Source organism: Hesperophylax consimilis, chromosome 19, assembly GCF_061612785.1.
Source record: "Hesperophylax consimilis isolate HC1 chromosome 19, BYU_Hcon_1.0, whole genome shotgun sequence".
Lineage (NCBI taxonomy): Eukaryota > Metazoa > Arthropoda > Insecta > Trichoptera > Limnephilidae > Hesperophylax > Hesperophylax consimilis.
In genome coordinates this window covers 14,905,644-15,482,359 of record NC_142854.1, presented here as the reverse complement: position 1 = coordinate 15,482,359, position 576,716 = coordinate 14,905,644, and the positions used below count along the sequence as shown (strand labels likewise).

At 34.8% G+C, this 576,716-nt stretch overlaps 8 protein-coding genes across 17 annotated transcripts; 4 read left to right on the top strand and 4 right to left on the bottom strand.

Annotated features, from left to right (window-relative positions):
• Window positions 1-92,567: 92,567 nt before the first annotated feature.
• MKP-4 (dual specificity protein phosphatase MPK-4) lies at window positions 92,568-102,600 on the bottom strand. The gene is made up of 9 exons (XM_089643406.1): window positions 102,572-102,600; window positions 102,304-102,448; window positions 102,095-102,226; window positions 101,138-101,234; window positions 98,151-98,386; window positions 97,292-97,527; window positions 94,754-94,886; window positions 92,973-93,185; window positions 92,568-92,699 (listed from the first exon to the last, which is right to left on the bottom strand). Exons 1-9 carry the CDS (start codon window positions 102,572-102,574, stop codon window positions 92,596-92,598), a joined length of 1,299 nt encoding a protein of 432 aa, XP_089499532.1. The 5' UTR covers window positions 102,575-102,600; the 3' UTR covers window positions 92,568-92,595.
• Window positions 102,601-104,036: 1,436 nt separating this feature from the next.
• Window positions 104,037-106,557, top strand: LOC149414881 (ADP-ribosylation factor-like protein 16). The gene is made up of 2 exons (XM_089643404.1): window positions 104,037-104,396; window positions 106,357-106,557. Exons 1-2 carry the CDS (start codon window positions 104,037-104,039, stop codon window positions 106,555-106,557), a joined length of 561 nt encoding a protein of 186 aa, XP_089499530.1.
• A 4,077-nt stretch (window positions 106,558-110,634) lies between these two features.
• On the bottom strand, window positions 110,635-120,205 carry LOC149414880 (uncharacterized). The gene is made up of 6 exons (XM_089643254.1): window positions 120,015-120,205; window positions 118,822-119,389; window positions 117,149-117,317; window positions 114,261-114,355; window positions 113,015-113,193; window positions 110,635-111,258 (listed from the first exon to the last, which is right to left on the bottom strand). Exons 1-6 carry the CDS (start codon window positions 120,141-120,143, stop codon window positions 111,028-111,030), a joined length of 1,371 nt encoding a protein of 456 aa, XP_089499380.1. The 5' UTR covers window positions 120,144-120,205; the 3' UTR covers window positions 110,635-111,027.
• A 1,004-nt stretch (window positions 120,206-121,209) lies between these two features.
• LOC149414879 (UDP-glucose 6-dehydrogenase-like) lies at window positions 121,210-153,936 on the top strand. The gene is made up of 9 exons (XM_089643539.1): window positions 121,210-121,529; window positions 134,136-134,273; window positions 136,301-136,451; window positions 138,225-138,584; window positions 140,060-140,199; window positions 141,823-141,981; window positions 145,367-145,498; window positions 146,851-147,041; window positions 147,531-153,936. The coding sequence occupies exons 1-8, from the start codon at window positions 121,371-121,373 to the stop codon at window positions 147,025-147,027; spliced, it is 1,416 nt and encodes a 471-aa protein (XP_089499665.1). The 5' UTR covers window positions 121,210-121,370; the 3' UTR covers window positions 147,028-147,041; window positions 147,531-153,936.
• Window positions 153,937-154,542: 606 nt separating this feature from the next.
• On the bottom strand, window positions 154,543-166,797 carry LOC149414878 (UDP-glucose 6-dehydrogenase-like). Its single transcript, XM_089643403.1, has 8 exons — window positions 166,639-166,797; window positions 163,541-163,678; window positions 161,739-161,889; window positions 160,595-160,954; window positions 159,425-159,564; window positions 158,785-158,943; window positions 156,230-156,361; window positions 154,543-154,677 (listed from the first exon to the last, which is right to left on the bottom strand). The coding sequence occupies exons 1-8, from the start codon at window positions 166,795-166,797 to the stop codon at window positions 154,543-154,545; spliced, it is 1,374 nt and encodes a 457-aa protein (XP_089499529.1).
• Window positions 166,798-174,262: 7,465 nt separating this feature from the next.
• LOC149414877 (guanine nucleotide-releasing factor 2-like) lies at window positions 174,263-434,313 on the top strand. 3 transcript variants are annotated; one of them, XM_089643441.1, is made up of 24 exons: window positions 174,263-174,412; window positions 386,118-386,298; window positions 388,454-388,659; window positions 389,730-389,923; window positions 390,875-391,016; window positions 391,207-391,357; window positions 392,552-392,629; window positions 398,098-398,222; window positions 399,034-399,202; window positions 400,265-400,948; window positions 401,994-402,112; window positions 413,409-413,432; window positions 417,090-417,495; window positions 418,523-418,730; window positions 419,149-419,316; window positions 420,345-420,482; window positions 420,843-420,990; window positions 425,715-425,880; window positions 427,125-427,260; window positions 427,869-428,095; window positions 429,030-429,308; window positions 430,200-430,331; window positions 430,603-430,766; window positions 431,242-434,313. In XM_089643441.1, the coding sequence occupies exons 1-23, from the start codon at window positions 174,376-174,378 to the stop codon at window positions 430,736-430,738; spliced, it is 4,254 nt and encodes a 1,417-aa protein (XP_089499567.1). In that variant the 5' UTR covers window positions 174,263-174,375; the 3' UTR covers window positions 430,739-430,766; window positions 431,242-434,313. The 3 variants fall into 3 exon arrangements, with proteins under 3 accessions (XP_089499567.1, XP_089499565.1, XP_089499566.1); XM_089643439.1 differs by lacking the exon at window positions 174,263-174,412 and adding an exon at window positions 317,688-318,534; XM_089643440.1 differs by lacking the exons at window positions 174,263-174,412; window positions 413,409-413,432 and adding an exon at window positions 317,688-318,534.
• An 18,543-nt stretch (window positions 434,314-452,856) lies between these two features.
• LOC149414876 (leucine-rich repeat-containing protein 57-like) lies at window positions 452,857-456,798 on the bottom strand. The gene has a single exon (XM_089642896.1). The coding sequence runs from the start codon at window positions 456,698-456,700 to the stop codon at window positions 455,984-455,986; it is 717 nt and encodes a 238-aa protein (XP_089499022.1). The 5' UTR covers window positions 456,701-456,798; the 3' UTR covers window positions 452,857-455,983.
• Window positions 456,799-457,908: 1,110 nt separating this feature from the next.
• sws (patatin like phospholipase domain containing sws) lies at window positions 457,909-576,176 on the top strand. Of its 8 annotated transcripts, none has more exons than XM_089643328.1 (30): window positions 487,167-487,489; window positions 502,797-503,086; window positions 506,605-506,686; window positions 506,833-507,053; window positions 507,348-507,534; window positions 509,900-510,045; window positions 515,719-515,847; window positions 518,291-518,371; window positions 519,388-519,531; window positions 519,854-519,955; window positions 520,308-520,538; window positions 522,976-523,014; window positions 524,410-524,506; window positions 526,429-526,537; window positions 527,990-528,089; window positions 528,428-528,583; window positions 529,760-529,916; window positions 531,404-531,565; window positions 532,091-532,209; window positions 532,505-532,618; window positions 533,736-533,918; window positions 534,497-534,652; window positions 536,101-536,220; window positions 536,816-537,002; window positions 556,834-556,950; window positions 558,851-559,062; window positions 561,304-561,515; window positions 562,338-562,482; window positions 570,420-570,524; window positions 572,891-576,176. In XM_089643328.1, the coding sequence occupies exons 2-29, from the start codon at window positions 502,952-502,954 to the stop codon at window positions 570,483-570,485; spliced, it is 3,909 nt and encodes a 1,302-aa protein (XP_089499454.1). In that variant the 5' UTR covers window positions 487,167-487,489; window positions 502,797-502,951; the 3' UTR covers window positions 570,486-570,524; window positions 572,891-576,176. The 8 variants fall into 8 exon arrangements, with proteins under 8 accessions (XP_089499455.1, XP_089499454.1, XP_089499449.1 ...); XM_089643323.1 differs by lacking the exon at window positions 556,834-556,950 and adding an exon at window positions 554,342-554,458 and having other exon boundaries at window positions 487,168-487,489; XM_089643327.1 differs by lacking the exon at window positions 556,834-556,950 and adding an exon at window positions 554,342-554,458 and having other exon boundaries at window positions 487,168-487,489; window positions 570,420-570,529.
• The last annotated feature ends 540 nt before the right edge of the window (window positions 576,177-576,716 follow it).

Sequence of the window (576,716 nt, the reverse complement as noted above, 5' to 3'; positions counted from 1 at the left end):
GGAAGGCCAAGGCCTAGAAGTTTTTTTTTCAGGATTGGGATGGAAACATTGTCAAAGGCGCCTTCTATATCTATAAAGACGGCAAGACAAACTTCCTGTTTAGAAATTGATAAATTAATATCAGTGCTGATGATGGCAAGGTTATCCTGAGTGGATTTTTTTTCCTAAATCCAAATTGAGATGGAGAGAGAAGCTGTTTACTCTCGACAAAAAATTCTAATCGGTTTTTAATTAATTTTTCATAAAGTTTACTGAGGGTGGATGAAAGAGCGATTGGCCTGTAGTTGGATCCAAAATTTGGAGATTTGTTTGTTTTTAAAATAGGGATGATTATTTGAGAACTCCAGTCATCAGGCATTATACCAGTCTGGAAGATTTTATTTAAGATGCTTAAGAAGTGGTTTAGAACATTATCATTACTATTTTTGATTATGCTGTAAGGTATACCATCTCTGCCTGGAGATGAGTCCTTGACTGTTGATAAACAATTTTTTAGCTCAATTAAGGTGAATGGAGAGTCTAGCCAATGATTAGACATGGGAGTATTATAGATGGGCGTTATTTCATCTAAGTTAGGAACAGAAGGGGGGGCAATTTTGTCCAAGAATTCATCTATCCATTTAGAATGGGACGCTCGAGGAGATGGTGAACTGAAGGAGGATCGAAATCTTCGGATCATAGACCAAACTTCCGAAATTGGAGTGTTCGGAGATACTGAACTGCAAAAGTTGTACCACCCGGATCTTTTTTTTGACCTCAATACCCTTTTGGCATTGGATTCAGCGTTTTTGTATATAAGATAGTTCTCCATAGTCATATTGTAACGATAGGAAAGAGATTTAGCTTTCCGAATTCTTACTACTTTGGAACATTCCTCATCCCACCAGGGAGTTGGAGGGAGTTTTTTGAGAGATTTAGTTTTAGGGGGAGGATTTGATTTATTTATTGCAGTTATGAGCATTGATTTGAAGTTATTATAATCATCTTTGACGGAAAATATATCGGTGGCGGGTGAATTTAGTAGGAACTTGTCCATATGAGAGTTAAATTCATCCCATTTGGTGTGTTTCGTTTTAATCTTTGTCGAAATATGAGACTTGTCCGATTGGAAAGAAGTTTGATAAGTAATGATGATCGGGAAATGATCACTGGAGCAAGGGTCGGGGGACACCACCCACGAGGAGAGAGAAGCCAGACTAGTAGAACATATCGAGAGATCCACTGCACTGGGGTTTGTGCTGGGGCGTGAGATCCTAGTAGGAGATCCGTCATTCAAAAGGAAAAGGTTGGATTGATCTAGGAAATCCATCACACTTCGACCATCTCGGTCGGAGAAAGCAGAACCCCAGACGGGGGAATGGGCATTAAAATCGCCTAATATAAAGAAAGGAGGGCTTAGTTGACTTACAATTTGCAACCAAGTTTGTTTATTGAAGTGGGCTGTTGGGGGAAGATAGACTGAAATAAAGGATGTGTCCTTTATTTTAGCTGCAACCATTTGGAAGTCAGCATTGGGGGGTTTGATATTATTTATTGGGGAAAATGATATGGATTTTTTAATAAAAAGGGCAGCACCGCCGCCCGAACCTTCCGGGCGATCGTCGCGGAGACAGGAATACCCTCCCACATTAAAGTGGGTGGATGGAGTAAACCAAGTCTCCGAGATAGCAGCCAAAGAAATAAAGTTGGAATTTAATAGGTTAAGGAGATCAGATTTGTTAGAAATAGCACTTCGGCTATTCCACTGAAGTATTCTGACATCCTGAAGAGCCATTTTGAATAAATGATTTTAATGTGGAAATAATAGTAGCAGCGTTGGACGGTAGATTACTTTGAGAAGAAATAAGGTCAATTAGAAGCATAATAAGAGTTTGGATAAATGAAGAATTGTCTTGGGAGAGTTTTTCAGAAAGTTTAAGAGAGTTCATTGAGGACGGATTATAATTATTTGCACACCCATTTGTGGCATTTGAAAGAGGTGAACCATTGGGATTTAAGAGCAGTGAGTTGTGTTGTTGCTGATCGTATCCAGGAGCCGGTTTAGAGATAGCGTTTTTGTATGTGAATTTAGTTGAACGAGAAGAAGTTGTTGTAGTGGAGGGAAGAGGGTTGGATGAGGAGTTGCTGGATAAAGCCTCAGCAAATGATTTTTTGACAGGCGGGAATAATTTAGAAGCCTGCAGAAAAGACAAGTTCTGAGAGGCCATTGAAATTTTAATATTTTTTTGGCGAGATTGTTCTGGGCAAGATGTGTTGATAGCTGTATGTGAGCCTGAGCAGTTAAAACATTTAGGTGAGGAGGAAGAAGGACATTGGTCAGCTGCGTGGTTTTCTCCACATTTAAAACATCTGGGTTGAGATCTGCATGCAGCTTTGGTATGACCAAAACGGCAGCAATTGAAACATTGAGTGGTGGGATATGTATACATTTCAACTGGTAATGAGTTGAAGAATAAATATATATGGGAGGGAAGAGATTGACCTTCAAAGGTGATAACAACAGATTAGGAGGGCTTCCAGGTAATTATACCCTCAGAGGAGTCCTTGTAATTTAGCCTCCTGGCTTTTATGGGATTGCCAATGTGTTGGGGGGTTGAAAGTGAAGACAGAATTTCTTCGATGGACAGATCGGTCGAGATACCTCTGACCAGGCCCATGCGAGTGACATTGAAAGTAGGGATATATGCCTTGAACTTTGAATTAGATGAAATGAATATATTTTTGATGAAACTGTTGGCAGCTGGCCCTGAGAGGAATTCGACGGAGATTCGGAAGCGACCCTCGGCTTTTACACCTCCAGGTTTGATTGAAAGATTCTTGCTATTTGATAGGAATTTGCCAAATTCAAGAGGGTGGATGGTTTTTCCTTGCTCAGTTTTTTGGGCGTATGCTATGAATGGGCCACGGGAATGAGGAGAATAAAAGTTTGTTGGAGGAAGTTGAGAAAGTGCTGGTGGGGACAGTGAAGTCGAAGGCGAGTCAAGTTTTATTGGGGAAGAAGGAGTAAATTTCCTTTTTTTGGTAGAAGTCAAGATGACAGAATCACTGTCAGAAATTTCTACATTTTCCCCGTCTGGGGGGTCTGGAGAGGGATCTGGGGGCTTTGTAGGGGGTCCAGGAGGGAAATCTTCCTCCATTATTCACAACAGTAAACAACTACAATAATAGTATGAAAAATGACAGAAGTAAAAAAGTTTATAAATATCTGGAAATCAGCAGCGAAAAGTGACTCCTGGAAGATCAGGAGGGAGAAGAAACCTCAAGGCACAACACACTACACTTTTTTTTGCCAGAAAACAAAAAAGAATGGTAAAAAATTAATTTTAGATAGAGCAAAACAAAACAACTGATGACAGCCAAATGTTATTGTTGCAATCCCACATAGATCATTGTAAGTGCCGATTTCCATTCCCTTCTAATGTTTTTATTTTGGTGTGAGAATTGGATTTTGATTTCTAATCTTTATTTTTGGTGTAAATTTATTTTTATTTTAATGTTGTTTTTTGTTTAAATGTATAAATTCGTATATTTTAAAATGGTGGCCTCAGCACGGGTGAACAACCCAGTGAGGCCAACGTTGCTGAATTGAAATCTGAAGTACTGTAGAGTAATGTATCAATAAATAAATAAATAAATAAATTATCGTTAGATCATCGTAATGAAGGGTTTTAATTATTCATTGGTACAGAAATCGGAGTTGAGTCAAACGCAGCAACTACTGTATCCTATTCTAGACTGACAACTAGCATCGTAGCCTTATTATGGGATGCCATAGCCCCATTGGCTCTTCCGGAGTTGAGGCTCTCGTGTGGTATAAAAAAATCAATGAAATTAATTACTAAGACACAGAAATATTTTTTTATGTAACCAATCGAGCGATAGGTGTTATACAGGGTTTTCCAATAAGAGGTGTTATTATGAATAGCCCGCTATTCCGGTAGATGTTACTTTGAAGCTGTCATTTTTTGACATTTGACAAGTAGAAACTACGCTATTAATAAAAATGGAACAATACACGCTTCAACAACGCATTGAAATTATTGAAATTCACTATTATTAATTATTAGAATTCCATCGAAAAATCATCTCGAGTGATGAGGCCCATTTCCACCTCGGTGGCTTCGTCAACAAGCGAAATTGTCGCATCTGGGGCTCGGAAAACTCAAGAGTTATTGTTGAAAAGCCTCTCGACTGTTTGGTGCGGTTTATGGTCCGGCGGAGTCATTGGACCGTACTTTTTCGAAAATGAGGCTGGAGCAACAGTTACGGTGAATGGATTGCGCTATCGAGAGATGATTAATGAATCGAAATTGGATGGTATTGATCTGGACAACGTTTACTATCAACAAGACGGCGCTACGTGCCACACAAGCAACGAAACCATTGATCTTTTACGGGAAAAGTTACTTTGAATATCAAAATAACACCTCTGATTGGAAAACCCTACATATTATTACTAGTTGTGTAAAAAAGGTTGGTGTTGCAAGTTCTTTTAGATGGGATGGATATAAGTTTTGGGCAGTCTATTTCGTTGTGTATTATTTTATGGAGAAATGTACAGTTCGCCTAGATTTCAGGGTTTGAATGATAAATTATAAGTAATGTTGATGTTTCACTTGGTGTTATTCAGTTACGAAAAAAATCTGTACCTTTTGTTTTTATCCAGATCGTAACATTACGTTTGATTTGGTGTATTCTGCGTGGATTGTTTCAATGATGTGATGGCATGTGATTACAGAGTTTAAGAGGAAGCTACAAGCCAAAAATGTATATATTCTCGGTATACCTTATATTGTAGTTAATAGGCATTAAAATAGATTGACAAACGGAGTCTAGAAACGTTCGATTTCAAGTAAAAAAAAAACTCTTTTTTATATTTTGTAAATAATTTTATAAGAAAGCAAAAAAGTTAATCAAGTAAAAATGTCACAGATATTCTAAGCAATAACCCTGTATTTTTTTAAAGTTGTTTCGTTTACGCGTTCATACATTTATATAGAAAAAAAATTTTTTTTTAGTAGTTTGCATTTATATTTTTTAATGAGTCATTTATTTTTTTATTTGTATTCTACTCAAGTAAAGCGATAGGAAAATCTTCAATTTATCTAAAGCATATTTTTTGGTATTCACAATGTACACCTATTATTAGCTATAATACTGTATTTTTTAAAGTTTTTTCCTTTATGCGTTCATACATTTCTATTGAAATTTTTTTTTTTTAGTTGTTTGCATTTGTATTTTTTATTGAGTCATTTATTTTTTTATTTGTATTCTAGACAAGCGAAGCCGTAGGAAAACCATCAATTTATGTAAAGCATATTTTTTGATATTTTGGTAGGTATTCATAATGTACACCAATTCGTTATAAAGATTAATCAAAATAGTGATTTAGCACTAAGCTCCGCCTTAACACTATCGCACTTTCTTTTTGATTAATTTCTTTTCACAGATGCACCCATAAAACGCGTTACTAAAAAAATGATGACATTATAAATTCCATTGTTCTTATATAATGTGTTCATTTCTTTCTACAGTTTACGATCTAGGAATGTATACGAGAAGACCTCGAAAACGCACGTTATAAGATGAGATTGTTTATAATACAGGATCATCTGAAAAGATGTTAGTGATTTTAAAATGATTTAACTGCGTATAATTAATAGTTTCAACTTAATTTACTACAAGGAATAACTATGTATGTCTGGGAGACGTTTTCTCAATCAATTTTTGAGGTTAGGAAATACGCGTAAATTATTAAAGTAACTCAAACTAACACCCTAAAAACCTTTTTTGTGCATGTTTACTTAAGGCGAAGCTTAATGCCAAATCACTATTTTGATTAATCTTTAAAATGAATTGATGTACATTATGAATAACAAAAAATATACTTTGGTTAATTGAAAGTTTTCCTATCGCTTCGCTTGAGTAGAATACAAATAAAATTAAAAAAAATTACTCAATAAAAAATATAAATGTAAACTACAATTTTTTTTTAATAGCAATGTATGAACGCGTAAAAGAAACAACTTTTTAAAAATATAGTATTATAGCTAAGATTATCTGTGACAGTTTCAGTAGATTAACTTTTTTGCTTTCTTATAAAATTATTTACAAAATAAATAAAAACCACTTTTGTGCTTGAAATCGAACGTTTACAGACTCCATTTGTGAAGCAATTTTAATGCCTATTACCTACAATATAAGGAATACCAAGATACACATTTTTTGGCTTGTAGCTTCCTCTTAAGGGGAACGATTGCGCGGCCTTTTTCATAGAAAACTTAAATTTGGATTTGAAGCCAAAATACTGTGTAGCAAAAATCTAGTACGGATATGTGCTTTATTTATTTATTTGTGTTTGAAATTTCAAAATATGGGCAATTAAAGAAATAAATTTTTCACAATGTTAGAGGCAAATTTGGCAATTATTTGTGATTCAATGGTAATAACTAAAAAATAATCTTGCCTTTTTTAGTATGCAAATATAAATATATGAAAATAAAAAAAATTGAATTATCAAAACCAATTACTTTGATGGGTTTAAATTGCATTTCCAAACAACCGATTTTTCATTGGAACACAAATTTGTCGTAGGTATATAAATTTTAAATTCTGACACAAAAACGTCATTTTTACAATAAATATATATTTATTATTATTACTTAGCGAGCGCATTTTACCGACTGATTGCCGAGATATTTCACAGTAGACAATGAACCGATATGCGTGGCCCATACCTCGAACGCCAAAACTGTAATATATATACCTCAATGAAAAAAATAAGGTTTTCTGAGTGTTTTGATGTATAAATAAAAAGTTTACCTTTAATACACACTAAGTTATTTCATTTTAAAATAACGGATATCTTTTTTGATGATCCTGTAGAGATAAGCGGGTCATAGACCGCAGTCACCGCAGCATCTCCGTTGCGTCAGTTCACGTAATTATTTCAGTAGAAAGTTTCTATCTAATAATACTTAATACTGGGTGACCCAAGTTGAGTCGTGAAATTCAGAGTTACTTCAATGCAAAATGTTTTTATAGTGAAATTTATCACATATTTCTCTTTTATACTTGTTTTTAAGTTAAAAAATATATGTTACTTTTCAAGATAATATCAATACATTTATAAAGCTGAAACGGTAATTATATCAAATGACCTCGATAAAAAATCGAGTGATTTTTGATTACAATATTGATAACAATGCTTTTGAGACATTAACACAAATCAAAGACTTAGGCATCACTTTTCAATCAAATCTTTAATTTGTTAACCACATAACAGAAATCTCTAATAAGGGCTTAAAATATTGGTATTTATAACTAGGTTAACCAGAAATTTTAAAAATATAAAGTGTATTAAATTGTTATATTTCGCCTATGTAAGAAGTCAACTTGAGTACAATTCTCCTGTCTGGAACCCACATTATAATATACATGTACAATAAGGTGGAGTGAAATTTTTTTTTTGAGAATTTCGAAATCGACATAGTTGGGAAAGATGCTCCATATATTAACAATTACAACAAAAATAAAAATATATTCACAATACCTGGACATCGCCAAAGCTTTATATTCTATCATTTTCACGATTTTACCTAAGTATTTATAGCTCATGTACGCGAAATAAAACACACATAAAATTTGTATTTTATTATTTATTTTACAGATAATACATTCTTTGATTGTTAGAATGAAACAAATAGTGGAACTAAAAAATGTACATATATTATTTACCGCATTGAAATACTTGAAAATTACAAAAGTTACTATGAACGGTACTGCATTTTGGTGTTAAAAAATAGGCATAAGGTGTCGTGACTCTAACCTTGTTTTTATTAATCCATCTCGCCTCAAGGGTCCACAAACAACGGCTGAGGCTTCTGTTACAATTTTCACACATCTCTCTGTAGCTTGAGTGTGGCAAGGAAAATTCTTTATCATTGGTAGTATGACATCCTCAATTATCGTGTGATCGGTAATGGCTTGTAAAATTGTCTCGTCACTTACAAATTTGGTTAGTGGTGTCTCGGTTATATTTTCCCACTTTATAACATCAATATAATCATCTGCTGAAAAATCAAAAACAGGCACTTTGAAGGTACGAATAAAGTCTGATTGCATTTTCATTTGCCGAGCTTTCAATATTCTTCTCAACGCCAACTCTCTTACGTATTTTCGGTTGTCGTTTAACATGGCTAAAAATATATTGTCGTGATGCCCAAAAAAGCCATTACGCTGGATTACTGGATCAATAATATCTTTTAAATCACTGGGCAAATACCGTGAAAGCACTATTGTTTCGTGTAAATGCCTTGCACCGAAAAGACATAATGGTTTGGTCTTAATGTTGAACCACATAGGTGCGTAAACTGTTAATACAAATGTCGTTAAAGTTACCATATTTTTTTATGGTTTTAGGGTAAAAATGTCAAGTCGAAGAATCCGATTCGCTGTAGTTTAGCCACCTGGATTGTACAATTTTACCGGGATTTGTTTTTGATAAATTTTCATTGCAGAATCCGGAGTCAATAGTTTTACACATTTTCAATAGATACAGCTGATCTGTACTTAAATCCTGTGTATTTGTCATACTTGGTAATGAACATTGAATGATTTTAAATTTCACGACAGGAAGTTGTTCACACTTATTTAAAGATTTACCAATAATTCCAGTGAAACTTTGCGGTCCAGTCGTGGTTCCGTCGATGTTCTCAAAGAGATGTCGCAAAATGAGTTCGTTTGCTTGTAATTGACAGACAGTCCACTGTAAAGGCCGTTTGAGATGTGATTCAAGGCGCCGAATAACACCTCTTTTGTACCCCGTATTAACTGCAGTTCCGTCGCATCCAATTGCAACATTTTTTTCCAAAGCAATATCTTTCGAAGACAGTAATGAAATAATTCCATTACTTTTTGATTCAGATTTTCCGGTTTTTAATGAAATTTGTCCCATGCACCCACTACCTGGTTCTTTTACTAAACTAACGTGTTCTTCAGTTATTATTTTTCGCCGGTTGTCCTCCATGCTTAAAGTTTTGTCCTTCCGTCCATCGAAGTATAAACCAAATTGATTGGAATCGATTACTAACGGCTTACTAGTAAGGGCAGTTCTTTTCTTCATTCGAGCTCGACGAATTTTACTCCTATTCACAACGCGAGATGTATCGTTCTGTGAAATTAAACCAACATCTTGTAATACAGCGAAAACAATTGCAGCTCCTGCTCGATCTGAAATACAATATCTGTCTAGTGTTCTGGCCACTACAGGGAAATCTTTCACCTCATGGTGAGAATAATTTGGTTGTGCTTCACTTTGAATTATTTCTTGAGGGATTGAAGACGAAGCACATTTTTTTGAGAGTCTAAAGTTTAAACTACAAGAAGGAATAGCGTCAGTACCCCGATCTACTAGATAATGTCTAGCGGATCGGAAACTTTGCCAAGATGATACGCGATACGCTTCACTCTGTTTGATACGCGTTTGGGATAGAAGGATTCGTTGCTGTGTGGGAATAGTTTAACTGTTCCTACAGTCCTACTTTATAATTATATTATAAAATAATAATGTAATTATATCATAGGTAATAAATAAACACTTAATTTTTTTTACATAATTATAAGCATTTCTAAGAATCGGGAGAATATTATTGGTGTTTTCAGTGTTTTTATCAAAAATTCAAAGTGGTGGCGATGTCGTAATTATAAATAAATATTTTTTATATTTTTTATTTAAGATAAGTACATAACGGAGCATCAATCCCGCGTATGTCAAATTCTATATTACGAAAAAAAAATTCTCCATACTAGACTGCTCCACCTTAACGTACAAGCTGTTGAAAGAATACAAAACTAATTCTTACGTTTTATAAATTGTATAATGGGTATTCCAGCAATTATGTTGAACTAAAACACTCTGTTAAATTATATGAATATGCTCAAATTGTCAGACAGAAGAATTTTCACTGACTTGGTATTTCTATATAAAATTTTAAATGATTTAGTTGATAGTCCGGTACTGCTAGAATTGATAAGCTCCCGGATTCCACAACCGTAATACTAGAAGTCAGGATTTATTTCAGTGCAGAAATTCTGGGACTAACTACCATATGTATTCCTCTTTGCCTAGAATACGAATGGAGGGAAACAATTATACCAAGTCAGTGGACATCTTCAATTTATCTTTAAACAAATATAAAATGTTGTTAATGAAGCAATTCAGTTATGTACAATAAATAATGCATATTTCTTAATATTCATATGTAAAAACCCCCAAAAATTCAATTATTTGGCGTTTGGCTGTAGGTATAATCTTGGGCCGTCCTGTATTATGAGGCCTTACAGTTCTCAGAGGTAGGTCCGGGGCTATAAGGCTCCATAGGACTGTGTCAAGGTCGTTTAAGATGGAATGTATATTATTGTATATTCCAATAAATATACCTCTCTGATAAGGTTCCATTATTTATTATTCAATATATGATTACCATGTTTTTATGACCATAAAAAATGTTGTAGTGCTCACATTTATTGGGCATTGTACGAGAACTGCCCAAAAATATTAAAAACAATACAAGATATGGCCAAGATACTATGCAAGTGGCTATGCAATTAAGGCGATGCACTACGTCGTGTAATATTTTAAATTGAGCCGCTATCAATAACACCCCTTACGTAGATGGCGATAAGGTTTAAATTCCCGCTTAACACCATCGGCCCGTTTTGATTTTAGCAAGAAAAAAACATGGCCAAAAAGTGCCTTTTATTTTATTTTGTGGATGTTCAGGCATAAATATTTAATTTTTTTCCAATCATTTTATAAATAACTTAATTTTCCACATTATACAATAAAATCATAACCGAAAATGGGTTCGTAAGTAGGAGATTTTGAACTTTAAAGCAGTTTTCATAGGCCTTATACATAATTTTTTTCTGGGCTTATAATAAAAAGACTTATCTAAAAAATACTCGATTATTTCAAAGGCCAAGATGTATTCTACACGCAGTATTTAATTAAAGCATCTGAAACATTTCTAGGCGACCAAATTTTCAAACCAAAAACATATGATTTTGCATTACTACGTATGGCATCGCCTTAAAGTTTTGCATTTGGTGTGTAGGTGAAACACAAAGTCGGTGCTCCGCTATGAATCGATATCGTTAGCAGAAATATAAACTCTATACCAGTGATTCCAACCTTAGCAATATCACCCACCTAAAGTGCTTTGGGGGCGATTTTAATATAATTTCGGGCGAATACTTAATTTATAATAAATACTAGATAAATCAGCGCTATTTGTTGAGATCTACGTATGAACTACTTTGAAGCAAAATGATTTTAAAAGAATTCTAAAAGATTTCGATAAAAAAAATTCTTTGGAATATGACTTAACGAACGATAAGAATCAACAGCATTATTTATTTGACCTTGGGCGAAGAGAAGTTTTCGCCGGCAGCGCTTTCTTTGTACGCGCAATGATTAATATTTAGTTCCTCTTCATAGATACGAAGTTGTGTTTCTTTATTCATAAAAAAATAGATGATTACAGGTTTTTGTTTCTTCAGCCACCATATTAGGCACATGCCCGTATTATGGTAGCCATATTTCTTTGAAATAGTTCCTTCCCTTTACTAATAGCCAATTCTGAATATTTTTTCAGGGTTTTCCAATAAGAGGTGTTATTTAGAATAGCCCGCTATTTCGGTAGATGTTACTTTTGAAGCTGTCATTTTTTGACATTTGACAAGTAAAAACTACGCCATTAATAAAAATGGAACAACGCATTGAAATTATTAAAATTCACTTGAGTGAATCAAATGCAAATCATCTTGAGTGATGAGGCCCATTTCCACCTCGGTGGCTTCGTCAACAAGCAAAATTGTCGCATCTGGGGCTTGGAAAACCCAAGACTTATTGTTTTTTTTTTGTTTTCCTTTATTCATGAAATATTAATGTGTACAGTTTTTACATGCTTTTCGACTACCACACTAGACACACGCCCGTATTATGGTAGTCGAAATTTATATACATAGGTTTATATAATTATATAAATGTAATATTTGATAACTTGTTAATCTAAGTATTTTTTTTCTTACATGCAATGTATGTGTATAATAGGTGACACTTTTACTGGTTCCCAGTTCAGTAGATTGCTCAAGTGTACATCAACCGTATTTTAAACTGTTGATATCAATGAGATAAAATGAACACAATCAGCAAATAAATAGGTTACTTTACTTGTTAAAATAATGAAAATAAAGTAGAAATTATGAAAATGAACTTGTTGAAATAATGAAAATAAAGATTAATTAATTAATTAATTATTAAACTTTTTTCTTTACAGAATTGAATGAAAAACAAAAATGACTAATAAAGAAAATGAGCTTAATTTAATGATGGCAGGCATTCCTTGAAAAAGTTCCTTCCCTTTATAAATAACCAATTTTGAACACTTATGACATACAAATTGTGAGTTTTTGATTTTCTGATATCAATACTCAGCGAGTTGAATATTTTGGGAGCAATATAAGAAAACTGCCGCTGGGCGAAAGCTGTTTTCGTTTGGGGAATTTTACATTTTAGGTGTGACGAGTAACGGGTGTTAATTTTTTGTTGTGTTTTATTCACCAAGTCATTTTTCCGTATGTATATGAGAATGGTCTTAACATATAATTGTCGAATATCTAATATTCTGAGTTTTCTAAAAAATATTCCCGTTTTTACATGAAGGGCATGCTTTTGGAGATATAAGAGCGGGAAGTTTCACCCTCCAGAAATTTCTAGAACATTCGAGAGTATTCGAGAGCTTTTTACAACATTCCAGAACATACTGGAATACTCTGGAATGTTGTGGAATGTACGGGAATATTCCAGAATTATAATGAACTAAAAACCGGATTACATGCCGTTTTCTGATAAACTTTTAGTAAATTCGTAATCGTGACAATACATTGGCATTTCTAAATAGTATAAAACAAAGTCACTGTCCGCGTCTGTCTGTTTGTGCAATTAGTTCTTATAAACTACGCAACGGAGTTTAATAGGGTATTCACTACCATTTAGAGAATTTCTTCCGGAAGGTTTATATATAACGGGTTTTCCAATAAGAGGTGTTATTTTGATAATCAATCGTAAACGATCAATGGTTTCGTTGTTTGTGTGGCACCTAGCGCCCTCTTGTTGAAAGTAAACGTTGTCCAGATCAATACCATCCAATTCCAGCTATAAAAAATCATTAATCGTCTCTCGATAGCGCAATCCATTCACCGTAACTGTTGCTCCAGCCTCATTTTCGAAAAAGTAAGGTCCAATGACTCCGCCGACCATAAACCGCACCAAACAGTAACACCTTGAGGAAAGAGAGGCTTTTCAACAATAACTCTTGGGTTTTCCGAGCCCCAGATGTGACAATTTTGCTTGTTGACGAAGCCACCGAGGTGGAAATGGGCCTCATCACTCAAGATGATTTGCATTTGATTCACTCAAGTGAATTTTAATAATTTCAATGCATTGTTGAAGCGTGTATCGTTACATTTTTATTAATGGCGTAGTTTCTACTTGTCAAATGTCAAAAAATGACAGCTTCAAAAGTAATATCTACCGACATAGCGGGCTACTCAAAATAACACCTCTTATTGGAAAACCCTGTATAATAAATTGATATTAAATTTATTGAAAGTAAAGAAAAGTCGAGCCACGCCGGGTAAACGTCAGTTAGTAGATTATATAGCGGAACGTTCCTGAGGTTATAGAGATGAAAGAAAGGTGACTACTCACTATCGTCTGGCATTCCCGCAGCAGCCGCAACATGTCCACAGAGATCAGCGGAACCGGTCCAGTAGGCATTTCCCCAGTAGTATCCGGATGTATAGCGACCACTGGCATCATCCACTAAAACAATATAAAAACACACACATCATTAGTAAAATCCTATACAGTCCCTATCAACAATAATTTATAACCAGTCTTCAACAAATTACTCCCAATAAAATATATACAGGGTGTATCGGCACGTACCCGACAAATTTTAACCAGAGATTCCTGAGCATGTATGGAGTAAAAAATGTTACAGCCACTTTGCTGTTTGGTAACGTGTTTTTTTAATAAAAAAAATATTATTCATATTTTCACAATATGTCACCACTGTTTTATCCTTTGTCAAAGTTTGAAAACCCATCTAGCAATATTTTATTCGAGTTTCGTTGAATAGTGTACGTATATACCTACATTGGCGCGCTTTTACAATCACAACGAAATGGCACGGCACCATAGACATATGTATATTAGTAGACCTGCCCTAAGTGATTAAAAGCGTATTATCCCCACTCCCCATACCGGTTCCATTGGAGCCGGCTGTGCTCGCGTATGGCCTCAAGTGAAATTTGAAAACGTGACGTCATCATTCTTATGCGAACTATGGTCGAGGCATCATCGGTTCATTTTACGAAATAACATGGCAAAATGTTGACTTGTACTATGAAAACTTGTAAAAATAGATGTGAAAAAGAGAATAAACCCAATTGTCGTATTACATTCCATATATAAGCATTATTTTACTTTATTTTAAGCATATTCACATCGTATAATATAGATCAGTTTTAGAAACATATACTATCACATTGAGAAACGTCTGGACGCGAAACACAAAGCTGGTTGGTTGCTGGGAAGTAAATTATGAACATTTATAAAAGTGTCTTAACTAAATACTTAAACGAAATATTCGACTCTGAAAATGGAACCGAATTTTTTTGCCGAATTTGGACTTCGCAAATTTGTTCATAACGTGGCGAGTAATTTGCGCTCCCATGTAAAAATGTCTATTCATTCAAAAGTAGATTTTACTTTTAAGAAGTAAATGGTGATATTATAATGCGAGATGCCTATTTACTGTCAGATTGATTTATTGACGAATCACAGTCAGCCTTACTCCCTTCGTTCTTCAACAGTTGATTTTACCCCTCGCCATTATCTTCTCGTCTATTAATTCCTATGTCTGTGCACGGCACCATTCGTCTCATTTCTAACTATTATTATTTAGTGTGTACGAAAGAGTGAAGACGCATTTTGACATACTTGCTAATAACAGCTGTTGAACACGAGAAGCAAAGCCAATGACAGTGATGTAGTGTGGAAATTTTTTAGTTTTATGTTTTTAATTGAAAAAAAATGTTACCGGACAGCAAAGGGCCCATAACATTTTTTACTCCAAATGTGCTAAGGAATAGCTGGTTAAAGTTTGTCGGGTACGTGCCGATACACCCTGTATATGCATTTATCGAATGCCTATATTATTGGAACGATCCACACAGAATACATCAACACGTATAATCAATCATAATATATGGGGCTGGATAAAAACAAAAGGTACAGATTTTTTTCACACCTTAATGAAACCAAAGCTAATTGTACAAAACAGAAAAACACACAACATTAGTACAATGAAAATTTGATAAAATAAAATCCGCAAACCTTCATCTCTTCAAATCCAATCTCCATTGTCCCTTACAGTCACAATCAACAAATATTATAACTAACAAACAACAAACTACGCACATAATGTTTATATCTGGATAAAAACAAAAGGTACCGAATTTTTTTATAACTTAATAAAACCGAATCAAATGAAACGCAATAAAATTTGCTAGACAACTAATTCAGTTGTGAATAATATAATGCACAGAGTTGAAGAAACGTTGCTTTCAATGGCTTTAGCCGTGTTTGGACAACAGATCAGAACAGCCAGGTTTTCCACCTTCCTCTGCCTCATCTCCTTAACAGATTTTTGAATATTACAAGAATTTGGAATAGCGACATTATAATAACATAGTGATTATTATTATTATTAATTACAATTTGGACTTGAACCTGTATTCTCTTCAGGTATAGATATATTGTGGTCAGCCAAATAGTCAAAGTGAATAGGCACTTAAGTATGTTAAAGTTACCCTCTCTTGAATACTAAAAAACTGTGTACATAATTTCTGCTAGTCAGTTGTAACGATAATCTCCAACATTACAGTGCTACGACATTGAAAGAATTGAACATTATTATTTTATATTACGATATGAAAATGATAAGAGGCAATACGTGTAAATGTAATAAATGACATAAGTGGAACAGGTCGCATAACCTGCATGTGACGTTGTGGAAAGTTAAGGTTACGATTGCATAGGAAGTAGGTTGTATAAAACGAGGAAATGGATAATGATCGGACTCTAGAGGATTCGGATGGTTATAATATTCAACTCCATATTTTGACGGCCTCTGCGTCAGAGTGGTTATGATTCTTGTAACCACAAGTGCTACGAATCCGGCGGTCACGAGTTCAAATCCCTGAGTGCGCAAGTAGATTCTTGGCTACGAATCCGACGGTAACGAGTTCAAATCCAGGAGTGCGCAAATAGATTCTTGGCTACGAATCCGGCGGTCACGTTTTCAAATCCCGGGGTGCGCAACTAGATTCTTCACTTCGAATACGGCGGTCACGGTTTCAAATCCTGGAGTGCGCAACTAGATTCTTGGCTACGAATCCGGCAGTCACGGGTTCAAATCCCGGAGTGCGCAAGTAAATTTTATTTCGTTAATTTATGTTATAGGTGGCGTTTGTTTTAGACGATGAATTAGTAAATTCGCGAGGGATCCCTCTAGAAACATTAGAGATTTTAGTTTTTTTTTTTTTTTTATAGTCACAAGAGTCCCAACTGCTCCCGTCTGGAGCCAGTGAGACTATGGCATCCCCAATTGGGGGATGTTGTGTGGCTGAAGGTAAGTGGGGAAGGGAAAGAGGAAGGTGGGGAAGTACCTGGCTATTCAGATCTAGTCACTAAACACGGCTAAAGCCATTTGGAGCAACGTTTCAATTCTGAATGGTGGTCTTACACCAGGGCGATACTGGTAGTATCTTCCACTCTGGAACGTGCCGCAAATATACTATATATTATTTTAATTAATTAATTGTGAAATAACACAAATTAATCGAATAAAATTTATTTGCGCACGCCGGGTTCGAAACCGCGACCTTTGGAATGGCAGTCCAATGCGTTACCACTGGACTATGCCGGCCGTTATACGTTCATCAGAAATAATTAAAATAAACTCCACGGAAAGATCGATTTCTAGACCTGCTCGGGCAAAGTCGACCGTAGGTCCATCCATTACGCCGGGAGGCGCGCCGAATATTCTTTTTACATGACTTCTTCACTTAGGATGTTAAGATCCCCACTTTATTTTAGAGAATTGATGGGGAAAATTCAATCGAAGTTCTGTCCAGTACAACAGGGCCGCGAGTCGCATATCTTTGTGCACGGCCGCTTCACTTACGTCGTTAAGATTCTGGCTGTATTTAAGATTAAGGCGAAGCTTAATGCTAAATCACTATTTTGATTAATCTTTATAACGAATTGGTGTACATTATGAATACCAAAAAATACTTTAGATAAATTGAAGGTTTTCCTATCGTTTCGCTTGAGTAGAATACAAATAAAAAATAAATCACTGATTAAAAAAAATATAAATATAAACTACTAAAAAATTTTTTTTTGTATGAACTCGTAAAGGAAACAACTTTAAAAAAATACAGTATTATAGCTAAGATTATCTGTGACAGTTTCACTTGATTAACTTTTTTGCTTCCTTATAAAATTATTTAGAAAATAAATAAAAACCAGTTTTTTGCTTGAAATCGAACGTTTCTAGACTATGTTTGTTAGGTGATTTTAATGCCTATTACCTACAATATAAGGAATACCAAGAATATACACATTATTGGCTTGTAGCTTCCTCTTAAAGAAGAATGCATGCGTTTCATTCCAAACTCATTTTAGAATCGTGCAGAGAGAAACGTAGAGCGCATAAAATATTGAAAATGATATTATTAGGCAATTTACATATTGGGTGAAGGTCTTTCTAGCGCACTTCTGCTTTCAACATGGAAGTGAGGTGTGCAATATCTAATCGCATTATTAAATTAAATATATAAGTATCGTTGTTTAATATTTCCGCACATTTTGTAATGGTGAAATATAAAATTAAACACTGAGTTACGAGTACATTACCTTATTTTAAACTAGCTGACATGTACCCAGCGTTGCTAGGAGTTATCTTTAGGAGATATACATATGCCATCGTGGACTTTTCTGTAGGCCATTTTAAGATATACAATTCCGTAGTACATTATTTTAATGTATCTCATGATGTTTAGCCAGCGTTAGCAATGTAAGCGCCCCAAAAAATATATTTTACGACTTGATTACAAAACATCACTTTTTCTACTTTCCATAAATGTAATATGCATGTATTATATATATAAATCTTCTGGAAGAAATTTTCTAAATAATAGTGAAAACCCTATCAAAATCGGTTGCGTAGTTTAGAAGAACTAAGCGCACAAACAGACAGACGCGGATATCGACATTATTTTATACTATTTAGAGACGCGCTTATTGAAAATTATCGTCAAATCGGCTACTCGTCAAAAAATAATCTTTTATCATATATATCGCTATCCGCGTCTGTCTGTTTGTGCGCTTAGTTCTTCTCAACTACACAACGGATTTTGATAGAGTTTTCACGATCACGATTTCTTGCGTAAGGTTGAAATATATATATTACGGTGACCGGATAAATCATCACAATGATAATTCATCAAATCTTTAAAAAGGTATATAAAGTTATGGAAAGTGAGGAAACAAAAACTTTATTAACTGGGTTAAGTAGGTTAGGTTAGGTTAGGTTGGGTTAAAAAAAAAATTTCATCGTTTCTAATGACTTTATATCACTTTTTAAAAGTGTGTTGAATTGTCACTGTGTTGAGTTATCATGGAACCATTAAAACCACTATCTAAACACTCCGGGAACTAAAAAGAAATTTTAAAATTTTCAACGATATCGGTGGACTACTTTTCGAGTTTTGCTAGCGCAAACAAACGCGGGCTAAGTTTTTATTTATTAAGATTCAAAATAAATTTATAATATTAAAGTTTGGGTCAAATTTTTCGATTAGTTCTAAATAATAAAAATAACATATTTAAATCATTTGACTATTATTTCGCAGCTAATCGTAGGTAGATTGCCTGTAATAAGTAACCAAATATGTGATGTAAATATGGAAATATGGTGCCACGTTCTGTTTGGTTTGGAAACAAAGCTTTTACAATAATGATGACATGCGCAATAATTTCGCTTGGTAATTTGTGTTTTAACAATCCCAAGTTGCGGCAATATTGCCTTTCTGCGCACGCTGCCGAATACTTCAACTTGGCACATTAAGCATTATTGCTTCTGGATTTCATTGTGTGATTAATCTATTAGATAGGAAATACATATATATGTAGACAGCACTGAAGCAATAAACGACAGAAGTATGTTTTGTTGCCTTTTCTCTACAAACGAAGTAAGATCATGTTTAGCTTAATTGGAAATTAATCAACAAGGATCCAAACTGCTTCACTATTCCGTGAGCAGGAGAAGAAGATAGAAAGAGCAAAGTTGGGAAATACCTACCTGGTTATTATTAAATTAAGTTTATGTTATTGGTAAAGCAATTTATATCAAAGTTTCGAATATGGTGGTCTTCATCAATATGATATTGAGAGTATCTTTCATAAATATTTCCGAAACTTTCCATATTCATTTTCAAAGAACAAACTTAACATCCCAACCTATTTCCGAAACTTTCCATATTCATTTTCAAATAACAAACTTAACATCCCAACCTTCTGTACGAATGTGTCGATTTAACAACATCCATTGTAGTGGCAAGATTCCTGATAAATTTAGCGATAGACCCCAGGACTTGAATGAATTAATCGAATCTCTTGTACCCAAATATTATCAGTATATTCTACAATAGAACGAATGGAGTTAACCTTTTACCAACCTCTTGTGCGAATATGTCGATTATATGTATAACATACACTTTAGTGGCAAGATTCTGGATAAATTTAGCAATATCCCCTAGAACTTAACTAAATTAATCGAATCTCTTGTACCCAAACATTATTGTCTCTTGGGAGTATATTCCACAATATAACGTATCGCAAATATTCCAGAAACTTTCCATTTTTATTTTCAAAGAATCGAGTTAACCTTTTACCAACCTCTTATGCGAATGTGTCGATTATATAACATCCACTGTAGTGGTAAGATTCCGGAAAAAATAGCGATAGCCCCAGAACTTAACCATTCAGTACTTTCATCACTTTTGTTCAGTTTGCAATGTTTTTTTGTGTATTTCAAATGCACTATATACCTACATCTTATTTTTTAACTTTCGCAAAAAAAATACTGTTTTAGAAATAAATTATCATATGCATTTAAAATAAACATTACTATTTCTAAATAATGAAATTTTAATATTAAACGTGAAAAATGTTATCAAAAACGAAAACCACATTATTACTTATTTTTTTACTCCAATCGTAGACAAACTGAGAGTACTCGATATTTCAAAAACACATTCGTTTTTTTGGGAAATTCATAAGAAAACTATAACTTCACTTTTATCTCGTTCATATAATAAAAAAAATAATAATAATTTTTAAAGTCAAACACAAAATAAATCCAGTAAAATAATTTGAGGCAAACTGGAATGAATTATTATTTTTGTTTCTAACGTCAAAAAAATTACGTAAGAAAGATTAAAATACTTTAGTAAAATATGGACTCCCGGTCATATATATATACCCTCAAACGCTGGAGGGATTAAATACATTTATCGAAACTCTTGTTTTCACTTGTACCCAAACATTATTCTCAGGAATATTTTCCACCATGAACGTGCCGCAAATATTCCAGAAACTATCCATATTTATTTTTAAAGAATTGAGTTAACCTTTTACCAACCTCTTGAGCGAATGTGTCCATTATATAACATCCACTGAAGTGACAACATTCCAAGTTTAACGATTACCCAAAAAACATAACAAAATTTCTCGTATCTCTTGTTTTCACGTCTTGACTCAAACATTATTTTCTCACCCTTTTTATTGTTTTATTCTTACATATTTTTGCACACCATTTTAACATGATTTGTATTTTGTTGTATTTTTTTTATTAACCCTCTGTCTGTGTATCCATTAATTTAGCGCATCCCGGAATTCAATCCTCCGAACTCCGTAAATGGATAAAATGAAACATGAAAGATTAAACAGTGTCCTTTCAAAGTGCTAACAGAAGTATGTCAAACGATCAACAGATGACACCAATTTGCAGGCCACCTAGCACTAACAGTTTTGAAAAGGTATAGATTTCTCTTCAATATTTACTGAAGGAGATTTTGCACTAATTTCTTCCGGTAAATCTATATCGAGGACAAATACAGGGCCGGCACATTATTATCTTGCTAGAGCAATCCCGATAAGTTACAAAACTCATTGTAGGACGAGAAGAAGTTACAATACATAGGTTGGAGTTAATAGGTACAATTTTACATTGGTATTTTCATATCAAAATTATAAATTTCACATACAAAACAGTACAAAAATAGAAAAGGGGAGATTGAGTGGAACAAACAAGAAAAAACAAAAGAGGAAACAGACAGGGATACACATAAGCACAAAGCCAAGGTAGGAATTTACAAAAAGGTACTTACCAACTAATACATAGTTTATGCTAGATTAAAAATACAATACAGGGGATAGGAAAAGAGAGAGAAAGATACAAGACAAAATACAACACGACAAGAATTAGGTATTTTCGTTTTATAATATTTAAAAAATATTCTTAGCTTTACTTAGAATTTTTTTGTATATGTTGGCTATTTTTAAATATATTTGGAAGAGAGTTATAGAGTGTGTAGGCAATATAGTTAAGAGATTTTATCCCATATTTTGTAGTGTGTGTTAGAGTTACTAGAGTTACACTGTAGTCCGTGTGTAATAATTCACGTCAAAAAATCGGTTTACGACGAAATTTAAGTGTGTTTTTATAGTAGTGTAATAATATTGGTAAATAAATTCACGCCTTTTGTGTAATTTCGTCATGTAACCTATTATGGGTCCAAAGGCTCCTTGGCGCCTTGGCAAGTCGCCGCCCGGAGCGGACTGCTCCAATGTGGTATATTCACAGAGTATGAATACCGTTAAAATGCATGGATGATTTAAAGTTGATCTTTCTGAGTCTGATCATTGTACTACAGATGTGGAATTTTAATATCTTCATTCATAAATATTGATTTAAAAACCGCACATTCCAAAACGGTTCCAACTGGCTACAACATCATTATGACATAGAAAACGCCACTGGCTGGTAAGACGGCTGTCAATAACGTTGTCCGGCGCGACGCCAACGCCGCCGAATTCACGAATGAAAACGTAGACGTCGTTTTGACACATTTTGAATCGTTTTAGAAAACTAGGTGTACCCCGCCATGCATTGCTGTGGCTCCTTCCAGAACTTTCAAGTGCATTCTCGAACTTTCCGGAACCTTCTAGAATAACCGACACCTCCGCCACTCAGTTTGAAACCTTCTTGAACTTTCTCCTTCCAGAACCTTCAAGAGTATTCGAGAACCTTCATGAACTTTCAGAAACCTTCCAGACTCACAGACACAGTCGGCGGTCTATTCTGAAACAATCAGAAACATTCGCGGCCTTGCCATAAAAAATCACGTTTTCCTCACCCACTCCCACCCATGCTCAACCACCCCCATCAAACTCTCTTACTTTCGATGTGCCACCAAGGGCTACCTACCACCATAACCACCGGCGGGTGGCAGTGGCTGGTTGTAAAGAAAATTGGGCGGGTGGGGAAACACGGGTATCTTTTTATAATTTATATTAGGTTATGAGATTTATTTGTTAACATAAAAATACATTCATTATCAAACTATTTTCTTCATTTTTTTTTAAATTGTGAAAATTATTGCGCCTGCACAGGTCGGGCCTTGGGTCTGACCCTGTACAAACTTAACATGTAAAGCTCTCTAGGAAGCATGTAAGTATAAGACGCAATTATGAGTTATATGCAGATATACACAAGATGCGGAAAAAGCAACACTTATTACGTGGATAAAAGGAAAAAGAGTGTTTACACTTTATTCGTGTTCGTAATATACTGTTTTTACAGCTCAATAATCACTAGATATCAGTACTTACGTAATCTCTGAATAACACTGTCAGTAATGAGTTGGCGGAAGATTTGAGTTCCTTATTATCGACCTAGATATAAACTAAGTAACCATCGTCGATTGATATTATTACAATATCTTTCACCGTGATTGACCGGCAATCTGTCTGAGATGTAATGACATTATGCAATGGTAACGCAGCATACTAAATGACAAAGTAATCGCGCTACTGTTCAAGCTATGATGAATTCACGATGAATTCATATACATCCAATAAGGCTGGCCGCATACATACGTTTTTCGTATTTGATTTCCGAATTCGTTTTCCGCATTCGGACATCCGAATGCACGGAATCAGTAGAAAATACATTAACTGCCGCACACGTTCGTTTTAGTTCCGAACGGAACAAATTCCTTACGCACGTTCCGAATGCCAGCCGGCGCGTTCGGAGAAAACGAATGGAAAAAACCTAATTACGTCATGTGGAACGCAGCTATTGCATACAGTTTGTTTGTGCCGACGCAAACGTACGGAAATTTCCATTCGTAATTCAGTGTTGCCAACGGATCTTGACCTAATATCGCCGTTTCTCATACATAAGGTAGCGTAAAGTAGCCGAATTTGCTGTTAGGTGGGACATGTTTAAAATTGATGTTTTTACGTGAAAATAAAAAAATTTCGTGGGGGGGGTGGCTAGAGAATTTCAAAAAAATAAAATTTGTCCCCAGAAAATAAAAAAAATTGATGGGGAGGGTGGCTAGAGAATTTCAAGAAAATATAAAATTTGTCCCCAGAAAAATAAATTTCATGGGGGGGGGGTGGCTAGTAGCTTAATTGGCGACCAGTCGCCTTTTAGATTTTTTCGGCGCCGATTCTCGCTCTGAGTAGCCTAAATGGCGATATATCGCCCTTGTTGGCAACACTGGTTCTGACGTTTATACATTCCGAATGAAGAAAAACGAACGTTTGCGCTAGTCTCACGGAATTCCGAATACGGAAAACGAATTCGTAAATCGAATACGGAAAACGTATGTATGCGGCCAGCCTAATACATCAATCGGAATTAGACACGTCAAAAAAACCTAACTTAACATAACCCCATTTTTTTTCAATGTGAAATTTTTTTTAGCACACACTTGAACCATCTCAATGTTAAGATTCTGTAGTAAAAGTCCAAAAAGAAGAATAAGATGGTTTAAAAGGGAGATATTTATGTAAATACGAATGTTAAAGGGAACGCGTTAAGGCGATGCCATACGTAGTAATGCAAAATCATGTGTTTTTGGTTTGAAAATTTGGTCGCCTAGAAATGTTTCAGATGCTTCAATTAAATACTGCGTGTAGAATACATCTTGGCCTTTGAAATAATCGAGTATTTTTTAGATAAGTCTTTTTATAAGCCCAGAAAAAATTAATGTATAAGGCCTATGAAAACTGCTTTAATGTTCAAAATCTCCTACTTACAAACCCATTTTCGGTTATGGTTTTATTGTATAATGTGGCGAATTAAGTTATTTATAAAATGATCGAAAAAAAAAATTATATTTGTGCCTGAACATCCACAAAATAAAATAAAAGGCACTTTTTGGCCATGTTTTTTCTTGCATAAATCAAAACAGATGGATGGTGTTAAGCGGGAATTTAAGCCTTATCGCCATCTACGTAAGGTGTGTTATTGATAGCGGCGCGATTCAAAATATTATACGACGTAGTGCATCGCCTATAAAAATAAAAACTATTATATATGTTCGTTTGTTAAAAAGTCTTAAATCTCCTAAAGATCTTCACCGATTGCTTTGAAATTTTGACACAACTTTGCATTCAAATACATGTGTCTTTTAGTATGTTATATCTTATATAGATGCCACCTGTGACAGGTAAAAACACGCATTTTTAAAAACAGAGACATCTGATGGACAATCTTCCTTTTTTTTAAACAGCGCCATCTGTTGGATGAAAAAGCAACTCGCGCTATTGTTTATTTATCTGCAGAGACAGACTGCGCAACAGGAATGCGTGGCGGGGTTAGAATTTAATAAATCGTTACTTATTTTAAATAAATTTTAAACCAGAAGTGTTTTTTATAATTTTCTTAGTATTCCTTGCGACTTTTTTTCTATCGAGGGAATTTAACAAAATTACTTTTTTAACTAGGCAAATGTATAGGGATTATCTTAAATAATTACATAACTTTTATTAAGAGCATAACTGAAAGTGTTATACTTCGGTAGAAATTAAACTCATTGAAAAAACAGTGTATTTTTTTTAGTGTGTAATTAAAGCATGTGTATTTTAAGTTCCTCGATGTAATTCTCTACGTTATTCCGTCCGTATGTAATTCTGGCAGTCTAATATTGGCATTTACGCCGGTGTAATTTTATTTTTGGTGGCATTAACATGTATACATTTTAATAGGTAAGTTGTTCAGAAGCACCATAAAAAGTGTATAATCAAGCAATTTTGGCAAGTTTCCAAAGCAGTTTTGAGCTATCGGTTGTCATAATGCGTCAAATTTATATAACCTAAAAATATGGTATAGACATAGACCAAATGTCGGCGAAATCTAGCTGGAATCGTTGGCTTTAAACTGCAGTAAACATACAGTATATATATGTTTTTAAATTGGCTTCATTCCATGCGTTACGTATATAATGGAAAATATTAATTTAGGGACAGATACTTTGAGCATGTCCCCAAACTCTCCAAATGTCCCCGAAGTATAGGCGCGTTCGAAAAACTGTCCTAGTTCCATGCTTCCCATATATATTGATTGGTTTGACAACTAATCGCTCGAGTGGAAGTAAGTAACAATAAACTCAGTTTGCACGAGATAAGCAGTACCTAATGCCTGTGTTCTTGTGTTTTATATTATACACGAATAAGCTGCGATAATGGAAGCTTTGAAATAATATTTAAATTGATATTTATATACCATAGGTAGACAATAGAAGCGAGGGATTTAGGCCATGCGCACTTATTAGTATAAACCGTGTGCACAACGCGTGTTCCCAATATCGTTCAACGAACGCATATCTTCAGCGACAGTCTGCACGCTTCTATGCAATATCTCCATTGTTTATACCATCTGTATTAATTACAATTTCTCTGTAAGCTCGTTAAAAGTTATTTACTTGAAATCAGTCTATAATCAAGTAATCTTTCTGAAATCACCAAAGATTGGACAACTGAATACTGGATGGATTCCTTGCAGCAAATATTAATGCTTAAAGTCAATGAATGAAGATACGGTAAATGATAGTAAGAAGAAATATTGCAACAAGGAGAAAGTTGACGATGTGCGAAATGGGACAAACATGACGAACAATGCAACAGATGACGAGATGTTGAGAGGAAATATACGGTGAACAAGGACATAAAAATCTGTATAATAAAATGTCCACGAATTACAGTGTTATAACATTTTATGCATCGTAATTTTTGTTTCATCTCAGACAAAGCACCAGGACAGGCTTTGGTCTACTTTAAGGGTTGGGAAAGGAAAATAAGGGTGGTTTGTCAACAACTTATGTAGACAGTGATCTTCCTCTCGTTTTGAAGGTCAAGTGTGCAAATTTCGGAAGAGCCTTACCTACACCTCGGCCACGGAGAATCAATATATAATATAAAAGTAAGTGTACAATTTGTGTGCCGCTAAAACTCAGAAACGAGTCCCGGTACGATCAAGGGAGTTATATGGTGTGGTAGCCCTCTATTCCCCATCCACGAAGAAGGTTTCCATTTTTACCTGAAGGGCGTACTTTTGAAGATATAAGGGTTAAAAGTTTCGCCCTCTAGAAATTTCTAGAACATTCGAGAGTATTCGAGAGAATCCCACAACAATCCATAACATCCCGGAACATTCTTGAAGGTTGTGAAATGTTCGAGAATAGTTTGGAACGTTCGGGAATATCGATCATAATGAATTAAAAATGGGATTGCAGGCCGTTTAACTTTTTGTAAATTTGTAATCGTGACAATACATTGGTTTCTCTAAATAGTAAAAAACAAAATCACTATCCGCGTCTGTGTGTTTGTGCGATTAATTCTTCTAAACTATGGAACGGAGTTTGATAGGGTTTTCACTATAATAGGATATAATGTAATAGTAGTGTATGTGATTGATGAATTTTGCACACCTACATTCAAAGCAAAAGGAAGGTAACTGTCATAAATAAACCACTCAGTCAGTGTCTACATTTGTTTACGAAAAACTTTATGTAAGGCCCGCGCAACACCGGGGACTTCTGCTAGTATTATATAAAATAGAAAGGTATAATTTATCGCTTTTCCGAATTATTCACATATCAGTTCCTGTTTTGAAAATCACACTTAAATTTGACTTTTTTAAATATTTATTCACATAAAAATAACGTCAAATAATTTTCAGAAAATATAGTAATTATTTAATCTAATTTTTTGTTGTGTGATTTATTTCGTTATTTCTCAAGTAATATGCCAAAGTTAATATTTTCAGTGTGTTTTTAACTTGAAGTTTAAAATGTTTTTTGTTATTTATATTTAGGATACTTTCTGTTAGTGAATAAAAAAAATTTACTCAAAGATATTTAAGGTTGAATTGCCCAATTGTTTTTTACATTTCGTAGTTGGGACTATTGACGTTTGTTTGAGTACTATATTATTTTTGTAAATTTGTAATGTTACATAAAAGAAGTATAATGTGTTTAATTTTCTAACTTTAAATTCTTTAAACAGAAGTTTTGATGGTTTAAATAGAATTATTTTTAATATGTCATGACCAGCAGATACAACCCCCTGCCACGGTTTGAATATTTCAGCAGTTCTTTATTTAAATAACAGAGGGCACCACTTGCATTTACAACAATCCAAAACTGCACAGTCACTAAGATAATAATACAATAATAACAATATAAAGATGATCAGAATAATTTGGCAAAAAAATGTGTGCTAGAGCAGCTAAAACTACCATCATTCAGTGAGCTCTGGCTTCCTAAAATTTGCGCCTAAAGTTCTTCTGTCTCAACCCAACATGATCACTGAGTAAAACCTACCTTTGACATTTACTCTTCCCTCTTTAAACACAAGCTGACATAATGCGTCCTGTAGAACGTTATATAACTTAACGTAGTAACGTAACATTTTCACGACGGAGAAGTTCAATATTTTTATGTAATATTTACTGTCCACTTTGTGGTAATGATTGATTTCCTGCATTCTATCCTGACACGCCACTTTTACTTAGGGTAGGTTGTTTCACCGAATTTAAAAAGTTCATCAATTTTCAAAGTTAACATTCAAGTGCTGTGAAAGTCCTTTATTATTTTAATCATGGGCCAGCTATTTCACGGTACTTTGTAAGTAACAAAACTAGGATAATGAATTTTTAAAATTATGTGCAACAATCCATCCTTGAAAGCCAACAATATTAGAGATGGTTGATACCTGAAATGGGTTGGCGCTGCGGTTCCGATTACCGGATACCGATGTGGCACCTGTTATGTATCCAGTTAATGTTGCAAAGAAAAAAGGGATGTGGTGGAGAGATGAGACTAGATAAATCTGAGAAAAGAACCAGTTCCTCATTAATTGACATTATTTTTAAATATTCTATCAAGAACCGGTTCCAAAAATAACCGGTTCTCCGTGTTTTATGGACAATATTATTTTCAATTAACGCAGACCTGGGAAAAATCACGGGATATTATATTAGTAAATCTAGTTAGTTATTAAATAACGCTTTTTTGAAAATGGAAATGAACAGAAAAATCAAGAAATCTGAAAATAACTTAAACGGAAGAAATACGCATTTCAAACCTAAAATTAAAATAATTTTGTGGTAAAAGAAATTATATTATAGCTAATTAAACTAATTTTCTGTTAAAATATTATATTACAGGTAGGTACTTTATCGCTTGTATGAATTCTTGTTACAATCAGTTCCAAATTTGAAAAAAAGATTCTTATGTTCAAAAAAATCTGAAGTCTTTGCACCGGAATTGCAATTTGACGGCCGGCATAGTCCAGTGGTAACGCATTGGACTGCCATTCCGAAGGTCGCGGGTTCGAACCCGGCGTGCGCAAATAAATTTTATTTGATTAATTTGTGTTATTTCACAATTAATTAATTAAAATAATATATAGTATATTTGCGGCACGTTCCAGAGTGGAAGATACTACCAGTATCGCCCTGGTGTAAAACCACCATTCAGAATTGAAACGTTGCTCCAAATGGCTTTAGCCGTGTTTAGTGACTAGATCTGAATAGCCAGGTACTTCCCCACCTTCCTCTTTCCCTTCCCCACTTACCTTCAGCCTCACAACATCCCCCGATTGGGGATGCCATAGTCTCACTGGCTCCAGACGGGAGCAGTTGGGACTCTTGTGAGGTATTCACTATAAAAAAAAAACTCACAGACTCACAGACCGAAATTTGTATGTTTGATTATTGGCTAATGCTCTTCAAAATGACAACGAAAATAACCGGATAACAAAATGACACCTTTAAAAAGTCATGAAAAGTGATGAAAAACAAGTAGAGTGATCTTTTTTGAGCAAAAATGTGTTTCAGAAGTGAGTATTTTTCAAGGACACGAATAAGAAAAAATTAAATGCAAAACCATAGTTTTCTCAAAATCTAGCAATCAAAAATATTCATTTTTTTATTATTTATTCGATCATAATAATCAAGGACGTTATAGTAGGGCCATACTCCTTGGGGAGTATTTTATTCTGACCGTAATTGTACGGCCATACTCTTTGAGGAGTATTTTGTTTTGATCCTAATAGTACGGCCTCCATGGAGAGTAATTTATTCTGACCGTAATAGTACGGCCATATTCCTTGGGGAGTATTTTTTTCTGACCGTAATAGTAAGGCCATACTCGCCGAGAAGTTAGAAGTGTATTGAATTGTCATTACGTTGAGTTATTACTGGCGATATTACATGTGAAGAACGTGTAATTGATTAATAATTACAGTATGGGAACTGTCTTAGCTTGGGTGAACGGATAGCATGATCCGATCAATTCAAGTTATGCAACAGATACCGGCTACCAATTTACCCAAATACCGAAGTGAAAGTAATCTCTCTACAGACGGAACGTAAAATTTTACACTCAATATTCAATACTCAATACGTCATTTCTCTACAGCTGTTTCGGCTGCCGACAACACTATATTATATGGTGTAACAATCGAAAGTCATAATAACATAATACGTATTCCGCGGAATTCTAAGTGGGTCACCTCTTGAAATATTACGACGAAGCATTAAGAATTTTTACCGATTTATAACACATATTTAACACTCAAAAAAATATATGTTACTTTTGAAGATACTATCTATATATTTGTTAAGTCGAAATGTTAATTATATGAAATTACCTCAATAGAAAAAAATTGCAAAGTAAGCTCCAAAAATTATAAAAAACACGTTTTGTTCTGTTATTTAATATGTTATAGGCATGAAAAAATTCACAGTGTATCTTTAAATGCAATTAAAGGATGTGTCCAGAGATTTTCGCTCTATTTCAAACGAGTCGTGTTTTATTAAATATTTTCACAATTTTAGCTTAATTATTATTTTTTTTAATATTAGCCCGCTCCCTCTAACATTCGTATTTATATTTACTCCCTTTCAAAGCATATTTGAACGCCTACTACGGGGCCTTAAGTCAATTAAGTGAATTCCTACCCATGTAAGCGCGTCTATAAATTAGGTACGGTGAAAACGCGTGTACCAAACATAAAAAACCTAACAGATTAATCGTAAAGTTTGATTTCCCCATATTGCAGCCATGCTCCCTTGCAAATAATTTTTAAAAACAAACCTAAAATACATATCTTTCATTATCATTTTTGGCCAGGTTTCTCACTAGGGTGAGAAGGACTAAGAAATTCACTGTAATATTTTGTATGTACAATGTTAAAAAAGCTAGTAGGATATGTAATTCTTAATTCCCGGAAACCGTGTGAATCCCAATTAGAAGTGCCCCATTATTTCGATTATATTGTCATATAATACTCGAAATCAAATTGACTTCCTCATACTCGAAATACGATTGGCAAGTGAACAATTAAAAGTTTATATGAAGCAGTAAAAGTGAAAACTGAGGCGATTAATTGGGAACATTTGAGATTTGTTTTCACCGTTGCTTGGCGGCTAAACGCTACACTGAACATTATATAATCACTAGAAATGTGATCTATGTTCTGCAACTATAGGATTTTCCAATAAGAGGTGTTATTTTGATATTTTTCCCGTAAAAGATCAATGGTTTCGTTGCTTGTGTGGCACGTAGCGCCGTCTTGTTGAAAGTAAACGTTGTCCAGATCAATACCTTCCAATTCCGGCCATAAAAAATCATCAATCATCTCTCGATAGCGCAATCCATTCACCGTAACTGTTGCTCCAGCCTCATTTTCGAAAAAGTAAGGTCCAATGACTCCGCCGGACCATAAACTGCACCAAACAGTCACACGTTGAGGATAGAGAGGCTTTTCAACAATAACTCTTGGGTTTTCCGAGCCCCAAATGCGACAATTTTGCTTGTTGACGAAGCCACCGTGGCGGAAATGGGCCTCATCACTCAAGATGATTTGCATTTGATTCACTCAAGTGAATTTTAATAATATCAATGCGTTGTTGAAGCGTGTATCGTTCCATTTTTATTAATGGCGTAGTTTCTACTTATCAAATTTCAAAAAATGACAGCTTCAAAAGTAACATCTACCCTCTATTTAGTTAGAGATATTTAGAGATTGTGAAATATTTTGAAGATTTATTAGCCGTTTCAAGTGATATATGTTTATGTTCAAGGAATTGACATTTTTTAATGATTTAGTACTGTCCAAAAATATTTTTTCTTCTCGAATATATACTATCTGTATGAAATCGTAAGAATGAAAATAGTGATCATGTAAGGCAAATATTTGTTCATATTGGATCCCGAAATAGTTTCCATGCGAGGATCGGTATGATAAGAAGCATCGTGTAAAACGCCCATTACACACATTAGTTGGTTAGGTTAGATGGCATCCGGAAGCGTGCGCCGAGATAGCGCTTGCTTGTGTAAGCTTAGGATCTGGAACAGAGACACGCCCACAGTACATTTCTATCGGATGTTCTCTTCAGTGGTGGCTACTGACTCGGATCTTCGGTGTTCACGCGCCGTTGTAGCAACACTTCTCTATCATGCACTAATTCCCCGGATTCGTAATCAAATAATCATTTATATAATAATGTTGGATTATGATTTTTAATAGCCTCTATACAACAGTGGAAAATACAATAGACAATAGCACGTGAAAGAAAGTTATGAAGCTGTCTTAATCTATAAAACCCATAATTATATTAATATATTATTTATTTATTTGAGGATTGAACCTTCTTCCCAGGGACTGGCTCGTAACTATTGTGATCTTTTAGTATTTTAAAAGGTAAAAAATATGGTTTGTCTTAGAATTGAAACTTATTCTTAAGAGACTGGAGTCAACTGTGCCAAATTCCAATCGGGAAGGACCGAAATTTATTTCGTACATCAACTGCTGTTATGTTATGCAATTTTAGATAAATGCGTATATGTCCTCGTGCATGAGCTTGATTTTCACCAAAAGTTGATAGAATGCACTGTCATCAATAACGAGTATATCTGCCGAGTTTCAGCTCGATCGGATGTCGGGAAGTGAGTTTATTTCAGCATCCAAGATTTATTTATTGGACAATTTGTATAGCGCCGCTTTTGTGAGATATCACCTCAGGGGCGCTTTACAGTTGATGCAGGTATTACAAAAATAATAAATATCAAAAATAAATTGAAATTAAGTTAAATAAAATGAAGTACAGGAACAGGTGATGAAGTACAGAAACAGGTGACACGAAGATGGAGACTCTGCAGGAAGAATCCTAGGTGGTGACGAAACTGGACCAACTGCTGCAGCGAGAGAATGCCCAGCGTCCACCAACGGTGCCAGCACGAGGTTCGTCATCCGTCCAGGCTGCTAATAAAGCGCTGACACAATATTCTCTCATAGATACCAGACCTTGGCATCACCGCTGTGACATTCGACGAAGATAGAGGATGGAGACTTTGCAGCAAGAATCCTAGGTGGTGAAGAAACTGGACCAGCTGCTGCAGCGAAAGAGTGCACCGCGTCCACCAATATTGCCAGCTCGAGGTTCGTCATCCGTCCAGGTATGTGTCTCCTGCTAATTAAGCGCTGGCACAGTATCCTCACATAGATAACAGCCCTTGGCAGCACCGCTGTGATGTTCGGCAAGTCCATCATTCATCTCCATGTAATCTTGTTCCTGGTGATTGTGTTAGTGGTGCATTGTGCCCGCAATAAAAGGCGACGGTCGGGATAATAAATTACCCAGGGCACTTGTTAGGGCCTTCAGAGTTTCCGAGAATTCCGTTGAAAACATCTGGCGTACCTACAGTTACCGATTCTCGTCCCAAGTTCAACTTCAGCGAATTTCAAAAATGTTTTAGCACAATTTTTCATTCATAAAAATTACATAGGTTTTTTTCTAATTTTCAAACGATTGCCTCCCACGTATGCATTTGCCTGTCTTTCATTTAAATCAAAATGAATGGATGCATAAATAAAATAACCATGACATGACGTGTCCCACGCACCGTGGCATACATAATTTTAAAATTGCGTATAGTTTACAAAAAATAACAGTGAACGTTAAGGAAATTATGATCACTGCTATGTTTGTTACCATCGCTCTTTTTGCCTGTACACCAGCGGCTCTCAACCGTGGATGAGAGTGATCACTGATGTGCTATGCTTGTTACCATCGCCCTTTTTGCCTGTACACCAGCGGCTCTCAACCGTGGATGAGAGTGATCACTGATGTGCTATGCTTGTTACCATCGCCCTTTTTGCCTGTACACCAGCGGCTCTCAACCGTGGCTCATCTCAGGGATCAAATTTGGTGAGCACAAGATTTTTTCTTCAATCAAATCAAATCTAAGCATTTTGGCCAGTATTATATCTACCATTTATGCCACTTTCTACCAAAATTAACGTCATTTGACTGGTATAGGTTTTTGAAAATATAGGAAATTTTTTGCGATTTTCTATCAAAATCAACATTATTTTACAATATTTGACCAAATTTTACTATATTTGACAATTTTATACCATTCTTGGACCATTTTGGATATTTGTCCAAAATTGACCGTACAATATAGACCAATTTTGCAATTTCCTAAGGAAAATATCAGAAAATTCTTGCGATTTTCTACGAAAATCAACGTTTTTTACAATATTTGACCAAATTTTACTATACGTGACAATTTTATACCATTCTTGAGCCATTTTTACAATTTTGAAACGATTTATATTCTTTTTTGTTGTTTGTTTTTGGGGTGTTATGCCGTGTTGCGCTAACTCCTTCTTTAGCCGACGTTTCGGACAGCGTTGCAGTGTCCATCATCAGGGCAGATCCGGTAGATCCGAATAATTAACGTTTTGGCATTACAAATGTATAGATATTCTCGTCAAAATAAACATATATTTTTTTTGGAACTTAGAAACTTAAAAAGTTAACTTGACAGAAGAACTTGGTTTAAATCGGGGGAAATTGGGTATGCGGGGACGTAATCAACTGATTATGGTCATTGGACAAACGGTGATAAATGTTTCATAGCCATTTACATAGAAATTGACGTAATATTGACATAATGTCAAGGAAATAGAATCTCTGTTTAATTTGCAATAAGTTTATAATAACTTACTGCTTTTCAAATGGCAAGATCGTTAGTTGGGAAGAAAGTGAAATCGGAAAACTTTCATCAATAATGTATCCAATTTTATTATTACGCCTAGACCCGTGAAAGATCACGCGACGTTAATTAATCTATATAGTTTTAACATTTTATTTAAGTGATAATCTATGTAAATTATCTACATTTAAAGCCAAATGTAACTAATATGAGTAATAAGGATAAAATATGAGTAAATAACTGAAACTATTTCGGTCAAAGAAGCTTGTTGACTCTTTTTAAAAATACAGGATTATAGCTAAGATTATCTGTGACAGTTTCACTTGATTAAATTTTTTGCTTTCTTATAAAATTATTTACAAATTAAATAAAAAAATTCTCGTGCTTGAAATCGAACGTGTCTCCGTTTGTCAAGCGATTTTAATGCCTATTACCTACAATATAAGTCATACCAAGAATATACATTTTTTTGGCTTGTAGCTTCCTCTTAACTCTTTTAGTTTTCAATTTCTAAAAAATATATATTAATTTCGAAGATATTATCTATACATTTGTTATGCTGAACGGTATTTATAAGAAATTCCCTCGATAGAAAAAAATCGAAAAGTAAGTTCAGAAAATTATTAAAAACACGTTTTGTTCTGTTATTTAATATGTTGTAGGTATGAGAAAATTCACAGCGTAGGTATCTTTAAATGCAACTAAAGCATTTGTCAAGAGATTTGTGCTCAATTTCAAACGAGTCCTGTTTTATTTAATATTTTCACAGTTTTCGCTTAGTTATTATCGTTTTTGAATATTAACACATATCTACTACAGGGCCTTAAATTTGATATCGCACACCTAGATAAAGGGTAGCACAACTCGAAATAATTCAAAATTGAGTTATTGCGATTTTCGGAATCTGCATCGAAAACTACACAAACTACAAAGACACCTGTTTTAAAATTTCCATCAATAATAATGTGATGGCGATGTAAGTTAGTCTTTCTGAGTTGCTCCACGTACACCCACCACCAACAACAGTAACACATCACCAATTACGACATACCAGCTGTAGGGGAAGGTGCTGTCAATACGCACAAAGACTGGATTATTTCGACTTAGTTTTGTATTCGTGATTAACTGCAGTCATAAAGCGTGAATTATTTTAGTTGATTTGGTATTCGTGATTGAACCTGTCTTCTGTTCTACATATCAACTCCACATACTCCGGTTTTGTTTACAAAAGTAAGTAATTTTAATTTTACTAATTCATAATAATTGATTAATTTGAGTTGATAAAATTATTAAACAATGATTTAGTCACGAATACTAAAATAACACGAAATTAATTAATAAACAAGTGATACGTGTATTTGATGATAAGTAATTGAGCAAATAAATATCCTAGTAAAATAACATACAACATTATATAACAATATTTTTAATCGGTCACATAAAAATCGAGTAAAATGTTTTTTGCTGTTCCTGAAAAAAGAGGTATTTTGAGTTGTACTACTCTTCATCTAGGTGTGCGATATATTCACATTCTTACGACGCATATTTACGTCCCATAACCGTAACATGTCTATATCAGCTCGGAATGGTTTTGCCATTTACCATTTCGCCAACGCATGATACTTGACCTTTGTATATTCACTTTCGATTTCATTAACTCGCGGAACAATCGGGAACTTTCTTTTGCGTGATGCGCTCATAGCACAATAGGAGTCTCCTGTTCCTGTCCTCTGTCTACCAAAGGCGATCAGGCGTGACTGTGAATGTCCGCATGTGACTATAGTTTCTCAACCTTTTTGGACCTGTGATACCTTTCGAAATTGCAAAATTAGTCTAATTTTGTACGGTCAATTTTTGACAAATATTGTCAAACTTGGTCGAATATAAATCGTTTAAAAATTGCAAAAATGGTCCAAGAATGGTATAAAATTGTCACGTATAGTAAAATTTGGTCAAATATTGTAAAAAACGTTGTTTTATAGAAAAAAGAGAAAAGATAGAAGATCGCAAGATTTTTCTGATATTTTCCTTACGAAATTGCAAAATTGGTCTAATATTGTACGGTCAATTTTTGACAAATATTGTCAAATTTGGTCGAATATAAATCGGGTAAGTTTTTAGATTTTCACGGCCAAAAGCATTTTTGTTGTTTGTTTTTGGGGTGTTATGCCGTGTTGCGCTAACTCCTTCTTTAGCCGACGTTTTGGACAGCGTTGCAGTGTCCATCATCAGAGCAGATCCGGTAGATCCGAAGATCGCTCGATAGAAAAAATCGCAAAGTAAGATCCGAAAATTATTAAAAACACGTTTTGTTCTGTTATTTAAAATGTTATAGGTATGAAAAAAATGCACAGTGTATCTTTAAATGCAACTAAAGCATTTATTGAGAAATTTTTGCTCTATTTCAAACGAGTCATATTTTACTAAATATTTTCACCATTTTCGCTTAATTATTATCGTTTCCTAATATCAGCGCGCTCCCTCTAACATTCCTATTTATATATCTCCCTTTCAAACCATCTTTGAATGCTTACTACGGGGCCTTAAGAGGAAGGTACACGCCAAAATGTGTATATTCTTGGTATACCTTATATTATAGGTAATAGGTATTAAAATCGCTCGATAAACGGAGTCTAGTAAAATTTAATCAAGTGAAACTGTCACATATAATCTTAGCTATAATACTGTATTTTTAAAGTTGTTTCCTTTACGCCTTCATACATTTCTATTGAAAAAAAAAATTTTAGTAGTTTACATTTATATTTTTTATTGAGTTAATTATTTTTTTACTTGTATTCTACTCAAGCTAAACGATAGGAACACCTTCAATTTATCTAAAGCATATTTTTGGTATTCATAATGTACACCAATTCGTTATAAAGATTAATCAAAATAGTGATTTGGCATTAAGCTTCGCCTTAACGTGGATTAACAACAGTCAGTCGGTCCGTGAAGATGGCCTTAGATGACCGTGTCTCTCGGACGGCCTGTCAAATTTGTTTACAATTATAAATATCGTTGCGAAATTCTCCCAACTACACCCAATATAAAACTAGATACGCTGGTGGCAGATTGCCCCGTAGCCTTCGAACATTATGGTAAAATTGCGTTCCGTTGAACTCCGCAAATAACATTCCCAACAAATATTGATAGACATACACGTAAGTTGAGTACTTGGTTTAAAAAGAAAGGCCTTCTTCATGCAAACCTGAGGCCAAAATAATTGACCAAACTAAATAAAATAAAAATTAATCAAAAGGTATAGCAAATATTTATTACAAATATATGCTACTTTATTTATTTTTGTTTTAAATTAGAAAATATAGGCAAATAAATAATTCCATTTTAAACGATTTTAGATACAAATTTTTGTGTGTTAAATATATGTATTAAAAAAATTATCTTTCACAACATACTACGTAAATATAATTAACTATAGATTGAAAAATAAAATATCGTAAAAAAAGCGTTTTTGAGTAAGAAATTAAAATTTATATGCTTCAAATTTGTGTTCAAACGTAAAACGGTCATTTTTAAATAAAATTTCATCCCATCAAAGAGTTTTTTTAAATATTTTTTATTCTATATTTGAATAGTAAAAGAGGCAAGATTTTTTTTATTACTACCATTAGGCACAAATATTTTCCAAACTTGCTTCTAAAATTGTGTAATTATATTGTAATTAATTATTATTTTGAAAATCGATTTCTTTAATTGCGCAAATTTTATAATTTTAAACACAAATAAATAAAGTAGCAGATGGATGTACTAGACTTTTGCTATGCCTTTGATTAAAAAAAATATTAATTTTGGTTGCGTATATTGGCTTAAAATGAAAATTAAAGTTTTTTTTACGAAAAAGGATTATTCCTTCGAATCGTCAAGATACCTTCGGTATTGTAAGGTTATAAAGTAGCACAAGTAATTATTTAATTCATGTCTTCCTTGGACCTCCCTGACTTTTTATACCATTTACTTCGCGTAGTATAATGATATCCACATTATTACTGTTAAAAAACTACATCGGGCATCCCCGAGGAAGATCATCCTGGCACTAATAAGAACAAACTTAGAAATTTTCTCTATTATAATATTTAGACGATAAAATTAGAGACATTGTTTTTTGGATATGAGGTCTAATTATAAAAGATTGGTATTTCTTACAATGACATGGTGAAGCATTCTACAATCGAGGACAGCAAACAGACATTGTCTTGAACTGATGGAACCAATGCTCAGACAATCAGAAACTATTTAACATTTTTTGAAAAATATATTCCTATAACCGTGTTTCCGTTGTTCACAATCAATAATTTAATTTGTCGGCCTCAAGTAAATTTAATTTGATTATTTTTATGTTTTGCATTAATCACCTACCAAACAACTACTGCTAGGGGCGGCACCACGATCTGCTATGCATACCACACGGCAGAACAGACGCGGTATGACGCTGTTAAACAACATATCTTTTATGCTAAAACTAGCGCAGACCCGTGAAAAATCACGGGATAGTCACAGTGGAGGTATTGGTTTCGAAACGTGTTCCACTGTCATAATGCGTGTAGCAGTGCGCGGGGACCGGGTTCGTAAGTTTGCGATCGTTCAGCGTTAGATCGTTGCGTTGGGAGCGTTTTCGGTCACTCATTGGACGTAAAAAAATGTGTAACCATTTTTTTCGCTTCGTGTCTCATCTAAATATAATGCATCATTGGGGATAGTCTGAATTCTAGGCAAATCAGTTCCGATTTTGAAAATAATAAGAAAATTAATTTTATGTTAAAAATATTATATTTTAGGTAGGCACTTTACCGCTTGTCTGAATTCTCCAAAAAATACTTGCACAAAGTATTAGAGTTCATTGAACCAAGGTTAAGCTAAGCGCTTATCCATGAAGTAATGATTACCTTACAAATTTCATATAAATAAGTGGGCAGTAAACATATTGTTTGTTTTGTTAAGTGATTTCAAACTACTGCTTTTATTTGAAGTGGAATAGAATGTCTTTGATAAAACTTTGATAAATCTTTAATAAGAATGTCTTTGATGAAAACTTGAATACTGCACCTCCATATGGAATCCACTTTACGATATCTATAAAGAAAATATTGAAAATATACAAAAGAAATTTCTGCGATGCCTCAATTACAGAATGAGCGCACCCAAACGTGGGTACATAAATATGCTCTCGAGTTATAACGTCTCCACTCTATCTAACCGGCGAACATACATTGATCTCATGACTCTGTATAAAATCTGTAACAACGTTATTGACTGTCCCGACTTACTGAAATTGATAAACTTCAAAGTACCACCCAGAGTAACAAGGCCATTCCAAGGCTTATTCCACATTAGCAGGACGCGTACAAATGCTGGTGTCAGGGATCCAATCAGAAGAATGTGCGAATTACCCTCAAGGACTCTGACTTATTTTTTGATACACGCACTACTTTTAGTAGAAAAATGAAGACTGTTTTCCTACAAAGTTCAAAGTAAACAACTTAGACATACTTCGTTTAAATATATTGATATATTTTTTACTTTCTGTTTAACATTGTTTATCTATTTATATATATATATTTTTTTGTTTTACCCTCTAAATTTTTTCAAAAATAATTTGTAAATTCTTAAAAGGATATTGCGCATTTCTTTCATATCTCTATTTGTAAAATAATATTCTTATGTATATATTTTTCCCCTATTTATAAGTGAAAATATTTGTAAATGTTTTCTGCTGTTTAAGTTAATTCGTGAGAAATAGTTTGGATGCAGGTGAATTCTCTAGTTGATATTTCGTATATATTTTTGTCAATTGATATCTGTATCTGTTTTTTCTCCTTAATAAAAAAAAAAAAAAAAAAAAAAAAAAACGTTAATAATTTGAACGTCGTGTAACATTTTAAATCGGACCGCTAACAATAACACTCACTATGTAGATGGTGATACGGTTTAAATGCGCTGACTAGGAATACAAGACAAAATATAACATTCTTCTGTAATACTCTGTAATCTCACTGACCAATAGGATGCATGATCTGGCCACCAAGTATGGGGGTACTATTGATCTATTTATTGACTCCATTTATAGAATTAAGCATAATCTATACCAGCACTTTGTTGAATCCTGCAAATTAGAGTGTAATGTAGTTTTAGTGTTTTGTCTTTTTTTTTTTTTTTCTATTTTATTTACTTTTACGTTTTACTAATATTGTTTCATATTTTTTTAATTCTCTTTATTGTATTATATTCTCATTATACTTGTAATAACAATTTTACATTTGTGTATTCATATATCTATTTTTTACCTACTTTATAATGGATTACATCTATATACTGTTAGTATTTACTATATAATACAGATATTCTCCTATGTACACTGCATCATCTATCACTTTTATGTAAAAGCCTTTTTAGACGAATAAATAAATAAATTCGCGCTTAAGAGGAAGCTACAAGCCAAAAAATGTATAGCTTGGTATTCCTTATATTATAGGTAATAGGCATTAAAATCGCTTGACAAACGGAGTCTAGAAACGTTCGATTTCAAGCACAAAACTGGTTTTTATTTATTTTGTAAATAATTTTATAAGAAAGCAAAAAAGTTAATCAAGTGAAACTGTCACAGATAATCTTAGCTATAATGCTGTATTTTTTTAAAGTTGTTTACTTTACGCGTTCATACATATCAATTGAAAAATTATTTTTTTTACTAGTTTACATTTATATTTTTTACTAAGTAATTTATTATTTTATTGGTATTCTACTAAAGCCAAACTATAGTAAAACCTTCAATTTATCTAAAGCATATTTTTTGGTATTCATAATGTACACCAATTTGTTATAATATAAGGATTAATCAAATTGGCATTAAGCTACGCCCTAACACCAGCGCCTGCTTATATCGTGTAACATTTAATAACACTCCTTATGTAGATGACGATAAGGTTTAAATTCCCGCTTAATAATTTCAATCCCGATTATAATTTTTTACGGATTTTATTCGTATTCCTCTTATCCATCTATATGTAATTGTAATTTAGCAAACTATAGCGCCGTGTCAATGAAATATCACTTCAAGCATCACTTATAAGTGTTTATAATTGCAGCAATTCTAATAAATCGCTTAATTATTACGTCAGAATATAATTGGACTCATCTAATTGCTTTCTTTAGTTAATTGCTAATCTCATATCCCTTTCTTTCTGTTCCGATGTTTAGAGAGATTTTAAAGTGTAACTTCCGGTGACTGCAGCGCTTAGATCCGCTACGCCACAATCACGAACTGTTTTCTTCCGATTTCACATCCGGAAAAAAATATCCGGTAAAACCGCAGAGAATGATTTTTAAAGAAACATTGTTTTCATAAAAATAAAAATCAGTTTATTCCTAGATTTAAGTCCTGACACTCCGAAAGCACGTTCACTGAGATGTATAAGAATGTAAATCAGGTATATTCACAACTTGTTAGGTGAATAAATTTCGTTTCTCCAAGCCTGAACCAATGTAGCGTCATTGGCCCGAAAGGATTCAACTCGCCTTGTATACGACTTCTTTCAATTCGAAGAGCTTCGTTAGTTCATCTACGTTCTTTAATAAGCCAGTAATTTCGCATACCGAGACATTATTTAAAAGTGTCTTTATTAACAGTTAACCGAAGCTTATCTGATACTATGGAGGCCACGCTAAAATTGATTTAGATTTATTTGAGATATTACAGCGAAAAAATAGGTTCCGATTTTTTACCTCCAACTGACCTCCAAACTCTCCCAACGCTCTAACTAAAACTACTGAATCTGGTATACGCGCACCGCTTATCGCGTTCTAATAGTGGAACAAGTTTCGACGAGATGTTACGAGGCGTATCCAGAAAGTAAGTGTACTGAATTTTTGTAGGTTACAAAATTATTTACTGAAACAAAAAAATTACATGTTTACCGTAGTACATATGTAAGCTATTTTTCGACATAGTCGCCATTCCTCTCAATGCAGGTGGTGAAGCGGGGTATCAACTTTTTGATGCCTTCCTCGAAGTAGTTTCCCGCCAACCCCTTCGTCCACTTCTCCACCTCCCCCTTTATCTCCTCGTCGGTTGAAAACCTTTTTCCACCGATGTACAGCTTCAAGGAGGTAAAGAGATAATAATCTGAAGGTGCTAGGTCAGGGGTATGCGCGGGAATCGCAAACCGACCAGAGATGTACAAAATGGGTACCCAAAACCATTTTAAATGCAAAATGGAAATGGGTCAGAACTTTTCCATTTGAAAATGCAAAATGCAAAATGGTTTTTAGAAAAGCATTTCAAATGCAAAATGCAAAATACCTATTTTCAAAATGCATTGAAAATGCAAAATGGTTTCTCAGGTCAAACAATTAAAATAATTATAGAATTTTTAAACAATTTTGTCATTTAATAATGGACATCAATGTAGAACAAACATATTACATGATGGTAAATCCAAAAACACCACGACTACAGATTATGAAACCACAATAAATTTGCGCGGGACTAATGTTGCCAACGTAAAAACATAGAAACTGCTATCTAACATTTAATATTACAGCGTCATGGCCCCAGTATTTGAATCAGTATTTTTTGTAATGGTATCACTCAATTGCCAGGGCTTCTACCAGGGAGCAACTTGACAAATTTAAATTATCTCTCAAAGCGAGGTTGGGGACCGGCTGATATTTGGGGCTTATGAAAAAAAGATGAGTGGGATAGTAGGAAGAATGTTGCAAAAAAGCATTTAAAATGGAAAATGCATTGAAAAAAGCATTTAAAATGCAAAATGCAAAATGGTTTTTAGAAAAACATTTAAAATGCAAAATGGAAAATACCCATTTTGCATTTTGCATTTCCATTTGAAATGGATTTATTTGAAATAAAGCACATCTCTGAAACTGACCATAGATGACAATTTTAGTCACTATCGTATTGGCATAGGGTTTCATCGACCGTGCGTGCTAGACCTCCTGGCTTCAGTTGTCTTATTATAAGTATTAAATATTCTGTGTATTGTCACGTTTTAATTTATTCTCACGTATCTATGAGTGTAAATATCTATATCAACACAAATCACGCAAGTTATTTGTATTTAGGTTTCAACGTGAGTTTAATAGTTAGGTTAGGTTAGGAGCATTGTCATGTAGGAAACCTACTTATTAACTAAACAATTATGTTTATGATTACAAGTCTGAGTTTTGCAAGTCAAAATGTTTCTATTATTTTGCACTGTGCGGTTTAGACGATGGTGAATGTGCTTGCTTATTATTTAATACCAGTGGACCCTGAAATGCATCGCTATTGCCAATTAATGTCTTTGTCGGGCGTATCCGACTTCTTCCACCATTCACTACTGTATACCACAATGTTACTGTTAAAAAACTACATTACATTGACTTTAATTCGACTCTGTATCTCATTCCATTGCAGAGATATTGCGTTAAGTATTTCCAAAACTCTAAAAACCACTTTCTAAACACTCCTGGCACTAATAAGAACAAACATTAAAATTTTAAACGATATCGGTCGACACCTTTTTGAGTTTTGCAAGCGCAAACAAACGCAGGCTTAATTTTTACATATTTTAAGGCGAAGCTTAATGGTAAATCACTATTTTGATTAATCTTTATAACGAATTGGTGTAAATTATGAATACTAAAAAATATGCTTTAGATAAATTGAAGCTTTTCCTATCGTTTCGTTTGTGTAGAATAAAAATAAAATAATAAATTACTCATTAAAAAATATAAATGTAAACTACAATTTTTTTTTCAATAGAAATGTATGAACGCGTAAAGGAAACAATTTTTAAAAAATACAGTATTATAGCTAAGATTATTTGTGACTGTTTCACTTGATTAACTTTTTTGCTTTCTTATAAAATTATTTACAAAATAAATAACAATCAGTTTTGTGCTTGAAATCGAACGTTTCTAAACTCCGTTTGTCAAGCGATTTGAATGCCTATTACCTACAATATAAGGTATACCAAGAATATACACATTGTTGGCTTGTAGCTTCCTCTTAAGTGGGCTGAATGTTAAGAAGATATCATTACATCAGACGTGATATCTTGGATTCCATCAATTGCGTGTTGACGGTGATGTAATGGTACCCTACATATTTAGTTCCGGTGAAAAGATATTTCGGCTATCATAATGCAGTGACCTTGAAGGCAGAACATTGAGCAAAAGTAAAAGTTCCTCGTCATCGTGGGCAAGCCTCGCTGCCCGGCAACCGCAACTATTTCATATTTCAGACACAGCAATGACGGAAATTCTGTCTGACAAAATACGAAGTTAGACTTTTTTCAAAACTTTACCTGAAAAACATTTTTAAATCAATAAGGTATTATCATTGTTTTTTTTAATACGATAACGAAGATATTTTTATGTTAACGAATTAAAATTTCTATAACGATTTACAATGTGCTATTTTCGATTTACCCAGCCCCAACTGAACCCAACCATCTGGAGCCAGTAAGACTAGGCATCTCTATTTGGGATCTGTAGGTACTGGGGAAGGGAAGAAGATGTCGAAAAGATAAATTGTTTTACACCAGGGCTATACTAAGAGTATCTTCCATTTTGGAACAAATATTCTTTATATTATTTTATTTATTTATTCATTTTCGGGAAATCGACAGTTTACATTTTATCAGTTTGTACATAATCATTATATGGTCCAAAATAAAACCAATTATGGATTTCCTCCTTGTGACTTTACCTCTACTGAGACAGCATAATATGGAATGAGTTATTAAATTTGTGAGAAAGGAATATGAATTTAAAAAAATTACAAAACAAAGATAATATAAAACGAAAAATTTACAAAACAATACATTTATAGCCATGGATAGAGGTTTTAGATATAAATCAAATCATAATAGAGATATAAACAATAGAGACATAAACATTATTCACAAACCATCAGAGAAATATTCTTTTATGGACCTCTTGTATTTGGTAAGTTTTGCAACTGAAAATATCAACCTTGGATAATACGCTATTGTAATTATAAATAATAAGTAAGTTAATTCTGAAATAACACAATTAATCAAATAAAATTTACATTCGTATGTCGATATTTGAACCCGCGACCTCTGGCTTGCTAGTTGAGAGCCTTAACCCTCGACCACGGATGTTCATATTTAACCGTCTTACCAGCCAGACGCGTTTTCTATGTGATAATGACGTTGTTGCCAATTGGAATCGTTTGGAAATGTTTGGTTTTAGATTGTTTTTAAAATCAATAGAATTAATAGATATTTTTAGAATTGTTAAAATTCTCTGAAACAACCCATCCTAAATCTTGCAATCATTTTATCACATTAAATTTATTATCGAACATAAACTATTGCAGAAAAAAATCGTTATTACAGAATAATACAATTTTCAACAATTTTTCAGAGGCACATCTGTGCTGAATCAAGACACTTCCGATGCCATAGAATGACTGAATAATCTTGGCATCCCACTTTGACATCCAACAGCTTTGACCTCCAACAACTATCCTCCATCATACACAGAAGAAGATAACTTGAAAACTCTTTATAACCACCTTCAAAACCAAGCGTGGTTTGGTTGCAAAATCTTTTTGCCCCGGAAGCTTTGAGTGTACTTAAGAAAGTAATTACCTACCTACACATTGTGAGTACACTTTTGAAGAACCTACCTAAATCTTAACGGAAATTAGTAGAATTTTAAAAGTTTCCGCATTTGTTGTTGCGGAAATTTTGATATAGGAAATAAGACGACTTTTATTATTAAAGTGAAATTATTTCAACATAATTACATTCTAATTAGCATGTTGAAATTGATTAAGTTTTGGTAATTGTAGTAACTTCATTGATATGCAGAGATGTAGTACTCTAATAATGGTTTGTTTTACAAAATTTGAACAATTCATCAAATTTCAAAGTTGATTTTCAAGTTCTGTAAAGGTATTAATCAAGTTCTTTCATCATTTCATTTTTTTAAACAACTTGTCAATAATGATATAAAAACAAAACTTGAATAGAACCTTCACAGAATCAACCTTTAAATGTGATGAATTGTTAGTATTAATAGTCCACAACTCAGAATCTTTAAAAATCTTTGAAATTTAAACAATTCATCAAATTTAAAAGTTGATTTTCAAGTTCTGTAAAGGTTTTAATCAAGTTCTTTCATCATTTCATTTTTTTAAACAACTTGTCAATATTGATATAAAAACAAAACTTGAATAGAACCTTCAGAATCAACTTTGAAATTTATTTTATTAGTATTAAAAGATCACCACTCAGAATCGAACCGTTGATTGCAATTAAGCGGTCAGTGGCCGAGTTGACATCGTGTTTGGGTCCCACCCAGGTGTAATGTGTTCAATTCCTCGGCTGGCTAAGTCCTCCATCACAACACAAGCAACGTTTTCCCCCCACTTTGGTGGCAGTAGTAGGTTTTCAAATATTGTCAGGTTATTCGTAACCCGAAATGTTTGTCTTTCTTTAAAAAATACGAAAAAATTGTAGAATATTTCTGCTTCATGATTTACACTACCAAATAGATAACTTAAACTTAATTGCTAGAAGACACAACTATTTAGGTTGCCAGTAAAATAAATTACAGAATAGGTTATAAGTTTCTTAGTTTAGGCTATTTAGCCTTCAAAATTAATCTATTAACCTTAGAAAAACGTCAGGTCATATTAACCCTTCAAGCCTCGGGAGGACATAACTAGCCACAAACATCATATTCCATTATAGCCTCTGAGGGGGGATCTGACCGGGGCGTCAACACATTAGAAAAGTATTTTTATATTATTTTCTATAATGCGTAGATATGTGATTTGTTCGTCATTGGAAAGATAAATAATTATTCTTCACAGTTTGTATAAAATATTTATAAATTATTTCATGAATAATAGGTAAGTTTTATTACTTACTACCTACACAAAAGGAATATGTTTTATAAATATCGAATTCTTTCAAAATACCTAACCAAGAGTTATAATGTCATTTGGCGACAAAACATCAACGACTGGACAGACGCGAAACAGCAAAAATAACATTTTACACACAAAAAAAGTTAATTCAAAAGTCATTACACACATGTCTGAGTTCCTTCTTAATAATAATAATAATATTTGGCTAATTTATATAGCGCCGTTTTTGTGAGAAATCACCTCAAGGGCGCTGTACAAATATATTTCTTAAATAGTTATATTAATACTAATAGAACTACTGACTGAATAAGTTCTATTATATTAGGGTGTTTTTATTGTTAGCTGGATATATATGTTAAATGAATGAAATTAATCAATAAAATCAATCGTCGATCTTAAACGCATTTAGATGATTCATCTGCCAAAAATTAAACCGATTGACTTGTTATGTTCCCGCTGATATTGTCCATTGTCCATTGGTAGGCAAGTCAATAGCAACATTGAATGAACGGAATCGCTAGATAATGTAACAATTACGGTATAAAAAAATATATATATATTTGGATAGAATGACGGATTTACGGAAATGAGTGTCTTAAGGCACAGCAATACGTAAAATACCTTGAAGTTCAAAATAATAACGCACTTGATCGCTGCGATAAGGTAGCATGTAGCATTTATATAGCGCAGTTTAGTGTAATTTCACTTCAAGTGGGTTTTAATATTATCAAAGTCCAAAAAACGTATTATTTAAGAATAAAGCTAGACCATAGACATATGAATATTAGTAGACCTGCCCTAAGTGATTAAAAGCGTATTATCCCCACTCCCCATACCGGTTCCATTGGAGCCGGCTGGGCTCGCGTATGGCCTCAAGTGAAATTTGAAAACGTGACGTCATCATTCTTGTGCGAACTGTGGTCGAGGCATCATCGGTTCATTTTACGAAATAACACGGCAAAATGTTGACTTGTACTATGAAAACTTGTAAAAATAGATGTGAAAAAGAGAATAATCCCAATTGTCGTATTACATTCCATATATAAGCATTATTTTACTTTATTTTAAGCATATTCACATCGTATAATATGAATCAGTTGTTACTATCACATCGAGAAACGTCTGGACGCGAAACACAAAGCTGGTTGGTTGCTGGGAAGTAAATTATGAACATTTATAAAAGTGTCTTAACTAAATACTTAAACGAAATATTCGACTCTGAAAATATTACCGAATTTTTTTGCCGAATTTGGACTTCGCAAATTAGTTCATAACGTGGCGAGTAATTTGCGCTCCCATGTAAAAATGTCTATTCATTCAAAAGCAGATTTTACTTTTAAGAACTAAATGGTGATATTATAATGCGAGATGCCTAATTACTGTCAGATTGATTTATTGACGAATCACAGTCAGCTTAACCCCCTTCGTTCTTCAACAGTTGATTTTACCCCTCGCCATTATCTTCTCGTCTATTAATTCCTATGTCTGTGGTTTATAAGAACTAATTGCACAAACAGACAGACGCGGACAGTGACTTTGTTTTATACTATTTAGAGATACCAACGTATTGTCACGATTATGAATTTACTAAAAGTTTATCAGGAAACGGCCTGTAATCCCGTTTTTAGTTTATTATGATCTGGGATATTCCGGGATGTTCCCGAACATTCCACAAAATTCCAGAGTGTTCCGGATGTTGTGGAATGCTCTCGAATACTCTCGAATGTTCTGGACTGTTCTAGAAATTTGTAGAGGGTGAAACTTCCAGCCCTTATATATTCAAAGGCACGCCCTTCAGGTAAAAACAGGAACCTTCTTCATGAATGGGGGATAGAGGGCTACCACACCATAAAACTCCCTTATCGTACCGGGACTCGTTTCTGAGTTTTAGCGGCACACACATCGTACACTTACTTTCATAATATATAAATATTGATTAGGTTAGGGAACCGTTTTTTTTTATATTGGGTTCGAACCCACGCATACACAGTATCCAGAAACTAGTGGTATAAGCAGTAAAATTTTGAATCTATATCAGATAGAGATAGAAAACAAAAAAACTTATTCATCAACTTTTAGAATACAATAATAACCCCGCAGCGAACTTTTTTTTTAAATTGTACCTAAAAATATCCAACTTTCAACTCTAATTACTCGAAAACGAAAGCTCGAATCAAAAAATGTAATACTACAAATTCGACTCCAAATATGATGTAGATTCACCAGTTTCTGGCTTGAAGCACTAGTTTCCGGACACCGTGTATTATTCAGTATTCTAGTGTGTGTACACACGGCACCAGAACTTAGCCGAAATGTTTATTCAAATAAAATAATTAACCGCTCATTACATCACATCCATCTCGGAGGCCGAATTACATCTCCGAAAGCGAACGTTACTGGCTTCAGAGCCGGATTTACCTTCAATAGGCAATTTATCTATATATCTTATATTTTTATCTGAATATCATAGTTCCAAGAAACTACTTCCGATAGCTCAGAATCATTGGAATTATAGCATCCGCAACTGGAGAATATTGTGACTTTGCAACTGGGGTATCGGGACTTTGAACTATAGATATGGAAACAAGGGAAATGGGACATGAAATATTATTAGTATGTTTATGTTTCTATCTATACACCAATTCTATTTGAGCTTCTACAAAACCAATAATTAATTTGGAATTTTCATACTTAGGGAAATTATTTTCCTCGGAACCTCCTGCTTGGAGATAATTTTAAAAAAAAATTTCAGTTTCTATTATCTGCAATGATTACAATCAAAGATATTAGAAGAACGAGATATGCTATGTTGGCCGCCGGACCGTAGGCGGAGTACTACCTAATTAGGGTACTTTGAATATTATCGGGACGTGTACGCACAGAAATCTGTTCTATCTATTAGTGCGGATACCTTAGCGTAAGCGAAGATGTGCAGTAGTATTGGTGAACAAAACCGGCGACACTGGGCAAAACAATTCCGCACAGTATGAACTGCTCATAGCACATCTCGTTCTTCTAATATCTTTGATTACAATGTTACAGTTTCTATTATCTGCAGTGATTGCAATGTTTCAGTTTATGTTATCTGCAATGATTACCATGTTTCAGTTTCTATTATCTGCAGTGATTACAATGTTTTAGTTTCTTTTATCTGCAGTGATTACAATGTTTCAGTTTATGTTATTTGCAGTGATTACAATGTTTCAGTTTTTTTATTATCTGCAGTGATTACAATGTTTTAGTTTCTATTATCTGCAGTGATTACAATGTTTCAGTTATTATTATCGGCAGTGATTACAATATTTCCGTTTCTATCATCTTCACCGATTACAATGTTTCCGTTTCTATCATCTTCACCGATTAAAATGTTTCCGTTTGTATTATCTGCAGTGATTACAATGTTTCAATTTCTAATATCTGCAGTGATTACAATGCATCTCTGTGGATCCGGCCCTGGTAATACTGAGCAATACTCGTATTATCAAAAGTAAGCGTCGGGTCTAGATAATGGGGCCATGGGTTCGATGCCCGTCGAGTGCAAAAATTACAAAATAAGAAATCAACTAAAAAACGTGTTGTTTTATTAGACGAGTGGGAGAGGATTGTTTGCTGTGTATTTGAATGCGTACATTCTTAGAGTCCACGTATTCTTGCATAATATGATATGTGATTATTCAAATATTTGAATAATATTGGGACAGCCCGTGTCAAGTAGTAATTCAGGTATCTTATGGAAGCGAGTATAACTGCATTGCTACCTATAATAAGACTTGATTTCACTCAATTGACTCCTTCAAAAAATAAATCTAATCTAATCTAATATAAATTACAAAAGAGACCTGTTTTTCCCTACCCGCCTAATTTTCTTCACAATCAGCCGTTATGGTGGTAGATAGCCCTTGGTGTCACATCGAAAGTAAGAGAGTTTGGTGGGTGTGGCTTAGCGTAGGTAACGAAAATATGCTTTGTTATGCGAAGGCCGCGAATGCTTCAGATTGATTCAGACCGCCGACTGTGTCGGTGAGTCTGGGAGGCTCCAGAAAGTTCATGAAAGTTCTCGAATGTTCTAAAAGGTTCTGGAAGGAGTAAGTTCAATAAGGTTCTTTAAGGTTCCAAACTGAGTGGCGGAGTGTGTCGGTGAGTCTAGAAGGTTCCGGAAAGTTCGATAATGCTCTTAAAAGTTCTGGAAGAAGCCACAGCAACGCCGACGTTCATGAAGGTTATCGAATGCTCTAGAAGGTTCTGGAAGGAGAAAGTTCAAGAATGTTCCAAACTGAGTGGCGGAGTGTGTCGGTGAGTCTAGAAGGTTCCGTAAAGTTCGAGAATGCTCTGGAAAGTTCTGGAAGGAGTCACAGCAACACGTAAAATATTTATAACTTGTGTATATTACTGATTGTGAACTTGTCCATATTGCTGTGCGGTATTGTGAATTTCGCATGTATTTTGATGATTGATTTGTTGATGGTAACAGATGTTTTCATGCGATCTATGGTTATGTTCAATTCTTAATACAACAGGCGAATGCGGAGGAATTCCTAAGAATAGGCCATAACCGACTCCTTCCTACTCCCAACACAAAACAAACAGAAGTGCATGTAATATATGGCTGCGGTTGGCTGCGGTTGGCTGCTAGTGCTCTTTCTTGGGCTGCTGATGATGCAAAAACATGCAATTTTAGTAACATTTTTTAGGTAACAATTTGTTCCCTATAAAGTCCTCTAAGATAGCCAGGTACCATTTTAAACACCCATATGAGGTAAAAATTATGAGGCGCATACGACGCCGTTCTATTTGTATAAAGAAAATTAACTTTAAATTCAGAATATTTAAATGATTCACCACTTCATGGAAAATAAGGACGGGTTGTTTCAGAAAATTTGAACAATTCTTCAAATTTCAAAGTAAATTTTCAAGTTTTGTGAAAGATTTTTTGAAGTTCTGTTATTATTTCAATTCTTTCGAGCAATTAGATTATAATCTAGTACCTATATAAATAAAAATATTTGTTTGTTCAAAATCTAAAATCTTCGAAAGTTCTTCAAAGGATTGCTTTGAAATTTTTACACAACGTTACATTCGAATACGCATGTGTTTTTATATACCTTATATAGATGTCACCTGCGACAGGTAAACACATGCCTTTTTAAGAAAACAGCGCCATCTGTTAACTTAAAAGCAACACACGCTGTTGTTTCTCTATCTGCACAGATATACTGAGTCTGGAGCGGGGAACAGAAAATTTAGAAAAAAAATGGCGAGTTCTAAATGTTCAAAGAGTTGCCGTTTGTTGACGATTTGGTACCGTCCCAAAATTTCTTCTTTAATAGACTTGAATAATGAATTAATAAGTATGAATATAATGATCATGTAGATCTATTATTGCCTTTTAATGGCCAGATCGGAATAGCCAGGAACTTCCCAAATTTTCCCTTTAAATTTAAATTTCCATGTCCTGCATTATTACTTCATCCTCACAACAAACACCAGTTATAAACTTCAACGCATGGATAAACACGAAAACCGGAAAAAAATGTTTTTAGCTACGCTTTACATGAGAATGAACTTATTTTCTGTTTTAGGATAAAGCAATTCGTTAATTAAAACTAAATCAAGTACGAAATCTTTGCTATGAGATTGAAATTGCAACTTCACGCTAGGCTCTTTCGATGTATGTGAAAAAAACATCAAAAAAGGTTGTTAAAATTTTATTAAACTCACGCACAAATATTCAAATATTTTCCGGTTACAAACTACAGATCCCTGAGGCGTATCTGTAGTAAAACTATGTATGATTGTGTGTGAAATTTGGATATCGTAAGCGTAATGAGTAAGATTAAGAAATAGCGTAATGAGTAGGTTAGGGAATATATATAACTAAATAAAGTTGCTATCAGCGTCTGTCTGTTTGTGCGCTTAGTTCTTCTAAACTACGCAACAGATTTTCATAAAACTTTTACTATCATTTAGAAAATTTCTTCCATAAGGTTTACATATATGATACATGTATATTATATTTATAGAAATTAGAGAAAAGTCTATGTTTTATAATCAAGATGTAAAAAAATATTTTTGGAGCTTACATTACCAACGCTGGCTAAACTTTATGAGATACATCAAAATAATGTAATACGGAATTGTATATTTTAAAAAGGCCTACAGAAATTTCCTTAATGAAATATGTCTATCTCCTAATGATAACCCCTAGCAACGCCGGGTATGTCAGGATGTCAGCTAGTTGAAATATAAATGCTGGAAAAAAGATATACAGATGCAAAGCAAGGGTAATGTTTATATCTATTATTTTGTGTACACTGAAAACAAAGCACAAACAGATATCTAAGAAAGAAAAATAGTAAATCTTTGTCGGAGATTTCTTTAGAATCAACAAGTACCCAAAGCTAAATAAATGTTTCATATTGTGTCTAATTTAATACGCTTTCTTCGGCTGTAGTTAAAATAACGGTATAATGATTATTAGCTGGGACGTATTATTGTAACTCATTGTTTTATTAAATTTGTGAATTTGTAGTTTTGCAATGATACCTATACCAACTGAGTGTGATACTTGAGTGAGTTGACTCGAAGCTCTCAGAAATGAAAGTTTTCATTGTTTGTCTTTTCTCTGTCGGTAATTATTACGTTTGTTTACTCTGCTGGCGTCTTGCAACGGAATGGCCTACACATAACAATCTTCAACACATAACCATACAGAACCACGCAGAACCACACAGAAACACACAGGGGCCACACAGAATCACACCGTCTGTCAAACTATTTGTATCTTTTGTGATGAAATGCATTTCGTAATATTTTTTGCAACTCTTGAATGAGTCGGTGAATATCATTTCGCGAAGGCCAAACTCTAGTGATTCGTTCACTTGAACTTTAGGGGGTTAAAATCGTAGGGTTTTTTTAAGTGATGAGTAGGTATGTAGGTAACATGGTTTTTAGTTACTATAACAAACTAGAAACATGCCCGTATCATGATAATTATAAAGAAATGGATTTGTAAGTACAATATTTTAATAATAAATTAAATAAAAAAATGCATGACTAAGGACGGGTTGTTTCGGAGAATTTGAACAATTCATCAAATTTCAACGTTCATTTTCGAGTTCTGTGAAAGTCCTATTCAAGTTCTGTTATTATATCATTATAGGCTACTAGCTTGACAGAACTGAAATAATAACAGAGCTTGAAAAAATCTTTCACAGAACTTGAAAATTAATTTTGAAATTAGAACAATTCATCAAATATCAACGTTCATTTTCGGGTTCTGTGAAAGTCCTATTCAAGTTCTGTTATTATATCATTATAGGATAGTTGCTTGACAGAACTGAAATAATAGCAGAACTTGAAAAAATCTTACACAGAACTTTAAAATTAACTTTGAAATTTTAACAATTATTCTAATTTCAACGTTCATTTTCGGGTTTTGTGATAGTCCTATTCAAGTTCTGTTATTATATCATTATAGAACAGTTACTTGAAAGAACTGAAATTATAACAGAACTCGAAAAAATCTTACACGGAACTTTACAATTAACTTTGAAATTTGAACAATTTTTTGGGTTCTTTGAAAGTCCTATTCAAATGTTGTTATTATATCATTATGGAACAGTTACTTGAAAGAACTGAAATAATAACAGAACTTGAAAAAATCTTACACGGAACTTTAAAATTCTTTTTTAATTTGAAGGATTGTTCAAATTCTCCGAAACAACCCGTCCTAAGTCATCTTTCGTAGATAATATCTATGTTAATTATACAGGAGTTAGCCTGTCAACTATTAATATTCATATTAATCATTGAATACGAATATAATATTAATAAATCTAAACAAAACGTGAAACGGAAAATAAAAAAGTAACGATCGCAACTGGGAGTCGAACCCAGGATCGCTGTCTTACTAGGTCAACGCCTCTATCCACTCGGACATTGTGACCTATTTATTTATCTTCAATTTTTTTTTATTTTTTTTTTATTTATTTATCTATATAAAGTTTTTTATAAGTGGTTTTTCGATGCCTGTCTCACTAGGGTAAACCTGTGTCGAGACAGACATAGAGTACATCGATATATATACATATAGTTAAGTGAATATCAATAAGGGTAAATACAAAATATAAAAATAATACAAAATAATTTCAATACAATCAAAAGAACGATTGGGTTAATCCTGTTAAGATTGTGTTCATTATTAGTATGTGGGAAAATATAAATAGATCATTTTAATTAAGTTTGAATTTGGTCGTGTGTAAATAGTACTTGTTGTCTATGTGCAATTTGGTTTACATATGCTTGCAATAGTGGGACGCCCTGTGATTGCAATCCATTTCTTTATTTCGTGTTTAAATTTTGTCATTGTTTCTAATTGTCTGATCGTAGTTGGTAGTGTATTGTATAGTTTGCAAGCTATGTTTTTAAAATGTCTTTGTCCGAATGAGGTTTTAGCAAAAGGAGTTTGAAGAAGTTCTTTGTTTTTGGCTCGGGTATTGTGAGTAGTTTGTGTTGGTTTGTATAGTGATTTATTGTTCTGGTGTAAGTTGACCAAGATGGATCTTGCATACAGCTGTTTTATGTCCATAACATTGATAGTATTGAAGATCGTATCAGTGCTGGTAGAAAGAGGAACCTTAAGGATGATTTTAATGATTAATTTTTGTGCTTTTATAATGGGGTCAAGGGCACTAGAAGAAGCATTACCCCAAGCTAGAATTCCGTATTCTATGTGTGATTGGCATAGTGAGTAATAGACTGATTTTAAAAGTTTAAGGTCAATAAAATTGCGTGTTTGTTTGAAAAAGTATATAGATTTGCGGATTTTATTCGTGGTGTTATGAATATGTTGTTTCCAATTAAGATTTGTGTCAAAAGTTATACCTAAATATTTAATATTGTTTACTTGTTCTAAGCATGGGCAGTCACAATTCCGGTTAAGAGATGAATTGAGAGATGAATTGTATTCATATCATTTTTAAAATTCAGAATATAATTTTACAATTTCAAATGAGAATGAATTCAGTTATTCCAACAAAATTATTTATCATTGAAGAAGAATATAATACTGATAAATGTGAAAGAAACATGAAACAGAACAAGACAAAGAAAAATAATTAAGGTAACGGTCTCAACTGGGAATCGAACCCGGGATATCCGTCTTACCGGGACAACGTCTCTAACCACTCGGTCACTAATAAATTCTTTACAACATGTAATCATTCGAAAAGATAGCAGCCAAAAATATTGTAAAAATTAGTTGAAAGATAATATTTTTAATTCTGAATTTGAAATATGAGATAGACATGAATGAAATAAAATAATTAGGTCCCGTCGTCCAAGTGGTTAAAGACGTTTTCCCGCTAAAACAGAGATCATGAGTTAGATTTTTAATTTTATTTTTTTAATCATCCCCATACAGGAGGCCCTGAGAAAAAAAAAATCCTAAAGGAATGTCATCTTTTGGGATGCTGTGTGGAGGATATATCCCTTCCACTGCGGCGTAAGACGATGGATCGAGAGACGAGTTGGAGAGGTCAAAGGGTCTCCCTAAACATGCCTCTCTTGATCTGGCACGCTAGTTCTTCTGTGTCTAGTTCTGTTTCATGTTTGTTTTAAATTCATTAGTATTATGTTCTTAACACATAATAATTCTAGATAAATACTCGAATAGATTATTTACGAATTATCATACGTGACAGAATGTAAATATCAATGTCATCCATAATGTTTAATAGTGGAGATACATATAAAAATAGGATGTGCAAACTTACACGAGTAGAATTACCAAACTCGGTAATACGACTTTGAGAAATTAATTAGATTTAATAAAAAGCTTCGTAAATATTTATTTGTCTAAGTGATTTTTCCTTACCAAAAATTAATGTAAAGATTCATAGAAGACTTCCTGTTCTAGGCATCCTTCTAAAAGCCATATAAATTAATAAGTTAAATCAATAATTCAAAATAAAATTTTGTTCGCAGTTGATAAATAACAGTGTGTAAGTTGAAATTGATATTGTTTAGAGATCAATCGCAATAATATGTAGAAGGTTTTCCAATAAGAGGTGTTATTTTGAATAGCCCACTATTTCGGTAGATGTTACTTTTGAAGTTGTCATTTGACAAGTAGAAACTACGCCATTAATAAAAATGGAACGATACACACTTCAACAACGCATTGAAATTATTAAAATTCACTTGAGTGAATCAAATGCAAATCATCTTGTGTGATGAGGCCCATTTCCACCTCGGTGGCTTCGTCAACTGGGTCAATTGTCACATTTGGGGCTCGGAAAACCCAAGAGTTATTGTTTAAAAGCCTCTCTATCCTCAACGTGTGACTGTTTGGTGCGATTTATGGTCCGGCGGAGTCATTGGACCTTACTTTTTCGAAAATGAGGCTGGAGCAACAGTTACGGTGAATGGATTGCGCTATCGAGAGATGATTAATTGAGATACCGGAATTGGATGGTATTGATTTGGACAACGTTTACTTTCAACAAGACGGCGCTACGCGCCACAACGAAACCATTGATCTTTTACGATTGAATATCAAAATAACACCTCTTATTGGAAAACCCTATACATAGAAGAAGTAATTTTTTAAATCCACATACGGGAGGCTGTGAAGAAAATAATTACCCTCAGTGCCTATTTCATATGTAAGGACGCTGTGTGAAGAGTTTTTTTTAAGAGAAAGATATAGGAACAAAGTATGAGAGTTGGGTTTGAATCTGTGGGTCAGTGTGTCCAGAAATGACGGAAGTTTGAATTCATACCTCCCACTGCCGTGCAAGAGAGTGTTCTGCTGGAGAGGTAAAAAGATCTTCCTCGACCATTCTCTCCAAATCCGGCCCGCTACAACTGTGTGACAAGACAAGGAAAGAAAGGAGAGGATGTTCTGGTAACGTAAAAGGTATGAGAGGTGGTAAGAATCTAGAGATCAGTATGTCCAGGAGTGACGGATCGAAGAGACCAGTAGAAGAGCACAATCTCAACAATCCTCACCCCATGTACCCGGGCACCTCTTTCTGAGCCACCAAACGTAGCGGTACCCATCAAAGTCAAAGTCACCAAATAAGGCAAACCAATTGGAATAACCTATAGCAGAGGTGACGTTTATGAATGAATGAATGCAAAAAAATCCCAACCATCTGGAACCAGTGAGACCATGGCATCCTCAATGGGGGTACTTTGTGAGGCTGAAAGTAGTGGAGAGGGGAAGGAGATAGGGAAGAGGTTGGAGTGGAAGTACCTGGATATTTAGATCTGATCACCAAACACATCTCACGTTTCAGTTACAAATGGTGGTTAAGACCAAGCAACAGGGCGATATTTAGAATATCTTCCACTCTGGAACGTACCGCAAATATACAATCCCATGAAATAACACAAATCATATCCATCATTCGAAAGAAGTTAGTATAAATATTTTTTAATGTTTCTCAGCTTGCTTTCCTCAATTTCAATTTCCTTTATTTAACAAGGCTTACACGATTTTCTTAAAGCAAATATACCTGCCTAATTCGGTTTCATTATTCATAAAGTGGGTCAATTTCGAATAGGTAAGTGCAGAGATTTCTGACATCAAACGTTTAGCAAAAATACATTCAAATATTATAAATTCTAATGTACTTACCTTTAATTACCTCAATTGCCTTTGTAATATTGTTTATTGCTAGTATTTGGACAAAGTTTCTTATGCTATGGTACTAAACTCTCAAACAAAAACCCACTCTCATTAAAATCCCACTCTCATTCAAAAATCACAACGACATTTAAACCTAAATAAAAAAAGCTGGATGTAAAACATATATCAGATCAGAAAGAAAAAAAACATACTGACAACAAACAGAGACTAAAACAAAACCACTCAAAAGCACTAAAAAACATTACATAATCATTGTATATTATCAATTAAAACGCAAGTGCATGAACATGTGTTCCGATATATTATGAATGATCTAAAAGTTTATTAGGAAACAGTCTGCATTTCCGTGTTGAAAATTATTTTTTCTCCGTGCACCGGGGCATTGTCGGAAAACACGCCAAACGCGTGCCCAATGTAGGTATACGGCTGTCGTACGAGAACGGGTCGTTTCTGCGACTCTTTCTTGAGTTAACAGGTATTTCGAAGGATGTTGTGAATAACTAGGGTCATTAATTCCTTTGGCAACTGTGCATTTGTAAACGGTTGACATTTGTAACACGAGAACATGTCATTTCTACGACTTGTTCTTGAGTTGCAAGCGGCTGTGGAACGATATGCTGGCCTCTGTGTGTGTTTCCTCCCTCCTAAAACATGGGTCTCTTCAAGGCTCATATTCACTTCTTCCGCTTCTCAAAAAACCGTTCACACAGCGTCCTCAAAGATGACATAATTACACTGTGTTGATATAAAGAAACTACAGAAATATAAGTAAATAATGATGTCTCAAAATTACGTTGTATATTGAAGATTAATGTCAAACGCCTCTAGCAATTCTTCTATTTGATTTTAACAACTTTTGTGTTGAAAATATTTAGTGTGTCGCAAGTGGAAACTAAGTATGACAAAATTTTGAGTTCAACGTGGACTGTACTAAACAAAGGCGGTACGATTCCAGCTAAAGAAATAACGAAAACATCGTGAATAATTAATTACAAAGGTTTCGCTTACAAAATTTATCGTGAAAAATAGCTGGTTTGTTATTTCAAGATTTGTATAAAATTATATTGCGCTATTGAAAATTTTGTGCGAATCTACATTATACCGGTACTAAATTATTTCAAAACTGATCAGTTGAAAGTGGAATATTTTAAAATAAATTTTTATTTCATCTGTTTAGTAATGAATGAAAGCAAATCTTGAAAGCGGAATTTAACCCGCTTTTCGACATCAGATCAAGCTGAAACTCGGCAGATATACTCGTTGTCAATGAAAATGTATTTTATAAACTTTTGGTGGCAATCACATACACACACGTGGATATATCCGCATTTCTCTGAAATCTGACGAAATCAAAAGTCTAAGACCACCATTTATATAGCAAGGTACTCCTCCACCTCCCTCTTTCCATCTCTTATCCTCTTCCTATTTTAATCTTCCTCTGCCCTTCCTTAAACACCAAATTAATTTTAAGATATTAAACCCTCATTTCCAATGAACTTTAGCATAACAAACTTCTGTGGCTTGACTTCAGTTAACTTGTATATTTATATCTATTATTGTATATTATGTAAAAGCTGTTTGTTTCTTACAAAATAAATAAATCTCCGTCCCCTCCCCATTACCTTCAGCCTCACACCATTCCCCAATTGGGGATGCCATAATCTCATTGGCTCCGGACGGTTGGGAACATTTGGGAATCTTGTGTTGGATGAGGATCTTTTCGAGGAGAGGAAGGAATGAATATAAGTCTTGAAAAGGAAATATCGATCCATAGCCAAGCTGTTAAACTCAAGAACAAGTCGTAAAAACGGCCCGTTCATGTGACAATTTAAAGTCAACCTTGTGTGTTCGTTGGGGACGCGTTCAGCGTGTTTCCATAAAATGCATCTATGGCGAATGAATCAATGACGCTAGTCTCCGAGAACATCTTCCAATGCAAGGACAGCATTCCCATCGTGCTCCGAAGATTGTAATCCGTCATGTTAAAAGGAAGCTACAAGCCAAAAATGTGTATATTATTGGTATACCTTATATTGTAGGTAATATAGGCATTAAAATCGCTTGACAAACGGACTCTAGAAACGTTCGATTTCAAGCACAAAACTGGTTTTTATTTATTTTGTAAATAATTTGTAAAAAAAGTTAATCAAGTGAAACTGTCACAGATAATCTTAGCTACAATACTGTATTTTTTAAAGTTGTTTCCTTTACGCGTACATTTATATTTTTAATTGAGTAATTTACTATTTTATTTGTATTCTACTAAAGCGAAATAATAGGAAAACCCTAAATTTATCTAAAGCATATTTTTTGGTATTCATAATGTACACCAATTCGTTATAAAGATTAATCAAAATAGTGATTTGGCATTAAGCTTCACCTTAAGACGAGACAATACCCTAAAATAAAGCCAGACTCTTAACGACGTAAGTGAAGCAGCCGTGCATAAACATATGCGACGCGCGGCCCTGGTGTATTGCACAGACCTGCGGTTGAATTTTCCCTATCAAATCTGTAAAATACAGTGAGAATCTTAACGACATAAGGCATGTAGTCGTATAAAACAATATTCGGCTCGCGGCACGATGTAACGGACGGACCTACGGTCGACTTTGCCCTAGCAGATCAAGAAAATCGATCTTTCGTTAGGTGTATTTTGATTATTTCTGATGAACGTATTACTAAAATCTCACATTTATCAATAACCTGATTAATTGAATTCGTACGCATAAGTTAGCTGTCAATTACTTTGATATATGAATAAGGTGATGAATACTGGAAGCAGGTGAATGAGTTCGTGAATTTGAGGTGAAGTCTGATAGAGATGTATTGAAAGAAGGGTAAATGCAGGTAACTCTGTCAATGGAGGACTGAACGCAGTTGGCGCTAGCAAAAAAATGCCCAAAGTAGCAAGCTAGCAGTCTACGATGGAGTGATGATACCTACCCTAATGTTTTGCAGTGAGGCATGGAATTGGCAGAGCAAGGAAGTAAATTGAATGAATGCCGTGGAAATGAAATCCCTAAGCAGTATGTGTGGTAAAAACTTCGTGAGATTCGCAAAGAATTCAAGGCTGATGTAAGCTATAAGATGTAAGATTCACTATAAAAATTTTTTTTTAAAAAAGCGTTATGATCAAGGTTAAGAAAGGAACACTTAAATGCCATGTAGCGAATAAACGAAGAAAGGAGTGTAAGGATAATATGTGACGCGAATGTGAGTGGTAAGAGAAATCGGGGACGCCCGAGAAAGACATGGCACAATCAAGTGAACCAACTACTTGAGTCGATGAGGCAGAATAACATAAGAGTATGTATGAATTTGAATGAGACAAGGAGTATGTGCTAAGACCAAGTTTTTTTGGCGGTCTATCCACTCTGCCTACCCATGCGGGGTTAACGGCGAGATGGTTAGTTAGTAAATTAATTAATTACAGTATTGTTTCTTGTAACCTATCGAACGCAACGGTACGGTACTATTGGGAGGACCCATGCGGAATTGCAAATTGCAATAAATGCAAATTGAGGAAGTTGTAATTTTTCTAAAGCAGTTGAACATGACTACTGGAACCCACACATGTGCAGGAGAAAGTATTAACTGATAACTACTAACGTTACAGGTACACACTTCCTAAATGTCGGGGAAAACATTTCAATTTTATTGGAATATCAATGGTATTAAAATCGCTATCCGCGTCTGTCTGTTTGTGTGCTCAGTTCATCTTAACTACGCAACAGATTTTGATAAGGTTTCATTATCATGTAGAGAATTTCTTCCGGAAGGTTTATATATTTATAATACATGCATATTTTAATTATATAAAGTAGAGAAAAGTCGATGTTTTGTAATCAAGTCGTAAAAAAATAGTTTCTGGCACTTACATTGTTAACGCTGGCTAAACCTTATGAGATACATCAAAATAATGTACTACGGAATTGTATATCGTAAAAAGGCCTCATAACCTCAAAACTTTACCCATTTATAATTCTCCGAGCAACCCCGGGTACACGTCAGCTAGTTATTAATAAATCTATACGAAAGATGAGACAGAATTGTTATGAAAATATATCTAAAATGTGTTCACATCCCAACTAAACCAATCTAAATAGATAGCTTTTTGTTTGACAAGCCCGGAAAGGGCACACAAACTCCAACGGCTCGGAGGGCTTTGAAGCAGAGAATGGACGGTTATCTCGAGAGTATTTCCTCCTGGGGTAAAAACATTCTCGTCGAATTTAATGTTTCAAAGACCCAATCCTGTCTGATAACGTCTCAAAGGGATCCAAATGATAATCTAGTCTCCTTCAACGGAAGCAATCTTCCGAACAGGCCTTCCATTGATATGCTTGGTGTAACTATAAGTGACCAGCTCAGGTACGGGGGCTCCATCGAAGCCAGAGTAAAGTTGGCCTCTCAGAAGCTGGGCGTACTGTACAGAGCCCGCAGATACTTTAATAGTACACAACTGCTGACCCTGTACAAATCGCAAGTGCGCCCTACTGTCGAATTTGGCAGCCATCTCTGGTCCGGAGCCCCTAAATACCTGAAAAAACCCTTGACTCTGTGCAAAAACGGGCGGTCCGTTTGATAGATTCCCCAATCTAAACAAACGGACTGCAATCTTTAGAGCACAGGCGTCAGGTAGGTATGCTGTCCTTGTTCTATCGGTATTACAGTGGAAGATGCTCTGAGGAACTAGCGTCATTGATCCCTTCGTCACCGGTGCGTAGTCGGGATACACGCCAAACGCGCGCCCAACATTTGTACACGGTTGACATTTGTCACATGAGAACGGGTCGCTTCTACGATTCGTTCTTAAGTTCAACAGCTCGGCTGTGGAACGAACTGCCGGCTTCTGTTTTTCCTCCCTCCTACAAATGGGACTCTTCAAGACTCATGTTCACTCCTTCCTCTCCACAAAAAGACCCTCCACACAGCATCCCCAAAGATGACCTAGGCCCTGAGGGACATTATTTTCTTCAGGGCCTCCTGTGTGGAGTTAATATAAAAAAAAATAAAAATAAATAAAATGTAACGATATATTTATGTAGTATCTCTTGTTGTAATTATGTATATACATAATATCTGTACCGTCTTACTAATTAGATTCTTACACTTCTGTTCAACGATGGCGTAGTAAAGCCGGTCTGGTGCCTGGTTTTAACCAAACAAACGCAATGGCAATAAGACAAGCTTTCCATTGTTCTCACCTTCCGCGCCGCCTAGTATTTACACCTCATTTTTAGTAAGACTAATAATGAGGAAATCCATGATTGGTTTCTCAGTTAAGGCGAAGCTTAATGCCAAATCACTATTTTGATTAATCTTTATAACGAATTGGTGTATATTATGAATACCAAAAAATACGCTTTAGATAAATTGAAGGTTTTCCTATCGTTTCGCTTGAGTAGAATACAAATAAAAAAATAAATTACTTAATAAAAAATATAAATGGAAGCCACTAAAATTTTGTATTTTTCAATAGAAATGTATGAACGCATTAAGGAAACAACTTTTAAAAAAATACAATATTATAGCTAAGATTATCTGTGACAGTTTCACTTGATCAACTTTTTTGCTTTCTTATAAAATTATTTACAAAATAAATAAAAACCAGTTTTGTGCTTGAAATCGAACGTTTCTAGACTCAGAGAATTTAATGCCTATTACCTACAATATAAGGTATACCAAGAATATACACATTTTTGGCTTGTAGCTTCATCTCAAGGCCCCGTAGTAAGCGTTAAAAGATGGTTTGAAAGGGAGATAATATGTAAATACGAATGTTACAGGAATTATTAGCGCTTAAAATCGATAATAATTAAGCGAAAATGGTGAAAATATTATACACAACACGACTCGTTTGAAATAGAGCAAAAATCTCTCGTCAAATGCTTTAGTGGCATTTAAAGATACGCTTTGATTTTTTTCATGCCTATAACATATTAAATAACAGAACAAAACGTGTTTTTAATAATTTTCGGAGCTTGCTTTGCGATTTTTTCTATCGATGGAATTTCATATAGTTAACGTTTCGGCATAACTGAAGTATAGATATTATCTTGGAACTTAAAAAACTTAAGAGTTAACCAGAAACTTGTTATAAGTCGGTTAAAATTGAGTAAATTGAACATGAATAAACCAATAATATTGCAAACTGTTGATTTCCCTAAAATAAAATAAACCCATCTTATTTGCAATCACAGTTAATTAATTCGAATTATTTATAAACTTTCTCTCAAAACGTTTTCTCGTGAAACCTTGGAAACTAAATTGGACTTCAATTCCGCATAATTAAAGATTGATTCTTATTTAATCACACATTTCGTTTTCGAAAGAAACTGCGATTATAAAATTCGTGTGTCACCGTCGTTATGTTATGATTTAACTATGTCATCATATGTTCTAATCGAAAGTAAAGTGTGTCGAGAGGTTCTCGGGTAGAGCAGAAAATGAGGTTATGTGTTCACAGAAACATAAAAACCCACCAACACATTCACTCATAAATCTGTACGTTGAATGCATTAAGCAGTCATTCCAATATTACGTTATTAAATTAATGATAACATCGTGAATGTTCGCTGTTTATTACTTAATATTTGCAATTTCTAATTGATTTTTAGCACACGCAAATATTATGTAGCTTTTTGTTGGTTTTACTTATCTCTTCAGGCCTCTGAATTTTTGACCGTTCAATTTCATAAAGAAGCTTTCGGAAAGCTGGAGGATTTGTGTGTATTTCCGCTATCCGCAAAAACTAAAAACTGTTTTTAAAAGTTGATTAAATAAGCTGTCAAATTTTATGATTAGAAACTAGCTGTGGCTCAGTCGGTCTGTGCCGATAGAGAAACAATAGCACTTGTTGCTTTTACGTCCAACAGATGGCGTTGTTTTTCAAAAACAGCGTGTCTGTCCAACAAATTACGCTGTTTAAAAAAAACATGTTTTTACCTGTCACAGGTGACATCCATGTAATACTGGGATATATTAAAATATTTTTAAAATGTTTTAAAAATGTCTCACCTTACATATTTTTGTCTTAACATTGAACTAAAATTACGGATAACAAAAAAACACAACATTTATTAAACAAATGTATTATAAACATTACCGTTGGGTCACTTTTTGTCGTTTCATATGAAAATAATAAATAAAATATTCACGAAGTTTCATAATTTTGTTTCAAATTGTGGTCGGAACCTTTGGTTTCGTAGAGATGTACATTTCAATCCGTTTGTGGTATTTCTGGATTTGAATATAAAGCGTGGTGTTTTCTCTTTCTTACACCATTTAAACCGTATTTGTCACCATGACAGCAAAGAAGATACAACGATTTTTAGTAGACCATATGAGCTTTTCCCAAAAGCGAAGAAATTTATTTAACGGATAGGTACTAGTTGTTTGTTCCTAAAACCGAACAAATTAGCCTGGGGGATTAAGTTCAAATCCCAGAGCTATCAGTATACCTACTGTATATTAATTTAACATCTACTCTTTCATAACAATATTGTATTAACAGGTTAGTAGCTTAATTGGACAAATGCGTCTGGTTTCAACTCAGACCCAGGCGTTTGGGTCCTCCTTCATTGAAAAAGCAACATTTTCAGCTTTTAATGATAGTAGTAGAAGATCTTTAAAGATTGTCAGTTTATTCATAAGCGGGAAACATTTGCCTTTCTTTAAAATATATAACAGTAAGTTCCACAACTACGAATCCGTAGGTCGCTGTCTTAAATCTTATTTCACATTTAATTTATTTAAAATAATATGTAGTATACTTGCGGCAAATACCAAATGAAGATACTCTCAAATACCACCATTTAAAATATGATAAATTATTAAAATTCGGTGGAACAACCTCACCTTACTTTTAATATAATTCATAACTCTATTGATATCAGAATCCTCTTGTAATGCTTGGCTTATACGTGCCTGAATCTAGTCATCGCCATGACTTCTCCGAGACACCACACAGCAGAACAGGTGTTCTAGCACAACATAACATGACAAGAGGAATGGTGCTATTGAATGAAATTCCCGAAATATTTTATATACCTACTTATTTAATTATTTTTGGTAACCTCAAAACTATTTTGGAAAAAATTTTCATATATCAAAATAAGAAATCTTGTACTGTAATTGGATGTATTAAAGTGATTTGTTTTTGGGGTATTATGCCGTGTTGCACTACCTCCTTCTTTAGCCAACGTTTCGAACAGCGTTGCAGTGTAAAGAAGGAGGTAGCGCAACACGGCATAATACCCCAAAAACAAATCACTATAATACTTTTGGCCGTGAAAATAATACAATAATAGACAAAATTATTAAAAAAACTTTAAATTAGGTTAGGTTAGGTTGATTTGTTCCATTTTGTCTATGGATTTTTTTATGGAACCATTTTTTGATTCCTACGAGAGTTTTATGCTATGCGTATTTTTTTTACTCACTTTTTAGCGCCCACAGTTCGTGTTTGGTCAGTCCCACCAGGTATAGTCCGAGCTGGTGCCTGCAGACAGGTCCCACCGCCCCCTTGATTTCCCCCCAATTCTCCACCAGCCTCTGGGCACTGTATACCTCCAAAAACTTCTCAACCCCTGTTAAATTCTTCAAATTATCTACACTCAAGAACTGGTCGATGTTCGCGTCAGTAGCAGAGAGTTCTTCGTTGCTCATTTTGGTAATATCGTTTAAAGACTTGGCTCGCCGACTCAGTATTGTCACACGCTTCGGAATTCTGTTTATATTTGATTTCTTTGTCGTCTGCTCGACTATTGTCTTTATTAAAACATCCTTCATTAGTTTTGTACCTGTTTTGTTAGGATTGAGTTCTTCTGAATCGTCCGTTAAAAACGAATCAAAACTTAACAGCTCTTCGTATTTTTCAACTTTGTCACCTTCATCGTCATTAATTTTGTAATTTGTTTCTTTGTTTGATTTAAGAACGCTTCCATTAGAGTCATTGTTTGATTTAAGAACGCTTTCATTAGGGTCATTATTTAATTTAAGAATGCTTTCATTAGGGTCATTGTTTGATTTAAGAATGCTTTCATTGGGGTCATTGTTTGATTTAAGAACGCTTTCATTAGGGTCAATTCTTGATTCATTGTTTTCATCGGAATGTTCAACTGCTGATCTTGATTCTGGGATCCTTCTCTTGGTTCTCTGTGGTCTTCCAAAAAGACCGGAAAGCAATGAAGTCAAGCTGAAATTTTCATTTTCCCGCTTAAATGACTTGACAGCCTTAACAATAGAGTCCGCTAACTTTCCCTCTGATTGTTTTTTTCTTTCCGCTGCTGTTTTATCGAATACAGAAAAGTCGAAATCATCGTCGTCTTCTTCTAATTCGGTTGTGTTTTTAACGGCTGCATTGTTAACGTCTGTTTTTTTAACTATGTCTTTGCAACTAACGGCTAATACCGTGGTTAGAACTAAAACACCGAACATCCATGTCCTAGAGCTGTTTTTCACAATCGCCATTTTCACAATTGTTTGTTAATTTCACTGGCACAGATTATTTATATTTTTTGAAAAACCTCGCATGTTCTAAATCAATTCTGAAAACACGAAAGTTGAAGAGGAATTTATTTAGTATGTTTAATATTATTTAAAATAGAAAAAAAAAACAAAACCCAGAACTACACACCCATATTAAAAATTAAATTAATTACCTATCCAATAATAACTAAGAATTCGCGATATTTTTTTAAAATTTTATATTTTTAATTCTGTTGTCTAGTAGTACTAAGTAGTTAGTTATAAATATTTAAAAATACTATTTTCAATTGTGTGTTTGTCCTGCGTAACTCTGAATTTGAATTTAAGTGTCATTTTCAAAATTGGAACTCATTGTATGAAGAATTAAGACAAGCGATAAATTACCTACCTACAATCTAATAGTATAAAATAAAGTCGCTTTCCGCGTCTGTCTGTTTGTGGGCTTAGTTCTTCTAAACTACCCAACGGATTTTGATAGGATTTTCACTATCATTTAGAGAATTTCTTCCTAAAGGTTTATATATATGAAACATTCATATTGTATTTATAGAAAGTAGAGAAAAGTCGATTTTGTCGTAATTAAGTCGTAAAAAATATACTCTCGGGCACTTACATTGCTAACGCTGGCTAAACCTTATGAGATACATCAAAATAATGTACAACGGAATTGTATATCTTAAATAGGCCTACAGAAAAGTGCATGATGGTACATGTATATCTCCTAAGGATAACCCCCAGTAACGCCGGGTACACGTCAGTTAATTTAATATATTTAACAAAAAAATAAATTTTGTATTTTTCAATATTGGAACTGATTAATTTGTGAAGAATTCAGATTGTTCCGTGATTTTTCACAGGTCCGTGCCATTTTCTTTTCTAAAACCAGAACAATTTTATTACACAATAATAATTTTTTCTAAAAAAATATTGTCATAATATTTCCTTCGACAATAATTAAAAAAAAATTGCAATTAAATATCTTATTTCTTATCACTGCTTATATTTTTAACTTAAAAAAAAAATCACCTACTAAACACGTGAATTTCAAACCGCCCGAATTCAAATATCAAATTATTTTTAATCGTTCCCACCTTCCGCTCGCGTTACTAAATTCGAACTAAGAAATTTCTTCCAAACGGAAACAGAATCTGACGGCCCCCTCCTTAACCCCCCTCCCTTTAGGATACTTTCCAAAGAGACGATTACCGAAAATTCACTTATGCAATGCTAAACCTACAAATATTTCAGCGAATTCAATAGACAGTCTGCTAAAATATACAACAAAATCAAAAAGAGAAAACATTCATATGAAAAACTTTATGATGTAATACGTGTTAAGAAAACTTTTTGATGAATGTATTTTACTAAAATTATGCAATAATGAAACTACAAACATCTCAGTAAAATAAACGTACAGTCTGCTAAAACTACACCACAAAGTAAAAAGAGGAAAATATTTATATGAAATCATACATTTACATAAGATGCCTCAAGAAAATCTTTTGATGAATGTATTTTACTAAACTTATGCAATCTGATTCAAAATATTCAACGATAATTCCTTTTTCAAGCTAGTAAAATTAAGGCACCACATCAATAAGTGATTTCATTATGTACCTTAATTGTATATTTCTATTCTATTTTTGATAATATCCTTTACTGAACGAAAAGCGTGATTTTTAAATACAAGACGGTCTGTCCACCATTTTTAAAGTGGGTCAATCAAAATAAACGCTTGTTATAAACGGCGACAGGCATTACTTTAAGAAATCAGACGTTATTTAGGAATGATTTGTACTTTTTGTTGAAGTTTAGGTAGTAATTGTTGAAAGATTAGTATTTTTTATACAATAGGAGTTCGAAAAGACGCTATATTAAATTAACTAAATAACCATCACCCAGATAGTCTTGGGTCTTGGTAAACAATCCTTGCTTGATCTACACTCATACATTGTCCAATATATACTATTCTATTATCCTGACTCTTGACTTGGCCCGATTCAAGAATTTGATCAACTTGATCGTGCCAAATTCTCCTCGGGTGTAGGTATATTCTCCTTATTACGCTATTTTCTTCGTTCATTCGTTATTCATGTCCAAACCAACTCTAGTGTCCCTTTCTCAAACTTACTCATACCGCTTGCATTATTTGCGAATCTGCACATTTCTCACATGAACACACATAATTTTACCACACATACGTCTAAAGGGATCTCATTTCTACAGCATTCGGTCTTTTTACAGGAGTTTTAACAATAAAATTTACTTGCGCACGCCGGGATTTGAACCCGCGATCTCTAGCTAATTAAAAAATGCATGAATTATTATGAAAATTGTATCATATCGGCATTCTTTATTATGATTATTAAGCGGCCGCTACACTACTCGCTTCGACGCTTCGACGAAGTCCTCGACGAAGTTAGCCGAAGTTCGAAGTGCGTGCCCACACACTCGTGCAACTTCGCGAGTAACTCAGTCCAACCAGTCAGTGATTGGTTTATTTATGCCGTGACGCTTCGAGTCCTTTGACTCGGGCGCATTTACCGACAACAATCGGAAGTCGGGCGAAGCGAAGCGAAGTTGCCCGAAGCGAAGCGAAGTTCGTGCCCACACTATCGTATTCGGTCAACTTCGATCAACTTCGCGAGTAGTGTAGCTGGGCTATTATATAAGACAAGTATCGGCAGTCTGCTGTTAAAACGGTGATGGCCAACTAACAGAGTGCACGCGATTCTAGTTCTTATTGAAAAGGTTGCAAGCACGGTATTAGTTTGGTATATTTGTGGTGTGATGACTAAATAAAAGAGCACATGCGATTCTAGTTCTTATGGAAAGGACGGAATGACTGGTTTCGTTTGGCACATTTTGCGAAGGCCGGATAAAAGAAAGTTAAATTGGTTTCCCGCTCTTGTTGGGGGTCAGCTGACACGTGGTCAGCGGAATGTTAACTTTAAAACGGGTTAACAAGCATAAATCAACTTTAACAAGTTGCGCAACAACGGAACAATTTAAGTGACAGTTTTTTACAAGCTGTCCAAATTATGTGCGATATATTCAAAGACAGGGATGACATTTTTATAAGGAACAAACTGGAACGTCGATCCGGTTCGTGAAACGATGGATTAATAGAACAAGTGACAAAGAAGCGAAGCTCGCAGTCTACAGTGGAATGCTGGTACCTACCCTGATGTATGGCAGTGAGAATGATAATTCATCACATTTATAAAAAGTTATATAAAGTCATGGAAAGTGATGAAACAAAAACTTTATTAACTGGGTTATGTAGGGTTAGGTTAGGTTAGGTTCGGTTAAAATTTTTTTTTTTTCATATTTTCTAATGACTTTATATCACTTTTTAAAAGTGTGTTGAATTGTCACTGTGTTGAGTTATCATGGAACCGGCAGTGAGGCATGGAACTGACAGGGGAAGGACGAATGCAGAACGACCTCATGTCCCTGAGGCGTATGTGTGGTAAAACCATGTGAGAAATGTGAAGATGTAAGCGTAATGAGCAAGATTAAGAAAGGGGCGCATAAATGGTTTGGGCAAATAGAGCGAATGAACGAAGAGAGGAGTGTAAGGTAAATACAGGGTTTTCCAATAAGAGGTGTTATTTTGATATTCAATCGTAAAAGATCAATGGTTTCGTTGCTTGTGTTGCACGTAGCGCCGTCTTGATGAAAGTAAACGTTGTCCAGATCAATACAATCCAATTCCGGCCATAAAAAATCATTAATCATCTCTCGATAGCGCAATCCATTCACCGTAACTGTTGCTCCAGCCTCATTTTCGAAAAAGTAAGGTCCAATGACTCCGCCGGACCATAAACCGCACCAAACAGTCACACGTTGAGGATAGAGAGGCTTTTCAACAATAACTCTTGGGTTTTCCAAGCCCCAGATGCGACAATTTTGCTTGTTGACGAAGCCACCGAGGTGGAAATGGGCCTCATAACTCAAGATGATTTGCATTTGATTCACTCAAGTGAATTTTAATAATTTCAATGCGTTTTTGAATCGTGTATCGTTCCATTTTTATTAATGGCGTAGTTTCTACTTGTCAAATGTCAAAAAATGACAGCTTCGAAAGTAACATCTACCGAAATAGCGGGCTATTCAAAATAACACCTCTTATTGGAAAACCCTGTATATGACGCGAATATAATTATTTATAATATATAATAAACTGACGAAAATAATTTCACTCAAGGCCTATGTCATCTTTGGGAATGCTGTGTGAGGGGTCTTTTTAAAGGAAGGAGAAGGAAAAGGGTATGAGGAGTGGGTAGGAGCTACGGATCAGTGTGTCCAGGACTGACGGACGAATAATATATCCCTCCCATTGCGATGTAGGCGATGTTTCAAGAGAGACCAGTTAGAGAGGTCAAAGGGTCTTCCAAACCAGCCTCTCCCGATCCGACACGCCACACAGCTGGTGAGCATGAGTATCCTGAACACACATAATGCCCGATGAGCTCGAACACCCCTAGCGAACCACTTGGGGTGACCTATTGCTGAGGCGTTGGTTATCTAATAAATGGTTTCCGGGGTGGCCGTACCCACACCCGCCTCCCAAATCAGGATTGTATTAGGACATAGGTCACTATGTAACTAATTAAACCACCACAAATAAAATAAACCAATACTCTATTATAATAATGCCGAAATTTAAAAACCCTCCTGGTACGAGTGTAATATTATCTGTGTACGAAATGGTGACGGGATAACTCATCAAAATGACAATTCAACACACCTATAAAAAGTGTTATAAAGTTATGAAAAGTGATGAAACAAAAACTAGGTTAAATAGTTTCATATGTAACCACCTATCATGGAACTGTACGAAATATATCATTAACTGGTGGACCCAACGATGCTTCGCTGTTGCTAATTTCTTTCTCCAGCCTCTCCGACTAATTCCATCATTCACTGCTGTATACCACAAAGTTACTGTTAAAAAACTGCATTTATTTATTGCATCTCACTATACATAAAACACTTTTTTTCACATAAAAATCAAACTCACTAGGACTAAGCCTGTAACGGGGTTAACAATTTACATTTGAGTGAAGCAAACATAAGAGTAATCACAAACATAATGTAATTCTACATACAAACAAAAAATAGTTCAAAATGAAAGAAAAAATAAGTAGTAGATGTGTTACCAGATGGGTAATTTGCAGAGATGTAATTTATTTCAAATAAATCCATTTCAAATGGAAATGCAAAATGCAAAATGTGTATTTTCCATTTTGCATTTTAAATGCTTTTCTAAAAACCATTTTGCATTTTGCATTTTAAATGCTTTTTCAATGCATTTTCCATTTTAAATGCTTTTTTGCAACATTCTTCCTACTATCTCCACTCATTTTTTTTCATAAGCCCCAAATATCAGTCGGTCCTCAACCTCACTATGAGAGATAATTTACATTTGTCAAGTTGCTCCCTGGTAGAAGCCCTGGCAAATCGAGTGATACCATTACAAAAAATACTGATTCAAATACTGAACATGCGGCCATGACGCTGTAATATTAAATGTTAGATAGCAGTTTCTATGTTTTTACGTTGGCAACATTAGTCCCGCGCAAATTTTTTGTGGTTCATAATCCGTAGTCGTGGCATTTTTGGATTTACCATCATGTAATATGTTTGTTCTACATTGATGTCCATTAAAATGACAAAACTTTTTAAAAATTCTATAATTATTTTAATTGTTTGACCTGAAAAACCATTTTGCATTTTGAAAATAGGTATTTTGCATTTTGCATTTTCAAAAGGAAAAGTTTTGACCCATTTCCGTTTTGCATTTCAAATGGTTTTCGGTACCCATTTTGCACATCTCTGGTAATTTGACAGTATATTGTAACAATATTTGAACCATAACTAATCATTAATCATTACTCAAAAGAAGAAGCAAAGTAGATAATAAAGACAAATAGGGTGACATTCAGTTTTTAGCAAATGGGACTTATATAAAATCTTATTATTTACGAAAGGACAAGGATGAAAAAATATTAAGACAATCGTCTGTCAATACAAAAACCTTAATTAACTTTTTAATTTTAACATTACATCGACTTTAATTCAAATCCGTATCTCATTCCGATGAAGAGACATTGCGTTAAGTTTTCCTTGGGCGTCCTGACAACTTCACCATTAAAACCACTCTTAAACACTCCTGGGACTAATAAGAACAAACTTTGAAAATTTAAGCGATATCGGTCGACTACTTTTCGAGTTTTGCGAACACAAACATACGCCGACTGAATTTGCATATATATAATACTATGTGACGTGTATTTATTATGTAGTAATATATTATCACTAAACAATAAATAAATGGTGAAAACCCTATCAAAATCTGTTGCTTACTTTCGAAGAACTAAGCGCACAAAAAGAGAGAAGACAGGCGGATAGTGACTTTTAGACTTTTGAGTGTTTTTTTACTAATTAAAGATTAAGAGGAAGCTACAAGCCAAAAATGTGTTTATTCTTGGTATACCTTATATTGTAGGTAATAGGCATTAAAATCGCTTGACAAACAGAGTCTAGAAACGTTCAATTTCAAGCACAAAACTGGTTTTTATTTATTTTGTAAATAATTTTAAAAGAAAAAAATTAATCAAGTGAAATTGTCACAGATAATCTTAGCTACAGGGTTTTCCAATAAGAGGTGTTATTTTGAATAGCCCGCTATTTCGGTAGATGTTACTTTTGAAGCTGTCATTTTTTGACATTTGACAAGTAAAAACTACGCGATCAATAAAAATGGAACGATACACGCTTCAACAACGTATTGAAATTATTAAAATTCACTTGAGTGAATCAAATGCAAATCATCTTGAGTTATGAGGCCCATTTCCACCTCGGTGGCTTCGTCAACAAGCAAAATTGTCGCATCTGGGGCTCGGAAAACCCAAGAGTTATTGTTGAAAAGCCTCTCTATCCTAAACGTGTGACTGTTTGGTGCGGTTTATGGTCCGGCGGAGTCATTGGACCTTACTTTTTGGAAAATGAGGCTGGAGCAACAGTTACGGTGAATGGATTGCGCTATCGAGAGATGATAAATGATGTTTTATGGCCGGAATTGGATGGTATTGATCTGGACAACGTTTACTTGCAACAAGACGGCGCTACGTGCCACACAAGTAACGAAACCATTGATCTTTTAGGATTGAATATCAAAATAACACCTCTTATTGGAAAACCCTGTATAATACTGTATTTTTTTAAGTTGTTTCCTTTACGCGTTCACACATTTCTATTGAAAAAATATTTTTTTTTAGTAGTTTACATTTATATTTTTTATTGAGTAATTTATTTTTTTCATTTGTATTCTACTCAAGCAAAACGATAGAAAAACCTTCAATTTATCTAAAGCATATTTTTTGGTATTCATAATGTACACCAATTCGTTATTAATCAATCAATTCAATCAAAATAGTGATTTGGCATTAAGCTTCGCCTTAGGTGACCAGGATAACTCATCAAAATGACTCATCATATGTTATGAATTGTCATTATGAGTTATCTCGGAATCAATGTCATTAGTGTTGTTTGAATACCGGCGTCCGCAAGTAAATTTTATATCATAATTAAGATATGTTATTTCACAATAATACAAAAATATATTTTTGGGTGATGACCACCATTCAGAATTGAAATATTATTAGAAATAGCTGATGGCTTATTAAATGTTTGGTTATCAAATTTGAATATACACTGAACATATTCGTACACACTCCTGACAGTTGAGATCAGTCTTATCACATACTGCTTGCCTCATTCACATTCATACATCGTCTCATTTATAACCTTATGTTATTCTGACTCTCTACATGACATGACTCAAGTGTTTGGTTTACTCGATCATGCAATCTTCCTCGGTCGTCCCTGACTCCTTCTAATATTCACATTCGCTTCTGCTACCATTCGCTCTAGATCCCCAAATCATCTAAGCGTCCTTTTCTTTCAATATTTACTTTCGCACATCGGTATTTAAACCTGCGACCTCCGAATTCCTAGCCAAGGATCGTAAGCACTCGACTGCGGAAGCCGTCCACCAAATACCACCGCTAAGAATTGAAACTGCTTGAAATCTTCTTTCGTATGGTGGGGGGGTCAGAGGGGAACATCTAGGTCTGCAAGCCAGTCTAAGGCCTCAGGCGTCGCCATGTGGACCTCATCAATCCCGCCGGGGAATGAATGGAGCGGGCATTCGTTGACCACATGTTCGGTGGTCTGCACCGCGCCATATTCACACATCGCCGACTCTTTAAGGCCCCATCTGTGCATCATGTGGGCAGTGGCGTAGCTAGGTAACCAAGGGCCCTGGGGCAAATTAAAAAATGTGGCCCCACTGCTATGTAAACTGATTAGGTTTTATCAAATAAAAATATGAAATATACAAACACTTTAAAAATGCTAAGCTACTTAAGCTCTTTTTTGTGCACTGCAGACTGCAGTGCAGGTAATAAAAATATTAAACATTAACAACATAAATTACAATTAATACTTTGTGTAGGTTTGGCTAATAAAACGAAATAGAGAAGATTCAAGGGTTTATTAAATAAAGGTCGGGCCTACCAACTGACTAAATAACAATTATATTTACAATTTTTTCCTAGCTTTAGTTTTCGCAAAAGTATCAATGACTTCGTTTAAATCCAGGCTTTATGCGATTTTGTTTTCAATTGCTATTAGCGATAAATGTCGGAGTCGAGTTTGGCCCATCTTATTTCTTAAATTATTTTTTATTGTTTTTAATTTGCTAAATGACCTTTTAGCTGCTGCAGAAGTGACAGGAACTGTAAAGAATAATAAAATTGCTGTAAATACTTCCGTTAGGTCGCATTCTAGCACTCCATATTTGCTCATTATTTCCTTACATAATTGGTGAACAGTCCATGCTTGAGTTAGTTGAGGTAAAACTAGATGGTAAATATTAATATATTGAAGTGAAAAACTAGGGCCTATTATATCTGAATATTTTCTTTGGAATTCGTCACACTTTTGTAATAAAGCTGCTTCATCAACATGTAATAAAAATGTTGGTGTTAGAAAATCGAATATATGACAGACTGCACTCATACCAATAAAGCGTGTATCTAATTAGACGTGTATCTAATTTAAGATATTACTGTGTCTAGTACATTATTGAAAATCTCAATTTTCAATATTTTTTCTCGGTTTGGAAATCGGTGATCAGCAGCTAATTCATCAAAATTTTCAAGTTCCTTGTCGATAATATTAGTATCGTTTTTTTTCCAAAATTCATACACAGCACATGCTTCCGAATGGCCACTCGAACAACTGTGTTGTTTAATTTTTTCTGATAAATGCTTCCAATCTCGAATTCCCGTACACCAAACATTATTCCTTTGTGAAGCAAATAACCAGCAGGGTTGACAATAGGCAGCGTCTAGTATTTTGGAATAACACAACCAAAAACGATTAACTGGCCCATATTTAGAACACGAAAAGTAGTACGATTTTGAAAAACACCTATTGTTCTGGTTGATGTCTGTTGGAAAAGGTCCTGAAGGCTGTAAAGGCCCCATATCAAGAATTTGACGTTTTTCGTTATCACTCAATATTTTGTTCGTGAAGTTTCCCAAGTCATAAGAAGATTTGTCGTACACATTTTCGAAAAATGTAGAGGTCTGTGGTTCCTCCAAACCCTCCATCACGACTCGACTCAAACATCATCCACGTTCACATGATCGGCGGCGGAGGTATCTCCAACTGCAATAATTGTCGAATCTTCTTCAGTAGGCTTCTCAACCAACACTGCAGTTACCACATTATTTGAGTCACTATCAATAGAAATATTTTGGCCAGATGTACTTGAAGAAGGCTGACTAAAAAACTTGTCAATTTTGGGCAATTTTTGTTTACTATCTTCTCTTTCTTGGCGTTGTTTGCGTTTAAATGCACCACTGGGTTTCTTCTTTTTATCCATATTTTAATACGCTACAAGTGTCGTTGGGGAATGATGCACATATCACTATCCGTCAAATTGACAACACTGCCAACCTACAGAAAGAATTTAGGGGAATTCCCTAGGCATAACTTTTGAATTTCTCTCAACTAAGTTGTCATGATTAAAGTGGGGTTGCAAGTTGCAACCTGTCATATTTATTTTGAAAATGGGAGAAATTTCCAAAAGTTCAGTTCGATCGAGATTTCTGGTAAGGATTCGAGGCCCCCCGAGCTTAAGGGCCCGGGGCACTGCCCCGCGTAGCCCCTATGTAGCTACGCCGCTGCATGTGGGCACAGCGGCGAGTCAATGAGAACCCAGGCTGTCTCTCGGTATTCCTGTATAAGATGGGCATTTCCCACGTTGGCCGTTTGCCACTCAAGTTTCCACCTATCTTCTAGAGTCAGAGGTAATCGGAGGAGCCTCTCTCCTTCTGCCCAGAAGGGCTTTCGGGACTTCAAGCGGATTGCCGGGTGAAAGACGACATCTACTGCTTGAAATGGCTTTAGCCGTGTTTTGTGACCAGACCCCCTATTGTTTCAGCCTCAAAAAAATCCTTCAATTGGGGACTGTTACGTTGCTAATGCGAAAAAGTGAATTCTTTTACCACGAGTTGATTGACAGTCAAAAATTGATATCTTCGTAATAAAAAACGTTTTGTGTAATGTTGTTACAAATTTTACGTGATTTAAATTAGATAACTACTTGAACAATGTGGTATTTTTATAAACTTTGTTACTCTTTGAAGCCAATATATCCACCGATACTTCATCGTTTATCCCATATTTAAACGAAAAACTAAATTGACAAATCCGTCTACCTAAATTTAGTCAGCAATTGCTGATTTTGTTCATATGATCTCACAAAAATCGTTGTATCTCCCTTTTCTGTCATGGTGAGAAATATGATATAAACGGCGTTAGAAAGAAAAAAACACCACGCTTTATATTCAAATCCAGAAAATAACCACAGATGAATTAAAATGTGCACCTTTATGAAACCAAAGATTTCGACCGCAATTCGAAAAAAAACTTATGCAAGTACAAAAAAGTGAGGTTACCATAAAAATTCGTATGTTTTGATATTTTTTTTGTTATTAGTTATTTTAGTTAAAAAAATAAGTGAATCAGATACTTGAGTCGGGCCATGTCAAGAGTCAGAACAATAGAAGAGTATGTATGAGACGATGTATGAATGTGAATGAGGCAAGGAGTGTGTGCCAAGACCGAGTTGTTTGGCGGTCTGTCCTTTCTGCCTACCCCTGCGGGGAAACGGCGTGATGGTTAGTTAGTTAGTTAGTTAGTTTTTAGTTAAAAAAAAACGTAAACTGAGCCATTTTTATTTATTTTTTATGTTTTATCTCAAAATTTAATATTAAAAAAATAGATGTTTATTTTTAATAATAAAATTTGACAGCATATTTCATCATCTTTCAAAAATAGTTTTTAGTTTTGAGATACGTTCAGAAATCTTCAATTTTTTTGAAATGCGGAAATATTCCGACCTTCTGAAAGAATATAATCTGAGGCCTGGGGATCTAGGGCGATGAGACCTAAATATGGGTAGCCGTCGTTCGGCTGGTTAAGGCGATGCACTACGTCGTGTAATATTTTAAATCGAGCCGCTATCAATAACACACCTTGCGTAGATGGTGATAAGGTTTAAATTCCCGCTTAACACCATCTGCCTGTTTTGATTTATGCAAGAAAAAAACATGGGCAAAAAGTGCCTTTTATTTTATTTTGTGGATGTTCAGGGATAAATATTTAATTTTTTTTCGATCATTTTATAAATAACTAGATTTTCCACATTATACAATACAATCATAGCCGAAAATGGGTACGTAAGTACGATATTTTGAACTTTAAAGCAGTTTTCATAGGCCTTATACATTATTTTTTTCTGGGCTTATAAAAAGACTTATCTAAAAAATACTCAATAATTTCAAAGGCCCAGATGTATTCTACTCGCAGTATTTAATTAAAGCATCTGAAACATTTCTAGGCGATTGAATTTTCAAACCAAAAACACATGATTTTGCATTACTACGTAGTGCATCGCCTTATGGTGGAGATTAATTGTATATTAATTTGAAATAATAATAGAAAGATTTTTTAAATATTTATGTTGAGGGATCAGTAGGATTTATAGGTCCAATTAGAAGTTCTACCGAGCCGAACCCTCTGATATGAGAATATCTGGAGTCGGTGAATTATTTTCCCATTTGATCTCTGGTGAGTTGACGTGTTGTTCTTGTATTGTTTTGTATTTATTTTGCTTATAATGCACTTGTACAATGTTGATTGACTAGATGATCATTTATGGAAAAGTGTGTGGAAGGGTTTAGTTTTTCCTATGTGGAAGATTTAACCCGGACATGTTTTTTCTGAAACACGTAAAGAAATTTTTTTAAATAAAGTAAAATAGTGTTGTAGTTTAATTTTTTCGTAAACACTAACTTTCGTGTTTTTTGTACATCCCATTTTCATTGCACAACATTCGAACACGTAACAAGAAAGTGAGGCTTAGAGAGGCTCGCTTGTATGTTTCTGAATGTACGAATGGTCTGATGTAGGTACTGAAATACCGGCGAGCGAACTGAAATTTCGAATGTTTCCTATTTTAGTGTTTTTTAGTGTGTAAGATGATTCCATAAATGTAATATTATCCGTTGTCATATATAAAAAGACGCGTTATATTCATACTAATAAGAATGGCTACAACGAATTTATGTGAATAACATTATACATAGCTAAATGAACGGAACGCATTAGAGATTTTTTTTTTTATATTAACTCCAAACAGGAGGCCCTGAAGAAAATAATTTCCCTCAGGGCCTATGTCATCTTTGGGGATGCTGTGTGGAGGGTCTTTTTGTGGAGAGGAAGGAGTGTACTGTACATGGGTCTTGAAGAGTCCCATGATGTAGGAGGGAGGAAACACAGAGGCCGGCAGTTCGTTCCACAGCCGAGCTGTTGAACTTAAGAACGAATCGTAGAAGCGACCCGTTCTCATGTGACAAATGTCAACCGTGTACAAATGTTGGGCGCGCGTTTGGCGTGTATCCCGACTACGCACCGGTGCCGAAGGGATCAATGACGCTAGTTCCTCAGAGCATCTTCCATTGTAATACCGATAGAACAAGGACAGCATACCTACCTGACGCCTGTGCTCTAAAGATTGCCGTTCAAATAAAATGGGTACGAGCGAAACGACTATATGAGTGACTTATGAGCGTCCCTCGTTTCTTTACCTCCTCGCGATACCAGTTACGAGCGGCCCACTGACGAACGAGCGTGTTCGTGGCAAGCATTACCTCACAGGCGAGCGACGAGCATTTTTGTATGGGCGTATTGCTCAGACTGCTCGCCGCGAACATGCTCGCCCTTTAGTGAGCCGCTTTTACCCTCATTCTTGGCTAACAAACGAGAATACGACGTACTGTCACTGGGTTGTCCTTCGTACTTTTATGTGTTTCTGCGTTCTAGATATTATTAAAGCCCAGCTACACTACTCGCGAAGTTGATCGAAGTTGACCGAATACGATAGTGTGGGCACGAACTTCACTTCGCTTCGGGCAACTTCGCTTCGCTTCGCCCGACTTCCGATTGTTGTCGGTAAATGCGCCCGAGTCAAAGGACTCGAAGCGTTACTCGCGAAGTTGCACGAGTGTGTGGGCACGCACTTCGGACTTCGTCGAAGCGTCGAAGCGAGTAGTGTAGCTGACACTTTACGTTTTCTGTATTGTAATATTATGCAAACAATCTAATGCTATCACTACCTTCAGTGTCGCAATCGACTTATACATCTACGTGACAATTGGCAAACGCAACTTCTATGAAAAATAAAATAATTATGCATAAGAATTCTCGACCTAAAACATCACACGAATCTTCTTTAAGTAAAATACCGTTATGTAATACATAGGTACTGATTTTTCTAGTAAAACCTTGAAGAGAGATGTATGTATACATCGTGATTTATTGTAATACTTTTCTTGCATAATTATTACGTAATTTTAGCAGATTATTTGAATGACAAAAAGGCGCAAGGTTAAAGTTAATGTTAAAAACGAAAGTTAAGTAAATATTATTCAGTTAGACTTTGAACTGTCAGATTTCGTTGCAATTTTCGTAAATGTGTTTTCACCAACCGGCTTTCCAATTCATACTAATATCTATTGACATTTAACTGTGGTGGATTGATTCCAGTTTGTAGTACCTTTACCTTAGTGTCGTACTTTTCTAGAGACTTTGTGGACGATCTTCTATGCTACGTATACATCCGCGAGCCGAACTGAACCTCAAATTAAGGTGAAGCTTAAAGCTAAATCACTGTTTTGATTAATCTTTATAACGAATTGGTGTATATTATGAATACCAAAAAATATGCTTTCCATAAATTAAAGGTTTTCCTATCGTTTCGCTTGAGTAGAATACAAATAAAAAAAGTGGGTGTGTCAAGCCTACGCAAGACAGAAGTGAAACTTCTAGTATTCCTCTCTCTCTATTTTCATTTCATCATCTCTATTTTCTCTCTTAGGTTAGTTTGAAAATTAGAGGTTAAATAATTCAACGACGAAGCATGGATTTGCTTTTTCTAATATTTTCTTATAGATGAATGACGTTCGATTAATGTATAGTTCCAAAAATTTTCAATTTATTCACAAGTATACAATATTACATAAATAACAATATTACAATTAAAAATTACAAAGAAATTACAATGACAATGATGTGTTCATCACCTCTATCTCGTCACTACTCATTTTTAACACTGAAATTCTGTACCAAACCGTATGAACCACAATCAATTACGTATTTCACTCGTATTACACTCACGACGCAGTATACTAACCAAGCAGCTGATGCTTGGCGTGGCGCAGTTCGCTGGTGTCTGAGAGAGAGGAAAGAAGAGAAGAGAGAGAACGTTCGTGAGCGGCTCCCCCACCTCAACAAGCGCATATGGTGAGAGAGGGACAGTGAACGGTGAGCGGTGGTGGGGGTACCCGCATTTTCGTGTCGATCCTGACTCGGTTTTACTCCGTCCCCGAAAATCCATTACGCGCCTAAAGAAGTTTCACTTCAAAAATAAATTACTCAATAAAAAATATAAATTCAAACTATTAAAAAATTTTTTTCAATAGAAATGTGTAAACGCGTAAAGGAAACAACTTTTAAAAAATACAGAATTATAGCTAAGATTATCTGTGACAGTTTCACTTGATTGACTTTTTGGTTTTCTTATAAAATTATTTAGAAAATAAATAAAAAGCAGTTTTGTGCTTGAAATCGAACGTTTCTAGACTCCGTTTGTCAAGCGATTTTAGTGCCCATTACCTACAATATAAGGTATACCAAGAATATACACATTTTTGGCTTGTAGCTTCCTCTTATGACCGCAAATGGCGCGAAGAGCCGCTTGCAGTTGATTCGTTCCTTTCTCGTAATTCTTGTTACGGTTCACGTTTCAGTTCGCAAATGTATACGTACCCTTAGATGATGATGGGTAGTATTTATAATAAAATATTGGGTTCTATAAAAATCGATACAATGACAATTCAACAAACCTTTAAAATTGATATAAAGTCAAAAGCGATAAAAAAATGCTTTTCCTCGAAAAAATGTTACTATAGGATGCTAGAAAATAAGAATTAAAGTCTTACTCTTAGGACGGGTTGTTTCGGAGAATTTGAACAATTCATCAAATTTCAACGTTCATTTTCAAGTTCTGTGAAAGATTTTTTAAAGTTCTGTTTTAATTTCAGTTTTTTCAAGCAACTAGCCTATAATGATATAATAACAGAACTTGAATAGGACTTTCACAGAACCCGGAAATGAACGTTGAAATTTGATGAATTGTTCAAATTCTCCGAAACAACCCGTCCTAAGTATTATCAATAATAATGACAAATTTGAATCACATTAAATATATTTAAAATAACATTTCACTTTATAATACATTGCTTAGATAAAATCGAGAAATTTACAATGATATTCACATAATATATTCACATTAGAACAGTTTACAATTTTTGCTAATCAACTCATAAATTAACTAATAAAAAAACAACCCGTAAAAACCAAAGTTTTTAACTATTTTATACATATTTTTATAATAGACGTACATATTCTGTTGGGAAGTAAGAACTTCACAGATGCACGCACAGAGCTTAGAGCTTGCGTTGAAGTCGGCAAGATGGAGCCAGTGGTCAGTAGTCGCCAGGGCCAGTGGGAATGCTCCCAGATAAACTTACTGTTTCAGATTCCAATTAGCCAGCTACTAGTTAGGTCGACTATCGAGTCACCTTTATAATACGCGGAGTATTAATAAATCCCTGATTAATCTAAAAGAACCATCATTTATAAACTCCTTCCAAGACGAGTTGGAGACCTGTTTGTACGAACAATAATAATTGGTTTAAACTTTTAAATGTCTTTAAATCTAAAAAAAAATAAAAATAAATTGATTTGACTAAGGATTGAACCTTCCTCCCCGGGAACTGGATTCAACCGCGCTAACAACTGAGCTAGAGCGCACTTGGGTAGGACAGACATTTATTTCGTATTTTAACTGCTATAATGTCATCCAATATCAGAGAAATGCGTATTTGTCTGTGTATGTGTGATTGACACCAAAAGTTGATAGAATGCACTATCATCGATAACAAGTCCATCTGCAGAGTTTCAGCTCGATCGAATGTCGGCAAGTGGGTTAATTTCCATTTCCATGATTAAAGACAAACAAATTAAAGATAAACAAAAGTTCGGTAAGGAATATATTAACCAACGAAAATAGGAAGCGTAATGAATTTGAATCTATGAGCCAGGAATCGTTTCTCGTGATTTGAAATTGTAGATGTCACTAACATAAGATGCCGGTTGTTGCGAGATTTTGACTACAAGATAATACATAATCGTAAAAACATTGATTGTTAATTTATGACATTTAAGTGAATTTAACTCTAGACAGGCCAAGATGCTAAGCAAAACGTCTGTAACCAAGTGGGTCTTCGACGACCCAATGCATTTTTCTGACTTATGGGCTTTTAAACTAAAGAAATCCCAATTATTCAGTCAATTATTAATGGTAACTTATGTTTTTGCGCAGCAATATAATACGCAAATATAATTATAATTAAAATACTAAAATGATATGTCAAGTATTTAAGCTAATACAGGGTTTTCCAATAAGAGGTGTTATTTTGAATAGCCCGCTATTTCGGTATATCGTCACATTAATTCGTAGAATGCGTAACTCCCAAATGTAAAATTTTACAGGAGGCACAAAAAACCTCGTAGTGAAAAAAAATGAAAGACGGCTTATTCTTTTTATTTATGTTTCGAACATATAATATATTTGGAAATTTATTTACAATCATTAAACTTTTGTAAGTTAAGGCTTTCTATTTCAAATCGGAGTTAGGAAGTTTACGTAAAAACCGAGAATGAAGATACGCATTTTACAAAAGATACATACTTTTCTGCGAACAGTTTTATGAACAACCTAGCGGAAAATTTGGGAGATAGGAATTTTACATTTACAAAATAAAACACAACAATGTATGTGTATGTCGAGGCAGTCTATTTAGATGCGGAAGGTTATCGTTAAAGGAGTGGTAATCCTTTTCTAATGTCTGCTTGTCTTGTAAATGCTGGTACTTTTCCTTCCTTAAGGGATTAAATCTGACTCTCAAGTGAAATCTTCAAACTCTGGAGATCATTACAGATTCGGCTACGGTTTTGTGCTGGGTGAGATCTACACTGACCGGGAGTAGTCGTGTCAGAGATGATCGTTAAGTGACGCTTGGAGTTGATGAAGGAGATTGTAGAAGAATTTGATCTGACATTGTCGATCACCCTTGTTGTCCTGTAGAAATAAAACTGATGTACTTACTAGGGTTTGCAAGACCCGGGCAAAGAGTAGCCATGACAGGAAACGTTGTGAAAGAGACTCCTCAGAGTGTGAAGATAGGTGGGAGAGACTTGAAAGTGGAACTGGTGAGCAAACATGTGCTTTAAGCGTAGAAACTCTTCATGCTCAGCATCACTTTGGAGTAAAGTGAACGCTTCATCTTGCCCGGCTGGTCGATCCCGAGGCGAGAAGAAAGGACGTCGATAGATGCGTGCGTTCCTGCGTACAATGCAGGACAATTGACCATCCACCATCATCCCATGAAGCGGGTAATCTTAATGTTGTGACAACCTGGAGTCGCTTGGTAGTTGATGTTACTCATTTCGGTAGGAAATGTTTACTCACATTTATCGATTGCGGTCCAAGTAGATTTGCCGTGTGGCGGGAAATCGAGTCAGATAATGCAGCTTCGATTATCAGACATTTGGAAGAAGTGTTTCGGGAAAGAGGCCCGCCCAAAGTAGTTCTCATGGACAATGGTACTGCATTTTGTTCCTACAGTGTTACAGATAAGTGTAAGAGATGGAATGTTCGTCAAAGATTTTGCGCAGCATACCGACCAGCTGGAAACGGTATAGTTGAACGACATCATCAAACAATAAAGAGAACTGCAGCCAGAAGTGGAAGCGATCCCCTGCAGGCAGTGTTTCGGTACAATCTTTGGCTGCAAAAAGTCAGGATGATCGAGGTATTGCGCTGTCTAGTATAGTTCACACTTCACACTCGTGGAGACACCCTTCTGCGCAAGTGAATATAGAAGAGGAAGTATTGACTGAGCTCTAAGTGGGCGATCTTCTTGCGGTTAAACCAGTAGATGGGAGATGCACATCGTGCATGGAAGGGTGACAGGACTTACTTCAGTCAACAACATCGAAGTAGATGGCATACCAAGACATGTGCTTGACCCGCGGAAGATGCCTGACAGAGAACGGACTGTGTCTGAGGAGAGACGAGATGGAATTGCCGCAGGTTCCACCGTAAATATTTAGGGTTTGTTTGAAGAGGACAGTGAAGAACCGGATCCGGATATGCATCAGGAGGAGATCCACTTGCAAAGAGATGGTGACCTTGAAGAAGAGATAATCACAGAACAAGGACCTATTAGGTATTTACGAAACCGCAGAGGCACATAAAACAAGAGAGCTACGGCAGAGCGTCACACGGTGCAGAAGACGTCAGTTTAGACTACAGATACAAAACACTATTCGTGACATCACAATTAAAATTAAGGTTATAAAATGTTCAAAATTGATTAATCAACTTATCTCAGTTAATTTCACGGTAAAACTATTACACCGTAAATAAATTTCCTCAGTCAAAAACACAACAAGCGTGCACGGCTCACCGGCCAATACTGAATTAAGGAGTTACGAAGTATTCGCGAGTAAAAATGGCACCATAATTTTACGCAGTTTCCTAATTTGTGTTTATTTAAAAGGTTAATTTTTTTTTAAATTTTCGAGTTTTACTAGTCGATGCGGGTCTAATTTTAACACCAGATGGCACTAAAAACGTATTTTCGAAAAATTTGGAGTTACGCAGTCTACGAATTAATGCGACGATATGTTACTTTTGAAGCTGTCATTTTTTGATATTTGACAAGTAGAAACTACGTCATTAATAAAAATGGAACGATACACGCTTCAACAACGCATTGAAATTATTAAAATTCACTTGAGTGAATCAAATGCAAATCATCTTGAGTGATGAGGCCCATTTCCACCTCGGTGGCTTCGTCAACAAGCAAAATTCAGAGCTCGGAAAACCCAAGAGTTATTGAGTGAATTTTAATAATTTCAATGCGTTGTTGAAGCGTGTATCATTCCATTTTTATTAATGGCGTAGTTTCTACTTGCCAAATGTCAAAAAATGACAGCTTCAAAAGTAACATATACCGAAATAGCGGGCTATTCAAAATAACACCTCTTATTGGAAAACCCTGTATAAGGAGGATAGTAATTTTGGGTACTACCTACTCCCCCACTTGGCTGCAAACTGAAAGGTACAAATATTGTCTTAGGAATTATGTTTACAGAAGTATAAATTTGCATATTCGTTTAGTGGACAGATAAGGTATTCCAATCAAAAAAAAAATTATGAAAGTTCATCTTCTAACTGAAATATTTTTTTAAGTATTTTTTTTACAAATGTCGATTTCATGGTTAAAATAATTTTCAAAGTTCTTATTTTTCAAAGCCCGCCAAAACGTACCTCGGTTTTGTTGGTCAACAGTAATGTCAATCAAATTTGAAGAAAATCACTTTTCATGACTTTATATCACTTATCAAGAGAGTGTTGAATTGCCACTATCCTGAGTTGCCCAGCCACCCCACTTCTATGTCTATGTAAGTAAAAATTTAAATGTTCGTTTGTTCAAAATGTTAAATCTCCAAAAGTTCTTCACCCATTGCTTTGAAATTTTGACACAATGTTGCATTCGAATACACATATTATATAGATGCCACTTGTGACAGGTCAAATCATGCTTTTTTATCACCTGTGACAGGTTTGTGAACAGGTTTTGTTTTTTTAAACAGCGCCATCTTTTGGACGTAAAAGCAACACACACATTTTTTCTCTATCTGCACCGACAGACTGATCCACAACAACGTATGGCGGGGTCCAGCTAGTCTTTATAATAAAAATTATTTATCAGAGACAAACCGACCCACCATTTGGGATAAACCATTTATCCAGTACATAATTGTACAAAAAAATCATTTTAAGAATTATTACTGGTAAATACTATAATATCTATATCTTGACATTTTTATTATATTTTATACAGCAATACTTAGTCACTTAAATATTATCATTTTAATGCCCAAAGATTAGTATGACTGTGCACGGCTGGCCGTGATTTTTTACCAAAAAAATTAGATCACTCTATAGATCACTGTAAAGATCAATGTAAAGTCGGTAATATTCCCGATCATCAAATTAGATGTCTCTATGTGTTCGATATTTTAAATTATTCTAAATACACAATATAACCAAGGAACAAAGACCTAAAGAAGGGCGAGTAAACGCGCTAATCTTGTATGACCGCTCTACCATACACGGCATCGAAAGGTGCATGAACGTGCTTATGGCACAGAACAGGTTAAATACATACTGTTTTTTTTATAATTAATATTAAAACTATGTATTAATCGCTGTTCATAAATTCACATCAGCAAACAAGAAAAATATATATATATATACACTTGTCGTAATAATAAAATTATGTATATATACAAGAAAATTTTCATTAACCTTCAGCATGCCAAAAATAATTTATTAACGAACGGCAAAAAGGCTTTTACAAGTACATTTACATTATACAATATACAGTGCAGTAGATTAGTAGGTATGCCTGATATATATGCATTCAACCAACACATTGAATACATTGTAAGTAAATCAAATAAATTACTTGGTTTTATTGTAAGATCAACTAAACTGTTCAAGAATTATAATAGCCTAATAATTCTATTCAATTCGTTAATCCGCAGTGTTCTTGAGTATGGGTGTACAGTCTGGAATCCACATTATATGACACAGTATCTAGACTTGAATCTGTCCAAAGAAAATTTTCACAGATTTTGTCTAATCGATCAGGTGTCTACCATCTAATAGACGGTTACGAACAAAGACTTACATATTTCAAATTAGAGAGTCTAGTTAAAAGACGAAACAAAAATGACCTCTTAATGCTTTACAAAATTGTGAATAATCAAGTAGATAGTAACATAGTTCATCAAATCAAATTAAACGCCAGGCCCAAATTCACTAGAAACCTTAACATATTTTGGACCGAAATTTTTACCAATAACACTGTTTATTTTAATCCTATGTCTAGAATGTCTAGATCATACAACGATATTGCTAAAACACATGTTCACGATATTTTCGTAAATAATATAACTTGTTTCAAGAGATATCTCCACGATTTCTGTACCTAAAAAAATAAAATAAAATAAAATAAACAAATATTGTTTGTTGATTTTTGATGGTTTGATATTTTCTATTATATACCTAATTTAAACACATGTTTAAAATTATTATGTCTCGTAATTTTTGTAATTTTAAGCTTTTTATAAATAAATACTGATATTGTTGTGTTTCCTTCAGTGAATGTGCAAATGTGATTGCTGCAGACACATAAGTCTAGGGACATTTATATTTGTATGTAAATTTATTTTATACTAAACACAAGCATGTATTTTAAATGTCATGTTTGTGCCTGAAATAAAATAAAATAAACATATTTAAAATCTTGAACAGTAAAAGAAAAAATTTGATGGGTACATTATTAAGTAATATGAAAGTATCGATACAATTTGACATTTTCTGACATAGAACCAACGCTGTTTGCACATCCAAAGTTAAACAGTTTCACCAAATAAATCAGCTCTACCAGATGAAAAAACATATTAACATAACTTAAAATATTAATGTCGGCTTATATAGCAATATTGATCAACTAAATATATCGAGTATTTGTTTTATAAATCGGAAAACAAAACTTGAGTTGCCATGAGGGGTTACTCTGTTACCTCACACGTATCATTTTAATCAACCTGTAAAAACAATACATTTGTTGTATTTGTCTCAAAGAGAGATCGTACATATGTCATTGACGGAAAATCTTCCTTCTCATATGTCTTGTATGAAAACGAAAAAGATGAGATTCTGACTTTATTTCCGGGTATTGTCTCGTCTTAAACACACTGCTTTTGAGACAATCGCTATTGAAAGTTCATCATCATCGTCCTACACGGCAATGAAAAATTTTTATAAAAAAAGCCTTACGAAGAAAATAAATACATATATTTACAAATTCACATGAAGGAAAGGAATGTAAAGAGTTTTCTTTTCTTTTTTTATGTGACACCTCACAAGAGCACCCGTGTCACAGTGTAAAGATAGGATAACTATATCGCCACCCAGTTGGGCAGTTTTCTGAGGCGGGTCAAGGTAGGGGCTGTAGGAAGGGATTTATTAGTGCAGGTCTTGAAGAAGGAAAAACAGAAGCCGGTAGTTGGTTCCACATACGAACCGACTACACAAAAATGACCCGTTCTCATGAAGCCAATATCAACTGTGAACAAGTGTTCTGCTTATGTCCGTCAAGTTTTACGCACGTGCACTGGTGCACCGGGGATCAAAGCTGGTAGAATCTTAGAGAAGACTTAATACCCATATTGCGTTTGTGCATTAGCATTACTGGAGCATTTTTGGCCACATTTTGACTAACTTACAATAACCCTTGAGAGCTGGCCAAAAAGTGGCCAATTCAAAGAGATATTTTAAAACATTTATTGGAATTATTTCAAAAGTTCCCGCCCGTTGGAATCATCGATTAACCAGAAATCTAACTTTATATTTTCACACATCAACCAGAGATGTCTTGCTTCTCTTCTGAATGATTTGTTATTGAATTCCACGAACCGAAATAATTGAAACGCTTCTAAGCCTTTCGACTTCTAGCCCCAAAACAGCTAATAAAATTGATTATCGGTTTAAGAAAGAAATTCTAAATTTGCAAACCATTAATCAATTTCACCAGAAGTAAGGAAAGATTGAGCTTACTCAGGACACACAGACATGTCACAATCCACTCCTATCGGTTTATGTCTTCAGTGTCTGCGAAGAAACCACAGATATACATATGTCGCCGAGCTACGATCAAACTGCACAGACTATGCAATAAAATTTGCATTTGGTGTGTAGGTAGAAACAAAGGTGGAGCGCCGTGGTGAAGGACGCTAGCGACACTCATTGTGCGCACACATCATTCATACTAATAATGGTTCTTGACCCGTTGAAGAAAATAGTTAGCCAGGTATTTGAACGTAGGAGAGTCGTTCAGACGGTAACTTGTATATTCTGGACGACAGTGGACCATTCCACTTTGGAGGGCACCAGATAAAAGGCGGGGGCAACCTTGACTCCGCACGGACACTGACAACCTGGAACAAGACAAATAAAACATTAATTACTTGCAGGAAAATTGCAGCTATCTCAGTAAGGTTTCTTTTGTCAAATTGTATAATTCCTTGTTTAAAATGTTACATAAATATTTTGAGTATAACATGTCAGAAGTTAGGTATTTAAATAACTACTTACAAATCTGATGATTGCAGAGGAAATTTTAGTTTTGATTTTTAGAAACATACTTTTTGGATGCTCAGTCTACTGTTCACAGAACAACTAGTTAGTTAGGATTCTGGTTAAATTCTCACCCATAATCCAACTGAAGCTGCCGAGTTTATTGGCGCACTTTGGACAGTGCAGCTTCCCCTGCACGTTCTTCTGGACGTCCTTCATCCAGACCAGCGGCTCCACGAAGTACGTCTGGACGCAGACCTCGGGGCTGTCGTGGCTGTCCGCAATGTCACGGGTCCCCATGGCGTCCGCCTCGGGCTGGCCGACTATATGCTCGATCTCCTCAGAACCTAGTACGATAAGATACTGAATAAATCAGCCTTTCACGGTATGCTGAAGTGAGAGAGTAAGATACCACCGAGAGAGAAATATAGTTATAAAATACAGAAATATAGAGAGAATTACGAATGCAGATTGAAACACAACTTCTTTACAACAAATCACATGTCTTTTATCTAGACTACAACTCTTATAATCAGGAACAAGTGTGTAGCAACGTCCTCTATATAATGCTCCAAAATCTCTCGGTTCTAGAAACCTCACTGATCGCTGTTCCTTGGTACTCTCCATGGAGGGGCGATCCTGTATACTCCCTACAACTGTCTGATACTCTATAACCTCTATGCTCTATCTACACTAAAGCCATCTATGCTTCGTAGTTTGCACTATAACAGATTCAGTGGACAAGACATGTAAGCAAACACGGCCTCCGTGGTTGAGGGGTAAAGCTCTCAACTAGCTAGTAGCAAGTCCAAATCTGAATAAATATTTAATATGAATACACTTGACAATAATAATCAATATTCAGATAAAAGTAAGTGTACAGTGTGTGTGCCGCTAAAACTCTTCATAAGTTTTAGCCAGCGTTAGCAGTGTTAGTGCCCAAAAATATTTTTTTTACCACTTGATAATAATATCAAAAAATATCGACTTTTATTTACTTTCTATAAATATAATATGCATGTTTTATATATATAAACTTTCCAGAAGAAATTCTCTAAATGATAGTGAGAACCCTGTCAAAATCCGTTGCGTCGTTTAGAAGAACTAAGCGCACAAACAGGCAGACACGGATAGCAACTTTATTTTACACTATGTATTTAGTGATAAAGTAATTACATATACGTATTTACATTGGGTTTGTACATATTAAGAGATTTGAATACTAATCTTCCATAGAAGTGTTAACTTTTGTTTGGTAGAGGAGTGCAGTTATTTATAAGTAATTAATAATATTATAGGTATTACGTGTTGTAGTAAATACATTGCAGTGAGAAAGTAAAAAACAGTTACATTATATGTTTGGTAGATGTGATATTAGTGTAAGTAGTTGAAGTAGATAAGTAATATATTTTATATAGAAAATGGGTGGTATGGGTTATTTTTAAGAGTAATTCATGTGGAAAGCGTTTTTTTTGTTGATAAGTTTGTCTTTGAAATATTTTTACAGTATTTAATGTTTGGATTTTGTCATTAATGCTTCTTTCTTCAGTTAATTTTGATAATATGTAGTATATTTACACTCCAAAGTGGAAGATACTCTCAGTATCGCCCTGGTGTAAGACCACCATTCAGAATTGAAACATTGCTTGAAATGGCTTTAGCCGTGTCTGGTGACCAGATCAATCTCCAATTCCCCTCCCCACAACCTTCAGCCTCACAAAATACCCCAATTGGAGATGCCGTAGTCTCACAGGCTCCAGACGGTTGAGAGCAGTTGGGACTCTTGAGCGGTATTCACGTAAAATAAATTTTCAGGTCAATTTTTATAAAACGATTTAAAATGGTTTATTCACTCTTGATTCTATATATAACTCGGAAAAGCCTGCAAGGGAGTATATATTAATAAATGACGAACCTGTTAAACTCTGATTAGCGAGATCATCTTCGTTGGGCCCGGCATCGACTGACAAAGCCTCCCCGGGAACGATGATCGAGCTTTCTCCGCCGCACGCGAGGCTCTTCAACTTCTCGATCAGGATCTGGCCATTCTGTAATTATAGTAAGAATAATAATATTTAACTTATACAGCACAGTTTTGTGAAAGTTCACCTCACGTGCGCTTTATATTAAATAACTTGGCGCTACGTTTTCTCCGGGCAAAAATAAAGGTCTCGGGTGAATTTCTTTAATTTGTTTTAAATCGCTATATATGAGAAAATATTATTTTTTTAACTCTACATAGTAACTCAGCATAACCTAGCTATAAAATTACTAAACTAAAATCGAATATTATTTGAAATGCAACTCAATTAACCTCGTAATATGTTTATTACGGTCCGACTTTCGGAATTTTCCCATACCTGCTTTCTTTAAATACGCCCGACATCTCTCGCTCGCTTGTACATATGAGTTGAGGGGCAGAACAGAGATAAAGATTCGAATCGGGTTTCACGGTCATAAAAACCCCCATTCCATGAATTGAATTATTACAATATAACAAATAATGTACTATCCTTTTCTTAAGGCGATGCACTACGTCGTGTAATATTTTAAATTGAGCCGCTATCAATAACAACCCTTACGTAGATGGCGATAAGGTTTAAATTCCCGCTTAACACCATCCGCCTGTTTTGATTTATGATTGATTTATGATTTATGCAAGAAAAAAACATGGCCAAAAAGTGCCTTTTATTTTATTTTGTGGATGTTCAGGCATAAATATTAAAAAAAATTTCGATCATTTTATAGATAACTTAATTTTCCATACTATACAATAAAATCATAACCGAAAATGGGTTCGTAAGTAGGAGATTTTGAACTTTAAAGCAGTTTTCATAGGCCTTATACATTATTTTTTTCTGGGCTTATAAAAAGACTCATCTAAAAAATACTCGATTATTTCAAAGGCCAAGATGTATTCTACTCGCAGTATTTAATTAAAGCATCTGAAACATTTCTAGGCGACCAAATTTTCAAACCAAAAACACATGATTTTGCATTACTACGTATGACATCGACTTAAAATACCGATGTAAACAAAAGGCATGAAGATAAATATAAAAAGAAGACTTGCATTACGATTCGATAATTATTTACATATAGTCGGGACCTTTACAAAGAGATTGGTATATAATATTAATATAAAAACGTTGAATAATTCCGTCTTCTCTGCCATTGAAATGAGGCTGGCGCAAAAGGTAGAATTACCTTTTCCGGCCGAAGTGTGTTAATACGTTCTCGCAGGATTACTCATCTTGATAAGATTTGAAATCACCGTACACGTGCCACACTCGCACAACAAAACCGTGGGACCTTAGTTATAACATTTCAGCGCTATGACGCACTTCCCATCAGAGATGTGCTTTATTTCAAATAAATCCATTTCAAATGGAAATGCAAAATGTGTATTTTCCATTTTGCATTTTAAATACTTTTCTAAAAACCATTTTGCATTTTGCATTTTAAATGCTTTTTTCAATGCATTTTCCATTTTAAATGCTTTTTTGTAACATTCTTCCTACTATCTCTACTTATCTTTTTTTCATAAGCCCCAAATATCAGTCGGTCCTCAACCTCGCTATGAGAGATAATTTACATTTGTCAAGTTGCTCCCTGGTAGGAGCCCTGGCAATTGAGTGATACCATTACAAAAAATACTGATTCAAATACTGAACATGGGGCCATGACGCTGTAATATTAAATGTTAGCTAGCAGTTCCTATGTTTTTACATTGGCAACATTAGTCCCGCGCAAATTTTTTGTGGTATTATAATCTGTAGTCGTGGTGTTTTTGGATTTGCCATCATGTAATATGTTTGTTCTACATTGATGTCCATTATTAAATGTCAAAATTGTTTAAAAATTCTATAATTATTTTAATTGTTTGACCTGAGAAACCATTTTGTATTTTCAATGCATTTTGAAAATAGGTATTTTGCATTTAGCATTTGGAATGCTTTTCTAAAAACCATTTTGCATTTTCAAATGGAAAAGTTTTGACCCATTTCCATTTTGCATTTCAAATGGTTTTGGGTACCCATTTTGCACATCTCTATTTCCCATGCATTCCTGTTTAGAGATAAGAATAATTTCTTCACATTAGCAAGTGTAGAACTGTACATGTTTAGCTTAATAAATAGGGAAGCCAACCAGTCAGTTATCCAACGACATTCGTGAAGTCTTTCAAATCATGCAAATCCTTACTCAAGGTACCCTCGAGAGAAAACCTGCCATTTTTACAGTCGACATCACTGGCGTGGGTGTCCAGTACATCGGTGTTTGTTTGTTTTTACTAAATATGTAGGTACCTGTTTTAACTTTTAACTTATTTTGCATGTACGCACTATAATCTGCCACTTTCACTAATTGGACACTCATACAATTTTTGGGGTGGCGAATTAGTGAGATGGTACTGTACTTTTATTTCTATTTGTGAATCATTCTAAAATATTACCTGTACGCAAGTTATGTCGCACTTCTTGGCGCTCTCTTCCTTGTTCTCTTTCTTGATGGTGACTCGGCGGTTCAGCGTCATGCGCACGCTCTTCGGGATGTGCGGTATGATGTTTTTCTGCGATGCAACAATGCGGCGGCATTTTTTGCAGCGGTAAACGTGCGGATCGGGGCGCTCCTGGGCCAGACCAGGGTCCGGCTTTACTAGGTCGGCGCAAGTCTGCGGTAGGATTTTCACTGAAAAAAAAAATTAAAACAATATTACTCAAAAATACACTTTGATATCAGCTAATGCAACAAATACAAATATGAATGATTTATTAATATGTAAATTCTCTGCGGGTAATTAGGAAAATGTTTTAAGTTATATGTAAAACTAACGCAGACCTGTGCAAAATCACGGGATATTATAATCAGGGTCAGCCTAGGCTAGCATGTTGATAGCATGATAAATGAATTCAAAAACAGTTATTTAGTTTCTATTATTATATTCTATTCTAGTTATTTAAGTTGAAAATTGATCAAAGTCAAGCCATTTTACGATGACTAGATAAAACAGAACAGTGACAGAACAGAACATTATAAAATAATGGTTTGGGTTAGGTTATGTTATATTATATACCACATTGTTACTATAAAAAACATTATAACGTTTAAACTACACTCTAAACAGTCCTGGCACTAATAAGAACAAACTTTGAAATTTTAAGCAAAATCACATGAATGGTATATGAATGCGTACAGGACAAACAAAGAAACATATATTTGTAAATTTTTTTCCACTTTTCTTCAATTTTGTTTCGTACGAAACGTACAAAAAAATATAACATCCTTCAGAATAAAAAACATTTAAAATTAACCTTTTCGTACACATTCGGCTGCCATCTTGAGCCGAAACATCTTGTACTTGGGGTGCTCCTTGTCCAGCACACAGTCCATCCGCCCGTACAGCTTCAGCTGCGCCACGAACCCAGCATTGGGCGAGGTGAGCGAGCGCCTGGCCTTTACGAAGTAGAAAGCTTCCTCAAAGGTCAGCCGATGCTTGGCCATCATGAACGCAATGACAACAGCCGCCGAGCGGGACATTCCGTAGTAACTGAGAGAAAAATATTATTATTAGTAATTATTGAAGACAAATTAGCGATTTTTAAACGAAAATCTGAAACAGAAAAATCAGAAAAGGATACGGTCACATGTAGGACTCGAACCCAGGACCCTTGTCTTTCCGGGACACTGCTCTACCTACTGAGCTAATGGGACCCTATCCCCCTCGGTCACTTTTAACTGTATCATACTTCGAATAATAACTACCAACATTGTCTTCATTTGCATTTAGTTCGGGTTGATCATACATAAAGATAGTTGCCCATAAAAAATGTGCGGGTAAAAAAATGAAGACAATGTTGGTAGTTCTTATTCGAAGTATGATACAGTTAAAAGTGACCGAGAGGGATAGGGTCCCATTAGCTCAGTTGGTAGAGCGATGTCCCGGCAAGACAAGGGTCCTGGGTTCGAGTCTTAGATGTGACCGTATCCTTTTCTGATTTTTCTGTTTCAGATTTTCGTTTAAAAATCGCTAATATTGTCTTCAATAATTAAAAATATTACAATTTGAGGTTTTACTCAATAAAGTTATTCCGAAAAATAAATTATTATTAGTGTTAAGATTAGCACTGCCTTCTGTTGATTGTCTTATAATTTATTGCCTGAAAAAAATCCAACTAGTTTCGCAGGAACTCTCGTGTGACAAAGTCATTAAATGGTCATTCAGCGCCAATTTGTTGTTTTGCCAGTTGAAAGGTTCCCGTTAAACGCCAATTCTAAGCCAGTTTCAGCATTTAAACAAATTGCCATCAGCAGAAGAGCCGCCCCGGGAACCATTTATTGGATAACCAGCACCTCTGCTATAGGTCACCTGAAGGGGTTGGCTACATTTGATGATTTAGTAGGTGTGCCCGGGTTCATCGGCTGAGGTGTGTTCAGAATGCACCTGCCCACAGGTTGTGTGGTGTACCAGATCGGGAGACACTAGTTTGGGAAGACCTTTTAACCTGTCTAACCGGTCTCTCGACCCATCGCCTTGCGTCGCAGCAGGAGGGATATATTCAGACATCCGTCACTCCTGGACATACTGATCCCTAGATTCGTACCCAACCCTCATACCTTTTATCTTCCCAGAAGTTCCACACCTTTCTTTCCTTAAAAAAGACACTCCACATAGCATCCCAAAACGTGACATAGGCTCTGAGGGAAGTTATTTTCCTCAGGGCTCCTGTGTGGGGTTAATGTAAAAAAAAAATTACAAAAAAACAAAATGGCGCTCAATGGCTATCTGATGACAATGTTACATTTGAATTTCTGCGAAATAACTGGGACTTAGTCTTAAAAGCTGAAGATGGCACTAGTCTAAGAAATTCTGCTTAGAGGGTTAAAACATTTCCTGTTTTACCTGATATTCAAAATATCATGTTATTCATATAAAACTAAAATTATTGCCTAAGTCCTACTTCTATTATAACGACTTAGCAAGCAGGATCCTTCATGCTAGAAAGATGAAATCAGGCTTTCTGTTCCAAATTATAATCAATATGTGATTGTTCCTTTAACCGTTTAACCTTGATCGTTATATTTCATAAAGACGCTGTCAGATAGTCAGAAAATTTGTTTGTATTTCCGCTTTGCAATAAAATCAAAATAAAAGGAATATTTCTGAACGTATCCTAAAACTAAAAACTGTTTTCGAAAGGTAATGAAATACGCTTTCCAATTTTATTATTAGAAATAAATATATAATTTTTGATATATTAAAAATTCAAATGCAAACAAAAAAGTTTTAAAAATTGCTCGCCAATATGTATTTTCGTTTAAAGGCGGCAAGGTGCCTTCGGTACGGAGCCGTCCCGAGGGGACGGACTTCTCAGATCCAATCTTCCCGCTCCTTGAGCTAGTCGTAGTTACTCAGTGATTGTATCTACAATCGTAATAAAGTTCCACTGTTCAGTAAGATCCTTAACGTGTGTTATTGGAGAATACCAAGTTTCCAGGAGCATCTTAGACTGGAGATAAGGGCCCGGTCTAAGAGATATAAATATTGAGAGTATCTCTCGAGAGATACCGTTTGAGTACTCACTGCGGTACATCAAAATTAATTTTTCTCAAATTAGGGTCGGAACCTGTGGTTTCATAAAGGTGTACATTTCAATTATTTTGTGGTTAACTTCTGGTTCTTGATATGAATACATATAAAGCTTGATGTTTTCTCTTTCTAACACCGTTTAAATCATATTACTCACTATGACAGTAAGGGAGATTGTTGGGAAGTAACAGCTTCACAGATGTACTCATAGAGGGCAGTGCATAGAGCTTGCTTGGAAGTCCACAAGATGGCAGCTAGTAGCCAGGACCAGTTAGAATGCTCCCAGACCAACTTGGTGTTTTCAGATCTCATTTAGCCAGCTTCTAGTAAGGTCGACTATCGAGTCACCGTTGTAATACGCGATCAATAAATCCCTGATTTAACACAAAGAACCTATTATTTAAAATCTCCTTCCACGACAAGTTGGAGAACTGTTTGTGGGAACACAACAGAGATGCAATGATTTTTATTAGACCACATGAACACCCAAGGGAACAAAATGACTCAATGAAAACTGAACAAATTAACACTCAGTTAATTGAATGAAGTATTTTTTTTAAATGAAGATTTGAAAACTTGACCATTAGTTTACAGTAGAGTTTAGGCCTGACAACTCAAGCTCTCTGGACTTCCAGTAACTGGAGTAGAGTTTCGTTCTATGTCAAGTTTGTGTAACGTTTAAATTTAAATTATTACGTATATCTTTCTTACCAGTGAACTAATATGGTGCCAGAGGCCTGTGCTTCCTGAATAAATTCATTGGTTTTGTTGAAATGACATATCAAATCTTCTTTCGGCACATCAGTTACTGAAAAAATCAAATAAAGTTACAATAAATGGCCCGACAGGAGATGGGAGATGTTCGAATATCCTCCATAAACGGCTGCATATTTTTCACTTCTATTCCGCATTGCCTATCTGTGTATTCTTATTATTTGTCTGTTATTTTTAAATATGGAATGTATTGCTTTGCACCACCCTTGCATACATTCTGGAATAAACTCAACGTCAAATTATCCATTTTTTTAACGAAATACCTACATACTAAAATGCATTATTTTCCATTTCCGGCAACTGAAATACTGAAATGTACGCATTGAGGCCCCGTAGTAAGAGTTTAAAGATGGTTTGAAAGGGAGATATGTAAATATGAATGTTAGAGGAAGATCGCTAATATTAAAAAAAACTATAAAATTAAGCGAAAATGGTGAAAATATTTAATAAAACAAGACTTGTTTAAAATAGAGCAAAAATCTCCAGACAAATGCTTTAGTTGTATTTAAGGATACACTGTGAATTTTTTCATGCCTATAACACATTATAAATACAAGAACAAAATGTGTTTTAAATAATTTTCGGAGGTTACTTTGCAATTTTTTTCTATCGAGGGAAATTCATTTAATTAACTTTTCGACATAAAAAAATGTATAGATATTAACATTTTATTTTTATCGAACATAAAACTATAAGAGTTAGTAAACAAGAAACTTGTTATAAATCGGTAGAAATTGAGTATGCGGGGGTTTAAGCAAGTCCCTATTTTATGCATATTTATCCCCTTTGGTTCTAGCCTGGGTAGGAGGAGAGTTTGTTCTAGAGTTGTGATTAGTAATAATAAAGCTGACAATATTTTATACAATAATATGATGAAAAATATAATAAACCAACCTTGGACATATTTGTTTTTTATGTTAGATATTTCTGTGATCATTCGTGGCAAAGGAACTGAGTCTACTGTGAGTATATGCGTGATCTTGAGCTTATGGAGAGTGTTCAAATCACAAGCAGCTTTCAAATTACCTGGAAACAAATACAACTTTAACTGTGTAAAAGGTTTTTTGATAAACTTCTATGACAAGTGCGTATTTTAAAGTTACCAAGCCATAGGTTATCTTCGATGAGGTCCACACTAACTGGTCCAGAATCAAAATCCTCTCTGAACAACAAACTGGCGCCCTTATGTTTTTCCATCAAAGCCAAGCTTTTTTCGTTGTGCAAATTATCCACAACTTCGGACGCCATCTAAAAATACGCAAAATATACTTAATATAAAGAAAATACTTATTCTTCAAACGTTAATATCGTAAGCTGTGCCAAAATCGAACAGAATTTCATTTATAAATATGAAAACAAAATAATAATGACCATTCTAGAATTTTGACAGAAACTCGATTCAAATGTCAAATTTTGACAATCTTGGCTAACAAAATACTTCTATGGTAATCTGTGAATATCTTTTATCTATGGTGTATATTAGCGATGGCACAATCGATGAATAATCAATGATTTACTCGGTCTTTTGATTATCGAAATATTTCGATTCATTATCATGGATTAATCGATTTTGTCAAAAATCATCCTATAGTCCGAAACAATCGTATTGAAACGTCATCGAACAAGGAATCTATTCTGTCAAAAATCATCACACAGTCCGAGACAAGCGTTTTGAAACATCGATTCCCAACTCCGTGAATTGTCAAAAATATCTCGGATTACTTGACAAACGAGATATTATTCACGTGGTACGTTGTGTTACCTAATATTACGCACTACCTAATATGATTTTATATCCACTGGGAACTGGGATTACCCTATTATTCTTTGCTAATTGTCAAATGTTTAGCTGGGATATTATATACCAACCGAAGAAGCTACGAGTATGTGAACGATTCATTCATATTTTAGGGTGGGATTTACGACGCTCGTGCATTTATGATGTGTGAAAAATGGCATTCTGACTTATAATAAGTTGGGAAGGTTTTGATAAACATAAATTGAACTTTTTTTATGGTGCTGTTTTTGTTCAAAATCACCTCGAGGGCGCTCCATAAAGAATCTTAAGGTATATGTTGTAAATTTAACATCATATGAAACACATCCAAATTCGTAGTCATTCTCATCATTACAATAATATTACGATTATGTTTTCTGCAAATAAACAATAAACATCATTGCGAGTATGAAAACATTGGTTTAGCCCATTTTTTGCAAATGCAGTACTTGCCTACCAAAACTTTACCACACGAATGAACCATACTTTATTTATGTGCCCCCGACAAAAATCTGTACGCAGCTACTTCTCTCGCTGAACTGTGAGCAATTAAATCGATTAGTCATTCGATTCTTTTGATTTTTCGATTAAAAAATTTCGATCCTGTCCATCACTAGTGTATATTGATAAAGTAATCAACTACGAATTTGGCGGATTTATTTAAAATTAATGTTTTGTAAACAGCGAATGTACAAAGAGCAAAATAAAAGTATTTTTTTAATTTGTATGGCCCCTGTTACAATATTATTATTATTTGAACAATGGCATTGAATTATTGTAGGAACTCTTTGTAATTGAATTATTGATCAAACATTTGTGAAGGAGTATTGATAAAATAATACAATTCATTATAATTTAGTACAGCGCTTTTGTTGTAAACATAATGATATTATATCTTTGTTTATGCGTACAGTTGTATAATGGTGAAATATTATCATAAATTATTGATTTGTTGAAGTGTTAACTACTCTAATGCTGAATCCCTACAAACTATACCGATTAATAATATTTAACTGGTTGATATAATAATACGAGATAACTATGGGACAACAAATGAAAATGGACGAAAGGGGTGAGGTTATATTGCAGCCAATTACTGTTTTATGCCTTGGACCTCCAAACACAGGAAAAACAATGTTATTGAAAAAATTACAAAAAATTGATATAATTGATAACACATTCAATTCGGTACCTACCATTGGAACAAATATATTTCATATTAATATGCCAGAAAAGGGCAAGAAGAGCTTTCTAGACATAAGAGAGGTTGGCGGAGAGATGTCTTCTTTATGGAGCCATTATTTGGACCACATAAAGAAGATCATATTTGTGGTGGATACGTCAAACCTTTGTCAGATTTCAGCTGCAGGTGTTTACCTCTTTACACTTTTGGCAGAACCCAAACTCAAAACCTGTAAGGTGACTAATACATTTTTATTCATGTACCACTTACCATTGTCTTATTTAAATCGGGGATCAATATATGTTACTTTGGTAAAATTGTACTATTATGCCTCGCAATAATAAATAATAGTATACAGGTGACTCGCTTTGTAATATCACTATTTAGTATAGTTCAGATCTTCTCATTGCGTACGCTCACCGAGAAGTTTCTGGCAAAAAACCAATAACTTTTCTGTGCCTTTGTAGATCTACAAAAAGCATACAACCGAGTCGACAGGAAAAAGCTATGGAAGGTGTTGTCCAAGTATGGAGTGAATACGAATCTGACTCAGGCGATTACGTCTCTGTATGAGGGAAACGTTGCGTGTGTTAGGGTGAACGGTGGTTTTACGGGGTGGTTTGATATCACAAAAGGTGTTAATCAAGGCTGCGTAATGTCACCGCGGTTATTCAATCTATACATGGATAATTGTATGCAAGAATTGAAAGAGGTGGGATTGGGCACGAATTTGAGTAATCTGAAAGTATGTTGCCTGTTGTATGCTGATTACTAATAATATGGATGATCTGCAGTGTCTCGTGTCTAGGATGAACGAAGTATGCATGAAGAATGATTTAATGATGAATGTAAGTAAGTCTAAAGTAATGGTGTTTGAAAGAGAGAGTACGAAAACAGTGTGCAATATAGCTGTGAATGGGGAATACTTGCAGCAGGTGGATAAGTTTGTGTATTTAGGAAGTATGTTCTAGAGAGATGGGAAGGCTGACAGAGATATTGAAAGAAGAGTAAATGCAGGTAACTCCATTAATGGAGGACTGAACACAGTTGGCGCTAACAAAAAATTGTCCAAAGAAGCGAAGTTGGCAGTCCACAATGGAGTGCTGGTACCTACCCTGATGTATGGAAGTGAGGCATGGAACTGGCAAAGAAAGGATGAAAGTAGATTTAATGCTGTTGAAATGAGATCCCTGAGGCGTATGTGTGGTAAAACCATGTATGATCGTGTGAGGAATGTGGAGATCGGCAAAGAGTGCAAGGCTGATGTAAGCGTAATGAGTAAGACCAAGAAAGGGACGCTTAGATGGTTTGGGTATGTAGAGCAAATGAGCGAAGAAAGGAGTGTAAGGAGAATATACGATGCAAATGTGAATGGTAGCAGAAGTCGGGGACGCCTGAGGAAAACATGGCACGACCAAGTGAATCAGATACTTGAGTCGGGCCATGTCAAGAATCAGAACAATAGAAGAGTATGTATGAATGTGAATGAGGCAAAGAGTGTGTGCCAAGACCGAGTTGTTTGGCGGTCCGTCCTCTCTGCGGGGAAACGGCGTGATGGTTAGTTAGTTAGTTAGTATAGTTATTTACTTTTCAATTATCAAGGTGCAATTGGATAACTACTGGTGTCGACTTGCCAAGGCAATGATAATCCTTGAGGTTTTTACTAGCTCCAGGCACCGTTTGGCTCAGGGCCAGCCCTGGATGCATCTCTGGTACAGAGCCACGATTAACCGTAGAATATTTCTAGTAGTTTATCTCTCCAGTGTTCCATAGACTCCAAGCATTAGGAACTCTTGTCATTTTTGATGTGAATATCACACAAGAGTCCCAACTGCTCCCAACCGCCTGGAGCCAGTGAGACTACGGCATCCCCAATTCATGTACGTTGTGAAGCTGAAAGTAATGGGGACGGGAAGGAGATGGGTAAAAGAAAGATTGTAAGAATCTGGCTGTTAAGATCTTGTCACCAAACAAACCTAAAGCCATTTGAAACAGCGTTTCAGTGGTCTTACACCATGGCGATACCGATACAAGGTGATATCTTATATTATTTTAATGATTAAATTGCGAAATAACAAAAATCAACGCAACCCGCGACCTCCAGATTGCTAGTCGAGAGCCTTACCCGTCGACTACAGATGCCGTCAATCTATAACCTAATCAGTATTGCATTAAAGGTATCGGTGATGTTTGCAGTTCCTCCTGGTGCTGGCGAAGATGGACGTGGCGTACCGGCAGATGAGGAACGAAGCGCTACTGATGCTGCAACTGAAGCGGCTGCAGAAGGAGGTCAGGCAGAACATCCGGGTTCTGGAGACCTCGGCCATCAACGGGGAGGGGGTGGAGGAACTGTACGAGTGGGTCACAGGGATCAAGAAGGTGGAGGAACCATATTGATGAAAAAACAAAGAACATAATAAAATTGTTAACTCATTTTATTTAATTAAATAAAATTGTTTTCTTTCCTTCTCTTTATAAAATAGAGACAAACATTCCCAGGTTACTTATGCAATGATGGAGGGCTCGGCTGGCAAAGGATTTAACCCAAAAAATAATTTTTAACCCTTTCAGACCGTGTGTACATTTGAAAATGAACATGGATTTAAGAATTTTTTCCTTACTATGTATATATGTATAGCGAATAAAAATTGACAGTAGTTTTCGTTTTCAATTGCCGGTATATACTATATATTTTAGCTACTAGTTTGATTACCGACCAAATTTTTTTATTGGTCTTCTGTAAATGTTATGTTTTTATCAATGTTTAATTTTTAAGATTTTTTTTTTGATTGAATAAAATGTTATATTTTTTGTACCTAATTTTCTTTCAAATTAAATTAGTAATAACTTTTAAACTTCCTAAAAAAAAAACACCAAAAATATTCAAATAACTCAACTAATTCTTGTTAGGCATCAAATATGTTCAGGTGTGAAAGGGTTAATAACTAATTTTAAACTTGCTGCATGAAAGCAATGCATCTGTGTGAGTACATACTGTGTTCAACTCAACTCTGGTTCAATTCAATTTATTAATTTTAAAAACATTACAAAATTGTTCATTTAATGCGTTTTTAAAATACATTTGTTCATAAAAATTCTTGCATTAATATAAACAGTGGGTATATCAACTATACTAGTAATAATAGAGCTTTCCTTTTAAAGTCAGCTTCATTAATGCTAAAAATGTCGATATCCGAATTGATTCTGTTCAACAGCAAGATTGCTCTCCCCACAGGCCAGACCATTGGCAAGTTAGTTCTGCAGGCCGGGAGATACAATAGTCTATGTTGTCGGTGACGTAGATAACCATCGGGAACATAGAAATGAATGCTCTCCATGATGACTGAGCTTTCAAACCATCCACGAATCAGTCTGAAGAAATGTGTAGCAATGCTCACATCCCTCCTGACCCATAGATAATTCGTTCAGTCAGTAGGATAGAGTCATACTCCCTCATGTGGAGAAATCTCAAGAATTTCTTCTGAACTCTCCCTAATATGAGAGAATACTTTACCTGGTGTGGACTCCAATGACCCACTTTCAAGTCTACTCCTTACTAAGGAATTAAATAAAACTATGAGAACCCGGGTGTCTCTAAAATTCCTTGCAGTGTGTAGAACAAAGTCCAGCATTCTCAGTGAAGTGCTACAAGCCGTCTCAATATGAGTATGAAATGTCAGCCTACTATCAAACATGATTCCAAGATCCTTCATGGTCGAGACACGTTTTTAACTTCGGGGGTCCATTGTATACCGGTAATATCAGGTATGACTCGCCCTAGTGAATGACAAAATTAAACATTTAGAAACATTAAACTCAATCTGATTTATTTTACTCCAGTCAACAATTCTGTCAAAGTCTGACTGGAGTTGATTGCAGTCTTCTAAATTTAGAATTTCTGAGAAAAGTTTTAGGTCATCAGCAAAGAGAAGAAACCTAAAATGCAGAATTACTTCTGAAATGTCTTTAATAAATATGGAAAAGAGGAGTGGACCTAAATTACTGCCTCGGGGTACCCCCGATCACACAAAAAAAAATATTGATTAGTAACAGTCCGTGAGACACAAACTGCTTCCTATCTGCGAGATAGCTAGCAAAAAAGGTGAGCAGTCTTATGGAGAATCATATTATAGCCAGTTTATTGAGTAAGACGTTGTGATTAACAGTATCGAAGGCCTTTAAAAGGTCATTGTATGAACAATCTACGTGATGGCCCTTGTCTAATGATTTTGATACGCAATCCTTAAACACCAATAGGTTGGTTTCTGTCGATCGACCGTTTCTAAATCCATGCTGTTCAGAAATTAAAAACGGTTCTACTTGTAGTAATGTGAATTTATGAAGAATCGATTCGAATAATTTAGCCAGTGCAGATAATATTGCCACCAGTCTAAAATTTTCCACAGAAGTCGAGATATCTAAAATACGAACGGTAACCGGATTAAAAATAACAGTGACAAAACAGAATGTGATAAAAGAATAGGTTAGTAACCTAAGTAGTTAACCACTCGAGCGATAGCTAAAAAACCTTGAGCGACAGACATTTCCGGGCATTCGGTTTAGGATTCGGCTGAACTCATTCGAATATTAATACGGCAACATATAAACTGCTTATTGTGGTATAAATCCACCTCCATTTCACCATCTATCCCATATTTTTGGGTTTTATAAAAAAAAAAAAATTGTAAAATTTATCAACACTTGAATTCTGTGTCTTAGTTACATACTTGAAATTGCACGACCTTGTACCTATTTGTAATATTGAATATTACTATTTCTGTATGTTGTCTATGGTACACTGGAAATGTTTACAGTCATAGACATTAAAAAAATACAATTTAACTTTTTAAAAATTTGGGAGGCGGGTTTGGGCACTGCTGCCCTGGGAACCATTTATTGGATAACCAACTCCTTTGCCATAGGTCCACCCAAGTGGTTCGCTACGTTTGGTGACTTAGCAGGGGTGCCCAGGTTCATCAGGTGAGGTGTGCTAAGGCTGCCAACCAGCTGCGTGGCGTGCCAGATAGTGAGAGGCCGGTTGGGGAAACCCTTTGACCTCTTCTGGTCTCTCTTGACCAGTGGCGGTTTTCTCTAAAGTGCGTTTGTGCGGCGAACCCCCATTAAAAATATGAGAAAATAAAACATCCTTGTTTTATAATAATATAAGCACATTATAGATAGCACGCTATTAAAATTTCGCCTTCAAAACCCGCGCCACCGAAAAATACGATGCCTATTCCAAATTTGTGCGAGTTAAAATCCGCGCCAAACTCTCCATACAAAATAATCTTAGCCGGTACAGACCCTATGACGGTGATATATACAAAATTTGGTCTTTCTTTGCAAAAATAAGACAAATTGTGTGCGCCGAACACGCGTTGTGATATCACGTGACCTCCGAACATTGACGAATGTAACCGAAGAAACCCGAGAACTTCGCGGCCGACGTTTAACCTTTGAACCATAGGGATGCAAGTTAAGTGTTATTTTTTTATGTTATATTATGGTATTTAACTTTGTAGTCATTTTTGTACATATTTTTGTTTTCTTGTTTCTGCATTTCTCCAACCGTTTGCTTATGGCATTTGTAAATCTACTACCTATTTTTAAATTTATTTCGTGCCACCTTTATTTGTTTTTTGATGTTTTAAAATATCTATTATATATTCTACGAAATTATTCTTCTCTAAAAAACAATAATAATTAGCAACGTACCTACATTGAGTGCTATAAAAACATTAAACAATTTAATTCCTATAAAACTTTTCTCATTATCTAATAATTGTGTCTAGGTAAAGTGATTTAAAAACAATAATATGTAGGTACCCCTCCCACTAACTTTATTTAAGTTGTGTGACTGCTGCCGTATTCGACTATTTGACGTAGGACAACAGTAAGTAAATTTTAATTAGATATGTTTATCTTCTCTTGAATTTCTGAACCCCCTGTTAAAAAAACCACGAACCGCCACTGCTCTTGACCCATAGTCTTGTGCCGCGGGAGGAATAGATTCATATGTCTGTCACTCCTGAACACACTCATCCCTAGATTCCTACCCACCCCACATACCTTTTTCCTTACCAGAACTTCCTCTCATCCATTTCCTCAAAAAAAATCTTCCACACAGCATCCCCAAAGATGACAGGCCCTGATGGAAATTATTTTCATCAGGGCCTCCTGTGTGGGGATGTAAAAAAAAAACGGTTGTTCGATTATTTATATTATTATCGGTACAATATGTTATCTGAAATATTTCGATATATAACAGGAACTTCAGTGACATCTTTTAGTATTCGATAGAAGCTTACTCAAGAAAGCGACTAAAAATATTGGCTGTTCGTATAAAGTTCAAAATAAATTCATTTTAATACATAAAAATCATGTTCCTACAGCTACCCAAATTTGGGTAGCTATCGCTCAAGTGGATAAGGTCCATCAAACTTAACAATTAACATCACAAAAAACACACCACAATAGATAACGCCATTGTAGCCACTCGGTCACAAACAAAAATTAATAATTAGTAAACAATATCGCTCAAGGCCGTTGACGGTGCTGCCCAAATTTGGGTAGCTATCGCTCAAGGTAATTGGCGGTGCTACCCAAATTTGTGTAGCTATCGCTCAAGGTTATTCATTGGCTGAGCTACTCAAATTTGGGTAGCTATTGCTCGAGTGCTTGGGTTAGGTTTGTTTTTTTTTTAAATAATTTTTCTGTTCTATTTTGTCATGGAACAAACAAATGAATACCGATAGTTGCAACTGATTTAAAATAAAAAAACAAATGAACAACACAAGTCACCGGGAATGTATATTGTTAAAATGATAGATTAATTTTAATTGCATTCTAAAAAATAAGTTGATGAAACTAGATGATTCTAGTTTCTTGCTTGACGATGTTATTGTGCGATTGGAGGTCATCTAGCTCCTTCTTGATGTACGTCCTCTTTCTGCCCGGAATCATCTTAGGGATGGTGTCCAGGGAGATGTTGTGTGCCTTGACGAGGTGATTCTTACGCTTCCAATTGTCTATGAACGCCTTGGGGCAGTAGTCACATTTGTATGGTAGCTCTCCTGTGTGAATTCTCATATGACGAGACTAGAAAAAAAATATACAAAACATTCATTGAAGCAATTGAAGGTCACTGTCCACGTGAGATTTCTAAAAAAAAACAACACCCCTTTTCCCCCCCTAAATTTAACGAAATTTTGCACACTGATTTGATTGATCTGATTTGCTAAACTCTGCGTAAAGTCAGGGCAACGCCGAGGACTTCAGTTAATAATTTTTATTTTATTTATTTATTATGTGCTTCTATATAAAAAGGTTTACATATATTTTTTTGGCTTTGCCTGTCTCGCTAGGAAATCCTGTGCCGAGACAGACTAGTTTACAAATATTTTATAATATTAAAATAAAGTACATTTTTCAATAGAGTAAAAATATTTGACAAAATTTTCAGGTTGGTTTCAGGTGGTAACAATAATGAGATAGAGTATTATATTTGGGTGAGGTGACTAATTATTGCATGACCTTTTTCGATGATCCATTGTTTGATCAGGATTTTGTATTTGTTAATATTATTCGATTTTCTTGTTTTTTCAGGTAGGTTATTGTATATTTTAGACGCAATGTATTTGAAATTTCTTTTACCAAATGTTGTGTTTGTTTTAGGTGTTTGTATGAGTTCTTTGGTTTTGTGCCTCGTGTTTACAATATTTTGGGTAAATGTACGTGTTTTATTTTTAAAAAGATGAGTTAAGATAGTTTTTGTGTAAATTTGTCGAATATCTAATACATGGAATTTGTAGAATATATCTGCAGTACTTGTTTCTAAGGGAATTTTAAGAATAACTTTCATAATTAATTTTTGTGCCTTCGATAATGAATCTATAGCTGATAGTGTTCCTCCCCATGTGATTATTCCATACTCAATGATAGATTGACAAAGAGAGTAATAAACAATTTTCATAGATTTGGAGTCTAGTATGTTTCTAATGTTTTTGAAGAAATAAATATGTTTTCTAAGTTTATTCGTGATAAGTAGGCAATTTGTATTCCACTTAAGATATTGATCAAATGTAAGACCAAGGTATTTGATATGGTCCGTTCGATATAGGCAAGGACATTGAAAGAATGTATTGTGAGTACAAAAACATTCATGTACTTTTATTTCAACATCTTGATTAGGTTAGCCAACAATATTCATACTAAAAGTAATGTATTTTGTTTTGGATGTATTTAGTGCAAGAGAGTTAGTATCTAGCCATTTTTTAACAGAGTTAATTGATTTCTCAGCCATTTTGTATGCGTTTAACCAAGTGTCTGATTGAATGAGTAGCACAGTATCGTCAGCAAAACTTACAAGTTTTCCATCTATCATTAGATGGAAAGATCGTTAATGTAGATGAGAAACAAAGTAGGGCCTAAGACGCTTCCCTGGGGAACTCCGTAGGTTATAGGGAGGGGTTGGCTGAATTTGTTTACGATTTTGACACTTTGGGTTCGATTAGTTAAGTAACTTTGAAGAAATTCTAGGTCTTTCCCTCTTATACCAATGGAATATAGTTTATTAATAAGAATGTCAAGGGAGATAGTATCAAAACTTTTGAGAGGTCTAGGAAGATAGAAATGCATTTTTTTCCCTTATCTAAATTTGAAACAAGAAAGTCTGTAACAAAAATAATAGCATTGGCAGTGCTCTTACTCTCCGAAAACCAAATTGATTTTCGGAGAGTAGCTGCTTGCTTTCAAAATAGTAATATTTACAGACTGCATGGAGCAGTGGGAGGAGCACAAGGCGCACAAGTACGGCTTCTCGCCCAATTAATATGGTATGGTGTTTTTTACTCACCAGGCTACTGCTGTTGTTGAAGCCCTTCTGGCAGACGGAGCAGACATGCCCGCGTTCGTTGGCGTGCGTCTTCTCATGGCGCCGCATGCCCGACTGCACGGAGCAGCGGAAGGGGCACACGGCGCACGAGTACGGCTTCTCGCCCGTGTGGACGCGCATGTGAACCACTAGGTTGCCAACTGTAACAACCGAGACAAATATTATTACACAAAATCCTTCATAAGATTAACGATTATTATGTTTCTAATTTTTTCTCAGTCAGTTGCCAATAGATAACTCATTTTTCAAGAAATTTGTGATTTTACAAGGAAAACATTAAATTTATACAGGAGGTTAAAAATTTCCCATGTATTTATGACTAAAGGCTTCAAGCAAGCAAGAAAACAAAAAATATAATGGCGGCTTCATCGGCACTTGATTCTGCAGACATTTTATAACGCAATTTGATAGAGACAGATGACAGCTGAAGTGTCCTTTTTCGTTCTATGGCTAAACAAGCTTAGATAATTTGTGAAATCAGAATTAGTTTAAATATTAGTTGCCCTGTGAGTGGATGGACTTTTAAACCATATATTTTATGTAACATTTTTTTATTTCAAATAAGGAATTACACAATTTGTCCAAAGAAACGACACTATCTTAATGACATTCTTTTTTCAAACATTCTTCAGGCAGGTAGGAACTAAATGTGCAAATAATAAAGTCCATATGAACACAAATATTTCACATTTGAAAAAAGAATCTTTACTGAACTATTAAAACAGTCAGCATCTTGAAACAAAATTACATGTTCATTAACATTTGCATTTTTATTTATATAGATAGAAGATGGGTAGGTAATAATTTAATCTTCTTCTTCTTTCGTATGGTGGGGGGATGGCGGACCAGGACGCCATCAATAATTTAGTAAAATAATATATCGCACATTTTTCTTTAGGCAGGGAAATGTATTTTGTAATGGTTTACAAATAAATATTACAGGGTAACTCTGTATTCCTAATTCATAGTAGGTAATTAATTAGTACTCATACGAAGTCGCGAAATACTAAGTGACGCGTATATTAATGAAAATTATAAATAATGTTTAGCAATATCTAAAGTACATATTATAATTTGAGTTGAATTGATGAGGTACCTGCAAATTCATTGGAATATAAAATTAAGGATTAGTGATAAATATATATTTATGAATGTGCGACTGAAGTCTTGCAAAGTGAATGACACAGACATCTTGTTATTAGATTACCTTGAGCGAAACTGGCCCCGCAAAGATGACACAGGTTAGGCTCATCTCCGTGGTGCAGTCGGCTGTGATTCACCAGGGCACATTTCATGTTGAAACTAAAATAGAAAAATACATCCATCAGTTCAAAATCACATTCCCGAGAGATAAATAGGCCGATAGGGATACTGAAACAAGGGTAAATGCAGGAAACTACATTAATGGAAGACGGAACGCGGTTGGCACTGGTGAAAAAACAGTCCAAAGAAGCAAAGCTCAGTTGGTAGAGTGTGCGTCTTGGCGTACAGTAGAGGTGGGTACAAAAAAATACCAATTACAAAATCCTCAAAAGTATTATATACCGACCGGAGATATGTAATTAGTAAACTGTACTCAGATAATTTCTGCCCACAACGATTCCCCACAGATTTTTTTTTAATCCGTGGGGGGGGGGGTTGTTAGATAATTTCTGAAGAAAGTAATTCGCCACAAAAAAATTTCAAATCCAAGATAATTCCCCATGAAAAAATTTCGATGTATTTTTGCCCACAAAATATTTTCAAATTCATGGGGGGGTTGATAGAGTATTTATGTGAAAGGTTATTCCCAACAAAAAATTTCAGTATGTGAGTCCCCACAGTAATTTTACAAATCCATGGGGGGGGGGTGTGGCTACGAAATTCCACACATTTTTTCTATTAAAAATACCTGCTTTCAAAGTACCTATTAGTTAAAAAATACCTCTCAAAGTACTTATCAAAAGTACTTATCGAAAGAACCTATTAAAAATACCTGTTAAAACCACCCATCAAAAATACCTGTTAAAAGTACCTATTGAAAATACCTATCAGTAATAAACACTTGGTCCCAGTATAAAATACTTGTGAGTATTTTGGAACCAGGTATTTTGAAGGTTTGTCACAAGTACAAAGTACCGCATGAAAATACCCGGTACTTTTACTGGGTACGATAAATACGCCTCTCCTCTAGCGTACAGGTCACAGGCGAAAGGGAGCTCATCGATGTGGATATGGTTATATCTGAATTTGTAAAAAACATGGGTAGGAGAAGGAGATGTTGTTTTATGTGAATACCGCACAAGAGTCCCAAATGCTCCCAACCGTCTGGAGCCAGTGACATCCCCAATTGTGATCTGTTGTAGGTAGTGGGGGGGGAAGGAAATGGGAAGAGGAAGGTAGGGCAGTATCTGGATATTCAGATCTGATCACCAAACATGGCTAAAGGCATTTCAAGCAACGTTTCGATTCTTAATGGTGGTTCTGAGGAAAGCTCAGGGCGAAACTGAAAGTATCTACCACTCTGGAACATGCCGCAAATATACTATATATATATATATTTATTTTTTTTTATTAAAAAATTGTAAAATAACACAAATAAAATTTACGTGAGAATTGAAAATTTTGAAACTGTTTACACTAATTAGATGATGTGATGAAATAATGACACCCGAGGTTAGGTTAGATTAGTTTGGGTTAGGTTATTCAATAATCAAAAACAAAAAACAAAAAAATTATTACACACACTCGTTTTTAATAAATGTAGATATTTGAATAATTGCAAAATCACTTTGACGCATTTTAATATAAAATGAAAATAATTAACATTGCTTTACAAAGCTTATTATTTACACCAGATTAGTACGATTATCAAAATTTATAAAAAATCAGTCGCAATACGCAAGCGAACATGAGAAGAGGAATCTTCTTTCCTGTTTTAGCGTTCGATTCAACCGCCAGTACTACCACTCTTTCTGCCACCGTCACCGCGTTCTGTATAAATTATAATATTCGTCCTCACAAATAAACTAAATCAATTGTGCAGACACTCGTTTCAATCTCCCATCTCCTGAACACAATTTATGGTTTGGGAAGGCGCCGTAAATTACAGCTAATTACAGCCTTATACAAAGCCCCCTGCCACACTGAGGCAGAAAGAGTGGTAGTACTGGCGGTTGAATCGAACACTAAAACAGGAATGAAGATTCCTCTTCTCATGCTCGCTTGCGTATAGCAGCAGATTAATTCGCGTTAGTATTGCCACATGTGGGGAGAAATAAAGTAGTCCCACAACTTAAAGCAATATCTGTGCACCGTAATGAGATACTGAGTGGAATTAAAGTCGACGTAATGTAGTTTTTTAACAGTAACATTGTAGTATACAGTAGTGAATGGTTGAATAAGTTGGAGACACCCGTGAAAGACATTAGCAATAGAGAAGCACTGCGGAATATTATATTTACTTATTTCATCATGTTCTCCATAAAACGGTTACACACCATTGATATGTATACATACTACAGAAAAGTTACAAATTTGAGATATACATGTAAGTATAAAAAGTTCATGGGGGCAATTATAGTATTTGGTGACATGCGTCAAAAGATAATTGCAAAACTGTCTGTAAGTGACATTGAAATTGTCAGTGGTCGATGCAGAATCTTTACGCAGTTGAGTCGCTTTGTTGATTAGCGCATTCTGACAGGCAGAAATCTTCTTTTACGGAGTGCAAAAAAGTGCATGGGATCTCCCACGAGTATACTTGTTAGGAACATGTAAATTAACAATTTTTTAACATTGATGGATTAAGTACAGTTCTCGAGATTAACTATAAAAAAATGTTTACTTAAAAATATTTTTCGGTGAGCTTCTGACGCGAGGATTGAAATCAAGCCTTTCTGTTAAGAACAAGGATGGATACAGGAATGGACAGTAAGCATATTCCCTCATATACAAGTAATGCATAAACCTCTTTTGTACTTTTTCTATTTCTAGGATATGGTTTTGTTCAGAAGGTTTATATGTATGTCACCTCATGACTATCCTTAGAGCACAAGCAGCAGGCGATGAGACGATTGTTGGAATGATTATGGTTATATATATTATATAAATCACCTCATGCCGCACTTGTCGCAACTGTAGGGGCGCTCTTTGGTATGCAGGCGGCGGTGCGTGATGAGCTGTCCGCGCTGCTTGTACGTCTTGGCGCACAGATCGCAGGCGAAGGGGCGCTCGTTGGTGTGGATGATGAGGTGCTGCGTCAGGTAGTGGGAGCGGGCGAAACCTGAGCATATTCATGTAATATAATATACAGAATGTTAAAGGAGATTATCATTAAGCAATAGGAAAACCTGTCTAGGGATAGAAAAGTAGAACATCTGAGGACGATGGCATCACCATCTGGGGAAAGTTATGAGGCTAAAAGAAGTGTGGGAGGGAAGAAGAGGAAAGTTGGGTAGTATCTGGACTCTTTTTTATGGCATCCCCAATCAGGTATGTTGTGATGCTTAAGGTAGTAAGGGGGGGGTTGCGATAGGGAAGAGTAAGGTAGGGAAGTACCTGGTTTTTCAGATTTGGTCACCGCCACGTGTTGTGGCTCAGTCTGCCTGTGCAGATGGAGAAACAATAGCGCCTGTTGCTTCTACGTCTAACAGATGGTGCTATTTAAAAAAAGCACGTTTGTCCAACAGATGGCGATGTTTTACCTGTTACAGGTGACCTCTATATGATATAGAGTTCGATGATATTTCATCAAAATGAAAATTCAACACACCTTTAAAAAGTGATATGGAGTTATTAAAAGTGATGAAACAAAAACTTGGTTTAATAGTTACCTATTTAACCGGTTTTTTGTTTCATCATGTGGCAGCTTCGCGGGACTACCTATCTATTGTCTAAATATATGTATTATGCCTAATGTGTTTAGTTACAAATAAATAAATAAAAAATTTAAATAAATCACTTTTCATGACTTTAAACCACTTTTTGTGGGTGTGTTGAATTGTCATTTTGATTATACAGGGTGTATCGGCACGTACCCGACAAACTTTAACCAGCTATTCCTTAGCACATTTGGAGTAAAAAATGTTATGGGCACTTTGCTGTCCGGTAACATTTTTTTTTTTAAATTTACTATTCATATTTTCACCACTATTTTATCCTTTGTCAAAGTTTGAAAACCCACCTGGCAATATTTTATTTGAGTTTCGTTGAATAATATACGTACGTACCTACATTAGCGCGCTTTTACGATCACAACGAAATGGCACGGCACCATTCGTCTCATTTTTAGCTATTATTATTTAGTGTGTATGAAAGAGCGAACACGCTTTTTGACACACTTGATAATAACAGCTGTTGAACACGAGAAACAATGCCAATGACAGTGACAGAATGTGGATTTTTTTTATCATTTTTTGTTTTTAATTGAATAAAAATGTTACCGGACAGCAAAATGTCCATAACATTTTTACTCCAAATGTGCTAAGGAAAAGCTGGTTAAAGTTTGTCGGGTACGTGCCGATACACTCTGTATACCCATTAACCATGATATAGGTATATAAAAACACACGAATTTCGAATCCAAAGTTGTGTCAAAATTTCAAAGCAATGGATGAAGATCTTTCGGAGATTTAAGATTTTGAACAAACGAACATTAACATTTTTATTTATATACATAAAGAAATTTCAAAAAGAATTTAATCACCTTTAAAAATAGTTTTTAGTTTTCAGATACGTTCATAAATATTCCATTATTTGGATTTTATTGTAAAGCGGAAATACTCTACCTTTTTTACAATGGGCACACACGTACTTCCTGTAGTCCTCATGTTGTTCCGCTAAATGCAAGTTCAGTTCTCTCTTCCCAATGATGACCCCCTGACACACCGGGCAAATGTACTCCTTTTTGAGTTGCTTTTCTGATATCTCTTTAATGTTGAACGATTTCCTTGACAACTCTTTAAGGAACCGCTTATGCTTAGATTTCTTTTTTAGTCTAATTCTGTCTTTAGATTTAAGCTTAATTAATGTTTTTACTTTCTTTTTTTTCTTGGGAGCGATGAATATATCGGAATCGCAAGAATCTCTTTTAGATAAATCGATATCAAAATTAAAATCATCATCCATATCGATATCATCGAAATTTTTTTCTTCCTTAATTAGTATTAAGTCCATTTCTTCTTTGATTCCTTTCGTATTCTGTTCGGTGTCATTTTCTAAGAGTTTGTTCTCTGCTAGACAATAGCGAAGTTTCGAGTCTGTGGATTTGCAAATTTTTATGAAATTATAACAGTTGTTGATGTTTTCGATACACTGGTGACAAACGCTTGAAGGCAGGTCGTCATCTTCTGCTACCTGAAATTTTAAAGGTCGAAATTATATTTGAATTAAAATGTTATGAGAAAACGTTGTATTGATCTTATTGAATACTGCTGCACGCTTAATACGCAAAAAAATTATAAGCAGCACTTGGTTTCAACTTAATTAGTACAATAAATAACTATTTATATTGTGTATCTCAATCAAACTTAGGTTTGAAGGTTAGGAAATACGCACAAATTATCACCTCAGACAAGCTGGTGAAACGATACAATGTGTTTTACGACGACTAACCTGCTTATGTACAGGCGCAAATAAATAATTCGTCTTTTAAATGGCTTTAGCTGAGTTTGGTGACCAGATCGGCTTAAGTAATAGCGGTGTTCTCTCAAAAGTCAGCCAGTGAGACTATGGCAGCCCAAATTGGGATATATAACCCAAACTAAACCCTAAAAACCTAATTTGTGCATGTTTACTTAAACCCCTTACATAAATAGTTGTCTCCGTTCGATATAGTTGAAATAAGGTGTTGTTTTTTTAAAGAGCCTTATGTATGCATGCAACGGAATTCGACAAGTTTACCAACTTTGTAATTGATTGGTTAGTTCATATTGATATGTATTTATTCTGAATTACAGCGAATTGTTCGATGATATTATACCTCGATTGATGTACAAAATGTAAACATTTCCACTATTTTGTCAGTCATTTTCATGAACTCGGATATGTTCATGGAATCATTTGCATTGACCATACAGGCACGACAAACTTTATACAATTTTACTTCCATTATTTTAATAAGCCTTTATGTAACGATAATAATTGGGATATTTTACACTTTCCAAAACTGACAGCTCTCATAGTTTAGGAAACTGGAATTTAGCCACAGATAAATTAGTATTTTTAATTATAACCATAGAAAAAATGACGTCCGTGGCAGAGAGGTAGGTCCGCTAAAGCCGGTATTATTTGGCCGGTATTCACGTTGATAATATAATATGTGTAAATTGATACTGTTCTTACGCTGTGAAACGAAAAAAAGTAGGAACAAAATGAATTGTGTTAATGCAATGATCGTTTATTCTAAAACACGAACCAGTAGAGGAAGTCATTCCAATGTTAGAGTAAGCCCGTCGTCCCACGGGTCGGTAAGTAATCTATATAGTCAAATCGAATGCTGCAAGCCCTGGCGAGAAGATTTCGTTCGCTATAGTAAGGTAATGGTCAGCAGCGCACTTCAGTGTGGAACTTTTCTGCGCACGGTCTTACAGAATTTGGTTTACGTCGATTGCTTAGCGATCATTGGGCCGCGCCGATGAGCTAAGTCTTATGCTTGGTACATAATTGTTCTTGAGCTTACGGATTCAAGATGCTTCATAAAAAAATCCCTACACCGTTTTGTCAACATAAGCCGATTGCTGTGAAACCCTGCGCAGAAAATTCGTTATAACTTTTTCGCAGGGAGCATTTACTTGTAATTCGATTGCTTACCGACCCGTGGGACGACGGGCTACGAAAACAAATTTACTTCCTTATTTATGTGTAAATACCACGCGGAGCGTAACTTCAGAACAGTGAAGAACTAGAATCATTCCCATGGCGTTTGTTTTATTAAAAAGGTCTTAAGCCAGGCTCAAGGCCGGCTTTATCACACCAATGTTGAACGGACGTGTAAGAATCTAATTAGTAAGACCGTTAATGTTGGTAGTAGGTCTGTGAATTCTCGCCATTGTAAATACCCAGGGGTATATTAGCGTAATAAAAAAGAATACATTTCATAAACAAAGTTTATTTATAAAGCATAGACACGTTTTGTATACATAGAAACTGTCACGTATGTAAATTGACATGTGTCACTTTGGCTGAGAGATTTACCACGGCCAACGCGGGATATAAATGAGCCAATAATCGAAGGATTTGCATTTCATGACTTGAATCGCAAAGCGAAGTCAACCTTCTACATTGGTTTACGCGGTAACTTTAGTTCGTGCGTGTAATTCGCTGTAATAGTACAGAAATGGTGGTCACGAAGATCTGTTGCTTGGGTGCCGGTTATGTCGGTGGCCCCACTTGCAGTGTTATCGCCCTTAAATGTCCAGATATCCAGGTGACCGTCGTGGACAAGAACCAGGCTAGAATAGACCAGTGGAATTCCAACAAACTTCCCATTTACGAGGTTAGTTTCATTCATAATCCAACTTTTAAAAGCATTCATTTTTATTTGTGTTTCGAAGGACGATCGTTATGAAGGATTTCGCAAGAGGTGTTGATTTTATAAAGCAGTAGAAAGGGGAGTTTTTTAAGTGCTAATTTGCTAACCAAGGTCGAAAAAGCGTAAAGATGAAAAGATGCTTCAATCATTACTGAATAGGTATTCAAACTTTTGTGTCAAGGCTGATATGTAGTTGTAAAGAACACAAAAAAACTCTCTTTGCACAATCAATTCCAAACAAAATCAACAATTTCACAATAAAAAGATAAATAAATTGATAAATCATCATGGATTAGTTTACGAGACTAACAGTTTTTAATTTATTCTTTTTCAAGTTCGAGGGCGTAAACCAAATAGTTTTTAAATGGAAAATTCAGTTTCTGGCTGAATTTTTAATTTTTTTTTTTAAATTATTTATTGAGTTAGTTTATACAACATTTGAATATAAACAAGATAATATTTCATTTTGTAACTTTAAATATTTTACAATAAACATAACATTTCTTTTTAAATACATTCATTCTTCAGACTTTCAGGCATTCCATCATACATCTTTAGTCCTTTGTACATTAGGCAGTTCTCTGATTTTGATTTCTTCATATGTGGCAATCTAATTCTATTTACATTTCTGGTTTCGTAATTATGAATATCTCTATTAAAAACAATTTCATCCTTAAAATATTTTGGCATTTGGTTGTTCATGACATTATGCACAAAAATTAACACAATCTCTTTTTTATTGGAATCCAATTTAGCTGCTCTCTCATTTGATTAATGCTTGCGTATTTGACTTTTCCCAGTATACATCTCATAGCTCTATTCTGTATAACATCTAGTTTGTTCAAATTTCCTTCATTGGCCAAATATAACATAGTAGAGCGATAATCTAAATGTGGAGCAACTATAGTTTTATAAATGAGCTATGTAGTGTTTCCATTTAGTTAATAATCTTAATCTTCTAAGAAAATTGACTTTTTTTGATACCTTCTTTAGCACATATTCAAAATTTGATGTGAAAGTGAGTTTTGAATTGAGTATTACTTAATTTCATTTACTTTTTCAATTTTTTTTCATTATTTATTGTCAATCTTAATTCTGTGTTATGCGTTTTGTTGCCTATTTCCATATATTTTGTTTTGTTTACATTTATTCTTAATTTGCTTAATTTCAGCCATTTCGCTATATTTTGTAGGTCTTCATTTAATTTGTTGATTGCATCTATGTACTCTTCACATGAAATGTAGATTAATGTACCGTCTGCAAATAATCACAATTGCACAACCTAATTAATTATTGATAGCCTAATTCTTTCACACTTTATAAAATAGTTTTCAAAATGTAATTATTTCAATCATATGAAAATAACTAAGAGGTTTTATTAAAATAATATATTTTCCTCTTTGCTTCAACCTTTACGTACCTGAATGTAAAAATCACGTTCCAACCCAAGGGGGGTCACTAGGGTCCCCCATATTTCACGGAGTAATCATTTATCTTAATATTCGTGTTGCCCTTTCCAGCAACACTCAGATATTAGTTACTACCTACCGTTTTAACCGGACTAGTTAACCGGTTAGTTTTAATCGCCCATCTTTTCCCAGCAGTTAATCATTAAGGGAGGGGGGGGGGGGTTGCAAAATAATATAGTTGTATTTTCCAGTAATTTAATCTGCTATTCTCTCTTTTTCCTACGCAATGCTGAGACTGATGGGGGGGGAGGTTGAACACCCCCTGTTATATAAGCCCTTATTCAAATAAATATTATTGTAATGACGATCCGGGGGGAGGAGAGAGTAATTTTGTCAGAATTTGACAGATATTATTTAATATCTTAAAAAATAGTAACGGGATTATTTGTTTAATGCAGATCGATTCCCTAAAAAATTTTCTATGATTACCAAAAGTATTTATTTATTTATTCAAACGCCATATAATGGCTTTTACAATACAGTGATAATCGAATTATAAGCGTACAGTGATAAACAGCATAATAATGTGTAAACAAAAACACTATTGCAAGTGATGCAGTTATTAATATAAGTGCAGTAAGACAATGCATAATTCAAAAGAAATATATACCAGTGTAACAATAGTTGAACTACTTTATACTAGGTTTGTTGTACCTGTTATAAGTCAAAATATGAGGTGAGGTGAGTTATTGTTACCCACAAAATTAATTGTACTTGGAATAGCTGAGTAGGCATCGCAACTTGGCATTAACAATTCAGAGCTGTCAGCGATTCATTGGTACTTGTAAATAAGAAATAATAATTTTTAATAAAATTAGTTAACACTATAAGATATCAAGGAGCCATGCAGAAGAATATTATCATTCCTGACATTGATTATTGTGGTTGAGGTATGTTATTATAGCCTTCTTATAACTATATTCCGTGCAGTTGAACACATCTACTACTTCTGACAAAACATTGCCAACTGCATGCAATCTGGGTATAAACGAGTACATATTTAAATGACTCAGTCCTGATATTTTTGTTGCAATAAAGAAGAGTTTTGGAAGAAATTATAGAGTTTTTGGGTCAATCCGCACCAAATCATCCAGGCCATGTCACCCACCATCTCAGATTTTGATGAAACTTTAAATTTTTAATCCTTCCATATAGATAAGAAAATATACCAAATTTTACCTTCCTACCTCAACTCGTTTTTTTTTTATGGGCAGTTGAAGTTTGGGCAAAATAAGCGTTTTTACATATTCCGAGCACTCCGGAAGAGCTTGTACCTTCAATGAAAAAAAATTGTATCTTTGTCATTTATAGTGCAAATGCAATGAAAATTTTCAATATTATCAAGAAAACTATGCTGATTGCAGAAAAAAATAAATAAACCCTTTACATTTATCTACTTGACTTTAAAAAATTACCAAAAGTAATTTTTTAAGTAATTTTTGGGACGGAAAAGGTACTTTACAAAAAAGCAATATCTCGGGAAGGTACAGTGTTAATGAAGTAATTTTTTTTTATTCATATCTACAAATAGCATAGAATCACATACAAAAATAAAATTCATGGCATTTTACTTGCTTCAATAAATAAAATCCATTTTAAACTTTTTTCAAACTTTTTGTAATTTTTTTTTATTCTTATCTACAATAACCATAGTACAACCTAAAAAAATAAAACTCCTGGTATTTTGTGTGCTTCACAGTGTAGAAACGTTTTTAAAATAAGAAATCTTTATCATACAGAATTGTTCTAGGTTTTTTTAAATCCATTTTAAACTTTTTTCAAACTTTTTGTGATTTTTTTTATATCTATTTTTAGTTTGTAATTGGGCAAGTTATAGTTTAGGTATATAGCTAGTAATATAGGTTGAATGAATGGACTAATATCAAAGAAACAGTCCTAGAGACAAGTCACTACATGGAAATGATGTATCTGCAACAAGAACAAGACAGAACATGAAAATTACTATGTATCTGCCTCATCACTAAGTTTGCAGGATACTACATGCTTTGTTTCCTCTGACATGCTTAGTTCTGAGTCAGCTTCAAAGCAGTGATCATCTATATAAATACAAAATCACTCAATCAAAATATCTCAAAGAGTCCCTAAAAGCACAGCTTCAGATAAATGAAGCTGTTGTGTTATTAGACTTCAGTGAAATCTTCTCCTATGTTATCCAGAATGAAGTCCAGGGTTACCACTGGACGCAAGACAGTTGTTCACTCCACCCAGTGGTAATTTACACTTGTGAAGAGCCTGGCAAAGATCTCACAGTGTCAAGCTTGTGTGTAATTTCAGATGACTTGGAACATGATGTAAGTTTCGTTTACGAAACTCAAAAAATTGTTGCTCAATTTTTAAATCAAAAATTTCCCCAAATTCAAAGTGTTCATTATTTTACTGATGGTTGCGCAGCGCAATATAAAAACTGCAAAAACTTTTTAAATCTGTGTCACCATCAAAAAGACTTCAACTTGAAAGCATGTTGGTCGTTTTTTGCTACGAGTCATGGGAAATCTCCCTGTGATGGAATAGGTGGAACAGTAAAACGTCTTCTAACTAGAGAAAGTTTGCAACTTGGCCCTGGCAACACTATCACAACTGTAGACAAAACTTTTAAGTTTTGTCAGTCGAGAGTAGAAAATATATATTTTTACTTGCTGAGAAAAGAAAGCTTATTCACTTGCAGGCAACAATTACAGCAGCGTTTTTCACAAGCTAAAACAATACCAGGCACTCGAGGTTTCCACTGCTTTGTTCCTCTGTCTGAAAATGAAGTTGGCACAAAAAGGATAAGTTCAGATTCAGATTATGCTTTGATTTTTAACTTCAGTGGGGAACGAAATCGCTCTGAGCAACTAAGTATGGTACAAATTTGTACAAACTCTTATGTAGCTTGCGTATATGACAACCATTGGTTTTTTGGACTTGTGGTTTCCAAAGATGAAGACGAGTGTGATGTATCAATCAAGTTTATGCATCCTTTTGGCCCAGCTCCATCCTTTTACTGGCCACATCAAAAAGAAGATATTTGTTTTGTTCCACTACAAAATATTTTTAATATCGTTGACCCTCCCACAACAAAAGGTTCAGGAAGAGCTTACTACTTTCTTGAAAAAGACGTTCATCATGCTGATCAAAAGTTCAACCATCTTATGGGTCAGATCAAGAATAAAAGTAAAAAATGAACTTGAACATTTATTTGTAAACAATATTATTGTAATGTACTTTCATTTAACCTAATCCTACATTGCCTGTTTTATTTTTATTGTATTTGTTTTTTAAAGAGTTAACTTTGTATTGAAAAGAGTTAAAAAGTTGATCTTGTTATAAAATATTGCTATGGTGTATGCATTCAGGGTAAGGAACAAGGTACATTATTTTGTTGGTGCCTTAAGCTTACATTGCAAGCTTACCAGCATGTTGTAAAGGACCGAATAAGTTTGACTTTTTTTATTTGCAAATACAGTATCTAGATTTTAAAAAACTTGGAACAATTCTGTATGATTAAGATTTCTCATTTTAAAAACGTTTCTACACTGTGAAGCACACAAAATACCAGGAGTTTTATTTTTTTAGGTTGTACTATGTTTATTGTAGATAAGAATAAAAAAAAAATTACAAAAAGTTTGAAAAAAGTTTAAAATGGATTTTATTTATTGAAGCAAGTAAAATGCCATGAATTTTATTATTGTATGTGATTCTATGCTATTTGTAGATATGAATAAAAAAAAAATTACTTCATTAACACTGTACCTTCCCGAGATATTGCTTTTTTGTAAAGTACCTTTTCCGTCCCAAAAATTACTTAAAAAATTACTTTTGGTAATTTTTTAAAGTCAAGTAGATAAATGTAAAGGGTTTATTTATTTTTTTCTGCAATCAGCATAGTTTTCTTGATAACATTGAAAATTTTCATTGCATTTGCACTATAAATGACAAAGATACAATTTTTTTTCATTGAAGGTACAAGCTCTTCCGGAGTGCTCGGAATATGTAAAAACGCTTATTTTGCCCAAACTTCAACTGCCCATAAAAAAAAAACGAGTTGAGGTAGGAAGGTAAAATTTGGTATATTTTCTTATCTATATGGAAGGATTAAAAATTTAAAGTTTCATCAAAATCTGAGATGGTGGGTGACAAATCCAAAATTTTCTGGATGATTTGGTGCGGATTGACCCGTACAAGTGATGTAAAAAACAACTTAGATTTCGCACAAAACTCTCATTTCGGAAAGTGTATACCCCACTCCAAAGCGGGAGGGTTAAATAAAACATTATATGTATTTTGTATTGAGTTAATTGTATTTCTGTTTATGTATTTATGAATCGTGATCATTGTATCCTTTCACACCTTTTTACTGCCCACTCAACAGGCAAACATTTCCCATTAAACTCATTATTCATTTGGTTGTAAACTAGGAGTGTTTAAGCTCTTTGTAGATAACCACTATTTTGTCTAAACTTCAAAGATTAGATTGGTTTTATCGTCAACATTCAGAATTCTACCGGAACTAAAATTCTGATAATTGTAATACGATATAAGCTGATATGATATTAATTCTTATGGAATGAGAACTGAATTAATCATTTGACGATTTGTATCAACTAAGTATGTCGGATTATATTTTATTATATAGATTAATTACATTGTTTCAAGTGTCTATTTAAAATGTCAGTGAATCAGTCAAAACAAAAAACTTTATTATTTAATTTAATGACCACTCCAATGAATCTTATGCATCGTCGATACCGAAAGTTTTCAAAAAGTTAATTCTTGTATGTTCTTGTGTTATATTTAATATTACAACATGGTTTTGTCTCTGGCCGATTTACTTTAACTAACCTCACACTGTATGAAAACTTTATCTCAGGTTCCCTTGCTAATAGACAATAAGTTGACTCGATTTTTACAGATTTTAGTTAAAGCGTTTGATAAGTTTAGCCATAAAATTCTTAAAAATAAATTTTCCACACAAGGAATAAGTGGTAAATTAGTTTGCTGGATTAAGAATTATTTATCAAAACGTGTACAACTGTCTCTATCAAAGAACACTTGTCTTATGAATTTGAAGCTACTAGCGGCGCGCCTCAGGGTTCACACCTTGGTCCAATATTACTTATACATATTACTATTTGCTCATGACGTGAAAATATATTAAATCATAAAAAATATCTATGACCGTTTGTCCCTACAATCGAATTTTATCAAATTCGCAGAGTGGTGAACCATTAACAAACTTAATATTAAAAAATGTCAAATCGTATGTTTTACCTATAAAATAAACACTGTATAACCATAGCTTATTGTCTGTACCTGAAATAAGGGACCTCAAAATAACCTTTGATTACTAAATACGTTTACTAATAACATTGATACCATCTCTAATCTCTAAATAGTATATAAAATAAAGTCGCTATCTGCGTCTGTCGATAGGGTTTTGGATTTTGATAGGGTTTTCACCATCATTTAGAAAATTTCTACCGGAAGGTTTATGTATATAATACATGCTTATAATATTTATAGAAAGTAGAGAAAAGTCAATGTTTTGTAATCAAGTCGTAAATAAAATATTTTCTGGCGTTTAAATTGCTAACGCTGGCTAAACCTTATAAGATACATCAAAATAATGTACTACGGAAATGTATATCTTAAAAAGGCCTACAGAAAAGTTTATGGTGGGATATGTCTATCTCCTAACAATAAATCCCAGCAACGCCGGGTAAACGTCAGCTAGTTACTAATAAAGCAATAAAAATGTTGAGCTTCATTATAAGAATATTAGTATTCAAAAATAATACATTTCAAAAATGTCCATACATCAAAAATACTTTATACTACTCTCGCCAGAAGCCACTTGGAATACAACTCTTCTATATGTTACCTTCTTACAACAGTTATACAATATGACCCAAAATAATTTATACAACTCTCGCCGGAAGCTACTTGGAATACAATTCCTCTATATGGAACCTTCTTACAACAGTTATACAATATGACCCAAAATAATTTATACAACTCTCGCCAGAAGCTACTTGGAATACAATTCCTCTATATGGAACCTTCTTACAACAGTTATACAATATGACCCAAATGTGTAGACTGTACAATAAGATTGATTGTGCTGAAGTAGATATTTTTGTCGATAATTTGTATGGATTCAGAAAAAAAATTCTGCTATTGTTAAATAATATGTTGCACTAATTATATTATGTGTTACTCGCGTCTCTTACTTTTCTGTAATATTTGTATTTCATATTTATTTTTTATTTAATCATATGACGTTAATTATAATTTAAAATAAAACAATAACTTTGTAAACACCACATTTATTTTTTATACTTAATGTTGACCGGGTTTCGCTACAACCGTTGCTTCTTCAGGGCAGTGAAATGCTGTACTAAAATCTTCAAGTAACATATGTTATCAATATCCTTTCCAATCCTCTACCTAATCCGACTACCTTCTCCACAGGAGCATGATGCAATTTTTTACAACCTTATGTGAAAGGTTAGGTTCCATGATAACTCAACCCAGTGACAATTCAACACACTTTTAAAAAGTGATATAAAGTCATTAGAAACGATGAATAATTTTTTTTTTAAAACCTAACTTAACTTAACCTAACCTACATGACCCAGTTAATAAAGTTTTTGTTTCATCATTTTCCATGACTTTATATAACTTTTTAAAGATGAGATGAATTATCATTGTGATGATTTATACGGTTACCGAAAGGTTAATATATTGATTAACACATATTACTTGTAGATTTTAGTAGAGAATTGTACTGCCCAGAAGAAGCTACGGTTGTAGCGAAACCCGGTCGGCAATGAGTGTAAATAATATAAGAGGTATTTACTAAGTTATTAAACTATTGGATCCTGCAAGTGCTTCGCTATTGCTAATGTCTTTCTCGGCCGTCCCCGACTTCTATCTCTACAATTCAAATAACTCTCTAAACACTCCTGGCACTAATAAGAACTGTCTTTGAAATTTTCAGCGATGTCGGTCAACTACTTTTCGAGTTTTGCGAGCGCAAACATACGCTGGCTGAATTTTTATATATTAAGATCATAATTTCACGTCACAAAGTATCGGCTTTATATAAACAGACATTATTTATGATTCTCTATTACAATCAATGCGACTCTTATCGTTATCGTTAAAAGATAGAATACTTAATGATTTCTTTTTTTGATCTTAAAATAAACAATAACTGGTTTGACTCCACTGAATAAGTTTCGTTAATAAATTATCATGTATCTAGTAGACCATCTCGACCCATATCACCTTATTATTGCAACAATACTGGCATTAACACGGAAAGAAATCAATAACATATCGCTTACACAGTAATAAATATTCTGATATCGATCACACAAGTTTTTTGGCTGCAAGTATCGATAGATAAGAAATTAATCATACTTCATTCAAAGGTATTTTTTATGAGCGTTGATTAAATTACCTTAATTAACCTGCATTTATTTTTCTATTTTAGGGAAATCAACCAATGACTAAAGAAAATAATCTTTATTCAATGGAAATCAACAGTTTACAATATATTTGGTTTATACATGTGCAATTTATATAATTGAGAAACCAATTATATCCTTACTATATTAATACATTATCGACTTTACTAATAAAGGTGGTGTAAATTTTATACAATTGATAAATAACCACCGTGTATGTGAAAACCTTAGTAATAAACCAAAATAGTCTAATCTGATATTTAACAGCCATAAAAAGTTATAGCGGAAGAGGGTAGTTTATTAGTCGTATAAACTTAAAATTTCTCACAGAATATCAGGATATTTCCAAGGTACATTAAATGTGCTATATAATTCTTAATGTTGAAATGTCGTAAAAACAAATACTATTTTTAGAAACTAGATAAAATCAAAGATATTAGAAGAACGAGATGTGCTATGAGCAGTTCATACTGTGTGGAATTGTTTTGCCCAGTGTCGCCGGTTTTGTTCACCAATACTACTGCACACCTTCGCTTACGCTAAGGTATCCGCACTAATACATAGAACAGATTTCTGTGCGTACACGTCCCGATAGTATTCAAAGTACCCTAATTAGGTAGTACTCCGCCTACGGTCCGGCGGCCAACATAGCATATCTCGTTCTTCTAATATCTTTGGATAAAATTATTATTTAGATTTTTGTATTTGAAATATTGTTTAATATTTATAAATTAGAATATTTTGATTTCAAACACGAAAAAAGTTGAAAAAATATTTGTAGAGAGCTTGACTCCTCAGATTGTACATTCTGTGGTCTAGAAGTGGGAACTTTAGATCACATACTTTTTGGCTGTCCCTCTATAAACAAATATCCTCTATTCTATCGAGCCTTATCTAAAATTGCTTCCCCTCCATTCAACATGTCATCTATTCACAATCTGAATTCGACTCCAATCTTCCATATAATTTTGAAATTTGCCAATTTAAACAAAATTAATATATAAATTCACATTCCCTCTCTCCACAATTTTAAATGATTGCCCATGAAGGGTGAAAGCCAGAAAAATTAAAATATACAATAATAATAATATTTGGCTAATTTATATAGTGCCGTTTTCGTGAGAAATCACCTCAAGGGCGCTGTACAAATATATTTCTTAAATAGTTAATACTAGAACTACTGACTTATCTCTAAGACTTATATCTAGTGACTTACGACTAAGGCCTATAACTACTATCTTAACGACATATATACGAGTATTTACATATTTAGCAACTTACAACTAAAATTAACATTAACAATCTAATCTTACTAACGCCAGAAGAAGAAGGAAGTTCTATTATATTAGGGTGTTTTTATTGTTAGCTGGATATATATGTTAAATTAATGAAAAAAATCAATCGTAGATCTTAAACGCATTTAGATGATTCATCTGCCAACAATTAAACCGATTGACTTGTTATGTTCCCGCTGATATTGTCCATTGTTCATTGGTAGGCAAGTCAATAGAAAAATTGAATGAACGGAATCGCTAGAGAATGTAACAATTACGGTATAAAAAAAAAGAAGAAATATTTGGATAGAATGACGGATTTATGGAAATGAGTGTCTGAAAAAGTGAGTTTTTAGTTTGGATCTAAATTCTGTTGGGCTGGTTATACATCTCAATTCCATAGGAAGTTTATTCCAAGCCTTAGGGCCGGATACTCCGAATGCACGATCACCAAACTTAGTGTTCGGATTTCGCTTAGGCTCTTTCAACCTTCCAATTGCAGATGATGTCGCTGATCTAAGAGTTGACTGCCTTAGACCAATTGTGTATATTTTAAAAACACATTCCTTTTATTTAGGGAATCTGCAAGAAAACTGTGACCTCACTTTTTTATTATTTACACAATAAAAAAAATATTATAATAATTCCCAGAGAATAACCAAAAAAAATTGACATTTTTGATTCATTGTTAGCGCAATATATTCGATGATTTCTTGGATTTGTATTTACCTACACATGCTTAAGGCATTTATGTTATGAAAAACATCACTTTCATGGAACAGTTAATTAAAAAATAACCTATCTTTTTCAAGACGGGAACCTCAGCGTCACTTAGCCAACATTGCCAGCACTTTCACAGCCAGTTAATTTTTTTATTCGTAATAATTCGAAATAGAAATTGTACAGTCTTTATTCAATGTTTAACTAAAACACTGTTTAACAGTTCGAAATTGTTTTTTTATCAGTAAAGCTGAATGTATATATATTTTTTATTTACTTTGTTAGTTGAGGTATTAATTTATAAATACAGTTTTAATAGAGATTTTTTTATCCATTTACATGAAGATATCTCAGAAGAATATATCAGAGAAAATGTTATTATTTTATATAGAACACCATCTTATAAGTCAAGCATTTTCATTCGAATTTATTTTTCATTGTTTTTCATTCAAAATAATGCATGAATGTGTGCGCCGAGTAGGTACTTTCAATTCTATTCTTTTTCACAATTGAGGACAGTCAGTAATGTTGTATATGATTTTATATAATAACATCGCATCTTCAAATTGTTTGCAGTCTTGCAATTGCTATCTCGATAGTGTCTTGGATAAATATATCCATTTTTATTTTTTCAATGTGCGACATCTATTGACTTTGTTACAAGTCTAGAATGAATATCCAATATGTTTGAGAGATGTTAGAATTATCTAGAATGATAAAATTTTCCATTTTGGGGTTTTACCACAGACATATGAATATTAATAGACGAGAAGTTAAGGACGAGGGGTTAAAACAAGAGTTGCGGGACGCAGAGAGGAAAGCTGACTGTGATTCGTCAATAAATCAATCTGACAGTAAATAGGCATCTCACATTATAATATCACCATTTAGTTCTTAAAAGTAAAATCTGCCTTTGAATGAATAGACATTTTTACATGGGAGCGCAAATTACTCGCCACGTTATGAACAAATTTGCTAAGTCCAAATTCGGCAAAATAAATTTCTTCTATTTTCATAGTCGAATATTTCGTTTATGTATTTTGACACTTTTATAAATGTTCATAATTTACTTCCCAGCAACCAACCAGCTTTGTGTTTCGCGTCCAGACGTATCTCGATGTGATAGTATATGTTTCTACAACTGATCCATATTATACGATGTGAATATGCTTAAAATAAAGTAAAATAATGCTTTTATATGGAATGTAATACCACAATTGGGTTTATTCTCTTTTTCACATCTATTTTTACAAGTTTTCATAGCACAAGTCACCATTTTGCCGTGTTATTTCGTAAAATGAACCGATGATGCCTCGACCATAGTTCGCACAAGAATGATGACGTCACGTTTTCTAAATTCACTTGAGGCCATACGCGAGCCCAGCCGGCTCCAATGGAACCGGTATGGGGAGTGGGGAATAATACGCTTTTAATCACTTAGGGCAGGTCTACTAATATTCATATGTCTATGGGTTTTACTCAATAAGTTATTCCACTACAAAAATACAGAATATATATTGCTCGAAAGTGAATGATAAAAGAAGTCAGGGGGTTGCCCGAGGAAGTCACAGCACTATCAAATACTTAAGCAATAGTTAAGGATTTTGGAATCACTAATCTTCTTGTTATTTCCAGCCCGGACTAGATGAAGTAGTGAAGACGTGTCGCGGTCGCAACCTTTTCTTCTCCACGGACATTGAGAAGAGTATCAAAGAGTCGGAGATCATTTTCATCTCTGTCAATACACCAACCAAGAGATTCGGCAATGGAAAGGTATGTCCTTTTAATATCTTTTGTCTGCATTATTAGTATTAAGTAGTTTATTAAATAACCTTGACCTATTAGACGACTTCTGTGGTCGAAGTGTAAGGCTCTCAACTAGCAAGCTGGTGGTCACGGGTTCAAATCATAAATAAATTGTTATTTCACAAATTACTCATACAGTATATTTGCGGCACGTTCGTGAATGGAAGATACTCTCAGTATCGCCCTGTTGTAAGACCATCATTCAGAATTGAAACATTGCTTGAATTGGCTTTGGCCGTGTTTGGTGACGAGATCTGAATAGCCAGGTACTTCCCCACCTTTCTCTTCCCCATCTCCTTCCCCCCCCCACTACCCTCAGCCTCACAACATACCCCAGTTGGGGATGCCATAGTCTCACTGGCTCCAGACGGTAGGGAACAGTTGGGACTCTTGTTCGGTTTCACATTAAAAAGAAAACGTAAAAATGTAAATTTAAAAAGAAATATGGCCCTTACAAGTCTAGAGTCGGGAATGCCATTGTTTTTGATAGACGCTTCAGGATGGTTTTCCATGTTTTTTGTCTGTGACCAAGTGGGTACAATGGCGTTATTTATTATGGGGTTTGTTGTAATGTTAATTGTTAGGTATGATGGATCTTTTCCACTCAAGCGATAGCTGCCCAAATTTGGGTAGTTACAGTGATTAGCTAAGCTTATATCGAATACCAAAAGATGTCACTAATTTTGAACATTTGTTTACATGTTAAAAATTGCTTTTTTTAGTGTGTTATAGACATTATTTCTAATAATTAGGACAATAAAATTCTGATAACTAAGAAATAGAATTCGTGTGTTTATAAAATTAACAATTATTTTTTTTAAAGTCATTAAACCAAAAAATATAGGTGGGTTCATTGGCTTTAAACTAACAGTAAGCAGTTTATATGTTGTCATATTAACATACTTCCGGCGGGACAGGTAGAGTTCTACCTTTTACACCGGTCCAACTTGAATGGCGGGGAAGGCAGTGCTGTTCGATAATTCTATCTAATCTTTTTGTGCAGATCCCAACTATAAATATGTAAATATATTAACACCGTGGTACAATTCTCCCATTTTATTATCGTCTTGTCTCTTGTTTCTTGTCTCTTGTCTCTTGTCTCTTGTCTCTTGTCTCTTGTCTCTTGTCTCCTGTCTCCTGTCTCCTGTCTCTTGTCTCTTGTCTATTGTCTATTGTCTCTTGTCTATTGTCTATTGTCTCTTGTCTACTCTCTCTTGTCAATTGTCTCTTGTCTCTTGTGTGGAAGAAAATTTAATCAAAAGAAAACCTTACTAAACCTAATCCGAAGTAAATCGTCAAACTTATGGTACACCAAATTCGGAAAACCATTTTTTTAATAATGTAATAAAATATCACTAAATGCCCCTAAACTTGCTTTATCTTCAGTTTATTTATTTGTATAGCGAAGTAGACTTTAATTTCAGACAGTACTTTTAACTTGTATAGTTGGGGTGTGGTAATATTAAAATATATGTAGACCGGTCGGTGGCCGAGTTGACATCGCGCTTGGGTCCCACTCAGGCGTAGCGTGTTCACTTCCTCGGCTGGCTAAGTCCTCCATCACAACACAAGCAACATTTTCAGCTTACTGTGGTGGTATTAGGAGATTTTCAAATATTGTCAGGTTATTCGTAACCCGGGAATGTTTGTCTTTCTTTTTTTAAAAAAAAAAAAAAAAAAAATTTCAAAGATGTAGCGGTTTAAAGCAAAATTCATTTTCTCGATCAGGAACCTATTTTCGACTGCTTGAAGTGTGTTAATATTCGGAGGTAAGATTTTTAGAATGAGCACGGCCGAATCCCAAACTAAACGTTCAGAAAATTCTGTGGCTCAATGCATTTTTTTTAAATACACTATCGCTCGAGTGATTATATCGTCTGTTATATGTACAGGCTAATCTGTAGCCAGTAACTGCTACAGTGGCATTATTTATTATGGGTTGTGACGTTGATTTTTAACTCTGAAGTACCTTTTATTGTGTGCCATGTGTCCAGGGAAGGGCGGCTGACCTGACCTACGTGGAGAAAGCGGCCCGAATGATTGCCGACATCGCCACGGGGAACAAGATTGTCGTAGAGAAAAGTACCGTACCTGTTATGGCCGCCGACAGTATTATGAAAATCCTCAACGCCAATGTGAGAGAAGGTTAGTTGTATTTGCTGTTTTAAACACACTTTATGCAGGAAAGAATGAAACAACTTTTACGCCAGTTCTACTAAAACAGCAGGAAATGTATACGATATTGCTCTAAGATATTTTTATATGAATATGGTATACCAATCCCTTTTTTTACATCAACTTGACACAGGAGGCCTCGAAGAAAATAATTTGCCCTCAGGGCGCTTTTGGGGATGCTATGTGGAGGGTCTTTTAACCTCTTGAGTGCCGCCGTATCCAATTGACACAATTAAAATTTTTATTTCTTTAATTTTTAATCTTTCTTGAAGACTATGCAATTCTTTCACCGGACCATTCATATTTAAGGTGGAAACGCTCAAAACATGAAAGTTAATAGATAACCTCACTCAGGCACTGCTGTGTTTCAATATCTAACGACAACTAATGTCAGAAGCGATACAAAAACTTTAAACATTAAAGCCTAAGGCACATCATGCTATACGCATCAGCGCTTATTTGGGTGTGGCCTATACAGATTATATGTTTAGGTGTCACACTACGCTATAATCTTCCTCAGTAGAGTGGAGTCAGATCAATTAGGGAACTGCCGCAGAATATCATTTCTTTGTACGGGATCTGTCACCTTGACAGATGACAGTCTCATGACCCTCTCCCGCTGTAGACAAGAGAGGGGGTCGCATCATTTTCAAATATCCCACGGCTTGCAGATCATGGCATATCATCATCGCCATGCCCACACTAATAACACTTCATCTGTCAGGTGTGACAAATCTGTATGGGATTGTATGACAAACGATATGTTGAAATAAAACACACTTATTGCGTAATGTGCCGCCACCCTTATGTGGTAAATGATGCATAGATGAACGATCGATGCGATCTATTTTTGCGTCTGGAAAAAATAAATGACAATGGAAGGAATGTTCGTTCGAGATTTCACTGTATTAATTATAATTTCAAGCTTCAGGAAAACTAAACTTCACAGAAGGAGAATCTTGAGATTATTTTAATTTTATAAATACTAACCGGTGTCCTCGTGCTGAATAGTTGTGTAAATATTTTTCATGTCCATAGTTCTTGAATATCATTTACTTTAGAATAATTAATATTTTTACTACTGTAGTTATTTGATTTCTGTTATTTGAAACATAATAACTACTACAATGCAATCTTTCCCATCACGTAGCACGTTTTATGTGTTAACCCCTCAGGCCTCTGGCATATTTTGTCATAAGATCATAAGAGGAGTATTTCCGCTTTCCAGTAAAATTCCAGTAAAAAAACGAAAAACTGTTTTTGAAAGGTGATGAAATGCTCTTTCAAATGTTATCATTAGAAATAAACATACAGGGTGTTAAGGGTAGAGTGACTTACTTTTAACCAGTAATTCCTGACATTATCTGAAGTAAAAGGTACGTTCCTTAACACCCTGTATAATTTTTTATACATGCATTTTTTAATGCAAACATAAAAAGTTTTAAAAATCGCTCACATTACGTTTTTTCGTCTAACCACTGAACTAAAAATACTGATAATAAAAAAACAATTTTTTTATTAATATAGAAAGTAATTGCACTGCCCCACCATAAATTCTGTAATAAACTGTTATTATTAATCAAAATTCTTATTCATTAAACAAACAATGGGCAACGCTTAAAAACTAATATTATCAATTGATTTCAGAGAACAATGATTATGCGTAATATAAATTGTTCTGATTACAAATACAATTATAGCCAGTATTATCTTTATTCTGATGTTTAATTCTGTCTTTGCCAGGAGTCAGCTATCAAATCCTCTCGAACCCAGAGTTCCTGGCCGAAGGCACGGCGATCCAGGACCTGCTGGGGGCTGACCGGGTGCTGATCGGGGGCGAGGACAGTCCGGAGGGTCAGGCCGCAATCCGCGAGCTAAGCTGGGTGTACGAGCACTGGATCCCTCCGGAGAACATCTTGACCACCAACACCTGGAGCTCGGAGCTGTCCAAGCTGGCGGCTAACGCCTTCCTAGCGCAGCGCATCTCCAGCGTCAACTCGCTCTCCGCCGTCTGCGAAGCCACGGGCGCCGATATCTCAGAAGTCGCAAGGGCTATCGGAAAGGATTCTCGAATTGGACCCAAGTTTCTTCAAGCATCTATCGGTATGTCTGTTTATTTGTATAATCTGTATCGACTTCGAATATCTAATCGAAAAAATAAATCTATTTCAGAGTATTTTAATGTTAATGTTTTGGTGCAACATGGTCTCTTCAAAGGTTGTCTGTAGTGAATTGTACGATTTAGGGGCAATAAAATAAATATGTCTTTGGCTAAAACGATTTGAATTTTTTGTGAAATTTTTTGGACTTGTGTAAATATATTTCAACATTGAATGCTGAAGGTTTGTCTTAACCCCTCCGACTTTTCGCGAACTTGAAGCTAAGATGTCTTTACCGAAATGTCAATTTCACGAAAACGTTGTGTTATTACCGCCTCACAATCAAAGCTCTATAAATGAAACATTACTGAACGGAGCCGAATAGTAAAAACTGTTTTAGAAAGGTTACAAAATAGGCTTTCAAATTGTTATATCATAAATAAATATTAACATTTGTAAATATTTAAATTTAGAATGGAAACATGAAAAAATTGTAAAAATGACTCACCTGTAATGTTTTATGTAAAAACGATACTAAAATCACGGATAATGTAAAAAAAAACACTTATTTCACCGTACAAATGTACAATAAACAATTCTGTCACTTCACTTTTTGACCATTTCATACAAAATATATTTTTAAAAAAATGATTAAACTTGCGAGGCGGGTCGGCACGTCAAACGGCTTTCTTGGCGTCGTTTTACGATTTGGCGGGTAAAATTTGCTTCCACTGAGTAGGTCTTTTTACGGGTTTCTATGGATAACTTTGAATAGAGATGTGAAGCTTCATTCAATACGAATATTCTACTTTTTGTTTTAGGGATGTCACTAGAAGAATAACGGAGTTATGACGATTTTTGTGGAAACACACGCGTTGACGTGTAAACACGCTTATTGTACTTGACTGCTATCGTTATTTTATCGTGTATATCTGCTTACGTTGCTGACCGGTTAAGTTCAAAATATCACTTTCTTGGAACAAGTTTTTAGATTGCCTCGTAAAAGTTATTTAGTGATTTTTTTAGAAAAAAGACACGGTTTACAAATAAGCTGATAATATTTGAAAATCTCCTACTACCACCACATTAAGCGGAAAATGTTACTTGTGTTGTGATGGAGGACTTAGCCAGCCGAGGAATCGAACACACTACGCCTGGGTGGGACCCAAACTCAATGTCAACTCAGCCACTGACCGGTGATAGATTATTTATCAGTGTTCAGAGATAGATTGTCATTGTAAAAAAGATTAGTAATTCGTGATTGTATTTTTGCAGAATAAATAGTGATTATTACGTATCACAATGCCTGTATACTGTCAAATTCATTTATTGACAAATCACAGAAAGTAAGACGGTCACGTATCCTCCCACATACCTCGCACTTGGTTTATTCCCCTTTCCCTGATTGGCTGGTCTATTAATGTCTACAGAGAGTATTGCATTTCTTTGTACATTTGACAACAATAATGTTGTTTCCAGGATTTGGCGGCAGCTGCTTCCAGAAGGACATTCTGAGCCTGGTGTACATCTGTGAGTGTCTCAATCTGCCGGAAGTGGCGGCCTACTGGCAGCAGGTCATCGACCTCAACGAATATCAGAAATCTAGATTCACTAAAAAAGTTAGTTTATCCCTTCTTTTTTTTTTTTTTTTAAAAAGAAAGACAAACATTCCCGGGTTACGAATAATCCAACAATGTTTGAAAATCTCCTACTACCACCACAGAAAGCCGAAAATGTTGCTTGTGTTGTGATGGAGGACTTAGCCAGCCGAGGAATCGAACACGCGACGCTCGGGTGAGACCCAAGCGCTATGCCCACTCAACCACTGACCGGTCAAAATTATTTTTAATCTTCTTCCTTCCCCATACCAGATTGGTGGTGGTCATCTCTAAACAGTATGAAACAAAGTCACTATCCGCGTCTGTCAGTTTGTGAGCTTAGTTGTTCTAAACTACGCAACGGATTTTGATAGGGTTTTCCCTATCATTTAGAGAATTTCTTCCGGGAGGTTTATATATATAATAGATGGATATTAAATTTATTGAAAGTAGAGAAAAGTCAAACAACACCGGGAACACGCCAGCTGGTTATCACGGTAATAATGAATTGGTTAACAAAATTAGCAGTTTTTGGACCTAACTTAAAATGGGGTGACTTTGATCAATTTTCAACATTTAAAATACATAAATATTTTTTTTATAAAATCATTTGTGTTGTTGTCGAAGTATGTTGTGCAAAAAAACAAAGTTTTTTTACTACATTACATCTATTTTCAAATGTATTTTAAAACTATTTAGTGTAATAATTCTTTTAAGGCGATGCCATACGTAGTAATGCAAAATCATGTGTTTATGGTTTGAAAATTTGGTCGCCTAGAAATGTTTCAGATGCTTTAATTAAATACTGCAAGTAGAATACATCTTGGCCTTTGAAATAATTGAGTCTTTTTAGATAAGTCTTTATATAAGCCCAGAAAAAAATAATGTATAAGGCCTATGAAAACTGCTTTAAAGTCCAAAATCTCCTACTTACGAACGCATTTTCGGTTATGATTTTATTGTATAATGTGGCAAATTAAGTTATTTATAAAATGATCGGAAAAAAATTAAATATTTATGCCTGAACATCCACAAAATAAAATAAAAGGCACTTTTTGGCCATGTTTTTTTCTTGCATAAATCAAAACAGGCGGATGGTGTTAAGCGAGAATTTAAACCTTATCGCCATCTACGTAAGGGTTGTTATTGATAGCGGCTAAATTAAAAATATTACACTACATGGTGCATCGCCTTAAACAGTGATATTACAATGCCTGTATACTGTCAGATTCATTTATTGACAAATCATAGAAAGTAAGACGGTCACGTATCCTCCCGCATTCCTCACTTGGTTTATTACTTTTTTTGGACTAAGGTTTGAACCTTAGCCAAATACCGATATTTATTGCGTATATTATCTGCTGTAATGTCATTGAATTTCAGCAAAATTCGTGTATGTGGATAGAATGCATTGTCTAATGCATTGAATGCAATGACTAACAAAAAAAGTCAGATGATGAAATAGAGATATAAGACGCTTCACACTCTCTAATAGTTCTTTCTTCTCATTCTTAAATGCTATCTCTTTCATACTAGACGTCAGTTGCAAGTTCATTTTCAATGATGTGTTAGAAAGTTTTGAGTAAAACATTCACTAACCAATAATGCAACATAGAAATTATAAGAAAAATCTTTTGTTTTTAGGTTATAGAATCCCTGTTCAATACGGTATCGGACAAGACTGTGGCCATCTTTGGCTTTGCCTTCAAGAAGGATACAGGCGACACCAGGGAGTCTCCGGCCATCAGTGTGGCCACCACCCTGCTGGATGAGGGAGCCAAACTGCAGATATACGATCCTAAGGTATTAACATTTATTGACTGAGTGTAGGGAAGTCCTGGTTTAACTCAACCGTTTTGCATTTTGTCTCTTTGTAAATTTTGTTTATACATTCCGTTTCCGTGGCCATTTTAATGGTTAAGTAAAAATTCTCTTTTCAAATGTCAAATCTTCGTCAATAATTATACATATTTGGATAATTTGTATTGTGCCGTTTTTAAAAAATTACCTCAAGGGCGTTGTGCTTATTATTAACTAAAGATAACTTAACTCAAGCTTATTATTAAGTCTGTCCGAAGAAACATTCCTACAGAAGCAACAAAACTACTTATCAACTCTTACGTAGTCTCACGTATTGATTACTGCAACGGCATTTATGCTAACCTTCCAAAATATCAAATTGACAAACTTCAATCAGTGTTTAATGCAGCAGCACGGCTCATAACCGGGGTTTCAAAATATTCGCACATTTCAGAACACCTTCGTAATCTTCACTGGCTCAAGTGCCCTGAAAGAATCCAGTACAAACTGTGCTGGATGGTGTTTAAATCCATCAATGAAATGGCCTCACCCTACATCTCTGAACTATGCGTCCCGGAAAACACTGGTCTGAGGCAGTCAACTCTTAGATCAGCAACATCATCAGCTATAGGCAGACTGATAGAACTTAAGCGCAAGCCAAATACTAAGTTTGGTGATCGCACTTTCGGAGTATCTGGGCCGAAGGCTTGGAATAAACTCCCTCCGGAACTAAGATCCATAACAAGTCCAACAAAATTCAGGTCTAAACTAAAAACTTACCTTTTTAAGCTATCATACCCTTAAATTAAATATACCATTCCTGAGAGAAAGTCCAGTTATATTCAATTTTCCAATTATGTCCTAAATCCTGTATCTAAATTTCGCTAATAAACAATTAGATAATTGTTAATCTCAAGTGACCTACCAGGTAAGTATTGTACTGTATATTATCTCCATAAATAGTTAAGTAATCACATAGATCACTGTAGAAATGTATTATGGGTTTGTACAGCGCCCTTGAGGTGATTTTACACAAAAACTGTGCTATACAAGTCATCCAATTATTATTATTATAAGGGCGCTGTGCTTATTTAGGTACGTATTTGTTTGAATAAAGTTTGAAAAAAGAATAGTCTATGATATAGTGGAGTTTCTTTGGAATAATTGAGTAATCCTTATTCGAAATAAAATACATGGTTTATAATTAAGTGGGTAGGTATTTCAGTACTTACTTAAAAATCTTATGACTTCAGAAGAAATTTTGGTTTTGATTCATTAAATAATAGAAATTATAAATTACATTGAATAGTTGTAAAAAAATACTGGAAGTTTAGAATATATTAACTTGTATGTATAATAAAATATATTAAAAGTGAAAACATATTTTTTTTATCTCGTATATATTATAATGATGTAACGTGTAGTTTATCTACTGTCTAAAGATATTAATTTTATGTTTTGTACATGAATATAACAGAAAGTTTTCAACGTGTCGTGACGCAGGAATCCATTAAACACAATTGGTGTCACGCCCAAACGATAAACATAAAATTAATGCCACGCCTAATTGCTTTTCCAAATGAAATAGATTATTATGTCACTAATCTATTCTTTTCAAATGAGTAATAATTATTTATGTGCATGTTTCAAATTGTAGTGTTTTGTTATATTGTTTTTTAATTGTTTCGCAATTGCAATTTTTCAATCTATGTTTGTATAATAATAATAATAATAATTGGATGACTTGTATAGCGCCGTTTTTGTGCAAAATCACCTCAAGGGCGCTGTACAAACTTATAATACATTTCTACAGTGATCTATGTTATTAATTAACTATTTATGGAGGTAATATACAGTACAATACTTACCTGGTAGGTCACTTGAGATTAACACTTAATTAAAATTATCTAATTGTTTACTGGCTAAATTTAGATACAGGATTTAGGACATAATTGGAAAATTGAATATAACTGGACTTTCTCTTAGGAATGTTATATTTAATTTAAGGGTACAACAGTTTAAAAACGTAAGTTTTTAGTTTAGACCTGAATTCTGTTGGACTTGTTATGGATCTTAGTTCCTGAGGGAGTTTATTCCAAGCCTTCGGCCCAGATACTCCGAAAGCGCGATCACCAAACTTAGTATTTGGCTTGCGCATCGGTTCTATCAGTCTGCCTACAGCTGCAGATGTTACTGATCTAAGAGTTGACTGCCTCAGACCAGTGTTTTCCGGGAAGCATAGTTCAGAGATGTAGGGTGGGGCCATTTCATTGATGGATTTAAACACCATCCAGCACAGTTTGTACTGGATTCTTTCAGGGCACTTGAGCCAGTGAAGGTTACGAAGGTGTTCTGAAATGTGCGAATATTTTGAAACCCCGGTTATGAGCCGTGCTGCTGCATTAAACACTGATTGAAGTTTGTCAATTTGATATTTTGGAAGGTAAGATTAATCTTACTTGGCTTAATGTTATCATACTCATGGGTAAGGCTTTGAGAAGTAGTTGAAAAGTGCCATAAAGGTATAATTTTATAATTTTTTTTTTTACATTAATTCCACACGGGAAGATATTGGGGATATTTGCGTATACCGCGTGAAAGTCTGGCTGGAGAGGTCAAATGGTCTCCCTCAATTAGCCTCTCCCGATCTCGCCTGCTACGTCGCTGGTGGGTAACCGCCGTCAACGCCTAGACAAACCTCACCCCATGAAACTGTTGGTGGACGCCGTGGACTCTCTCGCTGCAGCAGCTGGTCCAGTTTCTTCACCACCAAAGATTCTTGTCAGAGTCTCCATCTTCTATCTTCGTTGAACGTCACAGCGGTGCTGCCAAGGTCTGGTATCTATGTGAGGATACTGTGTCAGCGCTTTATTAGCAGCTGACACATACCTGGACGGATGACGAACCTCGTGCTGGCACTGTTGGTGGACGCGGTGGACTCTTTCGCTGTAGCAGCTGGACCAGTTTCCTCACCACGTAGGATTCTTGCTGCAGAGTCTCCATCTTCTATCTTCGTGTCACCTGTTCCTGTACTTCATTTTACTTAACTTAACTTCACTTTATTTTTGTAATATTTATATTTTTTGTAATACCTGCATCAACTGTAAAGCGCCCTTGAGGTGATATCTCACAAAAGCGGCACTATACAAATTGTCCAATAATAAATAAATAAATAAAATGAAACTGGTCACCCCTGCTATCACCAAACATACCTTGCCACTTGGGGCGACCTATGGCAGAGTCCTTTGTTGTACAACAAATGGTTCCCGGGGTTGCGGTATCCATACCGCCTCCCAAATTACGAAAATTATAGTTGATAGAATAAATTGGAGATATGTGACTGATTGAATGTTTACAGTAATTAATGAATTAACTTTTTAATTTCCAGGTTGAGCCGGACCAGATCCAGTATGAACTGAACGAGTCCGGCCACAAGAATTACTCGGTGCACACGAGCGCCTTGTCCGCCGCCACTAACGCACACGCCATCATCGTTTGCACTGAATGGGATGAATTCAAGGTATACCAAGTCTTCTCATTCTTTAAAATCACCTCTGCATTCCAGATTTCAGGTCTTTGTCTCTACTGAATGCATTGTGAAGCTAACTAACTAACCATCACGCGGTTTCTCCGTAAAGGTAGACAGGGATAGATAGACCGCCACAGGACTACATTCATACATCGTCTCATAAGTATACTCTTCTGTTGACATTCCCCGACTTCTTCGGGTGTCCAACACTTCTTCTACAATTCCGTCCGTTGTACATGCCCAAATCAGCATACTTTTTTTCTTAATCTTATCCATTACGCTTACACCATCCTTGCATTCTTTATGGATCTCGACATTTTTAACATATTGACGGACACTTGCCGAAAATAGAGGTTTTAGATACGACACATTGTTTTGTGAAATCAGTAATAAAAAATGATTGTCTTTTCAGTCCGTTATGTCGTATCACATCCCTGATAAAAGATGTACATTGCGTCATAGCACTCCTCTAAATGTTTTGTGAAATCAGTAATAAAAAATTATTGTCTTTGTAGTTCGTTATGTCGTATCCAGAGATGTGCTTTATTTCAAATAAATCCATTTCAAATGGAAATGCAAAATGCAAAATGGGTATTTTCCATAATCGCTTGCGCTAATGTCACTGTAGATTCTACCGTTTATTTCATGAATGTAGCCTCTACGACAGCTTACGAAATAATTTGTCTATGAATGTCACAATTCATTTACGTAAAACTGCGTCACAAAAATGAAAATATTTGAGTTTTAAAATTTGTATAGAGGTCATTATTTCTTTGAAAATACCTGTTGATTATTATTTTTCGTGTAGAGTTTGTATTCAGGTTTATGTAGAAATAATAAAAACTGTTTATATATTCATATAAATATATATATATATATATATATATATATTTTTTTTTTTTTTAAATAACCTTAGTATTCTTACGATATAAACATGAAATATATATGAATAAATAGATACATTATCTAAAAAATAGAAAATAATTGCAAAAAACGTAAATCATACTTTTTATTCAGATATTTGATCAAAATTCAGTTCTGCAAATTCTCACCCCACAGTATTTTTGAATTTTTTCTACTCCGATGCTCAACGGATTAAGATAAGTATACTTTTACGGAATATCAGAGGGTTTTCAAATACTTTGAACACTGAAGGAGAACTGTTGACGGGAGCAAACCCGCAAATAGTGAACAGGGCAACGGACACACTGGTTCAGTGTTGACAGCGCTCGGGAATATTAACATTTTGATTTGGGATTAGGAACAGTCACAATCTTTCAATTTCCTTTCAATTCTGTATAAATCACGCTTGCAGGAATTTTCTGACTATTGTTTAATTTCAGACCCTGGACTACCAGCAATTTTACGATGTGATGACCAAGCCGGCGCACATATTCGACGGCAGGAAGATTCTAGACCACGCCAAACTGACCAAGATTGGCTTCCAGGTCCAAACCATCGGCAGGAAGTTCTGTCAGACTGGACCCATCGTTTCCTGGAGGACCAAAACCTTGGCTTGACAGCATTCTTATAAGTAACTCATCACTTATCAAGACATAAATATCACTCAAGTCTCAAAGTAACTTATAACTTATTAATTCATCAATATCACTTATTAACCTCTTGTTCGCCAGCAAGTCTTTAAGGATACTACATATTAAAAAATCATTATCTGATTGTAACTAGCTATTCTATAGTATTTTTATAAATATATAAATACATTAAAAAACATCATTTTGCAAAAAAAATAAGGTATTATGAAAATAGAATCAGCTAGCGCACAGCTAAATTTTGCGTTGGCGCAAGAAATGAAGTCTTGAATATCACTTATTAAGTCATAAATATGTATCACTTATTAAGTCATCACTATCACTTATGAAGTCATCAATACCACTTATTAAGTCATCAATATCACTTATGAAGTCATCTTGAATATGTATATATATTTATTATCATATCAACTAGAAAATACAGCATGCCACATAACTTCAGCTATTGTTGAAACCTTTTTCTTTTGTTCCAGAACCAAGTATCTAGAAAATGTGTGCAATACTCCATCAGGCGGACTTAAATTATATAGTTTACTGATGACTTATTTTTACTCTTTATGTGAAGTAGTATTCAAATGTATTCTTACCTGTAATTATTATATACAGCCTTTTCTCATTTATTTCCCAAACACGTAAAATAATACATCATATTATTGTGTATTGTGAAAAGAGGCGGCGCGTGACTTAAATTGCCAGCAGTCTATTTGACTTTTAAAATGTACCGAATTAATTATACTACAATTAATTCACTCCACGAAATTACAAATTTTGTAACATAATTTAATAAATAATACTGCTCCGTCAAGGTTCGCAAAATCATCTCGAGAGTAAAGGACGTGCAATAATTCATAGCCGAAAATTTCGCGAAACCGTTTAAATTTACCGCGCAAGGATGCCAATGTGTGAATGTTGTAGCTCTAACATTGTAAATCAGTATTCCTAATTGAATTCATTCCAGACGCATTGGATTACGCATGATGCAAAATACATTTGACTTCAAGGCACTGGGCAGATAATGCACTGGATCAGTTATATATCTGCACCGCTCTAAAACGTGATTTGCCGTTAAGGGTGTAATCTGTCTCGCTCATGTCACGGTTTCGGCTGGCCGAGCTGTCTCGATCCATTGTATGGTAAAACAAAGTTTGGTGCATATTGGAATATGCAAGACGCGTTTACGCTTATTGTAGTAGAAGATAGTTCAAATAATGATCTAGAGAATTACGACTGGAGCGTACTTTCATATATCGATGACTGGAGCACAGATGTCGCAATGCACAAATGTGCTTACCAAGGAACCGCCTCTGATTGCAACTATTTATGGTTTACATAATAATATGTAATATTTTTTTATGTACGTATCGAAGGCTTAAGGTCGAGACATTGTATATTCACAAAACATTGTTTCGAGAAAAACATCAAGTTAAATATTTTCGTCTATTTAAGAATTTGATTTTAATGATTAAGAAAAGTGAAGATACAAAGTATTTATTGACTTTAAGCAATCAATATTTAAATAAAGCATAAGAAATTTGTTAGATTTTATATCTCTCTTTATGAAATCAAATTTAAGATTGACAAGGGTAAACTATCAATTTGTGACTTGCTTCTAAAAGGGCCAATGACAGTTTTTCCATGCATATTTTTTTTTTGATTTCGCTTTGTAACAGGGTTATCTTCTTATAGAAATTTGCTATGTCCGTCGTCATCCTTACAATGTCTAACATCTGCTCTGATACTGAAACAATGATAAATTTTGTATTATTATAAGCCATACTTGATGAGGCCATACTTTTAAATAAATTGAATGCTACTTGAATTTCACTTACATTTCAATGGCTTGTATGTTCGAAAGTTTTGTTTATTCAATGTAGCAATGGGTCATGACTCATTTAATTAAGATCGGTAGTCACGGTACTAGCTCAATATTTTGTTTATTCAATGTAGCAATGGGTCATGGTCAGAGATGTGCAAAATGGGTACCCAAAACCATTTGAAATGCAAAATGGAAATGGGTCAAAACTTTTCCATTTGAAAATGCAAAATGGTTTTTAGAAAAGCATTTCAAATGCAAAATGCAAAATACCTATTTTCAAAATGCACTGAAAATGCAAAATGTTTTCTCAGGTCAAACAACTAAAATAATTATAGAATTTTTAACCAATTTTGTCATTTAATAATGGACTTCAATGTAGAACAAACATGATGGTAAATCCAAAAACACCACGACTACAGATTATGAAACCACAAAAAATTTGCGCGGGACTAATGTTGCCAACATGAAACATAGAAACTTCTATCTAACATTTAATATTACAGCGTCATGGCCCCATGTTCAGTATTTGAATCAGTATTTTTTGTAATGGTATCACTCAATTGCCAGGGCTCCTACCAGGGAGCAACTTGACAAATGTAAATTATCTCTCATAGCGAGGTTGAGGACCGACTGATATTTGGGGCTTATGAAAAAAGGATGAGTAGAGACAGTACGAAGAATGTTGCAAAAAAGCATTTAAAATGGAAAATGCATTTAGAAAAGCATTTAAAATGCAAATGCAAAATGGTTTTTAGAAAAGCATTTAAGATGCAAAATGGAAAATACCCATTTTGCATTTCCATTTGAAATGGATTTATTTGAAATAAAGCACATCTCTGGTCATGATTCATTTAATTAAGAGCAGGAGTCACGGTACCAGCTCAATATTTTCGTAAGACTTAATTGCACGATACGACTCGCCCGATACGGCTTCCAACTCCCCAGTGTATGCGTATGAATGTTCGTACGACTCCTGGTACTGGTACGCCTAACGTACTGAAGTTGGACTGTCAGACTCCAATCACGTCTCTGAGTATGTATGTAATAGCAACTAAAACTTGAATAATTTTAATGGCGCTATTTTTCGAAAATATCTCCTGAAGAAAAGGAGTTACCGGTCAATCGAACCGTGGTACGGTTTACCCGGAGTCGTACGAAAAGAGCTACTTCAATTGAGCGGCTCGGTCATGAATGACTCATCCCTAATTCAATGCGCGTAAGTGTTCCTAATTTTTAATGTACGAATATAAAAATTCCTTAAGAATATCAACAATAATTATAAGGCATTTGTTTTTATACAATACTATGCTTTTAAGTTGTATGAATATTATAATAATATTGTAAACTTTGCAAAATTGCTCAAATGGTGAGATTTGGCATCATGAAATTTGCATCTGCAATTTATAAGTCATTGCAACTATTTTCAGCTCGCATTGTCATATCCAAGATGATCTACAAAGCTTTACAATATGCATTTAACACCTTTTTTCAATTATGTAATCCTCCTAAAAAGGAATTTTTTAACACTTTAACAGCCATGCATTTTCATTACTGTAACACTTTTTCAAGCATTCACGAACCTCACTCGTGACTTTTTTTCCTATGAGATGCTAATCACGGGTACCACTCGTGTTCGAGTTTCGTACTGTTTACATTGAAATCGCGAGATCTTTTCGTAATCCACGTTAATCGGAAAGTGTAGATGAATGTTTGTGCTACATACACATGCATGTCGTAACGTGAGGTATGCAGGTGCGAAAGGACGAAGCATCGCCCGTGCCGCCTCGTCAGTGCGCCACGGGCTATCTAAGTACGCACAACATTTTTTTATTATTTTAATATAACTTTTTTACTGGGTAATTTTTAAATAAAAAAACAAACACAATATAATATATTTGCCTACTACTATAATAGTTATTTTTCTATAATTTAAATTATTTTTATACGAAACGACGACAAAAATTGAGGTGGCTATAAAGTTTATAATACATGTATTTGTCTAGTAAAATATGTGTGTATTTTTTTTTTCGATTACAATAATTTTAGTTAAGTTCAGTCTATTTAAAAATGTAAGTTGAGCCATTTTTAAAACTTTTTATAATTGCGTTAAAAAAATTAGTATTTAAAAAAATATGTTTATTTCTAAAAATAAAATTTAAAACCGTATTTCATCACTTTTCAAAAACAGTTTTTAGTTTTCTTATACATTCAGAAATATTTAATTTATTTGATTTTTTTGCAAAGCGGAAAATATCTGACAGAAGATGTCAGAGGCCTGAGGGTTTAAAATGCGCCCGTGTTAAGGGGAAAAAACATCACGATAGAAAGTTGTAAACGGCAGTTAAAGTGTTAATTCTAAATATTTTGGTCTTACGTGTCTAAATTTTACCACAACTGATATACAAACATTATTGTAAAGTAAATGATTGTTTATCTGTTGTGTAAGACTTAAAACATGTTTATTAGTAATTAATGTTTTTTAAGAAAGCAATTTCTTTTTGGTTTGATATATTAAACAAAAACTTTGTTTTAAATCACTAATTTTAATAAATTAAAACAGAGTGTTTGTTATATAATACACAAATATATTTTTAGATATTTTTTACGTTGGTAGGTACCTAGTACCTACGGTGTATTCTTAGTTACTTCTGTGGTTTGACCATAGATAATGGAAACAAACGGAGATATGGCGTAGAAGCTGTCGCCAAGCTACTTATCATGGTCGCTGAGCAATGAAATTTATTCATTTAGCGTGTAGGTGATCTGTACACAGATCCGAATTGCAGTAGTTTTGGTTAACAATATTGGGGACCCTTCTGTGTGTGAAGTTTCGTGCTAATATGGTTCATGGCCCATCTCCCTTGTTTCCATTATCTATGAGTTCTACTTTAAATGATGTTCATGTATTAGCTAATAGATTTCTTTCTGAATTTGTCAACAGTATTAATCATATAATTATAGAGCTTGGATATTTTTTTAATCCTGCCCATTACTTCAAATTATATGAAAACACAATACAATAATATTTGGATGATTTGTATGGCGCCATATCTATAAATAATATAACTTTTATTTTCTATGCATTTTTTATTATTTTATCAAATATTTTTCATTCTTTAAAAAAGTATTCAATATTATATTTTTACTCTCTCAAAAAATGTCTACTTATATTTTTATTAATCAATAAGAAATTAAATAAATATATTTACAGGGTTTTCCAATAAGAGGTGTTATTTTGATATTCAATCGTAAAAGATCAATGGTTTCGTTACTTGTGTGGCACGTAGCACTGTCTTGATGAAAGTAAACGTTGTCCAGATCAATACCATCCAATTCCGGCCATAAAAAATCATTAATAATCTCTCGATAGCGCAATCCATTCACCGTAACTGTTGCTCCAGCCTCATTTTCGAAAAGTAAGGTCCAATGACTCCGCCGGACCATAAACCGCACCAAACAGTCACACGTTACAGTCACAGTCACACGAGGATAGAGAGGCTTTTCAACAATAACTGTTGGGTTTTCCGAGCCCCAGATGCGACAATTTTGCTTGTTGACGAAGCCACCGAGGTGGAAATGGGCCTCATCACTCAAGATGATTTGCATTTGATTCACTCAAGTGAATTTTAATAATTTCAATGCGTTGTTGAAGCGTGTATCGTTCCATTTTTATTGATAGCGTAGTTTCTACTTGTCAAATGTCAAAAAATGACAGCTTCAAAAGTAACATCTACCGAAATAGCGGGTTATTCAAAATAACACCTCTTATTGGAAAAGCCTGTAGAATCTTAACTATACGAGTTATAAATTAAATGTAATAATATCTCAGAAACATCTCTAATCGGGGTGTTACTGTACCATAATAGCTAAGAAACATCACTAATCGAGGTATTACTGTACCACAATACATAATATGTACAGGGTGTTTGGATAAAGTGCACAAACTTCAGGAGGTGATGCGAAATTTCAAAATTTTACGGTAGTTTTCAGGTACAACAAAAGTTGCATTGTTTGTATGGAAAAAATATTTTTGTATGGGTTGGATTAAGTTTGTGCACTTTACTTCCCGGACACCTTGTATACGAGTAGTTTGCTTATCGTGCCTTTATTTACGGTTAATCATAATACATACAGTGAAACTCTCTTAAGAAGTTCCCAATTAAGAAGTTTTCATACTTAAGGAGTTTGGTTTTTACGGTCCCTTGAAGATTGAATTTGAAAAATGGCCCAATTTTTCCTAAACTAGCTGACGTGTACCAGGCGTTACTGGGGGTTATCCTCAGGAGATAGACATATACGATCGCACTTTTCTGTAGGCCTTTTTAAGATATACAATTCCGTAGTACATTATTTTAATGTATCTCATAAGGTTTAGCCAGCGTTAGCAATGTAGTGCCTGAAAATATATTTCAACAACTTGATTTTAAAACATTGACTTTTCTCTACTTTCTATAAATATAATATGCATGTATCATATATGTAAACCTTCCGGAAGAAATTGTCTAAGTGTTAGTAAAAACCCTATCAAAATCCGTTGCTTAGTTTAGAAGCAACTAAGCGCACAAACAGATAGGCGCAGATAGCGACTTTATTTTGTACTATTTAGAGATTAAGGTTTTCCCGTCTGAGAATTTTTTTTACTGTCCCTCGGAAAACTTCTTAAGAGGGTTTCACTGTAGTACTTTAAATTAAGTATTTAGTTTATTTTTTGATAATTGCCAAGCCCGTGAAGTAAGTGTAAATGTATGTAGCACCATCTATGGGCAAGATTAATTATCATCTAGTTTATAATTAAAAACAATGTAAGTGTCATATATATCTACTTTATTTTTAGTTTACAAGAATAAATCATTTTACAGTACATTCCGTTTTTTAAATATTATGTACGAATACCATAAATGGTACAATGATACGATAAGTGGTAGATACTCTCAGTATCGCCTTGGTGAAAGACCACCGTTCAGAATCGACACATTACTTGAAATGGCTTTAGCCGTGTTTGGTGACCAGATTTGAATAGACGGGTACTTTCCAACCTTCCTCTTTCACATCTCCTTCTCTTCCCCACTTCCTTCACTCTCAAAATATATTGTTTACCAGAAGTGGTTGGGACTCTTGTGCACATAAAAACATAATAATTAAAAAGCAACACTTTCCAAGCAATCGCATAAAGCTAAAATAAACATTTGTAAAAATTGTTGAAAATGTAAACTTGATAAATTCACCAAAATCACTTATAAAAAAATATTAGTTAATTTTTTACCATTGTCAATGGGAGCATACTAACCATAGATAATTGAAACAAGAGAGATGGGCCACTAACCGCGTGTCGCCAATATCTTTCACTCATGCTACTGCTAATCGAATCTTCACACTTGCAAGACACACATTCCCGGGTTACGAATAACCTGACAATATTTGAAAATCTCCTACTGCACCACAGTAAACGGAAAATGTTGCTTGTGTCGTGATGGAGGAATTGAACGCACGACGCCAACTCAGCCACCGACTGGTCTATGCACAGCGGTGCCCCGCCTTTATTTCTACCTTTCAAAAGACATAACTTTCATCGCAAAGCTGCTTTGATAGTCTGTGCAATTTGGTCATAGCTCGGCGACAGTCAGCAAGCTTCCATGCCATATCTCTCTTTGTTTCTACTGTCTACGATTTTAGCAGAACCTTTTGCCAATGGTTTGGACTAGAAAGCCCATTGTGGCCAGCTTCTCGTGGTCCAGGATCTTCCTGCCATCAAATATGTGGGCCGGTTTTCTCATCACACCGTAGAATTTCTGGAAATCCAGGCTCTGAAATTGTAATTTAGTAGCAATAAGTGCTTGAGTAGCAACTTCAGCACTTAAAATACTAAGTACTAACAAGACTTAGGCTGGCCGCATACATACGTTTTCCGTATTCGATTTCCGAATTTGTTTTCCGTATTCGGAATTCCGTGAGACTAGCGCAAACGTTCGTTTTTCTTCATTCGGAATGTATAAACGTCAGTACCAGTGTTGCCAACAAGGGCGATATATCGCCATTTAGGCTACTCAGAGCGAGAATCGGCGCCGAAAAAATCTAAAAGGCGACTGGTCGCCAATTAAGCTACTTCAAAAACATCAATTTTAAACATGTCCCGAAATTCTCTAGCCACCCCCTCCCCATGAAATTTATTTTGCTGGGGACAAATTTTATATTTTCTTGAAATTTGTTTATTTTCTGGGGACAAATTTTATTTTTTTGAAATTCTCTAGCCACCCCCCCTCCACGAAATTTTTATTTTCACGTAAAAACATCAATTTTAAACATGTCCCACCTAACAGCAAATTCGGCTACTTTACGCTACCTTATGTATGAGAAACGGCGATATTAGGTCAAGATCCGTTGGCAACACTGAATTACTGAACAGAAATTTCCGAACGTTTGCGTCGGCACAAACAAACTGTATGCAATAGCTGCGTTCCGCATGACGTCATTAGGTTTTTTCCATTCGGTTTCTCCCTACGCGCTGGCTCGCATTCGGAACGTGCGTAAGGAATTTGTTCCGTTCGGAACTAAAACGAACGTGTGCGGCAGTTAATGTATTTTCTACTGATTCCGTGCATTCGGATGTCCGAATACGGAAAACGAATTCGGAAATCGAATACGGAAAACATATGTATGCGGCCAGCCAGCACTTATCCACTCAATGGGTGTTCAGTTTTCGATTTGGCCATTTGTTTTAATTAATATCATTCCTCAAACTATTAATATAGAAATGGTTTAAATCCAATGAATCCACTAGGTTTCACAGTTTATTCCATATTTTTTAGGTTCTATATTATGATGTATGGTAATAAGTTGAGTATTTAAGCGATAGATGGCGCTAGTCATAAAGCTTACTCCAGAGTCCATCAGATGTCGCTAGAGTGTAACAGATGCTTGTGAGGTTATAGTGACAAGGAACAAGCTTCTTGAACCAGAGAATTACCAACCCTCGGGTAATGAACAGTGTAGCTAAATCCAGACCTATTTATTGTAACGTAAATAAACACAATTACAAGTAGAACCTTTTACTTTTTAACAAAGAGTTCCCAACCCTTAAATCTGTTAAGTAAGACAGATATAACATATATAAAATTGGCACATTATGGCAAGCTTTTGTCAAAAATCGTTTGAGTTGGTTATAATAATAAGTAGTAACTTGAGCACTTATATTAATTTAAGTACTTATTATTTCTTTAGAATCTAACAGGAAATCTTTAGCACAATATATACAGCAACACTGGTCTGATGAGGGTTTGTAGAGATTGATTTTGGTTGTCCTCAAGTGGATTCTCATTGGTTAGTAGTTGATGTACCGTATTGCTAAGTTATAGTCACCTTGAACTCATCCCACTCAGTGCAAAGGATGATGGCGTGTGCATTAGTAGCAGCGGACAAGGCGCTCGTGTGAATTGAGTAGTTCTTGTGTCCAAGCTCACAAAGCTCGTATTTAATCTGCTCTGGTTCAACCTGCAAATAATCACAAACTCTCAATAACTGATATCTCAAAATTACATGTGTTCTATAAAATACTAAATAACGAACCATCACACGTTACTGTTGGCAAAATCATAGTGTGAAAGTGGCCTGCGAGCGACTCAAAGGGCGCTCGGCGCGTCTATGGACGTCTTTCGGGAGTGTCGTGGCTGTGTATTTTCCGTCTTCAATTTTGTGTGCAAAACCAATGTATGTCATCTCAAGAGCCAAAATGATTGAAGAATATTTACCAGACAATATGTATATGAATGTGAATGAAACGGAGTTTTTTTAAAAATTTTATTTATTTATTTGTTTACACTGATTTGTTGATTTCCTAAAATAAGAAGAAAATCATTTCTTTTCCCATACATTCTATAATTCCACCTCTGTCGTCACTGTTATGCTATGTAAGCGAGAGACGCCTCGTTCAACATTCCGAAGCTCGAGTAGAACACAGTGGTGTGGATATCCCGTACACACTTGGGCCTATTTACTGTGTCTGCAACGGTTACATTAACAGCTCGCTAATGACTACCCATCTTTACATATCGCAAGAGTGTTTTCGCTTGTGGCTGGTCTCGCTTTGTACTTGGCCATGCGTTTTCTTATTGGGCTCTATTCTGATGCTCATTATAAGGAGAGAATGGAGAGAAGGAAGAAATACAAGTCATATAATGACTCATTCTCGTGTTTGCAGTTTCGTATAAATTAACATTGTATAGAATTTCTTTGTTGTATGGTTTTAGTGTCACGACAAAGGTCGTAATAACATTTAAAGAATTTAATATGTGCAAGCCATGATTCCATTCATGATGGTTTAATAGCTACATCGTAAACTCTAACATGCTTTTTATTTATTATTTTCGTGACAATACGTAACAGTGGTCATGCTGGTCGTAAATAGTAACGGCATTTTTAATATGTAATTATTTATTTGTAGTCTTTTTAAAACCAGATAAAAAAAGTTTAATTTATGTTTGTGCATGGCAACCAAAAGGCTTCACTACTGTACATATCTGAATATGACTTTCCACAATAATTCTATCGATGTGTTTGTTTTGTTAATCTTTGAATCTATTCAATTACATACATACTTCCTGTGACATTCCCAATTTCTACAACAATTTTAAATTTCTAATTAAGGGTAAACGTAATGTACGTTATAATCTATGCGTTCATAGATGGACAGACACAAACTGAAATTAGTATTTTTAAATCACAGAAGGTCTGAATTCTCTGCAAATCAGTTCCAATTTCAGTAATTGAAAAATTAAAATAATAAATTCTAACTAACTAACCATCACGCCGTTTCGCCGCAGGGGTAGTCACAGAGGATGTACCACCAAACAACTCGGTCTCGGCACACTCTCCTTGCCTCATTCACATTCATACATCGTCTCATACATACTCTTCTATTATTCTGACTCTTGACATGGCCTGACTCAAGTATCTGATTCACTTGGTCGTGCCATGTCTTCCTCAGGCGTCCCCGACTTTTGCTACCATTCACATTTGCATCGCATACTCTCCTTACACTCCTTTCTTCGCTCATTCGCTCTACATGCCCAAACCATCTAAGCGTCCCTTTCTTGATCTCACTCATTACACTCAGCCTTGCACTCTTTGCGGATATCCACATTTCTCACACAATCGTACATGGTTTTTTTACCACACGCCTCGGGGATCTCATTTCAACAGCATTCAGTCTATTTCATCCTTTCTCTGCCAGGTCCATGCCTCACTTCCGTACATGAGGGTAGGTACCAGCACTCCATTGTGGACTGCTAGCTTCGCTCATAATAAATTCTGCAAACAAATAATTTGTCTAAATATTTTAAAGCATAACTTGCAAAAAGTTTATTTTAATAAAATAATGAAATTAACGCCATCTATGAACACGTACGTTACGTTTAGCCTTAACTTGCACATCACAAATAATCTTCGATGGAAGAACGAGTAACTACTTATCAAAAATACTAATTTCAGTTGTGTGTCTGTCCTGCGTAACTCTGGTTCAATGAATCCTAGAACTTGGATTTGCTTAGAATTTAAGTGACATTTTCAAAATTTGTAGCGTTTACTTAAAGAATTCAGACAAGCAATATAAAACCTACCTGCAATATAATATTTTTAAGAGAAAATTATTTTAATTGCCATTTCCAAACTGATTTGTCGAGAATTCAGACCATCTGTGATTTTTCACAGGTCTAAGCTAGTTACTAAATAACTGTTGCAGGATACTCGATCTGTCAAGAATTAAAAAAAATTGATTAAACGATTAACGATTGTTTAAAAGACAACGCCGAGATGATTCAAAGAAAAATAATGTCACTTTAAAAAGACACCATGGTCCAAGTGAATATTTTTATCCTTGGAAGAAGGGCTTTGGTGTTAAGTATGAAACTTTTATCTACCTTAGGATCGTATATCTGCAGTTTGGCTCCTTCGTCCAGCAGGTTGATGGCCACGCTGATAGCTGGAGACTCCCTGGTATCGCCTGTGTCCTTCTTGAAGGCAAAGCCGAAGATGGCCACGGTCTTGTCCGATACCGTATTGTACAATGCGTCGATTACCTACGAGGAAGAGAGTTTTAACCAAAATAAGAATTAGATCAGTATAATTTTATATTGCTCGGGAAAATTCGTTAAATTCTTTTCCATATTTTTAACCTTCAAATATTTATGTAACTAACGTCTATTGAAGTTGTTTTAGAGGAGATATGATACGATACAACTTACATACACTTTTAATCAGGGATTAAAACAACGGACAAAAAAGTCAAGTTTTGTGTTGTTGTAAATGTGTTTACCAATCCATTTTTACTGTGAAAATGACCTTCAGCCAATAATATAAGCCACTAGTTATAAGTTACTAGCTAATAAACATAGTTATAAGTTATTAGTCTAAGAGATAGGAATAGATTAAATGCATAAATTAAGTTGAAGCGCCCTTGAGGTGATGTTCTCACGAAAACGGCGCTATACAAATAATCATTATTATTATTAGTATTAAGTAGGAATAAGAAAAAACGGTGAAAAAAATGCATGAACTAACTTTTTTAGTGAATCTAGATTTCTGATATTCGTTGATGTCGATGACCTGCTGCCAGTAGGCCGCCACTTCCGGCAGATTGAGACACTCGCAGATGTACACCAGGTTGAGGATGTCTTTCTGGAAGCAACTGCCTCCAAATCCTGGGGCATACCAAATAATCATAGAAATTATCAAAACGTTTCTCTACGAAATTCTTAATAAATCATATACAGTCAATTCTATTTCTAATCGATTTTGAAGTAAACATTGTCAAAAAAACAAACGTCAACAAACGGTCAACAAATAAATGAATGGTGAAGTAATAGGGTAGAAACAGAATAAAGAATAACACAATGCCTTCCATACAAATTTGAGTAGATACAAATGTTCCATTTAGCCCAATAGCCAAGCGTATCACTTAAACTCGCCTGACACTGTAGATCTCCATCAAATTTGAATTGTTTGAACACAGTTTTGTATTTGATAATACAAAACAATACAAGACAGATGTTTGGATTTCTAAATACGTCCACAAAGCACTTCTTGTGTTATTCTTTATCATGGGTAGGAATAAACAATCACGTGATTTATATTTTGACATCTGTTAGTGATTCTGTACAGTGGAACTATATATTTTAAAAACAAGGGAGATGGATCATGAACCATTTCTTATTTGTTTGAAAACGCGCACACAATGCGGGTCACCAACATCATTCACCCATACTAACTGTAAATGTCATCTGTGCTTATAATGGTTATCCTTTGTGCTTTGCATAAAACCTTCTCTTGTAAAACATATGTTTACCTTTAATAAATATTAATAATATTTGACTAAAATCAAAATATTTCACAATTAAATGAATATATAATATATCTCGATACCACCTAGTGAGAAATTAAGTATTTAACAATACCTTTCCTACAAACTTAAAGTTAGTTGTTATCAGGTGAAAAAAATCAAAAAAGCAATAATTGTCGAATGAAGTAATTGAATTATTTAGCGGTTAAAAATAAGCCGATATAGCATAGAGGTTCCGTGCACCTGACCGGCAATCAGAAGGTGCGGGTTCAATTCCCGTCGGCGGCATTTATTTTTTCCCGGAAGAATTTTTCAATTTATATTTGTTTTTCAGTCTAATAATTATTGCTTATAATAATTTAACATTGTGATATATTTATGATAATATTCACCGACGGAGGCAGCCAAAAATTTAGGTCCGATATTGGAGTCTTTCCCAACAGCTCTTGCGACTTCCGAGATATCAGCGCCCGTGGCCTCGCAGACGGCAGAGAGCGAGTTGATGCTGGAGATGCGCTGCGCCAGGAACGCGTTGGCCGCTAGCTTGGACAGCTCCGAGCTCCAGGTGTTGGTGGTCAGGATGTTCTCCGGGGGTATCCAGTGCTCGTACACCCAGCTGAGCTCACGGATGGCGGCCTGGCCCTCCGCGCTGTCTTCGCCCCCGATCAGCACCCGGTCTGCCCCCAGCAGGTCCTGGATCGCCGTACCCTCCGACAGGAACTCCGGGTTGGAGAGGATCTGGTAATTCACCCCTGATTGTGAACAGAATATGTCATTCTTATGAACGGTTCCATGACTGTTTCATCACATTCTGTTTTATTAAGTTACCGTAATGAATGCGTGACTGAACCCTCGAATGGCATACAAAGCAACTGAAGGTGTTTAAAGAGTGCACATGGTATTTGAGTATCTCTTCTTTATCACCTGTCATTCGAAAATGTTCTTCTTTCATATGGGGGGGTCAGAGGGGGAAATCTAGGTCTGCGAGCCAGTCTAGTCTAGCCTCAGGCGTCGTCTTGTGGACCTTATCAATCCCAGTTAGAAATAAATGGAGTGGGCATTCGTTGACCGCATGATCGGTGGTCTGAATCACACTGCATTCACACATCACTGACTCTTCAACATCAAAGCCACACCTATGCAACATGTAGGTACAACGGCCGTGAGAGCACCTCATCCTATTGATGTAGGACCAGAGTTTACGAGGCAGTGAGAACCCTGGCTGTCTTTCAGTAGGATTGTGTACGAGATGGGCATTTCTCACATCAGCCGATTACTACTCAAGTTTCCACCTATCTTCCGGAATGAGAGCTATCTAGAGGAGCCTCTTTCCTTCCATCCAGAAGTCTTTTCGGGACTTCAGACAGCAGGCAGGGTAAGAGACGACCTTCTTGTGTTGCAATCTGTCGCTTGATGTTTGGCGGGGTTGCATGCAAGTACAGGCAAGTATTTGAAATAATACATGTGTTAATTACAGTCTATTGAGTAATATTGAGCCATACCAATATCAAAGCAAAGACATTACATTTAACCAACCTGATTTGACATTGGCCATTAGTACTTGCATGATGCTGTTGGCAGCCATGACAGGTACGGTGCTTTTCTCCACGACAATCTTATTCCCGGTGGCGATGTCAGCAATCATTCTGGCGGCATTCTCCACATAGGTCAAGTCCGATGCCTTACCCTACATACAGTGAATGCATTACACAAGATTGAAGAAAATGAAGCACCCAACGTTGCCCTGGCTTGTTTGGGTTTGGGTCAAGTGAAAAAAAGGATTCAATAAATTTTGTAAAGTTCTGGGGGCTAAAAGGAAAACAACATTACTCTGTGTATACAATAGATAATAGAAACAAATGGAGAGTTGGCAAGTTGGGAGTGTGCCGACTATTGCTGAGCTACAATCAAACTGCACGGATTATCAAAGCGGGTGTGCAATGATAGTTATGCATTTGGTGTGTAGATAAAAAGCTGTATGTACATGCGATTTGCAGTAGTATGGGTGGACGATGTTGGCGATATGCATTGCGCCCTCAGTTTCATATTAATAATGTTCATGGTACATCTCCCTCGTTTCTATTCTTTTTTTTTTTTTTAAAAGAAAGACAAACATTCCCGGGTTACGAATAACCTGACAATATTTGAAAATCTCCTACTACCACCACAGAAAGCTGATAATGTTGCTTGTGTTGTGATGGAGGACTTAGCCAGCCGAGGAATTGAACACACTACGCCTGGGTGGGAACCAAACGCGATGTCAACTCGGCCACCGACCGGTCATTCTATAATACAGGGTTTTCCAATAAAGAGGTGTTATTTTGAATAGCCCACTATTTCGGTAGATGTTACTTTTGAAGCTGTCATTTTTTGACATTTGACGAGTAGAAACTACGCCATTAATTAAAATGGAACGATACACGCTTTAAAACAAGGCATTAAAATTATTAAAATTCACTTGAGTGAATCAAATGCAAATCATCTTGAGTGATGAGGCTCATTTCCACCTCGGTGGCTTCGTCAACAAGCAAAATTGTCGCAACTGGGGCTCGGAAAACCCAAGAGTTATTGTTGAAAAGCCTCTCTATCCTCAACGTGTGACTGTTTGGTGCGGTTTATGGTCCGGCGGAGTCATTGGACCTTACTTTTTCGAAAATGAGGCTGGAGCAACAGTTACGGTGAATGGATTGCGTTATCGAGAGATGATTAATGATTTTTCATAGCCGGAATTGGATGGTATTGATCCTGACAACGTTTACTTTCAACATGACGGCGCTACGTGCCACACAAGCAACAAAACCATTGATCTTTTACGATTGAATTTCAAAATAACACCTCTTATTGGAAAACCCTGTATATATATGTTTACTATTCTGACTCTTGACATCTTCCTAGGGCATCCCTACACCTGCTTCCATCCACGTGCTTCAAATATTTTTCTGCCATTCCTTTCTCCATTTACTTCGTTGTAACCTCTCTTTCTGTTAGAATTGCCATTTTAAGGTGTTTTTAACTCTGTTTGACAGCGAGATGGCCATCCCCACCGGCATGACCATTAGCAAGTTAGTCTTGCAGGCTGGGAAATAAAACTTTCTATGTATGCTTTCGGTGACGGAGATAACCATTGGGAACAAAGAAATGAATACTATCCATCATAGTCGAGTTTTCAAACCGTCCACGAATCGTTCTGACGAAATGTGTGGCAATGTGTACATCCCTTCTAACTCGTAGATGGTTCATTCCGAGCAAACCCAAGAGAAATATATAAATATACTCCAAAATAAGTTACTCAAAAGGTATGTAATAACGATTCGGATAAATAGTTGTTTGCACACTACCTTTCCTCGGCCAAACTTCTTAGTTGGTGTATTAACGGAGATGAAGATCATTTCCGATTCCGTGATACTCTTTCTAATGTCAGTTGTGAAGAAAAGATTACGGCCACGACACATCTTCACCACTTCATCAAGTCCGGGCTGAAATGCAAGGATTATTTCAAAACCCGGAAATAAATTATTTTATTTTGAAAATGATGCAGATCAATTTGGGAGCTGCCGTGGTCACACGGCTGGCAGCTGTCAAAGTGACAGATCCTGTACAAAGAAATGATATTCCGCGGCAGCTCCCTAATTAATCTGACCCCCTATCCTACAGTAGGGATGGCTTATTTTGATACTACAACATATAATCTTTATAGGCAACGCCCAAAAAACGCTTGATAAGTATAACGCAGTTTGCAGTCGTGTCTCCAGTGACAAAATGTTTTAAAACATCAAACATTAAACTGTAGGTAAGGTGACGAGCCCAAAGCTTAGCAGGGCTGCAATAACTGGCAGAGCATAAAAAAAAACCCCTAATAGGCCTCCATATTCCTAATATATTTCATAACGCTGTCTTAATTTGTAAAATGTACCTAGTGGCGCCATCTACCCACGAACTACGATAATTCAAGCAATAAATCCAATATGGCAATAGATTTTGTAAAAGAGTAGTTTTTTTCTTGTCAGATCTGGCCAGAGAGTGAATCTAGGAATGAATTTGGCCATGTGTCATAGTGATGTTTTATAATTTGTTTTATTTTTTTATTTCACTAGCCGTCAAAAATATTTATTTTCACAAACCTTCCTGGGTTACGAATAACCTGACAATATTTGAAAATCTCCTACTACAACCGCAGTAAGCGGAAAAAGTTGTTTGTGTTGTGATGGAGGACTTAGCCAGCCAAGGAAATGAACACACTAAGCCTGGGTAGGACCCAAAGCGATGTCAACTTAGCCACCGATCGGTCAATTTTCATTGGACAAAATTATTATTAATTTTACACTGTGTAAAGTTTAAGAATCAATGAAGTTTTTATTTTTCTTTACCGTCGATCAATAAAGGTTTTATCGATAATCTCGGTAACTTGTCATCATTTCCGAGCATGGCTGCAGATTATCAACAAACAAACAACTGTTCACAACGACTAAGTGTTCTACATTTATTCGACGTGAACTGTTATTTGCACGTTAGCCATCTAGAATCGTGCTCGGAAACGATTACAAATTATCGAGTTTATCGATAAAATCCTTTATCGATCGACCATGCTAAATATCAAGATATTGAGTACTTTACCATATAGGTATAAAATAAATAAAACTTTGTATGGTTGTCCGGTTGCACTTCATTACCGGTCGTGTACAGTGGCGTGTGTTGCTCCACAATGAAAGGCACCGGCTATGCAGTTTGTCAGGTGGTCATGTTCACAATATTAATTATATGACGAGAAGCCATAATCAAATAGATACAGAAGAATAACATTTTAAGGGATTACAAACATAGACATATAGATATAAGACTTAGTTTTTCATTTTGGAGTATGAATTATGTTGAATAATTGAAAATGGTAATTTTATTATCATCTTCCGCTGTTTGTTATGGCCAATGGGATAAATGAGCGTGCAAGTTCCGTCCCAAATTTATTGAAAAAATAAGTAAAAAACTTTAAATTTTTTTGTTTGTTTTTCTAATTGTAGGCACAACTTTTCAGCCTTTATGATGGACTGCACGCCCCTGGTCATATTATGATATATATTGGGGGAAAATTGCACTAACTTCAAGAGGTAGAAGCAAAAAAATAAACAACTACATCGTTGGAACTTCCAAAAAAGTTATATTTCTTTTTTCCTTGTAATATTATGCAGAATCACCTCTTGAAATTTGTGCACCTTACCCACGGATACCCTGTATACTGAGCGCACACTAAATGGGCTAGAAACAAAAGTCAGTGGCGACATTTATTTTATTTATTTATTGATACATTACTCTACAGTACTTCACATTTCAATTCAGCAACGTTGGCCTCACTGGGTTGTTCACCCGTGCTGAGGCCCCCATTTTAAAATATACGAATTTATACATTTAAACAAAAAACAAAAAAACAACATTAAAATAAAGATAAATTTACACCAAAAATAAAGATTAGAAATCAAAAATCAATCAAAATCCAAAACCAATCCAACATTGGTTTCCATTCAAATCAACATGGCATTTCTAGTATGTATTTTCTGTTCAGTGTATAATATAATATATTTGCCCAATGTAAAATGTTGATTAATACGGTTCCATGATAACTCAACACTATGACAATTTAACACAACTTCAAAAAGTGATAAATAGTCATTAAGGCGATGCACTACATCGTGTAATATTTTAAATTGAGCTGCTATTAATAACAACCCTTACGTAGATGGCGATAAGGTTTAAATTCCCGCTTACCATCCGCCTGTTTTGATTTATGCAAGAAAAAAACACGGCCAAAAAGCGCTTTTTATTTTCTACATCGTGTAATATTTTAAATTGAGCTGCTATTAATAACAACCCTTACGTAGATGGCGATAAGGTTTAAATTCCCGCTTACCATCCGCCTGTTTTGATTTATGCAAGAAAAAAACACGGCCAAAAAGCGCTTTTTATTTTATTTTGTGGATGAGGCATAAATATTTAATTTTTTTTCGATCATTTTATAAATAACTTAATTTTCCACATTATACAAAAAAATCATAACCGAAAATGGGTTCGTAAGCAGGAGATTTTGAACTTTAAAGCAGTTTTCATAGGCCTTATACATTATTTTTTTCTGGGCTTATAAAAAGACTTATCTAAAAAATACTCGATTATTTCAAAGGCCAAGATGTATTCTACTCGCAGTATTTAATTAAAGCATCTGAAACATTTCTAGGCGACCAAATTTTCAAACCAAAAACACATGATTTTGCATTACTACATATGGCATCGCCTTAAAATGATAAGTAACTATAAACCTAACCTAGTTTTTGTTTCATCACTTTAAGGTGTGTTGAATTATTACATTTATTAATTATTATTATTAACATTTTGAGGAGTTATCCGGTAACCGATAATTATATGCACGTTTTATTTAATACTTAAAACTAACCTCATAGATGGGGAGTTTGTCAGAGTTCCACTGGTCTATCCTGGTTTGGTTCTTATCCACAACTGTGACCTGAATTTGCGGACATTTCAATGCAATGATGCTGCAAGTTGGACCGCCCACGTATCCAGCACCGATGCAACAAATCTTTGTGATCACCATTTCTATAAACTATAAATTTCCTTAAATAATTCAATTCTTTACCCTGAGAAAAAATTGGAAACTATCAATATGATTATAGAATTTCATGGCCAAATGTATTAACATGATTAATTTTTAGGTTATTATGACGCGTTGCGCTTCCTTCTTCTTTAGTCAACGTTTCGGACAATGTTGCAATGTCCTTCATCAGGGCAGATGTGTAGATTGTAGTGAAATGAGTGTTTATGTATGCAGAAGTGATACGGTGTTGCAAGCGATAATCGTTAAAATGTGGTTTTCTGAGTTTAGTTTAGGTGAAGCCTTTTTATACCGGTTACCAAGAATTGCCTAGCCCTTAGGCACAAATCCAAAGTAATGGCTGATTTCAATTAAGAGCTCGGCGATTAAAAATGGCCGAGTTTGCCAGTGCTAGTGAATAGAAGTGCTCAGAACACCCAAAACGAATCGAGCATGCCTAATTACGGAGGCAAATCAAGTCCATTAAAACCCCATAAATATTAATAGGGATGATGGGGCTAATCTTAATAGTTCTTCAGTATTAGATGGCTACACCAAAACTAAATGCAGAAAATCACATTAAGAGGATTAATGCCTGCAACACGGTATCACTTCTACATAAATAAATACACACTTCACTATGATCTATTCCTCTGCCCTGATGATGGACACTGTAACGCTGCACGAAACATAAAGAAGAAGGAAGCGCAACACTGCGTAATGAATCACGATAGGAAACTACTATTTATAAAAAGTCTACCAGACGATTCAATGAATGTTTGAACAATGGCATAATATGTATTTTTAAATTCGTATTAAACAACCACATTTTCAAATAGTAAGAGTTTGTTCGCAACTTTGTTTTCGGTTATGTTTCTCATTAAAGATTTTTTATATGTTTTATTGATCAGTCATGGCTATTTACTATGTGTATCTAATAAACAAAGTATGTCTTACCCAGTGAACAGACAATCAGTAGAAATGTGATCAATACTGTGATTAGAATGTGGATAATAGAAACACAGGGAGATGTGGCATGGAAGCATGCCGACTGTCATGCTGTTACATAAAATATTTTGTAATAATGTATGTGGATCCTTTTACATGCATTTTATCTATTGTTTCTGTGTGTGGCAATTCCATCATTGAAGCATTTACCATTGTGTATTGGCCATATTGCCAACACTTACTAAACCTGCAAATTAGTCACCGAACCTGGAATTTCAAAACTGGGTAACAATTCATTCCTTGAACGATAGTCGAGAGTTTTGAATCACCTCTAGACTGACGGACAACAGATTCGTCACTCGTGAATAACGCCGTCATTACTGGAAATTGAAGACTGGATTCTTGGAGAATTCGGTAATCGGGAAACATCTTGAGAGCCTGGACACTCACCGGTTTTTGTCATGGCTCCATGATTTGATATGGCCACTTTAGCTCGGGAAGCAAAAGTATTGATCAATCATTTGAAAATGTACAAACAACTTCATTAGTAGTAAGGGATAACTAACTTACTAGGTGCACACGATACACTCACAATACTTACTACATGCATACGGACACACTCACAATGCTTTCTACATGCACATGGCAATATTTACTTGTATTGGCTGTCAACTCTGTCTGCTGGAGGCGTTAGTGTAGCATGGCATAATAATACATAAAATCCATTAAAATGTATAATAATAATAATGTTTATTTCAGCTGGACAGAGCGGTGTATGCAATGCTCTGTCTGCCATAAAAGTTTACATTTAAGTTAATACATAAAAATAAAATCAATAAAGAAATAAATAAAAATAATAAATAAAAAATCAATACATTGATGAGCACATTAGGACTTTATGGTGGCTTGAGTGAAATTCTCCATCTCTGGTGTAGAGGCGCTCCCTGCCACCGGGCAACGGCCTGGACAAGAGTGTTGTCCGATCTCTGGTAGCGCTGACTCGTCCCGGCTATTCTGTGGCGCATTAAAGCAGCGAACCCATGCACCCTTCCTTCGGTGAACATCTGTGAGGCGCTGCATCGCCAGGGGAGGCCAAATAGGGCTCTATATGCGTGGTTGTACTGAACTCGGAGTGTGTTCATGACGCCTTGTGTGTATGTCGTCCATAGCTCGCTATTGCAGAAGCTCATACAATATGTTTGGAAAAGTTGCTTCTTCACCGGTGGACTGCATTTGTTGAATCTTCTGGCAAGCATGTTAGCTCGCACACTCAGTACTCTTCTTTGACGTTCTATGTCTTTTTTATCATTTAGGTCATCGGTGATGACATGCCCCAAATATTTGTATAGAAGTATAAAAGTAAACAAAGCTTCACAACTAGTGCAGCCAGAAGACGCTGGTGTGACATAATGGATTCTGATACCAGTAATTGGAGGAATTATAACTATTCTACAATATTTGCTGTTAGTTTTATTAGTAATCAGAAGAAGAGAATAAGGACTAGTTGTTTCGCAGAACTTAAACAATTCATCAAATTTCAAAGTTAACCTCAGCGTATCTTTGGATACTATTAATAAATAATTTCTCTGAAGATAATATACATAATTATAATATATATAATTATATCTGTTTAATTGTAACAATTCCAAGATTGAACATTTAAAACTCTCGCTTGTACCTAGATTACATGAAGTTAGTAAAAGGTACGCAGATGTAGCGGATCTGTTTAACTGCACAGAAGCTAGGTACAAGAAGACTATAGTATCATATCTTCTAAATCATTACTAATATAACGTAAGTCTACTCATACTTGTTGATAATATTTTGTATGTACTTGTATCTCCTTCTAGTATTAATTTTAAACTTTCTGTCATTATTTTTATGCCAGAAATTATTTTCATTATTCATTATTTTCATGCCACAGTTAATTGTCATTCTGTGACATGAATTATGTGTATGGTATATTTTACCGTTGATATTCAGTACATAAATAAATAAATAGCTATTCTAGGGACACTACTTATGGTAGATTATAGTGACCGAATAACTCAAAAAATTAAAATTCAACTCACCTTTAAAGGGTGATATAGTCATGAAAAGTGATGAAACGAAAACTAGGTTAAACAGGCTTCGTAGGTTAGGTTTATAGGTTCATTGCTTTAAATGACTCTATATCACTTTATTGTCATTGTTTTGGTTATCATGGAACTGTAGATTACATACTATTTTTATAACTATATAAACACATTATTTGGTAAGACGATATAATTTACAGAAGTAAGAAGTAAGTTATTACAAAAAGGGAATCAATTGGCCAAGGCAAAAATTTTGCCTCAGCGATCAAGGAGTTAATATTCAAATTCTGTGAAAGTTCTATTCAAGCACTGTTATTATTCCATTAAGAGCCAGTTGCTTCACACTCTACAATACTCCTGCCCCGGGAAGCTGATACTATTCACAAGATCACTCATTGCGCTGGCAATAAATTTAAAAGTGGGAAGAAGATCTCTTTTTTGGGAAGAATTTCAAACATTGCAGAAAACTTTACTCACTACATAAAATTCCATTTATCTTCACGTTTTAACTACTGCTCAACAATTCTTTTTTACAGCAAAATATGGTGCGAATTCTCCAAAATAAGCCATTAGTATTTATTTCAAAAGTAACTAATATTTTGAAAGATTTAAAGTGGCTATCAGTGAAACAAACACATGTTTCAGAAACAGGTACACAAATACCTACATACTATCATGAATATACATGGTTCAGAAACAGGTACACAAACACCTACATACTATCATGAATATACATGGTTCAGAAACAGATACACAAATACCTACATACTATAATGAATTAACATGGTTCAGAAACAGGTACACAAACACCTACATACTATCATGAACATACATGGTTCAGAAACTGGTACACAAACACCTACATACTATCATGAACATACATGGTTCAGAAACAGGTACACAAACACCTACATACTATAATGAATATACATGGTTCAGAAACAGGTACACAAATCCTACATACTATCATGAATATATATGGTTAAAAAACAGGTACACAAACACCTACATACTATAATGAATATACATGGTTCAGAAACAGATACACAAACACCAACATACTATAATGAATATACATGGTTCAGAAACAGGTACACAAACACCTACATACTATAATGAAGATACATGGTTCAGAAACAGGTACACAAACACCTACATACTATAATGAATATACATGGTTCAGAAACAGGTACACAAACACCTACATACTATAATGAATATACATGGTTCAGAAACAGGTACACAAACACCTACATACTATCACAAATATACATGGTTAAGAAACAGGTACACAATCACCTACATACTATCATGAATATACATGGTTCAGAAACAGGTCACAAACACCTACATACTATCACGAATATACATGGTTCAGAAACAGGTACACAAACACCTACATACTATCATGAATATACATGGTTCAGAAAAAGGTCACAAACACCTACATACTATCACGAATATACATGGTTCAGATACAGGTACACAAACACCTACATACTATCACGAATATACATGGTTCAGAAACAGGTACACAAACACCTACCTAGATACTATCATGAACATACATGGTTCAGAAACAGGTCACAAACACCTACATACTATCACGAATATATATGGTTCAGAAACAGGTCACAAACACCTACATAATATCACGAATATACATGGTTCAGAAACAGGTACACAAACACCTACATACTATCATGAACATACATGGTTCAGAAACAGGTACACAAATACCTACATACTATCATGAACATACATGGTTCAGAAACAGGTACACAAACACCTACATACTATCATGAATATACATGGTTCAGAAAAAGGTCACAAACACCTACATACTATCACGAATATACATGGTTCAGAAACAGGTACACAAACACCTACATACTATCACGAATATACATGGTTCAGAAACAGGTACACAAACACCTACATACTATCACGAATATACATGGTTCAGAAACAGGTACACAAACACCTACCTAGATACTATCATGAACATACATGGTTCAGAAACAGGTCACAAACACCTACATACTATCACGAATATATATGGTTCAGAAACAGGTCACAAACACCTACATACTATCATGAACATACATGGTTCAGAAACAGGTACACAAACACCTACATACTATCATGAATATACATGGTTCAGAAAAAGGTCACAAACACCTACATACTATCACGAATATACATGGTTCAGAAACAGGTACACAAACACCTACATACTATCACGAATATACATGGTTCAGAAACAGGTACACAAACACCTACATACTATCACGAATATACATGGTTCAGAAACAGGTACACAAACACCTACCTAGATACTATCATGAACATACATGGTTCAGAAACAGTTCACAAACACCTACATACTATCACGAATATATATGGTTCAGAAAAAGGTCACAAACACCTACATAATATCACGAATATACATGGTTCAGAAACAGGTACACAAACACCTACATACTATCATGAACATACATGGTTCAGAAACAGGTACACAAATACCTACATACTATCATGAATATACATGGTTCAGAAACAGGTACTCAAACACCTACATACTATCATGAACATACATGGTTCAGAAACAGGTCACAAACACCTTTCTTTCCCAGAACTTTCACTCCTAAAAAAAGATCATCCGCACAGTATGACATAGATCCAGAGGGAAATTATTTTCCTCGAGGCCTCTTGTGTGGAATTAATGTAAAAAGTATATATACAGGTGAGGCGCTAGTGCGCTAATTTCAGGGAGTGATTCTACATGATAGTACAAGTAAAAAGATAAATACTTTTTCGAAATTCCAACGTTTCAAGGTAATTTTTAGGTTAAAAAGTTGATTTTTTTTGTCTGGGAAAATAAATATTCTTCAATAGAAAAATATTTTGTAAATAAAGTTTGTAATTTCGAAAAAGTTATTTATATATTTAAATTCAACCATCATATAAAATCACCTTCCCAAGTTAGCACACTTTACCCCCGGACGGACACCCTGTATACATATATATATATTTGATTTTCAATTAAATCATTCTTTTGTTAACCACATAACAGAAATCTCTAATAAGGGCTTAAAAATGTTGGGATTTATAACTAGGTTAACCAGAAATTTTAACAATATAAAGTGTATTAAATTGTTATATTTTACCTATGTAAGAAGTCAACTTGAGTAAAATTCTCCTGTCTGGAACCCACATTATAATATACATGTACAAGCTGTTGAAAGAATACAAAACTAATTCTTGCATTTTATAAATTTTAAAATGGGTATTCCTGCAATTATGTTGAACTACAACACGCTGTTAAATTAAATGAATATGCTAAAATTGTCAGACAGAAGAATTTTCACTAACTTAGTATTTCTATATAAAATTCTAAATGATTTAGTTGATAGTCCGGTATTGCTAGAATTGATAAGCTTCCGCATTCCACATCGTAATACTAGAAGTCAGGATTTATTTCAGTGCAGAAATTCTGGGACTAACTACCATATGTATTCCTCTTTGCCCAAAATACTAATGGAGGGAAACAATTAAACTTCTTTCAAAAGGAAGGTCTTATTTGATTTTTTATTCTTGTAAATAAAATATTACACAACCTATTGCAAAAATAACTTTAAAACCAAATTATATACAGCAAGGACATTTACAGACATAACACAAGGACGTGCAATGAAATCAGACTACTAAAAAAGACAAAGCCAATAAGCAAAAAAGTTTATTTTACAAAAGGATTATAAATAAAAGAATAATGCTCACTTCGTTTGTGCGTCTGTCTGACTGTGTAACTATGATTCATTGAACTCGCATATGCTTTGATTTTAAGCATCATTTTCAAAATTGGAACTGACTGTGTGAAGAATGCAGACCAACAATATAAAGTATCTACCTATGGTAGATTATTGTTTTAATTGTCATTTTCAACTGATTTGTCAAGAATTCAGCTTGTCCCGTGATTTTTCACCAGTCTGCATTAACTTAAGTTATAATTAGTAATTTGTTAACTTAGGGCCAGTTGTTTCACATAATTTGAACAATTCATCACATTTCGAAGTTAATTTTCAAGTTCTGTGAAAGTTATATTCAAGTCTTGTTATCAGATCACTATACACAGAACTGAAATAATAACAAAACATTCACAGAATTTGAATTTTTAATTTGATATTTTGTTCAAATTCTGTTAATCAACTGACCCTTAAATGTTCAAAGAACTATTATAAAGCAACGAAAAGTTATCAGCATAATACAATTATAATATACATTATTTTTAATATTATTATAAAGTAATATATTATAAGCGTTATCAACACAACACAATTCAAACTACGCGCGGTTATTGCGTTGGAGATTGTTGTAAGAAAGATGCGGCGTTTGACCCAGAGATGGCACTAGTGTTTCTATAATCGAAAAGAATACAAAAATGGCCGGAGATTGCGAACCGCGTATTGACATTTAGTGAAATATGAATCAAAATGTAGTGTACACAATAAATAGTGTAACGTTTTCGTTATGTAGTGATTAATTAAGTGCTCCAAGAATGTCCGCCACCCCCAAAAGTGAAAAACATGGCCAGGGTGAGTACCAACCATTTTAATATTCATCTTCATTAAAATATATTCATCTCAAGTGGCTAGAACACAGTCGTGGGAATGATTCTCCTTTTTTTAAGTCTAGCAATTGTATTTTTCTTATTAATTGTACCAATTGCTTGTATATACATCGCGCTATCGGCCAACATCTGGTGATCTAGTGTGCCCCGACTAGGCGTGTTATGGGAAATGAATTTCTCGTGAAATGTCAAAAGCCATACCACTATCTCTCGATAATAAGTCATTTTTGTTTACCTTTTTCTTCTAGTTCAACAAATTAGACATTCACATTGAAAATAACCTGTTTCTCTATATTTAATAAAATAACTAAACATGAAATTCCGTACTATAAACATTTTAACATTTCTTATTTTGAATTACTACGAATGATTTCTGTAATTGCGTATTATTAATAAGTAAGAACTATTAATTATTGAAATATTGTGACTAAATTTTATGTAAGAACTTGTCGTTATAACAGTTTGAATAATATTTGTGTTTACTTGTAAGTTCCGCCGATTTTGTACAATGTAAATACATACACGGCTGTAAATGGCAGTGATTTTATGTACCTGATGGACAATGAACTGTGGACAATGATATTTACGGATGAATACGCGTGGATTTTGTATGTAAAAAGGTACAGGTAGTCACTAGAAAGAATAAATAAATTTGGTATTTAGTAAATCGCATACCTCAAGACCTTGTTTGATAAATAATTTATGAATTAATCGCCAATAAATATGTATGCAATGATACCTTTTGGAGATTTTTATTTTCTCACAAATTCGTCTTTTCATAAGTTTATATGCCTTATCGTCGAAAGTATGTTAGACTTATAATGAAATAATAGAATATCGAGATCAAGCGAATCAAATAAAACAAACAAACAAACAATAATCCCAAAGAAATCATTTTTATATTCTACTTTGAAGTCAGAAAATTATTTGAAACTTTTTTGAAAAAAAACCACTTCGATTCAACAATTAGGTACTATAAAAAACAACTATTTGTATTGGGGGAGTAGAAAATGCTGCGTTTAAAATGACAATTACACTTTCTTTTTTGCAAGGAAATACCGCCATAATTTTTTACAATAATTTCTGTCCAAACCGTGACATTTTGTCATATATTCCTGATATTTTACATTAAATATAAAATAGTTTTTTTTTATAAAAAAAATTGTCCAAAGAAGCGAAGCTAGCAGTCCACAATGGAGTGCTGGTACCTACCCTGATGTATGGAAGTGAGGCATGGAACTGGCAAAGAAAGGATGACATTAGACTGAATGCTGTAGGAATGAGGATCCATGAGGCGTATGTGTGGTAAAACCATGTAGATCGAGTGAGAAATGTGGAGATCCACAAAGAGTGCAAGGCTGATGTAAGCGTAATGAGTAAGATTAAGAAAGGGACGCTTAGATGGTTTGGGCATGTAGAACATATAATATGACGGAAATTTGAATGGTAGCTGAAGTCGGGGACGCCCAAGTGAATCAGATACTTGGGTCGGGCCATGTCAAGAGTCAAAATAATAGAAGAGTATGTATGAATGTGGCAAGGAGTGCGTGCAAAGACCGAGGCGTTTGGCGGTCCGTCCTCTCTGCCTACCCCTGCGGGGAAACGGCGTGATGGTTAGTTAGTTAAGGTTAATTTTTTTTAAATGTATATTTAATACAAAAAACTTTCCTAAAAACATATATACGTAATGTTAAAAATACTGACATATCTAAATGTCAAAATTTCAGGTCGTCCGATGCAAAAAGAAATTTTAATTTTACGTAATTGTTATTTTATATGCAGTATTTTCAATTGTTTTTATAGTAATTAAATTGAATCAAAAGTGTTATTTTCGGTAACATACATTGCGTGGCCAGCGATCCTAAAACTTTTCCAATTAAATCTTCTGCTCTTGTACCACGTAGATTTGCATGTATACGTATTACATAGAAGATATTCAAACACAACAAATCTTCTGCAAAAATACAAGTTACCGATTCCGATATGTAAATAAACTTCAGGCTAACAGAACTATAAATTACATTGGAAAATAAATCTTTAATACCTTACCAAAACATAAGATTCATCAACAATAACTTTGACGAATTTAAAACACAACCAAAAAAGTATACTGAAAACTTAGCACAGATTTTTATAGTAGTACCTTTATCTATACATCAACATATAGATACATAAGTGAATAAGGGCGAGTTGTTTCACGCAAATTCAACAATTCATCATATTTTATTTTTATTTTATTGATACATGATTTAGAGAGTACCTACATGTGGCTTTTTGTGATATTTCACCCTCCATGCTCCCAGGGATGACCCTGTGTTATGGCGGGTGAATTTTACATTTGTCGGACATAGAATCTATACATTACTATAATATAAAAAAGAAAAATGATGTATAGCTAGTTTGGGTTGTAAGAAGAGAATTATAAGAAGATGAAAAATTTGAGAAATTATTAGTAAATAGATCACACTAATTAATTATGTACATACTATACCGCTAAGTTAGGGAATAAGGATATATTATGTTTTGTCTGAAAGGTGATTAAATTGATAGAGTGTAGAATGAATGGGTATTGTAGTTGTAATGTATTCCGTGTGTAAGGATCCATTTCGTGTGTAAGGAACTATTTCAAAGTTCATTTTCATGTTCTGTTTTGTTTCAGTTTTCTGAAACAACTGGCCAATATAACAATAATAACAGAATTGGAATATAACCTTTACAGAACTTGAAAAATACCTTTTAAATTTGAAGAGCTGTTCAAATTGGGTGAAACGTATGAAGTATTACTGCGCACTTGATGTGAAATGACACAAAACTGTGTATCAATGTATTTATAAATTTTTTGAATTAATAAATTTCTTGAAAAAAAATATTTGTCTCGGGGTAGTCGTAAAACATAATAGTTTTTATGGGAAGATGTATGAATGAGAGTGAATCAAGAGTATGTAACGAGAAAGAATTGTCTGACGGTCTATAGTCTATACTCTCTGCCTACCCCTGTCGAAACGGCGTGATGGTTAGTTAGTTGACGATAAATGACATTCTTCACTCTATCTTGTTTTATTATTATCTTATCATAAATATCATAATATTATCTCTAAAAATCTTCAATTATCCGACATAGATAAGAAAATAAATGAACTGTAGATACCTACGTACATTTCTGATTATTTGAATAACGTAATACGGGGCTACTTTTGATTCAGGGGGCGACTTTGATCATCGCGGATATCTGCATAATTCTCGCTACCGCTTAGAAATTATTCGCCGTTTTGATGATTTCTTTCAGGCAACGTGGATACCATTGTATCATAGAGTCATAATAAATGTCAAATTAGCTGGTTTATTGTGCTTACAAATTATTGATACTTGAATACTTTTTTTGTATTATTCACTTATTTGAAATCATTAGTTGTTGGTAAAGAAACAGTAAAGTGAAGTTTAGCGTAATATGTAGGTACTGAAAAGTGAAGCGTTTTGCTCATTGCACCCAACTGTAGTGCTTATATAATGTTATTATTTTTCACAATGAAAATTCTCAAACTTATGCTTTGCAAATTATTAATACTTTTTTTAAATTTTTTCCTTATTTTAAATCATGAAATTGAGTGTACTAAAAAGAGTAGTACTGTAAGGTGTAGTCTACTTTAAGGTGTGGCAGTTTGCCCGTTGTAACCAACGGAGATGATACCATTTATTATTATTCCCTACTATCAAACCGACCCGACCCGAAAAATGTAAATACACTTTATAAATTCCTCAACGATTATAATATTTTCGTGTCATTTATACAGTACATCGGTGTATATCGACAATTGACACCTTATGTATGTAATAACCAGGTATTTGAATAAGCTTAAAAAAATGGTCTAGTCCCTAAACACGTTTTTTTTAATATGCTTATTTAAATAGTTAAAACATTTGTAATAAATATGACATAAAAATTTCCGTTACAAATGTTTTTTTTATAAATAAAGCTATTTTGTTTCAAAGTTGAAATTGGTTCGAGTCACCACATTTTACTGTACATATGAATATGAGCAATGATTCGTTTTATCGGCTGTTACCGTTTGACATTTGTAATACTATTTTGCAAAAGTACCTACCTTATCTTTTTTTGTTTGTTTTTTTTTCGTTTCCCACAGTACAGTGGTTGATTAAAGGCGGTAAAGTGTCAATTATTTCGAATGTAATTTTTCGCTTTGTCTACATTCGTACATTTTCTAATTTCAATTTTAATGTTTTTGGTATTATCTATTTTTAGATTCGGTTGGTAAACTTTTTAATGTGAATACGGCACAAGAGTCCCAATTGATCCCAACCGTCTTGAGCCAGTGGGCAGTGTTGCCAAGTTAGCATATTATATGCTAAATTTGGCATAATTACTCCATGTTTAGCATAACTATTATGCTTTTAGCATATAGCATATTTATTTGGCTTATTTTTACAGAAACATGAAAATAATAAAAACCAATTTTTTAACTAACAAAAATGATATCGATTGAAAAACTGGTGTCTCAATGAAGAAACATAGTTCACATTCCATGGGAATCCTTGACTTCCACTGTAGAGTTTTGGAATGAAGTCATGCAATATAAAGATGCAGCTAATAATAACCCCTTCGGTGATTTATGTCAGTTTGCAATGTCTATTTTAACGTTACCGCATTCAAATGCGGACATTGAACGTGTATTTAGCCAAATGAGTCTGGTCAAAACAAAACTCCGAAATCGTTTGGCTTTGAGAACCCTGAATGCCATTTTGTACGTGAGATTTGGCCTAAAGAGAGCAGGAAAGTGCTGTTATTCTTACACTGTTCCTGACGAAGTACTACGCTGCATTGGGACCAAAGAAAGTTACGACTCCGTCTCTCAGCCTTCCACATCAGCTGCTGTTAATGAAGAAGATGAAGATATTGATATTTTATTTCACTGATTTTATTTCTAAGTTAAATTTATGTTAGCTTTTTTTTGGTATTTTTTAAAGTAATTTAGCATTTTCTGCCATATTTTTCCCATCACTCTATTTCTCAATAAATACTAAGTTAAATTTATGTTGGCCTTTTTTTGGCATTTTTTAAAGGAATTTAGCATATTTCTGGCATATTTTTCCCATCACTCTAGCATATTTTGAAGTAGTTGAGTTGGCAACACTGCCAGTGGGAGTATGCCATTCCCAATCTACTGTGGTGATTGAGGAACGTGGGTAATTATGTAGTTTATTTCGGCCACCCTGATAAGTCGGCAACTGCCGAGCATTTAATTCAAACCAGCCATTACTTTGGATTTGATCCTAAAACCATGGGAAGATCCAAAACACATAGAGCACGCCTAATTACGGAGGCAATTGAAATTCTTAAAAATCCTATTAATATTTTTGGCGACTCTGTATCACATCTACATACATACGCACACACTTCACAACAGCCTTGATGAAACGTTGGCTAAAGAAGGAGGTAGCGCAACACGGCATAATACCCCAAAAATAAATAACTATAAGAAAGTTAGGTTAGATTAGGTAGAAAAGAAAATCAGGCCAAAGTTGGAACATATCGCGGGGTTTAGAACACAGAATTTGTTGCGACTAAAACCAAATGAAGGCGGTGTTCCATTTTTGTTCCCAGTACACTTCGTTTTTTTTAATAATGATAATGATAATATTTGGATGATTTGTATAGCGCCCTTATTGTGCACAATCACCTCAAGGGCGCTGTACAAGTATATAATACATTTCTACAATGATCTATGTTATTACTGACTATATATGGAGATAATATACAGTACAATACTTACCTGGTAGGTCACTTAAGATTAACACTTAATTAACATTAACGAATTGTTTATTAGCGAAATTTAGATACATGATTTAGGACATGATTGGATATAACTGTACTTTCTCTCTTAAAAAGGTAAGTTTTTAGTTTAGACCTGAATTCTGTTGGACTTGTTATGGATCTTAGTTCTGGAGGGAGTTTATTCCAAGTCTTCGGCCCAGATACTCCGAAAGCGCGGTCACCAAACTTAGTATTTGGTTTGCAATAATTTATTCTTTTGCGGCCTTTGAAAGTCAAGTTCAAATATCTATACCACATTGTTACTGTTAAAACTACATTGTAATATTGATTTCCTTATAACTTTCGGGTCATGCATTTTGTATTCATCCGTTCCATATACTATACATATCATCTAATGGTCTCTTTCTTAATCTTATTCATCATGTCCACCTTAGCCTTCTTTCTAGATTCATTCATAGTCAAGGTATTAATTAGCACACAGAGATCTCATTTCTACAGCATTTTAAATTTTTTTTATTTGAATACCGCACAAGAGTCCCAACTGCTCCCAACCGTCTGGAGCCAGTGAGACTATGACATCCCCAACTGGGGAATGTAGTGATGCTGAAGGGTAGTGGGGAGGGGAAGGAGACGTGGAAAGTGGGGGAGTACCTTGCTATTCAGATCTGGTTACCAAGCAACGTTTCAATTCTGAATGGTGGACTTACACCAGGGCGATACTGAGAGTATCTCTAGAACGTGCCGCTAATATACTTCATTTGAATGAATGTATGAATTGTAAAACACCACAAATTCATAAAAAAAATTACTTGCGCACGCCGGGATTTAAACCCGAGACCTTCGGTTTGCTAGTCGTGAGTCTAACCCCTCCACCACGGAGGCCTACTTAGGACGGATTTTTCACAGATCACTTCATCAAATTTCATCAAGTTCTGTTATTATATCATTATTGGCCAGTTTTTTACACAATACTGAAATAATAACAGAACTTGAATATAACGTTCATACAACTTGAAAATCAACTTTGAAATTTGATCAATTCAAATTCTGTAAAACCACCCGTCCTTAGGGCGGGTTGTGGTGTTATTATTATTTTTTAAACTGGCCAATAATGATATAATAACCAAACTTTAATAAAACCTTCACAGAACTTGATAATCAAATTTCAACGTTCATTTGCGAGTTCTGTGAACGTCCTTTTCAATTTCTTTTATTATATCGTTATAAACCAGTTACTTGACAGAAATTATATAATAACAGAACTTGAAAATCAAATTTCAACGTTCATTTGCGAGTTCTGTGAATTTCCTATTCAATTTTTGTTGTTATATTATTATAAACCAGTTACTTTACAGAAATTATATAATAACAGAACTTGAATAAAACTTTCACAGAACTTGAAAATCAAATTTCAACATTCATTTGCGAGTTCTGTGAATGTCCTATTCAATTTCTGTTGTTATATCATTATAAAACAGTTACTTGACAGAAATTATATAATAACAGAACTTGAAAAAAACTTTCACAGAACTTGAAAAATAACTTTGAAATTTGAAGAATTGTTCAAATTCTCTGAAACAACCCGTCCTATCCTACTTTCATCTTTAATTTGAAAATCGCGTTGTTTTATCATATTTATGGGCCGCATTCTGTCACCTTGGTTACCATGGTAACCTGTTAACCCACGCGCGGCCATTGAATTGCCGTTGTTGTGGTGACATATGACGTCCGATGAGCCGGCTGTCGGGCTGTGCAGACCTGTATCAGTGGCGATACTGACAATACCTACGCATTCATTAAGGCGATGCACTACGTCGTGTAATATTTCAAATTGAGCCGCTATCAATAACAACCCTTACGTAGATGGCGATAAGGTTTAAATCCCCGCTTAACACCATCCGCCTGTTTTGATTTATGCAAGAAAAAAACATGGACAAAAAGTGTCTTTTATTATATTTTGTGGATGTTCAGGCATAAATATATAATTTTTTTTCGATCATTTTATAAATAACTTAATTTGCCACACTATACAATAAAATCATAACCGAAAATGGGTTCGTGAGTAGGAGATTTTGAACTTTAAAGCAGTTTTCATAGGCCTTTACATAATTTTTTTCTGGGCTTATATATAAAAAATACTCGATTATTTCAAAGTACAAGATGTATTCTACTCGCAGTATTTAATTAAAGCATCTGAAACATTTCTAGGTGACCAAATTTTCAAACCAAAAACTCATGATTTTGCATTACTACGTATGGCATCGCCTTAAATCATTTCGATACGAATCAGTAGCGACAATGTGTCGTTTTGACTGCTGATTGTTGACTACCATTATGTTCTAGGAAGGTCATTTAAATCATTCGGTAATTTAATAGTACTATACATATATATTTATACTGTCCCAGCACAAAACTGCCGGGATCCGCTGTGACTACTGAAACCTGGTACCTCAGATGGGAAATAGGTCATTTTTAAGGGAGTTTTTTAATCATATTTATTTATTATACAAAAAAAAAATCTGTCAAAATTTTTTGAAGTGTTAAATGTTCTACTTACGAACCTTCTTCCTGGATTTGATTTTATTGTGTAATAACTAGTGCAACCCCGTGAAAAATCACGGGATATTATGATTGCAGACTTAGTGAATATATAAATTGCCTTTCGAAATCAAATATTGCCAATTTTCTTTATAATATAACTAGCTGTACCCCGCCACGCGTTTATGTGGCTCAATCTTTCTCGTGTTGCTTTAACGTCCAACAGATGGCGCTGTTTACAGGTGATATCTTGTATACATAGGTATATAAAAACACACCAAAAGCGACAGTGAAAATCTTTCGGATATTTAAGATTTTGAACAAAAGAACAATTAAATTTTTGTTTATATAGATAAGATTATATTTTTTGTTGAGAGACGTCAAAAATTTACCATTCAAATGAACACCGTTACTAAACTTCATAAAATATCTGTCAAAAATTTAGACAAAAGAAATGCACACTTCAAATTTAGAATCGTAAATTAAATAAATAAATTTAAAATACTAATTTTTTTATTACACACGGTCAAAAATGAGTATGTATTACTGATTTGTTAAAAACGGGATCGCAGGCCGTTTCCTAGTAAACTTTTAGTACATTCCCAATGTATCGGAATATGTGCTCATGCACCTGCATTTGTTCTGATAATATAAAATGACGAAATGCGAAAATATTAGTTTTTTTATGAATACGTGTTCCGACATCGCGAAAACCAATTCGTGTTTTACTGAAAGTTTGTTATGGGAACCTATCAATTCATTCGTTAAAGTCTTGCAATCCAGTTTTTATCCGGATTACGAACAATTTTAAGAAATTCTTAATAAATCAGCAATATTTTACAACAGTAAGTTTTCTCCGTGTAGGTAGGTACCTTTATTATAGATTGTCTGAAATGTTCCCACGATCAGTTTAATTTTTTAAAATCAAAAGTTCTTTGAACGTGAATAATAAATTTCACGCAGGAATATTTCACATCACATCACACCACAAACAACCGAAATTGGTTGAACTTTGGTCGTAAAACATTTTAATATTACTTGTCTTTGAGATTTATTAATTAAAATATGAAAATGAAAATGGGTGTTTTACACGAAGCTTTTTTTCGCCCAGCTTCCATGTGGGTTGTCTTCGGACGGAAATTGCGTGTTCTATTTGGTACCGATTTTTGTACATTGGCGTTGCGTGCCTTTTGCTGTTACTTCGTTCCTTTCTCATAAATCGTGGTTCGACTCCAGCTTCGGTTCACAAATATATACCTACGCAACAAGATAGCGGACAACATTTGATGTCTGTCGTCTGTCATTGTTTTACGTAACTATATTATGTGGAAATGTTGCATATTTATATATTTCTTTTTATATTTAATATATTGATAAAACGAACATAACTTCTACGTGTTTATTACTGATTATGAACGTGTATTGCTGTTTTGTATTGTGATTTTTTGTATTTTTTTAATGATTTATTGACGGCAACGGTGAAAGCAAATCACAGATGCTTCCATGTGACCTATGGTTTTCACATGGTTCCCGATATAGTTTCCATATGGGATCGGCATTAAAGAAAATACTCATGGGGCGCCAAGCATCCAAATTGATTTTTATTAAAAGAAGTGTAAAAATTAGTGTAAACTAGTCTTTATATTTTTTTAAAATAATAAAACAATTATTTTATGATTATCAAATTATATCTACACGAAAAAATATATTACAAATTAAAACATCATTTAGAATAGATCGTCGTCCCGTCTTGCCATGCTTGCTAAGCAAGAGTCGTTTTTAAGAGGAAGTTACAAGCCAAAAATGTGTTTATTCTTGGTATACCTTATATTGTAGGTAATAGGCATTAAAATCGCTTGACAAACTGAGTCTAGAAACGTTCGATTTCAAGCAAAAAACTGGTTTTTATTTATTTTGTAAATAATTTTATGAGAAAGCAAAAAAAGTTAATCAAGTGAAACTGTCACAGATAATTTTAGCTATAATACTGTATTTTTTAAAAGTTGTTTCCTTTATGCGTTCATACTTATATTGAAAAAAAATTTACTAGATTGCATTTATATTTTTTATTGAGTAATTTATTTTTTTATTTGTATTCTACTCAAGCGAAGCGATAGGAAAACCTTCAATTTATCTAAATCATTTTTTTTGTATTTATAATGTACACCAATTCTTTATAAAGATTAATCAAAATAGTGATTTGGCATTAAGCTTCGCCTTAACCCCTGCACACCAAACGTGGTTTCTCATCAAAAAGCATCGTGTAAGACGCCCACTTGAAATTATTATTTCAGTGCATTGATCCGCTTTCGTGTATTTATATTATGTATTAGAAATTGAAACCTCCGCGTTTCTCCTTTATACCTACCATAATATCTACCCGAGATGAATATCTTGATATCGTCACACCTACCTAACTGTCTTCCATCTGAAGTAACAACCACGGATGCTGGAAACGCCGTGCAGCGAATGAACTCATCCCTCAGTTCCATCTTGCAGATGTTACTTTTATTGTATCAATATTATTCATTATTGATGTGTAACGTCTTTTGACTCGTATAGGAGGTAAAACCGACTCTTGTGTAGCTATAGTGGCAAAAAGGGACGATGTTTCTGCACGGAACAACGCTCTTTCTGCCCGGCCACCAAAACTCTGTGCGTTAAATTTACTTTTATTCTCGCTAAAGTCGCACACAGAAAAATTGGTGAAAAATGGATGATTTATTGTAATCCTGTTAAAACCGTGATGGCAATCTATTTCCTGATAAAATATTGGTTCATTGAGAATATATTGGAACACGTGTTCATGCAGGTGTTGTTTTCCTGTTAAATATAATGACGAAATGCGACAATAGTAGTATTTTTATGAACACGTGTTACGACGTCCTCAACACATTCACGTTTTACTGATACTCTGTTAGGAAATCTGTGAAATCATTCGTTAAAGGCCTGCAGTCTCGTTTTTAACAGTCATATGAATAATTTGACCAGATCTCTAAATAGTATAAAACAAAGTCCCTATCCTCGTCCTTATGTTTGTGCGCTTAGTTCTTCTAAACTATGCAACGGAGCTTGATAGGGTTTTCACTATCATTTAGAGAATTTCTTCCGGAAAGTTTATATATGCAAAACGAACTCCAAGCAGAATTCTTGCCTGAACAGACTATGCAATAATTACGATAGCGTATTATCCAAGGTGGATATTTTCAGTTGCGAACTTACCAAATACAAGAGGTCCATAAAAGAATATTTCTCTGATGGTTTGTGAATAATGTTTATATCTCTATTGTTAATATTTCTATTATGATTTGATTTATATCTACAACCTCTCTCCATGGCTATAAATGTATTGTTTTGTAATTTTTTCGTTTTGTATAATCTTTTGTTTTGTATAATTTTTTTTAATTCATATCCTTTCTTACAAATTTTATTTACTTATTCCATATTATTCTGTCTCAGTAGAGGTAAAGTCACTAGGAGGAAATCCATAATTGGTTTATTTTGGCTATATAATACTTATGTACAATCTGATTAAATGTAAACTGTCGATTTCCAGAAAATTAATAAATAAATAAATATATAATGCGTGGATATTATATTTATTGAAAGTAGAGAAATGTCTAGCAACGCCGGGTACCTACACGTCAGCTAATTTTTAATAAATTAGCAATATTTTGTATCAGTAAGTTTTCTTCGTGCGTTCAGCCGGCTAGCAGCGGGCCAGGCCATATATGTATTATATGTGCGATAGAATTTTACGAAACAGTGGGTACTAATAGACTCATTTGATATGATTAGACCGGCTAAAACCCCAATAATAGTAGCAGAGGTGTACAATGTACAGGGTTTTCCAATAAGAGGTGTTATTTTGAATAGCCCGCTAATTCGGTAGATGTTACTTTTGAAGCTATCATTTTTTGACATTTGACAAGTAGAAACTACGCCATTAATAAAAACGGAACGATACACGCTTCAACAACGCATTGAAATTATTAAAATTCACTTGAGAGAATCAAATGCAAATCATCTTGAGTGATGAGGCCCATTTCCACCTCGGTGGCTTCGTCAACAAATTTGTCGCATCTGGGGCTCGAAAAACCCAAGAGTTATCGTTGAAAAGCCTCTTTATCCTTAACGTGTGACTGTTTGGTGCGGTTTATGGTCCGGTGGAGTCATTGGACCTTACTTTTTCGAAAATGAGGCTGGAGCAACAGTTACGGTGAATGGATTGCGCTATCGCGAGATGATTAATGATTTTTTATGGGCGGAATTGGATGGTATTGATCTGGACAATGTTTACTTTCAACAAGACGGCGCTACGTGCCACACAAGCAACGAAACCATTGATCTTTTACGATTGAATATCAAAATAACACCTTTTATTGGAAAACCCTGTACATGCGCTAAGAAAGGCGGACCACAGGTGCTGTCACTGGACATTCAACCTTACTACCTCCCACCGTACATCCATTTTTATCGTGGCAATTCTCATAAACGAAACACCTTACTTTTATGTTAATACTAATTCGTTTTTTTATGTGGAAAACTTGCATTAAATCTTGAAATCAATTTAATCTATTAACCTTGTGTTGCCAAAAACAGAATGTGACACAAATAATACGAGTTATTATTCTGTGGTGACAATATTGTGTGCCGTATAGGGATCTATCTTGGCGTGTAATTCGGATTTAAGCAGATGGCGACGATATGTTTGAAATTCTCGGTTAACACTGACCGCCGGTTTTGATTTGTGCAAAAAAAACATCGCCAAAATGTATGTTTTCTAAAACTAAAGAAGAACTAAAACAAACGGTTCTATAATATTCTTATTTTTTTATTGATTTATTTGCCAACGGGCCAAGTTCAACTAATACATTACATATTATACGAAGTAAAGATGCCTTGACAAAAATAGGGCACAAAAACAATAGAGATAGTGTCAAGTCAAGACAGGATCAAGGTTTTGATCAAGTTCACGACGTCAGCCATATCAATACGAAATATTACTTGCGTAATGAATGATTGACAAAAATCATTTAGGTTTACACCGAAAAATTTAAGGTCCTGACTTGAGTTGACAAGTCCATTCTGGACATCGGCGAATGGTATCCATAATTTGTGTAGTGTTGATTGAGGAAAAGCAAATCATTTTTTCTAAGTCTACAGGAAGGGATATTGAAAGGGATGAGTTGCAACAAAGTAGGTCAGTCAATCATGCTGTTAATAATTTTGAAAATGGAGTTTAGATCAAAGTCCTTCCTACGTTTTTCTAAAGAAGAAAGATTTAATTTTACTAAAGTTTAGTTTAGGTATTGTCTCGTCTTAATTGCTTTTATTTAAATAATTAGTTCATTTTGGTATAATTTATACCTTCAGTTGTCTCGCTTTCATGCCGTCTCACGACGCACGTTCATTACAATGAAGCCTGTGACAGACCGCGCTATATTTTCGTGGCTTGACTTGTGTAGTGTATAGAGTATGGCGAGCGATATGCTGAAATAGGCTATGCCATGATGCGTATAGCGTTAAGTGTCGCCTACCTTATGCTGCATATTGTGACTGAGGTCTACCTAAAGATGGTCACAACAATTATCATTACATGCTTACGCTCTCTGTTTTTTTTTTTTATGTTCACTTATAAGTCGCTTTAAACCAGCGAAATCTTCTCACGATTACAATAGTATCTCGATTTACCAGGAAACCATGCAGAATCTTTCCTCTTAGCCACAATCAAAATCAATATCAATCTCGGTCTACCTACTAAGAAACCCCGAAACTTTCCATGTTCCTTTCCAAAAAACCGACTTAACCTTCTCCCGATCTCTTTTGCGAATGTCTCGAGTATGTATAACATCCACTCTAGTATTAAGATACCGGAAAAATTTAGCGACAGCCACCAGAAATTTTTCTAAAATTGCTCGTATCTCTTGTTTTCACTTGACCCAAACTTAGTTGTCTGTTGTTTTGGACTTGCACAGAGAAAACTTAATGATGTGAAATAATGTTAATTTCCTAAAACTCTGGTCAAATGATTCGTTTTCCTGTTGAAAACGGGACTGCAGGACTTTAAAGAATGTATTGACAGAGTTCCTAACAAAGTATCAGTTAAAAGCGAATGTTTTATGAGGACGGCGGAACACATATTCATACAAATATTGATTTACTGATACTGTCGCATTCCGTCATGATATTTATTAGGAAAAGAACACGTGTTCTCCATATATTCTGAATGACTAATATTTTATCAGGAAAGTAACATGCTATCACTTTTTTAACAGGATCATTTTTCTCCGTGTGACTTGTCCTTTATGTATGTTCTCTTTGCTTTCATATACCATCCTTTACTTAAAATTTACTTTTTAAAACATTTTTTTTTAATTTCATGAAGGCGAAGCTTAATGCTAAATCACTATTTTAATTAATCTTTATAACGAATTGGTGTACATTATGAATACCAAAAAATTACTTTAGATCAATTGAAGGTTTTCCTATCGTTTCGCTTGAGTAGAATACAAATAAAATAAAAATTACTCGAATAAAATATAAATGTAAACAACTAACAAAATACAGTACTATAGCCAAGATTATCTGTGACAGTTTCAATTGATTAACTTTTTTGCTTTCTTATAAAATTATTTACAAAATAACTAAAAACCCGTTTTGTGCTTGAAATCAAACGTTTCCAGACTCCGTTTGTCAACCAATTTCAATGCCTATTACCTACAATATAAGGTATACTAAAAATATACAAATTTTCGATTGTAGCTTCCTCATAATAAATAAATAAATAACAAGATTTAAGCGTGAAACATTAAATCCGGAGTTTCACCACCTATCCTTGTAGATCGAGAGTGTACTGTATTTCCAAGTTTTTTTTCTAACATTGTATTTCCACAATTCTGCATATATGCGAACAATCTTACTTGCAGCCTTGCTTGGAATAACTGGATTTACCACTTGTAAATATTTTCTATCGGGTTCATTCCCATACCATGATGATGTAGTTAATCTCACTGTAATGAGTTATAATCTAATGGTACGTATACATTTGCGAACTGAAACGCGAACCGAGCCACGAATTACGGGAAAGGAACGAAGCAACTGCAAGCGGCGTTTCGTGCCGTTTGCGGTTGCTTCGTTCCTTTTTCATAAGTTGAGGTTCAGTTCGGCAGTTCGGCTCGCGTATGTATACGTAGCATAAGAGTTAAGAGGAACGACTGCGCTGCCTTCTTCATACAAAACTTAAATTTGGATTTGAGATCAAAATACCTAACCAAACTACATAATATTTTTTTAAATCAATAATTGCTCTTGTGTTATTTGTTTTTGGGGTATTATGCCGTGTTGCGCTAACTCCTTCTTTAGGCTAAAGAAGGAGTTAGCGCAACACGGCATAATACCCCAAAAACAAATAACAAAAATACTTTTGGCCGTGAAAATCTTAAATCATAATTGCTCTTGTATTTATTTTTGTTATAAATAATGATATATAGGCCATTAAAAAAATATATTATTAATGATTTTAGGGGCAACTTTGGCTTTTTTTTGTAAGCTAATTGTATTTTTTTTTAAATATCATGCTCTACCTACCTACTGTGTTAATATTACAATTTTTTATATAAAATAATGTGTCCTTACTGGGGTACACCGTTCTAAGGACACATTGTACATGATTGTGTGTTTGAAATAGTATCAGTACATATGTTAAAATACTATATAGAAAATTAAAAAACAATATTTAGAGGAAAATAAAACATAATACAAGCTTTAGTCCTTGTTGGGTTGCAAAATTATATCTATATTCATCCTTCCCTTATCCATAATCCATTTCTTAATGTTTCTTTTGAAGTCAGTTATTTTTTTTATGTTTTTTATTTCAAAAGGGAGGACATTAAATAATTTTATAGAATAATACTGCATATTTCTTTGTCCAAAAGTTGTTTTAGTTGTAGGTTGGTGTAACATGTGTTGTAATGTGGATCTTGTGAGTCTGTCTGAGTTTTTCTGTGTAAAGTTGTCCTGGTTTTTGAATGCGTAAATTAGTATATCTTTTGCGTATTGTTGTTTTGGTGTCATTACATACAAAATAAAAATTATAAATATCATATAAAAAGTGGTTATTGATAGAAATTTTAATTTAAATACGACAATTTTTTGTTCCATCGTAAATCAGTCGTTTGTATTTTGAATTTACGCCCATCAAAATGCTTTTTAAATCGTTTTTAATTATTTATATTTGTATAAGTAAATAGAGGAAAATAACTCGCCAAAGTTTTACTTATATCTGACATTATATTTAAAATGTTAGTTGAGCTCGATTATTTATTTAATGATTACCAAAAACTGTCAAAAAATTGCCAAAGTTGCCTGTTGAGGCAACTATATGCATCTCCCTTTAACATATGTTCCTGCATTGCTCCACCCAATTACCTGTTACCCAATTATCTGTCCCTGTCTGACAGTATGGAGTAGCTACATTCATTTGAATTGCAAAAAATTATTTATACATTACGAATCTCTTACGAAAACCGGGGCAGTGAACATGTCCATTCATCGCGTTCAATTCGAATCTATTACCGATCGAAAAGACCAAGGATAAGTCACAATCTTTTTCCAATTCTAACTGTTAACCACAGATACATCAAAATTTGTGTCAAATGACATCCACAATAAAACCACAAACTGATTCGTATACAATATAGCAACCAGATTGTGAAGTCTAAATTTTAGTATGTGAGTAGTAAATAATATTGTAGTAGCCATAGAAAATAATATATTAGGTATAAGATGTAAAATTTTATAACTAAATAAAATATACATTAAAAAAAAAGATTGACTATAAAATCATGAAAACTTGAGTTCTTTATTGTCCTATATTTTATTACTTAAAACACAAATAAATAAGTTAGCGCATATCCGTACTACATACATATTTGCTACACCTTTTGATTGAAAAAATAATTATGTAGTTTGGTTGGGTATTTTGGCCTCAAATCAAAATTTATGTTTTGTATGAAAAAGGCCGCACAGCCGTTCCTCGAGAAAGGTTAAATAATGTATGGGGCGTTTAGTTGAAGCTGAACTGTCGCAGATTAACAGTTCCAATAATTACCCCGAGTGTCTTAGCTCTGCACGCTAAACCGGGATAGGTGCAAAACCTGTTAGTATAATTTAGTATATAATAATATTGTATCGAGTGAACCTGTTGACCAGAACTAGGTAATGTCGTAACGGGCTACCGCCAAATAACAGGCGATAATAAAGATACCGAACAACCATGCAAACTCTTTATTTGAGTACCTACAATGTACATGACACACAGTGCTATTCCACACGCTTAATGATAAAACAAATGCAGCATCTAATTCTCCAATTAACCGAGCTCTTCATACTCTAAATAATATTTGTCTAAACTCTAACATTGACATTTTGTTCACTGCACAAATTCAAACGTGGCATCATGTCAATAATATAAACTGTTCAATGCGCATACATACATTAGTCACCTGGTAATTAAGGCGAAGCTTAGTGCCAAATCACTATTTTGATTAATCTTTTTAACGAATTGGTGAACATTATGAATACCAAAAAATATTCTTTAGATAAATTGAAGGTTTTCCTATCGCTCTATATTGAGTAGAATTCAAATAAATAAAAATTACTAAATAAAAAATATAAATGTAAACTACTAAAAAAAATTCAAATTTAAAGATAAACATACCACTTAGCAGACATTACAAGGAAACATATCATAGGTACCCAACATGAAATATCTTATTCCTGTATATTGTTTCATCGCTGTAAATCATATACTGTTTGTTTCTATAATATAAAATAATTTTAAAAAAAACAAATTATATGACACAAATATCCCAAGAGCATTCCTGTCTGTGGCTTTTACGGTGAAAATGTATTCAAGTTCAGTAGTGTAAAAAATGTCAACCTTTCACATAATTATTTTATTAGGAGCGTGATAATATGGCCGGTGGTTATCGACCATTTGTGAATGCCAAAACGGAGTGAAATTTTCACGTGTCTTCGCTAACAATATTTCAAACGAATGCTAATTTTGTTTACTGTTTTGTTAGATACCTTCTTGTACTTTTTAAGTGTAAAACGAACGGCGATACTAAAATAAAAATAAAAACATCTAGTGTAATTATTTTTTTTATAACAAATATTTATAAGCAATAATTAGTCGCCTGAAATATCAATACAAATTGATAATATATCCCTAGTAAAAATAAATGCCGCCAGCGGGAATTGAACCCCCTACCTTCTGATGTCTGGTCAGGTGCTCTGAAACACTGAGCTATGTCGGCTTAAAAAAAATAAAAAAAAATTATGATTTCTTTATTCAGTTGTTTTTTCACATTTGTATTTTACAGTGTCTTACAAAACTGAGTAGTATTCAGTTTGATTGTAAGAAATCTCTCATTTTTACATCTTTTCAATATACAAAGGTATTATCATTAATATAATAAACTTATTTAATTTAAATCTTTTTTAAGTATCTCTTTCCCTACTGCTACTCCTGTTACATAATTGTCGGATATTTTATTAGTTCCAATACAGTGATAAACTAATGTTTATAAGACAAGATTTTTTTAGGCATAGCACAAAGGATAGCAATAATTTGTTATCTACTGTAATACTTACATATCAACAAAGATGGAAATAATTCAGCGTGATAAAAATATTTTCAGAATGCCCTGGTGAAATACCGCCAATCGTTATCGAAAAGTTGCTTGAAATGGCTTTAGCCATGTTTATTTATTTAATTTGGAAACCAGATTTTTTTTAAATATTATAATTAATAAATTTAACAATCAACAATACAAATGAAATCTTATGTCAGATTTTCACCTAAAAAATAATTTATAACAAAAAACTAAGGGTCCGGTAGCCAGTGGCGGCTTGTAACTTTTGAGAGTAAGTGCTAATATTTCAAAAATGGCAATATTCATGTTGTAGCTGAAAACAATTTTTTTCATTAATTCGATTTTTTTTTTGTATTAAGGCGATGCATTACGTAGTAATTCAAAATCATGTGTTTTTGGTTTGAAAATTTGGTCGCCTAGAAATGTTTCAGATGCTTTAATTAAATACTGCGAGTAGAATACATCTTGGCCTTTGAAATAATCGAGTATTTTTTAGATAAGTCTTTTTATAAGCCCAGAAAAAAATAATGTTTAAGGCCTATGAAAACTGCTTTAAAGTTCAAAATCTCCCACTTAAGAACCCATTTTCGGTTATGGTTTTATTGTATAACGTGGCAAATTAAGTTATTTATAAAATGATCTGTAATTATTTATAAAACCTCTTTTTTTGTATAAACAATATATACATCTTTCCATGAACTATTTTATGTCTGTTAAATGTCAGTTTCTATTAGTGAGGTTTTTACATTCACGGTTGTTTATCAATTGTATACAATATATACACCACGTTTACGTAAGGCTGAAAGTGTTTTGTTGTGAATAAGTTGTATTTATTAAAGAGATTCATTCACAACTTTTTTGTTGTTTTTTCGCCGTTTTTCACACCGTTTTCCCAAATAAAAATTATTCTACTGATTTATAAATGTTAACTTTTATTATTTTATGCAATAATTGTTTTCTATTTCAATCGCATACAAGAAAGCTGAGTGTATATCACTCTTAATCGTTAGTTTTTTTTATTTATTGTTTTTGTGTTTAATTCGTAGAACTCCATTTAATTTTTTTATAAATTTAATTTAGATTAAATTTGATAATATTATTATTAAGTTCTGCAAGTGTTTTAGTTTTTTATTATTGTGACAGCTGTTTCGGCTTACAAGGCCATTTTCAAACTGTGGTTAGTCCACATTGAGACGACGTTTTTATACTATTTCAAATTTAAATTTTGAAGGTGCATACATTGATTTATTACTGGTTACACCGATGACATGATCTATTGTTGGTTAAACCAATCTATGTTTTCCCCTCAGTAAATGGTAATGGGTTCTTAATTATTTACTAATGACTTTATTGCTATGAATTATTTGGGTGCATTATACTGCTTGGGTTTTGTGAAAATACTAAGAAGTGGTGAGTAAATTATTTTCCGTACTTTATTAATTAGTGTTAAATTTGGGTCATTCGTTCGTTTATTGATTTCTAATTGTTCAAGTAAATTTAATCTAATGCCCTTTTTTTCAATATGCAATGGTTTAGGACCCTTGTTGTTAAGTGGGGTATGATTATTCACCAAGAGAAAAATTCGCAGAACATCTCTTGGTGAATAATCATACCCCACTTAACAACAAGGGTCCTAAACCATTGCATATTGAAAAAAAGGGCATTAGATTAAATTTACTTGAACAATTAGAAATCAATAAACGAACGAATGACCCAAATTTAACACTAATTAATAAAGTACGGAAAATAATTTACTCACCACTTCTTAGTATTTTCACAAAACCCAAGCAGTATAATGCACCCAAATAATTCATAGCAATAAAGTCATTAGTAAATAATTAAGAACCCATTACCATTTACTGAGGGGAAAACATAGATTGGTTTAACCAACAATAGATCATGTCATCGGTGTAACCAGTAATAAATCAATGTATGCACCTTCAAAATTTAAATTTGAAATAGTATAAAAACGTCGTCTCAATGTGGACTAACCACAGTTTGAAAATGGCCTTGTAAGCCGAAACAGCTGTCACAATAATAAAAACTAAAACACTTGCAGAACTTAATAATAATATTATCAAATTTAATCTAAATTAAATTTATAAAAAAAAACTTAATCGTTAGCTTCATAACTTTCTTTTTCACTTGCAACATAATCGTAATAGGTACACGAGCGGTACTGTTCGACGTGCGAACTCCTCTATTCCAGTCAGTTTTATGCAATTCATTTGCTAAATTATTCGGCGATTCGTTTGATTACGATCTATACATTGTATGCGCACGTAACGTTCGTGGATAGAATGGCCGGAACGGTTTATTTACATGTTTAACACTTTGACTAATCAAAAAATGTTTTATTCTTACTGTTGAAATGCCAGATTGAATGGTGTGAGATATAAGAAATGTTGACATATGTATATACAGATAATAGGAATATTGGGACACGTAGGTCGTAGAGCCATTCAGACCTGGTATTGATACCGCATCATGTCTTATTATCGCCTATATTAAGGTGTGCTGAAGTAGACATTTTCTTCGATAATTTATACGGATTCAGAAAAAATATTCTTCTCTTGCTAAGCTATATGTTGCACTAACTAACTATGTATTACTTATGTCCCTATTTGTTTATATTTTGTCTATATTTGTGTCTCTTTTGTCTCTTGCCTTGCTTTGTATTATATGTCATTTGAGTGAGCTTGTATATAAATTTGTGTTTTTATTTGTTGTTTTTTTTTAGTAGATGGATGCAAATCATCCTAATGTATCCTGTATCTGAGTAGATTTTTATAATTGAATGTTTGTTAACTGGTTTGTTCTCACGTAAATGAGAATATCTGTGAACATCCGGTATAAAAAATATGTAAAAAAATATTTCAGACGTACAAAACATACAGTGCTATTCCACACGATTAATTATAAAACAAATGCAGCATCTAATTCGCAAATTAACCGAGCTCTTCATACTCTAAATAATATTTGTCTTAACTCTAACATTGACATTTTTTCGGATTCACTGCCCAAATTCAAACGTGGCATCATGTCAATAATTTAAACTATTCAATGCGCATACATACAGACACACACAAACAAACACTCACACATACATTACACAAGTCACACACACACACATCTATAAACTACACACGTCACCTGGTAATTAAGGAATAAACATACCACTTAGCAGACATTACAAGGAAACATATCATTGGTACCCGACATGAAATATCTTATTCCTGTATATTGTTTCATCTCTGTAAATCATGTACGGTTTGTTTCTATAATGTAAAATAAAATAAATTCTCTATAGATAAGTGAATACCGTAAAATGAGGCGAACTTGGTCAATTTTCAACTTTTATTTTTTTATTTTTTTATTAGGTACAATATTTTTTACAATTCAAGTTTTCCAGTAATGTAGGCCTCACTGGGTGGCTTGCCCGTGCTGAGGCCTTCATTTTATAATATGAAAATATAAACTTCATAATACATTTAAAGAGAAAAATTATACATTTAAAATTAAAAATACATAATACATAATAATATATTTAAAATTAAAAAATAGTACATTGAAAATAATCTTGTATGTTTGTGAGTGATGTGTGTTTATTTTATCGAGTATATGTTATTATTATTTTACACATTTAGTATGTCGTTTGTCTCGACACAGGTATATCCTAGTGAGACAGATATCGAAAAACACACGTAAAACAACTTTATATTGATAATAAAAGTAGGTTTAAATTTTTTTTCCACTTATATTATTTTTTACCGTTACCAGTTTCTTTAACAATCGTTCCTGTACGTCACCATACGACGTTTTAAAGTGATGTTTTGAATGTTTATTTCAGATTTGATGCTTTTACTTTAGCAAAAATCTACGCGCATTCGAAATTACAATGTGTAATTTGATGCGAACAGTTTATTATATATTTCAAAATATTTAAATATTAAATATAAGCAAAATGTATTACATTACATGCTATGTGAATTTTCAATTTCGTGGAGAGATCGCGCCTACCGCGATGTTCAGTACACTGCATTGTTGTCTGAACACCAAATAATCTTCTAAGTTCGAATGCGGGGATCACACGAGGACAGTACAATACTGTCCCAGCACCGGACACACTGTCCTCTTGTGAACAGTAGTTTGGACGAACCAAGACACTCTACCAGAGATAGACAGGCAGGCTATCTCAGCAGGATAATTGTCTTACCTCCACCATCGTTCCCGACCGCGTTGTGCGTGTGTAAACGCGTTTTGACAAATCAGTAGGACAATAGCCAGACGCTCCGCGCGTACTTATCTCGACTTTAGACACTACAATACATCTTTCTATAAAAGACCGATGGAACGATACCATTTTTCGAGAACTCGCTCGTAACGCGCGTCATATCGATTTTGACAGCGTTTAGCGTTTGAACTACGCTAGAATTGTTGTATTGTCACATTGTCCACGGAGCAGGGACAGGACAATATTAGATTGTCCTCGTGTGACGTGTAATGTCAACAAATACTGCCAAACTTTATTCAGAATCGATCAAGACTCGATTTTTTTTGATTGATAATATTTTTGGTTCCATGATAACTCATAAAAATGACAATTCAACACACCTATAAAGAATGCTATAAAGTTATGAAAAGTGATGAAACGAAAACTAGGTTAAATATGAAATTATTCAACCTAGTTTTTGTTTCATTACTTTTCATAACTTTATAGCACTTTTTGTAGGTGTGAATTGTCATTTTTATGAGTTTTCTGGTCACCAATATTTTTTAATTTGAATTTCGGATTTTTCTTCTTGAATGAATGAATGAATAAATGGAATCTTGGAAGTGGCCTGAATTACTGCACTAATAAACCGCTTAATAGCCCCTTCCTTATCGCGCCGCACAACGCTGCCCAACCGGTTGGCGACATAGTTCCCCTGCCTTTACACTGTGCAGACAGGGGCGCTCTTGCGAGGTATTTCCCGACATCCGATCGCGATGAAACTGGTTGTCGATTACAATGAATTCTATCAACTTTTGGTGGCAAACGCGCAAATTGTATTTATTTGAACATACAGAATATTTTACATCAAGTTATAAGTTATCTACTAAATATTAAATTATACATTGTAGTTAATGTACCTAAGTATGTTCTTAAAATGTATTGTTAATTTCGTCTGGGAAGAAAATTATTTGTTCTTTATCCTCACTTATAATATAGGTATGAGTAATTATAATATAAACTACATATACGCATCTCTCTGAAATTGGATGATATTCTAAAACTTCACAGCAGTTAATATACGAAATAAATCTCGGTACCATAAAATTAGGATTTGGCGGATTTTGAAGTGATAGCGCGGTTCACTCATTTTAGTCATTTCCTGGGAAAAAAGGGTTTAATCCTCAGGTACACCATGTTTTTAGTTTAGTTTTAAAAGACAGTCTAAAATTTTACAGTAGTTAAGAGCCAGTACCTGGGGAAGACGGTTCATCCTCAGTCACTCCAAACAACAAAATATTTATATGTATAAAAAAAAAAAAAAAAAAAACTTTCAATTGACCCCTCAGAGGTGAGGAAAATAATTTCTCTCGGGCCTTTCATCTTTGAATTTTTTTATGAAAGGGAGAGGAGGAAGTTCTGAAAAGGAAAAGGTCTGAAGGGTGGGTGGGAATCTGGGGGTCTGTGTGTCCAAGAGTGACGGACGTATGAATCCACCCCCGACAGTTCCGATGGAGTCCTGCTGGACAAGAGGCCTCCCTCAACCAGTCTCTTCCGATCCGGCCTGCCACGCAGTTACTGGGAAGATGCATCCGCCGTCAAGACCCGGACAAGCCTCACCCCATGAACCCCTGCTAGGTCACCAAACGTAGCGAACCACTTTGAGGGAAATATGGCAGAAGTGTTGGTTCTCGAATAAATGATTACCCATACCGGCCTCCCAAATTGTAATTGTAAAAAAAAATTTTACTTATATATTATAATAAAAAAATAATCAAATTTACGGGTTTATTTTTCAAAGGTATTCCTCATTGATAAATCAGTAAAATGATCTCCATTCGACACCGAAATTGCTTTTGGTGTTCTGCAATTGATGAAGCTTACTGTACCTACTACATAAAGAAGACTCTCTCGCATTTAATAACAATGTTTATGAATTTGGGTTACACGTATAAACGTACATATTTTTGTTTTGTATTCTTAATGAATAGATATTGCTATTTTCATAATATTTGGTTGTAGCATTTCACATAGACGCTATTTAACCCATTGAATGCCAGCGATGAGCTATGATCTCATCGCATTTGCCTCGATTTTATGGTATTTTGATCCTTTAAAAATGATAAAATAAATTTTAATCACTGTGTAAGAAATATTGTATCATAATATTATTCTAGCTTTGCCGTTTCGTCACTTGCAAATTTTGATTGAAAATTCCTTATCAAATGTCATAATTCTAAATTTTCAAAAATCGTAGTAATTTCTGTATCTATCTACAAGAAAGTCTCATTTTGTGACATGTTTAATGTGGAGAGCGCTCTGGATATAATTACGTATCTATCCTGGGGAAACTACATAGGATAGATATAAAAAATATATAAACACAGTATCTGGTAAGAGGATACAATCAACAAAAACATAATTTTGCAAAAAACAAGTAAGTTATTACTAAAATAGTGTCAGCCAACGCACAGCGGGCCACTTGACATTTTAAAAGTATAAATTGAAAAAAAAAACATTTCTCTGGATACAAGTAGCTACATAGAATATATGTACGATTTTTAAACACACTATCGGGTAAGATGATACAATTTACAAAAACATGATTTTTCAAAGAACAAAGTAACAGTAGGTTATTACAAAAAGAGTGTCAGCCAACGCGGACCGCTTGGCTTGCTAAGGGTTGAGGCAATGCAATGCAAAATCATGTGTTTTTGTCCGTTTGAGATTTCAAAATCTAAATGAGGCTTTTATCTGATTTCAAAACCAGTATTTCATTTTGGGATACGTTCAAAAACAGCGAATCTATTTAAAATTGAATATAAAGCGGGAATGTGTTGGGGCCCAAGAGGTTAAAACTTTTAAAAAATATCTATCAGTCAAAAATTAATAACAACAAAATACAGTAGCCCACATTTTTTGTTTTTATATTGCCATCTTGTGTTCGTGTACATCGCACATTCGTGTCAATCTCCTCCCACGTTATTATTGTCAATACGAAAGTGAAATTATTTATATTATTTTGGTGCACACTGTATAATGTACAATTTCTGTTTTTTGCAAATCCAATTGGGTTTTTTCAAATTTTTTCGTAACCCATCCTATAATATATTATTCCTGTCTGTTTTTATGTTTAAGGCGATGCACTACGTCGTGTAATATTTTAAATTGAGCCGCTATCAATAACAACCCTTACATAGATGGCGATAAGGTTTAAATTCCCGCTTAACACCATCCGCCTGTTTTGATTTATGCAAGAAAAAAACATGGCCAAAAAGTGCCTTTTATTTTTTTTTTGTGGATTTTCAGGCATAATTTTTTTTTTCGTTCATTTTATAAATAACTTAATTTGCCACATTATACAAGAAAATCATAACCTAAAAAGGGGTTCGTAAGTAGGAGATTTCGAACTTTAAAGCAGTTTTCATAGGCCTTTACATTATTTTTTTGTGGGCTTATAAAAAGACTTATCTAAAAAATACTCGATTATTTCAAAGGCCAAGATGTATTCTACTCGCAGTATTTAATTAAAGCATCTGAAAAATTTCTAGGTGACCAAAAACCAAAAACACATGATTTTGCATTACTACGTATTGCATCGCTTTAATGAAGGTCATCACTGCATAAGTGTTAATGTACAAAACGGCTTCGCTTTGAACTTATGATAACTTATTATCCCATACACACACACATAAAAAAAAAAAAAATATATATATATATACATATCCATACAAAGATATGTGAATGCCGCGCAAGTGATCCAACTGGTCCCAGATCGTGGGACTATGGCATGCCTCTCCAAATACTTGTTTACCATCATTTTATGTACTTACAAGTTTCATCGTCAAGTATTATTATTGTCAATCTGGTTTGCATTTTCCGCTCAGTCATGCCACCTGCTGCAGACGCCCACGACTTGTTCCACCATCCGCACTCTACTTTAAAATACATTGTCGAAACCAGACCAATAAAATTGTCATTTAACTGTTTTCGAAAACCTTATTTGGACAACTTTTCAGTAATTTGTTGAAACTGATTGTGACACAAGTATTTGATAAAATCACCCCACTCACTTCTCCAATAATGGGGTATTTTCACAAACTATGAATTCCGTCAAAAATGTGTGAAAGATTTGGGTCTGGATGTTTCACAGAATTTGGACAATTCATCAAATTTCATGTTCAAGTTCTTTGAAGGTTCTTTTCAATTTCTGTTAGTATATTTCAGTTTTGTGAAACAACTGGCGTTTTATTCTGTCTGGTAAGACGGTTGTCACCGACGTCGCCCGGCATGACACCAACGCTGCCGAATTCACGAATAAAAACGAATATGTTGTTTTGAAGAAAAATCAAAAATGGCACTTTTTAAATCGTTGTAGAACATTTATTAGTCAAATTTAAAAATACCTTCATTATCGAAAAAAATTTCTTCAAATTTTTTGAGAAAAGGAAACAGTGAAAATACCCTATTGCCTTTGCAAATCTTCGCAAAACGAATCTGTTATTTGCCGAAACCTTTCTAATGCATATCGGTTCACTTGCGCAGTACTCCAATTCCGGTCATTTACCTTTGAAATCTACGATCTGACGGGTCAGCCCTGTTTGTTACTCTCCGTCTAATATGTACACTAAATGATCAGTTCGTTGTGGCAAAAGTAAAATCGCACCACGACACACTACAAGCACAGGAGATAAAATATTAGAATTAAATTGGAATTTTACAAATTAAAACTAGTCATTATATTTGGGGGTGCAACGTACCGTTGAACTTAAAGACGGGGTGACAGATTACGCTACACGCATAAAAGCGTTTTATATAACTCCATACAATCTAAAACCCCATACAGACCTGTCACACCATGCGCCGTGATATGCTAGCCAGGCTATATTTGAACATTATGCGACCCCCTCTTCTGTAGTAGGAGGAGAGTGGGTCAGATCAATCTTCGCAGCCCCGTGATCACGCGGTTGTCATCTGTTAAGGTGACCGCTCCCATACAAAGAAATGATATTCCGCGGCAGTTCCCCAGTTGATCTGACCCCCCTCTCCTGAGGAAGATTATAGCGTAGTGTGACACCTCAACTTATAATACGTATAGGCTACGCCCGAATTATGCATATAACGTAATACGTCTAAGGCTTTCAATTAGCGCGTATATGTTTAAAATATTTTATTTGTGTTGTTAAAATATTAATTTACCTACAAAAACATGAGCTGAAGCGAATTGATAAAATTCTAAAGAGTATTGATGTATGTAATTCTTGCAATGCAGCCTTTATTAGATTCCTTCTCATATTGATGTCAACCGCATTTCCTTTCAATTGCATCGTTTCCTGTCTGAAAATTCAGTCAGCAAGTTTCTTTTGTTGGCCACCGTTTCAATATTCAATAGGTAACCAAATGATGTTGAGTCGTAGATACTATTGCCAAATCAAAGACAAATCGATTTCTTTTCATGTTTCGTGTAACACCGCCATGGCGCCACCGTGATGGGAATGATGATGCTAATCGGATGGTGTTTCGATTTAGGACTACTTGTTTCACAGAAATTCAAAACAAAACATCAAATGGCCATTTTTTTGGCAATGAAAAGGTCCCACTTAATACCCCGCACTCCGTATTTCTACCGATTTGTAGCATATTTTCCATGAACACAATCAGTCTTACCTATAAAAAGGGCCGTATACTGCTCAGGTTAAAATATTTAATCATACTAATATTTATACAAGATTATTTTAGACTGGCACCACTTTGTTCCAATCCTCAAAAACACGGTCATTTTCTCATTTTGCGTTTAGTTGCTAACTTCACGTTTCTTCAGATGACATTTGCGATGTCATCGAACCGGTACGCTTTGAATTGCTTGGAAATTTGGCCTTTTTGATTATGCGTTCCGTATTTGCTTTGGTAAATCCATATTTCCATTTCAAATATTCATCTGATAGTGCTGCCAATGGGTATTACTGCTTTTTTACATTTTCAATGCGCGACCGATCAATATCTGTCTAAATCAACCAGATTGTTAACAAATTCCGCGATCTCTGTCTTAATACGATAATAAGAGGTCCCTAATCCTGGGGGTCGGGCGGGTTAAAAATCTGCCCGCTATTATTAATACTGCGGTATTACGGCCGGTATAAGCAGTACGCATGTGCGAGATTATGAGTAACGTTTTCTACTAATCTGTTCTTATTCCTCCGACTTAACAAATTTGAAAATGACAATAATTTTCTGTTAAAGTATTATATTATAGGTAGTTACTTTATCGCTTGTCTGATTTGAAAAAGACGATTAAATTCATAACAAATCCGAGATCATTGAACCAGAGTTACACAGATAGACAGAAATCAGAATTTTTAATTATTATTGTTTGTGATACCCTCTCAATAACCGCGCAGCATTTTTCATACGCCGCAGTGGATTATGATTAACCTGTCAGTTCACCGTCCACATTACCCACGCCTACAAGTACTAAAGCGCACTCGCTAACACAACACACAACGAGAGAGGCGGTAACTGCTTACAAAAGTCGCTATAATCTATAATAATGCTTACTATGAACTCGCTATTATGCTACGTCCAGATCCTTGCGACAAGCTGCTTGTCGCAAGCTCAGGCAAGCTCTGGCAAGCGAATGGCTGGCGACCCCACACTTGCAAGCGCGCCAGTACATTTGCACTATTCGCAGCGCCCAAAGATGGCGGACGTCGAAGCAGCTGTTATCAGCTGTCATTTTTGCGCTAACCTATTTCTATTTTAAAGCGAAACAAAACGAAAGAAAGCGAAGAATTCGAAAGAGAAGATGGTGGATGATTAAAATCCATAGAAAGCGTACCAAATAATTCATTTAATATTCTAATTTTTGTTTATTAGTCCGTAAGTTGTACCAACGTGTGGATGCCACGCCAGCGTTTGCCGCAAGCGCTTGCCGCTTGGGCCAAAATATCCGACCTCGATCGGATCGGCGGCAAGCTCTCGCAAGCTCTTGCAAGCCTACGCAAGCCAAGCCACACGCGCGGCACCAGACGCTGGGACTTGTGGACGCTTGCAGAGGCTTGCCACGTATTTGGACGCGGCTTTATAATCTACCTGCGAATGGCGATCGAGAGAAAGAAAATCCGCCTGCGGCACGACCTTTCCCCTTCTCGATCGGCTCTAGCACCACTCGCAATACCAGTCAGCGGCCGCCGCTCGCGAGGTACGCTCGCGTACTGTCTCTTGCACACCTATCGCGTATTCTATGTACAGCGCCAAATTCAAATTTGGACCTATTTTACTCTACGGTATGCCGATCGTCTTTTGTTTTTATTTGAAAATAGAATAAATTGACGTTGGAAGTGTCGTCAAACGACAGAGCGGTTATTTTATCGTATTCTGTGTTGTTCCTAATTCAATTTTAAACGGGGTTTTTATTCGACTTAACTGATGTTTTGTTTTTATTTTTAAATAAATTGACGTTCGAAGTGTCGAGCGGCAACAACATTCAAATTTGGACCTTTTCCATTCTTAGAATGGTTGAAACAGCGGTGATTTTCGCGTATTCTGTGATATAAATTTAATAATTTGAAAACTGTTCAGTTACAATTGCAGATCATCTTTTCTTGGTTTTTTTTATACGTTTGAAGTGTCAAACATCGTTGAAATCGGTCTTCGTCGAATTATGTAGTGATATCTTTTTCGACGTTGCAGTTTTGTTGTACTGTGTAATAGTTTTATTATAATTAATGACGAAGTGAAGATCGCAAATGGTTCTTCAGAACGATGTCATTGAATATTTGTGTGGAAATTTGTGAATAATTTTATGTAACTATTAAAAAATAAAGTGTATAAAAAATAATATTCATCAATTTGTGACTTTTTGACGTTCCGATGTTTTGTAACATAAATAAATCGCTTTATAATCATTGATAAGGTATTATTGTAGGTTTTAAATATCAATTTAAACTATTTTATCAGATTTCTCTACGCTCCAGTCGAAAATAATAATATTTTTTTAAAACGAACATTAAAAATGTTGATATCAAAATTAATGGAATTTTTAATACTTAAAATATAAAAATAAATTATGTTTTTATATATCTTCGCTGATTGGGTGAAATTCAGTCAAATCGTTATTTATTTATTTTTTATTACCTTGTGTTAAATAAAAGATTAGCGTACAGTTCGTTCACGGCTGAGAAACTTGGTTTTGGGAGCGTGTCCAATATTTAAGTAGTAAAAATGCTAATTCGTGAAAATGTGAAAATACGTACATACAATCTACACGAAAATTGCCGGAAATTTAAAACAAAATTGTGACATTCTCTTATTAATAATAATTAAACGTGATTGTGTAATAAGCACCTAATTAAAAGTGTTTTAAAAAAAGTGAGTTACGTCGTTTTGCAGCTGGGTAAATTTTTTAATTGTGATTTTTTTTTTCAGACGTTTTGATATATATGGACAGCTTTTGAATTAAACTTTTTTTCATGTAACTGATCAGGAGATGGTATTTTTCTGCGTTTGCTAAACTATTGAACATTATTTTTTCTTCAAATTACTTAAAATAGAAATTTTGTATCTCATACATTTATTGAAAAATGTGGGTAAACTTGTCGAATTCTACTGCATGCAAAGGCTCTTTAAATCAACTTGATTTACACTTAAAGCCCCCGCATTCCCAATTTCTACCGATTTATAACAAGTTTCTCTTTACCTCTTTAAGTTTTTACTTTCTAAGAAAAATATATGTTATTTTTGAAGATTATATATATTTACATTTGTTATGCCGAAACGTTAATTATATGAAATTCCCTCGATAGAAAAAAAATGGCAAAGTAAGCTCCATAAATTATTCAAAACACGTTTTGTTCTGTTATTTATATTTAATAAAACACGACTCGTTTGAAATAGAGCAAATATCTCTCGACAAATGCTTTAGTGGCATTTAAAGATACACTGTGAATTTTTTCATGCCTATAACATATTTAATAACAGAACAAAACGTGTTTTCAATAATTTTCGGAGCTACTTTGTGTTTTTTCTATCGAGGGAATTTCATATATTTGACGTTTCGACATAAAAAATGTAAAAATATTATCTTAAAACATTTATTTTTTTGTAGAAATTGGGATGCGGTGCATAAGTAAAACGCACAAAATAGGTTTTTACGATGTTAGTTTGGGTTATTTTAATTTTTTTTTTTTTGATTTCCTAACTTTCAAACCTAACTTTGATTAAGAAAAAATTGAACTATAATGCATCTTTTACTATCTCCCACCACATAAATATTTATGTCTTGTAGTAATTAAGTTGGTTTCAACTGCTATATATTTATTTATTGCGTTTGTCAGGAGTTTGTCAAAATATTTTACGTATATGATGTATCTACAAATCATAATAATTAATTGCTATTGTTTTTAAGGTTAAAAATTACAATTATAAGATATTTATTTGCTTTAACGAAAAATCGGACAGCTGTATGCATTGATCATATGAAATCATGAAAAGGCCTGAACACGGTTTTGTCATGATAAATAATTTGTGTTATATAAATTAGTAATGATAATTATAAGTCATTAAAGATGTTAATATTATTGACGCAGCATCTCATCTGAAAGATGACATCGGTCCATTACACTAATATTATTAATTACTAGCTAAAGTTCCCGGCGTCGCCCGGGCTTTTCGCGGAGTTTCTCGAAATCAGATGCAGACAGTAATATCTTTTTAATTTTGAAAATTCATCTAAATTCAGGGGTGGGGATGGGGGATGGTTTTTCGAAATCTCATGTAGACAATGAACTTCCTCTTGTTTTGAAGATCAAGTGTGCAAAATTTTATCAATCAATCTCAAATACGCGTCGTCCGCCCGCCACATTCTTCTTTATACAAATAGACTAGTTGAAGTCCCCGGCATTGGCCGGGCTTTACGCAGCGTCTTTCAAAATCACATGTAGACAGTAATCTTATTTTGAACGTCAAGTGTGCAAAATTTCATCAAGAAGTATCAAAATGTTGCTTTAAGGGTAGGTAAAAGGAATGGGGTGGTTTTTCGATATCTCATATAATGACCTTCCTTTTTTGTTATTGGGGTGTAATGCCGTGTTGCGCTAACTCACAAAAATCCCATTAATATTAATAGAGACGACGGAGATAAGCTCAATAGTTCTTGGTATCCGGTAATTGACGGCTACACCAAATCTAAACGCAGAAAACCATTTTAAATTTTACTGTAAAACCAGCTCGTAGAGTAGTGAGCTGGCAACACGGTATCGCACAAACTTAGTACTTAAACTCACATTTCGCCACTATCAATTACACATCTGCCCTGATGATGGACACTGTAACGTTGTCCGGAACGTTGGGTAAAGAAGGAGTTAGCGCAACACGGCATAACACCCCAAAAACAAATAACAAAAATACTTTTGGCCGTAAAAATCTTAAATCATTTAATGACCTTCCTCGTGTTTTGAAGGTCAAGCGTGCAAAATTTCATCAATTTCGGGATAAAACTATATATTGGTATAAATATTAAATACACTTCATGGAGCTATACATATAGAGGTGCTGTTGCGTAATAATATCTCGTCGGAACGTGTTCCATTAGCGATAATTTATGCGACCGAATTTCGTAGTTTCCATTCGTTCGGTGTTAGAACGTTGGAGTCCAAATCGGACCAATTGGACGTCTCGTCTAAATATAATAACACCAATGATCAAAACATAATTTATTTAGATTTTTGTATTGACAGACGATTGTCTTAATATTTTTTCATCCTTTTCGTTTCTTAAATAATAAGATTTTATATAAGTCCCATTTGCTAAAAACTGAATGTCACCCTAGCTGTCTTTATTATCTACTTGTTTCTTCTTGAGAATAATGATCAATAAATAGTTATGGTTTAAAATGTTGTTACAATATACTGTGAAATTATCCATCTGGTAACTCATCAAATACATTTTTTTTTCTTTCTTTTTGTTTTTTTTTTGTTTGTATGTAGTATTACTTTATGTTTGTGATTACTCTATTTTTGCTTCACTCAATTGTAAATTGTTAACCTCGATACAGGCTTAGTCCTAGTGAGGTTGATTTTATGAGAAAAAACGTGATTTATGTATATTGAAATGCAATAAATAAATTATCCACGCCGCCCTCCCTCCACAGACACTCTTCTGTATATAATAAATGTACTGCAAGTAATCTCTCTCATAGGTAATAACATGGTTATAAAATAATAATGACGAAACTAAACGCAATCCTTGAATCTGACACGGTATTTCTTGAACAGACGGCGAGTTCGTCACGAGTCGTCTTCAAATACCTTTGACGAAGATATATAATCAAGTAATTACTATTGAATATATAATTATAATCTTAGATGACCTCACGTTTCGGAATATGTACAAGAATGTTTAAAATATTAAGATCGTCCTACAAATGAATTAACCCTTTCACACCCGCATTATTGTTTCCACATATATAAAATATGTAATGCTGTATTCATAGAAAATGCTATATTCATTCCTCGGAAAATTATTTGAAAATTTCGGTATTTAATTTTTTTTTTTGTTAATGAAATTATTCTATGTTAATTTGGATTAAGACGATGCCATACGTAGTAATGCAAAATCATATGTTGTTGGTTTGAAAATTTGGTCGCCTCGAAATGTTTCAGATGCTTTAATTAAATACTTCGATTAGAATACATTTTGGCCTTTGAAATGATCAAGTATTTTTTAGATAAGTCTTTTTATAAGCCCAGAAAAAAATAATGTAAGGGCCTATGAAAACTGCTTTAAAGTTCAAAATCTCCTACTGACGAACCCATTTCGGTTATGATTTTATTGTATAATGTGGCAAATTAAGTGATTTATAAATTGATCGAAAAAAAAATATATATTTATGCCTGAACATCCACAAAATAAAATAAAAGGCACTTTTTGGCCATGTTTTTTTCTTGCATAAATCAAAACAGGCGGATGGTGTTAAGCGGGAATTTAAACCTTATCGCCATCTACGTAAGGGTTGTTATTGATAGCGGCTCAATTTAAAATATTACACGACGTAGTGCATCGCCTTAACGTTGGATGTCGGAGAGTATTATTTAAATATTTAGGTAAAATAAACATAACACAAACGTAATACAAATAACTGTTTCATGTAAAAAATGCACATTTACAATGTAGTGGTAGGTACGAACAAATAACATTTTAACTAAAATTCAGTCAGAAATAAAGAAATAATCTAGGATAATAAATCTTTAAAAATTCTCCATACTAGTCGAAAACATGTCCCTCACTACCAGTGTTAATTTGAATGAACATTGAAATTCATTTACAATATTCTGGCAGGTGACTGTGAACAGTGAATTGAACTGATGGTATTATTACTGAATACACCTTAATGCGTTAAAATATTTTTAATTCGATTAGAAAATATTGATATCTCACCTTAAATTAAATAATCAATGACGGCAGAAATTCGATGAAACTCACAATCAGCAGATATCAAAATATTTATCGTTGTTGTGGCGGGAATAAGGATTTAAACCGAGCGGAAAAAATAGACGCCACAGAAAAGATTACAAGACATAAGAAAACAAAAACATGGCTTTTCTGAATCGCTACCGTTACGGTTGAAAAATTCACAAAGTTCATGTTAATTTGAATTAACACTGGGGCTGAAAGGGTTAAGGTTAATCGTAACGTAGTAATCTTCGTGTTCATAGATGGCGTAGATTTAATTATATTATGATTATACACTTTTTGTAAGTTATATCCATTATTATGCAACACATTTTAAAAGTTCACAGCAGTCAAAGAGCCAGTCCCTGAGTCAACCCAAAAAAATTAAAATATATCAAATAAAAGTAGATGTATTAAAGACCTTACTATGGGGACAAAATATTGATTCAGCATATATCTGATCTGAATATAAAAATAAATTGGAACATGAACACAACACTAGGTTCACAAATAATGAAGGCACGCTTGTTCCAAAATACAACAATAAATACGGACAGCGAACCCTAGAATATAACGTTCCCAAAATGTTCAACATGCTGCCAAGTAACATAAAAAATTGTAATCATCCAAAAGGATTCAGATATATCCTGAAAACATGGCTAATAAGTAGAAATACTTTAAACTAATCATCACTATCAATCAATAGTTATTATTTATAAGCATATAAACTTGGTGTTATTTTAGACTGTGTGCCAACAATAATAATCTGAATATCTGATAAGTAAAATTATGTATATTTATTTTTTTATTTTCCGTCTTTATGTCCGGGTTAAATCTTTCCCGTAGGAAAAACTAAACCCTTCCACACACTTTTCCACAAATGATCAGCTAGTCAATCAACACTATGCAAGTGCATTATATAAGCAAAATAAATACAAAACAATACAAGAACAACACGTCAACTCACCAGAGATCAAATGGGAAAATAATTCACCGACTCCAGATATTTTCATATCAGAGGGTTCGGCTCGGTAGAACTCCTAACAGGGCCTATAAATCCTACTGATCCCTCAACATAAATATTTAAAAAATCTTTCGTAGTCCTACATGTATTTAAAATGGTTATTTTGACTATACCTCTACCTCCTAAATTTCTAGGTAAATTAATTCGTTCCATAGCTGAATTTGGATGATGTCAATTAAAATTTGTTAGCGTAGTTCTTATCAATCGTTCTAAGTTATCTAAATCTGTATTGGACCATTTAATTAGTAATAATATTATGTATACATATTTACATTGTTATTGAACATGAACATCCCTTTGATAAACTGCTTAATTGTGGTTTAACGGGAAGATACTTGAAAAAACAATAATAAATATATGTATTTATATATTTCAAAAAATATTTTTTTAATGGTTTTTTATTTATTTTTTATTCATTGACTTCGTGAAGTTAGATACAATATGCAATTAGCGTCTTCTTCGCGAAAATCTTATACATATTTAACGGCCAACCAGTGTAAACAATAAACAGACGAAAGGGCTTTTCTAATCATTAATTAGGCAAGTATGCCATCCTCACAGACAGACAACCAGTTGGAAAGTTAGCACAGGCGTAGAGTGTGTTGTTCTCGCGTACGTGTTATGTTTATAGCAGTGGCGTGCAGTCCACAAAGATTCAAAAGATTAATCTTTATGTAACACAAATGTAAAAAAAATAACGACAAATTTCCGAAGAAATTTTATTCTATTCACTTTTTCCTATCTAATTGATTTTTCTTTACATTAGCTTCACACGAGTAATGTTATATTTGGGGATGCTGTGTGGAGATTCTATTAAGGGAAATGAAGGAGATGAAGTGAAATGAAGGAGGTGGGTAGGAAGCTGGGGTCAATGTGTCTAGAAGTGACGGACACTTCGGTGCAATGCGATAAGTCCAGACTCCGGCTGGATAAGCCAAAAGGTTTCCATCCCTCAACCAGTTTTTCCCGATCCTGCCCGCCACACAGTAGATGGGCAAATGCATCTGCCGTCATGACCTAGATAAACCTCTTCCATTATTATTATATTATTGCCGTATGGCAATAATTATGCGGTTGGCACCATTTTCTAGTGTTCTAATACTCAATCAAAATTAAACATGGCTTGAACAGACAACGGAAAATTATGTAAATGTTTACGAAATTGGAATTTAAATGCTTTATTTCCCATCTCTGCTGACTTAAATAGTTGTTTTTTTTACTGTAATTTAGTTGAAACGAACTATTATTAGTTTGAATAGTATAATTTTACCGAATTTTCAATCGATATCGTACTCAGTTGGCCACAATCCATAATACTCAGAGGAAGATGATAATAAATAATAATATATAATAAGTCAATTTTAAGCGCCCTAGACTGTTAAGTCCTGTTTTGAGTCGACTGTTTGTCATTTCGTCTGTCTATAAATTTGTTTGTACGCCCCGTTTCCGGGTTCTAAAATCTGCTTAATTCACACATTATTGTTCAACAAAGCCTGTCTTTGACTAGGTGGCTAACTTTTACTGAGCTTTTCAAATTATGGTACCTACCTGCCTGAAGAAAATTGGATAAAATAATTGTCATTGAGAGAGTCAGGTTTCTTAGTAAAAATTGTATAATTCCTTATTCGAAATTTAAAATGTTTACATAAAAATATGTATGTTTTTTTATTAAGTAGGTAGGTATTTAAGTACCTACATACAATTCATATGATTTCAGAGGAATTATTGATTTTTATTTATTTATTTTATACAAGATTTTATTTTGTACAAGAACTTGAAAGCTTACACACAGCTGAACTTTCTTTGGTCATAGGGCAGTGCACGTCACTGGCGTAGGCATCAACGACACAGCCAGTGGAATAAATGTCAAGTAGTCATATTTTTACCAAATTACGAGAATTTAATATGCATGTTGGATTATTTACGGTTATGTAGATTTTACGTCTTGGCAGTATGTCAGAATTGATGGGTGGCATTTGAATGTCAAACTGAAGACTTTATTCCTGCACAAAATGACATAAATATCTAAATAGTATAAAATAAAGTCGCGATCCGCGTCTATCTGTTTGTGCGCTTAGTTCTTATAAACTACGTAATGGATTTTGATAGGATTTTCACTATCATTTAGAAAATTTCTTCCGGAAGGTTTACATATATAATACATGCATATTATATTTATAGAAAGTCGATGTTTTATAATCAAGTCGTAAAAATATTTTTTCGGGCACTATATTGCTAACGCTGGCTAAACCTTATGAGATACATCAAAATAATGTACTACGGAATTGTATATCTTAAAAAGGCCTACAGAAAAGTCTATGATGGTATAAGTCTATCTCCTAAGGATAACCCCCAGCAACACCGGGTACACGTCTGCTACTTTTTTATAAACCAATTCTTTTTTCGCAGAATAATAGGTTCTGTTTTTAATTATGTGATTAAAGGTACGTTTACAATCTTTCGATTTTTTTATTATGTGTTTGAACCAGTCAGTGGGGCCTAAACAATTCCAATTATTGGGCTGTGTTATGAGGCTTAAAGGAGTGAAAGGAGGAAGTAGGTGAGGTAGAGGAAGGTTGGGAAACAACTCTCTATTCAGATCTGGTCACCAAACCCGGATAAAGCCATTTTAAGAAGCGTATCTATTCTGATAAATTATGAAAACATACTTCATGGTATCCGGTACTTGACGGTTACATTAAAACTAAACGCCGAAAACCACGTTCATTTTCACTAATTATTATGCTGTAATACCGGCCCTAAGAGGATTAACGCGCGCACACTTCCACATACATAAACCCACTCTTCATTCAACACAATCTGTCCTGATGTTGGACACTGTAACGATGTCAGAAACGCTGACTAAAGAAGGAGGAAGCGCAACGCGGCATAATAAACCAAAAAATTATCACCTTAATACTATGTATTAATTAAATGTGAAATAACACTTAATAATTTAATAAATAAAAAAATAGCGCACGCTGGGATTTAAACTCGTGACCGCAGGATTCGTAGTGGAAGATTTACCGCTCGAAAGTATGCCCACAGATAAGTAGTTGATGGTGATGATAGTTTATGGTACAATTGCCGGTAATGGTCATAACTTCCTCAGGATGTTCCGCTTTGCAGAAGGGCTACAGGAAACGCTTGCAAATTATAATTTCTCCTCACGTTATTCACTTTACACTAAACATAAAATGCTCGCATACTTTCTCCTTTTTGTTGCAAGTACGTAGAGGTACCTAATTATTTGTACTACTAACCCTCAGGCTTCTGGCATATTCTGTCAGAAGGTCAGAATATATGCGCTTTGCAATAAAATTCAAAGAATTAAAATATTTCTGAACATATCCGAAAACTAAAAACTGTTTTCAAAAGGTGATGAAATATGATTTCAAATTTAATTTTTGGAAATAAACATAAAATATTTGAAATCTATTTAAATAAAAATGTAAATGTTCGTTTATTAAAAATCTTAAATCTCCGAAAGTTCCTCACCTATTGCTTTGATGATTGATGTCACCTTTGCTTTTTTTAAAAACAACGCCATCATTTTCTCTTTCTGCACACTGACTGAGCCACAGCAACGCTTCACGTTTTTTGCAACTAAAATTACTGATACCGATAAATATATTTAAAAAAAAAAATTGTATAATAAGTGTATCTCAACCGCTATTGACAAATCACTTTTTTGTCGTTTCATATAAAACTAATTAATAAAAAAATAATTTCATAAATTTTCAAATTTCGGTCGGAACCTTTGGTTTCATAAAGGTGCCGATTTTAATTATGTGGTTAACTTCTAGATTTGAATATAAAGCGTGATTTTTTTTTTAAACTTTTCAATGCTGAATAGTGGTCTTACACCAGGGCGATACTGAGAGTATCTTCCACTTTGGAACGTGCCGCATGTATTATATACTATTTTTTTTGTGATTCCTCACTAAAATACACAAATATAACGTCAAAAAATCTTACGAAAAAAAAATGTTTGGTCGTTTTCAGATGAAAAAAATCAAAAAAAGCAATAATTGCTGAATGAAATACTATTATTTATTAAATTATTTAGCGGTTAAAAATAAGCTGACGTAGCACATTGGTTCCGTGCAGCTGACCGGCAATCGGGTGCGGGTTCAAATCCCGTCGGCGGCATTTATTTTTTCAAGTTATATTTGTTTTTCAGGCTAATAATAATTACTTATAAAAATTTGGTATCCCTTGTGCTTTTCATAAAACCTTGTCTTGTAAACATATGTTTACCTTTGATAAATATCAATAATATTTGACAAGTCAAAATATTTCACCATTAAATGAAGATATAATATATCTCGTCGCCATCTAGTGAGAAAATAAGTATTTAACAATACCTTTCCTACAAACATAAAGTTAGTTGTTTTCAGGTGAAAAAAATCAAAAAAGCAATAATTGTCGAATGAAATACTAGTATTTATTGAATTATTTGGCGGTTAAATAAGCCGACGTAGCATAGTGGTTCCGTGCACCTGACCGACAATCAGAAGGTGCGGGTTCAATTCCTGTCGGCGGCATTTATTTTCCTTTATTTTTAACTAATTAGATATTATTATATTCTTATTTTTGTACAACAGGTTTATACCTACAAAATAATAATTATTGTATGCATTTACTATTTACTTGCTGTTATAATATGTCAAATGGATATAATTATATGTATTTCTGCTGTTACTATTGTGAACTTACAATCTACAGAATATTATTTTTTTTATGAAATATGTATGTAAAAGCCCAATGGGAGTATAAATAAATAAAAATTCATAAAGATATAAAGAACTGCATGCAATCTAAAGTAGTTTAGTTGAGATTTGTTCAGCTTTACAGTAATTAATTGATAATTTTTGCCATAACATAAATCAATGCTCCGTAAATAATCAATTTCAGATAAAATTATTTTTTACTAGAACCATTTGCACTTATTCAACTTTGTGGCTAGAATTTTATAGCAGTGCTATGCAATCGATATGTTACACGTGCAAAACTTGCTGATTTAAAATAAAGCGAATTCATTATGAATCTCTTCAAATTATTCGTAATCCGGTTAAAAACAGGATTGCAGGACTTATACGAATGAATTGGGAGGTTTCCTAATCGACTTTTAGTAAAACACGAATGTGATATCGCTACGTTGTCTTCATTAAATTGCTAATTAGGCAATTATGATTCTATAATGTATGTTTGTTAATGGATATTTTTATTCTGTAAATATACATGTAAAATATAAATAAATAAATAAAAAAAATATTATATTTTTGCATTTGGTCATTGTAATATTATGAGGAAAAATGCTGGTGCGTGAACACGTGTTCCGATAAATTATGAATGTATTAAAAGTTTGTTATGAAACGGCCTGCAATCCCGACTTTTTAACTTGATTTTAATAAATCAGCAATATACATAATAATCCGTGCATGTTGTATGCTTTAGATGCATTTAAAGATACACTGTGAATGTCCATAACATTAAATAACATAACAAAACGCGTTTTTTTAAATAATTTTCGGTGCTTACTTTGCATTTTTTTTTTCTATCGAGGGAATTTCATATACTTAACCTTTGCAATTTTTTTTCTATCGAGGGAATTTCATATACTTAACCTTTGCAATTTTTTTTCTATCGAGGGAATTTCATATACTTAACCTTTGCAATTTTTTTTCTATCGAGGGAATTTCATATACTTAACCTTTGCAATTTTTTTTCTATCGAGGGAATTTCATATACTTAACCTTTGCAATTTTTTTTTCTATCGAGGGAATTTCATATACTTAACCTTTGCAATTTTTTTTCTATCGAGGGAATTTCATATACTTAACCTTTGCAATTTTTTTTCTATCGAGGGAATTTCATATACTTAACCTTTGCAATTTTTTTCTATCCAGGGAATCTCATATACTTACCGGTTCGGCATAACAAATGTATAGATATTATCTTCAAAAATAACATATATTTTTATTAGAACTTAAGTTAACGAGAAACTTACTAAAAATCGGTAGAAATTGGGTATGTGGGGTTTAACTTTATAGTGAAAAATTCATTTTCTGAAGCGGCCGGTGAGCTGTGACGTCACGAAATTCTCGTGTTTCTACAAACAAACATTATTATTACCTATAACTGAATTTCTTAAATTCGCATTATCGCAAATGCGGAAGTCTTCAAGCCTCTAATTATAAATAACTAGTTCTATAAGTCCCCGGCGCAATCTCGTGTACACAATCACCATCACCTTGGTCTAATTTTGAAGGTCAAGTGTGCAAAATGTCATCAAGAAATATCAAAATTCTACTTTAATTCTCCGTGCGCCTACTCTAAATTATCGCGGTGCGTCATATATGACCGGTCGGTGGCCGAGTTGACATCGCGTTTGGGTCCCACCCAGGCGTAGTGTGTTCAATTCCTCGGCTGGCTAAGTCCTCCATCACAACACAAGCAACATTTTCAGCTTACTGTGGTGGTAGTGGGAGATTTTCAAATATTGTCAGGTTATTCGGAATGTTTGACTTTCTTTAAAAAAATAATTAAATGAAAAAAAATAAAAAATGCTATATCATTTATTTATTCACCCCTTGAAGGGTTTTACATGTATACATTGCTATTGGTAAGTTATTCAGGAGTACAATAATAAGTGGATAGTACATAATATAATAAACTGAGTACGAACGATACAAGTTATCGTAGAGAGTTCTGTTGTACGAAGCAGTTCAATAATTGTATATAATAACAAAAATACAAAATAAGTACCTAAGGTACTTCGAAAGTACTTAAAAAGCAATGTGTATTAACTTTGTTGATATTTATTAACTAGATGTACCCCGCCACTCGTTGCTGTGGTTCAGTCAGTATGTGCAGATAGAGAAGTTATAGTGCTTGTTGCTTTTACGTCCAACCGATGGCGCTGTTTTTTAAAAAAAAACATGGTTTTTTCCTGTCACAGGCAATGACTAAAAAAAATATGCTAAGAGGTCACAGGTGACATCTTCATTATACAGGGTGTCCGGAAACTCGTAGTACAAGCGGGAAACTGGTGAATCTACATCACATTTGGAGTCGATTTTGTAGTATATATTTTTTTGATTTGAGCTTTCGTTATCGAGTAAATCGAGTTAGAAGTTGATTTTTTTTTAATCAAATTCTTATCAATTATTACTGAACATCAAAGTACCCAACTAATTAAAACTATTTGAAAGTAAAACAAATGAAGAAACTCGGATTTGAAGCATTATTTTGAAATCACTCTTCATTTAATCCGGTGTAGTCATAAAATATTTCTGCTCTGCAGGGTTAAAACATCTGTTGTTCAACCCTAAACACCAGAAAAAACTTTAACCCTAAAATAGCCGAAAAATATTTTTTTTTGGTTTTTTTTTTTGTGAAAATGCTCAAATTAAAAAAACTTTATGTTTATTTGGGTTCCCCATGTGGTGTAGATTCTCCAGTTTCCCGCTTGTACTACGAGTTTCCGGACACCGTGTATAGGTATATAAAAACACACGCATATTCGAATGCAACAAAACCTGAAGGATTCCGACATATTCTTTGATACATGCAGTACTTTTAGTAGAAAATTGAAAGCTGTTTTCCTGTAAATAATAATAAAAAATTTATTTGTTATTATTACTAGGAGACGTGTACCCGGTGTTGCTGGGGGTTATCCTTAGGAGATAGATGGATACCATCGTATACTTTTATGTAGGCCTTTTTAAGATATACAATTCCGTAGTACATTATTTTGATGTATCTCATAAGGTTTAGCCAGCGTTAGCAATTTAAGTGCCCGAAAATAATCTTTTTACGACTTGATTAAAAAACATCTTCTTTCTATAAATATAATATGCTATGTATTATATGTATAAACCTTCCGGAAGAAATTTTCTAAATTATGGTGAAAACCCTATCAAAATCAGTTGGGCAGTTTAGAAGAACTGAGCACACAAACAGGCAGACGCGGATGGCGACTTTATTTAATACTATTTAGAGATTCAGTTCTCGCAGAAGTTAGCAATAATGCGCTAGCCCCGTTATTCCTCCACATCCACATCGGCAGCGGGTTGCTTTACCTCTCCTCTCGGCTCCCAATGGCCCGAGCGACCGAAGTTACAGTGCGCGCCGTACGATCATTTACGAGTACCTATACCTTTTTATACCCATTCCCCGCTCCTAACATTATAAACCATTATTCTCTTCGGCGGTGAATTCAACCAGAGTTTCCCAAACATTTCATTCACAACATTGTACATTAAAAGTCCCGAAAGAGGTATCTTTTATGGCTCAATTATACCTTCCGAGGATTCGAGAGAAAGAGAGATTTTTTTATTGAAATTTGAGGGAAAATCTATCTACCTATCTACATAAAGTAGGTACTCGATAGGTAGAAGCTGATATCAGTGCATTATATATCATAGTCTTCATAGGTACTATGTAAAACTTTATCGGACTGTCAAGCAGTGTCGCACATTATTATTATACACGCGATTCTCCCGGTAGATTTACGTAATTTATTACTTTTGTTTCCTTTTCATATTATAATAGTATATATTTTATTCCCTTCACTTTCTAATAGTATATACCTTTCTAATATCTTTTATTTTATTTTTTACAAACTCTTAATGCCTTTTAGACATTTCATAAGCACTTCATTCTTCCTTATACTACTTTATTGTATATTATTACATATAATTTCTTACTTTGAATGTTATGCAGAATAGAGCTATGAGATGTATACTAGGAAAAGACAAATACGCAAGCATTACTCAAATGAGAGAGCAGCTAAATTGGATTCCAATGAAAAGAGACTGTTAATTTTTGTGCATAAAGTCATGAACAACCATATGCCAAAATATTTTAAGGATGATATTGTTTTTAATAGAGATGTTCATAATTACGAAACCAGAATTAAGATATAGAATTAGATTGCCACATATGAAGGAATCGAAATCGCAGAACTGCCTAATGTACAAAGGACTAAAGATGTATAATGAAATGCCTGAAAGTCTGAAGAATGAATGTATTTAAAAAGAAATGTTATGTTTATTGTAAAAATATTTAAAGTTAAAAAATGAAATATTATCTTGTTTATATTCAAATGTTGTATAAACTAACACGCGTACTAGACTAAAAGGTATATTTGCATGGCCTAAACTAAACACTTGTTTAGCCCAACACCATTATACTCTTTACCAGGCGAAATCAGAAGCATTCTTGATAAAATACAAAGATTACTGAAATATGCGAAATAAATTTCGATCCTGCCCGATCGGCATTTGGCGAGGTTAGCAGAGTTGACGACTACAGTTCCTGTGGGTAGAAAGGTTCAATACTCAATAAAATAAAATAAAAAATCTGCATTAAAAGACATTTTAAAACAGTTGTTGATTTATTATTGTGCTCACCGCCCCTTGAGTGCCCTGTTATCCTTGGGGCCAACACCGCCCCCTGGTTCTGTACAACTCTAGAGGGTGCGATATCGCGCACTTTGGGAATCACTGAACTATCCCATGATATACCATATAGTTATATAAATATGCAATATAAGGTGAACTTACCACCACTTCCTGTTTCAGGTAGAATTAAAAGCACGAAGAATGTAATCTATAATGAATTTCATCCGAAGTTATTATTTTTAATATTCAATGCGTCTAAGTTATTATTTTTCTTTATGCAGCGAGCGTAATGAAGAGAACCCTTTTAATTTTTTTCTAATTTTGAAACATTTTTAAATACTAATTAGTCTGAATAAACGTCTATTGTATTTTTGTAATGTCATTTTTATAGATGTCGTAATTTTGCATGTTTACAAACAATCGAAATTTACGAAATCTATCCAATGACAAAAATTTCTTTTTTTAAAATGCAATTTTTTTTTTATAGGTAAATACTTTTGCCTTCACAATTCCAACAATTTTGATATATCCCGTGATTTTTCACGGGTCTGCGCTAGTGAATAATAAAATATTTGCTAGTCCCGACCGACGAATATTATCGAATAGCACTTATTATTTTTTCCTAGCATAAAAAGATTTATATCCCTGTAGCAATTTCATTTCTGAGTGTTATAAAAACCATTATGTTATGATCCGTGACTCGGTTCCACTTGCAAACTCAATACAATTTACATTTCATTTCCAACATTACGAAATGGAAACTACAACTCGGTTATTTCGCTGGCATGCAATGAGCCACTTACATACTTAATATTATTTTTTTTTAAATGTTTACTATTAAATTTTAATATATTATATTTTATGATAAATCATACATGGGAGCTACTCTGTATCTTTCGGGTTAACAAACTAATAAGTTCGTGGTATAACCTTTCCTTGCCGGTGCTGTCCACTGAGTGAACATCGTTTCTAATTAATAAAATATCTCTCTAAATATACTAATCACAGAGTTCAAATTTGATGTATTTCTCAGCAGACATTTATGTATTGCAAAGTCATTACAATATATAAATAATTACCGAGTGTTTATCACAGGAGGACGAGGAATTTTTGAACACCGTAAAGGAAGGGTTAATACGCGTTTGTAACGTGGCTAAACCGGCGGCAGGAAAGTTTCCAAAGATACAGAGGATAATTAAAAGAAAGATACTATTAAATAATACACAGGGTGTATCGGCACGTACCCGACAAACTTTAACCAGCTATTCCTAAGCACATTTGAAGTAAAAAATGTTATGAGCACTTTGCTATTCGGTAACATTTTTTTTACGATCAAAAATAAAAAAAAAGTGGGTGTGTCAAGCCTACGCAAGACAGAAGTGAAACTTCTAGTTTCAGCTGATGCTTGGCGTGGCGCAGTTCGCTGGTGTCTGAGAGAGAGGAAAGAAGAGAAGAGAGAGAACGTTCGTGAGCGGCTCCCCCACCTCAACAAGGTTTCACTTCAAAAATGCCACAGCCGAGAATCGAACCTCGCTTAACTGATTGAAAGCCAACCACGCTGAGCACCAACTGTAAGCAAAGCCGCATAAATTGATTATATTATGTAGGTTCTGAAAATATGAGAGCTTGTTATGTTTTATAATGTTACCTACATCACACCCAAAATATAATATATTTTTAAAAATAATGTACAATGTACAGAAATAGAATCCCACACAAGATCGCGTAGTGCGCTCTAGCGAACGGATATTTTATCAGAGGGAGATAGTTTTAATTTTTTTTTCTGTAAATTATTACATATTATCAAAATAAATAAATTAATTAAATAAATGTAATACAATTATCATAATATACGGATTAGATAATAATTTTAATCCAACACAATAACGCAAAGCGCGCTCTAGCGGAGTAATGTTTTATCACAGTGAGATAAGTGTTTTTATTATTTTGCAATATTATTTTCTTTTAAAAAATGTTCTGACCTACTAAAAAATAAGATATTGAATGAAAAAGGCGTTAAAAACAAAAAAATAATGTGCGATGGCCGAGAATCGAACTCGGATCAACTGCTTGGAAGGCAACTATGCTGACCATTACACCACCAACGCCAGTTGTCGGGATGAGCTAAGAAGCATTTATATGTTACTTCAAAACTTTGACTAGATCAAATGAACTTTAATCGGTGGTGGGGGTACCCGCATTTTCGTTTCGGTCATGAGTCGGTTTTACTCCGGTCCTCGAAATTGCATGACGCGCGTAAAGAAGTTTCACTTCAAAAATCCACACTCCGTCACTGTCATTGACATTGTTTCTCGTGTTCAACAGCTGTTATTAGCAAGTGTGTCAAAAAGGGTCCTCGCTCTTTCATACACACTTAATAATAATAGTTACACATGAGACGAATGGTGCCATGCCATTTCGTTGTGATTGTAAAAGCGCGCCAATGTAGGTAAATACGTACATTATTCAACGAAACTCGAATAAAAGAGTGGAAGATAATCTTAGTATCACCCTGGTGTAAGATCGCCAGAATTAAAGTGTTGGATTAAAATGGATTTTGCCGTGTTTGATGACCAGATCAGAATATCCAGGTACTTTCCTACCTTCCTCTTTGCCATCCTCTTCCCTTCAGCCTCACAACTGGAGATGCCATAGTCTCACTGGCTCCAGACAGTCGAGAGCTGTCAGGACTCCTGTGCGGTATTCTCATAAAAAAACTGAATAATCTAACTAATAGTCACGACTTTCCGCTGCGGGGATACGCAGAGATAATCATTTGTTATTATATACTCAATTATTTGATTCACTTGAACCATTCACTTTCGCGTGAGGTTTTCTCCTTTCGTTCGTTCGCTTTACGCGTTTCAATCATCTAAACGACCCTTATTATTAATTACGGCTTCAATTAATTTAATTCACTATCAGATTTGCGTTGTTTCCTTAGCTCTCCATCTGTTACACGGTCATACATGGTTATAATTATTCCATCTATGTCCATTTTTCCTCTTAGAGAGAAAATTTTATTATGCCTTTGAAAACCTGTTCGAATTTGTGAAACAAAAACTAACAAATCTTAATGTAAGTGGCTCATTTGCGATAAAGGCTTTCAATATCAGCTCTATGTTGTTATTCCGACCACTTCGTTTCGCCTGTTGTAATTTTTCTATCCGCCAAAGACCCGAGTGGAGTGGTATGGTATGGTGCTAGGAATTTGTAATAATTGCAGAATAATTATTGTTGTTCGTAACCCTGAATCAGAGATAGGGGGAAGACAAGGTAACTATTATACATTTTTCAAGCTTATTTCCGTCTGTAGGTATTATCACTGTTTGTTTGTACTGTCGAAAAAAATCATTAATTTATTAATAATATTTGATTAATCTGGGAGGAGGGTGTGGTTACCACCGCCGCCGCCTTATCTGCCATAGGTCACCCCATATGGCTCGTTACGTTTGGTGACTTCGCAGGGGCGGCCGGGTTCATGGGGGTGAGGTTTATCTTATATCCAGATCTTGGCGGATGCGCTGGATTGAGAGAGGCCGGTAGATGGAGACCCTTTGACCTCTCCAGCCGGACTCATCGTCTTCCATAGTAGGCTCGCAGTGGGAGGGATGGATTCCTACCACTCTTCATACCGTTTTCCTTCCCAGAAATTCCTCTCCTTCATTTCCTAAAAAATACCCTCCACACAGCGTCTTTGAGATGATCAGATGAAATTCATTCCACTTTCTTACTTTTTTTCATGTTGTCCAATACATTTTCTTTAGATGTTTGTAATATCCTTTATATTAGTGCATTAACTCACTCATAGAAAGCATTAGATTAGTTTATAAGGCTATCCACAGACGGCGTTAGCTGTCGAGTACTGTAGACACCGAAGGTTTAATAAATAAGGGGGGATCCTCAAGATCGGGGTCCGCTGCTAGTAAGATATATTTTTTAATTAATTTAATTTTTTATTAGGTTTTATGTCCAACCGGTCTTTTACACGGATTTTAAGAACAGAATATACCTAGTGAGCTGTCGAACATTATACACAAAGTTTTTAAAGCATGAAATAACATTTACCTAACTAATAAACTGAATATGAAACAATATTAGTAAAAAATATAACAGTAACATAGAAATTAGAACAATACTACATATAAGACAAATCTCTAAAACTACATTACCAACGCTACTCTAATTTGTGGGATTCAAAACAGTGCTGGTATAGATTCCTGTTGATTCTATAAATGGAGTCAGTGAATATATCAATAGTACCCCCAAACTTGTTGCCATAGTTGTGATAGTTGGTTGCGTATGTATTGCAGAATAATGTTACATTTTGTTTTGCGTTCCTAGTCGGTACATGGAATTTAATAGTGGCGACGATGGCAGGACTGTCAATTAAGTTGCTAATGACTCTGTGTAACACAACCAGGTCTGACACAATTCTCCTGTGAGACATTATTATCAAATCCCATCGTAAATCTGTCACACTTAGTCCAAGTTTTTGTTGAAACCTGAGTTTTTATTGAATCAGAGAGTTTTTAATTAAATTTTTAATAAAATATTCTTTAAGTATTGTGTGCAAGCGATAAAAGCAGTGAAATTGTTTCCAACTAACGAACAGCTCCTAGGATCTGATAATGTTATTATTTCAATCAGAAACGGCCGAAGCGAAAGTACTTTTCATCTATTCTCTTGTCGTGGCCGTGGCTAACTTGTCGGAACAATCTCCGTTAAACTACTGTCGATTTAATAATAATAATAACAGTATATAATAATAGTGTTCGGATTACATTCTTCTTCTGTTATCTTTCTGTAACCTTTCTCTGTTCCTTTCACATCATCAGTTCGATGATCTCTCTCTCTGAAACATGCAGGGCCGTGTTTGGGTACCGAACCGTCCTCAACAAAAAAATAAAAATAAAAAAAATAAATTTATTTCAAATTTTTTAAATTGTATTCGACAAATTTGTGTTCCTACATAAGTCGGTCATTTGTAATGTTGAATTTCAGCCCACCAAAATGCTTTTTTAATAATTAGAATTTTATATCGGTTGGTGGCCGAGTTGACATAGCGTTTGGATTCCACCCAGGCGTAGTGTGTTCAATTCCTCGGCTAGCTAAGTCCTCCATCACAACACAAGCAACATTTTCCGCTTACTGTGGTGGTAGTAGGAGATTTTCAAATATTGTCAGGTTATTCGTAACCCGGGAATGTTTGTCTTTCTTTTTTAAAAATAAAAAAATATATGTATATTTCAAAAAAAGTTAGGATTATTATTTTTTTCATTAATTATCATGAACTCATCCTGCCTCTGTGGTCGAGGGGAAAGGCTCTAAACTAGCGAATGTCGCTGGTTCAAATCCCTGTGTGCGCAAGTAAATTTTATTTCGTGTATTTTTGCTATTTAACAATTTATTAAATGAAAATAATATATAGTATACTTGCGACGTGTTCCAGAGTGGAAGATACTCTCAGAATCGCCCTGCTGTAAGACCACCATTCAGAATTGAAACTTTGCTTGAAGTGGCCTAAGACATGTTTGTCTCCGTCTCCTTCCCTTCCCTACTACCTTCAGTCTCATCACCACCTTCAGCCTCACGAAATACTCTAATTGGAGATGCCATAGTCTCACTGGCTACAGACGGTTGTGAGCAATTGGGACTCTTGTGCGATTTTCAAATTATATATATTTTTTTTAAATACTGCTAAAGTTTTCCCTAAAATCTTGGAAAATCGACTTTTTATGGTCTATATAATTAGAAACATAAATAAATAAAGTAATACATAATCCGTAGTTGTTATCTTTTGATTAAAAGGGTAATTTTCAGTTTATTTCATTGTTTTGACCTCAAATCCAAATTTAAGTTTTGTTTGAAAAAGGCAGTTCAGCCGTTCGGCTTAACACCCTGTATAGTAAGTTGTGCAGTCATTTGCGGTCGGCAAATATAACACGTTTGATCAGCAAATAATCTAACACCATTCCAGTTCTTGCGATGACAAACTTATAAATTGTTTACCCCCACTGTCCTTCGTGTTTTTATTTTATTACGCTTCGATCTTACTCATAAACGCAATATATTTTTGCTATACCCAAATAATAATACGGTGACTCTCGTTTATATCCAAGGTCATTGCTAAAGTATTTACATTCATTATACACAGATTCTCCCACGCGTATAATATCAAATGTTGTATTAGATCAAGACTGGATATAGAGTTCGCAGAAAGAACTCGATCCCTTTGTGCCCACCGTCCGGTACCATAAAGATATATATTATAAAGAATAGATTAGGCAGCAAGGCAGCCCATACATGTGGAGACCATTGAGTTATATATAAATAGAGTGTACATTCTTTAAAATATATGTGCGAAATGTTGCTTCCGTCCCGAAGTAAGTAGGGGGTGTGGCGACTGTTGATGTCGCCCGAATCCTTCCGACCTCGAACGACGAACTCAACGAACAAGTCGAATGCGAGCGGCGGCCACGTGTTTTTAACACTAATAAGTCAATTTACACGACTACTGATTATGGTAAAACCCGACTTACCGATGAAAGGTAATACCATTGCTTTCCCTGTAGTTTCCAGTACGAATTGTACAATATCTCAGTTTGCATTTAGGCATTTTGAAGTTATCGCCGGAGACCTGCGCTTGTAACCAAAACCTAGATCACAAGGCCGGGACAGTGAATCATTTCAGTCTCCTAACTTGTATGGGAACCTTCGAAAAATGTATTTTTATTTATTTTTTAAAATTAACTGACATATTTTAAGATGTTTTAATAAATAAGAATAAATAGAAAAAAAAAATAAAACTATTTTTATTTTAGAATCCCATACAAGTTAGGAGACTGCTTTAAATGAGTGTCCCGGCCTTGTGTTCTAGGAGGTTTTGTTGAAACCGACTAATGCCCGTGGACACAGTGGGCTTTATCTATAAAATCATATTCCATTAGGTTTGGGGGGAGGTACGTGCTCCAGAGAAGAGACTCTCGCGTTCGCCAGTCGAACGATACTCGCAGATAATTCTGATGTTCTCCGAATGTACTAGAAATGACGGTGACCGGATAAATCATCAAAATGATAATTCATCATATCTTTAAAAGGTTATATAAAGTCATGGAAAGTGATGAAACAAAAACTTTATTCACTGGGTTATGTAGGTTAGGTTAAAAAAAAAATTTCATCGTTTTTAATGACTTTATATCACTTTTTAAAAGTGTGTTGAATTGTCACCGTGTTGAGTTATCATGGAACCAGAAATGACAACGCAATGTGACGGTTGTTGTATTGCGTTTCGCGAACTTCAATTTCTACTAGTGTCGGCATTGTCCGTTAGTATCGTTCGGCTGGCGAACGCGAGAGATCTCCCTCCACAAAATATTGGCTTCTTAATCTATTCTGTATATTATGTATACAAATCTTAGGAAAGTTACTACGCCGGCTTTACCAACTTAAGAGGAAGATACAAGCCAAACATGTGTAAATTCTTGGTATACCTTATATTGTAGGTAATAGGCATTGAAATCGCTTGACAAACGAAGTCTAGAAACGTTCGATTTCATGCACAAAACTGGTTTTTATTTATTTTGTAAAAAAAATTATAAGAAAGCAAAAAAGTTAATCAAGTGAAACTGTCACAGATAATCTTAGCTATAATACTGTATTTTTTTAAAGTTGTTTCCTTTACGCGTTCATACATTTGTATTGAAAAAATGTTTTTATTAGTAGTTTACATTTTTATATTTTATTGAGTAATTTATTTATTTTATTTGTGTTATACTCAAGCGAAACGTTAGGAAAACCTTCAATTTATCTAAAGCATGTTTTTTGGTATTCATAATGTACACTAATTCGTTATAAAGATTAATCAAAATAGTGATTTAGCATTAAGCTTCGCCTTAAACACATAGCTCAAAAGCATTTCGATACGGTCTCACCTCAAATGCCGACGATGGTAACTAAAGATTATATGGAATAGTGGATGTAATAACCTCCATCAGAATGAAGCCACTTTTTTCACGCAGCTTCTCATCTAATTATAATGTCCGGTATACAATTCTGTAAATTTATTTGTGTACGATTATTATTGTATCGTCATCTTCTGTATGTGGCAATCCGTGTTGGCCAGCTTCCATCTCAGAGATAATAAAGTGAACTAAATAAAATACTGCGTCATCTTGGTTGGGCGGCGATCAGCTGATCCTGACATGTATATTTCCAATATTGCAGTCATCCTCGCGGACAGATCGAACTTGCGCATTTATTTCGCACCTATATCGTATCGTACCTTTATTCGTGGTCGAGGGGTGAAGCTCTCGACTAGCAAGCCGAAGGTCGCGGGTTCAAATCCTGGCGTGCGCAAGTGAAGTTTATTTGATTAATATGTGTTATATTAATGCGAAACTTAATGCCAAATCACTATTTTGATTAATCTTTATAACGAATTGGTGTACATTATGAATACCAAAAATATGCTTTAGATAAATTGAAGGTTTTCCTATAGTTTCGCTTGAGTAAAATACAAATAAAAAATAAATTACTAAATAAAAAATATAAATGTAAACTACTAAATTTTTTTATTTTCAATAGAAATGTATGAACGCGTAAAGGTAACAACTTTAAAAAATACAGTATTATAGCTAAGATTATCTGTGACGTCACTTGATTAACTTTTTTGTTTTCTTATAAAATTATTTACAAAATAAATAAAAAGCAGTTTTGTGCTTGAAATCGAACGTTTCTAGACTCGGTTTGTCAAGCGATTTTAATGCCTATTACCTACAATATAAGGTATACAAAGAATATACACATTTTTTGCTTGTAGCTTAATCTTAAGTCGGTTTTCGTGATTTTTCAAGGACTGCGCTTTTTAGCTAGCATGCAGTTATCAAAACGAACAAAAAATTGTCACGGCAGATGTGAAACATTGAAATTGATTTTTATTGAAGGAAGTGAAAATGAAAGTAAACAAGCCTACAAATTTTTGATGATAAAACAATTATTTTATTATAGCGTCGTCCCGTCTTGCCATGCGCAAGAATTTTCACTTCAAACATATTTCAAAAAGGACCACACTACGTGGCCATTAAAAACAATCTTCCACGTAGCATCAAACAAATAACCGACATACTTAAATTTAAATCATCACTAAAAACATTTATTTTAAACAAATGTCACCACACCTTAAATGAATACCTTACATAAATTAAATACCTCGGTTTTTTTATGTTTTATTTACATACATTTTTAACATGTAATTGTTGGGTTATGTAATTTAATGTGTATTTGTTGGGTTAGCTGGAAGAAATAGGATGTAACCTATAAGCTATACCCTTTGTACTCTGTATTTTTGTGCAGTAAATATTTTTTTTAATTTGAAATTGTTAAAATGTCTTTGGGTTAATCTTGACAAATAAAGTCAGATATCGTGATTGTAATATCGCTGGAGTATTCATGGGTCTGCGCCAATGCAAGTAATCTATTCCTAACAATTAATAATAATAATTCATTCTCGTGTTCCTAGCTACATAATGATTAAGAACTGATGGCGGGAATAGGTAATAAGAAATAATAGAATAAAAAAATCACGAATATCTTCGTCAGTGGGAGAGACAAGAGCAATTCTTATCACGACCTTCAATTAATTATTAATTTGGTCAGGCGATTAAATTTCATTGCGCCTTCTTTATTTATAACGACAAAGCCATAATCGTTAAAATTTCTCCATGCATTATAAATTATAACCCCCTACGTAGCGTGGGCGTATGGAGGCGGGCTGGACCTTTAATATAATAGCCATGGTCGGGAGTAGATCAGGAGACCTATCGTGACCATATCGATAAGAAGCGATATTGATACGATAAACATAGCTGTCGACTTTTGTTTATCTGTACACAGATTCGGCTTACTAACGGTAGTGTTGTCGATATCAACTGTCAGGTGTAATTATCGCGCTCTCTCATGTCGACTAATCACCAATCATATAATAAAGAGAGGGAGGAGCAACAAACTCGGCTATCAATTACATAGAAACCGCACATAAAACGATCTAATATAATAGTTAATAATAAAAAAACATAGACTGACTGATACAGACCAAATATTCAACAGCTGTGACGTACTAGATATACTCCAATTATACGTTAAAACACTAATAAACTACATTTTTGACAAAAAAATAAATTTCAACATACACAAAAAAACACTAACAGACCAGTTAGACAAGCGTACAAAGAAAACATAAAAACTCCGACAGTAAATTCAAGCTTTCGACAAAGACACTACCAATACCATGCTATAAAAGCTTTCAACAGTGTAAAACTTGAAATTAAAATTGAAGAAAATAAAAATAAATTCACACACAAAATTACAAAATGGATTAAAGAACAAAAAAGACAATATTACCAAAATGTTATAGCATAAAATAAAAATAAAACCTACACGTAACACACAAAACCAATATAAACACACATCACTCACAAACACACAAGATTATATATTAAATGTATTATTTTCTCTTTAAATGTATTATGTAGATTATATTTTCATATTATAAAATGAAGGCCTCAGCACGGGCAAGCCACCCAGTGAGGCCAACATTACTGGAAAACTTTGAAATGTAAAAAATATTGTACCAAATAAAAAAAACTTAAAAAAAAGAATAACACAAGAAGTGCCTTGTGGGCGTGTTTCCTGATCTGAATCCAATCGAGGCTTAAATTTCCAATACAAAACTGTATTTACTAAATACAAATAATTTTTTTCTATTAAAATTTGTATGTAACTTTGTTATACCTTATTCTGTGTTACCAATATTGTTGATTAAGGCGATCCACTTCGACGTGTAAAATTCTAAATCACGCACCCCAATCCATCAAATCGGATTATTTTTGATGAACACGTGTTTTGACATCATGTTAATATATTCGTATTTTACTAAAAGTTTATCAGGAAACCTGTCAATTCATTTACAAGGTCTGTGATTCCGTTTTTAACCGGAATCACCAATAATTTGAAGAAATAATTTTTTTGTGGAGCGATCCCTACGGATGTAAGTTTTTGTTTAAGATTAATAATAATAGTACCTAATCATATTTTTTTTGTAAAATGGTTTGAAAGTTTTATAAAACGTTTTTCAACTATAAAATTAGCGGTAAGTACCAGATTTAATTTTTCTAGACAGTGATTTAGTAACTTCCCGAGGGATCCCTCTAGAAACATCTGAGATTTTAGTAATCCGTTCATCAGAAATAATTAAAATAAACCCCACGGAAATATCAATTTTCTAGGCTTGCTATGGCAAAGTCGCCCGTGCGCCCGTCCATTACGCAGGACCGCGCGCCGAATATATTTTTTACACGACTTCATCACTTACGTCGTTAAGATTCCCACTTTATTTTAGAGATTAGGTAGAGCAAATTCAACCGTAGGTCTGTCCAATACACCGAGGCGTGCGTCGTATATTTCTGTGCTTTGCTTCTTCACTTACATCATTAAGATTTCAACTTTATGTCGGATATATTTTTTCGATCTGAGAGTTTTAGTACATTTATTTTTCATTAGGTTGTATGGTTTTCATGCTAGGGATCCAGGTGAACGCCAGCAAGTGGAGAGATGATAGCTAGGTGCTAGGTCCATTGCTTGCCATGGTGGATTGGAGTGGTGGGATGTAGAGGGAGGTGGGGTGACGAGGGGCAGGTGAGTTGGGAGGGTTTCCCAGTCACGAGCGGCGAACCCGCGGCTCTGTGGGAAGAACCGTTGCTTCTAGGTTCGATGCTACCATTACCATTGCATCGCACATTGGCGTGAATGCTTGCTGTTTGCCAGAAGACTAGGTATGGATCGCGTAAACAGAATTTGCTTAGGATTGTGTCTATTGGTGGATTGTTTTATAAACTTCCGACAGCATTTTTCTAACTTACGCCTACTTATTGATATTAACGAGAAAGGGATAACAAACTCAGAATAACGAAGAACACAAGAAATGCGAAGTGGGCCTGTTATGTTATCCAAAAGTCTAGCCAATCGATATTTAACTCCTCAGGCCTCTGGCATATCGGCTGATTTATTTGAATGGAATATTTCTGAACTTATCCGAAAACTAAAAACTGTTTTTGAAAGGTGATGAAATATTCTTTCTAATTTTATTATTAGAAATAAACATCTAACTATTTAAACAAAATAAATAATGCCAACAAAATAATTCTTTTTAAATGGCTTAATACGCTTTTTCGTCTAAACATCGAACTAAAATTACTGATAACGAAAAAAGAAATACAGTTTTTATTAGACAAATGTATTATAAACATTTATTGTTACCTCATTTTTTTATCGCTTTATACTAAAATAATTAGTAAAAATTTCAATTTTTTTTTTTGACTGCGGTCGTTACCTTTAGTTTTTGTGGTTAACAACTTGATTTGAATATAAAGCGCTGTGTTTTCTCTTTCTAACACCGTTTATATCATATTTCTCAACTGTACAGTAAGGGAGGTAAAATGATTTCTTTGAGACCGTATGAGCTGTTCCTGAAAGCGAACATATTGACCGTACGGGTAATATTCCCAAAACCGAACAAATTAGCTGTACAAAATTGTGTTTCATTGACATTATGACATTCAAATGGGATGGCGGTATGCGATGTTAGGCAAGTGTAAGAAAGAAAGAGTGGTGCTAAATGGGCTAGAACCAATAGTGATTTATTTTTGGGGTATTATGCCGTGTTGCGCAATCTCCTTATTTAGCCAACGTTTCGGACAGCATTGCAGTGGCAGATGTGTATCCTAAGGTTGTGGTGAGGTTGTGTTAGATTACACATCTGCCCTGATGACGGACACTGCAATGCTGTCCGAAACGTTGGCTAAAGAAGGAGGTAGCGCAACACGGCGTAATACCCCAAAAACAAATCACTATAATACTTTTGGTCGTGAAAATCTCAAATCATAACGGGCTAGAACCAAGCTTAAAACCAAAATTATTTTTCCAACTATGTATTTCCAACGAGGAATTATAATAAAAAGTGCAGGTTTTTTATAATTCCAAATTTGTAACGAGCCAAATACTTCAGCAAATTTCTAACAGCGCCATTACCACCTGTAAGTCAATTGATTTAGGTTTTATCTTTCAAAATCGGTTCCACCCAAAACTTACGCAACAATCTAGAATTCATGTTTGTTCGTATAATAATACAATCTAAGTTATTATATTGGTTTCCTAGTTCCTACCCGTCGACATATGAAGGTCGTTGAAACTTGAATCTGTTGTACTCGAAAGGCTGTAGTATTATATGTGTAATAGTTTACTATATTCTAGTGCAAGCTGACAAACATAATTACCGAATACGAACTTTTACAATTCTTATCGTTTGACCAATCGGTATGGCGCAGTCAATTGCATGAAAAAACAACGATTTAATTTTTTCGTTGTTTTTAATAATAACAGAAAATCGTTGTATTATTAGAGCCAATTAGAGTAGCTTTAGATTTTGAAGTGTCACGTGATCAAGTCAGTGCCATCGAGCAACGACGGCGGTTGTTGTTGATATCGTCGTTACAACATTTTTTATGTTGTTTTAGCGCAAGCATATTTAATAAACAAAGTTAGACGATTTTAAACAGTGAAGTTTACTTAGCGACAGCAAATTGTTTGTTGTTTTGTCAAAATTGTTGTCGCCTCAAAAGTAAATCGGCATATTTGTAAACATAATAGAAACAATTGGAGATATGGCATGCAAGCGTGAGAAGTACGACCAAAGTGCACGTACTATCAAAGCGGCTATGCAATGAAATTGATGCGTTTGGCGTGTAGGTATAAATAAATGCTATGTGCTGCTGTATGTACGTGTTAATTTTAGTAGTATCGGTGAACGGTGTTGACAGTTCATGGCCTATCATCTTGTTTCTATTATCTATGCTCCCAACATACCCCAATTGAGAATGCCACAGTCTCACACAAGCTCAGGGCAGTTGGGACTCTTTATGACGAAGCTTAATGCCAAATCACTATTTTGATTAATCTTTATAACGAATTGGTGTACATTATGAATACCAAAAAATATGTTTTAGATAAATTGAAAATTTTCCTATCGCTTCGCTTGAGTAGAATACAAATAAAAAATAAATTACTCAATAAAAAATATAAATGCAAACTACTAAAAAATATTTTTTTTCAATAGAAATGTATGAACGCAAACAACTTCTAAAAAATACAGTATTATAGCTAAGATTATCTGTGACAGTTTCACTTGATTAACTTTTTTGCTTTCTTATAAAATTATTTACAAAATAAATAAAAAAAAACATATTTTTGCTTGAAATCCAACGTTTGTAGAGTCCGTTTGTCAAGCGATTTTAATGCCTATTACCTACGATATAAGGTATACCAAGAATATACAGATTTTTGGCTTGTAGCTTCCTCTTATGCGGTGTAGTGTCAAAGTATAAAAACTTAAATTAGTTCACTGTCGTTTTGAGCACCTTATTCAATTCACGTGGTTAACAGCTGGCACTAAATAAATATATGTTTGTTTGAAGTAATTGTGAAATGAATGTTTGTCGAGAGTCACCTTGTCAAACAAGTACACTCGTTCATATGTGAGGTGGAATTATTAATACATATTTATGTATTATGTACCTTGGACATAAAAGTAATGTAAATAGCGGTGCAGATGGCGAGGAAAACCCATTAAAAACATTATCTTCAAGAACTGCTGAGTATACGGCATTTAGGCATATATTTTACTATGTTCTATGCACATGTTAGAAATAACCGAGGGATTTTGGAACAACAGGATGGCGTAAGACGCTGACAATTCTCAAGAAAAGATCACTTTTTGTTCTGTTGTAATCGCAGTTCCAGTTTACTTCGGCTCATCACAAATCAAAACCCTTATTGACCTCATCACCTTGTATAAAGTCTGCAACAACATTATCGACTGTTGTGACACAAACTGTCCACATTCGACACATTGAATCTGTTCAATATCGGTTCTTAAGAGGGATTGCTAGGAGGCTAGGCTTAGAAAAAGGAAAATACTCATATGATGAAATTGAACTAACTCTAAACCTCTCTCCTTTGGAAGTCCGTCGGGAAAGAAATGACCTCATTTGCTTCTTCAAAATTATAAATGTTTTATTGATTCACCCACTCCACTGCAACTCATTCCCTTCAATATCCCCTCGCAAAGACTCGGAAATAATGAACTGCTCTTCCTCAACCATCATTCGACAAATTATGGATATTATTCACCATTGTCCAGAATGTCAACGTGTGTGGTCAACTCAAGTCAAAACCTTAACTTTTTTGGGATAAGTCTGAATGATTTCTGCCAGTCGCTAAACAAGTGTCGGAATATTATAAGTGTCCTGTGATCCTGACCCACGGCGTATTCTTGACTTGATTCGACTTGTCACTTTATTTTCTTATATTATATCTACCATATGTCTTCGCTTTCATGTACCTTTGTCTACTCCTGTATTTATCATTTTACTTTATTCGTGTTATTATTTTGTAATTTGGACGATGTCCGTTAATAAATAAATAAACTTTATAATACCACCCAAAACAGCTATGTTTAACGACTTATTCCAAAGCCTGTCGCTCACGGTTCCATGATAAATCAACACGTAGACAGTTCAACACACCTTTAAAAAGTGATATAAAGTCATTAGAAACGATTAAAAAATTTTTTAAAACCTAATCTAACCTAAGCTATTTAACCCAGTTCATAAAGTTTTCGTTTCATCACTTTCCATGACTTTATATAACTTTTTAGAGATGTGATGAATTATCATTTAGATGATTTATCCGGTCGCCGTCGCGCACAAATGCTGGTGTCAACGGTACAATCAGAAGAATGTGCGTGTTGTTTAATCAAAATAAAACCCTGAAGGATTCTTACATATTCTTTGATACATGCAGTTCTTTTAGTAGAAAACTGTATGCTGTTTTCCTATAAATAATAAAAATAGCAATTTTATTATCACTGGCTGACGTGTACCTGACATTGCTGTGGTTTTTCCTTAGGATATAGACGTATACCATCGCACTTCTCTGTAGGCCTGTTCAAGATATACAACTCCGTAGTACATTATTTTGATGTATCTCGTAAGGTTTAGCCAGCGTTAGCAATGTAAGCGCCCGAAAAAAAAAGGTTTGGCGTATGTACCTTCGAAGCCGATTGCGAGCGGTTTGAATTGGAGAATCGATACCCGGGTCGCATTCACCGTATGACAGATTAGCTCTTGATAAACATGACGTTGCGTTTAATAATAATAATAATAATAGGATAATTTGTAGAGCGCCGTTTTTGTGAAAAATCACCTCAAGGGCGCTGTACAGTTTATTTCCTAGGATCTACATTTGTTATTTAGACCAACTGTGCCAGCACGAGGTTCGTCATCCGTTCAGGCATGTGTCTGCCGCCAATATAGCGCTGACATGTGTCTGCTGCCAATAAAGAGCGCCGACACAACATCCTCACATAGACAACAAACCTTGGCAGCACCGCTGTGACGCTCGACAAAGACAGAAGATGGAGACTCTGCTGCAAGAGTCCTAGGTAGCGAAGGAACTGTACCAGCTGCTGCAGGGAGAGAGACTACCCCGTCCACCAACTGTGCCAGCACGAGGCTCGTCATCCGCTCAGGCATGTGTCCGCCGCTAATATAGCGCTGACATGTGTCTGCTGCCAATAAAGAGCGCCGACACAACATCCTCACATAGATTAAAGACCTTGGCAGCACCGCTGTGCAAAATCACCTCATCCTAGTCTACCCTAGTCTCTCCAGTCACCTCCCAGCCTTTCATGCCACCTAGTGCATCCTCTCGACCCTTTCAGACTCCTTCCTGGCTCCAATACCTAAATAAAATCCAGCAAAAAAAATAAAAAAATAAAATTCTTTCTATTGTCGTGATCCGACGATTTCACACCTCTGTCTCAGACCCTTAGGGCTCGCTTATCGCAGGCTATCCCTATAATAACAGACATAAACCGTTATTCAATTTTCATGACGCCAGAGCTCACCGATCGGGAAATTTTATTGCTTCAGCAACACATGGTTAAAGCTTGTACCTCAAAACGTTGTATAAAATCGATAATATTTTTGATATTTCAGCTTAAGAGATAATTTGAGGTTGCGAAACAACGCGTTCATGTCTTCAGTTTAATGTTGGTACTTGTTGTATTTCCTAAGATGTTATTAGCCCACATTTCTTCACATTAGACATTGGATGGTATTTTATTTTATTAATTTACTATACATAATTAAAGAAATATAAATACATATTCCACTTTCTAACTACATAAATACAAGCTATAAAGGGTGTTAAGGGACGAACTTGACTTACTTTTACCAGTGATTCCTGACATTATTTCGTATTAAAAAGAAAATTAAATTTTCCTCTCCGGTGACTTTTAATTTTTTTTAAATAGTTATTATTTTTTAAAATAGTTATTCTTATTTAAAATAGTTATTATTATTTAAAATAGATATTATTATTTAAAATAGTTTGTGATCGCAATAGGCGAATCAAGAGTGGACTGTAAAATATTATTTGTGAACTTTGAAGTTGACACAACTATGGTTGGAGATGGTGAACATAGAGTAAGGAAGGAATCCGACATACCCCTTTGATGTTCTTCAAAGATGATGATGGTTGGTTTCACTCACAGGAGATATGATTCACGCACAAGCTTCCATAACATCCAGTTTGGATACGAAAGACACTTGAGATAACCGAATATGTTAACTGCACAGGCCTTCTACCCTGAGTTGATATCAATATCAGCACTGATCACAAGTAGATGTTCATCAAACAGGCTCCATCAATAAACTGCTTTGACAGTCACTTTTATTGTTGTAAAATGTCACACAAACACGTGGGTAATGTCAGATAATGATAGGTACTTGTAGGTAAAAAGGGGATGGGAAAATGCGAGGACAATGTTAAAGGAAGATTAATAGTTACGTCGATAAAAACAGTTAATTAATATTTTAATATAGTTACTACGTATTTATATTGTTTTCTAAGTCACGTTTTGAATTTATTCCATGGCGCGAGATTGCCTCTGCGTGAAATGTGCCAATTAGAAATGTATTATTATTTTACGTTCCCGGCCAGACATTATTAAATAACGGCGCAGTGGCATGCCGTCCGCTGTCCAGGTGCGGTTGGCAACGCCGATTGACAGTCGCGATCAGAGATAATAGAAACAAGGGATGTGGGTTATGAACCATTAATAGCATAAGTCAGTGTCTCCAACATACTACAGGGTTTTCCAATAAGAAGTGTTATTTTGAATAGCCCGCTATTTCGGTATATGTTACTTTTGAAGCTGTAATTTTTTGACATTTGACAACTAGAAACTACGCCATTAATAAAAATGGAACAATATACGCTTCAACAACGCATTGAAATGATTAAAATTCACTTGAGTGAATCAAATGCAAATCATCTTGAGTGATGAGGCCCATTTCCACCTCGGTGGCTTCGTCAACAAGCAAAATTGTCGCATCTGGGGCTCGGAAAACCCAAGAGTTATTGTTGAAAAGCCTCTCTATCCTCAACGTGCGACTGTTTTGTGCGGTTTATGGTCCGGCGGAGTCATTGGACATTACTTTTTCGAAAATGAGGCTGGAGCAACAGTTACGGTGAATGGATTGCGCTATCGAGAGATGATTAATGATTTTTTTATGGCCGGAATTGAATGGTATTGATCTGGACAACGTTTACTTTCAACAAGACGGCGCTACGCGCCACACAAGCAACGAAACCATTGATCTTTTACGATTGAATATCAAAATAACACCTCTTATTGGAAAACCCTGTACTTGTTAATAACATCTACGGACGTCCGCGCCTCGTCTTTGTCTCACCTACTTACCAAACGAATAACTTTCATGACATAGCCTCCTTGATAGTCGACGGCAGTCGGCATGCTTACTCTCTATATTATTTTATTGAAAAAAAAAAGATATTTTAATGTTATTAGAAGTGCTCCACAAAACGACACATGAACACATATTTTTAAATACATCTATTTGAATTTTTTTTTTTTGGGAATGAATTAATGCATATCTTGAAAGTGGAAATTTACCCACTTCACCATATCCGATTGAGCTGAAACTCGGCATATAGACTCATTGTATATTACAAAACATTCTGTCAATTTTTTGTGGCGCACGCACACACACACGCACTTCTCTGAAATTGGCCAGTCGAAGAGATGGCACAACAATTGAAAATAGATGTATTATACCAATCTTTGTTTTTATTCGTTAGTTTTTTGGCTTACCGTCTTCTTTCTCTTAGTTTTCTCAACGGGAATTTATTTTAATAAAAGCGTACATTCCAATCGCATTAAAATGTTCGATCATTACTTTCACGTACCTTGTACGAACCAACATCTAAATATGTAAATATGTGTTCACCCTGTTTATATATCCGCGTACTAGTAACTGGTACATGTTCACTTTGAAAACATCACTACGTTGATGGTACCGCAGCGTACACACAAACATTCTCCTCAAAACCATCAAATTACGAACAAAGTTAATGAAAAAAATGCAACAAGTGGTAGCCCACAGGGCTCACACCTTGGTCCAATCTTGTTTATAAAGGATATTGCAACAAAATTTTATGATGAATTTTTTGTTGTTTTTTGTTGCTGACCTCAATTTTTTTAGAATTATTCGAAATATTTACCATTGTAACATTCTTCAAGATAATATTAACAAATTGTTAATCTGGTGCAATTAAAATAGACTTTATTTAAATATGTCAAGTAGTCAGATTTCCTCCAATAAAAATTCAGTGATCTTTAATTATTACATTATAACAACTTAAATTAAATACTTAGGCATCACTTTTTAATAACGCAAACAGCAAAATTTTCTTTACCATGTTGTTCTTTGAAGACTCTTATAGGATGTAGATTAAATTATTATTATTTGCCTATGTAAGAAATCAACTTGAGTACAATTCTCCTGTCTGGAACCCACATTATAATATACATGTACAAGCTGTTGAAAGAATACAAAACAAATTCTTACGTTTTATAAATTTTAAAATGAGTATTCTGTTAAATTATATGAATATGCTCAAATTGTCAGACAGAAGAATTTTCACTGACTTGGTATTTTTGTATAAAATTCTAAATGATTTAGTTGATAGTCCGGTATTGGTAGAATTGATAAGCTTCCGGATTCCACAACGTAATACTAGAAGTCAGGATTTATTTCAGTGCAGAAATTCTGGGACTAACTACCATATGTATTCCTCTTTGCCCATAATACTAATAGAGGGAAACAATTATACCAACTCAGTGGACATCTTCAATTTATCTTTAAACAAATATAAAATGTTGTTGATGAAGCAATTCAGTTATGTAGAATAAATAATGTATATTTCTTAATATTCATATGTAAAAACTCCTAAAAAGGGCGTTAATAAATAAATAACTATATAATGCTAATAAATTAACGTTGAATAAATTTTAAAAAGAACACCGCTTAGATAAAATAATTAATGATCTATAAATACGAATGTTATTACGCAAGACCCATTTGTCGTTTCTGAGACCTCTTTTGCTAATCCCCGCGTCGTATTTACATACAATTACACGGTGTTTTACCTTTTGTGAAGAGCAGAATTTAGCGTATATACATATTGGTCTTATTTGCTCACAATTCCTTATAATGAAGTCAGTGTCGCCCACGCAGGTGAACAACAGTGGACATACTGAACGCACGGCTGTGTGCAACATCAGACAATTTGTGCAAAGTAGTACTAATTATTTCCAGTCAATTAATTGTTGTCTTTCTCGAATTTTAATTGGCCAATTCGTCATGTTGCGAAATTGGACTCTCTTTAAATGTGTACCATATGTAATTTAATAAATTAACTCTTTTACGTAAGTGCTTGTTATTTTTAGCATGTAAGACTTTCTTTTCCTTAACTATCCCGCAGCCAAGTGGGGGAGTAGGTAGTACCCATAATTACTATCCTCCTTATATTAGCTTAACTACTTGACATATTATTTTAGTATTTTACGTATTCCTGCGCAAATACACAAGTTACCATTGACTGAATAATTAGGATTTCTATAGTTTAAAAGCCCATAAGACAGAAAATGCATGGGGTCGTCGGAAGACCCACTTGGTTACAGACGTTTTGTTTACTATCTTGGCCTGTCAAGAGTTAAAATAGTCATTTTGTTCGGTAGATGCGTAAGTTTAACCTATGAAACATCTTAGCCCCTCGTCCCACTGGTATAGGTACGAAATCGACAAAACCGGAGACCCTGCGCAGAAAAATCCCTCAACGGCTGCTCTGCAAACCGTATGTGAACTTTACTTTTCTGTGCACGGTCTCCGGTTTTTGTCGATATCGTACCGTTACAGAGCCAGTGGAACGACGGGCTCAATCTCTCACCTGGAATCTGGAACTAAACTTAATCCACATATTTTGAAAGAGGGTAATTTATATTTATCTAACAAGTACACTCGTGGGAGATCCCATGCACTTTTTATGCTCCGAATGCGAAGACTTCTTTCACAAATCATTCAAATATTATTATTATCATAACGTGCCAAAAGAGCGACTCATCTGCTTAACGATTCTGCATTGACCATCAACATTTTCAACGTCACTTAAAGGCAGTTCTGCAACTATCTTTTGACCTACGTCACAAAATAGTAAAACTGCCCCCACGACCTTTTTATATGTAATGATCTCCGTAATCAACATATTGGTATTTTATGGAGAACACGAAGAAATAAATGACTGAATATACTGTATGAATTTATCAGTGATTCCGTGACATAGTCAATCCTGGTCAATGCAGATTTGACCAGTCCTTCTAGGAAATACCCTCGAATATACCTGTGTTTCTGTTACAATATGCTGAGCAGGTTTACTAACTTAATGTCCCTGACGATCGAGATTGCAAAGGTTCGAAACGTTTGCTCAAGATAGAGTAGGAGGCCATCAGTGTCCAAAATCGTTAAAAAACAACTATAACCTTGATTCCTACTACTTGAATTATCCGTGATATTCTGAATAAATTTTGAAACTCCGTTTCCCCAAGTTCATATTTATCAGCGCTGTGCTAAAAGCAGCTCGCGCAGGTCGAAATCTGCTCAGATTTTGATAGCCATGTTTTTTGACGTATAGACCAGCATATCTAGAGAGCGAAAGGACGGGGTATAACTCACGTTATTGTATCTCGCTCATGTCGATTAATCACCAATATTGACAATTATACTACGGTTTCAGGCTACAACTCTGCATATTATTATTTTTTATAATCTTATAAATTTTCTTTTCTTTCTTCATTCTATATTGTCCTATGACTGTCGATAATTATCATGTATGTAAATGGAACTTGTGCCGTTAAAGCCTTAGACACATGCTATATTATACGCGTATAAATTGGGCGTGGCATGTACGTATTATATGTTGAGCTGACACGCTACGGTATAATCTTCCTCAGGAGAGGGGGTCAGATTAATTGGGAGACTGCCGCGGAATATCATTTATTTGTATGGGAGCTGTCTCTTTGACATATGAAAGCTGTGTATTGACCCCTTCTCCTGCGGTAGGTAGGAGAGAGGGTCGCATAGTTTTCAAATATAGTCTGACTAGCAGATCACAGCGCATATTGTCGCCATGCCCATACTTTTAGCACATCATATTTTTAGGTGTGACAGGTCTGTATGGGATTTTATATAGCAATATGGTCTTATATAAAACGCTTTGAACTTTTTGCGTAATCTGTCACCCCCTTAATTCTAAATAAATATTGTTGATTTAAGACTTTTTTATCGTTTGTTGGCTTTCATGCTTTTAGTCCTGAAGCTGTCCGATCTAATGCAGTGCTACAACTTTACTTGTATGTTGAATGTAGATGCTCTATGCTTGCTCTCAGTGTCGGCTTGTCGGAGAGCCGAGAGCCAAACCAACGGTGCTGCGGACTGCGGATCGTGGGTTACCGATTCGCAGGGAACAGGGGCGAATCCTACACACACTATAAACCATCCTACGTTGTGTCGTGTCTTTGTTATCTTGGATAGTAGTTGTTGGCGAATGGATACTTCATTCTTAATCCGAAGACAATATATTAGCATAGGAGATAAAAGAAAACATGGAGTTCCTCAAGGATCCATACTAGGGCCTCTCGTATCGATTCTCAGGGGACGAGCGAATTCTATCACACTCATCTCGTCTGTTACCTGGGATAGTTAGCGAATGTAGACGTGAGTCTTAATCAGAAAACAATATTTTACCATTGAAGATGAAACATGAAGTCAACTCAATAACATTAAGTATGGAGTTCCTCAAGGATCCATACTAGAGCTACTCGTAGAGAGAGCTATTCGCAAGGGGAAGGGGCGAGTTCTATCACAACCACCTCGCCTTATCTCAAATTATCATCCCACGCTGTATCGTGTCTTTGTTATCTGGGATTGCAGTTCGCGAATGTAGACGTCAGTCATATTCAGAAAACAATATTTTAGCATAGCAGATAAAATAAAAGGTCAACTCAATAGCATAAAGTGAAGAGTTCCTCAAGGAACGATACTGGGGCCAATCGTATTAATTATTTCACAAATCTAGAGAATACTGAAGCACCGTGAAGATAGTTTTAACACGATTGAGAGATATGTATTTCTCTATCTGTTCTTTCTTGTACTATCATGTATCTTATCTGTTGGTTTAAGGTAAGCTTTTCTAGCACACTTACAACACCACCGTGACTACGAAAACAACAAATTGTGGTAGTATTTTCTTTATTTTGCATCGAAAAACAAATTAATATATTATATTAAATAATCATCGCATCCTATTCGGCTCTGTGCTCCGTGGCCGTGCGATTATGTAATGTCTAGCGTTTCCCACCGAGATGACCAGGTGATCTAGTCGCCAGGCCACATTTCCGCACTGCCTCACCTTACCTGCTTACCTCGGTACACCACTATCCCCTACCTCCCCACCTACCCAACCAAACGTTACCCGTTCATTATCTGATATTATTGTTGTTCACCTCTTCGTCCCGCTCTCCTTCTATCCTAAGATGCTTCAATGCTTGTAAATGATAATGTGGAATTTTTGGCCTACCCCTAAATAGAAATAATTTACATTAATAATAGTTTGAGTTAATAAGTGTTTTCCTATCTTATTTTTGTTGTAACAAATAGATATAATTATACCCTCACTGGGATCTCCCGTGCTGAGGATTTCATTTACATATTATTAAAATTTAGAAGTATGAATAATATAAAGTTATTATATAAATATATTAAAAAAAGTTTTTTTTCTGAAATAATTATAAATATTTTACATGATATTATTTTTTGTTCAGTTGAGAGGTTTCAGTTTTAGTTTGTGGTGTTAGTATATTATCTATTGCTGATCTCCCTATGTTTTGAATCCAGCTTTTTATTTCAGATTTAAATGTTAAAATGTTGTTTTGAGTTTTAAATGAGAGTGGGATTTTAGTGTAGAGTTTAGTACCATAATATAGGTAGCTTTTTTGGCCAAATCTAGTATGTTGTAGTTGCTTGTTGGATATGTTTTTGACCCTGAGATCTAGTGTTTCTAATAATAATAATATTTGGATGATTTGTATAGCGCCGTTTTTGTGCAAAATCACTGCACAAAAGAGCGCTGTACAGATACATAATACACTTCTAGAATGATCTATGTTATTACTAATTATACAGGGTGTATCGGCACGTACCCGACAAACTTTAACCAGCTATTCCTTAGCACATTTGGAGTAAAAAATGTTATGGGCACTTTGCTGTCCGGTAGCATTTTTTTTCAATTAAAAACAAAAAAAAATAAAATTTCCACACTACATCACTGTCATTGGCATTGCTTTTCGTGTTCAACAGCTGTTATAAGCAAGTATGTCGAAGAGGGTCTTCGCTCTTTCGCACACACTAAATAATAATAGTTAAAAATGAGACGAATGGTGCCGTGCCATTTCGTTGTGATTGTAAAAGCGCTCCAATACATGTACACACGTACATTATTCAACGGAATTCGAATAAAATATTGGCAGATGGGTTTTCAAACTTTGACAAAGGATAAAACAGTGGTGAAAATATGAATAGTAAATTTTTTATTAAAAAAACGTTACCGGACAGCAAAGTGCACATAAGATTTTTTTATTAAATCAAATAAAACACTTTGTTTATTAACCACGACTTTTTTATTATTACATCTACCGGTTTCGCTACGATCGAGCTTCATCAGGATGTGAAATATAATTTAGTTATATTTCACATCCTGATGAAGCTCGATCGTAGCGAAACCGGTAGATGTAATAATAAAAAAGTCGTGGTTAATAAACAAAGTGTTTTATTTGATTTAATATATAATGTCTAACCACAAAGTGATTGCTTCCTACGAAAAAATAAGATTTTTTACTCCAAATATGCTAAGGAATAGCTGGTTAAAGTTTGTCGGGTACGTGCCTATACATCCTGTATATAGAGGATTCCCGTTTTAGGACAGTCAAATTAGGATGAGTATTAACATTTTGATAAGTTGTTTGACAAGTATAGTATTAAAATAATAACGAAATAATAGGTATATGTACTTTTAACTGATGCCTAAGCCTACTAACATATTTTGTATAAATATGAATAACAAAGAGAAGAAATAGAATAAAATAAAATATCCAATTAAACATAAGAACAAAATATTGCCAGATGGGTTTTCAAACTTTGACAAAGGAAAAAACATTGGTGACATGTGGTGAAAATATGAATAATAATTTTTTTATTAAAAAAAAAATGCTACCGGACAGCAAAGTGCCCATAACATTTTTTACTCCAAATGTGCCAAGGAATAGCTGGTTAAAGTTTGTCGGGTACGTGCCGTTACACCCTGTATATGAACGCCCTGTCATATATGACCCTAAAACGCTGGAGGGGTTTAGCAGAACATAGGTTACTGTTGCAGCTATTCCAACTGTCCGTTCGATGTTAAACTATATTCTAAATAATCTTAATCTAACATTCTATTGTGAAGAATCCAGGTCTTTTTGACACCCGGATTCGCCTACACGTCGATCAAGCACGTCCTAAGCACTAAAACTCGACCTACAGCTAAATACAGTGCCATAATGTCAAAAGTGCGACTTCTCTACGACTAGAGGCATTATAAGAAAGTTGGTAAGTCCAAAACAGAGACTATTCAAATTTCTCCTCGCCAATAACGCAAGTGTCAGATTTACATTATGCAAAATGAAGGAAGCATTTAACACGTTCGGCCTGACAATAACACTTTCATTTCGTTCACATTAATAATAAGGGCTTATGTCATTGAAGAAGAAGATAATACCGATAAAACATGAAACAGAACACAGAAAAATAAAAAAAGATAACGGTCATAACTAGGAACCGAACCCGGATCTCTTGTCTTACTCAGGTCCTTGTATTATATATATAAACCTTCCGTAACAAATTCTGATAAGTGATAAGAAAAACTCTATCAAAATCCATTGGGTAGTTTAGAAAAACCATGCGCACAAACAGACAGACGCGGAGAGCGACTTTATTTTATACTATTTAGACATATTTTGTTTTTTATTGTATTTAAAATATCGTTTTTATCAGTTTAATCTGTATTTTTATTTCTGTTTTGGTTTATGTACGTAGGTATTTTTTCCCCCGTAAACATGTTTTTTTCTGTACGTTTTATTATTTGTATCCACAAAATATTATTTTCCTAGTTCCTACATTCTAATTTAAATCATATACGGCTTCCTTAATACGGGCATGAGCTTAGTAGGTATGGTAGAAAATCACAAAAAATGGTGCTTGTAGGCGCTCAGTCAAAATACCCATCATTCTCCCGTCAATGGGAAATCAAATTTCAATCGCTTCAATTGACTCTGTAAGCTGTCAATTAGCAATAATTGTCAACCACTTCAGTCACGTAAACTGTTGATAATTGATATTGATTATCTCCGAGGCGCTTAAGGCCCCGTAGTAAGCGTTCAAAGATGGTTTGAAAGGTAGGTATGTAAATACGAATGTTAGAGGGAGCGCGCTAATATTAAAAAAAACGATAATAATTAAACAAAAATGGTGAAAATATTTAATAAAACACGACTCCTTTAAAATAGAGTAAAAATCTCACGACAAATGCTTTAGTTACATTTAAAGATACACTGCGAATTTTTTCATGCCTATAACATACATAAATAACAGAACAAAATGTGTTTTTAATAATTTTCGGAGCTTGCTTTGCGATTTTTTCCTATCCATAGAATTTCTTATAATTAACGTTTCGACATAACAAATGTATAGTATTATCTTCAAAAATAACATATATTTTTATTGGAACTTAAACACTTAAAGAGTTAACGAGAAATTGTTATAGATCGGTAGAAATTTGGTATGCGGGGGCTTAAGGAGAAGCTTAATGCCAAATTAAATTGGTTCACATTATGAATACCAAAAAATATGCTTTAGATAAATTGAAGGTTTTCCTATAAGTTTGTTACATTAAAGCGCACTTGAAATGAAATGACACTAAACTGCGCTATATAAATGCCATGTTATTTTTATTATGTAGTGGCTTATAACTAAAACTATTAGCTAGTGACTTACAATTAAGACTTATAATAGTCATAAAAAATTTTGAGAGAAAGATACCCAAAAAAATCCCAGTTATTAACAATCCATTCCAATAAACATAGAAGATTTGTAACATCCGATGGCTAGTTAATTTTTTTAAATCAAAATATATAAGTTGTAATGCCTCCCATTGCGTTACACGCCGTACATTAGAATGAATTAAAACGTCAATAAATCTAGTTTTTTGCTGGGTGAATTTAATTATCGGCTTAAAATATCCGATAATTTACGAGATCACCTACGTAAGTGATTATACACGTTTAACTAAAACAGAATATGTATTACAGAGCGAACCATATGAGGACAACATGTGAAATGTAAAACCAAGTCAGTCTAAGGATGATACTAATTTTACAAATCTGAAAGTAATTTACGTAATAAATAATCATTGTTTCTCAATAAATGTGACCATATGCAGTGTTGTTATAAGTCAGTGTTGTTACAACCAATATTTGTGCCCCAGGCATAAACGTAAAGTTCCTATTGAACCCTTAAGAGGAAGCTACAAGCCAAAAATATTTATATTCTTGATTTACCTTATATTGTAGGTAATAGGCATTAAAATCGCTTGTCAAACGCAGTCTAGAAACGTTCGATTTCAAGCACAAAACTGGTGTTTATTTATTTTGTAAATAATTTTGTAAACAAAAAAGTTAATCAAGTGAAACTGTCACAGATAATCTTAGCTATAATACAGTATTTTTAAAAAGTTGCTACCTTTACGCGTTCATACGAAAAAAAAATATTTTTAGTAGTTTACATTTATATTTTTATTAGGTATTTTTTTAAACATTTATTTGTATTCTACTCAAGCGAAACGATAGGAAAACCTTCAATTTATCCAAAGCATATTTTTGGTATTCATAATGTACACCAATTCGTTATAAAGATTAATCTAAATGACAACTTCAATATTATCTCATGTCCAGCACAAAATCTATAGCATTTTTTTGTACATTCGTAGTGCACTTTCTTCATATCCTGTGCTATACATGCCGCCTTGTGCATAATAATATGTGGCCGGCTGTAACAGAATTGGCAACAAACCGATTTCCCTTCAAACGGCGATGGAATCAATCACTGCGTGTTGATCCCACCGGCATCTATCGATATATGTAAGGTATATTATTACGCTTGACGTAAATCATTGACCGCGGCATTCTGTAATGACAACGTGCTAGCAAAACATTCTCCCCATCAAAACGACCATAAATTTCGAACGAAATATACGCTGGTGGACGATAAGGTTGAAATAGGATATTTTCATTGTTTTTTTTTTCTATAGGTACACCAATTTGAATTTCTAATTGAATCTTGGAAGCGGAAATTTTCCCCTCTTACCGACGTCCGATTGAGCTGAAACTCGGCAGATAAGATTCGTTGTCGATGATAATGCATTTTTTGGTGGCACTCGCGCATACACTCGCACACACATTCATTTCTCTGTAATTGGATGACATTTTAAAAATCCAAATAGGATTTGGCTTAAGAGCAAAGTTCAATACTCAGTCAAACAAACTAACTATCTAACCATCACGCCGTTTCCCAGCAGGGGTAGGAAGAGAGGACGGACCGCCAAACAACTCGGTCTTGGCACACACTTCTTGCCTCATTCATCCACATTCATACTTCATCTCATACATACTCTTCTATTATTCTGACTCTTGACATGGCCCGACTCGAGTATCTGATTCACTTGATCGGGCCATGTCTTCCTCGGGCGTCCCCGACTTCTGCTACCATTCGCATTTGCATCATATATCCTCCTTACACTCCTATCTTCGCTCATTCGCTCTACATGCCCAAACCATCTAAGCGTCCCTTTCTTAATCTACTACTCATTACGCTTACATCAGCCTTGCACTCTTTGCAGATCTCCACATTCCTCACACGATCAAACATGGTTTTAACACACATACGCCTCAGGGATCTCATTTCAACAGCATTCAATCTACTTTCATCCTTTCTTTGCCAGTTCCATGCCTCACTTCCATACATCAAGGTAGGTACCAGCACTTCGTTGTGGACTGCTAACTTCGCTTCTTTGGACATTTTTTTTTAACAAACTATTAGTAAATAGGTTAACTAATTAATTCATTCGGCACTTTTCTTTCATTTTGCGTTCAGACGTTTCACTTCGAGTGAAATAGGCAAAATGAAAGACTGATATGAATGAAAAGTGAACCGTCTGACTCCTGCTTTAGTTAGAATGTTGGGAGCGTTGGAAGTCACTTAGAGGTAAAAAAAAACTGGAACCTATTTTTGCGCTTCATGTCTCATCTAAACATAACACATCAATGCCCACGAATTATAATAAAATAATAATAAGATGTGGGATAATAACAACGTATTGAATTTATTTTTTAGTGTGAGAAACTGAAACAAATAAATATGAAGCCCATACGACTTAATGCGAACCAATAAATAAACATAATACACAAACCTTAGCCCACGTAATATGCTTATAAATCCAAGAGTCCATCCGATGAATAATTAGTTAAATTAATGTATTTTTCAGAAACTCCCAAGCGAAATTTTTTTCCAAGCGATTTCCATTCTCTTCTAATGTTTTTATTTTGGTGTGAGAATTGGATTTTGATTACTAATCTTTATTTTTTGTGTAAATTTATCTTTATTTTAATGTTGTTTTTTGTTTAAATGTATAAATTCGTATATTTTAAAAACGGGGGCCTCAGCACGGGTGAACAACCCAGTGAGGCCAACGTTGCTGAATTGAAATGTGAAGTACTGTAGAGTAATGTATCAATAAATAAAAAATAAATAAAAATTTAAAAATCATGATTTCTACACAGCAATACCAACGTAATTTTTTTTTCTGAATGGAAAACATGTATTTTTATACAATACTTAATACTTACGTCAAGCAACTACTAATAGGCGTTTTACACGATGCTTTTTTTCGTCCAGTTTCCAGACGGGTGAAAAGGACGTGTTATATTTTGGTATAGGTTTTCGTACAGTTTAAGATGGCGGACATAATGTGACATCTTATATGAAAATTTTGCATATTTTTTTTCATTTTATATTTAAAAAATTGATTTAAAAAATTCTAAGATAATTTGTGCTTATTACTGATTGTTTACTTGTATTACTGTAGGTGTTTTTTTTATGATTTGTTGATGGCAACGGCAATTGACAGATGCTTTTTACTGTTAATTGTTTCTTTACATTGTATCTTTTTTTTACCTCACTAGGACAATCCTGTGTGGAGATTAATAATTCAAATCTTTAATAATTTAAATCTTCAATCTTTTATAATGATCTATGATTATGTTGTGTTGTGAAGGTGTCACAATTTTTTTACGATTTAGTACTGCTCACAAAATATTATTTCTTCTCTAACTACAATTATCTGTATGAAATCAATGATCGTGTAAAACAAAGATTTTTTTTTAATGATAAAGTAATGTTTATAAAACAAGGTTTTTTATGCATAGCACAAAGGATAACAAATTGTTATAAGCATTAATTAGTCGCCTAAAGTTAGTTGTTTACAGGTGAAAAAATACAATAAGCAGTAATTGTTGATAAGCCGACGTAGCTCAGTGGTCCAGAGCACCTGACCGGACATCAGAAGGTGTGGATTCAATTCTCATCGGCGGCATTTATCTTTACTCAATATGTAAAGATATTTTCAATTTGTATAGATATTTATATTTATATGCTTATAATAATTTGTCATCAAAGATTTTTTGTCCTAATATATGTTTCCATATTGAGATCGATATGAAAAAAAGCTTCGTGTAAAATGCCCAAAAGTGACAAGTCACATGTAACACGCGGCCTAACATAATCGATAACGTAGCAACATCGATAAACATTGACAATTCCAGACAAGCTTATCCAGGGTGTCAAATGAAATTTTCGGGCTCACTAATATCGACTAATAGCCGATCTTTTTGATTAAGAAATTATGTCGATGTTGGCTTACAGCCTAAGGCCTCCCTGGTAATCACGCATCATTGCCAATCGTCGCCAAAGCTGATAGTTAAATGACCGGGAGATCATTGCCTTACCTACAAAAATAATAATTCGATGGCATGATTTTAAAACAGGTATTTACTGTCATCGCGTGAGTTCTATTCGTTCACTATGTCTTATAGACTTCAGCATGCGATGTTCAAACACTAATAATGTGAACACAAATTCACCACCGACATGATTTGGGGATGGGCACGTCTAGTCATAAATTAATTTAATGCCGCGGCGAAAGTGCTTTAATTTCTATAAATTGATTAGCAAATTACTTATGCCGTGAAAGGTTTTGAAGTACATACATAGATCGTGCCAAGAAAAAAAATCTTCGGCTAGTCTGTGTAATGTTGTTTTTGATGTTGTGTAGACTACCTTATTTAAGCAGAGTACGGGTGTGGTAAAGTAACTTTAGTCGATATCTACTGTCAAATGTAATTATTGTCGTGTTCGCGAATGTCAACCTATAACCAAAAGATATTGTTATAGAGATTTTATCGTGTCGATGTTGGCTTTTATACTCTAGGCAACGTAGGAGCTCGGTAAATAGACGATATTTTAGTCGATATCTACCGTAAAATTTAATTATTGTCGTGCTCGCAAATGTCTACTAATATACAATAGATATAGTTATAGAGTCTTTATCGTGTCGATGTTGGCTTTCACACTAATCTAAAGAGTTTCAGACCAATCTGTAAGCCAGTGATATTTTAGTCGATATCTACTGTCAAATGTAAATTGTTCAACTCGCGATGGTCGACTAATAACCAATATTAATGATAAGGACTACGTCCTGTCGATGATGGTTTTGCATACTAATCTAAAGAGCGTACGGTCACTGTAAGCTAACGATATTTTAGTCGATATCTACTGTCAATTTTAATTATTGTCGGCTATTGACCAATATTAGCTTTTATACTAATCTATGGAGCGTACGATTTCGGTAAACTAACGACATTTTCGTCAAGGTTAACTGTCAAATGTAATTCATGTGCTCGCGAATGTTGACTAATAACCAATAGGTATTGTTGTTAGAGACTTTGAACTTGTCGATGTCGGCTTTCATACTCTCTATGGAAGTCATTAAATTCTTATTAAAATTGAGTGGAAGCAGAACGATAAAATAATAACGGTAACGTAGTGATTATTGATGCAGACGCTAAACACTTTACAGAGGAATTGCACAGGGACCAACCAGTTCGACCTCGTGCCTGTAAGGAAGTTTTCTCTAATGAAATGCAAGGTAGACCAATATACTTGTTCTAGAATGTCTTTAAACCCGGAACAACGGTAGAAATTTACAAGTTCTGGACAGCCATAATTTTCTCAAAACATATTGGAGAACTGGGAATGAATGGAGGAGTTAATTTGTAAGGGCCAGTTGTTTCGCAGAATTTGAACAATTCATCAAATTTTCAAGTTCTTTGAAAATTCTATTCAAGTTCTGTTGTAATATCAGTTCTGTGAAGCAACTGGACCATAATTATATAATAACAGAACTTTCACAGGACTTGAAATTGATGAATTGTTCAAATTCTTAGAGACGACTGAATGCGGGCAATGCATTAATGTAAGGTTTATTGAAGTCATCGATCAGATTGATGTGCAAAGAAAATCAAATACTTCATAAATTTGTTTTATGATAGCGCATAGTAATTCCGTAAGTGCATATCAATAATTAACATGCAAATAAACTTACTTTGAACGAAACACACCTGTTTGATTCTAATAGCCCGGTTTGTGTGCGATTCCACTTGACCGATATTGCAACAGGACTTTGCGAAATCCAAACCTGCTGCAGCCTGCAAACTGTACACACTGCACACTCAGTTCAATATACTGTACAGTGTAAACTATTCATTGTATGTCATGCAAATATACCCCTATTGCCTGAGGACTCGATCGGGTTTATAGAACGGCAAATTCTAACTTGTTGCAGTATCCATATTATTTACTTAAATTAATTTAGAATTGCATTTAATGTTGGTATATTATTAGATGGGAAGAGTGGTTATGTTGAATTTACAGTTTGCAGGGGCAGGCAGACCTAAATGAACAAGTTAGTCAGTGCAATAATTACTTCCCGTTTTCTCGGCGTTTAGTATTCGAAGGTTGTGTGTGTTACACTGGATGTTTATGGGTCAAATATCGCAAAATATGGTTAAATTAAAACAAAAATATTTTTTAGTCATTAAATAAGATAATATCAGCGATTTTTAATGGAAACATGGAACGGATAAAGTCACGTAAAATTAAAATGGTAACTTTCGCAAAGGGGACTTGAACGTCTGAGGGGAGATTTTGGTTCTATTTAAAGGATAAGGAATTGTCCTTAGCCTTAAAATTAACGACTTTTTTGCTGTCATTCGAGAGAACTGAACTGAGTCGTTAATTTTAGGGTTAATAAGCTGTCATCCGAGAGAACTAGAATCTCAGTTAACGTAAAAGTCCTTAATAATTTTAAGGTTAAAACAACTATTCCTTATCATTAAGTAGAGCTGGAATCTCCCCTATCTTATGATACCGAAAAAGTCGTTAAGTTTAAGACTAAGAAAAATTCCTCGTCCTTTAGTTCTTAAGACTTCGCAAAATAAAATAAAACACACTTTTGGCGATGTTTTTTTCTTGCGTAAATCAAAAGGCTGGTGTTAAGGCGAAGCTTAATGCCAAATCACTATTTTGATTCATCTTTATAACGAATTGGTGGACATTATGAATACCAAAAAATATGCTTTAGATAAATTGAAGGTTTTCCTATCGCTTCGCTTGAGTAGAATATAAATAAAAATATAATTTACTCAATAAAAAACATAAATGCAAAATACTAAAAAAAATATTTTTCAATAGAAATGTAACAACGCGTAGAGGAAACAATTTTTTAAAAACACAGTATAATAGCTAAGATTATCTGTGACAGTTTCACTTGATTAAATTTTTTGCTTTCTTATAAAATTATTTACAAAATAAATAAAAACCAGTGTTGTGTGCTTGAAATTGAACGTTTCTAGACTCCGTTTGTCAAGCGATTTTAATGCCTATTACCTACAATATAAGGTATACTAAGAATATACACATTTTTGGCTTGTAGCTTCCTCTTAAGCGGGAATTTAAACCTTATCACTATCTACATAAAGAATGTTATTGATAGCGGTCCAATTCCAAATGTTACCCGACGCGGCGCGTTGCCTTCAGCCAACAGCAATCCTTCATCCGGTGTCCTTGCTACCTTTATGATGTTATTACCTTCTTTGTAATTGCTGCCTTTCTGATGTTAGAGTATATAGTTATCTGAATAAAGTGCTTACAGTCTCTCGAGCTATTTTAATCAATAATCATTATTTCTCCATTACTTTGGTAAAATTCAATCTTGATAAAACTTTGAAATGACAAAACCAGCATCTATATTTTTTTCCACTACAATGGATACCAATTTATTTCTTTATATTCCTCATTATTTAATAATATCACTTGGTATCTAATCCCTTTAACATCACAGTTAAAGCAATGAATAGGCCTTGTATAAGGTACTGCCTTAATTGAAACCTGGGATAAATCTATTATTAACATCAATCACTGAAGCACTATACTGTAATCTAAAATGTATCAAGTTTTGATTGGATTTATCAATCTCCTATTATCAAAGTTAATTAATACGTACTATAGACAGATAATTAACCTGAATCACTGAGTGCACTGCTTGGCTCTACATATATACAAAATAAGGAAGTCTTGTTTTATGTGGGGACATAAATATTAATATTTTAGATTTAAGTAATATGAAAACTCAAAAATACATCTCACTTTTGGCTTTTCATGATTTTGAAGCCAGTCATAAATTCACCTCCAAGAATTTTTACTACCATTTCAAGCTGTATCGTTCATATTCTACTAATTAAGGGTGGGGCAAACTAATGAAGGGTGGGGTACTTATTTTTAAGGTAATAAAAAAAAACATTTGTTTATGTCGAAATTCAAATAGTTGTTTTTTTTTTAAGAAAGACAAACATTCCCGCGTCTCGAATAACCTGACAATATTTAAAAAAAATCTCCTACTACCACCACAGTAAGCGGAAAATGTTGCTTGTGTTGTGATGGAGGACCTAGCCAGCCGAGGAATTGAACACTACGCTTGAGTGGGACCCAAACGCTATGTCAACTCGGCCACCGACCGGTGTATAAACATTATTCTACAGATTTTTGTAAAACTTATTTTGAAGGTTATTCCCGCTCAAGAAAGGCCTTTTAAAAAAAAAATCATATTTGAAAATAAAAAAAAATGAATTAACATGAATAATTTTGTAAAAAATAATAAGAGAATAAAAATAAACGAACAAACATTCCTTAAGTTATTCCAAAAAATAAAAAATATATTTCTTTTCATCAACAATTGCAAAATATTTTTTTATGATAAAATAATGTTAATATTTATTTCTATTTTTATTGACTGATTAAAGTTCCAAAAATAATTAAATAGATAATTAATGTAGTGCGTACCTTTCTCGAGTCACATTGTTTCTCAGGTCAACGCCAGGACTGAGAACCGCGTTGATAAATACATCTATTTTTATTAATAGATGTATTATTATATTATAAATACATCACAGACATAGGAATTAATAGACGAGAAGATAATGGCGAGGGGTAAAATCAACTGTTGAAGAACGAAGGGGGTTAAGCTGACTGTGATTCGTCAATAAATCAATCTGACAGTAAATAGGCATCTCGCATTATAATATCACCATTTAGTTCTTAAAAGTAAAATCTGCTTTTGAATGAATAGACATTTTTACATGGGAGCGCAAATTACTCGCCACGTTATGAACTAATTTGCGAAGTCCAAATTCGGCAAAGTAAATTTCTTCTGTTTGCAGAGTCGTAGTTAGTTTCAGAGTATTTAGTTAAGACACTTTTACAAATGTTTCATAATTTACTTACCCCAGTAAACAACGATGAGCACACTTGAGAATCGCTACATTGTGATGTGATAGTATATGTTTCTAAAACTGATCCATATAATACGGTGTGAATAAGCTTAAAATAAAGTAAAATAATGCTTACTTATGGAATGTAATACGACAATTGGGTTTATTCTCTTTTTCACATCTATTTTTACAAGTTTTCATATCACAAGTCAACATTTTGCCGTGTTATTTCGTAAAATGAACCGATGATGCCTCGGCCATAGTTCGCACAAGAATGATGACGTCACGTTTTCAAATTTCACTTGAGGCCATACGCGAGCCCAGCCGGCTCCAATGGAACAGGTATGGGGAGTGGGGATAATACGCTTTTAATCACTTAGGGCAGGTCTACTAATATTCATATGTCTATGAAATACATCTATTTTTGTTAATATATGTATTATTATATGATAAATACATTTATTTTTATTAATAGATGTTTGGATAAACATATTTTTTTGGTAAGATATCGCACAAAACTCTCTTCGCTCGGAACGGGACTGTTAATCAGATCACGGTAACTAGTATGATGTTCTGAAATGCTATATTTTTTTTATTCATTTGATTCAGGCAATCGTACTTCTTACTTCATAGGTAAGTAATAATAATACTGTAGTTATTGTTAAGAGATATTATGATTATGTAAGTGGTCAAGTCGTGTGGAAATCACAGTCCGCGAATGCCTTTTTTGTTCCCGCTCGAAAGGTCAGTGTTGTAAAGGTTAGTCCGTATGCAAATTATGCTCGTGGGCTAATTGCTTTATAGGTAGACAGGTTCGTGTTGAGTTTAGAGATGAACAAAAGAGAAAATAGATACATGGAATCATAAAAAAACAAGACTCTCAAACGAAAGTTTGAAACAGACGAATCAGAAAAAGATTCGGTCCCATCTAGGATTCAATTATTCCCAGATGCGACAGAATCTTTTTCTGTTTCAAATTTTCGTTTGCGGGTGGCTTAATATTTTCTTCAGTGATTAAATATTACAATTTGGGGTTTCTCTCATTAAGTTTTACCAAAAATAAATAAAAAATATTAAAATAAACATATTAAATAAGGTTATGATTTTGGTATGGAAATGCTTAAATATGATATACACGGTTTCCGGAAACTCAGTACACGTGGGAAACTGGTCATGACGTAGAAAACACAAAAAAACTGTTTTTCAATCAAAACATTTTTCAATTTTTTTCGACAACCGAAAATTGTATTAAAAAAACTTTTGAAGCCCAGTTCACACTTCGACGCATTTTAAATACATTAAATGATGGATATAAAAATTCTAACATTGGACTCGATTACCTTGAAAACGAAAGATTAAATAAATATAAAATTGTTGTTGTTGTTGTTGTTTTTTTTTAATTTAATTAAAATCAAATTTATTAATTTTACACATAAGGCACTTTGCAATTTTTTTCCCTCGGGGCCTGTCTTTGGGGATGCTGTGTTGAGGGTTTTTTTAAGTAGAGGAAGAAGATCTGTGAAGGAAAAGGGTATGAGGGGTGGGTAGGAATCTGGGTGTCAGTGTGTCCGGGAGTGACTCCACTGCGGTTCCAATTTGGTTTTGACTTATGACCACATGCTCTACTGTCGATCTGCTATATTTGCTCAACCGATGAACTAAGTTATGTTGCAATAATGGTACATTGATTTATTGAATCGTTTATGTGTTTACGTCAGCATCAATCTGGTCAATGTGTGTACCGCGAGTGACCAAATTTGAACCTGCCTGACCATAAAAAACGCACTCGCATTCGATAAAATTCATTGCATAATTGATTTCACGAACTATGCATTATTAAACTTTAGCACGGTTATCCTCACGTTTAAATTGTTCGATTATTGGAATGTTCGATTTTTTGGAATATTAGATTATTGGAATGTTCGAATATTGAAATGTTCGAATATTGGAATGTTTGATTATTACCTTTAATGTTAATAATAAAGAATAATTACAATGTTGAAATAAAAGGCGCCAACGGTGCTTTTAATGAGTTAATTTTTGAGTCCAATTTTCTAAATACTAAATGTTTTCTTAATACTTCTCCTTTTTTATATGAATATCGCCAAAGAGCCTCAACTGCTCCAAAAGCGTCAGGAGCCAGTGAAACTATGGCATCCGCAATTGGGGTATGTTGTGAGGCTGAAGGTAGTGGGGAGGGAAAGGAGATGGGAAGATGAAGGTGAAGGTAAGGAAGTACCTGTCTATTCAGATCTGGTCACGTTTCAACGTTTCGATTCTGAATGATGGTCTTGCCGCAAGTATACTATATATTATTTTTAATGAATTAATTGTGAAATAACAATTTCATTCAATAAAATTTACTTGCGCACGCCGGGTTTTGAACCCGCGATTTTCGGCTTGCTAGTAGAGAGCCTTACCTCTCAACCACGGAGGCCATCATACTAACAGAAAGATAGATTGTAGTCAAATATACCTGAAGAATAGAATGCATTTGTCCTGAAACCGGTGCTTATTCCGTTATCCAAAATTTAAATAAGTTAAGATTTATTAATTAGTACGGAAATAAATATTTAAAAAACTGTCCCAACAGTTTTTTTCGTACAAATATTTGGAATTCGTACAAAAAAGTTAATTATGTAAAAACTATAACCTACATTTTAATATCCGTTATTCTTCGATTCTTTGCATACCATGTTGAAACAACGGTTTACTACTGTGGATACAACTATTAGTTCCCGGCTTTACCCGGAGTTTTTTTTTTAAATATGCTAGATATAATGATATCCTCTCGTGGATCTCCCGTGCTGAGGATCTCATTTACATATTGAAATTTGGTAGTATGGATAATATAAAGTAAATATAAAAAATATATTCAATAGTGTTTTTTTCTGAAATTATGATAAATGTATTAAATGGTGTTTTTTGTTCAGTTAACCCTTTCAGCCCCATCGTTAATTCAAATTAACATGAACTTTGTGAATATTTTTACCGTAATGGTAGCGATTTAGAAAGGCCATATTTTTGTTTTCTTATAACTTGATATTGAAAGGCAAGATAGAGGGTCGCAGAGGGCCTGGTAGGAGACAAATGTCTTGGCTGCGAAATATACGAGAGTGGACCGGCATTAGAAGTGTGGATGAGCTATTCCGGGCAGCGCAAGACAAAGAGACATTTTCTAGAGTGATCGCCAACGTCGGGGTGACCTGATACGGCACATAAAGAAGATAACTTGTAATCTTTTCTTTGGCGTCTTTTTTTTCCGCTCGGTTGAAATCCTTATTCCCGCCACAACAACGATAAATATTTTGACATCTGCTAATTGTGAGTTTCATCGAATTTTTGCCGTCATTGGTTATTTAATTTAAGGTGAGATATCAACATTTTCTAATCGAATTACAAATATTTTAACGCATTAAGATGATGTGTTCTATAGTAATGACATCAGTTCAATTCACTGTTCACAGTCATTTGCCAGAATATTGTAAATGAATTTCAATGTTCATTCAAATTAACACTGGTAGTGACGGACATGTTTGCGACGGTGACCGGATAAATCATTAAAATGATAATTCATCACATCTTTGAAAAGTTATATAAAGTCATGGAAAGTGAAGAAACAAAAATTTTACTAACTGGGCCAAGTAGGTTAGGTTAGGTTTAATTTTTTTTCATCGTTTCTAATGACTTTATATCACTTTTTAAAGGTGTGTTGAATTGTCATTGTGTTGAGTTATCATTTTTAAAGATTTATTATCCTAGATTATTTCTTTATTTCTCACTGAATTTTAGTTAAAATGTTATTTGTTCGCACCTTAGAGATTATCAGTACATTGTAAATGTGCACTTTTGACATGAATTTTTTAAAGTTATTTGTATTACTTTTGTTTTATGTTTATTTTACCTAACTATTTAAAAAATACCCTCTGACATCCAATGTTAATCCAAATTAACACAGAATAATTTCTAAAAAAAAAAAATATCAAAAATTTTCAAAAAAATTTCTGAGGTAGGTATCAAGAATCACATATTTTATATATTTGGTAACAATAATGCGGGTGTGAAAGGGTTAAGTGGTTTCAGTTTCATTCTGTATTTGGTGTCTGTATATTATCTCTTTCTGATCTCCCTATGTTGTGTATCCAGCTTTTCATTTGAGATTTAAATGTTAAAATATTGTTGTGAGTTTTAAATGAATTATAGGCATGGAATCCAAATGTATTCTCAAATGTTGAAGCGGTGCGTCTAGCCATTTAGAACGCTTATGATTTAAAAAAAAACCTATTTTAGCAAAGCTGTCTGTTACGATCTTTGGCTATTGTGGTGCGATTCATTCTCCATTCTCTATAATCCTTGGATTATAAAAGATTCCGCTCTTGGAGAATATTCAGATTAATATGCACATATCCGTCCTGCCTATATTTTTGTTAGCTATCATTAATAACAATTTGTTTTGTAAGATTACAAAATATTTCTTGGACAAATGAAAGAGATAGTAAGGTTTTTTATTCAAATTATTTGTTTGAGAACGCGACCTTCAATTTGTTTTTGAAGGGTATGGTGTCTGATAATTATGTTAACTAACATTCAACAGTGGAACTTTATCTCAGTATCGCCCTGGTGAAAGATAACTTTTGTTGCTTTAATGATATTAGCCGTTTTTTTATTATTTTTTTTTTTGCAATTCCTCTACACAGGAGAGGAAAATAATTTTCCTCAAGTCATATGTTATGTTTGTGGGATGCTGTGTGGAAGGACTTTTGATTGACTTTTTTTTGGAAAGTAAGGATATTTTCTGGGAAGGAAAAGGGTACGAGGGGTGGGTAGGAATCTGGGCTCAGTGTATCCAGGAGTCACGGACGTATGAATCCATCTCTTCCACTGGCAAGGCTAGAGTGTTCGGCTGGAGAGGTAAAAAGTTCTCCCTCAACCGGCCTCTCCCGATCCGGCCCGCCATGCAATTGGTGGGCAGACTCAACCACCGCCAAGACCTGTATAAACCTCACCCCGCTACCCAAATTGAAACAAAAGTTAACCTAATTTGAATAACCAGATACTTGGGGAAGTACCTTGGAGGCATGGATCTGGCATAGGTTGTATAATAGTAGACTGAATGCTGTAGAAATGAAATCCCTGAGGCGTAAGTGTAGTACTATCATGTATGATTGTGTGAAAAATGTGGAGATCCGCACAGAATGCAAGGCTGTTGTAAGCGAAAGAGACGCTCAGATGATTTGGGCATGTAGGGCTAATCAACCAAGAAAGGACTGTAAGGAGAACATATGACTCAAATGTGAATGGTATAAGAAGTCTTGAACCCTTTGAGGAAGACATGATACGATCAAATGAATCAGATACTCGAGTCTGACCATGTCAATAGTCAGAATAGAGTATGTATGAATAATGCGAATGAGGTATGGGTTTGAAGTGCGTGTATATGTGTGTGTTTATCGCTGGCTTACCTTCAGCAATAATACCCATAGATTATCTGACTCTATAAATTGAAACAATCGAACTTTTATTGTTCATTTAAAGATATAAGTAATGTCAGTAAATTTATCGGAAATGTAGAGGAAAGGAAATAACTGTCAACTGTCAAGGAGGCGCGCGAGATCTCGAATCCCTTCAAAATGGTTTCGTTGAACAGCTGACGGCACGAGGTAGAGTTGCCAACTTTCAAAGGTTGCCAGCGGCCAAAAAGAATATTGAAATAATGTGCCAGTTCTTGTTCTCTACAGAGGCAAGGAGTGGGTGCGATCCGTCCGCTATGCCTACCCATGCGGGAAAACAGCGTGATGGTTAATTAGTTATTTTGATTGATATTTTCGACACTCACTCCCCCCCAACCCCCACCTTCCCGTCCTGTCCCGACGTGACCTAATGGACGACCACTAATGACAACCCTATTCACGAGTCCAGTTAGGCCAGCATCCTCAAAAAGTTTCAATCCTATGTTATGTGCCTTTTAGTAGGGGGGTTTAACCGCCTATGAGCCATTTGAATTGAGTCACATGACACGAATCAGTTTGGATGTAATATGTAATGCATGCGGTCAACTGACCGTTACGGCTTGCTCTGTGCCCAACGCCGCGATGTGTGACGGTGGTCCGTACCCTAAATAATAAATAATCTACGGCAATGGGCAATGGTCGAATGTTGAATTCGACCGCAGAGGTTCGCCTTTGCCGTGGGCGTGCGAGATGCGACTTTTCACTGTTACGTGAATTATTCAAGTGTTTGGGTAACGTTACTTTGCCACTTATCGACCGGTACGTTGGGACCTCTCAAAGTAGAGCGAAATCTCTAAACGTTGAATAAATCGGGTAATTTTCAAAGCCTAAAACAGTTAAGTATTTATCGCAAGTATCGGGAGTACAATTCAAACTAGTCTTCTTTTCACCGGTCTATGAATGATGTTAGTCAGTCGAACAACATTACCGAAATAATAATATTCAAATCAAAGGTGGTTTAAAGAGTTTTATTGACCATGACCGGTCAGTGACTAAGTTGGCATCGTGTTTGTTCCCACCCAGGCGTAGTGTGTTCAATTCCTCGACTGGCTAAGTCCTCCATCAAAAATACATGCAGCATTTTCGGCTTACTGTAGTGGTAGTAGGAGATTTTCAAATATTGTCAGGTTATTCGTAACCCGGGAATGTATGTCTTTCTTTGTAAAAAATAAAAATAAATGTTTCTTTGTTTTGATTCCTCCCACTTCCCCCTTTCGAATCTCCACTACAAATACCACCACTTAACATTGTATATTTTTGTACTTTTAAGATAGGGTTTTCGTAAGAGGAAGAGGCGAGCCACCATCAATAATATCCAATATAAGTATAGCCGACATACATTTGCATTGTTGGTAAAAAGCACCGGGGCCCTAGCGACACGATATTTTTTTTTTTTTTTTTTTTAAATATACATATTCCTTTAAAAAAGATGAATTTTTGTAAAACTGTTTTAGGCATTATTTGTTGATTGAATAGGAGGTTACCAAGGGAGCCATCGGGCGCGGTATACTATCGATATTGTAGTCGTAACTGCCAAATGAAACTGTCGTATATTCTCATAATTTTGATTGAAATTTGGTATCGTGTCGATGTTGACTTTCATGCTGGTACTGTACTTGGCCTAAACCAGCGTTGCCCACCAGAGTCCATGCAGAACTGATTGACCGTTGACGATACGTTCTCCAACCTCTTTACTCTGCAAAGTGTGACAGATTAAATGGTGGAGTGACTTCAATGCGATGTTATTACCATTTAAATCTCGGCTTTCATGCATCATTCATAATGCGCTCTTTCTCTGGTTTCCCTTCTAACCAATAAATCCTTAAATGCTTTTATTTAAACCAACGATTTATCGTCTACAATAATTGACAGCTTGCTTTGATCTTTCCTATAACTTATGTATCTCTCTGAGCCACTGAAGAGAACATCCCTAGATGTGTAGATAACCTCAGTATCGCCCTGGTTAAATACCAGAAAATTAATCCGAAGTCAGAGGATCGTATTCTGGGTATTCCTCAAGGATCGATTTTTGATCCAATTTTATTTAATATCATTACAACCACTGAACAAAAAAATCCCTAGGAGTGTAATCTACGGAATACAATATCCCTAGATGTGTATATAATCTCATTAAGGCCCTGGTGAGATACCAGAAAATCATCAGAAGCCAGAGGATCGTATTCTAAGTACTACACAAGGATCGGTATTTGGTCCATTTTTATTTATTATCTACATTACTTATCATTACAACAACTGAACAAAAAATCCATAGAAGTGTAATCCAAAAAAAATAATACCCTATATGTGTAGATAACGTAGTAGCGTCCTGATAAGATACCTGAAAATCAGCAGAAGCCAAAAGGATCGTATTCTGGATGTTCCTCAGGAATCGGTATTTGGTCCAATATTGTTTATTATTTTTCATAACAAACACTGAAAAAAAATATTCACAGAATCCACACAATATAATACCCTAGATGTGTAGATAACCTCAGTATCGCCCTGATGAGACACCAAAAATCATCAGAAGCCAAAAGGATCGTTTTATGGGTGTTCCTCAAGGATCGGTAATATGTCCAATTTTATTTATTATCTCTGTATACCATTACAACCACTTAGCAGGAAATTCCTAGAAGTGTAATCGTTATCGATTTGATAGAAAACTAATGTCGGCAATTTAAATAAAAAAATCAGACTACCAGGCTCCAGATAGGCCAATAAGCTGATAATAATTTATTCAAGAAAGAATTTCGGTATTTTTACAGTGTTTGGTCGACTTCACCCGAAGTAAGATTAAATTGTTATTTCTGCTACATAGACACGCCCACAGCATATTTCTATCAGTTTATCTGTTCGGTGTTCTGAGCAAAGACGAGACTCAACGTTCGTAAATGTTTAAACGTTTTTGAATTCTATCGAAGTACATAAAATAGTTTTGATTGATTTCATTGAAACATGTGACATGCGCTTATAATTTATGATACAACTCTATTATACCCATAGGTTGGAGCAAAATAACCTATCGTTTGTATTACGACAGTGGGGTATAAATTATGTCCAAAGTTGTGGATTTATAACGATGTATTTATAATTTTACAAAAACGTTTAAAATTGATAGTTTAGGGTGTTTTAAATTGTATCACATTTGATGACCATCGAATGAACCAAGTTAAGGCTGTGTTATAAACGTTCAAAAAGTTGAAGAATATTTGAAAGGGACATTTATACTAATGAGAGAGGTAACTAGAGTGCTATTGTTAGTAACGATTATAATTAGTTGGCGTAAGCGAATATTATTAAAATATTTCTAATAGTGTAAGGAGAATATATGACGCGAATGTAAATGGTAAAAGCAGTCGTGGGCGCCCGAGAAAGACATGGCACGGTCAAGTGAACCAGGTACTTGATTCGATAAAGAGAAGAGTATGTATGAGACGATGCATGAATGTGAATGAGGTAAGGAGTGTGTGTCAAGACCAAGTTGTTGGGCGGCCTAGCCTCTGCCTACGCTTCTACGCTTGCGGAAAAACGGCGTGATGTTACTAGTTAGTTTAGTAAAAAAAAACTTGTTTTTAAGGCGTTGATTGTTTATAATTTTCCGACCATACTTTGCGATTTTTTTCTATCGAAGGAATTTCTAATTTTATTTTTTAACATATTAGTTTTATTTCACCCGCCATGCTAAGTGTGTTATGCTATAGTTTACAGATTCAAATTTTGATGTATATTTTATTACGTTACTTTTCAACTCGGCTAATGAATAGAGATCTTCAAACTTAACATATATTTTTTGGAGACTTTAAAAACTTTAACAGTCTTACTTATAATGATTCCCTAATACGCCGCTGCAGCGCTGATGTAGCTATACGGTAAAGAGAAGCCGTATACTGCTCAGGTTAAAATATTTACTCACAATAATACATGTTACAATCCTCAAAAACACGGTCATTTTCGCATTTCGCGTTTAGTTGCTAAATTCATGTTTCTTCAGATGACGTTTGCGTTGTCATTGACCCGGTATTCTTTGAATTGGTTCAAAATTTGGCCAATTTGATAATGCGTTCCGTATTAGCTTCGGTAAATCGATATTTCGATTTAAATATTCCTCTGATAGTGCTGCCAATAAGTTTTACTGTTTTTTTACAATTTTCTTTTCGCGACCGATCGATATTTTTAAAATCAACCGGATTATTAACAACTTCCGCGATCTCCATCTGAATACGATAATAATACGCCCCTAATCCTGGGGTCAGCGGTTTAAAAATCAGTCGGCCACTAATACTGCGGTATTGCGGACGGTATACGAAGTACGCATGAGCGTGATTATGAGTAACGTTTTGTACTTACCTTTTTTTTATCCCTCCGTATAAACTATTATGAGTAAAACGTGTTCCGTGGAAATACTATGAAATGATATTTCGATATACATTTGGAATGATGGGTGTTCAGCTCGTTTTGGTTTGTTGGGACATTACATTCAGTGGAGGCGAGGCGGAAGGAGATGCATAAGAAATGCAGGTGGATGTCAACGATCGCATAACGGTTCGTTGCAAGTCTAGGCACGTATCTGTGCCATTTAGATAAGATGCTAATAGACTGAGAGGTCACAGTCTTTTTCATAACGATCACAGGAATGGGTAGTTTTAGTACATATTCAAAGTATGGCGTCTCCGCATATGAAACAAGTTGGTCTGCCTGCTCTAAGTGGTTGCAACTATGAGTTATAGAGCTCACAAGAGGCTTCATTGTTTCGAAAAAAAAACGATCAGAGGAATGGGTAGTTTTAGTGCATATTCAAAGAATGGCGTCTCCGCATATGAAAAAAGTTGGTCTGCCTGCTCTAAGTGGTTGCAACTATGAGTTATAGAGCTTACAAGAGGCTTCATTGTTTCGAAAAAAAAACGATCAGAGGAATGGGTAGTTTTAGTACATATTCAAAGTATGGCGTCTCCGCATATGAAAAAAGTTGGTCTGCCTGCTCTAAGTGGTTGCAACTATGAGTTATAGAGCTTACAAGATTAGGCTACATTGTTGCGGAAAAAAAAAACGATCACAGAAATGGGTAGTTTTAGTGCATATTCAAAGTATGGCGTCTCCGCATATGAAAAAAGTTGGTCTGCCTGCTCTAAGTGGTTGCAACTATGAGTTATAGAGCTTACAAGAGGCTTAATTGTTTCGAAAAAAACGATCAGAGGAATGGGTAGTTTTAGTACATATTCAAAGTATGGCGTCTCCGCATATGAAAAAAGTTGGTCTGTCTGCTCTAAGTGGTTGCAACTATGAGTTATAGAGCTTACAAGAGGCTTCATTGTTTCGAAAAAAAACGATCGCAGGAATGGGTAGTTTTAGTCCATATTCAAAGTATGGCGTCTCCGCATATGAAACAAGTTGGTCTGCTTGCTCTAAGTGGTTGCAACTATGTGTTATAGAGCTTACAAGATTAGGCTACATTGTTGCGAAAAAAAAAAAACGATCACAGAAATGGGTAGTTTTAGTACATATTCAAAGTATGGCGTCTCCGCATATGAAAAAAGTTGGTCTGCCTGCTCTAAGTGGTTGCAACTATGAGTTATAGAGCTTACAAGAGGCTTAATTGTTTCGAAAAAAACGATCAGAGGAATGGGTAGTTTTAGTACATATTTAAAGTATGGCGTCTCCGCATATGAAAAAAGTTGGTCTGTCTGCTCTAAGTGGTTGCAACTATGAGTTATAGAGCTTACAAGAGGCTTTATTGTTTCGAAAAAAAAAACGATCAGAGGAATGGGTAGTTTTAGTACATATTCAAAGTATGGCGTCTCCGCATATGAAAAAAGTTGGTCTGTCTGCTCTAAGTGGTTGCAACTATGAGTTATAGAGCTTACAAGAGGCTTCATTGTTTCGAAAAAAAACGATCGCAGGAATGGGTAGTTTTAGTACATATTCAAAGTATGGCGTCTCCGCATATGAAACAAGTTGGTCTGCTTGCTCTAAGTGGTTGCAACTATGAGTTATAGAGCTTACAAGATTAGGCTACATTGTTGCGAAAAAAAAAAAACGATCACAGAAATGGGTAGTTTTAGTACATATTCAAAGTATGGCGTCTCCGCATATGAAAAAAGTTGGTCTGCCTGCTCTAAGTGGTTGCAACTATGAGTTATAGAGCTTACAAGAGGCTTCATTGTTTCGAAAAAAAAACGATCAGAGGAATGGGTAGTTTTAGTACATATTCAAAGTATGGCGTCTCCGCATATGAAAAAAGTTGGTCTGCCTGCTCTAAGTGGTTGCAACTATGAGTTATAGAGCTTATAAGAGGCTTAATTGTTTCGAAAAAAACGATCAGAGGAATGGGTAGTTTTAGTACATATTCAAAGTATGGCGTCTCCGCATATGAAAAAAGTTGGTCTGTCTGCTCTAAGTGGTTGCAACTATGAGTTATAGAGCTTACAAGAGGCTTCATTGTTTCGAAAAAAAACGATCGCAGGAATGGGTAGTTTTAGTACATATTCAAAGTATGGCGTCTCCGCATATGAAACAAGTTGGTCTGCTTGCTCTAAGTGGTTGCAACTATGAGTTATAGAGCTTACAAGATTAGGCTACATTGTTGCGAAAAAAAAAAAACGATCACATAAATGGGTAGTTTTAGTACATATTCAAAGTATGGCGTCTCCGCATATGAAAAAAGTTGGTCTGCCTGCTCTAAGTGGTTGCAACTTCGAGTTATAAAGCTTACAAAATTAGGCTACTTTGTTGCGAAAAAAAAACGATCAGAGAAATGGTCAGTTTTAAATATATCTGAAAAATATAGATATAAGTATAGATGTCTGCATTTTTATTCATGTTTATATTGAAATCTCCTACTATAATATTAGGTTTTCTTTTTTTATGTTTTCTGAACACCATTTTTCGAAGTACGTTAAGAAATCCCTCAAACTCGAATTAGGTAAACGGTATACGATACCGTAGACCCCTTTTTTTAAGCTATTTTTTACTTTTATCGCCAAAATCCATGATGTTTTGATGTGACTAATGAAAAAGCTCATAAAAATATTAAAAGAATATTAGAAGTAAGTAAATATTTAACTCTTTAAGCCTTAGTAATATTCTACAAAATGATTAATCTGTGATTTTACCCAAAGATGTTTAGATTATGGAAGTTGAATTAATAAAAATTGGATTTGTTCGATTTAATTTTTTTATTTTATTGATTACTGTTATTTTTTTTTCTTTGAAATACAACCACTGAGAGCAGGCAGACCAACTCGTTTCACCTGTGGAGACACCATACTTCGAATAGGTACTAAAACTGACCATTTCTGTTATCGTTTTTTTCGCAACAATGCAATGACTTGCGCGCATCTTAACTCTGAAATGCAACCACTGAGAGCCGCCAGACCAACTTGTTTCATCTGCGGAGAGGCCATACTTTGAATATATACTAAAACTGACAATTTCTCTGATCGTTTTTTTTTTTCGAAACAATGTAGCCTAATCTTGTAAGCTTTATAACTCGAAGTTGCAACCACTTAGAGCAGGCAGACCAACTTGTTTCATATGCGGAGACGCCATACTTTGAATATGTACTAAAATTACCCATTCCTCTGATCGTTTTTTTTTCGAAACAATGAAGCCTCTTGTAAGCTCTATAACTCATAGTTGCAACCACTTAGAGCAGGCAGACCAACTTTTTTCATATGCGGAGACACCGTACTTTGAATATGTACTAAAACTACCCATTTCTGTGATCTTTTTTTTTTAGCAACAATGTAGCCTAATCTTGTAAGCTCTATAACTCATAGTTGCAACCACTTAGAGCAGGCAGACCAACTTTTTTCATATGCGGAGACGCCATACTTTGAATATGTACTAAAACTACCCATTCCTCTGATCGTTTTTTTTTCGAAACAATGAAGCCTCTTGTAAGCTCTATAACTCATAGTTGCAACCACTTAGAGCAGGCAGACCAACTTTTTTCATATGCGGAGACGCCATACTTTGAATATGTACTAAAACTACCCATTTCTGTGATCGTTTTTTTTTTCGCAACAATGTAGCCTAATCTTGTAAGCTCTATAACTCATAGTTGCAACCACTTAGAGCAGGCAGACCAACTTTTTTCATATGCGGAGACGCCATACTTTGAATATGTACTAAAACTACCCATTCCTCTGATCGTTTTTTTTTCGAAACAATGAAGCCTCTTGTAAGATCTATAACTCATAGTTGCAACCACTTAGAGCAGGCAGACCAACTTTTTTCATATGCGGAGACGCCATACTTTGAATTTGTACTAAAACTACCCATTTCTGTGATCGTTTTTTTTTTCGCAACAATGTAGCCTAATCTTGTAAGCTCTATAACTCATAGTTGCAACCACTTAGAGCAGGCAGACCAACTTTTTTCATATGCGGAGACGCCATACTTTGAATATGTACTAAAACTACCCATTCCTCTGATCGTTTTTTTTTCGAAACAATGAAGCCTCTTGTAAGCTCTATAACTCATAGTTGCAACCACTTAGAGCAGGCAGACCAACTTTTTTCATATGCGGAGACGCCATACTTTGAATATGTACTAAAACTACCCATTCCTCTGATCGTTTTTTTTTCGAAACAATGAAGCCTCTTGTAAGATCTATAACTCATAGTTGCAACCACTTAGAGCAGGCAGACCAACTTTTTTCATATGCGGAGACGCCATACTTTGAATTTGTACTAAAACTACCCATTTCTGTGATCGTTTTTTTTTTCGCAACAATGTAGCCTAATCTTGTAAGCTCTATAACTCATAGTTGCAACCACTTAGAGCAGGCAGACCAACTTTTTTCATATGCGGAGACGCCATACTTTGAATATGTACTAAAACTACCCATTCCTCTGATCGTTTTTTTTTCGAAACAATGAAGCCTCTTGTAAGCTCTATAACTCATAGTTGCAACCACTTAGAGCAGGCAGACCAACTTTTTTCATATGCGGAGACGCCATACTTTGAATATGTACTAAAACTACCCATTCCTCTGATCGTTTTTTTTTCGAAACAATAAAGCCTCTTGTAAGCTCTATAACTCATAGTTGCAACCACTTAGAGCAGGCAGACCAACGTTTTTCATATGCGGAGATGCCATACTTTGAATATGTACTAAAACTACCCATTCCTCTGATCGTTATGAAAAAGACCGTGACCTCTTAGACTATAAGATACACAGTTAACTTTGGAAGTGGCAAAAACTGCAACTGCAACTGTGAACACGGAATACGAACAAAACTGGTCGAAGAAAGAAACTGATTTACCTAATATTATCATTTAAAATTGAGATTAAATCGACTTTGTAAGTTCATTCAAACAAGTCTCTCAAAAATTCGTCTAATAATTTACTAAGAATCTCTTCAAAATATTCGTAATCCGATTAAAAACGGGATTGCATGCCCTTAACTATTGATAGGTTTCCTGATAAACTTTTAATGAAACACGTTTTCATAAAATTTCTAATATTTTCGCATTTCATCATTATATATTATGAAAGCAAACGCAGATGCATGAACAATGATTAATATGAGAGTATGGAATGTATCGGGAGCATCTCCTATCCTCTTTCTATTTTCCTCTTCCTCTCCCCTTCATTTAACACCAAATTAATTTTAAGTTATTAAAACTTCATTTCCAATGAACTTTAGCATAAGAAACTTCTGTGGCTTGACTTCAGTTAACTTGTATATTTATATCTACCATTGTATATTATTTAAAAGCTGTTTGTTTTTTACAAATAAATAAATAAACACGTGTTACGATATATCAGGAATGGTTACCGGGTATGTCATGATAATGACAATTCAACACATTTCCAAAAAGTGATATAAAGTCATGAAAAGTGATGAAACAAAAACTAGGTTAAATAGGTTACATACGTAAATATTATACCTAGTTTTTGTTTCATCACTTTTGATGACTCTATATCTTTTTAAAGGTGTGTAGAATTCTCATTTTGATGACATACCCGGTCACTATTCCGGTTCCATGATATTTCATCAAAATGAAAATTTAACACACTTTTAAAAAGTGATATAGTTACCTGTGTAAACCATTTAACCTGTTTTTTTGTTTCATCACTTTTCATGACTTTATATCACTTTTTAGGTGTATTGAATTTTCATTTTGATGAAATATCATGGAAGCCTAGTTATAGCTCTGTTTTTCTCCATTGTATTTACATATAAATGTCTTTAATGACAGATTTCATCCAATAAACTGAATATTACTCAATTCTCAGTTAAAATAAGAAAATAAATCAACATTTTTACAACCAATTAATTTAATGGACTTTGATCAAGTTTAATTCTTTCTCTGCCCATACTAATTGTGATGGAATTAGTTATCCTTGGTTTTCTCGTTCCACTTGACTGATCGCCTTAATACCAACCCTCTTCCAGTGTAGTCCATTCATCACCTTCGACATTGATAGGCAATCTATCAACTGCAATTACAGGTGCTCACTTGTAATCCTGACAAATGTATCCTTTATTCTTCCATTAGTGTCCAATGGCCAACATCTCGTTCCACGGAACAACACACCCCCCTATAAATTATCAACGCTATCGTGATTTAGAGTCCGTCAAGAAATTGTAGAAAAAAATGGAGGTCGTTGAAATGGTTAAAGGCGAAGCACTACGAAGTAATGCAAAATAATATGTTTTTTAATTTAGAAATATTTTAGATGTTTTAATTAAATACTGCGAGTAGAACACGCCTTTGAGGTGATTTTGCACACAAACGGCGCTATAAAAATCATCCAAATATTATTAAAAATTATAAACTTTTAAAAAATCTACAATTTTTTTAGATAACTCTTTTATAAGCCACGAAAAAATAAACTGCTTTATAGTTCAAAACCTCCTACTTTAAAACCCTTCACTTTAATTGTATAACTAGCTGTACCCCGCCACGTGTTTGCTGTGGCTCGGTCGTTGTGTGCAGATAGAGAATCAATAGCGCGTTTTGGTTTTTTACGTCTTTACCTGTCACAGGTGACATCTATATAATATAGTTAGGTATATAAAATACACGCTTATTGGAATGGAACGTTGTGTCAAAATTTCAAAGCAACCGGTGAAATACTTTGGGCATGTTATGCCAAAACGGTAATTATATGAAATTACCTCTAGAGGAAAATAACGCAAAGTGAGTTCCGAAAATTATTAAAAACACGTTTTGTTCTGTTATTTAATATGTTATAGGTATGAAAAAAAATCACAGTGTATGTTTAAATGCAACTAAAGCATTTGTCCAGAGATTTTTGCTCTATTTCAAACGAGTCGTATTTTATTAAATATTTTCACCATTTTCTCTAAATTATTATCGTTTTTTTTATATTAGCGCGCTCCCTCTAACATTCGTATTGACATATCTCCATTTCAAACCATCTTTGAATGCTTACTACGGGGCTAAACATTTTTTTAGTCCATCATCAGGGCAAATTGTGGTGAAGTGTATGTTTATGCGTTCTCCTATATTTCAACAATAGGTTTGGTTACGGCGTGAACTCATCTCGTTTTAAAACAATTCGTACTATTGCCCTCCATTTTTTTTTACCAGTGTTTTTTAGACTGGTACATCAGTGAATCGTTTTTCTTGCTACCTCCTTGAAATGCGTTCTTATGTTGGACAGTAATATGGGAACCAATTATCATCCCTCGTCAGTTTGGTAATTGGACCATGGAATTTGTCCTGTCTTTGGCTACGGTTCAACAATCACCGCAGTGGGAATGCACGTGACCTATTGGACAGGCATCAATAATTCTGTGAAACGCGGTGTTTAATGTCCGATGCGCCGTTATTCATTAGCTGCATATCAAACGTATTATCAGCGTGTATGTATGTATGTCAGAAGCAATGATAGCCAAGTTCGATGGCTTTATAAGAAGCAAGCTGGAGAATGCTAGTGGTGTTTGAACTCCGCGCCAAACTGAATACAAATCCTCGGGTATACGCATGGAACTTATCCGAGGTTCATGCACGATATGAACTTGAGGCAACATATAGTTTTAACCCAAAAACCAGACGTTTTGCAAATCTTGCAATACTTAGATTTAATATATGGCTAAGTACTGTAAAATACCCAATCGGGTGTAATACAGGTGTGCTAAATTCAAACATGCTTTACAAGATACTGCTACTACTTTAATAGTACCCTTAGTACTTATCTTGTACTCTTGTTATTATACGAGGGTGGTCTGAAAAGTTTCCGACCTCAACGCAAAGATGGCGGTACTCGTCAATAAAAGCTAATGTATATAGTTGTGCATCTTTTGGCAGTTACTCACCAAAGTTTCGGCCATTTTGGACGCACAGTTTTTAGATGACAGTCGTTTGAGAGAGTCGATGTGTGTGTTTTTGTGAAAATGGAAAAATTGAGTATCGAGCTGTCATTAAATTTTTGTTTTTGAAAGGCAATACGCCTACGCAGATCAAAGATGAGTTGGACTCAGTGTATGGGGACTATCTATCATAGCACCATCATTTACCATCATTGTACTATTGAACTCCTTTTTACAACAGAACTCTCCATGACAACGTGTATTGTACCTGCTTATATCATTCATACTCAGTATTATGTTTATGTTTATTTTTATTTATTTCATGTGTTGGGGACAGAAAAGCACCGTCGCACCGCGGAATACAATAGGAATGGAAACTTCGGATATGCCGACTTACCTTTTTTCTATTCTTCCGTGTTTTCTCTCCTTTGCGCTGGTTCAAACACAATACACTAATTTTCACCAAAATGCGCGAGCTCGCGATGGCTTTTCAAGTTTCGACACGGTCGAAAAAGGGGGCTCCGTAATCAGACACAACCTAGATGTTGACAGGACGATTTTTTCAACTGAACTGAAGTTACACTAAGTCGGCATAGGAAAGGTAGAATTGGGTAGGTGGGCAACAATAAGATTCATCAAGGAAATCAAAGGAAAGGTGTAGGTAATACGATGCTAGCAGAGGCGGTTCCTTGGTACGTGCATTTGTGCATTGCACTGCTTGTCTTCAATCTCCACATAACAAATTACAACGACATCTGTGGCCCAGTGATCGATGCAAGAAATTCGTAATTCCCGTCAGGTCATTATTTGAGCTATCTTCTAGTAAAAAAATCCCGCGCAAGAGCAAGCGGTCGTGCATACCCCGATATGCACAGAACCAACTTTTACTATACTACTAAAACAGCATCGGGCGGTATCGAGACAGCCCGAAGTAGCCGAAACGGTGACATGAGCGAGACAGATTACACTCTTAACGTCAAATTACGTGTTAGAGCAGTGCAGATACATAACCCATCCGTGCATTATCGAAGTGCTTTGACGGCGAGTGAATTTTGCATTACTTTGATCATGCGTAATCCAATGCGTTTGGAATGGATTCGCTTAGAAATACTAATGTTCAATGTTAACGCAACAACATTAACACATTGGAACTCATTCGCGGTGAAATCAAACGGTTTCGCTATATTTTCAACGATGAATTGAGTGTCCTTTATTTTCAAGATAATTTTGTATTATTTAATCAGTTATTTTACAAATATAACTTAGAAGATAGAATGAATTGCAGTAGGTGTTCCCATTCATTAATTTGCTCCACCTAAATTACAGACTAGGTACATTTTAAAAGTGAAATGCACTGCTGGTAATTACAGTCACGGGCCGCGTCTGGATGCTAGGTACCAACATCATTTAAACCCCCATAGGGCTTTTACATACAATTTAATATATTTAAAATAAAAAAGAGTTTACATAATATTATATAAGAATATACAGATTACATAAAATGTAAGATTTAACAATGCGTAGGTTAACAAAATATAGGTAACATGAAACATGAGAGTTTACGAAACGTGGGTAACATGGAATTTAAGTAAGTGAAATAAAAATAGATGATCTGCCAATATCCTCCAAATCAATTGAATAAAAAAAGTGTGAAATTGTTGTTAACATTGGTCTACAAACTATGTAACTTTAATTAACAATCCTATTACGCTACATTAGGAAATTGTCGACAAAAGGTCTAATAGAAAAACATGTATATCATTGTAAACATTCCATTAAACTGAGTTTAAATTTTGACACTGATTGGCAGCGGTAAACATCGATTTAACTATACTTATCTTATTACCAAGTCTGTGTAATCTTCGAATATGCGAGTTTACGAAATAATTGTTAGCAGATTTTGGATATTTGATTTATATGTTTGTTATGTACTATACACTTAGTATTGTACTACTGAACAACTTACCTATGACAATGTATATCTGTAAAAGCCTTCAAGGCGAGAAAGAGTTAATTTTAATTCTACTAAAGCAATAACTGTTGGAAAAGCTTCAATTTATGGAAAGCATATTTTTTGGTATTCATAATGTTAACCGATTCGTAGTAAAGATTAATATAAATTAGTGATTTCCCTGATTGCTTTGCCCATAATTAATGCCCACACATACTAATTGACATTGAAATTGGAAAATTTTGTAATAACTCAGTACAACCTTCCGTAGCGGAATGTCTCAAGTACAATATCATTGAAATTATTGTAATTTTGGTACGTATTTATTGTTTCCTCTAATTAACTAAACCAATTGCTAATTTCGCACTGAAAACATTGAAATTATAAACAAGATATCATTTAATTGGTCTGAATTCATTTTGTAATATAATATTTTGAAAAAAAACTCCTGTTTAGTTAGATCGCAATTTATTACTGGGACGTCGAATTGGTAGTATCGTACAGTAAAGAGAAAAACGATAAAAGTGTTGTGTGGGCATATCTGTTATGTCCCAATTAAGGTAAATTTTTCCTTTTTTGGGTCAAATTGAATATTTTTTGTGTCTTTCCGTAAACGTTTTAACTTCACGGCACAAACTCAGACGGACTATCTCCTGCAGTATTACTTTGAGATATACGATTTATGCAGTATTAGAAAGTGGTGGGTGACCCGATAGTTGATCCCCGGGACAGTTGATCTCTCTGCCAATTGATCTCTCGGACAGTTAGTTATATTGAGGGAAAAAGATTTAACGTATTTCCCTAAACAGACTGCATATATAAATATGTCGTTTTTGTAATTCGGCTGCGTGCTCAATCAAGGACACATATCAAAAATATTTGTATAGCTAAATATACATATTTCTACTCAATACGCCTGCAGGTATGATATAATCGACTTTTGTTATATTGACAGTACCGATGAGGACGTACAGAAGAAATTATCCTTTAAGGGATTAACTATCCGAGGGATCAACTGTCCGGGGGGGTCAACTGTCGGCGGGCCAACTATCGGGGAGGCCAACTGTCGGGGATTCGTTTTGTATTTGTATTTAAAAGTTTACCATAGCCACATCCAAATAGTTGTAACGTATTCCAAAAAGTCTTGTCACGTTTGTGTAATTAAATATTATTTTTATAAGCAATAATTGTTCGCCTGAAACACTCATCCACATTGAAAAAATCTCCTGATAAAAAATACATGACGCCAACGGGACAACATGGGACTCTTCAAGACCCATGTTCACTCCTTCCTCTCCACATTGGCGTTGTCATGTATTTTTTATCAGGAGATTTTTTCAATGTGGATGAGTGTTTCAGGCGAACAATTATTGCTTATAAAAATAATTGTTATCCTTTGTGCTATGCATAAATAAAATCTTGTCTTTAAAAACATTAATTTATCAAAAAAATAATAAGTAATTAAATATGTTTTTATTTTCGTATGAAGTGATATTTTTACAGTTTAAAAGATAAAAAAACAATCGGTAAGCGACAAAACAATTGTGAAAAAAATCCTGTGTTATTGAAATGATTATTTTGATATTTTTAATAGCATGTACATTGTTAATAATAAGCATAATAGTAGATGTTCTTTTTTAATATTAAAATTTGAAAGAGACTTTCATTTTGGGGTACGTTCAAAAACAGTGAATCACTTGTAAAATTAATGTCAACCGGAATATTTCTAAGTAACTTGACTACTCAGAATACCCCAAGGGTATTAGATATTCAATTTCATTAGCCTATGTATCTAGTTCTTATGAATCTTAAGATCTTTCAAATTAGTATATGTATATCACACTTACAGGGATTACTTTTTCAATGGTATCGTGTATTTTTTTTTTTAATATTAACTCCACACAGGAGGCCCTGAAGAAAATTATTTCCCTCAGGGCCTATGTCATCTTTGGGGATGCTGTGTGGAGGGTCTTTTTGTGGAGAGGAAGGAGTGAACATGGGTCTTGAAGAGTCCCATGTTGTAGGAGGGAGGAAACACAGAGGCCGGCAGTTTATTATATATAGACAGCGCGTAAACATTTATCAGATCTCCCACCGGATTTAGAAGTCCATTTTCTGTTGACGTTTATTTCTCCGTCACGGTACGTATTTTAATACGCTAGCAGCAGGATGTTCTACATTTTACATAAATTATAGATATTACCTACAATTTTACGTTTATAACAACTGTGCTACTGACGTCTAGTATGAAAGAGATGGCACGAGATACCGAGAGAGGATTACAAAAGATTGTGACCGATTGTCCAATGTCTCTTGTTACTCCAAATAATACAATCTTGTTGTTACGTAAGTTAATATAAATATTATTCCACGATCCCAGTCTTTTTCTCTAAATAGTATAAAATAAAGTATGTATCCGCGTCTGTCTGTTTGTGCGCTTAGTTCTTCTAAACTACGATCATTTAGAGAATTTCTTCCCGAAGGTTTATGTATATACTACATACGTTTTATATGAATACAAAGTAGAGAAAAGCCGATATTTGTACTAGAATTCACAACCTCAAAATTGACTCCAAAGTATTCGAAAACCCGAGCAACGCCGGGTGGGTACACGTCAGCTATAAAGTCATATATTAAAATTCAGACGGCGTATGTTTGTTTTTGCAAAACTCGAAAAGTAGTCAAACGATATCGCTGAAAATTCTAAAGTTTGTTCTTATCAGTGCCATGAGTGTTTAGAGAGTGATTTGAATAGAAGAAGAAGTCGGGGACGCCCGAAGAATACTTAACGCAATATCTCTTTACCGGAATGAGATACGAAGTCCATGTAATGTAGTGTTTTTAACAGTAACATTGTGGAATACAGTAGTGTATGGTGGAAGATGTCGGAGATATAAACTCCTATAACGACATTAGCGATAGCGAAGCATTCTTAATATGTAAACAATGTTATTAAGATATTAAATGTTAATTTCATCCTAATTTGCATAATTAACATCGGAAAATATAGTCTTATAATAATGATTACAAAGAACACAAAGAAGTTTGCAGGACCAGAAAAACATATCTTACAAAATGCATGTTTACATCATGCTGATTTATACGCCGGAAGAGATAAACTAGCTAAGATAACATGTAACAATACATGGTGCATCCCTTACAAGGAACATCCCTTCGGCATGGAGCACTTCACTGAGAATTCTGGGCTTTGTTCTACGCACCGCAAGGAATTTTATAGATACCCGGGTTCTCATAGTTTTATTTGATTCCTTAGTAAGGAGTAGAAAGTGGGTCGGTCAGTTGGAATCCACACCAGGTAAAGTATTCTCTCGTGTTGGAGAGAGTTCAGAAGAAATTCTTAAGATTTCTCTACATGAGGGATCTACTATCTCTATCCTACTGATTTTCTTTTGGGTATGCTCGGAATGAACCATCTACGGGTCAGGAGAGATGTGCGCATTGCTACACATTTCTTCAGACTGATTCGTGGATGGTTTGAAAACTCAGTCATCATGGAGAGCATTCATTTCTATGTTCCCGATGGTTATCTACGTCACCGACAACATAGACTGTTCTATCTCCCGGCCTGCAGAACTAACTATTGCCTGTGGGGAAAGCAATATTGCTGTTGAACAGAATCAATTCGGGTATCGACATTTTTAGCATCAATTAAGCTTCCTTTAAAAGTCAAGCTCTATTATTACTAGTATAGTTGACATACCCACTGTTTATATTAATGTAAGAATTTTTATTACCAAATGTATTTAAAAAACGCATTAAAATTAACAAGTTTGTAATGTTTTAAAAATATTTACTGAATTGAATTGAATTATCCCTAAACCAACTCAGCGTCAAAGGATAAGTTTCCGGATTTCGTCGCCATGTACCTAATGCAAAATCACGTCGACTGACTCGATCGCATAAAAGAACCAACTTTAAAAAAGTACAATATTACAGCAAAGATTATCTGTGACAGTTTCCCTTGATTAACTTTTTTGCTTCTTATAAAATTGTTTCGAAAACAAATAAAAACCACTTTTGCGCTTCAAATCAAGCGTTTCTAGACTCCGTTTGCCAAGCGATTTTAATGCCTATTACGTATGTTCGTGGCGATATAAGGCATACCAAGAATATAAACATGTTTGGCTTGTAACTTGCTCTTAATTCTCGCTGAACACCTGCGGCCTGTTTTTTTTGTTGTTGTTTGTTTTTGGGGTGTTATGCCGTGTTGCGCTAACTCCTTCTTTAGCCGACGTTTCGGACAGCGTTGCAGTGTCCATCATCAGGGCAGATCCGGTAGATCCGAAGATCTGATGATGGACACTGCAACGCTGTCCGAAACGTCGGCTAAAGAAGGAGTTAGCGCAACACGGCATAACACCCCAAAAACAAACAACAAAAATGCTTTTGGCCGTGAGAATCTAAAAACTTACCTGCGGCCTGCTTTGATTTATGTATGCATGAAAAAAACATAGCCAAATATTGTTTTATTTCATTTTGCGAAACTCAAGTACAAATATTTAAATGTTTTACAATAATTTCCTAAAGAATTTAACTCGCCAAGTTAAACAAAAAACGGTAGCCAAAAAAGGGTTCGTAAGTTGGAGATTTTTTACTTTAAAGCAGATTTTACAGGCCTCATACTTTCCTTACTCATTCTGGGCTTATAAAAAGACTTATTTTATATAATTATTTCAAAGGCTGCAGTTTTAATATGTATCTAAAATATTTCTAAGTATTCGAATTTTAAAAACGTAGTGCTTCGCCTTAAACCAATTAGTTACCACATTCCACTAATTATCGTAAAATGGGCCCACTGCCCATAAAAAAACATTTAGGTTATGCTTGCCAACTCAAATAAAAACAAACCACAGAAATTCTTTGGTCTTTGAGCAATGCCGAATTCTTTGGGTGAAAGCTAAAATTACGTTTTCCAAAGCTATTTTTGAACGGCTTTAACCGCGCAAACTATATAGGTATTATAATAATTAAATACAAAATCCTGATAATAATTATTCCTTATAAAAAGGCCCTTATGTGAATATCGCGCCAGAGTCCCAATTGCACCTAACTACACCTTTATTACAAACTTATGCTGTTTTATGTACAAACGCTGTTAGCAGGTGCTCTCTACAGAAGACGTGATGCTTGTGACCTTTGATTTAGTGCCACTTTAGAGAAGAATGATAATTTTGACTGCGCCGAACGAACCTTTGATCTCAAGGGAGAAAGTCAAGGTACAAAGATACCATCAGGCCGAATCATCGCCGCTTTTGTACCTCAAATAAGTTATTTTTATTTGGATAATTTGTATTGCACCGTTTTTTGTAAAAAAAATCCCTTCAAGAGCGCTGTGTCCATATTCCACACCATAATAATGATTGACTAATTATACATCGCCGTTTTCGAGGGAAAATCACCTCACGGACTCTTTACAACTTGGTATAACTTATCACATAGACTTATAACTAATAACTTACAGTTAAAATTTATTACTGGTGAATTACTAATAAGACTTATAACTAGAATGACGTACAACTCAACCTTATAGCTTGCAACTACGTACTGAAATTAAGACTTATATGTAACTAGTGACTTATAGCTAGTGAAGATGTATAACTAGTGACTTAAAACTAATAATTACTCATTATATAACACTGCTATAAGACTTACAACGATGGCTTAAACCTGGAGACTTATTAACAACTAACATACTTATTTACACTTACATGTTATGATTTTTGTACCTGCTGTCAGTGGTGAAGTATAAAATAATCATACTTCTTCTAACACAGCAAACTTATTTTGTGGCACCATTTTAATTGACATTAATAAAATACTTAGTTTTTACCACTTTTATAAAAGTGGTAAAACTAAGTATTTTATTAATTTCAAAATAATCATAGACAATAGAAACAAAAAATGGGAAATGATCCTTTTTTAGTATGAAATCGCGTGCAAAACGCGTGTCGCCAACATCGTTCATACTACTGCAAATCGCATTTGTGCGCAGCCTTTGTATCTATCTACCAAACGTATTTCTTTGATTACGTAACCACTGTGATAGTGCAGTTTGGGCATAGCTCGACGACATGTCTTCCGACACACTTCCATGCCATATCGCCCTATGTCTCTATTATTATCTATGCTACTTCCTTTAGTTAAAATACCTTTCTACGATCAGGGCCGGTCCCGTGCTGGCGCAATTTGAGAAGTCCGCTCCAGGCGCTGACTTTTACAATTTGTTTTTATTATAAAGACTATTTAAACATTGTACATACAAAATATGATAGTGAATATATGTATAGTAAATTGTATTTCTTATTCCTCCTCACTAGGGTGATGCTGAGGCGGTACTAAAGTTATTCAGATCTCTTTTATTTGTTTTCTATGTCGTTTTTAATGTTGCGGTTTTCACTAGCGCAAGGCGCCGTTTGGCTTAGGGCCAGCCCTGCCAAGCATAATTCTCACTAATTTTCCACTGCGAACAGTGTTATTACAGAGTTTCCGGGGGTAAAGTGCGCTAGCTTCGGGGGGTGATTCTACATGATAGTACAAGTAAAAAAGACAAATAACTTTTTTTAAAATTCCACTTAACCCCCGGACGCCCCGAATAGTATGACGAGTTTTGATAAATATTAGTACAAACGTCCCAGTTTTGATAAATATTGAGATAATCGTCCCAGTTTTGACAAATATTGAGACAATCGTCCCATTTTTGATAAATATTTAGACAATCGTCCCAGTTTTGATAAATATTAAGGCAATCGTCCCAGTTTTGATAAATATTAAGACAATCGTCCCAGTTTTGATAAAAATTAAGACAATCGTCCCAGTATTGATGAATATTAAGACAATCGTCCCAATTTTGATAAATATTAAGGCAATCGTCCCAGTTTTGTTAAATATTAAGGGTGGGTTGTTTCGGAGAATTTGAACCATTCATCAAATTTCAACGTTCATTTTCGGGTTCTGTGAAAGACTTATTCAAGTTCTGTTTTTATATCATTGTAGGCTAGTTGCTTGACAAAACTGAAATAAAAACAGAACTTGAAAAAATCTTTCACAGAACTTGATAATGACCGTTGAAATTTGATGAATTGTTCAGATTCTCCGAAACAACCCGTCCTAAGACAATCGTCCCAGTTTTGATAAAAATTAAGGCAATCGTCCCAGATTTGATAAATATTAAGACAATCGTCCCAGTTTTGATAAATATTAAGACAAACGTCCCAGTTTCGCAAGTCTATTTTTGTTAAGAAGATACAAGTCGCATGTTTAAATGTGAACCAAACAAATAATTAAAAAGCAATAATTTATTAACCGCGATGAGATTCAAGTTCATTGTCAAGATTTGAGATAAAAACGGAATACATAAATACCGCTGGCTGATTATCAACATCTCACTTATGCATACAACTTTCACGCTGACATCACCTTAGAAAAAACCTGACAAACATAATATGACCATACGTTCACTTTTGAACGGGACCGTCCCGTATTTAAGAGGAAGCTACAAGCCGAAAATGTGTATATTCTGGGCATACCTTATATCGTAGGTAATAGGCATTAAAATCGCAAAACAAACGGAGTCTAGAAACGTTCGATTTCAAGCACAAAACTAGTTTTTATTTATTTTGTAAATAATTTTATAAGAAAGCAAAAAAGTTAATCATGTGAACTGTCACAGATAACATTGGCTAAAATACGGTATTTTTTAAAGTTGTTTCCTTTATGTGTTCATACATTTCTATTGAAAAAATATATGTTTTTTAGTAGTTTGCATTTATATTTTTTATTGAGTAATTTATTTTTTTATTTGTATTCTACTCAAGCGAAGCGATAGGAAAACCTTCAATTTATCTAAAGCATATTTTTTGGTATTCATAATGTACACCAATTCGTTACAAAGATTAATCAAAATAGTGATTTGGCATTGAGCTTCGCCTTAAGGTCCCTGTCCCGTTGTCCCGAAGGATAATGTCGAGACACGGTAGCCACTCAACTCAACTCAACCATTAGTTATCGTCATAGAAAAACGTATAGTGTTAAAATTGAGATCTGATGAATTCGAAAGAGAATTAATGTCGCTTATTTGTTAAGCAATAAAACCTTTTGATTTCTATGCCCTATACCAGGGGTTCCCAACCCCGTGCCCGATTCGTATGTGCCCGCCACTATTCGACAGTGAAATAATTTTTTCATAAACATTAATTAAAAATGTGAATCGGCGGGTTTTCGAAGTGTACAAGGAGTGATGTACAAATAGCATTCCCCACCTGGAACAGCGTTGTTGTCATTTTGATTGCGATTGCTGCCCCGAGTTTGTCGATTAAAAATAGGTGGTGCCCGCCACCCTACCAATATATTTGAATGTGCTCTAGAGTACAAAAAGGTTGGGAACCCCTGCCCTAGACAGACAATTCTTCTTGTTTTATACACGGAGAAAACTTACTGATATAAAATATTGCTAATTTATTAAGAAGCTCTTCAAATTATTTTTAATCCGGCTAAAAACGTTATTGCAGGATGAATGAATTGATAGATTTCTTAATATACTTACGTGTTAATAAAAATTCTAATGACGCGAATACATTTGCGAGCCTAAACGCGAGCCGAGTCTTGAATTTATGGGAAAGGCATGAAGCAACGGCAAATCGCGTGTTACTAATTCATCGTCTTAAAAAATTAAACCTACTGCTTACCGTTAATTTTATTAACTAAAAACTTTAAATTTTTTTTAAAATATTTTAACTTACATCCAAGAATTTCGGGATGAAAAAATTATGTTTGTTAGGAATGGCTTATTATGTTCTTGTGTCTAAGAAGTTGTTTTTTTTTTAAATAATAAAATGAATTTATATTATCTTCTTCAATCACTAAATATTGAAATGTGGTTTAAAAGCTTCAGTAAGTTATCCGTGATAAATTGAAATTAAATGAAACTACTTTCAATTCGTGATCCGTGATAAAAACTCCCCCAATTACAATCTATTTATTACCACGGAATTCACTGAGAATTTCTCGATGCGTCTGGTTTGGCCCACTTACAGTACCCGGATAGCAGAACGTACGCAGAGGATCGGCTGCGAGTATCACGCAATTCATATTTGTACTGAGGTAACAAATACCCAATTAGTCTTCACGTGAACACTGCCAGATGCCGCCCAGCTTCAAGCAAGCATTTACCCTTTATGCTACATGATCCCCTGGTATAGTCCGACTAACAACAGAAGTCCGTTCATTATGGACGTTTTCCACCATCATTTTTTTCATGCTGATCTCCATATGGAAATTATATCGGGACCCATATGAAAAATCTTCACTTTACACGATCTTTATTTTTATACTTATTACAATTTTTTGCACATAGTTTATACTTATTTTGGAACGGTACCAAATCGTCCAAAAATGCAACACCTTAAACATAACCATAGATCACATGATAGCATATGTCGTTTACCTTTGCCGTTGCACTCAAAAAATCATCGAAAATATACGCGAAATTCACTAAACCGAATAGTACGTTCACAATCAGTAATATGTACGTGTTGTAGTCTTTTATATCAACATTTTAAACATAAAACGAAATGAAAATTCAACATTTTAACAAAGTATAGTTATGTAAAACAATGACACGACAGATGTTGAATAATGTCCGCCATTTTAAACTGTACGAAAAACGGTACCAAAATAGAATCTTTTTTTTGTTCCGAATTCGTATGAAACGACGACACATACTTCCGTGAAAACTGTTAGTGAAAAAGGATGCGGAACATGAGCGTGGAGTTGCAAGCCACCAACGAACACTATCGAACTAATAAAAAATCACGCCTTTTCTGTCCATGGCAAGCATCTTTATTTTGCTTGCGGTTTGTTGCTTTGCAAACAAACAGACTGACATTTTACATATCATATCAAAAGCTACACGTAGAAAAATGATCCTATTAAAAAAGTGATAGCATGCCAGTTTCCTGATAAAATTTTACTCAGTCAGAATATATCGAGAACACGTCTTCTTTTCCTAATGAATATCATGACGGAATGCGATAATATCAGTGTGTCAATATCAATATTTGTATGAACACGTGTTCCGCCGTCCTCATAAAACATTCGCTTTTAACTGATACTTTGTTAGGAACTCAATTGAATTTTCAATTCATTCGTTAAAGGCCTGCAGTCTCGTTTTTAACAGGAAAACGAATATTTTAACCAGATTTTTAATAAATTAATTGTATTTTTTATCAGTAACCTTTGTGTGCAGTGAAAATGCTGCGTTTTCTCCTCCCTTTTGAGGAAACGTCTCGGAAAACTCGCTGTGTTCATTATCAGGGCCGATGACAATGCAACGACAGTTTGTTTATCGTAGACGTGATTCCGTATGAATACCATAGCACCAATATAAATGGCTTGTTTTATAAACCGCCACTGGTTGTGGCTAAAGAGATTTACCAGGTATGCGGCCAATCAAACAAACAAGACACACTCTCTCACAACTTCGAAAAAATAACAAAAAGTACAACAGCAGCGAGTAATTCATACAAAACGTAAAACAAACCGAGCGATAATCGGACAAATCTTGAGGAATGTAAGGAAAATAGTTGAAAAAAGAATAACGTATTTCCGTTATGAAAATATAAGAAATAAAGTTGGTTTTGGTGGATACAAAATGGGTCAACGATTTACCAAAAATCAGAGCACAATAAATTCGACTCGTTAGATATGCTTGGTGGATGGCTGGCTTGTTCAGTGGGTACCTACTCATAATGTTCATATTGGTAAGCATTAAGGCGAAGCTTAATGCCAAATCACTATTTTGATTAATCTTTATAACAAATTGGTGTACATAATGAATACCAAAAAATTTGCTTTAGATAAATTGAGGGTTTTCGTATCGTTTCGCTTGAGTAGAATACAAATAAATAAATAAATTACTCAATAAATAATATAAATGTAAACTACTAAAAAAAAAAAATTTTTAATAGAAATGTATGAACGCATAAAAGAAACAACTTTAACAAATACAGTATTATAGCTAAGATTATCTGTGACAGTTTCACTTCGTTTGTCAAGCGATTTGAATGCCTATTACCTACAATATAAGGCATACTAAGAATATACACATTTTTGACTTGTAGCTTCCCCTTAAGAATACTGATTTTCGTTATTTTTACATTAGCTCCACAGAGGAGACACCTAGGATAATAATTCCCCTCATTGCCTATATCATTTCCCTCATCCTATATTAGGTACGCTTTGTGGAGAGTTGTTTTAGAAGGAAATGAAGGAGAGAAGGTTCTGGGAAGGAAAAGGGTATGAAGTGTGGTTGTAATCTGGGGGTCAATGTGTCCAGGAGTGACTAAATGAATCCAACTCTCCCACTTCGGTGCAATTCACGCAGCATCCGCCGTCAAGACCTGGAAAAACTTAACCCCGTGAACGTGGGCACTCGCCAAGTCAGAAACGTAGCGAATCAGACAGATTGTTATACAAAAATCCTTTTCTTCGATCTAGTACCGTCCGAAAATATAATTTCTTCTCTAATAGCAACCAACTGTACGAAAATAATGAACTTGTAAGGCATTTTTTTAATATTGGTACCAATGTAGTTATCATATGGGAATCGGTAAAATAAATCGTGTTAAGGCGATGCACTACGGAGTAATGCAAAATAATGTGTTTTTGGTTTGAAAATTTTGTCGCCTAGAAATGTTTCAGATCCTTTAAATAAATACCGCGAGTATAATACATCTTGGTCTTTGAAATAATCGAGTATTTTTTACATAAGTCTTTTTATAAGCCCAGAAAAAAATAATTTATAAGGCCTATGAAAACTGCTTTAAAGTTCAAAATTTCCCACTTACGAACACATTTTAGATTGTCGTTTTATTGTATAATGTGGCGAATTAAGTTATTTATAAAATGATCGGAAAACATTTAAATATTTATGCCTGAACATCCACAAAATAAAATAAAAGGCACTTTTTGGCTATGTTTTTTTCTTGCCTAAATCAAATCAGCTGGATGGTGTTAAACGGGAATTTAAGCCTTATCGCCATCTACGTAAGGAGTATTATTGATGGCGGCTCGATTCAAAATGTTACACGACGTAGTGCATCGCTTTAAACCAAAACCTTCTAGATCAAAAGGACGGGACTGATACAGTTTCTCGACCGATTCAGTGTCCCGGCCTTGTGATCTAGGAGGTTTTGGTTAAACGCACATTACACCCAAATATATATAATATTGCCTTACTTTTAGAAAGGGGATCTTAAAGACGGATTGCACAGGCGTCTGGTGGGAATGCTGTCCTTGTTCTACCGAAATTTCAATGGAAGATGCTCCGGGAACTAGCGTCATTAAACTTTTCGGCACTGGTGCATAATTGGGAAACACGCCAATCGCGCCCCTAACATTTGTACACACGAGAACTCGTTCTTGAGTTCAATTGAGGCTGTGTAAAGATTTTCCGACCTCTGTGTTTCCTCCTACAACGTGGGTATCTTCGTTCACTCCTTCTCTTCAAATACACCCTCCAAAAAGCATCTCCAAATATGAAATATGCCCTGAGGAAGTTGTTTTGTTAAGGGCTTTCTGTCTGGAATTAAAGAAAAAAAACGTCATTGATTATGATTTAAGATTTTCACGGCCAAAAGTATTTTTTTTATTTGTTTTTGGGGTATTATGCCGTGTTGCGCTAACTCCTTCTTTAGCCAACGTTTCGGACAGCATTGCAGTGTCCATCATCAGGGCAGATGTCTTATTAAATAAGACATCTGCATCATTATCATTATTAAATAAGACATCTGCCCTGATGATGGACACTGCAATGCTGTCCGAAACGTTGGCTAAAGAAGGAGTTAGCGCAACACGGCATAATACCCCAAAAACAAATAACAAAAACGTCATTGATATTTCATAGATCCCTTTACTGTTTCTGCGCTCCGTGACTAATCCCAAGCGCTTTGGCCTCGTTTGCTTCTGTCAGGTGTCTCGGGTCTAGGAACACCTATGTAGCACTTTGAGCAGGTGACCTTATAAGCCAGCGATCCCTCTCACTCGACCACCAGCCGCTCAGTGGATCAACTCTTACTTTTAAGTGCGCCGAATTAAAACCACTAATCGGAGAAGAAACGTAAGAAAAAACTCCACACCTCCTACCTGATTAGTACGTACCTACTTCTTGTCGGTCTGGCAGTGGGGTTGCCACAAATTTACGTGATCTAGGGCAACCGTTAATTTATATAGCGCGGTTTTTTGATACACCTCAAGTGCGCCTTACACTAAATAACCTAACCTAATATAATAATGAGAAAATATCATATAACCGATCTATGTACAGGGTTTTCCAATAAGAGGTGTTATTTTGAATATCCCGCTATTTCGGTAGATGTTACTTTTGAAGCTGTCATTTTTTGACATTTGACAAGTAGAAACTACGCCATTAATAAAAATGGAACGATACACGCTTCAACAACGCATTGAAATTATTAAAATTCACTTGATTGAATCAAATGCAAATCATCTTGAGTGATGAGGCCCATTTCCACCTCGGTGGCTTCGTCAACAAGCAAAATTGTCGCATCTGGGGCTCGGAAAACCCAAGAGTTATTGTTGAAAAGCCTCTCTATCCTCAACGTGTTTGGTGCGTTTTATGGTCCGGCGGAGTCATTGGACCTTACTTTTTCGAAATGAGGTTGGAGCAACAGTTACGGTGAATGGATTGCGCTATCGAGAGACGATTAATGATTTTTTTATGGCCGGAATTGGGTGGTATTAATCTGGACAACGTTTACTTTCAACAAGACGGAGCTACGTGCCACACAAGCAACGAAACCATTGATCTTTTACGATTGAATATCAAAATAACACCTCTTATTGGAAAACCCGGTATTATGTTTGCAAATCCTTCAAAGCGAGCTCATACGCGCTCACAATATTAATGTTTAAGGAGGTTCATATTAACCTACATAACACATATTATCTATGGCTTGCTTCTAAAAAGGCTAATGCCAGTAACATTGCATAACTAACTAAGTAACCATCACGCCGTTCCACGCAGGGGTAGGTAGGAGGACGGACCGCCAAACAATTCGGTCTTGGCACACTCACCTTGCCTCATTCACATTCATACAAACTCTTCTATTATTCTGACTCTTGATATGGCTGGACTCAAGTATCTTATTCACTTGATCATGCCATATCTTCCTCGGGCGTCCCTGACTTCTACCATTCACATTTGCGTCATATATTCTCCTTACAGTCCTTTCTTCGTTGATTAGCTCTACTTGTCCAAACTATCTGAGCGTCTCTTTCTTAATCTAACTCACTACGCTTACAACAGCCTCGCATTCTCACACGATCATACATAATAGTACACACTTACGTCTCAGGGATCTCATTTCTACAGCATGCTGTCTACTTTTATTGCATTGGCCACCGAAAATCAAAAAACGTTTCTTTTGAAATTCGGAAGCTCATCCAACTTTTATGTGTACATATGTTTATTGAACTTTTTGTTGCATATTACAACTTATTAGAGTTCTCTCAACTACCAAACTAAGCTCTTGTCCGTATTATGTTTCTGTAAAATGACGTTTGCCCTTTTAGAAGCAAACCACATATTTAATGGCGGGCAAAAAGTGCTACGTATTAAACAACTTAAAAAAACGTTAAACATATATTTTTAATTTATTTAATGTTGACTACTAACTGTTCTACTCCCGGATGGCTTGTCTGCAAGAGCCTGAGCACGACACGGTCTCAGCCGCTTGTCAGTGCCCGCATCCATGCAACAACTGCGCGATACTATACTACAGGAGTATAACCAAAACCGCCTTAAGAGGAAGCTACAAGCCAAAAATGTGTATATTCTTGGTATACCTTATATTGCAGGTAATAGGCATTAAAATGGCTTGAAAAACGGAGTCTAGAAACGTCCGATTTCAAGCACAAAACTGATTTTTATTTATTTTGAAAATAATTTTATATGAAATCATAAAAGTTTATCAAGTGAAACTGTCACAGATAATCTTAGCTATAACACTGTATTTTTAAGTTGTTTACTTTACGCGTTCATACATTTCTATTGAAAAAATGTTTTTTTTAGTAGTTTACATTTATATTTTTTATTGAGTTATTTATTTTTATATTTGTATTCTACTCAAGCGAAACGATAGTAAAACCTTCAATTTATCTAAAGCGTATATTTTGGTATTCATAATGTACACCAATTCGTTATAAAGATTAATCAAAATAATGATTTAGCATTAAGTTTCGCCTTAATCCAGGCGAAGACACTCTGAATCGAGTCGCCCTATTATTGTCCCAGTTGGCAGCTGCATAAAATATGAATTTAATTTTTGGATCTTTTCGAGGACCGTATCCCCAGGCGCTTGCCCACACTGCCTCGCATCCTCTACGCTACTGGTGTTTCACCTAGACTGCTAGAAAAAATATTTGCATACATTTTTTTTGATATTGCCCTGTTAAAAAATACCGTAAAAGCAAAACTAGCTCTATTATATTATTATTCTTGCCTGAAATGGTTTGTATGTAAATCGCTTTTATATTATTTATCGATTTCAATTTCAATATTTTAATTATTCTATTATAATATATTCAATACATTATTAACTATCGAAACCGTTCGGCGGTATTTTTTTAGTAACACGTCCGTATTCGATACAGTTAGGCTGTTTCGTTGAATTTGTTATTTTACCGTTTTACCTATTCTGTTTTTTTTTTTTTTTTTTTTTTTTTTTTTTTTTAACGTGAAAATGCATTTTAGCTTACCGCATTTTTCTATTTAAGGCAATGCATTGCTTATTCATTTCGTTTTGATTTTAATATTTGATTGCCTAGAAATATTGGGTATAGATTTGTCATAATATATATCTATCTATATAAATCAAAATGTAAATGTTCGTTTGTTCCAAATTTTAAATCTCCTAAAGTGCTTCACCGATTGCTTTGAAATTTTGACACAACTTTGCATTCAAATACATGTGTGTTTTTATGTATCTATATTATATAGACATCACTTGTGACAGGTAAAAACATGCTTTTTGAATGTATGTTTGATCTGTTGGATGTAATAGCAACACCGCGCTATTGTTTTTTATCTGCTCAGACAAGACAAACTGAGCCACGGCAGCCGTGGCGGGGCCAGCTAGTACAAAATATAAACATAGTTAAAGTAATAATTGATATGTTTTATGGTAACATTTCATTTTAAAGCCATTAAAGCTAAAGCCATTTCAGCCACGTTTCAATTCTGAATGGTGCCCTTACCCCAGAGCAATACTGAGAGTATATTTCACTATAAATTATTTTTAAGGCGATGCCATACGTAGTAATGCAAAATCATGTGTTTTTGGTTTGAAAATTTGGTCGCCTAAAAATGTTTCAGATGCATTAATTAAACACTGCGAGTAGAATACATCTTGACCTTTGAAATAATCGAGTATTTTTTAGATAAGTCTTTTTATAAGCCCAGAAAAAATAATGTAAAGGCCTATGAAAACTGCTTTAAAGTTCAAAATCTTCTACTTACGAACCCATTTTCGGTTATGATTTTATTTTATAATGTGGCAAATTAAGTTATTTATAAAATGATCGAAAAAAAATTTAATATTTATGCCTGAACATCCACAAAATAAAATAAAAGGCACTTTTTGGCCATGTTTTTTTCTTGCATAAATCAAAACAGGCGGATGGTGTTAAGCGGGAATTTAAACCTTATCGCCATCTACGTAAGGGTTGTTATTGATAGCGGCTCAATTTTAAATATTACACGACGTAGTGCATCGCCTTAAAGGTAAAACCATTTCAGCAACGTTTCAATTCTGAATGTTGGTCTTTCACCAGGGCAATACTGAGAGTATCTTCTACTATAAATTATTTTTAATGCAAAATATGTCTACGGCTCCAATCGTCTGGTGCCAGTGAGACTATGACATCCCCAATTAGGGTATTTTATGAGGTATCCGGATGGTTAAGCAAATGGTGGGGGAAGTACCTGGCTATTCAGATCTGATCACCAAACACGGCTAAAGTCATTTCACCAACGTTTCAATTCTTAATTGTGATCTTTCGCAAGGGTGATACTGAGAGGATCATCCATGGAAAATGCATCATATATACATTTTTCAAATGAATTAATTTTGAAACAACACAAATTAAAAATAATTGAAAAATTAAATTCGCGACCTCCGGATTCGTAGATCCTCGACTGAGGAGGCCGTCAGCTCGTTTTCAAACAAGCAATAATATTTTTTCCTATTGTTAATTACATTTTACCATAATACGGTAGTCAACGTAGAATCTCGTTGTCGTAGGCTATTGTTATATTTCATTCAATCTTCACGTTCTTAACACGATCCTATCTTATCTGCTATGACACTGCGACCCGTGACTGAATTTTGCCGAGCACAATGTCCGAACTTTTAATTATGTTCAAATCAATGAAAATTTCACGAACATTGCCGGCGTTCGCTCAATTCGCTCATCTTAAGGCTCGCCGTCACGTAACGTTGAACTTCCACATTATTTATTATTATTATTGTGCAGTCTTTACCGCAATTTCAAATAATCATTTTATAATAGTAAAATTCGTGAAAGGAAATGCTATCCGAGTCGTGGCCTGCAAAACAATTCTAAATAAAGCGATGCAATGACAGAATCTGTGATGATAATATCTGCAATTTGCAGCTACGATTCTGGCGTTTTTAAAACGAGCAATTTAATAGATTTTATCTATGGGTTGGCTAGTTTGTTCCACCGTGATATTATGCCGTCTATTAAATACCTTCTATGCAGTTTTTGTGAGAATAGAATTAAGCAAATATATTCTTTTAACTATCCCGCAGCCAAGTGGGGGAGTAGGTAGTACCCAAAATTACTATCCTCCTTATATTAGCTTAAATACTTGATATATCATTTTGTTATTTTACGTATTCCTGCGCAAAAACATAGGTTACAATTAATAATTGGGATTTCTATAGTTTAAAAGCCCATAAGAAAAATGCATGGGGTCGTCGGAAGACCCACTTGGTTACAGACGTTTTGTTTGGCATCTTGGCCTATCAAGAGTTAATTAGAACTTTAAAATCTGTAATTCAGAGGTTAACTATCCCATGTAAGGTGTTTTTTTATGTTTTTTCTTTTTATTTATGTTTTTTTCTGTATGTAACATGAATTTTAAGTGGAAACTTCACTGATTAATGCAACATTTAAAATGTAATTATTTATATCAAATTGTCAAACTGTTTGTTTCCCCAATAAACTAAAATAAAATAAAATGTTACATTTTTTAAATTTTAGTACTTTTTGAAATACGTCTATTTGAATTTAATTTTTGTTTTCGGTAATAGATGAATGCAAATCTCGGATGTGGAATTTAACTCTTTCGAGCTGAAACTCGTTGTCGATGACAATGCATTCTCTCAACATATGTTTGGCAATTTACGGACGTATTCGCATTTCTCTGAAATCGGATGACATTAATGCAGTTAATATACGAAATCAATGTCGGTCCTACCCGATCGGCATTTTGGTATTTTTGCATCAATCGGCGAGCTTTGTAGAGTTGTAGATTCCAGGAAGGTTCAACTCTCAGTCATACCATTTTTACTATTTTTTCTACAACTATTTAGATTCGAACATTGACAAGTTTTTTCTCATAAAAATCAAACTCACTAGGACTAAGCCTGTATCGAGATTAATAATTTACATTTGAGTGAAGCAAACATAGAGTAATCACAAACATGAAGTAATACTACATACAAACACAATACGTATATACGGAATATGCCTAAAATGTGTACATGCGTTAATTTACTTATGAGCCATAGATACATTAATTGGAGTGTGGCAGGGTTGTATTTCAGAACTTTTGAACAATTTGCTTAATTTTCGATGAAATTATGCAGACATTGCTCAATACCTCCACAAAAGTATTTAACCTTGTGATTAATTAATTAAATTCACGTAACAGCCGCGTAATACAAATTCGTACATTTGCACTGGCGTATATTCAAACATAAAGACCAATTTAATCGCCTAAAATTCGTAGCTGTAATTATTCCGGAATCCATCACGATTTTGAAAGTAAAATTACCATTACTCATTACAAGCATCTTCAAATTGTTTTTGCCAAAACAATGAGAACATACCGCTTAAGTAATGTATGCAGTGGGAATGAACGTCAATCATGCTAACATTTGTAAATTTCTTAAAAGGTTTTACTTAAAATTATGCCATATATTTACGCTGATCTTATCAAACTGTTGAAAATGTGATTTGAGTTTAAATAACGTCTGATTTCTAAGATTAAGGCGATGCACTACGTAGTAATGCAAAATCATGTGTTTTTGGTTTGAAAATTTGGTCGCCTAGAAATGTTTCAGATGCTTTAATTAAATACTGCAAGTAGAATACATCTTGGCCTTTGAAATAATCGAGTATTTTTTAGATAAGTCTTTTTATGAGCCCAGAAAAAAATAATGTATAAGGCCTATGAAAACTGCTTTAAAGTTCAAAATCTCCTACTAACGAACCCATTTTCGGTTATGATTTTATTGTATAATGTGGCAAATTAAGTTATTTATAAAATTATCAGAAATAATTTAAATATTTATGCTTGAACGATAAAAGGCACTTTTTGGTCATGTTTTTTTCTTGCATAAATCAAAACAGGCGGATGATGTTATGCGGGAATTTAAACCTTATCGCCATCTTCGTAAGGGTTGTTATTGATAGCGGCTCAATTTAAAATATTTCATCACGTAGTGCATCGCCTTAATCTATTCGCTAACTTTAGTTAAGTCCATATTATGTTGCACGAACCTCGGAAAAGTTCTATATTCTGTCGGACAAACCTCGGATTAGTTCCATATTTTGTCACGAACCTCGGATAAGTTCCATATTATGTTGCACGAACCTCGGATAAGTTCCATATTATGTTGCACAAACCTCGGACAAGTTCCATATTTTGTTGCACGAACCTCGGATAAGTTCCACATTATGTTGCACAAACCTCGGATAAGTTCCGGCATATTTATGTAGTTATGGTGTGTAGTCCATACACCACTAGCAGACTCCAGCGTGCACATGCCATCTAATGGTACGTATACATTTGCGAACCTTAACGCGAACCGAGCCACGAATTACGGGAAAGGAATGAAGCAACTGCAAGCGGCGTTTCGCGTCCTTTGCGGTTGCTTTGTTCCTGTCCCATAAGTTGAGGTTCAGTTCGGCAGTTCGGCTCCCTTATGTATACGTAGCATTACATGGCTTTCATGGCATCTTTCAAATGTTCATTGGCTATAATTACATTTAATTTGAAACATTAGTAACAGTATCCGCACTAGATATTTGCTACACCTTTTGATTTAAAATAATATTATTCAGTTTGGTAAAGTATTTTGGACTCAAATCAATTTCCGATTTCGGACACTTCTGCAATAATCTCGCGTGTCACATTTTACTTGAAATCGCCGTGCCTAATTTGAACACAGGGTTTTTTACATGCCTGTGGGTGTACCGGTAAGATAATGTTCATATAAACAATAATTCAATTAAAAAACCTTTGAATTTAAAATTTAATATCAATCTCAGTAAAATAAAATAATCGTAATGTTATTATGCTTGGAGCTATACCGAAGATTTTGCTCTAATAGACAGGGAGCCCACAACACCTCTACGTCATCGGTAAAACACTGATGAAACCATTACCTGGCGAAAATGGACTTTTAGCAAGCCTTTGGAAAACTGTAGTAAAAAACTAAACAAAAATATGCCAGTCTGACGATTCTTCAATTGCTTACAGACCGCGGCAATCGCACTTGCTTATAAGTTATTAAAAATAATTTAACAAGAATGGAAAGGCTCGAATATTTTAATATGTATATGATGTGCAATTCATTTAATAAGCTTTTTTTGCCCTTGTAACTGCTGGTTTATTTGCTGGTTCGGAATGGCTCATGCGCCGGCCGCGGAGTGTGTGGACCAAAGACAATAGGATATACCTATAGATTGTAGATAATTAAAACAGATGGAGATGTAGCGTGGAAGAGTGTCAATGATTGGCAATTATTGTCTCAGACATACGACCAAACTACACACACTGTCAGAGCCGAGCAGGCAATGAAAAGTCTGACTGTTTACAATAGCAAAAATTCTAGACTGACGGTCGACAGACCAGTTTGTTTCTGCTCTACTAATCTACCATAGCGTTTAACATATTATTACACATATCTACTAATCGGTCCCTATCGCAACATAACATTTCCATTCGTGTATCTTGTGAAGTAATTTAGCCACTAAAATATAGTTCACAATTTCCGTGGCTGTACGGAACTATCCATGTTGCCCACCTACAGACCAATTTTTTTTAAACTCGATATACGCGTCTGTTGCATATTTCGATGGCCTAGCGCACACATGTTGTAAGTGCATTTTTAAATAAAAAATAAAATAAAAACAATGACGTGTTTTGTAACGCATTTATCAAGACTCCTTACTTTGTAAGTAGATGTTTCGTGTGAAATTTTCATTACTTATTTCATCTAGAATGGATAAAAAGCAGATTTTCACATTCATTTTGTTACATACATCTTATAACTTTAATTTTAATATTGCACTTAACACATGTGTGCACTAGGCCATCGATTTGATCATCACCGTACACGCATGTCGCATCTGTGATACATGAAGTTTCACTAAACGCAGTGTGATAGAATGTGTTGAAATGGCCAACATTTAAATGGTTCGTCCCTTGTTAATTCTCGCCACAAAGTAGTTTCATATGTGTTTCCGATGACGTTGGGTTACCGTTGTTTTGTGTTGTGGACTCCTGGTCTACAACTTGTGTGGGAGAGACATATTTATTTTGTGGGAAGAGAATGAACATATCAATTTGTTTATGTGTTCGCATGTTAATCCATTAATTTAATGGTTATTTGAACAAAGACTTGGTATGATGAATGTGAACTTTACTTTATTGGAGTCTTTCAAAAGTTATTTAACTGCCTTTTGTTTCAACCTACGATTTTAACGTTAATGGGAATGAAGAGTATTCTTCTATTTCAATAAACAAATTTACATGACAATCTCTGTGGCAGAGATGTAAAAGAATCTAAATTACAATAAAACAATAACTCTGTTAACATCACTATTATTTGTATACCTATATATTGCCGACAGTGGCGGTTCGTGGTCGATTTAAAAATTGGCTTTTTGTAAAGCAGCTTGTCTGCTGCATCGAATATATGGAGTCACGTCGTTTTACAATACTGTAATTGTAGAAGACTGTTACGATAATAGTTAACACGTTTATTTGTTTATGAAGTTTAAAAGTAATTGAAAACAATGTCAATAAGTGCCTACTATACTAGTGACTAGAGGAGAAGCGTAGGTATTTATCGTACCCTGTAAAAGTACCGGGTATTTTCATGCCGTACTTCTTGTGACAAATCTCCAAAATACCTTGTTCCTAAGTATTTGTAAATATCACAGGTCTTGAAGTACTTCATTCTTTAAAATACTACGGACTTTTTCTCTGGTCAGTTAGAAAGTTGTATAGGGAAAAGGGACAAAGAATTATTTTTACCTAGATTTTTGAATACGTTTAACTCGCTAACATTATTTATTTTGAACAACCTCTAAGTGATCTTATTCATGCTCGTAACTGCTATGTCTCTGCTTTATTTGAAGATTACTGTGCTGGGAACTCTTTGATAAAGTAAAAGGTTCTACTTATAATTGTGTTTATTTACGTAACAATTAATAAGTCTGGATTTCGCTACACTGTTCATTACCCGAGGGTTGGTAATTCTTTGTTTTTAGAAGCTTGTTGTCTGTCAATAATATCCCACAGGCAATTGCTACACTCTAGCGACATCCGTCGGACTCTGGAGTAAGCTTTATGACTAGTGCCATCTATCGCTTGAATACCCAACTTATTACCATACATCACAGTAACCCTCATCCCCACCCCTCAACTTCCCTGCTCAGTGCTCAGCACGCCTCAGGTCCCCGTCACTCTCCGTCCCCAGTCCCCAGATACTATTATCCCCAAGTAGGCATGAAATACTTGTGAGTATTTTGTAACAGATATTTTTTGTGCCTGTAATCACTGTACCCAGTAACGAAAAGTACTCACAGGACCCACCTCTACTAGCGACTTGTAAGTACGTCCATTTTTAAAAAAAGAAAATAACAGTTTACCATCGGCGCACCAAATAAAAAGTAAATAAAACGTGTAATCATTTAATATATCTGCGTAAGTGCCAATGTTCGAAGCCCACCGATGGACATCAGATATGTCACCCGAATACTTTCGGTAATGTAATAATAAGGTAAACAAAGTAATTTTGAAAAAACCGTCAAAATTTTCTACCGAAATTCTTTTTACAATTTTCAAAGTACCTACAGTAGACAAAATGTATAAAAAATATTCAATACTTCAAATTAACAAAGAAATACAGTCAAATACTCATAACTTGGAATTCAATACATCAGCAAGATACCAGAAAACTATTAAAATCCCAAAATTTAACACTAAGCTCATTCAAAATACCTATCTTTATCTAGGCATAATTTATTTTAATAACCTTCCATTAAATTTAAAAAATACGAAAATATTCAGGAATTTCACCTTAAATTAAAAAATTACCTTAAACTATTATAAGTCCAAAATACGTACACTACTTACATCTAGATGTAATATTGTTCAAATCTTGTGTTGTTTATTTACCTTAATATTAACATGTACATAATTTGAACTAGAACTCCCTCACCAAACACAAGAGCATTGTCTCTTTATGGTGAGGAAAGGCTACTTTAATTTCTATTGTTTTATATCTTGTAAATATCCTGTATTTATCTATGTAAAAAAATATTTTTTTCAAATATTAAATAAAAAAAAAAATTAAAAAAAGTTCGGTTTAGAGTCCAACAAAGCCATCGCGGCGCACACGATAAACGAATTTTGACCCTTCCTACTAGCACCGTTCGGAACAGACTTTATGTCGTATGAATTATACCATAGGTTTTTTTAGCTTCCTTATCACAGACATAAGAATATATAGACTAGAAATTAAAGGTGAGGGGTAAAATCAACTGTTGAAGAACGAAGGGGGTAAAGCTGACTATGATTCGTCAATAAATCAATCTCACAGTATATAGGCATCTCGCATTTTAATATCACCATTTAGTTCTTAAAAGTAAAATCTGCTTTTGAATGAATAGACATTTTTACATGGGAGCGCAAATTACTCGCCACGTTATGAACAAATTTGCGAAGTCCAAATTCGGCAAAAAAAAATTCTTCTATTTTCAGAGTCGAATATTTTGTTTACGTATTTAGTTAAGACACTTTTATAAGTGTTCATAATTTACTTCCCAGTAACAACGATGCGCACACTTGAGAATCGCTACATTCGACCAATGTTGGCTCGATGTGATAGTATATGTTTCTACGACTGATTCATATTATACGATGTGAATAAGCTTAAAATAATGCTTACATATGGAAATTTTTCACATCTATTTTTACAAGTTTTCATATCACAAGCCACTATTTTGCCGTGTTATTTCATAAAATGCCTCGACCATAGCTCGACGCTAGTTCGAACAAGAATGATGACGTCACATTCTCAAGATTCACGGGAAGCCATACGCGAGCCCAGCCGGCTCCAATGGAACCGGTATGGGGAGTGGGGAATAATACGCTTTTAATCACTTAGGGCAGGTCTACTAATATTCATATGTCTATGTTCCTTATGCATTCTGGAATCCTCGCTGTGGATTCCTATTGATGAACTTATTCGTAAGAGGAAGCTACAAGCCAAAAATGTGTATTTTCTAGGTATACCTTATATCGTAGGTAATAGGCATTAAAATCGTTTGACAAACGGAGCCTAAAAACGTTCGATTTTAAGCAAAAAATTATTTTGTAAATAATTATATAAGAAAGCAAAAAGTTAATCAAGTGAAACTGTCACAGATAATCTTAGCTATAATACTGTATTTTTTTAAAGTTGTTTTCTTTATGCGTTCATACATTTCTATTGAAAAAAATATTCTTTTTAGTAGTTTACATTTATATTTTTGTATTGAGTAGTTTATTTTTATTTGTATTTTACTCAAGTGAAACGATAGGAAAACCTTCAATTTATCTAATGGATATTTTTTGGTATTCATAATATACACCAATTCGTTATAAAGATTAATCAAAATAGTGATTTAGCGGCTTCGCCTTCTCCATGCACACTGAAAATATATTACACACTAGAAATGCCTTCCATGTAGATTTGATTGACGCACAGTGGGCTAAAAATCGCCTTTCATAGACATAGAGACTTGAATTTTCAAGGGTCTTTTTTGGCTAGAAATGGATTCTGCTGATCATTACTATGCCATAAAAATTTCGTATGAGGCAATTACGTGTACAAATGAAGGAGTTAACATTTTTTTATGAAAAATTTGTATGGCACTGACATTAAAAATGAGGCTATCTCTGGAATCATAAGGTTGGCCATTCTATCCTTACACACAGATATACTACTATTTATTTGTATTTTTTTGACATATTTCGTATGGTGGCGCAACTTGGGCTTTATTTTTTTAAAAATCATCAAAGTTGAAAAAAAAAATCCATTCTAGCCAAAAAAAATACCCTTGAAAATTCAAGTCTCTATGTCTATGAAAGGGGATTTTCAGCCCACTGTGCGGCGGTAGCACCTTACCTGTCTGTTGTAGTATCTGGTATCTATTTGGGTGTACATATTATTATCTGTATCTATGCTACAAGTAGTTATTATGTCTATGGCTTCATTGGCGGTGTTTTTCTATGGTCCAACGGATACGATTCCTTTCACCGCCGTCATGCCCTGCTGCTGCAGTCTCATATTTGATATTGTATCGATCATACGTTACCAACTTCGTGTCGCGGTCCATTCTTGTTTCTATTCAATCAGGTAATATAACTAATCCTCAGTTGCCTGTATCTCTCAAGGAAGGCTGTGTGTGCGTGTTTTAATTGTGCATTCAATGTTTGTAAAATTACCATCTTCCACTGATTTTTGTGACCACTGACGTCAGAATGAATAGACCTGCCCTAGGGCCAAATCTGGAGGCAAACCACGTGATGCACACAAACTACAGGGTTTTCCAATAAGAGTTGTTATTTTGAATAGCCCGCTATTTCGGTAGATGTTACTTTGAAGCTGTCATTTTTTGACATTTGACAAGTAGAAACTACGCCATTTATAAAAATGGAACGATACACGCTTCAACAACGCATTGAAATTATTAAAATTCACTTGAGTGAATCAAATGCAAATCATCTTGAGTGATGAGGCCCATTTCCACCTCGGTGGCTTCGTCAACAAGAAAAATTGTCGCATCTGGGGCTCGGAAAACCCGATAGTTATTGTTGAAAAGCCTGTCTATCCTCAACGTGTGACTGTTTGGTGCGGTCTATGGTCCGGCGGAGTCATTGTACCTTACTTTTTCGAAAATGAGGCTGGAGCAACAGTTACGGTGAATGGATTGCACTATCGAGAGATGATTAATGATATTTTATGGCCGGAATCGGATGGTATTGATCTGGACAACGTTTACTTTCAACAAGACGGCGCGGGCGCTACACAAGCAACGAAACCATAGATCTTTTACGATTGAATATAAAAATATTGGAAAACCTGTATTTGGCTCCAGCGAGGTTCGCGTATTTCTTGAATAAACTACGTCATCATCCATGTTTTGACTGGAACATTTTACGGAATAACGCATAGAAATGTAAATTAAATAGAATATTCACTAATATCACATTGCATTTCATAGGTAAGCTTTATTTAACTTAATTTTAGGTTTATCTAAGGGTAAGTATACATTTTTGAACCGAAACGCGAACCGTACCACGAATTACGGGAAAGGAACGAATCAACTTGAAATTCAGTTCAGTTCGGCAGTTCAGCGCGCAGGTGTATACGTAGCATAATACATTAATTTCAGTTGTCTGTGCTGTGCGTTAATCCTGCGATGTGAAATCGCAAATTTCCTTAGAAATTAACAATTAATTTTCAAGTTCTGTGAAAGATTTTTAAAGTTCTCTTTTTATTTCAGTTCTGTCAAGCAACTAGTCTATAATGATATAATAACAAAACTTGTTTTTTTTTGTTAATAACTTAAAAAACTTCAAAGCGATATATGTTACGTATAGAGCGGGTGGATTGGATGTGATTTGTAAATCTACAGTTTTATTTCGAGACTGATGAAATTTTGCACACTAGTCTTTAAAAACGAGAGGAATTTCACTGTATACATTAGATTTCAAAAAGTGTAAAGCCTGGGCACACAATCAATCTATTCCAAATTTGAAAATGACACTTAAATTCTAAGGACGGGTTGTTTCGGAGAATTTGAACAATTCATTATTCGATTTCTAATCAAGTAGATACTGTTATTATATCATCATAGACTAGTTGATTTACAGAAATTAAATAAAAACAGAACTAGAAAAAATCTTCACAGATCTTGAAAATGAAGGTTGAAATTTGATGAATTGTTCAAATTCTCCGAAACAACCCGTCCTTAGTGTTTGTAATTATGAATATTAAAATTTATAATTAATTAAAAGATAGTTTCATCATTTTGGTATTTTTACATTGAACTTCTCTTTAATTGCTTTTACTAGGTGTTTATCGTTTTCTATCGTTCTGATATTTGTGGGTAGGCTGTTGGAAATATATGTTTTTGACGAATACGACTTTCAGTTAAAAAGCTGTGATTTTGTTTATCTTTTATTATTTTAGTTACTATGTTTTTGTGGACAAGATCATTAAATTGTACAATTGTACAAGTGTACAATTTCAACAGGGAGTAATGTTGAAATCGTTTTTTTTTAAATATTAGTGCGCTACCACTAATATTTGTATTTACAATCATATCTCCTTTTCAAACCGTCTTCTTCTTCTTTTTGATCGCTTGCTACGGACAGCTGTTCACTGTTTAAGCCAAGAGGGAAATGAGATAAGCCAGCAGCAACATGAAAATGAAAGTAATTAGCCATGCGTTGCATTTTCGTAATGAAGAAAGGCATGCAGCGGAGAATTCGGAAGAGGCAATAGCCGGAAAAAATACAAACAAAACACGACTTGTAAGTGTAGGATTACAGGAAACAGGCGATATCCATGTTAAGTATCAACGACACATAAATAAATAATCGTTTTGTTTGTTTGTTCGGTCCGTGAACCTGATAAACTAACAAAAACATTTTTTTCTTTTTATTAGGTACAATACTTTATACATTTTAAAAACATTGTTTGATAATGTGGGCTTCATTGGGTGCTTTACCCGTGCATATTCTTGGTATACCTTACATTGAAGGTAATAAGTATTAAAATCGTTTGATAAACGGAGTGTAAAAACGTTCGTTTTCAAGCACAAAACTGGTTTTTATTTATTTTGTAAATAATTTTATAAGAAAGAAAAAAAAGTTAATCAAGTGAAACTGTCACAGATAATCTTAGCTATAATACTGTATTTTTTTAAAGTTGTAATCTTATCGTTATAAAGATTAATCAAAATAGTGATTTGGCATTAAGCTTCGCCTAAATAATCTCTTAATAGTAGAAAACAAAGTCGCTATCCGCGCCTGTCTGTTTGTGCGCTTAGTTCTTCTAAACTACGCAACGGATTTTGATATGGTTTCCACTATCATTTAGAGAATTTCTTCCGGAAGGTTTACATATATATTACATGCATGTTATATTTATAGAAAGTAGAGGAAATTCGATTTCATAATTTTCGGTCACTACATTGTTAACGCTGGCTAAACCTCATGAGATACATCAAAAAATGTACTGCGGAATTGTATATTTTAAAAAGGCCTACAGAAAAGTCTGTGAAGTTATATGTCCATCAAGTTATATGTGTTAATTTCACAAATTACTCATTTAAAATATTATATTTGCGGCACGTTCCAGTGTAGAAGATACTCCCAGTGTCACCCAAACCACCATTCACGATTGAAATGTTGTTTTAAATGGTTTTGGTCGTGTTTGGTGAACAGTTTTGAATAGCCAGGTACTTCATCTCCTTTCTCTCTCCCAACTCCTTCCCATCCCACTACCTTTAGCCTCCCGACTTCCCCCAATTGGGTGTGCCATAGACCCATTGGCTCCAGACGGTTGGGAGTAGTTGGGACTCTTGTGGGGTTTCACATTAACAAAAAAAAGTTACCAGTCTGCCTGTTGTGGAATTTGACGCGTTGCTCGCCAAACTGAGGACTGTGGACGACCTGGAAAACAATCAGATATGCGCACTCTTACATTAATCTCGCGTGTTTATTCAGCATAGGAAAGAACTAAGTGAAAAGATAAGATCATTAAGAAGTGGGATGACACTGCAGTTCTTACGTAACACCAGAGAGAGTGAGAGAGATAATTTAATTCTGAGCGATTTACGCAAGAACTGCTAATGGGCGTTTTACACATTGAGTTATATGTAAATAGAGTCTACATTCCTTGAATTATCAGCAGGAAGTAGGGAGGGGTGTGGCGGCTGTAAATGTCGCCCGAATCTTTCCGACCGCGAACGAACTCGACGAACGAGGAGAATTTATAAGCCAATTTACACGAATACTGTTTAGGGTAAAACGCTACTTAACTACGAAAGGTTATACCATTGCTTTCCCTATATTTTTTTCTTATCTCATATTTATTAAGTTGGGTTATCGCCGGAGACCTGTGCCCGGCGAGCGCTTGAAACCGACTGATGCCCGAGATATCTCACATCGGACAATGATCCGATATGCGTGGCCCATACTTCGAACGCCAAAGCTGACTCTATTTAAATACCTCATTGGTTTTACACGATGTTTTTTTTCATACCGATCCTCATATGGAAACTGTCGGGACTCATATGAAAACTGTTTGTTTTACACAATCATCATTTTCGGTAACCGGACAACTGAAATCACAATTCAACTCACCTTTAAAATGTGACAAAGTCGTGAAAAGTGATTAAACAAAAACTAGGTTACGTAGGTTAGTTTTTTTTTCATAGCTTTTAATTACTTTATATCTCTTTTTAAATGTTTTTTGAATTATCATTGTGTTGAGCTATCCATTTTTTTTCATATTTACGATTTCATGCAGATGGATGCCATAAAATAAGTAATACATATTTTGCGAAAGTGCAGATTGCATGGAAAATATTTTACATTCGATTTCAGATAAATTCGCTGTTTTTAAACGTATTTCTAAATAAAATACTGTTTTTAAAAGCAGATGAAAGACCCATTCAGATTTAATATTACAAATCGCGTGTGCAATCAAAATTATTAAAATAACTGATGGTTTTTACCGTGTAAAAATTACCACTTTACACGAAACTAAAAAGCAGATTTAATTAGATAAAAGTTATTGTCGAATTTCTAAAACTGTTTAAATCATATTTCTTACCGTAATATAAAGTGAGATAATTTGTTTGAGACCGTGCCAGGCTGGGCTATATATTTACCAACAAGACTCAACAGTTGTTTTTTATCTGTGAAGAATATCTTGCAAAATTACCCAAGAGGTAAAGGTAAAAATATAAAACGCTAAAAACATGCAATATTTCCACATAATAGTAGACTACATTATTTTGGCAATACAATTGGGAATATTGTAGACATGTTTAAAGATTTCGTATTAGTTATAAAACAAAATCTTTTTAATCGCTTTACTGAGATGTATGAATTCACGACTCCGTAGTGAATACACTTTTATTTTTATATTTCTATGTTTCTTTAATATTTTGCTTTCTATAATCCACACTATTAATTTTAATTTAATCACAAATCATTATTTATTGTTAACTATGTACCTAACACAACTGTATCACTTGTTACCTATCTTTGTAAAAGCCCATTAGGGCGTAAATAAATAATATAGTTACGTGAAATATAGACGGAAGACAACTGTGAAATAATATCCGCCATCTTAAACTGTACGAAAATCGGTACCAAAAAAATGAAAAGACGAACCATGTGGAAACTAGACGAAAAAATGAATCGTGTAAAAAGCCCATTAGATTGAGGTTCATTACCAGATATGACTCGTCAAAAATCAGACTCTTCAACTATCTACCGATTATTTTTTAATCTTTATTACACTATTACCATAGATGTTCAAATTGATGGACCAGCCAATCAGGGATAGCGGGATGAACCAAGTGCGAGGAGTGCGGAAGGCGACGTGCCCGTCTCCCTTTCTGTGATTTGTCAATAAATGAATCTGACATTATACAGGCAACTCGCATTGTAATATCAATACTCAGCCATCGAAAATAAAAAAATGGCGCGCAAATTGCTGACTGAGTAAAAACTTAACTACATATCCCAAATCGGGTAAAGAAAAGTTCAGGATTATTTCCAAAATAGAATATATTGTTGCACTATTTAGTTAGACGTTTTTATTAATTTGTTGTAATTAGTGACCGGATAAATCATCACAATGATAATTCATCACATCTTTAAAAAGTTATATAAAGTCATGGAAAGTGATGAAACAATAACTTTATTAACTGAGTTAAGTAGGTTAGGTTTAAAAAAATCATCGTTTCTAATGACTTTATATCACTTTTTAAAAGTGTGTTGAATTGTCACTGTGTTGACTTATCACTGAATCGTTATAATTACATACCGTACTCAATTTTGGCGTCGCTACGCCGGCGGTTCGTAGTTTTTTTTTTTTAAATCAATTTTAAATGTAATGAAAACCGTAAAAAATATGTACTAGATTAAATCACAAAAATATATAAATACACATACAAAGATTCCCGACGACTGAACGAGTTTCCTGCATTTACCTTTCTTATGATTATTTCAATGTGCGCTCTTCGGCGGTCAGTGTACGACTGATGTCGTAGTTTATTCAAAGTATTTACGAACCCTCTTGGTGCCAAAAAACACAGTTTGCCTTCAGCTCGTCGGAATGATACCCAGATTAGATGTACGGGCAAATCTATCAATTTGGATGTCTATGATTGTTACGTATTCTGGCAGAAGAATATGTTGGAAGCGGTATGGCTGGTAAACAATATTATGTGAAGAAATCAGAAAAGGGTTAGAGAAGGAAGCAAGCATCATCAGCAGATAACGTGGAACGAATGGATGATGAAATAATAATTGTAATCTTACACAGGTGGCAACGAACTTTTCATGCCGAGTAGCAAAGGTGAACACATCACAAGTTGATTGTTGTGTCCCAGCATTGAATTTAGCAGCCATCTCTGGACTGGAGCCCCGAAATAATTGAAAAAGACTGATCAGAAACTAGGGTCTGTTTAATTGATTCCCCTTTCTTAATTAAGGGATTGCAATATTTATAGCACACTATATCGCCCTGGTGTAAGACCACCATTCACAATTGAAATGACTTTAGCCGTATTTGGTGACCAGATCTGAATAGCCAGGTACTCCCCCATCTTCCTCTACCCCATCTCCTTCCCCTCCCCATAACCTTCAGCCTCACAACATACCCCATTTGGATATGCCATAGTCTCACTGGCTTCAAACGGTTGCGAGCAGTTGGGACTCTTGTGTGGTAAACATATAAAAATATATATAGGTATAATTTATTTATTTATTAACGCCCTTTTTCGGGGCTTTTACATGAGATTATTTATTGTATATATTTGTTTAAAGATAAATTGAAGATGCCAGTGACTTGGTATAATTATTATTTATTTTGACTTGGTATAATTGTTTCCCTCCATTAGTATTCTGGGCAAAGAGGAATACATATGGTAGTTAGTCCCAGAATTTCTGCACTGAAATAAATCCTGACTTCTAGTATTATGTTGTGGAATCCGAAAGCTTATCAATTCTAGCAATACCGGCCTATCAACTAAATCATTTAGATTTTTTTATAGAAATACCAAGTCAGTGAAAATTCTTCTGTCTGACAATTTGAGCATATTCATATAATTTAACAGAGTGTTGTAGTTCAACATAATTTCTGGAATACCCATATTAAAACTTATAAAACGTAAGAATTGCTTTTGTATTCTTTCAACAGCTTGTACATTCTCTTGTACGGTGGAGTCGTCATTGACTTTAACTCGGCTTATAATCCTTTTCGATTAATCATAAATTAAAATTACATTTCACGCAGGTTCCTTGCTCAGTCTATACTTCTGTACACTGAGCAAAAAGTCGCTGTGTTAGTATTTGTGCATTAAATGTTTGCAACATCATCACAACGGATATTACAATCCTTCGTCGATTCGATGACGCGCGTGTTTGAACACGCTGTTAATCCGTTTACTCGCTACATGATAAACGATTTACGAGAAAAACAAGAAAAATGAGATTATAAAAGTTAAAAAACGCCTGTCAACGCTTTAAAATATTACCCGTTTTACTCATAATAGATAACACGGGGGATAAGAACGGATTACTTATTTTTTTAACATTAACTGCACACATGACGAAAACTTCGGCGTAATACGACAGCATTTGAAGTATATATCAAGTAGTATATATCATAGCTTCAAACCGCCCGATCCCAAGGTATTAAGAGGAAGCTACAAGCCAAAAATGTGTATATTCTTGGTATACCTTATATCGTAGGTAATAGGCATTAAAATCGCTTGACAAACGGAGTCTAGAAACGTTCAATTTCAAGCAAAAAACTGGTATTTATTTAGTTTGTAAATAATTTTATAAGAAATCAAAAATGTTAATCAAGTGAAACTGTCACAGATAATCTTAGCTATAATACTGTATTTTTTAAAAGTTGTTTCCTTTACGCTTTCATACATTACTAAAAAAAAATTAGTAGTTTATATTTATATTTTTTACTGAGTAATTTTTTTTTTATTTGTAATCTAATTGAGCGAAGCGATAGGAAAACCTTCAATTTATCTAAAACATATTTTTTGGTATTCATAATGTACACCAATTCGTTATAAAGATTAATCAAAATAATGATTTGGCATTAAGCTTCGCCAGTATTGCGATCGTAGTAAGATGGAGATCGCGGGCTTTCTTAACAATCTGGTTGGTTTAACAAACATCGATCGGTCGCGCAATGAAAATATAAAAAAGCAGTCATACCCATTTGCAGCACCATCAGAGGAATATTTTAAATTGAAATATCGATTTACCAAAGCAAATAAGGAACGCATAATCGAACTGGCCGAATTTCGAAGCAATTCAAAACCGACCGGGTCAATGGAGTCGCAAATGTCATCTGAAGTTAGCGACGAAATGCGAAAATATTTTTTTAACCCGAGCAGTATTCGTCCGTCTTCACCGTATAGCTTATACCAACGGTGCAGAGGCGTTTTATATCTTTATAAGTAATACTTTACATGTTTCGGCGTAGTCGATTCGACGATGGTTAGTGTTCTAGGGTTAACTATTCGTACATTCACTTCTGAGGCGAGCGTGTAATTTATTTGTATTATTTATGAAATCCGTCAGTTTTTATGCCATATTGGAGTCACGCTTACTAGTACCCTACAACGCTGTTGCGTAATGTGTTTTTTTCTCATGAGATTTAATAATATTGTTCTGATTTGTGATTATGATTTGTCCGATCGCTATTTACTTAGCTCTGGGCAAAGGAAGGCGTTGAAACAGCTATATCACAAATGTGGTCTGACCGACGGACGCGTCGTCGGTTTTAACTTTTCTCTTTCCGTTCTGATATCGGGTCTTACTACGAGTATTATCTTAAGCCAGCCTAATAGCCACCTTCCTTTTTTATATGAATATCTCGTTCAAGAGTCCCAACTGCTCCCAACTTATATATTTCTTTAATAAAAAGGACGTGAAAAAAATCTATTACGCTTTGTCATTCTCGTATTGAATATGGAATTATAGGATGGGGATCCGCTGTATCTAAGTAAATACGTAACCTGAACACAATTCAAATAGGAATCATAAAGACCATACTGAAAGTACCCATAAAAACGCCTTCAATTGAAATTTTTAATAGTTTTGATGTACCAAATGTACAACAAATATATGCTAAAAATATACTTGAAAAAACTAACTAACTAACTAACCATCACGCCGTTTCCCCGCAGGGGTAGGCAGAGAGGACGGACCGCCAAACAACTCGGTCTTGGCACACACTCCTTGCCTCATTCACATTCATACATCGTCTCATACATACTCTTCTATTGTTCTGACTCTTGACGTGGCCCGACTCAAGTATCTGATTCACTTGGTCGTGCCATGTCTTCCTCGGGCGTCCCCGACTTCTGCTACCATTCACATTTGCATCGTATATTCTCCTTACCCTCCTTTCTTCGCTCATTCGCTCTACATGCCCAAACCATCTAAGCGTCCCTTTCTTGATCTTACTCATTACGCTTACATCAGCCTTGCACTCTTTGCGGATCTCCACATTCCTCACACGATCATACGTGGTTTTACCACACATACGCCTCAGGGACCTCATTTCAACAGCATTCAATCTACTTTCATCCTTTCTTTGCCAGTTCCATGCCTCACTTCCATACATCAGGGTAGGTACCAGCACTCCATTGTGGACTGCTAACTTCGCTTCTTTGGACAATTTTTTGTTAGCGCCAACTGCGTTCAGTCCTCCATTAATGGAGTTACCTCCATTTACTCTTCTTTCAATATCTCTGTCAGCCTTCCCATCTCTCGTAAACATACTTCCTAAATACACAAACTCATCCACCTGCTCCAAGTATTCCTCATTCACAGCTATATTGCACACTGTTTTCGTACTCTCTCTTTCAAACACCATTACTTTAGACTTACTTACATTCATCATTAACTCATTCTTCATGCATACTTCGTTCATCCTAGACACGAGAGACTGCAGATCATCCATACTATTAGCAATCAGCACCGCATCATCAGCATACAAGAGGCAACATACTTTCAAATTACTCAAATTCGCTCCCAATCCCACCTCTTTCAATTCTTGCATACAATTATCCATGTATAGATTGAATAACCATGGTGACATTACGCACCATACTATTGAAACTATTCAAAAATACTGAATCAATACATAATATCAAACAAGGTCAAATCACAATGACATAAAAAATATTCCAGGTCATAAAACCATTCGGACAAAGAATATATAAAGCGAATAGAAAATTATAATGATTACAAATCAAGAATAAAAATCTGGCTGAAAGAGAATAATAAAAAAACTCTGAAAAAAACATAAAACTAATAAACCAGAAATGAAATGAATAACTTTAGTTCGCCCCAGCACAGGTCACTCTAGAGAGAAGTGAGGAGGACTAAGAAATACAATTTACTATACATATAGTCACTATCATATTTTGTATGTACAATGTTTAAATAGTCGCTACAATAAAATAATAATATAACTAGTCTAGTAATGTGTAATTTCTATTACCTAAGAAATTCTAAAAATACAGTACTATAGGATTCATATGTCTTATACTGATTTATAAATGTGGAAATTCTAACTATACAATTGTAATTTATTTTTTTTATTAGTAAAAAAAGATACACGAATTACATTACGCAATATAGTACAGTTATTAATTACATAATATAAGTATTTGATGTACCCCCATAAATAAGCAGGGCTTGTGTGTAAATGTTCTCCAAAATGTCCTGGAAAGAATCTCAGACTTGTGATGTCCCGAAAGAAACCATTCATCTTTTTTTAAAAAATTTTTTATAGTGAATACCTCACAAGAGTCCCAACTGCTCCCGTCTGGAGCCAGTGAGACTATGGCATTCCCAATTGGGGGATGTTGTGAGGCTGAAGGTAAGTGGGGAAGGGAAAGAGGAAGGTGGGGAAGTACCTGGCTATTCAGATCTAGTCACTAAACACGCCTAAAGCCATTTGGAGCAACGTTTCAATTCTGAACGGTGGTCTTACACCAGGGCGATACTGGTAGTATCTTCCACTCTGGAACGTGCCGCAAATATACTATATATTATTTTAATTAATTAATTGTGAAATAACACAAATTAATAAAATAAAATTTATTTGCGCACGCCGGGTTCGAACCCGCGACCTTCGGAATGGCAGTCCAATGCGTTACCACTGGACTATGCCGGCCGTCAAAAGGCCTGTCATCTGTTCTGAATGCAATTACTAATGTTATCCAAATTGACCCTGGCAATAAATTACATCTTTACGATTCTTTCAAGGATAAAGAAACCATCCTGTCACTTCGAATGCAATCAACAATGTTCTCAAAATTTGTTTTGACATCATCGCCATTCCATTGTAAGAATATTATGTACTAAATACACAATTTGACTGTCCTGAAACGGGAATTCTTCCCGTTTGGACAGACAAAGGTTCATTTTGTTTTTTATTGTTTTTTGTATATATAAAATAAATAAATAAAAACTTGAGATAATTGAAATAATAATATTTTTTTAAATATATCTCTAAATTGTGGAAAGGACTGAAGAAAGGAGGAAATTCAAAGGACTTAATAGTTAATTAGTTAGTTAATATCTATGGGTACCATAGATTATACAGTTTCTTGGAAAGAATATATTCAATAGCACCATTAATTAGATACACAATACTAGTCGCATCTAAGATAACTTGTAATAAACGCAATATTCATTAATAAACGCCAACGGATTGCCGTTAATTGCCGATTAAAGTTTATTTAGGCAAATGTAGACTTAGTTACAACATTACAACTTTAGTTTATAGTTTGGACAAGTGGATACATAAATATTAACTGCCGCAATAGAGACAATGAAATTTGCCAAATAAGTACAAGCATATCGATTGATTTTGACGGTTAATGAGAATTATCAGAGCTTTGGGTAAAAGTAATTATTTTTCATGGGCATTCAAATACTTATACAAGATAATTAAAATAATTATAAAATATAATTTTTAGCTTTTGAGAATAATGTGATATTTGATATTTCTTTTTTAAGACCATGCACCACGTCGCGTAACATTTAGAACCGGGCCGCTAGCAATAAAACTCCTTATATAGATGACGATAATGTTTTAATTCCCCCTGCCTGTTTTGATTTATGCGAGAAAACAACATCGCCAAAAAGCGTGTTTTATTTTATTTTGCAAAGTTAAGGCACAAATAATTTAAAACTTCTACAATAGTTTTCTATAGAATTTTATTTTCCACATTATACAATGAAATCATAACCGACAATGAGGTCGTAAGTAGGAGATTTTTATCTTTAAGGCTCCGTAGTAAGCGTTCAAAGATTGTTTGAAGGGGAGATATGTAAATACGAATGTTATAGGAGCGCGCTAATATTAAAAAAAAACGATAATAATTAATCGAAAATGGTGAATATATTTAATAAAACATGACTCGTTTGAAATAGAGTAAAAATCTCTCGGGAAATGCTTTAGTTGCATTTAAAGATACACTGTGATTTTTTTCATGCCTACAACATTACTCCCCCGAAGATAGTGCACTTTACCCCCGGACACTCTGTATAAATAGATTCTCAGATAGATAGTCTAAGTTATATTCCCGGCATTACCCGGGCTTTAAACAGAGTTTTTAGAAATCATTTGTATAAGGTGACCTTCCTTTTATTTTGAATATCAAGTGTGCAAAATTTCATCAATCTCAGAATAAAACTTTATAAAATTCAAATCAACGCCTTCCGCCAGCCTGTAAAACACACGGACACTCTCCTTTATATAAATGGATTACTAATATATATGTATTTTATCCCGGATCCAGTTAGGAGACACATTACGCTATACGCATGGCGAGCGATATTCTGATATAGGTTAAGCTATGAAAATATAGCGTGGTCTGTCACACCCTTTAAGGATTTTACAGCTCTGCCATGGAGCCTGTCACGGCACCTAAGAATTCCGACAACATCTCTGCCAAATATAATTTAGTAAATGGTTGTACTTCAGTGTTGAAATTGAAAAAGAGAAGATTTAAATGTAATTATATTCGGTCGTGGATTGCGCATTTTGGACTTGGTACGTTGCACGATCCATCTCCTGGCAATATTCCGCGAGGTTTCGACATTGTGCTGAAACCATTTAGTCGGCATCGAATCATAACTAACACTGAAGACATTGATATAATATAGAAACAAGGGAGATGGGCTTAAATAGATTAGATTGGAATTAAACTGACCACACAAAAGTGTCGGAAACTGTTGAATCAACGTCACATTAACCCAAAAAACTGTTTTGTTTTTTCGATCAAAGCAATTTGATTTTTTTTTAAATTAAATTGTTAAAAAACTCTTAGAGCCGGTAATAATTACAATGAGCTGTCGAAAACAGTAAAAACTGCACAAATTAAAAATTCTAAACAGGTTAGCTACCTCTTAAATTTATTTTCACATTAAAGCGAAACTTAATGCTAAATCTCCATTTTGATTTATCTTTATAACGAATTGGGGTACATTATAAACACCAAAAAAATATTCTTTAGATAAATTGAAAGTTTTCCTATCGCTTCGCTTGAGTAGAATACAAATAAATTACTCAATAAAAAATATAAATGCAAACTACTAAAAAATATATTTTTTCAATAGAAATGTATGAACGCGTAAAGGAAAAACTTTTAAAAAATACAGTATTATAGCTAAGATATTCTGTGACAGTTTCACTTGATTAACTTTTTTGCTTTCTCATAAAATTATTTACAAAATAAATAAAAACCAGTTTTTTGCTTGAAATCGAACGTTTCTAGACTCCGTTTGTCAAGCGATTTGAATGCCTATTACCTACAGTATAAGGTATACCGAGAATATACACATTTTTGGCTTGTAGCTACATTGATAATTATGTATTTACTAGCTAACTAGCTGGCGTTGCTGGGACTTACCCTTAAGATAAAAGACATATAACATCGAAAGTTTTTGTGTAAACCTTTTATAAGATATACAATTCCGTATTACATTATTTTAGGTTTAGCCAGGGGTAGCAATGTAAGCGCCCGAAAATATTATTTTTACAATTTGATTAGAAACAATTAACTTTTATCTTCTTTCTATAAATGTAATATGCACTTATTATATATATAAACCTTCCGGAAGAAATTATCTAAACGCTAGTGAAAACCCTATGAAAATCCGTAGCGTAGTTTAGGAGAACTAAACGCACAAACAGACAGACGCGGATAACGATTTTGTTTTATACTATTTAGAGATTTTTAGACATCTTAGTTATTCCTTGATTCTGTTGTCTTAATTTATAAAAAAAATAGTTTATACATAAATGAAATAATTTATTGTCTATTTTATAATAATAAGTTAATAACTAAAAAATCAGCACTCGCTGTAATATTCTTGTCTATAAATACCTAATTATTTTTCTATAATTTTTTGTCTACTCTTATATTTTGACCTGTCGGTGGCCGAGTTGACATCGCGTTTGGGTCCCACCCAGGCGTAGTGTGTTCAATTCCTCGGCTGGCTAAGTCCTCCATCACAACAAAAGCAACATTTTCAGCTTACTGTGGTGGTAGTAGGAGATTTACAAATATTGTCAGGTTATTCGTAACCCGGGAATGTTTGTCATTCTTATTAAAAAATATATATATTTGTTAATTTTCATTATCCTGACGAAGAAACCATTGGTTTTGAGATATTTCGATTATTTTGATTAAATATAACATACATATAAGCCTTTAAGTTGGCGATCAAGACTTATAACTACTGACTTAAAACTAATGACATACATATTTACAAATGTGACTTAAAGTTAGAGACTTACAACTAACATATAAAATACATTGGCAAACTTAAGAAAAATACCATCTACTTGCGGTTCAATGAATGAGAGTAAATCTAAACATTTTTTTCCGTTTTTAGTTGTAAATAATGAAGGTAGTTATATTTAAATCTCGTCCAAATTAAACAGTAATACTGATTAAATATGGTTAATGAAAACAAAAGTGAAACGTAAGAAGTAGTGCAGTGTTGCAACGCCTCGATATGCCGCAGTACGATGAGAGTTTTATACTCGATGACAGCACAAACCAAAGAAGGAACAAACGCAGCTACAGAGTGTACAAAAAGGGGTGCTGCTCTTCCAATGTTACCCCCAAAGTGTCAAACCTCGGGGGACAAGGAACCTACGCACTCAAGAACAACAATATCAACTACCTAAAGAACAACAGGGAGTTCGGATCCAATTACACCCTCAAAGAAAACGCTAAAAATCAAGTTATCTACCCTAAATCTATGAATAAGAGCTTCCCTTCACTCTCAGAAAAAGACGCCCTATTCTTCAACGATGATAAATACATATTTTCTCCAGATTCCAGAGACATTTATTCAAATAAAAACAATAATTACTTCTCGTTTGGGAATGGGAAAAGTCTCGAAAACTTGGCTAATAAGAATCACTTTGTTTCCATCAAGAATAATCACATTTTGACGAATGGGAAGAGTCTTCAAAACCTAAACGATCACATGGTGAGAAACAATGTTTCTAAGTACCAGTCCAAGACTTCTTGTGGGTATTTGGCCAGAGCGAGGTCGAGAGATTTGTCGGGTTGCTCTTCGTACGCGGTTAACGACGGCGGGAAGACGGAAGCAGGGATGGTGAGCGAGGTGAACAAGAAGGTCGCTCTGAGGCTCGCGGCCAGAATCCTGGAGTCGGGAGTCTACAGACAACTCGGGAAGGGGAGATGCGATGACAGCAATGACAGTGGATTCGCTGATGATTCCTTGGGTATGATTTCTTTATGTTTCTCTTTCATATCGTAAATTGTATAACAATTACTATATAATACACTAACTGAAATTTCTGTCGATCCCCGCAGGGTTTTTCCAAATCAGACGTTAAAAGTAATTTTCGTCTTATTTAAACGTTAAAAGCCTTTATATTGGTTTTGTTCCTACACATACATAAAACATTTATGTTATTAAACTTTTCAATTAAAACAAATAACATTTAGACAGTCAATTAAAAAAATAATTTGTCTGAGCTAACTCTCTTTTTCAAGCCGGAAAATTCGCGTGTCAGTCCGCCTGAATGCGACGTTGCCGATTAGTTAACATTATTGCGATTTTGTATGAATAGCATTGAAGCCAAATTAGGGTGAGGGGAAATTGCCTGGCAGCCATCTTGTATGACAACAAAGTGGCGCACAATGAAATATAATCATTTTATTTTTGTGTAGTTAACGCATTTACGGCGGTTTATGTTGTTTTTGTGGTTATTTGAGACAAGGAATGGAATACATTAAAAAATTTAAGTAGGTTTTGGCATTTTAGATACATCTTCCCCCTCGCCCCGCCGCTTCAAATTGTTCTCGTATCGCTCCGTCCCGGGCTTTTTAGGTCCATGGTTGAATACATTTTTTATTGGTACCAACTCGAATTTAAACTTTTACAGTCTTTATACTTGTAGTGATTTAAGTGTGCAATATTTCATAAAGAAGTTTCAAAAATTCTGGCTAAGGAGTGGAAAGAGATGCCGGGGGTAGTTTTTTTGAAATCTCATGCAGACAGTGTCTTCTCTAAATAGTATAAAATAAACTGTCTGTTTATGCGCATAGTTCTTTTAAACTACGCAACGGATTTTGAAAGGGGTTTTCACTATCATTTAGAGAATTTCTTCGGAAGTTTTTTTATAAATAATACAAGTATATTATATTTATAGAAAGTAGAAAAAAGTCGATGTTTTGTAATCAAGTAAAATATTAACAATTATTATTAACAAAATATTTTCGGGCGCTTACAATGCTTACGCTGGCTAAACGTTATAAGATACATCAAAAATAATTTACTACGGAATTGTATATCTTGATTAGAATATAATATCTCAATAGAAAAGTTCGCGACAGACTTTTCTGTAGGCTGTTTATATTTCCTATGCATAATCCCCAGCAACACCGGGTACACATCAGCTACAGGGTTTTCCAATAAGAGGTGTTATTTTGAATAGCCCGCTATTTCGGTAGATGTTACTTTTGAAGATGTCTTTTTTTGACATTTGACAAGTAGAAACTACGCCATTAATAAAAATGGAACGATACACGCTTCAACAACGCATTGACATTATTCAAATTCACTTGAGTGAATCAAATGCAAATCATCTTGAGTGATGAGGCCCATTTCCACCTCGGTGGCTTCGTCAACAAGCAAAATTGTCGCATCTGGGGCTCGGAAAACCCAAGAGTTATTGTTGAAAAGCCTTTCTATCCTCAACGTGTGACTGTTTGGTGCGGTTTATGGTCCGGCGGAGTCATTGGACGTTACTTTTTCGAAAATGAGGCTGGAGCAACAGTTACGGTGAATGGATTGCGCTATCGAGAGATGATTAATGATTTTTTATGGCCGGAATTGGATGGTATTGATCTGGACAACGTTTACTTTCAACAAGACGGCGCTACGTGCCACACAAGCTACGAAACCATTGATCTTTTACGATTGAATATCAAAATAACACCTCTTATTGGAAAACCCTGTAGTTTATTTATATTTTGTACAGGCAGATAATATAAAGTACCATACTTATCTGATAGGTTATTGCTTTGTATTCACATAAATCTTCTAATGTATGAAAGGAGAGTGTCTTGTTTTTGGCCGGCGTAGATTTGACTTGTATTTGTATACAAATCTGCAGTTTTATTCTGAGGTTGATGAAATTTCGCACACCTTACTTTTGACCTTAAAAACAAGATGAAGGTCACTGTCTACATGACGCTTAGAAAAACTCAGCGGAAGGTCAGGCAACGCCGTAGAATTCAGCAAGTATTTTATTTGCAATGTCATGATTTATCGCATCAAACTTTCCTTTTCGTTTCGTTTCAACATTCCTTTCTTACTTGATCTCTTCTTTCACTTGCTTTCATTTTGTCTCCTTTGGTTTCTTGCGTATGCATCTCCGTATTTAAATACCTTACGACAATATACATGAATATAAATTTATTAATGGAACTATCTGACGTGTACTCGGCGTTACTAGACTTTTCTTTACTTTCAATAAATAAAATATCCATGTATTATATAGATAAACCTTCCGGAAGAAATTCTATAAATGATAGTGAAAACCCTATCAAACTCTGTTGCATAGTTTAGAAGAACTAAGCGTACAAACAGACAGACGCGGATAGGTGTTGATGGTAATCTAAGTGCCGGAAAAATGTACCAACATTATTGTGTTGTTCTTTCTTTATTTGAAAGTATTACTGCCTTTTAAAAAGTTTACTCGGAGGAATTTCCTTTTTTATTAAACAAGTTGTGGCGAATGTTAAAACTTTCTCTTCTTCACATATTATGGAAGTAAGAATTATACCTCTATGGGCAGAAGCTACAGGCTACCTGTTCAAAACTCAAAGATTACCTGAATATCACATAAGAGTCCCTACAACCTAACTAGCTTGAGTGAAAAATATTTTGACTTAAAAAACAAATTCGTACAGATCAACAAACGCTGATTCCGAATATGTTAGTTTTTAAAATATATCGTATATGATCATACGTAGAATTAATAAATCGTCAATTAAAAACGATTAAAACTGTAATAGATTTAAACGCCCTGTGATTGGTCAGCGGGTTTTTTTACAGTTATTGTACGTACACAGTTTTTTTTTACATGCTTTTCGACTACCACACTAGGTACATGCCCGTATTATGGTAGTCGAAAGTATGGTTCTGACAGAACTTACACCGCTACCTCGCGGTTTGCCCGGCCGCATGCTTTAATAATGCGGAAAATTTTGTGCAGAGTTGAGCTGCGTGTACCTACTCACACACCGTTGCGTTTACACATGTTTTTTGGAAATCTTGCTAGGTATGACGTCACGCGTACCTCGCTAGATTTAGATCATTTTGACGACTCGAAAAATATAGCACACTTGATCTTCAAAACAAGTGTCACTGTCTAGGTCTGGTTTCTACACACTCTGTGTAAATCCCTGGGCAATGCCGGGTCCTTCGGCTAGTACCTGTAGAATGAACCTACAACGTTCAACACTTCCAACTCTGAATTATTGAGGGGTCGATATTCCCATTACAAAGTCGAAGATGCAATCATTCTCGAATGAAATTGACAACACAATGGCGCAGCAAGATTATTCGCACCACACTGTGAAAGTATTTCAATACTATCCGATACTATCGCTGTCCAATCGGCAACAATAATTATGCAGTTTCTCAAGTTCGGATTCCGCAATGGCTACTTCCCGGTTTTCTCCAGTCGATGTTCAACAAGCACTGGGTGTTTTAGTTAGGCGACTGATACACAGATGGCTCTGCCTGTACTGTTCTGTCACACGTAGACTATCTGGTACCTACTTAACCCTCCAGGCCTCTGCCATGTTGAACGTGATATTTCGTAAGATAATTTCAGAGAATTTGTGTGTATTTCCGATACATAATAAAATCCTAATAAATGGAATATTTCTGAACGTATCCTAAAAATAAAAACTGTTTTTGAAAGGTGATGAAATACGCTTTCAAACTTTATTATTTAAAATGTCAAAATAGTATAAAATAAAGTCGACAATTTTGCTTGTTGACGAAGCCACCGAGGTGGAAATGGGCCTCATCACTCAAGATGATTTGCATTTGATTCAGACAAGTGAATTTTAATAATTTCAATGCTTTGTTGAAGCGTGTATCGTTCCATTTTTATTAATGGCGTAGTTTCTACTTGTCAAATGTCAAAAAATGACAGCTTCAAAAGTAACATCTACCGAAATAGCGGGCTATTCAAAATAAAACCTCTTATTGGAAAATCCTGTAGTATAACAAAAAGTCGCTATCCGCGTCTGTCTGTTTGTGTCCTTAGTTCTTCTAAACTACGCAACGGATTTTGATAGGATTTTCACTATCATTTAGAAAATTTCTTCCGGAAGGTTTATGTATATGATACATGCATATTATTTTTGTAGAAAGTAGAGAAAAGTTGATGTTTTTTAATCAAGTCGTAAAAATATTTTTTTTCGTACGCTTACATTGCTAACGCTGGCTAAACCTTATGAGGTACATCAAAACAATGTACTACGGAATTGTATATCTTAAAAAGGTCTATAGATTGCATATGCCTATCTCTTACGGTTAACCCCTAGCAACGCTGGGTACACGTCCGATAGTTTTAATATATATACAAATTCAGCCTGCGTATGTTTGTGCTCGCAAAACTAGAAAAGTAGTCTAGCGATATCGCTGAAGTTTGGTCTCATTGATACCAGGAGTGTTCAGAGTTTTAGGTTTGAATTGTAGAAAGTGTCGGGGACGCCCGAGGAATACTTAACGGAATATCTCTGCAGCGGAGCGAGACATAGTCGGCATAGTCCAGTGGTAACGCATTGGATTGCCATTCCGAAGGTCGCGGGTTCGAACCCGGCGTGCGCAAATAAATTTTATTTGATTAATTTGTGTTATATTTCACAATTAATTAATTAAAATAATATATAGTATATTTGCGGCACGTTCCAGAGTGGAAGATACTACCAGTATCGCCCTGGTGTAAGACCACCATTCAGAATTGAAACGTTGCTCCAAATGGCTTTAGCCGTGTTTAGTGACTAGATCTGAATAGCCAGGTACTTCTCCACCTTCCTCTTTCCCTTCCCCACTTACCTTCAGCCTCACAACATCCCCCAATTGGGGATGCCATAGTCTCACTGGCTCCAGACGGGAGCAGTTGGGACTCTTGTGAGGTATTCACTAAAAAAATAAAAAAAAGAGACAGGGAGTCGAATTAAAGTTGATGTAATGTAGTTATTTAACAGTAATATAGTAATAAAAAAGACATTAGCATTACTGGGTACACTAGTAAACATATAATTTTTGTAGTATTAATATTTTAAATCAAACATAAAAAAGTTTTTAAATACCTCATCTTCCGTTACTAGACAGATGTGTTATAAACATTACTGCCACCTCACTTTTACTAGACAAATGTGTTATAAACATTACTGCCATCTCAATTTTTTGTCGTTTCATAAGAAAATAATTAATAAAATATTCACAAAGTTTCATAAATTGCTTCTGAATTTGCGGTCTGAATCTTTGGTGTGGTTTTAATTGTTCTGGGTGTGTATAAAGCTTGGTATTTTCTGTTTCTAATACCGTTTAGTTGAAATAATAGACTATGCAATAATTACAATAGCGTATTATCCAAGGTGGATATTTTCAGTTGCGAACTTACCAAATACAAGAGGTCCATAAAATAATATTTCTCTGATTGTTTGTGAATAATGTTATGTCTCTAATGTTTATATTTCTATTTTGATTTGATTTATATCTACAACCTCTCTCCGTGGCTATAAATGTATTGATAACAGTTTTATTTTATAAATTTTTGGTTTTATATAATATTTTGTTTTGTATAATTTTTTGACTTCATATTCCTTTCTTACAAATTTAATGTAATTATTCCATATTATGCTGTCTTAGTAGAGGTAAAGTCACAAGAAGGAAATCCATAATTGGTTTTATTTTTGCCATATGTATAATACTTATGTACAAACTGAAATAAATGTAAACTGTCGATTTCCCTAAAATTAATAAATATTTCTAACTACGACGGTAAGCTGTTCCAAAAAGCGATCAAATTGATTCTGCTGGTAATAGCCGGTTTGTTCCCAAAACCGAACAAATTTGCCTGAGGAGTTAGTGACTAAGTTATTATTGTTGACTGGATTATAATAAAAAAAATCTCGTGAACATCATTAGGACCGTCTCAAGATACACTTTTTGTCATTTCCGGCCCGAGGAATTTATCTCTTTTGTGTTGTAATTACATATTATGGATTTCTTATTGTGGTTTTAAAGGTTCGTTGTAAGATTTGACCATGGCCTTGTGGATATTTTTCAAGTTCTGGTATTTAAGTGTGAAGCACGGCATCCCGACCTTTTTCATACAAAACTTAAATTTGGATTTGCTGCCAAAATACCCAACCAAATTGAAAATTTATTTTTTTAATCAAATGATTTATTTATGTTTTACGTATCCCTGTATGTTTCCTTTTTTGTTTCTTCTTGTTTGTTCTAATTAACCCCCCTGATTTATTTATTTCTGTACTGTGTTGTATGTGAAACTTATAATTTTGATATCAAAATACCAATGTAAAATTGTTCCTATTAACTCCCATCTCTGTATTGTAAGTTCCTCTCGTTCTACAATGAGTTTTGTAACTCATCGGGATTACTCTAGCAAGAAATAAAATAAATAATATTAAATTATAAAATAAGGGCTTGGTGCTCGCAGTTAAATACTAATATTAGTTCATGGATGACCCATCTCCCTTGTTTTTATTATATGTGCATTACACTTTACAATAAATAATGCCTTTAGAGCTGTCGTAAAGGACAAATATAATAATTAGACATACATTTTGTGATGCAAGATTTTCCAAATTCCGAGCGTGGCTTCCAGACAACAAAGAAATTAACAAGCGATATTCAATGCAATGAAAATATTAGCCTCAACCACTTAACAAACAAAACGATAGAAGTGTATTGAGGGTGTTTCTGTGGGCCTTCAATGTTTCCTTACTTGACTCACTTAAAACTAGTGATCAAGCTATGGAATAAAGAAGAACGCAAGAAATGCGATTTGGGCGTTTTGCGTGATCAAAAAATCTGACTATTCTTTGCTTAAATTAAATTCTGGTCACCTGATACACATTCCATCTCCTTCCTGCATTGTATCAGTTTGATCAGTAATATCTCGTCGAATCGTGTTCTTTTATTTATTTATTTATCGTTTCTTTACATTGTATCTTTTTTTTAAAGTTAGAATTTTTAACCTCACTAGGACAAGCCAGTGTTGATGTTAATAATTTTACAAAATATAAAAAAAATAGCACAAAGATTATATATTGATAACAATATTGTTACATTGACGTTTCTACGAATTGGATACCTACATGGTACCTCATCAGCCTATTCATTACAATATAATGCTGTAAATATGTAGGGTGACCATGGTGACATTAATTGCAAGAAAAATATAACGAACTATTATTTTTAAAAACAGAAGAAAGAAAGAGAGAAAAAAATAATTTACACTATAAAAAGAAAAGGATGAAAAAATAAACGTTTTCAAAATATTATGCCACAATTTAAAAGGACAAAGATGAAAGAATATGTTGGAAATCCTCGGATGGCAGAAATAATTTAACATTCTTTTTAAATGTACACAAGGAATTTGACGATTTAATGTGATCTGGAAGAAGAAGTGAATTATTAGAACGCGATAAGCGATGCGCGTGGACCGTATTATTAGTTAAAATTAAAGCGGTAGTTTTAGTTAAAGCGATAGGAGCGTGGGGGGTAAAAAAGTGGAATCTACATTTTCACTTCATGTCTCATCTAAATATTATCAATAAATAAAACAGTAATACATTACCGTGTTTTCGGTAATGAATTAATGAAAATCTTGGCTGCGGTAATAAGGAAGTTGAGTCCATTTTTTTTATTTTTTTTTATCAATGTTCGCATTCAAACTTAAATACTGGTATTTTTTTTTTTTTTTTAAAGTTTGTTTTCATAGTTAAATTAATTCTCAAAGTTTAAATTTTATTAAGCCCGCCAAAACGAGCGGAATCCGAGCGGTAACAGGCGGGGTGTAGTGTGACGTCATTAGAACTGTGAAAACCACGTCGCTTAAGCATTATGTATGGAAAAAAATTTAATTCTTCAACAAGGAATTCCAGTAATTTTTTTACCAATGTTAACCGTCTATTATAATTGATGTTATTAAAAAAAAAAAAGAAAATTGATTAAGATTTCATAGTTAAATTAATATTTTAAGTTAGAATATTTGCTTTTCACGCCCGATACGGTACTTGTACGGTATCGCCGTCGCTACTTGTTGACGTTCCCCGCGCGAATTCAGGACCACCGCGCAGAAAAGTAAAGACCAAAAGTAAAATAACGGTTTACAGCCCAGTTCACTGTGAGACTTTTCTGAGCGGCCGGCGGCCTGAAGTGTATCACATGCTTTGTGACATGTATAATAATAAAAACATCTAAGTTATGCAATAAACAACATATTATTATAAAGCACTATACGAATATGTATCTTTAGAAATCCATTTCATATAATAATAATAACAAATACGTACATATATTTGACAAACCCAAATAAACCTTTGGCCTATACACCTCTCTCATCTAAATCGACCATCTCTCATGTAATAGAAAGAGATGCACCATAGGTGTTCCGTTGTACGTACAAGTCACGACACATGTGACGACAGAATTCTTTCGACCAATCGTGGAGCGTATACAGTCTATTGCTATTTAATGCTTTTTCAAGAACGTTTAACTAATTCTAAGAATAATAATATAGAAATATATTTATATATTTAGAATCGATATTTTTTGATCTACATGAACATATTTTTTATAAGTCAAAATATTTTTCACTCAACTTCCTTATTAACCCACTTCCCGACATCAGATCGAACTAAAACTTGGCACATAACTCGTTGTCGACGACAATGTATTCTATCAACTTTTGGTGGCAACAGCACGCGGACATATTCGCATTTCGTATCATATTTTCCAATACGAAATAAATGTCGGTCCTGCCCGATCGCCATTTGTCTAGGTTTGATAGAGTTGTTGACTCCAGTTCTTGGGTAGAAAGGTACAACCCTCAATCAAACCACTTTTTTATGTTTTAAAAACATTTTGAAATAGATGTATGATTGTGGTTTGATCTTTTAATTGAAAAAAAATATCATATTGAAAAAAAAATCAAATTAAATCTACACGACGTTGTTATAATATGCTCAAAATACCATGTATTTATGTGGAAGCTACAAGTCAAAAATGTGTATATTCTTGGTATACCTTACATTGTAGGTAATAGGCATTCAAATCGCTTCACAAACGGAGTCTAGAAACGTTAATCAAGTTAAACTGTCACAGATAATCTTAGCTATAATATCTACTGTATTTTTAAAAAGTTGTTTCATTTACGCGTTCATACATTTCTATTGAAAAAATATAACTTTTTAGTAGTTTGCATTTATATTTTTTATTGAGTAATTAATTTCTTTATTTGTATTCTACTCAAACGAAACGACAGGAAAACGTTCAATTTATCTAAAGCATATTTTTGTTATTCATAATGTACACCAATTCGTTATAAAGATTAATCAAAATACTCATTTAGCATTAAGCTTCGCCTGTACTTGTCTCTAACGCTGTAAACTTGCAAATGATCTATATAAATAAAAATGTTAATGTTCGTTTGTTCAAAATCTTAAATCTTCGAAAGATCTTCATCGATTGCTTTGAAATTTTGACACAACTTTGCATTCGAATACACTTACGTTTTTATATACCTACCTATATTATATAGATGTCACCTGTGACAAGTAAAAACATGTTTTTTTGGAAACAGCTCCATCTTTTGGTTGTAAAAGCAAAAAATTGCATTAATGTATATAATCCAATATGTGGTGATCTCATGTCGTGTCTAGGCATTTTCCGTACAGTGGCAATGGGGCTATAATGGCATGGCCATTTGGCGGATATTCCCCGTCTTACCTCGTTGCACTTATACGTAATAATAATTCATGCAAAAACACAACAAATAGCCTTGCCAACAATAGCTAGGAAGGTACCTATTACCTATTCATAATATAATAATCAAACAACAACAAAAACATATCCGTGAATTCTGAATTATTGTAAATATTCCGCTAAACCACAGACATAGGAATTAATAGACGAGAAGATAATGGCGAGGGGTAAAATCAACTGTTGAAGAACGAAGGGGGTTAAGCTGACTGTGATTCGTCAATAAATCAATCTGACAGTAAATAGGCATCTCGCATTATAATATCACCATTTAGTTCTTAAAAGTAAAATCTGCTTTTGAATGAATAGACATTTTTACATGGGAGCGCAAATTACTCGCCACGTTATGAACTAATTTGCGAAGTCCAAATTCGGCAAAGTAAATTTCTTCTGTTTGCAGAGTCGTAGTTAGTTTCAGAGTATTTAGTTAAGACACTTTTACAAATGTTTCATAATTTACTTACCCCAGTAAACAACGATGAGCACACTTGAGAATCGCTACATTGTGATGTGATAGTATAGATATGTTTCTAAAACTGATCCATATAATACGGTGTGAATAAGCTTAAAATAAAGTAAAATAATGCTTACTTATGGAATGTAATACGACAATTGGGTTTATTCTCTTTTTCACATCTATTTTTACAAGTTTCATATCACAAGTCAACATTTTGCCGTGTTATTTCGTAAAATGAACCGATGATGCCTCGACCATAGTTCGCACAAGAATGATGACGTCACGTTTTCAAATTTCACTTGAGGCCATGCGCGGGCCCAGCCGGCTCCAATGGAACCGGTATGGGGAGTGGGGATAATACGCTTTTAATCACTTAGGGCAGGTCTACTAATATTCATATGTCTATGCGCTAAACTAATTTTGGGAATACCATTATTCTTGGTATTTTCTCGTTTTTTTTTATTATTTATTAACGACAAAAGATTTTAAAAAATCACGGGATATTATAATTCCAATTTTAAAAACGACGATTACAATAGTCTTCTGTTAAGGTTAAACGCGACGTTCGTTATAATCTACGAATTCATAGATAGCGTTGATTTAATTATTTTATTACAATACGCTTTTTGCGTATTATTCTTTACACATTAAATAAATAGTTTTGTCAGAATACAAACTCAATTCTTCAAAGAAAGGCATACAAATACAATATTATATTGTATGGTTGTTTACAGGTGGAAAAAATATAATAAGCAGCAATTGTTGATTGAGGTACTAGTACGTATTGAATCATTTGACGGGTTGGAAATAAGCCGACATAGCTCAGTGGTTTCAGAGCACCTGACAGGACATCAGAAGGCACGGGTTCATTTCCCGTTGGCGGCATTTATTTTTACTCGGGAGATATTTTCAATTTGTATTGATATTTCAGGTTGTGTTATGTTTTATGCTATGTGTTAAACCTTGTCTTATAAACATTAGTTTTTCATTAAAAAATAAGTGTATCTTTAAATGCAACTAAAGCATTTTTGCTCTATTTCAAACGCGTCGTATTTTATTAATTTGTTTCGCTTAATTATAATCGTTTTTTTAATATTGGCGCGCTCCCTCTAACTTTAGGATTGACATATCTCCCTTTCAAACCACCTTTGAACGCTTACTACGGGGCCTTAATAGGCGTATGCGAAATTATTTAATAGATAAATAAATAAAATTATTAATTATTAATTTTCAGATAGAGCAAAAATCTCTCGAAAAATGCGTAAGTTGCATTTAAAGATACACTGATTTTTCGTACCTTTAATATGTTCATAAATAACCGATCAAAATATGTTTTTAATAATTTCATATATTTACAGTTTCGGCTCGACAAACATATTTATAGTCATTATCTTAAAAACAGAATGTATGTTTTAGGAACTTAAAAACTGTTCAAGACAAATATGTTATTAACCAGTGGAACGCCTGTGGGTCTTTGGACAACATGCGATCATTCTAATATGATCCTTATTAGAATAATTTGCTATGCGATTTTGACAATAATGCTTCTAAAAATGAATGAAAAACAAAATCAGCATCGTTAGGGCTAGTAAAACGCTAGGTGATATTTTTTCTATTTTATGCTCCGGCCTTCAACAGAAATTAATCAGTAAAAGGCAATCATTACAAATTTGAAATACGGGGGCTTAAATGCATTGAACAACCATTGATTTGCTCTGCATGAAATCGAACGGGAGATCAGAAAGTGAAATGAGAAATGCATCAGAATTAAATGCACATTAATTGCCACGTTTTAATTGCACTTTAGATGCCGTTAACGCATCGGAGATTATCTGGTTACATTACTATTCAAATTTAACGGAAGATAATAATGAAGAAAATGGAAGTGTTTTGTTTGTCTTTTTCCCTGCATTCAATTGCACAAGGATTAGATCAATCGTATGTGTAATTAAGTTTAAGTATCCGGCATTATTCACACACAATGTGTTGTGTATACAGTATTATTTAAATACTAGCTGTACCTCGTCACGCGTTGTTGCTGTAGCTCAGTCTGTCTGTGCAGATAGAGAAACAATAGCGCGTGTTGCTTTTACGTCCAACAGATGGGTTTGTTTAAGAAAAAAGGATGTATGTTGTATGTCCAACAGGGAGCGCTATATAATATCTCTAAATACAGGATTTTCCAATAAGAGGTGTTATTTTGATATTCAATCGTAAAAGATCAATGGTTTCGTTGCTTGTGTGGCACGTAGCGTACCGTCTTGTTGAAAGTAAACGTTGTCCAGATTAATACCATCCAATTCCGGCCATAAAATATCATTAATCATCTCTCGATAGCGCAATCCATTCACCGTAACTGTTGCTCCAGCCTCATTTTCGAAAAAGTAAGGTCCAATGATTCCGCCGGACCATAAACTGCACCAAACAGTCACACGTTAAGGATAAAGAGGCTTTTCAACAATAACTCTTCTGTTTTCCGAGCCCCAGATGCGACAATTTTGCTTGTTGACGAAGCCACCGAGGTGGAAATGGGCCTCATCACTCAAGATGATTTGCATTTGATTCACTCAAGTGAATTTTACTAATTTCAATGCGTTGTTAAAGCGTGTATTGTTCCATTTTTATTAATGGCGTAGTTTCTACTTGTCAAATGTCAAAAAATGACAGCTTCAAAAGTAACATCTACCGAAATAGCGGGCTATTCAAAATAACACCACTTATTGGAAAACCCTGTAGTATAAAATAAAGTCGCTATCTGCTTCCCTGTGTTTGTACGCTTAGTTCTTCGCCAACTACGCCACGGATTTTTATAGGGTTTTCACTATCATTTAGAGATTTTCTTCCGGAAGGTTTGTATATATAATACATGCATATTATGTTTTTAGATTCTCACGGCCAAAAGCATTTTTGTTGTTTGTTTTTGGGGTGTTATGCCGTGTTGCGCTAACTCCTTCTTTAGCCGACGTTTCGGACAGCGTTGCAGTGTCCATCATCAGGGCAGATCCGGTAGATCCGAAGATGTGGATCTTCTTCTTCATCTTCATCTTCTACATCTTCGGATCTACCGGATCTGCCCTGATGATGGACACTGCAACGCTGTCCGAAACGTCGGCTAAAGAAGGAGTTAGCGCAACACGGCATAACACCCCAAAAACAAACAACAAAAAAAACATGCATATTATATTTATAGAAAGTGGAGAAAAGTCGATGTTTTCGTAAAAAAAAATTTTTGGGCGCTTACATTGCTAACGCTGTCTAAACCTTATGAGATACACCAAAATAATGTACTACGGAATTGTATATCTTAAAAAGGGCTACAGAAAAGTCTGCCATGGTACCTATATGTCTATCTCCTAAGGATAACCCCCCATCAACGCCAGGTACACGTTAGCTAGTAGGTATGTATATAAAAACACTTGGCTTATTCGAATGTAAAGTTGTGTCAAAATGTCGAAGTAATCGGTGAAAAACTTTCCGAGATTTAAGATTTTTAACAAACGAATATTAACATTTTTATTTATATTGATAAAATTGGATATGTACCATGTAAGAACTTACCTACAGTACGTACACTGTATTTCAATTGTCTGTTCAGCTCCTGATTGTGAAGGTGTTTAGTGTGGTTTGAGACAAAACAACTCCAAATTGAAAGAGAATAGACTATACAAATAATTGTTGTTTGTTCTATATGTATTAGTAGTGAGTTTTAATTTATCATTATTTTAGAATGATGTAGAAATGAGATAATTGAAATATTGCAAAGATTATCTGCGACAGTTTCCCTTATTTATTTATTTTTATTTATTGTAAAATTATTCACAAAATAAATAAATATCCCTTTTGCGCTTAAATCGAGTTTTTGCTCGAACTTCGTTTGCCAAGCGATTTTTATGCATATTTTTTTTTTTTTTTATTTATTTAGAAAAAAAGTAAATATTCACAAGAGATAAAAATATATTACATTTCATATCAGACATCACTTTTTTTTTGTTTACCCAATTTGTAGAGAAATATTCTCGGGTCAAACTGGGGAGCTAGTCTATGTGCTTATATATATAGATAATTATATGTATAGTTACAAAAATGGAAAAAGAATACTTTCAAAAATACTACAAAATATTGTACAATAAGAAAATTACAAATAATTATAGAAACAGAATATCAACAAAAATCAACGAAAAATCAACAAAAATATAAGCAACAGAAATAAACAACAGAATAAGCAACAGAATATATCTGAAAATCATCGATCACCTTATATCACCTATATTCATGGCGATATAAGGCACATAATAATATATACATTTTTGGCTTGTGACTTCTTTTTAAACGTGATGAAAAAACAGTATTTTATAAACCTAACCCAAAGTAACCTAGTTTTTTCATCACTTTTCATGACTTTGTCACTTTTTAAGAGTGTGTTGAAGTGCCACTGTCTGGAGTTGCCCGGTTACCGTTAAGAATGTTAAGATCAGAAATCTTGTACTGTAAATGGGTGATTAATCTGTGGTGAAATTGAGTAAATAAATAAAACATCAAAAATATTTTTTTCTTTTGTTCCCAGGTAAGTTGCAGAATTCAAACATCGCGGTGTCAAGGAGTGAGGCAGCTGAAAGACTTAGTTTGTATTTCTATTGAACCGATGATGGACAACATCCGATACACGTAATAATATTATATGATAGGATTTGTTCCTTCGGACCCCAGCTGAACAGAGCGGTGAGTGAAATACTCTTGTCATATAAAAGCATACATATAAATGAATTTTATATCGTAATGATTGCATGATGTAAAATTGGATATGGGTTTAAATAAACTATAGCGGCGACGGCCTGGACGAGAGTATTTTCCGATTTTCGATATCGCTGACTCATCCCGGCTACTCTGGCGTATCAGAGCAGCGAATACATGCACCCTTCCATCCACGAACATCTGCGAGGCGCTGCATCACCAAGGGAGGCCGAACAGCGCCGTGTATGCGTGGTTATACTGCACTCGGAGTGTGCTTATAATAAGATATAAGTAGGTAAAGATTCCATGATAATTGAACAAACCTTTAAAAAGTTATGTAAAGTCATTAAAATGTATGAAAAAAAATACTAATATGTTAACCTTACCATACGTAGCCTATTTAACCTGGTTTTTGTTTCATCACTTTTCATAACTTACTAACACTTTTTAAAGGTTTGTCATTTCGACGAGTTTTCTGGTTACCGTGGGTAACTTTAATTAAGTGACTCTGCATGTTGTCGTCACTATTAAAATAATATTAATTATGTGCTTAGAAGTTTTCACCATAAATTAAGCCCCAGCATTCCCAATTTTTACCGATTTATATCATATTTCTCTTGAACTCTTTAAGTTTTAAGTTCCAAAGAAAATAAATTATTTCTGAAGATAATATCTATACATTTGTTATGCCAAAACGGTAAATATATGAAATTCAATTGATAGACAAAAATCCGAAAATTATTAAAAACATGTATGAAAAAACAGGCATGAAAAATTCACAGTGTATCTTTAAATGCAACTAAAGCATTTGTCGAGAGATTTTTGCTCTATTTTAAACCAGTCGTGTTTTATTAAATATTTTCACCGTTTTCGCTTTATTTACTATCGTTTTTTTTTTAATATTAGCGCGCTCTCTCTAACATTCGTATTTATATATCTACCTTTCAAGCCATCTTTGAACGCTTACTACGGAGCCTTAATTCAATTTTTAAAATGTATTTATTTCGAATTCAATTTTCTTCTTTCGTTTTGTGGACGCCATCTCGCGGTCAAAGCCTAAAGTTTTTTTTATTCCTTCTTGTAATCTTTTTTCACGTTTCATTGAATTCAAACTCATTTCGTCACATCTACGAGTAATATCTTCACTACAACAAAATAAATTACAATGGAATTTTATTCTGTTCAAAATCATTGTTTTTTTGTGTAACCACATACTTAATTAACTGCTACTGGGCTTTCGGTGTCAGTGTTATCAATATGTACCTACATGGAGGAATGCTGTCCTTGTTCTACTGGAATTACAGTGAAAGATGCTCCGGGGAACCAATCATTGGTTCCTTCGGCACCGGTGCATATACGTCAAACGCGCGTCCAACTTTTGTACACAGTTGACAATGTTTATTTATTGAATATCAACGGTATAAATACCATGCACCATAATTCATGTCACAGAATAACAATCAACTGTGGCATTTGATCATAAAATGACGACAGACAGTATTATAGCCTTCTTGCACCTAGCTTCTGTGCAGTTAAACAGATCCGATACATCTGCGTACCTATTATTAACTTCATGTAATCTAGGTACAAGCGAGTGTTTGAAATGCTCAGTCTTTGAATTTTTACAATTAAACATTCTTTTAGAACGAGAACGGGTCGTTTCTACGACTCGTTCTTTAGATCAACAGCTGTGGAATGATTTTCCGGACGCTGTGTTTCCCCCCTTCACTCTTTCCTTTCGTATAAAATATTCTCCACACTGCTTCCCCAAAGATGACAAAGGCCCTAAAAAAAATATTTTCCTCGGGTGTGAAAGACAGAAAAGTCTATTTCTACCTAGTGAAAATGATTTTGTTAAAATATTGTTTTATAGGTAGGTACTTTGTATGAATTCTACACACAATCAGTTCCATTTTTAAATTACACTTAAATTCAACATAAATCCAAGTTCATTGAACCTGCTTTACAATCGCAGACACAACCGATATTAGTATTTTTGATTGAAAGGGTGTACTCGTAGTTCTTGGGTAGGGTAGGTAGATAGGTATATTTAGAAAGATGGCCGCCCCGACGCGAACGACACGGCTCAAATTATAAATCACTTTGGATATCTCATATAAATTAACATTGTTGCTATTTTGGGCCTGTATTTCAGTAATGCCATGTAGTGCTGAGATTCCAAGCAACGTTAAACTTTTATTTAAATTTGAATTAACTTATTTTGTCGTTCCGTTTTGAAATTGAGATAATTTTTTTGGCAAAGAATCGTCAACAAATTTCCAGAAAAGCTGCAATCACTATATAAATTATTATATTAATAACTAATATTATGTAAAAGGAACTAAATTGGCTAGCAGTGGAACAGATACTGATATTGAACGCAATGATATCAATAAACTTTCTAATTTCGGTTGTCTGTCTGTGATTCTAAGTCTGATTCAATTAAATGTTGCCATTTTCAAAATTGGAACTGATGTGTCATGAATTCGTGATTTTCACGGTTCCGCTTCTAGTAAATCATTAAACATACTATTTTAGATTGTGTGTTTGTGATTGTAACTCGGTTTGTTTTGAATGTTGGGAATTGTTGTTTCATAGAATTTGAACTATTCATCAAATTTCAAAGTTAATATTCAAGTTCTGTGCTAGTCTTAATCCAAATACTATTGTGAAATAACCGACCCGTGATGAAATAATAACGGAACATGAATTTTGAACATTGAATGTTCAATACATTGATAGACTGAGCTTTTTTTTTATGTGAAACCGCAAAAGAGTCCCAATTGCTCCCAACCATCTGGAGTCAGTGAGTCCATGGCATCTCCAATTGGTGTATGTTGTAAGGCTGAAGGTAGTGGGAAGGGGAAGGAGATGGTGAAGTACCTGGCTATTCAGATCTGGTCTTACACCAGGGCGATGCTAAGAGTATATTCCACTCAGGAACGTGCCGCAAATATATTCTAATAATATTTTTAATGAGTAAATTGTGAAACAACACAAAATGCATCAAATAAAATTTACTTGCGCACGCCGGTATTTGATACCGCGACCTCCGGCTTGTTAGTCGAGAGCCTTAACCCTTGACTGCGGAGGTCGTCAAGTGTCCAAAAGTGTTAATATAAAAATAATATGTTTATTTTATTCTCGTTTTGACGTTGAAAAATAGTTTTGAATGAGTGTGGTGAAAGTCGCTAAAAGCTATAAAGATAATATATGCAATTCAAACAAACTCACAGTAAAAAAAACATTTATTCCGACCCAAAAATCAAAAACAATAAATAATTTCCCACAGATTGAGTATCACTGAAAACGCACGCAGCGCCGCTACGCACGTTTTCCTGAACTAAAAACAAAATCCAACTTTAAACTTCAGTTTGTTTCCGCCGTCGCTAGAGGGTGGACGTGCTAAGATGAATTCACGCCGCTCCTGTCGAACGATATTCAATTTTCTTTTCGTCACAGGCTGATTCATTACTGAAAAATTGAGCAAATTATAATCCCGCGACTACAATATTAAACTAAATTAACGTGCATTCGTGAAAAGTTGTTAGGTTAGGTTTTTTTTATTTGCCAGTGTTGACATAAATGATTATTACTGCATAGTCATTTATTCCGCTAAACAAGTTTTACAAGGTGATGTTGAATTAAAAATAGCCAATGATATGATGCGAATGACATTTAAATAGTTATAAGTGCATCTGTGATATTAAAACTTTTATTTTTTTTAAATAAAATAGTGTATTTAATTAAAAGAAGTGTGTTTTTTGTGAATGGGTAACGTTTTGCTGCAGAGATAAAGGTAATCTTAGAGCAAATATAACACTATATACATTACACTCGAAATGTAGATTATTCATGTTGTATACAAATATGTAGTTTTATTTAAATTTGTCTCTTATCCTATACTATACATACATATATGTACGTTTGTACTAATATAACCTAACCTATGTTGGTAATTGAACGCAATTTTAGCGACTCTCAAACGAAAATTTGAAACCGAAAAATCATAAAAAGTTTTGTTCGCATCTAGGAATTGAACCCAGTACCTCAGCCTTGCCGGGGTTTTGCTCTACCGCTGAGCTAATTCGACCCTACTTCATTCGGTCATATTTAACTGTATCATACTCTTACTAAGAACTACTAACATTATCTTCAATTTTTTTACCGACGGAAAGCAAAAAAACATTGTAGCCCCGACCCAAATGTTTTTTGTTTTTGTCGGTTGTTTTGTAAACATTTTGTCCCAGAAGACTCCAAGATCAGTGAGAGTCTGGCGTCATAAAAATTGCAGATATTTTTCTGTCTGGAATTTCTATGAAAACGCAACTGTTTTCAGAACGCAACGTCATTTCAATCGTGAGCTATGCCGCTTTTTAAAAATCCAATGAACGTGTCCAAATATTTCGACAGTCCCGAAGAACAATGTGATTCACAAAAAAAATTCCAAAATAATGTAAAAACTTGGATCAAAAATAAGAATAGGGCCTACACCGGTGCATTCACCCAAATTCGCAGTTATTGAAGTAACCACAGTATTGAGCGAATATGTACATCTTACTACAAGTATAGGTATGTTCAAAGGTATTAGGAATAACACGAAAAATTCTGCCTCAACACAGGCTAGCCTAGTGAGGTGGTATTTGAGAAACCTCAACTAACTGTACTTTTATTTTCTTTTTACCTTCATCATATTATGTTTGTATTTTTCTGTTAATTTTATAACCTCAAAAATAAAAGTTGCAAATCAATGTACACCATAATATGTATTTATGGTTGTAATGTGTAAACTTTCCTAAATAAAGATATTATTATTATTACAATGCAACAGTAAAAATGCAGAAACGAAACTTCAAACAGCTCAACTAAAAACTACAAATTTGCACTTCCGACGTTGTTCTTCGGGACAGTCGATTTATAGGAAGACATGGCACGATCAAGTGAACCAGAGGAATTAGTCTGGAATAATAGAGGAGTATGTATGAATGTGAATTAGGCAAGGAATGTGTGCCAAGTCCAAGTTTTTTGGCGGTCTGTTCTCTCTGCATATTCCTGTTTAGTAGGTAAAAAAGCAGGTAGTAACTACTACATACAAATAACAATAACGTGATCACAACAATAGATTCTATGCCATAAACAAAATCAACTAAGGTAGGTCGTACGGTTTTTCTTTTTTTAAACCTTTTGTGTTAAGAAAAAAATCATTTAAAATTCTTGGAAAGCAGCTAATACTTCTTTGTCTACAATTCTACAACTAATATTTTATGAATTTGAATGATTATTTTATTTTAAGCTTATCCTAAAATCTTTTTTTCTTGATGAGATGAGCCTTCTGGCGGTCTTAGCTTTGGACATAAGCCTCCCTCAATTTCCGGACCGTTCCCGTTACCCCGAAAATAACTTACTTACTTGAAAAGACCCGATTGGAAATTTTCACTGTTTTTTTTATTCTCTAAAAAATACGATGGTTAACGTATTTTTATTTTGACGAATAAATTTTCTGTAACGATTTAAAGTGCCCCATTTTCAGTATTATTTGTGAATTCGGCGGCCCCGGACGATGTAATTTCTATGACGTTGTAGCCAATTGGAACCATTTCAGAATGTACGATTTTAGAACGTTGAAATCAATAATTATGATTGAAAGTATTAAAATTATATATTTTCAGTTCGTTAATCATAATCAAAAAAATAAATTTTAAATCTTACACACATTTTTAACTGTATTCATAGTTTGTGAAAATAACCTATTAGAAATGCCATAGTTTCTCTGGCTCTGGACGTTAGGAAACAGTTGGGAATCTTGGAAAATCAGAATCGGTAAGTTGTTGCTTGAAATGGCTTTAGCCGTTCTTAGTGATCAGATCTAAATCACCAGGTTATTTCCAACCTTCATTTTCCCTATCTAATAACAACGCTGGATTATTGGAAGGGTGATCACAGGGTTGGTTTCAATGGCCTCTATTACATCGGATTCGGAGATATCAGCACCAACAGCAAACATACTCATTTTGGTTGTCTGTGCTGTGTGTTCGTCAGTCCTGCATGAAGTCCGGTTCAAATTTGCTTTGAATTTAAGTGTCATTTTCAAAATTAGAACTGATTGTTTGAATAATTCAGACAAACGATAATGTACCCAGCTGTAATCTCTATCTCTATTATACTTAAAAAATATCGCTATCCGCGTCTTTCTGTTTGTGCGCTTAGTTCTTCTAAACTACGCAACCGATTTTGATAGAGTTTTTTTATAATTTCATCCGAAAGGTTTATATATAATACACGCATTTTATATTTATAGAAAGTAGAGAAAAGTCGACCAACGCCGGGTACACGTCAGCTAGTATAAAATTAAAACAGAAAATTATTCTCTTTGTCTTTTTCAAATTTGTTATTTTTTTTATTTGATGATTTAATTATTGACAAATCAGTTCCAATTACAACAATAATTTTCTGTTCAAATATTATATACATATATCGGGGGTAAAGTGCATAAGGTGCATAAAGTGCGGGAGGAGATTCAAAAAAGATTAATTCCTTTGTTTTTTTTACCATACAAAAATATTTATCTGAAGAAGAATATTATTTTCTCCATACAAACAATTTGCTCTTGTACCTGAAAACTATCTTAAAACGTTAAAATTTCTAAAAAGTTATCATGTACAAACACCTCCCGAAGTTAGTGCACTTTACCCTTGGACAACCTGTATTATAGGTTGGTACTTCATTGCTTGTCTTGTCCTTCACACAATCAGTCCTAATTTTGAAAATGATTCTTAGGACGGGTTGTTTTACAGAATTTGAACAAATCATCAAATTTCAAAGTTGATTTTCAAGCTCTCTGAAGGTTCTATCAAAGTTCTGTTACACTTATCAGTTTTGTGGTCGATAATGATATAATAATAGAACCTTCCCAGAACTTTCAATTCAAATCAAATATTAAACGTGAATAATTTCACATGACGTTTGATTCCGTAGAATTCGGAAAGCAAACCTATTATCGAGGGACGCTAACTTATGACTCGTTGTGTGTTATATAAATGCTATATCGAGGAGTGGATGTGAAACGACGCGTGTAATTCTAATTCTTAAAGTCAGAAACCGAGAAAACCACTTCCCACGCCGTCATTGCTCGAAAAGGAGTCCCTTTCTTGCTCAGGAACAAACCTGTATTGAATCCAGACTTCCCACATTTATGTTCAATATACAAATATATGTATATCTTCGTGGTTAGAACTCTGGGCTCGATAGTCGGTTGCCTTGTATACAGGGTGACTGGCCATTCACACTCATAATCAACTATTGCCCTCGGGAAATTAGATTATAAGGTATTTTCGAACTGTAATGAAATTGCGACTGACGTCTAGTATGAAAGAGACGTCATGAGGGAGCGAGAAGAATTTAAATGTCTACATCTGTTTATGTAAAGAAGAGTGTCTGTAGTGGGCGGCGTGGATTTGGTTTTTATACAAATCTTCAGTTTTGTTCCGAAATTGATGAAATTTCGCACACTCTACTTTTTAATACTTATTGATGAATTTTTCACAATTAACTTTCAAAATAAGAGGAAAATTACTGTCAACATCATTTTTACAAAAACGAATTTTCCTCGCTTATTCGAATGAGAATTGGACATTGTTTCGTTTCTTCTTTACTAAAAATCACCTGCTTGACTCCCTAGATATAACATCCTGTTGTCTAGAATCCCTCTCTAAACAAACATCCTCTCTTCTATCAAGCCTTATCTAAAATTTCCTCCCCTCCGTTCAACATCTCATCTCTTCTTAGTCTGAAATCGACTTTAAATTAGCCCATTTAAACAAAAAAAAATCACCTTCCCTCTCTCCATCATTTGAAATGATGGCCTAGAACACCCCCGAAGGGTAAAGGCCAGAAACATTTGGAAAAAAAACTTTTGAAATTATTGTCTACATCTGATTTCGAAAAACTCTACGTCAAGCCCGGACAACACCGGGTACTTCATCTAGTGGACTACAAAAGATTGTCAACGGCTGTCCGATGTTTCTTCTTCATCACCAGCTAATCGAGATAATACTTTGTGTTAATTACAGTTTATTGATTATTATTCCGCCATCCCAATTCATAGCTTGATTAATGTTCTAGCTTCATTTAAAAGACATTACGGTTATCATTGTGATGTTATTTTGATCTTACAAGCGGCAGGTTGCCAATAGTATATATTATTATTCGCAAAAAATTCGGTCCTTCGAGCCGGATCTTGAATACAAAATAATTTAATAACTTTCTGTCTGCAATAATAACACTAATTATACCTGAACGCAAAGACTATTATATCATCATCGCGGCGTTGCGTCATCTGTCGTGTTGGTGTTTAGTGACAAAGAACATTTAAAAAACGTGTCATGTCTCTCGCCCTAGTCTACATAGTGCATAGTTTATCATAAATAATAATATATTGTAAAACTAGACATCGATGTTTGATTCATGATTCATGTAATCTTTTTTCACCACGTCGAAAGACTGCTTGCCTTAGTGATATCAGCGAATGATTCACAGCTTTACTTGTAATGCTAATGTAAATAAAACAATCATTGTATATACATATTATTGTTATTTGCATCAAACTAAGGACGGGTTTTTTTTACAGAATTTGAACAATTCATCAAATTGATTGTCACGATCTGGGAAGGTTCTATTCAAGTTTTGTTCTTATATCATTACTGGCCAGTTGTTTCGCAAAACTGAAATATTAACAGAACTTGAATAGAACCTTCACAGAACTTGAAAATCTACTTTTAAATTTAAAAATATTTTTTTTTAGCAAATATCTAGTACGTATATGTGCTATATTTTATTTATTTGTGTTTCAAATTATAAAATACAGACTTTTATTTCGTGTATTAACTACTCAATTTTTTTTTGTATAATAATGTCAACCAATTTCAGAAAAATGCGTGTGTGCCACCAAAAGTTGACAGAATGCATTGCCATCGACAACGAGCCTTTTTGACGAGTTTCAGGACCATGTCTGGAAGTGGGTTGATTTCCACTTCTAAGATTCCATTTCATTCATTCATTCAGAAAAGAAAAAAAGAAAACCATAATTCAAATCTATTTTAAAAAACGTCATCAACATTTTAAAACAATCTTAAATAATGCAGTTTTTTTCGTTGGTACAACTGGCGTTGACTTAATTTATTTGTCTACTGTCGTGGTGCGGGGATTGAACCTTCGACCTTCACATTAGCAAGCACATGGGTAACACACTCGGCCAGCGACTCAATCGAAGAATGAAAGCGTATCTTATTTAAGGCGATGCCATACGTAGTAATGCAAAATCATGTGTTTTTGGTTTGAAAATTTGGTCGCCCAGAAATGTTTCAGATACTTTAATTAAATACTGCGAGTAGAATACATCTTGACCTTTAAAATAATCGAATATTTTTTAGATAAGTCTTTTTATAAGCCCACAAAAAAAAGAATGTATATTTATTTATTTATTATTGGATAATTTGTATAGCGCCGCTTTTGTGAGATATCACCTCAGGGGCGCTTTACAGTTGATGCAGGTATTACAGAAAATATAAATATTACAAAAATAGAGTGAAGTTAAGTTAAGTAAAATGAAGTAAAGGAACAGGTGACACGAAGATAGAAGATGGAGACTCTGCAGCAAGAATCCCAGGTGGTGAAGAAACTGGTCCAGCTGCTGCAGCGAAAGAGTCCACCGCGTCCACCAACAGTGCCAGCACGAGGTTCGTCATCCGTCCAGGTATGTGTCTGCTGCTAATAAAGCGCTGACACACTATCCTCTCACAGATACCAGACCTTGACAGCACCGCTGTGACGTTCTACGAAGATAGAAGATGGAGACTCTGCAGCAAGAATCCTAAGTGGTGAAGGAACTGGACCAGCTGCTGCAGTAAGAGAGTCCACCGCGTCCAACAACAGCGTCCAGGTATGTATCTGCTGCTAATAAAGCGCTGACACCTCACATAGATAAGAGACCCTGGCAGCACCGCTGTGACGTTTGGCAAGTCCATCATTTATCTCCATGTAATCCTGTTCCTGGTAATTGTTGAAGTGGTGCATTCTGTCCGCAATAAAAAGCGACGGTTGGGTAATAAATTGCCCTGGGCTTAGTAAAAAACTTGCCAGTGTCCAAGCTTGCCCAGTTTCCGAGAATTTTTTGAAAACATCTGGAGTGTATTTACCGGTCGCCGTTCGTTTCGAAAGTCCGATATTTTTGAGCAAATTTCAGAATATTCACTTTAAAACACTGCACTCAAATCACATATTATAAAGTTCTAATAATTATTAAGTTTATTTTTATTTAAGTTCAAATGTTGATGGATTGATTTTAAAAATAATTTCAAAGGGATGTTGCCTCATTTCCCTTGAAAATACTAAAAAAACACAAAGCGGTTGGAGGAAGCGTTAGGACGCGTCCTGCTGCCACGAAGGGCGCTACAATAGGCCTATGAAAACTGCTTTAAAGTTCAAAATCTCCTACTTACGAACCCATTTTCGGTTATGATTTTATTGTATAATGTGGCAAATTAAGTTATTTATAAAATGATCGAAAAAAAAAAATTATGCCTGAACATCTACAAAATAAAATAAAAGGCACTTTTTGGCCATGTTTTTTTCTTGCATAAATCAAAACAGGCGGGTGGTGTTAAGCGGGAATTTAAAACTTATCGCCATCTACGTAAGGGTTGTTATTGATAGCGGCTCAATTTAAAATATTACACGACGTAGTGCATCGCCTTAAATATGTACATTAATTTATGCTTTTTTATGTGAATAGAGTCCCAACTGATGATCCTTTGGAATTATTGTATGCCCATTTGAAGATCCCTACCCCAGGAAGTGAAAGGTTGGGAAATCTCTGGATTTTCAGATCTGTTCACCAAACACGGTTAAAGCCATTGTCATCACAAATAGTTGAACTTAATAAATGCTTGAGTGACACAGCAGAAATAAAGTACGGAGTGCCTCAGGGTAGTGTCTTAGGCCCTATTCTTTTTCTTATCTATATTAATGGTCTCACTGATATTAAAATTCCAACACTCTGCTATAATGTGATCAGCTACGCAGATGATACTGTACTTCTTTTTAAAGAGCAATCTTGGGAAAAGGCATTTAAGAGCGCCGAATTTGGTATGAGGGAGATAAAAAAATGGCTCGACAAAAATCTTCTTACCCTAAACACCTCGAAAACCAAATTTCTAACATTCAGTAAAACAAATATTGGGCAACCAAAAACCGTCCCGCTTTTACACCTGTATCCATGTACTACATCACAAACCAAAAACTGCGACTGCGAAAAAATTGAACATTCGGATAATATTAAGTATCTTGGTTTAACAGTGGATTGCAAACTAAAATGGGAACTTCACATAATTTCACTTGCAATGAGAATCCGGAAACAAATATACATTTTTAAAACGATTAGAAACATTATGTCACTTAAACTACTAAAAAATGTCTACTTTTCCCTTTGTCAAAGCATTTTAATTTATGGTATATCGGCATGGGGTGGTGCCGCAGACACATACATCAAGCTCATAAAGCACTTATTAGAACTATGTTCAAAAAACCATATCTTTATCCCACTGAAAATCTTTTAATTAAAAATAAAATACTTGATATCAGGAAGCTATTCATAAAAAAAATTATCCATACAAATTGCATAAAATCGTCACCTTCACACATATCTCACTCCCAGAACACTAGAGCTAAATCAAACAATCATTTACAAGTGCCAAAAATTAAATCCACTCTTGCTAAAAAACATGAATCTTACCTCGCACCTTACATATTCAATATTTTCTTAAAAGAAACACAACATACAACTCAAATCAACAGAAAATGTACATATAAATACTTTAATACGTGGCTAGTGAACAAAAAAAAGAAATTGCATTAACAAGTTACTTGCAAACCTTCCATGCTAATTTTTATATGATATATTAAAAAAAAATAATAATAAGAACTTTCACACCAAAAAATGTTCAATTATTTGATTATTTGATTCACACTAAAAAAAAAATAAAAAAAATAAAAAAAAATAAAAAAATGTTCAATTACTGTTACATATGTATGTAATAATTTATATTTAGATTATTTTATCTAGGTAATCTTTTATTTTTTAATTACGTTTCTTTTTCCTGTATTTTGTATTTTTTATTTATTTACTTTGTATTTTTATTCACTTTTATTATTATTGATATATGTAATGGTAGATACTGCTACCCGGCTCAGAACAGATATTGTCTAGTGCGCACATAATTTGTAAACAAATATTGATGTCAATAAACGCCCGGGTTACCGGCAAATTTAAAATAAAATAAAAAAAATTAAAATGTTTCGATTCTGAGTGGTGGTCTTTCATTAGGGCGATGCTGAAAGGAGAGTATCTTTTACTCTTATCAATCCGAATCCAAGAACTGACTGAAAAAAACTATAAATCGCTGAAAACCTTATATCCAAAACCTAGTTTCAAAACACATAATCTCCTAGTGAGGAGGACTAAGAAATTATTCTCTTTTATATTTAAATTTCATTATACATATTTCAAATTTATCTTTATATAATTTTTTCTATGTTCTGTAAAACATTCAGTCTGGCGTAAGAAAGGTTTGTTCATTACAAACGTGCTTTACATCAAACTGGACATGTTTATTATTATAAACTAATCAATTATTAACCTAAAAGGCGCTGTACAATGTATGTACGTAAACAGGAAAACATTCCAACTTGGAAGGTCACTTCAGATAAACCCACTTTTATTCAAAAGTTTAGGACTCTGTACGCAGAGGATACTAGTAGCAAAAACACATTGATTTCACATTTGCTTTCCATTAGTATTTTACCTTCGATTACTATTAAAATTACATTTATTTAAAGATTAATGCCTGTGACAGATCACAATGTATGTATGTACGTAAACAGGAAAACATACACACTTGGCAGGTCACTTCAGATAAACCCACTTTTATTCGAAAGTTAAGGATTTTGCACGCAGAGGACACTAGTAGCAAAAACACTAGACATTGATTTCACATTTGCCTTCTATTATTATTTTACCTTCGATTACTATTAAAATTACATTTATTAAAAGATTAATGCCTGTGACAGATCACAATGTATGTACGTAAACAGGAAAACATACACACTTGGCAGGTCACTTCAGATAAACCCACTTTTATTCGAAAGTTTAGGATTTTGCACGCAGAGGACACTAGTAGCAAAAACACTAGACATTGATTTCACATTTGCCTTCTATTATTATTTTACCTTCGATTACTATTAAAATAACATTTATTAAAATATTAATGCCTGTGACAGATCACAACGTATGTACGTAAACAGGAAAACATACACACTTGGCAGGTCACTTCAGATAAACCCACTTTTATTCGAAAGTTTAGGACTTTGCACGCAGAGGACACTAGTAGCAAAAACACTAGACATTGATTTCACATTTGCTTTCCATTAGTATTTTACCTTCGATTGCTATTAAAATTACATTTATTAAAAGATTAAAGTCTGTGACAGATCACGCTATATTTTCGTGGCTTGCCCTATTTCAGCGTATCGCTCGCCATGCATTCCCTTTGGTGGTGTATGTGCTGAAATAGACCAAGCCGTGATGCGTATAGCGTAAGGGTACGTATACATTTGCGAACCGAAACGCGAACCGTACCACGAATTAGGGGAAAGGAACGAATCAACTGAGGGCGGCGTTTCGCGCCATTTGCTTCGTTTCTTTCCCGTAAGTTGATGTTCAGTTTGGCAGTTCGGCTCGCGTATGTATACGTAGCACAATTTGTCGCCTACCTAATGGCAAAGGTAGAGTTGATATTTATTTTGAAGGACGGGAGAATTATTTCAATTTAGGAGGCGGGTTTGGGTACCGTCGCCCTGGGAGACATTTATTAGATAACCAACACCTCTATCATAGGCCACCCCAAGCGTTTGGTGATTTAGCAAGGGCGCCCGGGTTCATCGGGGAAGGTGTGTTCAGGACGCGGGGAGACCCTTTGACCTCTCCTACTGGTCTCTCGACCCATCGCTTTTCCATATATTTATACGACGCTCCTGGACACACCTATCTCTAGATTCATACCCATCCCTCATACCTTTTTCCTTTTCAGAACTTCCTCTCCTTAAAAATACCCTCCACTCAGCATCCCCAAAGATGATATAGGCCTTGAGGGAAATTATTTTCTCGGGGCCTCCTGTGTGGGGTTAAAGAGACGATGTATGAATGTGAATCAAGCGAACATTATGTGTTATGATAGAGTTTTGTGGTGGTTCATCCTCTCTGCCTACTCCTGCGGGAAAACGGTGTGATGGTTAGATTTTCAGCTTACGTAATGAATGTTAGATAAATATACACCTGTGGATTTTTTTTTATGTTGATTTCTTTTGGTTTTGCTATTCCGTTTTTTAAGGAGCTCATTTGCTACTTGAATATTATATGTAGTTCGCCAGCATGAGGAAAAATAGCGGCAAACGAAGAAACCACAAGCGTTTGAGTGATACGGGAATAACGAGCCTCTTACGTCCATTTTTAATTTCTTACATTTTTTGAAAAAAATCATGATTCAAAAATTTTCTACTGAGAATATAGGAATGCTACAGGGTTTTCCAATAAGTTATTTTGATATTCAATCGTAAAAGATCAATGGTTTCGTTGCTTGTGTGGCACGTAGCGCCGTCTTGTTGAAAGTAAACATTGTCCAGATTAATACCATCCAATTCCGGCCATATAAAATCCTCTCGATAGCGCAATCCATTCACCGTAACTGTTGCTCCAGCCTCATTTTCGAAAAAGTAAGGTTCAATGACTCGGCCGGACCATAAACCGCACCAAACAGTCACACGTTGAGGATAGATAGGCTTTTCAACAATAACTCTTGGGTTTTCCAAGCCCCAGATGCGACAATTTTGCTTGTTGACGAAGCCGCCGAGGTGGAAATAGGCCTCATAACTCAAGATGATTTGCATTTGATTCACTCAAGTGAATTTTAATAATAATTTCGTTTTGGGTTGCCACAGTGATGTTAAAACTAAGTTTTCGACCTCGGAAAACCCCTGCGCCCATCGTTACCCGGCAAAAACTTTAAAATTTAAACACTTGTTTTGGTTTTTGCGGTATATTCCCAAATATAAACCTCTGTTGAAAAAGTCGGTCACAGCGTTTTGAAAATAGAGTAAATTTGCTACAATTTGAGCACAACGTGAGATATATAAGTGTGACGATTTACGAGCTATAACTTTTTACAAAAATTCTGCGATAAAAAGTAAAACAAAAAATAATTAAAATTTTAATAATGCTTCCTGATCCAAACAAAATATCATGCAAGTGGCTCATCGTTTTTTCTGCCACGTAGTTATAGTATTTATATGACGAATCGCGGTTAGTTTATCATGTTTGCTTGTCGCCAACGCGTATGTGCTGACCGCAAACCTCCTTCTCGTTCCCATACAGGTTGAATGACATCATTTCGGACCTAGGAGCTACGGAGAGTGGGAACTACTCTCAGTATCGCCCCGTCGAAAGACCGCAATGATTCGGAAATGAAAAGTTTCTTGAAATGGATCAAACCGTTTTAGTGACCAGATCTGAATAGCCAGGTACATTACAACCTTCCCTTTACCCATTCCCTTCAGCCTTACAACATTTAAAAAAAATGTTAATTTCGCACAAAAGTCCCAACTGCTCCCAACTGTATGTTGTTAGACTGAAGGTAGTGGGCAGGAGAAGGAGGAGGGAAAAGGGAGGTGGGGGATCCTGGTTATTCAGATCTGGTCACCAAACACGGCTAAAGCCATTTCAAGCAAGGTTTCATTTCTGAATGGTGTTCTTACACCAGGGCGATACTGAGAGTATCTTCCACTCTGGAACGTGTCTCAAGTATACTATATCTTATTTTTAATTAATAAATTATGAATTACACATATTAAGGCGAAGCTTAATGCCAAATCACTATTTTGATTAATCTTTATAACGAATTGGTGTACATTATGAGTACCAAAAAATATGCTTTAGATAAATTGAAGGTTTTCCTATCCCTTCGCTTGAGTAGAATACAAATAAAAATATAAATTTCTCAATGAAAAATAGAAATGTAAGAACGCATAAAGAAAACATCTTTTAAAAAATACCGTCTTATAGCTAAGATTATCTGTGACAGTTTCACTTGATTAACTTTTTTGCTTTCTTGTAAAATTACTTACAAAATAAATAAAAACCAGTTTTTTGCCTGATATTGAACGTTTCTAGACTCCGTTTGTCAAGCGATTTTAATGCCTATTACCTACGATATAAGGTATACCGTTTTGGCTTGTAGCTTCCTCTTAATCAAATAAAATTTACATGCGCTCGCCGGAATATGAACCCGCGAACTCCGGATTCATAGCTAAGGACCGTTACCACACAACCACGAGATGTTTTCATCATAATATACTTACTTTATTTTTTGACACTGTTGTGCGCATATTTTGGCATTGAAAATGAACAATTCATGTTACATCCTGTCTTATTTTTATTATAAAATGATATCATGTTTATGACACCTTCACTTTCACCAGAATAAGCTCTATACAATAAATGTTTTTTCTTACTTTTCACGACCAAATTTTGTTGTTATATACTTTTCTTATAAATTTAAATATTTTTTATTCTTATTATGTAGTCGCAAAAGAAATACTTAAGGCCCCGTAGTAAGCGTTCAAGGATGGTTTTGAAGTGTGATATGTAAATATCGGAATACGTGTGCATGCAGTTGAGTTAATCCTGTTATTATATAATGACTAACTAACTAACCATCAAGCTGTTTCCTCGCAGGGGTAGGCAGAGAGGACGAACCGCCAAACAACTATGTCTGTGCACACCCTCCTTGCCTCATTCACATTCATACATCGTCTCATACATACTCTTCTATTATTCTGACTCTTGACATGGCCCGACTCGAGTTTCTGATTCACTCGATGTCTTCCTCGGACGTCCCCGACTTCTGCTACCATCCACATTTGCGTCATATATTCTTCTTAAATTCCTTTCTTCGCTCATTCGCTCTATATGCCCAAACCATCTAAGCGTCTCTTTCTTAATCTTACTCATTTCGCTTACATCAGCCTTGCACTCTTTGCGGATCTCCACATTTCTCATACGGATCATACGTGGTTTTACCACACATACGTCTCAGGGATCTCATTTCTACAGCATTCAGCCTACTTTCATCCTTTCTCTGCCAGTTCCATGCCTCACTTCCATACATCAGGGTAGGTACCAGCACTCCATTGTGGACTGCTAGCTTCGCTTCTATAATGACGAAATGCAAAAATATTAGAATTCTTATGAACACGTACCGAGATCGCCATAACACATTCGTATTTTACTGGTAGTGTATTAGGCAATCTGTCAATTCATTCGTTAAGGCGAAGCTTAGTGCTAAATCACTATTTTGATTAATCTTTATAACGAATTAGTGTACATTATGAATTCCTTAAATATGCTTTAGATAAATTGAAGGTTTTCCTATCGTTTCTTTCGAGTAGAATCCAAAAAAATTAAAAAAAAAAAAAAATACAAAAATGCTCACAACAATTTTTTTTTTTCAATAGAAATGTATGAACGCGTAAAGGAAATAAGTTATGAATACCAAAAAATATGCTTCGCTTGAGTAGAATACAAATTAAAAAATATATATGTAAACTACTAAAAAAAATTTTTTTCAATAGAAATGTATGAACGCGTAAAGATAACAACTTAAAAAAAATACAGTATTATATCTAAGATTATCTGTGACAGTTTCACTTGATTAACTTTTTTGCTTTCTTACAAAATTATTTACAAAATAAATAAAAACCAGTTTTATGCTTGAAATCGAACGTTTCTAGACTCCGTTTGTCAAGCGATTTTAATGTCTATTACCTACTATATAAGATATACTAAGAATATACACATTTTTGGCTTGTAGCTTCCTCTTAAAGGCCAGCAGTCACGTTTTAACAGGAATACGAATAATTTGAAGAGATTTGTTATAAATTACCAATATTTTAAATCAGTTACTTATTTTTCCGTGTGCATATTTTGATAGAGCATGTATATAATGTGATATCTAATAATTAATTACATAATTATTTGTCTTACCATTACTGCCAACATTTGAATATGTAAATTGTAGTAATTGTGTTTGTATTACAAATATATCTGACCAAGCACAAAGCCCGAGGTCGAGGTGTTTGGTTGGGACAAACAATAATATTCTTATATCACGATAAAGAGAATATGACTCAACTCATATCAAATGTGCTAATTTTAATTATATATACACATTAAATATTGAAGAAATCCTTGTACGGTGAGCTGTTGTTAATATTGCTTATCTTTTTCAAATTTCAACATTTTTTACGGAAAAATTCCCTGGATTCTCTTCCATTAAGGTCATTATATCCCCCGCATTCTGAAAATCTCTTACTACCACCACAGTAAGTGGAAAATGTTGCTTGTGTTGTGATGGAGGACTTAGCCGGCAAAGGTATTGAACACACTACGCCTGGGTAGGACCCAAACGCGATGTTAACTCAGCCACCGACCAGTTATGCTTCGAAAATTATTAAAAACACATTTTGTTCTGTTATTTAATATGTTATGGGTATGAAAAAATGCGTAGTGTGTCTTTAAATGCAACTTCTTGCTATATTTTAAACGAGTGGTGTTTTATCAAATATTTTTACAATTTTAGCTTTTATTATCGTTTTTTTTAAATATTAGCGCGCTCCCTCTAACAGTCGTATTTACATATCACCCTTTCAAACTATCATCCTCTTCCTTTTGAACGCTTACTACGGAGCCTCAATGCGATCTAATTCGTAAAATTCGATCGAAATCACGCACTCCACACGCTGGTGGTGGTAAGGTTGAAATTGCCAGTTCACTCCGTCTAACAATAAAAACATCATCTGTCGAAGCTCAGGGACAAATATTTACTTTTATTTAAATTGACTTATTTACTTTGTCACCACATCAAAAATACTAATATTGGTTATCTGTGCGTCCTGCGTAACTCTCGTTCCATTAACTTAAATTTGCTTTGAATTTATGTGTCATTTTCAAAATTGAAACTGATTATTATGTAGGCAAATAATTTCATATGGGTCCCGATATGATAGCAGTCTGTTTTGCTGCACCCTGTATATGTGGATCGATATGAAAAAAAAGCATCGTGAAAACGCCCATTACGAAGTTTATCATCCAAGAAATGCGAGATCGCAGACCGTGCTATAATTTATTATTCCTTTTCTTCTGAGTTTATCACCCTGTTGTGGTGCGTTGTGTTTGTTTTTTTCTTCCCAAATTGGTCACAATGATTCTGTGTGTGTTGGGATGGTGACGTCACCAGTCTCATTGGAGACGTTGACGTCACCGGGGCATCGCGCGTCACCGTCTGCTGTTTCAATCAAATGCGTTCCCCTCTCTCCTCTTCGTCTCTGCCACTTCATCTCTGGACTATCATCACAATGGCTTCATCATAAAACGGAATAACTAACTAACCATTACCCATTTCTCTGCAGGGGTGAGCAGAAAGGATATAACAGATAGTCTTCTCTCAGGACACACATACTTGCTTCATTGACATTCATGCATCGTCTCAAAGTCTTCCGTTATTCTGACTCTTGACATGACATTTATGGTCTTGTTTTAACTCGACCATTTTTCATTTCATCTCTCTGACGAGCCTCGTGCTGGCACAGTTGGTGGACGGGGTAGTCTCTCTCCCTGCAGCAGCTGGTACAGTTCCTTCGCTACCTAGGACTCTTGCAGCAGAGTCTCCATCTTCTGTCTTCGTCGAGCGTCACAGCGGTGCTGCCAAGGTTTGTTGTCTATGTGAGGATGTTGTGTCGGCGCTCTTTATTGGCAGCAGACACATGTCAGCGCTATATTGGCGGCAGACACATGCCTGAACGGATGACGAACCTCGTGCTGGCACAGTTGGTCTAAATAACAAATGTAGATCCTAGGAAATAAATTGTACAGCGCCCTTGAGGTGATTTTTCACAAAAACGGCGCTCTACAAATTATCCAATTATTATTATTATTATTATTATTGTATATTTGTTTTTTACGTTCGGGTTTCGGTTCAAGATGGTTGCCGTATTGGATACTACCTTTTTATACCGCCAGAGTTCGCACGAGCGTGATTCCTACTACCAGCTGTTAAAATGGAATAATCCATATTATGGTACCTACCGGCATGAAGAATTGTCATTGAAATGGTGACGTTCAAGGTTCCTAGAATTGTAAGAACCTTTGGTGACGTTTCTTAGGACAAATTTTATATGTTCTTATTTGGAACTAGCTGACGTGTATCCGCCATTGCTAATTTACTTTCAATAAATATAATATCCATGTATTATATGTATGTATAAACCTTCCGGAAGAAATTCTCTAAATGATATTGAAAACCCTATGAAACTCCGTTGTACTACACAGATAAAGGACACGGGTTCGAGTCCCGTTGGCGTCATGTATCTTTTATCAGGAGATTTTTCAATGTGGATGAGTGTTTCAGGCGAATAATTATTGCTTGTAAAATAATTGTTATCCGTTGTACTGCTTAGAAGAACTAAGCGCACAAGCAGACAGACGTGGATAATGAATTTGTTTTATACTATTTTTGAAATAAAGTAAAATAATTATGGTTTAAAATTAATTAGTTAGGTATTTAAATACCTACTTACAAATCTTATGTTTTCTGAGGAGATTTTGGTTTTGATTTATCAAATAAGAGAAAATCAAAAACATACGTTTAACTTAACTATAACTTATCACTTAGGGCCAGTAGTTTCACAGAATTTCAAGTTTTGTGAATGTTCTATTCAAGTTCCATTATGGGCCTAAGTTATTGAATAAACAGAACATGAATCCTAACTTTGATATTTGATGAATTGTTAAAGGTTCTGTTAGGCTTATAACTAATAATTTACAGCCAAGATGGGGTAACAACTAAGATTTATAACTAGTAGAGTAATAGAATCACAATACGATGATGATGATAATGAACTACACCGAATGACGAATACTTTGATAGTGATTAAATTCGTCATTCGGTGTAGTTCATTATCATCATCATCGTATTGTGATTCTATTACTCTACTTGTTATAAATCTTAGTTGATAAAATGGGGTAACAACTAAGATTTATAACTAGTAGAGTAATAGAATCACAATACGATGATGATGATAATGAACTACACCGAATGACGAATAGTGATTAAATTAACAATAACAACTTTTGTTTTCACATCGTTAAGCCAAATGATTCAGACATGATGTTTTGCTCTTTGTTATTTGAGATGATTAAAAAAAACTATCGTTTTCTTACGTGGGAACAGTGGGAAAGTTATATAAGTGGTGAATGTGATATTAAATTAATATTATACACGGAGAATTTTTTTTTAAATCTCTTCAAATTATTGGTTATCCGGTTACAAACGGGATTGCAAGCCATTTCCTGATAAAACTTCCAGTAAATTCCAATTATATCGCGGTGGGAAAGTTATAAAAGTGAGGAATGTGATATAAAATTAATATTATACACGGAGAAAAAAATTTAAAGTCTTTTGAAATTATTTGTAATCCGGTTAAAAACGGGATTGCAAGCCGTTTCCTGATAAACTTTTAGTAAATTCCTAATGACAAAATGCGAAAATATGACGTGGCCCGATCGTGATAATAAATTTGTATCTTAGTAAAAGTTTATTAGGAAACCGATCAATTCATTCGAGCGTTTTTAACCGAATTACGAATTAAAAGATTCTTAATAAATTAGCAATATCAGTAAGTTTTCTCCGTGTACTTAATAATCCTAGCTTAGACCCGTGAAAAATCACGGAATATTATAATTACAATTTCTAAAAAGACATTATTTTGAAGTTTAATTTGTAGAACTCCATTTTATATTCAAGCTTTTCATTGTTCAATAATAATAATAATATTATTCAGTTTAAAAAAATAAAAATATACAAATTTTTATTTATTTAGTAGTTTTATTATAAAACATTCATATTATTAGAAATTAAAAAAAAAAAACAAAAAAAATAGTCACGCAAAGCTGCCACAAGTCAGCTTGTCCAAATCCAAAAATTAATTAAGATTATTTTTATCGTTCCTTGGTCTTGGCCGACTCGGTTGTCCCTGACGTATTCTTCCAATCAATACCTCTTAATTGATATTACTTCACGAAGTAACCGATGCGTATATTGCAATCATTATCTAGTGATTCGTGTTCAATAGTACCTTCATTTTCTCTCGACCGGTGAACGTTGAAGGCTTTTTCTCAGACGAAGATCAAATAATAATTAGAATTTCTCTTATTCCTCAACTGGCTTTGACCTCGGGTTCGAGGCATCTGTTAATTAGTTGATGCTAGATTCCTCATATCTCTTGCGTGGCTGCTAGCTGACCTCTGAGGTCATTGGATAATCTATAATACTCTGGCGATAGAAAAAATTCTTTTATCCATCCATCTATTTTGTCTATTCCATGTCTATTTTGCCTTAGTCCAATCTCGACTTTCTTATAACACAGTATGCTGGGGATCATGTCTAAAGTCCAGCGTTGAACCACTAAATATTACTCAAAAATCGACCCTTAAAGTGATGTACAAAAAAAAATCGGTTATCCATCCAACCTACTTTTTAAGGAATGTAATGTTATGTGTATAAAACAGCTACATATCACTATTATACGGGTCATTCCGCCGTTTCGTTCAAATTTGCCTGTTTCCGCGGATTTTTTTTTTTTTGCCTTTTTACTATATATTTTTATAGAAATGGGTTCCCGTACCTATCAGATGTATAAAAGTGAAAAGGGCACCTTTGTGCGACACTTGGATTGGAAGAAAATTGATGGAAGGTAATGAAGGTGTGGATGGTAATGAAAAACTGTTGGATGGTAATTTAAAAATTTGGATGGTAATGAAGTTTGGTAATGAAATATTAATAGATGGTAGTGAACATGTTTAAGGTTCTTAAAATGTCTGTGAATAATGAAATTTGAATAGAAATTGAATAATAAAATAGATTTCAAATCATGCTAAGTATCATTTGACGTGGTGAGCGGATTAGGAAAAAGAAGAAAAACCTATTATAGTGAAAAACTAAATGCTTTATTCAGACTTTTGAACATTGGAGACAAGAAATACATTTTTTCATACGTAATCAGTTCTGCTTACTTATGCTTTTGCAATATCTGTATGAATTGTTAAAAAATAATGGAAAAAATATATCAAAATACAAATTAAGAAAAGGCAGCTGGAACATCAAACCCAACAAAACTAAAATTTTCCTATTATACTACTTACCCAGAAATTATAAGGAATAGTCAAATTCTTTATAATTAAGTTTTATAAGTAGGTTTGTACACAAGAAATACAAAATTTTCACATTCCTAAGCAAACATTGTAATATTTGAAAAATAGAAATAATAAAAATAATAATTAAAAATAAGAAAAAAATCAGAAGTCAATTGAAATGCAGTTTAAAATAAAATCAGAGATACTTAAAACAAACACAACATATGTAACTAATAAGTACAAGATAAAGGTCTTACATCTAAATAGGAACATAATAACATAACATAACATAACATTTCTAGACATTCTTTATTATTAGTATCGCAACACAGGCTTTTCAATACTTCTGTCGCTGATCCTTCTGCAATTATCTTTGCTTTCTTCAGAGCTTTAATGAGAAGATCAACGTTACAGTGAAGTTTGCATTGGCAAGTGTCTCGTTGTTTTTTGGGGAAAACAGTCCAGTAGGGTCTATATTTACAAAAAGTCGAATAGCTGATTTTTTGTTGTTCTTTGCAGAATTTGTCGTGGAGGTTTTTGAAGTTATCTGTAATATATCTTTTCTGTTTTTTTAAACCTTTGCGTTTCACAAATTCTTTTTTTCCGGGAGCTACCCGGCTATTTACATCTTCTTCAAAAAAATCTTGTATCTTCCGTTTTATTTCATTTGTTTTGTTATTTTTGTTTTCAGCTAAAGTCTTTCTGATTTGAAAGGGAACTTTACTGAGTACTTTATATTTCTTTAGCTTGTTCTTGTCTCTCAGTATTTCATTCGCAAACTGTCTTTTCTCTGTTTTTTTTAAAGCCTTGTATTTTTCATTTAATCCTCGAGACAGCGATTCACTGAACAACAATTTCTTTTTTACATCTTCGACTTTATTCATTGGGATGTATTTAACTATGTCGTTTACTTTTTTCTCTACTGTATCTTCGATTGGTCTATTTACGTTTTGTAGCTGCAACGCCTTCAATTTCTTTTGTTCGTTTCTTTTCTCGTTCCTGAGTTTGCTTATCTGGTCCTGTAACGTCTTAATGATTTTCAATGATCTATACCTCAATTTTCTAACATTTGTTAGACCACGCACATTTTTTTTAATGATTTGTTGTTCATTCTCGACTGCGAGAGGGTCAGGATCTAGAGTATTTTGCACATTATTGGGTACTTCCTTGACATTTTCATGAATTGGAGGCATATTTTCTACTGTAATCGTTTCTATTTTACGCTGCTCCTCTTTTTTCTTCCAATAATTTACAGAGTTCTTTCGCCATCTTCGTCTTTGCTCTCTCTGGGCTCTTTCACTCATATCTTCAATGCTGCAAATCTTTTTTTGCGCTTTTCGCATTAAGTATCTTTTTTTTTCTTTCGCTTTCTGAAGACTGTACAGTTCCGGATTGTTTTTAATCTCAGCATATTTTTGTTGCTTACGCAGCCTGTCCTTGGATAACTTTTCTTCTTTTTTCAGTTTTTTATTTAACTTTGCCATTGTGGATTATGGTGTTAAGCCTGTAACAAATAATAAAGAAAAATTATCATAAGTATCGGATCAAGTGAGAAGTTGAATAACAAATATGGATAATTTCAATTTCGTTACTTTTACAGGAGAGCCCAAAAATTGTTACACTACTTTTATATCTTTGTTTAATATTTTTTTCCCTAAATGATTTAAAATCTAACAGTAATGATATGGTTTTTTAATCAAGAAATTTGCGTTGGACTCTTAATAATGCCCTTTATATAGATTTTTGTTCAAATCTGGATTTGTTTAGAAACTTGAAATTTTGTAAAAATTCATCTGTTTTAATAGACAACTGAAGTAATGAAGATAAGTAATGAAAATAATTGTGACTGTAGGGGAATAGTTAAACCATTTGTTTAATATATTATTCGTTTACATTTGAATAATTATAATTATATCATTGAATAAAAAAATCGATTTTCAAATAAAAATTCGCAGGGTAAATTTTAACAGATTGTTTTTCCATATCAGTAAATAGATAAAACGAAAATATGTATTTCACCAAAACTGAAATTGTCCGACGCTAGAACGCAAGAAACTGCTTTTATTGATAATATTAACTTTTATGAACCCCCAAACATGGTCCCAGATGCACGTAAAAATAACCCTTACAAATTTATCATTACCCTCCACACCTCTAAATTACCATCCGGCAAAAAATTTTACGATACGGAAGGTAATGAGACGGAGGGTAATGAGGTTTTGACAATCTTTCCTTAATAACTCGCTTAATAATGACATTACAAATCTTTATGTTTCAATAAAAAATAGTCCGACTAATTATAGTTTATAGGTTCATGATTCGAATTTTTAAAACATGTACTTACTTTAAAAAATGCTGGAAGGTAATGATGCCTGGTCGGTGACAAAGTCGTTTTCGAGCACGGAGATCGCAGATATTTCTTTATTCAGCGACGCACGTCCTCCCCCGTCCAGATATAGCGGTACACTGATTAGTAACGGTGGCGCGGGGTGGGGTACAGCTGACATACAGTGACAAACACGGTCACAATTTTAATTACCGCTTTGGCGGAAGACGACAGCGATTTTTTCTGGACAAAAACAAAATCTCAATTCTTTCTATGATACAGTAACTTTAAAAATAAATTAAACACCAATAAATATGCAAAATTAGTTGTACATTCAGGTCGATTAATGAATGTAGTGATTTTACTAGTGTAAAATGTTCTTATTTATTGATCAATTTACCGGTCCCTCATTTACACGGGGAAGGTAATGAGATTTTAGCATGTTTTTTGTATACCATAAAGTTATTAAGTAAAAAATGCCTAATCCGGTAAATACTACTTTTTCCTTTTTTAAATAACTACATTTTCCAATAAAATTTTCTTGAAAAACATTATTTTTCATATGACTTTTTTGCAAGAACATGCGATTTGAACGAAACGGCGGAATGACCCATACACAGCTATTTTGTCGATTTTTTATCAATATTAAATTTGCTGAAAGAACACAACAAACTAGAATTGGCTCTACATAGAACTTTGTGGCGGTACATACTAAAACTTCTTTTGGTCAAAGAAATTATTTATATCAGGCACCACTTATGTTTAGTATTCTTCCAAATCATAAAGTCTACTTAGTTAAATCCTTAGTTAAATTTAAAAAGTTAATTAAGATTTTTGTATTGACAGACAGAGAGATTGTCATAATATTTTTTCATCCTTGTCCCTTTTTAAATAATAAGATTTTATATTAGTCCCATTTGCTAAAAACTGAATGTCACCCTATCTGTCTTTATTATCTACTTTGTTTCTTCTTTTGAATAATGATTAGTTATGGTTCAAATATTGTTACTGTCAAATTACCTATCTGGTAACACATCCAATACATATTTTTTCTTTAATTTTGTAATATTTTGTTTTTGTATGTAGATTTACTTTATATTTGTGATTTACTCTATGTTTGCTTCACTCGAATGTAAATTGTTAACCTCGATACAGGCTTAGTCCTAGTGACATTGATTTTTATGTGAAAAAACCGTGTTTTATGTATAGTGAGATGCCATAAATAATTAAATAAATGGTGACTCTTGAATCTTGATCCCCCACAGTTGATCCCTCTGCCAGTTGATCCTTCGGACACTTTATCTGTTATATCTGTAGTTCTTCTTCCCTGGTATCGTCCGGTATGGTAAAAAGATTATAACGAAGTCGAAATATTAAGTACTTGACATCTTGAGTGGAAATCTACTATACAAATTTATTTTTTCTAACAATATTGCCGTGTCCTGGAATGCGTTTTCAGTGGGGATACAATGTCACCCAAAAGGTTCAATGGACGTTTTGTAACCACGCAACAAAAATACAAGTTTTAATTTCAGCCTACAACCCTAACCACGTTGAACAATATTTTGTACAAATATTATTAATGTTTTCAAAGTAGTGATTAGCAAAAACCCAATACGATGGATAACCCAAATAATTAATATCTCCTTGTTTTAGAGACCGTGCAAGCCGAATCGGTACTTGTAACCGATAAAACAACACTGGAAAATATAAAAGTCGTGCCCATATAAAAAATATTGTCTTTTTTATTTTTATTTTGTTTTACGCCCCTTTTACATCGATTATAAGAACATAACACATTATGCACAAAGTTTTAAACCCTTTCGTTAAAAACAAAACAGAAAACTGTACCTTCACTTGTATCTCGTTCATATAATAGAAAGATAAGAAATTGCTTTTAAAATTAAACTGATAGTTACAATTGCGCCGCGAAATATGAATTATTAATTTTAGCTGTTTTTAGGATTTTATTAATGGATTCCAGCATAAATTTTTGAGGCAAACTGGAAAGAATTATTTATTATTTCTCTTTCTAACATAAAATAATTTTAAAGTATTTCCGTACGATTGAAAAAAGATAAAAATACTTTTATAAAATATGGACGCCCGGTCATATATGACCCTCAAACGCTCGAGGGGAAAACCCTTGTATTTTGTATGGGCGAGCGTTCTAGATAAATCTCTAGCATCGCTACGTATAACAATAATTAGTCTCCTGAAATATCCATCCACAAATTGAATATATCTCCCGAGTAAAAATAAATGCCGCCGATGGGAATTGCTCATAATAATTTGTTATCCTTTGTGCTATTTATTGTACCTTGTCTTATAAACATTAGTTTATCATTAAAAAAATAATAGTATAAAGAAAGTGATTTATGCTGTGAATGTAGTTGGATATATGGAGCGTATTTACAAAGAGTCTTCAAAGATCAGCGTTATATCGAAAAGCGTTTTTTAGATACAGCTGATTTTTGAAAAAACGCTTATCGAAATAAAATCAGCGTTATATCGATAAGCTTTTTTCGATAAAGCTGATTTCCCCCCGACAACTGATTCTTTGGACAGTTGATCCCCGGTATATTTGATCCGTCGGACAGTTGATTCTCCAATGGATTATTTCACTTGTACTTCCTCCCTCGTATCATTTGCAAAGATGACATAGTATTATTCTACGGCCTTTTGATAAAAGTCAACTTACTTATATCTGCAGGCGTCTTGAGTGGAAATCCGCTATGCAAATATTTTTGCTAACAATAATGCCATGTTCCCGAAGTAGTATGCAGAGATGATATACTACCGAACAACAAACGATTTCCAATCAAAATGCCTGCAAATATAAGTATATCGACATTATATACGACCGTATATCCTCTCCACACACGTAACTATGGAGGATGTACAGCAGAAATAATATTTTAACGGGTCAAGTGTACGAGGGATCAACTGGTAGAAGGATCAGGTGGCAAATGGATCAACTGTCGGGGGATCAAGCGTCATGAAATCGTAGCTAATGCGAAAAGACACATTTAGTTTTATATGAATACTGCAGAAGATAGATTGTTTTTACATGTTTTTTTTTTACATTAGCTCCACTCAGGGGACCCTGAGGAAAATAATTCCCCTCAGGGCCAATGATATCTTCGGGAATGCTGTGTGGAGGGTCTTTTAAAGCAAAGGAAGGAAAGGGTATCTGGGGGTCAGTGTGTCCAGCAGTGACGGACGTATGAATTCCAACCTCAAGCTGCGGTGCAAGGCGATGTTCTGAGAGTCCTGCTGGAGAACTCAAAAGGTCTCCCCCAACCATTGTCTCCCGATCCAGCCTGCCACGCAGCTGATGGGCAGAGACGTCCGTCGCCAAGACCCGGACAAACTTCACCCCATGAAGCCGGGCACTTAAAAATAGCGAACCATTTATGATGTGTTGGTTATCCAATAAATGGTTCGCGGGGCGGCGGTACCCGTACCCGGAGTGGTTAAACGAAGAAAGGAGTACCATTATAATATATGTCGCGAAAGTGAATGATTGAAGTAATCAGAGACGTCCGAGGAAGACATGGTGGATCAAATACTTGAGTCGGGTCACGTCAAGAGTCTGAACAACAGGAGTATGTGTGAGACAATGTATCAAAAGGAATGAAGCAAAGAATGTGTGCCGAGACACGTGCTGTCTATCCTCTCTGCATACTCTTTCAGAGAAACGGCATCATGGTTAGTCAGTTTTATTTTTTATTATTTTAGTAGTTCGTTTTACGTCTGCAGTATGACGCCACAGATCGAATTACAATACACCTCCCATAAGTTTCATACATGTTCAATTACCCCCGTCTATATGCAGATGGTTCGGATGCCCGCGGAATTAGCAAGATAGTCACGTCTTGTAATTTGAGATTCGCGATCTGTCATCTAAAATTAAATGCCGTCTAGTCGCGCGCGCCGTTGCATTCCGATGTTCACTGAACAGTAAAAACCTAGAAGTGTGTTGGACGCAAGCATGTACTGTACAGTACACGGATACATTATATAGGGTTTTCCAATAAGAGGTGTTATTTTGAATAGCCCGCTATTTCGGTAGATGTTACTTTTGAAGCTGTCATTTTTTGACATTTGACAAATAGAAACTACGCCATTAGTAAAAAAACGATACACGCTTCAACAACGCATTGAAATTATTAAATTTCACTTGAGTGAATCAAATGCAAATCATCTTGAGTGATGAGGCCCATTTCCACCTCAGTGGCTTCGTCAACAAGCAAAATTGTCGCATCTGGGTCTCGGAAAACCCAAGAGTTATTGTTGAAAAGCCTCTCTATCCTCAACGTGTGACTGTTTGTTGCGGTTTATGGTCCGGCGGAGTCATTGGACCTTATTTTTTCGAAAATGAGGCTGGAGCAACAGTTACGGTGAATGGATTGCCCTATCGAGAGATGATTAATGATTTTTTATGGCCGGAATTGGATGGTATTGATCTGGACAACGTTTATTTTCAACAAGACGGCGGCTACGTGCCACACAAACAACGAAACCATTGATCTTTTACGGAAAAAGTTTCTTTGAATATCAAAATAACACCTCTTATTGGAAAACCCTGTATAATTAGATACACGGAGATAAATCATAAAAATATGGCTTATTTTTTAGCAAGGAGAAGAAGTTCTGGGAATGAAAAAGGTATGAGAAGTTGGTAGGAATCTAGGAATCAGTTTGCTACGAGTGACGGACGAATGAATATATCCCTCCCACTGCTGCGCAAGGCGATGGGTCAAGAGACCAGTTGGAGAGGTCAAAGGGTCTCCCCAAAACAGCCTCTCCCGATCTGGCCCGCCACGCATTTGGTGGGCTGGCGCATCCTGAACACACCTCACCCAATAAACCCGGGCACTAAGTTAAAATTTCCCTTATTTCAGGTAAAAGTATTAATTAAACTTATATCGAATTTATTTCTTGGGCACTCAGCGAAAAATGAATATTGCCAATGTATTCGTAATCCGGTTAAAAACGGGATTGCAAACCGTTTTCTCACGTTTTCATGCACCTGCGTTGGCCTTGATAATCTACAGGGTTTTCCAATAAGAGGTGTTATTTTGATATTCAATCGTAAAAGATCAATGGTTTCGTTGCTTGTATGGCACGTAGCGCCGTCTTGTTGAAATTAAACGTTGTCCAGATCAATACCATCCAATTCCGGCCATAAAAAATCATTAATCATCTCTCGACAGGGCAATCCATTCACCGTGACTGTTGCTCCAGCCTCATTTTCGAAAAAGTAAGGTCCAAACTCCGCCGGACCATAAACCGCACCAAACAGTCACACGTTGAGGATAGAGAGGCTTTTCAACAATAACTCTTGGGTTTTCCGAGCCCCAGATGCGACAATTTTGCTTGTTGACGAAGCCACCGAGGTGGAAATGGGCCTCATCACTCAAGATGATTTGCATTTGATTCACTCAAGTGAATTTTAATAATTTAACTGCGTTGTTGAAGCGTGTATCGTTCTATATTTATTAATGGCGTAGTTTCTACTTGTCAAATGTCAAAAATGACAGCTTCAATAGTAACATCTACCGAAATAGCGGGCAAAATAACACCTCTTATTGGAAAACCCTGTTTAATGATGAAATGCGGAAATATTGGCATTTTTATGAACACGTGTTCCGACATCGTGATGTCACATTCGTATTTTACTAAAAGTTCACTAGGAAACCTATCAATTCATTCGTTAATGACCTGCAGTTTTAACTGGATTACGAATAATTTGTTGAGGTTTTTAACAAATTTGCAAAGTTCAATATTAGTATTTTTTCTCCGTGGCAGGTAATCAAATTAGCCTGTCTGGAATCGAAAGATTTTACGCAATTTGGCCACATCAGTTTCAGTTCTATCACTTCTAGTCATTTACTGCTCAGTGCTCGTTTGCTATTTTGTATGCGCGTTGTACTCAGTACTCTACTCGCGAAATCATTTTATTATAATTTAAGCGGATTTCGATTCTCAGTTGACATTTTTAACCAATAGCCAATCAACGTTCTACAGTCGAAAACAAATAAATTATAATCTGACGTGCACCAGGCTTTACTGGGGGTTATCCTTAGGAGATAGACATATACCTTCGCAGACTTTTCTGTAGATCTTTTAAAGATATACAATTCAGTAGTACATTATTTTTATGTATCTCATAAGGTTTAGCCAGTGTTAGCAATGGAAGCGTCCGAAAAAAAAATTGTTCCTACTTGATTACAAAACATCTCTTTTTCTTTACTTTCTATAAATATAATTCCTTCCGGAAGAAATTTTCTGGATGATAGTAAAAACTCCATAAAAATCTGTTACGTAGTTTAGAAGAACTAAGCGCACAAACAAACAGCACTGATAGCGAATATATTTTATACTATTTAGAGATGTAACAAACGTCGATGAGTTACGATTTTACATAGGAGATAATAGTTGCGTTCATAGATAATAGAAAGAAAGATTTTTCACAAAAACGGCGCTTTACAAATCATCCAAATGTTATAAAATTTTACATTTAAAATTTTATTTGAGGATACTTATCAAAAATACTAATTTCGGGTGTAATTCCGAATTTTTTTTAATGTGAATTCTGCAGAGTCCCAACTACTCCCAACCGTCTAGAGCCAGTGGGAGTTTTGCATCCCCAATCGGGAAATGTTGTGAGGCTGAAGGTCGTGGGTATGGGATTCAGATGGGAGGGAGGAAGGTGGGGAAGTACCTGGCTATCCAGATCTGGTCACCAAACACGGCTAAAGCCATTTCAAGCAATGTTTCAATATTGAATGGTCTTCTTACACTAGGGCAATACTGAGAGTATTTTCCACTCTGGAACGCGCCGCAAATATACTATATTTTATCAATCGATCATCGGATCGACCGAAAATGGGCAAATAGACTCGTTGTCGATGACAATGCACTCTCAACTTTTGGTGGCAATCACGAACAGAAACGCGAACTTATGTTTCGTTTCTTAAATGTCGGTCCTACCGGAGCGGCATTTGGTGAGGTCGTTAGTGTGGTTGACTCGTGGCTGGTCAAACCATTTTTATTTATTATTTATGTTTTAAAAGATATTAAAACAAGGTACCGGAAATTGGTCAAATAAGCAGTAACAATAATTCCGCATTCTTCGGGTGTGTTTCGCTCCATTGCTTGTTGTCAACTAATTTTCTATTTGTCTATAACATAAATGTCAAAGCAAAATGACATTTGACGCCATTTGCAAAAATTTAGTTATGCAAGTATGCATGTGGTCAATTATACATCTAATTTCGGTTGTCGGTACATGGGTGCGTGATGTGAAAGTGTATTCCTGCGTAACGCGTAAAATTATTCAAGTTCGTGAAGTTTTAATTTTAAATAAATCACTTCAGACTAGCGATAATGTAAATACAAAATAATATTATAGAAATCTCAAAAAAATGACGGCATTTCAGTTGCTTTTCAAGCTCGCCTTGCAAGTTGATATATTTGCGTTCGTCAAGTTGCTCTGATTTCTGATAACTTTTCTGAGTACCCTGAAATAAACTATCGAAATTTTGTCTAAAGGGAGAAAAATAATGATTTCGCCTCATTTCCACAAATCTGCTTACATGTTTCAAATTCTTGTTTCTTCCAGAAATTTTGATTTATTCCACCTAATCAGTTGAAATTTCTATGTATTTGCCGCTAAGTTTGATGCCGTGTTTATGGTCGAACTTTTTGTCTAAGTTCTCGTTTGCTATACTCGAAATTGGCTCCTTGCAAAACAGGTTCAGAGACATAGTTTATTTTCGTCCCGTAACCTGGTTAATGATCCCTTTCTAAATATAGCCACAAGTTGAAAGGTGAGCTGCAAGCAAAGCAGGACACCTCACCAGAATGTACCACCAAATAGCTATTAAAGTCTCTAAACGTTGATGGTTTTATTTTCGCTATTTTTACTACTGGCCTGCAATTCTGTCAATATTTTGGGAGTTAGTCGGGTTGGACACTTTAGCTAAAGGGTGTCAACATTCTAGGTGCTTGTTTCTGGTTTGCTTATTTTGGTATGTCCGCTTTTACTGAAGGGAAGCATCGAGAAGCTTGGAGCAGGGAGAGTTTTGACGGGGTCAAAGAATCTCTGGCTTTCGTCGTTGGCCTAAAAACTGCTGAGAGACGATTTTGTCACACTGTACTGACTGAGTCTGGCCAATTTCTAAGCTTATCCGACGCATAGTCAAATACATAAACACAACTCTAGTATTAAAATGTCCATATCGACATGTTTGTATGATCTGTTTTATGATTTTTTTTGTATGATTTGATGCTCTAAACGTGAGTTAAAAATTATTTATTTTTGTTGTATAGACCTCACTAGGTATCGTAACTGTTCTAAGGTCTACAAATCTCTAAATACAGGGTTTTCCATTAAGAGGGTTTATTTTGATATTTAATCGTAAAAGATCAATGGTTTCGTTGCTTGTGTGGCACGTAGCGCCGTCTTGTTGAAAGTAAACGTTGTCCAGATCAATACCATCCAATTCCGGCCATAAAAAATCATTAATCATCTCTCGATAGCGCAATCCATTCACCGTAACTGTTGCTCCAGCCTCATTTTCGAAAAAGTAAGGTCCAATGACTTCGCCGGACCATAAACCGCACCAAACAGTCACACGTTGAGGATAGAGAGGCTTTTCAACAATAACTATTGGGTTTTCCGAGCCCCAGATGCGACAATTTTGCTTGCTGATGAAGCCACCGAGGTGGAAATGGGCCTCATCCCTAAAGATGATTTGCATTTGATTCACTCAAGTGAATTTTAATAATTTCAATGCGTTGTTGAAACGTGTATCATTCTATTTTTATTAATAGCGTAGTTTCTACTTGTCAAATGTCAAAAAATAACAGCTTCAAAAGTAACATCTACCAAAATAGCGGGCTATTCAAAATAACACCTCTTATTGGAAAACCCTGTAGTATAACAAAAAGTCGCCATCCGCGTCTGTCTCTTTGTGCGCTTATTTCTTCTAAACTACGCAACGAATTTGGATATGGTTTTCACTAGCATTTAGAGAATTTCTCCCAGAAGGTTTAAATATATAATACATGCATATTACATTTATAGAAAGTAGAGAAAAGTCTATGTTTTGTAATCAATCGTGAAAAAAAATATTTTCGGGCGCTTACATTGCTAACGCTGGCTAAAACTTATGAGATACATCAAAATAATGTACTACGGAATTGTGTATCTTAACACAATGTTTGCGGGGGGTTTTTTAATCAATCTACGCCGTAAAGCGGGCAATTTTTATCATGTTCGCGCGCAAAATTCCGTTTCATGTAAAATAGCTATAACTTCTGAACTATTGATCACATTTAAATAAAATTTTCAGTATTTTACCTTATTCAAATTTTTTTATTATGATCTGGTCACAAATTTTTATATTTTTGAAGAAACAATTACGATATATAAGTTTAAATTTAAAAAAAACTGCACTTTTGTCGTATTGTCTATTTAGTCATTTTATGCACATTCAACATAGTATATATATATTTTTAAATACACACCACTAAACACTAATATTGTTTGAAAGTATGAAATCGTTGGAAACAATTCCCTTCATGTAAAGGTACATCATAGAATTTACACATGTACCGGGTTTCGCTAAGTATTTTGTGTACCGCGCACACACGACATCGCTTTCGCAGATTCTTATTTTTACCAGGGCCTTCAATCTTTTCCAATATATGTTTTCGCATATCCATCGATAGTCTTCCTGGAGGATCAGATTTTGAAGATTTTTTTTCGGATACCAGATGTTGATGGTGTTGGTTCCGGGTCTTGACTATTATCTGACGAAATCTGATCGGCCACCCAGTGCTCTGCGATTTCCTTAAAAAATTGTTTATATTTTATTTTCCTTTCTTTTACGGAGTTGTACACAACAAATGAGTTGAATAATGCACAATTTATTATATACATCGCTAGCCTTTTTGTCCATTTGGTGGTTTTTCGTAAAAAAGAATAATACGAAAGATATTGGTCTGCTAGGTCAATGCCTTTCTTATATTTATTGTAATCGATTATCATTACCGTAGTCCATTTTATAGGGTATTTTTTATGAAAAAATATCCCTTTATTATGTAACAAATAAATTTTCGAGCACAGCACACAAATACTTTGTACGAAATTTTTAAAGCGGAATGTAGACAGAAAAGAAAATAGAGAACGTCTTGAACGAAACAATATCGCTTTAAAACTGAAGAAATATAAAGATTTAAAAAAAAACGAAACATTTATCTTACAGTTATTTTATTTCAAGTGCATGTTTTATGACCACAGTCGGCCAGCTACCCGACCCAATTCCACGAATTGCCAGGTACCTAGTACACGTGTCACGAGAGCTGACGCATAATTTTTACTTCACAGAGTAACCAACATCATACGTTACTCGTAATATATTGTTACTCTAAGTGTGCCTACAACGCATTTTGGCGTCTCCCGCGCTTTACCAATAGTGTACAAATACGAAAAACGCTTTTAAGCGTCTCCCGCTCTCTACCAACAGTACGCAAAAGACGCTTTTAAGCGTCTCCCGCAAACAATGTGTTAAAAAGGCCTACAGAAAAGTCAGCAGTGGTATATGTCTATCTCCTAAGGATAACCCCCAGCAACGTCAGCTAGTATAATAATAAATAAATGCTATCCTCACTGGGATCTCTCGTACTGAGGATTTCATTTATATATTATTAAAATTTAGTAGTGTGTATAAAATGAAGTAATTATACATACATTTTGTTGTCATTGTGTTTTTTAGTGCAGTCGAGTGGTTTCGGTTTCAGTCTGTATTTGGTGTCAGTATATTTTCTATTTCTGTTCTCCCTATGTTTTGTGTTCAGCTTTTCATTAGAGATTAAAATTTTATAATATTGTTGTTAGTTTTGAATGAGAGTTGTGTTTTCTTTTTTAGTACCATAACATAGGAAGCTTTTTTCCCCAATGTTGCTTATTGGATATGTTTTTGACCCTGAGATATAGTGTTTCTAATATATTACTATAATTATTGTTTTAAATTATTCTTGTATGGTGATTTGAACCTCTGATTAAATAAACAAGGAATACATCATAGTGCTTCTGTTAATTACGTGGTTCGTGTGAATACTTTATTCTTTAGTTTCCAGTTTTTTTTTACGAAATCTCTTCCTGTTGATTCAGTTTTTTTAAATTTGTTTTTGAAATCCAGATTGTTTATTTTGTGTTTTAATTACGATCGAAATAATATTATACAATAAGCAAACCTTACTTTGACTAAATGGCTAACTTTGTCCAGGTGTAAACTTTGACTAGATAATCTGCTGCATCCGCTTTATCATACAATATTATTTCCTCAACATCTCCAGATTCTGTTCATCTCGTAATTCGTTATAAACGATCAATCCAAACATTAAACATTGTCATCAATTTATCTCTTCTGTTTATTCATCTTTGTCAGTATTATCACCATCTGATGATTGATGACTGACAACGTCAATTGTTATTGCATTGTTGATGTCATAAGTATTCTGATGGCATGGGTAGTATACCATTACAGTTTCTTCTGCCCAACGCCTAGCACCCAGTGACACGCACAGAGTCTGTCATCAAGGTAGGCAGTAGGAAAAATAGCGAATTAATCATTGAGGAATATAGATAGAGCCAGCTTTGGCGTTTGAAGTGTGGGCACGCATATCGGATTATTGTCCACTGTGAGATATCACGGGCATAAGTCGGGTAGTCTCCGGCGATAACTTCAAAATGCCAACATGCACGTTGTCGTTGAGATATTATATAAGTCGTACTGGAAGATATAGGGAAAGCAATGGTAATTTGTAGATGGCAATTTCATCGATAAGTAGGGTTTTACCATAATCAGTGGTCATGTAAATTGACTTATTAATGTTAAAAATTCGTGAAGCATTTGCTCGGCGATGCGCGGCTGCCGGTTACTCGTTCGACTCGTTCGTTGAGTTCTTTCGCCGTCAGAAGGATTCGGGCGACATCTACAGCCGCCACATCCCTCTTCCTACTTCCCGCACGGGAACAACATTTCAACAACTGATATTGCAGGGAATGTAGGCTCTATTTATATATAACTCAATGGAATAAATTGATATTCAAAAATTACCATTGCTAGCTGTAACCGATTTTGGGTGGGTTTGCCTAAGACATTTAAAATTTCAAACTAACCACTGTATGCATATTACAAGCTTATTACTGGAAGCATAATATTTCCATAATTTTCCGCTAAATGAACACAGAAAGAAAACCAAAATCATGTTTCTTTAGTCAAGTTGTCCTAATTTATTAAATGCATCAACAGATGTCACTGACTGCCATGTTTGCTAGTAATGTCGAAAAGCACTGCTTTTGAGAAACTAACACAAATGAGTAGTCGTTTGATGTCATTGGTACACGGAGAAAACTTGCTGATAAAATATTGCCATTTCCTAATAAACATTCAGGAAAACACGAATGTGTTATTACGATTTCTGGAACACGTGTTCATCAAAATTCTAATATTTTCGCATTTCGTCGTTTTCTTGTCGGGACAAACGCAGATGCATCAACACTTGTTCCGATATATTATGAATATACTAAACGTTTATTAGGAAACCTACGGCTTGGAATCCCGCTTTTAACAATATTTTAATAATTCAGCTATACTCATTTTACTCCGTGTACGTTTGAATGTATAAAATAGAATCAACATTTGAAAATGCATTGTGCGTCATTTTGCATACTTAGTTACTGCTTTTGACACGTTATTATAGCGTTTTGTTCTGTGTGGCGTTGCGTATCGTAATTGGTGGTACTTCGTATTTTTGAAAGTGAATATTGATGTCTTTCAATAAGTTCATGCATTTTATATGGACGGCACGTCTCTGCGTAGCGCCACTTCTCAGTTGTCATGTAGTCGTATTGACTTATTGTATCTCCCAGTCCAGTATATTGTGCAATCGTACCTGCCAAAGCGGAAGCCAACACTTTGCCAATTAATTTATACATTCGGCACTACATGCTATTTTATTATTAATATACAGGTGGTTTTATTATGGTAAGAACCAGTGACAGTTCGTGTGGGCAGTGAACTCCCAATCAAAAGTTAATAAACTTTATAATAAAAATGTTTTTATCATCCAAAAGAGGTGCCTACGAAAAATTACAAACTCTGATCACCGGGATTCGTGTAGACCAATTTTTAAAAATCTCAATCTTCTGACAGTGACGGACATATATATAATGGAGTTATGCCTGTTAGTTCGATCATCTCCAGAAAAGTTCCCACAAAAAAACTCAGCACATAAACACGCTACAAGGTTCACAGAAATCTTATTAATCCCAAAAGCAAAATAAAACTATATTTCAAAAAGGACCACACTACATGGCCATTCAAGTATATAACAACCTTCCACGTAGCATCAAACAAATAACCGACATATTAAATTTAAATCATCACTAAAAACATTTCTTTTAAACAAATGTCACTACACCTTAAATGAATACCTTACATAAATTAAATACCTCTGTTTTTTGTTTATTATTTACATACATTTGTTAACATGTAATTGTTGAGTTATGTAATATAATGTGTATTTGTTGGGTTAGCTGGAAGAAATAGGATGTAACCTAAAAGCTATACCCTTTTTACTCTGTATTTTTGTGCAATAAATATTTTTTTGATTTTGAATTTTGAATTTGAATAATAATATTTGGCTAATTTATGTACCGCCTTTTCCGTAAAAAATCACCTCAAAGTCGCTGTACAAATATAAAGATTAAATAATATATTTATTTATTTATTAATTAACGCCCTTTTTCGGGGCTTTTACATATGAATATTAAGAAATATACATTATTTATTGTACATAACTGAATTGCTTCATTAACAATATTTTATATTTGTTTAAAGATAAATTAAATATGTGGACGCTGACTTGGTATAATTGTTTCCCTCCATTAGTATTCTGGGCAAAGAGGAATACATATGGTAGTTAGTCCCGGAATTTCGGCACTGAAATAAATCCTGACTTCTAGTATTACGTTGTGTTTCCGGAAGCTTATAAATTCTAGCAATACCGGACTATCAACTAAGTCATTTAGAATTTTATATAGAAATACCAAGTCAGTGAAAATTCTTCTGTCTGACAATTTGAGCATATTCATATAATTTAACAGAGTGTTGTAGTTCAACATAATTGCTGCAATACCCATTTTAAAATTATATACAGCTGGCTTACAACTAGTATTCATTAAAACTAGTGACTTACGTCTAAGACTTATATCTAGTGACTTAGGCCTACAACTCAACTGTCTTAATGACATATATATTTACATTTGGAGAAACTTACTAACTAACATCTTACTAACTAACATCATACTTACATCTAAAAATACATTAACAAGGATACAAATACAATATAGTATCGGTGATTCAATCCAATTCTTGAAAGAATTTAGTTTTTACGTACAAAACTATTTATTCGTATTCATATTCCGTATGCACACGCGCAAACAATTAATTCATCTTAATATATAAAACATAACTAAATAACTAACATTGATCAGGTCTCAGCTTTGAATAGATAGTTAGACTGATTTGCGTTTTCTGCTTTGCCTTACTTTGACTAGATGGCTAACTTTGACTGAGCTTTTTAATATGGTACTTAGCTATGCAAAAAAGTTTGAAAAAAGAATTATCATTGAGATATGACGTTTCTTAGAACAAATTTTATAGTTCCTTATTTGATATTTTTTAAAGAAGTTACCTAAAATATTTATGGTTTATAATTAAGTAGGTGCTTAAATACTTATCTACTTACAAATCTTACGATTTCAAAGGAAATTTTAGTTTTAGATATTATGAGAAATATACTTTTTTGAACGCGAGGTATACTGTTAACAGAACTATTGGTATTAAGTATTGATTTTTGTATTTAAATGATGCTTGTTTTCATTAATTTGCACAATACTGTAGAATGATAACAATTATTATTCCAGTAATATTTTACTATAAATAGCGTCATTTAGCGATAACCCCAAGTGCATTGTACTGTAATAGTTTAACCCCCATTATACAATATATTTACTTATAATATAATCTATATTCAGAACCTACTCTGTTTTTTTTTTGTTTTTAATGTTTCCGACTTTATGTCCGGGTAAAATCTTCCCCGTAGGAAAAACTAAACCCTTCCACACACTTTTCCACAAATAATCATCTAGTCAATCAACATTATGCAAGTGCATTATATAAGCAAAATAAATACAAAACAATACAAGAACAACACGTCAACTCATCAGAGATCAAATGATGATGACTCCAGATATTATTCAGAGGGTTCGGCTCGGTAGAACTCCTAACAGGGCCTATAAATCTTACTGGTCCCTCAACATAAATATTTAAAAAATCTTTCGTAATAATTTATTATTATTATTTTTGTGTGAATACCACACAAGACTCTCAATTACTCCCGACTGGCCGGTGCCAGTGATTTTTAAATAGACAAACAACATGCCATCATTTTGCCACTATCAAAATCAATATCAATCACCGTCTACTAAGAAATCCCGAAACTTTCCATTTCCAACATTCCTTTCCAAAGAACAAACTCAATCAACTCCCAACCTCTTGTGCGAATGTGTATACTATGTAACATCCACTTTAGTGGCAAAATTCCTGATATATTTAGCGATAGGCTTCAGAATTTTTATTAATTCCTCAAGGTGATTTGTTCGGTTTTAAGAACAACTCTTATGGTGTCATAGAAAACGTTAAGCTTTATATTCAAATCTTGAAGTTAACCACAGAAAAATTAAAATGTACATCTACATCAAACCAAAGGTTCCGACCGCAATTTGAGAGAAAAATATGAAATTTTGTGATTTTTTTTTATTAATTGACAAAAAGTGAGGTGGCTATAATGTTTAAAATTCATCTGAATATTAAAAAATATATTTTTTGCTATCAGTAATTTTAATTTAGACGAAATAACGTAAGACGAGATTTTTTAAAGTTTTTTATATTTGCATTCAAAATTTTAATATAAAAAAAAAGTTTATTTCTAATAATAAATTTTGAAAATGTATTTCATCACCTTTCAAAAACAGTTTTTAGTTTTTGGATACGTTCAGAAATTTGCATTTATTTGTATTTTATTGAGATGCTGAAATACACACAAACTCTCTTACAGACAGACAGACAGTTTCACACTTTAAGAAATATAACGGTCAATATGTCAGAGGCCTTGGTTTAATTTATCGACTGTCTTGTTTTCACCTGACTTCACTTGACCCAAACTTATTGCCTCTTTTTTTGTTGTTGTTATTTTACATTCTTATTGTTTCATTCTTACATTTGTTGCACGCCGTTATTAGACGGTTGGTACTTTCTTTGTTATTTTATTGTAAAATTTCATATTGACTGTTGTGTACATTTAAAACAAAATAATAATAATTAGCAACGCTCTGTATTGTGTTATTAAAAATAATTCTCAAGCATTCACGTCTTATGCGCAGAATTCACACACGGATCCGCCCGTGTATTCCCGCGACGGACAGATCGGCTCGAACCATCGGTCCGTTATCGTCTGTCATTCACGAGCCGCTCTGTGTGCATAACCTCATTCGCAGTCGACGAGCATGACATCATTCAATGATGGTATCCCCATTTTTTCCCCTAGATTTCAGAATGAGTTTGTATGAAGTGAATTAATAAAAGTTCCAAAATTACCCAGAACATTTAAAAATTCCCAAGATTAGCAGATTCGCACGGCGGCTATTCGTGTGTGAATTCTCTGCACTGGCCACAAATAAACGAATAAGAATACCTTACTAATTGAGATGCTGACCATGATGCAATATTTTTTACTGCGTACCCACCTTCCTTATTAAAATAAATAAATTGCGAGATAGCGCCATTTCAGTGACAAAAAAAAATAACGTACGGCAGATTAATCATCCATTTATAGTACAAGATTTCTTATCTAAACACTTCCCGTCATTGGTCGTGCTTTGCGCGAAGTTTTTCTTCCCCTTGTTTTGAAGATCAACTGTGCAAAATTTTATAAGCCTTGGAATAAATATTTGGAACATTTTTGTAAAAATCAAATCTACGCCGCCCGCCCGACACAGGATACAGACAGACACTCTCCTTTACTTCTCGGACTTGAAGTGAAATAAACTGCGCTATGTAAATGCCATATTATTATTATTTACATAAATATATAGGAGCTGAACTCCCCGGCGTTGCCCGGGCTTTACACAGAGATCTTAGAAATCAGATGTAGACAATGTCCTTTCTCTTGTGTGCAAAATTTCAATCAATCAATTTTGCTCTAAAGGGTGTGAAAAGGAGATGAGGTGGTTTTTCTAAATGTGATGTATGTATATTAATCGTAAGGTTCGCCCTAATCTAGAATATGCCAGCGTTATTTGGTTCCATTCTATAATGTTCACATTAATCATATCGAATCCGTACAGAATCGCTTCTTAAGGCGAAGCTTAATGCTAAATAGTGATTTTCCATTAATCTTTATAACCATAGACATATGAATATTAGTAGACCTGCCCTAAGTGATTAAAAGCGTATTATCCCCACTCCCCATACCGGTTCCATTGGAGCCGGCTGGGCTCGCGTATGGCCTCAAGTGAAATTTGAAAACGTGACGTCATCATTCTTGTGCGAACTATGGTCGAGGCATCATCGGTTCATTTTACGAAATAACACGGCAAAATGTTGACTTGTGATATGAAAACTTGTAAAAATAGATGTGAAAAAGAGAATAAACCCAATTGTCGTATTATATTCCATAAGTAAGCATTATTTTACTTTATTTTAAGCTTATTCACACCGTATTATATGGATCAGTTTTAGAAACATATACTATCACATCACAATGTAGCGATTCTCAAGTGTGCTCATCGTTGTTTACTGGGGTAAGTAAATTATGAAACATTTGTAAAAGTGTCTTAACTAAATACTCTGAAACTAACTACGACTCTGCAAACAGAAGAAATTTACTTTGCCGAATTTGGACTTCGCAAATTAGTTCATAACGTGGCGAGTAATTTGCGCTCCCATGTAAAAATGTCTATTCATTCAAAAGCAGATTTTACTTTTAAGAAATAAATGGTGATATTATAATGCGAGATGCCTATTTACTGTCAGATTGATTTATTGACGAATCACAGTCAGCCTTACGCCCTTCGTTCTTCAACAGTTGATTTTACCCCTCGCCATTATCTTCTCGTCTATTAATTCCTATGTCTGTGTTTATAACGAATTGGTTTACATTATGAATACCAAAAAATATGCTTTAGATAAATTGATGCTTTTCCTATCGTATCCCTTGAGTAGAATTCAAATAAAAATAATTTACTCAATATAAAATATAAATGTAAACTACTAAAAAATGTATTTATTCAATAGAAATGTATGAACGCATAAATGAAACAACTTAAAAAAAACATACCATATTATGGTTAAGATTATCTGTGACAGTTTCCCTTGATTAACTTTTTTGCGTTCTTATATTTTTTTTTTACAAAATAAAGAAAAACCACTTTTGCGCATGAACTCGAGCGTTTCTTGACTCCGTTTGCCAAGCTATTTTAATGCCTATTACCTGTATTCGTCACGAAATAAGGCATAGCATAAGAATATACATATTTCTGGCTTGTAGCTTCCTCTTCAGGGGAATTGCTTGGAGGTTAGGGCTTGAAATAGGCGATTACTCATAACTTGACATTATCTTTATTGTTTTTGTGTCCTATTTTGTCATAGCAGTAACTTTTAAATTATCCTGTATTGTAACATTAATTACACGAAGTTAATACAAGGACCAAGTCAAGACTTGGTTCGTTAGTAAATAAATAAATGTAGAGATTCACTTTCCTCTTGCTTTTAAGTGTGCAAGATTTCATCAATCTCAGAATAAAACTGAGCAGTTTATGTACCAATGTACGCACGCACGTATGAATGTGCGTGCGTATATGTGATGATATGATGTATGAAGGTGTTGTAATTCATAACAGTTGTAATTCATAGTTTCATGGAGAAATCGATCTGCCGCAAGAGTCGATAGAAATTAATATGCGAGCATTGTCTGAATGGATAATAATCCAAGACGTACGGGTATTGAGAGGATATGAGATTATATATGTAGATATTAAAATAGAATTTACAAGCCACAAAGAGGATAAACTAATAACAATTTATTGAAAAAAAAATTCGTACGTGTTTACATATATACACCGTCTCGTTCTTCTGTAACCCGGGCGTTATTTTTTATTTTTTATTTGTTTTATTTTCTGTCAACAAAGTTTAATAAAAGGGAACTTCTTTTTTAATCTGGCAACACTGAGAACCACCGATTTTGGAACAAATTTTAGTACATTCGAATGTGAGGTTATGTTCGATATCCAAAAGTGACTGTGTGACATTTAAAGGGAAAATACATTGATGTAATAATTAGTCATTGGGAAAACAGCATAATTTATTTTTTAATTGCTGTGCGTTTCTTCCACATATTTATCTCTTAACTCTTTATAAATGGTTTCTTTGGATACACCTACATTTCAAAAATTATGCGAATCGACGCAAAAATTAATACGATGAAATTACTTTTAAGTTTGATACTATTATGTTTGAAAAATCACTTTGCTTGATGCCTTAATATTTCTGATAAGTGCTTATGAGATATACGAAGAAATTTCAAAAGGTTTTAATTGCAGCACCTGCATACCAAGTCACTACTCAGAACTTCACAGAGTTTGGTGACGTCACAGCCGCCGAGTGACGGGCGTCGCTCTCGGTGACGTAGGCTAACCACGTGGCCACTTGGCAGTTCCCCCACTCCTCACTCCCCGCGCCACGTCCCTCCTCTCTGTCCGCTCCTCTCTGTCCGCAATCCGGCTTCCGGCTTCCGGAGTTCGAGGCTGATTAGTAAAGCGGATGTTTTATTTATTCAAGTAATGCATTATCAATGTTGGGTAAAGTCATGCCGCTGATAACTCCTTCGTTACTTATGAACTTCTGACTTCTGACCTCTTTAATAATGCATATTTGGGTCATTTGTGTCTAAATCGTTGTTTTTGGAAAAATAACATCGGAAGAAAAGATGTACAAATATTTTTTCTAGTTTTCCACGATAACTCAATACAATGCGGTAAAGGTCGATGGTCTGATTTCATTTATCTAAGATATATATCCATTTAACCAATTGGGCGCATTTTGCACCCAAAATTTAATTATAAAAACATCCTAATATCATAGAACTTCCTTCTTCTTCTGGCGCTAGTAAAATTAAATTGTTGATGGTAATGTTAATTGTATGTGTATTATTATGTTATTTGTAAATATATATGTCGTTAAGATAGTAGTAGGCCTTAGTCGTAAGTCACTAGATATAAGTCTTAGATGTAAGTCACTAGTTTTAAGTCAGTAGTTCTAGTATTAATTATTAAATAGATATATTACTTGAGGTGATTTTTCACGAAAACGGCGCTATATAAATTATCCAAATATTATTATTATTATTATTAGTGACAATTCAACACACTCAACCTAACCTAACCTATATTTATAAGCAATAATTAGTCGCCTTAAATATCAATACAAATTGAAGACATCTCCCGAGTAAAAATAAATGCCGAGTAAAAATAAATATATGAAAATAAATATTTTTACTCCGAAGATATTTTCAAATTTATGCTCAATGAGTGTAGTTTTTAAGCGGATATCATTATTTGCTTTACCGCTTTAAAAACGGATTCCAGGACATGTTGTCATCGTGGTTAATGATATTGCGGATTCCTTGGCAAAACAGGGAGCATCCAACCTGATTGTTCCCCTCATAAACCACATTCCCCTATCCGATATTTTTTCAATCCTCAAAGATAGATTCCGCAATGTTTGGTCAGAATATTGGCACACTGCTAATCAATCCAAGGGATCCTACCATGCCCTCAATACAAAGGACTTATCACATCAAAACCGTGGTTTCAACAATTCCTCAATTTCTCCAAAAAATAAATTTCCTCACTTATTTTAATGAGGATTGGGCATTGTTCCGTTCTTTCTCATCTTTTTAAAATTCACGTGCTTGACTCCCCAGATTGCAGGGTTTTCCAATAAGAGGTGTTATTTTGAATAGCCCGCTATTTCGGTAGATGTTACTTTTGAAGCTGTCATTTTTTGACATTTGACAAGTAGAAACTACGCCATTAATAAAAGAGGAACGATACACGCTTCAACAACGCATTGAAATTATTAAAATTCACTTGAGTGAATCAAATGCAAATCATCTTGAGTGATGAGGCCCATTTCCACCTCGGTGGCTTCGTCAACAAGCAAAATTGTCGCATCTGGAGCTCGGAAAACCCAAGAGTTATTGTTGAAAAGCCTCTCTATCCTCAACGTGTGACTGTTTTTGTGCGATTTATGGTCCGGCTGAGTCATTGGACCTTACTTTTTCGAAAATGAGGCTGGAGCAACAGTTACGGTGAATGGATTGCGCTATCGAGAGATGATTAATGATTTTTTATGGCCGGAATTGGATGGTATTGATTTGGACAACGTTTACTTTCAACAAGACGGCGCTACGTGCCACACAAGCAACGAAACCATTGATCTTTTACGATTGAATATCAAAATAACACCGCTTATTTGAAAACCCTGTACATTCTGTGGTCTAGAAGTGGGAACTGTAGATCACACATTTTTTGGTTGTCTCTCTCTAAACAAATATCCTCTCTTCTGTCAAGCTTTATCTAAAATTGAATCCCCTCCATTCAACATCTCATCTCTTCTAAGTCTGAATTTGACTCCAAACTTCCATATAATTTTGAAATTTGCCAATTGAAACAAAATTTATTTATAAATTCACCTTCACTCTCTCCATAATTTTAAATGATGGCCTAGAACTGAAGGGTGAAAATCAGAAACATTTATGTTTAACTTCACAAAAAAATATATTATAATCGTGTAATTTCAAATGAATACCTGACAGTAATACTCGGTAAAAGGTAGAATCATTTGTTTGATGTCTGATCGAATCGGATATTTTGAGGAATGATGTCAACAATTTCCTGTTCTGTCATTTGGGAATCTCCACTTGATTAAATTCTTTCAGTTAACCAAACCACAAAAAGTGATGTTTTACTGATTTAAAAAAATGGTTTCATGATAACTCAACACAGTGACAATTCAACACACTTTTAAAAAGTGATATAAAGTCATTAGAAACGATGAAATTTTTTTTTTAACCTAACATACTTAACCCAGTTAATAAAGTTTTTGTTTCATCACTTTCCATGACTTTATATAACTTTTTAAAGATGTGATGAATTATCATTTTGATGATTTATCCGGTCACCTAAAAAATATCAATAGTTATTAATTTGAGTCCATCTGTCTATACTAATAATAAAATTTTACTTAAATTTGACTTTCTTATTAGCATTTTTTCAATATTATATTACCTAACTGCCTGAAGAAAGTTTGAAAAATATCATTGTGATAGGGACCTTTCTTTGGACAAATTGTACTATTCCTTATTTGATATATTACATAAAATATTAAGTACGTACACGGAAAAAAATAACAATTGATAATTTATTAAAAATCTCTTGTAATTATTGGTAATTCCGGTTAAAAACGGAAATGCAGGCCTTACGGCGAATTAACAGGTTTCCTGATAAAGTTTTAGTAAATTTCGAATACATTAGTATTCAACTATGACGACGTATTCCTACATCATTATAATGTATTCATAATTTACTAAGACCTAAGTAGTAATTTAGTAAGTAAGACCTGCAATCCTGTTTTTTAGCCGGAATTACCAGTAATTTGAAGCGATTTTTGTAATAAATTATCAAGTATTTAAGTACCTACTTACAAGTCTTATGATTTTGAAGGAAATTTTGGTTTTGGTTTAATAAATATGCTCACAGAACTACCAGTAATAAATAATACATTGTATAATTTAATAATGAATTAATTCATTGCAAGCGGTTCAGTAATTATTACGTCTTGTTATGGCGACAGTTTCCCTATTAAACTTATCATTAAAGCAATGCTCGATTGAAACCGTTGTTCTTGCAATGACTTGCCACCATATTTGGTAAATGATTATGCAGCTCCTAATCAATATCCGTGTTGGTGCCATGTTGTGATTTCTTCTTTGATTCAGGATCTGACCGATTCGGTTTCTGACCAATCGACTTCTGACCGATTCAGTTTCTGACCAATCGACTTCTGACCGATTCGGTTTCTGACCAATCGACTTCTAACCGATTCGGTTTCTGACCGATTCGGTTCTAACCATAGACATTCAAATTGATAGGCCAGCCAATCAGGGAAAGGGGAACAAACCAAATTTCGAGGAGGATTTGTCAATACATGAATCTGACAGCATACAGACAACTCGCATTGTAATATCACTATTCAGTCTTCGAAAATAAAAATTGCTTCCGAATTTCTAGTCCTTTTTACAAATGCGCGCAAATTGCTGACAACGTAAAAAACTGAACTAAAAATCCCAAATCGGGTGAACAAAAGTTCGGTCTTGTTTCCAAAATTGAATATTTTGTTCCACGTCTTAGTTAGACTCTAAGGACGGGTTGTTTCGGAGAACTTGAACAATTCTTCAAATTTCAAAGTCAATTTTCAAGTTCTGTGAAAGATATTTTTAAGTTCTGTTTTTATTTCAGTTCTGTCAAGCAACTAGCCTATAATGATATAATAACAGAATTTGAATAGGACTTTCACATAATCCGTAAATGAACGTTGAAATTTGATGAATTGTTCAAATTCTCCGAAACAACCCGTCCTAAATGTGTTATAATTTACCCATCTCACTAATTTTTAGCGTCGCTACGCCAGGCGGTTCGTTTAAAAACGAACATTCAGATCTCGAGTTGAAAGTACCACAATGCACTGCCCTGCAAACTTTTGCCTTACTTTGGAACATCACCAAGAAGTGTTTTATTTTAATTTTCAAAGTTCAGGCACAAAGATTTGAATGCTTTACGATAATTTTCTAAAGAATTTTATTTAAAGAATAAATAAAATAAAAATGTAAATGTTCGTTGGTTCAAAATGTTAAATCTTCGAAAATTCTTCACCGATTGTTTTGAAATTTTGAAACAACGTTGCCTTCGAATTACGCGTGTGTTTTTATATATTTATATTATATAGATGTCATATTTGATAGGTAAAAACTTGCTATTTTGAAAAACAGCGTAATCTGTTGGACAAACAGTGACCGGATAAATCATCAAAATGATAAATCATCACATCTTTAAAAAGTTATATAAAGTCATGGAAAGTGATGAAATAAAAACATTATTAACTGGGTTAAGTAGGTTACTTAGGTTAGGTTTAAATTTTTTTTTTCATCGTTTCTAATGACTTTATATCACTTTTTAAAAGTGTGTTGAATTGTCACTGTGTTGCTATCATGAAACCTGGACAAACACTTTTTTTTATTTTAAACAGCGCCATTTGTTGAACATAAAAGCAACACGAGCTATTGTTTTTCTTTCTGCACAGACAGATTGAGCCACAGCAGCGCGTGGCGGGGTACAGCTAGTTATACAATAAAACCATAACCGAAAGTGGGTTCGTGAGTAGGAGATTTTTAACTTTAAAGCAGTTTTTATGGTCTATAAGCAGTCTGATAATCTATTTTTTTCTGGGCCTATAAAAAGACTTAGATAAAAAACACTCGGTAATTTCAAAGGCAAAAATGTGTTCTAATCGCAGTATTTAATTAAAGTATCGAAAACATTTTTAAGCGGATCAAATTTTCTAACCAAAAACACATAAACGTTACTAGGAAGTGCATCGCCTTAATAATTAATGTTAGACACAAAGCAAAGTTAATACATATTATGAGATATATTTAGAATAAATTATTTTTGCTTAGGTGCAGTTATTAATGTACGTGTTACAGTCATAGTGATTAAATAGCTATTATACATAATGACTTGTCATTATATATAATAACAAAATTGTTTAGACACTTTAGACAATATGATAAATAAATCACTTTATCCGGATATTATTCATAATATCGGGTCAAAGTTAGCCAAAGTAATAAATACGGTCCAACTGACTAGTTACCCCCCTATCCTAACCTTACCTATAAAAACCCAACCTAACCTAACCTAACCTATCATAACCCAACCTAACATAACCTATCCTAACCTAATCTCACCTAACCCAACCTAACCTAACCTAACCTTTAATAACCCAACCTAACCTAACCTAAGCTATCATAACCCAAATTAACCTAACCTAATCTATAATAACCCAACCTAGTTTAAATTTACTTTATAAATTAAAGGCAAATTGAAATATAATTTTATAATCTTTACCTTACCTACTTGTTTTATTACTTTATCCAAGACTTTGAAGATGTTATATAAAATGGCTAGTTAATGTGATTAATTCTGTGCCAATTATCACTTTGTCTAAATTGGGTAGACATTATAAATAATGACTGGTTAGTATATACAATAATATCCGGATTTATTACTTTGGCTGTAACATATGTATGAGTTGACCACAGGAATGACAGAAATGCTACCTTTTTGGGATTATTTACGATGCAGAATGTGGACTTTTCAATTTCCACCATTTACTAATCCATTCCATATCAACGACAGCCGGATTCTAACAAAATGTTCCAAAAGGTAGGGCAGGTAGCCTGTGACCTTGTAGTATCTAATACGTATACATTTGTGAACCGAAACGCGAGCCGAGCCACGAATTACGGAAAAAGGAAAGAAGAAACTGCTTGCGGCATTTCGCGTCATTTGCGGTTGCTTCGTTCCTTTCCCGTAAGTTGAAAATGCAGACATACCGGCTCTTTCTATATTGAGTGTCATTATTTTTCTTTGCTCCAATACCAATAGTTTATGTTTATCGTCTTGACTAGGTGTTAATTAAATTTACATAATAAAAACTAATATTTGTTTTTGACAAAATATTCTTCCCCCCCCCCCCGCCCGTCGATAGCTTTTACGCCTTGTTTTAACCCCATATTATTTGGCAATTTTTTTGCCTATTTTTCAATTGTAAGTACTGAATTTTTCGAATATGGTGAGTTTTTGCGAAAAAGCTAGGGATTATTATTTTTTCGGCATACCATCACTGGTTGTGAGTAGTGATTCCCGGGAATTTATTCCCGAAACGGGGAATATTGCGGAAATTTTCTTCTAAATGGTGAAATTCCTATGAGGTTGCCTGCTACAACGAAATTTCATGTTAATTACAATGTATCATATGAATTAGAGCATACCGAGAACAGAACTTTTAGAATTTTTGGAAAATACCGAATAGCACCGAAGATAATAATTATAAGCCGTTCAAATGTTGATATTTGCCGCCGGCCGATAAGCGTGTAATGTCAAGGTACATCAAACAGCATTAGTTTGACGATGCTATTTTGAAAAATTGTGTACCCTTTGTTTTAGTCCAGACCGAAACCATTTTGTTTTGTGTATTGCGGGTTGTTTCAATAAGGTATATATTATATACAGCATTGGTTTGTCAATGCTTTTTTGAAAATTGTGTACCTTTTGTTTTGATCCTCCTTCATTTTGTTGGTGTATTCTCTGCGGGTTGTTTCAGTGATGTATATTCAACGCCATTGGTTTGATGCTATTTTGAAAATTGTGTATCTTTTGTTTTGGTCTAGACTGAAACCTTTGGTTTCTTTTTTAATGTATTCTCTGCAGGTTCAATGAAACATTTATATTCAATAGCATTGGTTTGACAATGCTATTTTGAAAATTATTATGTACATTTTGTTTTGATGGAGATCGAAACGTTTATTTGACGATTGAAGACTAAGTTATTGTATTGTTTGGTTTAGGTGGAGAGGTCGACGGTGGCGGCAGCGGCTCTCCGGCGGCCGGGCCCCCCTCCAGCGGCCACAAGGCCTCCTTCCGCTCGGCCAACAAGCTGGCGCGGCGCGCGCGCTCCTTCAAGGAGGACCTGCTGGAGCGCATCTCCGCCATGGCGCTGCGCTCGCCCGGTCCGCCGCCTTCGCACAGGTAACACACTTCATTAGTTTATAACCTATAATGAGCATATTATTTATAAACAACAATACTGTTTTACGGTAATCAGGCAACTAAGGACAGTGGCAATACAACAAACTCTTTAAAAGTGATTTTGGGGATGGTAAGGTGAGACGAATGAAAGTTGTTGTAGTATCACAGCGTTTATTGCAGTCAGTGTAGATGTTGCGATGACTCCTAACCGATGCTCGACGCAGTTGATGGACACAATCGGTAGCGAATTCCTCAGGCCAAAGATCGCACCGCCATCGATATCAGTTTTCAAAAGTAAAACCTATTTTACAGTCCCTTCTTAGATACATTCCCGTATACCGTCCTTTCTATCTCCTCCATCTAATCTTCACTAATCCCCAGTCACACCTCCACCCCCACTTCAACACCTAATATATATGTTCATCCACAATAACCACCCCAAAACTTTCCATATTCCTTTCCAAATAACCAACTTAACTCTCTCCCCACATCTTGTGCGAATCTGTCCACTATGTAACTTATCCACTGTAGTGACAAGATTCCACACATATTTAACGATTGCCCCCAGAACTTTACTAAAATCTCTTTTTATAACTTGACTTCACTTGACTCAAACTTTACTGTCTCTTTTTGTTTTTGGTTGGTTTTATGTAGTGCTTATTGTTTTATGTTTACATATTTTCTGCCATTTCTAATAAAAAAATTAAATTATCAATGTTGGTGGGGTAGAATACAGGCCAGGAATAGTGTTGGTAATGCAGGCTGCGAGTGGAGAGGTCGACAGTGGTAAGAACTAACGTAATGCTTTTTATAGCTGAAATCGTTGCCCTCTACCGCCTCTGTTAAACTGGGCTGCTGCATCGGCAATCTTGATAAGTTTCTCAAATTAGGTGACAGCCAGCCGGCACAGCGCTTGTCAACACAGCGGATGTAAACATTAGCACATCGGGGCCTTCATAGTGTTGAAATTCGGTGCATGGTCAGCACAAGTGTGGGGGTACAGATTTTGGAAACAGATCTAGTTAATTGAACCCCACAACACTAACACTATCAGCAGGTGTATCGCAATATAGCAAGTACCCAAAATATTGTAACCAGCGATTTATGAGCATATTTGTGGTAAAAAATATAGATTTTTATTTTGCTGAAATACGATATGTACATTTTTTACTCTAAATGTGCTCAGGAATTGCTGGTTAAAGTCTTTTGGGTACCTGCTAATCTACCCTGTATATATATCTCCATTGTTTTTGTTACCGAGGTCTTGGAGTGACAGCGATATGTTTACATCAGGTAGAGTCATTTGTTTGGCTGTCAATGAAATATGTAGTTTATTATTTTAAATGACGTTGCTTCTTCTTCTTTCGTATGGTGGGGGGATCAGAGGGGAACATCTAGGTCAGTGAGCCAGTCTAGGGCCTCAGGCTTCGCCCTGCAGATCTCACCAATCCCACCGGGGAATGAATGAAACGTTGACCACATGTTCGGTAGTCTGCACTGCACCGCATTCACACATTGCCGCACTAGGATACACCTGTGTATCATGTGGGCACAGCGGCTGTGGGAGGACCTTATCCTAGTGATCGTGGACTAGAGTTTACGAGGCGGTGAGAATCCAGGCTGTCTGTCAGTGGGGTCATTCTTATGTGCATTTCTCACGTCGACTGATTGCCACTATGTAACAATGCTGTTACTGTAAGGGCTCCATGTATTAATTAAAAAAGTAAGTATAGTAATCTGTCATTAATCCGCCGCCCCAGAAACCGGGTAAGTGTCCCATTAGTGGCGGATTAAAGTGCATACTTACAAAATATTCTAAAAATTCAAATGCATATTTCGTAAAAATAGTTTTTATTGTTAAATTTGTTAAGGTGTCATGTACGTTTATGAAAAGACTCAAAGAAAATGTCCTAAAACAACAATAATGAAACCCAGTGACTTGTAAAATGGTCAGTTCTAGCAAGCTAGTAATAATCAAGTATACTAACAGAGTGTAAAAGAGTCCCTTCAGTGTACAAAGCTCGGCGCTCGAGTAAGAGCACGTTGCGGATTACTGAATTTGACATACGAATATCGTCCAATTATAGAGCTTGATTTTGTGCTTTCAACCTATTACTGAGAGTACTGTTCTTAAACGTTTTGCTCTGGGTTCCAGGTCACATTCTCCCCTCAGTCCGAAAGCGCGAGGCCAACAAAAGGTGGACGACCCGGAAGCCAACCCGGCCAAGGACCTGGAGATCTTAGTGCGGCAGGTCCGCTTCGATCTTAAGCACTTTGGAGACGTCATCTCTAAGAAGAAACTGGAGATGCTGCCGGGCAACGGAACCATCGTCCTGGACACTATCACCAACATACACAACGGTTGGTCTCCCCTCAACTGTCTAACTAACCATCATGCCATTCCCTCACAGGGGCTCCTTGCTTCATTCATATTCATCCATACTCTTCTGTTATTTTGATTCTTAACCTGACTAAAGTCCTGAGAAGATCCAAAATGCATTGTGGATGCCTAATTATGGATGCAATTTAATTCCAAAAAAATCCCATTATTATTAATAGAGATGACAACGAGATAAGTTTTTGCTATCCGATCCTTCACGGCTACACCAAAACTAAATGCTGAAAACTACGTATTTTAACTATTTTTTATTATAGAGCGGAGACGGTTTACATATATTTCCTGTGAGCACTTAGCCATAAGCCCATTGTTCTATCTCCTATTTTACCTCATTCCTTTAATAGTCACCCGGTCTCTGTTACAAAGTTCACCAGGGTTGTTATTGGATATGAGGCTATGTCTTCTGGTTCCACAGTGTGTCTTCCAGGTCTCATCTCTCCTCTCCAATCCTCCTTGGTTTCCTGAAGGCCGGCCGAGGGAAGAAGGCCTCATCTCTCCTCTCCTCTCCACTCTTTCTTGGTTCCCTGAAGCCCTTACGACAGAATTGGTTCCCCATTTAACTAATTACTATATTGAAATACTGGCCCTAATAGGATTAACGTGCGTAATGCTGTATCTGTTCTACATACATTAACACACACTTCACCATAATATAATTTACAATTGACACATCTGCCCTGATGGACACTGTAACGCTATTCGAAACGTTAGCTAAAGAAGGAGGAAGTGCAGCACTGCATAATAAGACAAAAATTAATCACGATAGTGCCGTGTCTTCCTCGGGAATCCCCGATTTCTTTTACCATTAACTAGCGCGTCATATGTTCTCCTTACACTCCTTTCTTCGTTCTTATATCTTAACCATTACGCTTACATTAGCCTTGTGTTCTTTCCGGATCTCCACATTTTGAACATGATCGTACATGGCTTTACCGCAAGGGTATCTCATTTCTACTGTATTCAATCTTAAATTAAAATTCCTTTTTATCTCGATATATTTTGTGAAGTCTAATCAAGTTGCATTTGATTCCAGCAATCCGGCCGTACGTATCTCCGCTGGGCGCGTGCCAGTCAGCGTCGCTGGGCGCAGCGCTGGGGCGCCTGTGCCAGGCCCTAGCGCGCCTCATCCGCCTATGTGACGAGGGCATGCTGGGCGGCGAAGGCTGCGACGCGCTGCACCCCAACAATGTGGAGAACGTCACCAAGGAGGTGCAGGTCGCCGTGGAGGTAATAAGATCTCTTATGATATAAAAATAATTAAATTCAATTCCTATCCATTAGAATCCTCCATGCCGCTAAGTCCCGAAAACCCTCCTAGATGGAAGGAGAGATTTTTCTCCACTCTCACTCCAGAAGATAGGTGGTTACTTAAGATTTCTTCCAGTACCGAAATAATGTCATACAAAACTCGCAAAAATATAATGTATCGCTTGTTCCTCTATGCATCGGTTTATCGCATTAATTGTTTAAAGCGCCCAGTTTTTGTACATTATTACTCAATCAATCGTTTTTCAAAATACATTACAAGCATATTTCGTAGTAAAATAAAAATAAATACTTGGTTTCGATTAACGGTACTCCTAAACAACGAGCGGAACATTGGAGAGAGAGAGACAAAAAACGGTTAAGTCGCTTCTGCCGGCGGCCGCTTTTGACATTAGTTGTCCTTTCAACCTTAAAATTGAACTGTCAGGTGAAAAAGGTGTGTACTTTTCAAGAAAGATTAAAAATTGTCAAAGAAATGGAAAAGTATCAAACGGGTGGGTAATAGGTTTCAAGGATTGCCACGGTCTTGTGAAAAAGAAGCTTGCAAGGGAGAGTACATTCTTAAATCGATAAAGAACTTGCTTGTGGATAAATAAGCTCCCTAAACTTTTCTGTTTTGCATCTTTTTTTAGAATATTTAACATTTAAGTAGAAGGACCCTTCAAGACGTTTTCCCTCATTCATTTCAATGGGACCCCTCAAGACGTTTTCTCTCATTCATTTCAATAGGACCCCTTAAGACATTTTCCCTCATTCATTTCAATAGGACCGCTCAAGAACGTTTTCCCTCGTTCATCTCAATGGGTCCCCTCATTAATTTCAATGGGACCTCTCAAAAATAATAGATAGAGATTTTACTGTTGTTAAAAGAAGAATATTGCAGAGCTAACATTGTATCATTCTGGTTTCCAGGAGCTGGCGACCATTGCCTTTGAGAAGATGGGAGTGAACATGGGCCAGACCAAGAGCAACGGCACCAGCGGGGAACCAAAGAACATGAAGCTGCAAGTCCGGCCTACCGTCGGCACTGAGAGCCAGAGGAATTCATTACCAGGTACCTAACAATCAAATACTACAGATTGCAATCAACGCATCACATTATTTATTTCTAAATTAACATAAAGCCGATGAATTGGTGCCACTCGGGCGGTTGGGTAACAACAATGGTCTTTTTAGCAAAAGGTATTTAACCTGTGGCATGCCAAGTTAGCTTTTGAAGCATCCATAATTCTGTCTGCTTCCAGATATTCCCCTGACGCCCAGAGAAAGACTGATCCTAGAGGGTGGCGCTGGCGGCATGGCGGTGAGGAGCTCCCACTCGACTGAATCCATCCTGGACAGTGTCTCCACGACCCCTCACCCGGAGCCACCGCCCAAACCCCCCAGACCCGTCAGGTGAGTGCTGTTTTGATGAACAGGAATACCACAAGGTACAGGTTTAGGATTTGTTCTATTTTAATTTATTTAAAATAATAATCATTTTTAACAATCAAGTTTTACTTATGAACTTAAAGCTCTTTTGAACTTTATTTTTCGCACAGTTATTGATAAAAGTGTAGATTAAAAAGGAACGGTACACAAAGAAGATCTTTCATATCCAGCATTTTGAAAGATTGCTAGAAAATGTATGGGAAGTCGGCCCACCTCTCATACTATAGAGTCAATTGTAATAGTTGATATAATATGATATGTACCACTGGGTAAGTTTTCTAAAGTAAAACAAAATTCAAATGTCTGTCCATTTGGAGTTAAAACTGTCTGAAAGTGATTTCATATTAGAAAGATAGATTAATCACTTGCAAGACAGAATAACTCTGAACAGAGAGATATTTGATCAAAGCCAGTAATTATAGTAATGAATGTTTTACTGCCCAGAGTAGAATGTACTCTCGGTATCGCCTTGGTGAAGACCAATATTCAGAATTGAAACATTACTTTTGTTAACGTTGATTGACTTTAGCCATGTTGGGTGATCAGATCTGAATAGCCAGGGATTTCCCCACCTTCCTTTTCAGATCTCCTTCTCCTCCCCACCACTTTCAGCCTCACAACGTACCCCAACAGTGGTCCTACTGGCTCCAGATGCTTGGGAGTAGTTGGTACTCTTGTGCAGTATTCAAATAAAATAAAAATAAACTTTTGATACCTGCTATAGTTCTGTCATTTCCACCCCCCGATAAAGGTTCTGAATAACTTTTTTTGTGGAACCTTTCTGCGATAATACGGTGTTGGAAAATATACACATTCCTTTCTTGAAACATTTTTTTTTTAAATGAATGACAACCATTTCCTAGTTACGAATAACCTGACAATATTTGAAAATCTCCTACTACCACCACAGTAAGCGGAAAATGTTGCTTGTGTTGTGATGGAGGACTTGGAGGCCAGCCGAAGAGTTGAACAGACTACGCCTGGGTGGGACCCAAACGCAATGTCAACTCAGCCACCGACCGGTCTTAATTGATTGTTGGTAATAATTCCTCTTGTTTATTACCTATTCTAACCAAATTCACTCCTATCTCACTACTGCAGAAAAGATCTCCTGACAAATAACAAAAATTATAACTAATTTAATTTTTAATTTTTCAGATCACTCGACATAGCGCCACCACTCCCGCCTAAAAGGAAACCCAACGAGAACACCTCGTTGCTTTCTGCTAATGACAGGTAAAGAAATTCACTGATGCTAAATCTGTCTCACTTCAAGAGTTATCAGAGGTCAACCTGTGCCGAACAGCACAAATTTTCAGGCCAAATTGTTTAAATCTCCCAAATCGTCGCCTTCGATGTCAAGGGAGCCAAGCCTGAAAATCATAAAGCTGAGAAAATGGTGCACAAAGCTTTTGGGTGACAAAAATGTAACATTTTATATTGTTAAGCTTTTTTGTTTTTATACAGGGTTTTCCAATAAGAGGTGTTATTTTGAATAGCCCGCTATTTCGGTAGATGTTACTTTTGAAGCTGTCATTTTTTAACATTTGACAAGTAGAAACTACGCCATTAATAAAAATGGAACGATACACACTTCAACAACGCATTGAAATAATTAAAATTCACTTGAGTGAATCAAATGCAAATCATCTTGAGTGATGAGGCCCATTTCCACCTCGGTGGCTTCGTCAACAAGCAAAATTATCGCATCTGGGGCTCGGAAAACCCAAGAGTTATTGTTGAAAAGCCTCTCTATCGTCAATGTGTGACTGTTTGGTGCGGTTTATGGTCCGGCGGAGTCATTGGACCTTACTTTTTCGAAAATGAGGCTGGAGCAACATTTCCTGTAATGGATTGCGCTATCGAGAGATGATTAATGATTTTTTATGGCCGGAATTAGATGGTATTGATCTGAACAACGTTTACTTTCAACAAGACGGTGCTACGTGCCACACAAGCAACGAAACCATTGATCTTTTACGATTGAATATCAAAATAACACCTCTTATTGGAAAACCCTGTAGATAAAACAGTGAAACTTTGAACATAGATAATTCGTGGTGTTATCTTTTCATTATTTTGGTTGAACTACAAAAAATATTATTTTGGAAATTATGTGCTTTAATATCTCTTGACAACTGAATATTGAAAGAAACCGATGGCAAGGATAGCACACTGGTGTGGTATGCAAAAGAGTTAGGTCTCTCACGCCTGCATCTTTGATGGTTTTAAAATATGCTTCTGTGAACTTAATCGTAATCTCATCAAATTATTGTTACAATGTTAACAATAATATTCCATGCCCAGAGTTGCTAAACAAGATTCCATTCAATGTACCTGCGCATTCAACACGCTCTTGTGTCCTGTTCAGGGTTGATCAAAGCAAAACAAACTATAAGCAGAATTCTTGCCTGAACAGACAATGCAATAATTACAATAGCGTATTATCCAAGGTTGATATTTTCAATTCCGAACTTACCAAATACAAGAGTTCCATAAAAGAATATTTCTCTGATAGTTTGTGAATAATGTTTATGTCTCTATTGTTTATATCTCTATTATGATTTGATTTATATCTACAACCTCTCTCCATGGCTATAAATGTATTGTTTTGTAAATTTTTCTTTTTATATAATCTTTGTTTTGTATAATTTATTTAAATAACTTATTCCTAATTATGTTGTCTCAGTTAAAGTCACAAGGAGTAAATCCATAATTGGTTTTATTTTACTATATAATACTTATGTACAAACTGATTAAATGTAAACTGTCGATTTCCCGAAAATGAATAAATAAATAAATTGGCAATTTTGACGTTGACTTCAAATTTGTCATCAAAAGTCGTCATCAAATTTGATGGTGTCATCAAATCGGCAATCCGCACCATTTTTATTTTGTTTACATTTGCTACGTCGAAAACTTTCCCCGTTCTCCGCCCACCAGTGTTCATTTATGTTAGACGACTTATCAAATAACCCAACTTAAAATGATATCTTTAGGTTTTATAAAGCTTATATTATGGTATCTGTGCAATTGGTGAGAAATAATAGTCAGAAGGTGATTTATCTTAATCACAGACATATGAATATATAGACTAGAAATTAAAGGTGAGGGGTAAAATCAACTGTTGAAGAACGAAGGGGGTAAAGCTGACTGTGATTCGTCAATAAATCAATCTGACAGTATATAGGCATCTCGCATTTTAATATCACCATTTAGTTCTTAAAAGTAAAATCTGCTTTTGAATGAATAGACATTTTTACATGTGAGCGCAAATTACTCGCCACGTTATAAACAAATTTGCGAAGTCCAAATTCGGCAAAAAAAATTTCTTCTATTTTCAGAGTCGAATATTTTGTTTACGTATTTAGTTAAGACACTTTTATAAGTGTTCATAATTTACTTCCCAGTAACAACGATGCGCACACTTGGGAATCGCTACATTCAACCAATGTTGGAGGGTTGTCACAACCGCTATGTTCCTATCAATAATAAAATATTGAAATCTTTAAGAAAGAAAAGTAAAACAACTAAAAAAACAAATGAAATTATATACACACAGTTTTTACCAGCGATTCCTAAGAGTATTTGGAGTCAAAATTTGGACATCATTTTGCCTTCCGATGACATTTTTTCAATTAAAAACAAAAAACATGATTTTCTATCACACATCGCCACTCGGTATAACCTAGCGCATTACGTGATATGCACTCCTTCTCGTTCCAGCAGTACCGTACATACGAAACAAGCGCGTACCTAACACGTGGTACCTAAAGCGCAAAAGGCAAAGGCACATCCCTGATTCTTATACAAACGGCTTTGTAATTTGCGTCCAGATGTATCTCGATGTGATAGTATATGTTTCTACAACTGATCCATATTAAACGATGTGAATAAGCTTAAAATAATGCTTACATATGGAATGTAATACGACAATTGGATTTATTCTCTTTTTCACATCTATTTTCATAAGTTTTCATATCACAAGCCACCATTTTGCCGTGTTATTTCGTAAAATGCCTCGACCATAGCTGGACGCTAGTTCGAACAAGAATGATGATGTCACATTCTCAAGATTCACGGGAAGCCATACGCGAGCCCAGCCGGCTCCAATGGAACCGGTATGGGGAGTGGGGAATAATAGGGGAAAGTGGTCACCCTTCGTACACTTTTTAGATTTTATTTTTTTACTTTGTGATTAATTGTCGAATTTATCTAATTTATGTACCCAAGTGTAACAAATATATTGTAGTTTGTTACAAAAAAGTCCGAAACTATTATATCAAAAGGTTAAAGAGTTATAGCCATTTTTCTACGATAAGATATTTGTACGAACGTACCCCACGTACGGGGTACATTCGTACAGTAGGTGGGGTACCTTCGAACGCCATGGGGTAGATTCATACAGGATAATTAAAAAGCCAATTAAATTCGTTAAATTTTTATTAATTATTATAGAAATATTTATTTATCAAAGAACTAATTTAATAATATGTGACTTGACTCATAGACGATAAATCTTTCTTTAGAAAAATAACAAACAATAAATTCGTTCATCCTTAGTTTGATTATTGATAATTCTAAGCTTTACAATCAGTCTAAATGAGATGTTTACAATCATTTTGTATGACATCGTTGTAGATTCTTTGACAATTTTGACTTAAAGTAGGTAATCATACATTTGTTTGTTATTTATTGCACATTATAATTATTTAAATTAACTGCAAAAGTAAAAAGTCTAGCCATTCTAACTTTACAGCCTTTCGTGGTTGAGGATAAGGGATAATCATGGCAACATCGCTGATATACAGAGTGTGTATGTCTTCTATATCAGGGAAAAAAAATGACCATGATAATCCCGGTTGCTTCCGAAGATAAGATATTTTCATCTCTGTACCCGAATAATGACAGAACTTTTTCGACGTAATAAGCAACAGAGGTCTGTTTTTTAAACTTTACCAAAACATTACAATTATCTTTGATTTTCGCTGGTGTTACATTAAAATTATTATTGATACCACGATCATCAGTCTCTTTGTCCATTTCTAAATCAACTGGAGATGTTGAACTCTCCCGCAAGGTAAATTGTGATCCTTCAGATTTCTCTGAATCTTCATCCCTTTCTATTTTCTTTTGTCTTGAATTAAGTTCCTTCAAACTATGTTTCACTGCTTTGGCTCTGGCTTTCCTTTCCTGTTCTATTTTTCAATTCTTTCCGTCTATGTCTCTCTTTTAGTTCAGTTTTTTAAGGTGTGTCTGTATATATACGGGATTTACCCGGTTTTCTTCCTTTATTGGTTTTCTATTTCTAACGGCTGTAGGATAAGGTCTTGTGACTTCTGGTGTTATGGGAAGATAAGAACTCGGTTCAGATTGTGCCTCGGCCACAAAGGTGGAAGGTTCGCCAGTTCCGGTAACAATCTCTTGAGGATTTTGGAGCAAAGAAGGCTGAAGAAGGCACGAATATCTGACTCATTCATATCAGTCGATGACACGCTGGTGGAAGGTTGTAGTTCTAGAGCGACAGTAATTGTTTCCAGATTATGTGACACATTTACCGAAATATTTGAAGCGTACACGTCAATGGGAGCGAAATCTTCATTGCTGAAGGCCATTTCATTGAACGGCCATATACCTGGCTTTTCAAATACACTTGTAATATTTTTTGCAGTAAAAGGTTCGAAATATGGAAGTTTTGTTTAACGCGGCTTTCCTATACGACAACCGTCCTTGTATTACATCATTAATTGCTAAATTCATGGACTCTTCATCCACTTCTTGAGTACGCGTACCTTTTTTTATATTTTCGTACCATGATTCTGCAATAAAATATTAATTATTAATTATAAATTTCATTTTGTTAGAAGTAGAATACGTCATAAAAGGAAAAATATGTTATTGTGCTGTCTGCACAATAATTTTAAAATGTAATAGGTACTATATTTTATTTCATAAAAATTGAATTTCGATATACTGGTGGTTAATAAAATGTAAAGGGGAGCATTCGTACGCGTACGAATGTGCCCCCTTTATGGGTGTCCGAATGCACCCCATGCCTTTGCACAAAATTAAAATACAACTTTATACAAATTCTAATTTAGTTTGAGAAATATAACAATTAAAGCTCAAAATAAACAATGTTAACATTAATCAATCATCACCATTTTGTCAAAAACATAACAATCCTACTTACAATTACGAACTAAACTTGTACTAAAAACTGTACTCACCGCGCGCAAAAACACATTACATCTTGTCAGCTGATACACCGTAGTGCGACTGACGCGACACTCCGCTAGCAACATGGCGGCCGGAATGTCTATGCACACAAGCAAAGGCGTGTTTGTGTGCCGTTTAGTTTTTCTGTTATACTAACTGTACGAATGTGCCCCGCGTACGAATGGTGACCACTTTCCCCTACGCTTTTAATCACTTAGGGCAGGTCTACTAATATTCATATGTCTATGATCTTAATGTATTCTTAACAATTAAGATCAAGTTAAATTTATATATTGGATACACAATACGCAAGGTAAGCAAACAAGACGAGAGAATGTAGCACCGCAATGGTTTCTAGATGGCTAGTGACGATGGTGTTTTGTAGACTGTTATGTGTTTGTCTGTGTCCAGGAGTGGTTACAGATTTTTTAAATGGTTTTTTTGTGACAAATGGAATGTAGAACACGTGGTTTTCTTGTTCCCAGGGTATCACTTCAGTCCCACAGCAGTGGGTCGCTGGACTCCATGCTTAACATATCCAACGACGAGGAGATCAGGGCCATCATGGATCGCAGTTCTACTCATCTAGACGACACCTCAGACATAACAGGTAATATTGTATTATGGCATTCAACACTTTTGGGACATCACTGATATTATAATAAATAAAATAACTTTATTTTTAATACCATTTTATTGCATATATATTTTTTTAATATAGATGTTAGTGGGTCTCAATCTCACCAAAGAAGAAACTGGTTCTTGTGCTTCGTGTGCGAGTTACACTAATTATAAGGAAAATAGAATAACATTATGCAAACTTCTGGATCATCTTCAATATATAAAATTATAAATTTTCAAAATACAAGACCTCGGGTATAAATGTGCTGCACAGAAATGAGATAGGTTTTTATTTGAACAATCTAGTGCTCTGGAAATAAATAAAAAAACCCTAAAAATAAATAAAAAACCAATTTACTCAATAAACAATTATTAGACTTGTCAAGTAGCCCCATTTTAAACATATTCACCTCCCCTTCACCCACTTTCTTGGGATTCTTGTGGTACATGAAAAATAAAATTAAAAAACAACGTAATGACATAAAACCATTGTAACTGGGGAGGAATTTATAAAATGTAGTTACATTATTTTTATCTCCTAAAATATCTAAAAAAGAGCCCCACAATTTAACGGACAGTATGTTTAAATATAATTCGAAACCAACTAATTTGAAACATACTTTCGAAGTGTCATTGCATCCACTTTGACCGAAAAAAATTCGTTAAAAAGAAGCGAGTAATTTTCGAGTCATAGCGAAAATTATGCAGATATCCGTGATAAACAAAGTCACCCCACATATAAATGTTAGAGTGTAAGCCAGTATTTTCATGTTGACTTAACTTTTCCTTCATAACTCCAGGTTCCTGTCACTGTCCCTCTTCCGAGGGTTACTCGCAGCCCAATGGAAACCGACTATCCCTGGAGTCAGGATCCACGGTGGGCTCGAGTCCCGCCAGCAACAGCCAGCGCCTCTCCTCGGAGGCTGGGACCCTGCTACCATCTTCCCCCGCTACTACCAATCACAACAGGTAACCAGAACTTACTCAAGTACTTACCTGGTTATACAGACTGTGGAAGTTTAGAGAAGCAATCTGTTCCTAAAATCTTCAACCCTTTGTCTATTAACCGAAACTTAACTCCACGCTTTCAAACACATAAATAACACAATGTTAGTTTTTACGACGTAATTTAATTTTTATTCTCTCCAGTTTGGGAGGCGGGTTTAGGTACCGCCGCCCCAGTAACCATTTATTGGATAACCAACACCTCTGCCAAAGATGACCCAAAGTAGTCCGCTATGTTTAGTAATTTAGCAGGGGTGCCCGGGTTCATTGGGTGAGATGTGTTCAGGATGCGCTGTTCACCAGCTGCGTGGTGTGCCACATCGGGAGAAGCTGGTTTGAGGAGACCCTTTGACCTCTCCAACCGGTCTCTCGACCCATCTTCTTGCATACCTTTTACCTTCCAAGAACTTCCTCTCCATTCTTTCCTTAAAAAAGTCCCCCCCAAACAGCGTCCGAGGAAAATTATTTTCCTTATGACCTTCTGTGTAGGTTTATATGCTTTATGTAATACATAAATACTTTTGTAATTTACTTACAACTAAACTGTCATTTTTGGCAAGCGAAACAATTGGAATATCTACAGTAGAACCCCGATAATTCGAAAAACGTGTAATTCGAAAAAAACTTCAAAATAAATTCTTAGAAATTTTTTTTGTATCGAAAATTCGTAATTTTAAATTTGTTTTAGTTTTAGTTAAAAAATTTCATTTTCGCAAAAATAAATCATATTAGCGCCCCTAGTTTTGTCGATTTACATGGAAATATATTATTTTTAATAATATCTGGATTAGAATGGCGGAATTTGTTAATTCGAAATTTGGTTTTTGAGGTTCCATGAATTTCAAATCAACAGGTTGTCCTGTACCTAAGTTATCTATGTACGTTTTAAGAACATGAAGCAAAGGACATATTTATGAAAAAAAAATTTTTATTATAATCGTTCTGAATTTTATAGTTAATTTTGAGTCATCCATTTCTTTCACATGTGCATACGATCAGGGATTCAATATTTCATTCTTTTTTCAGGTTCTCAAATGAATCGGGCTTCGTTTCGATGGGCAACGCTCGCGGTTCAGAAATATCCTACTCCAGTTTCAACAGCACCACCGCTCATCAAAAAACCTCTCTGTCCTTCATCGATTCCACCCCCACTCCCGGAGACATGCCCCTATCGATAATGTCCGACTTCGCCAACGACATGTCTTTAAAACTCCCGTCTCCGCCCGGCAAAACCCTTGGCATAAGCATGGCGAACATCGTCCAACAGTCCATGAAACAAGTTTCAACATCTTCATCGTCCAATTTCTTCGAACAAAACTCGTCTTCGATGAAAATGCTTGGCAGTAACGGAAAACTGAGTCAGGCATTCAGCAGTTCGACGATCAAAGAAGCGGAGCAGAGAATGGAATCATCTTCGATGAAGATCGAATCGTCGTCAATGCAAAGCTTTTCATCTAAATCATCGCAGAGAAATGTATCGCAGACCGTGATGATGGGCGGAAATCTGTCCAGCATGAAGAACATAATGTCTACGCAGTCGAATTTAATGGAAAACGGTAGCGAAGGGATGGATTGTCCGTTGTCGCTGATGCCGCCAGCTCTGCCGGTGAAGACGAGGAAACTGAAGATGGGATCGCAATGCGACAGTCTGAACGAGTCCGGATTGTGTTCACTTAATTCTACTATGGACGATCAGTCTATTGAATACAGGTTGGTGTTTTTTAAAGTTTATTAATTGCACTCATTTTCAGCTTTATATCAACAATGTTTTCTTTGAACTTTTTCTTCTATGTCTATTAGAGTCGTCACCAATTGTATCAACTTGATCCAACTTCTAGTCGACCATCCTTCCCATGGGACCATTGATCACCTCTTACCATGAAATCAAAAATGTGCCATGTGTATTAATAATTGGCAAGCATTGAGAATTTTTCAGCATTTTGCACGACGGTCCAAGAGCATTACGAAACCTTTCAAAACTACAATTACTTACTATTTTTGGAATAACATAATGGACAATATTAGCGACTCTCAAACGAAAATTTGAAACAGAAAAATCAGAAAAAGATTCGGTCGCAGCTAGGAATTGAACCCAGGACCTCTAGAGCAAAGTCCCGGTAAGGCTGAGGTCCTGGAATCTTTTTCGTTTGTGTTTTCGTTACAATTACTTCATTCTAAATGTCACTTAGGCCTCTCTTCCCCAGGGATATACAAGTATCCGATACATATGTTGAGTACAATCTTTCTACTAAAATCAAGAGAACCGCATCACCACCGATCATTGTTGAGTTCTCGAAACGTCAAAACTAGAATGCTTTCACAACCAAACAGTTGCTGTAGCTGTCATCTTTATATACATAATGTCATTTGTTGACTGTTCTGTTCTTATCATTGATATAAAGTACACGCATTAGTCTCAATGACGTGAGAGAGAACAACTTTGCCGGGCTAATCGTTTGATGCTGGCGTCGCTGACGAGTTTGTGTACGAACCTCCGTGCAGAAGTATGGTGGTAGTGGCCAAGATACTTGAATTGTCGAGTATCAGATACTTGCGTATCCTTGTGGGAGAAGGGCCTTGAATTTAAAGTATTTTTTTAATAGATTGCCTTTAGTTTGAATAGTATGAAGTGATTTGATATGAATGGATTATTAGTATAGCGCCGTTTTCGTGAGAGAATCACCTCACCACCTTTGTATGCATTGTGTGTTTTTGAATATTTGAATATAACAATATTGTACATGTAATGTTGCAGAGAGCACGGTTCCTGTTCACTTCACCACGGAGACGGGTTCATGCAGCGCCCGCACACACTCATGGACCAGTCCATGTCAGGCAATCACCCCCCGCCCCTGCCGCTCAAGAAAAAACACAGTATGTCTTCATTACAACTGCTCATTTAACCTCAAACTTGTCCATTTATCTTATTTTATTTCAGTCTTGTTCAGACGGAAATATTTCCATCTTCCGATTGAAAATATTTCCGTCTCTTTAAGAATGGATATATTTCCCTTTTTGTTCCGAAGAGAAATATTTCTCTCTTGTTCGGATTGGAAATATTTCCATTTTATTTCGAAGAGAAATATTTCAGTCTTTTTTGGATCGGAAATATTTCCGGCTTATTTGGAACAGAAATATTTCTGTTTTGTTCGGAATGGAAATATTTCCACTATTTGATTATCAAATATACTATTTATAGTTGGTTTGGTCTTTAGGAATCCATTAACTGTTACCAATTTACGTATCTGTTTGTTTTTTGTTATTTTTAGTTGTGATGCAACAATTACAAAGCGTAGTAACCGCAGATTGCGAGAATCGTAACAATTATCGTTATCGTCGATTACATAAACATCATTGAATTTAATTATTATCGATCTTTAGTTGGATAATCAATTAATGAGTAAAACATCTAAGCTTTAGTTTGTTAGTCAAATAAGTGTTTAATATGTTTTTATTAAAATTCACTGGAACATGTATTATACACTAGAAATGCCTTCCATGTAGATTTGAATGGAGAAAAATGTCGCCGCTGACTTAGTACGTTTTAGTTCTAAACCATTTATCATCTCACCTCGTATATTGTCATTCTATTTGATCGAAATGAAAATTTCGTAATGATATGAAATTTATTTTTGTTTTAGAAATTTAAGGCTTTTGGATTAAAAAACACTCTCCCGTTGCATTTCTTATGTTCTTCTTCTGCGGTTACATCACTAGATAGTTTTTTTCTAAAAACATTCTTGTTATAATTTAGAAATTCTAGGTTTAAATTGTATTTAAAAATTTTCAGAATATTTAAAGTGTTTTGTGAATTGGTTTATATTATATTTATTCGGTGATGGAATTAACTAATTCTTATCATTAATTTATTAATCTTGGTGTTTTTATCATTTTTATTAATTCTCATTTATTTATAAGTATTAATTTTTTCACCTTTATCACTTAGAAATTTAATATAGCAATATATTTTTAGATAAAGAACTCAAATTCATAGAATTATAATATATACCTACATATTATATTATTAATTAATAATAAAGTTGACAATATATTATATTGATATTCAAATTTAAGACTTGCCCTAACAAGATGTCTGGGTAACATTTGAACTGGACATAAAACATGTGTCCATATTTTTGGCACTAGGAGGGTTTAAGAATACTTTGAATAAACAATAACATCAGTCGTACATTGACCGCCGAAGAGAGTACATTGAAATAACCAGGCCCCCTGCACAGAAAAGTAAAGTTCGCTGAAGTAAGGCAGAGGTTTGCAGCGCAGTCCACTGTGGGACTTTTCTGCGCAGGATCTGAACGTTCGTCCTTAAAGTAATCGCCTGACATAGCAACGCTAAAATTGAGTGAGGTAGATAAATTATAACACATTTGTAAAAGTGTCTAACTAAATAGTATAATAAAATATTAAATTTTGGAAATAACCCTGTACTTTCGTTTACGGTTTGGGATATTTAGTTAAGTTTTTTACACAGTCAGCAATTTGCGCGCCATTGTATAAAGGACTAGTAATTCGTAAGCAGATTTTATTTTCGACGACCGAATGGTGATATTACAATGTGAGTTGCCTGTATAGTGTCAGATTCAATTATTGGCGAAAGTGGGATGGTCACATCATGAATGTTGGTTTGTTCTCTTTTCCCTGATTGGTTCGTCTATTAATTTGAATGTCTATGACAAAGTTCTATTGATGATTGTCGGTATGATTACAGCCTAACTTACAAATTAAATTTTTGGTATAACTTTCGAAATGCTTCAGTAAAAATTTAAAATAATACCATTAACCTTTTGACTGCTCTGTATTAAATGCCAACTTAAGTTTACGTCCATCAATAGTAAGAACTGGTATTCCAATTCACCGCGGCACCCGGCTGGCTCGAGCATTCCGTACGACAATTTTTAAATTTCTTCTGAGGTAAAGGAATATTGTAGAACTACTCAATAATAACATGCGATCGATTGAATCTTGACGAAGGTATTGTACATAAGTATGGTATATCAATCGATATTTGCTTTGATCAAATGCAATAATACCCAAACATTCCCGGTAATGATTTTAAATGTGCGTAGTTCAATGGAATGTAATTTTCACGTATATAAATATATAAAGCCACAGGCTAATGTAGCATCTACCACTAGCTCATAGAGTCTAATATTGTGCGAAGACGGAAACATTTCGCAACAATTTTGACACACCGTCCGGGAGGCACAGCCATCTGAGGCCATCATTAAAAATCGGCTGAATTTGGTTCGCTTGTATCGAAGGCCTTTATCATATTTTTTTGTAAACTGGCAAATCTTAGGTTAACTTAAGTTAGGTTATGTTGCCAACTTGCCTTAACCTCTGGAAAACTGTTCGTGCACCAGTGAAAAGAATTTTTTCCCGCCGAAAAACTGTTCATGCGCTGCTGGCATTGGAATATCGCCCTAACTGGATTTTTTTAATATACGATGTAAACCTGTATGCCATGAGAAAGTGCATATAAAATTTTAACAGAATTTCTTGCACTTGAAACACTTTAGAGTTCATTTTTGATTCCATTTTTGATTTCCTTCAAAAAGGGTGTGGTGATCCAAAGGCTAAGGACGGGTTGTTTCGGAGAATCTGAACAATTCATCAAATTTCAACGTTCATTTTCGGGTTCTCTGAAAGACTTATTCAAGTTATGTTTTTATATCATTGTAGGCTAGTTACTTGACAAAACTGAAATAAAAACAGAACTTGAAAAAATCTTTCACAGAACTTGAAAATGAAAGTTGAAATTTGATGAATTGTTCAGATTCTCCGAAACAACCCGTCCTTAAACTTATTGAAATTGTTGAAAATGAATGGTATTACTTTAACAAATAATTATAAGCAATAATTTGTCTGGAAATATAATATATATAAATTGAAAATATCTCCGGAGTAAAAATAAATGCCGCCAACGGGAAATGAACCCGTGCCTTCTGATGTCCGGTCAGGTGCTCTGTAACCACTGAACTATGTCGGCTTATTTCCAACCCGCCAAATGATTCAATACGTACTAGTACCTCAATCAACAATTACTGCTTATTATATTTTTTCCACCTGTAAACAACCAACTTTATTTTTGTAGGAAAGGCTTTGTTAGTGCTGAATTTCTCACTAGATGGCGCCGAGACATATTATATCTTCATTTATTGGTGAAATATTTTTGACTTGTCAAATATTATTATTTTTTTTTAATGATAAACTAATGTTTATAAGACAAGGTTTTATGCATAGCACAAAGGATAACAAATAATTATAAGCAATAATTAGTCGCCTTAAATATTAATACAAACTAGCTTTTTGCCCGTTGCAGGCAACTAATGGGTAAAAATTAATTGCGTGGTGTAGTATTTGAATGTAGATGAGGCGAGGGTGTGGGACTACAAATTTTTTTAAAAAAGAAATGTATATTTTAAGAAAAAAAAGTGCCAAGGAGCTTACTGATATTTTTTTCACCGAGCCAGTCGTGTTGTGTAGGTCGAGACGCGTAATTTGATACCCATATCGTATGTACGGTTTTTGTCACCGACATTCTTCAAAAGTTGTTATTTTGGAAAAAGAATTGCTCAATTAACACGCAAAATTTAAAAACTTTTAAAAATGTAATATGTATTTTGGCATATAAATGAAACTATGAGTGTGTGACCACAAATATATTAAAATATGTGTATGGATAGAAAGAAATGGATATTTTGAGAAAAAAAGTGCCAAGGAGCTTTCTGATAATTTTTTCACTGAGCCATTCGGATTTTGTAAGTCGAGACGCGTAATTTGATACCCATATCGTATGTACGGTTTTTCGTATGACCTCTACCCGGTACCATCTGTGTAGGTACCTGCACCACCAAAACCACTACCACTACCACTACCACTACCACTCCTACTACTACTACTACTCCTACTCCTACTACCACTTCCACTACTTCTCCTACTCCTACTACTACACCTTCTCCTACTCCTACTCCTACTCCTACCCCTACTCCTACTCCTACTCCTACTCCTACTACTACTCCTACTACTACTCCTACTACTACTCCTCCTACTACTACTACTACTACTCCTACTACTACTACTACTTCTACTACTACTACTACTACTACTACTACTACTGCTGCTACTACTACTTGGTACAATTTATAAATTTGCGTGACGCTATTGATGTAGTTTTTCACTACGGGGCGACGGTATGCATGTCAAATTATTTTTACCAAACTTAATTTTATTTCGTTCAAAAGCATTATCGATTTTAATAATATGAACTACCAAAGTAGGTACTTGAACAGATTTGATCGTTTTTTTTAATTTTAAATCCATAGGTTTATAACAACACTACGGACCTAACCTAGAAAACGGGCTAAAACACGCTCTCAGTACCTGCCTACCTAGGACCTCTACCCGGTACCATCTGTGTAGGTACCTGCACCTACTATTAAAAATTTACCGAAAAAATATTTACATAACGCAATTAGGCACCTACTCGTTAAAAAATAAACAAATGAAAACTTTAAATATGAATGGCTCCCAGGCTAACCTTTTCCAATTTCTGCGCTCCTGGTAGAAATTAAAAATTTGCGTGAAGCTGATGTAGTTTTTCACTACGGGGCGACGGTATCCGTGTCAAATTATTTTTACCAAACTTTATTTTATTTCGTTCAAAAGCATTATCTATTTAAAAAAAAATATACTGCCAAAGTAAGTACCTACACAGATTTTATTGTTTATTTGAATTCACAACATTTCGCTGCTAGTCTATGATCGGCTATTATCTCTGATTAACCAAAAGCCCGATCGTTGGCATTTTCGGTTCAAATGGCAAATGTCAAAACTTTAGCCGGTTACTGTGAGACATTTTGAACCGAACGCCATTTGTGGGACGGCCGAATAACGTTCCTTAACCTTCGGAGGATGAATTTTTTCGATAATATTAAATGCAGACGGCGTATTTGCTACGGATTGCAATCATCAAGTTGAGCGTGTAGATTTTATAAAAAAAGCATACCACGTGGTTTTTGCTTGACCACGTGACTTTCTTTTTCGCCGCGAAGCTCTCCCGATTAAATCATTTTTTTGCGTGTTGGGCAAACCTGGCGGCCGGAGAGAGCACTGCGCACTTTCGTATGGCGCGCCGCGAGAGCTTCCAGTTTCCGCCGCTAGATGCTACTCAAATTTGTGTCGACAAATTACCCCGAATGAATAAATTAGAAAACATTTTCATAGAAAATCTTACTTAATTTCGCCCAAAACGCGTCCTGCCATAGTGAACCTCGAGTCGAAGCGGCTCAGTGAGAGCGGCGGTCGATTTTCGCTCGCCAGGAATTCGGCAAAAAACAATTGAATGGGACTTTTTTTCTGGCACGCCAAAACGAACCTCGAGTTGTTTGAACTTAAGGGGGAGAGTGGTCGATTTTTGCCTAATTTTCAGCGAGCAAAAAAAACAAAGAAACTGAGTATTAATATATGTACTAGCTTTTTGCCCGTTGCAGGCAACTAATGGGTAAAAATTAAGCAAGGAGTGTGGGTCTACTAAAAATTTAAAAAAATAAATGTATATTTGGAGACAAAAAAGTGCCAAGGAGCTTAATAATCATTTTTTCACCGATCCGTTCGAGTTGTTTTGGTCGAGACGCGTAATTTGATACCCATATCGTATGTACGGTTTTGTCACCGACATTCTTCAAAAGTTGTTATTTTGGAAAAAGAATTGCTCAATTAACACGTAAAAATTTAAAAACTTTTAAAAATGTAATATGTATTTTGGCATATAAATGAAACTATGAGTGTGTGACCACAAATATATTAAAATATATGTATGGATAGAAAGAAATGGATATTTTGAGAAAAAAAAGTGCCAAGGAGCTTTCTGATCATTTTTTCACTGAGCCATTCGGATTTTGTAAGTCGAGACGCGTAATTTGATACCCATATCGTATGTACGGTTTTTGTCACCGACATTCTTCAAAAGTTGTTATTTTGGAAAAAGAATTGCTCAATTAACACGCAAAATATGTATGCTTGCATGTGAATGAAGCAATGAATGTGTGACCACAAATTTATTAAAATATATGTTTGTTGAGAAAGAAATGGATATTTTGAGAAAAAAAAGTGCCAAGGAGCTTTCTGATCATTTTTTCAATGAGCCATTCGGATTTTGTAATTCGAGACGCGTAATTTGATACCCATATCGTATGTACGGTTTTTCGTATGACCTCTACCCGGTACCATCTGCGTAGGTACCTGCACCACCACTACCACTACCACTACCACCACCACTCCTACTCCTACTACTTCTACTACTCCTACTCCTACTACCACTACCACTACTACTCCTACTCCTACTACTACACCTACTCCTACTCCTACTCCTACTCCTACTGCTACTCCTACTCCTACTAATACTCCTACACCTATTCCTACTCATACTCCTACTACTACTACTACTCATACTCCTACTCCTACTCCTACTCCTACTCCTACTCCTCCTACTACTTCTACTACTACTCCTACTCCTACTTCTCCTACTACTTCTACTACTACTCCTACTACTACTCCTACTCCTACTCCTACTCCTACTCCTACTCCTACTACTTGGTACAATTTATAAATTTGCGTGACGCTAATGATGTAGTTTTTCACTACGGGGCGACGGTACCCGTGCCAAATTATTTTTACCAAACTTCATTTTATTTCGTTCAAAAGCTTTATCGATTTTAATAACATGAACTACCAAAGTAGGTACTTGAACAGATTTGATCGTTTTTTTAATTTTAAATCCATAACAACACTACGGACCTAACCTAGAAAACGGGCTAAAACACGCTCTCAGTACCTGCCTACCTAGGACCTCTACCCGGTACCATCTGTGTAGGTACCTGCACCTACTATTAAAAATTTACCGAAAAAATATTTACATAACGCAATAAGGACCTACTCGTTAAAAAATAAACAAATGAAAACTTTAAATATGAATGGCTCCCAGGCTAACCTCTTCCAATTTCTGCGCTCCTGGTAGAAATTAAAAATTTGCGTGACGCTATTGATGTAGTTTTTCACTACGGGGCGACGGTATCCGTGTCAAATTATTTTTACCGAACTTTATTTTATTTCGTTCAAAAGCATTATCGATTTAAAAAAAAATATACTGCCAAAGTAAGTACCTACACAGATTTTATTGTTTCTTTGAATTCACAACATTTTGCTGCTTGTCTACGATCGGCTTTTATCTCTGATTAACCAAAAGCCCGCCTGTTGGCATTTTTTGTTAAAATAGCAAATGTCAAAACTTTATCCGGTTACTGTGAAACATTTTGAACCGAACGCCATTTGTGGGACGGCCGAATAACGTTCCTAAACCTTCGGAGGATGAATTTTTTCGATAATATTAAAGGCAGACGGCGTGTTTGCTGCGGATTGCAATCATCAAGTTGAGCGCGTAGATTTTATAAAAAAAGCATACCGCGAGGTTTTTGCTTGGCCACGTGATTTTCTCTTTCGCCGCGAAGCTCTCCCGATTAAATCATTTTTTTGCGTGTCGGGCGAACCTGGCGGCCGGAGAGAGATATGCGCCCTTTCGTATGGCGCGCCGCGAGCGCTTCCAGTTTCCGCCGCTAGATGCTACTCAAATTTTTGTCGACAAATTAGCCCGAACGAAAAAATTAGTAAACATTTTCATAGAAAATCATACTGAATTTTGCCCAAAACGCGTCCCGCCATAGTGAACCTCGAGTAGAAGCGGCTCCGTGAGAGCGGCGGTCGATTTTCGCTCGCCAGGAATTCGGCAAAAAACAATTGAATGGGACTTTTTTCAAGCACGCCAAAACGAACCTAGAGTGTGAGCGACTTGATGTGTCAAGTGGTCGATTTTCGCCTAATTTTAAGCGACCAAATAAAAACAAAGAAACTGAGTATTAATATATGTATTGAAAATATCTCCCGAGTAAAAATAATATTTCATTTGTATTAATATTTCAGGAGACTAATTATTGCTTATAATTATTTGTTATCCTTTATGCTATGCATAAAACCATGTCTTATAAACATTAGTTTATCATTAAAAAAAATAATAAGGTATTACTTTACTTTGGTTGGATTCATATCGGCATATTTCTTTCACAGGGATATGCACGTATCCGATACTCGACGATTTAAATATCTTAGCGACTATCGTCATACATCGAGTCAACAAAAAACAGCAGTCAACAAAAAACAGCAGTCAACAAAAACAGCAGTCAACAAAAAACAGCAGTCAACAAAGAATGACAGGATATAAAAGTGACAGCTACAGCGACTGTTTGGTTGTGAGGGAGATTATGAAAGCACTCTAGTTTTGACATTTCGAGAATTCAATAATGATTGATCGGTGGCGACGCTGGTCTCGTAATTTCAGTAGAAACGTGTACGGACTGTGCGTGACGTGAGCACACAACATGAGTATCGAATACTCTCATATCCCTGTAGAAGAATGTCTTTAAAAACATTTTCAGTATTTAAAATATCAAATAATTTATGGAACATAGTATTTTATGTTTATTTTAAGGTTAAGGTTAAAAACGTTTGTTTTGTGCTATCTGATAATTTCCTGATTATTATTTGGTGAAGGGTACAAATTTTTATAATCCTCCGTATTATATTTGCTTACACAGTGCTCAAAAACATTTAATTTAATGTTGTGTTCGTACAAACAGGTCTCCAACTCGTCTTGGAAGGAGTTTATAAATAATTGGTTCTTTTAGATTAATCAGGGATTTATTATTACTCCGCATATTATAATGGTGACTCGATAGTCGACCTAACTAGAAGCTGGCTAATTGGAATCTGAAACAGTAAGTTTCTCTAGGATCCACTGGTCCTGGCGACTACTGGCCACTGGCTTCATCTTGCGGACTTCCACGCAAGCTCTATGCACTGCCATCTGTGCGTGCATCTATGAAGCTCTTACTTCCCAACATTTAATAAATGATTATTTTTGTTCATATATTATTAGCTTTGAATATGCAATTGATATTCCGGTCTGTGTATTTCACAGAAATTCAAATGTAACATTGTCATCAAATGGCCAATCAGCTAGCTACATTTTTTTTGCATTTGAAAAGTCTCCATAAAACGCCGATTCTATGTCCGTTTCAGTTTTCTATCAAATTGTGATCAAGTGTAGCAACACGATAGCTGTTCTTTTCTGCTGATTACAAATTGTTCAAAAATTGAAACGTACATAGAATTGGCGTTTAGCGGGAACTTTCGAATGTTTAAAAATAAAACAAAATGGCGCTGATTTTCCATTTGATGACAGTGTTAAAAAAATAAATTTCTGTGAAACACAACAACGTAGATTATCTTTGGATTTTTAAAGAGTTTGATGTAGAAGAGACGTTTTGTCAATACAGGTTCTAATTTTGATTGAAATTCTGAGCATTGTGTATTCAATATAATATAGTTAGTTTTATTTTTTCATTTTCATTATTATTGGTAAAATGGGTTCATATAACACCGAGTTCAAAATATGTAACTTTATTCACTATTTGACGTAATATCTGCTTTCACTTTGTTACATAATTAAATGCCAATTTGTTATTGTTATGGGTAAAATTGACAAAAATTATTGTGTACAAAATTTGGTAAAATCACTGTAGTTGGTTTTATAGTCATCATTAGTAGGTTTTCATCGTTTATCATAGGTTATCATCATTAGTAATAATGGGTTTTCATCAATATTAGTTAATGTTATACAGGGTGTCCGGGGATAAAGCGCGCTAACTTCAGGGGGTGATTCTACACGATAGTACAAGTAAAAAAGATAAATAAGTTATTTGGAATTCCAACTTTTTAAGGTAGTTTTTGGGTAAAAAAGTTGAATTGTTTGTATAGGAAAATAAACATTGGAATTTCAAAAAAAGTTATTTACTTTTTTTATTTCTACCATTATGTTGAATCATCTCACAAAGTTAGTGCACTTTACACCCTGTTTTTTTTTGTATCAAGTATTTTTTCTTTGGCTTTTTTAAAAAAAAATTCTGGCCTTCAACTTCAAGGATGTTTTTGGCCACCGTTTCAATAGAAATAGAAATAAATCTCCAATAAACGTTTATTATCTATTATGGGCTGTCATCATTACCTGTAAAAGTTGTCATTGAAATGGGCCGTCATCAATATAAGTTTATATATAATCCATAATGAGTTTTTAACAATAGTGGGTTTATCATCAATAATGGGATTTAATCTATTATGAGTTTTCATCAATATTATTATTATTATTTTTACTGGTGGAGCTATTATCAGTTCTCATCTATAATGAGTTGTTTGTCATCAATAATGGGGGGGGGGGACCCGAACCGATGGAACCCTGGAACAGATGGAAATCAGTAATGAATTGTTTTCAATAGTGGGTTTATCATCAATAATGTGGTTTCGTCTATAATGAGTTGTCACTATTAACGAAGTTATCGTAAAAAATGGGTTTTCATCTATAATGATGGGTTTTCATCTATAATGAGTCTTTTCTACAGTTGATTTATCGTCAATTATGGTTTTTTTTTTAATCTATAATGAGTTGTCACCATTACAGTAGATATTATCAATAATGAGTTAATTAGTGAAGTTATCATCAATATGTAATGAGTTTTTTTCTTTTCGACAGTTCATGATTTATCTTCAATCATGGGTTTTCATCTATAATGAGTCTTTTCTACAGTTGATTTATTGTCAATTATGGGTTCTCATCTATAATGAGTTGTCATCATTACAGTAGATATCATTAATAATGAGTTAATTATCGAAGTTATCATCAATGTGTAATGAGTGGTTTCTTTTCGACAGTTGATGATTTATCGTCAATAATGGGTTTTCATCTATAATGAGTCTTTTCTACAGTTGATTTATCGTCAATTATGGGTTTTCATCTGTATTGAGTTATCATCATTAGTGATGTAATCATATATAATCCGATGAATAGTGAGTGGGTGATCATGAGACATATTGATTTTGAGCTCGGTATAATCATCCCGATTCCCATAATAAACTGACCCCGCATAAACAATATAATATGTACTTATTGTTGGTGTAATTTGTGTAATGTTGTGAGCTAACATAGTTGTTTTGTGTACCCCCTCTCCTCGCCTTACCCGTCTCTGCATAACCACGCCCCAACCAGTGTTCCAAAGTGTCGCTTACTCGGGTGAGTTATTTCTCAACAATAAACCACACTACTTTTTTAAAATTATTTTGCTCGCTTTTTATATTTCCACAAAAGATTTTTTGCCGTTTTTTTTCATCGCAAACTTTCTGAACTTTTTTCTTTTTCCTTTGCCCGCATGCTTGTTTGTAGTTTTTGCTAGATCGCATCCTAATTGCATCCGCTTTTGTGACTAACACCTTTCTTTTTACAGATCTAGTTGAACCTGTAGATAATAGAAACAAGAGAGATGGACCGTGAACCATTGTTAGTGTGAAACTGCGCACATAACGCATGTCGTCAACATCTTTCTCCCATACTACTGCAAACATTGAATAAAGAAGAATACTAGATATTACTTCCATCTGCATTTAAATTGAAACCAATGTCGCTACTGACTTTGTACCTATTGGATCTAGCCCGTTTAGCACGCACTCTGTCTCTCTTAAACTAAAAGATTCTATGGTGAAATATAGTTCTGCATATGAAATGTAAGCGGCGAATTGTCAGATTTTTTGCACTCCTTTTTTTCTTTATTCTATGACTGCAAATCACATGTATGCACAGTGGCGCCCTGCCGTTTCTACTTACACATCAAACGCATTACTGTCATTGCGTAGCGACTTTGGTAGTCTGTGCAGTTTAGTCGTGGCTCGGCAACAGTCGACACGCTTCCATGTCATATTTCCCTCTGTTTCTATTATATATAGTACAACCGCAGGCAAACAAATAATGTTTGAAGTGTCATCTGTAACGATTTGATAGAAAACTGTAATCACAAATTTACATAAGACATTTTAGCTGTTGAAATTGTCTTTCTGATCAAGAAAGAATTTCTATAAATATGATTTAAGATTTTCACGTTCAAAAAAAAAATTATTTCTAAATTTAAAAAAATCAAATATACTAATTTCAGTTGTCTGTGATGATGTGCGTAAGTTATTCCTGCGTAAAATCTTCTTCAATAAACTCAAATTCGTTTTGAATTTGAGTATCATTTTCAAAATTGTAACTGAATATCTAAAGAATGATTCATTTAAGCGATAAAGTAGGTAATACATATAATATTTTGACAGATTTTTTTTTTTCAAAATAAGCCGTAATTTTTCACAGGTCTGCCCTCGTTTAAATATAAAATTGAGACTAATTCTGGCACACAGTCACGCCCACAACTTAATTACGTAGATCGGTTTATCTTTACAATGAATACAGCAGTAAGTATTGGCAGACTAGTTTAGAATATTAGTAAAATGACATATTGTACCTATCGTTTTTGAAAGATCCTATTGAAATAAAGTATGAATGCGGGGAATGTACAAAAAAGCTACATTTAAATGTTTGATATTCTATAAAAAGGTACACATTTAATATACAGTGAATTCTCGATCGATCTTTCTCTGAATAATCGTTTTCCTGCATTCGTCGTTTGTTCCTTCCAGTCCCGAATTAATTTCGTACAAAACTTGCAAAACTGGATAACAACGATCGTTCCTCTATGTCTCGTTTTACAGCATTTATCGTTTAAAGCACGCAAAACCGTATTTCGAGATAAATGCTTGGTTTCAATTAACATTAGTCGTTAGTTGTCGTTATGTTGTTGCGGTGTCAAACACGGCGGTGCGTGAGTGTTGTTCTGCAATGATCTCAGTGATGGAACTGACGTACTCGAACCCCTTACACATTGGCGAATCGCTGAAGTCTCTATACGTGTTATAAGAATATGAAAACTTTACCGGTAAAATATTACGCAAACAAAAAGGCATGGACGATTACGAACATTTTGAATTTGTTTTTAAGAGACGTTGACGCAGCAATGGGCGTAAAGCAACGAAATATTTCATTATTCATTGGCAACTGTGTAGATCACGCAAGTTACACGACATTTTTATGAATCTAGCATTTTTCTATATTCCCGCATCCATTGTTTTCCCGCATTCATCTTTTTTTTTCAATATTCCCTTCAAAACGACAGATAGAGGTTTCACTGTAACACATAAATGTGTTTAAAAATACAAACGGCAGGATTTTTTTCCAATTTTTAACCTTTCAAATTATGCACTTTTTTACGCCGGACGGTTCATTTTGAAGGTTGCGCTCTAAAACTATAAAGTAAAAGATACCTAACAATCTAACGACAACTAATATCAGAAGCGGCCGCCGGCAGCGATCGGTTGAATAAAATAGTACAAAAACTGCGTACTATTAACGATAAATGTGGTAAAACGATGCTTAGAGGAACGATCGATACAATCTATTTTTGGATGAAAAATGAAATCGTGCAGGAAAACGTTTATTCGAGAAAAGGTCGATTGAGATGTCACTATATAATTTATGATCTTACGTTAAGGACAAGATTCTACTTAGTGATAAATCACAGTAAAAGTTTTGCAATAAGTGAAATAGTATTCAATGTTGCTGTATCCACAATGACAAAATATATTATACTTGTAAGTATTTTGTTAATACTTAATAATTTTAAATATTCTCAGTTCAACGGAACACGATTTTGACATATATATGAAGGCCATGGGCTAATGTAGCGTCTTCCGCCAGCGCGTAAAGTTTAATATTACGCGAGGACAGAAATATTACACATCAATATTCCAAAATACAAGACCATCTTGAAAGATAAACTGAATTTGGATCGCCTGTATCTTTTTGACTTGATGTTATGACATACAGAGCTCCAGGCCAAAGAGGCCTCTTTCTCTTTCGTAATGAGTTTATATAATGGTTGTTGAAATAGATTAGTCGCCAGTCGGGGATGCCCGATGAAGACATGGCACGATCAAGTGAATCAGATACTATAGTGAATAAATCAGATGAATGTGAACGAGGCAAGGAGTGTGTGCCAAGACCGAGTTGTTTGGCGGTCTGTCCTCTGCCTACCCCTGCGGAAAACGGAGTGATGGTTAGTTAGTTAGTTATCAAAGTTACAGATAAGTAACTTTACAAATCATTTATCAATCAAGAAAAAAGTGCATTATCAACTTTTCCAATGTGAAAAAATTAACTCCTAAGTTTTCCATTTAACTGTTCACTTATTTGTTTTCTTTGAATTTCTGCTAACCTAAACAACACCTTGTAGAAAAGGAAATAGACAATTATTTAAAACATTGTTAGTTCCTTAGGATATTTGCATGGCTTTATATTGAGTACCACCCTTTTTACAAGCTCACAATTTCATCAAAAAATAATTCACTACTATTTGTTTTATAGTTAGCATCAAATTACACTGTAGTCCTGTAATTAAAAAAATATATATTATTGTAGAAAAATGTTGTCATGACCTGTACAAAGATCTCTCAGATCTGACCTTATGAAATAATATATTATGCACTTCTATCAAACGGTATTTCATGGAAGCCAAAATAAACGACTGCGAAATAGGCGGCTGTGTTGGAAATCTCCATAAATAATAAAAACAAGGGAGATAGGTCAACCGTTATTAGTATGAAACCAGGCGCACAACGCGTGTCGTCAACGTCGTTCATTGTTTGATCGTAGCTCGGTGACAATCGGCACGCTCCCTTGTCATTTCTATTATCTATGCGAATCTCCAATATAAAGTGCGTTCCGGCTCTGTCATATACATCTAGTTTACGCGTAGATATTTCGTTATTGAATAATGTTTTTATTAATATTGAATGACCATTCCAGTAATGGCGTACATGGAGATGTTCGGCAACTGCAGTCATTCCCCGCAAGCGAGCACGGAATTCCTACGTCACTCGGTACACGCAGCGTACAACGCGACGCAGCAATCGCAACACGGCGGTCAATTCCTGTCGTCACAGACCTTGCAGCAGCTGGCGGGCCAGACCCAGATGGGCGAGTTCAGTCACAACGGTTCCGTGATGACGGTGAATTCGCAAAATGGGTCGTTGTTGACGATGAATGCCCAGAACGGGTCGGTGGTGACCATGAATGGCCAGGCGGTGCTGGCATTGCCCAATGGCCAAGTGGGACTGCAGAACGGGTTGCTGAACTACAACCAGATGACGCAGAGTCACACCCTCCATCAGTTCAGCATGTCTTCAACCAATTCATCGAGTCAACAACTGAGGTTAGTACCTTAAGGATTTATTGTAGAGATGCAACAGATAGTAAATTGGCCGGATACTGGATAGCTGGCGCACGCCTCGACCAGATAGCCGGCAAAATATTCTATACCCCAGCTGTTGAACTCAAATATGGGTCATATTAACGATCTGTTCTCATGTGACAAATGTCAACAGCGTACAAATGTTGGGTGCGAGTTTGTTATGTTTCAAATAGCCGGCAAAATATTCCATAGCCCAGCAGTTGAACTCAAATATGGGTCATATTAACGATCTCTTCTCATGTGACAAATGTCAACAGCGTACAAATGTTGGGTGCGAGTTTGTTGTGTTTCAAATAGCCGGCAAAATATTCCATAGCCCAGCAGTTGAACTCAAATATGGGTCATATTAACGATCTGTTCTCATGTGACAAATGTCAACAGCGTACAAATGTTAGGTGCGAGTTTGTTGTGTTTCAAATAGCCGGCAAAATATTCCATAGCCCAGCTATTGAACTCAAATATGAGTCATATAAACGATCTGTTCTCATGTGACAAATGTCAACAGCGTACAAATGTTGGGTGCGAGTTTGTCGTGTTTCCCGATTATGTACTGGTGCCGAAGGTATCAAAGGCATTAGTTCCTTGGAGTATCTTCCATTGAAATATTGGTAGAACAAGGACAGTATTCCCATTTGATACCTGTGCTCTAAAAATTGCAATCGGTTTGTTAAGGTGGGGGAATCTAGCAAACAAACAAGGTAAAATCTATCAAATATTTTAGGGCTCCAGACAGCAGATGCAGGTGGCTGCATCAACGGGACGAACTTGCGATTTTTACAGGGTCAGTAGTTGTGTACTATCTGCAGTATATCTGCGGGGCCTGTACAGTAGGCCCAATTTCTGAGAGGCTAACTTGACTCTGGCTTCGGTGGAGGCCACGTGCCTTAGCTAGTTACACCAAACATAATATTGTCATACGACCAGATTGTCATTTGCATAGTACAAAGCCAGCAGCGAGTTAATAATTATTGTCTATTTTATCTTCCAGTGGATTCTCTTCCCCGCTGCGCTCCCCACACCTGAACCGCTCCGACTCGGTGCGATCCTCGGGCTCATCGTGCACAGCGCGGGGGCCTTCGGCGTGCGCAGGGCCCCCTCTGCCCCCCACCTGCCCCCCGCCGGGCCTGCCGCCCCCGGTACCCAGCCCCGAGGCACCCCCGCCTGCTCTGCCGCCAAAGAGGGGGAAAGCAAGACTGGTACAAAATAGAAAATTAAGAAAAAATAATGTTCCCAGAAAATTTGACCGCCGGCATTCCGTCTATGGGGCGGTTAGAACACCATATTGTCTGATTGAGATTGATTGATTTTAAATGAATCCATGTATTAATGGAGTTAAATTTTTATGGATCAATACTTGTTTTAAATACATGTTGTATGTAATACAAACATTGAATTTTTTTTTTAAGGTTTTCCAAGGAATCGAAAGACAAACTTCTTAACTAGGAACTTCAGTAACTTTCACTGTATGGATTAATCCACCAATACATGATTTTCCGCTAATATAAAGATTAAAAACCGTATGCAAAAAAACAGGCATTCTCTTTGATAGATTATCTCCAAAAAATAAATATCTCAACAATTTTTAGTATTATTTATTGTGTTGTATTTTTCCAGACGCCCTGTCAATCCCCCGCTAAGCCCGTGAGCCCCGTGCCCCCGCTGCCCCCTGCCTCCCCCCTGCCACCGCCCAGCCCGCGGCCCCCGCACTCTCTCAGCCCCGCGCCCAAATTCCAATTTGACCCTCCGCACTCTGTCGACACGGTAGACGAGGCACTGCTCATGGTTAGTACAAGAAACAATCCAAGAATCTTTAACTTATCCATTTGGACCTCAATATAGGTGATCCAAATTCAGTCAGTCTGGCTGTCCTTTCCAGAGAATCTGTCAAATCTATGTGCTAGTGGTGATTCCATGACGCTTGATCCCCTGACAGTTGATCCCCCGGACAGTTGATCCCTCGACAGATTTCCCTCGCTCAGTTGATCCCCCAAAGGATTATTTCTATTGTACTTTGATATAACGTATGCGGAGAGGGTAAACAGCCGTATAACAAAAGTCGATATATTTATATCTGCTGGCGTCTTCACTGGAAATCCGCTATGTAAATATTTTTGCTTTCGGAGTAGTATGCAGAAAGGATGTATCGTCGATTAACAAAAGACAATATATTTATATGTTCAGTCGACTTAGGTGAAATATGATGTACTTACTTACATAAATATAATATAACTAAGTGTCCGAAGGGGTGTGCAGATAGGATAGAAGACCAAATAATCAAAAGTCAACAAAAATTTGTGCAGTCGGCTTAGGGTAAATACGGCTCGAACTCTGGATCAACTGGCAGAGGGATTAACCATCCAGGTGATCAAGAGTTGTGTCATAGCTGATGGTAGATTCTACATTGGTCTGTGGCCTTTATATATAGGTGAAAATTGCGTTCCTTTGACCTGCGCATGTTTAAAATTACCACCATTTTTTTTTTTAATTTTTAGGTTTCATTGCGTTTGATTAAAACCTTAGACACATTACACTAAATTATGCGTGCATAATTTGGGAGTATTATAAGTTGGGGTGACACACTACGCTATAACCTTCCTCGGGAGAGGGGGTCCCATTTTTGTATGGGATCTGTCACTTTGGCAGATATGAACTGTGGCACCCGGCTGACTCGAGCATTCAATCCAAAGAATTCCAAAAACAAATCTGTTATTCACATTTCAGACTGATGACTGCTTTGTAGCGCTGAACTTATGAGCCTAAGCTGAAAATTCTTCAAAGATATTAATTGTTCTGTTTTGAATGTTTGGCAGAATGTGGAGGATGACGCGTGGCAGCATTCCCCCAACAAGCCGGGCATGTTCCCCGTGGAAGACACCGACTTGGAGCAGCAGACCAATACCAGTTCCAGCCCCTGTAGCCGGGACCCTGACGCCAACAACGAGAATGAGGTGCGTTACTCATTTCTTTATTTATATTTATTAACCTTTATGTACCTGAAGGTAAGAATCACGCATCACCCAAAGATTCCAACGTAATATTGACATCGAATGACTCAGCGCCATTTTGGTTTTTTCTCGAGACAAAGCCTTTAAAAAAATGTTATTGTGATTCGGGGAGAGGTGGGGGGGGGGGGGGGGGGGGGGATGGTGCGATATCAATCGATTACCAAATAGTTATAGGCAGGGGCGTTCTTGTCCAGAGCTATTGGGACTATGGCACTAATTTATGATGCTGAAGTGAGTGGGGAAGGAGATGAGAAAGAGGAAGTATCTGGCTGTTCTGATTGATATTTGGTCTTTTGTTTTAAGGATGAGCCGGACCTGATCCTGGAGATGGACGTGTCCGCGTACCTGGTGACCAACCCGGCTCCCGGCAGGACGGGGCAGGAGGACGCGGTGGACATCCGCGGGGGCCACCCTGACGCACTCATCGTCCACGCCATCAAGTCCACCAAAAGTAATTATTACTAACTTTATCCACTAAAAGAGGATGAACCTACACACAACGGTTTAATTACAAAACAGAACATTATTATATCGGGGATTATTAAAAATAAAAGACTGTTGACTCAGACCTATGACGTTTATTGACACTGCGCACACTCGTTATAATCTCCCACGTGACGCATCAGGACTGCCAACATGGCCATACATAACATCCTTTCCTCCTTTATTTTTTTTTTTATTTTCAAACAATTTACAATACCAAATAAAACTTAAACATAATCACTATGACTAAATCTGACAGGAGGTTTCACCAATCTGCCAGCCCTAGTTACTACATCAGTTTTCCCACTAGTGCTGGGTAAAGGCTCACTATCATTTTTATTTTCTTGACTTCCCAAGTCATACCATTTATCGGGATTTTCATAATTTGATTTTAACTTAATGCAACTTTTTTTTATTTGGTTAACATGGACCTTTTTTACCTCTCCTCCGATTAAAAGAATTAAATACATACAATTAAATTCGTTAATTCGTGAGAAATAGTTTGGATGCAGGTTATCATTTATCCATTCGGGCGACATCTACCCAAATTTGGATATCATTGCTACTGCCCTTGAGCGATAGCCACCCAAATATGGGTAGCATCGCTAAGGCCTTTGAGCGATAGCTACCCAAATTTGGATAGCACCGCTAATGCCTTTGAGCGATACCTACCCATATTTGTGTAGGTGAGTTTTATGAATAAAAATGAATTTATTTTGAACTTCCCGCAAGCAGCTAATTTGTTTGGTTGCTAGCTTGATTAAGCTTTTATGGAATCCCCAAAGATGTCAATAATTTTTCTTTCATGGAATATTCTACAATGTTTTGTATTGTGTAGTCTGCGCGTAGACGCTATTTTGAATTGTTTTCTAAGAATGGAATATCTGTTACAAGTTGAAATTTAGGATTTTTTTAAATGTCTGAGACTACAGACGTTTACGGTAGACCACAGACAATATATATGAATTAGTATAAGTAGGGTAATTTCAGTAACTAACATACAGAATTCTCGCATTCATAAATATAACAATAATTTTTTTTTAAACTTACAGATATGGGATAAATAGTGAAATATAGGTAGATTTATTGGCTTTAAACCACAGTAAGCAGTTTATATGTTGTATTTTAAATGCCGATAAATGTCAAGGACTCTTTTTAAAATACACTATCGCTCGAGTGGTTAACAAGTTCTGTTCTTTCAGATTTCCCCACACAACACACTCTCTCCTGGCACACACACCTTGCTTTATTCACATTCTTGCATTGTCTCATACATACTCTTCTACTATTCAAATACTTGATACCTCAATTATTCTACATTTCACTTTCGCTTCATATATTCTCCTTACACTTCTTTCTTCATTCATCTGCTCCACATTACAAACTACAGGGTTTTCCAATAAGAGGTGTTATTTTGATATTCAATCGTAAAAGATCAATGGATTCGTTGCTTGTATGGCACGTAGCGCCGTCTTGTTGAAAGTAAACGTTGTACAGATCAATACCATCCAATTCCGGAAATAAAAAATCATTAATCATCTCTCGATAGCGCAATCTATTCACCATAACTGTTGCTCCAGCCTCATTTTCGAAAAAGTAAGGTCCAATGACTCCGCCGGAACATAAACCGCACGAAATAGTCACACGTCGAGGATAGAGAGGCTTTTCAACAATAACTCTTGGGTTTTCCGAGCCCCAGATGCGACAATTTTGCTTGTTGACGAAGCCACCGAGGTGGAAATCGGCCTCATCATTCAAGATGATTTGCATTTGATTCACTCAAGTGAATTTTAATAATTTCAATGCATTGTTGAAGCGTGTATCGTTCCATTTCTATTAATGGCATAGTTTCTACTTGTCAAATGTCAAAAAATGACAGCTTCAAAAGTAACATCTACCAAAATAGCAGGCTATTCAAAATAACACCTCTTATTGGAAAACCCTGTATTTAAACGTCTCTTTCTTATTCTTATTCATAATGCTTTCATCTGCCTTTCATTCTTTCCCGATCTTCATGTTTTATCTTATGTGTTTTATAATTAATCCGACCCCCCCCAATCCATTTATGAGTTAAGCACATTATTCTGCAGTCGACAACCATGTCAAAAATATTATGTAATATATAAACCTTGTTCTGGCAAAAGTTATAAATACGATTTTAAGATATATACGGTGTCCGGAAACCGTAGTACAAAAAGGAATCTGATGAATCTACATCACATGCCTTCCATTGATATGCTTGGTGTAAGTCTATGTGACCAGCTCAGGCACGAGGATTCATCCAAGCCAGAGTCCAGCTAGCCTCTCAGAAGCTGGGCGTACTGTACAGGGCCTGCAGATACACAACTGCTGACCCTGTACAAATGGCAAGTGCGCTCCACTGTTGAATTTGACAGCCACCTCTGGTCTGGAGCCCCAAAATACTTGAAAAAGACCTTTAACTAAAACGGCTGTCCGTTTGATAAATTCCCCTATCTTAACAAATAGATTGCAATCAGTAGAGCATTGGCGTCAGGTATTCTACCGGAATTACAATGGAAGATGCTCCGAGGAACTAGCGTCATTGATCCCTTCGGCACCGATGCATAGTCGGGAAACGAGCCAAACGTGCGCCCAACATATATACATGGTTGACATTTGTCACATGACAATGTCTCTTCACTCCTTCCTCTCCACACAGCATCCATATGAGATGACATAGGCCCTGAAGGAAATTATTTATGATAATATAGTTAATGTAACGTTCAACGCTTCGTCGCATTTCAAAAGACATTAAACAGCTGATATTTCCCTAGCAACCATTTTCAAATTTGTCCTTAAAAATTCCACCTTCACTTACTCAAATCCAAAAAAGTTACACCACAAAATCGACTCCAAATGTGACGTAGATTCGCCAGTTTTCCACTTGTACCACTAATCTCCAGACGCGATGTACATAATAATTATATTGCCTAAAAAATTTATTTTCCAGATTATTAAGTTTAGCCAGAAATAGTAAATGATTATTTATCGTAGTCAAATTTTGTAGATTTATTTGAACCAAGCGTTTTAAATTCACCTTAGTTTAAAATGTTTAAAGTAGCGCTTGAATTAAAGCTAGTAAAATTCTGTTAGCTGTTAAATGTTACAATTAATTTGATATTTTCGCACAGAATATTTAATGCTCACATTTATAGTTATAATTTCATTATAAATCATTAAAACGATGAATTGTAATTTTTCTTTATGCCGCCTCTCATCAGATAAAGAATTCAAAGACGCAAGTAAGTATTTGGCTTTTTGCTTGTATTTTTTTTTTTCACCACTCTTTAGGTACATTTTTCTGTGTGACCGAATCAAACGACAGAATCTGGAATAGTCTAGAACGGCCAATAACTTTTTTGAATACAGAGAGATATTTTGTATGCTAATGTAGAAGCTTGGCACCTAAAACTGTTGGTGTTTTTAAGATATATATATATTGTAGTTGTTTTACTGTTATTCACCGCTCATCCATTCCCCAAGTTTTTAAGTTGTTATAAGTAATATCTGCTTTAGTGTAAGTTGAGTCCTGAACGTGCCACTGCATTACGTCATCACCATCGGAGAGTGTTGAGTGTCATTACGACTGTCGAACCTGTATATATTTTTAACTCTTTGCACGCGGCCGTATCAACTGTTGTTACGGCAAAAAGTCCATACTCACACGCGGCTGTATCAACAGTTGATACTGAAACTTTGACGGCCGATATTCCAGCGCTCTTTCGTCATAAATGTATTTCTTGCTCACTTGGACATTCGTAGAACTATCACGATGCTGACATCTACAAGAATTTCTCAAAAATAAAATTGTATTTCATAAAAAAAGATCGATAATCAAGTGCGCCTCTTCGCGCCTTTTAATCCTTTAGTTTACATTTTTGTCAACGGATGGCGTTAGTAGTATGTAATTCATAACTTTACATAACTAAAAATGATAGGTGTTCATGGTGTCCCACTTGTGTCTATCAACGTAGTGGCCTATGTACACACACGCCGAGTGAATGGCGGGACCACATTCAAAAGATACGGTACGTCTTTGTATGAAATTTTATGTTTTTGTTTTTATAAACATCTACGAGTGTTGACACGCGAGGATTTGTTTTCATATTGTGGAGAATAATCTGTTCTGTCTATGTAGTCCAATAAATCATGCCAGAATGCTATAATTTACATTTAATTGCGTGCATAGGTACTTGAAAATATGTACCGCGTACGGGTATAGATAAAACGGAGCAAATTAACGCGTTCAAAAGGTTAATCAATTATTTATATCAAAAGGTAGTGTGTTTTTACCATCACCACCTCTACATTCAATGCCAAGTACAAGAGTAACTTGTACTGCGTGTCTTAAGGGGACTTGTGTTGGTAAAGCTTGACGTAATACCTGCCCCGGTATTGCAGAAGTTCGCTCCAATTAGTAGAACTGTGCATTCGTGCGGTGATCTTCTCTTGTATATGATGCATGTTTGGGGGCGGTGCCTGGAACGTTACAGTGAGAATTAAACGGTTGCACTTGACATTTCCAAGGCCTTTCACTTGGTTTGGCACCGAGGACTTGTCGACAAACTGCATTCTTACCGACTTCTCTCGACCGCATCCGGCAAACTATACATCTAAAAATACAAATTTTCTTGCATGGTCCTTTTATAACGCCTTTTATTACGTTTCCAGGTTTCTCCTACCAGGAAGCGTTCCTCACGACGTACCGCACATTTGTGTCGCCGATGAACCTGATAGAGAAGCTGAGCAGGCGGCATGCCTTCCTTGCGCGCCACGGCAAGCGCACAAAGGCGCGGGAGGTGCAGGCCCTACTCACCAGGGTCGTGGAGGATCTCACGTAAGTTAATCAGATCAGTTCAGATACTCTCAGTATCACCCCGGTGAAAGACCACCATTCAGAATCGAAACATTGTTTGAAATGGCTTTAGCTTTGTTTGGTGAACTGATTCGAATAGTCATGTACTTCCCAACCTTCCTCCTACCCATCTCTTTCATTTCACACTCTCTTCAGCCTCACAACATACCCCAATAGGGGATGTCACAGTCCCACCGATTCCAGACGATTGGGACTCTTGTGCGGTACAGGCTAATTTGTTCGCTTTTGGGAACAACTCATATGATCTCACAGAAATCATTGTATCCCCCTTACTGTTGTGGTGAGAAATATGATCTAAACGATTTTAGAAGGAGAAAACACCACGGTTTGTATTCAAATCTAGAAGTTAATTAGAGTAGAAAAAATTTACAAGATTTATTCGTTATTTTAGTACGAAATGACAAAAAAATGAAGTGACATAATATTATATGTTAATAATATATTTGTCTAATATAATAAGTGTGTTTTATATTTTTTTATTATCAGTACTTTTGGTTACAAAAAACGTAAAGTGATCCATTTTAATTTTAATTAGTGTTTACTAAACCTATGAGTTTTGTCTTCAATAATTAAATATTACAATTTGAGATTTTCCTCATAAGTTATTCTAAAAATAAATATTGTCCTTGACTTGTAGAAAAGTCAATAGATGTCACACATTAAAAATAAAAATATAATGTTTTTATCCAGGACACTTTCTACGTTGCATTTAGTTCAAGTTGATCTTGCTATCATACATAAAGATTAAATAAAAGTGTGCGGTGAGAAAATGAAGATTATTCGAAGTATGACATAGTTAAATATAACCGAAGGAGATAGGGTCCCATTAGCTAAGTTGGTAGGGCGGTGTCCCAGTAAGGCGAGGGACCTGGGTTCAAGTGTTAGATGCGACTGTATCCTTTTCTGACTTCAATAATTTAAAAAAATTGTAAAATTAAAAAAAAATTATATGAAAAAATTGTATGAAATACTCCGATCGTCTGACAGAATGGGCCTGAGGCCTGAGGGATTAAGACAGATTAATCATCCATTTTTGGCCTATAGTTTGGTTATTTAAAAGGTAATTAAATATTGTTTTAGAAATTTCATTCAATAGCACCATTACTCTTGTCTCAGTATACTTTGCTAGAACATCTTTTCCTCCGTGTGGTATCTTGAACAAGTCGTTAAATTCTTCTAATGTGTTGTAACGTTTTGGCTTGCAGTATCGCAGAGGTGGACGAGGAAATGCTTCAGAGGGTGATGGACTTTGAGTACGGCCTGGTGAGCTCTGGAGAGCTGGCCATAGCCAAAGTCCTCAGGGTCATAATCCTGGACAAATACAAGAGCAAACAGCTGATGGTAATACTATTCATAGTTTAAGACTCTTTTGAAAAAAAATCCGCAGAAAATAATTAATCATGCAAAAAAAAATTCGTAATTAAAAATTTATTATGGTCCGCGCACAAAAAATTGTATATTTAAAAAAAAAAATATTATTTTATCAAAAAATAAATTTCGTAAATCTAAAAATCTGTGGTTTTAATTGCCGTAAAATTTCGATTTACGTGCTTATATGGTTTTACGTGTCTTAATTTGCATTATTATTTCTCTCAATCTGGCCGTGATGCTAACCGGTCGCGAAAATTCGATTTTCATGGAAATATGTCATGTTTGTACGTATCTTCTTAGAATATCTGATTTTTAAGACCGGTTGCGATTTACGTGGAAATACGTTAGTTTAATTTTATTTGTTTATTCGAAAGTGGTTTTTGAGGTACAGTCGATTTTTAAGCTCCACTTGCTCTGTCTAAACATAGTCAGACAATGTTTAGACTTATTCTTAAGTTACACTTAAGATTTATTACTGTTCGCTTACAACTAAGATTAATAACTAGTGACTTTCAACTAAGACTATTGTAACCCTGTATTATCACTGACTTCCACCTGAGAATCCTCTTTGTTTCCAGCAACAGCAGCAGTCGTATCCTTGCCAGACGGTGTCGCTGTCCGCCCAGCGCCTGTCAGTGTTGGAGCTGAAGGCAGAGGCCATAGCGGAGCAGATGACGCTGATGGATGCGGAACTGTTTACGCGGATCCCGGCTCCCGAGGCTCTGCTGTGGGCACGGGACCAGTGCGAGGAGCGGAGCCCTAACCTCACGCGCTTCACCGAGCACTTCAACAAGATGAGTTACTGGTAAGTCACCAACCACTCAAACGATGGAGATTTCCAGGTATTCGGCCATTCGATTTAATTACCATACCTCCAAACATTAATACTGAAACATATGAACTGCTTGAACGTGGTTGAAAGCCGATAAATCTGCCTGGATTTCAGCGTTCATTAAATCATTAAATTTATAATTCATTTTAATTCGTAAAAATCACCTACCTAAATTTGGGTATCCGTTGTTCGAGTGACTAACAAAATGTACTATTAAAATTATACAGGATGGATGGAATTATGTGGACATAATTACACATGGGGAGAATTACACCTGCTCGTCAAAAAAACCTTTATTGTACTAAGGGTAGAGCTATCCTGACTTTTGTTTTTTTTTTTCAAATAGGAAATTAGTTTAGCACACACTAAAAATAGTCTCACTTTTGGTGCCCCGATATTTGAGCCGGTTAAGATACTTTAACAATTTTTCATATGTATGTACTTAGGCCCAGTTGCATCGCAGAAATTCACGTGTGACGAAGTCGTCAATTGGTCATTTGAAAGGTCCCCGTTAATCGCCGATTCACAATTTGTTCAAAAGCTGAAACGGACTTGGAATCGGCATCTATCGAGGACCTTTCAACTGTCAAAAAAATCAAATGGCGCCATTTGATAACAATATTACATTTGAATTTCCGTAAAACAACCCGGCCTTATTTGGCCATTGACGGCACATTATTTCCAACGGCTAGCTATATTTTGAAACAATATTGATTGTAGTATATTGAAACAAATTTTTTTTCTCTTTTTATTAGAAAAATATTACCAATAAAAAAGTCAATAAAAAAATAAATAAAGAAAAAAGTTAAAAATTTTTTCAATATACTATTATAATGGAAATCCACCACGAATTTTCAGTATCATAAATAGAAATATTACAAGAGTAATGCGTATTGTTCGGTTTTAGGGCCCGTTCGCGCATTCTGGAGCAGGAGGAGGCCAAGGAGCGCGAGAAGTACGTCAGCAAGTTCATCAAGGTGATGAAGCACCTGCGCAAGATGAACAACTTCAACAGCTATCTGGCGCTGCTTTCGGCCCTGGACTCGGCGCCCATCCGCCGCCTCGAGTGGCAGAAGCAGATCACCGACAGCCTGCGCGAGTACTGCGCGCTCATCGACAGCAGCTCCAGCTTCAGGGCGTACCGGCACGCGCTGGCCGAGGCGCTTCCACCCTGCATACCTTACATGTGAGTTACTTGCAAGCAATAGGCTTGTCCGAGTTGGAGGGAAGGTTTACCAAGCTTAAGAATTTGCTGATGAGGCGACAGCAACGTCAGCTGTTCCGATGACTGAAGAAATAACAACACTTAGATCAATGAGAGTTTATTTATTGACTCAGTATTATTAGACTTTTTTTACATTAGCTCCACACAGAAGGAATTATTTTTCTCGGGGCCTAATATCGCCTTTGGGGATGTTATGTTGGGATCTTTTTAAGTAAAGGAATGAGCGGAAGTTCTGGGAAGGAAAAGAGTCCAGTTGGAGTGGTCAAAGGGTCTCCTTTAACAGACGTCTCCTTATCTGGCCCACCACTCAGTTGGTTAGCAGACGCATCCACCGCCAAGACCTAGACAAACCTCACCCCAGAACCTGGGCGCACCCCTACTAAAACACCGTTCGTGGCTTGCCACTTGAGGTGACCTATGGCAGTGGAGCTGGCTATACGGTTATATGAATCCTGCAAATTCCATATATCAGCATATCAGGGACATCGGCTTCTTTAATTTAATGAATTCCATACATCGACATCATGTGCTTCCCTCCCATTTATGAACAGTATCGCAATTTTCTCAAATCAGAGAAAACAAAATATTCAAGACATAGACAGTAGAAACAAGGGAGAAGGGGCATCAACCATTATGAGTATTGCACCTTGCGCACATCGCGTGTAGCCAACATTGTTTACCCATACTACCACTTATCACATCTATTGCCTTTGTTTCTACCTGTACACTAAACGCATAACTTTAATTAGATAGTACGTGCCGTTTGGTCGTAGCCCGGCGACAGTTAGCACGCTTTCAATCTATACTTCACATTGTTTCTTCATTTATGCTAATTTGACCGCTTGTTTCCAGTGGGCTGGTGCTTCAAGACCTGACATTTGTGCACATCGGCAACACGGACCTGCTGGCTGACGGGACCGTCAACTTCTCCAAGCGCTGGCAACAGTACCATATCTTGGACAACATGAAGCGCTTCAGTCAAGCGTGAGTCGCCACTGTCTCTTCCCATCCTCTTGTTTGTCTTGGCTTGGCAGAAATGCTAATATTCCTTGTGTGTTTGTCTATTTGCAGAGTTTGATATGGAAACATTCCTCGTATGTTTGCAGAGCTTGATGTGCTCACATTCCTTGTTTGTTTTCTCTGTGCGTAGCTTTTGTAAAATTCAATGTACAAATGACTAAAATAAAATGAATCAATAAATAAATAAAAAATAGCTTTTTGTAAAAAAATAACTTGTTTATTTGTCTGTTTGCAGTCAATACACCTTCAAGAAGAACGAGCGCATCATGGCCATGTTCAACGGCTTTGACGACGTGCTGAACGAGGAGGCCATGTGGCAGATCTCCGAGGCCATCAAGCCCCGCGGGGGCAAGAAGCCCCCCGCGCCATAACACAAGCCCCAGAGACATAAGAAACTAGGTAATTTAACCGCAACAAAAAGCAGCAAAGTTAAAAGTATTTTGAGGCTGCCGAATTTAACAGTGGGGCGCACTTGCGATCTACATGGGGTCAGCAGTAGTGTACTCTTAAAGTATCTGCGGGCACCAAAGATATTAGAAGAACGAGATATGCTATGTTGGCCGCCGGACCGTAGGCGGAGTACTACCTAATTAGGGTACTTTGAATACTATCGGGACGTGTACGCACAGAAATCTGTTCTATGTATTAGTGTCAACTGAAACGATACGTCCTTAGCGTAAGCGAAGGTGTGCAGTAGTATTGGTGAACAAAACCGGCGACACTGGGTAAAACAATTCCACACAGTATGAACTGCTCATAGCACATCTCGTTCTTCTAATATCTTTGGCGGGCACTGTCGTACAAATATTTTGTATTGCTAACACACATTCAAAATAGTAATTTTATTTCAATTGTTGTTTTTTGTTTTTTGCAGGATGCTTAAAAACTGAGTGAACCACAATACCCTCTTGGAGCCTCTACGCTTCATTCTACGATATATCTATATTGCTTCTTTGAAATCAATGCCAAAAATCTTCTCCGCTCTTCAAGTAATGTGTTTAACTCTATTGTGTAATACGGACCTGTCTCTATTGTAGTGAATGTTTTGTACATATCAACGATTGCTGAGTTAATTTAGGAGATCTAGGAGAGATGACTATTATAAACCAGTATTTCTTACATCCATCCTTTTAAAATATGTACTTCTTTAGGTTCAAAACTAATTTTACCCCACATAAACTGCCAAAGGAGAATGGGAAGTTTTGGCGTCACCCCTCATTTTTGACGTTGAACAGTTAATTTGACGTTAAACAATTAATTTGACGCTGAACAATTAATTGGATGTTGAATAATTAATTTGCCATTTTCCGATATTATTTGACGTTCTTGTTGTTGTTTGACATTTAAAACTTTATTTGACGTCTCGTAGATACAAATGGATAGGTATTTTTTTAGCAGAATGTTAGTTACTTTAACAACTTATCTCAAATGTATGTCCGTTAATAGTTTTACTGTCTTCAAAGTGAACTAAAGTAATTAACTAATCTATAAATAGTATAAAATAAACAATAAAATCCAAATAAATGGAATATTTCTGAACGTATCCTAAAACTAATAACTGTTTTTGAAAGGTGATGAAATATGCCTTCAAACTTTACTACATATTTGAAATCTCTAAATAGTATAAAATAAAGTCGCTATCCGCGTCTGTCTGTTTGTCCGTTTAGTTCTTCTAAACTACGCAACGGATTTTGATAGGGTTTTCACTATCATTTAAAGAATTTCTTCCGGAAGGTTTACATACATGATATATAGATATTGTATACTTATAGAACGTAGAGAAAAGTTGATGTTTTGTAATCAAGTCGTAAAAAAAATATTATCAAGCGCTTACATTGCTAACAATGAGATATATCAAAATAATGTACTACGGAATTGTATATCTTAAAAAGGCCTACATAAAAGTCTGCGATGGTATCTATCTCCAGTATATATAACCCCCAGCTACGCCGGGTTTTCTTCAGCTAGTATTCTAATATGACTATAACTTTCAAGACAATTTAACTTCAAACAGGCAGACATTTGATGTTGGTTGTTAATAGAACTAATGTTTTACATATATATGTCAACTATTACTATATATAGTAGTATTGAGGGGTGGAATGTCCCATACCTTTTCACCTATTCTCCTTTGTCTGCATATAAATTGTGTAACATTTGATTATTTGTATGACTTTGATAAATTGGCCTAGTTGGGTGCCTAAATGAAGAATGATATATATTGATCATACGGAGAGGTTTCAAACAATTTAGCCACTTCAATTTTTATGAGAAGTTTAGATATTTTAGCAGCATGCTTTCTGAACAATATACTTTAAACAAATATGTAGTTTTAAGTTAGATTTCAATCAAAATGTATTCACTCCAGTGGGTACCTACAAAACATGATGTGCAAGTGAACCCCAAATGAAAACTCAACTGTGGGTTTAAAATATGGTTTATAATAGGTTTCAAAGTGGGGAGCGCACTCATTTTGGTACCGAAACTTTATGACTTTGATATTCGGACTTTGTGACTTTGGTACCGGGACTTTGTGACTTTGGTACCGGGACTTTGTGACTCTGGTACCGGGACTTTGCGACTTTGGCACCGGGACTTTGTGACTTTGAGACCGGGACTTTGTTATCAAGACTTTGGGAACGGTACTGGGGGTCACTTGGTTGTTAAGGAAGAGATTGCAAGTGTGCTAAAATCTCTTGTTTGGCTGCACAATCATTATTTCCATGCACAATATTCTTAATTATTTATAAATCTGGGACTTAGCGCTAGAAATGCCTTTGTCAAACTTGTGAATTTTTCAGAAATTAAGATTTTATGTCGAATTCTTGGCATAAAAAACTCTTCAACAATATTTAAACTTCTGATAGATAACGGAACTAAAACCTAACAGGACTCCAATAACTGACATATTAATATTTTTCATAATACTGTCTTAATTTGTAAAATGGACCCAGTGGCGCCATCTACCCACGATCTACGATAATCCACAAACACTTATTCAATAATAATTGTAAAATGACCGAAAGAAACAAACACTTATTCATTAGTAATTGCAAAATGACCGAAAGAAACAAACACTTATTCAATAATAATTGCAAAATGACCGAAAGAAACAAACACTTATTCAATAATAATTTTAAAATGACCGAAAGAAACAAACACTTATTCAATAATAATTGCAAAATGACCGAAAGAAACAAACACTTATTCAATAATAATTTTAAAATGACCGAAAGAAACAAACACTTATTCAATAATAATTGCAAAATGACAGAAAGAAACAAACACTTATTCATAGATATAGATATAAACTGACATAGGCCTTTCTAGCATTAACTCCCAGAGATATATTACTGTAGGTTTTTACACAAGTATTTCAGCATCGCAGTCAATATTAATTCATCGTGTGTTCGGCATTTGATATACATTATATATTATTATTATTATTATATTTTCGTTGATTCGAGTTACCAATATCGTAGGTTAGGATGGTTACAAAATCGTTAATATTTTAAATGTATTTATTTAAATGATATTTTTTAATGACTTTAGATGGTGTGTTGAATGCTGGTTTTATAAATGATTCACTTTTATAATAAATATGAATAAGGTTAGTTTGAGAGTAAAAATAATAGACGTTCATACACAGAGAAGAATAAATAAATAAATTTTGTATAGATCATATTATTATCATGTTATTTTGCCATTTTTTATTGATCCTAAACATTATGAATAATTTTAAGTGATATACCGTAATCACCTATTATATATTATTAAGTGATATACCATAATCACCTATTATATATTATTACGTATATCAAAATAAGGAAGATCCATGTATTATTATTTCAATATTTTATTCTTAAGTTTTATTTATGTGTATTATTTTATGATATAAACATTTTTATATTTATGTTTTTGATATCAATAAAGTTAGTTATTATAATTTGTTTTTTTTTTTCATTTTGTTTCTTTTTTTTTACAGATTTTTTGCTTTCTATGGGATGCTATTTATATACAGTAGAGCCTCGATAATTCAAACTGCTAAATGACCCCTCTCTCTTCATACCGAGGGTGCTAACGATATGTTTTTCTGTGGGTATGTGAGAACTCTTGCAGTGCTGTACGTGGTGTTTTAGGTTATAAACGAGATTTCCTTTCCAAAATGAAAACATAAACCTCAACCTTGGTCCAAAAGTGTGCCATATTGGATAGTTTGAAAGATGGAGTGTCCGCAACTTCACTTTCATTGACCGCTCAGGTCTCTGGCATATTTTATCAGCAGATCGGAGTATTTCCACTTTGCAATTAAATTCAAATAAATGGAATATTTCTGATCATATTTGAAAAATAAAACTTAATACGCTTTCAAATTTTATTGTTAGAAATAAACACATGATTTAAAAATATAATTTTTTTTAAATTGCTCACTTTACATTCTTTGTAACTAAAATTACTGACATAGAAAAATCAATAAAAATGCATGCATTTTATTAGACAAATGTATTACAAACATTATGGTGACCTCACTTTTTCGTCATTTCATATAAAAATTATTTAAAATTCAGCGAACCACTTGGGGCGACCAATGGCAGAGGTGTTGGTTATCCAATAAATTATTCCCGGGGCGACGGTACCCATACCCGCCTCCCAAATTAAAAGTATAATTTATTCCTAAACAAACAGCTGTTTGATTTAATTTTTTCTATCTAACAAACTAAAATCCGAACAGGTTTTGTTTTTCATCAGTTGGAATTATCAAGGCTCTGCTGAATGGATGTTGGTATCTGATATAGCCAGAAAATGGTTTCCGATGTTTGTTGAATGTATTTTCTTAGGATGTATTTGTAAAGTTGTAATTGTGTAAGTAATGTAATCAAATACAACGCTAGAGGATATTGCACCAATAAATGTTTATTTTAGCATTTGACAAGGACTAATATCTTGAAATTACTAAATAAAAGCAATATATAGGTGTTTCTTCTTAATTTACTATTTATAGAACTATTTTCTTTAATTATTATTACATTGAAACAAAATAATACCGCTTTAGTGACGAATATAGATAATAGAAACAGAGGAGATTATTATTGTGATGTATGGTAATAAGTTGGGTATTCAAGCGATAGATGGCACTAGTCATAAAGCTTACTCCAGAGTCCGACAGATGTCGCTAGAGTGTATCAATTGCCTGTGGGATATTATTGACAGACAACAAGCTTCTAGACACAGAAAATTACCAACCCCCGGGTAATGAACAGTGTAGCTAAATCCAGACTTATTAATATTTACGTAAATAAACACAATTATAGTAAAAGAACCTTTTACTTTATCAAAAAGTTCCCAACACAGAAATCTGCAAGTAAAGCAGAGACAATTATTATTATAATTTATTGAGCAGACAGCATTTTGCTGGCGCGCTCATGTCTTATTTCACAATAACAGTAATTGAGTAGTTTTAAATTTTAAAATAAGTTAGTCTACAAATAAAAATCCCTTCGAGCTCTATATTGGTTTTTATTAGTAGTGCCAATGACTTGTTGTGGAAGTTTGTTCCATGCATCCATTACTCTATTTGCGAGGAAGTGTTTCCTAGGATTGGATGCAAAAGATATTTAGTTTGAGTGTCCACCGAGATTTGTATTTCTCTTGATGGTGAAAAATATGTACTCTAGTTTGGAAAACATATTCCAGGAGAGTTCACACATATATTTTGTATATTTGTAACATCATGTCCGGTGACAGGTTAAGTAATGCTTTCTTTTGTTTTAACTATGTTAGTGGAATTGCTCTTTTATTTATTTATTTCATTTTTGGGAAATCGACAGTTTACATTTAATCAGTTTATACCTAAGTATTATACAGGGTGTCCGGAAACTCGTAGTACAAGCGGGAAACTGGTGAATCTACATCACATTTGGAGTCGATTTTGTAGTATATTTTTTTTTGATTTGAGCTTTCGTTATCGAGTAAATCGAGTTAGAAGTTGATTTTTTTATTTTTTTTTTATTCAAATTCTTATAAATTATTACTGAAGATCAAAGTACCCAACTAATTAAAACTATTTGAAAGTAAAACAAATGAAGAAACTCGGATTTGAAGCATTATTTTGAAATCACCCTTCATTTAATCCGGTGTAATCATAAAATATTTCTGCTCTGCAGGGTTAAAACATCTGTTGTTCAACCCTAAACACCAGAAAAAAACTTTAACCCTAAAATAGCCGAAAAATATTTTTTTTTGGTTTTTTTTGTGAAAATGCTCAAATCAAAAAACTTAATGTTTATTTGGGTTCCCCATGTGGTGTAGATTCTCCAGTTTCCCGCTTGTACTACGAGTTTCCGGACACCGTGTATAGTAAAATAAAACCAATTATGGATTTCCTCCTTGTGACTTTACCTCTACTGAAACAGCATAATATGGAATAAGTTATTTAAATTTGTGAGAAAGGAATATGAATTGAAAAATTTATACAAAACAAAAGATTATATAAAATGAAAAATTTACAAAACAATACATTCATCAATACATTTATATCCAAGGAGAGAGGATGTAGATATAAATCAAATCATAATAGAGAAATAAACAATAGAGACATAAACATTATTCACAAACCATCAGAGAAATATTCTTTTATGGACCTCTTGTATTTTGTAAGTTTGCAACTGAAAATATCAACCTTGGATAATTTGTAATTATTGCATAGTTTGTTCAGGCAAGAATTCTGCTTAGAGTTCGTTTTGCTTTGATCAACCCTGAACAGGACACAAGAGCGTGTTGAACGCGCAGGTACATTGAATGGAATCTTGTTTAGCAACTCTGGGCATTGAATATTTTTGTTAACTACTTTATACAGGAATAGTGCATCCTTATGATGCCTCCGTACACTCTCTTTAAAACTCTTTTAAACCATTATTAGTATAAAATAGCGCACATAAAAGTGTCACCAATATCATACTGCGTATCGGCAATGCCTGCTCTGTATTTCTGCCTACAAACCAAATGCATAACTTTCATTGATAGTCTGCGCAGTTTGGTCGTACAGTCGGCATACTTCCGTGTCATATCTCCTTTGTTTCTATTATCATGTATCATCGGCTACACTTCAATATGAATTGACACTGAAGTGGTATTTCCAAAATGTGATTGTATTTAATAATATTATGTATTCTAATAACCGTGCAGCTTTCTAGAAAAGTAATATTATTATTTCTTTTTTTATATACGTAAAGTAACGTATGGATGTTTAGAGTAGAAATAAAATAGATAGTTTCGAGCCTAGGATTGTAATAGTTTTTTAATAATATAAACATAACATAGTCAGAGGGTTTGTAGTACATAATATAATACGGAGATTACATAGTGAATAATATTATTTATTAACTAGAGAATGAAACACCACTTGCGTAATTCCACTTTTAAAAATGGCCTGCAAATAAGACGTAAAATATATTATTATGAGTAGGTACCTACCCTAATAGTTTGTCTAGATTTAAAATATTTTTTATGTTATTTTGATAATTTCCTTGAAACATCCATCAGTTCCAATTTTTAAATGTTCATACTGGTACGAACGGCCGGATTTACTCGCAAAGGAAATTGTGTTGTGTAAATTAAAAATTGAATGGAAGTAGTTAGTCCTGGATTGATCATGAACCATCAATAATCGATCCAATCACTTTTTCAAAAATCAATTGATCGACTGTCAGCACCTGTGACAGGCATGGCGAGCGACCATAGATGTATATATTTTATATATCAGGTCGAAAAATAGAGATGGTAGATAAAATAATTGCAGTCCCAGCCTGTGGACGACAGCGAAACAGAAATAGAGATTAACCCGTAACGAGGTTAATACCCACTTGTTGAAGTAAAGCCAGTAGAAGAAATATCCAAAGGCAAAATGAACGCATAAGGTGGACACTGTAATTGCAGTGCTTCATGACGTGCTTGGGAACTATTCCTCCACACTGCAAATGCAGGGCTCCGTCTCCTAGGGGTTAACCATCTATATTAACAATTTATACATTTATTATCTATGTCACCACGGCGGTCGATCGATCTGTTGGCGATCGATCTGTTGTCGATCGATCTGTTGTATTTTTTCTGTGTTTAAAAGAAACTGATCATTTCGCCATTGGGTCGAGATCGACCCAGGACTAATGGGAATTGAAACAAGGCGGTTTATTTAAACAGGTGTGTGTTATTAACAACATCTATGTGTTATTGCTTGTACATGAAAATCTCAGATGGTAAAGCTAATAAAGCAATAGTCACAGTGACTAAATCATAATAACACGTCAGTTGCAGTACATATTATTTAAAAGAAGTTTATTCCTCGTTGCTGAAGTTAGCTCATTAACTGAACAATAATTATTCGTGGTTTCGCTCAATAACATTCGGTTTTAAAGACCAGTAACTAAATGCTGTTACACTATTGATTGTGTAAGCATTACAGTATAAATGCTCTGTTTATTTTGGCTTGTAATAAACTTTTGTATTACATGTATTATGTACAAACAATTAGTAGTTCTACGTAATTGCAATCAATATGTATTTGAATTGTGCCGCTCAAAACGTAATTCTCAGTGTTAAAAATCTGTAAAGCTTCTGTTGCATTGTAGATTTAATTCTGCTTTTCATTTTGAAATATTATAACTGGACAGTGTAAAGGTATATATGTAAACATATTTTGATTTATAACTTCTGAACTTGTACGGTCTTCTTCTGCAGGGATATGCAAGTATCGGTAATCGATGATTTAATTATCGTGGCGATATCGTCGTACATCTGCACGGAGCTTCGTACACAGGTGCACGTTGCCGAAATTTTGTAACCTCATCGGCGACGCCGATCTCCCGCAAACAGCCGGTTGAGGTTGTACTCACCCACGTCGTTGACACTTTAAACATGGCTTCACTTGTGTCAGACATTTTGTAACAATGCCTATGCTTTAGATCAATGCTAAGAACAAAGAATGACAGGATATAATAATGACAACTAGAGCAACAGTTTGGTTACGAGTGAGGTTACGAAAGCATTCTAGTTTTGATGTTTCGAGAATTCAATTGGTGACAACGGGGGTCTCGTGATTTCAATAGTGACTGTATGCGGCAAGTTGTTTGTGACGTGAGTATCTTATACTTGTGTATCCTTGTGGAAGAATGACCTAACGTGTCATAATGTTATTCTCACATTTTTTTTGTAGAAAATTAAAGCAATAAGCGAAAGAATTGTTGAAGTGATCAATAATTTATTGCCAATTTGTGTCATCTGCATACACATATAATTGATTGGGCATTATCGCTTGTGTATAAATGTAAAAAGGATATAATAGAATTACGGGCAATTTTACATTGGGTTGTGACAGTTGCGGGCAATAGGGATTTGAGCAGCTTGTTCCAGAGATGTGATTTGAAGAAAAAGGCAAAATATTTTTTATAAATGTAAATTTGACATGAAATATATCAAAATAAGACTGTATACATGTTGGTCGTGAGAGAATATACTTTAGTGTGAGATTATGAGTTCAACAAACAACAAATAGATGGATATTTACTTTGCTTTCAAATCTGCCAGTATTCCACCTTTCGTTTATTACTCGAGCGTCTCGGCTATACAAATTGTTTAAGAAGTAAAGTAATCTCTTATTAACCACGTCAATGTTTCATGCAATGCGCTAAACTGAAGCTAATGAAACTAGAAACCAATGCATGTAATTATTTGTTCAGAATTTAAAGTAGCTGTTGCATATGTAATTCATAAACAGCCATTCCCGTGCGTGGATGGGGCGTACGATATGATCCATGAAGTTTCACTAATGCACAAATATTGTGTCAAAAATGCTGCATGATAGGACAGATTGTGTTGAAAAAGCCAGCATTAAAATCTTTGATTAAAATTCCGTATAACTAATTATACAATTTTTAATTAAATGGGATGACAATTAACGATGTCAGACAAGCCTTAGAGAGTCAGAGCGCATGTAAATGGGTTAGAATTAAAAAGTATGAAGCGCTCCAGAAGCGATCAAAATCAACTGTCAATAGGTACTTAGTTATTTATTTAATATCAACAGTATAAATGTACCATAAAGTTGAGTCATTGGAGCAATTGACAATTGTTGCCAATTGATTATTTACTGACGCAATTGAAATAATTGAGGCTGATGGGGATAATGACGTGTACTTTAATTGAGCGCATAGACATGCGCTATTGACGGTGCGAGTGACAATCGTTCAATTGCTCTTACCTATCGAGCCCTTTCGAATACAGTTTCATCGCGGAATGATATTTGTTTTACTTATAGCATTATATCGCGACTGTCCAGAGTTATTAAAAGTTAATCAAAAGATTATCACTGTATTCGCATATTTTAGATATTGTCGCACACGTTAACAAAGCAACTGAAGTAAAAATATTGAGGTCAATCGCACTTCAATACACATTGCCAATGACATAAGTACATTGACAAAAAATTGACATCGATCTTCCTCGAAATGCTAGTCGAGAGTACATTGACAACAAATTGACATCGATCGTCCTCGTGCCCCATTATGTCAGTGATGACTTAGTTTCCATTACACATTTCTAGCATGTATCATCTATTCAGTGATTTTAGTCAAGTTTTGACTGCAGATAAGTGGAACTGTTAATGAGAGATTACTGTACTTTTTTTCTAGAACGATACGCTGATGTTGCCCTAAAGACCAATCAAAAGAATTATTATTAGAACTATTCAATTTTTCAAAATGGTTGTCGTAAACTCATTTAGATGTTTACTTAACGTATAGTGAATAATATAAAAAATCCCTTTTACAAACATTATAATATTCATCACACTTTAGCTACTTCATTAGCAGCCAATACTGTGTAATAATATTTTTTTGTATTTAAATTTATCAATATTTTTGTAAAATTTTAAGATAATCTCGACATATCGGAAAGATAACTTTTTCTAATAGAGTCTCGGAACTTTTAAAAAAGCCCTCCTGAACATCTTACTCAACAGATTCCAAAAATACTACATAGATAAAATAAAATAAATATATAAATGAATTAATTAAATCTCTCAAACTAGTAAAATCGACATTATAAGTTTTTACTATTAAAATTTAATGCATATTTAAATAGGTACTTAAGGTTAAACGTAACATATGCTACAATCTACGCATTATAGATAGCGTTAATTTTATTATCGTGTTGCAATTAAATTATGGGATTGGTGATTCATTCCAATATTGTCTTGGTAGGCCTTTCTTGAAAGAGTTAAGTTTTAATACCGACAAAACTATTTGTTCATATTCATAGTGCGTTTGTAGTAAAGGTGCAAACAAATATTTTGTCTTAATATTTTAACCCTTCAATCCTCGGGAGGACATTACTAGCCACAAACATCATATTCCATTATAGCCTTTGAAGGACAGATCTGACCGGGGCGGCAATATATTTTTATCTTTTTTCTATAATGCGTAGATATGTGATATTTCCACCGTTAGATGGATAAATAATTAGTCTTCTCAGTTTGACTCAAATATTTGTACATAATTACATAGATAAACTCAAAAAAATTGTCAAAATGTATGATTACAAAATGGATGGATTTTTTCACTGAGAAAATTTTTTTATTTTTTTTTTATTGTATAAACGGCATACATAGTGAATTGACAATTTTCTTACTAATTCCCCATACAAAAGGAATGTGTTTTCTAAATATCGAATTCTTTCAAAATTATGGACGTTTCGAGTCAAAATGTCCAGGTAAGTTTTTTTGGTAACATTTTAATGTTTAATATTAAAAATGTATTTTTTAGAAAAATCAATTTTTATTTCAAAGACAATTTTATCTAGTTTCTAAAGTGGTATTTCTTTTTACGACCACTTCAAAAATAAGAAATATTTAGCACATTTTAGATGCATTCTGAAATTCCATTAAATTTCACCGTGCCATTGGGACTTGTAGGTAAAAATATTATAAAACCAGAAGCCTGCAAAAAAAAGTATTTTCATAAAATAATTAAATTAACGCCTTCATGAACGCGTAGATTATAACGTATGTTACGTTTAACCTTAATGGAAACTTTTCGAGAGCATAATTTGTAGCACTGAACGTTAAAAGGATTGATTTGATAATTATTCCAGCAGATGGAGAGAGTGTCAAAGAAAGAATGAGGATACAGCGAAGGATATTTAATAATATGAATGTTGCACTAAACTTAATGATAATATCTTATGATTTTTGAGTCATGTGTTCAACGCACTCGTTGCTTAGTAGATAACACTAATGTAGGAATAATGAATAGAAAATAAATACATATATAGTTAACCTTGGAATAATAACAGAAATAACAATGGTTTCCTCCAATTACTAAATAAAATACCCAATTTCCTCAATATGTAATTATACTGATATTTTTTAAACTGTTAATTCGCGATGGAAATCCTGAATATTTTAGGGTTCCATGATAACTCCTCAAAATGACAATTTTGACAGTGATATAAAGTCATTAAAAGTAATGAAACAAAAACTAGGTTAAAGTGTATAGGTTACATATGTAACCTATACACTTTTTATAGGTATGTTGAATTGTCATTTTGATGCGATATCCGGTCACCTAATTTTAGATCAAAAGTACCTTGATTAAATTTTGGGTTATTATGCTGTATGTAATAGAAATCCATAAAACCTCATTAATATTAATAGGGATGTAAGTTTAATAGTTCTATGAATCCAGTAGTGGACGGCTACACCAAAACTAAATGCCGAAAACCACATTAATTTATTTAACTAGTAATTATTACGTCGAAATACTGACCTTAAGAAGATTAGTGCAACACGGTATCAATTGTAACATTCATACAATTCTTTCATTTACAATCTACACGTCTGATGATGGACACTGTAACGCTGTCCGAAACGTTGGCTAAAGGAGGCATAATAACCCAAAAATTAAGCACGATAAAACTTCATAATTTGTTTATTTTAGACGTGTTTCACCATGCTGTGGGCATTTAAGAGTGAACCGGTTTAAAAAAAAAACCTGCAGTAAACTATTTCGTATTCAAATATTTTTTTAGGAGCAAATGTTGATTTCTTAAGGCGATGCACTACGTCGTGTAATATTTTAAATTGAGCCGCTATCAATAACAACCCTTACGTAGATGACGATAAGGTTTAAATTCCCGCTTAACACCATCCGCCTGTTTTGATTTATGCAAGAAAAAAACATGGCCAAAAAGTGTCTTTTATTTTATTTTGTGGATGTTCAGGCATAAATATTTTTTTTTTTTTCGATCATTTTATAAATAACTTAATTTTCCACATTATACAATAAAATCATAACCGGAAATGGGTTCCTAAGTAGGAGATTTTGAACTTTAAAGCAGTTTTCATAGGCCTATACATTATTTTTTGCTGGGCTTATAAAAAGTCTTAAAAAATTCTCGATTATTTCAAAGGCCAAGATGTATTCTACGCGCAGTATTTAATTAAAGCATCTGAAAGATTTCTATGCGACCAAAATTTCAAACCAAAAACACATGATTTTGCATTACTACGTATGGCATCGCCTTAATAAATTTACACACGAGAAAGAATTCAGCTTAGAGCAAAACCTGTGTACATATCTACAACAGGGGTGCACAGACTTTTTAATAGGAAAACCAGACTGCAAACAAAAACTTATTTAACATAGTTATAATATAAATATTATTGTTATAATTCGTGCTCTCTCATTAACCGCCACCCCAGAAACCGGGCAATTGTCCAATTAGTGAAAGCGGCGAATTATAGTGCATATATATAAAATAAGTGCAGTTATTTTGTGAAATTTGTTTTTCCAACAACTTGCAATATTATTTATACTCGAATACACATATTAAACTATGTTCATTAAGTATTAAACAGTAAGTCATGGAAAAAATCTTCAATATGCCAAATTGTCCTGTTAATTTCTTATAAATTTTCTCTTAAAAGAACAGTGCTTATTGGTTTAAAACGACAACAGTAATCAGTGCGAAGCTCTTGCAAGAACCACGAAGATTGCTCGAGTCTAGGCACTCGGTCGACTACTGAATTCGATATTTGAATACCGGCGATTTATAGTGCTTTATTTGTGCTTTCAACTAGTAAAAATAACGGCACATTTTAGGAGTTGTCGGATAAACGAGCAGCGGATTACTGAGAGAGTACTATATTCAATTTGATTTATGATTTGGCAGTATTCAATTCACAATATTTGTTGCCAAATTTTGTGGTGAACAAATGTAAAATTAATTCGAAAACTGTTTGAAAATTTTTCCTCGCATATGTGTAGGTTGATACGAATAAACTTCACATTTTCGCATTATCCACCAAGAATGGATATTTTTCTTTATTTAGACCTTTGATTATAGACAAGATTTAGACGTAGAAACGGTTTTTTGTATGCGTGGCGGGAATTTCAAATTGTCGCTATAATTTATATCTATATTTTTGAGAATGTGAAATACGGTCGCGGTCTGTGAATCCCTGATTTAAATAGTGACATAAAACATTTAAAAAAGTCCACAATGTGTTTTTATGCGTGTTATTTTGCTCCACACAAATTTAAAGATATATCTACTAAAAGTAACTCACTGAAGTTGACTAAAGTTATGTGTTTTGTTTGATACGCTAAATTGAATAGTGTGAAACAGAATACAAAGGCGAACAATAATATACTGTCTCAGGTTTATTTTAAAAACACAACTCAACGATAAACCAATTTTATTAAAAACTCCAACAAGATGAATATTGTTCTCTGGTTAATTTGACATTTTAAGACATGTACTGTGTGTGTGCTTTGTTGCGAAGGAGTTATTACATTTGCACGGCGTTTGTCTTATTTTATAAAGTAAAGTACACTCGTAAGAGAGGTGAATAAGGAATAATGGAATTGATTTGTTTATATTTGAAATGTTGACTTTGTATAATAAAATGAGGAACATATTCTCACTTATGTAACATTAGCACAACGAATACTGCTAGAAATACATTTAATAATTGACTGTTTTCTAGAAGTTAGGCAAATGTAGTGTCACTCGTCAGTGTGATTGCTTCAATAGCATCATTTTACTATAAACTAGTTTGTACACATGTTTGCTTATGATGTAAATTGTACGGGCTACCAATTAATCCCATACAGAACTACACTGATATACATAGACGATATTGGTTGTCCTCTCAATATTATCACATAATAACATCCTATTTTAACTCTGTAAGTCTCGATTCTCACGAAGTTCGGTGGAGCATGCAAAAGTGAGGTTAGAGACGACTGTCGTGGGATTGATTGGGCTATGACAGAGAATGCTTTACTGTAGATATGATCATCACTATATTATAATATTTAAAGTAATGATATCATGTTATCTGTAAAACTTTAGCGAGTTGATCCTCTTGTGTGTTTTATAAATGTTGTGAAACTTTTGAATATTGTGAAAATATCTAATACCTTATGATTTCTATGAGAAATAATAATCACCTTTGTATAAGATTTGGAAGTATTGCATCAATGACTATCTTATATTAAGTGAAATCTAGTTTCTGAAATTTCGTGTATTATATTACATATATATTATATTTCTCTGATGTCTTATTGACTATGCATATATTTTTTTATCTTGTACATGCGAACTTTGTAATCTCTCACTGTTTACTTTGAAGGAAGATTCACTATTATTCTTGTATCCCTTCTTTCCACACATTATAATATTCTCTCTAGGCGAACCTTATAAACTGTTAGTTTATAATCGAAATTATTAACTGCTCATTTATTCAGTGTAAAATTATTATTTATTGAAGTAAGAAAGAGATAACAATATGCTAAAAGTAACAATGTCCATGTATATTATATGATATTGTCCCTTTCAGAGTGATGAAATCAACTTTAACGTATTAAAGCCTCGTTCAGAAGGGAGTTATTCACACACATAATATAATATATGTCCCCTTTTGCTAAAAGCACGCCGTGAGTATATGCAATGCTTACATGCCATGATTATAGTTAGTAGTGATGTTATCCAAACGACTAGTTTCCAAATAAAATTTTGCTCCTATTAGCGCAGATCAAAAAAGACATAGTCATGGTCTAATACAAAATCTGGAAATCAGTTGGACGAGTTGGAAGCAAACCACGTGAAAATCTTCTTGGCACCAAGAAATTTTAAGCATTTCTTCAATAAACTACGACATCACTTTTACTTAACCAAACTGCGCCTGGCGCTAGTAAAAACCTCGAGAGTGCTGTGTTGGGTATTAGGTATTATCAACGCCTTGGCTCCATGGCGCTTTGGCAAGTCGGCGCTCGGAGCAGACTGCTCCAATTGCACCTGCACAGGGCTGGCCCTTACTTAGACCTCCGTCGAATGCACATCGAAAAAACTAGACCCTGCGCAGAAAAGTAAAATTCATTAAAGTAAGGCAATGGTTTGCAGTGCAGCCCATTATAGGATGTTTTTGCAAAACGCGTTCATTCATATTTCACAGGTCAGTTTTTACTGAGGTGAGTAAATTATAAAAGTGTCTAACTAAATACTATTTGATTTTGGAAATAACCCGAACCTTTGTTCGCCTGATGTGGGATTCTCAATTGCATGTATTACGCAGTGGAAAATTAGCGCCACTGCAAAAAGGAGTAGTGAATCGTAAGTAGATTTTACTTTTGAAGATTAAATACTGATTCTACAATGCAAGTGGACTGTAAACTGTCGATTAATTTATTGACAAATCGCTAAAAAGGACGACACGCCCACGCCATTCCCCTCTCTGTGCAAGTTGGTTTGTTCCCCTCGCCCTTATGGGCAGGTCATTTGTATTATATCTTTAGTCTGTGACTTTCAAGCATTTCATTATCCTAATTTACACGGCTGTCGCGCATTTGATTCATTGGCAGCTATACTCAAACGCGGATACCACATATGTGATCCATGGATAGATTGCAATCTGAGTTTTTAATTGTAAATTCTCAATGGGTTAACTAAAACCTTACATTTATATTTTCTCAGAATATGTATTTTATATAACAGATTGCTGCAAGGCGATAGTTTATTTATGTTTCCGGAAACTATTGGATGTCCGTTGGATGACAGCACTGGCTAACTAATTGCCTAGCAGACAAACTATTGCGCTTGTCTGCAACTCTCAACAATAATTGTTTAAATAAAAAACAACACCATTATTGCGTTGCGTAAATAAAGTCCTTATCTGGACGGGGCTCGCAACTCACAGATGAATCCTAAAGAACAACTCATATTAGAATTACAACATTAATTTGTCCATAAGAAAGTTTAGGATTTGAAGATTACCAATGTAATATTTACTTATGTACAGGGCCGGCCCTGAGGTAAACAGCGCCTGGTGCCGTATTAGGTGGTAGGTATTGTCAGTTTCTTGGCTCCTTGGCAAGTCTTCGGGGCTCGGAGCGAACTACTCCAATTCCTCCTGCACAGGGCCGGCCCTGCATGTACATTTGACAAATAGGAAATATCTGTCTGTAATACATAATTATTATTATGTATAATATCTTAATTCATTTACGAAGAAGATAATATTAACAAATCCTAATTAAATATCAAACAGAGGACACAGAAAATAAAAAAAGGGAACAGTCGAAATCGGGAATTGGGAATTTACCGGCATAACACTCTCCTAATTAAACCTTTGCTATATTCGGCAAGATCTCATCTTTCAATTTAAGAATAAATTACTAGTAACATCTTCAATTAATTCCCATACCTATATATTTTTTAACTTAGGCCAGGCGCATATGGTAACTATATCACGGCAACAGTTTCTTTAGAGTAACTTTTATGGATTTTGACAGTGACGAAACTCTTTGACCGTGACAAGTCACCATGCGCGCCAGGCCTAAATGTGATGAACGTGCGACAAGTCTTGTATGACAGAGACGCCATGAAAATAAGACAACTATAGTTATATTATGCTGCATATACATTTGCGAGCCGAAACGCGGTCCTCGCCTCGAATTATGGGAAAGGAACAATTTGAAGCGCATTTGCTTCTGCTTCGTTCCTTCCCGTAATTCGAGGTTCGGCTCGCAAATGTACCCGTAACTTAAGGTCTTCTTTGACTGTCATTCCACCACCCCAAATCATGGTTAAATTCTTATTATAAAGGGTAGTCATACAAAAAGCATTATGGTGCATATTCATATGCGAGCTATTGATTTGCAAGATTGGGACCGCTTTTGACTCTCCACTGTCAGTTTTTTGACGATCACAAAGGAATTTGCTGTTCACAGTTCACGTTTTTATTTCTTCCCACGAACCTCCAGACTACATCACCTATTTTATGTTGATTTGTGATTATCGATTTTGTTGATAATTTTTTTATTTAATTATGAAGTGGTTAAAGGAAAATAAAATATAATCGATTGATATTTAATTTACAAAACCAAATATTTACTCTGGGATCCTTTGCATAAGTACTACTTTGAATTTAATTTGATGTTCACTTGCGTTTTTTCGTTCCTTCTCTATGGTTCGCTGGAGGTTCGTTGAAAAAATAATTCCGTTTAACGGTTTGCAGGCGGTTCGCGAACCGATTGGCTCGCAGATGTATACGCGGCTCTACATTTAGTAACTAAATCTAAAAAGCCAATATTCCAACTTTCTCCTTACCCTCTTTTCATCCCCCTCACATCATCCTTTCACTAAACTTCCACCAAGTTGTGAAAGTGTAGCATGTGTGTGTGGGCACCTTTATATTGTTTTTCAATTTGCTGAAGATTCATTGATTCTGTTCTTTGCTTTTGTCTCTTGTTTTTCTTTAATAAAAAAAAATGTGTGACATATATTTGGAGCGGTGTTCTTTTTAAGCATATTAATAATTCAAAGGCCTAATGGATGTGTAGATGTAAACAAATGAATATTAATAAAGAATTTAAAATGTAAATGACGTCTTAATTAATTTGTAGTTTCGTAGATTAGACAAAGCAGCCAATCCACAGATGACCACAACGATGGTACAATGGTATAATATAATATATATATAATATATAATACAATAGTACAGTACAATATCAATGCTGGAGTCGCAATGATGTATTATCTTGGTTTAGCCCAGAGGTTCCCAAATTTTTTTGCCCCGTAGACCCCCTGCCTGCCGAATATTGAATTTTCTTAAAACTATTAACGTCCCATATGATAATCATTTATTTTTTTTGTAAAAAGATTCCCTTCCCTTGCCTGTCCTACAACCGGGTGGCTATATAGTTCCTCATTGTGCAGACAGGGGCGCCCTTGTGAGGTATTACACCCAATGAAAATGGAGCAGGATAAGCAACGGTAATTTCTTTCTGTAGCTGGCCCTACAGAACTTCCCCTTAAGTTCTTTGTTAGCGCTTATTCCGATCAGTTCTTCTTGTCAAATAATATCCAATTCTTCAACATTCCTTTTCCACAGTCAAAATGTCCTCAAACTTAGTTTGGAAGTCTGTGTGAAGTGCATTTAAATGTTAAACGTCATTATTACCCTGGACGTTTTTCAAAAACAAGTTGGGGAACTAGGAAAATTCTCAGCTTCCAATGTACAATGTTTTGGTTCAATATATTAATTCTGACGAGAAAAGGAACAAGGGACGTAGACTCTATTTACTCAATAAACAACTTTACGATATATAAACATACAAATATCAAATAAGTATTATTATACTCAGTCTATTATTTATTTGTGTTAGGTGTATTGTGTCATTTACGGAACTCCTAAATATTGAGTTGAGGTAAATGGGGGTCCGCTCGTATTTTTTTCTCGCTGACATAGACCCCCAGCAAGCCGATATCGACCCCTGGGGGTCCATATAGACCACTTTGGGAACCTCTTGTTAAACCTTAGTGTGCCAGCTAAAATGCCGAGAGTCCTGCCGTGCGCCGGCTGATACTATTTTTTGTAATAACGTACTTGTTTTTTTGCAAAATAATGTTTTTGTAAATTGCTGTCTTAGATATTATATGTTAGTGTTTATATGTTCATAAAAAAAATTTCTATACAATTTTTTATTGTTATGTTTAATTTGAAGAACCCATTATAGTTTTAAGTTTTTCTTTTATGTATTCAATTTATAAAAAAACTGTTTATATAAAAAAAAATTCTGCTGTGTAATTATTATTACGCGTGACAGCTGTTTCGTCTTCTGAAGGCATTATCATACTGGGGTTAGGCCACTTACATACGGTATATATATATTTTTTTCCATATAATGGAAAACAAATTATTTTAATTTTGATTTCTCAAGCCATTATTAAATTCCGAGTACAATGTCAGAAATTATTACCCTTTGAAGTTTCCCCAATTATTGTATTGTTTAAATTTGACTGAAAGTCGTTAAAGTAGGATGTTTAAAAATGGTTTATTTTTCCCTGCCTAGTTATAAGCACGTTGTCCCACGGGTCAGTAAGCTATCGACATAAATCAAATTTTGTAAGACTCCACGCAGAAAAGTTCTACACTGAACTGCGCTGCAGACCATTAACTTACTATAACGAACTTAATTTTCTGCGCAGGGTTATGTGGTTAGGTTAGGTTAGGTGGTTTTCTGTGTCAGTACTCGGTTTATGTCGATTGCTTACCGACCCGTGGGACGACTAGCTAACTTGTATTTTTATGTTCTCAAATTGAACTCAGCTTAGAAACATTTAGGAGTAGCAAGTGAAATATATTTTTTTGTTAATTTATCTAACTAGCTTTAGGATTATTAGAATTTTTATTCATTTCCAACTGCTCTAAAAGATTGAGTTTACGGCCTTTAAAAAAAAAGGAAATCCCAGGATAGCTTCAATATATTCAGAGAAATGTTTTTTATTCTCTCTCCAATGTTATAAAAAAATATTGTATGTTGAAACATACGAAAAAGTTTTTGAGTTTCAAAATATTTTTCAGCTAAATAAGTGTTCTTTACAATAAAAATAAGTTTTATATACAATAGTACTGAAAATGAAAAATTATTCATTTGATATGGAATTTGTTATTCGCTTATCTTCTCTCTTCTCTTCTCTAAAAATATTAAGATATATTATTTTCTGTCAAGCAAATACAATTTATTTAGTATGCTAGGAGCGTTTTTAACCTTTCCTGGGAGTAGTTACGTAATGCTGGCCGTAATCTGGGGAGTGAGTTTTTTTTACATAAATAAAAAAATATATTTTTTGATTAAATTTTATTAAAGTATGCAGAGAGATAACTGCTTAAATTAATAAAAATCAGGAAAATTTCATATCTGGGTCATGTACTTCGAGGGGAGAAGTATCACTTGCTCCAGTTAATATTGAAAGGCAAAATAGAGGTTCGCAGAGGGCCTGGAAGGAGACAAATGTCTTGGCTGCGAAATATACGAGAGTGGACCGGCATTAGAAGTGTGGAGGAGCTATTCCGGGCAGCGCAAGACAAAGAGACATTTTCTAGAGTGATCGCCAACGTTGGGGGGACCTGATACGGCACATAAAGAAGAAGAAAGTATGCAAAATAAATAACAGCCGATATCTCTGTCGATAATGATGTAAAATGTTTAAAATTGGTGTAAAGTTACAGGAATATGACCATAGATGGCAATACGATGCATATTTACAGAATACGCATCGAATATGAATATGCGACCCCTGTCGTCCATACTCCTTTGGCGAAAGTGTGTACCGTCGTTCATTAGCGTCCATACTCCCGGAAAGTTTAAGGTTTAAAATACCATAAAATCGAGACAAGTGCGGTGAGTTCCTAGCAGATATGCTACGATTGGCTTGCATTTCAAGGGTCAAGTTATTGGAGTTAGCAAAATTGAAACACATTTTTAACCTTTCCTCATCTGTGGTGTGTATTTACTACACATTGCTTCTAATAACTTTAATAACTCTATAAATATAATAAATTCTGGTTTCAGATTTTAGGTATTCCTCCGTTATACATTTATGCACTGAATTAAAAAATAATATATTACATATTTTTCAAATTCAATTGAAAATCAGAGTTTTTTGTTAAAAATCGGGAACAAATACACCAATACAATCAACCGTGTGATACTAAATACGCGAAGAGTGTGAGAGGAAATGACACGCTATTGATGTCCCGCTTTAATTCGCTATGCGGGAACATGAGACATCCACACTTCTGCAGTTGTAGTTTTTATTGACTATCGATACCTACGACCACACAGCTGTGTCTGTGCCAGCCGCCAGCCGCGCCGCTAGGCAGTTGGCCGCGAACCGTTGTTAGATGTGGACCTCTCGCACGTTTCTTTAGCATCTGCCGATGGTTTTTTCATGTTTTCAGCAATTAAATTACAATTATTATCACTTTTGATATAAAATATAATAAACATAATCGATTAGCTATGAATATTCATATTTTTCCGATATTAAATCGCTTATTTTGAGATGTGTATTGACTACACAGCACCGTAACGGGTGTATTTTTTTAGCACAGTAAGGGAAAGGTTAATAACATTCATTTATTCTGTGTAAAAATACATATATATTACAATACAATTAAATTTGGAACAAGTAGAAAAATAAAGATTAGTGAAAACTAGTTATATTGGTGCCTGTTACAAAAGAGAAGACAGTTTATATATTGAGAGCAGATCAGTGAAAAGCATTGACAGGAGATGTTCCAGATACTCTCAGTACCACCCTGGTGAAAGACTACCATTGAGAATCGAATCGTTGCTTGAATTAATGGCTTTAGCCGTCTACTTCCCAACTTTCGTCTTCCCCATTTCCATCCACTCAGCTTCGCAACATATCCCAATTCAGGATAGTTATAAGTTAGGATACCATTGTCCCACCGAATCCGCACAGTTAGGAGCAGTTGGGACTCTTGTGCGGTATTCACATTAAAGAATAATACACAAGTGGGTGAAGAAACGCCAAATTGACGGCCTTCATGGTCAAGGGGTAACGTTTTCAATTATGAATTATACATTGCGGATTCGAACCCAGCGTGCGCATGTTTATTTAATTTAATTAATTAAAAATACTTGCGGCACGTTCCAAATTGGAAATATTATATAATACTCAGTATCGCCCTATAAAAGGCCACCATTCAGAATTGAATCTTTGCTTGAAATGGCTTTGATGACCAGATCTGAATATCCAGGAACACACCTTCCTCTTCCCCGTCTCCTTCCATTCCTCACTACCTTCAGCCTCACAGCATTACCCAATCGAGGATCCCATAGTCTCACTGGCTCCGTTTAGCACGAAGCAGTTAGGACTCTTGTGCGGTATTCACATATAAAAGGAGATTGTGCTAGGATAGATTTGTGTGACGTTCCATCATCACTGCCTACCTCTTCGTAAATTATGGGATTATCACTTGAATTTTTAAAACCAAAGTTTCTATAAATTTGGAATGTTTAAAAAAATACCATTTTTCATTTTGCACTTGTACATAGTTCTCGAAACACCAATGTAATATAATTTTTTTTTCTATTTTTCCAGAGCTTTTCATATTATATAAGGGTAAAATATAGGAAAAAACTTACAAGTTCACAATATTCATAAGCTTTGCACTAATACAACAAACACACCATTGAGACAATAAAATACCAAATATTGTATAAAGTTCTGTTAAACAATATTTAAAATTTTACAAATACTGTTTGAAGCTAAATAAATAAAATTATGGAATTTTTATTATCTCCTTGTTTATAGTACTCATTCAGATAACAAGGTAATGACGGGATAAAATAATTCCCTGTATTTTAGCCCGCTATCCAATGATCGGTAAGAAATCGACATAAACCGAATGCTTTAAGACCCGGCGCAAAAAAGTCCCACAACGGACCGCCCTTACCTTAGTTTAGCGGACTTTACTTTTCTGTTCAGTGTCTTACAGCACTCGGTTTATGTCGATTCCTTACCGACCCACGGGATGTCGGTATATTATACACGGAGTCTGGAAGCTCATAGTGCAAACAAGAAACTGGTGAATTTAAATCACATTTGGAGTTGATTTTGTGAAGCAAATTTTTTTGATTTGAGCTTTAGTTTTCGAGTAAATCGAGTCAAAAAGTTTTTTGGGTCCTTAAAGTGATGTAGATTCACCCGTTACCCGTTTGTTCTACGAGTTTTCGGAGACTGTAACGCATATAATTTATTTGGAAAGCAAATACTTAGCAGTCAAACATTATAATAGAATAAGAAATTCACTTTGCCATTATGAGACCTACAAACATATTATAAATAATCTAATATACATAATTCATTACAAACATCAATTTGCATTAAATAGGACCCCACAAATATACATTTAGAATATTTTCATAAAAGCGTGCTTTTTAAAGGCATTCAAATCGATGATTTAGTTTCTGTTGAATTGATAATTTTGCGACAGTAATAGAATAAAGAAAAACACTAGACATGCCGTCCATTAAAGGTTTGAATGAAAACTATTAAATATTTAGCATGCGCTGCGTCTCTCTTACGCTTTTCTAACGTTGTATATGACCATCGGATTTGAATTTCATAATGATGAAATGTAATACAGCATGTGCTGCATATGAAATACACCCACATGGCATTTCCTATGTTCTGCTTTATTCTACGGTGACAATATATGTAATTGTTTTTTGCTTATTTCTGCAGGGAAACGTGACCAGTAAAAATATAGCTATTTGCAATGACGATACAATACATCTAGACTCGCTATTTTCTCACAAACTCAAGATAAAATGTGGCAAGTAAGAACCACTCTAATGTTTCTAGCAAATTCTTAATTGAAACGTTGTTAATGTATGACAAAGATAGACATTCAAAGAATATGTGCGTATGAACGAACGAAACTATAGCGGGCGGCGTTTTCGTATTTGCGTTGAATACTACATTCTACATCACGGGTGTGACTCAGCTAACAAGATATGCTTACTAGCTTACACTATAAAACGAATACGGAATACTGTACGAGACGATATACTGCTAAAATCTTTAGAAAACAATCAAAATAATTGTATTTTTATTATATTCAAATAATTAGCGTGTATTTACGAATGAAATCTTATTTCTTGGCTTTTACTAGTGTTGCACAAGTAATGGCACTTTCTTTAGAGGCAATTTAATTAGAGGCAGCACACAACCTTTAGTGGCAGTTTAGTACCAAAACCACAAAATCGAAAGCATTACAGTCTTGCTTTTGGCTTACCACTTTTTCTACAATCAGCGGGTCTACATATACTGTAACGTTATTGGTTATTTCCATACTAAAACAATGGAGTAAAAATCTTGAATGTTTAAATTTGATATTGTGCCAAAAGATGGCAGTGAATAACAATGAATTAAAATAATCAAATTAACCACTTTGGTGTTGTTGTGTCCGTTTGTACACAGAATATCGACAGCAGTAGAGAATTCTTGTGTATTTTACAGCTAAAGCTGATACGGACTTTTTTTATATATTTTTTATTAAGACTGATCTGTTTAACACCTTTGTGTAAGTTAATTAATCTTCTTTAGTATTACTGGATATTATATTTGGATACTTTCAAAAACAGTGAATCCATTTGAAAATCAATGACAAACAGGAATATTTTCAAATAAATCATGAATCTGACAGATTGGTAATCTGACGAGAAAATCTCAAATGACCACAGGGGTTAGAACATTTTTTTCTTGACAGCCGTAAACCGCGCCATATAGTCATCGTACCCTTCCTGACTCATGAGTTGTTTGGAGTCAAACATGTTACCGTCCAAACACAATGTATGGACTTTAGAATCCTGCAGCAAAGACAAATGAATCTGCGTTAACGGGAGGCAATTCTCTTCCAATCGTAACACTTTCAATTTTGGACAGTTTGCAAGATTCTCAGAAATACTCGACAACTGATTTTGATTCATGTTCAACTCTGACACTAGCAGCTTCTCGATGAACTCCGGAATGGTTGTTATCTTATTGTGAGACAAATCTAAAACATCCAGGTGTTTCATCCCATAAAACTCGGCAGGAAATTCAGCAATCAAATTGTTGCTCAAATTAACCTGCTTCAGGTTTGACAGTTCCGCGATGTTTGGCGGTAGCTTAAATAGACGGTTGAACGAAGCGTTGAGAATTTCTAACTTGGTCGGCTGGTTTATACACTGAGGTAAAGATTCCAATCTATTGTGGCTTATGTTGAAATGTTTGAGCACTTTGAATTCTGCAATAGAATCTGGCAGAGTTTGAAATCTATTTTCAGATAGATCCAGATTTCGTATAACTCCGCACAACTGTCTAATTTCGGGTGGCAGGTCCTTCAATTTCTGGTTTGATATTTTCAAAACTCCAGTTTTCGAGGCAGTTTCATAGTGCTGCTTCAGCTGCGAGTTTCCCATCTTATTGGGATTGGGCTTTCTTCAAATTCGCGATGTTTTGAACAAATAAATGATACAAACGAGTGGATAACATTCACCAACACCCACTATTTACAAAGTTTGACATTTCTTTGACGGATTGAAAGGGTGTTGCCATAATATATTTGAGACGCAAAAAAAATGTGTAAAGAACTATATTCAATGAAAGTATGACTGCAGCTATGGCTCTATATAAATTATTACATTTTTGATGTTTCTGAACTTCTTTCGAAGAGAAAAGAATAAAAAATAATAGGTAGTCAGGAATTGTATTAAAAAAAAATGGAATGCAACTTGATTTCTTGAATATTTGTTCGGTGTAATCCAAGCAATGTGCTTGAATATACAAAAAATATATATTTATTCTAATAACGAAACTCAATGTATTTTATGTTTATTAAATATTTTCCATTTAACTGTGTTAAGTCTCTTTGTTGTGTTTTAAAATACACTAGCTGACGTGTACCTGGGGCTGCTGGGGGTTATCCTTAGGAGATGAACATATACCATCGCAGACTTTTCTGTAGACTTTGATGTATCTTATATGGTTTAGTCAATGTAGGCGCCCGAAAATATTTTTTTACGACTTAATTACAAAATTTCGACCAATATAATTCACATGTGTTATATATATAAACCTTCCGGAAGAAATTCTCTAAAGGATAATGAAAACCCTATCAAAATCCGTTACGTAGTTTAGAAGAACTTAGCGCACAAACAGACAGACGCGAATAGCGACATTATTTTATTTTGTTTAGAGATGTACACTGTTCATGGAACTCCCTTTTAAATTCGTTTTCTTATGTGAAAATAAGTTTCCTTTATTTTATTATTTACTTTATTGTTAATTGATGTTGCCTTTCCCGATTTTTTTTTTTTAAACTCACTGGTAATAATATATTATAAATATTATTATTTTGTAATGTTTTATCACTAAATAAATAAATTGTAATATTGTACGTGTTAAAATAAATTAAAAGCCATTCAATGTGGTTTTATAAGGGGCACCCGTTGCTCTGAAATACAGATTTTACTCAAAATTTCGGGCTGAGCTATTGACATAACCTACATAATGACATCTGAGTTCTAGGAACTGGGCAGTGTGAGTGGTTTATTTATGGGCAGTGCTTACTCATCCATCGAATACAGATTACAGATGCTGAGGCAACATCGGTGATCGCAAATAAAAAACAAATATAATTTTGAAAGACGCACAGCTGATGCGAATAATGTGCTACGATGGTTATAATAATGACAGTGTTTTATTAGTGTTTTTATAAAATAATGGAAGCGTTAAGATTGTTCTCGTTCAATGAAAAGGTCGACAGTGACATATTCCCGCCATGGGCCGTCCAGGTTATGGAAACTCTCCAACAAAACCAGGTTTGTGAATAAAATCGATTTCCAAGGCTATCTATGTTTGCCAAGTTTTTGCCGAAAAACAAGCATTTTGCGTGCTGTTTACTTTGATATCGGTTATGTGATTGCGTTTAGCCACGCTTGTTTATTTAGTTTTATAGGAAATATCCACCTGTGCTGTGTTATTTAGTTTTATGTTACGGGCGTATAATCAAAACAAACAATATGTCGAAGCCATCACTGCTACTTGTCAATCTGGATTTGTCAAATATTCACGATTTGTAAACATTATACGTTATTTTAATTCTGTGAACATTGCCAATAAAATTTATCTTGACCTACGTGATTGTTTAGGCAAAACCATAACACATTCATATTAATAATAATAATAATAATGAATCGTAAATCACATCACAACGTCCACATTTAAATATAAAATAATATTTTGTATTTTACCCCATAAGGGAGTCCGATTGTTCAGAACATGCATTACAATTCTGTTACAATGTATTATAATTAGTATTACTCCCCCTGTTAATTAAGGGTATTATTAAAATAAAATTATGATAAAGTTTTAGAATTCATAATCTGCTCTTTCATAGATGACACTAATTTAATTATTTTAGAAAAAAACACCTTTTGCAAGTTACTCTTTAGTATATATATATTTTATTATTATAGAGCGGAAACGGTTTACGTATATTCCACGTGAGCACTTAGGCCATAGGCCCATTGTGCTATCTCCCATTTTACCTCATTCCTTTGACAGGAACCCGGTCACTTTGATAAAGTTCACCAGGGTTGTTATCCCTGCGAGGGAAAAGGGCCTCATCGCTCCTCTCCACTCCTGCTTGGTTCCCTGCAGGCCCCACGATGGAAGAGTCCACTACCCCTTGGTTCCCTGAAGGCCCCACGAGGTAAGAGGGCCTCATCTCTCCTCTCCACCCTTGGTTCCCTGAAGGCCTCACAAAGGAAGAGTCCACTACCCCTTGGTTCCCTGAAGGTCCCACGAGGGAAGAGGGAGTATTTGAATGGTCCAATTTTCATCCCACGAGTAGCCGGGGAAATAAAAGGTCCACTCCAGCAGAGCCCGTGCGCTGGGGTAAGGTCTAAATACTCGGAGAAGCGACCCTGTTTCTCGGAGGCACCGTTCGTGACACTGTTCCCCGGGTCATTCAGCCCTGAGCACGGTAGCTCACACAGAGTGGGATGGAAAAAAATTAAAATATTAAGATGAATTTTTTGTTTGCGCCCATATTTATTCAATATAAATATGAATAAATACTTTTATCTGCACACAAATTCAATTCTTTCAAGAAAGGCATACAAATACAATATTTTAACGGTGATTCTATCCAATTCATGTCCTTAATGCTACGTTGTAGAAGTAACGTAGAATGACAAGCGGTTTCAGATAAGATGACAAAGAGATAACATTGATAATCAGATCTAGTTATCAAACATATCTCAATGCTACATGACATTACTTTTTAACTGTGTTTGGTACGAAGAAAATGTGTAGCAAGGCCTGGTCTAGCCTGTCTGGTCATTTTAAGAGTCAGAATAACCTCTTAAGAGTATTATAAGAGACGATGCATGAACGTGAATGAGGTTAGGAGTAGTTGTGTGGAGGTCTAGCCTCTCTGTTTACCTTTGTGGAGATTAATACAAATACAAAACACATTAGGAACACTAAACCTCAGGGTCAAAAACAAATCCAACAAGCAAGTACAACATACAACATTTGGGCTAAAAAGCCCCCTATGCTATGGTATTAAACTCTACAGAAAAATCCCACTCTCATTCAAAACAATATCATAACATTTAAATCTCATGTAAAAAGTTGAATTCAACACATAGGTAGTCTGGTCAGTTCAAGAGTCAAAATAACCTCTTCAGAGTATTATAAGAGGCAATTCATGAACGTGAATGAGGTTAGGAGTAGTTGTGTGGCCGTCTATCCTCTCTATTTACCTCTGCGGAGATTAATACAAAATATAAGAAATAACAACTAACACATGTATTAGAAACACTAGATCTCAAGGTCAAAAACATATATACATTATGTGTATATATGTACCTACCTAGTACTTTTAAATTAGAATGCTACCCAAGCAGCAGTTAATCTTATGTTTAATTGGATATTTTATTTTATTCTATTTCTTCTCTTTGTTATTCATATTTATACAAATTATGTTAGTAGGCTTAGGCACCAGTTAAAAGTACATATACCTATTATTTCATTATTATTTTAATACTATACTTATCAAAATGTTAATACTCATCCTAATTTGACTGTCCTAAAACGGGAATCCTCCTAGTTGGGCAGTCAAAACATTTCTTAAATAAATTTTATAAATGTATAATCTTTTACTAAAATAAAAAAAAATAATATATAACAAGCAACTACAACATACAATATTTTGACAAAAAAGCTTCCTACACTATGGTACTAAACTCTACAGCAAAATCCCACTCTCATTCAAAACAATATTATTTCATATCTCAAGTAAAAAGCTGAATTCAAAACATAGGGTGATCAGAAATAGAAAATATACTGATACCAAATACAGGCTGAAACCGAAACCACTCGACTGCCTAAAAAACACCATTTATAATCATTTCAGTAAGACACTACATAATATGTTTATAATTACTTCTCATTATCCATACTATTAAATTTTAATAATAATACTTCAATCAAATCCCAGTGAAGATATCATTTTCTTTATTTGTTACAAGAAAGAGGAAGTAATAAAACATTTATTATCATTATTATCTTTAAAACAAGACTCCTGTCGAAAATTCATTACAGTTATTTGTAATAAATAGTATTTATTTATTTATTAATTTTCGGGAAATCGACAGTTTACATTTAATCAGTTTGTACATAAGTATTATATAGCCAAAATAAAACCAATTATGGATTTCCTCCTTATGACTTTACCTCTACGGAGACAGCATAATATGGAATAAGTAAACTAAATTTGTAAGAAAGGAATATGAATTAAAAATTTATACAAAACAAAAGATTATATAAAACGAAAAATTTGCAAAACAATACATTTATAGCCATGGAGAGAGGTTGTAGATATAAATCAAATCATAATAGAGATATAAACAATAGAGACATAAACATTATTCACAAACCATCAGAGAAATATTCTTTTATGGACCTCTTGTATTTGTTAAGTTCACAACTGAAAATATCAACCTTGGATAATACGCTATTGTAATTATTGCATAGTCTGTTCAGGCAAGAATTCTGCTTAGAGTTAGTTTTCCACTGATCAACCCTGAACAGGACACAAGAGTATTGGATGAACACAATGTTTCCTACAAGGATTAGCCATTAATCAACACACATCCACAATACAGAATACTTATTTAACACAATAATCTTTTATTGTTGTTCAAATTTCTATCTCAAATGACCTGTATTATTTTTTTTTCGTGGAAAACTTAGTGTTGATTGATTGATGACAAATAATTCATTGGGTTTAAAGTCCTCTTATCTCTCTTCTTTGTTTGACAAATTCTTTGTATTGTTCGTAGGTTGATCTAATCCAGGGTTTTTGAAAAGGGGGCGCAGGTCACCTGTGTAGTTAAGAACCTTATATATTAACAAAAAAACTTACGTAGCTGCGTAGGTAGGCACTGTGTATGTAACTCGTAAATAAACCACTCACTAGATCGATATCTTCAAGCTTTTTGTATAAAACAAATTGGTCCTAAAAACCATAGATATGCCAATATATAGGCAGTAAAATTCTCATTCGGAGCCTACTTATTATACTATACACCAATGAAAATCTCTGAAAGTTTATTCCACAGACTTTCAGAGTTTTTCATTGGTGGATTCACGGTTCCAATTTTCGATCGGAGTTTCAAAAAAACAACTTACTAATACGGAAACAAGTACCAACCTAGCTAATCAATAATTGATTAATGTTAGATTGTACCTACTCAGTTTAGTGTCCGAAACACTCTAGTGTTATTATCTCCTATTGTTATATAAATAATCCCTTAAGCTTATGTAATGTATTATTATTGTATTATATCTGAAGTGCATGTATTATAAGATAGCAATTTTGCTTCAAGTTTTAACAAACAATGTCTATTGATATGTTTTATGTTGATTTTATATATTATCTTTATTTGACAATTTGTGTAATACTGTGTATTTAAGTGTGCATTTCCTTTCTTGTCATTTTTCTGAATGCTTTTAATTTATAGTTCAATGTCACTGTCAAGCATAGATTTACAATATTAGAATTGATTGTGTTTTATTATTCAGAATAATAATTAGATTTATTTTCAATAAATCATAGACATATGAATATTAGTAGACCTGCCCTAAGTGATTAAAAGCGTATTATCCCCACTCCCCATACCGGTTCCATTGGAACCGGCTGGGCTGGCGTATGGCCTCAAGTGAAATTTGAAAACGTGACGTCATCATTCTTGTGCGAACTATGGTCGAGGCATCATCGGTTCATTTTACGAAATAACACGGCAAAATGTTGACTTGTACTTGTACTATGAAAACTTGTAAAAATAGATGTGAAAAAGAGAATAAACGCAATTGTCGTATTACATTCCATATATAAGCATTATTTTACTTTATTTTAAGCATATTCACATCGTATAATATAGATCAGTTTTATAAACATATTATACTATCATATCGAGAAACGTCTGGACGCGAAACACAAAGCTGGTTGGTTGCTGGGAAGTAAATTATGAACATTTATAAAAGTGTCTTAACTAAATACTTAAACGAAATATTCGACTCTGAAAATACAACCGAATTTTTTTGCCGAATTTGGACTTCGCAAATTTGTTCATAACGTGGCGAGTAATTTGCGCTCCCATGTAAAAATGTCTATTCATTCCAAAGCAGATTTTACTTTTAAGAAGTAAATGGTGATATTATAATGCGAGATGCCTATTTACTGTCAGATTGATTTATTGACGAATCACAGTCAGCCTTACGCCCTTCGTTCTTCAACAGTTGATTTTACCCCTCGCCATTATCTTCTCGTCTATTAATTCCTATGTCTGTGCAATAAATGCATTTCGGTAGCTCGCACGAAATTGTTTTGTTTTCCATATACATTTCACGTTTTACGGAATGCAAGGCGATTGTAATAATAAGGTGGTGCATTAAAAACTCCCTTGCCATTAGAAGTCATCCAAATAATGTGCATAAAAATATTTTATACAAGCCGTATGACTAGTGACTACTCCACTATCAGATTATTCCAAGTACCTTCGCTACAAATCTCTAAATAGTATAAAATAAAGTCGCTATCTGCGACTGCTGTTTGTGCGCTTAGTTCTTCTAAACTAAGCAACTGATTTTAATAGGGTTTTCACTATCATTTAGAGAATTTATTCCGAAAGGTTTACATATACAATACATAAATATTACATTTATAGAAAGTAGAGAAGAGTCGATGTTTTGTAATCAAGTTGTAAAAAAATATTTTCGGGCTCTTATATTGCTAATGCTGGCTAAACCTTATGAGATACATCAAAATAATGTACTAAGAAATTGTATATCTTAAAAAGGCCTACAGAAAAGTCTGCCATGGTATATGTCTATCTCCTAAGGATAACCCCCAGCAACGCCGGGTAAAGTCAGCTAGTGTTTATTTATTTTTAATTTCATTTTATTTTACTTTACCATTGAACTCTTTTTTTAAACTACATTTTTGAATTTAGATTTTTTTTAAATGAAATATTGCATGTGGAAATTGCCCCACTTTCCGATATCCGATCGAGCTGACACTCGGCACATAGACTCGTTGTTGATGACAATGCATTATATTAACTTTTGGTGGCACTCAAGCACACAGGAGTTAATATACGAAATAAATCTCAGTACCATCCAATTAGAATTTGGCTTAAGTGATAGCGGTGTTCACTCATTTTAGTCAGTCCCTGGGGAAGAAGGTTCAATCCTCAGTAAAACCAAAAAAAATTAAACACATCGATTAATAAAAAAAGACGTATTGTAGTAAAAAGGTTTTTACAGACTGATTTTTTATTTATTTATAATAAACAACAATCTAGATATCAATCATTTATTATTTACAACTTTGTTTTGTTCACGAATATCACTAATAATTTTAATCAATAAATATTTTACCACCCATAAAATCAATAACGCAAATCATTTATTATATTTCTTCATGACAGATATAATCAATATCTTAACACGTTTTTGAATTGTTATAATTATGAATACGAGGGGAGTTCAGAAAGTTCGTAGAACTCAATATAAAGCAGGTATCAGACGGTTCACTCGGGTGAATGAGTGTTCACTCGAGTTACGTTCATTTTTATTTCACTCCGCGTTCACACGGCACACACAGAATGATGTAGAAATAAACATTGAACGACGGACACGGTGGTGGGTTTGACCATGGATTTTAAGGCGAAGCTTAATGCCAAATCACTATTTTGATTAATCTTTATAACGAATTAGTGTACATTATGAATACCACAAAATATGCTTTAGATAAATTGAAGGTTTTTCTACCGTTTCGCTTGAGTAGAATACAAATAAAAATATAAATTTCTCAATGAAAAATAGAAATGTAAGAACGCATAAAGAAAACATCTTTTCAATAGAAATGTATGAATGCGTAAAGGAAACAACTTAAAAAATACAGAGAAAGATTATCTGTGACAGTTTCACTTGATTAACTTTTTTATTTTTTTATGAAATTATTTACAAAATAAATAAAAAACAGTTTTTTGTTTGAAATCGGACGTTTCTAGACTCCGTTTGTCAAGCGATTTCAATGCCTATTACCTACAATATAAGGTATACCAAGAATATTCACATTTTTGACTTGTAGCTTCCTCTCAATGAGAACTGTGTTGGGATATTCAATTGCATTATTTTATCATACATTAATCATCTTCGAAAGGATAAAAGTAAATTTGAGAACTGCTATTACTTGTTGCGTCATTAATAAAGAAAGAAGATACGGTAAAGTTGTCGAATTCCACTCACAATTACGACCAAACTAACATGTACAATATTTATCGTCCCCAAAGGGTTAAAAGATAAAAAAATTATCTAGCCAAAATTCAAAGTTTTTTTTGGTTTGACTGAGGGTTGAAATTTCCTCCCCAGAGACTGGAGTCAACCGCGCTAACAACTGCACCAAATCCCTATTGCTTATGTATACGACATTTATTTCTTATATTAACTGCCGTAATGTCATCCAATTTATATTATACAATGCGTATACAAAAAAAGTTGATAGACTGCTTTGTCATCGACAACGAGTCTGTCTGCCGAGTTTCAATTCGATCGGATGTCGGGAAGTGGGTTAATTTCCACTTCCAAGATTTGCATTCTTTCACGAAAACTAAATCAAAATTTAAATAGAACCATTAAAAAATAAAATAGTACGTCTAGTATAATAATAATAATTGGATAATTTGTAGAGCGCCGTTTTTGTGAAAAATCACCTCCAGGGCGCTGTACAATTTATTTCCTAGGATCTACATTTGTTATTTAGACCAACTGTGCCAGCACAAGGCTCGTCATCCGTTCAGGCATGTGTCCGCCGCTAATATAGCGCTGACATGTGTCTGCTGCCAATAGAACTTATTGAACCCCTACAAAATATCTGACAGATTCTTATCATAATATTTTGCATGAGGTGAGGTTAGGTTATGACGGCCGGCATAGTCCAGTGGTAACGCATTGGACTGCCATTCCGAAGGTCGCGGGTTCGAACCCGGCGTGCGCAAATAAATTTTATTTTTGATTAATTTGTGTTATTTCACAAATAAATGAATTAAAATAATATATAGTATGTTTGCGGCACGTTCCAGAGTGGAAGATACTACCAGTATCGCCCTGGTGTAAGACCACCATTCAGAATTGAAACGTTGCTCCAAATGGCTTTAGCCGTGTTTAGTGACTAGATCTGAATAGCCAGGTACTTCCCCACCTTCCTCTTTCCCTTCCCCACTTACCTTCAGCCTCACAACATCCCCCAATTGGGGATGCCATAGTCTCACTGGCTCCAGACGGGAGCAGTTGGGACTCTTGTGAGGTATTCGCTATAAAAAAAAAAGGTTGACAAGAACCGCATGGGCTCATATAGCCCGGGTTCATGAGGTGAGGTTTGTCTAGGACTTGTTGAGGACGACAATTTGACCTCTCCAGCCGGACTCTCTCGACCCATCGCCTTGCACCGCAATGGGATGGATGGATTCATACGTCTGTCACTCCTGGACACATTGCCCCGCAGATTCCTTCCCACCCCTTATACATTTTTTCCTTACCAGAACTTTCTCCCTCTCGTTTCCGTAAAAAATACCCATCCACACAGCAACCCCAAAGGTGACGCGTGTGGATCTAATGTAGCTAGGAGCTAAAAGACAATAATCAATGCGCCATTTGGCTCAGGACCAGAGCTGACTGACCCTGATGATGACGAGTGTTGTCGTTAGGAAACGTATCGTATGTAATATACAGGGTGTATCGGCAAGTACCCGACAAACTTTAACCAGCTATTCCTCAGCACATTTGGAGTAAAAAATGTTATGGGCGCTTTGCTGTCCGGTAACATTTTGTTTCCATTAAAAATAAATTAAAAATCCACACTCCGTCTCTGTCATTTGCATTGTTTCTCGTGTCCAACAGCTGTTATTAGCAAGTGTGTCAAAAAGTATCCTCGCTCTTTCGTACACACTAAATAATAATAGTTAAAAATGAGACGAATGGTGCCGTGCCATTTCGTTGTGATTGTAAAAGCGCGCCAACGTAGGTACGTACGTACATTATTCAACGAAACTCAAACAAAATATTGCCAGTCGGGTTTTCAAACTTTGACAAAGGATAAAACATTGGTGACATGTGGTGAAAATATGAATAATAACTTTTTTATTAAAAAAAAATGTTACCGGACAGCAAAGTGCCCATATCATTTTTTACTCCAAATATGCTAAGGAATAGCTGGTTAAAGATAGTCGGGTACGTGCCGATACACCCTGTATAAACCTGTATTGTCGGAGTAGACAGACTCCTCCCCCTTTATACTATCACTAAAGTTCCTTCATTCCTCTGCATCGCGTGTTTAGGTTCAAAGCCCCAAAACAAATCAGTGCCAATAAACAGATTTGTGCTTTTCAAAGTTACGAATGAAATAAATCTTCTGATGTTATTAGATATTACTCTAGACATTTTTTGATAACTTTTGAACTTGACAACTTCTGCAGTTTCAAATAGGCTCTAAATAAAATCTAACAAATCCCTACTAATAAAAAAAAACATTTCCCAACTCTTAAACGGTGTTTTATTTACACATGTAATAAAGGCTGTACAAGCTCTGTTTGAATTTTAACCTAACCTAACCCAACCTTTAAGAGGAAGCTACAAGTCAAAAATGTGTATATTCTTGGTATACCTTATATTGTAGGTAATAGGCATTCAAATCGCTTCATAAACGGAGTATAGAAACGTTCGATTTCAAGCACAAAATTGGTTTTTATTTATTTTGTAAATAATTTTATAAGAAAGCAAAAAAGTTAATCAAGTGAAATTGTCACAGATAATCTTGGCTATAATACTGTATTTTTTAAAAGTTGTTTCCTTTACACGTTCATACATTTCTATTGAAAAAAAATAATTTTGTAGTTTACATTTATATTTTTTTTTGAGTAATTTATTTTTTTATTTGTATTCTACTCAAGCAAAACGATAATATAACCTTCAATTTATCTAAAGCATATTTTTTGGTATTCATAATGTACACCAATTCGTTATAAAGATTAATCAAAATAGTGATTTAGTATTAAGCTTCGCCTTAAGCGGTGTTTTATAAACACAGTGAATGAAGACTCTACAAGCTGTGTTTGAATTTTTACTAATAAAAACTTTAATTGTATTGCGAATGAATTGGCAACATAGTTTTTGGCGGACTGACGCATGCGCGTGTCAAATAAACAATGATGGTTTTGATGCATCACTTCATAAATCGTGTTTTTGTTCATTGTTTCAATTACGATTATAATGGCCAATTCAATATTATATTTGTATAATCCCATATATTTACCACTCTTTTGAGTTATTATTTAATTATAATAATAAATTATCTAGCGCCCCAGAGTTTGATGAGCAGACGGTTTTTATTTAGTTGCGTGGTATTTGCGAGCCGTTAAATTGTTGTCAACAAGTCCCACGTCACGCGTTGTTTTGCAACAACACAACGCAACGTGTCCTCGATCTATGACTACAGAACTACACATTACAAAGACAGAAATACTAGAAAACAGTGGCGTACATTCCGCATTCCGTTATGGCTGCAAAACTCTGCCTATCCTAAGAAAATCGAACCATAAATATATTGAAAAAAAAATTCCGATTAAATCTTATTTTATCTTACACATAATACGAATATTAGAGGGAGCGCGCTAATATATAAAAAAAATGCGTAAGCGACTATTGTGAAGATATTCTTATAAAACACGACTTATTTAAAAATAGCTGACATGTACCCGGTGTTGCTGGGGGTTATCCTTATGAGATACGAAACATGAGGGTTTTCCAATAAGAGGTGTTATTTTGAATAGCCCGCTATTTCGGTAGATGTTACTTTTGAAGCTGTCATTTTTTTACATTTGACAAGTAGAAACTACGCCATTAATAAAAATGGAACGATACACGCTTCAACAACGCATTGAAATTATTAAAATTCACATGAGTGAATCAAATGCAAATCATCTTGAGTGATGAGGCCCATTTCCACCTCGGTGACTTCGTCAACAAGCAAAATTGTCGCATTGGGGCTCGGAAAACCCAAGAGTTATTGTTGAAAAGACTCTCTATCCTCAACGTGTGACTGTTTGGTGCGGTTTATGGTCCGGCGGAGTCATTGGACCTTACTTTTTCGAAAATGAGGCTGGAGCAACAGTTACGGTGAATGGATTGCGCTATCGAGAGATGATTAATGATTTTTTATGGCCGGAATTGGATGTTATTGATCTGGACAACGTTTACTTTCATCAAGACGGCGCTACGTGCCACACAAGCAACGAAACCATTGATCTTTTACGATTGAATATCAAAATAACTCCTCTTATTGGAAAACCCTGTATATACGATTCAGCAAAAATCTAGCGACAAAGAAATATGTACTGTGAATTTTTTTATACCTATAAACCTGTTAAATAACAGAACGAGATGAATATTTTATAATTTTCGGAGCATACTTTGTGAGTTTTTTCTATCGAAGGCCTTTCACATAATTACCTTTTCAACTCGGATAAATGAATTGAGATTATCTTCAAAAATTACAATTTTTTTTTTAGATCTTAAAACTCAAAATGTCACCCCACGAAGTCTGACACTCGTACTAAGACACAAAATTTAACGAAACAAATGGGGTGACCTGTCGCAGAGGTTATCCAATAAATGATTTCTGGGGCGGCGGTACCCACACCCGCCTCGCGAATTGTATAATAATTGAGTCGACCTACGTCAACAGTCACAAAAACAGAAGGTTATGTATGAGACGCTGTATGAATGTGAATAAAGCAGAAATTATGCCAAGACCGAGTTTTTTGGCTATCCATCCTCTGTGCGGCGTGATGGTTAATTAGTTAGTTGGTTAGTTGGCAATGCACATATCATTGGATATGTGCATAGATAGGACTTAAAAACATTCACTGCTAACCCATGGCCATAGATCAACGCACGCCACTGAGTACTAAGAGACAGACATATAATATAGTTCAGGAGATAATATACTAATTCCACAGTAGAAGTTCAATCGGTGATTAGCGCGTCATTGTGACGAGAGATCACACCTCCAAACACTTAAATAAACTTTATATGTATTTTTTTATATGACGACTTTTATTTTTTTTTATTTTTTTTTTTATATTTACTCCACACAGGAGGCCCTGAAGAAAATAATTTCCCTCGGGGCCTATGTCATCTTTGGGGATGCTGTGTGGAGGGTCTTTTTTTGGAGAGGAAGGAGTGAACATGGGTCTTGAAGAGTCCCATGTTGTAGGAGGGAGGAAACACAGAGGCCGGCAGTTCGTTCCACAGCCGAGCTGTTGAACTTAAGAACGAATCGTAGATAATATAATAGTTTACAAATGATAGTATCAAGGTGACGATACCATACGTAGTAATGCAAAATCATGTGTTTTTGGTTTGAAAATTTGGTCGCCTAGAAATGTTTCAGATGCTTTAATTAAATACTGCGAGTAGAATACATCTTGGCCTTTGAAATAATCGAGTATTTTTTAGATAAGTCTTTTTATAAGCCCAGAAAAAAATAATGTAAAGGCCTATGAAAACTGCTTTAAAGTTCTAAATCTCCTACTTACGCACCCATTTTCGGTTATGATCTTATTGTATAATGTGGAAAATTAAATTATTTATAAAATGATCGAAAAAAATTAAATATTTATGCCTGAACATCCACAAAATAAAATAAAAGGCACTTTTTGGCCATGTTTTTTTCTTGCATAAATCAAAACAGGCGGATGGTGTTAAGCGGGATTTTAAACCTTATCGTCATCTACGTAAGGGTTGTTATTGATAGCTGCTCAATTTAAAATATTACACGACGTAGTGTATCGTCTTAAACCAGTGATTGCTGACATTATTTTGAGTAAAAATCTAAAGCAAATTTTGGTCTCCGGTGATTTTTTTGATCTTTTTTTTTCAAAAACATTTTTTTTATTAAATTCTTTGACATGTTGACATTGGTCACTTTGTCGAGTAACTGCCTGACCCCTCACATCGACCCTAGCTGTCCAATTCATACTGATTTCTATAGTTTGTAGAAAGAAAAGTCACCGGAGACCAACTTTTCATTATCAGTTTTTAGTTCAAATAATGTCAGGAATCACTGATTAGTAAGTCAAGTACGTCCCTTAATACCATTTTTATTGATAAATCTGATGTAATTCGGATAAAATTATTGCGTAAGTTTATTACGTAAGTAATACGTATGTCGCACTGATTTGTATCTACTTCTGAGATTTTATATTATTCATCAAAATTAATCGTATCTTTCTTTATTTAAAGAAGAGTGTCTGAGTGTTTGTGGGGGGCGGCGTTGATTTGATTTGATTTTTATTAAAATCTATAGTTTTATTCCGATATTGATAAAATATCTTCACTTCATTTGACCTATAAAATAAGAGGAAGGTCACTGTCTGCGTCTGATTTCAAAGAAGTCAACACCGGAGACTTTGGCTAGTACTATGATATTCTGTCAGTATTTCGGCGTATTTTGATTTGAAATAAAGGGAAGAATGTTTATTTATTAACGGACTTACGTTTAATTTATAAAATCAGTAACACGAAATTATATAAAAATGTAAATTATAAGATTGTGGGATTATAATAACAATAATAATATTACCATTCGTTATTTCGGCTACTGGCATTATACCTAGCTCTCTCATTAAAAATTTAGGCGTATTAGATCTATCAAGAAATTTATATATAAAAATGCAAAAATCAGTCATTTTAAATACATTTAGGATTATGTAAGATATTTTAAATATTTATATTGAGGGATCAGTAGGATTTATAGGCCCTGTTAGGAGTTCTACCGAGCCGAACCCTCTGATATGAAAATATCTGGAGTCGGTGAATTATTTTCCAATTTGATCTCTGGTGAGTTGACGTGTTGTTCTTGTATTGTTTTGTATTTATTTTGCTTATATAATGCACTTGCATAATGTGGATTGACTAGCTGATCATTTGAGGAAAAGTGTGTGGAAGGGTTTAGTTTTTCCTTTGGAGAAGATTTAACCCGGACATAAAGTCTGAAAATATTATATACATTACGAAGAGTGTTGGTAGGGGACGGCGTGGTTTGTGTTTTACACAATTTCCTTCCCAGAACATCTTCTCCTTCCTGTCCCTAAAAAAACCCTCGACACATCATCTCTAAAGATGACATAAAGAGGCGCTGAGGGGATTTTTTTTTCCTCATGGCCTCCTGTGGGAGCTGATGTAAAAAAATACAAATCTACAGATTTATTCCTAGATTAATGAAATTTTGCACACTTGACCTTCAAAACAAGAGGAAGGTCACTGTCTACATGAAATTTTTAAAAAACTCTGCCGGGGACTTAATCCTTCAGGCCTCGGAAGGACATTACTAGCCACAAACATCATATTCCATTATAGCCTCTGAAGGACAGATCTGACCGGGGGGGCAATACATTATAAAAGTATTTTTATCTATTTTTCTATAATGCGTCGATATGTGATTTGTTCGTCATTGAAAAGATAAATAATTACTCTTACAAAAAAATGTCAAAGTGCATGATTACGAATTGGCGGTATTTTTTCATTGACAGTTGAAAGTCAAAGGATTAATTATATTTTTTTATTGTATAGACGGCATAAAAAGTGAAGTGTTTTATTACTAATTACCCACACAGAAGGAATATGTTTTATAAATATCGAATTCTTTGAAAATTATGGACGTTCCGAGACAAAATGTTTTAAATCAAAAGTTTTTTTGTTAACATTTTCATGTTTGATATTAAAAAATGAATTGTTTAGAAAGATCACTGTTTTTTCGAAATGAAAATATTTCTAAGATAATTTAATCTAGTTTCCAAAATAGTATTTCTGTTAACGACATCTTCAAAAATAAGTATTATGTAGCACATTTTAGATAACTCGGGAGCATTTCGAAATTCCAAGAAAATTCACCATGTCGTTTGGACTTGTTGGCAAAAATATTTTAAAAAACTGAAGGGTTAACATATATTTACAATAGACTCCAATGTCAGGAAAGATGCCAGAGGACTACTCCATGTTGCAGATTGGAAGACGACGGCCGAGGACAGAGGGAGGTGGAGGCTCATGTTAAAGGAGGCCAAGGCTCGAAATGGGCTGTAGCGCCATTGAAGAAGAAGAAGACTCCACACAAACGGCACTCTAATAGCTAGCTACATTGGCTCTAGGTTATGTGTAATATTGTTGATAGAAACTCATACTCCTTGTTCATTATTATTATATATGTACTAGCTGCACCCCGCCACGCATTCAAAGTCCAACAGATGGCGCTGTTTTTTTTAAAGCATGTTTGTACCTGTCACAGGTGACATCTATTTAATGTAAGTATATAAAAACACACGCGTTTACGAATGCAACGTTGTGTCAAAATTTCAAAGCAATCATTAAAGAACTTTCGGAGATTTAAGATTTTGAACAAACGAACATTTACGTTTTTATTTATTTAGATTGATAGATGTTGTAAGTCGCACCGGGACATGAGTACTCATGTAAGTATAATCGTATCGTATACAGACCAATAGATGTGCGAACGAACATGATATGATATCTGCTGTACAATTCCTCTCATGCATATCTGCAAAACATAACAATCAGATTATCAGTACAAGTGACGTCATGATTACACAATATGATATAATTAAATTTTATACAACTAACTGCTCTATACTCTACATACACGAGAATATAGCGTGGTCTGTCTAGGGCTTAAATGTTTTGAATTTGGAAGCGCGTGACGTCATACGCCGTCACGATTCCTCTCTGACGACGCCGCGGGCGGTACTTATGACGTCAAACACATCTGCCATAGGTCACCTCAAGTGGTACGCTACGTTTGGTGTATTAGCAGGGGTGTCCGGGTACATGGGGTGAGGTTTGTTCGGGTCTTGGCGACAGATGCGTCTGTCTGATTGGGAGAGACTGGCTGAGGAAGACCCTTTGACCTCTCCAGCAGGACTCTCAGAACACCGCCTTGCACCGCAGTGGGGAGGATGCATTGAATGACTGACCCCCAGATTCCTTCCCAACCCTTCCTTTCCTAAAACGACCCTCCGCACAGCGTCCCCAAAGATGACATAGGCCTTGAGTTTTTTAAAAATTTATTTTGTAGTGTGCAATAATCCTGACAAACGCGGATCAGCAAATAATAATCTGTGAAATGTATTGAAATAACAGTCCACATCATTACTTATGTAATTCAGCCTGACGCGACGGGTCAACGAAACACGAATTCACTCAAGGTCTTTGTATAAATTGTGAATGCTCCGGTAGAATTGGCATACAAAATTGTACCTATGAGACCATTAAATAAACGGTGCTGATACCATAACAATAATATTATCTTGTTTGCTGAGATGGCAAAACTAGCAAACAAGATAATTCATGAATACACTCGGTTTAATTTCCATACAAGTAATGCAGAATTTTTTAAATTTTGTATGTGCCGGCGCGGTTCCGTCATACATGCTTTGGATGCTCCGCTTCCCTCGATTTTTAAAGTAAAAATATATATTTTTTTTTAATTGCGAAAATAAGCTTAGAACTTATTTGTTCTAGCCATAAACAGCACCACATCAATTTAATAATACTGTTCCGTTCTCAAAGACTCACCGCGTCTCGCGAATTCGGTGTTAATGTCATAATTTTTAATTCTCAAGTCATAGTACTGTATAAAAATGGCATCGTTAGATACTTTTATTTTGCATAAAAATGGCATCATTAGATACTTTTATTTTGTATAAAATGGCATAGTTAGATACTTTTATTTTGTATAAAAGTGGCATCGTTATACTTTTATTTTGTATAAAAATGGCATCGTTAGATACTTTTATTTTGTATAAAATGGCATAGTTAGATACTTTTATTTTGTATAAAAGTGGCATCTTTAGATACTTTTATTTTGTATAAAAATGGCATCGTTAGATACTTTTATTTTGTATAAAATGGCATAGTTAGATACTTTCATTTTGTATAAAAGTGGCATCGTTAGATACTTTTATTTTGTATAAAAATGGAATCGTTAGATACTTTTATTTTGTATAAAAATGGCATCGTTAGATACTTTTAGTTTGTATAAAATGGCATAGTTAGATACTTTTATTTTGAATTATTTACAGGAAAGTCTCTAATGACTGTGAAGAACGCTTATTTAGCTGGAACTTCTCCAAATAGAATAAAACATAGTCGCTATCCGTGTCTGTCTGTTAGTGTGCTTTGTTCTTCTAAACTACGCAACAGATCTTGATAGGGTTTTTACTATTATTTAGAGGATTGCTCCCGAAAGGTTTATGTATAAAACACATGCATATTATATCTGTAGTAAGTAGAGAAAAGTCGATGTTTTGTAATCAAGTCGTAAAAATATGTTTTCGGGCGCTTACATTGCTAACGCTGGCTAAACCTTATGAGATATATCAAAAAATGTACTATTGTATATCTTAAAAAGGTCTACAGAAAAGTCCACGATGGCATATGTATATCTCCTAAGGATAACTCCTAGCAACACCGGGTACACGTCAGCTAGTATAAAATAAAGTCACTATCCGCGTCTGTCTGTTTGTCCGCTTAGTTCTTCTACTACGCAACGGATTTTGATAGGGTTTACACTATCATTTAGAGAATTTCTTCCGGAAGGTTTATATATATAATACATGCATATTATATGTATAGAAAGTAGAGATAAGTCGAGCAATATATAATATAACTAAATAATATTTTTTCATAATTAAAAAGATTTTTCAAATTGTAATTTATGTACCTACACATAGCAGGCATAACGATAACGTTATGTTATTTGGCATAACAGCAGATAGTGAAGAATGCAAGTGTTTATGACCTGTATTTACGCATTTCTGCATATTGCGAGTTTGCCAACTTCTCGCAAAGTGCTTCTAGTAACTAGTGAATTGGCCACCGGTGCACTGCCGCAATGATCTGCCAATTAAAATTATAACAGTTTAATTGTTTTCCGGAGTACCTAATGCAATTAAAGCTCTTAGGTTGATTACTGCATTTTTCTATATTACTATGGACTAAAAATAATACAAGAAATGTCGCGTGTTCGTAAATGTTCGTAATCCAAAAGCCTGGCCAATCAGGCCTTACATTTTCAATACAAAATTGTGTTTAACACCATTATGAAATTCAAATAGGATAGCGAAATACCATGCCAAAATGTACTTTGAATAATTTATTTATTTATTATTTATTAATTTTCAGGAAATCGACAGTTTACATTTAATCAATTTGAACATAAGTATTGTATAGCTAAAATAAAACCAATTATGGATTTCCTCCTTGTGACTTTACCTCTACTGAGACAGCATAGTATGAGACAAGTAAATTAAATTTGTGAGAAAGGAATATGAACTAAAAAAATTATACAAAACAAATGATTATATAAAACGAAAAATTTACAAAACAATACATTTATAGCCATGGAGAGAGGTTGTAGATATAAATCAAATCATAATAGAGATATTAACATTATTCACAAACCATCAGAGAAATATTCTTTAATGGACCTTTTGTAAGTTCGCAACTGAAAATATCCACCTTGGATAATATGCTATTGTAATTATTGCATAGTCTGTTCAGGCAAGAATTCTGCTTGGAGTTCGTTTAATGTATAATAATGTTCGTGTTTTGATAATAGAAAGGTATAATAAAATATAGACTCGGATAATTAGTATAACATTCAAAGTACAACTGGTATGACGGTGGAATATGGATATGAATATGGTTAAAAATGGAAGAGATTCTCGTACACGCAAAGAGGCCTTTTATAAAATGATGTTACAATATATCTAGACCGGGGGCGGATCGAACGGTCTGCATTTCAGCAAATGCTGACTGCCTCCCTCTGATGGGCCCCTCTTGGGCCCCCTTTCAGTTCCGCTTTCACTCTATAGGCATGCGGGGCAAAGAGCCTACGCCCCCTGCCTGTGGGGGCCTTGGAATTAGTGCCCATAGACAGGGCTTCAGGGGGGCATATATCATAGGACCCTATTTTGTATTTTGCCAATATTTAAAGCACACTTGATCATCATCCAATTATTATAAATTATTATTAAGATACATACAATAAATTAAAGGTTACTTGAAAGATAACAAGCCTATATTTTTTGCTATGCACTTTATATATAAATAATAATAAAGTCTATACAGGAGGCTTAGGACATTATACGCGACGCGTGGCAGTTTTTAGTACTAAAACTACGAAATCGAAAGCACTACAATTGACTTGCTTTTGGCTTGCTTTGAGATTTCTACAGCGAGCGCGTCTATACAGGTGTATCGGCACGTACCCCACAAACTTTAACCAGCTATTCCTTAGCATATTTGGAGTAAAAAATCTTATGTGCACTTTGCTGTCCGGTAACGTTTTTTTTAATAAAAAATTTACTATTCATATTTTCACCAAATGTCACCACTGTTTTATCCTTTGTCAAAGTATGAAAACCCATCTGGCAATATTCTATTCGAATTCCGTTGAATAATGCACGTGTGTACCTATATTGGCGCGCTTTTACAATCACAACGAAATGGCACGGCACCATTCGTCTCATTTTTAACTATTATTATTTAGTGTGTGCGAAAGAGCGAAGACGTTTTTCGACATACTTGCTTATAACAGCTGTTGAACACGAAAAGCAATGCCAATGACAGTGATGTAGTGTGGAAATTTTTATTTTTTTTGTTTTTAATTGAAAAAAAAATGCTACCGGACAGCAAAGTGCCCATAAAATTTTTTACTCCAAATGTGCTAAGGAATAGCTGGTTAAAGTTTGTCGGGTACGGGCCGATACACCCTGTATATATATTGTAACGTCATTGAATCGAATTGAAATCACATTCATTGTTAATCCATAGTCAGTGGTGACATTCGTTTCCATTCAATTCTACATGGAAGGCATTTCTAGTGCAATATATTTTTCCAGTGTATTTTGATGACTTTGGATTATTGAATTTCCGAGAAATGATTTATTTTGTTTATTATTAAATGTAATTAGTGCAATAACATTATAATTGGAGCTATCTATGTTCTTTGAGACTACGGCACGTGTATCGTTTGTTAAATACTTATTGGTTCTCAGAATAAGTATCTCTACCACTGTGCGATAGGTTTAACCATAGAATAAATATGTATTCGTCCTACGGAACGCCGCACTGTGGACGATTTGGGGATAATACATCAATTTTTATTAATAGGTGCATTTTTTGGTTTGACTGTGGATTGAACCTTCCAACCCAAGAACTGGAGTCGACAAGTCTACCAACTTCGCCAAATGCTGATATGGTAGGACCGACATTTATTTCGTACATTAATTGCTGTAATGTCATCCGATTTCAGAGAAATACATATATGTCCAAATAGATGTATGTATTCAAAAAAATTCAATTCAATTCAATTCAATTCAATTCAATTAGTTTATTCCTTTAAAAACATTACAAAATTACATTTTATTTCGTTTTTAAGTACATTTGTAAAATGGTATTACATAATAAGTAAACGGTGTATAAACTATACCAGCATCAATAGAGCTTGCCTTTTAAAGGCAGCTTCACTGATGCTAAATATGTCGATATCCGAATTAATTCTGTTCAACAGCACGACTGCTCTCCCCACCGGCATGACCATTGGCAAGTTGGTCCTGCAGGCCGGGAGATAAAACAGTCTATGCTGTCGGTGACGGAGATAACCATCAGGAACATAGAGACTAATACTCTCCATGATAGTCGGATTTACTAACCATCCACGAATCAGTTTGAAGAAGTGTGATACAATATGCACATCTCTTCTGACCCGTAGATGGTTCATACCGAGCATGCCCAAGAGAAAGTCAGTAGGATAGAGCCACGGGTAGTAGCCATACTCCCTCAGGTAGAGGAATCTCAGAAATTTCTTCTGCACTCTCTCCAACATAAGGGAATACTTCACCTGATGTGGGCTCCAAACCACCGACCCACTCTCAAGCCTACTCCTAACCAACGCAATGTATAGCACTTGGAGAACCCGGGTGTCTCTAAAATTCATCGCAGTGCGTAGGACGAAGCCCAGCATTTTCAGTGAAGCACTACACGTCATTTCGATATGAGTATGAAATGTCAGCCTACTATCAAACATGATGCCAAGATCTTTCATAGTGGAGACACGTTTTAAACTTCGGGCATTCATGGTATACCGGTAAAACCAAGTATGACGTGCCCTTGTGAAAGAAAGAATGAAACATTTAGAAACATTGAATTCGATCCGATTCCGTTTACTCCAGTCAACAATTCTATTAATGTCCGATTGGAGTCGAATGCAGTCTTCTAAAGTTTTAATTTCCAAGAATAGTTTTAGGTCATCAGCAAAAAGAAGTGACCTGGAATGCAGAATATTTTCTGTAATATCGTTAATAAAAATTAGAAAGAGGAGCGGTCCTAAATTAGAGCCCTGTGGAACGCCTGAGAGTACAAGGAATAATTTTGACATGAATATTCCATGAGATACAAATTGCTTTCTTCCAGTAAAATAGCTTGCAAAGAATATGAGAAACCGTAAAGAAAAACCTATAGTTGACAATTTATTCAATAATATGTCATGGTTTACGGTATCAAATGCCTTCGAGAAATCATTATATGAGCAATCTACTTGGTAGCCCTTATCTAAAGATTTGGAAACATAATCTGTGAGTACCAGTAGGTTAGTATCTGTTGATCGACCTTTTCTAAACCCATGCTGTTCCGATATTAAGAAAGGCTCTACTTGAAACAGCACATGTTTATGAATTATCGATTCGAATAACTTAGCCGGGGCGGAAAGTATTGCCACTGGCCTGAAATTTTCGACAGATGTCTTTGATCCACTTTTGAAAATGGGACAAATTTTTGAGACTTTCCAGGAATCAGGAAATTTCCAGGAGTCCACACTACTGTTTTGAACCACTATTGCATATATATCAATCACTCATCGATAATTTTAATCTTTCTAAATGTCGGCTAATTTTATTTTATTTGAATACCGCACATGAGTTCCAATTTCCTGGACACAGCGGGACTATGACATCCCAAATCATCGGGGTATGTTGTGAAGCTAAAGAAAGTTAGCAGGGGAAATAGATGGAAAAGAGGAGGGTTGGGAAGTACCTGGCTATTTAAATCTGGCCACTAAACACGGTTAAAGTCATTTCGAGCAGCGGACATATTATAGATGTAATTTGTTTTTGTTTAGCGAATCAACCAGGCACACTGTAAAAAAAAGTCTTGTACATTACGTATTATTTAATAATAATCTTTTATCCGAGGAAATAAAACGTAGGAAAACTCATGTTATGGACACGCAGTGACGATAATAAAATCGGATAATTCAATTCGCAAATTATATTTATTTTACATATGATTCACTGATATTATCTACACGGGAGCTCGCTATCATAAACTCAAACAAAGCATTAAAAAATATGTGCATATCTTGCAAAGGCTTGGCCACACGAGGCGATTTTGTCGCAGCGACAAAATCGCCTCGTGTCCCCCCTAATAACCTACTACTGCGGTGACTCAATTAGAACATAGTGCAAAAAAGAATTCCCGTCTGTTTTTTTTTAAATTATATTTTCTATTACACTTTCTGTTTACCTTCAAACTTGCCAGTATTTAAAAAAAAATGCATGTGTCGTTTTCATAGTTAAATTAATTAACAAAGTTTGCATTTTTTAAAGCGATCGAAATCTGACGGGGTACACGTGACGTCATACGTACCTCGGTTGCATCGGTTAACAATAAGGTATTTTAAGGTTTTTTGAGTCATACTATTTTTCACTCAAGTTCCTTATTATAGTCGCTAGAAACGAATTTGGCGGCAACTATGTCACGTGATCTAGACGTCGCTACACAGCGCTAATATCGCCTTATCTAAGTAAACTTTAGTTTTCTGCGCAAAGTCTAGTTATTTTAATATGCGCTCTTCGGTAGTCAACTTATGACTGATGTTGTAGTTTATTATAACCATTCTCGAACTCTAAGCAGAATTCTTGCCTGAACAGACTGTGCAATAATTACAATAGCGTATTATCCAAGGTGGATATTTTCAGTTGCGAACTTACCAAATACAAGAGGTCCATAAAATAATATTTCTCTCATGGTTTGTGAATGATGATTATGTCTCTGTTGTTTATATCTCTATTATGATTTGATTTATATCTACAACCTCTCTCCATAGCTATAAATGTATTGTTTTTTTAATTTTTCGTTATTTAATTTTAAAACGTTACAAAAATATGCTCACGTGGTTTGCCTCCAGCGGCCTTTAATCTATCTTCTATCTATCTATACATGGTGTCCGGAAACTCGTAGTACAAGCGGGAAACTGGTGAATCTACATCACATTTGGAGTCGATTTTGTAGTATAATTTTTTTTGATTTGAGCTTTCGTTTTCGAGTAAATCGAGTCAGAAGTCAGAAGTTTTTTTGATCAAATTCTTATAAATTATTACTAAAGATCAAAGTACCCAACTAATTAAAACTATTTAAAAGTAAAACAAATAAAGAAACCCGGATTTAAAGCATTATTTTGAAATCACCCTTCATTTAATCCGGTGTAATCATAAAATATTTCTGCTCTGCAGGGTTAAAACATCTGTTGTTTTGAATTGCATACCTATCTCTGACATATTCGCAAAATAAAAAATTTTAACCCTGAAATAGCCGAAAAATATTTTTTTTACTTTTTTTTTTTTTTTTGATGAAAATGCTCAAATCAAAAAACTTTATATTTATTTGGGTTCCCCATGTGGTCTAGATTCTCCAGTTTCCCGCTTGTACTGCGAGTTTCCGGACACCGTGTATATCTATACATATATATAAATAAAATGTAAATGTTCGTTTGTTAAAAATCTTAAACTGATGATTGAATTAATGATGCATTCGAATGTGTGTTTTTATATACCTATATTATATAGATGTCACCTGTGACAGCTAAAACACGCCTTTTAAAAAAACAGCGCCACCTATTGGACTAAGAAACACGCGCTATTGTTTCTCTATCTGCATAGATAGACTAAGCCACTAAAGCGTGGCGGGGCACAGCTAGTATAATAATATAACTAAATCGCTACAGCGATCACTTGCCGCGGCAACGTAGCAGCGACCAAATCGCACCGTGTGACCGAGCCTTCAGGTAGATACCTAATACAAATTTTGCAAGTAAGCGAATAATTCCAATAGCTTAGATGAGGAATTTCTCGAAGGTCACCTTTTTACAGTGGGTACTGTATTTATTATGAATATGATTTTAATGGAATACAATCTGGCGGTATTCTTACTCTATGACGTTATATACATTGTTATCTTATCACACAATACACGGCGCGGAAACTAGTGGTAAAAGCGGGAAACTGTGGAATAGCGGCTAGGCTACAATGAGAGGCGATCGATCGCCAGGGCAAGGCGACAGTTAATCGCTCTGTGTGACCTAGCCTTTACTATTTGATTATTATTGAGTTTTCTTGGAACAAAGGCAAATAATCTGATTCATTCGCGAGTTTATTGAACTGATTTCTTACCGACAAAGTGGCCGAGAGGTAAGGCTCTCGACTGACAAGCTGGCGGTCGCGGGTGCGCAAGCAAATTTTATTTGTGTAATTCACAATTTACTCATTTGAATTAATATAAAGTATATTTGCGACACGTCACAGAGTGGAAGATACTCTCAGCATCGTCCAGGGCCTCGATTTTCGACGAAGTCATTCCACTCGCACAACGAATGGTTCGACCCCTTCGTTGTTCGAGTGGATTGACTTTTGACGTTCGGCATATAATAATAATAATTTATTCCAGAATGCATGCAGGGGTAGTGCAATGCAATACATTTCATATTTGAAATAATATACATAATTAGAGTTAGAACAATAATTATAATATACAGGGTGTATCGGCAAGTACCCGACAAACATTAACCAGCTATTCCTCAGCACATTTGGAGTTAAAAATGTTATGGGCGCTTTGCTGTCCGGTAACATTTTTTTCCATTAAAAACAAAAAATATACAAAATCCACACTCCGTCACTGTCATTTGCATTGTTTCTCGTGTTCAGTAGCTGTTATTAGCAAGTGTGTCAAAAAGTGTCCTCGCTCTTTCGTACACACTAAATAATAATATGTAGTTAAAAATGAGACGAATGGTGCCGTGCCATTTCGTTGTGATTGTAAAAGCGCGCCAACGTAGGTACGTAAGTACATTATTCAACGAAACTCGAACAAAATATTGCTAGACAGGTTTTCAGACTTTGACAAAGGATAAAACATTGGTGACATGTGGTGAAAATATATCGTACATTTTTTATTAAAAAAATGTTACCAGACAGCAAAGTGCCCATAACATTTTTTACTCCAAATGTGCTAAGGAATAGCTGGTTAAAGTTTGTCGGGTACGTGCCGATACACCCTGTATAGGTGATTCCGATAGGAACAACAAAGCGGAATTTAAGTGAAAAAAAATAAAATATGAATACAAAATGAGTATGAGCAGCCGTTTATGGGGGATATTTGCACATCTCCCGTCTCCAGAGGGACATCAGAGGGGACTTCATCCAGGCAACCATGGCAGTGATGATTTTGTTACTTGATTGGCGTAGTCTGCGCCATAAGCTTCCCATGTGATGGCGGAGAAGCGCTCTGAAAGAGTGTACTCGTCCTTCCAGGAACATTTCCGTGGCGCTGCAGTATCTCGGTAGGCGGAATAGTTGGCGATAAGCATTATTGTAAGCGACTTTTAGTTTATGCCATTGGGATGCAGTGTAATCGAACCACAGTTCTGACGTGTACAGCGAAGTGCAAAATGCGTTGAAAAGTATCTTTTTCACGTTTGTACTGCAAAATTGAAAACGCCTTGACAGCATACCCATACCATATGTAAGTATGTACAGTTGACTAGACTCAAGAATAAGAATGTCTACCAATATATGTACTTTCGACGGCGATTGCGAGCGGCCTAGATTGGAGAATCGATAACCAGATGTAAGACCACTATTCAACTTGAAATGGCGTTTGCCGTGTTTGATGACCAGATCTGAATAGCCAGCTACTTCCCCACCTTCCTCTCCCCCATATCCTTCCCTTTCCCTCTACCTTCAGCCTCACAACTTATCCCAATTGGGGATGGTGAGGCCGAAGGGTGTGGGGATGGGAAGGAGATGGGGAAGAGGAAGGTGGGGAAATTACCCAAATTTTTTTTTTCAGCTACTACCTACTACCTACCTATCTGTTTTTACATTTCGCTATAATATCCCTGAGGCGTATGTGTGGTAAAACCATGTTTGATCGTGTGAGGAATGTGGAGATCCGCAAAGAGTGCAAGGCTGATGTAAGCGTAATGAGTAAGATTAAGAAAGGGACGCTTAGATGGTTTGGGCATGTAGAGCGAATGAGCGAAGATAGGAGTGTAAGGAGGATATATGATGCAAATGTGAATGGTAGCAGAAGTCGGGGACGCCCGAGGAAGACATGGCACGATCAAGTGAATCAGATACTCGAGTCGGGCCATGTCAAGAGTCAGAATAATAGAAGAGTATGTATGAGACGATGTATGAATGTGAATGAGGCAAGGAGTGTGTGCCAAGACCGAGTTGTTTGGCGGTCCGTCCTCTCTGCCTACCCCTGCGGGGAAACGGCGTGATGGTTAGTTAGTTAGTTTATAATATATGTATAATTAATACTATAATATTCGCAATAATAATTAATTATTCGATTTTTTTTTGCTCGTTTCCTCATTGCCAAGCCGCGTTTACGTTTCGCGTTGTTTATAGTTTGCAGATTCGAACCACGTGTGCTCTTTCTCGCTTCAGTACAAGCGATATTAATATTTCGCACTCTTCACTCAGTGTACATTGCTGTTGTTATGCGATAAAGCCAGGTTTATACGGTACAAATTTAATTGTAAATTTTTTGCAGAAATGGTTCTCTAAATAACCAAGCAAAGTATTTATAGCGCCCTTTTGGTGATTGAATCAATTGAATCAACAGTGCTGTATAAAGATGACTATTATTATTAAATTATTAAAGATTTCATTAAATATGTTTTAATAAATGTATGTTATTACTCGTAAAATCTCTAAAATCTCTAGGGAAAAGTCGATGTTTGTCATAGAATTCCCAACTTTATAACTTTACTCCAAATAATTCACAACCCCGAGCAACGCCGGGTCCGCGTCAGAGACTTGTTAAAATACAATGTAAAAGTGATATATATTTGCTTCCATTGGGAATGGCCCTTTTGAAAGACCAACATGCAGAATCCAAACTGATACTTTCTTGAAATGGCTTTATCCGTGTTTGGTTACCACATCTGAGTCATCTTTTGGGTATCTAGCCACGCTTAAGACGAGACAGTATCCTAAATTAAGTCGGAATCTTAACGACGTAAGTGGAGAAGCCGTGCACGAAAATATGCGACGCGCGGCCCTCGTGTATTGTACAGACCTTCGGTTGAATTTGCTCTGGCAAATCTCTAAAATAAAGTGGGAATCTTAACGACATACATAAGTGCTGAAGTCGTGTAAAAACTATATTAGGCTCACGACCCGGCGTAATGGACGGACCTATGGTCGAATTCGCTCTATCAGGCCTAGAAAATTGATCTTTCCGTGCTGTTTATTTTAATTATTTCTGATGAACGTTTTACTAAAAGCTCAGATGTTTCTAGAGGAATCCCCCGGGAAGTTACTAATTCATCGTCTAGAAAAATAAAACCTGGTGCTTATAAACCAAAAAATAACTATTTACTTCGGGAGAGATGGTAAAAGAACCTTATAATTGCATTTATTGTCAATTAAAGTTTCATTTATTTTGACAGTTCGGCCATGATTTTTTTCTTGTTTGACGTATTCGTATTAAGCGTGTTATATTCTCTAAAACTTTACCCGGAACTGAATAGCCAGGTACTTCTGAACCATCCTCTCCCGAATCTCATTCCTTTCCGCCTCACAACATACACCAATTCGGGAAGCCGCAGTCCTGTTGGCTCCGGACAGTTCTCATAAATGAAACAAAAAAATCATAATCACGAACGAAACGGAGTTTCAGTTCGAATTCTAGTTGCGACCGTCATCTTTTTAAAATTAATTTTCGATGTATTATTATTCTATTTTCATTAAGAGTTGCATAGACATCCAAATTAATAGACTTCCCCTAACATGGAAGGAGGGTTAGGGAATGGTTTGAATAAACTACGACATCAGTCGTACATTGACCACCGAAGGGCGCATAATGAAATAACCAGACCATGCGCAGAAAAGTTAAGTTCGCTACAGTAAGGCAGAGGTTATTGTGGGGTTTTTCTGCCCAGGGTCTGAATGTTCTTTCTTAAACGAACCGCCTGGCATAGCGACGCCAAAATTGAGTGAGTTTGGTAAATTATATTTGTAAAAGTGACTCAATATATTAAATTCTGGAAACAAGCCCGAACTTTTGTTTGCTCGATTTTTTTTTGTATCATTTAGGACACTTCACAATACATCTAAAACTTATTCTTTATAGTATTTAGGCATAACCCACGAAAAGCAGCAAGGCTTTTAGCTTCTTTAACATCTGTCGGTAATTCATTAAAAATCATAAATCCTTTAAAATACAGATTATTTTGGATTCCCGAAAAATATGTTTTTGGAAGTCTAATATCTCCACAGTTTTTCGTGGGGTAGTCATGTATTGCGAAATTAAAATTTACATTCTTAAACATGTATTTAGGGAGTATCAGAAGGTGGCAGAAGTCGGGGACGCCCGAGGAAGACATGGCACGACCAAGTGGATCAGATACTAGTCGGGCCATGTCAGGAGTCAGAATAATAGAAGAGTATGTATGAGACGATGTATGAATGTGAATGAGGCAAGGAGTGTGTGCCAAGACCGAGTTGTTTTGCGGTCCGTCCTCTCTGCCTACCCGTGCGTGAAAACGGCGTGGTTAGTTAGTTAGTTATCTTATTTTTTACACTAATTTACTTGTATTTACATCTAATTTATTCCTAATTCTTCTTTAAAAAAATACCTTTTTTGCCATTTTCTTATCTAATAATTCAAAGTTGAGTTAAATTTGAGTCGATTGTCTATTATAATGCCCAAGTATTTGATTTCCTCTACTTCCTCTATTTCGTCTTTGTCTATGATTTGGGATTTGTAGTTAATTTTTTTACGCAGTTAGCAATTTCCGCGCCATTGTAAAACGGACTGGAAACTCGTAAACGGATTTTATTTACGATATTACATTGCGTGTTGCCTGAATACTGTCAGATTAATTTATTGACAAATCACAGAAAGGGACGGTCGCGTCGCCTCCCGCGCTCCTCGCACTTGTTTTGTTCCCCTTTCCTTGATTGGCTGTTCTATTAATTTGAATATCTATGGAGATTTGTTAATATTATTTTCAATGATTAGATAAAGGTACCTAGCATTATTTAATCATAATTTTCCGTCCCATGTAAAGCGGCATTTACCTCCAGCAAACGGCATGACTTAAAAAATGATGATTCACAATATTTTCATAATGATTTTCAGTTGTTGAGAGACCTCGCTCGCGACCAATCGTGCATTCTCGCAATTCCGCTACTCCGTCGGCCGAAAGCCTTACAGTGAGCCTACCTTATACGATCAATACAACTGCGGACTTGTATTCAATTATTTATTCATTCATGTAATACTAATACGTTACATTCAAGGCCATTATATTCTAGAATACTGTCGGAAAAAATTCTAAAACATTCTGCTACATGTAATCTGCATTGATTATGGCGATAAACTTTTGGTTTCAACTTAATACCATTGGTGAATATACAGAAAATGTGGACATGTTTAATACGCACGTTTTATTTTTAATACACTCTTGTGTCAGTTAGATAAAAATGAGAAGTATGTGTTTAGTTTCCGGAAATGGAAAATAATGCATTTTATATTAATTATTGTTTTCTTTTGGCGGCCACTGTTATTGATGTCACTTATTTAAACCAAATTGTGAACCTATGATACTAAACTGGGTTCCTAGGTTGTTAGTTTGGGTTTAATTTAAAAAAAACTAGCCTAAAAAAACTGTTTTGATATTGTTGTGTCAAAACATGGTGTGAAGATAATAGTCAAATTATCATTTTTTTAATGAAATAAACGTTAATCTGTGAGAAATAGTTGTTAATCTGTGACAAATAGTCGTTAATCTGTGACAAATACTTGTGTAAATACATAGTTATGATGCAGTCGAATTCTACAATTAATGTCGTATTTATTACTGTCTGTATCTTTGTGTTCTCAAATAAAAAAAATAAAAATAAATAGCCACTAAAGAGCATTATTTTCCATTTTCGCACAAATCATTCTCATTATTATCTTATTGATACAAAGTGTTTGTATTGAGGGTGTCCCCATTTTCTATATATTTATCTAATAAACTAATATTTACGTCCGGGGAGATATATGTTAAATTTACATAAATGTTGACCTAACGTAAACTATCTTCACCATTTGATAAAACTTACTAGTGTGGTAGAATTTGTGCATTTTTCGAACTGCACGCGGATTATCAGGGTTAGGTTAGGTGTATGTCTTCCCCGACGTAAATAGTTATTCCTTATAGTAAACTAGCTGACGTGTACCTTAGAGTAATTCGTAGTTAGTATTCGGGTTATTCGTAGACATATACCATCGTAGACTTTTCTGTAGGCGTTTTTAAGATATACAATTCCTTAGTACTTTATTATGATGTATCCCATGGCCATAAGGTTTAGCCAGCATTAGCAATGTAAGCGCCCGAAAACATATTTTTATAACTTCATTACAAAACATCGACTTTTCTCTACTTTCTACAGATATAATATGCATGTGTTATATACATAAACCTTTCGGGAGAAATCCTCTAAATAATAGTAAAAACCCTATCAAAATCTGTTGCGTAGTTTAGAAGAACAAAGCACACTAACAGACAGACACGGATAGCGACTATGTTTTATACTATTTACAGAAGTTAAAACAAATTGTTTAAATTCGTAATATTAGTAGTGTTGCGGAATTGTGAAATGAAAATAATGAACTTTGTGAAATTATAATAAATGCTTCAAAGTGAATTCGCAATTACTATAGAAGCAATTTTATACCCATTGCTTGAAAATGAGTTTATGTGTGTTGTGTATTTCTATCGTTATATTTGCGTATGTAACTTACGTACGTGATGCGAAATGGTTAGGTGTTTTGTGTGGTTAACAAATTGAACCGTGTGTTTTTTTTTCTTCAATGTTTTTAAGTGTTTTATGGTTATAATAATAATAATAATACAATTATTATTCATAAGTGTTGTGCAATTAGTCAAATGACAGAAATAAAGACAAGAATTTATCGATAGCTATTAAATGGTGACTTGCAAAATTAAATGTCTAAACATAATACATGTACGTATTATGACGAATAATATTAATCCATTAACAAAGTTTCGTTGATTAAGGCGAAGCTTAATGCGAAATCACTATTTCGATTAATCTTTATAACGAATTGGTGTACATTATGAATACCAAAAAATATGCTTTAGATAAATTGAAGGTTTTCCTATCGCTTCGCTTGAGTAGAATACAAATAAAAAAATAAATTACTCATTAAAAAATATAAATGCAAACTACTAAAATTTTTTTTTCAATAAAAATGTACGAACGCGTAAAGGAAACAACTTAAAAAAATACAGTATTATAGCTAAGATTATCTGTGACAGTTTCACTTGATTAACTTTTTTTCTTTCTTATAAAATTATTGCCAAATAAAAAAATACAGTTTTTTGCTTGAAATCGAACGTTTCTAGACTCCTTTTGTTAAGCGATTTTAATGCCTATTACCTACAATATAAGGTATACCAAGAATATACACATTTTTGGCTTGTAGCTTCCTCTTAAAAGATTTTACGATGACATAATAATTGATTACGGTAAATATCCAGATACACTGTACATGTAACAAAAAAAAAACTTACCAGGACATTTTGACTCTAAACGTCCATAATTTTGAAAGAATTCGATATTTATAAAACATATTCCTTTTGTGTAGGTAATTAGTAATAAAACTGTCATTTTGCTTTTTATGCCGTTTACACAAAAAAAATATACCTAGGTATAAATAATTTTTAAACTTTCAACTGTCAATGAAATAATGCCGCCAATTCGTAATCATGCACTTTGACATTTTTTAAATTCTATCCATGTAATGATGTATAAATATTTGATACACACTGTGAAAAATAATTATTTATCTTCCCAACGACGAACAAATCACATATCTACGCATTATAGAAAAATATATAAAAATACTTTTATAATGTATTGACGCCCCGGTCAGATCTGTCCTTCAGAGGCTATAGTGGAATATGATATTTGTGGCTAGTTATGTCCTTCCGAGGCCTGACGGGTTAATACACAGAAAATATTTATTTTTAAGCAAACCAAACTGAGAACATAAAAACCTTTTTTGCAAAATAGATTCTAAGGACGGGTTGTTTCGGAGAATTTGAACAATTCATCAAATTTCAACGTCCATTTTCAAGTTCTGTTTTTATTTCAGTTTTGTCAAGCAACTAGCCTATAATAATATGATAACAGAACTTCAATAAAACTTTCACAGAACCCGAAAACGAACGTTGAAATTTGATGAATTGTTCAAATTCTCCGAAACAACCGGTCCTTAGTTTGGATAGTTAACAAAGATAAAAGATAGTCCTAAAAAAGTATTTTATTACTAACTAGCTGTACCCCGCCAAGCTGTTTTGTGGCTCAGTCTGTCTGTGCAGATATGGAAACAATAGCGCGTGTTTGCTATTACGTCCAACAGATGGCGTTGTTTAAAAAAAAAACATGTTTGTCCAACAGATGGCACTGTTTTTCAAAAAAGCATGTTTTTACCAGTCACAGGTGACAAAAAAGACATCTACAGGGTTTTCCAAAAAGGGGTGTTATTTTGAATCGCTCGCTATTTCGGTAGATGTTACTTTTGTAGCTGTCTGATTTTTTGACATTTGACAAGTAGAAACTACGCCATTAATAAAAATGGAACGATACACGCTTCAACAACGCATTGAAATTATTAAAATTCACTTTAGTGAATCAAATGCAAATCATCTTGAGTGATGAGGCCCATTTCCACCTCGGTGGCTTCGTCAATAAGCAAAATTGTCGCATATGGGGCTCGAAAAACCCAAGAGTTATTGTTGAAAAGCCTCTCTATCCTGAATGTGTGACTGTTTGGTTATGGTCCAGCGGAGTCTTGGACCTTACTTTTTCGAAAATGAGGCTGGAGCAACAGTTACGGTGAATGGATTGCGCTATCGAGAGATGATTAATGATGTTTTATGGCCGGAATTGGATGGTATTGATCTGGACAACGTTTACTTTCAACAAGACGGCGCTACGTGCCACACAAGCAACGAAACCATTGATCTTTTACGATTGAATATCAAAATAACACCTCTTATTGGAAAACCCTGTATATAATATATAAGAAGACACGTTTATTCGAATGCAACTTTGTGTCAAAATTTCAAAGTAATCGGCAAAGAACTTTCAGAGATTTAAGATTTTGAACAAACTAACATTTATATTTTTATTTATAGGTTATATTTATTTATTTATTCATTTTTGGGAAATCGACAGTTTACATTTAATCAGTTTGTACATAAGTATTATATAGTAAAATAAAACCAATTATGGATTTCCTCCTTGTGACTTTAACTGAGACAGCATAATATGGAATAAGTTATTTAAAATTGTGAGAAAGGAATATGAATTAAAAAAATTATACAAAACAAAAGATTATATAAAACTAAAACTTAAAACAATACATTTATAGGCATGGAGAGAGGTTGTAGATATAAATCAAATCATAATAGAGATATAAACAATAGAGACATAAACATTATTCACAAACCATCAGAGAAATATTATTTTATGGACCTCTTGTATTTGGTATGTTCGCAACTGAAAATATTAACCTTGGATAATACTTATATAATTCTAATAACATGACATTTAGCTCCATACTAAAGCCGTAAAAGATTAATTTTGAATTTAAGGAAATAGCTATTAAATAGCACTATTTTCTATAATCACAGATGCAAAAAGTTGTTGTTGATTTTCATTAAGTTGAATCAAAGGTTTGTTCGTTTTTTTAATGCGTATTAAATAAAAACGGCAGTCTTAATTAAAAATTTAACAATTTAACTTCTTGGTAAATATGCAGAAAAGTTGGACACGGTTTACGCACATTTTAATTTAAAACACTTTCAGCCAACGTAGTGAAAATATTACGCTGTGCGTAAGGTGAGAACAGTGAAACACTTGACTTATTACCATTGCGTTTGTTTGGTTAACACGGTATTGAACCAGGCTCAAGGCCGGCTTTACCACACCAACGTTGAACGGGCGTGGAAGAATCTAATTAACAAGACGGTTAGTATCAGTTAGCTAACAATGAGAAACAACTATTTCAGTAATCGGAAATGGAAACTAATGCATTTTAATAGTTATTTTGTTATAATTTTTATGGATTGTATACTTTGCGGCCATTGTTATAGCTGTTAATTTTTTAAGGCTAGTTGTATTCTCCTTTTTAAATCAATTTTACAAAATTATTTATCTTAGTTTAGGTTCAATTGAATAATTAAAAAGGCATGCCTAAAAACCTATTCTCATATTATGTTGCCTCGATAGCAATATGTCATCTTCGAAAATTCAAGATGGTCGCAAAGTGAACACGACGAATTTGTCAAAATTGATTTTTACAAAATATGAATTCAAATACATTATTTTGCTTCTACAGTAATCAAACAGTTGTTCCTGGTTGTAACTAAATTGATACGAATTGATATACTGACACAAATAGTTGTTCCTGAATGTAACTAAACTGATACGAATTGATATACTGACACAAATAGTTGTTCCTGAATATAACTAAACTGATACGAATTGATATACTGACACAAATAGTTGTTCCTGAATGTAACTAAACTGATACGAATTGATATACTGACACAAATAGTTGTTCCTGAATATAACTAAACTGATACGAATTGATATACTGACACAAATAGTTGTTCCTGAATGTAACTAAACTGATACGAATTGATATACTGACACAAATAGTTGTTCCTGAATATAACTAAACTGATACGAATTGATATACTGACACAAATAGTTGTTCCTGAACGTAACTAAACTGATACGAATTGATTTACTGACACGATTTTTTACACTGTTTATGGTCAATTGATTATATTATTTATTCCTTTTTAAAAAATGACATTTTTATATGAATACCGTCCGAGAAATTGATCGATTGCTCCCAACTTTCCAGAACCAGTGGGACTATAAACTATAATCCTCAATCGGGGTATGTTGTGTTATTGAAGGTAGTCCTGAAGGGTTGGGGGGGAGCTGGAGAGAGGAAGTACCTGACTATCCAGAACTTATCACTGCGTACTGTTAACATATTTTAAGTCTTATAAATTAAATAATTAATCTTAGTGCCCATGCCAGGTTTCGAACTCGCGACCTTTTAGTACGTAACCGACGGATTTTAAGCAGCGACTCCTTAACATATTTTGCTGTCAGATGATATTTTTTCAATTAAAAACAAAATATTCTTCCATCACACGACGTCACTGGGAATTTTGGTACAGCCTAGTGCAGTGTCTGTCAAACTTTTTACTTCACGGCACACTGGTAAATGGAAAATGTTCCGCGGCACACCAAATAAAAATGCCTTAAAAGGTTGATGCACTTTATTAATATGAATAAAGGAAATCATATATAACATTTTATTTATATTGTGCTCACTCACTCACACTCGTTTACATTCATTGCGGTGCGTAATCGTATTCACTGTATCCCTCGCGCGTGTTGCGTCGACCACTACGGACGAGCCTGACAATTTTTTATTATGTAGATATTGAATTTTTTTAAATGCGTAGGAATTATTTAAAATTAACAGTTTTTAGCCTTCTTCCGTCGCGGCACATCTGAGACTTCTTATAGCATGTATCACGTGATACATTGCGACGTGTGGCAGTGTGACCAATGGTGAACTATGATAGAATTTGTTTGTTTTTGTTTTTAATTGAAAATAATATCATCAAGACAGCAAAATTACATCTACATTTTTTTTCTCAAAATATGCTTATGAATCGCTGGATAAAATCCTTCGGGTACGTGCTGTTGTACCTTTAAAATCCTTCGGTTACGTGCTGTTGTACCTTTAAAATCATTCGGTTACGTGCTGTAGAACCTTGTATATCCTTCGGGTACGTGCTGTTGTACCTTTAAAATCTTTCGGTTACGTGCTGTTGTACCTTTAAAATCCTTCGGTTACGTGCTGTTGTACCTTTAAAATCCTTCGGTTACGTGCTGTTGAACCTTGTATATCCTTCGGGTACGTGCTGTTGTACCTTTAAAATCTTTCGGTTACGTGCTGTTTTACCTTTAAAATCCTTCGGTTACGTGCTGTTGAACCTTGTATATCCTTCGGGTACGTGCTGTTGTACCTTTAAAATCTTTCGGTTACGTGCTGTTGTACCTTTAAAATCCTTCGGTTACGTGCTGTTGTACCTTTAAAATCCTTCGGTTACGTGCTGTTGTACCTTTAAAATCCTTCGGTTACGTGCTGTTGTACCTTTAAAATCATTCGGTTACGTGCTGTAGAACCTTGTATATCCTTCGGGTACGTGCTGTTGTACCTTTAAAATCTTTCGGTTACGTGCTGTTGTACCTTTAAAATCCTTCGGTTACGTGCTGTTGAACCTTGTATATCCTTCGGGTACGTGCTGTTGTACCTTTTAAGTCTTTCGGTTATGTGCTTTTGAACCTTGTATATCCTTCGGGTACGTGCTGTTGTACCTTTAAAATCCTTCGGGTACGTACTGTTGTACCTTGTATATCGTTCGCGGTGGAGATTCTTCGATATTTCTTTAAATTATGCCAAATTTGGGTCACAAAACGTGCAAAATTTGACACAGTAACCTCACAGATATTATACATCATAATCTGATTAAAACCTACATTTGAATAAGAAATCTTTTAATAATTGCTCTCGTGGGAGATTAATACATATTTATTAGTTTTTGACTAGTACTTTTTAACAGATAGAAAGTTGTTTTTTTCGGGTTAGTTATTATGTATTAAATTGCCTAATAATTGTAGTTATCTTGTAGCTAGTCCTAGTTGATAATAGAAAGTTTTTTGTGCAAAATTGTTCAAATTCGCAAGACACGAGCGGCCCGAGGCACCTTCATGAAAACCAACATAGATTAACCACGATAAAAGACTTTAAAGCCAATTTAAATGTGTTGTTGGCTGAATGATTCTGTGGTTCTCCAATCCGCAGAATCCAAGGTTGCGTGATTACTCTCGGTGTGTAAAAATGAGAATTCGAATATTTTCAATTAAGTTTTTATTTTTAAAAATCTCACCTTACAATAATTTTATGAACAAAACAGATCGCGTACGTTAGAGGAGATTTAGGGCTAAACCGGCGGCTAGACCACTGGAGAGAGAATGAAATATTTGCCGCGCGAGGTATCGCGCGAAGGTTTACAGTGATACCAGTCTCACATAAATGTGGGTAAAAGTAATGTTGTTATTATTTTCGGGAGATGTAAACTCCCTATAATTTACCCTACAAGACTAATGAACAATATTTGTAAATGGAACCATTTTACTTTGAAGAAGAAGACAATACTAAGAAATCTAAAGGAAACATGAAACATTACAAGATACAGAAAATAAAAAAATAACGGTCACCACCAGGAATCGAACCCGAGTTCTCTTGTCTTTCCGGGATATTACATCGTATAAATATATTATTAATTTGTTTGAATCACTATATCTACATTTTTCGTATCAACGCCGACCGGTTTTAGAACAACCGTTCCTTCCCCAGGGCAAAATATATACTAACATAACATAATAGGTGAATTATCAAGTGTTGAAGTGGGGTGGATTCGTGACAGGGGATTAGCGAATAGTGGGGGAGGAGATAAAAAAACCGTTTTATTGGACAAATGCATTATTTAAACTTTATTGTCACTCCACTTTTTGACGTTTTATATAAAAATTATTAATAAAAAAATCACGAATATTCAATTTTTTTTGGTTTCATATTGGTGCACATTTGAATTATTTTGTGGTTGACATCTAGATTTGAATATAACGTGTGGTGATTTCTCTTTCTTTCACGGTTTAGTCAATATTTCTCACCACGACTGTAAGGGAGACAACGATTTCTGTGAGACAATACGAGCTGTTCCCAAAAGCGAACATATTAGCCTGAAGGGTTAATTCTATCCTTAATCCCGGCGTGCGCAAGTAAATTTTATTTGAATATTTTGCGTTATTTCGCAAATTATTCATTTAATATGATGTTTAGTATATATACGCCACGTTCTAGCGTGGAAGATACTTTCAGTATCGCCCTAGTGTAAGACGACCATTCAGGGTTGAAACGTTGCTTGAAATGGCTTTGGCCGTGTTTGGTGACCAGATCTGAATAACCTGGTACTTCTTTACCTTCGTCTTCCCCATCTCCTTCCCCTCCCCACAACCTTCACCTTCACAACATACCCTAATTGGGAATACCATAGCCTCACTGGCTCTAGACGGTTGGGAGCAGTTGGGACTCTTGTGCGGTTTTACGCACTTTTTAATTTGTATAAATTATATTCCCTAAATAGCTTTTGTTGACCATGTTAACATTTACCTGACTAAAACATTGATTTAGTCGATAACTAACGACAATATTATCTTCTCAACGAATAACATCCTGCATGTTGATGCCCGACCTTGGTTTTACATTTTTCGAGAGGATGTAGTCGATGTATTATGCTACGTATACATCCGCGAGCCGAACTGCCGAACTGAACCTCAACTTATGGGAAAGAAACGTAACAACCGCAAATGGCGCGAAACGCCGCTTGCAGTTGATACGTTCCTTTCCCGTAATTCGTGGTACGGTTCGCAAATGTATACGTACCCTAATGTATACTGATTGCAGAAATTTGTTTTTGCCGTGACTTCGTGCCGTCTTGGTTCCGAGACAACCCGAATTAATTCATCATTTTTTATCATCCAATATTGTATTGTTTATTGGCGGGAGAATCGAACTTTGTTTATTTGCTTACATAGGTATATATAGAATTTTAACTCCTCAGTCCTCTGCCGTATGCCAGAAGGTCGAAGTATTTCCACCTCGCAATAAAATCCAAATAAACGGAATATTTCTGAATGTATCCGAAAATTAAAAACTGCTTTTGAAAGGAGATAAAATACCTGTTAAAATTGTATTATTATAAATAAAAATATTATTTTTGATATACATAGATACATATATATTTTATGACAATTTTACATTTTACCCGATGGACAATCTTACACATGTAGAGCCATAAAAATATGAATCCGTCCCTAACGGGATAGGAAATTTTGTTTGTTACTACTTCGATAATAATTCTTGAATAATTTCCAACTATTTTTTCAGACCCAAGGACCCGTTCATTTATTCAGAAATTGTGTTGATATTGCTCATTGTTTTGTTATTGCTCATTATAGCCGTGAACTCGCTATAGTCGTTATCGTAATAACCGAGTTTGACTGTATTAAAATTTTTGGTAAATATTTACCTACGACTACCGTTTTTACTACTACAAAAAATTGCCCCTTTAATAACGCCTGCTCGCGTCCCCTTTAGAGTTATATCCCAGTTTTCAAGTAGTTTGTGGGCTACGCTAGGTTTGTATAGACTGGTTTGTGATTTAATTCTACCTAATCCAACCTAACCTAACATGTACGGAATATTTTCTCAAACGGTAGTCGTAGGTAAATAATTACCAAATTTTTAATGGGAACATAAAAAAAATTGAAATAGCTCACCTTAAAATAAAAGGACTTTCCAAAAGGAAATTTTTAAAAGGAAGTCCCACATTTGAATAAAAATATAATTGGCCTTCAAAACAAGAGGAATCTTTCAGTAAGCCCGGGCAACGCCGGGGACTTCAGCTCGTATTATATGCATAGAGAAGAGCGTCACGCTGCGGATTTGTTGGTTTGTTCTGTAAACAAATCTAAAGTTTTATTCCGAGATTGATGACATTTTGCACACTTGACCTTCAAAACAGGAGAAAGGTATCTGTCAGATTTCGTTCGTTTTCGTTGGGGGCAACTAGCTTTTATTTCCAACGGCTAGTTATATTTTCAATTTGATAATGTAACGCATATAGAAGTTAAGTTAATTTAAAACATAACCCTCTGCAATTGAGGTGACTTTTTTTAGTAGTCTGACAGACGTGCATTTTAGGTACTATTTAGAAGTTATGAGTTTTTGTTGTTGAATAGTGTTTGCAAGAAATGGTTGCATTAAACTCATTTATAAGTAAATATTAAGTATTTATTAATGTTTAGGACGCCATGGAACTTTTGGCACAACCATCTTTTAAAATTTATAAATAAATTAAATTACAAAATTTTAACAAATAAACTTAATTTTTCTTCCTCCTGGATTATAATAAGACACTTAAAATAAATAAAAATATACATAATTTGAGTTGTTTTAAATGAGTTATAAATCTGGTAGACACTAGGGTAATCTGGTAGGGCGGGAAAGCGGTGAATAACCTGCAGTGTCTGAGAGACGTAACGTCAGCGGCAGAGGGTTAAATACCTACATGCATATTTATGTCTCACATTGATAGTGCTTGGTACAAAGCGCCCAATTGAATATCGCAATTGTTAACTGCTTAAAGAGGGTCCCACGCCTTGTGGGTGGAGGATGAGTTCCGAGCCGAGAGCAGACTGATTTGTTACACAAACAAAACTACACCACGGTGTGTTAACCTTTCAATAGATTTGACATGACAATTGTTGGGATACCTTCTTCCTATCCCACAGTTCATCTTGACCCATACAAGAACCGGCCTTTTAAAATAGATTTGACGTGACAATTTTTGGGATACCTTCTTTCTATCCCACAGTTCATCTTGACCCATCCAAGTAGGTTTTTAAGGCGATGCACTACGTAGTGTAATATTTTGAATCGAGCCGCCATCAATAACACTCCTTACGTAGATGGGAATAAGGCTTAAATTCCCGGTTAAAACCATTCAGCTGTTTTAATTTAGGCAAGAAAAAACCATGGCCAAAAAGTGCCTTTTATTTTATTTTGTGGATCATTTTATAAATCACCTAATTTGCCACATTATACAATAAAACCATAACCGAAAATGGGTTCGTAAGTAGGAAATTTTGAACTTTAAAGCAGTTTTCATAGGCCTTATAAATAATTTTTTTCTGGGCTTATAAAAAGACTTATGTAAAAAATACTCGATTATTTCAAAGGCCAAGATGTATTATACTCGCGGTATTTATTTAAAGCATATGAAACATTTCTAGGCCACAAAATTTTCAAACCAAAAACACATGATTTTGCATTATTACGTAGTGCATCGCCTTAAATAGATTTGACATGACCAACTGTTGGGATATCTTGTTCCTAGCCCACAGTTTATCTTGACCCATCTAAGTACCGGCCTTTTTTAACTATTTGAATTTCAATTTTGTTTTCTTGATTGAATGAATTAATGAAATGGAATCTTGGCAGTGTAAATTAACCCATTTCCCGACAACCGATTGAGCTGAAACTCGGCAGATAGATTAATTGTCGATGACAATGCATTCTTTCAACTTTTGGTGGCACTCATGCAAACATACGCATTTTTTTCTGAAATTGGATGGACATTATACATAATAAATATAAAAAAAATCAGCTGTTAATATACGAGTGGCAATACGGTGGCAATCACGCGGACATATACACTTTTTTTCTGAAATTCGATCACATTACAGCCGTTAATATACGAAATAAAAGTGGTCCTACCCAGTAAGGATTTGGCTGATTTTGATCCTGGATCAAAGTTTTAAAAGATTATTTAAAAGTTCACAGAAGTTACGAGCCAGTCCTTGGGGAGAAGGTTCTATCCTCAGTTGAACCAAAAAAAATACATATCTTTAAATAAAAGTAGATTTTTATCTTCCGCGTTCGGCTTCGCGCCTTTCATATTTTGACTTTAGCTGGGGGGCCCTACCTGGAAATCCGACTGCTCTTAACCCCTTGAAGGCTGCGGGAAAATAGCCACCACTTTATATTTTAATGGGTATGGGTACCGCCGCCCCGGGAACCATTTATTGAAGTAGTGGTCCCCTACGTTGGGTGACTCAGCAGGGGTCCCCGGGTTCATGGAGTGTGGTTTGTCTAAATCTTGGCGGTGGATGATTTGGGCACCTACTGCGTTTAAGTTTATTTTTATTTTTTTTTATTTATTGATACGTTAAAAGTATTTTTTTTATAAAATACTAGCTGTATCTCACCACACATTGTGCAAATAGAGGAAAAAAATAGGATGTGTTGCTTAAACGTCCAACAGATGGCGCTGTTTATCAAATAAAGCATATTTTTACCTGTCACAGGTTACATCTATATAATATAGGTATATAAAAACATACGCGTATTCGAATGCAACGTTGTGTCAAAATTTCAAAGCAATCTGTAAAAACTTTCGGATATTTAAGAATTTTAACAAACGAACATTAACATTTTTATTAATGTAGATAGAAATTTGGTAATGTGATCCTCATTGGGTACTACCTGTGCTGAGGGCCTCATTTTACAATTATATGTGACAAATTGTATGTAAATAAAATAAACGTTATTGAAATTATGTTAAATTAAAGGAATTTAAATGAAATATTAAGAAATACATAAAATAAACAGAACAAAATTAAATAAATATATTTTTTTTTAAATACAGAAATGAATTTAAAATAATTAAGGTAGTTAAAATTAAAACTAAGCAATATGTATGTAATTATTAGTCCAGTTGTGTATGATAAGTGTACTCTGTAGGTAAATTTTTTATTCTTTTAAGAATTTTTTTTTGAATGCATCTTTGTTTGTTATTTTCCATTTCTTCATTTTGTTTGCGAAATGTTTTTGGTTTTCATCATTTTTTGTGTCGAGAGTGTGTAAGATTGTTAAATACTTTTATTGCCTGGTATTTGTGGTTTCTTTGTCCAAAGCTTGTGCATTTTGGAACTGATTTGTATGTACGCTCGTCTAACTGGTCTATTAAATTTAATATCTATAAACGGTGTCCAGAAACTGGAAACTGACGAATCTACTTCAAAGAGAACCTAAAAAAAATATTTAAAAAAATAATAATAATTAATTAATATTTTTTTAAAAATCGGCAAGTAAAGGGTTAAAAAATGAGGTTGGATCCGGGTGTACATTTCGGCGCATTTTAAAAGACATTAAACAGATGATTTATCAAATTTGATCTAAAAAATTCCATATTCGGACTCCATTTACCTGAAAACGAAAGCAAACCAAAAAAATGATCCCATAAAAACCATTTTCCTTTTCTGCAATAATCTATTTTTATTAATAGACTAGTAGTAGTACCCCGCCACGAGTTGCTGTAGCTAATTATGTGCAGCGCGTGTTGCTTTTACGTCCGACAGATGGCGCTGTTTTATTTTTTTCAAAGCAAGTTAGTTCAACAGATGGCGTTGTTTAAAAAAAAAAAAAGTTTTTTTCCTGTCACAGTTGACATCTATACAGGGTGTATCGGCACTAACCCGACAAACTTTAACCAGCTATTCCTTAGCACATTTGGAGTAAAAAATGTTATGGGCACTTTGCTTTTAAGTCTTTTTATAAGCCCAGAAAAAAATGATGTTTAAGGCCTATGAAAACTGCTTTAAAGTTCAAAATCTCCTACTTACGAACCCATTTTAGGTTATGATTTTATTGTATAATGTGGCAAATTGAGTTATTTATAAAATGATTGGAAAATAATTAAATATTTATGCCTGAACATCCACAAAATAAAATAAAAGACACTTTTTGGCCATGTTTTTTTCTTGCATAAATCAAAACAGGCGGATGGTGTTAAGCGGGAATTTAAACCTTATCGCCATCTACGTAAGGGGTGTTATTGATAGCGGCTCAATTTAAAATATTACACGACGTAGTGCATCGCCTTAATCTTGATGCTCACCACTCTTCTAGACACAAGCGCCAGCGTCTATAGAAGAGGAACATTAAAAAATTAAAAGCAATGAAAACTAATTGTATGAATTATTTTAGTTAACATTATTGATTATACTCTGTAATACTATTATAGTGTAAATTGATTAATTATTTAATAAATAAATAAATACATACTTAAAAAAAAAAAATTATCCCGGCATCAAGTTTAGGGGTACTATTGATATATTTACTGACTCCATTTATAGAATTAAGCGTAATCTATATCAGCACTTTGGTGAATCCTACAAATTATAGTAGAGTAGGTAATGTAGTTTTATTGATTTGTCTTATATGTAGTATCGTTTATGTTACTGTTACATGTTTCACTAATATTGTTTCATATTCAGTTTACCGTGTTTAAAAATATTGTGTATAATTTTTCAATAGCTCACTAAGAATATTCTGTTCTTAAAATCCATGTAAAAGCCAAGCAGGGTATAAAACAAAATAAATAAAAATAATTTACTTACCTCACTCATTTTAGCGTTGCTACGCAATCCGATTTGTACACGGTTCGGTTAAAAACGAACATTCAGACCCTGCGCAGAAAAGTCCCACAATGGATTGCACTGCAAACCGTTGCCTTACTTTGGCGAACTTTACTTTTCTGCACAGGTTCTGGTTGTTTAAATTTTAGCTCTTCAGCGGTCAAAATATGGCTGATTATTAACGTAGTTTATTCAAAGTATTATTGAACCCTCCCGGTTGCCTCCATTTTATGTTGGAGCAAGTTAATCAAGTTGGATATCTATGGTTACGAGTTACGAGTTACAACCAATGTTTTGTTATTAGGAATAAAACAATTCAAGTGTAAAGTGGATACTTCGTGGAAAAACCGATTATACGATACAATGGATCAGTTACGGTTATGACCCTGTTGTCATTGGAAATAAAATAGTTCAAGTGAAAAGTGGACACTTTGCGGCAAGGTCGATAGCAATGCGGGCATGATGGACTGCGCACCATACAAAGGCTCGGCCTCTTTGGATAAGTGCCAACAAATAATTTTCAAAGCAGCTTTCCTTCTGGGTTTCAGAAGCAAACTCAGGGCACTATGGATGTCTGGAGTTTTTCTTTCTATTGTAAGTATTTTTATGATTTATAGTGTATAGCTATTGATTAGCGTTTATGAAAGTGTATGATAAAACTTGGCATTTTACACAATGCTTTTTTTCATGCCGATCGCCACATGGGAACTATATCAGAACCCATATGAAAAATTTATGCTTTACACATACATTATTTTCATACTGGAGAAATAAGAATTTGTGACGGTATTAATCGTCCAAATATGGCGACACCTTGAACATAACCTTGATTACATGGAAGTATCTGTCATTCGCCTTTGCCGTTGCCATCAACAAATCATAAATACATGCAATATTTACAATACCGAACAGTAATACACGTTACAATTCAGTAATAAACAGATGTTATAGTCTTTTTTAGCATTATTCAAATATAAAATGAAATAAACTTGCACAATTTCCACATAATATAATTAACGTAAAACAATGAGAGACGACTGTGATGTTTGGTAATAAGGTGGAGTATTTAAGCAATAGATGGCGCTAGTCATAAAGCTTACTCCAGAGTACGTCAGATGTCGCTAGAGTGTAATAAGTACTTGTGAGATGATATTGACAGGGAACAAGCTTCTCGAACCAGAGAATTACCAACCCTCGGGTAATGAACAGTGTAGCTAAATCCAGACCTATTAATTGTAACGTAAATTAAAACAATTATAATAAAGAACCTTTTACTTTTACAAAGAGTTCCCAACACCGAAATCTGCATAGTAACGTAGATAAAACAGATATCAATTGTGTATTAATTTAATGTCAATTAATTTCAGCCATTAACTGTACGAAAATCGGCAACAAAAAAGAACACATCCTTTTTTCATCCCAAATCAATATGGAAATTGGATGAAAAAAAGCATTGCGAAAAAATCCATTACCATATTCAAAAGGTGGTTTATTATAGGTATATATACTGTCTTTAACAATTATGACAAAAAATTTGGATAAAGATACACGAGTAAACAAACAAGGCAAAGAGACATGGCCCGTTCATGTCGAGAGTTGCGAATGCCACTGATTTTTCTATTAGCGTCCAGGATGGTTTTCCGCAAATAGCGTTAATATAATGTAAGTTATTATAAGCTTTAATTACTCGCCTGGAGCTACGTTCGCTTATTCCCAACCCCCTAAATAATTCAATATTTACTGGTTATTTCCGACTATGATTTTTTACCTTTCGATTCGATGTTTTGTTGCTTTTTCACGGGAATCGAACTTGCAATCTCAGAGTCAAGTTGTATGTCTTCATTATTACTCCATTGTAGTTGTAGTAGTTTGTGCATTGATGTATTATACTAGATTAGCCCTGTGTAGTTAAATTCATTTTAAAAATAACGCCACGTAGCGTACGTCACAAATATGGAGATGAACTTAACAACCCAACTCTGTTTAAACTCCCTGTACAAGCGTTCAAACTCGTAAGCGAAACCACGGAGAATTTGTTGTCAGAGGTGTTGTAATATGGACATAATTCAAATTTAAATATTTGGAACTCGGTTATTTTTGTGATTGAAAAAATGAACTTGCCCAGCATAGCTGAGAAGCAAAATAGACCAACAAAAGGTAAAACGCAATGCACAGTGCCCATTTCGCATTGCGTCATAATGCGTGGGCCTTTTCATAAATGTGCATGTGAACCAAACCAAAATTGTGTTGGGGTTATTTTTAAATGAATATGCCGTGTCTAGTCTAATTTAGTCTATGAGTTTGTGCCATATTCCTCTTTGTTTCAAAACTGGACCCTGGAGAGATCCTTGAGGTATTCCTATTTTGATTCTGATTGTGGTAATAAATTATTATTGCCAATTTATTGTAAATCTATGCCAGAAAAGATATTAGTTCCATTCCCGACTTACCAAACTCAAACAAAAATATTAAAGTTGTATTTGTCAATTAGCCTAATTTACATAGTTATTTTATTGTTTTTGTTTTTGCAATCGGATCGTTTAACCGTTATATAACCGTTATAACTGTTGCTATAAGACTTTTTTTATCTGTATTGTAGTCCCAGAGAGCCCAGAGAGAGGCCGCACGTACGTCATCTACGATCGCCTCTTCCTTCTCACGTGTCTTCTATGAAACCAAAAAAGACCGAAAATATTAGAACGATGACGCACGTACGACCTCTTGACCACGACTATTGACCTATCAAGACATCTATTACTTAGGATTAATATCAATTTTGAGATTTTTATGGCCAAACGAATTACCGTGATTAATAAGTTTGTATCGTATACTAATAAGTTTGTGCCGTGTATCTCTTTGTTTTAAAACAGGACCCTGGCAGGATCCTTGAGGTATTTCTATTATAATTCTCATCCTGGCGATGAATTATTATTGCCAATAATTGTTAATCTGCCCTAGATAAGCTATTAGTTTCAAGCCGGACTTGCCAAACTTAATAATATTTTTAAATTTATTTGTTGTATTAACATAGTTATTTTACTGTTTTTGTTATTAATAATATATTAGACTTATTATCTGTTCTGTTGACCTCTCAAGAAGTCTTAAGATGAACCAAAAAACATCTATTATTTACATATATTTTTAGTTTTTGAACATCAGGTACAGGAATAATAATTCTTATTCAAATAAAGTTGATTTTTTACCAAGACTCATCAGAAGATTTGAAAGATGCGCTCCCTTGAGATAAAATGAATGCGCTCTGCAAATGTTATGATATTATTTTATTAATTCATATGCAATGTATGTATGTAAAGAGTTTGCATGGCTGTCCAGTTTCTTTTGTCATCGAAGGTATATTATGTTAATTCCGGTCTATTGACTATTGTTCCGCTATCCAAATATCACAATTTGCCTTAATATAAATGCCAAATACATTATTAAAAATAAGTAGGGACCTGAAAATTTCGCATTATTTTTTTGTGAAATTTGCGATTTTTTTCAGAAAGCTATGGTATTTTGCAACAAGAGTGATCTTCTGTTAACTTTCTGGTATTTTGCTGCAAAAAATGGCGGAATGCCGTTTTTTGTTTGTCTTTGTCTTTAGAACTCTATGGTTTCATTTTCCAGTTAATATCCGTAGATAATATAAGCAAAGAAAGCAATGGCGCGGAAGCGTGTCGATTGTCGCCGAGCTACAACCAAACTGCACCGACTCTATGGCTTCATCTTCCAGTTGTAATCGAATGTACCCTTAGACAGTAACCAAAGATAATAGAAGCAAAGGGAGCAATGGCGCGAGCTACGACCAAACTGCACGGCTTCATCTTGAATCTGGACTCTTGGCTTCATCTTCCAGTTGTAATCGAATGTACCCTTAGAGAGTAACCATAGATAATAGAAACAACGGGAGCAATGTTTATGTTCTGGCCAGGAATTCTTGGCCGCCTAGTGCGCGGGCTCCAATAACCTATCATATGTTGGATGCGTAGTGCGCGGGGGCTCTAATGGTTCATGGTCCTTCTCGCTTATTACTATTTTCTACGACAGCCACCATTCTTGTTTAAATTATCAATTTTTTGTTGACTAAATTGGTTTTTCTGATTTATTTTCAGGTCCTGTGGTCTGTCATATGTGGCTTGGTCTGCTCATTATTTGTCCTGACAGTACTACTATATAGAAAATGGAAGTCAAAAGGTAAAATAAAATACATGTATAAACAAATATATTAATTTTATTTATGATTTAACTTTGTTTAAGTTCAATTAGATTCCTTCTCACTCAGAATTCACCAAAGGGCAGTTTTTTCACAGAACTTGAACAATTTCCATAATTAATTCCAGACGAAGTACAGGCGAGCGATCTGGACGCAGCGCACAGCGGCGACGACAGCCCCCGGGGACGCTTCCGAAAGCGCGACAAGATGCTGTTCTACGGTCGCCGCATGCTGCGCAAAGTCAAGTCCATCTCCAGCAGCGGGCAGGGCCGCAAGCGCCGCGCCGTCATGCGCTTCGCCCGTCGCCTACTTCAGCTGAAGAAGGAACAGGCGCCCGTGCAGCTGAAGGTATGTTACCTTCGACCAATTAAAACCAAAAACCTAATAATTGTTCGGAGCGAAGGGCAATCACATCACATTACAAACTATAGACATGTTGTAGAGATCTCAAAACTGGCAAGCGAAAGATATGGTAACGCACTTTTGATATAGTATTAACCTGAGTTAAGTTAGTAAGCCCCAAAATGCCCTCCTTTGTGACCCTCCCAAATTATTCTTGCTAATTTGTATGGATCACCTTATCTATTAGTTTTACATCGATGTTGTGAACTCATTTCAAGGGCATTATTTTTCATTTGGCAGGTTCTGGAGCCGCCTGCAGAATACCTGGAGGAAGACCAGACCAGCGACGCGCTTGTGCCACCGGACGCGCTCTACATGCTGCACTCCATCCGGGTGTTCGGGCACTTCGAGAAGCCCGTCTTCCTGAAGCTCTGCAAGCACACCGAGATACTCAACATACCAATGGGGAGTTATCTCTTTAAAATTGGTGAGTTTTACTAACTACGAGGGTAATTTGAAAAGTTCCGGCCTCATCGACATAAAGTAACAGTAGAAAAAAAATTCTATCGCCATCCGATAGATAGCCTTGACATTCATTGCCAAGTCATTCTGATCATCACTTTGTCTATGGCACTCTTCCAAAGGTGTCAGCTGACATTGTCTGTCAAAAATGGATAAAAATTGAGTATTTATTTATTTATTTATTTATTTTAGGAACATTAACAGTCTTAGTAATATAATATACATAAGAGAATAACAAAAAACAGACCAATTATTAATGTTCACAGATATATATAGAAACATAAAACTAACCTGCAAACGATAAACCTATAATATGCCTACCATAAACAGCAATAAATAAAAGTGATTTTAACTATACTTAAATAGACTTGGGTTGGAACGGGAAAGGGGAGGAGAGGGATGAGGAAAAGTTGCCACGCAGGTAATATTAAAATATTAGGTACAATCATTTTAACAGTGGTTAATATGAGTTAGAATGTGATACAATGAAATTCTGTAGTGATAGTAACTAGCAGTGAATATGTCAGCACGAGTGTCTATATTTGCAAATTTATTATTATAGTAGTTACATGTCCTTTGCATAAATTCATTTTGGTTGGAATTGGTATTGCATCTATCAATGTAGAAAAGGGTATTTTGTCTGCTGTATCGAATTGGCGCATGGAAATTTATTTTGTTCAGCAACTCCGGGCAGTCAACTTTAGAGTTAATAATTTTATACAAGAGCATCTGATCAGCGACAATCCTCCTGTTGAGTAGTTTCGTGATTCGAAAATGTTTCTCGATTTCGTCGTAAGAGTTGTATATGTTAAATGATTTAAAATTGAGGAATTTGAGAAATCGTTCCTGAACTCTTTCTAACCTGTTAACATAAACAATATAGCGCGGGTTCCAAACCGGTGAACAGTACTCCAGGTGAGGACGAACATGTGAATTGTAGAGAGTCAGATATGTCTTAGTATTTTTGAAAAATTTGCATGTTCTCAGTACAAAACCTAGACTTTTTGATGCTTTGGTGACAATGTTATCAACGTGTTTATCAAAGGTAAGTTTAGAGTCCAAGAAAACCCCGAGATCACGCACATAGTCTTTATTTGTTAAAATCGATCCAGAAATGGTGTAATCATGCAGTATTTTCACACGGTTACGTGTGAATGTGACTTTGCAACATTTAGAAATATTGATAAAAAGCTTATTTCTGAGACAGTAATCCGTCAGTCGATCAAGATCTGCTTGTAAACGCGCAGAACAGTCCGGGGAGCTTATAGGAAGGTATATCTTCATATCGTCAGCAAATAGTAAAATTTGAGCGTTGTGAAAACATGTCGTAATATCATTAATATAGATAGAGAAAAGCAAAGGACCCAAAATGGACCCCTGAGGCACACCGGAAGTAATGATTTTCCAGACCGAGGAAAATCCACCCACTGTCACAGCCTGGGATCTGTTTGTTACGTATGAGGATAACCAACGAAGGAGATCTCCATGAATACCATGATTAGCAAGTTTTCTAAGCAGAATGTTGTGGTTGATCTTGTCAAAAGCCTTGCTATAGTCGGTATAGATTGTATCAACTTGCACACGTTTATCCATGGAGGCAGACAAGAAGTTTGTAAAAGTTATAAGATTAGTAGCAACAGAGCGACCTGCAAAGAATCCATGCTGAAATTCGTTGATCGAATTCTTTACCACAGGGAATAACTGGTCATAGACTATGTTTTCGAACACCTTTGAAAAAATGCAAAGCTTGGAAATGGGTCTATAATTATCTGCTTCACACTTAGTTCCCGATTTATGAATTGGTGTGATGTAGGCTCTTTTCCATATATCTGGAAATGTACCAGTCTTGATCGATATATTAAACAGTATTGATAGCGGGAGTGACAAATGATTTGCGCACTCGGTAATGAACAGTGGTGGGATACCATCGAGTATCACGCATTGATAAAATTGCTTCATTTTAAAGGGAAGAAGACTCAGGAAATAAAAGACGAGTTAACCTCTGTATACGGTGAAGCCTCCCCTTCATTTACAACGGTCAAACATTGGGTGGCCGAGTAAAAACGTAGTTGTACAAGCATTTTAGATCAGAAATGTTCCGGGCACTCGATGGGTTTTTAGATACCGGCCTGAAGATGATTGACGCTTCAATACGGTATCACTTCTACATACATACAACACACTTCACCACAATCTACACATCTGTCCTGATGATTGATACTGTAACGCTGTCCGAAACTTTGGCTAAAAAGGAGGAAGCGCAACACAGCATAATAACACAAAAATTAATCACGATAAAAGTAATAATTTTTCTGTGATATTTTGTCCAGGTGACGCAGATGAAAACGTGTACGTGGTCCAGACGGGCAGACTGAACGTATTCATCCGCTCGACTGACGGGTCCATCCTCTCTCTGAAGGTGGTGAAAGCAGGGGAGAGTGTAACGTCGCTGCTCAGCTTTACAGATGTCCTCACGGTAAGGAAAACACCTTTTTATTTCCACCAATAACTTGTTTGACAAAGCGTTATTGAATTTGCCGTCTTGTTTTTATATCAACCCCATTGTAATGATTTGTATATGGGTTTGAATACTGTACCAAAATATAACTAACCGTTGGAAATAACTTACTCTCTCTGATACAACGGAGCTTGCAATGGCAGAAATTAACATAGCATAGCAATCGATGAAATCTTGACTATGGTATAATTTACTTATAATATTGATTGATATAAAAATTAACGTATATCAATCAATATTGGATCTATGTCCTGGGTTGATCATTCATTTTACATTATCAATCACAACCCACTGGCGAAGTGATCGGGTCAAAATTACCTGATCTTTGGTCACAGATATAGAGATGGTTAATCTAAATCAGTACCAGGCTGGAACCGCAGTAACAACCTATTTCAGATTTCAGGTATATACCATCTCTATATCTCTGTTGTGAGAACTAGATTTGAGATGCCCCGTCTACAAAATTTGTACATTTGTGGCCACTCGCCACGCCCATTATGGCTATTGACTGAGCTAACAGCTCATCGATTGAATGATTGAATCTCTTTTGGAAAAGCCCGATTTTGAAAAATCGACCTGATCATGATCGACCCAGGGCTAGATCAAACACAATAATTCAATAATACAGCAATTTTCACCTGCACACAATAGCCACAGGCTAATATCATAGCATCTATCACCAGCGAATAGTGTTTAATATTGCATAAAGACAGACCATTTCACAAGAATATTCCAAATTGTAAACTAATTTTTGTTAAACTGTCCAATGGACAAGACCGATTGAATTGGATCACTTGTATTGAAGGCCATTAACCTTTTGAACGCGTTAATTTGCTCCGTTTTATCTATATCCGTACGCGGTACATATTTTCAAATACCTATGCACGCAATTAAATGTCAAATTATAGCATTCTGGCATGATTTATTGGACTATATAGACAGAACAGATTATTATCCACAATATGAAAACAAATCCTCGTGTGTCAACACTCTTAGATGTTTATAAAAACAAAAACATAAAATTTCATACAAAGACGTACCGTATCTTTTGAATGTGGTCCCGCCATTCACTCGGCGTGTGTGTACTTAGGTGATAGACACAAGTGGGACACCATGATCACTTATCATTTTTAGTTTTGAAAAGTTGTGAATGACATACTAGTACTAACGCCATCCGTTGACAAAAATGTAAACTAAAGGACTAAAAGGCGCGAAGAGGCGCACTTGGAACTGCTCGTGCGCAGGATCGAATTGCATACGCTGCCGCCGCTTACGAAAACAATATGAATATTACGAAAAAAAGTGATAAATTAATTATTAATGAACTTCTAACGTTTCTTCAAAACAAAATCGATGTCTTAGACGAACTAACCGCGGTTCAAATATGCTCCAATCATTTCTCAGAAGACGAAGTGGAGGCTGCGAAAGACATTCTGTGCAGTGAAACAGTTGAACGCAGGATTATGAGGAAAGGCGAAGGTAGGAAGTCTAAGAATTTATATGATATCATTAAAATACTGAAGGAAACAGAGAATGAAGCTCTACCGACATTTGTCGCTCAGAATCTACACAAACTACCGCCTGTCAATTTCGATCACGTAGATGTCACTTGTCTCCTAAAAGATATCACGGCATTAAAGGGTGAATTAACCACAATTCAGTCACAAATGTCCAAACGAAGCGATCTGGAAGTATTACGCTCTGAAATGGCTCTCCTAAGGAATGAACTGAAAATAAATAAACATAACCGTATTCCAAATCAAAACGAAAACACATCGCCGTCCTTGAACACATTGAAGGTCACCATACCGGTAGCCATAGATAAGAACCGCTCAAACTCACGGTCGCCAACTAATGAAATACGTTTGGACAACAATGCGCACTGCAGTAATGTGATAACCCCGCCCGCGCCCCTCACATTAGCTGCCCCACCTGTCATGCACTCTCCTCAATCATGGAATAAAGTAGCGGCGTCTAGCTCTCTCACACAACAGCAACAAGTCATAATTCAGACATCACAGGTACATCAACCGGGTATGGATGAATCAGCCAAAGTTGCACGCACACTATCTCACAAAAATACATTTATACCAGAGACAACTAATTTTAATACGGATGGTTATAAAACCGTTAAAAGAAAACTAAGGAGGTCGAGAAATATTATTGCAACTGGAATAGCGATGGAGAACTCCCTAAAAATAGCCGAGTTAAAAACAACGCTCTATGTGTCGAGGTTCGACAATAGTGTAACTGAAGACAATATTCGAAACTTTATCAATTGTAAAATAAAAGGAAGTAATATCCAAATAGAAAAAATAATACAACGAAATCCCACGCAGTTTGGATCTTTCAAGTTGACTATACCGAATACGGATTTCAAAACCTACATGAACAAAGAATTTTGGCCGACTGGTACTGTTTTCCGAAAATTTATTGAAAAAAAATACAATGGAAAAGAACAAAATTAAGATAATCTCAATAAACTGCAAAAGTTTTAAACGAAACGTCAACTTCGTTATAGATATGTGCGATATCTACGATGTAATACTTTTGCAAGAAACGTGGTTATTACAAAACGAAACATCGAATCTATCCAAAATTCATCCGAACTTCCAGGGATGGGGTACCTCTGCTGTAGATTTATCAAACGGACCGCTACGAGGCCGACCCTACGGAGGAGTCGCAGTACTTTGGAGGAACGAGCTGCAAGCTTCAATAATACCGTGTGGAGATGACCGCATCGCTGGTATTCAGATAACCACCAACGGGGGGACGATAAGCATACTGACTGTCTACATGCCGGTATGTCACGCGGACAACCTTACCGACTTCACCAACTACCTTTCCAAAATACATACGATCATTCAAGACAACGAACACTCTGAAACCATTGTTATGGGAGATTTCAACGCTCACCCATCCTCCATATTCGGGAAAGAACTCTCTCATTTCTACACCGAAAACAACTACAATTGTATCGATATTGAAAGACTACCGAATGACACATATACATATATAAGCGATGCACACAATACCACTTCCTGGCTCGATCACTGTATATGCACCAATAATCTTAAGAACAAAATAGATAGTCTAAAAATACATTATGATACCGACTGGTCCGATCACAGGCCGACATCTTGCGTAATCGCCGCTGAAAAATTACCTGCAACTATTTTTAATATTCCACAACAGCCTAATAACATAATATGGAGAAGGAATAATAATAAGAAAATCAGTGAATATACGTCTGTAGCAGAAGCATTACTTAGTGTAATCTATCAAAGACACTCCAAATCCATTTGTAATTCGGATTCTATATGTGACAGATGTGACCATATAAAAAGCATGGAAAATATATACACAGACATCGTTGAAGCTCTAAGTAAGGCTGCCAATACCGTATTTCATCGGGAGAACGATCAAAACAAACCAAAAACACATCGTGACATTGCTGGGTGGAATCAACAAGTTAAGGAACACTACAAAAATTCCAGATCGGCGTTGATGGAGTGGATTAAAAATGGGAGACCATTACATGGTCCCATTGCGGATGAAAGAAAACGAAAAAGGAAGGAGTTCAAAATAGCTCTTAAACACTGCCAAAGCTCCTCTGAACAAACAAAAATGGATGATATCGTAAAATCACTTGACACGAAGCAGTTTGCCCAGTTCTGGAAGAAAAGCAATAACCTGATCAAACCAAAAAATCGAATCGCCAGCCAAATTGATGGATCTACAAACACGGAGGAAATTGCTAATACTTTTAGAAGAACCTTTGCAGATATTTCTGGAAATGAAATACCGTCTGTCCCTGATATTATGGAATTTGATGGACAAAACGTTTACCTCTCTGAAAGCAGTATAATGAAGGCCATAACAGGCACTAAGGCTGGTAAGTCTCCGGGACATGATAACTTAAGTATTGAACACATAAAATACGGAGGTAGATACATACCCAAACTACTACACATACTGTTCAACGCAATACTTAAACACAACCATATACCGGGTGCAATGACGAAAACGATTATAACTCCATTCCTGAAATCGGGACAGCCTGACATGACTAACTCCAGCAATTACCGGCCAATATCTTTAGCAACTATAACTGCAAGATTATTTGAAAGGGTAATATTAAATGAGATAAATGATAAACTAATGTCTAAAGATAACCAGATGGGATTTAAATGTAGACTATCCACTAATATGGCAATATATACTGCAAAGCAAATAATAGAATTCTACAAGAAACGAAAAACTACCGTATACGGGTGCTTCTTAGATCTAAGTAAAGCCTTCGACAGGGTCTGTCATAAAACATTATGGGATAAATTGAAAGCTAGGAATATACCTACCTCATTTATAAACATACTATCCCGATGGCACTCCCAGCAAGAAAATGTTGTACGGTGGGCAAGTACATACTCCCAGCCGATATATTTGCGGTCAGGAGTAAGGCAAGGAGGGTGTATGTCCCCCATTCTATTTAATGTATACATGGACGAGTTGTCAAGTCGCCTGGACATCAGAACGGGCTGTCGTGTTAACAGTATATGTATGAATCATATAAGCTACGCGGACGACATGATCCTCCTAGCTCCGTCGATCAAGGGATTAAGATTACTCCTAAACATTTGTGAAGAATATGGAAAACAGCATAATATGATATACAACCCGAAGAAGACGGAATTGATTGCGTTCCACCACGGAAAAAGTCAAGATACAAGTAATATGCTCCCCGTATACCTTAACGAGGCAAAAATAAATACATGTTCGAACGTGAAATACTTGGGGCACATTATTAATGAAAACCTATCGGACGATGGCGATATCGAACGACAAAGGAGAAGCCTTAGCATAGTTTCTAACATGATTGCCCGCAGATTTTGCAAATGCAGCAATACCGTTAAAAAAATACTGTTCAACGCATTCTGTACTGGCCTGTATACTTGTGAGACATGGTGTCACTACCGAACTTGCTCGATGGAACGACTCCGAATTCAATATAATGACGCCTGTAGAATAATATTTGGATACCGAAGATACAGCAGCGCATCGACAATGTTCACGGAACTAGGACTGAATGGATTTGCCGGCCTGATGAGACACCGGGTCACTGGAGCCAGGATGCGGCTAATGGACTCCGCCAACACGCTGGTGACCGCAGCCTACCAGCACCAAGCGCCACTCCTGAGTGAGCGCTGGGCCCAAGCGCACTCAAGACCACACCCTGCATAGTTTTCCTTATTTGATAATTTATTATATCTATTGTACAAAAAAAAAATGTATATCTATATGGGACGTGTGGGATTGCACAAACCTCCCCACATCCTGGAATAAAAAATATTATTATTATTATTATTATTATTATCGATCTTTTTTTACGAAATACAATTTTATTTTTGAGAAATTCTTGTAGATGTCAGCATCGTGATAGTTCTACGAATGTCCAAGTGAGCAAGAAATACGTTTATGACGAAAGAGCGCTGGAATATCGGCCGTCAAAGTTTCCGTATCAACTGTTGATACAGCCGCGTGTGAGTATAGACTTTTTGCCGTAACAACAGTTGATACAGCCGCGTGCAAAGAGTTAATGATTGTTACTGATTGAGTATGATTACTTTATAGGGCCATCCACAACCTTACAAGACAGTGAGCGCCAAGGCTCTCGAGAACTCTCAGGTCATCCGGCTGCCCATGGCCGCCTTCCAGGAGGTGTTCCAGGAGTACCCTGATATATTTGTCAGAGTTATGCAGGTGATTACTATCCTTAAATTTAGTCCAGTGTTTACCCTCATATACATTACAATGATTGACGACGTAGATAATAGATTCAAAGGAGATGCACCATGAACTATCATTAGTATGAAATCACGTGCACAACACGTGTCGCCAACACTGTTCACCCATACTCCCATGGAATTCAATTAAATTCAGATATTTATTCTTTATCGCTTTTAAAGATATTGCGTTAATAAACGGTGTAAATATCTACAGATGTACTAATAAAAAAGTACCTAACTATTAAATGGTGTTCTAGTTAGACATTGAAAAAAGACTGTATAAGTTCTGTTTTGAAATCATATTAACCGGTCAGCAACGTAAGCAGATATACACGATAAAATAACGATAGCAGTCAAGTACAATAAGCGTGTTTACACGTCAACGCGTGTCTCTCCATAGAAATCGTTCTTACTCCGTTATTATTTTAGTTACAACCCTCAAACAAAAACTAAAAGGTCGATTATAGATCAAGCTACACATCACTACCAAGTTGTCTATGGAAATACAAAACAGGAATCAAACAAAAACTAAAAGGTCGATTATAGATCAAGCTACACATCACTACCAAGTTGTCTATGGAAATACAAAACAGGAATCTGCTGACAGTCGCATAATTGACACAACATTTTTACCCGCGCAAAATGTCTGCCGGTAGCGCCGCGCGCTTCACATATTAAATTTTTATAAAATATTTTTATATGAAATGATAAAAAAATGAGGTGATAAAAGTGTTTATTACACATATATACAATAGAATAAATATTTTTGTTTACATAATCTGTGATTTTAGTACCATTTTCACCTAAAAACATGACGTGAGTCATTTTTAACCTATTTTTAATGTTTGCGTTCTAAATTTTAATATTTAAAAATGCTAATATTTATTTGTAATATAATAATTTGAAAGCTTATTTTGTAACTTTTCTAAAACAGTTTTTACTATTCGGCTACGTTCAGAAATGTTTCATTTATAGAGCTTTAATTGTGAAGCGGTAATAACAAAAAGTTTTCGTAAAATGTCATTTCGTTAAAGACAGTTAAAGTGCTTACATGGCGATTTTCGGAGGGGTTAAGAAACGCATTTTAGTGACTTTAGTCAAAACACATTGTTAGCCTGGAAGTTTGTATCCTGGCAACATAGCTTTTGGCGGAATGGCGCATGCGTGTTTGGCTGCCATCGTTGAATGACAAAAGATGACATACTTCTTTTTAAAATCTATATTTTGTTTTGAAATCCGCTTCACGGAGATCGGGTGGATTCAGGCATTTAAAAAATATATTTTTCGCCTATGAGGGCGTAAATTCAGTGCCATTATATATATCATTAACGTCCATACTGTCAAAAAAAATCCTCCATTTCATCAAATCAATTCATCAACTTTGTGTGCGATAATTGTAACCCTTTCTATGGGTTTAATATACATAGTTTCCTTTTGACAAAATATTTTTTAAAGACAAGAAGTTGAAGATGGATAAAACTATAGTTGGAACTCTTACAAAGAGATTGATATTAAATGTTTATATGAAATATATTATCAGACAGCAATGCCTTTCATGTAAGAACTTCCCGCCCGAAGTGTGTTAAGACTGCTCGTATAAAGACTAGATAGAAAACATATCTATATACATATATATAAAAAAAATTAAGGTTTTAACCCTGTAGGAGCCGGAGCCCTGCAAGTGCAGTGTTGAAGAATTGTACCCACGCACGTCACAAAGCACTGCTATTGCAGTGTCGACCTAATTCTACGTATACATACGCAAGCCGAACTGCCGAACTGAACCTAGACTTATGGGAAAGTAACTAAGAAACCGCAAATGGCTCGAAACACCGCTTGCTATTGCTTCGTTCCTTTCCCGTAATTCGTGGCTCGGTTCGCGTTTCGGTTCGTGTTGTGTTCTCACAAACAGTTCTCCAACTCGTCATGGAAGGAGATTATAAATAAATGGTTCTTTGTGATAAATCAGGGATTTATTAATACTTCGCGTACCATTACATAACCTAACCTAACTAGAAGCTGGCTAATTGAGATCTGAAACAGTAAGTTTGTCTGGGAGCGTTCTCACTGGCCCTGGCGACTACTGGCCACTGGCAGCCATCTTGCAGACTTCCACGCAAGCTCTATGCACTGCCCTCTATGAGTGCATCTGTGAAGCTCTTACTTCCCAACAGTTCGCAAATGTATACGTACCATTATACGTTCATTTTGCCTTTGGATATTACTTCTGCTGGGTTTGTTAAACACAAAAATCAAAATATCTCTATCATGCAAGGTATTATTGTCTTCATGTTGGCATTTTTTTATTTTTAATGAATACTCTTGCCGGCTCGTACGGTTTAAGCAGCAACAAAGCTTGCCAGCATCTCCGCACAGCCGTACCCCGCCTATGTTTCTACCTAAATATTACATTTCAGATAATTATGGTGCGCCTACAGAGGGTAACCTTCACGGCCTTGCATCAGTATTTAGGACTCAGTGCAGAGCTCGTCAACCCTGTAAGCATTCTCTTTTATATTTCTTTTATTATTATTGTACATAAAACCTGAATTATAAAACTGGCGGTGTTAAAAATTATTTGATGCTTGTTTCGTGACGCTGAATTGTTTTAACGCTTTTTCCGCTCCAACCAATAAGGAGGCTAGGATTCAAATTTTACTGATTTGAATCTGCGCAGTGTTGCTTTGAGTTGAATCTAGCCGCCGGCGCCGTAGCGAAAACGTCATCTAATGACAGTTAACAAAGACACCGTACCGATGTGTCAATTCGAATTTTATCCACAGTTATAATTAGCTCAATCTTATACGAATGCCTGTGAATTCCTCCACAAAAGAACCATATCATCGAACGTCACAACCAACTCTTCCGTAAGTCACATTGGCGAATACCTATTTTTTGGTTCAGCGAACAGAGCGTTAATTTACATAGGCACATACTTGCCTAGATTATAACCATTATAATCTAACCCATGTGTCGATAATCTACGCGAATATCGCACAATTATTATTAGAATTTTTTTATATGTAGTTTTTTTAAAATTTTATTTCTATTCTTTAATCACCCTGCATTCATCTGAAAGAATGTCAGGTCTCAAAGCGTATTTTTTATTTAATAAGAGAAATCACACATTGTATTAAATAAATAACTGTACAATGTTATTAATTCTAAACAGTATACATAAAACAGCATACCTTCAACTTAACTAAAGAAAATAATCAATTTGCACGGAGCAAAAATCGAGGTTAACCAGTCAACTGTGTTTTATGACCATGCTCAGCGCTCGTGCACATGCGCGATCTAATACCATCCACGCTGAATTTTTTTCCAATGCGATTTTAACCTTTATACTTTGATGTATAAAGGACAAAATCAGAATCGCTTGCGCTAATGTCACTTTTTATTTCATGATTGTATCCTCGTGTGACGGCTTACGCAAAATTTGTCTAGGAGTGTCAAAATTCATTTACGTAAACATCATCGCAATATTTGATTATTTGAAATTTTCCTTCTTCAGAGTCGAGAATCTACCCGGGAGGCGAAACGCCCCTCTATGTTCAAGTACTCGCCCCAGAAGAGGCCCAGCGGACTGCATGACATCAACGTGCACTCCGAGCATACCTCTTATTCTCTCTCCGACGCCCCCAGAGATGCTTCCATGGTGAGACATTTTGTTATTTCATCATTACTCGGACAAGCTGCATCGTGACTCTCATGAGACATTGTTACTCTCGACTTAGACGAGACCAAGAACCAGGAAAAATTGACAAACCCATGACAACCCTGGTAAACTTTGTTAAGGACTGCGCTACTGCAAAAGGAATAAGGTGAAAGGTGCGTGATTGCCAATGTGCCTATGACCGCGTGACCTTACTGGAACTACAGACCATCTCTATAATAACAACAAGATGTACAGTTTAAATTTAAATCCTAATATGTACATATTCAAATCATTAAAACGTGTGACTTTTTTCTGTTTCCAGTGTGATCTACAAAATAGCATATCACCACAGCCCACACAGACCAGTAACTTGAGGAGCAAACAGCCCGATATGGTGGCCGACATAACCTCCAGTACTTCACAGGTAAAACTAGTCAAACACGTTGCTTGAAATGGCTTAGCCAATATTCTGATTTATAGAATTCATTGGGTGACGACCAGCGGCTGCCTACCTATCTGGATGGAGGAATTCCCCGAGAATGCTAATGAACCAATCGAGTTCAACAGATGGCGATTGAGTTTTAACTAGATTCTATGAAACAATATCATCATGATTTTACCACACATACACGGATCTTATTTCTATAGCATTCAGTAATCGTCTACTTTCATCATCCCTCGCCAATTCTATCCCTCACATTAGGGTAGGAACCTGCACTACAGTGTGGACTGCTAGCTTCGCTTCGATTTTAATAATTTTTGTTCACCCTTTCCAGCAAATGCCAGATGTGCAACCTCACTCCTCCAACATCCCCTCCAAGCCCGTGTCGTCTGGCCGCAGATCAACTACCCAGAATGAAACAGACGAGCAGGCACTGCTGAACATTGCCACCGAGGCCTTTGTCAAGGAACTGGGTCTCGATGATGATAGTCTGCTCAAAGGGGGCCACGTTCAGATCAGAGAAGTGCCGGCTGGCACCTATCTCGTGAAAGAAGAGAGCGATAAGGTTCGTGATGTAAATAATCTTTTTTAACCTTATATTGGTGTCCCACAAGGTACTTAGTTAGGACCACTTTTGATTATATATATATTTTTTTTTAATTTGGTATGTATGTAGTTTTGATTAATAGGGGGTTTGCTATCTATACACGGTGTCCGGAAACTCGTAGTACAAGCGGGAAACTGGATAATCTACACCACATGGGGAACCCAAAAAAACATAAAGTTTTTTGATTTGAGCATTTTCAAAAAAAAAAAAAAAAACCAAAAAAAAATATTTTTCGGTTATTTTAGGGTTAAAGTTTTTTCTGGTGTTTAGGGTTGAATAACAGATGTTTTAACCCTGCAGAGCAGAAATATTTTATGATTACACCGGGTTAAATGAAGGGTGATTTCAAAATAATGCTTCAAATCCGAGTTTCTTCATTTGTTTTACTTTCAAATAGTTTTAATTAGTTGGGTACTTTGATCTTCAGTAATAATTTATAAGAATTTGATTAAAAAAAAAAAAAAAAAAATCAACTTCAAACTCGATTTACTCGATAACGAAAGCTCAAATAAAAAAAATATATACTACAAAATCGACTCCAAATGTGATGTAGATTCACCAGTTTCCCGCTTGTACTACGAGTTTCCGGACACCCTGTATAAACCTTCTCTAAAAAATTGTAAATTATGTTGTCCTGTTTTAAATATTAAAGTTATGATCTTATTATTGTGTATTGTCTAAAATTATTATTATTTTTCTAAGCTAATGCACGCTTTACATTGATTCTTATTTATATTATTATTACTAATTGTAATAGGGTATTTTCGCAGATATTTAGTTGGAATTTTTTTTATGCTGATGTCATTTTTAGACAGAGCATTTTATAAATCATAATGGAATTGTAGCCGGTTCGAATCGATTAAGAATGTACAAATTTAGATAATTTTTAAAATCAATAATCATGATTGAAAATTTTTAGAACAATGATCTTAATCAGAAAAAAATAAATCTTAAATTTCCATTAATTTTTAACGGTATCCCTAAGTTTGTGAAAATACCCCACGCAAAATATTAATTTTTAAAATTTTTATTTTAACAGCAACTCTCTAAGTAATCCGCCGTTGAAAGTTAGCCGCTAGTTGAAACCGCAAAATCAAGATCTATAATTCGCCGGTGTTCGTGAAATTAAAATTCAGTAATCCGATGCGTGCGTAGACGCAAGCCAAGCTTTGTATATTGTGCCATCTAGCTTGCTCTTACCAAATACCCTACAATATTAATAATTGCTCCAACTTCTGACATTTCCCATACATAATGATAGCAACATGCTACACTGGCGCCTCTTGGGTATGAGTTTGCGCCTCGGTTTTCTTTCATACATATTTATAGATTTTATGTGGAATATATTCTTTAAATATGTAACCTACATGCGACGTAACTGCTGTTTTCGCTCATACATAAAAAATATTAAAGTGGCTATTTACTCTGTCTTTGATGGTTTAGAAAGGTAATGAATATATGTAACAATTATTACTTTTAATTCTATTTAAGCAAGCTTTTATGATGACTTATTAACATTATGGTGTATTTATTATTAATTCAGTTCAATTCCCACAATTATAACTAACCTGTCAAGATTTTTTGGCATCTTGAGAAATTACTTGGAGCGTTTTTTACAACAGAACCTACTTATTGGGATAATTTTTATCAATATTGATCAAAATATAAATTAGGAAGTGCAAAACACCGCCACCAGGTACTAAATAAATTCAATTTGTCCCCATTGAAAGGAATATCAACGTCAATATGCCATACTAGCGCCTCTAGCGACCAGAGTTGTTGATATTGCCATTATTTCACTATAGTTAGATGTTTTAAGGGATTCAAGAGTTCAAGGCTTTTTATATAACTCCATATTGCTCGCCATACAATATCCCATACACACCTAAAAAGATGATGTGTTAAAAGTGTGGGCGTGGCGATGATATAGAAAGAAATGATATTGTGCGGCAGTCCCCCAAAATATCTGACCCCCTCTCGTGAGGAAGATTATAGCGTGGTGTGTCACCCCAACATATAATACGTAATGTGTCTAAAGCTTTATTAATATTATAGGGTATTTCATATAGTTCAGTGTCATAAAAAAACAAAAGATAAATGGTTACTAAGGTAAAACAGGAATCTACTAACATCTTTCTATTGATAGATAGAACTGCAGAGACATCTGTTGACAATGTTAGTTGCTAGTATTGAGGAAATCTTGATATAATTATTATTTTGTTTAGACCTTTAAAAATTAAACAGGACACTTGCGGCGGATTATTGAGAGAGTGTTGTATTTACAACAGCAATTAATATTATTCATTTTTTATTACTATGGTGGAGCGAATGTGTATTAATGGGTTGTATTTTGTTCTGTTATGAGTTGCCGCTTTAGTTTGTTATTTTTGTCCAGCTGTTATGGACGTGGCCAGACCATCCGGCTTACGATAAGGTCAGATTCTCCTTCAGTTTACGTTCTTTGCCCGTTGCATGTTCGCCCGTTTTCTCCAATCATCATTTGGACATTCTTCATCTAATATCTTTTGGAAGAGACAAAATAGAAAAATGACAAAACGGAACATTTAAGAAAAAGAACGAACAATAAACCTAACCTCACCTAACCTATTATTCTATCATGTTTCATTTTGTCGCTGTTCTGTTTTATCCGGTTATGTACCTCTTTGGATGCACATTCTTCAGTCTTCTGTATTCCGGTCATCTTTCAAAGAAAATCTCATAAAATCCTTCGGCCTTTCGGAACGTTCTCTTTGTATCTGACAGTCATCTTTCATGTTTTATAGCTACATAAACTGTTCCATTAAAAACAATCTTCATCAGAAATACACGGTGTCCGGAAACTAGTGGTACAAGGGAAAAGCTGGTTAATCTACATCACATAAAAAACTATAAAATAAAATTTTAAAAATTTCCTCTATTTTTTTCGGCATTTTTTACACATGTTATAAGACAGTAAACTAGCAACTCCAAATGTGATGTAGATTCACCAGTTTCTTGCTTGTGCCACTAGTTTCCGGACACCATGTATATTATATGGTCTAAAGTTATTATATGCATTTAATTAATCATTCATTTTATTTGTGAACTTGTTACATACAGTTGTTTTACTTTTGGGGTATTAAGCCTTGTTTCCCTTTGGTGGGCCGTTTCCGACAACTCTGCTGTGTCCGTTAGCCAGGTATTTCTCCACCTTCCTCTACCCCATCTCATTCTTGTCCCATCTACTTCTTCTCCCTGCTACCTTCAACCCCATAAGGAATGCCACAGTCCCTTTTTATGCAGTTGGGACTCGTGTGCGATATTCACATAATAAACTGATTTTAAATATATATTTTTTAATGTGCATACCTTCCACTCAAGACTCCCAACTGTTCCCAACCTTCTAAAGCCAGTGAAACTATAGTATCCCCAATTAGAGTATATTATGAAGCTGAAAGCAGTGGGGAGGGGAATGAGATTGGGAAGAATAAATTTGGGAAATACCTGTACATTAAATATACTGTACAATGTATGTACATTATTTGAAATGAATTAATTGTTAAATATTAATAAATAAAAATTTACTTGCGCACGCCGGTATTTTATGACGCGTTCTCCGGATTCGTAGCCAAGGATCACAACCACTCAGGCACGGGGGCCATCTGCACTGATGATGGACACTGCAAGGTTATCTGAAACAATGGTTTAAGAACACAACACCATTCAATACTACAGAATAAGGCTATGAGAATCTTAAATAATAAATCTTTATAAATCACCCCACTTTTTGGACAAACACTATTGAATTTTGCTTTCTTTTTTATATGTACAGAATAATGTTTTATTTCAGGATGTTGCGCTGGTTTACCTATTGTCCGGATCCTTGTTCATATCCCAGAAGTTATCAGAGGGAGATACGGAGGTTCACATGTTCACTGCATACCCAGGTATTTATTTATTTTTTTATAATATAATATTGATTACATTTTATGATTTTGACTGTCCAACTAGGAAGGATTCCCGTTTCAGGACAGTCAAATTTACAGGTTTCAAGTTATCCTAGACGAATACAGGATTTAAGACTAGCTAAAATAAGTATGTTAAAACGAAGATACATAAAAAGATACAAAAAAGATACATAAAGATACAAAGAGGCATTCGTGATTTCAAATTACATTATTTAGTATCATTTCGGAATCAGTCCTGGTATATATGTACATACCATTCTGTTTCTACAAGGGGGACACGTTCCACAGAATACCATATAAAAATACAGTAAAATAGGTTCTATTGTATGAAAATCATTCAAGAATGTTCAAAAATTCATTTTTAATGTTATTATTTAGTAGTGTTGCATGGGGGTGGCTAAAATTAAGGTTCTAAAAGGAATTAATATTATAATAAAGGGATTTTATACCTTAAAAAATGCTCCTAGCATGCTTAATTATATTTTATTTCATGTTGCTAAAAAACTTTAACTTTGTGGCTCGCCATAATTGAGGGAGAAAAAAACATTTCTCTGGAGATAATTAGCTTTAACTATATTCACTTTGGGAGGTGGGTGTGGGTACCGCCGCCCCGAGAACTATTTATTGGATTACTAACACTTCTGCCACATGTCGCCCCAAGTGGTTCGCTGCATTTGGTGACTTAGCAGGGGTTCACGGTTTCATGCGTGAGGTTTTTCTAGGTCTTGGCGGCGGATACGTCTGCCCACTTATTGCGTGTGGAGGGATCTGAAGAGACTGGTTGATGAAGACCATTTGACATCTCCAGCAGGACTCGCGACCCAATTGGAGGGATGGATTCATACCTCCGTCACTCCTGGAACCACTGACCCTTAGATTCCTACCCACCCATCACACCTTTTTCCTTTCCTGAACATTCTCTCCTACCTATCTTTGAAAACACCCTCCACACAGCAACCTCAAAGATGACTTTAGGCCCTGATGATACATATATAATGAATATATCCAAAAGAAAATTGGAAAAAAGATATCTTTTTTGGGAAGAATTCGCCAAAAACTGTCCGAAAAAACTGCAATCACCATTTATAACTCCATTATTGCTCCACATTTGAATTACTGCTCAACTATCCTTTTTCTGTGTAACGACCGAGAACAAAATAAATTTCAAATTCTCCAAAATAGGGCAATGAGAACAATACTCAGACGAAATAGATATTCAAAAGTAAATAAAATGTTAAAGGAACTAAATTGGCTAACGGTGAAACAGATGTTGACCTTGAACACGATGATATTTGTACACAAAATAGTAAACAACCTGCTACCCAAATATTTTTCTAATAAAATTGTATACAACAAGGACATACACAAACATAAAACTAGGACGTGCAATGAAATCAGGCCACCAAAAAAGGACAAGGCAAATACACAGAACAGTATATTCTATAAAGGGATGAAATACTATAACGCGCTGCCGGAAAACCTAAAGTCTGCCCCAATTGAAAAATTCAAGGTGTTGTGTAGAAGCCTCATAAAGCAAGAAAAAACATAGAATATTAATATGTAAAAATTAATCAGTCATTTGTAAACTTAAATGTACAAATTACTAAAATAAAATTAATTATTAAAAAAAAATGTACACAATTTTAATAAAAATATAAACACAAATTATCTGGTGAGATGGTGCAATTTACAAAACATCATTTTGTGTAAAGTAAGTAAATTATTACGAATATAGACTCTTCCGATGCATGACGATGATGAAATTTACACTCAGCATACAATGGATGTATTTGGTTGCGGAATAAATTTAGTTTAGCACATTTTTTTTATGGTTCCTTTGAAAACCTTTGAAATAGGTTTGCTGAAGTTTGTTTGAATGATTTATCTCTTTCTCTTTCCAGGCGAGGTAATGGGTGGCTTGGCAGTGCTGACAGGAGAACCTAGCTTCATCACCATCAGAGCGAAACACTTCTCCAGGATTGGATTGCTGTCCAAGAATTCTATTTATAAGTAAGTGCTTCTTGTTGGGAAGTAAGAGCTTCACAGATGCACTCATAGAGGGCAGTGCGAAGAGCTTGCTTGGAAGTCCGCAAGATGGCAGCTAGTAGTCAGTGGTCGCTAGGGCCAGTTTGGCTGCTTCCAGACAAACTTGGTGTTTGATCTCAATTAGCCAGCTCCTAGTTAGGTCGACTATCGAGTCACTATTGTAATACGCGAAGTATTGAATAAATCCCTGATTTAATATAAAGAACCTATTCTTTAAAATCTCCTTCCACGACGAGTTGGAGAACTGTTTGTGGGAACGCAACACTTTGCTAAACATTCTTCAAGCTTTCAGTTTTGAATCGGGCCGTGCTTATTCCACAAAAAGCCAATGAATCCACCTATATTTCACCGTTTATCCCATATTTTTAGATTTTGTAAAAAAAATTGGTAAATTTCCAAACTTCTCAATTCTATATGTTAGTTACCGAATAATAAATTGTCCTACCTCGTACTTATTTGGTGCAATATTGAATATTGCTATTCTTGTCTGTTATCTATGGTCTACTGGAAATATCTATGGTCACAGCTATTTTTAAATAAGTTTTTATGATTTTTGTTATTTGTTTTTGGGGTGTTATGCCGTGTTGCGCTAACTCCTTCTTTAGCCAACGTTTCGGACAGCATTGCAGTGTCCATAATCAGGGCAGATGTGTTATTTAGTTATCCCAACATGGCATAACACCCCAAAAACAAATAACAAAAATACTTTTGGCCGTGAAAATCTTAACTCAAGTTTTTATGATGTTCTAATTTTAGAAAACAATTTAAAATGGGATCTGAAAATGATAGATAATTAAATGTTACAAGATATTAATATACATATATATAATTGAGGTTTTACCCATTAAGTTATTCCTAAATTTGTATCAAATTCAATAGATGTTGCATATCTATATAAATACAAACGTAAATGTTTGTTTGTTTAAAATCTTAAATCTCCAAAAGTTCTTCACCTATTGCTTTGAAATTTTGACACAACATTGCATTCAAATACGCGTGTGTTTTTATATATGTACTTTTATAAAAAACAGCGCCATATATTGTTAACATGCTTTTGAAAAATAGCAGAAATAGAACTTTCATAGTCCTTGAAATTTAAGGACGGGTTGTTTTGGAGGATTTGAACAATTCTTCGAATTTCAAAGTTAATTTTTAAGTTCTGTGAAAGATTTGTTCAAGTTCTGTTCTGTCAAGAAACTACCCTGTAATAATATAATAACAGAACTTGAATAGAACTTTCACAGAACCCGAAAATGAACGTTGAAATTTGATGAATTGTTCAAATTCTCTAAAACAACCCGTCCTAAATATATTACAATCTGAGGTTTTACTCAATAAGTTATTCCACAATAAAAAAAATATTGAATACATCTTATTTTAATGTAAATATGTTATGTTTGTTTATTTTGTTTTCAGTATTATGAGAGAGCGGCCAAAAATAGTCCTGCATATTGCCCACACAGTCATCAAAAGGCTATCACCATTTGTGAGGCAGGTCGATTTCGCTTTGGATTGGGTGAGTTCCTTTTCATTTTACATATTCGTTACCGGTGAGGCCGATCCGTCAATTTCAGGTATTCAAATAACTCGCCTAAAAGTTGAGTTACCGGTGCGACCGATCTGTCAATTTCAGGTATTCAAATAACTCGCCTAAAAGTTGAGTTACCGGTGCGACCGATCTGTCAATTTCAGGTATTCAAATAACTCGCCTAAAAGTTGAGTTACCGGTGCGACCGATCTGTCAATTTCAGGTATTCAAATAACTCGCCTAAAAGTTGAATTACCGGTGCGGCCGATCTGTCAATTTCAGGTATTCAAATAACTCGCCTCTTACTACTTAATGTATGTTTGCAGGTATTCTTGGAGTCGGGCCGAGCAGTTTACCGACAGGACGATGACTCGGATTCAACCTTCATAGTGCTGAGCGGCCGCCTCAGGTCCGTCATCACCCACCCCAACGGCAAGAAGGAGCTGGTGGGAGAGTACGGCAAGGGAGATCTGGTCGGCATTGTAAGTGTACATGCAAATTAATTTTTACGTATCAATCAATATTTGCTTAGATAAACCACAGACCAAAGAAAAGAGGACTGCCCATAAGGGTGATGGGAAGAAACCAATATCAGACGATAAAAGTTTGGCTTAAAATCGAATAGTTTGTTGCATTGTTTCTGTACCTCAGAAGTCAAAGGTTGTCACATTTTTGAAGTGAAACTTCTTTAGGCGCGTAATTCGGGGACGGAGTAAAACCGAGTCAGGATCGACACGAAAATGCGGGTACCCCCACCACCGCTCACCGTTCACTGTCCCTCTCTCACCATATGCGCTTGTTGAGGTGGGGGAGCCGCTCACGAACGTTCTCTCCCGACACGGGACAACAATCGATGCAGTTTTTGCACGATTCATTAAGGATTTAAGTGCTCATGTATATATCTCGCACTTTAGTTACCATAACCCAATTATCACGACATTAGGAAATGATATTCATGAAATTGACAATGAAAATGGCACATGATTGGTAAATTGTCATTGTAATTTCTTTGTAATTTTTAATTGTAATATTGTTATTTATGTAATATTGTATACTTGTGAATAAATTGAAAATTTTTGGAACTATACATTAATCATCTATAAGAAAATATTAGAAAAAGCAAATCCATGCTTCGTCGTTGAATTATTTAACCTCTAATTTTCAAACTAACCTAAGAGAGAAAATAGAGATGATGAAATGAAAATAGAGAGAGAGGAATACTAGAAGTTTCACTTCTGTCTTGCGTAGGCTTGACACACCCACTTTTTTTTTAAATTGTTGAGGAGAGAGGGAATAATAAAAATTTTCCTTTGAACATTGTGGGGATATTTTTTATGTTGATCTAACTTAGTTTCACATTGTCGTAGGACAATCTTCTTTAACCTCTGTGTAGATACTGAAAAAACTGAAAAGGTCTCATATATAACTAATTTTCACAAAAAAATAGTCAAATGCGACCTTCGTTCAATATTTGTTCTTTATTCTGACTTTTGACGTGACCCAGAGAAGTATGTATTCGATTAATCTGATCGTACCACCCTCAGGCTTCCCCAATTTCTTTTACCATTCACATTCTCGTCACATATTCTCCTTGCACTCAGCTTTACGAATGTCGAGGACTGTATATTTAAACGTGAAATATTTGTGTATTATTTCAGGTGGAGATGGTGACTCAGACCAAGCGCAGTACCACCGTCATGGCGGTGAGGGACTCGGAACTGGCCAAACTGCCCGAGGGGCTCTTCAACGCCATCAAACTCCGCTTCCCCGTGGTGGTCACGCGGCTCATCAACCTGCTGGGGCACAGGATCCTGGGTGAGACTCACTAAACACAGATATTAGTAGCACATAAGCTGCTCAACGGACACATTTGTAATCCTGGTGTTCTGGAGCGCATTACGTTCTATGTCCCCGATAACTTCACCGGAGCTACGCAGCACAGGCTTTTTATTTTTCCAAGAGGCAGGACCAATCTACCAATGAGCATGCCTCTGAGGAGAATGACTACTTTATACCAACTTGCTTCAGAGATAGACATGTTATAGTCAAACCTCAGTAAATTCAAGAATATTTTTTAAGTATGTTTTATTTAACACAGTGCTGCATCGCAACTGGTATAATAAATGTATATAATTGATTAACCTCTCAGAAAAGGACTTTTATTTACTTTGTGTCCCTTTGCGAACTGTCAAAACGCGAAAATTTTTGTGTTATTCACGAGTTTTGTTAAAAGCTTCATAACTCACGTTTTGGGAAACGTAGCCTCATTCTAAAAAATGTTTTGGAAAGATTATGAAATTCACTATCGTATTGTTTTGTTATACGTAAATATTTGCGTTTCTAAATATACATTTTCTGAAAACGTCAAAAATATGTAAAAATCGCTGACCATTATTTCAAAGCTGTGAAAAATGTACTATTTTCTGAGTATCATAAAGAAATAACACTTTATATATTGAAGAAATATAATTAAAAACTATTAGTCACCTCAAAATATTAACCGTCCAAACTAAAATATTTTTAATAAATTATTTAAAAACGCAATAAATTATGAACGAACAAGATGACAAGTCCAATCGACTTAGATAATGCACCTCGAAATTCCATAGATATTCTCGAATGCAGACGCGTAGCGTTATTCATTATCGATACTCTGTTTTTTAAATCATGGCAATCCGTATACTAGTGATGGAAATAAATCGATTTTTGTAAAATCTCGCGCGTTTACGTGAAAAGACGTACTAATGTCTTGACCGCTATTATCATATTTACGTCTTTTGACGTTCTAATGTTCCGAGTGGTTAATGCACTTGCAGGTATATTATTAATTGTAAATATTGTGAAATGTTATTTGAATCACTGTTTTTTACAAATAAACAATAAATAAATGTCCATTGATGAAATCCACCAGTTTAGATGATATACACCGGTTTTGATGAAAATTACCCGTTTTGATGAAACCTAGTAGTTTTATGAAATCTACTAGTTTTGATGAAATCTACTAGTTTTGATGAAATCTACCAGTTTTAATGAAATCTGCCATTTTTGATGTAATCTACTAGTTTGATGAAATCTGTCAGTTTTGATGTAATCTACTAGTTTGATGAAATCTGTCAATTTTGATGTAATCTACTAGTTTGATGAAATCTGTCAGTTTTGATGTAATCTACTAGTTTGATGAAATCTGTCAGTTTGGATGTACTCCATGGCGGATAAAAATGGAGACAGTTTTTTATAGTGAGTCTCAGAAGCTCTGTTTATTGAGGTATTGCCGCATGTAATATTATTATTTGTTTACCCAGGTTCGTGGCAGAAGCCCAGCCACACCATCGGGCGACCTAACGCCGCCGTGGACGCTCGGCCGACGCAACTCAACTTCTCCACTGTCGCCATTGTACCCGTCAGCGACGATGTGCCGCTCACTGCATTCACATATGAGCTGTATCACTCACTTTGCGCCATAGGTAAGACAGCACGCAAGTCTTATATTATGCCAACAACACTGAAACAACTACTACATATATCTACAACTATTTACAAAAAAATTGTCATAGCCTGAATAAAAACGAACATTGTATTCAAAACATTATAATATAAAACCAAACATAACCCCAGTCATAATTAAACATATTATTTACTTGACAGTCCTTTTTCTTTCCATACAATATATGTTCCTATTAAATAACTTACACGGAATTATCTATAATTAGTGATTCTGTGAACAGTATCCAAAAAAGATTGTTTCTAATGTTCTCTCATTTAATCAATACCAAAATTTTCTCTGAAATCGTAAGATTTGTGAGAAGATAAACTGCTCCCTAGCGTCGTACGGAATGTGCGGCAGGCGTTGTAATTCACCAACGAACGTTCATCTCCACACCTTATCTTGCTTGCGGTCTAGCTATAGTTATACTTGACTTTGATGTTAAAACTAATGATATTTGATTTTAAAGTCTAAAGCTAGCTAACATGTTTTGTTCTTTTTTCAGGACCCACGTTACGTTTGACCTCCGATGTAATCAGAAAAACTCTGGGCATCAGTATCATGGACCCCAATAATGAGTACCGACTCAGTTCCTGGTTAGCTCAACAAGAGGACACTCATAAGGTAAAATCGTAAATGATGCGACCCTTTTTTTTTTGATTTTTCTGTTGATTTTTATGTTTAAATTTCTTATTTATATTTTTGATAAAAATACCTTATTACTAACATTGGGTTATTTACATTTGCATATGTGTAGTGTATATTTGAACCGTTTTACTTAAAATGCACTTTTTTGAATAGTGACTACATATATGTGCTCTACTAAACTAACATACTAAAATAATTTTTATTAATTTGGAAAATGATGAAAAGAAAATCTTGTTGGCAGCTAAACTAATGGTGTTTGGTTGTTTTCCAGGTGGCGCTCTACCAGTGCGATCCGGGCTTCACCCAATGGACGCAGAGGTGTGTGAGGCAGGCCGACTGTATCCTGATTGTCGGACTAGGCTACAAGCAACCTAGCATTGGAAAGGTATGTGCTTGTAATGGTTGTTGTTGTTTTTATTTTATTTCTATGTCATCTTTGGGGATGCTGTCTGGGGGATTTGAGGAGAATAAGGTATGAATATGAAGAGACCCATGTTGTCGGAGGGAGGAAACACTGGTGTCAGCAAATCTTTCCACAGCCGAGCTTAAGAACGAAAATCGGAAATAATTTACCAAAATTTTCACTCAGAAAATAAGTTTAAAATAGCTTCATAGCTAAGGCTTCTCCCCTCCTCTATCTTTTTTCCTCCTTCTGACTTCTGACAGCCTCCGTGGTTGAATATGATCCTTGGCTATCTGGAGATAATGGATATATATCCAGGATAATGGAGATAGCCTGGATGGTTGTAGGTTCAAATCACGGTGCGCAAGTAAATTTTATTGGATTAATTTACGTTTAATGACTAGATTTAAATAGTCAGGTATTTAGCCTCCTTCCTGTTCCTCATCACCTTCCCCTCTCACTGGCTCCAGGCGGTTGGGGGCAGTTGGGATTCTTGTGCAGTACTCACGTAAAAAAAGATCTATCTGTGTCCTGGTGTGATTTTATTTTTTAAACAAATTACAGTTTTATTTTAAGATTGGTGAAATTTTGCACACTTGATCTTCGAACCAAGAGAAAGGTCACTGTCAAAAAAACCACCCCTTTTTCCCAGCCCTTAATCCTTCAGGCTAATTTGTTGGCTTTTGGGAACAACTCCTGTGGTCTCGCAGAAATCGTTATGTCTTCTTTACTGTAATGGTGAGAAATATGATCTAAACAATGTTAGAAAGAGAAAAAACCACGATTTATATTCAAATGTTAAAGTAATCCGCAGAAAAATTTAAATGTGCACCTTTATGAAGCCAAAGGTTCCGACGGCAATTTGGAAAAACCTTTCGCGAAAGAGAAAAAACCACGCTTTATATTCAAATGTAAAAGTAATCTGCAGAAAAATTTAAATGTGCACCTTTATGAAGCCAAAAGTTCCGACGGCAATTTGGAAAAACCTTTCGCTGACAGAATATGGCTGAGGCCCGATGGGTTGATACTTATTGATGAAATTTTGAAATTCAATTGTTGACATACACAGATAAAAATGATGAATCCCTTTGTCTTCCAGATTGAAAAAGAAATAGAGCGGCTGGCCATCCGCACGCAGAAGGAGCTGGTGCTCCTTCACCGCGAGGAGGGTCCTCGTCCCCGCGGCACTGTGGACTGGCTCAACATGCGCGCCTGGGTCTCCTCACACCACCACATCCTGTGCCAGAATAGGATGTTCACAAGAAAGAGCCAGTACAGAATAGTACGTATACACTCTACTAATCTTTTCTGAACTGTTTGTCTATTTTATTATAAATGTAAGGTGACGCGGTTTCTTGCGTCCCTCATGGGACAGAGAAAAGAAATGGTTCCTCTCTCTGCCGAATGAAAACCTGTGATACAGGATTGTAATGCTCCACACCAAAGACATAGATCACACAATGTATTGTAAACGTCGAATTATTTGTGTTAAAAATGTCGAAATTTTAATTTGTTTGAGTGCGGTAACATTGAAATAGGTCCTTATGCCTAGGACGCCAAATGGTTCTCTTATGTTGACTAGACTCGCAACAGTCGAGCTTCGAATTTACAATTTAAAGAAAGAAACATAGGTCACATATCCTTCTTTGATCCCCAAGTGCATGTATTTTTAAGGTATTTAATAAAGAAGTGTAGTTTATTTGTTCCAAAGTAAAATTTAATTTAATAAAATGTGGAAACTTTTGCTGAAATCTTACGACATTTTTGATGTGAATTTTATGGTGAGATGCCCGAATTGAAGTGACGGAGTTATACTCTATTTGGCTATAAACTAATGAGAAAAATACAATTTTCTTCCAGTGTGAGCTCTACAATAAGGTGCTGATGTCGGAGCCGTCCGTCCACTCGGACTTCTCCCGCCTGGCGCGCTGGCTCACCGGCACTTCCGTGGGGCTCGTGCTCGGGGGGGGTGGCGCCCGGGGGGCAGCGCACGTCGGCATGATCAAGGCCATCCTGGTTAGTGGGCTCTTTACTACTTCACTAAGTGTTCACTTGTGTTCAAGAGCAGTACCGTAACAGTACTGGGTTTACCCAACCCGGGTCGATCGTAACCCACTATCGGGTTCTTTTAATCATTGACAAAATGCCGTGGATAGATCGATGTGTTGCCGTCGTGTTGACATATAGATGTATAAATTGTGAAGACCGGGCATCTCGAGTCTCGTTCTCGCGACACAGAAATAGAGATGGTTATCTGTAATGGACTGTCACTAAACTTCCAGGCCGGAATCGCAATGAAAGCTTATTTCATCTCTATTTCTTTGTCACGAAAATGAGATTCGAGACACCCGGTCTACCAAATTTATATATCTATAGTCGCTAGTACGCCCATCATTGTGTTGACTGAGCTGACAGCTCGTGATCAAAGGATTGAATCTTTTTTGAAAAAGTGACCCGATCGATTATTGGTGGTTCGTGAATGGGTCAAAATGAGCGGGTCGATCACAATACTACCAGGACTATTTTCAACGCCCAAAGCTGTTGACGAATATTTGCATCAATTTTTGGATATAATAAAATTGATATTTATTATTTTAGCAGATAGTATTGATGTTGTTGCAGCTAGAAACAATAAAATATTTTGAATTCATTTTACCTATGAAATTTAAAAATTTCATTTAAAAAATTGCTTTTTTTATATCCGATCACTTGGAAAATTTCTCAAGTGAGTTTCACTGAATACGACTTTATGGATTTTCGTATCCGATACGGTCGATATGTAGCACCTAACGTCGAGCGTATATACCCTTAAGCAAAGTATAGCTGTTGTAGTTATAAATAATAGTCTCAACATTTGGAACTCTCTGACTATTTTTATTAATGTTCGCGTCAAATTTTATTTATTTATTTTTTTTATTTATTTTTTTTATATATTCAATAATATTGTTATTGGGTTTATAAAAACAGTTTATTTTTAAACAAGTTTTAAAAATAAACTGTTTTTATAAACCCAATAACAATATTATTGAATATATAAAAAATTAAAATTAAAATGGAGTTCTACAAGTTCAAACTTAATAACAATAAATAAGTCAAAAATTATATTCGTTGGTTAACAACATTTTTTCGAATCGTCCTCAACGTCCAATTTTACTTGATACCTACTGAAGGATATTTAATCTGTAAGGGCCAACAAGAAACTTAATACTTAATAACGACAAGAAATAAAATGTAATGTTTGTTAAAGCCAACACAAGTGACATTTTTATTTTTATCTAACTAACCTAGTACAGGTAATATGCAAATGCAAGGGTTAAAATGCTAACTGTAAATTTTATTGTGCTTCATTTCTTAGTGAATTAGGACAGGGCCCAGATGAGATCCCTTGTGAAAACTGATTTCAAATTCAGCATTTTTATTATGATTGTGTAATAGTGTTAACATTTAGTTAATTATCAATTCAGGAGGCGGGCATTCCCATAGACATGGTGGGGGGAGTGAGCATCGGAGCATTCATGGGGGCGCTATGGTGCAGTGAGAAGAATATTACCTCGGTGACGCAGAAAGCCAGGGAGTGGTCAAAGGTAAGAAGGCAACTATGTATATACCAGCGTAGAGACCCATTAAAAATCACAGGATACTCTGAATTCTTGACAAATCCGTTCCATTTTGAAAATATCCGTTAAACTAATTTTCTGTTTTAATATTATGCCTATTATAGGAAGGTACTTTATCACTTGTCGGAATTCTTCGCTCAATCATTTTGAAAATGACAGTTAAAGCAAATCAAATTCGAGTTTTAGAGTTCATTGTTCTAGAATTACATAAGACAAACACACAATTGAAATTAGCATTTTTGATTTTTAATAATTTTATTTATTTTTACAAGCATCAGTCTGAAAGAGTGAGATAGATGACACAAGGGTGTGAATGTGTGTGCTCGAAAATTTCAAAGACGAATAACTTGACAATATTTGAAACACCCCTATAGCAATTAATATAGTTTGACCAAAAACAAAAGATTGTTCAATAGCTCCGTCCGGAATGAAGTGCAGTGCAAGAGGCGAGTGTGGCGTGGTAAGAACTACTATTAAATCCTTTCTGCGCACAAAAGACAAGCACCTGCCCTTACCTTATTTTGCTTGTGATCTTGCTATTATTTTTTGATGTCCTCTGTAGAAAATGACCCAGTGGAGTCGCCAGCTTCTGGACCTGACGTATCCCGCCACCTCCATGTTCACGGGCCGCCACTTCAATATGACGATTCGCACCACGTTCGAGGATACGCACATCGAGGACCTGTGGCTGCCCTACTTCACCGTGACCACTGACATCTCCGCCAGCTGCATGCGCATCCACCGACACGGTACGTGATGCAATTCCCTTATAATATCAGATGAAAGAGTTTGTTTGTTCGTAAAGAGTCTTTTTACAGCTCCATGACAAAACAGAACATTGAAGAAAAGTGAAGGAAAAAAACCTAACCTAAATTAACCTGACCTATTATTTTATCATGTTCTGTTTTGTGATTGTTATTTTTTTTATCCTTTCATTTTGCATTGATAATTTTGTCATCATCAAATCTCTGATATCTTAAATCTCTTCACTGAAAATTACGTATTAACCAATGTCTTCCCAAACTAGTTGATAACGCCCTCTAATACTTTCTGATATTATTATATTATTATTATTCCGAGTTATTTCATTATCTTCATAGACATCCAAATTGGTAGACTTGCCCTAACACGAAATCTGGGTATCATTTCGACGAGTTGAAGGCAAACCATGTGACCATTCTTTTGGCACCAGAAGGCTCTGAGAATGCTTTGAATAAACTTTGACATCAGTCATAGATTGACCGCCGAAAATGAATTAACCAGACCTGTGCAGAAAAGTAAAGTTCGCTAATGTGAGAGAAATGTTTGCAGCGCAGTACATTGTGGGACTTTTCTGTGCAGGATGTGAATGTTCATTTTTAAACTAATCACCTGGCGTAGTGACGCTAAAGTGTGGTAAACACATTTGTAAAAGTTCTAATTTGCACGCCATTGTAAAAAGGATTAGTAATTCGTAAGCAGATTTTATTTTCGAGTACTGATTAGTGATTTACAATGCGGGTTACCTGTATACTATCAGCTTTATTTATTGACAAATTACAGAAAGGGAGACGGTCTCCCGCTCTCCTCGCACTTGGTTTGTTCCCCTTTCCCTGATTGGCTGGTTTATCAATTTGAATGTCTATGATTTCTCTCTTTTTAAACTATGGATCTATTTAATTTGTTTGAAAATTTGGCATAACATCTATCTATCCTCTGGTGATTTTTGTCTATGGGTGGAAAAAAATTGTGTTTGTCCGCTTATTTTTTGTGGGATGCGTGCTTATAATGGTAGTGTCCAAAAAAAAAATCACATTTACTAAAAATTTCTGTTTTATCTGTCCATTTTTATTTACTTACACCCCTAGATGTTTATTTAGTTTAAATGTTATTTTTAAAGACATCAAAACCTATTCCTAAATAATATGGTATCTTTATTTTAATTATTTTTTTATCTGCATTTAATCAATGTCTAAGTGTTGCATTCTCAAAATTTTAAAATACTTATTTTTCGAAAATTTTCATTTTTCATTATTTCTTGTCTATTATGGTCATTTCACGAAAAAAAAAAAAAAATTATATCGGCGATAAAATATTTTGATATTTTGAAATAATTTAGTTATTATGGTGTGTGGGGTATTCGTGCGTGGTAACTTTTACATTTAAAATAAAATAATTATAACAAATAATAATGTGATTGATGTCTTTGATAAATTTATCTATTAGGCTTCGTAATCGTGAACTAATTTCTATTAAAAAATTCACCCTAAAAAAATATTATAACTTATTTTCTTTTCTTGTGTTTTATATCTTTATAAAATATATAGGTATATATCTATACACACATTTTAATTTTCTTTAAATCATTCATTTTGGGAGGGGAGCACATACTCATATGGTGCACTCCTTTAATTTCAACTGTTTATGGTGGAAGAATATTTCTTTTTTTTGTTATTTTTGGTGTTTCCAGCGCTGTGACTTTTGGTTTGTCATGTCAATTTCAAAAGCGACAACATTTTCACACATTTTTACCTCTGGCTAGAAAGTCTAAACAACTTTATAGCCACAAATTAAATTTTTTAAATTGATGTGAAATCATTCGAATGAAACTTTTATTTTCAAAAATAGAATGCGTATCGCTTGTGATTGGTTTTTTACTTCAACAAAAATGGTGACACATATTTTTAGCTGGTCAAATTTTGATGTGTGTATATTAAATTCTAAAGTTACCGAGTTGTATAATATATCACTAACACGTTAAATACATTATTTTTATCTTCTATTTACGGCATGCAATATAAAACTCAAAGAAATGAGAAAGGAGTTTGTAAGGTGATTTAACATTACATTGTATTATATCTATTCAATTTATTTTTATTATAATATATTAAACTGTTCAAAAGTCGTTTTAAAATGTTCACTTTGCTTTTACTGCTTTAATACACTGAACGTCAATGCATTGCTTTTCTCTTGCATTTTATTAGATACGTTGATTGTACAGTTCATTAGTCAGACATCTCCAAATATTGAGAAAGCAATATTCTAATAGTGACCATAAATCAAATGTTATTACTGCGGGCCTGCGTTTTACCAAGTCATTTTGTACCATAAAATAACACGCAAAGGCGTGTGGTCTGGTACCATTCGAGGGCTCAATGTCAAACAACGTTATCTACAAAAAACATGCAAGCAATTCTAGTGCTTAAAAAGTCAAGCAACGTTACCTACAAAAAAATATCAATAATTCGAGGCTTAACCTCTCAGAAAAGGACTTTTTATTTACTTTGTGTTCCTTTGCGAACTGTCAAAACGCGAAAATTTTTGTGTTATTCACGAGTTTTGTTAAAAGCTTCATAACTCACGTTTTGGGAAACGTAGCCTCATTCTAAAAAATGTTTTGGAAAGATTATGAAATTCACTATCGTATTGTTTTGTTATACGTAAATATTTGCGTTTCTAAATATACATTTTCTGAAAACGTCAAAAATATGTAAAAATCGCTGACCATTATTTCAAAGCTGTGAAAAATGTACTTTTTTCTGAGTATCATAAAGAAATAACACTTTATATATTGAAGAAATATAATTAAAAACTATTAGTCACCTCAAAATATTAACCGTCCAAACTAAAATATTTTTAATAAATTATTTAAAAACGCAATAAATTATGAACGAACAAGATGACAAATCCAATCGACTTAGATAATGCACCTCTAAATTCCATAGATATTCTTGAATGCAGACGCGTAGCGTTATTCATTATCGATACTCTGTTTTTTAAATCATGGCAATCCGTATACTAGTGATGGAAATAAATCGATTTTTGTAAAATCTCGCGCGTTTACGTGAAAAGACGTACTAATGTCTTGACCACTATTATCATATTTACGTCTTTTGACGTTCTAATGTTCCGAGTGGTTAAAATCAAACATAAAAATATCTACATAAAACAAACGATACGCGAAAGTAACGGCATTATCGAAATAATTTTTTTTTTGTGCAGATCCATTCAAATTACGCACCATATATATCCTTCTACATTCACAGAAAAAACAGTTTTAAAATCTCAACCGCACATCAGTACAAGGCCTATGTTGACAGCCGGTGGTGCGCTATCAAGACAAGTCGGCCTTACGTTTTGTGCAATCGGCACTTGGTATATTTTTTATTATTTGGCGATAAAGTTATATTTTTGCACTGTGCTATTTATTATTGTGTTGTAACTAACTGGAGTAAAGTTTTGTTAATATATTGATTTATGGAAAAATGGCATTATTTATTTTTTCTTTTACGTGTTTCTATAACGTGATATCTGTTATTTTAAATACCTTATCTATAAATAAAAATGTTATTGTTCGTTTGTTTAAAATCTTTAATCTCCGAAAGTTCTTCACAGATTGCTTTGGAATTTTGATACAACTTTGCATTCGAATACGCTTACGTTTTTATATACCTATATTATATAGATGTCACCTGTGACAGGTAAAAACATGCTGTTTTGAAAAACAGCATAATGCTTATAAAATGTTCGTAAACACGCTTTTTTAAAAGTACAGCGCCATCTGTTGGACGTAAAAGCAACATGTGTTTTTGTTTTTCTATTGACACAGGCAGACTGTACCACAGTAATGCGTGGAGGGGTACAGCTAGTTTCAATGTGTATATGGTCACTGCAGTCAAATGAAATCTTTAACAGCCAATATCTCACGACGCACTTTTCATATGACAATGTTTTTCCTCTTAAGGGCTCAATAATTATTAGTATGTTTTTTTTTTTTTGTATGTAACGTTGTTTGACATTAAGCCCTCAAATCAATAGCGAGATATTTCAAAACCCCGACAACATGAAGATTTTTTAAAATTTTCTCTATTTATCTGCGTTGTAAATTATTTAGATGAGTGTTGAACCAGATAGAAACTACCACTTTCGCGTACAACTGCATATGTATTATTATTTAACTCAAATTTCGCATTTTTGGTTTTGTCTGACTAATGAAATGGACGATCGATACACTGCAAATCAATTTATTTATAGTCATTGAACATTCTGTGAAATTAACTTACTAAAAATTATACAAATTTGAGACTTGTTTATGAAACATAATTAAGCCAAAATATTGTATATAATACATACTTATTTGTGAGTAAAAAGTCAGTTTTGATTCCTGGCTAACTTATTATATATATTTTTTCATTTTAGTAAAAATCTGTCAAAGTCAATGTCGTGATCTACTTTTTCATAAACTGCACGTTATTATATTATTTAGAAGGAAATTTACATAGATAATTACTTTGTTTGTATGAACATGATTTGGGAATATCTATTCAGAAATCACATAACTCGGGCCCTAGCACAGTCAAATCGATTTCGATATTGGATCGATAGGCTTAACTGATAACAATTTTATATCCATTTCCCGAGCATGGTTGTGCTGTTAGGCGTGTCGATAGCCAAGCCAATATTGACAATGAAATGAATAAGAAATCGTATTTCGAATCCAAGTACTCATTATCATTGGCTGTCCGCATTTACTTTTTGTCACTAAAAAGGGTGTTAATTGGTCAGTGAGATCTTTAGCGATATTCTGAATTTCGTTTCTCCAAGCTCGAATGTATTCAATTTTTTTTTTTTTTTTTTTAATTGCCGGCAACCCGGGCGTTTATTGTAATAACATGATCAATATTACAAACATAAAAGTAACCCGCCTCACTAGAAGATTTCTCAATTGATCGCATTTAAAACAACTTCCAATTCTATGAGCTTCTTTAGTCTGCCTCTGTACATTAATAAGCTAGTAATTTTTATTTAATTTAGGTCTCATCGCTAAAGGCCTTGAGTGATGGCTGCCTAAATTAAGTTAAACGATTTTTTAGAATTTATTTCTAAATTCCTGCAAATGTGAGATTAACGTTGAAATATATATGGATTAAACAACAGTAATCAGTTTATAATGTTTTCCATATTAATACTCATAGGTACGACCTTTTGAATGATCGCGGTTGAATCCGAAACCGAATGTCTATTTGCTATCGGAATCAATTGCTGACCATGCTAACCTAACCTAACTCCGCACAAAAGAATGCATGATGGATTTAGTCAATATCGTGTTGATGTAGGGTTTTATCGATGGACCGTGCACTCTGATGTAAACGCAGTTTACACGGACACAAAGGCTGTCAAACAACTGTCCTGAAACCATTTGACTTGTTCATATAAACAAAGTTAACTCACAAAATTTAATTAATTAAATGTCGAAGTTTTTATTAAATTAATTAAATGTCGAAATTAATTAAATGTTGAAATTTATATTAAATTAATTAAATGTTGAAATTTATATTAAATTAATTAAATGTTGATATTTATATTAAATTAATTAAATGTTGAAATTTATATTAAATTAATTAAATGTTGAAATTTTTATTAAATTAATTAAATGTTGATATTTATATTAAATTGATTAAATGTTTAAATTTATATTGAATTGATTAAATGTTGATATTTATATTAAATTGATTAAATGTTTAAATTTATATTAAATTTCCAAATTATTCAATATTGTTTTACGCCGCTTCATATTTTTTGTTGTTAAAAATTCTGACGCAGATGAAGTTCACTAAATGTATATCTATCAGTTTTGCACGCATTTTAAATAAATAATTTATTTTTTACAAGCATGCTTTCTGTGTTTGCTTTTGAAGTCTTTGTAATATGCTTGCCTTTGTTTATGTATGTGATATCTATTCTTGACACTAATGGGCGTTTTACACTATGCTTTTTTTCATATTGATCCCCATACGGAAACATATCGGGACCCATATGAAAAATCTTTGCTTTACATAATCATTATTTTCATACTTATGATTTCATACAAATAGTTGCCGTTAAGAGAAGAAATTTTATGTTGGGACGTTACTAAATCATCAAAAAATGGCAACACCTTGAACATAACAATAGATCACACGAAAGCATCTGTCATTTGCTTTTGCCATTGCCGTCAACAAATCATCAAAAATACATGCAAAATTCACAGAACTGAACAATTAAAACACATTCACAATCAGTAATAAATACATATTATGTATAGTATTTTTTTCATCAATATTTTCCCCTCAGGCTAATTTGTTCGCTTCTGGTCTCATTGAAATCGTTTTGTCTCCCTCACTGTCATGGTTAGAAATATGATCTAAATGTTGTTAGAAAGAGAAAACACCACACTTTATATTCAAATCTAGAAGATAACCACAGAAGAATTCAAATGTACACCTCTATGAAATCAAAGGTTCCGTCCGCAATTTGACAAAATTTATGAAACTTGTTTAATATTTTACTAATTATTTTTATATGAAATGAAAAAAAATGAGGTTACAATAATGTTTAAAATACATTTGTCCTACAAAATGTGTGTTTTTTCATTATGAGTAATTTAAGTTCAGCGTTTAGATGAAAAACTTAAGTAGAACCATTTAATTTTTTTTTAAATATTTACATTAAAAATTTAAATCAAAAATAATATGTTTATTTCTAATAATAATGTTTGAAAGCGTATTTCATTACCTTTCAAAAACAGTTTTTTGTTTTCGGATTCGATTATTCCATTTACTTGGATGTTATTGCAATACTCCGACCTTCTGAAAATACTCTAGAGATCTGATATGAAATTAAATAAACATGCAACATTTCCACATAATATAGTTATGTAAATCAATGAAAAACGACAGATGTCAAATAATGTCCGCCGTCTTAAATTGTATGAAAATCGGTACCAAAATAGAACGCATAATTTTTTTCATCCCGAAAAGATAACTCAAGGAAACTGGATGAAAAAAAAGCATAAGTGTAAGACGTCCATTAGTTTTGTTGCAAATGATTTTATGTGCTCTTTTATTCTTAATTACACCCAAATCCTCATTTTCTTTTAGTAATTCACCATTCCAATTGTCGACGGAAGTGAGGTTAGCAGTTCGTAATGGATTTTTTTAAACAAAGTCTGATTTGTATGAATGGCATTTCAATATGGAATTGAAAGAGAAGAAACAGAAGTAGACTGAGATCTCTGAGGCCTATGTACAACTGTATTACGGATCTGAAATAATGCAAGACGTATATAAGCGTGATGAATGAGATTAAGAAAGAGACGTTTGAAAGTTTGGTGCATGTTGGGTGAATGGACGAAGAAAAGTGTGTCCAGGGAAAATAAGAAAATTAAGTGGAAGGGACAAGAAATCGGGGACCCCCCCAGGAAGACATGCCGTGGTCAAGTACTCAAATTAGAGCTGGGTCGATTAATTATTTTGCATAACCCGGGTCGATTACGACCCACTGATGAAGTGAGGGTCTAAAGTACTGCATCTGATAGTATTATTGTCCCAGCGTCTGGACGATGTAGGCCCTCTGATTGGTGAAATTAAAATTGTCTGTTTCGGGTAACTTGAATATTAAGACACGATTCCATACTAAAATAGGATCGCCTCATAATAATACGAGATTTCTTCAAAAGCATCGTTTCTGCTCATATAATTTTTGGATAATATCGAAGAAAATATGTTTTAGAAAGTTCATAATCCATTGGATTAATTACATTACAATGAAAATTCTCCACAGTTACGTGATTATGTTTGACGTTTATAAAAATTCACGCGTTTCTTCAAGATGGCCGACAGAGCGCACCTCTGGCGGTTTAAAAACAAACCAAATGCCTGGCGCGAATATTTAAATATGCAGCTCACAATACTTGACTACTTACCATTAACAAGCGTTTTAAAAGAAGATTTCTTCTGGAAGCTTATCACTTTGTAATGGCATTTTTCATTATTATTTATATTTTTTTTTCTTATTAATTATATCTGATTTTATATTGGCATGTTTTCTAATTTCTAAAATTTCAAAATTATTTATTTTTATCGAAATGAATTTTTATCGAAAGTGTGATCATTATTCAAAAGATTATTTGCAAACTCAGATTCACTATTTCCATTTATAGCCCTGCGATATTTTTTAGTTCTGACTTCAAAGTTACTATTGGTTCTACCTGTGTAAAAGAAATTACAATCATCTCAATTGAGTTTTTAAACTCCTGATTTTTTTGTTTGAATTTTGCTATCTTTATTATTAAGAATATATTTCTTCATTGTTATTAGTGTAAAACGCCAGTTGAATGGTACCAGGATTGTTAATATATATAATTTTAGAAGTATCGTTATACACAAACAGAATTCTACGCCATTGATTATTTCTATCTTTAGAAAGACCGTTTGAAGAGAATGTGTTTAATTTTTTTATTTAGTATTTCAACTATCAATTTATTAGAATAACCGTTATTAAATGCTATTTGTCTTATGAATATATTGTTTTATGGTTATATGCTATTTGTTTTTTCAGGTCTTAAAATACTTCACTATAAATAATTTTGAAATTTTAGAAATGAGGAAACATATTAATATAAAAGCAGATATAATTAACAAGAATTTTTTTATAAACTCCCTTTTAAATATTTTCCCACTCAACTGGTCTTTCCCGTCTAACGATATTGTAATTCCTAATTATTATAAACCCAGCCTACTCTTACCCCTCCCCCCTCCTTCCACTTCTTCTTTCCCAATTGCAATCTATATTTAATTTTTGACTTCGGTGTATACACAATAAAATGTAAACATTATATTTATTTATTTATTGGACAATTTGCATAGCGCCGCTTTTGTGAGATATCACCTCAGGGGCGCTATATTGTAATAATCTACCTTTATATATAGATTTTTACTCTCCTGATGAAGGTGTATATATAATCTAGCTTTAAACCTTATTAGATACAGTAACAGTTATAGGTAAAGAATTACCACCAGTTGGAGTAAAATTAACACCTTTTAATTAAACCGACTGTTAATGTCATCGCACAATTACCCTACTTTTATTCATAAAACTTTGTTAAAACTATCTTTAATTGTGACAAACTAAACGATATTGATTAAACTTATAGACATTGACGTTTGTAACACATATTTAAGCACTGCAAGTCTCCTATGAGCTAATTATATTAGGTACGATAAAAGTTAATATCAGTTGTAGACATGTAGTCAATAATAGTGTTTCATTTGAAATAATCCATCACAAATACGTAAAATTTCATTTATTCAAACAACTGTCATTCTTATTATGCGTAAATTTAGCATGTTATTATTAATTAACTCCTTCCTGTTCCGTGTTTTAACAATATATATACTCACCCTCTCTCTGTGAATGTTCTAATATCTATCTATTAAATGTAACTGTTGTTAATATCACTTAAAATGGGCGAAGCCCAACGAAGAGCCGCCCGCAGGGCCTAGCAGAAAAAAACCCGCGGAGCGGGTTTTTAACTGCTAGTTTGATGTAATATTAATTATCCTATAACTAAATTATACATAATATGCAAATGAAATCCTCAGCACGGGAGATCCCAGTGAGGATATCATTATATCTATTTGTTACACAAAAAAAAAGATAATAAAACACTTATTATTATTATTATTTGATGAAAAATTCCATGTATAGATCGATACATCACTGATGAAGTGAGGGTCTAAAGTACCGCATTTGATGAAAAATTCCATATATAGATCGATACATCACTGATGAAGTGAGGATCTAAAGTACTGCATTTGATGAAAAATTCCATATATAGATCGATACATCACTGATGAAGTGAGGATCTAAAGTACCGCATTTGATGAAAAATTTCATATATAGATCGATACATCACTGCCGGCCACCGGGTCCAAATCGAAACTACAAAAACTCAAACAGGGTCTTTCGTTTGACGCAGGTAGGGAGTAGGTAGGTAGACCTTTCGAAAGCACCAGTTCTTTGACAGGGTACTGCCGTATAATGCAGGTAGGTAGTAGGTAGGTAAGCCTTTCGAAAGTACCCGATCCTTGATAGGGTTCTTTCATTTGCCGTAGAGAAGGAGTAGGTAGGTAGACCATAGAGATATAAATTGTGTAGACCGGGCGTCTCGTTCTCGCGACACAGAAATCGAGATGGTTAATCTGATATGGACTCTCACTACGTTTCCAGGTTCCAATTACCGAAGACCGACATGGAGCCTATTCTTTAAACAGTTACTTTTGAAACCGGTTCCCAGTAATAGGAAGTTTTATCATTAATACTAATTGCTAACATGATCCGATGTGGGTACTAGCTCCAAACCTACCATGTCTATTTCTCTGTCGAGAATGAGATTCGAGACGCCCGGTCTACAAAATTTATACATTATGGTTGCTCGCAACGCCCATCAAGGATGCTGACGGCTCATCGATCAAATGATTGAGTCTTTTTTGAAAAAATAACTCGATCGATCGTTGGTGGTTCGTGATCAGGTTAAATTGATCGGGTAGTTCACGATCGACCCGGGACTAAATCAAATCAAATTGAGTTAGGTCAAGAATTGAAATAACAGAAGATTAGATGTATGAATGTTAGAAGAATTGAAATAATAGAAGAGTAGATGTATGAATTGTGTGGCATTCAATCCTCTAGTTCCTAAGTAGAAATGAGATATACGTTACTAATTTGAGACATATGATTATTTCAATAAATATATACGAAATTAAGTTTTAATTTGCAAAACTCGGAGAAATGCCACTCTGTTGGCAATCTGTCAAACTGCATCTTCGGTTAGCAAACTTTAATCGTGCTGTTTGGATTGCTTAACTTAAGTATCGGCAGAAGTTAAGTGCAGTTGCATTGGGAGGAGCATAATTAAGCATGATTGGGATCAATGGCGTCCGTTCTCTCTTCCTATCCTTGAATCAAACACCATAATGTTAGTCAACAAAAATATATTTTTCAAGCTGCATGTCAATGACAAAACTTAGCACAATAGGTACCTATATAATGTTGAATATTTACTAACATTTATGTTTTTGTTTTTATCCACAAATTGTTTATGTGAATAACACGTACACCCATACACCATAAATAATTATTCATTATTAATTTATTAATTCAATAATATACTTACTGGCCCTCTGCACAACCGACCTAATCCAAAAGATGTACAAATTCTAAGATTCAAACGAAAATCTAAGACATAAGCAGCAAAAATACTCGTATTCTATAGATTTCCATTTTTTTTTTTTTTTTAAACACTCCGTAATGAACAGTTTAACGCAGTCCGCTCTCCAAGATACAAGCTGAGAACAATGAAATTACAAACTTATAGACATGTTATTGTCTCACAAAATTAACATAAAATGTAGCAAGTAACAAACACACTTACTTTTCCAGTAAATTCTTAATTCAAATTGGTCATGTTTGACAAAGATAGACATTCAAAGAATATGTTTATATGAATGAAATAGATATGTGGCCGAGCAGCGTTTATGTACTTAAAAGTTGCGTCGAATACTGTATTCTGCATCACTGGTGTGATTGAGATGGTAATACACTTACTCTAAGAGGTGTACGGAACGCTGTATGAGATGACCTACTGCCACTAGGTTGTCCTTCTTATTCTTATGCGTTGCTAAGTTCACTATCTCACTTTCTCAATTGTATTATTTATAATAATTTTTAATTTTGGCTAGTATTTGTTGTGTTATAGAAACGGTTTCTCATCACACACGAGGGCGTTTTGGCAATTATTTATGCAATTTGGTTAAAGACAGCACACAACCTCATGCGTCGCGTGACAGTTTAATAAGAAATCGAAAAAGAAGGCATATATTATAATATCTTAAACTCAAACACAGAATTATTGGTTTTCAGAAAAATAACTGCAGAATATTTATTTAACATTTTAAACAAAATTTAATCAAAAAATAGTTCAGATGGATTAACTATTAGTTTAATAAAAGTTTCGTTTCCAGTAATTCGATCTACTCTATTAAATATTATTAATCAGACAATTGAAGAGGGAAAATTTCCACAGTCATGGAAACTATCTACCATTATACCAGTTCCAAAGGTTAAAAATACCAGAAAATGTGAATAATTTCGACCAATAAACACCTTACCAAGATATGAACATATACTTGAAGTGATAATAAAAGAACAAATACATATTGCAATATTTAGATGAACACAATATTTTATACCAAGAACAATCAGGATTCAGATGTAATAATTCTTGTGAAACAGCGTTAAATGTAATCGTTGAAGAATGGAAAGAAGGAATGAATAGTAATAAATTTATCTTAGCAATATTCTTGGATTTTCAAAGGGCATTCAAAACTATAGATCGAGAAATATTGAAAAGAAAGCTTAAAGAAATTGGTTTCTAAACTGTAGCCACTAAATTAATAAAAGAGTATTTGAAAGACCGGTAACAAAAATTTAACAAAAAGACAGGTAACAAAAATGAATAATCAATTTTCAAAACCAATGGAAAATAAATTAGGAGTACCACAGGGATCAGTCCTTGGACCGCTATTGTTCATACTCTATATTAATGACATGGTGAAAATATTTTCAAAATGCAAAGTACGACTATTTGCCGATGATACACTAGTATATATAATTGGAGAAAACTATGAAGAACTAATACATATTTTAAATAATTAACTAGATAATGTATCAAGATGGCTAAAAATAAATAAGCTTAAATTAAATACAACAAAAAAATAAAATGTATGGTAATTGGTTATAAGAAGACATCCAGTGAAAGCAAAATGAAAATTGATGGTGAAATTATTGAAAATGTTACCGATATAAAATACTTAGGAGTTATAATAGATTCCAAACTCAACTTTAACAAACATGCTGAATATACCCAAAAGAAAATTGGAAAAAAGATATCTTTTTTGGGGAGAATTCGCCAAAAACTCTCCGGAAAAACTGCAATCACCATTTATAACTCCATTATTGCTCAACATTTTAACTACTGCTCAACTATCCTTTTCCTGTGTAATGACCGAGAACAAAATAAATTTAAAATTCTCCAAAATAGGGCAATGAGAACAATACTCAGACGAAATAGATATTCAAAAGTAAATAAAATGTTAAAGGAACTAAATTGGCTAACGGTGAAATAGATGTTGACCTTGAACACGATGATATTTGTACATAAAATAGTAAACAACCTGCTACCCAAATATTTTTCAAATAAAATTGTATACAACAAGGACATACACAAACATAAAACAAGGATGTGCAATGAAATCAGGCGACCAAAAAAAGACAAGACGAATACTCAGAATAGTATACTATATAAAGGGATGAAATACTATATAATGTGTAGGAGCCACATCAAGCAAGAAAAAATATAGTATATTTATATGTAACAAATTAATTAGTCATTTGTAAACTCAAATGTACAATTTACTAACATAAAATTAATAAATAAAAAAAAAAATCTTTTGGTTGCCACTTTGAGATCTCTACAAACGTGTCTATTAGTTTGTAATGTCATTGGCTGAGAAATGTTAAAATCATCATCAATAGGTTATACGATTATAAATGAAATTATGGAAATCTATAAATAAATCTATTTATTTTAGGGCAGCACACTTGAATCTTGAAATTTGTACGATTTATTACTCAAATCTTCAATTGAATTTGATTTTGTAATAATTTTGTTATTTGTGTGAAGGACCGTTAATACCCATAGTAGACAGCAAAATTTGCTCTATTAACACATTGTAGTCGGGCAGTTAAAACAATAGACTCTAGCCTATAGCGGGTGTTTTTCGCGATTAGCGCAAAAATATATTGGTTTCTTAAAATTGACACAATTTCTAAACCAAATAATATTTTCGATTGAAATTTTCAAAGAAATCATATATGACATTTGATCATCAAAAATAAATTATAATTGCTTTGATTACATCATAATTTCACAATTAGTCCAATACGTGAAATGACTCAAACTAAACTGGAGATTGAGATCGCATAAAAGCTCTAGATTTGTGGCGACGCCTTTACAAGCGGCACACTAGCCAATCCGGACAAGGCATCTCAAATAACGTGGACAGAGTGTCGCCTAGCACCAAGGTAGCAAATCACCCTTCAAGGCGTTTTATTTCACGCTGATAACAAACCCGTATAATGCCGTTTCCCGCCAAAAACCGACAGTCAACAAAAATGGCATTTGCCGTGTCCCGCAGTTGACCGACAGTCCGCGAAAAACGGCAAATGCCGTCTCCCGACAACAATGTGTTAATGCCAAAACATGCACTATTAATGCCAAAATAGGCACTATCAATACCGTAATATTGACTTTGATCAATTTTCAATTTTGAAACTAAATAACTTTTTTTTAAAGAAACACGGTCATATTTACTGCGCATGTTTAAACTATCGAAATATATTTCAAAATATGTTATATGTATGTATATATGGAGGAGTAAAACAAAACGTGGTCATCAAAGTATTGTTTATTAACTTTGATGTACCATTTTTATAAGCTTATTTCCAATTTTTAAGAGAAACTCCAATATAAAAATTGCTGTTGTGTCACTTATTTTGAAAGAAACTTCAACATAAATCACGCAGCTATGTCACTTATTTGAAGAGAAACTCCAACATAAATCATGCTACTATATCCCCTTATTTGGAGAGAAACTCCAAAATAAATCATGCCGTTTTTGTCACTTATTTTGAGAAAAACCTCAACATTCACCATGCAGTTATGCCACTTATTTTGAGAGAAACTCCAATATAAATCATGCTGTTATCTCACTTAATTTTAAAGAGAAACTCCAATATAAATCTTGCTGTTTTGTCACTTATTTTGAAGGAATCTTCAATGTAAATCATGCTGCTATATCCCTTATTTTGAGAGAAACTCCAACATAAACCATGCTTTTATGTCACTTAATTTTGAGAGAAACTCCAGCATAAATCATGCTATTATGTCACTTACTTTGAGAGAAACTCCAATATAAATAATGCTGTTATGTCTCTTGTTATATCTTACTGTTGTGTCACTTATTTTGAAAGAAACTTCAACATAAATCATGCTGCTATAACACTTAATTTTAAAGAGAAATTCAACATAAATCATGCTTCTATATCACTTATTTGAAGAGAAACTCCAACATAAACCATGCTGTTATGTCACTTAATTTTGAGAGAAACTCCAGCATAAGTCATGCTGTTGTGTCACTTACTTTGCCTTTATTATTAATTATTTGACATAATTGGCATCATGAGGCAAGTAACAATATAATATCACTATGTTTAAATTAAGGTCCGCATTTTTTTGTTTTTTTTCTTATTCAACAGAGTTTCATGTTTGTTCATGCTTTGGCTATAATTTCAAGTATCAAATTTAATATGATAAGTATAATTTTTATGTATTTTATTTGGTAGTAGTATGAACATTTGGGAAGTTGCAGATTGTCTAGCAAAAAAATAGTTTTAAAAATATATACAAGGTGTCTGGAAATTCGCTGTACAAGTGGGAAATTGATGAATCTACATTACATTTGGAGTCGAGCTTTCGAGTAAATCGAGTCCAAATTTGGAATTTTTGGGTCAAATTTAAAAAAAAAATGGTTGGCTGCTGAGAAATTAATATTAGCTGTTTAATTTTATTTTAAATGTGCTGAAGCGCAAACCTGACACCAAAAGTTTTTTTTACCCTTTAGTAGCCCAAAAAACCGAAAAAAGTAAAAGAAAAAAAAATTTAAATGCTCAGATAGAAAAATAAACTTTTTTGGGTTCTCTATGCAACCAGTTTCCCGCTTGTACTACGAGTTTCTGGAAGCTTTGTTTATTGACTCATCTCAAAGCGGGTGATATAGTATATACGAGGCGTATCCAGAAAGTAAGTGTACTGAGGCTCTCACAACCGAATGAATTTTACTTTCGACATGTTGGCTACACTTACGTGTAGCCTGACTCTTCCCCTCCGCAACGAGACCGGTTCAAGGTCAGTACGTTGAGAAGTGTCTACGCGACAACACATTTTGTGAAAAATGTCAATCCAATCTCCCGCCAAGTGCGAAATACGCGGCGTCATCCGTTATCTCGTTTGGAAGGGAAAACCTCCGTTTGAGGTTTATAATTTGGTGAAAACTGCATATTGTGATAAAGCTATGAATCGTACGTATGTACAAGTGGTATCGCGAGTTTAAAAATGGTTCTCACCTCTTCACCCTCCGCCAAAAAGTTCAGCCAACAAATTATGGCATCCGTGTTTTGGGACTGTCGAGGCATAATTTTGATTGAATATCTGCCTCAAGGGGAGACCATCAACTCTGCAAGACCCTAAAAAAATTGCGGAAGGCGATTCAAAACAAGAGGAGAGGCATGCTGACAAAGGGAGTCAGCCTGCTGCACGACCATGCCAGACCATACACGAAAGAACTGCTTGCGTCGTTTAAATGGGATGTCCTAAACCACCCCGCGCATTCCCCTGACCTAGCACCTTCAGATTGTTATCTCTTTACCTCCCTGAAGCTGTACATCGGTGGAAAAAGGTTTTCAACAGACGAGGAGGTAAAGGGGGAGGTGGAGAAGTGGACGAAGGGGTTGGCGGGAAACTACTTCGAGGAAGGCATCAAAAAGTTGATAACCCGCTTCACCACCTGCATTGAGAGGAATGGCGACTATGTCGAAAAATAGCTTACATATATACTACGGTAACCATGTAATTTTTATGTTTCAATAAAGAAATTTGTAACCTACAAAAATTCAGTACACTTACTTTCTGGATACGCCTCGTATTTTGTTCACAGTTACTGGGCTTGTGAGGTCACATTCAAAAAAATATATATCAGCATCCATTTTTTTGCTTTCTAAAAACAATAAATCAAAGCTCATTTACATTATTTAAGCTTTATATTTGTTTTGCAATAAATACATGCTTCTATCGCCTATCTCGTCATAAAAATACTTAAATAATTCCATCATAAAGAGTGCACCCCTCCCTTTTCAAATGTAAAAACCTAACCTATTTCTAAAATAAATACTTCTAACCCAGCGGCATTTCCTGATGTTTAATTTATTTTCTTTAAAAATGAAAAACAATCGTCAACATAATGTCTATGACTTCGATGCTAAATCAAAAGTGTTGTTTGTCTATGGCTTAATAATTTTTTAAGTGCTATTTGTCTATGGTGATCTGAATATTATCTGTGCCGGCCATTTTGTGAAAATCTGAAAAACTAAAATGGCGGCTCGCGTTTGGCAGGGTCCCTGTGGAGATACGTGCGTGCTTCTATGTCCCTCAGTGGCTACATGCCGCCGCTGTGCGACCCCACGGACGGCCATCTCCTATTGGACGGCGGTTACGTCAACAATCTGCCAGGTAAACCAATCACAAGCGATCAAGCAGCAACAAAAGTTTACGAACCGACCAATCGCGGGACCGCTTAAAATCCGCCGCGTGTTGTGAGATGTAGGTTTGGAAAATGTTATTTTCTGTAGCAAAAATATTTACGAGGTGTACGGAACAAATGTGGTAATATTACTGTCAAGCAATTGTTGGTAAACAATGAAAAAATAATGACTACAACTTGAAAACTTAAAATCTTGCCGGTAACTACAATTTGTACAAATTTTTTACTTTGAATTTTTGTAATTATTGGTTACCTTTTACGTTACAGACTTTCTGACACTCTTGGTTGTATGTTGATCAGGACACGACAGATTAAATATGAATTTTGTATGGAGTTACAATCTTTAAAAATGCCATATTTTGTGTTGTGTTGTTTTTGGAACGTTGTAGACACCGGAGGTGATTCCTTATCTTATGCGTCACCTAAGTTAGTGTTAAATGAGTCGTGTTTAATGTACGTACGTATGTTCTCCTGGAGGGTGAATCCGGTGTGTATGTTACATGCGATCAGTTAGCACCGATTTAACCTTCGTTCTTCGTTCTACAGACGCACACTGTCGGGTTTTTTTTGACGCACATTGACACATTGACGGACACAGGTTGGAAAACAGAGGTTTGTGATAACGACACATGCTGTCCTCATGTTTTGTCGATAAAAATTTGCAGTAAAAAATTTAAACCTTGGGTGTGACAATATCAAGTGTAGAAGTGTTCGCGTTGTGACACAATTAGACAGGCTACAAACTACCGCATTACAAAACATAATTTCCCTGTCCATTGTGTTGTATCGCGTCTCTCACCAAAAGACGTATAGTATGTACTTTGTATCACATCACGTGACATGATTAGACACTGTCAAATCACATCAATGGACTTTTTGTTATATCACATGTCCTCTAAAACGACGTGAATGACACTGTGTCATTTAATATTTCTAAAATGAGGTCAATAGACATTGTGTCATGTCACATCTCCTTTTAAATGATATTAGTAGGCGTGTCCATATCACATCAATAGACTTGTCGTATCACATTTCCTCTAAAATGACATCAATAGACTTTGGGTCATAATCTCCTCTAAAATGACATCAATAGACTTTGGGTCATAATCTCCTCTAAAATGACATCAATAGACTTTGGGTCATAATCTCCTCTAAAATGACACCAATAGACTTTGTGTCATATCACATCTTCTCTAAAATGACACCAATAGACTTTGTGTCATATCACATCTCCTCTAAAATGACACCAATAGACTTTGTGTCATATCACATCTCCTCTGAAATGACATCAATAGACTTTGTGTCATATCACATCTCCTCTGAAATGACATCAATAGACTTTGTGTCATATAACATCTCCTCTGAAATGACATCAATAGACTTTGTGTCATATCACATCTCCTCTGAAATGACATCAATAGACTTTGTGTCATATAACATCTCATTTAAAATGAAATCAGTGGGTGTGGCATATCACATCTCTAAAATGACTTCCAAGGACTTGTCGTATCACATCTCCTCTTAAATGACATCAATAGACTTTGGGTCATAATCTCCTCTAAAATGACATCAATAGACTTTGGGTCATAATCTCCTCTAAAATGACATCAATAGACTTTGGGTCATAATCTCCTCTAAAATGACATCAATAGACTTTGGGTCATAATCTCCTCTAAAATGACATCAATAGACTTTGGGTCATAATCTCCTCTAAAATGACATCAATAGACTTTGGGTCATAATCTCCTCTAAAATGACATCAATAGTCTTTGGGTCATAATCTCTTCTAAAATGACATTGTCTCTGTCAAAATGAAAAATCTGATTAAAAGTCAAATAAATGTAGGTTTTAATGATGAATAAATATGTTAAAAACCAAACTTGCATGATTTCTATCTGATTTCATTTAACTCATTTTAGAATTTTGCTTGACACTGCCTTTATTTTCTGTACACCTCGAATAATTCAAATTCTAATCTATTCATTCCTCACTTTTCTTTTAATCAACAACAATGTAATTATGGTGAAATAATAAATCTATTGTTATAATTGTACGTCAGATAATATCTTTTAAACATGCGTCTCACATCACCAAGCCATTTCTCATTTGAACAAGTACATACCTACACGAGGTGAGTAAAATAAAAATAAATTATTGTAAGTCATGGCGCTGGCAACAAATTAGTGTGATTCCATTTTTTTCTTTTGAATAAAAGCATTCGCTTGTTTCTATAAAACTTTTATTAATCAAATGATGATGTGACTATTTGAAAAAATATATGGAATCAGCACGACATGTCCAGCATCGTTTGTTTACGAGCGCGCGGTGTTATTATTGAATGTAGGTGATTTGTGGCGGTACTGCCGTGCCTCCATGAGCATTGCGGGAATTTTTCCGCCATTATGCGATCCCACCGATGGACATCTTTTATTGGACGGCTGCTACGTGAACAATGTACCAGGTAATATTTTTATCTTATTTTTCTTTCATATTGACGATCAAAAGGCAAAATTATGAAGAAGAACCAAATACCCTATAATATTAATAATACCTCCAACTGCTGACATTTCCTATACATTCTGATGGCAACATGCTACACTAGCGGCATGAGTTATGCGCCTTGGTTTCATACATTTTAACGGTTCTATGTGAAATATATTTTTACTGTAACCTACATAGTATACGAACTTACTGCTGTTTTTGCTCATACATATACAAATATTAAAGCGTTGTAGTGATTTGTTTTTGGGGTATTATGCATTGCAATGTCCATCATCAGGGCAGATGTGTAATGGTAGTGTGGAAGGTTTCTGGATGTGGATTGCCATGAATACTTACTTGCTGTAGCAGGGCTATTGACTCGGAGAAGTAACTTCCACGTTTAATTATTTATTCAACGAAGGTACGTTTAACATTTATAAGCGAAAGTGATTCTACACAAGTAACAACGTGTCAGTTCTTAGACGCTCAAAAACAGAGTGCCGCTGCAGTCGCTAATGTGTCCGGTCGGACCTGCAGCGGCCGGTGTTGCAATCTAATAAAAGGGTGACCATCTTATGAATAATAATTACCATATTGGGGTGCTTTCTTATATCCCGACAGTAGCACAACACGGCATAATACCCCAAAAACAAATCACTATAAATACTTTTGGCCGTGAAAATCTCAAATCATACCAAATATTAAAGCGGTTATGAACTCGTCTTTGATGGGTTTAGAAATGTAATAAAATATTTTATAAATAAATATTATCATTTATTCTTGGCATCCTGAAAAATGTCTGTGAGTGTTTTTTTTTTGTTTGTGATTATTACATCCGTAAACACACAGAACCTACTTTTTAGGACGTTTTTAATTATATTTTTTATCATTTTTGATCACCAAGTAAATTCAAATTTCATATTAAATTAAAATTCAATTTGAAATCATTGAAAGAAATGTCAATGTCACTATGCTACACTAGCGCCCCTAGAGACCAGAGTTGGATGTGTTATTAATATTAAAGGATATTTGGAACAACACAAGAAATGCCAAGTGCTGTGTGTCATGACTCAGAAGTCAGAGGATTCTCAGCTTAAATTTCATATGCAGAACTGTGTTTCACCAACATTGTAAAATTGAAATGGGATGGTGATCACTAGTCATGAAGTGAAAGGGTACTAAGTCATTGTGACATTGGTTTCCATTAAAATCTACATACACGGCTATTCTTTATTCTATGGAGTCAATCGAGGAAAATTTTACTTTTTTTTTTGACCCTGAACCCATGTTTTCTGTTCTTTTGTCATATTAGAATCGCTCTTTTCTGAAAAAATATCAGCTGTAGCAAAAATTTTGTGTAGTAAAATGCCACAAATAGAGTCATGTCGACGCCACGACTTGCTCTGTATTCCACACGGCAGAACGGACGTTCTGGCCCAGCATAGCATGACAAGAGGTATGGTGCTGCTAAATGATACCCCTAAGGTCTCTTGACATTTTCAACATTGGCCTTGAAGATTTCAAAAGTCATTTTAGGAAAGAACTCTAAAATATCGGTTATTGTAAAAATGTTTCATTTAGCTTTGTGTATTTCATGTGTATTGTAATATGATTACATCAATCTGTAATGCACAAAACGTCGTGTGCCCGTTAGATTTATGATTTTGACGAATCTATCTTATTATTATTGATGAAAGACCAATTTCGTTTTGTCTTATGTAAATAATAATGGATCAACTCGAACGACAACGCGATTTGCATCGAGATCTTGTGCCGTTCATTTAACTCGTCTATTTTTCTAATAAATTATAATATTTTATACTCGCTAAATATTTATATATGTATTTCCAATACTGAATTTGTTCGTCTACCGTCAACAGCTGACATAATGCGTTCTTACGGCGCGCGCCATATCCTGGCCATCGACGTGGGCTCGCAGGACGACATGGACCTCACCAACTACGGGGATGACCTATCGGGCTGGTGGCTCCTGTGGAAGAAGTGGAACCCCTTCGTAACGCCCGTCAAGGTTCCCAACATCCCCGACATACAGAGCAGATTGGCATACGTCTCGTGCGTACGCCAATTAGAGGTTTGTATATTTTATTTCCTTCGATAGCATCTGAAGGTGTCCTTGTTCTGTCCTACTAGAGCTGTATCATTCGTTCAGTCAAACTTTATGAAATGTTAATTATTTAATAATCATTAATTCATTTCATTTTCCGTATAAATTAAATGAAAACGATTTTCACTTTTTGAAGAACTCCGTGTATACATTTGTAATACTGAATATTATTTTCATACTTAAAACAATGCGATTTTAAAAATATGTTAGATTGATGTAATTATTTTTACATTGACACAAGCAGACAACATAAATATATCACATCTCTATAGAAGAGATAAGTTTTAAAATAACTTTTATTATCAACTGCCAACTTTCCAAGGAAAATATGCTCAAATCACAGACATAGGAATTAATAGACGAGAAGATAAAGGCGAGGGGTAAAATCAACTGTTGAAGAACGAAGGGAGTGAAGATGACTGTGATTCGTCAATAAATCAATCTGACAGTAAATAGGCATCTCGCATTATAATATCACCATTTACTTCTTAAAAGTAAAATCTGCTTTGAATGAATAGACATTTTTACATGGGAGCGCAAATTACTCGCCACGTTATGAACAAATTTGCGAAGTCCAAATTCGGCAAAGTAAGGCAGCTTCTATATTCAGATTCGTAGTTAGTTTCAGAGTATTTAGTTAAGACACTTTTATAAATGTTCATAATTTACTTCCCAGCAACCAACCAGCTTTGTGTTTCGCATCCAGACGTTTCTCGATGTGATAGTAACAACTGATTCATATTATACGATGTGAATATGCTTAAAATAAAATAAAATAATGCTTATATATGGAATGTAATACGACAATTGGGTTTATTCTCTTTTTTCGCATCTATTTTTACCAGTTTTCATAGTACAAGTAAACATTTTGCCGTGTTATTTCGTAAAATGAACCGATGATGCCTCGACCATAGTTCGCACAAGAATGATGACGTCACGTTTTCAAATATCACTTGAGGCCGTACGCGAGCCCAGCCGGCTCAATGGAACCGGTATGGGGAGTGGGGATAATACGCTTTTAATCACTTAGGGCAGGTCTACTAATATTCATATGTCTATGGCTCAAATATAAATTCTTATTAAATCCTAAACTACAGCCCAAAGTTTCCTCAGTTTTCAAAGTTTTCCTTCAACTTAACATTATTTTTAATGTTTTTATCTTTAAAAATAAATGACGATGTTTGGACATGTTGTCGCGGAGATTTTAAACAGTCATGGTTATTATTGGTTTAAATGTAAGTCCATTGGAAATAAAATCTTTTCAGTAGACTTTTGCAGAAATGTAAAATGTGTGCAAAAGTGCGTGGAAAATTGTAAAAAAACTTGTAAAACCTAATTTGAATGTTGGTACCTATCTGAAAGTTACTTAACTGCTTCATGATTTTAAACGAGTCACGCTCGCGCGCTGAATGCGTTCCAATTTCTGCTAGCCCGAGTGAAGCTCGCCGGTTTCGACTTGCAGCGTTCTATTTTTAGCTAACACGAGTAACGCTCCTTAGCGATGTATTTTACTCAGTTTGAATTTGCCTGCAGTTGAGATCGCTCGTGTTTTTGAGCTGCTTATTTCGTTCTTATTTATATTTCAATTGAAAAATGTAGAAACTTTGAATAAAACATTTAAAAAAAAAACTTTTTATTAAAAAAACCCTAGCATTAAGTGGTTAATAAAAAATAATTCAAAATTATTGCATACTTTTAGTATTCAAACTGTACAAATCTCAAGTTTGTCCAACAAAATTAATTAATTATTACTTCAACACGATTAATGTGCCAGCTAATTCTATTTTTGGAATAACTTACTGGTTTTTTGTAAAATTATGTTTGTAAAATTGTACCACCAGATAATGTGTTCATATATTTATGTAATTAGTAGCTAATATACCATAAGTAGTTTCTCCAGGATAACTACTTACATTCATAGAAATGATTTTTTTGATTTTGCCATTTGGCAACGGCGGCGCACAAAAATTTAAACGATTGTCATCAATTACGATTAAAGTAACGGGAAAATCAACGTCTAGAGACCGTCATCATGGAAATATTCTCAATCTTAACATTTACTAATATGTACATACCAAGACAGGTACATTAATTCTTAATGCATATTGTTTTTTTTCTTTTCTTATCATGGAACTATTTTAATTGATTCACTTTCGAAAGTGATGTGGATTTATTTTATAATAATATTAATCAATTTGTATTTTTCAGGAGGTTAAATCGTCCGATTATTGCGAATACATCCGTCCACCGATTGACAAGTACAAGACCCTCCAGTTTGGCTCCTTCGACGAGATCAAAGACGTGGGTTATCAGCACGGCAAGGGATACTTCGAGGGGCAGAAGCGGCGGGGGGCCCTGCCTGTCCTGAAGCAGGACGGGGGCACCCACAGGGATCCTGCGCACCACCACAGCGCCAGCGAGTAAGTTGCTCACTACATGCACAACCTGCTTTTTGTCATAGACCAGTACACACCATAGCCAATCTTAGTTTAGTTTCAAATATATTTTTTCTTACATGGTCTGTGCAGGGTATCCTATATCTTATTAAAAATAAAAATCAGTGTATCTGTGTCTGGGGGACTAGCACAGATAATCGATAAATTAACAGCTTTTATATTTTATTCTCGTTGCGCATGTCGATAGCCAAGCCGACATTGATAACGAAATAAACAAGAAATCGTCTTATAATGGCAACACTGGTGGGTATTTTCTATGGATCGACATTCCTAAACGTTAATGGCTACACTCACTTTGGCAGTCGGTATGTGCTTTAGACACTAAAAATGGAGTTAATTGGTAAATCAGGTCTCTAGCCATAACTCCTGATATTCTGAATTTCCCGAATTCCATTTCAGAATATCAGGAGTTATGGCTAGAGACCTGATTTACCAAAATGGAGTTAATTGGTAAATCAGGTCTCTAGCCATAACTCCTGATATTCTGAATTTCCCGAATTCCATTTCACCAAACTCTAGCAGGTTCAATTGATCGCGTAAGCTTCGATAGTTTGCCTGCGTTCATTAATAAGCTAGTAATTTTGCATAATGTACAACATTATTCAAAAAGTTGTACGTTATTGACAGTTAACCGAAGCTCAGTGACAGCCAAGTCACCGCGCTTAATTGGTGGCATTTGACTAGCGGCTGTCTGAATCAATTGCTGAATGTGCTTGCATATACCGCCAGATTTAGTCAATACTGTATTGATATATGTAGGGTTTAATATGACCGTTTGTTTGGCAGATATACGTTCACCGACCTGGCGCAAATGGTGTGTCAAGTCGCGGCAGGTTCACGCTCTGACGAGAGTTCCTCGGAGTCTGAAGACTACGGCAGGGAAGCACACTTCGAGGGTTATGCCTCGGAGCCCAGTGCTGGCATTCTCGACGTAAGTAAAACACAGAAAAAAAAAGTTTCATGATTTCTTAGAAATTGATTTGTTCTGTAGAACTTGTGTACTTATTTTAGTAGTTAATACACACCGTATCCGGAAACTCATAGTATAATAATTTTAAAAACGGTTTTAAGTTAACGCACACCCTATATATTCTAAATATTGTTTGTTTGAAACTTCACATTGCAACGCACACTAATCACCTCCGTAACGGCATTGCCTTGGGACAAGCTACTGAACGGTATAGTCCCCGCGCTTACGTAGTGCCGTCGCTGCTCTTACGTCTCGCCTTCGCCCCGGGGATGGCTCAGGGTGCGAGGTATAGTCCTCCTGGTGACTATATATGCCCAACGAGCTGTCGTCCAGCCACATCTGCGCCTTAGACCAGCGGTAGCCGCACTGACATCTCGGAGCTGCTGAGACGATCCAGTAATATACCTGCCGAGTTAATAACAGCTGCTATTACCCCCTTGTACAAATTTTTTTCAAAGTTGACCTGAAAATTCCAACTTCAGACTCAATTTACTCGAAAACAAAAGTTCAAATCACAAAAAGTTATACCACCAAATTGACTCCAATCAGTTTCCCGTTTATACTACAAGTTTCCGGACACTGTATATATTATAACCTTTTTGAACACGTAGAATATTACAGATTGTCACACTTTATTAGTCAATAATTTAAAAAACACTGCGATTTCTAAATATCATAATTTGTTGTAGAAAAAATGTAATGTAATTACATTAGATAATAGAAACAAAGTAGATGGGCCACGAACCATTATAAGTATGAAACCGCGCGCACAATATTATCTCATTTCTACCTATATACCAAAGGCATAAGTTTGGTTGCGTTGCCGCTTTGGTCGTAGCTCGGCGACAGCTGGCACGCTTCCATGCCATATCTCCCTTGGCTTTTATTATCTATTGTAATTGCAAAAAGTAATGGTGTCTTGGCTTATTTTGGATTAATGAATGTAATTATTTTTATTAAGGGAATTATCATTAGTCTAATCAATTAGTTCTGTGGACAGAAGATCTTGTGAAGATAACCAAAATTTCCTATGAAATCATAAGATTTGTAAGTAAGTACTTAAATACCTACCTACTTAATTATAAACCATGTATTTTATGTAACTTAAAAAAAATACAAATAATGAGTTATACAATTTGTTCAAAGAAACGTCATTATCTCTTTTTTCAAACATTCGTCAGGCAGGTAGTAGGTATTCAAAAAATGCTAATAAGAAAGTCAAAATATACAAAGTATTTGAATTCGAGATGTGACGATACTTGTTTGCGCAGATCCGGTACCTTATTGTAGTCAATTTTCGGCAATACTGATACGTTCTATGACTCGATGGTTTCTTGTTCATAAAACAATATGTATGTAAAAAAGTAGTTAAGTTGGAAGATTTTGAAGAAGATGGTTATTTAATTCGATATATCGGCATGACACTTTATGCCCCTTGAGTGCGGCCTGCCTTTATATATATATATATAGGCTTGGCCGTAGGAAACATCTCAAATACTTGACAAAAGCCCGGGCAGCACTTGTCCCTGTCCCTGTCACCTGTTCCTTCGACATAGGAAATATTGTGCAATCACTTTATTTTAATCTTATTTACTTAATAAAAAAAATGTTTAATAAATAATCATATTATTATAAACATATTTTTATTTTTCCATGGATTATTTATAGTTCTATAATAAGAAAATAAACTACGAAAGGAACTATAAAGTAGACTAATGCGGCATTCACGCTGCAACCTGCCGTTCACACGGTTCTATTTTATGGTAAAATCTATTTATTTATTTATTTATTTTTCATGTTCTCCGTAAAACGGTTATTCACCAATACATTATGGAGAAGATTACAAATTAGACAAAAAGTATAGCAAAACACATAAAAAGGTCAGTTTCACTACTTTGTGACATACGTCAAAAGATAATTGTTAAACTGCCTGTAGGTTACGTTAAAAATGTCGATGGTCAATGCAGACTCGTTGAGCAGTTCAGTCGCTCTGTTGACTGGGGCGTTCTGATAGGCAGAAGTCCTCGCTTTTGGAGCATAAAAAAGGGAATGGGACCTTCCACGAGTATACTTGTCTGGGACATATAAGTTAATCTCTTTCAAAATAGGTGGATTATGTATAGTTCCAGAGATTATCTTAAAAAAATGTTTTCCTAAAAATATTTTTCGGCGGGCTTCTAATGTATTAAGATCGAGCATTCCTGCTAAGAATAAGGATGGATACAGGAAAGGGTAGTACATATATTCCCTCATATATAGGTAACGCATGAATCTCTTTTGTACTTTTTCTATTTCGAGAATATGGTTTTGCTCAGAAGGGGCCCAAATAATGGAGCTATATTCCAAGATACTGCGAACAAGTGCTTCATACGTTCTTCGGATTGCGATTCCGCTGGTAAATGATCTTGAATTACGAAGAACAAATCCAAGCATTTTGTTGGCACGGGAGACAATATCAGATATATGGGATTTGAAAGAGAGATTTGCTTCAAAAATTACGCCAAGGTCTCGAATCTCATTTTTACGTGTTAATTCATGTTTATTAATGTGGTAGGGGAACAGGAATGTATCTTTGGACCTTGTAAATGTAACGACACTGCATTTCTGAATACTGAAGGGTAAGTTGTTCAGTTCCGACCATTTGACAAGAGAATCAAGATCGTTCTGCAGAAGAATGGAATCGATGTAACTTTTGATTGCTTTGAAAAGTTTTATATCGTCAGCAAAAAGGAGATATTTTGAGTGGTTTATAGTGTTGCCAATGTCATTGATGAATAAGAGAAAGAGAAGGGGTCCTAGATTCGATCCCTGGGGAATCCCGGAGTTAGTTTTGTATTCGTGAGAGATATGGTGTCCGTAACTGACATACTGACGACGATTGCGTAAGTAGCTAGCCACAAAAGCGAGGAAATTCTGAGAGAATCCGATGTCACTTAATTTTTTTAATAAAATATCATGGTCGACTTTATCAAATGCTTTCTCGAAGTCTGTATAAATCACATCAACAGGTACAAAATTTTCAAATGAATTATTAATATAGGTAATGAGATTCACAAGATTCGTTGAAGGTGACAGTGTGGGACGAAATCCGTGCTGATTTTCGGTGAGTGCGTGTTTTGTTTGGTTATATATCTGTGAATAAATTATGGTTTCTAAAAGTTTTGTGGGTGCTGACAACACAGCTACAGGTCTGTAATTATCTATTTCTGACTTTTTTCCTTTTTTATGTATAGGCGTTACTTTCGTTAGTTTCCACATTTCCGGAAAGATATTTTTGCGAAGTGATAGGTTAAAAATATGTTTTAGAGGTTGAACAAAATAACTTGCATATCTTTTGAGGATTATAGGTGGAATACAGTCTGGGCCGACGGAGTATTTAGGTTTTAGCTTATGGAAAGCTGTAATAATATCGTCATCGTTAATTTCATGAATTTGTACAGGTAAAGAGTTAAATGACGATGAAGCTATAGAGGATATGTCAAGTTTGGGGATATTGTCGCTAAATACTGATTGAAAATAGTGTGCGAAACCTGCGGCGATCTCAGACGATCCATCATATTTATTGCCTTTGTAGTCCATGTGGTTAAGTTTGTCACAGCCGCGGCGTTTATCGTTAGTGTAAGACCAAAATCGAGTTGGGTCTGTTATTATACTGTTCTCGGCCTCACGTGTAAAGTCAGTGTAGGCCTGACCAATTAACCGTTTGATTGATTTTCGCAAAGTTTTAAAGTTAGCTAAGGCATGTTCGGATTTTGTTTTTTTCCAAAGATAGTGCATTTTAGTTTTTTCTCGTATGAGGTGAATGATTTCCCCATTAAACCATTTCGGATATTGTCTAACATCTTTGAGCATACGTGTAGATCTTTTCTTAAAACAAATGTTGAAAATATTATTGAGCTGTTCATAAAACATTTCGACAGCTAGATTTACGTCAAGGCAATCGTAATGATTCCAGTGATGTTGTTCTAAGGCATTCTTAATAATAATAATAATAATAATAATTGGATAATTTGTAGAGCGCCGTTTTTGTGAAAAATCACCTTAAGTGTGTTATCTGAGCTTTCGTGGAAAATCCAACCCATGTTTATGTCTGGAGGCAATGTGTCTGTTTGTATATGTGATTGAGTTGTGTAATCGAATGTGAATGAAAGTGAAGGGTGATGAATATCCTCTCTGACTAATGGGGAGTCATGGCGGCAGATAACAGCATTTTTAGAATTTACATTACTTAATACTAGGTCTAACATGTGTGCATTTATGTTATAAACAGTGTTGAATTGTGTTAAATTATAAAAAGAACAAAAGTAATCGAAAACGTCAATTGGGTTTTTCCCTGAGGGAAAGTTAAAATCACCGAAAATAATAATATTTTTTGATTGTAACTTTACACTTTCACTTATAGTTTTGTCGTAAAATAATTGATACTGTTCAGATGTTGTATTTGGAGGAAAATATACAACACATATATAAATGATGACATTTCTATGCGATACTTTCACCCACAAGTCTTCACCTTGGGTTTCTATGCAGTCCATTCTTTCCGCGTGTGAGTGGCTGTCAGCTCGGAGGGCTAGGAGAGTCCCTCCTCCGCGACTGCCTCTATCCTTCCTGTAGACGTGGTATAGGTTTTCGAATAGCTCCGACGAAAAGGTGCTTGAAGTTAGCCAAGTTTCGGTAAGAGCAATCAGAAGTGGTTTCTGGCACATTACGTTTGTCATGAAGTCGATAATTTTATTATTCAGACTTCGAACGTTCTGGTATACTCCACTAATGTCTATCTTTTTCGGACGTCGTATCGACCGTCCTAGTTTGGGGTCGTGGTCTCCGAAATGACCATTCGTTGAAGGCCACGTTTTCAGGCCAGATCGTGGGGTCCAGGAAAAAGTGGAAGTAATTTTCCGGTATGCCTATTTTGAAGGCAGCATAACGTTCATGCCTCGTAACCAGTTTTTCGACAGTGTAAATTAAATCCGGCTTCTTCTTTTTTAAGAATGAAGATATATTTTCTTCTGTGGTATTCGGGTGAAACATGAATACATGCAGATGTAGGTTTTTGGGAATAGTGACCAAGCTGTCGTCGATAGACCCTGTCCCTTTACAGATTGGCCGAGATCGTCGTCTATCGTTGACGAGGGCATCGCTATACGATGTTATTGGCTGGGTTGGCAGCTTGGGCACAACAGGCTGTATTGTACTCTGTGGTTGTGGAGGAGAAGACGCCGCTGCAGCAGATGTGGAAGCGGAATGTAGATCTTCCTCCGGTTTTCCTTTTTTAGCAGTGGATCTTGTGGTCATTTTGCGGGTAGTGAGCGGCCGGACGCCGCTAACGGGAAGGTGAGTCTGGCCGGCTAGAGCGGCTAAGGTAATAGCAGGAGCGGGGGCGGGGCCGGGGGGCCCGGGCGGTGGAGGTGTCCCAGACAGCTGCTTAGTGATATCGCCGTACGCTGAGCGCACACACACATTTAAGTCTGGCGCCGGCGCTAGTACCTGGGGAGTACCTGCAGTTACGTTGTACGGGTACTTGCATGAAGGGCACACAATTTTAGCACTACCGTCACTTAAAATTGAACGAATCGTGGTCAGTTCGCTACCGAAACCCTCGATTTTGCCACTCAAAACATCGACCGTTTTAATCAGGGACTGAATGATATCACCAAACTCTTCCATTTTGTAAATAGACTAGAACGAACGATTAAAATGAATACTATCGAGAGCCGATGACAGAAGACGTGCGTCGTGTGTTGCGTGCGTATTCTATCTATCTATATAGAATAAAACAAATTTTGAAGTTTATTCAACATTGGGTTTATATTTGGTAAGATGCAAATGGTAAGATCTATGAAACGACGGATTCTATGAAATAGTTCATATAATAGAAGCAAAACAATGTTTTTGTATGGGGTCTAGCACAGTGAAATTGATAACTTTACAATAGGCGTAACTACCGATGATTTTATACCGATCCATAATGCCCTATGTCAATACGATATTGACGAAATCCGTCATCTATGGTCAGTTAGCGGTGTTCGCGAGCACGCTCAAAGAATCGAATCCGACAGCTGGTTGAGAAAAGCTGCTGCTTTTAGTGAGGCCCCCAAGGTGTCGGATAACCTGTCAATATGCACGACTTTTTGCATAATGTCGTTCGTCATGCAAAATAACTTAAGGCTGTTTAATGAATGGAGGTGAACTAACTAAGCCCTTAAGTTGAAAGAAATCGTACACACGATCCATGGACAATCGAAACGCTATCAATTGATTTCATTCCAACTTGGAGGAACAAAAGTTGTTAGTCATAACTAAAGACCTCATTAACTAATGAACTCTCTTTTAAGTGTCAAAGAGTACATGCGGACTGCCAATGTATATTAAATTTCTTAATTCAATTCGACATTGTCAATTTATTAGTATTTTTTACTTTTACGTAGCCGTCTGACGTTAATTCACATTTGCCAGTATATATCGATTTGCATTACCGATATCGGTTGCCGTATCAATAGTGCGACTGTGCTAGCTAAATCGCTACAAAATTGTCTGTGGTTCTGCCTATCGATGTCTATACTGGCAATTAATATAGTAATTTGAAAGTCCGAAACATCAAACAGTTACGTAAAAATATTAATAAAATGGAAATGTTGAATTAAAATACCAACCTAAATATGCATAGGCTGTCCGTATTTACTTTTTGGAACTAAAAAAGGAATTAATCAGTCAATTAGGTCTTTATTCATAACTGAGTTAATTTGTCAAAGAGATCTTTAGCGATAATACGAGATACACGAAACAAGTGAATTTCATTTCTCCAGTTCTAACGGATTTAATGGATTGCATAAATGACGTCCTACGAACTTCGTTAATCTGCCTCTGTTTATTAATGTACCGGACAGCAGATGGATGTACCTAAATAATTAAGAAAATGAATATTCGATATAACACATTTTACGATACCGACTCCTTTGAGGCTTATCTCGCACGATCATAAGATTTTAAATCACCTTACACGTGTCATATCGCCAGTTCAAGGATGAATAACTGACAAAACTGTGGGACCTTAGTAATTAATTGTCGGCGCTATGACGCATTGTAATATTTCTGTTTAGATATAAGAATAATTGCTACACATTAACAAGTGTAGAAACTGTATTTTAACCCAATAAATACGCAAACAACTGGCCCAACCAGTCAGTTGTCCGACGACATTCGCAAGTTGTGTTTCATTGCAAATCCTTACCCAAGGTCCCCCCGAGAGGAAACCGGCATTTTACAGTCAATGTCACTGGCGTAGGTGTCCAGTACAATTAATAAACCAGTAATTTTGCATAAAGAACGATATTACTAAAAAAGTTGCGTACATCAACAGTCACTCAAATTTAACTCACAGCCAAGGAGCCGCATTAGATTTGGAGGGCTTTTGTGTTGGAATTTCTTATCAATAGATAACGAATTTAGTCAATATCGTATTGACACAGGGCTTTATCGATTGTCCGTGCTAGACCTCCAAATGTGTTCAAATAAATTTATTAAATTAGTATATAATCTATTATAAGTAGTTTCCTCAGAATAGCTACTTAAATTTAGTTTTTTTTAATATCCCAAAGATATGACAGCGCACAAAAGGTTAAAAGTTTAATTTAGACACTGTCTTGAAAAAATTCGAACTTTAAACATTATAAACTTTAAATTTTTATCGGCGAAGATGTATCAGCCTAGCCAATATATGTATCGGTATTGTTACATCTCTGATTTGAATAACAATGTTTGAATCTTCCGTATTATTAACATTTTATTTTATTGCATAATCCAATCCTGTCACTTAAATTAGTACCTAATCCATTGTATGTAATATGATGTTGTTTGTAAATTAGCAGCGTAGAGTTGAGTCATGTATTGTCTTCCAGAAAATGGGCTCCAGTATGGAGGGCTCGTGGGTGAGCGACACGGAGTTCATGCCGTCCACTTACTAACGAAGTTCGTTCGGCACCCGTCGATCGATACCTCTGACCGTACGGTATTTCTGTTTTTCTCGGTGCTGGGTACTACTAACATGGTGGCGGCTTCTGTGTTTCGTCCTTCCTTTTATCCTATGACAAATGACAAATCTTTTTCTTGTATTCCATTACCTTTCTATTTTTGCTACTTTATATGTTTTTGAGAGAGCTTATTCAAAATTTGCACAATTAATTTTTCTAAAAAATGGAAATTGAATGACATTAAAATATTAAAAAGTTTCACAGGAATTTTGTGGTTAGACACAATTATAATTTAAATAAAATTAGTTGAATTCCCCGGCGTTGCCTGTCGGGGTTTTCCAAATCAGATGTAGAAAGGCTTTAAAAGTTGGAACCCAAGGCTTATATTTGTGTCCGTAAGAATGATGATATTTTCACAAATGTTGTAATTTTTCTCTTATTTCAAACGTCTAGTCTAACCCCCTTACTAATAAACATGTTTTATATTTTGCACAACTGATAAACAACCGTTTACCTTACGTTAATGGTTGTTTGTCATCCGTGTAAAATTTAAAACATGTTTATTAGTAAGGCCGTAAGTGTGCAAAATTTCATAAAGAAGTATCGAAATTCTGCTTTAAGGGGTGGGAAAGGGGGTGCTTTTTAGAAATCTGAAGTAGACAGTGACCTTCCTCTTGTTTCCAAGGTCAAGTGTGCAAAATTTCATCAATCTCAAAACAAAACTTTTGTATAAAAAAAAACAAAGAATATAAAGATAAAATACTTTATTTGAACTTCTTTTTATTGAATATATTATACTATATATTGTATAAATACATACCAGTATATATATGAGGATGGTTCAGGCAGAACCAAATCCGGTTGGTTTAGATAGGCATTGAATAAACTGGTGTTCAAAGTATTTTTTATTCAAATAATATTAAAAATGGTTTGATTTTTTTATTAGCCGTCTCTCAAAGAATCAGCGTAATTTTTTAATCAGTTGTAACATTTTATATTTTGTGTAGCCTTTTTGTGTTGACGTTTGATTTAGTTGAGCATAATTTGAAAACAGACCTGCGTTATAATAATAGTACTTATTTACTCTCTGTTAACAAAGTTTTGCCATTCCTGTCATAATACTTTATCTGATTCACCCTAACAAAATAATATTTCTATGTATATCAATCATGACACATTTCTATACAATTTTCTTGTTACTAACATTAGATAACTAACCTGGTCGTTGCATTTTATGTTTTTGTTTTCTTTACCTCACACCTTCCTCATGCCCATCTCCCTTACCCCCCCCCCCCCCACCCCCGCTACCTTCAGCCTAACAACATGGCTGGAGCTATACTGGGAGGGACTATGGCATCCCCAATTGATGGATGTATGTTGTTTTGGTGACATTTTGGTCATCAGGATCTGTGGTTATTTTCCACATCTTTGTTGTTTTTGTAAATAACGTGGTGGTGGTACAGGTATCCTGTCGGAAAATTATATTTTTTATTTCTAAGCAAAAACATGGTACATATGCTTTTAACCTTCAACGTGCCGAGATGCAAAATAAACTTGTGGTGAGGGGTCACTGAGAGATCCCACACATTTTATCATTGTAAGGCTATGTTTTATAGTAATTAAAAAATACCAATTCTTTCTTTCAGCTGACACACGGAGTAGATTAATTTACAGATTTTGGTTTGGTAAAGATTAAGACAAATTGATTCATTATTGTTTTATTTTGTGTACATATTTTTCACTGTTTTAGAGGATTTGGTTAAACCTCTAGCTATCGTTTTTGAAGGGTCCTATCGAAAGATGCAGGAATATAGAAAAAAAAGCTATGTACTTTTTTGAATAGTCTTTGTATATGTATTAATATTCCAAAAAAATTTACGTTTTCCAAATTTAAATAAATTTGTATATAAATTGCTTGGCTACATCAAAACACATTTTTCTGTCTGATTTTTTCCACTTCTTTGATATTTTTTAATCTTTCTTGAATAGTATGCAATTTTTTTACTGGATGGTTCATTTTTAAAACTGCATGCGAACGCCGCTGTGTTTGAATGTCTAACAATTAACGTCAGAAGCGGCAGCCGACAGTGATCAATCGAGTAAAGTAGTACGAAAAATGCATGTTTCAAACAATTAATGCGGTAAAATGATGCTTAGAGGAATGATGAGGTTTTGTATTAAATTAACCATCGAATGGAGATTTCATTGTATTTCCTTTTTTAATTTATTCCGTTTTTAAGTTCGACTGTATTTCATGTATATGTAAATGATAACCCTCCTTACCGTGGTCAAAATATTAAGCACCCTTTATTCACAGTGAACGTAGTGATTTCACTAGTCACTACGTGAGTTTTTGAGAATTCTATGCGTATGTTCTTATAATTGTGTGATATTTGCAGGATACTCTCTGTGAGCGTCGCCACGGTGGCTCCCTCTCCTATTCGGAGACAGAGCTGGACTCTGAGAACGAGGTGGAATTTGACCGCGGATGATGAAGGTGATTCGTGCACAAACGACAACACTTCCTGGGAACTTTCCCCTTCCAACATCAAGTGCGTTTGTGCCAGAATATCGTGAGCCTAAAACTAAAGTGCAGTTTTAGCTCAAAATGACCACTGTAAAAAAGAAACTTATATTGTAAACGTATTAACCTTATTTGCGCGACTGTCGCATATGTGATCCATCGGCAGTTATCCCCGAATGAGGATGTCTTTTGTGTGATCCTTGAACTTTTACTAAAATACATAGATTGTGTCAAAACCGACGGAATATATTGCATTGAAAAGACAGCATCGTAAAGGTTAATAATAATTACAAATGAAAATACTCATGTAAAATCCACTACGCGTTAAGATGCTTTATTTATATATATACTGCTATAAATATTCCCTACGTGTTATAAGAAAATCGTTAATAACACCACCAAGTGCTCCAATAAACTCTACGCAATGGTGAAGTGAACTATGCGCTGATGCCTGTAATAACACCGTTATGAAATGTTTTCAATTTGCTATAATGTGTATTTTATCAAACAACAGTTTTGAATCAAATCAATTGCCGAATAAATTATGCCTTGTAATTATAGGTAAACTGCGCTGAGATGGCATAGGGTAAACATGAAATTTCGTTAAGCGTGCTTGCTGCATTTTTATTCCAAAATTATAAAATAATTTGTAAGGATAAAACACCAAGTGCACTTGGTGGATTTAAACATTTGGGGGATATTTCACCATCCCACCTCTCAGTAAGTATTATAAAAATTTAGGAATAAAGATATTTTATTTTTTTAATGTAAATATGTTATTAAAATTTAGTAACTATTCCTCAAGTAACTTAAACAGACATTTACTTGACGGGTAGTGTTACTTAGCGGTGTAAACAGATAATATACGCTACTCGGCAGTTTACTCATAAGTGGTGAAATAATCTTTGTTTTACTCGATAAACTATTTAATGTACTTGGTGGGATTTAGTTGTAAGGAAACAATATGATGGTAGGTTATGCTGACTGGTTCGGTTATACAGGGTGTATCAGCGGGTAGACAGAGCGCGTATCTCATTGATATTTGGCGACGTGTGGCAGTATGATCTAATATAAATATGGTCGGGAATCGCTGGTTAAAAGCTGTCGGGTACGTTCCGATACACCCTGTATATAAGTATTAGATGCTTGTGTGATAATGTCCATGCGACTTTAAAATACTATATACCCACAGCCAAATAAACGAGAGGGTATTGGTATCAATCTCTCGCTATTATTTTGTAAAAACATTTTGAGCACTCTCGTATTTTGAGAGGACGGTTATTTTTGTTTTGCTTTTGGGTTTTAAGTAAAAAAAATAGTGATGCATAATCTTTTTATCGGGAGTGTAACTTCACCAATATTTCGTTAAGTGGGCTGTACGAAATGGGTTTGGCATCACTGATCTACAGGTTTAGATGCTCCTAGTATCGCCCTGGTGTAAGACCACTATTCAGAATCAAAGCATTGTTTGAAATGGCTTTAGCCGCATTTGGTGACCAGATCTGAACATCCAGGTATCTCCCAACCTTCTTATTTCCCATCTCCTTCCCTTCCTCACTTTAACCTCACTACATACTCCGATCGAGGATGTCAGTCCCACTGGCTCCGGAACGGTGGGAGCAGTTGGGACTCTTGTGAAGTTTTTGCAGTCAAAATATACTGGTCAATGTTTTGAATTCAACAAAGAAATTTTTTGGTGAAAGAATAGAAAACAGTATTGGGTTCATTGTTTTATTCCAATAACCTTTGATGCTTACCATAAGATATATTATTTTAAAACTGTAATATTTACAATTCCAGCCGGTGTTCTTAATATTCTTGTAAATAATTCTTAAATCTCTAGTTCCTCATTAATTTAACCAACTTCGGCACAATTTTACGCACAAAAATCTTACCATGGGGTTACCGAGATACCCCACGCAAGTTATTTATATAAGACTATGTTTACAGGTTTCACTTTTTAAGCTGTTACTTGGAGGATTATAATTTTGGTTACCCCTATTATTGGCAACGGGAAGGATAAAACACCTTCTTTTGTGTAGTTTGTTACCTTCTACGTATTTGACGCGAATTGTGACAATAAGACACCATCTGTGAATGATTTAGTATAACATTGGAACATGACTTGTGACGTGAATCGTAATAGCTTAAAGTAAGCTTTCTGCGATGATGTAACAAGTATATACTATTGTGTGGCTTAAGCCGCCCTGTCTACCCATGCTGGGAAATGAAGTAGGGTGAATATATATTGTAAGTAGAAAATTTAATATTGTAAATAAAAGCTGCTGGGCGGTTTTGATAAATAATCTGTCTTTCCCTCTTATTCTGAATAATCTTGTAAATTTAATTGTAATGATATTAAAAACGTTTAAATATTTATTTTTTACCCTAACTAAATAGTTTTTTTTAACATATTTTTTGTACAAATCATTAATAAGATTTAGTTTGGCCTGAATCGATTTTCTAAGCATTCTCATGAAAAACATTGTTGCTTGCTTGCAGCATTTACATTTTTCTAAATAAATTTATGATTACATCAATTCTGATATCAACTGTTTCGTTTATGTGTCGTCCTTCTTTATCATATTACCTTAAATCATATTATCTTAAACTTCAAATTACCCTCAGTGCATAAATTTTAAAAAAATAATTAATTCGCCAAATTTTTTCTAACCTCTATTTCGCGCCTAAACTGAGTTTTCCCACCAATTATCCTTCTTTCGATTTTGTTAGTATATATTATTTAAAGATGGAACACATTCAAATATGAAATTAAATTGTCTAAGAAAGTACATATGTACCCATTTCAATTTTGTTACAATATAAATATATTACGTAATATATATTATATACAGGGTGTATCGGCACTAACCCGACAAACTTTAACCAGCTATTCCTTAGCACATTTGGAGTAAAAAATGTTATGTGCACTTTGCTGTCCGGTAACGTTTTTTTTTAATAAAAAATTAATTAAACATATTTTCACCACATGTCACCACTGTTTTATCCTTTGTCAAAATTTGAAAGCAACATCGCAACTCTCGCGTGTTGCTGCGAACGAAGCCCGTATTACATAATCCAGTACCAGAAAAGAAATATTTTATTTAACAATAATGATTATTCACATTTTTCGTATGCGAATCACTGATTGTCTTCTTGTATTGTACACATCAGTTTTATTTTTGTATCTAAATTGTTTCACCTCTGGAATGCTTTGGTTTCACCTCTTACGCGTTTCACGTATTAAATAGTCTAATTTTGAAACTAAGAAACTAATTAGTAGATTTCCTGAATTTATAATCGAAGTCCAATAATTCTGAGCACTTTTAAAAACAATTTTCCTCACTTAGGTACTTATCAATAATAATAATTGGATTATTTGAACAGCGCCGTTGTTTTTTAAATCACCGTAAGTGCTCTGTCAAAATGTTACTTGCTAGGCTATCCTACAACGTATATTTTTTAATAAATTTAGTTATTTACAACTTCGCGGAATGTGATTTATGAATATTATTGCTTATGTTAAAAGCCTTCCAGAATTACCGGAATATAACGAGCAGCTTGACACACTTAAGTTTATTTCCACTAATTTGAAGGTACAAAGAATGTATAGTTTTAAAAACAATCCCGATGAATCAAAAAACGGTTCATATAAAACTGCTGCGCAACACACTGAGACAAAGGAAAGCACTCACACAAAC

What these genes read in the sequence shown, in the direction of transcription:
- MKP-4 (XM_089643406.1), bottom strand. An exon ending in GGCACCATATTAGTTCACTG is followed by an intron (nt 98,387 to 101,137) that starts GTAAGAAAGATA and finishes TTTTTCTCTCAG; the next exon opens with TTACTACGGAATGTCCCGCT. An exon ending in GCGACATAACTTGCGTACAG is followed by an intron (nt 94,887 to 97,291) that starts GTAATATTTTAG and finishes CTATAATTACAG; the next exon opens with AATGGCCAGATCCTGATCGA.
- LOC149414881 (XM_089643404.1), top strand. Translation starts at nt 104,037, where the DNA reads ATGGACGAAAGGGGTGAGGTTATATTGCAGCCAATTACTGTTTTATGC. An exon ending in CCAAACTCAAAACCTGTAAG is followed by an intron (nt 104,397 to 106,356) that starts GTGACTAATACA and finishes TGATGTTTGCAG; the next exon opens with TTCCTCCTGGTGCTGGCGAA.
- LOC149414880 (XM_089643254.1), bottom strand. Translation starts at nt 120,143, where the DNA reads ATGGAAGTAAAATTGTATAAAGTTTGTCGTGCCTGTATGGTCAATGCA. An exon ending in TGCGACAAGTGCGGCATGAG is followed by an intron (nt 114,356 to 117,148) that starts GTGATTTATATA and finishes TTTCTATTTTAG; the next exon opens with TTTCAACATGAAATGTGCCC. An exon ending in TCAACAACAGCAGTAGCCTG is followed by an intron (nt 111,259 to 113,014) that starts GTGAGTAAAAAA and finishes TTTTTTTTCTAG; the next exon opens with TCTCGTCATATGAGAATTCA.
- LOC149414879 (XM_089643539.1), top strand. Translation starts at nt 121,371, where the DNA reads ATGGTGGTCACGAAGATCTGTTGCTTGGGTGCCGGTTATGTCGGTGGC. An exon ending in AATCTAGATTCACTAAAAAA is followed by an intron (nt 140,200 to 141,822) that starts GTTAGTTTATCC and finishes TTTTGTTTTTAG; the next exon opens with GTTATAGAATCCCTGTTCAA. An exon ending in TGCAGATATACGATCCTAAG is followed by an intron (nt 141,982 to 145,366) that starts GTATTAACATTT and finishes TTTAATTTCCAG; the next exon opens with GTTGAGCCGGACCAGATCCA.
- LOC149414878 (XM_089643403.1), bottom strand. Translation starts at nt 166,797, where the DNA reads ATGGTGATCACAAAGATTTGTTGCATCGGTGCTGGATACGTGGGCGGT. An exon ending in ACAAACTCCCCATCTATGAG is followed by an intron (nt 163,679 to 166,638) that starts GTTAGTTTTAAG and finishes CTTGCATTTCAG; the next exon opens with CCCGGACTTGATGAAGTGGT. An exon ending in ATTTTTGGCTGCCTCCGTCG is followed by an intron (nt 159,565 to 160,594) that starts GTGAATATTATC and finishes GGTATGCCCCAG; the next exon opens with GATTTGGAGGCAGTTGCTTC.
- LOC149414877 (XM_089643439.1), top strand. Translation starts at nt 317,793, where the DNA reads ATGCCGCAGTACGATGAGAGTTTTATACTCGATGACAGCACAAACCAA. An exon ending in TTGCTTTCTGCTAATGACAG is followed by an intron (nt 392,630 to 398,097) that starts GTAAAGAAATTC and finishes TCTTGTTCCCAG; the next exon opens with GGTATCACTTCAGTCCCACA. An exon ending in CGCCATCAAGTCCACCAAAA is followed by an intron (nt 420,991 to 425,714) that starts GTAATTATTACT and finishes TTACGTTTCCAG; the next exon opens with GTTTCTCCTACCAGGAAGCG.
- LOC149414876 (XM_089642896.1), bottom strand. Translation starts at nt 456,700, where the DNA reads ATGGGAAACTCGCAGCTGAAGCAGCACTATGAAACTGCCTCGAAAACT.
- sws (XM_089643328.1), top strand. Translation starts at nt 502,952, where the DNA reads ATGATGGACTGCGCACCATACAAAGGCTCGGCCTCTTTGGATAAGTGC. An exon ending in CTGGAGTTTTTCTTTCTATT is followed by an intron (nt 503,087 to 506,604) that starts GTAAGTATTTTT and finishes ATTTATTTTCAG; the next exon opens with GTCCTGTGGTCTGTCATATG. An exon ending in CTACGTGAACAATGTACCAG is followed by an intron (nt 556,951 to 558,850) that starts GTAATATTTTTA and finishes TACCGTCAACAG; the next exon opens with CTGACATAATGCGTTCTTAC.